At 34.0% G+C, this 576,716-nt stretch overlaps 3 protein-coding genes, 1 long non-coding RNA gene and 1 other non-coding gene across 5 annotated transcripts; 2 read left to right on the top strand and 3 right to left on the bottom strand.

Moving 5' to 3' along the window:
- Nucleotides 1-96,756: 96,756 nt before the first annotated feature.
- LOC118183576 (uncharacterized) lies at nt 96,757-459,775 on the bottom strand. The gene is made up of 4 exons (XM_085824258.1): nt 459,623-459,775; nt 294,062-295,087; nt 122,452-122,596; nt 96,757-104,512 (listed from the first exon to the last, which is right to left on the bottom strand). Exons 2-4 carry the CDS (start codon nt 294,198-294,200, stop codon nt 104,152-104,154), a joined length of 645 nt encoding a protein of 214 aa, XP_085680384.1. The 5' UTR covers nt 294,201-295,087; nt 459,623-459,775; the 3' UTR covers nt 96,757-104,151.
- On the top strand, nt 125,489-125,561 carry TRNAS-CGA (transfer RNA serine (anticodon CGA)). The gene has a single exon. It is a non-coding gene; the product is annotated as a tRNA-Ser (tRNA).
- Nucleotides 214,997-234,032, bottom strand: LOC118183577 (uncharacterized). Its single transcript, XM_035353176.2, has 4 exons — nt 233,905-234,032; nt 228,124-228,251; nt 222,388-222,779; nt 214,997-215,110 (listed from the first exon to the last, which is right to left on the bottom strand). The coding sequence occupies exons 2-4, from the start codon at nt 228,225-228,227 to the stop codon at nt 215,040-215,042; spliced, it is 567 nt and encodes a 188-aa protein (XP_035209067.1). The 5' UTR covers nt 228,228-228,251; nt 233,905-234,032; the 3' UTR covers nt 214,997-215,039.
- LOC118200703 (uncharacterized) lies at nt 420,146-426,274 on the top strand. The gene is made up of 4 exons (XR_015043120.1): nt 420,146-420,292; nt 421,368-421,477; nt 423,864-423,906; nt 426,043-426,274. It is a non-coding gene; the product is annotated as an uncharacterized LOC118200703 (long non-coding RNA).
- An 81,618-nt stretch (nt 459,776-541,393) lies between the features above and the next one.
- On the bottom strand, nt 541,394-542,701 carry LOC146995517 (uncharacterized protein F54H12.2-like). Its single transcript, XM_085823135.1, has one exon. The coding sequence runs from the start codon at nt 542,699-542,701 to the stop codon at nt 541,394-541,396; it is 1,308 nt and encodes a 435-aa protein (XP_085679261.1).
- Between the last annotated feature and the right edge of the window lie 34,015 nt (nt 542,702-576,716).

Below are 576,716 nucleotides of genomic sequence, written 5' to 3'. Positions count from 1 at the left end.
ATGAATGCTACATTTCTTGATTCTTTACATTCTGAGGTATTAAAACTTTCCAATTTCTACTATTTATGCTTAGCTTTTGCCCACACGTAGAGGGATATTTCAAAATATAGTTCTTCATTTCCATAAAGACCCATAGATATAGTACAAATGTAACAGAATCGGTATTTTATTCCACTAAGTGGATTATTTGAAAGGTTTTGTATCATTAACACTAAGATTAGTTCTATGGGATTGCACATTAGCTGTTTTTGCTTATTGTAATTGCAATGTCGATTTTGAACTTTTTAACCTCAAACTAACTAAAGACTCTGAAAAAGATACACAGAAAAGGTACATCGCTGCGATTTTACACATCAAAATTTCATACTTTTTCAATCGAGCAATATGAAAAAGTACGAAACAAACGATAAGCGCATAAAAGGTTTCGTAAAACAATGGAATTAATTTTGTGATATTCATGATTTTTAACATGAGAAATATTTTGCATAATTTGAAAAGCGCATTCACGTCTTAAAACCTAAAAGCGCTTTCCACACACATCAAAATCTAATAGGTAGTAATTTACCACGGTTACAAAGTGTAGGCATAAATGGTTTCATGAATGCAGTGACACCACGTAGATACTACTAGGTGTTTTCGAAGCAAGGAAGGATGATCATTTAATTGTATTCTACCGGGATTCGAACTAAGGATCTTACACTTGCTAGCAGAGCTTACTATATCGTCGCACACTACTTGAACAACAGACAGGACTTAAGGAAGTGGATGGAATACCAGAATACCAATACAGTTAGAAAATGGAATGATTGGTGCAGTTAGTTATCACTACAACTTAAGGAAAAGGAAAAATAAAACCAGATTTCACAATCCCCGTCGCACTAATTGTACACCTCCGCCCCCAGTTTTGATGTACCTCACTCCTATTGTTTACTAAATCTCTCGGCAGCATTTTAAGTACTTCCGAACAGCAGAGACACTCAGCATTGACAAACACCCAAGCCGTCTCCCGGATTAAATCTCAGAACCAAAGATATGCAATCAGCATTGCTAACAACTACAGGGTGGCAAGAGCACTGGAGAGGAGTAAGTGGGGTAGAGACCAGAATTTCACCATTGGGTTGTAAAATTATAGTACCATTGTAGTAATTACATAACGCTTCCCTAATTTTAATTGGAAACAGGGACAGTGTGAGGAATTTTTTTCTTCCTTTTCTCTTACCATTAAACCACTTGAGAAGACTTTTCGCTCCTCAGTATATTGAGCGCCTTATGCCATTCAGATAAACCTATATGCCTTCGGCGGGATGCGTAATGGCAAACCGCACATTGAGTTCATCAATGTTAAACGAATTTCATTTACTGCGCATGCCCAGGATAGAAGTTGGCGCAATTACAACCGTGGCTCAATTTGAAAAGAAGATAAATACGGTATGCGGTTGATATGTTATCTGGGCGTAAACATTTCGGGGTTTTAATATTTGCCAGGTTGTAAGTTGCTTCATTGCTTAAAGTGTAACTATCGATTGTTAACTACGCAAATTTTGGTTTAAGAAGGATTACAAAGCAGGACAAGAATATATTAGCTGAATGCTTATTAATTATACTTCTGAGGAATAAAAGCAAAGTAATATCATACGTTCCATTCGTATTAACTTTAGCAAATTAAAGCATAAATTCCGTTTAAATTACTGAATTAAAGTCAAATAAGTGAGCTTTACTGGAATAATCAATCCATACATATGAACCAGCTCACATATGTGGTCTGATGCCTGCTAGGCATTCAAACTGACCCTATTTCCAAATAACCGATATTAAATGTAATGTTTATGAACAGAATAAACCAAAATAAAATGAAACAGAAGCGCATGCAATAGGCACAAACAAATTCCGATTGTAAAACAGTAAAACCAACATCACTAACAGGCTTGTTGTAGGGTTGCTTATGCCCCTTTAGTCTCCAGTATTTCCTCCCACGCCAACGGTACACCGTTGAGCATGCGCAGTAAGCGGAATTCGTTAACATTGATGAACTCAATGTGCGGTTTGCCATTACGCCTCCGGGGGATTCGAACTAAGGCCTATCGATACGGCGGTAGCGTCAGTAGCCACTATACTGAGCAAGGGGACGAGAGAATGGAACAATATAATATCAAAATAATAGATGGTGGCGGCACGGTGTGGCCAGACCGTGCACATCGTGCCGCCACATATACCACGAGCGCAAGAGAGCAAATACGATTTATCATTACAAGGAATTATCTGCAGAATGCGATAATTCTTTACGGTTACAGATCTTAAAAAATTAAAAAGGGGAAAATTTAGTTAAAGAAAGGAAGGCAAACAGAGATTAGGAACTAGCACTATTCTTTTTTAACCGACATAATGTTGAAGGAAACGTGGCATTAGAAATTTCCTTTTAGGAAACGTAGATGATGATACCAGTAATTTTCAGAATATCGAATTCGTCCGTCAGAATGACAAAAGTAAAGCATGAAATAACTGCTCCATGAATAAATTAAGTATCAAACCATACTTTAGATTATTAAACTTACTGCCATGCCTTTGCATGCAGTGTGTAAGTCCCCCTAACATTAAAAGTACTAGTACATTTCTTTTGTTAGGCCTTTAGAAGAGCCTTTGTTAGGCCTTTTCTTTTGTTAGGCATTTTAAGTAGGCTATAAATACGTAATTATTATAAATACAACTACGATATAACTACGCTATTTAAGGAATTTGAAAAGAGTGGACAAGATTATACAAAAAGTGTACTGCAGGGGTCTTTAAGGAAATTGAATGCATTAATTTGTTGAAAAAAGTTGGGATTTAAAGATTAAACAGCCGTATAAGATGTGGAATTATTCCAGCATAGAAATATTAGTAATGCTTCAGCACTAATTATCAACCTCAAAATTATATAAAAGTGACTGAGGGATATTTAATATGATGTTTTTAATGAAGTTTAATTATTTAAAATCTTAAATCCTTTTGAAATCGCTGCATTCTAGGAACAATGTTTTTATTCATGAACGCGTAAATTTTTACTGATGCTCAGAACTTCATTTTAAGTGAAAATCATCGTACCTATATTCAGTACTAGTGTAAGATATAAGCGGAAAAGTACCTATAAAAGAAGAAAAAGTATTCAATGGGGACTTTAGTCCGCATATCTCCGCTAGACATATAAAGTACGGAGCGAGAAACTCCTGCCGTAAAATCAATATATCCAGGTTTCTGATGACGGCATCGTGACGTGAAATGACGTCACTGGAACACCTTTAATGTTAAAGTAAGCAAGGAAAGGTTGAAAGTTTATCGTAAAGATCTATCATGAAACTGGTTTATAAAGCTGAAGTTATGAACTAAACACTCAGAATAAATTTTGCAATTAAAACTTATTTCAATAAGTAAAAATCCTTTTAACATTTTGCTAGGATTGAAACTGCGACTCTGGCTTTAAATAGTTTCTCAATTTTAGAAGAGAAAACTACTAACTATTCTAATGATAGAAAAATAAATATACCTAGAAATTTTGGACGCATTAAAAACTGTTTCAAGAATAATAATATAAATGTTCAAATTATTCCAATGCTTATCATATCTGTGCTTAGCTTACGAAACTTTCTTAAGCTAAAACGAAATGTGTTCACCATTTTTTTACACAAGAAAAAGTTTTAAAAGTTCTCTTCCGCACAGCCTGTTTCCTCCTCTCCCACTAAAAAAAATGACCACTACCGAATGATCCAAATAAAGCAAGAATTCTAAGAGAAAGCTAATGTAAGAGGAAGGAACTCTGTAAAAAACCAATCATCATAAAAATTGGAAAGTGATAAAGGAATAAAATCCAAAAAATACAGCCAGTATAGAATCAGAAATGTTTTAAATCGAAATTGTTGATATATCTAACATAGTTTCTCAAACAAGCAAGTGTATTTCATTGTGACTTAAAAATGAGGTTTGGTTGACTAAGGTTTATTAAGGTGTTAGTCTGAAGTGATGGGAGGCACTGAAATTTGCATTATACAGGTAGGACATTCACCAGTGCCTATACTGTATATTTTTCTGCATCAGTCTAAACCAGTGTCAAAGGCTGAGGCTTATCGTCTGCTGTAGATGGCATGAAAGTCCTTATACGATGACTGATTGTAATCAAGAATTGTTCCATTAGAGAATTTTTACAGGAATTGAATTTAGTTTGAAAATATGACCTAAATATGTGTATTATTTCAAAAGCGAATTATGAATTTTACGTTTACTTTCGACGTTCTTACGGAAAAGCAAAAATACGCTTCGAATTTCTTTTTTGGTTAGTAGAAACTGGCTCGAATGTTAAGTCTTTCGTAAAAGCAAAATTTCGTAATGTGAATGACACAGGTATATGTTTTTTTAGGAGCGTGGACTAATTATGAGACTGGCAAACACTAATCTGAAAAAAAAAATAAAAAAGATTAAATGTGAAAATAAATATACAAGTAAAATATTTTGTTAAAGATATTGCAAAATAACTTAGTTTTTTTTTCATTTTAAAACCCATCTTTAATTCAAAAAGTTCGAAAAGTAACATGCCATTCACAGTAAACTACCGCAAAATTACTATTTGCCAGTCTCATAAGGCCCATATCACACGGCGTTTGTTTCACACGAACAACTGTTTCGGGCAATTTTTTTTTGTGTTGTTCGTTTTCAACGAATCAGCTATCAGCTTCGAATGTTATCAGCTTGTTTGTAATGGGGAACCAGTTTCTGCCCTGTTAACCCTAAAGCCATCTATGGTAATTGGCTGTTGTGACAAAGCAGAAAAATTCTTCCAAACAGCTGTTCTTCTGAAACAAACCGACGTGTGATAGCAGCCTAATTACTCCACACTTAGCACATGTGGATAAGGCAAGATTTTAACGCTAAAAGAAAATCTCCGAAGTCAATGGTTAGTTGCAAAATCGTTAAAATGCACAGTTTCAATTGGAAACAAAGTGATTAATGTTGATTTGAATCTTAAAAAGACGAAAATATTTAATGTGCCTCGTGTTTCTTCACGACATCTATACGAAGGCACAATTAGCTACGGAATTCTTTATGAGAAACATTTATCCTAATAAAAATGGGAAAATGTTGCCACAATAGATGAATCTTGTGTGTATTTAAATAACTGTAATATAAAGAGATCCATTTATTATCATCAAAGAAGAGTAGAAAAATCTTAAATCATGGTGCAAAGAATCTAAAAGTTTTTAAAGGGATTTATGATTTTTGTTGGTTTTTCATATAATGGCAAACTGAAAATAAAGAGAGTGGAGAAAAATGTTAAGATCAACTCCACATATTATCAGGAATATATTTTATACCCAGTTTTCAAATATGAAATACCTTCTCTTTACTAAAAGTGCCATCAATCAATAGAGCTACATCAAGACAAGGCAAGCAACCACACATCAAATTCCACTATTGATTTCCTGAAACAGTAGAACAAGAAACGGCTATCAAGGCATACCCTTCCCTCATATCCCTACTAAATCTTCCGATGGACTTTCGATACTACAAAAGGCTCTATTGCCTTGGAAATTACGGTGCAGAAAGATAGTGAAGAATACGGATTATCAAATAGAACATTTAAAACACAAACATTTTAGATAAAATATTTCTGTAAATATAATAAATATCGTCTAAAATGTGCAAACAGCCTGTGTATATTCAATATTATAAAATATTACTCATTCACAGTACATCACAAAGTTAAACATAACATAAATTTTGTAAGTTCTATTTTTTGCTACGTAATTCTACGATTATTTCGCAGCTAACGCTTTTACTTAGCAGACATCAAAACCCTTAAATAGAATAAATCCACTATGCAAATCAATGATAATTGCCAGCCACCTGTATTCATATTCTATGAGAGGACCACTGCTACTGAAGACAGCATCATCGCAAGCATAAATTGGACGTTAGAATTAAAAGAATTCACACAAATTGGACGTTGTTATAAGCCCTGCCCCAGTTTTGATTAAGAGTACCCCAATAAACTGATCCAGGGATCTCTTACTGTTATATAGAAGTTTCGACACCAAGGTTAAATAGCTTTACTTCAAGGTACCATGTTATATCTGAAATTCCTATATGTTAAATGTTAAATATGAAACTACTTGCCGTGAAAGGTAGTGATCGTATAGTGAAACGTGTACAGCATTTTTTGCGTTGTGAAAAAAATGCATTCCGGGACCGCGCCGTGAGAGGATCGAAAACATAAAAAAACATATACAAGAAATATAGAAAAAAACATATTAAATATATAAAGAAAACATACTGTAAGAGGTTCCAGATTAAATATCAGTTTATTCAATTACATCACAATAAGAAAAATCTTAACCTCATCTGAGAGTCTTTTCATTTAAATTCATAAAAAAAAAAAAACTTAAGGTTTGTCTGGTAAATTAAAAGAAAGGAAAGGGGAACAATTTAAGGCCTGAGAGTTAAATTTTAGATTCGACGCTGTTTTTACTGCTAAGGACGTTTTTGAAAAACTTGCCTAAAGTTCAAACACACCAAAAAAAAATAAAACTTATCTTGAGGGAACATCTTGAAGTGGAAGACTCGTATCTTATCAAGCGTTGATGTCTGCCGGGCTCATCTTGACACTGGTACTTTATTTTTTTCACTGTAGAACAGAAACAGGAGCACTGCTGCCCAGGACGGCTATCCGCTTGGTCCTGAAAGTCCTATGTCAACACGCAGGTAACTCGTTCAAATTTCGCCTCTTTACCAGCACGCCGCAAGGAAGAGGGTTTTCAGCCTCCGGTCAGAAACGTTTTTTTTTCTAGGCAATTACGGCTCGCCTGTTCTTACTCATCCCAAGAGCAAGCTTCACGAGTAACGTCCCAAGTAAGTTCCACCCGCCAGTCAGTAAGAGAGAGAATCCAACTCGAATTTCCTTCAAGCCAGTTTTTAAGAGCAACGTCCACTAGTCCAGCCGGCCCGAAAATCAGCGAGTCCAAGAGTGAGTGAGTCCAGAGTAAGGGTGTCTCGCCTCTTAACCAAACGCGGCCGGGGAGCATATTTGCCGCTCCCCGCCGGAAAACATCTCTCTTCGTAATTACATTTTGTCCAGCAAGCCCGTAAGTCCAGCAAGCCCGAAAATCAGCGAGTCAGTCAGAGAGTGAATCAAAAGTAAGTCAGTAAGAGAGTCTCTTAACCAAAACGCGGCCGGGGAGCATAATTGCCGCTCCCCGCCGGAAAACATCTCTCTTCGTAATTACATTTTGTCCAGCAAGCCCGTAAGTCCAGCAAGCCCGAAAATCAGCGAGTCCGTCAGAGTGTGAGTCAAAAAAGTGAATCCAACTCGAATTTTCCTTCGTCTCCTTCACAAAACCGGGCTCCCACTATGGCTTCACTTATCGCCCCCTTAATTATGGCAAAATCTTCGTTTTCAACCCCTGAATGCGGAAATAAGGGTGATCGCGCACGCGCGCCTTTCTTCACTTAGCCAACAACCGGACCCTCAATCGCCAAAAACCTGAATGACTTACATTGAAAGACAAGTAGCAACCTTTGACCTTTCTGTCACGTACTTTCCTCTCTTAAGGTCAACTAACAATGAAAATTCTTTCTCGAACATTCTAAAGGACAAGGCGCGCGAAATCATGACTTGGCAAAAATTGCCTCCCTTTCCCTGCTTCTTTCACAATGAATAAAAGTTTGTACAAGATTTGCAAATAGAGGAAAATAAATAATACTCTTTTAAACTAAATAATATTCCCAGAAGCATCTGCTTTTCCCCAAAATTAAAGCCTTAAAATAAATAATTCATAATCAAATAAAAATTAAGATTTCCATAAATCATAAAATCATTCACCTAATTTTTATAACGCTATCAGATAATTTCTCTACATAACATTACCTCTTTTCCTCTACCAGCATTTTAAGTGCTTCCATGCCCCAAAAATGATATACATTTACGAATACCCATGTAATCTTCGGGCTCGAAAAGGAGCTGATGGAATGGTAGTCTATACCGCTAAGCAACTGCACTAAACAAAGCCACACCAGAACTGACAAGTAGTAGTGATTAACTGGTATATGTAGCAGGGACCAAATTTCTGAAACCAAAATTATAAAATCGATGACTGTCTTATGTTATTGCTATTTTCACTTAACTAGTTACATTTTGCGCATTGCGGCAAATAAGAAATGCATATTTCTACTGCGCAGAAAGACGTTCTTAATGAAGTTTTATAAAAGAGATTAAACTGTTCTTTGCAGTTCAGTCATCAAATCCACTCTCACTTTCGGTGAATTTGCTAAAGTAAAACCTTTTAAATTTCAACGAAATTACCTCTGTTTTGGGTGATGACGGTTCATTGCACTGATGGCACTTCTCCATGTGGTAACTGATGCTGATTGCATTTTTTAAGGTTATGCATCATTTCTGCATATATAACTAAAGTGTATTTAATATAAATCTGTGAGGAATTACATTAACAACAAATAACAGTACTGAAGACATAGAATTAATTACTGTAGGCCATTGAACTTGTAGAGACATTAGATATTTCTTTGGAAGCAGGCAAGATGTAAAATTAACAACGCCTTCGCCGTGAATCGAACCGCGGACCTCTGGAATACCGACCCAGTATGCAAACCACCACACCACGAAGACATGCCAAGTAGGTGGGAGAAATACCTTATACACTTATTATGTGAGGATTTTGCCAACTGCAAGTGTCTCTCTAGTTCAGAATTTAAGAGCATTCTGAGTTCATGCCTTGTCTAAAATACTTTTATTCAAGCCTTCTTAATTTTTTGGTGTTACATCTTGTCCTTTGATTCTTTAGATTTGAAGCTATATCAGAGGAACAATAGGATCATTGGACCGTCAGCCTCCCTGAAATTAAGAAGTTTTGCTGACAGTCACAGGGTAGATCACTAAAATCCGTTGAAGTTATGATTCTTGCAATGTCAAGTGGAGCCGTAACTGGAAAAATTATTTCTTCTGCGATGCCAGAGCCTGTCGTCTCACATCTCAATAGCTGGAATATTGTGACACGTGGGAGACCGCACACAGAAATTTTTTATCTTTGTGTGATCCGTCGCATTTTAAAGAAACCACTGATAAGCAACAGAAATCTGTTGAGTAATTTTCAATACTATTGTTTCGAAAATTAAATAAAACTTTCCTATTCTGCTGCTAGAGTGAAAGTGAAAAAAAAAAAAAAAAAAAAAAAAAAAAAAAAAAACATTTACTTATCCGAAAACTGTAGAGAAAAATTCGAAAAGTCGTTCTTGCATGAGCTCATGTTTCCTTTTTATTTCCACTGCCGCAGCTGAAGAGAAACATTAATTTTATCTTACAATAATATTGAGAATTACTCATGTTACAGCAATTCCTATTGCTTTTCCCATTAGTTTCTTTAACATTTAGTTCTTCGGCGTGTTCGTTTTGTTAGATCTTATTACTGTATAAATGCCAAAGGGTTCAGCTTATTAAAAAAAGGGGGGGGGAAGGTTAGTGAATTTTTGAGCAGACAATTTCACTTGACTGTGTTCTTTTCTTTAAATTCCCAGTTGCCTCAAATAAAATACAGCAGTTCAAAGTTAGGATTGGCTAAAATAGATTCCTAAATAATGTAAATTCTGAACTAGTTTTCATGATGTCAAAAAAAAAAGGTTAACAATATAAAAAATATCTCGAATTTCGGACCGAAAATATACTGAACACTATATATCAAAAAAAGGGAAAAATATCGCCTCGGAATGAAAGCAACATCACTCTTATCTATGACAAATGTTGCTATCAATGGAAGACTTTTTCGAGGAAAATTCGAAACTCGGGGGACATAACAAACTTGCAACAACGGATGCGCAGATACTGCTAAGTGTAATTTTTCTAGCAGACCAGTAAAGTGTTAGAAGTAAGGAAGATAGATAGGATATATGTGCTGAAAGAAGAAAGGCGTAACTGTTATTGCATTGGCTGAACTGACTGGAAAAGTAAGTTAAACTCTGAACAGTTTGTGATAGGCAATTCCTTAAAAACCATAACCGCAAGAGGAATTGATCGCATTACGCACGAGTAAATTAAGTCCCCCGAGAGATCTCGGAGATAAAATTTAAGGTATCTCCAAGAAAAAATTTTTAAAAATGTCCCTGCATCTAAAAGAAAATTCAAGTTTTGCGCGCAATCAAAGATTACAAAATTTGTATTATTTATTAATACCAAACTGTTATCACTGCATAACATATCTAGGTTAAAATTGGGAAAACAGTCTTTATCCACGTTACGGAAAAAATAAAAAAGTAAAACTGTGATATTGGAAAGTGTTAAATCATTGCCAGCTGTCAGGCATTTTCAGTGTCTCTTTCATGTTTATTATTTTCTTAGTTTCAAAAATTGTATTTTTATAGGTGCAATTAGACTAAAACATTAATTACACTTCACTTTTCATTACATTTTTGCACTTCTGGTTGGAAAAACAAATTGTTAAAATTACTTGCCTTTTAAACTCGAGTTTTATCTTTATTATATGCGGCTTAAGTGTCTGTTTGTCGCCGATAGTTTATTGGTTGCTTGCGTAACTGTACTAGCCAATGGGGGTGAAGTTGCCACGGCATTCAAATAGTCCATATACACTGATACAATACATGCAGTTATCATTGTTTTAATTAAATTATCATGGTATTTAAGAACATTTAAATATTTTTAATTCATACAATTGTTACTTATTATGCATTTAACTATATTTACATATGAATTACCTAAAAATTTGCAAACGTTGAGAAATTAAAGGAGACGAAACCAACTAACGAGTTGTGCATAGTACATCTCATCGGGTAGGTTTACCCAAACTCCTATGCTAAATATCCTTTCGCGTAAAGAGTTTAAAATTTTGCCCGATTTTATTCCGACATTGTATTTTTAACAGAATTTTCAGCTGAACGCAAATTGAGCGTGTCAAGGGGAACGTGAACATTTGTTTGCATTAGCAATCATCTGTTTTTGAAATGGTTTACAACTGAACGCAACTTGAGCGTGTCAGGGGGAACGTGAACATTTGTTTGCATTAGCAATCATCTGTTTATAATCAATTTATAACATCCAGAATAGCGGTCATTTCGTGTGACCGCCGGGCTGTCTAGTTGTTATATATAAATATAGACATTGCAATTTCTTAAGTATATCAATTATCTTGAAATAGGAACGAAGAAAGATCGGATTTCGACTGTTGATAAAGTCGCTTAGGTGGCCAGAATGGCAAGCTAAGATGCTCATCTAATATGAGTCTGACATCCTAACTGAAATTAGCTAACGGTTTTACATTTGGAGAAAAAGGGTATTTAATTTGGGAAAATTTGTATGAATTTAGAGATCTATTGAATGAAAAGTATAATCAATTTTGTTTTCAGTTTGTTTTTGACGAATACTTTTGACTTTTGAAAAAGTGACATAGCTACAATTCTTGGAATAATGTAAAAAAAGAATTAGATCGCAGTTCTCCGTGATTTACAATACTACATTTCATGTTTCATGTACTAATGATATATTAGTTGAAACTTTTTTTAACATTGTACTTCTTAAGTTCTTAAATAGTTTGTTGTGTTTTCCAAATAGAGAAGGATACTTTTTCGAATGCAATGAAAAAAGGAGTAATCTAAAACAGATTTAAATTATTTCTACATGATTAGAAAGGGCCGAAATTTTATTTGTAGCGTATTGTTATTGTGTGGCAGAAGATAATTTATTTTATTTACCTTTCTTTATTTTATTTATCTCATTTTATTAAAAATTATAATATCTAGATTCAACATCAAATGCAAAGTATCTATCTGTTTGTTTGGACCCTCCTTTTCTACAACATTCTTAAGCTAGTAATATTCGAAATCATCCCCAAATGCATAATATCTGCATGGTTCCCTTAAGCATACATTTGTATTTTTTGAAATAACTCTCTTCAGTGTGTAGAGACATTAGGTATTTTTTGGAAGCAGGAAAGATGAAAAATTAGTAACCGCCTTCGCCGGGAATCGAACCACTGGCCTCTGGAATACCGGCCCAGCGTGCAGAACCACTACACCACGAAGGTACGCTAGGAAAACGGGAGAGATACCTTATATACTCCCACTTTTAGGTGGCAACTGGGGTTTTTAGGGGATCCAATTGCTAAATCCTGGGTGTGGAGTATCATCATCCACAACCCTTTTAGTTCGGGCGCCACTGTAGAGGCATTAGGATATTTTTGGAAGCAGGCAAGATGAAAAATTAGCAACGCCTTCGCCGGGAATCGAACCACGTACCTCTGAAATACCGGCTCAGTGGGCTGACCACTACACCACGAAGGCATGCTAGGAAAGTGGGAGAAATATCTTGTAGGTGATATTTCCATTAGTTTTTAATTCTTTGCCTGAAGTAATACGAAGAGTTTTAAAATAGCGATTCATTTAAAATTGCTATTTTAAATCTCTTCGCATTACTTTTACAGCATTCTTTTCTTAGTGCAAATTCTACTGTCATACTATGGCAATAAAAGCCAAAAGAATTATAAGCAGAATTTTCATAGTGAAATACAATCTATTTTCTCCTCGACTTTCATTAAAAAAAATCTTTCCGTTTTACTTCCTTGTACGAAGTAAAGGAAGTACTGCAATTAAAAAAAATCGGATGTCATATTTCAGCACTTTGAACGCTGCCTAATTTATTTAAACTATCTTTTTGCGTAACGTCTTTATGTACGCACAGAATAAAGGACTGTTTTTCCAAAACACTATAAGGTATTTATCCCGCCTTCTAGCACGCCTTCGTGGTGTAGTGGACTGCATGCTTATCGTGTATTCCAGAGGTCCATGGTTCGATTCAAGGCGAAGACGTTGCTCATTTTCCATGACTCCTGCTTGCAAAATATACCTAATAACTCTACAGTGGCGACCGAACTGAAAGGGTGGTGGATGATGATTCTCCACACCAAGGATTTGGCGATTGGGTCCCCTGAAACCCCAGTCGCCCTTTAAAAGAGGGAGGCGTGCCTTTGTGGTGTAGTGGTCTGCATGCTGGGCGCGTAATCCAGGAGTCCGTGGTTCGATTCCCTGCGAAGGCGTTGCTCATTTTTCATGACCTCCTGCTTCAAAAAAATACCTAATGACTCTACAACATTTTTGTAAAATCGTTTTAAAATAGATTCAAAAGGTAGTTTCTCGTGTCTGATGTATATACGTAAGTACCTACATATGTGTTGTAATATATGGTGTGTTGCGCAGCTAAATGTAAAAATGAAATAGAATTAAGTGTAGTGAATTAGAATTACTTGAGCTCCAAAATAGTCACTTGGCGTTTTTTTGAATTAAAGGATTAACAAATGTAAATCAAATGAACTTACTTAGTAAATCGCGTTGTGTAGCAATAACCCATAAATACTTACTCACATGCAGATCAAAATGTGTGATCTAGAAGGAAATATGAAATCAAAGTACTTGCCACAAAGTATAAAAACTGTATGTTACCAAATCAATTATATTTTATTCTTCATCTTTGATATTGAAATAAGCATTAATATAAATAAAATTATCAATTAGACAGACGAATAAATTTGAACATCAAGCACGAGTGATGCGCATGACCAGAGTTAACATTGCACTCAATAAAGTCAATCTTTCTCCATCAGCTAGAAACAAAGTCTTGGTGTAAAAGGAACAATCAAATTTTGATGGCAGTCATTAAGCATACTTGATTAATCATGGTATTTCTGTTTTTTCTTCTTTAAATCAGGGAGTTTCAGATCTCACAAGCACGTGCGCGCGAAGGGTTCTCGAAAGGAGGAAGAAGCTGACCAAAAACTATTTTCTGCAGCAATGTACAGGAAACAGGAGTAATTAATTTCTTGAATTTTCATGCAAAAATCTCACTGAAAAGGATTTTCATGTATAGCAGACAGCATCGAAGGAACAGCAAAAAAGAAGCAGGAAAATGGCACATCGCATCGGCCAGGGAGAGAAGACAGACCGAAGCCCGTCCTACCCCCTCGAACGCCAGCAGCAGAAGAGCGAGAAACCGGTTGTTGCAATCTTTTTCGTGTTGTCCTTGAGCGGTTGCGGTTAGCACACCTGACGCTGAATAATGTGGAGGCTTGCCTGCCTAATATGTAAGTATGTATGCATCTTGCATAACTCTAAAACGTTTAGCCGTAGAACGTTGAAATTTTGTACATGGGACAACTGTAAAATGTAATTGTCTATTTCCCTTTTTTAATGCAATTGACAGAACCCAACATGTACACATACATACCCACCCTCTCACATGGCTTAAATGTCCGTAGCTGATCTTTATTTTCGTAATTGACTGTAGCCATATACTTCCAATTACACAAGTGCTTTAAATGACTAAAATATTCACACTTCAGTAATGCCGAATTTAAAAAAAAATTTCGAGGAAAAACGAAATCTTACTGTCATTGCGGTCTCCCAGTTCTTATACTTATGTTTAGGAAAGTATTATACCCTTTATGAAAAAATAATATTAGAAGTTTAAAACAGGCAAATCGAGAACCTTATGTTCGGGGTAGATTTTGTAAAATCCTAATAGATTTCGAGGGCAAAACGGGTCCCCCTTCATTAGGAGCAAAAAATTCTGCAATATATTCTACAGGATTTTTTTTTTTTTGAGAAGTTTTCGCTCCTGATGAAGGGGGACTCATTTTGTCCTCGAAATCGATTGTGATTTTACAAAATCTACGCCGAATACAAGATTGTCGATTTGCCTGTTTTATTTTTCACGTGGGCGTGTTTTTCTTGCGTCTAGAAGACGCTTGCCTCCCATACGACACAAGGTGACCTTGATATTGTAGAAACATTAGGATTTTTTCAAAGCAAGAGATGTGAAAAATGAGCAATGTCCTCGTCGGGACTCGAACCACGGACCTCTCAAATACGCGCCTAGCGAGCTGATCGATACACTACGAAGCCATTCTAAGAAAGCGGGAGAAGTATCCTATAATACGCCCCATTTTAAAAGGCAGTTGGGGATTAGCGGACACAATCGCCAAATCCGGGGGGAGGGAGAATCATCATCCACCACCCTTTTAGTTCGGACGCCACTATACAGACATTAGGTTTTTTTTGGGGGGGGAAGCAAGAGATGGGAAAAATGAGAAATGCTTTCGTCGGGACTCGAACCACGGACCTCTCGAATACGCGCCGAGCAGGCTGACCACTATACTACGAAGGCAGGCTAAGAAGGCTACAGAAATATACATTATAATATTTAATTTCAAATTTGGCAAGCGTTTTACGTCATTTTCACCTTCCTTGAGAGTTTGGTTAATCAAATTAGAATAATTCGAAGAAATAAGTTTAGACAAAGCAGTGCAAAAATGTGTATAATTCAATAGACCGTACAAAGAAGTCATGTAAAGTCTGCATTAGATATTTTTAGAATTATAACTGATTTTAGTTCACTCAAAGTTAAATTTGTCCCAGCAATTACTTCTTTTCAACGTTAAGAAATTCCTGACGGAAACGAGTAAAAATATATTATAGTAATTATAATAAATCGTAATTTTTAGCTACCGTCTGGTGGCATTTTTCTCTAGCAAAGAGCAAATTGAATTGTCATTAATCCAACTATATATTTTCTTGTTTATATTAAGAAAGATGTAGCTTCTAGAATTTTCTGCCTCCCTGAAACTCACACGTAAGATAAAGTCATTTTGACTTGGTAAAATAAATTCTTAATCCCAGTACTCTATCTGTTCTCGCCGACCGTCTAGTGTCAGATAAATTTTTTTATTGCTAAAATGTAGTGTTTTTTATTGCTAAAGTAGTTTTACAATTCACCAGCCTTCTGCGTAAAATTTTCCAGTTATGTCTAGGTGCAGAAAACGAATAAACAGTTTTGAGTAAACATTAAATATAGGAATGAAAGTATAGGAATGACGGTATGTTACAACTTTCTATAGCAAAACCCTTATAAAACTTAAAACGTGACTAGCGGAAGTAATGTAGATCACGTTCAGACATAATCTTTAATGCAGGCTAATATTCTAATTTTTTTCCGCTACGAAGGCAAGTTATTGTGCATTTATGATTCACCTGTTTTATATCTATACTAGCAGGCCAAAGCAATATTTATATGTTCTATATACTGAAAAATTTAAAATAAAATGAGATATTAATTCAGTGTACTGTATACAAGCTTGCTAGCTACGACCAAAGCAAAATTTATCAGTTCTATATACACCTGAAACAAAATCTGATGTGTACACGACATGACTTCCTTATACGGAATATTAAATTACACACAATTTCCTGCGTTTCATTTAAACATATTCAATTAACAGTTAACGAATTTTAACTTAAATCTACTTCGTGGATAGCGCGAAAACCGCAATAGAATAAATGCACTTTTTAAGGTTCACTGTATTTATTCACCATAGCGACACTTCGGCGCTAGGTTCACTTAACAGCATTATGTCTCATTCATTTTATAACTCAGAGTGCACAAACATTATATCATCTGAAGAATTACCACAAATTCTATTCAAATACTATAATAAATCTAAAACGATGTAGAAAAGGAATTAAACAAATACAAAAGAAACAGTTTTTCGCAGACGATTCAGCGCCGCTTACGTAATGCGCATGCTCTACTTATTAACTTCGCGAGAAGTCAAATATACATAAAAATCCAAAATATTTTCATTAAAAATTGAAAGATATAGAAAAACATAAAAAAACAAGCATAGTTAAAACAGTTTTTACAATTACAATTACAGCTTTTCAGAATTTCAGAATGAATTAAGCATAATTTAATTAGCAATAATAAAAAAAGATGCTGCTTTGTTGTTGCGAAACTTAGTTTCTCTAGATTGGCAACAAATCTACTATTCTGCTAAGTTTCAAATGTAAACAAACATGGCTGCCATGGTAATCAAAAATTAGGCTTAGCCTCACTTAAAAACTTTTAAATTGTTGACAATTCCACAATTATTGAAAGCAGGTTAACTAAAGGTATAAAAATCTTAACCAGGACAATATAATTCAATAATTTTTAAACCGAAAAATGCACATATAATTTCGTTTTGGCATTTTGCGTTGGTTTACTATACATGTACGTTAACTTACAAATTGTTGCCACCAAATACTAGAGACCTGTATTATATTTAAAGAAATTAAATAATGAGGAATTTGCATAAATGTGTGTATGTTTCTCGCATCGTGATAAAGCAACGGTACCTAGAGCCATCCAATTTTGAATGACGTAATCCTGTTGCAAATATGGGCATCTGGAAGCCCGAATTTGAAATATGGAATTTATTTTATTATCGATTTCGTATTTTTTTAAACTTTTAACGAATTTTTGACTAACAAAATCAACAATCTGAAAAAAGTGCAGTTACCAAACTGCACGGAATAAAACATTTTTATCTTCAGTCCGCGAGACTGTCCATCAAAATTCTAACAATATCTTTGCATGCGTACGGGTTCGTAATGTATTATGCATACAGGACCCATGACGGTTTGATAAAATTTATTGTCCCGAAAGAAACACTTTAAAGATCTAGAAAGTTCCACAAAAATACTCGCGAAGCTCTTCTGTGCATAACAAAGCACAATCAGTACCAACTATTTTAAACTACTAATAACTTTAAAGACAGCCCGATGCAAAACGCATCCAAAGAGCCAAGCTCGTGCTATATCTCAATATTCCGCAGTCAGCTCTGAACTAAAAACAGAGAGATGATGCTTTCTGTGGTCTTCTATAGATTTACCCTGGCCTCCAAGAATTCTCTAGTACCTTCCATTTCTCGAAATTAATGGAAGACATATACGGTTAATGTTGTATATAAAGGCTGGATATGGTTGCAGTTACATATAGGAATCAATTACAATTATTCAATTACGCTATCAATTGCAGTTACACAGGCGCCGGACCAAAACGACACCAAGTTTGGCGACTTTTGGCGATTTTCGTCAAATTTGGGGACAAAAATTCATCGCCATCCTAGCGATACCTCGCTAGTTTAGTGAGGTAACGGTTTAGATTAATGTTAAATAAACTTGCGCCAGTAATTTTATTTTTCCGGCAAAGCTTCTAATCTTCAGGTTTTTTTTTTTTTTTTTTTTTTTTTTTACATTATGCAAAAGATACTTGAATTTCACATATAACTTCACTGAAATTATTTACATATGTATAAAATTTGTAAAAATATGCATTTTAAAAATATTTTGCCAAATTTTATTCAAATATATGTGGCGTTCAAATATATGTTTTGTTCAAATATATGTTCAAATATATAAATTTTGTTCAAATATATGTTCAAATATAATTGCTAAAAATGTGATATTTAATTAATAAAGTTAATATACAAAATGTTAATAATAAAAAGACAAAAAGAAGTTTTTTTTTAAATTACTTTATTAAGAAAGCTGAACGAACATATGATGAACTGAAAAAAAAAAAAAAATGCTTTCTACTACAGTGTACTACTGCACCGGGAATTCTAAACATAAACTGCTTCGCGGGTTTTAATTTTTTTTTTTTTTTTCCAATGGCAGATTATGAACAGTTACAGTGTAACACAGTCCTATTACAAGGCCAGATGTGGTGATCTCTTTATTACGGAGGCACCTAATAGGTGGGCCACTATCGCCTCTTGTGAAGGAACGGAGAATTACAATCATGACTTCTCCGGGATTCAAACCCAGACCCTTCATTATCTCAGTCAAGCTTCCCTAACCACCATAGCGTCTGGGTGGCTTTTGCTGTTAAATTGAACATGGCATAAGTGCAAATGAAAATGTGCTTAATAATAAAGCTTAAAAGACAAAATAAAAAAAAAAATAAAAAAGAAATAAAAAGGTTAACAGGAGTGAATTTAACCGCAGACTGGTAGAATGCGAGTTTAGGGAGACCGTAAAAAAACTTAACAAACCCTTTTGGGCGACCGTTATAGTCTGAAATCTTGCACTATTTTTTTAAATGTATTTTTAATATGGTAAAAATGATTTTAGCAAACACTTTTTTATACGCTTGTTAGTACATACAAATATTTCTGCCACTCTTTACCATACATCTGTTTGGAATTAAGAATTAAATCAAAAGACATCAGATTCACCAAAGCTTCATTAGTGATCTGCAGAATTGGCCACTGAAAAACAGAAAGCAGAAACACAACGTCTTGCTCACCATCAGTAATCTGTCAACTCGTAAAGCCGTTGGTTTGATCGGTTTGAGCACAACAAATCTAGGTAAATTAAAAAAAAAAAAAAAAAAAAAATATCAGAAAGCATTCAGATTTTTTGTTACGCCCTAAGAGGCGATTTTTAACGTTTTGTGTGTTATCGTTTTTTATTAAAAAGCATGTTCTTCGCACTTAAATCGTAAAATTCATTTCAACAGCAATATCACAAAATAATTTTAAAAGAGCATATCTTTAGAATTTCCGATACACAGTCTCGAGCGCTGGAGATAATTTTTTTTTTTTTTTTTCCCGTACAGTTGCCATTGTTCGCTTTGAAATCCTTGAGTTTGTTAATGAAATATTCGTTAAAATTTAATAACTATGAAATAAATAATAAATCTTATTCCAAATTCCAAATTTGGGATTTCTGATGCCCATATTGGAGTGGAGGACTACGCTATTCGAAATTTTATGTCTCTAGGTACCGTTGTTTTTCACAATGCTAGAGACATGTATGCATTCACTCAGCTTCTTCATTATTTAATTTATTTAAATATAATGCAGGGTTCTGATATTTGGTGGCAACAATTTGGAAAGACGTAGCTAAAAAATTTTCTAACGTTAAAAATTGTTTTTAAAATTTTTTAAAATGCAAATGAAACGTGAAGGGGTTTTAAGAATAAGAAAACAAAAATTATTGTCTAGCCTCATATTGAGTGTTAAAGGTGAGGAAAATGCGTAAGATACATAACAACATCGACAATAATAAAAAAATCTTTGAAAATGAGTACATGCCAAAGTATAGTAAAATTTTAATAACATATATGGTAGCATAATTAGATTGCCTTGAATACCTTTTAATCCAGGAAAAAAGCGAAGACAGTGAAAAGGAAAAAGAAAAACGATTGTGGAATTTAGCTATCAAATGAAATTAGCATGAAAAAAGTATTAGCGGGAAGATAGTTCCCTTACCCCCTCCCTGAAAAAATAAGGTCTTGAATGAAGTATTAAAAGCCAAATGATTACACGGAAGGCTGTAATAACAAAAACAGAACTATTATTGTAATGAGTAAAGACGTGATTTTTCTAAAGCGCGAGTGATGCTCGACGTCTTTTAAATATTCCACTCCCTGTCTCGCATAATTCTGTTTTTTCCTGTCTCCTAAGTTCCTAAAGTTAAGCTTGTTTGGCAGATAGACAATTAACACATTATCGACCAGCTTCAGGATCTCCCCTTTCCGCAATTAGTCTCTGCAAGGCCTGTCAGGAAGAATGCACACCTTTTGCTTAACAAGGCGTTTAGCTCTTTTAATACAGACACAATGTAGTATGTCTAAAAATATCTTTGTACATAAATGCGAATACAAAAGCGTAGCAACGAAATGATATCATAGAAAAAAATCTGATGTGTACAGAACATGACTGCCTTGTAAAGAATGTTAAATTATACGCATTTTTTCCTGCATTTCATTTAAACTTATTGCATTGAATTAAATGTACTTTTCCGATAGCGCATAAAACCACAATAGAATAAATGCACTCTTTAAAATTCACTATATTTGTTTACCATAACGACACTCTGGCGCTAAGTTCCTTTAACCGCGTTACATTTCGTTCATATTATAACTCAGAATGCACAAAATTTATATCATTTGAAGAATTATCTAATCGTTCCCACATGTTCTACTCAAATACTATAATAAATCTAGAACGATGTAAAAAAGACAAAACAAAAAAGGAAACAGTTTTTCACAGACGATTCAGTATTTCTCATTCAATTAATTCAGTTTTCACTTCGCGACAAGGCAAAAACGCATAAAAACTCACTAAAAATTTCGAAGTAAATCCTAAACACTTATTTCCTCGAAAAAATTCCAGAAAGGATTAAACATGATTCGCAATAATAAGTGAAGGCGTTATCTTTGTTGTTGCAAAGCGTAGTCTCTCTAGATTGGCAACAAATATACTGTTCTGCTGTTTCAAATGTAAACAAATATGTCCGCCATGTTCTTTAAAAATTAGGCTTAACCGCCCTTAAACAGATTTTAAATTGTCGATAATTGTACAAATACTGCTTGCAGATTTACTAAAGGTATAAAAACCTTAACCAGAAGATAAGAACAACGTAATTCAATCATTTTTAAAGCAAAAAATGCACAATTTGAAAACATATGAAAACTGAGATCACTGAGTAAAGAAACTGAGATCACTGAGCCGGGTAATACAGTGGATATATATGTAAATAAATTTATATCCTACGTTGGGGGTCGTCGATTGCAACCAAAATACGAGGTGCACATCTACATGTTATAGTAGTCATATATGCAAAATTTCAACGCTCTGAGGCTACTCGTTTTCGAGTCATGCGAGATACGTACGTACGTACGGACAGATGCCACGAAAAATTCTCTACAGAATTCATTTTAAATCAGATTTATAATTTTTTTGGGAGAAAAGAGTCTTTTCATCTGTCCTTACGTAATGATGTCACGCAAAAACATAGTTAAATGCATTCGATAGCGGTCGAAATGCATATTTTCTTTGAAATATGATGGCTGAAACCTTTCGCTATTACAATACTTCCTTTTTATTTCGTACAAGGACGTAAAAAGGAAACTGATACAGGTTTTCATTTCAAAGGTTTACATAGAAAAGTCGGAACTATCGAGGGTCTCCCGTTCCTTATCCTTATCATTTTACCAAATAAGGAATTTTTTCCCCACTTTCCTTATTCTTTGATTTTAAACGGTTTTGTTTTATTTTTGGTTCATCTTCAACGTTTCCGCGGCCATTCTTAATGTGGTTGCATCACTCATACCCATGCATTCTTGATAATGATGCATCATCATATACTGTTCTAACCAGCTCTAACGTTTCAATGGCAGATTTACCTAATTATTAACAAAATTTAATGTTGTAACGTTGTTTCACCTCGAAACAAACTTTCTTGGTACAGTTACTTTTCAGTAAACGAAAATTGACTCTGACGTTTTGATAAACAAACAGCAAAATGACCAATTTCAACTGGCTTCAGATAGAGTTGAGATGTCTCAAACGTAAGCGCTTTCAGGTTTCTGAAGAGCAGTCAACTTTCTGGAGCAGTCAATTTTCCTGGAGCGTTTCTACATGACTTTTTCACTCTCTTATAGAACACTTCTACAGTCTGGTTCCAGATTTAACTGATAACTGATAACTGATTTAATCGATAAACAACCGAAATTTTTGGAATTTTGAACGCATTCTATATCTTTAACGTTCTCTATCAAAGCATAAAGTAAAGCAGTGGTTATTAACCTTTTGACTAACGCGTACCAACTAAACAAAAATTTTAAAAATTTTGTGTACCATCACTACATTTTACAATCATTACATTTCAGTTTCTGAATAGAAATGGTAAAAAAAAAATATTTTGCAATTTGCACAATCTATTGCCTATTTGTATTAAATATGCACACATAAAAATATTAGATTACAAATTGGTTACAATTTTAATTAACAAAATTTAAGTTATAATACATTAATTTTAAAATTTGCTGTGAAATCTGGCCTCTTTAAGAGAGATCAATTTGTTCATGTCTGGTCTCATTTCACTTAGTTTCAACCTTAAGTTAGAATCTATTTCTAACTTAATTTTCTTTTGTGTTTATTTTTCAAATATAACATGGAAGAAAATCTATGTTCACACAAATAAGTTGTGCAAAATGGCAATAAAAATTTTATAGCTTTACTTGAAATGCCTTTAAATTCGTTTTTTCGGTTTGGCCAAAAGTCAACAAGTGTGTTAATTTTGAAATCTTCAGTTACAGGAAATTTCTATCAATTGTTCTTTTTCATCACGAAATGTTTGAATTTAATAGTTGATAATACTTTTTTTTTTTTTTTTTTTTTTTTTTTGCGTACCACCGGTTGAGAATCGCTGAGCTATAGGATACTTGGAAGTGTCTTCCCAATTTCTGAGATATTTTCTTTGCAACAGTTTTGGACACTTTTATACTGTTTAATGAAAATAATATATTACAAATTTTCTTTTAGGGTAACCGGTTTGAATTCAGAACTTTAATCTCTGAATAGCTTCTTTTTAAATACTATCTTCAGCATCTCTTGCCATCAAGCATCTCGACTGAAGTTCATGGCATCTTGAGGCCATCAGGATCTTCAGGGGGAATTAGCTTATCTATATGATGATGGCATATATATATATAAGCTAATTCCCCTTGAAGAGTGGGTATAGTTTCATTATCTTATATGAATTTATTCATTTTTAGGTAATTTTCTTTATATGGCTACAATTATTATTAGCAATTTTTGCGTCACAGTTTTATGCATATCCATTGCTATTGACCATTGCTTGTAAAATAATTTTTTCATGATAATTTTCTTTCACTATTTCATACTTTAAAAATTATTCTAACCTATTTAAATTTTAAATTTTTTAAAAATTTTATTTAAAAATTACGAATTTGTAAATTAGAATTTATTTAGACTTCAAATTGTAATTCATTTACTCTATTGGATTTTTTAATATTAATTTGAAATATAAGAATTTTAATATGAGTTAACCCTTTAATTATAATTGTATATAGTATATATATAATTTAATTTAAAAGAATTTAAAAACTAGAAATCATTAAATGAGAGTTCATCAGTACAAATTAAAATTTTTAAGAAACTAAGCACTTTTAATTAATGAAACTTGTTTAAAATTATTTAACTGCGTTCACTAAGATATAACCTGCTTTGAAGGGACTAAAAATGAAATATAAAATCTAAAAAATGGATTAATTGTCAAAAATAAAAAAAGATAAAATAAAGTATTTGAAAAAATTAAATGGCAGAAGGCAGAACTCACAAGCTACCAAGAAAAAGACAAAATCAATACCACAAAAAAGCAATGGACCAAGTTTTGCAAATATAGAATTCGTAAAACAAAATCCTAAGAAAGTTTCTAAATTAGAAGGGAAAACATCTGATATAGCCAGCATATGACTTTTCACCAATACCCTGTTTTAAATATTCGCGAACTTTACTTAATGTATTGCTTCCGGTTGATAGTTTGTAAACAAGATATAATTTGTTGCTTCAATAAATAGAAAAACCCGTAATACAAAATTATGGATCATATTTTATTAGGTATAGTTGGCCATCTGTAGAAACTGGCTTTCGTAAATTTTTACTAGCAAAATCTAATGTTTTCCTCATTATTTCGTTTTAGAAAAAACTGTATTTTATTGGGCAGTGTACCCTTTATTTATCTATTTTTTGAGCCCTTGTCTGGCCATGTATTTGTTGAACTTTGACTCAATAAATACTAGGCCCGGGCGGTTGGTGTGAACATGCTTCTGGGGGCTTCTTTGGTCTTTTGGACTGCCACCTGGATGGCCTGCTCGCTGGGTTTCGGTGTATGGTGCGAGGCGCCTGTGTGGCCCATCTGGCTCAAGATAGAGGTGGACGTGTTGCATATGCCAATTAACCATTACGATAAAGGGATGGTGCACACGTCCCCCGTCAACTATCAACTATTGGGCAGTGGAAAAAGATATAATTTATTTAGTTTTTAATTAAAGAAAAATAAGTGCTTATAATATGTTTAAGATAAATATCTGTCAAAATGAAAGTTTTCCGTAAAACGTGGCTCTTAATAAAGTTAGAAAATAAAACTCGAAAGCTGTACCTTTAGTGAGGGTAGTAATAAACACCCAAATCCATGATTTTCTGCCAAAGGTTTGGTAGTTTTTCAAACAAACTGGTGGCCGCAAGTCTAAAAACAGATCAATCTCATTTGGGATGTCCTGTGCAGAATAGAAGATAACACCAACAAGATGTAGCTGCAGGTGTAAAGAAAGGTAAAAATCCGAAGGAGCAATGTCGAGGCTATATCGTGGGCGCGGCAAAACATCCCATTCGAGTCTGTGCAAAGTCCTGCCGGTGTATGCAGGCACATGTGGTCTTGCATTATCTTGATGTAAAATTACCTTATTGCGCAGGAACTCAGTTCGACGTTTTTCCTTGATAGCAACGTCAACATGGACTTGTAATCTCACTGTACACCTTACTGTCGAGGATTTTATTTTCTTCCAGATACTCTTTGTGGATAATGACCATGACAGTCCCATCAGATACAAAGCGTGATCTTTTTGTTAGTCAAATTGGGCTTTCGACGCTGCCATCGGGTTCACCTGGAGCAGGCCATCCCCGTTTTCGGCCTGTGTTGTTGAAGTAAATCCACTTTTCATCACAAGTGACGATCCGGTCCAGAATTTTGTCCTTGCGTTGCTATTCGAGCAGATTAGTGCAGGTCCGAACACGTCTGTCCTTATCTGCTTGAGTCAGCTCATGCGGCACCCAGCAATTAAACTTGTACGTCAAGTTTATGCGATGTATAACTAACTAACTAAGATCTTTACCGCAGCCCGTGAAATTAATCACATTCTGGGAACGGGAAAAATCCCGAAAGCGTTACCCACCGATAACTAGAACCACTCCTGCTGGGCCCAGGGTCCCACACCCCCGAGACACCAACAATTTTACAGAACCCTCTATTAATCGCTCAACGATTAAAAAGCCCACCGCTAAACACGGGCCGGTCAAGACCCCCGTCCCGGCCGGACCGAGACCACGGTGGGGTGGGAGATGGAAACTTAGGGTCGATGACCAGCCGTTAATTGGGCTACCTGCCAGTCCTACACGGGATGCCCCTCTCCTTAGGCTTTTACATGGAATACCAAGGACAGCAGGGACCAGACGCTCAATGGCCCAGTTTGCTATTTGGCTACCAATACCCTGGTGGAAGGGACTTACACCTCCCGGCCCATGAAGAGCAAGTAGAAACCTACCCCATGGACCATCGGGAACCGCCAAGTTCATAAATTATATACCCCCGTGGCCGAGACTGCCTAGGTACAGATCCTAGCCAGTAGCTTCGCAGAGTTCTCTACGTCGACCCCCGGGGGGGAATGCGATGTATAGCCCGACTAATGGACATGGAACTACCGTCTAACTCTCTGGAAAGCTCTCGAGTGGTTGCATACTGATCTTCTTCCACAAGTTCTCGCAGGCGGGCCTCATCAACATCAGCAGCCCGGATAGAGCATTCTGCTTCTTGAAAGTCATAGTCCTTATTTTTGAACTTTCGGTACCAAACCTTCATAGTATCATATGATACAATATTAGTACCTAAAGCTGCACATATGATTTGGTGACATTATGCGTCTGACATTTTGCAATAGAACTGGAAATAAATGATGGTTCTAATCTGGTAGCGTGGTAGTTCAATTCCAGACACCTTGTACTTAATGATAATGATATTTGTTTTACAAATTTCACAATGCAGTCTTATAAAGCAAATTTCTTTCTTTGAAATTCCAAAAATCGTTTGACAAAATATGATTAAAACGTCAACGCGAACTGTTTGTGCAAATGATATTTGCGGTTGCGGGAAACTTTCCTTAAAACGCGATATATCCTTCTCTCGTGTACCTAAAAGAAAAAAAAAATTCTAAATATTTCTTGTTTTTATATTTACAGTATTTTTCCCACTCTGATGCTGTAAGCATTTGATATCAAAAAAGCAAATGAAAAGTTTACTGTCTTAAAGTGTACTCTAAGTTTACTCGTTCGTATGAAAAAAACAATTGTTTACACATTAAATACGCCATTAATACGCCAACACGAACATGATTAAATACGCCAACATGAACTGTAATACAGAGGATATTTACGGTGGGATTACAGAGGATATTGAAGAAATCTTAAATACGAAAAATAAGAAATTTTTGGAAGTTTGATATCAGATTTACCGTGGGCGAAAAAATTCTCGTGTACTCGTGGAGTGATAGGTGTTGTAGAGAGGCTAATTTGTTCTTATTTACTGAAACTCATTAACGATTTTTGAACCGAAAATATTACCTTCCTACTTTTCTACATGGGTTGATAGGAGGTAAAAACAAAACAGAAGAATAAATTACAGTATAACTAATCAGTAATTAGACACATTCTTGAAAACAAAAAGAAATGGTAAAATGTAATTTGTTCAATGAAAATATTCTGAAATTATTTTCGAATTGGGAAAATTTCGAAAGGTAATAATAAATTTCAATTAAGTATGAGGGAAAAGTATGTAAGCAAAAGTTGCTGCCCGGCTATAGCAAAATTGAAAACTTTGAAATCCAAAGTAAATGGCAAAAATAAAAGGCTGAATGTAGTATCTTGAAATTTTAAAAAGTGTTCATAAGTATAAACGTTATTTTACTTCACAAGTATAAACATTTATTTTACTTAATACGTACATTTTTAGCTGAAAGGAGCGTTAGCCCAGAAGGTCTATTAATCTCGAAACGGCATTTTGCGTCGATTCACTCTAAAAGAGATATCACTTTTTATTTTGTTGCCACCAAATATTATAGCCCTACATTATATTTGAAAAAATTAAATAATGAAGAATCTGCAGGAATGTATGTATGTTTCTCGCATTGTGGAAAAACAACGGTAACTAGATCCATCAAATTTTGAATAACGTAAACCTCCACCAGAATATGGCCACCTGAAAGCCCTAATTTTGAATTTTGTATTTGTTTTAGTATTCATAAATTCATATTTATTATTCATATTCATATTTATTATTCATATTAATTATTCATATTCATTATTCATATTCATATTTATTACTCATAATATTCCTTTCTTATATTTCACATTTTGTAAAACTTTAATGAATTTTAATTAAATACTCGACAATTTCAAAGCGAGCAATGGCAACAGTGCACGAAAAAAATTATCTCCACCGAGTGAGACTCTTCATTCAAAATTCTAAATACATGTTGTTTTTAAATATATTTGATATCGCTGAATTGAATTTTATGTTGTTTAAGTGCGAAGAACATGATATTTAATAAATAAAGATGGCATACAACACGTTTAGAAAATGCACAATATAAAATCTGAAACGTTTTAGATTTTTAAAATTTTATTTTTATCGCGAAAATCGTTTTGCGAAAATTGTAATGTTATTTTATTACGGATAGCTTCAGCTGATGCTGGCTGACAACTATAGGCTTTGAAGTATTGGACTATTATTTTGCCTTATCTGGTAAGGAATTTTGAAAGTATCTTTTATGATTTGGCATAATTTTGTTTTAGAATGTTAATTTTTCATTTTCCTATATCGTCGCCATTTTGAATTTAAAAAGAAATTTTCGCTACTTGTTAAACACCACCATAAACTTACGCGTTTAAAAACATTTTGAGTTTTCGTTCGGAACAAACCATTTATTTGAAGTGCAACTCATTTTTATGTTACGCTTTGTATAATAAAGAATTTTTGGAAGCATCCTTTGTAATGAAAAGAAGAAAAATATACATTTTGTACTTCACATATTACTATCATCTTGTATTTGATGCAGGACATTACTTTATTGTGTTCAATACTCTGTTGCGAAACGGCGTTGTAATGTTTTCTTATTGTTTAAATAAGGCTAAGAAGAAACACAAAAGTTTTCATTGGACCTGCACTATAAGGTAGTTTAGTGAGCAAACACATGTAGGAAGGTATCTCGGGCTTCCCTTAAAGAAACCATTTTCTTTGAGTTTCTAATTAATTTTCCTTACAAAACACAGAAAATGAACATTTTCTCTGCTCTAAGAATTTCCACCAAGTATATTAGCTAGCGTCTGTGAGCTATAGATTTAACTCGTAATCCTCACTTTTGGACGTAAATCACGTTTCTCATTTTCTCCTGTGAGATGGTCCATTTATTAGCTTTTGTTTAAATACGGACTTTATATTGAATTAACTGACTATCCTGCCAAATACATTTGTAAAGATATTTTGAGGCATCTAATCGTACTGAATCAACTAAATTTATGTTTCAAAAGTACAGAATTTTAACACAAAATTTGTTCAGAGACGTTAGTCATATTGAACATGTACTTGTAACTTAATTTTATGTTTTAAGAAATATAAGTTTTATCTTGTTTTTACGATTTTATGCTAAAATTCTAAAATTTTTACTTTCTTATACAAAGTAAAAAGGAAGTATTGTAATCGAAAAACATTTGGGTATCATATTTCAATAGAAATATCATTGTGATCGTTTCTGAACCCCTTCGGAAGAATTATTTTGCCACTTTTTCGCGACAGCTGCATTTCGTATGTATCTGACATAACTGAAAAATTCTTAGACGTAGAACGTTACAATTTTGTATGTTGTTTGTTTGTATGTATGTTATATTTTTAAAAATATTGTTTTGTAATTAAATATATATATATATATATATATATATATATATTATATTATATATATATAACAAGACAACATTGCAGTATGAAACGCATACATATACACATATATAAATATATAAAGGTGAATTAAAAACAGTTATAACTAAACAGGCAAAAGACATTGAGCAGTATATATATATATATATATATGTATATATATAAGGTAAGAGGAAGGCTAAAAGGACAACGATAAAAAATACATTTGACACTATAGTTCCTTAGCAAAATTGTAAAATCATGCAACAACTAGAAACTATAGTAAAATAGTAAAAGCTATCTCGTAAAAACTAAATGTGAAAATTACAAATCGAGAGGACTTCAAAATTAAAACGGGATGAAAAAAAATTAAGAAATTTTAACGCACAAACAATTTTAAAAATAACTCTTGTAAAAATTAAATACATTTCAAATACACGGTAAATATGTGCAAAAAATTGCGATAAATAGTAAATAGCTTAACTCGAGGCTTAAGCCGGATTTATCAAGGAAAAAGCAGCTCAAAACTCGAATCAAGTTAATACCTATAGCGCGTTTTGTCAAACGATAATAATTGAGACTATAAACGTAATTTCACTAATAGAATAATCCATCTTAATAATCTAAAAGGTTTAGTAAGTCTCAATTATATCGCTCCTTTCTCCAACGCGCGATAATTTAAATTTTGCTAAGGAACTATAGTGTCAAATATATTTTTTAGCATTAGTCTTTTAACATTTCTCTTACTTAAAAAAAATTTTGCAATTTTGCAGCAAAAAATGCGCGAAATTCTTGACCACTAAGGTCTCTCTAATTCATGTTGTCTTGCTATATATATATATATATATATATATATATATGTGATGTATCAGCTTTTGTCCAGACTAAATAGATCGTTGAAGAAATATAGATGTAGTCGTAGCTTAAATTATCAGACGATAAGTTTAAAAAACAGAATCCATTTATTATTATTCAGGAGAAAAGCAGTTACAAAATCAGATATCCGGAGTAAATAAAAAGAATTACTAATAACTTTTAATATGAAGTTTACTGCATCGTTGCATTAAAGATATTCCTTTTGCGAGTCTTTTTATAGCCTCTGGAAAGGCGGAGCTTCCAAGAAATGACGACAGCCTCGTCAGCCAATCCAGTTCGCTTTAAATATTTTGAGAACATTCTATAAGTGTACGTGTAGAAAAGGCGGGAAAAACAACTTGACTACGGGGCTGTGGATTTAATTCCACGTTTTTTCAAATAAGAGAACATCGCCATTAAAATTCAAAAGAACATACAGTTAGAATTTTAAGTGTATTCTTGATTATGGAATTTTATTATTACATATATATTTAATTACAAAACAATATTTTTAAAAATATAATCTTGTCTAGAATTTTCGCACATTAAGCTGCTGAAGAATTATCAGTAAAGACATAAAGTAAGAAATTTAGAACCAATTTTTCTCAATTATCATAACAAGGCTGCCCTTGTTTTAATAATAGAATAGTAATTGAGAGAAAAATTAAATTAAAAACCTATAAATCTATATAATATTTCATTGAATGCTTTGAATTAGAATATTGCTTGTGTCAAGAGTTCTGGTTTTTAACCTTTATTAAATTCTTTATTGCATTTATAGGATTATTTTAAATTTATTACATATAAATTTCAGCACGCGTATTCGAGAGGTCCGTGCTTCGAGACCCGGCGAAAGGATTGCTCATATTTCATTTCTCCTGCTTCCAAAAAACATAATGTCTCTACAGACGTATACAGTGTCTCAAAAAAGTGATGGGACACTTGTGCTTTACAAAAGGAAACTGCAATAAAATAAATTTAAAAAACATGTAAAATTTTTTGTGGGTGTGTTTCATACTTAAATTTAGTAACAATTATTACATAACATACATTTTCTCAAAATATTAAAATATTAATTTAATAAAAATACAATTGTTTAGAACGGAGCAGAAAATGGCTCACTTAAGTGATGGGACACTACGTACTATGCAACAAAAATCGTCTGAAGTAAGCAATAAAAATATCTTTTGGGGTACTTATTTTTACTCAAAAGCAATTACGAATAATTTATAAAATCGTCTGCAGTATTTCTCTCCAGTTTGTTTTGGAATTTTTTGTGTTTTTTAGCTCTGTGCAGCCATGAATGCTAAACGAAAAGAAACTTTGCCTGGAATTCGAAAATTAGTTATTAATTTGCATATTGAACGTGGAAAATCTATTAGAGAAACTACTGAAACAGTTAACTTCAGTCATTCAACAGTTTTCAATATCATTAAACGATATAAAAAGAATCATATGATTCAGGATAAAAGAAGACCTGGCCGACCATCAAAGCTATCCAATGCAATAAAGCGAATTATCGTTCGAAATATTAAAAAAAAAAAAAAATATCCAAGAATGAGTGCTCCTAAAGTTGCTGCTGATTTACAAGCATTATATGGAGTAATTGTTAATTCTGATACTATTAGAAGAGTAATTCGATCTACTGGATATCACGGTAGAGCAGCCAGGAAAAAATTCTTCGTAAGTGAAAAGAACAGAAAACTCAGACTGGCTTTCGCAAAATCCAACATAAATAAGAATTCTGATTACTGGAATGAAGTTATATTTGCTGATGAGAGTAAATTTAATATATTTGGTTCTGACGGTAGAATCTTGGTGTGGAGAAAACACAGGGAAGAATTTCGCAAACAAAACTTGGTGCCAACAGTAAAACATGGTGGAGGAGGAGTTATGGTATGGGGGTGTATGTCGTCCGCTGGAGTTGGTAATCTTGTTTTTATTGACAGTATAATGGATCAGTACAAGTATATTGACATTTTAAATCATTAAAAATTTGAAATCTTCAACACGAAAATTGAACCTTCATAACGATTTTAAATTCTACCAGGACAATGACCCCAAGGACAGTGCTTTGAACGTTAGACTCTGGCTGCTGTATAACTGTCCTGAAATAATAAAAACACCCCCACAATCTCCACAATTAAATCCCATAGAGAATATTTGGCAAGAATTGGAATCAAGAATTCGCAAACACACCATTTCTTCAAAACAACAATTAAAATCGGTGCTTCAAGAAGAATGGGGTAAAATTACTCCAAAAATCACAAAAATATTAGTCGAATCCATCCCAAGAAGATTAAATCATGTTTTAAAAGTAAAAGGAAATCCAACAAAATATTAAAACCTTTTAAAAAGTAAAATTTTTGGATAAATATTTGATGGAAAAGTAAGTGTCCCATCACTTAAGTGAGCCATTTTCTGCTCCGTTCTAAACAATTGTATTTTTATTAAATTAATATTTTAATATTTTGAGAAAATGTATGTTATGTAATAATTGTTACTAAATTTAAGTATGAAACACACCCACAAAAAATTTTACATGTTTTTTAAATTTATTTTATAGCAGTTTCCTTTTGTAAAGCACAAGTGTCCCATCATTTTTTTGAGACACTGTATATATATGGTACATATTTATGTAATTTGGCAATATTTATATTCCATTTCGACATTATTCAGTGACTTTTTCTTTTATTCTGCTACATTATTTCAGATTAAAAAATTTAATCTACAATATTTTGATATAACTGACCCGTTATCAAAACAAGTGATGTATTCTACGCTTTGGTATACAAATGTTCAGGACTTTGACAATTTGAAAAGAATATCTGCGATCACTTTAGGCCGCGCCTATCTGAATTTAAAAGTTCGGTTTCGTTTAGGTCAAACACATAATTCTTTAATCATAGTATGTAGAAAGCTCTAAATAAAGAAAACTAATAAAGATAGCTTACACCTTAAATTAAAAGAAATATTTCTGAATAAAATATGTTCGAAAAAACACTTCTTTTCGCAAACTTAATGCGATCATATATTTTCTAGGCGAAAAAGGCGATTTAATTAAAGTAAATATGGCCATTTTGCATTCAAGTTCGGATTTAATTATTTCTGTTTACGTGTACTGATTACCATGCTAAGTTTTTATTCTTACAGTGGGCTTATGTAAAACCATTCCTTTGAAGAGCGAGCTTCTTACGCAGTGCCTTTTTGTATTTCAAAAGTTAATTTCACGTAATTGGTTTATTGCTTCAAAACTCCCGAGATGGTTCAAATAACTGCAAATAAGAATTAATTAGCTTACGATTTCAAAGAGAAATTTAGTGTTTTCAGAAGTTAAAAAAGAGTGGATTTGCTTAAGATAACAAAGTTACCTCTAAATGATTTCTTTATATATTAAATTAGAATAAGGCGTAATTCAATTGAAAACATTTCGATTATGGTATGCACAAAATTTAACACTTGTTTATTAATTTATTTTTGCATTAAGGAAGAAAACAATAAGTTGTTTAGGACCAAACATTTGCATTTCCCTGACCATAATTTAGCTTACATTTAATAATAGCCTTACAAATTGAAATGAAATGAAAAACAGTGAAACATTCGAATATGATTATAGGGAGTCTTTATCCGAAAAAAAATAACATTGAGTTAAAAAAGTCTTAAAGGTTTCAGATGTTAACCGTCTCTCAAAAGGCTTTGTTAAGGTTTTTTGCTTTTCGCTGAGCTCGTAGTCTACCCGTCTGTTCTTAAGTTCACTCCACTAACACATTTTTTTGTTTTGTTTTTTTAGCTTAATTGTTAAGCGTAGACAAATCAACAGCAAAATTTCAGAAATTTTAAATGCAGCATGTGTTTAGAATTCCCAATGTACTGTTGAGTGTTGGCACAAGTCCAAAGGGGCCTTTTCCCTGAAGGACTATTGTTTTCGTTTTGCTCTTTTGCATTGAATCACTATAAATGTCCGTTTCACTTTTCAAACTGTTGCCACCAAGTGTTACATTCCTGGATTATATTTGAAGAAATTAAATAATGAAAAATCTGCTTCAATAAAACAACGGTACATAGAGCCATCGAATTTTGAATGACATAATCCTCCTACGAATATGGGCATGTCGAAAATCAAATTTGAAATTTGGAGTTTGTTTTATGATCGATTTCATATTTTGCAAAATTTTAACGAATTTTTGAGTAACAAACTCAACGATTTGAAAGCGAGCGATGGCAACAATCTACGGGGGGGGGACTTTTTTCTCCAGTGCGCGGAAATGTGTAACGGAATTTCTAAAGATATGCCCATTTTAAAATATTTTACGACATTGCTGTTGAACTGAATTTTATGGTTTAAGCGCGAAGAACATGATATTTAATAAAAAAAAGTAACACACAAAATGTTAGAAAAACGCCCCCTTAGACGTAATTAAAAATCTGAATCCTTTCAGATTTTTTTTTTTTTTTTTTTTTTTTTTTGTATTTTCAGTCAGTTCTCAGTTTATTATATTAATGTACAGTTTTCTTACTTAGATGGCTTGCAAAACGTTTTTTGTCGATTTATTATTAACATTTTGTGCGTTAAATTAATTTATTAAATGCCACGCTTTTCGCCCAGACGTCACATAAAATTCAATTAAATAGCAAAATCACAAATCATTAAAAAAAAGTATATCTTTAGAATTTCCGATATACAGCATCGCACGCTGGAAATAACAATGCTTTAATCCGTACGGTGTTGCATTGTCGCTTTCAAATTGTTGAGTTTGTTAAAATTAATTAAAGTTTGACAAAAAAAAATGAAATATAAAATTTTGGTTTCCAGGTGCACAGGTTCGGGTGGAGGGTTATGTTATTCAAAATTTATTGGCAATATAGGTACCGTCGTTTTTCACAGTGCGAGAAACATACATATATTCCTGCATGTTATTCATTTGATTTCTTTAAAATTAATGCAGATTGAGAATATTTCATGGTGATATTCTGAAAGGTGATTCAGATATTTAAAGTGATATACCGCTAAATCTCGTTGCGAGAATAATAGCTCATTCGGGCTAGCGCTTTTTTGGGCTAATATGGATATTGTTCGTTTTTAAAACCTCATATTTAGGCTTTATGTAACTTGTTTATTAATTATACATTTTCTGTATTAACTTAAAATGAAGTATCATAGTTACGATTTTCTTGTTATGTATTTCAGTGTGAGTAAAAAACTGCGATAATTAAGCATCATATTTATATATTGGACACTCATGTCCATAAATTAAGGATAATTCGGAGTCAGTCGGAAATCGAACTCTAAAATAAATATATCACCTGTAAAATCACTACACACATCTTCAAGAATCATATGCAAATTTCAGAAAGTAACCAGATCACACCGATGGTACGTCACAATGACGAGAGTGTAAGAGAGTGATATATAAGAAATAGAGGCAAAGAAGTAAAATTGTTCGCAGGCGCTTTGCGCTTTATAAGCATGTCAGTGCAATAACCGAATAGTTATGACACAAAGGACGCATTTGGATGTTTTTTTACGTGGTAGAATTATCGGCCGTCTGGAATGTGGGCGTACCCAGCTGGAAGTATCAGACGAACTTGGAATTGACCAGAGTGTCATCTCTAGGCTTTGGCAACGATTCCAAGATGATGGTAACGTGAGTAGACGTTACAGCACAGGTCGCCCCAGAATTACAACGCCGAATGAGGACCGGTATTTGGCAGTTACTGCCAAAACAAACAGGCGGAGCACAGCTTCAGAGCTGTCTCATCAGCTCTCTTCAGCCACTGGTACGACAATTTCAAGGCAGACCGTGTACAGACGCTTAGGGCAGATTGGTCTATATGCTCGTAGACCTGTCAGATGCGTTCCACGTATTGCAACTCACTGTCGCCGGCGGTTAGCCTGGAGTAGAGAGCATGCATTGTGGACACCGAAACAGCGGGCTTGTGTGATGTTTTCCGACGAGTCCAGGTTTAGCTTGCAGTCTGATTCTCGCCGGACCTTCATATGGAGAGCTCCAGGTACCCGTTACCAAGAAAACATCATTGAACGACACCGTTACGGTGGTGCAGGAGTGCTCGTTTGAGGTGGAATTATTCTGAGTTCCAGAACTGCAGGTACAAATTGAAACCATGACAAGTCAGATCTATCGGGACGTCATTCTGGAACAACATGTACGTTTGTTTCGGGGCGGCACGGGCGCACAATTTGTGTTTATGGTTGACAACGCCCGTCCTCACCGTGCCAACATCGTAAGCGAACGCCTTCAATCGGGGGATATCACCCGTATGGACTGGCCAACATTCTCACCGGACTTGAATCCAGTAGAGCACGTGTGGGACATGCTTGGCCGACGAGTTGCAGCCCGTCAACCTCCTCCTACTTGTCTACCGGAACTTCGGAGAGCATTGCTTTTTTGAGTGTTGTAATATACCCCAAGATCAGATCGATAATTTGATGCTCAGCATGCCTAGACGTTGTACGGACTGTATTGCATCGTCTGGGAGACATACAATGTATTAACAATTATACCAACCATGTAATATTGCTTTCTTTGTAAATAGGTTTTTTTGTAATTTGCTCCAGGGAGAAAAAATCGCTATTTTTTTAATAATATCAAACATACACCATCAGTTTTTGCTCTTTACCTTTTGTTTAATAAATAAGCTTTACAAATAAGTCAAATTTGTTTTGCTTCTAACTCTTCCTTTGCTTGATTTTGCATTATCCTTAATTTATGGACATGAGTGTATATACTTCGCACAGAGTTGCTGTCCACATCTTTTTCTTTCTTTTATTCCAAATTACGTTATGTAAAGTTTAATAAATGGTGTGTTTATTTTACAGAGATTTGCTCCTTGGATTTTTTACTTCCTTGTACGAAGTTGTAGGGTTTATATTTATTTTAACTAACATTTATTTTAAGTTTAAACTATCTTTCCTGTTAAGCCTTACTTTCCCCTGGAACTGCCAATGCCAGAATATATAAATTTGAGTAGAACGCGCAAGCATTCAAATTATCAGCGGAAGTAGAATGGTTTAAATAGAAGGAAACGAGTTCGGTGAGAGAGTTATTCTTACTTCGCGAGCGCGGAGGTAGAAATCGAGAATTAAAGAACCCCGCGTTGCGGCCTATGTGCTTGGCGGGAAGTAGTTGCAATTGTTCCAGTGAGCTTCAAGTCTGCTGAATTAGCTGCGGCTTTTGGAAAACGCGGTGAGTTAGTTATTTTAGAGAGCCTCGTAGTTAGAATATTGTCTTTATTTTCTTTTCAGGTTATTATTTTATTTTGACTGCCTAGTTGGCAAAGTTTGTAAGCGTCAAGAGGACGCAATTGTAAATTAGTACGTTGAATAAAAAGGGACTTAAACCCTTTATAAGACTCTGTGGTTTATACAAGCTTTCACAGTCACCTCTTGGTTGCGTGCTAGTTAGAGGCGCGCAACGTTATATTGGCGCCCGAACACTTATCGAACTGAAATGGCCGAAAACTGGATGGAAGCCGCTGGACAACACCAAGAAATGACAACGCAGTTAGAAGGATTTGGATACCTGGTCCAGACTTTGAGAGCATCAATCAAGCCAAACGTCTATTTCGACGGAAAAAATTCGGTGTCCGTATTTTTAGAAGGTATAGAAAACCACTTTCAGCTCTATCCTGTGCCTGAAAGACAAAAAGTTGCTATCGCCACATCTGCACTAAGAGGACAGGCCGCGCTATGGTGGAAGAACATAGGCAAATTTCTTCTAGGTGAATTTGGAAGCCCGACGTATACATTTGAAAATTTCAAAAAATCGTTAGTAAAGGCCTTCCCCATAGTGAAAGATCGCGCACGGCTGAAAGCCGAGATATATAGTTTCTATCAACGGGATACAGCACAATTGACGGACTTTATTTTACGAAAAATCAAGCTAACGGATATGCTGTATGGCAAGAAACCCGATGCGGAGATCATTGAAATAATATTACCAAGATTGTTACCCGCTGTCCAAGACTACTTTGAAATTAGAAACCCAAGAACATTGCAGGAACTCTTCGAATTGGCGGTGAAGTTTCAAAATCGCAGAATAGCGGAAAGAGCGAGAGGGGAAACATATTCTCAAAGTACCAGAAGGAAGGAGGAAACCAGAAATGGAAATCGCTCATATGGGGGAAAGAATTATCAAGCTAACGCATCGAAACTCGAAGGTCAAGGCCCAAAAAGAAAATTTGAAAATAAGCATCCGCGTACCCAGAAGACACAGATTGAAAGGAAAGCTTTAAACGACTAGAGGGGCCTGTGAAAGGGAGGGTCCAGACCCCGGAAGTTTTAGAAAAACCCTCAAATAGACATCTAAATACAGTCATCGTAAAAAACTCACAGCTACCAATTATACAAGTCCTGGTTGGCGATGTACCAGTAGAAGCCCTCATCGATACAGGGGCAGAAGGAAATTTCATAAGTGAAAAGTTCTTCAAAAAGAATTATTTTAGGATACGACTCTTTAAAACCAGAAATACGGAAATTATAGCGGCGCAAGGAAAAACATGTCACTGCATCGGGAAAGTATCATTAAACATACAGGTAAAAGAGGAAAATCTCAAAGTATTAATTTTTGTGGTGAAACACCTCCAACACTCTCTTATTTTAGGTATGGACTTTTTAAGGGCCGCGAGGGCCAAATTAAATTTTCAAGATAGTTCCGTGGTGCGGAGATGGACCAGAGGGTGGTGGAACCGGTGGAGACACCTGAATTGGACCTTAGCCATTTGAATGACCAGGAAAGTAAAGCAATACAGCAAGTGGTGAGTAATTTTTCTCATTTGTTTTCAGAAAAACCGGGAAACTGTCAAATCGTGACTCACAAGATTCAATTAAATGCCGAAAAACCTTGTAGGACTAAACCGTATCGCTATGATAAACAAAAAGACTTAATCATCGAAGAACATATTCAGGAGATGTTAAAGAATAAAATAATAACGCCCATAAATAGTGAGTACGCGAGTCCAGTCGTACTATGTAGGAAAAAGAACGAGTTTCCTCCTTCGGATAAAAGGGCTTGGAGGTTTGCTATCGATTATAGAAAACTAAATAGCATAACTAAATTCCCAGTTTACCCTTTGCCGGTTATAGACGAGATCATTAGACAGATCAAATCGACGAGATATATGTCTACTTTGGACTTAACGTCTGGATACTATCAAATAGCTATGAGACCCGAAGATATACATAAAACCGCGTTTATAACAAAATCGGGCACTTATGCATTTTTACGCATGCCTTTTGGGTTGTGTGGGGCCCCATCAACATTCCAGAGAGCTATGGACATTGTTCTAAAGCCTGTCCTAGGAAAATCAACTTTAAGTTATCTAGATGATATAATTATAACGAGTAGTACGTTGGAACAACACATTAATGATCTCGAACAAGTTTTTAAATTATTAAAAGAGGCCGGTCTTACAATTAACACCTCAAAATGCAAGTTCGCAACTAAAGAACTTAAATATCTCGGTTATAAAATTTCGCAAAAGGGTATAGAAACGCAAGATTCAAAAATAAAAGCTATTAAGAATTTCCCACCGCCCAATACCGCCAAGAAACTTTCGTCTTTCCTTAGACTATGTTCTTACTATCGATCTTTCATAAAAGATTTCGCTAATATTGTTGAACCACTCTTAGTAATCAAAAGAAAAAAGAGTAAATTTACGTGGACAGCTGAAGCTAACACAGCTTTTGAAAGATTAAAAGAAGCGCTTATTAATGCCCCTGTTTTAAAATTCCCTGAGGGGGAGGAAAACCTGGAAATTGCGGCAGATGCATCAGACTATGCGGTGGGTGCGGTTCTTATGCAAAATAACCATCCGCTGGCATTTTTTAGTAAAACATTGAATCAAACACAAAGGAATTATACAGCTACAGAAAGAGAAACATTAGCCGTATTAATGGCTGTACACAAATTTCGAGTTTATTTCGGCAAATCGCCAGTAACAGTCTTTTCGGATCATGCGGCTGTTGGTAGACTTTACTCGGGAAAAAACCTAACGCCCAGGTTAATAAGATGGGCTTTAAAACTCCAAGAATATAATATCACAATAAAATATAAACCGGGTAAGGAAAACAATGTAGCTGACGCACTTTCTCGTATAAAACTGGACGATGAAGGTAATGAACTTAAATGCGCTGTGTTGACTTCAAAAATTTTAGATTCTAGAGATACGGTTATTACTGAACTGAAAGCTGATCCTGAATTTGGAAATATCTATGCTTATTTGAAAGACCCCGAAAGCTTTGAGCACACAGATATCGATGCGATAAGAAATAGAGCAAAAAACTATGAAATAATAGATAATTTATTATTCTATACGAAAACAACAAACGAAAATCTTGAGTATAAACCAGTCATCCCAGCCTCGCTTCGATTAAGCATTTTGAAGGAGTTGCACGAAAAAAAAAACAGCGGGCCACCTCGGGGTCAGAAAGACTTTAAAAACTGTACGCGAGGCGGTATATTTCCCGCAATTATACAAAATAGTAACGGCGTATGTCAGGTCCTGCAATCAATGTCAGTTAATAAATGATATTAATTACAGCCCGGCCGGGTACTTAAATAGCATTCGCGCTACATTTCCGAATGAAATTTTAGGCATAGATCTCCTTGGTCCCTTCCCCCAGAGCGAGTTAAATAAAAATCGTTTTCTTTTGGTAATAGTAGATCATTTTTCAAAATGGATAGAAATTGTTCCACTTAAACGCGCGTCAGCCAAAACAGTCGCAGATGCATTCTTACACAGATACATTTTAAAATACGGTGCACCGATAAAAGTCATTAGCGATAACGGAAAACAATTCATTAGTCAAATATTTGAAAACATATGCAATGGACTTGATATACGCCATATCAAAATGGTTCCGTATAGACCACAGGCTAACATAGCAGAAAGAGTTAATAAAAACATTGTAAAAATAATTCGCAGTTACGTTAGCACACATCACAAGCGTTGGGATGGCTACATAAATGAATTAGCTTATGCTTTAAGAACGGCACATCATGATACTACGGGAAAAACTCCAGCAGAATTATTTTTAGGCAGAAAGTTAATTACGCCTTTAGATAAATTATTCTTTGTGCAACAAAGAGAGCAGGAATTTAGACAAAAGGACGTGCAAAAACTAATTGATCAGGCGCTTAAAACTTCGGATACGGCAAGAAATAGACAAAAGTTATATTACGATAGAAAACGCCGTGAAGCAGATTTTAAAGTTGGGGATAAAGTATTGAAACGGAAATTTTCTTTATCAAGTGCCCCAGACAATTTTATGGCAAAGCTAGCTCCAAAGTTTGAAGGCCCCTATGTAATTCAGGAAATCAAAGGAGTAGTCTTATATCTTAAAAACGAGAGAGGGGAAATCTGTAAAGCAAGTCCCGACCAGGTGAAAAAATACTATAATCCAAATGATTTTGAAATCCTTAAAAGTTTCTTGCAGGACTCAAGTCTAAACGAAATAGAAGGGCCAGAGACTGCAACAACTATTCCACCACCCAAGAAACGGAGAACTGAAGAGAGACCTAGCACTTCTACAACCCGGACGTCGGTATCAAAAAGAAAAAAGGATTTTCAAACTACGGCGTTTAAGAAAAACAAAAATACAGATGAACCGGGTAAAGAAACCGTGGTAAAGACGAAAACACCACCTATAAAAGATGGCAGGAGAAATTACACATCAAGGAGAACGCGCACACGGCCACAGAGTCAGGTGCCAGCAAGGCCGCCGTTCCGGAAACTGAAACGCCAACAGGAGGCACAGAAGTACGAGGAACAGAAGAAATTCAAGGACTCCAGACCGGAGACCGTCAAGACCAGCCGTCCCAGGCAGAAACGCAAAAGCCAACAACCAGACGATTACTCCGTCAAGAGGCCAGCATGTAGAGGACGCAAAAGAAAGATCAACGGGGACGACACGCGGAGATCAACAAGGAGAAGATTGACATCCATGACACCTCTAACTTGGGATCAATTTTGTCAAAAACGGATGACGGAGTTTCAAGCATCGAAAACTCAAAGATAAGTTAAAACCTTCTATAATTTTTTTTTCTCTTTTGTTCCGAAATGTTATGCATAAGTACGAAGTTCTATGTTTTGACGAAAGTCAATATGTCTCGGTTGAGACTTAGTTTTGTTTTACTTTATTTAGCTAAGGCAAAAGTATTATTTTCTTTAAGTGTAAAAGCTAAAAACAAGCATTTTCTGTTGGTCGAAAGACTAATTATGTTATGTTAAAGCCAAAATTTGGCCGGAGATAAAAGTAACTTCGTATTCTTGTACTAATAAGAATTTTAGTTCCAGTACCGCCAGCTTGGCGAAGAATGAGTAAAGTAAAAATTTATTTTCCCTTATTCATTTTATGGTAAATTGTAAAAAGCATAGGTATTAAACTTTTGTAAATGTATGTAAATACTTGCATGTTATGTAAAAGTAGAATTTAGTCTAGAAGCATAAAATTGTAGATGCTAAAAGTGAATGCTTAAAAGCAATGAAGTCAAAATTTAAGTATTAAACTGTAAAGTCATACTTTAGAGCGAAAGCCTGCATGTTTAAAGATGAATGAGGGGGAAGTTAGAATGAATGTGTTTTGTAGGTTCTCCACCTACATTTGAATTTTTAAGAATATTAAAGTAGCTCATTGAGTTGTAGAATGTCGAGTAAGGTGTGTCTATTTGGTTGTTGAATTCTAACAAATCATGGTGGTTAGGGGAAGTGTTGTAAGACTAAAACACGAATATTCCCGTTTGACACCACACATGGTGGAGAGCCAGGGTAAAGTTAAATTAATGCTTGAAAAATTTAATGAATGTGAAGTAAGCAATAACTAAGAAAAACGAATCGTTAAAAACAAAAATTTATTGTGTCAAGAAAGTGTAAATTATAATGTATGTAGAAAGATACTGATACTTATTCCTTCCAGATGCTGGAAGAAAAGACCAAGATTGATTGATGAAGTCCAGGAAAAGTTGCTGTAAGAAGAAAGCTTTGTAACGAGCAAAAGAATTTTAGTATATAATTGTTACATAAGATTTTTTTTTGTGTAAACGAGGCTTTTGCCAGTTAGTTCAGAATTAGATAAACTTACAACAGGTCGTTTGTAGGACCTGCTTCCAAGTTTTCCAAATTCTGGCAGCGGCAAATGTAGGGTTTATATTTATTTTAACTAACATTTATTTTAAGTTTAAACTATCTTTCCTGTCAAGCCTTACTTTCCCCTGGAACTGCCAATGCCAGAATATGTAAATTTGAGTAGAACGCGCAAGCATTCAAATTATCAGCGGAAGTAGTATGGTTTAAATAGAAGGAAACGAGTTCGGTGAGAGAGTTATTCTTACTTCGCGAGCGCGGAGGTAGAAATCGAGAATTAAAGAACCCCGCGTTGCGGCCTATGTGCTTGGCGGGAAGTAGTTGCAATTGTTCCAGTGAGCTTCAAGTCTGCTGAATTAGCTGCGGCTTTTGGAAAACGCGGTGAGTTAGTTATTTTAGAGAGCCTCGTAGTTAGAATATTGTCTTTATTTTCTTTTCAGGTTATTATTTTATTTTGACTGCCTAGTTGGCAAAGTTTGTAAGCGTCAAGAGGACGCAATTGTAAATTAGTACGTTGAATAAAAAGGGACTTAAACCCTTTATAAGACTCTGTGGTTTATACAAGCTTTCACAGTCACCTCTTGGTTGCGTGCTAGTTAGAGGCGCGCAACGTTATATTGGCGCCCGAACACTTATCGAACTGAAATGGCCGAAAACTGGATGGAAGCCGCTGGACAACACCAAGAAATGACAACGCAGTTAGAAGGATTTGGATACCTGGTCCAGACTTTGAGAGCATCAATCAAGCCAAACGTCTATTTCGACGGAAAAAATTCGGTGTCCGTATTTTTAGAAGGTATAGAAAACCACTTTCAGCTCTATCCTGTGCCTGAAAGACAAAAAGTTGCTATCGCCACATCTGCACTAAGAGGACAGGCCGCGCTATGGTGGAAGAACATAGGCAAATTTCTTCTAGGTGAATTTGGAAGCCCGACGTATACATTTGAAAATTTCAAAAAATCGTTAGTAAAGGCCTTCCCCATAGTGAAAGATCGCGCACGGCTGAAAGCCGAGATATATAGTTTCTATCAACGGGATACAGCACAATTGACGGACTTTATTTTACGAAAAATCAAGCTAACGGATATGCTGTATGGCAAGAAACCCGATGCGGAGATCATTGAAATAATATTACCAAGATTGTTACCCGCTGTCCAAGACTACTTTGAAATTAGAAACCCAAGAACATTGCAGGAACTCTTCGAATTGGCGGTGAAGTTTCAAAATCGCAGAATAGCGGAAAGAGCGAGAGGGGAAACATATTCTCAAAGTACCAGAAGGAAGGAGGAAACCAGAAATGGAAATCGCTCATATGGGGGAAAGAATTATCAAGCTAACGCATCGAAACTCGAAGGTCAAGGCCCAAAAAGAAAATTTGAAAATAAGCATCCGCGTACCCAGAAGACACAGATTGAAAGGAAAGCTTTAAACGACTAGAGGGGCCTGTGAAAGGGAGGGTCCAGACCCCGGAAGTTTTAGAAAAACCCTCAAATAGACATCTAAATACAGTCATCGTAAAAAACTCACAGCTACCAATTATACAAGTCCTGGTTGGCGATGTACCAGTAGAAGCCCTCATCGATACAGGGGCAGAAGGAAATTTCATAAGTGAAAAGTTCTTCAAAAAGAATTATTTTAGGATACGACTCTTTAAAACCAGAAATACGGAAATTATAGCGGCGCAAGGAAAAACATGTCACTGCATCGGGAAAGTATCATTAAACATACAGGTAAAAGAGGAAAATCTCAAAGTATTAATTTTTGTGGTGAAACACCTCCAACACTCTCTTATTTTAGGTATGGACTTTTTAAGGGCCGCGAGGGCCAAATTAAATTTTCAAGATAGTTCCGTGGTGCGGAGATGGACCAGAGGGTGGTGGAACCGGTGGAGACACCTGAATTGGACCTTAGCCATTTGAATGACCAGGAAAGTAAAGCAATACAGCAAGTGGTGAGTAATTTTTCTCATTTGTTTTCAGAAAAACCGGGAAACTGTCAAATCGTGACTCACAAGATTCAATTAAATGCCGAAAAACCTTGTAGGACTAAACCGTATCGCTATGATAAACAAAAAGACTTAATCATCGAAGAACATATTCAGGAGATGTTAAAGAATAAAATAATAACGCCCATAAATAGTGAGTACGCGAGTCCAGTCGTACTATGTAGGAAAAAGAACGAGTTTCCTCCTTCGGATAAAAGGGCTTGGAGGTTTGCTATCGATTATAGAAAACTAAATAGCATAACTAAATTCCCAGTTTACCCTTTGCCGGTTATAGACGAGATCATTAGACAGATCAAATCGACGAGATATATGTCTACTTTGGACTTAACGTCTGGCTACTATCAAATAGCTATGAGACCCGAAGATATACATAAAACCGCGTTTATAACAAAATCGGGCACTTATGCATTTTTACGCATGCCTTTTGGGTTGTGTGGGGCCCCATCAACATTCCAGAGAGCTATGGACATTGTTCTAAAGCCTGTCCTAGGAAAATCAACTTTAAGTTATCTAGATGATATAATTATAACGAGTAGTACGTTGGAACAACACATTAATGATCTCGAACAAGTTTTTAAATTATTAAAAGAGGCCGGTCTTACAATTAACACCTCAAAATGCAAGTTCGCAACGAAAGAACTTAAATATCTCGGTTATAAAATTTCGCAAAAGGGTATAGAAACGCAAGATTCAAAAATAAAAGCTATTAAGAATTTCCCACCGCCCAATACCGCCAAGAAACTTTCGTCTTTCCTTAGACTATGTTCTTACTATCGATCTTTCATAAAAGATTTCGCTAATATTGTTGAACCACTCTTAGTAATCAAAAGAAAAAAGAGTAAATTTACGTGGACAGCTGAAGCTAACACAGCTTTTGAAAGATTAAAAGAAGCGCTTATTAATGCCCCTGTTTTAAAATTCCCTGAGGGGGAGGAAAACCTGGAAATTGCGGCAGATGCATCAGACTATGCGGTGGGTGCGGTTCTTATGCAAAATAACCATCCGCTGGCATTTTTTAGTAAAACATTGAATCAAACACAAAGGAATTATACAGCTACAGAAAGAGAAACATTAGCCGTATTAATGGCTGTACACAAATTTCGAGTTTATTTCGGCAAATCGCCAGTAACAGTCTTTTCGGATCATGCGGCTGTTGGTAGACTTTACTCGGGAAAAAACCTAACGCCCAGGTTAATAAGATGGGCTTTAAAACTCCAAGAATATAATATCACAATAAAATATAAACCGGGTAAGGAAAACAATGTAGCTGACGCACTTTCTCGTATAAAACTGGACGATGAAGGTAATGAACTTAAATGCGCTGTGTTGACTTCAAAAATTTTAGATTCTAGAGATACGGTTATTACTGAACTGAAAGCTGATCCTGAATTTGGAAATATCTATGCTTATTTGAAAGACCCCGAAAGCTTTGAGCACACAGATATCGATGCGATAAGAAATAGAGCAAAAAACTATGAAATAATAGATAATTTATTATTCTATACGAAAACAACAAACGAAAATCTTGAGTATAAACCAGTCATCCCAGCCTCGCTTCGATTAAGCATTTTGAAGGAGTTGCACGAAAAAAAAAACAGCGGGCCACCTCGGGGTCAGAAAGACTTTAAAAACTGTACGCGAGGCGGTATATTTCCCGCAATTATACAAAATAGTAACGGCGTATGTCAGGTCCTGCAATCAATGTCAGTTAATAAATGATATTAATTACAGCCCGGCCGGGTACTTAAATAGCATTCGCGCTACATTTCCGAATGAAATTTTAGGCATAGATCTCCTTGGTCCCTTCCCCCAGAGCGAGTTAAATAAAAATCGTTTTCTTTTGGTAATAGTAGATCATTTTTCAAAATGGATAGAAATTGTTCCACTTAAACGCGCGTCAGCCAAAACAGTCGCAGATGCATTCTTACACAGATACATTTTAAAATACGGTGCACCGATAAAAGTCATTAGCGATAACGGAAAACAATTCATTAGTCAAATATTTGAAAACATATGCAATGGACTTGATATACGCCATATCAAAATGGTTCCGTATAGACCACAGGCTAACATAGCAGAAAGAGTTAATAAAAACATTGTAAAAATAATTCGCAGTTACGTTAGCACACATCACAAGCGTTGGGATGGCTACATAAATGAATTAGCTTATGCTTTAAGAACGGCACATCATGATACTACGGGAAAAACTCCAGCAGAATTATTTTTAGGCAGAAAGTTAATTACGTCTTTAGATAAATTATTCTTTGTGCAACAAAGAGAGCAGGAATTTAGACAAAAGGACGTGCAAAAACTAATTGATCAGGCGCTTAAAACTTCGGATACGGCAAGAAATAGACAAAAGTTATATTACGATAGAAAACGCCGTGAAGCAGATTTTAAAGTTGGGGATAAAGTATTGAAACGGAAATTTTCTTTATCAAGTGCCCCAGACAATTTTATGGCAAAGCTAGCTCCAAAGTTTGAAGGCCCCTATGTAATTCAGGAAATCAAAGGAGTAGTCTTATATCTTAAAAACGAGAGAGGGGAAATCTGTAAAGCAAGTCCCGACCAGGTGAAAAAATACTATAATCCAAATGATTTTGAAATCCTTAAAAGTTTCTTGCAGGACTCAAGTCTAAACGAAATAGAAGGGCCAGAGACTGCAACAACTATTCCACCACCCAAGAAACGGAGAACTGAAGAGAGACCTAGCACTTCTACAACCCGGACGTCGGTATCAAAAAGAAAAAAGGATTTTCAAACTACGGCGTTTAAGAAAAACAAAAATACAGATGAACCGGGTAAAGAAACCGTGGTAAAGACGAAAACACCACCTATAAAAGATGGCAGGAGAAATTACACATCAAGGAGAACGCGCACACGGCCACAGAGTCAGGTGCCAGCAAGGCCGCCGTTCCGGAAACTGAAACGCCAACAGGAGGCACAGAAGTACGAGGAACAGAAGAAATTCAAGGACTCCAGACCGGAGGCCGTCAAGACCAGCCGTCCCAGGCAGAAACGCAAAAGCCAACAACCAGACGATTACTCCGTCAAGAGGCCAGCATGTAGAGGACGCAAAAGAAAGATCAACGGGGACGACACGCGGAGATCAACAAGGAGAAGATTGACATCCATGACACCTCTAACTTGGGATCAATTTTGTCAAAAACGGATGACGGAGTTTCAAGCATCGAAAACTCAAAGATAAGTTAAAACCTTCTATAATTTTTTTTTCTCTTTTGTTCCGAAATGTTATGCATAAGTACGAAGTTCTATGTTTTGACGAAAGTCAATATGTCTCGGTTGAGACTTAGTTTTGTTTTACTTTATTTAGCTAAGGCAAAAGTATTATTTTCTTTAAGTGTAAAAGCTAAAAACAAGCATTTTCTGTTGGTCGAAAGACTAATTATGTTATGTTAAAGCCAAAATTTGGCCGGAGATAAAAGTAACTTCGTATTCTTGTACTAATAAGAATTTTAGTTCCAGTACCGCCAGCTTGGCGAAGAATGAGTAAAGTAAAAATTTATTTTCCCTTATTCATTTTATGGTAAATTGTAAAAAGCATAGGTATTAAACTTTTGTAAATGTATGTAAATACTTGCATGTTATGTAAAAGTAGAATTTAGTCTAGAAGCATAAAATTGTAGATGCTAAAAGTGAATGCTTAAAAGCAATGAAGTCAAAATTTAAGTATTAAACTGTAAAGTCATACTTTAGAGCGAAAGCCTGCATGTTTAAAGATGAATGAGGGGGAAGTTAGAATGAATGTGTTTTGTAGGTTCTCCACCTACATTTGAATTTTTAAGAATATTAAAGTAGCTCATTGAGTTGTAGAATGTCGAGTAAGGTGTGTCTATTTGGTTGTTGAATTCTAACAAATCATGGTGGTTAGGGGAAGTGTTGTAAGACTAAAACACGAATATTCCCGTTTGACACCACACATGGTGGAGAGCCAGGGTAAAGTTAAATTAATGCTTGAAAAATTTAATGAATGTGAAGTAAGCAATAACTAAGAAAAACGAATCGTTAAAAACAAAAATTTATTGTGTCAAGAAAGTGTAAATTATAATGTATGTAGAAAGATACTGATACTTATTCCTTCCAGATGCTGGAAGGAAAGACCAAGATTGATTGATGAAGTCCAGGAAAAGTTGCTGTAAGAAGAAAGCTTTGTAACGAGCAAAAGAATTTTAGTATATAATTGTTACATAAGATTTTTTTTTGTGTAAACGAGGCTTTCGCCAGTTAGTTCAGAATTAGATAAACTTACAACAGGTCGTTTGTAGGACCTGCTTCCAAGTTTTCCAAATTCTGGCAGCGGCAAATGTAGGGTTTATATTTATTTTAACTAACATTTATTTTAAGTTTAAACTATCTTTCCTGTCAAGCCTTACTTTCCCCTGGAACTGCCAATGCCAGAATATGTAAATTTGAGTAGAACGCGCAAGCATTCAAATTATCAGCGGAAGTAGTATGGTTTAAATAGAAGGAAACGAGTTCGGTGAGAGAGTTATTCTTACTTCGCGAGCGCGGAGGTAGAAATCGAGAATTAAAGAACCCCGCGTTGCGGCCTATGTGCTTGGCGGGAAGTAGTTGCAATTGTTCCAGTGAGCTTCAAGTCTGCTGAATTAGCTGCGGCTTTTGGAAAACGCGGTGAGTTAATTATTTTAGAGAGCCTCGTAGTTAGAATATTGTCTTTATTTTCTTTTCAGGTTATTATTTTATTTTGACTGCCTAGTTGGCAAAGTTTGTAAGCGTCAAGAGGACGCAATTGTAAATTAGTACGTTGAATAAAAAGGGACTTAAACCCTTTATAAGACTCTGTGGTTTATACAAGCTTTCACAGTCAACTCTTGGTTGCGTGCTAGTTAGAGGCGCGCAACGTTATAAAGTAAAAATGAAGTACTGTAATAACGAAAAATTTCGGGTATCATATTTCAACGAAAATATCCATTTTGACCGCTATTGAATGCAATTTAAAGATGTTTTTGTGTGACACCTGTACGTAAGAACAGAAAAAAGGACACTTTTTCTTAAAAAAAATTATAAAACTGATTTAAAATGAATTCTGAAGAGAATTTTTTGTGGCGTCCGTGCGTATGTATGTACGTATGAATGTATGTATCTCGCATAACTCAAAAAAGAGTAGCCTTAGAACGCTGGAACTTTGTATATAGGACTGCTATAACATGTAGATGTGCACCTCGTATTTTGGTTGCAATCGACCGCATCAAAAGTATATAAATATATATATCCACTCTGTTACTAGGGTTAGGGATCTCCGTTTCTTTATACTGTTGCGTGCGTACGGGTTCGTTATGAAATGAATGCACAAGTCCGATGAAAAATGAACAAAAATTTATTATTATCACAACAAAAATGCTTAAATTTTCTCAAATTATCATGCAGTATTACAATATCTCACATTAGTTATCTCTTAACTACTCAAATGTCCAATAGAACGTAATTCAAAACAGCTAAAGAACGCTAATCCGGGAATTCGCTACAATCAACAAGAGCAGTTTTCTAAACAACAACAAACTAAGCAACTACTACAAACTGAGATGTTTTCCTCCTTTTATAAGATTTTAAAATCACGCGCTAGAATTTTCCAGCACTTTCTCGAAATCAAAAAGAGATATTTATTTATTTAACGCACGCGCTCTTGTATTTTTAATTTTCCTGCTTAGCTTTCTTCTTTTAATATTCGTCACGCGCTGCACTGCGCGAGAAATAAAACCATTTAATTTATAATTGAACTAACATTAGCTTTTTAAGTACCGAAGTCGTAACACTGCCCCCTTCCCAAGGACTGCACGTCCCGGGCAGTACAATCCCTGGACTGGAAGCCAAACTTACAACTAAAGCATGAATGCAATAATAAGCATTACATTACAATAATAAACAACATGAACAATAAATGCAGTAAATAAAACAAATCAAATATAAATACAAATCTAATGCAAAATACAAATCAATTACAAATACACATTTAGAAGCAAAAAGGACCATGGTCTTACACTATTTACAATTATTTACATTACGTTCTATGGCCATAGTAATGTGCTAACCTGTCGTAAAGAACGACTTTAGGTTTAGAGTTCGAAGACTTACGAATCCGAACCACGACGTCATTCAGCCTGTTTAGGACTGTGTACGGGCCATCCCAAGGTGACTGTAATTTCGGACAGAGTCCTTTCCGTCGAGTCGGATTCCACAACCACACCTTGTCTCCTTCGTGGAATTGATGTTCAGTAGCTCTTGTGTCGTAGCGGGTCTTCATCTTCTCCGTCGCCAAGTTGACTCGCTCTCGTGCAAAGTTGTGCATCACTTCAAACCGGGCCTGGAGATCTTGAATATATTCCTCAGACGATGAAGGAGCATCCGGAGGGCGGCCAAACAATAGATCACAAGGCAGACGAAGGTCACGACCGAAGAGCATCTGTGATGGAGAATAGCCGGTATACTCGTAAACAGCACTGCGGTAAGCCAGTAAAAAGAGTGGTAATTTCTTGTCCCAGTCCTGTTGGTTTCTGGAAACTACTAATGAGAGGTTATTAAGGATGGTTCGATTGAACCTCTCTACCATGCCGTCCGACTGGGGATGCAATGGCGTCGTTTGAGTTTTGTCAGTGCCGAGTAGTTTGCATAGTTCTTTGATTACTGCCGAGGCAAAATTCCTTCCCTGATCGGAATGTAACTGAAGGGGCACTCCGAACCTGGAAATCCAGTGCTGTATCATTACCTCAGTTACTGTGACAGCCTCTTGATCAGGAATAGGATAAGCTTCAGGCCACTTGGTGAAGTAATCAATGACAACGAGTATGTATTTGTTGCCATCAGCAGTTCGTGGCAGAGGTCCCAGGATGTCAAATGCGATACGTTCAAAAGGCGCCCCTGCGTTGTAACGTTGCAGCTTGCCTCGGCTGCGTCTCCTCGGTCCTTTCCGACCTGCACAGGCATCGCAAGATCGGCACCACTTTTGCACGTCATCCTTTGCATTATTCCAGTAAAAGCGCTCACGAACTCTCTGCAAGGTCTTCATTATTCCAAAGTGACCTCCAGTAGGGGTGCTATGTAACTCTTTAAGGACATCAGGAATGCGGGATCTTGGAAGTATAAGTTGCCATCGGAACGTCTTTCCATCATCCGATTCGAATTTCCGGTATAAGACGCCGTTTCGAATGTGAAGTGAATCCCAGAGTGCCCAATATTATTTGGTTGTAGGACTACAGATAGAAATGTCCTGCCAGGTAGGTTTTCTGTTTGATGACTCCATTAAATCAATTATGGGTTTAATGTCGCGGTCTTCCAGCTGGTCTTTCCTGACTTCATCATCACTCCACGGTTCTCGATCAGCCGATGTTGATGTTGTAATTTGTCTTGCGGCCGGAGTCAGCAGCTCGTATTTCGCTTCCACCCTGGAACAATATCGGCAGCTTTCTTGGCAAGGTCTTCTAGACAGGACGTCGGCGTTTCCATGTGATGATCCCTTACGATGACGGATAGTGATGTCATATTCTTGGAGTCTCTGTATCCACCTGGCTATTTGACCCTCAGGATTCTTGAAATTTAAAAGCCAGGTCAATGATGCATGATCGGTGCGGAGCAGGAATTTTCTGTCGTATAGATAGTGATGGAACTGTTCTACAGCTTTGACTATGGCGAGCAACTCTTTCCTGGTGACACAATAATTCCTCTCCGGTTTAGACAGGCACTTGCTCCAGTATGCCACTACACGTTCTTGGCCGTCTATTTCTTGGGACAAAACAGCACCAACACTTTCATTACTCGCGTCGGTGTCGAGAATAAATGGTCGGTCAAGCTGAGGATACGTCAGGATTGGAGCAGATGTTAAAGCCTCCTTTAAGTTGTTAAATGCATCCTCGCAATCTTTTGTCCACAAGAACTTTTGGTTGCTCTCTGTCAGCTTGTGTAGGGGTCTTGCGATGGAAGAAAAGTCCTTCACGAATTTCCTATAGTAGGTGCAAAGCCCTAGGAAGCTTCTCAGCTGATGGACATTTTCGGGACGTTTCCAGGATTTAACGGCTGATACCTTTTCAGGATCCGTGCGCACACCTTCTGCAGAGATGACATGTCCCAGGTAAGTCACTTCCTTTCGGAACAATTTGCATTTAGCGGGACTCAGCTTCAGATTGGCTTCTTTCAGTTTCTGAAGCACCTTCCTAAGATTTTCTAAATGTTCTTCAAAACTCTTTCCGACGATGATGATGTCGTCCAGGTATATGAGGCAGGCTTCGTAGGAAAGGCCTTTCAAAACAGTTTCCATAAGACGTTCGAATGTTGCCGGCGCATTACACAGTCCAAACGGCATCACCTTCAATTGCCAAAGCCCTTGTCCCGTAGTAAATGCCGTCTTTTCTCGGTGTTCAGGCTGTATTTCTACCTGCCAATACCCACTCTTTAAATCAAGTGTTGAGAACCACTTGCTTCCAGAAAGAGTGTCTAGAATGTCGTCAATTCTAGGAAGAGGGTAACTGTCTTTCTTCGTTACCTCATTCAACCGGCGATAGTCGACGCAAAATCTTGTTGAGCCGTCTTTCTTTCTGACTAGGACGATGGGAGATGCCCATGGACTTACTGAAGGCTCGATGACATCGCTTTCTTCCATATCTTTTAACAGTGTTCGCACCTCTTCCTGTTTAGCAAACGGTAGACGTCTTGGATGTTGCTTGATCGGGGGATGATCGCCGGTATCTATTCTATGTTGTGTCAAACTAGTTCGACCCACGTCAGAAGACAAGCGGGAGAAAACAACTCGAAGATCTTTAATGACGCGATCGGCAGCATTCCTCTCTTTATCGTTTAATTGCGCATTCTGCAATAACTCCGATGTAATTCTCTCTGAGGACACGGATTCTTGGATGTTACTCTTTCTTTCAACGGTGGTTACTGGAGTACATGCTGCAACCACTTCACCTTTCTTAATAATTCTCCCCTTCTCAGTTACATTGGCGACTCTCACCGGGATAACCGTTCTGGATAGGTCGACGAGTGTTGAGGCTACTAGTACTCCTTTTGGGCTATTACAGTTATTGGGATATTCTATGATGCCGTAGCGGAAATTTCTGTTTTCGGCTATGGATCCAGGAAGTAAAATTTCTGTTCTTGCCGGTATTGTGATATTGTCTTGTGCTATGATTTTATGGACAGATTTAACTTCATTATTGACTCCAAATAACGCTATGTCCTCAGATGTAGAATGCAATTCGTTATTTTTAAAGTCCAAGGAAAAATTGTATTTCCTTAGAAAGTCCAATCCGAGTATGCAAGAATCAGTGATCTCTGCTACATATGCCGTGTGATGGTAAGCGGCACTTCCAAACGTGATGTTAGCATTTACTTTTCCATCGATGTTGATCTTCTCACCGGACACAGTCTGTAGGGTAACGCAGGGCGGCGTCCAGATAAGTTTGCTTCCCAGTTGTTGAGCCAAATCTTTTCGGATGATGGTAACGTTGGCTCCTGTATCTATCGTCATATTTCAGGGAACTCCATTAATATGTCCTATTATGAAAAGTCCATTACTGCCGCCTCTCACTGCAGAAATCTGAAGCGCTTTAAACTGGGGCTTTTCATGATCTGGCAACCTCCGCCCCGCGAGATGGCCACTAATTAGTTTCCCTGCTGTTTGTTGGGAGCGGTCTTAGCATCCGTGCCCTGGGGTGTTCTGCAGTTTTGTCGTATGTGTCCTTCAGCACCGCAGTTCCAGCACTTTACGGTCGGTTTCTTGTCACCAATATTCTGTCTCAAGGCGTTCAGTTGTCTAGTTAAATCGTCTAGACGAGCAGTGACTTGATCCCCTGGCTCCTGGACATGAGCAGCTCTGACTGGATGGCGGTCTCGACGGGTGGCTTGCTGGGCTGCCTCAAATTTCATGGCATACACTAAAGTGCTTTTCAGATCTTTAACATCCGCCATTCGCAGTGCTTTCTGTATTTCAGGGTCCCGGATGCCATCGATGAAATATTGCAAGGACAGGATTTCCCTTGTTTCTGTCGGGCACTCCGAAAAGGCGTGATGTGACAGCCTTTCAACATCTGTGGCGAGCTCCTGATGCGTTTCGGTGAGCTTCTGTTGACGAGATTTTAATTGCAGCCTGCTGTAGTCTTTTAAACATTTCTCGCCGAAGCGCAGCTCCAAAGCGCCGGATAGAGCTTCGAAATCTAGCCTTTGATTTTCGGGAAGCGTTTGCAGGATATCCGCTGCGTCTGCTCTTAGAGAAGCGGCGAGATGACAGGCCTTAGCTTGGGAATCCCATCCATTCGCATCCGCAACGATAGAAAATTGTGTCCTATACACCTGCCAGGAGGTCTTCCCATCATATGTAGATAATTTCAGAACGGAACGAGCAGGCATCGATAAAAATTTGAAACCTTCAGAATTGTTTCCTACCGTCGCTATGCACTTCTTTAGGCTGTCAACTTCTTTGGCGACGGCAGCAGAAACCCTATCATCAATTTGTTGTTCGACGGCAGAAACTCTCTCTTCTATATGTTCTTTTACAGAATTATTACAGAATTTACAGAATTTATTAGGTACACAAGTAACCATTGAGCAAAAATTAAATGAATAACATCCAAAATAGAAAACTAGTAATTAGCTAGGAATAATTAATAATTATATGAATATCAATAATTAAGTATTCTTCGCGACCACAAGAATTGAGGTTTTAAAATATTTAATTGATTTAATTATTAAATATTTCGCAAATACATTGCTATAAACAGTTCCAAAAGTTCTAAAATGCTGAGCAAAATTGATGGACTGATATATTTAAAATATAACTTTAAAGGAATCTCTTGGAAAGTAATTTATAATTAGTTTCAAAATGCAGTTTCCTTGCTTTTAAAAGTGTCAAGTTCATTGTCATTAAATAACTACATTCACAGAGTAATAGCTTTAAGAGCTTAAATGTTTTTAAGATTCATCTTGTTACAAATTCTTCAATGTTAATTAAATTAAAATGAATTAATTTATTTAAAAGAAAAACGTAGGTATGTATGTATGTATCTTGCATAGCTCAAGAATGAGTAGCCGTAGAACGTTGAAATTTTGTATATGCAGCTTCTATAATGTGTAGTTGTGCACCTCCCTTTTTCGTTGCAATCGATTGTACTAATCGTATATATACAGGGTGTACCTTAAATTTTGCGACAAACTTCTAGGGCACATCATAAGGATTAAGAATTGCTTAGGAACCCATCTCCGGAAATGCCAGGGGTAAGTGGTAGCAGAGGTAGAAGATGGGGAAAAAAGCAAGAGTGATTAATAGAAATGGTGTACGAATGTTACAACAGATGCTCGAAGTTTGCACCATCAACACTTTAATTAGTCACTTTAATTAATTTTAATTAAAATGTAAAACCACTTTTAATAATTAAAACATTAATCACCATACAATATTTTTGTGCTGTTTCCGGTAAAATTATAATGTAAAAATGTGTTGCATAAAAGCAAATTAACTTGAAATATAAATATGGATTATTCAAATATTAATTTAAAGAAATTAAATTAAATAGATTACAATTAATATTTGTTTTTAGATGATAAAATTATCGTGTATTACCATTTTTGTGTTTTACTTTTAAATCTTTTTATAACTTGTTTGTTATATAAAATAGCCCAAGATTTTTTTTTACACTGTTTACGATGTTTATTTATTTTAAGCCCTTACAAACTGAATGAAAACGACATAAGAATCAAGGTCCTTCTCGTTTAGATATTTTTTGACATCAATGAATAAACTGCACATTGTTTTATAGCATACTAGCAGCTTCGCTGCCAGCCTTCGTCTGGCTTTTAAATGTACCGGAAAAATGGCTGAAGGGAACACCAAACGTTGAATTTAAAAACTGCGTAGAATTTTACTCTGCAGAACAACTTTAAAAAAAAAAAAACGTTATTACGTATAACAAAATTACAATGAAATAAGCAATACCCCTTAATACAAATATTAATTATCCTAATAAATAAATTAACCAACTTCCTTTTGCAAAATCTTAAGAACTCAAATGGTATAAAGAAGATTAAGAACTTCGTTTCCTAAAAAAATCACTCAAAACTTTTCAATATCTTAAAAACAGTGAAATGAGCAATAAATAACATAAAAGAATACAAAAAATTCTGAAAAGCAAAGTATAATTAATGATATTTTATCTTATAGTTTCAAGAGAAAAAATTACAAGGAAATAAGCTATATCAATTAATACAAATATTAATTATCCTCATAAAAAATTAAGCAACTTTCCGTTGAAGAAAAAAAATCATGCAAAACTTTTCAATATCTTACAAATAGTGAAATAAGCAAAACATAACATGAAAGAAGCTCAAAAAACAAAATTTCCGCTCAGAATTTTACTCTGCAGAACAACTTTATCCAAAATTATCAATAATATGTCCTGACTGTGTGGACATTGATTCTATTCTCGGATTAAAATGAAGTAGCGTTAGTTTTAACTACCACAGATAATTCTTCTAACTGATGTGTCTAGACATTTGAAGGCTGTAATAAATTGCTGAGGCTTTGAATAAAAAAATCATTTATTTTTTTACTTCATATTTATCATCATGTAAATCGGTATTATTCTTAAATTTATCGATATCACTTAATAATTTTGAATTATGCTTTTGCGAAGTATAAAATTTCTTCCAAACATAAAATTATCTGTTTGCTCTCTTTATTTGCTTTGCTCATTCTTCGGTAATTTGCATGCTGCATTTTGAGAATTAACGTTCCGCCTGGTAGACAACATACTGATATTCAGCCTTAGATTCGTTTATCATTAAAAAGGCAAAGCAATTACATATTTGTTAACATTTACCTTTCGTAATTAAGCGTTAACCAGTTGATTAGTATAAACTGTTTATTATAAGCTATGCTAGTCGGATTAGAAGGTAGTTTATAAAACTGACTATGCCCCAGATTTAAGGCGTGCTTTCATTTTATGATTTACCTTCATGTAAAAATATGATCGTAGAAACTATAGAAATGATAACAGTGCCCTGACTAAAAACAAAATAGGAAATTCTAGGAGCAATTCAGTTTCTCAAAATACGTCGAAGAGAAAGAAAAGCAAACTTTACGACTAGAATTTAATTTCTCAGAAAATAATATGTAATATTTTCATTATGCGATATAAAAACGTCAGCAAGACTGCAATATGTTAGAAAAACTTTAAGCAGTTTGTTTCATATTACATTTAAATAAAGTTTCGGCTATCTCATGAACTGTATACACATGTATTCTTTAAATTTCTGCGTAGGCGAGTTTTCTAAATAAAAATATGGTGTGGTATCGTGTGGTGGTGTATTTAATTATGTCAAAGCACACTAGGGCTATCTGCCTAAAGGGAGGGATGCCTTCGTGGAGGACTTTCTAAGGAAAACTGGCTCGTATACACGTTACACATGGGGAAAACCACGAAAACACCCATGCAGCCAGCCCGTTCGCGGGATTCGAACCTCGGACCGAACTACCAGCGTTCAGCGACTTTAAATTTAAAAATATGAGACACCAGAATTGCATCTTTTCAGCTTCGATTAAGTTCTGAAAGTGTTTAAATATGGATATTTTTACACTCATGTCCATAAATTAAGGATAATTCGGAGTCACGCGGAAATCGAACTCTAAAATAAATATATCACCTGTAAAATCACTACACACATCTTCAAGAATCATATGCAAATTTCAGGAAGTAACCAGATGACACCGATGGTACGTTACAATGACGAGAGTGTAAGAGAGTGGCGAGAGTGGCATATAAGGAATACAGGCAAAGAAGTAAAATTGTTCGCAGGCGCTTTATAAGCATTTCAGTGCAATAACCGAATAGTTATGACACAAAGGACGCATTTGGATGATTTTTTACGTGATAGAATTATCGGCCGTCTGGAATGTGAGCGTACCCAACTGGAAGTATCAGACGAACTTGGAATTGCCCAAAGTGTCATCTCCAGGCTTTGGCAACGATTCCAAGATGATGGTAACGTGAGTAGACGTTACAGCACAGGTCGCCCCAGAATTACAACACCGAAAGAGGAATTTGGCAGTTACTGCCAAAAGAAACAGACGGAGCACAGCCTCAGACCTGTCTCGTCAGCTCTCTTCAGCCACTGGTACGACAATTTCAAGGGAGACCGTGTACAGACGCTTAGGGCAGATTGGTCTGTATGCTCGTAGACCTGTCAGATGCGTTCCACTTACTGCAACTCACTGTCGCCGGCGGTTAGCCTGGAGTAGAGAGCATGCATTGTGGACATCGCAACAGCGGGTTTGTGTGATGTTTTCCGACGAGTCCAGGTTTAGTTTGCAGTCTGATTCTCGCCGGACTTTCATATGGTGAGCTTCAGGTACCCGTTACCACCAAGAAAACATCACTGAACGACACCGTTACGGTGGTGCAGGAGTGCTGGTTTGGGGTGTAATTATTCTGGGTTCCAGAACTGCATGTACAAATTGAAACCATGACAAGTCATATCTATCGGGACGTCATTCTGGAACAACATGTACGTTTGTTTCGGGGCGGCACGGGCGCACAATTTGTGTTTATCGATGACAACGCCCGTCCTCACCGTGCAAACATCGTAAGCGAATGCCTTCAATCGGAGGATATCACCCGTGTGGACTGGCCAGCATTCTCACCGGACTTGAATGCAGTAGAGCACGTGTGGGATATGCTTGGCCGACGAGTTGCAGCCCGTTAGCCTCCTCCTACATGTCTACCGGAACTTCGGAGAGCATTGCTTTTTGAGTGGTGTAATATCCCCCAAGATCAGATCGATAATTTGAAACTCAGCATGCCTAGACATTGTACGGACTGTATTGCATCGATTGGGAGACATAGAATGTATCAACACTCATACCAACCATGTAGTATTGGTTTTTTGTAAATAGGTTTTTTTTTTTTTGTAATTTGCTCCAGGGGGGAAAATCGCTAAATGTTTTAACAATATCAAACATATAGCATCTTTTTTTGCTCTTTGCCTTTTGTTTAATAAGCTTTACAAATAAGTCAAATTTGTTTTGCTTCTAACTCTTCCTTTGCCTGATTTTGCATTATCCTTAATTTATATGGACATGAGTGTATATAGAGACTGGGCTTGAACTGCCAACAGTAAACATTTCAGCTAAGTATTGAAAATTATAAATAGTAGATACTGAGAGTGTTTTTAGGCTGTTTAAAACTACGTGAAAAGTTTATATAACTACTTAATGTGTATTTTAAGAATTCTTAAGGGAACGTATATCGATTTTAACCATAGAATGTTAGCATAGCATATAAATTTGTTTAAGCGCTTTCCCAAATGTGTGTCTAGACATACTTTATAAACTTATATACTTAAAATAAGCGTGATAAACGAGTAAGTGCATAAATCATTTTGATGAAATCTGAGAAAGGTACGAATAATTAGTTTAAAACTGCTTAAAACATCTTATCCAACAAACATTTTTCAACATAAAAAAATCACATAATTCTTGCTTTATTAGTTGTTCGTTGATATGAGTTATTTGTTGTTCCCTAATTCTGGATATTGCAATGATCTTCCTAAAACTTGGCAAATGGGTTCCTTTGGTCTACTTAAATCTAAGTCAAGTTGTTTGGCTACTTATAAGAAATTTCTTCTGCTTTCTTAGCATGTCTTCGTGAAGTAGTGGTCAGTACGCTCGACGCGTATTCGAGAGGTCCATGGTTCCAGTCCAAGCGAGGGTATTGCTTATTTTTTATCTTTTCTGCTTCGAAAATGTGCTAATATCTCTACAATGGTGCCCGAGCTAAAAGTGGTGGATGATGATTCTCCACACCAAGGATTTTTTCGCGTTTGGGTCGCCTAAAACCTACCACCGCCCTTTAAAAGGGGGAGCATATAAGGCATTTCTCTCACCTTCTTAGCATGCCTTCGTAGTGTAGTGGTCTGCACACTGGGCGCATATTCCAGAGGTCCGTGATTCGAGTCCGGCGAGAGCGTTGCTCATTTTCTTTCACTCCTGGTTCCAAAAAATACCTAATGTCCCTACAACTTAATTTGAACTAATTAAAAAGATATTTTTGGACTACTGAAGACCTCAAGCAGAAAGCTAAGGATTTCACACACATCCTAAAAGATGAAGGCAAGTTCATTGGATGTTTGATAATAAGCTGTGCTATTATAGGAAATAATTCGAAAAGAGGAAATCTACTTCAGATACTTTTTTGGAATTTTTCCGTTACAGGGTAACATGTGACAAAGAGTTTTATTTAGAAATCTATCTGCTATAAACTGATAATTAAGGAAGAAAACTAACTTTTGTCACCAGCTTATTTCGATTAGGATAAAAAGTTTTTAACGTGTCTCTTATATAAAGATTTAAAGAAGCAAAGATCTGAAATAAAATAATGTAATTAATAAATTTCTATTGACTTATTGAATTCGAATACTGTCATAACAGCTCAGAAAAAGAAATTTAAAGGTAGGTAATGAGCAATACTTAGCTTTCTTTCTGCTTTATACTGGAAGTTAAAGAGAAATATGAATATAAAAAAATCTGATGTGTGCACCACATGACTTCCTTGTACGGAATATTAAATAATACGCATTTTTTCTTGCATTTCATTTAAACTTAACTCTAAGTCAATTGCCATAACATGCATAACATAACATTGCCATAACATGCATAACATAACTGCCATAACATGCAGTTGTGCACTTCTCTTTTCTATTGCAATCGGTCCCATCAAAAGTATATATATATATATCCACTCTGTTACTCACCTCCGTTATCCCAGTTTCTTTCTCATTTTTATATGTTGGTGAATTGTGCAGTTTTTTGTGCTTTAAATAGGATTGAATTCTGTTGTTCTTCTGTTCCGGTTCAAATTATTATGCCTTTAATTAATATGCAGGCAATATTTGTGGAATTATCAGCAATTTAAAAGTTGTTTAAGTGCGACTAAGCCTAACGGAGCAGCCATTTGTTTGAATTAAATATAATTCGTCGATTGATTGAATTAAATATTGATTGAATTAAATATACTTCGTCGATAGCGCATAAATCACAATAGAATAAATGCATTCTCTAAAATTCACTAGTATTTGTTTACCATAGCGACACTGTGGCGCTAGGTTCACTTAAGAGTATTATATTTCGTTCATATTATAACTCAGAATGCATAAAATTTATATCATTTAAAGAATTATCAAATCGTTGCCACATGTTCTATTCAAATACTATAATAAAGCTAGAACGATGTATAAAAGTAATTAAGCAAACAAAACAAAAAAGAAACAGATTTACACAGACGATTGAGTACTTATCATTCAGTTAATTCCGTTCTCCATTCGCGACAACGTAAAAATACATAAAAACTCAAAATATATGTGTTAAAAATTACGAAGTCAATCTTAAACACTTATTTCCTCGAAAAAATTCCAGAAAGGATTAAGCATGATTTAATTCGCAATAATAAATGAAGGCGTTATTTTTGTTGTTGCGAAGCTAAGTTTCTCTAGATTGGCAACAAATCCACTGTTCTGCTGTTTCAAATGTAAACAAGCAATGGCCGCCATCAAAAAAATTATTAGGCTTAGCTGCACTTAAACAACTTTAAAATTGTTGATAATTCTAAAAATATTGCATACAGATTTACTAAAGGCATAAAAACCTTAACCGGAAAATAAGAACAACATAATTAAATCATTTTTAAAGCAAAAAATGTACAATTTACAAACGTTTAAGAGTAAAGAAACTGAGATCACTGAGCCGGGTAGCAGAGTGGATATATATATAAATATATTTATATACGTTTGGTGCGGCCGATTGCAACCAAAATACGAGGTGCACATCTACATGTTATAGCAGTCCCTATCTACAATATTTCAACGTTCTGAGGCTACTCGTTTTTGAGTTATGCGAGATACGTACGTACGTACGTACATACGTTCGTACAGACGCCACGAATAATTCTCTTCAGAATTCATTTTAAAGCAGTTTTATAATTTTTTTTGAGGAAACAAGTCTTTTATTCTGTTCTTGCGCACAGATATCACGCAAAAACATCGTTAAATTGCATTCGATTGCGGTCAAAATGGATATTTCCGTTGAAATATGCTGACTGAAATTTTTCGCGATTACGATACTTCCTTTTTACTTCGTACAAGGAAGTAAAAAAAGATCCTTATCTTTAACAAATACTGTCCATGTATTTTTAGATTATATTAATTTCAATACATTCAACACGATATATTTTAGCGATTGTTTAACCACATTAAACATATTTTCCTTTCTCAAACTCTTTAAGTTTTCCTTTAATTTTGTAACATTACATTTTCCGTGCTTCTCTAAATCGTGTGCTATCGCATTGAACGCTTCCAAATCAATTACATGCGTATTTGTTTGAATGCTTTTCTTTATTTTACTTTCTTGTACGAAGTAAAGAAAGTATTGTAATCGCGAAAAATTTTGGGTATCATATTTCAATGCAAATACCCATTTTGACAGCTCTCGAATCCATCTGAAAGATGTTTTTGCGTGATATCTGTATATAAGGACAGAGTAAAGGTCTCTTTTTCCAAATGGATTTAAGAATGGATTTAAAATGGATTCAAAAGAGTTTTTTTTGTGACGTCTGTACGTACGTATGTATATATCTTGCATAACTCAAGAACGAGTAGCCGTAGAACGTTGAAATTTTGTGTATGGGCCTGCCATAACATGCAGTTGTGCACTTCTCTTTTCTATTGCAATCGGTCCCATCAAAAGTATATATATATATATCCACTCTGTTACTCACCTCCGTTATCCCAGTTTCTTTCTCATTTTTATATGTTGGTAAATTGTGCAGTTTTTTTGTGCTTTAAATAGGATTGAATTCTGTTGTTCTTCTGTTCCGTTTCAAATTATGATGCCTTTAATTAATATGCAGGCAATATTTGTGGAATTATCAGCAATTTAAAAGTTGTTTAAGTGCGACTAAGCCTAACGGAGCAGCCATTTGTTTACATTTGAAGCTTAGTGGAATAGTGAATTAAGTCAGTTTCTGCACCATCAGTATCTTTTTGGCGAGAGGGACCGAAACTAAACTTTCAGTTTACCGAACAGTCTGCCTTCTCGCCCGCTGGCCCAATTGCTTGTTTTTGCTTAGAAACTCTAATTTCACATGTAATTCTTTTAACCGTGTTTGTTGTTTCATGGTTTTCTATATTTTAAAATTTTAATAAATATGTTTTGAGTTTTTATGTATTTTTGCCTTGCAGCGAAGCAAGAACTGAATTAATTGAACGAGAAATATATCTATAAATAAATAAGTTTAAAAAAATGTGTATAATTTAATAGGCCGTATAAGGAAGTCATTTGGCGCCCACATCAAATTTTGTTTTTCAAAGTCAGTAAACTTGAAACAAAGCAAAATGCACCTTCCTCAAAAATTATTTATTTATAAAACCAGTTATTAGTTACTAAGCAGGTAACGCTACCAGCCGCTGAAATGGAGTTAGGTATAAAATATTTATACTTTCCTGGCATCATTTATATAGCATGAAATTTATACTTTCCTGGTATATCAACCGTGATATACTTTCCTGGTAAAAATATATCACGGCTTTAAAAAATAGTTTTGATATTGTCTGGTGTTTAAAACTTTATATCGTGTTTCTTAAAGTATTGAAAATATAAACATACCGTGAAATTTAATATATTTTCCCATACGGTGTTAGTCAGGCGTTTCGTATTACTGTAAATTTTGGAAATATGTTTTTTACTTCCTTGTACGAAGTAAAAAGTATTGTAATCCCGAAAAGTTTCAGGCAGCATATTTCAACGAAAATATTCATTTTGACTGCTATCGAATGCAATTTAACGATGTTTTTGCGTGATATCTGTACGTAAGGACAGAATAAAAGACTCGTTTCATCCAAAAAAATTATAAAACTGCTTTAAAATTAATTCTGAAGAGAATTTTTCGTGGCGTCTGTACAAACGTATGTACGTACGGACGTATATGTATGAGCACGTATAGATACATACGTATCTCGCATAACTCAAAAACGAGTAGCCTCAGAACGTTGACATTTTGTATATAGGACTGCTATAACATGTAGATGTGCACCTCGTATTTTGGAGGCAATCGGCCGCACCAAACGTATATAAATATATTTATATATATATATCCACTCTGTTACCCGGCTCAGTGATCTCAGTTTCTTTATCTTATACGTTTACTCTTATATGTTTGTAAATTGTATATTTTTTTGCTTTAAAAACGATTGAATTATGTTGTTTTTATCTTCCGGTTAAGGTTTTTATGCCTTTAGTAAATCTGTGTGCAATATGTTTAGAATTATCAACAATTTTAAAGTTGTTTAAGTGCCCCTAAGCCTTTTTTGATGGCGGCCATTGATTGTTTACATTTGAAAGAGCAGACTAGTGGATTTGTTGCCAATCTAGAGAAACTTAGCTTTGCAGCAACAAAGATAACGCCTTCATTTATTATTGCGAATTAAATCATGCTTAATCCTTTCTGGAATTTTTTCGAAGAAATAAATGTTTCAGATTTACTTCGTAGTTTTTAATATAGATATTTTGAATTTTTATGTATTTTTGCCTTCTCGCGAAGTGAGAACTGAATTAATTGAATGAGAAATACTGAATCGTCTGTGAAAAACTGTTTCTTTTTTGTTTTGTATGCTTAATTTCTTTTATACATCATTCTAGCTTAATTATTTGAATAGAACATGTGGCAACGATTAGTTAATTCTATTCTTTAAATGATAGAAATTTTGTGCATTATGAGTTATAATATGAACGAAATATAATACTGTTCAGTGAATCTAGCGCCAGAGTGTCGCCATGATTCACAAATACTAGAGTGAATTTTAAAGAATGCATTTATTCTATTGTGGTTTATGCACTGTCGGCGAAGTAGATTTAATTCAATCCAATAAGTTTAAATGAAATGCAAGAAAAAATGCGTATAACTTAATATTCTGTACAAGGAAGTCATGCGGTGTCATGCGGTGCAATTTAATATATTTTCCCATACGGTGTTAGTCAGGCGTTTCGTATTACTGTAAATTTTGGAAATATGTTTTTTACTTCCTTGTACGAAGTAAAAAGTATTGTAATCCCGAAAAGTTTCAGGCAGCATATTTCAACGAAAATATTCATTTGACTGCTATCGAATGCAATTTAACGATGTTTTTGCGTGATATCTGTACGTAAGGACAGAATAAAAGACTCGTTTCATCCAAAAAAATTATAAAACTGCTTTAAAATTAATTCTGAAGGTAATTTTTCGTGGCGTCTGTACGAACGTATGTACGTACGCACGTATATGTATGAGCACGTATAGATACATACGTATCTCGCATAACTCAAAAACGAGTAGCCTCAGAACGTTGAAATATTGTAGATAGGGACTGCTATAACATGTAGATGTGCACCTCGTATTTTGGTTGCAATCGGCCGCACCAAACGTATATAAATATATTTATATATATATCCACTCTGCTACCCGGCTCAGTGATCTCAGTTTCTTTACTCTTAAACGTTTGTAAATTGTACATTTTTTGCTTTAAAAATGATTGAATTATGTTGTTTTTATCTTCCGGTTAAGGGTTTTATGCCTTTCGTAATTCTGTATGCCATATTTTTAGAATTATCAACAATTTTAAAGTTGTTTAAGTGCCGCTAAGCCTTTTTTTATGGCGGCCATTGATTGTTTACATTTGAAACAACAGTCTAGTGGATTTGTTTCCAATCTAGAGAAACGTAGCATCGCAACAACAAAGATAACGCCTTCATTTATTGTTGCGAATTAAATCATGCTTAATCATTTCTGGAATTTTTTTGGAGGAAATAAGCGTTTGAGATTTACTTCGTAATTTTTAATATAGATATTTTGAGTTTTTATGTATTTTTGCCTTCTCGCGAAGTGAGAACTGAACTAATTGAAGGAGAAATACTCAACCGTCTGTGAAAAACTGTTTCTTTTTTTGTTTTATTTGCTTAATTTCTTTTATACATCATTCTAGCTTTATTATAGTATTTGAATAGAACATGTGGCAACGATTAGATAATTCTATTCTTTAAATGATATAAATTTTCTTTGCTTAATATGGTGTAGGAAACCCGTTGGCATCCAAAACAGCTTGTAGTCTTCTCGGAATGGATAAATACAGTTCCTGTATGTTTGCCAAGGGAATATTATACCATTCTTCGTGCAAAAAGGTGGCAAGTTCAGATAACGATGTTGGCGGTGGATAACGAGAACTCACTTTCCGTTCCAATGTAGACCACAAAGGTTCGATAATATTCAGGTCTGGTGACTGTGGTGGCCAGGGGAGATGGGACAACTCATCCTCGTGCTCAGAAAACCAGTCATGGACAATGTGAGCTGTGTGAACAGGGGCTTTGTCGTCTTGGAAGACACCATCACCATCGGGGAACAAATTTTGTATCATGGGATGAACTTGATCTGCCAAAATATTCACATAAGTCTTGGCAGTCATGTGCCCTGACACAGTTATCATGTGGCTAGCAGAGAACCACGATATGGCTGCCCAAACCATAACAGAACCCTCGCCATGTTTCACTCTTGGCAACAAGCAGCCTGTATTATAGGCTTGAGATGGCGTTCTCCAGACGTAAACTCGGCCAGAAGTGGGAAACAATGTGAAAGAAGACTCGTCAGACCATATTACTCGATTCCACTGCTCTATAGTCCAGGCTTTATGACTTAAACACCACCTTTTCCTGTTACGGGTATTAGAATTACTGATGAGTGGCTTCTCAATTGCAGCACGACCAGCAATTCCCTGTTTATGAAGCTCCCTTCTAATTGTTTTGGTACTCACAGGGTTCGGTAACACAACATTCACTTCAGCAGTAAACTTTTGCAGCTGTGGTCTTCTTATTTTTTTTCACAATTGCCCTTAAAGATCGTCTGTCACGATCACTCAGAAGTCCGCGCTGTGATTTAGCAGATGATGTTTTTCCGCTTTTCAAATATGCGGAATAAATCTTCGATACAGTATCTCTTGAAACACTAAACACCTCGGCTACCTTGCTTACGGAAGCACCTACCATACGTGCTCCAACAATTTGCCCACGTTTGAAGTCTGTTAACTCTGACATAATGCAATGACAACCTCACATAACAGTACTCCGACAACATCTGAACTGTTTAGTACATTTACGAAGTTGTTTAGGTGGCGTCAGTAGTCAAAAACGCCAGCGCCACCTACATATTTCATTAAAATCATTCTTTCTTTTCAAACATGCATTTCACAAGATGTTTCCATATCTTTTTCCATCCACTGTATTTTAATAAAATACAGTTTATAAACTCAATTCAAAATAAAATAAAAATTTAACATGAAATTTTTAGAATTTTAGGTTCGCAGTAGTTTCCAAATGTTATAAAAGCTATATATTAAATATGAAATTACATTATGCAACAGAAGGTTTTAATCTGTGCGCGCAAGGTGGAAACATGACGAAATATGTTGTCACAAAGCGGAGGGAATTATAAAAATATTTGTGGCAACACGAACTTTCTGATGACTATTTCAGAAAGCAGCTATACTATGTAAGTCAGCTGTAGAAAGTTGGAAGTAATTGCTTTTAAAATAAGTAAGTTATCCCAATTCTTGCAACAGTCACCTATTCGAAGATCTTATGGGTTTTAAGGTGTATAAGTTCCCTTAAGGGAGAATGGAATGTTTTAAAGCTTTTCCTTGACATTTAAACACTTGTAGAGACATTAGCAGTTTCTTGGAAGGCAGACAGATGAAAAATGAGCAATCGCCTTCGCCGGGAATGGAACCACGGACCTCTAGAATACCGGCTCACTACCCACGAAGGCATGCTAGGAAGGCGAGAGAAATACCTTATACGCCAACATTCTTTCTTTATTATTTTCTGCAAATATTCAGACCATTTCTCCTCTTTTTGGTTGCCTGTATGCCATCTATCGTTTAAAATAGTGCAAACTGCAGCAAAAAGTTCCAAAAACATGAAATAAACTGATGCGCCTCTGTCAAACGGACAGCACTTTCCTGCATATGGATTAAGATTTTTCATTCATCTATACATAGAAGCCCTGCGGTATTCAGCTTAACGTGGGTAGACAGTAGGATGTTTAGTTTCTCTTCTAAATTAAAATAACTCATTTCCTTTCAAAATAACAAAATGAATAATTTAAGAACAACATAAATTTCTTTAATAATATTTGGATACGTCTTCGATGAAAGAGATCAACTTTTATGTTATTAGTATGATACTTAAAATACGTGAGCTCTAAAACAAAGATATATCCTACAGAATGTTTTATTTAAACATCATAAATACATGAAAAGCCAGCTTTTGGCACCCAAACTTTGAAAAGGGTTTAAAGTCTCAAGCGCTCTCGTTGGTGTCTGCCGATAACATCGCGGACGAAAACGTCGCCGAGAAAACAACGCAAGGCGAAAATGTCGTGCTACAAAACATCGTGGGAGAAAACATTGCAAAGAGAAAACTTCGCAGTTCTAAAACATCGTGATACAAAACATCGACGTCGAAAATATCGTGGTAAAAAATAAAGTATCTACAAATCATCGCATGACGATAACATCGCAGACATGTTTTCTTCAGGTTTTAATAACTGTAAATGGATATTCCCATAATGATTTGTGAGCGCAAGATGTAAAGAAGGATAATTTTTATTTTCAAATTTCTTTATTAACTAATAAATTTTTGCTGAAAAAGTAAGAAGGAAACCTAAGCATAGAAAATTAAATGCAACTTATAGATTATACTTTTCATGAAAAACTACCAATAAAAACTTTATAAAAATGATTTATTAATGGCCTTTGTTATTTAACTATGTCAGTTTAAAATTCTATTAAGTGCTATGAGTTGCTTTAATTTTCTATGCTTACGGTTCCTTCTTACTTTCTAAGCAAAAATTTATTAGTTAATAAAAAATATGAAAGTAAAAATTATCCTTCTTTCCCTCTTGCGATCACAAATCATTATGGGAATATCCATTTACAGTTATTAAAGCCTGAAAAAAGCATGTCTGCGATGTTATCGTCATGCGATGATTTGTAGATACTTTATTTTTTACCACGATATTTTCGACGACGATGTTTTTAAACTGCGAAGTTTTTGAACCGCTTTATTTTCGGCTGCGATGTTTTGTACCACGATGTTTTAGAACTGCGATGTTTTCTCCCACGATGTTTTGTAGCACGCCTTGCGTTGTTTTCTCCGCGATGTTTTCGGCTGTGACCTCGTTGGTGTCAGCCGATAATATGTCTCATATATGTCTCATATAAATGTAACTCATGATTAACAATTATACACATTTGAAGATTTGGTTGGATGATTTGATTGTAGCAAAACAAGCGAAAGCTGTCAGCTTAAAAGGAGAATGTAGGAGTTTCTAAAAGAAAATAATTCGCATTTAAGTTGCACATGACGAAGATCTCGAAAGTGCCCATACAGCCAGCCTATTCGCTTGAGTTTGAGCATTCGGCGCGTATTTGAAGAAAAAACATTAAAAACGTACTTAAATAAGCATGAATGGAAAAATACAATAAAATAATTCGAAACATCTTCGCTAGTTTTCCAAATTTTATGGTTGAATGTTTCCCACAGAATTTTAAATTATGATCTATATAACAGATTGTTAAAAAAACACGAAACGGGCAACCACAGGTGACAAAACATAAAATAAAATCGGTAAATGTGCTGGGACATAAACCACCGCCAAAAATCAAAACATCTGGGTACTAAAACTGTAGGTATGTGCGAAGCAGTGTGGTAATACTTTGCCGGTATGTGTTTCAAGTTCTCTCACTCACCTTTCGTCATTTCTTCCACAAAATCTATCTCTGTAGCTACTGACAAAACTATCACCATATTGTCGCATAAGGAAGACTATTTTCGTCCACCCTATGGGGCTTTCATATTTTATAGCTAACTTGAATGATTCTTCCAACGTATATGGATTCCTCAATCCGACGAAATCCTGTACATGTAGCAGCAACCTTGGCATAATTAATTGTGTGGCTTACATCTGATTCTTTTTTCACTCATACAACTGCTCGCAGTCTTCACCTTTTATATCACAAATGGCATCAAATATTCAATCAAGTATCTGATATTTTCCTAACATCTCCAGCTCCAGCCGAGCCCAGTCCTTTACGGCGAAGAATGCTTTACCTAGCACGGCATTAAAAACATCAAATCTAAACGTCTTGTTAGCGGATTCAGCAAACAAAGTTTTATATTGCCTTTGAACTACCTCAAGGCCTGTCTTTTCATAAAGGACGTTGCCCTCTACTGCTCTTCCACCGTATACAAGAGGAAAGGATTTTCCACAAAAGTTTCTACAGAACTCTTATCATCAACTGACAGATGGCTTCATTGAATTCGAATGGCATCTACGAAATACCCGAAGCATTACATCACAATTTCCGGCGTTCCTCCAACTTGTAAGCTTGCAGGAGCTAAACTAAACGTTACATCTCCAGGAATACTTAATTATTCATGTTGGGTGTTAGTGTAAAGAAATTAACTACTTCAATGTTATAACCTCTGATTCATACAGATAGTCACTCGACTTATCGTCCTCTCTTAGTCTTTCCATGAACAACACTATGTAAACTCTGAATAAGGCTTAAAGTTAAACTTTTTATTAGAACTTTGGTTTAACAAAACTAAACAGCTCTAACTAACTAAACTAAACACTCAAAACTAACAGTAATATAAGTCGCCGCTGTTTGCGAAAGAACAAAACACGAAATTTAAGGTAAAGCTAATCATATCAAGAATAAATTCACAAGGCAGGTTATTCTGTACGCTTTAGCTCAGGCCCTCTAATCACATGAGCAAACACGGCTAATTGAAACTGACTCAGGTATGTCTAGAAGTTATACGAAAATTGAGATGGTCAACGCTCAATTCAAAAATGTCCTGGTAACTTCAAAAACTCTGTTGTTCTATACGTTAACTTGTTTGCATCTTGGTGGGAATACATGAAAGTAGAAGTGATAGTAAAGATAAAAATAATATGATAAGGCGTTAATAAACATAAAAACCTCCATATTTAATAAATTAAATTTTACTTTCAATATAAAAAGCAACTTAATATTTATTCTCAAGTTTTCCTTTTATTAAACAGAAAGATTCGTTTTTAAACCGCTTATATTTAAATAAGTTTATTTGATTAAGAATATGGAAGTTCAAAATTGAAATAGACCTTATTTATGTTTTGAAGCTTTTCATTACAATTTTCCTTTTCCCCGGTATTACTTGCATCTCTTTCGTTTTTTTTTTTTTCTTTTAAATTATTTTCTTTTTCCATTTATCCAGAAAGCAGGCCTGCTAATTAACTCGTTAAGTTATTAATTTTATTATAATTCTATTTTAAAAACGGAGAATGTGAAGCAGTTAAAAAACTGTATGAAGTAATACGATAAATGAGTAACAAAATTAGAAATATCATTCTTTTTAAAATTTCAGCCAAAGCTACTTTAAGAAATAAATTATTAAATAATAGGAAGAACTGCTAAGGTAAATTGTTTTCTTTGGACATTTAGATATTATCTGACAGAATTGTTAGTGTTTAAAAGTTTTTCATTTTATTTTGTTCAAGTTTCTAGGGATATTATGAATATTCACTTAATTTATAATTTATGTAGTATAAAATTGACAGACCTCTTTTTATTTATATTCCAGGTGGGGGTTATGATTGTTGTTTTGGCCAGAATTTGAAGTACGAGCTACTCCATTTGGTAATCATACGAAGCATCTGAATTAAACTATAAACACTGCCCATCATGAGTATTTCTCTTGCAAGGAAAAATTTCTTTTGCCTTTTCTAAATCATTCTTCTTTTTTTATTTGTTTCTTGTTATATAATGTTATATTTTAAATCATTAGCTTTCTTATGAAAAGTGTTTTAGCTTATCTTAAAAAGTGTTTCTGTGTCGTACAATATTTTATTTAGGTTAGCGTTTGTTTATAAAAATATAGCGTTAAGTGTTTCAGGTAACTTTAAAAAATATCTGCATAAGGTACTCACATTGTACTATTGTCGATTTTAACTCAGACTAAAATATTGTCAGTAAAATCTTCTTAAGATAGATGAAAATTTTAAGTATTGTTTTAAATATCTTATAATTTATCTCTTCTAGTAGCGCAATTGTAAACTGCAAGCCTAAATTGCGTGTAGGCATTCATGCGGTCTAGGATATGTATATCATACGCTGAAAATAGGAAAATAAGGTACTTTACCATATTTTGAAAATATACGTGCATAGCTCAGAGAGCAATACATTATCCAGCAAGATTAATTTAGTGATTCTATGAATACACCACATGCATGACTTCTATGACTATGGAGGCTGTGACTTCTAGTGCAGTTATAATATAATAACTAATATACAGTTCTCTGAGAGCTAGAATATTGAAGAACTGTATAACGGCTATTCGCTGAGCTCTTGTAAGTAATAAATCCAAAGAAGGGTTAAATTTACCCTTTATTCCAACTCAAAATACGTTAACAGGTGGCCCCTTGACGGACTCACAATGAACCTCCTCTTGGGCTTTGACTCAAGATAGAAAATATAAAACTAATTTAATCCTAACTAAACGTAACCAGCCGAAGCTGCACAGAATCAGCTAACGGAGTTGTTATTCATATCATCGGCGTATACTGTTATACCGTCCGTATACTGGCAGACACGTAACAGTGTAGAGTCTTTAGGTTAATCGGAAGCAGAAAAGATGAAGAATATGCAACCGCCTTCGCTGGGAATCGAACCACGGATCTCTGGAATACCGGCCCAGCATGCAGAACCACTACACCACGAAGGACGCTAGGGAAGTGGAAGAAATACTTTATATACTCCCCTTTTTAAAGGGCGACTAGGGTTTTAGGGGACCTAGTCGCCAAATCCTGGGTGCGGAGAATCATCATCCACAACCCTTTTTAGTTCGGGCCTCCACTTGTAGAGTCACTAGGTTAATTGGAAGCAGAAAAGGTAAAAAATATGCAACCGCTTTCGCCAGGAATCGAACCACAGACCTCTGGAATGCCGGCCCAGAGTGCAGAACTACTACACCACGAAGGACGCTAGGGAAGTGGGAGAAATACCTTATAACAATACGGGTGTAACAGTAAACTGAGACTAGCAGCAAAGGCAGAACACCCTCTCCTACGCACTTCTACTGAAGTGACCCAGACTTCAGCTTAAATATTAGTTTCTACCTCTTTTACATAAATCGTAATCCTGAAAAATCTTTTTGTCAGGGAAACGCGGATGGGAAAGGAGAATGTACAGGAAACGTTTGTTCCAAAATAAAAATAATTATTAGAAAAATAAAATTAACCCTAGAACTTTTGTAATAGCATTTATTACTCATGGAAAGGTTTATGCACATATCCGTCTTTCAAAGTATATACAGGGTGTATCAGTACAGCAATAACAAACTTTCAGGAGAGATAGAGTACACCTAGACGATGAAAAATCACATAATGCATGGTCGGAAACGCTTTTCTGGTTCGGTAGTGACGACACAAAACGCAAAAAAAGAAAGATTCAAACAGTGAGACAAAACATGTTTTATTATGTTTAGTACAGCAGAAACCTACAAATAAGAACAATAACAAACAACGACCGTCATTAAAGGAGGTGTTCGAAATTACGGCCCCGGACCATGGTGCAGGCCTCACTTCTCTGGTGCATGGAAGATTTGCATCACGAATGGAAGATGCATGACGAACGGTTCCTGCATCGCGCTCCGAGTCGTAATTTCGAACACCTTCTTTGATGATAGTCGTTGTCTCTTTATGTTTTCTTTTTTTTTTTGTTTGTTTGTTTGTTTCTGTTGTACTTCAAATTATAAATATGTTTCCTCACCCCGTTCGTGTTCTTTCTTTCTTGACTATTGTATCGTCAGTACTGTGCCAGGAAAGCGTGTCTATGTGATTTCCAATCGTCTAGGTATACTCTATCTCTCCTGAAAGTTTGTAACCGCTGTACTGATACACGCTGTATAGTATTTCGTTTACGGTCTTTTTTAAACGTTAACATGGATTATCATCATTCATCAATTGATCACTTGAGCTCGTAGAGACCAGATCAGGTTTTTCGTTCTCCTCTGACTCAACTTGAATTGTTCGTAAGTATACTTTGGCTTAATGGTGTCTTCTTACGACATTACTTAGGCAATGGCTAAAAAGAAAGGCACAAAGAAAGCGAATGAGAATCCATCTAAATTTATACCAAGTTCCCCATTATGGAGATTAGAAAGAATCGAGATATTAGAAGAAAAAAAGCAAAAACTTCACGAAATCGCTAAGACAGAAAAATTATGTTCGATAGAACAACAAATTCTCTTAGAAATAGATGATGAAATTGAACTCCACCAAACAGCGTCAAACTGCCCTATTCCTGATGAAAAACATTTGATAACATTTTCTCCTGATAATATAATAAGTCATGTGAATCAAACTTCAGAGAACCGTACTGAAACCCAGTACAATAATTCAGAGCAAAACCACGTGAACCAAATTTCAAATAACTGTACAGAAACCCAGGATCCCCGAAATTCCCAAAAGGGATAACAGACGGCGACTAAAACTTATCCATCGCTGATTAATACCACTGCAACACCTGAAACTCCTCAGAAAAATAGATTTGCTACGCTTTTAGAGGAAATCCCGACTAAAGAAAAACAATCTGAGACCGCAAATGATACTACAAACATCCACCCCCCTCCATAGTCATCACTGACAAAGAAGCTGATTAGTTAGAAGAAGACTCAGGTGTTAGAAACACTTGCTAGCAGGCACCCGGGTGATAAAACCACATCCTGTTTAGAACTCGTACGAAAAAGGCATATCTTTTCTAACCGAACGCGACAAAGTTCGTAATTGAGATAAAAAATCTCGTGAAAAATGATTAGTTAGAAGTAGAGAAAGTTTTTACGAAAACTTGCCAAGCAGAGTACGAAGCAAATATGAAAGCTAACAAAATTATTTTCAAAGCCACTACCACTCAAGATTATTACACTACTGTTGAAAAGTTCAAGAAAATGCAACTAAACTTCCATACTTTCCCTATCAATAATAACAACACAGCTAAAGTCATCCTTAAGAATATTCCCAACTCCAATACTGAAACTGCCATATCTGAAGATTTAGAATCACTCAAATGTCCTGTACTAAACGTCAAGCAATTTACTACTAAGAAGATTGAAAACCAGTTAGTTAAATTACCAGTATTCTCCAAGGAATTAACCAGAAATAAAGGAGGAGAGACCATTCATAACATGAATAGAATTTTTTGTTTCAGTGCTATTGTTGAAAAATACAATACTTTAATTGTCAGGAGTTTGATCATTCACAAAGCAGCTGTTTCCACAAAGTGAGATGTGTTAAACATGAAGAAAATCATCGTTCAAATACATGCATTTTAAAACCAGATCAAAAACCTAAATGTATCTTTTGTTCACAATCTCACGTCAATTTTTTTCATGTATATCTTATCTATATATCAACGCAGTTTCAACAAAACTCAGAAAATCGTCTGTTGTAGAGGGAAAAAATTAAAGCACGGAATAATAGTAAAGAAGACTTAGCAGAAATTTTTAATATCTTTACAGATCCAGATACTTTTAAATTATTCAAGAATATCGCAAATATCGCACGGAGAATCAAAAAAACCAAATCGCCTCAACATAAAAAACTTAACTATGCATTTAAAGTAGCAGAACGTATTATGAACTATGCTAAAAAAGATTAAACAAGATTAGCTCAGTGGCACAACTCTTCAGACTACGCTACGGACCAGTGCATGTCAAATGTTTGGCCAGGCCGTAAATGGCACCTGCTAATGCAACTAAAGCTCAAGAATTTTTTCCTTTTGTTTTAAGTGGATTTTATGTTCTCACTAAGACGTCCCTCGTAGGGTTATGAATTGTGGAGTAAAGGGCCGAAGACTCGACATCACAGCATTTCACCGCAAATGTTAACATTATCGCTAAATAATAAACAGAAATACGACATTGGAGACGATTTAAAACTTCAGTTAAGACAAACATAAAATCTGCAAAATATTTTCTAACATGAAACAAAATCTCTAAAATAAATAAAAACTTAAATGTTTTCTGGATTTAACAGTTTTAAAATATTGTTATTTAATAAAATGTAACTAATTCAGGAGAAGTAAGCTTGGCCATGCTTACTTTAGCCTAAATTTAAAAACAAATGAGTAAGCAAATAAAATCTGAATAAAGAAAAAAAGGAATGTGTAATTTAGGTTTTGATGTACTTTTATGATGCAAAATGTAGTGCATGTTTACTTTTTCGTACGGGGGAACGGCTGCATTTATATATGTTTCAAATATATCAATATGATTTACTTTAAGAGCGTTATTTAATTTAAATGCATGAAATATGATTTAATTTAGAAGATTTACTTTAGAACTGCTCTTCGTAGTTAGCAAATTTCATATATTTTCATAGAAATTCACAACAACGGTGAAAAAGATAGCTTTATGTACGTTACGCTTTGAAGTGGTAGAAGATAGGTTTCATCCATTAGAGGAAAACTCTTCGCCCAGCTTATGTATCTTAATTTAAATCCTCTCCATATATTTGCGTTAATTAAATATGCGTAGTCTGAGTTATTCTATGGAATTAATTTATTCATTATCTCATATTTCTGGTTAATTTACATGCAAATAATATAATTTAACATTTTGGACTTGTGAAAATTTAACAAAGTATTTAGAAGTACACACTAATATCCATAAATTAAAAGTCAGAGAGAAAGTTCTAGTTTTAAAATATCTAACAAAATTCATTCGGTAGTTAAGGAAATTATACTGATGGCATCATCTGATGTACAAAGCAGATATGATCGATTTGTTGTTACTTTGTTGTAAATGTGGAAAATCTTGTGTGACAGTAAAGGATTCCAGAACAGCAATAAAGTAATGAAACTGGAAAGTATACATAAGAGTTAAGCTTTCGAGCATATGTTAAAATGAAGATCGTTTGGTGCCATGGCGAATGGAATGATATTAAAAAAAGATGCATCTGGCTACGCAACCAACATCAGAATTGTGAATAAACTGGAAGAACAGTCCATCTGCAGATGTAGCGAATAAGTTAAGTTTGGTTAGCACTCGGCTGCTCTCTTCCTAAGAGGAGGGATGCCTTAGTGGAAGATTTTCTAAGGGAAGCTATACACGACACACACGAGGAAAAACACGAAAACGCCCATGCAGCCAACGGTTCGCCGGTATCTCAAACCCGCATAGTGCTACCAGTGCTCAGCGATTTTGGTACGAATAAGCTAGGAGTTTTCCAAAGTACTGTCTCGTTCATATAAAAACAATTTACGAGAGTGTAACTAAAAAGTACAGTAATAAATGCTTAAAATATATTTAAGAAAAGGTCGCTATATCGCTCGTAAAAGTGTCTTCACATAACTGTTTAAAGGTTATCAAACGAGCCGCATTCGGCTACGGTAAGAATATTATCTCCCCAGATCATGTCCTGGTATTTGAATCAGACGTTTGGTAAGCCCGGTATAGTGTATTCCATTGATCGAATACAAGGCAAGCCGCATGGTTTAGTATTATGAAAAACTCCAAATGGATTGCCAACTAACTGAACAAATCTTTACGAGGAAAATTAATTGTGGTCTAGTTCTAGGTGGCAATACATCTGATATGAAACCGACCTGACTGCAAACACAAACAATCTTAAAGTGGCCCATTATAGAAGGTGGGAGATAATCGTTAGGACTAGGATGTTTTTAATGATGTATAATTTTTTCAGTATGGACTTACGGTTGCTCAAAGATTATTGTACCTTATATGGGGAACTTTGTAGTGGGGTTCGAAATTTCTTCATTGTTGCGGATTAACGATGTCTGCTGATAGATGAACGAAAGATATATGATGACTGTTGGGAATACAATCGCCATCGTATATCTTTCGTTGATGACGTACAAATAGAAGAAATTCTTCAGCTGAATCGAGAAATTGCCTTTTCTTGGCTTAAAATCTGTAGCCGAAGGATGGTAATGGTAGCCTTTGTGTAAATCGCAGTACCCTTCCGAGCAATGGAAACGTCTTAGTTGTTTCGCAGAAACAAGATTGACCTAATCACCCACCTGGAGAGTTTTGTTAAATGTATACACCACAGATGGTAGTCAGTAATTGCAGTCAAAATAACGTGTCCAATCTTAAGCTTTCTATGGTAATTCATTCTTAGCTTTCTATCCGATTATATATCGAATAAATTTACCATATTTAAAAATATATGTTACTTGATTTGAAATGTTTTACTACTTATTCACATTAATACATTTATATTTATCCATTAATAGCTATACTGAATCCTCTGCTTTAGAGTTTACCTAATACTATCTTATACTGCCTACGAAATTTCACAATATATTTAAAAGAAACTTTATATATTAATATGTGAAGATTATAGGAAGCCACCATGAATACCTTCTTACTGAACGCTGGAGCAAGATGGTTGTCTTGAGGCTTTGACACATGCACGGAAAAGCCACAAAAGGTGTCTCATTAGATAATTTTACGTTTTCTTATGTTATATCTTAATTTAGGCTTATAATGTAATATAGTTATAAAATAACATGGAATTGTAATTTTCTGTAAAGATTAATAAAACTTTTAAATAGCAGTTATAAGACATTGTGGGTTTGAACTGAGCTGCATGTCACGATTAACTTGAGGAAACCGAACTTATTTTAATGACTTTAATAATGCTGTCAGCAATAATGTAAAATAGTTATAGTAACAGAAAATGATATGTTTTATTCAACTCTTGAAAATTCATACTTGGTTAACTTTTGACAGTATATTATTGAGAATAAATTGAGATATTATGGTAAAGTTAAAACTTTTAAAGTATAATTTCATTTTATATACATTGCCAACTCTTTAGATACTTTCTTACTTTACATTCTGTTATTATCTACAAATTTTCCAACCGACGTGGAACAATTGTTAAATATCATTAGCTAGTAAGACAAAGGATGGGTTTAAGGGGTTGCGATAGAACAGTTGATTCTAAAAAATGCTTTGGGAGACAAAAGGTTCGGAAGCGATGGCATTATTTCTTTACTTTTTTTTTTTTGGTGGAATAGTATTTTATTAGTAGAATATCAGGTTTGAGGTAAGGTCAAATGTAGGTACATCAGAATGAATAAAGTTAGGACTTAAAAACAATTTATTTTTTTGTTGAAAGAAGAATTTTTATTATTAGTGGCAACGGTCAGAAAGTAATGAATGTTTAATATATAGTGAAAATTCGTGGATTTTTATCTCTGAATCAAATCAAGATATCCGTTTGATATCTTAGAAATAGTTTCAACTGATGAGAGTGATATTTTTAGCAATGCTTCGTAAAGCAAATTCGTCTTCCAAGAGTTTGGAGATTAAGTTCTGACGTTACGTTTCATACATTATATACCAGGATGTATCATACTAAATATTTCAGTTCAGAAAAGTGGTATTAGTTTCCCCAAAACCTTCAAATTCAGCAGCAAAAATAAGTACGATGTTTTATGATAATAAATAAGTAAATTAAGCTCTACAGAAAGAACAAAAATTATTTAATATTTCATAGGCATGATTTTTTAATTAGTAACAAAATTCATAATTTCTTTAAAGTGAAATCATTTACTTCAGCCACCATTCTTGCAGCTGCAAAGGGTGAACTTTCTTTCTCGTCCTCAAATGTTTAAAAGAGCTCATACTCTTTTAGATTCTGTTCTTGAAACCTGCGTCTCAGAGTACTCAAACGAGAACAATTTAACAACTACATCAAAACGTTTAATAATAATTTTATTACGAATATACATAAAATACAAAACATGACATAATTACGAGAGATTATTACAGAAACATATATAAAATGGTAAGAATTAAACACATAATATTTTGTGGACCGCAGGCAGCCAGTAATACTTAATGCGCAGTGTGTTGATTGCGATCCAGCTACACTGTCTTGCAAAGTAATACTATTGTACTTTGTTTTACGTCAGAGAAAGTACAGCTTCAAGATCGACATTTTTCTCAACACGTACGCTTGTATGCAAATTTTACTATTGCTGTATTACTTTGAACAAGTGATCCATTTGGTGTTTAAAGTTTCTTTCATAGCAAATATTACAAAGCTATTCATTTAATAATTTTTCCAGTTGGCATTCAGTATGCTTTCGGCCTTGTATTTGTTTTATTTTCCATTCTATTACGCTTTAAAGCTATTAATTTTAAAAGTAGTTTCATAGACGTAATTTAATTTACATCAAATATTTTTCATTTTACACATTTAAGTTTTAACACTCACAGAAAAAATGCTGGAGATACTCAACAAGAATAAGAGTATTTTGCATAAATTTGTTGGGTTAATTCCAAAGGTTTGAAGATTAGAAGTTTTATAACGTTTCGGAGGACTTCTTAACCTAAAAGAGTAAGAATGACAAAGAAGACGCCTAAGCTCACTGGATAACAACAGACCAGAAAAACAAGTGGTCTACTATCATGAACACAGGATTACCTTCGCCATTTTTATTCCTGTAGCTGAAGAAGAAGTTTATTTCCAAACTTCGAAACTAGTCCATCAAATTTATGCAAATTACATTTATTCTTGTTGTCTTATTATCTTCAGTATTTATAGTTCCTATATAGCAGAGAAGACGTTTTTTAAAAGTTAAAATTGTTTACTTAATTTGAAACATCAGTTTTTTGGACTTTCATCAGCGGTTAAAGAACTAATCTGATACAAGTTAGTTAATAGCAAAACCTCTGGAATGCCGGCCCAGTGTGCAGAACTACTACACCACGAAGGACGCTAGGGAAGTGGGAGAAATACCTTATAACAGTACGGGTGTAACAGTAAACTGAGACTAGCAGCAAAGGCAGAACACCCTCTCCTACGCACTTCTACTGAAGTGACCCAGACTTCAGCTTAAATATTAGTTTCTACCTCTTTTACATAAATCGTAATCCTGAAAAATCTTTTTGTCAGGGAAACGCGGATGGGAAAGGAGAATGTACAGGAAACGTTTGTTCCAAAATAAAAATAATTATTAGAAAAATAAAATTAACCCTAGAACTTTTGTAATAGCATTTATTACTCATGGAAAGGTTTATGCACATATCCGTCTTTCAAAGTATATACAGGGTGTATCAGTACAGCAATAACAAACTTTCAGGAGAGATAGAGTACACCTAGACGATGAAAAATCACATAATGCATGGTCGGAAACGCTTTTCTGGTTCGGTAGTGACGACACAAAACGCAAAAAAAGAAAGATTCAAACAGTGAGACAAAACATGTTTTATTATGTTTAGTACAGCAGAAACCTACAAATAAGAACAATAACAAACAACGACCGTCATTAAAGGAGGTGTTCGAAATTACGCCCCCGGACCATGGTGCAGGCCTCACTTCTCTGGTGCATGGAAGATTTGCATCACGAATGGAAGATGCATGACGAACGGTTCCTGCATCGCGCTCCGAGTCGTAATTTCGAACACCTTCTTTGATGATAGTCGTTGTCTCTTTATGTTTTCTTTTTTTTTTGTTTGTTTGTTTCTGTTGTACTTCAAATTATAAATATGTTTCCTCACCCCGTTCGTGTTCTTTCTTTCTTGACTATTGTATCGTCAGTACTGTGCCAGGAAAGCGTGTCTATGTGATTTCCAATCGTCTAGGTATACTCTATCTCTCCTGAAAGTTTGTAACCGCTGTACTGATACACGCTGTATAGTATTTCGTTTACGGTCTTTTTTAAACGTTAACATGGATTATCATCATTCATCAATTGATCACTTGAGCTCGTAGAGACCAGATCAGGTTTTTCGTTCTCCTCTGACTCAACTTGAATTGTTCGTAAGTATACTTTGGCTTAATGGTGTCTTCTTACGACATTACTTAGGCAATGGCTAAAAAGAAAGGCACAAAGAAAGCGAATGAGAATCCATCTAAATTTATACCAAGTTCCCCATTATGGAGATTAGAAAGAATCGAGATATTAGAAGAAAAAAAGCAAAAACTTCACGAAATCGCTAAGACAGAAAAATTATGTTCGATAGAACAACAAATTCTCTTAGAAATAGATGATGAAATTGAACTCCACCAAACAGCGTCAAACTGCCCTATTCCTGATGAAAAACATTTGATAACATTTTCTCCTGATAATATAAGTCATGTGAATCAAACTTCAGAGAACCGTACTGAAACCCAGTACAATAATTCAGAGCTAAACCACGTGAACCAAATTTCAAATAACTGTACAGAAACCCAGGATCCCCGAAATTCCCAAAAGGGATAACAGACGGCGACTAAAACTTATCCATCGCTGATTAATACCACTGCAACACCTGAAACTCCTCAGAAAAATAGATTTGCTACGCTTTTAGAGGAAATCCCGACTAAAGAAAAACAATCTGAGACCGCAAATGATACTACAAACATCCACCCCCCTCCATAGTCATTACTGACAAAGAAGCTGATTAGTTAGAAGAAGACTCAGGTGTTAGAAACACTTGCTAGCAGGCACCCGGGTGATAAAACCACATCCTGTTTAGAACTCGTACGAAAAAGGCATATCTTTTCTAACCGAACGTGACAAAGTTCGTAATTGAGATAAAAAATCTCGTGAAAAATGATTAGTTAGAAGTAGAGAAAGTTTTTACGAAAACTTGCCAAGCAGAGTACGAAGCAAATATGAAAGCTAACAAAATTATTTTCAAAGCCACTACCACTCAAGATTATTACACTACTGTTGAAAAGTTCAAGAAAATGCAACTAAACTTCCATACTTTCCCTATCAATAATAACAACACAGCTAAAGTCATCCTTAAGAATATTCCCAACTCCAATACTGAAACTGCCATATCTGAAGATTTAGAATCACTCAAATGTCCTGTACTAAACGTCAAGCAATTTACTACTAAGAAGATTGAAAACCAGTTAGTTAAATTACCAGTATTCTCCAAGGAATTAACCAGAAATAAAGGAGGAGAGACCATTCATAACATGAATAGAATTTTTTGTTTCAGTGCTATTGTTGAAAAATACAATACTTTAATTGTCAGGAGTTTGATCATTCACAAAGCAGCTGTTTCCACAAAGTGAGATGTGTTAAACATGAAGAAAATCATCGTTCAAATACATGCATTTTAAAACCAGATCAAAAACCTAAATGTATCTTTTGTTCACAATCTCACGTCAATTTTTTTCATGTATATCTTATCTATATATCAACGCAGTTTCAACAAAACTCAGAAAATCGTCTGTTGTAGAGGGAAAAAATTAAAGCACGGAATAATAGTAAAGAAGACTTAGCAGAAATTTTTAATATCTTTACAGATCCAGATACTTTTAAATTATTCAAGAATATCGCAAATATCGCACGGAGAATCAAAAAAACCAAATCGCCTCAACATAAAAAACTTAACTATGCATTTAAAGTAGCAGAACGTATTATGAACTATGCTAAAAAAGATTAAACAAGATTAGCTCAGTGGCACAACTCTTCAGACTACGCTACGGACCAGTGCATGTCAAATGTTTGGCCAGGCCGTAAATGGCACCTGCTAATGCAACTAAAGCTCAAGAATTTTTTCCTTTTGTTTTAAGTGGATTTTATGTTCTCACTAAGACGTCCCTCGTAGGGTTATGAATTGTGGAGTAAAGGGCCGAAGACTCGACATCACAGCATTTCACCGCAAATGTTAACATTATCGCTAAATAATAAACAGAAATACGACATTGGAGACGATTTAAAACTTCAGTTAAGACAAACATAAAATCTGCAAAATATTTTCTAACATGAAACAAAATCTCTAAAATAAATAAAAACTTAAATGTTTTCTGGATTTAACAGTTTTAAAATATTGTTATTTAATAAAATGTAACTAATTCAGGAGAAGTAAGCTTGGCCATGCTTACTTTAGCCTAAATTTAAAAACAAATGAGTAAGCAAATAAAATATGAATAAAGAAAAAAAGGAATGTGTAATTTAGGTTTTGATGTACTTTTATGATGCAAAATGTAGTGCATGTTTACTTTTTCGTACGGGGAACGGCTGCATTTATATATGTTTCAAATATATCAATATGATTTACTTTAAGAGCGTTATTTAATTTAAATGCATGAAATATGATTTAATTTAGAAGATTTACTTTAGAACTGCTCTTCGTAGTTAGCAAATTTCATATATTTTCATAGAAATTCACAACAACGGTGAAAAAGATAGCTTTATGTACGTTACGCTTTGAAGTGGTAGAAGATAGGTTTCATCCATTAGAGGAAAACTCTTCGCCCAGCTTATGTATCTTAATTTAAATCCTCTCCATATATTTGCGTTAATTAAATATGCGTAGTCTGAGTTATTCTATGGAATTAATTTATTCATTATCTCATATTTCTGGTTAATTTACATGCAAATAATATAATTTAACATTTTGGACTTGTGAAAATTTAACAAAGTATTTAGAAGTACACACTAATATCCATAAATTAAAAGTCAGAGAGAAAGTTCTAGTTTTAAAATATCTAACAAAATTCATTCGGTAGTTAAGGAAATTATACTGATGGCATCATCTGATGTACAAAGCAGATATGATCGATTTGTTGTTACTTTGTTGTAAATGTGGAAAATCTTGTGTGACAGTAAAGGATTCCAGAACAGCAATAAAGTAATGAAACTGGAAAGTATACATAAGAGTTAAGCTTTCGAGCATATGTTAAAATGAAGATCGTTTGGTGCCATGGCGAATGGAATGATATTAAAAAAAGATGCATCTGGCTACGCAACCAACATCAGAATTGTGAATAAACTGGAAGAACAGTCCATCTGCAGATGTAGCGAATAAGTTAAGTTTGGTTAGCACTCGGCTGCTCTCTTCCTAAGAGGAGGGATGCCTTAGTGGAAGATTTTCTAAGGGAAGCTATACACGACACACACGAGGAAAAACACGAAAACGCCCATGCAGCCAACGGTTCGCCGGTATCTCAAACCCGCACAGTGCTACCAGTGCTCAGCGATTTTGGTACGAATAAGCTAGGAGTTTTCCAAAGTACTGTCTCGTTCATATAAAAACAATTTACGAGAGTGTAACTAAAAAGTACAGTAATAAATGCTTAAAATATATTTAAGAAAAGGTCGCTATATCGCTCGTAAAAGTGTCTTCACATAACTGTTTAAAGGTTATCAAACGAGCCGTATTCGGCTACGGTAAGAATATTATCTCCCCAGATCATGTCCTGGTATTTGAATCAGACGTTTGGTAAGCCCGGTATAGTGTATTCCATTGATCGAATACAAGGCAAGCCGCATGGGTTAGTATTATGAAAAACTCCAAATGGATTGCCAACTAACTGAACAAATCTTTACGAGGAAAATTAATTGTGGTCTAGTTCTAGGTGGCAATACATCTGATATGAAACCGACCTGACTGCAAACACAAACAATCTTAAAGTGGCCCATTATAGAAGGTGGGAGATAATCGTTAGGACTAGGATGTTTTTAATGATGTATAATTTTTTCAGTATGGACTTACGGTTGCTCAAAGATTATTGTACCTTATATGGGGAACTTTGTAGTGGGGTTCGAAATTTCTTCATTGTTGCGGATTAACGATGTCTGCTGATAGATGAACGAAAGATATATGATGACTGTTGGGAATACAATCGCCATCGTATATCTTTCGTTGATGACGTACAAATAGAAGAAATTCTTCAGCTGAATCGAGAAATTGCCTTTTCTTGGCTTAAAATCTGTAGCCGAAGGATGGTAATGGTAGCCTTTGTGTAAATCGCAGTACCCTTCCGAGCAATGGAAACGTCTTAGTTGTTTCGCAGAAACAAGATTGACCTAATCACCCACCTGGAGAGTTTTGTTAAATGTATACACCACAGATGGTAGTCAGTAATTGCAGTCAAAATAACGTGTCCAATCTTAAGCTTTCTATGGTAATTCATTCTTAGCTTTCTATCCGATTATATATCGAATAAATTTACCATATTTAAAAATATATGTTACTTGATTTGAAATGTTTTACTACTTATTCACATTAATACATTTATATTTATCCATTAATAGCTATACTGAATCCTCTGCTTTAGAGTTTACCTAATACTATCTTATACTGCCTACGAAATTTCACAATATATTTAAAAGAAACTTTATATATTAATATGTGAAGATTATAGGAAGCCACCATGAATACCTTCTTACTGAACGCTGGAGCAAGATGGTTGTCTTGAGGCTTTGACACATGCACGGAAAAGCCACAAAAGGTGTCTCATTAGATAATTTTACGTTTTCTTATGTTATATCTTAATTTAGGCTTATAATGTAATATAGTTATAAAATAACATGGAATTGTAATTTTCTGTAAAGATTAATAAAACTTTTAAATAGCAGTTATAAGACATTGTGGGTTTGAACTGAGCTGCATGTCACGATTAACTTGAGGAAACCGAACTTATTTTAATGACTTTAATAATGCTGTCAGCAATAATGTAAAATAGTTATAGTAACAGAAAATGATATGTTTTATTCAACTCTTGAAAATTCATACTTGGTTAACTTTTGACAGTATATTATTGAGAATAAATTGAGATATTATGGTAAAGTTAAAACTTTTAAAGTATAATTTCATTTTATATACATTGCCAACTCTTTAGATACTTTCTTACTTTACATTCTGTTATTATCTACAAATTTTCCAACCGACGTGGAACAATTGTTAAATATCATTAGCTAGTAAGACAAAGGATGGGTTTAAGGGGTTGCGATAGAACAGTTGATTCTAAAAAATGCTTTGGGAGACAAAAGGTTCGGAAGCGATGGCATTATTTCTTTACTTTTTTTTTTTTGGTGGAATAGTATTTTATTAGTAGAATATCAGGTTTGAGGTAAGGTCAAATGTAGGTACATCAGAATGAATAAAGTTAGGACTTAAAAACAATTTATTTTTTTGTTGAAAGAAGAATTTTTATTATTAGTGGCAACGGTCAGAAAGTAATGAATGTTTAATATATAGTGAAAATTCGTGGATTTTTATCTCTGAATCAAATCAAGATATCCGTTTGATATCTTAGAAATAGTTTCAACTGATGAGAGTGATATTTTTAGCAATGCTTCGTAAAGCAAATTCGTCTTCCAAGAGTTTGGAGATTAAGTTCTGACGTTACGTTTCATACATTATATACCAGGATGTATCATACTAAATATTTCAGTTCAGAAAAGTGGTATTAGTTTCCCCAAAACCTTCAAATTCAGCAGCAAAAATAAGTACGATGTTTTATGATAATAAATAAGTAAATTAAGCTCTACAGAAAGAACAAAAATTATTTAATATTTCATAGGCATGATTTTTTAATTAGTAACAAAATTCATAATTTCTTTAAAGTGAAATCATTTACTTCAGCCACCATTCTTGCAGCTGCAAAGGGTGAACTTTCTTTCTCGTCCTCAAATGTTTAAAAGAGCTCATACTCTTTTAGATTCTGTTCTTGAAACCTGCGTCTCAGAGTACTCAAACGAGAACAATTTAACAACTACATCAAAACGTTTAATAATAATTTTATTACGAATATACATAAAATACAAAACATGACATAATTACGAGAGATTATTACAGAAACATATATAAAATGGTAAGAATTAAACACATAATATTTTGTGGACCGCAGGCAGCCAGTAATACTTAATGCGCAGTGTGTTGATTGCGATCCAGCTACACTGTCTTGCAAAGTAATACTATTGTACTTTGTTTTACGTCAGAGAAAGTACAGCTTCAAGATCGACATTTTTCTCAACACGTACGCTTGTATGCAAATTTTACTATTGCTGTATTACTTTGAACAAGTGATCCATTTGGTGTTTAAAGTTTCTTTCATAGCAAATATTACAAAGCTATTCATTTAATAATTTTTCCAGTTGGCATTCAGTATGCTTTCGGCCTTGTATTTGTTTTATTTTCCATTCTATTACGCTTTAAAGCTATTAATTTTAAAAGTAGTTTCATAGACGTAATTTAATTTACATCAAATATTTTTCATTTTACACATTTAAGTTTTAACACTCACAGAAAAAATGCTGGAGATACTCAACAAGAATAAGAGTATTTTGCATAAATTTGTTGGGTTAATTCCAAAGGTTTGAAGATTAGAAGTTTTATAACGTTTCGGAGGACTTCTTAACCTAAAAGAGTAAGAATGACAAAGAAGACGCCTAAGCTCACTGGATAACAACAGACCAGAAAAACAAGTGGTCTACTATCATGAACACAGGATTACCTTCGCCATTTTTATTCCTGTAGCTGAAGAAGAAGTTTATTTCCAAACTTCGAAACTAGTCCATCAAATTTATGCAAATTACATTTATTCTTGTTGTCTTATTATCTTCAGTATTTATAGTTCCTATATAGCAGAGAAGACGTTTTTTAAAAGTTAAAATTGTTTACTTAATTTGAAACATCAGTTTTTTGGACTTTCATCAGCGGTTAAAGAACTAATCTGATACAAGTTAGTTAATAGCAAAACCTCTGGAATGCCGGCCCAGTGTGCAGAACTACTACACCACGAAGGACGCTAGGGAAGTGGGAGAAATACCTTATAACAGTACGGGTGTAACAGTAAACTGAGACTAGCAGCAAAGGCAGAACACCCTCTCCTACGCACTTCTACTGAAGTGACCCAGACTTCAGCTTAAATATTAGTTTCTACCTCTTTTACATAAATCGTAATCCTGAAAAATCTTTTTGTCAGGGAAACGCGGATGGGAAAGGAGAATGTACAGGAAACGTTTGTTCCAAAATAAAAATAATTATTAGAAAAATAAAATTAACCCTAGAACTTTTGTAATAGCATTTATTACTCATGGAAAGGTTTATGCACATATCCGTCTTTCAAAGTATATACAGGGTGTATCAGTACAGCAATAACAAACTTTCAGGAGAGATAGAGTACACCTAGACGATGAAAAATCACATAATGCATGGTCGGAAACGCTTTTCTGGTTCGGTAGTGACGACACAAAACGCAAAAAAAGAAAGATTCAAACAGTGAGACAAAACATGTTTTATTATGTTTAGTACAGCAGAAACCTACAAATAAGAACAATAACAAACAACGACCGTCATTAAAGGAGGTGTTCGAAATTACGCCCCCGGACCATGGTGCAGGCCTCACTTCTCTGGTGCATGGAAGATTTGCATCACGAATGGAAGATGCATGACGAACGGTTCCTGCATCGCGCTCCGAGTCGTAATTTCGAACACCTTCTTTGATGATAGTCGTTGTCTCTTTATGTTTTCTTTTTTTTTTGTTTGTTTGTTTCTGTTGTACTTCAAATTATAAATATGTTTCCTCACCCCGTTCGTGTTCTTTCTTTCTTGACTATTGTATCGTCAGTACTGTGCCAGGAAAGCGTGTCTATGTGATTTCCAATCGTCTAGGTATACTCTATCTCTCCTGAAAGTTTGTAACCGCTGTACTGATACACGCTGTATAGTATTTCGTTTACGGTCTTTTTTAAACGTTAACATGGATTATCATCATTCATCAATTGATCACTTGAGCTCGTAGAGACCAGATCAGGTTTTTCGTTCTCCTCTGACTCAACTTGAATTGTTCGTAAGTATACTTTGGCTTAATGGTGTCTTCTTACGACATTACTTAGGCAATGGCTAAAAAGAAAGGCACAAAGAAAGCGAATGAGAATCCATCTAAATTTATACCAAGTTCCCCATTATGGAGATTAGAAAGAATCGAGATATTAGAAGAAAAAAAGCAAAAACTTCACGAAATCGCTAAGACAGAAAAATTATGTTCGATAGAACAACAAATTCTCTTAGAAATAGATGATGAAATTGAACTCCACCAAACAGCGTCAAACTGCCCTATTCCTGATGAAAAACATTTGATAACATTTTCTCCTGATAATATAAGTCATGTGAATCAAACTTCAGAGAACCGTACTGAAACCCAGTACAATAATTCAGAGCTAAACCACGTGAACCAAATTTCAAATAACTGTACAGAAACCCAGGATCCCCGAAATTCCCAAAAGGGATAACAGACGGCGACTAAAACTTATCCATCGCTGATTAATACCACTGCAACACCTGAAACTCCTCAGAAAAATAGATTTGCTACGCTTTTAGAGGAAATCCCGACTAAAGAAAAACAATCTGAGACCGCAAATGATACTACAAACATCCACCCCCCTCCATAGTCATTACTGACAAAGAAGCTGATTAGTTAGAAGAAGACTCAGGTGTTAGAAACACTTGCTAGCAGGCACCCGGGTGATAAAACCACATCCTGTTTAGAACTCGTACGAAAAAGGCATATCTTTTCTAACCGAACGTGACAAAGTTCGTAATTGAGATAAAAAATCTCGTGAAAAATGATTAGTTAGAAGTAGAGAAAGTTTTTACGAAAACTTGCCAAGCAGAGTACGAAGCAAATATGAAAGCTAACAAAATTATTTTCAAAGCCACTACCACTCAAGATTATTACACTACTGTTGAAAAGTTCAAGAAAATGCAACTAAACTTCCATACTTTCCCTATCAATAATAACAACACAGCTAAAGTCATCCTTAAGAATATTCCCAACTCCAATACTGAAACTGCCATATCTGAAGATTTAGAATCACTCAAATGTCCTGTACTAAACGTCAAGCAATTTACTACTAAGAAGATTGAAAACCAGTTAGTTAAATTACCAGTATTCTCCAAGGAATTAACCAGAAATAAAGGAGGAGAGACCATTCATAACATGAATAGAATTTTTTGTTTCAGTGCTATTGTTGAAAAATACAATACTTTAATTGTCAGGAGTTTGATCATTCACAAAGCAGCTGTTTCCACAAAGTGAGATGTGTTAAACATGAAGAAAATCATCGTTCAAATACATGCATTTTAAAACCAGATCAAAAACCTAAATGTATCTTTTGTTCACAATCTCACGTCAATTTTTTTCATGTATATCTTATCTATATATCAACGCAGTTTCAACAAAACTCAGAAAATCGTCTGTTGTAGAGGGAAAAAATTAAAGCACGGAATAATAGTAAAGAAGACTTAGCAGAAATTTTTAATATCTTTACAGATCCAGATACTTTTAAATTATTCAAGAATATCGCAAATATCGCACGGAGAATCAAAAAAACCAAATCGCCTCAACATAAAAAACTTAACTATGCATTTAAAGTAGCAGAACGTATTATGAACTATGCTAAAAAAGATTAAACAAGATTAGCTCAGTGGCACAACTCTTCAGACTACGCTACGGACCAGTGCATGTCAAATGTTTGGCCAGGCCGTAAATGGCACCTGCTAATGCAACTAAAGCTCAAGAATTTTTTCCTTTTGTTTTAAGTGGATTTTATGTTCTCACTAAGACGTCCCTCGTAGGGTTATGAATTGTGGAGTAAAGGGCCGAAGACTCGACATCACAGCATTTCACCGCAAATGTTAACATTATCGCTAAATAATAAACAGAAATACGACATTGGAGACGATTTAAAACTTCAGTTAAGACAAACATAAAATCTGCAAAATATTTTCTAACATGAAACAAAATCTCTAAAATAAATAAAAACTTAAATGTTTTCTGGATTTAACAGTTTTAAAATATTGTTATTTAATAAAATGTAACTAATTCAGGAGAAGTAAGCTTGGCCATGCTTACTTTAGCCTAAATTTAAAAACAAATGAGTAAGCAAATAAAATCTGAATAAAGAAAAAAAGGAATGTGTAATTTAGGTTTTGATGTACTTTTATGATGCAAAATGTAGTGCATGTTTACTTTTTCGTACGGGGGAACGGCTGCATTTATATATGTTTCAAATATATCAATATGATTTACTTTAAGAGCGTTATTTAATTTAAATGCATGAAATATGATTTAATTTAGAAGATTTACTTTAGAACTGCTCTTCGTAGTTAGCAAATTTCATATATTTTCATAGAAATTCACAACAACGGTGAAAAAGATAGCTTTATGTACGTTACGCTTTGAAGTGGTAGAAGATAGGTTTCATCCATTAGAGGAAAACTCTTCGCCCAGCTTATGTATCTTAATTTAAATCCTCTCCATATATTTGCGTTAATTAAATATGCGTAGTCTGAGTTATTCTATGGAATTAATTTATTCATTATCTCATATTTCTGGTTAATTTACATGCAAATAATATAATTTAACATTTTGGACTTGTGAAAATTTAACAAAGTATTTAGAAGTACACACTAATATCCATAAATTAAAAGTCAGAGAGAAAGTTCTAGTTTTAAAATATCTAACAAAATTCATTCGGTAGTTAAGGAAATTATACTGATGGCATCATCTGATGTACAAAGCAGATATGATCGATTTGTTGTTACTTTGTTGTAAATGTGGAAAATCTTGTGTGACAGTAAAGGATTCCAGAACAGCAATAAAGTAATGAAACTGGAAAGTATACATAAGAGTTAAGCTTTCGAGCATATGTTAAAATGAAGATCGTTTGGTGCCATGGCGAATGGAATGATATTAAAAAAAGATGCATCTGGCTACGCAACCAACATCAGAATTGTGAATAAACTGGAAGAACAGTCCATCTGCAGATGTAGCGAATAAGTTAAGTTTGGTTAGCACTCGGCTGCTCTCTTCCTAAGAGGAGGGATGCCTTAGTGGAAGATTTTCTAAGGGAAGCTATACACGACACACACGAGGAAAAACACGAAAACGCCCATGCAGCCAACGGTTCGCCGGTATCTCAAACCCGCATAGTGCTACCAGTGCTCAGCGATTTTGGTACGAATAAGCTAGGAGTTTTCCAAAGTACTGTCTCGTTCATATAAAAACAATTTACGAGAGTGTAACTAAAAAGTACAGTAATAAATGCTTAAAATATATTTAAGAAAAGGTCGCTATATCGCTCGTAAAAGTGTCTTCACATAACTGTTTAAAGGTTATCAAACGAGCCGCATTCGGCTACGGTAAGAATATTATCTCCCCAGATCATGTCCTGGTATTTGAATCAGACGTTTGGTAAGCCCGGTATAGTGTATTCCATTGATCGAATACAAGGCAAGCCGCATGGTTTAGTATTATGAAAAACTCCAAATGGATTGCCAACTAACTGAACAAATCTTTACGAGGAAAATTAATTGTGGTCTAGTTCTAGGTGGCAATACATCTGATATGAAACCGACCTGACTGCAAACACAAACAATCTTAAAGTGGCCCATTATAGAAGGTGGGAGATAATCGTTAGGACTAGGATGTTTTTAATGATGTATAATTTTTTCAGTATGGACTTACGGTTGCTCAAAGATTATTGTACCTTATATGGGGAACTTTGTAGTGGGGTTCGAAATTTCTTCATTGTTGCGGATTAACGATGTCTGCTGATAGATGAACGAAAGATATATGATGACTGTTGGGAATACAATCGCCATCGTATATCTTTCGTTGATGACGTACAAATAGAAGAAATTCTTCAGCTGAATCGAGAAATTGCCTTTTCTTGGCTTAAAATCTGTAGCCGAAGGATGGTAATGGTAGCCTTTGTGTAAATCGCAGTACCCTTCCGAGCAATGGAAACGTCTTAGTTGTTTCGCAGAAACAAGATTGACCTAATCACCCACCTGGAGAGTTTTGTTAAATGTATACACCACAGATGGTAGTCAGTAATTGCAGTCAAAATAACGTGTCCAATCTTAAGCTTTCTATGGTAATTCATTCTTAGCTTTCTATCCGATTATATATCGAATAAATTTACCATATTTAAAAATATATGTTACTTGATTTGAAATGTTTTACTACTTATTCACATTAATACATTTATATTTATCCATTAATAGCTATACTGAATCCTCTGCTTTAGAGTTTACCTAATACTATCTTATACTGCCTACGAAATTTCACAATATATTTAAAAGAAACTTTATATATTAATATGTGAAGATTATAGGAAGCCACCATGAATACCTTCTTACTGAACGCTGGAGCAAGATGGTTGTCTTGAGGCTTTGACACATGCACGGAAAAGCCACAAAAGGTGTCTCATTAGATAATTTTACGTTTTCTTATGTTATATCTTAATTTAGGCTTATAATGTAATATAGTTATAAAATAACATGGAATTGTAATTTTCTGTAAAGATTAATAAAACTTTTAAATAGCAGTTATAAGACATTGTGGGTTTGAACTGAGCTGCATGTCACGATTAACTTGAGGAAACCGAACTTATTTTAATGACTTTAATAATGCTGTCAGCAATAATGTAAAATAGTTATAGTAACAGAAAATGATATGTTTTATTCAACTCTTGAAAATTCATACTTGGTTAACTTTTGACAGTATATTATTGAGAATAAATTGAGATATTATGGTAAAGTTAAAACTTTTAAAGTATAATTTCATTTTATATACATTGCCAACTCTTTAGATACTTTCTTACTTTACATTCTGTTATTATCTACAAATTTTCCAACCGACGTGGAACAATTGTTAAATATCATTAGCTAGTAAGACAAAGGATGGGTTTAAGGGGTTGCGATAGAACAGTTGATTCTAAAAAATGCTTTGGGAGACAAAAGGTTCGGAAGCGATGGCATTATTTCTTTACTTTTTTTTTTTTGGTGGAATAGTATTTTATTAGTAGAATATCAGGTTTGAGGTAAGGTCAAATGTAGGTACATCAGAATGAATAAAGTTAGGACTTAAAAACAATTTATTTTTTTGTTGAAAGAAGAATTTTTATTATTAGTGGCAACGGTCAGAAAGTAATGAATGTTTAATATATAGTGAAAATTCGTGGATTTTTATCTCTGAATCAAATCAAGATATCCGTTTGATATCTTAGAAATAGTTTCAACTGATGAGAGTGATATTTTTAGCAATGCTTCGTAAAGCAAATTCGTCTTCCAAGAGTTTGGAGATTAAGTTCTGACGTTACGTTTCATACATTATATACCAGGATGTATCATACTAAATATTTCAGTTCAGAAAAGTGGTATTAGTTTCCCCAAAACCTTCAAATTCAGCAGCAAAAATAAGTACGATGTTTTATGATAATAAATAAGTAAATTAAGCTCTACAGAAAGAACAAAAATTATTTAATATTTCATAGGCATGATTTTTTAATTAGTAACAAAATTCATAATTTCTTTAAAGTGAAATCATTTACTTCAGCCACCATTCTTGCAGCTGCAAAGGGTGAACTTTCTTTCTCGTCCTCAAATGTTTAAAAGAGCTCATACTCTTTTAGATTCTGTTCTTGAAACCTGCGTCTCAGAGTACTCAAACGAGAACAATTTAACAACTACATCAAAACGTTTAATAATAATTTTATTACGAATATACATAAAATACAAAACATGACATAATTACGAGAGATTATTACAGAAACATATATAAAATGGTAAGAATTAAACACATAATATTTTGTGGACCGCAGGCAGCCAGTAATACTTAATGCGCAGTGTGTTGATTGCGATCCAGCTACACTGTCTTGCAAAGTAATACTATTGTACTTTGTTTTACGTCAGAGAAAGTACAGCTTCAAGATCGACATTTTTCTCAACACGTACGCTTGTATGCAAATTTTACTATTGCTGTATTACTTTGAACAAGTGATCCATTTGGTGTTTAAAGTTTCTTTCATAGCAAATATTACAAAGCTATTCATTTAATAATTTTTCCAGTTGGCATTCAGTATGCTTTCGGCCTTGTATTTGTTTTATTTTCCATTCTATTACGCTTTAAAGCTATTAATTTTAAAAGTAGTTTCATAGACGTAATTTAATTTACATCAAATATTTTTCATTTTACACATTTAAGTTTTAACACTCACAGAAAAAATGCTGGAGATACTCAACAAGAATAAGAGTATTTTGCATAAATTTGTTGGGTTAATTCCAAAGGTTTGAAGATTAGAAGTTTTATAACGTTTCGGAGGACTTCTTAACCTAAAAGAGTAAGAATGACAAAGAAGACGCCTAAGCTCACTGGATAACAACAGACCAGAAAAACAAGTGGTCTACTATCATGAACACAGGATTACCTTCGCCATTTTTATTCCTGTAGCTGAAGAAGAAGTTTATTTCCAAACTTCGAAACTAGTCCATCAAATTTATGCAAATTACATTTATTCTTGTTGTCTTATTATCTTCAGTATTTATAGTTCCTATATAGCAGAGAAGACGTTTTTTAAAAGTTAAAATTGTTTACTTAATTTGAAACATCAGTTTTTTGGACTTTCATCAGCGGTTAAAGAACTAATCTGATACAAGTTAGTTAATAGGAAAAATTAAAAGATACGCATAGCATAGAATATGTGCAATAAATTCTGAGATAAAGAAATTTAACTAAAGCAAAAGGAAACAAAATTCAATTGTAGGAACAATTGTAAATTCAATTGTTCAATTGAATTGAATTAAAATTCAATTGTTCAACAATTGTAGGAAATTTGTTATTCTTGCGTAAATATATCAAATATTGCATAACATCCTTAACACATAAAAAACGGGAGAGCATTTGTTGTTATTACTCAAAATGGCACTTTAGACCTTGTCAATGCCAACGAATATCTGAAGTTTCTTTTTTTTTTAGTCCAAAGGGATTTGAATCCCGAAGGACTATTAGTTTCGTTTTGGCATTTTGCGTCGGACTCATAAATGTCGGTTCACTTTTCAAACTGTTGCCACAAAATGTTAGAGTCCTGCATTATATTTGAAGAAATTAAATAATGAAAAATCTGCATAAATGTATGTATATTTCTCGTATTGTGATAATACAACGGTACATAGAGTCATCGAATTTTGAATAACGTAATCCTCCAACGAATATGAGCATGTGGAAGACCAAATTTGAAATTTGAAATTTGTTTTATGATCGATTTCCTATTTTTTAAAACTTTGACGAATTTTTGATTAACAAACTCAAGGATTTCAAAGCGAGCAATGGCAACGTTGTGCAGAAAAAACATTTTTATCTCCAGCGCGTGAGTCTCTGTATCGGAAATTCTAAAGATATGCTCGTTTTAAAACTATTTTGCGATATTGCTGTTGCACTGGATCTTATGGTTTAAGTGCGAGGAACATGATATTTAATAAAGAAAGGTAACACACAAAATGTTAAAAAACGCCCCTTTGGACGTAATTTAAAATCTGAAACATTTCAGATTTTGTTTATTTTTTTATTTATTTTTTTTTTGATGAGTAGGATAATCAGGAGTCTATTTTCACTGTGATAAATTATTAAGTTTTCTGTACAATAAGTAAGCATAGCAGTTCATTAAATACCACATGATTCAAAAATGTGAAAACGTTGAGTGTAAGACGAGGAATATCGCATTCTTTTTTTTAAAATTAGCAAATGCATATAAATCCACTGTCACATTGAGAACCACACAAAGACTTTCTAGTGCTTTACACGCATCTTTAACTCGTATCTACAGCTACTAATTGGAAATTTGAAAAAAATTCGAAACAGCAGTGCTCTTGAATAAGATTGTTAATAAGGTGTTATATTGCACTAATGCAGCATATTACACATATTAAATATAATATTTAGTTTGTTTTTAATAACGTGCATTGCATAAAACCATATGTTAATAGGCAGACATTCAGAATAACAAGAATCTAAGTTAAAATAGAATTTCATAGAACAAGCATAAATGTTTTACACATTCTGCAATTCCAAAGTTATATTCTTTGTTCTCAATCAAAAATAGTTTAATGCATAAATACTAATTATGCGACAGAACATACTCCAACATCACTCTGATTAAAATCAAAATTTTGTTGTGGAAAGCTAATTTTTACAACTGTACATTTTATTTAAGGATTCATTTCCACGCATTAGTAAATAAGTAAGCGTTTATGCTTAATAAGCTTTGTTGTACGCCAAAAAATAGCTAAAATGTCAAAAGCGTACAAATCCACACAACAGTTACATTTGACATTTCATCCAACATTTTCGTCAGATAGAATTGTTTTTTGTATGCTTTAAAATATATACACACAATTTATATATTAATTCGATACATGAATATTTATACTTAAATATTCCATCACTTTCTTTATTTTTAAAATTTAAAAAGGTTTATAATAAGTAATGAAATAAAGATTTCTTGATACAATCGATATGCGATTTTTTTAAAATCACAAGTGAAGTCAGTAAATCAGTAAATATATAACGAATATACAAATAGATAACGGCGAGCATCTCTTACACAATAATCGATATTACATACAAGACAAAATTTTGTAAATTTACAAATATGTTACACGGTTAAACATCGTAACATTTATGATAAATATGATAAATACAATCGTTTATTACACAAACAAGAACACGAATAAATTTCAGTTTACAACCTTTTCGAGGAGAAAGAAATACTCACTCAGTTTGAATACTTCTCGGTATTGTACATTTATTCTCCAGGCAAATATTTAACCAAATTTTACATTCTTTTGGACATGGATTAAAAATAAGGTAAATTAATTATTGAAAGGAATTACACAATGCAATCCCTAATTATCAAGAACTAGTTGCAAATAAAATGCACGTGGATTTCTTATGCTTATTATGGAACATATACATAAAACGTAGTATTAAAAATGTAACTTACACTAATTAATCTTTCTCCGCGTGACTATTTAAAGCTCAATAATTAGTTCTCCCTCCTACGAATGGTATGGTAGTTGGTAAAGACAATTGCCATAACACTAGGCCCCAGTGGCGTAGCTAGGGGGAGCAACGGGAGGACATCTGTCCTCAGGCGTAGCACCGAGAGAGCGCCAAATTGTAATTGAGAAATTGCAGAATGAAGTGTTTTCAATTCTTGGCACACAGAAGGGGGAGTAAAATCTTCAGTTGTCCCCGGGCGCTAAAACCTCTAGCTATGCCTTTGCTAGGCCCGTATCAGAATCTCAGAGAAATCATGAATGTTTTTAAAGGGTTAACTTAATGTCCTCGAGACGTAAGGAAAATTAAAATCCCTCGTACCAGAAATCGAGTGGTTAGTGTTAAGCAGTAAGAGGTACCAGAACCTAGATTCTAGATTCTGTCCTCCAAGTATGTTTTCAAATTGAGAGGTAACTTGGCTGCCACCTATAAAGGGTCGTACTGCTAACTACGAGGATTCATATTGGAGTTATAAGGTGCTCAACGCCTTAACCAACAACATATGCTGCTATATCGCTCTTAACCATAGTAAATTTGTGACCTGATATGACTCAGATCAGAATGCCAGCAACAGCAACAACAGTCATTGTTTCACCGCGTAATATTCTTCTATAAATGTTTACGAAATACTCTTCGTTACTGATCTCTTATGCTAGAGGTTTTAAAAAGAGAGACTTAGATGAAAATTCATCAAGAAAGCTTGATATAATGATATAAGCTTGCTATAATAGACGGCTAAGTATCTGCACCATATGGACAATAGGAAATTCATATTATTGGGTTGCCTTGAAGTTAGTTTTGGAAGTTGCGAAGTCTTTCCCTAAAATCAGCATCAATATAAAGCTGAATTTTGCTTAATTGTAAAATTCTGCTACTCAAATGACACCGCAGGTAATTATTATAAGTTTCAGGAATGAAAAATATTCCTCGTTGTTTATTTGGAAAACAATACAGCGAAAAGGAAATGCACTTAGAAAGGAAAATATTTTAATACAGTCAGAAACTGCAACCAACCTTTTCCCTGACCAATTTAAGCAATGAAATCTTTTTTGATTGCCCTAAATATGCAACCATTTTTGTTTCAAATAAAATAAAAAGATGAAAACGATTGCTGTTTATTCAGACCTTAATCTTAAACGCATAACTTTTTTTCTTTTTACTGCGCTGAAATTAAGTAAACTATATAATAAAATAACATTTGTTTCCATCTGAAATTAAATTAATAATTTTTGCTGACTTAAAATGAAAAACAAAGAGGAAGAATAATGATGGAGCACATAAAGACAAGTACTTTTATATACAGGGCGTAATTACATTTCCGTTGTGGTTTATAACCTAGATACTTTTATAATTTTGTAGGTCAATATGCATGTTGTACACATTCATCTCAAATAATTTCACACGTCTCCAAAATAATATATTTTATTACCCTATAAGGATGATGTTAATTTTTTAACCGTTAAAGTGTGAGTTAAAGTTCCTTTCCTGTCGATTCTTAACTTCAACTTACTACTTCCGGCCAACACGTAGTTTTAGAATCACTACTGAATACATAATGAGGAAGAGCGGTATTTAACCGCAAAGTTCTTCGGTCTTAGTGAGAGAGTTACCAGGTATCTTGTCTGCACGTGTCCGCCTGTTTAGGCTACTCTCTCATAAGCTATTATTACGCCCGGCCGTGCTTTAGGCTCTTGATAGCTTCGCAGTCTATTAACGTTAAGGGGCCAACTCTGTTAGAATCTTGATAGCTTCGGCTACATCTTTTTAGTTTAGATTAGTTTAGTATTATTCTTAGTCTCTTAAGTTCAAAGCCCAAGTGTCGGCTTTATTGTACACTCCAAGACGGAGTTTGTTAAACTTTAGTTGGAATAATAGATGGCTATTTTACCCTTCTATCTTTTTCTATCTTGTTGTTTCCTGGAACTCAAGCGATTATCCGCTTATCAGTTCTTAAGATTCTGCACGTTCAACAGTAACTCAGCATTACACTGTGAGGAATCTTACAACCTTTTTGTGGAATTTTACTTAATTCCAGGTTAAAACTACTTGCATAAATTAAAAGCAAAGGTATCTATTAATTATCCAAAAATCAAAATGGGGCAATCCGGATATTTGGAGCTTGAATAATTTTGCGAAAATAAGCAATTAAAATCCATTCCGTTTACCATATTCGCCTTGATTTGCCTGAATAGTAACGAATTTTACCATGTTGCCTTCTGCCAAGAGATAGCAGCTTTGCTATTGTGATAACAACATCATCCAGAAATTAAATGGATGCTTAGTACAAGTAAATAGCAATTATATGTAAATCTGACTAAATTTATTACATATATTAATGAGGCGAAAAATTGCATGATGTCTAAGAAATCCTCAATCCTTTATGGAAATTAATTATTGTTCAATGCTTAGCTTATTAAATATTATTAAGTCTCTAGCCAGTAATGTGCACAGTGATAGACAAAATTGTGAGTATACTTTAGCCTGTCAGGAAACTTGTTACACATGTTTGTGCTATTAAGTTTTAACTAATTTGTTGAATTAATGTCAACCATACCAGTTCATCAACAATTAAAAATGAAATAACTAAATACTCACATAAAGAGATATTTAGAAATATTAAATTTATTTAGAGGTTAATAAAAAAGTGTCAGTTTTAAGAAAAGTGCTTTTGCCTTCTCACCCTACCATTACTTTTTTCCTTTCTTCTCTTCGTTTCCCAAATTGCCTTAAAACATATTCATGTTTCATCAAAGCACCAAAATGCAATAACTTACAAAATTATATGCTTTATATTTACAGATTCGCAATATTTCAACACATGTGCATACATATTATTTATAAAAGTATTCATAAACACTGTATCCATAATGATACATCATAGTTACGTGTACCAAAGTTTCATAAAATAGTATTTATTATTTGCTTAAATTAAGCAATGCAATAATCTGCCTCTCAGCATTTTCCATCAGGTGTTTTAGTTGATATTACAAGCAACTTCTAATTAGTTGATGTATAGTTTACCATCCATTACAAATTAATAAAACTAGATATAATATGATCTCTTTTTATTCAGCCTTTTAAAATAAAGTCTGTAATAGCTTCCAAACAAGAGATCACCAAACACGTTCCTATTAACATGAGTCAGAAATTTAAAGGAAGGGTAAGATGTCTTTAAGATGTAAATTTTAAGGTAAAGAAATTTATAAACGCATGGAATATTTATGTGCATATTTGTTATTCTTTACTTCGGTTTTGGTTGACTTTTATCTTGATAAAGAGTATGATATATCATTTTCGAATAATGAAGAATACTTATTTAAGCCTGAACAAACATGAATAACGAAAGAATTATTCTGTAATTTTATAGCTTTTCTTATGACACAACTAACAGCAAACTGTATTTTACAGTAGCTCTGTTTCAAAGAGCACAATGAGTGAAAGATTGTATTAAAATCAGTGACATTAGGTCTAAATTTAAGAATAATTTATAGCTCATAATATAGTTTTTTGAAAACCAATCATTCATGTAATATTCAGCCATATAAAAACCAAAATAAAGTTTATCCTAACGAATATTTAAAAATAATATTCAACAGGTTAACAACCTTAGAATACTTTAGCTCCAGGTAAAATTTTATCAAATACTGTTGAAATCGAAATTAGGTGTTGGTTTTATTCACCTGAGTAATTAAATTTCATGCATATTGTGAGCTTGTGTTCAATTTTATTTAGCTGTGGCACTGATTTGTGATAAAATAATTAATTTCATAATTTATAAGATAGTGAAAAGTAGCTTAATGAGTGATTATTAAGTGTACGGCTCATTTTTAATAAATAAGCGTTATCTTCCCAAACTTGTAAATCTTGCAAAATGAAGTAGATTGAAACGTTCAGATTAGAAAAGTGGAAAGATTATTAATCACTCAGATTCTACGATCATCTTATTCTCTCATTTAAACAGTCTTTTTCTTAGCTGCGTCAGACTCTTTTGTCAATGGATTTTCTTTTAGTTATAGCGCCTAATTTCTCCATGGGCTAGCTGTTGAGAGTAAAGCTTAATTCCCTTTCCAGTTCTGCCGCACATTCTACGTGAGAGGAGTGTTCATCCCAGAATATTTTCTGGGATTTTCCCGTTGATTTAAAACGGCCGTTAAGACCAGTGATTGTCCGACCGTGTAGTACTGCAGTGGTTGTCATGAACTTGACATGCTGGCTGGCCCTGGAGCTACGTCTGCTCGAAATGCCGGACGTGGAAGGAGCCGACAGCAAAGGCGGACTGTCCGGTATCGCCTGTGAAACCTCCCCCATGCCTTTCAAACTGGGATCAGAGGATGAGTCCTTGGAGTAGAAGGAAGATTTTTCCCGTGCAGGGATTTCCAATGTAACGGAGCGGCATCTGCGGGATATAAAAGCACTGCATTTAGACATCTATAAACAACATTATCGGATAATATCTGAGACATCTATAAACAAATAAACAGATAAAAAGTAAACGATGAATGTGAACAGCACAGCCTATTCAACACATTAAAAGCAGCTTCATTTAATTACTGCATACAACAGCAAGGGTTTTACATAAAAGCAATTTTTTCCCCACAGCAGGTAATTCCATCTTTCTGGAATCATAAGCCACTGAAGGTAAGCCACTGAAACATAATAGTACTATGTAATAAAAGCATGGACGATTAAAATCACGGTTAATATTAGTAAGCCATTGAAACATAATAGTACTATGTAATAAAAGCATGGACGATTAAAATCACGGTTAATATTGGTAAGCCATTGAAACATAATAGTACTATTTAATAAAAGCATGGACGATTAAAATCACGGTTAATATTGGTAAGCCATTGAAACATAATAGTACTATGTAATAAAAGCATGGACGATTAAAATCACGGTTAATATTGGTAAGCCATTGAAACATAATAGTACTATTTAATAAAAGCATGGACGATTAAAATCACGGTTAATATTGGTAAGCCATTGAAACATAATAGTACTATGTAATAAAAGCATGGACGATTAAAATCACGGTTAATATTGGTAAGCCATTGAAATATAATAGTACTATGTAATAAAAGCATGGACGATTAAAATCACGGTTAATATTGGTAAGCCACTGAAACATAATAGTATTATGTAATAAAAGCAGGGACGATTAAAATCACGGTTAATATTGGTAAGCCATTGAAACATAATAGTACTATTTAATAAAAGCATGGACGATTAAAATCACGGTTAATATTGGTAAGCCATTGAAATATAATAGTACTATGTAATAAAAGCATGGACGATTAAAATCACGGTTAATATTGGTAAGCCATTGAAACATAATAGTACTATTTAATAAAAGCATGGACGATTAAAATCACGGTTAATACTGGTAAGCCATTGAAACATAATAGTACTATTTAATAAAAGCATGGACGATTAAAATCACGGTTTATATTGGTAATAAAATTATGCCACACATACACAGCGATTGTGAATGTCAAAAAATCCTCCAAAATTAACTTATTTCATAATATGTAAGTACTGGATAAATTTTAATGCTTGAATGATAGCTTATAATGTTAATTTGGTAAGAAAAGTGGCTACCGTATCATTTCGAAAGGTCTGGCCATCGACAATTCAGACATCTTTCTTGAGCATGCGGACCCTGAATTGTTGGCTTGTCGAGAAAATAATTTCGGTTTGTATAAATAGGTAGCGTTATGTTGGTTTCGTTAGTCTTCTGTCAAGCTTATTAAAAAAAATCCTGCATATTACATGATGAAATATTTAATCCAAACAATTTTGAAATTTCAGTCAACTCCTACAGAAGACATCCTGCCTCTAATCCTAAAATATATAGCACAATAAAACCTCCAATCAGTCATATATCTCCACCAATAATATATACGGATGGATCGAAAATGGACTTAGGAGTTGGCTGTGCATGTATAATACAAATAGATCAAACCCAGAAAATAACTCTCCAAAATCGACTCGCCAAGGAAAATAGTATCTTCCAAGCAGAATTACACGCAATTCGAATGGCAACATAATACTCAATCGATAACAATTTACAAAAAATCAATATTTTCTCAGATAGTCAATCCGCAATACTAGCTCTACAAAATCCCAAACACACATCTGAAGTAATCCAAGATATTTTTAACAAAACTATCCAATATCCTCAAATTTCACCAAACATTTATTGGATAAAGGCTCACGTCGGAATTCTTGGTAACGAAGAAGCCGATTCAGGAGCCAAATCAGCTACTACCAACAATAATATCCCTTCAAGAAAAATCTCCTGGCCGAAATCATACCTCAAGAACTATCTATGTAAAATCAGTCTCCAAATGTGGGAAGAAGAATGGACAACAATAAATATAGGAAGACAATTACATCAAATAGCACCTCATGTAAATGATACATGTACAATGGTCAATGGTTATATAAACCGCTTTTTAACTGGACATGGGCCATTTCCCACATACTTCTTCAGATACAACATCTCAAACTCTGAGCAATGTGTATGTGGAAATAAAAGTGATCCAATCCATTATATTACTCAATGTCCCTTAACAAAGTCAACTCATATTAAATTGCCTAATTCAAATATCAATGCCTTCCTTCGTTTTGCAATTACCAAAAAACATTTAAAAAATAAAATAGAAAATACAATGAAATATCTATCTTCAATAGGCAAAAATTTATGTGAGCACTAAAGTAATTAATGTCAAAACTCATTTTTGAAGCTGCAATGATCTAAAACATTTCTTATCAAATTATCTTAACAACAAACCCTTGCAATAATACTGATATAGTAAAAAAAAAGGAAAAAGAAGAGGAAGAAGATACAGATTCATATAATAAACTTTATCTCAAGGAACTATTATGAACTGTTATAAATTATGACTGTTAGACTACTATTATTATACCTATTATAACTTCTATAATCATATCTAATAGATATGATATCAATCAAAATAGCGATATACTATTTATACTGTTATATTATGTGTTATATTATACTATATATTTTTTTTTAATATTAACTTTAAAAATAAACCGAAGTGTAGTGGGACTATACCTACATTACTTATAGTAAACATTGGGTGTCCCACTACATTTCCACCTGAACCTGAACCTGTCAAGCTTATAGTTTTATTTCTTTTCAAATTTGGCACATGAAACTTTTAGGTTGCCATAGAAACAAATTCCGTATGTATTTTTACAACTGTAAGTTTACGGTCAATTTTAATGTGGGCTGCAAAAATAAACATTTTCCTCATATTTTTCTTTTATATTTTCATAAAGACAAGAAAGTGACTAAGGCTCACAAAGATTTATGTAAAGTTTCATAATGACAAGAAAGTGACTAAGGCTCACAAAGATTTATGTGAAGATTATATTTTGATTGCTTACCCGAAAGCGTGTGTCAGAACTTTTTAAAAAATTTTGTTCTGGAGATTATTCAGTTGAAGTTGTACGACGTTCTGGCCGATCTTCTGAAATTTACTATGATAAAATTAAGGCTATAATTAAATGGAATTGTCATACAACAGTGCGAGAGATTACAAAACGGCTAAATATGCCGCAAACAATAATTGAAAGTCACATAAGATGTCTTGGACTCGTTAAGAAGCTCAATATGTAAGTTTCATATGAATTGAAATAAATTCACTTAACACAACGAATCGATATTTGCGATAAGCATTTCAAGCGTAATGCTATTCATTCGTTATTGGAAGGAATTATCAATGGTGAAGAAAAATAGATAATTTGCAATAACATTAATCGAAAAAATTGTCATGGCCAAGCATGATAATTCAGCACAAATCATATAGAAATCTAAACTGCATCAGAAAACGATCTTGTTTCATTTTGGTGGGATTGGAAAGGTAGTGTGTATTCGAAACTGCTTATTCGCAACCAAACTTTCAACTCAGCTATTTACCATCAAGAACTTAGAAAAGGGGAGGAAGCAATCAAACAGAAAAGGCTAAAACTGACAAATCGCAAAGGAATCGTGTTCCACCACGACAATTCGAGGCCTCATACATTTAGCAATTCGTGCAAAATTATTGGAGCTTGGTTGAGAATTGTTGTCGTATCCCCCGTAATTCCGACCTTATTCCACCATGGAATAACCCCGTAATAACCCCGTAATTCCACCATGGAATTATTGTTTATTTCAAATGTTACAGATTTTCTTAAATGGTAAAACGTTTAGTAATAACGATGACCTCAAATCGCACTTGACTGAGGTTCTTGCTGATAAGGGCCTTAGGAGCGCGAAATCGTGAAGTTAGCAGAAAGATGGCAACAGTACATAAAACAGAATGGAATATATTTGTGACTGATTAAAGTTAATTTTTTGTGTAGAAAAGTTGAGTTTTATTTCACACCAAATCGCCGAAATTATTTTCCTGCCAACCCGATATATTCCTTGGACAAACTTACAGAAGAAAGTTCATTTATAATCTGAAAACTGTAGGAAGACTTAAAAATTCAACATAGGACGGGCAGTCTGCAAAATTACGCGCTCACTGTTGCGATTTCCAACCTAATTCTTCGTATTTCATAGAAACGTTTTCATGCACTTGCATTGTTTGGTTAGTAACGCTTGCGATTCTTTGTTAGTTTCGCAGTTATTGTCAACGATAATAGATACATGGTCATTGCAAAGGAAATTTCCCGGAACTGTTGATAATTTTCTGAATTACATGTATCGTGTTGATGTATAACAGTTTCACAGTTCTCCATTGGTTAGCTGGCTCTATGGGCATTATGCATCTATGGCTCCATGGGCTTTATACATCTATGCTTTTTGACTTTTTTATCCAGTCGTATTTCTATTATTCAATATAGTCTAAGACTTTTTCTTTCAGTATCTATTGAACTGTAATTTAACAATCTATATAAGATTCTTATCAAATATAATAGTGGGCTTTTTGTCTCTTTAATTAATGTTGAGAAATTAAAGCATCAGCAGAATGGATTAATAGTTTGTAATTCTATTATTAATAGAGAAAGAGCAAAAATGATGAATACTAATGCTACATTATATTTTAAAATCACTGTAGAGGGTATTTTAGCTTGTAGAGGCATTAGGATTTTTTTGGAAACAGGAGATGTGAAAAATGAGCAACACCTTCTCCGGGACTCGAACCACGGAACCTCTCGAATACGCGCCGAGCGTGCTGACCACTACACTATGAAGGCAGGATAAGAAGGCGGGAGAAATACCTTATAAGCTTTCTAATAGTTATTTTTAATTTTGAAACACTTCCTTTAAATTCTTGTTTTCTACCTAAAACTACCTGCGAGAATGAGCTTTCAGTATTGCGTTTTATGTAAATGAAGTAGAACCACTATTTATTGGGAAACTCGGTCACTTCGATAGAAGAGCTCCGAAGTTCTCAGTAGAGCGTGTTCAGTCTTCGGGCCACGTCGTTAAGGTTATCTTATTACGTACGGTGGTAGTCTGACGTGCCTGTTAGTATTCGTCTGTTAGGTGTAAGCATGGATCAACTCAGTTAGTTATCTTTGTACAGCTTCGACTACAGTTTAGCTAGCTAGAATTAGTTTAGTTTCTTATTCTCTATCTTACGTTAAAGCCCAGGTGGAGGTTTTCTTTTAAGTCTCAGAAGCGAGTGTTTCTTTGAGTGAATAAAACGGTATTTTAACCCTTCTTTGGACCTACATTTTATAATTATATTTTGTAGGAAGATCTGCGAATAGTCGCTGGATACTTCATAAGGTTCTGGTGCCAAGAACACGTATATTAATTAGATCTTTATATCACAAATACAGCAAACAAGGTTGGTCATCGATTTCACAATTCCAGATGGGGGCGGGGAAATCTATTGAATTGAAACTTTTACAGATCACTCTGTTAACGCAATTTGTTTTCATTTGTTATTTATATTTTGATCTTGTGTATCTTTTACGCGCGTAATGTGCTGATATTTTTAATCGTTGTTACATACATATGTTTTATGTCTAGATTATAAAAGTGAAGTGTTAACCAAAAATTACAATTATTTAAGAAGATTAAAATTTTATATGTCTTGTATATGTTCGTGAGGCAGTAAGCAAACACAATCAGTTTGTTTGGACAATAAGCAAAAATTATTTTCGAAATTCATAAAGGTAAAATAAGAAAGCATTGCACTCAAGCACCATTTTCTTATTGTTCTGCTACTAAAATTTGGAAACTTTTCTTCCATGCTTATGCTATTGCATGCAGCATGAGTCTAATCGCTATTGCTCAAGCTACTCATGTTACTGCATCTCCAATTTCATGATATGAAGCTGTCTTGCTCTTTTGTACTCATACAAAGTTCTGATTTACAAACACGCATTTACGGAAAGGAATGTAGCATCCTTTAATGTTTTCATCATATATTTTTTATGTAATTATGTTTTACATTAAAGTAATTATTTGTTACATTTGATGTAATTATGCTTTACATTTTTAAGGTTTGTATGACTAAATATGTCTTTAACTGATGTTATGGACATATCGCTCTGATGTTATAAATGACTCAAATAAAGCAGGCCTTCAAATTATAATGGTTTGTAGAAAGAGATGTCATGTTTGAAAGTCTAATAAAAATATAAGGAATTTTTATTTTTGTTTACGTTTGTAGATAAAATTCCAAAGAGAAAAACTCGCGGCATTGGAAAAATTAGTTTATCCCCCCCCCGAAAAAAAGATAAAGATTGAGTCTATTTACATGGATCAAATAACGCTATATATGCTTAAGTGAATTTTTGGAAAAACCATTCATTCACAGGTAACATGAGAAAAACAAGTCATATTTGGAGTACATATTTATTGATAAATCAAGCAAAAATGTTTTTTCAGGCATGTTTTGCTCGCAATCAGAAATAACAATGTCTAAATGAAAACATAAATTAAAATTTGTCATTTGTGAAGATGGAAGTTAGAAATTCAGGAAACTGTGAACAAGAGATGTGAAAGGTTTATAGTGAAATGCATAATTGTGTATGTACCCTATTAAGAAATACATATATCAAAGAGAAAAATATTTATTTTTGCCACAAAGGAATCATTAAAGAAAACTACTCTCAAATTATCCCAAATATAATTAAATAAACTGTTTGGGGACCGAGCAGAGATATAATCAGACAGTTAATAGCATGTGGAATGCGTACTTACTGCCAATCTATAAAGAATGTTCATTCAAATATTTTCCCTATCTCTCAATGAAGTTATAACAGTTTCCGTAACTAAAATCATGAGCTAAATGTGGTCAGTCGAGCAGATGGAATCTAGGAATTCATGTATTTTGTGACAGTTTTATTTCTGGAGCAAGCTGAAATATCCGACTGAATAAAATGCTATAAATGGAAACACAGAAAAGTTCTTCCTATTGATATTTGATATCGATTTTTGGTTTAAAAAATTCTTCTTTTCCCAATTTCGTCTATTATTGTGAATTGAAATGCTTTTTAATTTATACCTCTTTAAGAAGAATGTAATATAAAAGTAAGACCAGCTTTAAAAAAAGTTGTGTGCAGTTTCCAATTAGGATGCAGCGAATGTTCAGCTGAAAATTTCTTTATTTAATATTACGTATTCATGCCCAAAAAATGATTCATCAGACAGTGATAATCAGGAAGGTTTCTGTGTTTCAAGAGGCCTTCCAATTAGTAATGGAATTTTAGAAAACGAAAATACATCTCTTGTCTTAAGATAAAAAGCCTCCAGAAGTTTAGGTGAGGGCCGACCCCATGTCAAAAATCCATCATTGTTCGTACTATGAATTTAACAACACTCTGTAGCAAAATCCGCGTATGGAAAAGCAGGGGAACATAAAGCACTTGAGATGTTTATTTTACAAACACAGATATGCATGTCTTTAAATTATGCGCAGCCACACAGAGCGCATGTAAGGCGCACCGGAAAAGGCCATTCACACTGGGGTTTATCTGAGTTAACGGAGTAAGTTCCATGTGTCGACTACCTCCGCTGTACTTCAGATTCGTATTTTTCAGCTCACTTCTCTATGAGGAAAAAATGGTTCTGGAGTTGCATCGGGTACTCAAAACATCTCCGTATCAGATAAACCGCAATGTGAACATCCCTGGACAGAGCAAGGCGGTATATACAAAATGTTACCAGAAATTTTTGAACTGATAGCAAGAGAAAAATCGAAAAGATCCAAAGAGTAGCGTGTGGCGTCAAAGATCACGTGATCGTTTATAGAATCTCTCAATCATAAATTCAGTTCACGGCATGATAGTTACATGTGATGTGCCTATATGGCTTTATTTGTTATTGAGCCAGATACGTCGCGAATCGCGCGATATTCGAGACAAAACGGGTTCCAATTCAATTCAATTCAAATTCAGCTTTCGGGGGTTCCGTAGGACAAAGGTCTAAAACTCACAGCCCGAATGCGGCCCTTGATGCAGTTTTATGTGGCTTGCTAATGCGTTACCAGTAAAGTAATCAGAATTATTATGACATTCTGTTTTACGGCAAGAATTAGAACAAAGATTTAAGATTTTAATGGTTTTTTACACTTTTATTCACATTAAAATAATTATTATCATTTTGAATAATTTTGTAGTCCTTAATTTTCATTACAATAAAACGGAGGTGAGTAATGCCTTACAAAATCTACAAATGAAGCTAATTAATTTAAACTTTGATGTAAATCTTATACAGAAAATTGAGAAAGCAGATTTTATTAACCATTTCTTCGTACTTGTGGAAAGGTAAATACCCTGAATTACGTATTTTTGCAATAAGAATAATTGCTTTGTTTCTGAACACATTTATATGCGAACAGATTTTTCCGCAGTTGAACATAAGAAGTCTATAAATATAGTTTCTTTTAATTTTTCTCCAGCGATACAAATTTTATCAAAATGGACAAGCCAAGAGATGCTGTACTAAAAGCTGTAAAAAGAAATAAAGAAATTTATGACTACCTATATACAAAGAGATGTATTTTTTTGTTTGTGCCAAATAAAAATTTAATACATAAAATAAAGATTTATTTATTCTCATTATTCCCATAATCATTATTTATTCTCAAGTTTTGTCTCACTTAGAAAGCTTTCGTAATTAGTTTATTCTTAGCTTAAGTTGAAATAAGTTAGCTAGTGGTTAATTCTACACATTAGAATTATTTGGAATCTGAAAATTTAATATTTAGCTACTAACACCATGTATTTCCAAATGTAACCAAAAGAAATTTCTTGCAAATCCAGATCAAATAGAAAAAATATATAAGATTTCAAATAGAAAAAATATATAAATTCGAACGTTTTCCTTTCTATCATTATTCTTATCGTTTATATACTATGTTGTGGCAAACCGCCACAACAGTTGTAGCAAATAAGATTTAAAATGGTGTTAAAAATTTGTCAAAATACATTTAATTTAAAAAAAGTTGGGCCGGTCGCATATAAGCATTCTGTACCGCGCCACACACATAGGGAAAAACTTCCTCCTCCTGATTGGATATGGGTTCCGATGACATCATTTTCTCTACGCCTCAGGAACGCCTTGACTTAAAGATTATTACATGCGTTGTATTTTTGTTGCTATGAGATTACACTTCACAAGCACTGTAGTGTAACGTCTTTTATACCATTGCATAAAATAGTGTTTGTCGGAGAAGGAAGTTTAGTTTCTTTTCTTATACATGTGTATTAAATTTAGTAACAGTACTGAATGCACTTTTTCTTTCATTTAAGGAATCAGAATATTAGAATGACATGGACATTAAAATGGAAATAACATAATATTTGGAAAGGAAATATTTTCTGCAATGTGAAACAAACAAAATGCAAAAAATTACAATAGTATTAATAATATACTTACTAGGACACAATGCCTTTAGAGTTGGGTCAGGATCGTCGTGTTTTGGTTTTATACTAAATTCACGAACCCAACTATTTATATAATCTAAACGCTTAAGATTCTTCTAATATTAACAGCATCTTTGAAAGTTTTTAAATTTTATTATTCCATCAAACAGGAAGCTATCTGCAGAACGCTGCAGCTAAACGTTTTCGTTTCAAAGAAAACAAACGATAATTTTCCCGATTCCGTGATACTCATGCGCGTCATTCAACGAAAAGGAAACCTTAAGAACCCCGCCTTAAAGTCATTATGCCAAAGATAAAGTGATGTCATATGAAAGTATGTCCAATCACAAGTACGGAGTTTTCCCTATGCGCGTGACGAGCTATTTTTAGATTCTGCATTCGGCTCGCATGGAATTTCATTAGTTTGAGACTGCCGTAGGTTACGGATTGCAATTCGGTTTGTTATCGTTATACACTGACTACCAATAAGTATTTGGACACTTATGCAAATGACAATATCTGCGGTCCTAAGGTACGTCACGGTCTCGGCCGATATATGTCGTGTAGGAAACAGCATCGGCTTTAGTCACATGCAAGATGCCTCGCAGTTCGGAGCTTTCTGATTTCGAGAAAGGCATAATTATCGGGTATCACAAATGTGGCCGATCCTTAAGGGACATATCTAGCGATCTGAAGTACCCAAAATCGACAGTGGCCTATGTGATTAAGAAGTGGAAGGTGAGCGGTGATTGTCGGAATGTGCTCCGAGTCGGCAGACCAACGAAACTGGGAGATAGAGACCGACGAGTGCTGTCCAGAGAAATTCGGAAGAACCGCACCCAACAGATGGATCTCATCTGCGAGGAGCTTCAACAGGCATCCAAGAATACCATCCGTAAGGTAGCACAATGAATACTATCCGTAAGGAAGCACATCTGCTTGGTTTCCATGGTCGTGCTGCTGCCCATAAGCCTTTGATCACAAATTCCAACCGCGCTGCTCGGTTAACGTGGTGCAAAGCACATCGAAATTGGACCTTAGAGATCAGTGGAAACGGGCTCTTTGGAGTGACGAATCAAGGTTAACCCTTTACCGTTCGGATGGCAGGGTCTGGGTCTGGCGTCTACCTGGAGAATGTCTCCTGCCAGAATGCATTGTGCCAACAGTCAATTTCGGCAGAGGTGGAATTATAGTCTGGGGTGTTTCTCCTGGTATGGGCTGGGACCCTTGGTCCCCATTCATGGTAAGCCCAACTCCAAAGCCTACTGCACTATTTTGGATGACAATGTGCTTCCTACGCTGTGGCAGTTTTATGGGTTAGACCCTTGTTACTTTCAGGACGACAATGCCAGTTGTCATGTTTCGACGTTAACCAAGGCATGGTATGGGGCCAATGGAGTTCATCGAATGGACTGGCCTGCCCAGAGTCCAGACCTGAACCCTATCGAGAACCTCTGGGATGAGTTGCATCGCCGAATTCAGGGGTGCACTACCCGTGCAAAATTGGGGAATGAACTTCTATGTCTTCTCCAAGCCGAGTGGAAGAAAATACCACTAGCTGTCATACAAAGACTTGTGGAAAGTGTGCCCCGGAGGGTCCACGCTGTAATTACCTCTCGTGGAGGGTCTACCAACTGTTGATTTTGAATAAAGTTAGTTTTTCTTTTCTACCACAGGTGTCCAAATACTTATTGGTCGTCAGTGTAATATTACTTACGTTAGTTTTGAGGAAAATCTTAAGACCAGCTTGTTAATTTTCCTTTACTTGAATCTTCATGCCTTCTTTTAATTAATGCTTAGCTAACTTAGGTTCGTATTTTACGGTTAGTTCATTCATATGCTTTCTCAGGTTTAGATTGTTAATATTGCTGTACTAATTCGTTTGAGCTGGCGGTTTATTAATTTATTATTCTTTTTCTTCCTTTTTATTAATTCTTAATGCTTTTCAGTTAATTCGCACCGAAGTCGAATTTATTTCACTTCAGCAGATTCTGATTGCTAATAAAAAGCTACCTTCTTTGACTGTTGAATTTGTTCTTTTTGTTATTTAGAAATTTTTCCTCCGACTCACTAGTACTTTAAATGCCCCAGTGCAGCACAAGCATTATAAATATATCTTCGAACAATGGCCCGTCGTTACTGCATCCAGCGTTGCTAACCACTGTACCGATCTAGATGGGAATGTACTCAACACAAGTTCTACTAGCATGTAGTACCTTAACGAGCAGAAGGCCGCGGTGGACTGTGGAGGAGCACGTGATGCACAGAGATGAGAAACATTGTAAAGAACTTCTAATTCTTTGACCATGATGTGCGTCGCCACAACCACTTGAATGTTTACACTTTCTAACATTTAGCGGAACCTACTCACATCTCTGGACGTTTGATGTCGCGTAGAAACATCGAGCGACGACAGGCAAAATGGGCACAGCACTGTTGGCGCCCCTTACGACGTCTGCTTTTAACACTTTTTTTTACTTTTACACTGCTAAGGAGGACTACTGACCGGGAACAAGCCCTTGCAGTATGATGTCCGCCCTGCAGACATTTATTAAGTCTAAATTAAAAAAAAAAAAAAAAGAGTACAGAGTCACATCTAGATAGGGAATACAAAGGACTACCTTGAATACATATGACATTCCTGATAGTATAGGTTACAAAAAAAAAAAAAAAAAAAAAAAAAAAAAAAAAAAAAAAACTTAGAAGTACAAAGCTGCATTGATACAAAACTGGTAAAGGTAAAACAAAAACAGTAAAATTTAAGACTAACATTGGAATTTCAAGCCTGCAGTTATACATCACACTGACTTACTATTATACACTTACTATAATTCCGCACATTACAACATATTATGCAATATATTACTATAATACTGAAAAACACACTAACATAGTAAAACTGATACTACAAATAAAACACACTATATACACTGTTCGTATCAGAAAAGTACACACTGACATAGTAAAGCTGATACTACAAATAAAACACAACATATACACTGCTCGTATCAGAAAAGTAGACAATTCTGTACATGATGCTGTTCTGTAACGCTAAAACTAAAGAACACTAGACAATAACCTTTGGAAACAGTCACAGTGAAATTAGGAATATAATATATTCTAGCAGAGTTAGAATACGAGTCATTTCAAAACATTAAATCCAGCAAAATATTTCAATACATATTTACAAAGTTCTACAACCAAGAAAGTCTGATTCAATACTACTATTATACATCACACTTACTTATCATTATACGACCCTAAACTATTATACTCCACATTAATAGAAAAAATTATTCAAGATACTTAATGGAATACTGTACATACATTGAAATAAAATGGCGAATACTACAAAATAACAATCAATATACAATGTGCTTATCAGAAAGTTGGTTCTGCGGCCACGAATATTTGTTATAAACTGTTGCATTTTGCACAGTACTAGAAACTGTTACAAAACATTTGCACACAATATTTCATGGTACTAGCCGAGAGCTCTATATATGTATTTACTATTATACCGCAAACTTAATTGAAAACATAACACAACGCACTTACTACTTAACAGGTCAATACACTAAGACAATATGTAAATTGAAATACACAGAATACAATACAAAAATTAAGTAAACACAAAATTTAAAGATTAATAATGGATAGAAGCGACACTGAAGTACAAATAGACAGACATTGATTGTGGTAATCTGCATCTAGGAGGTAACATGTTCCAGCAAAGTTATTCATGTACTGCACTAAACATGGCTGTCATGCATGTACGTAACATAGGTACAATGGCATGCCATTAGTCTCTGAAATTGTCCTAATTTCAGTAGTTGAATATTATCGTATATAATAAGATACCAAATTTGTAAGGTAAGAATTATGAAAGTTGTTGGTATAGAATTGCCTGCTGTAGCTGCTGTTGACACCGCTTCTGTTCAACAGAATTCACGAGCACAAATGTCCATTACTCGATGAATCTGATTAAATGCAAGCTTACTTCTCTTGAGGGTGTCTGACCACCCGGACCAGTGTGCTTCAGAGGGTTTTTTTAAATGAAATGGTATCGTGAGAGAGCATTCGAAAGCAAAGTGATCCGGATCACCTAGTGTTCCACATCTATATCTGTCTGAAGTAGCTAATCTGAAGCGCCGTAAATAGCTTGGAAATGGTCCGTGTCCAGTAAAGAAATGTGTAAGATGAGCACTACTAGTGACCAGATTCAGACCAACTTTGGGGAAGAAACGAAAGGTTCTGCGGCCTGTGGTGGAGTTGTTCCATCTCTGTTGCCAAATTTCTAACATTTTAAGTTCGGTAATCTTTTTTAAATAGGAAACTGGTGCTTTTAGGGGTGTTACAGGCATATTCAAGTCGTTAGCTGCTAGCTTAGCAAGCCTATCGGCCTCTTCGTTTCCAGCAATGCCTACATGCGCTGGAACCCAGCTCAAGTACGGTCGTTGGGACTCGGGAATCTGATGTAGAGCATCCCTAATAATGTGGACAGAATCCGCTTTGCTGTTGAGTTCTTTAATGGCCAGTAGGATCGATGCTGAATCACTCAGTATTCTGACTGGTCCTGTTAGATTTTGCTTAATATAATCTAATGCTGCCTTTATTGCTACAAGTTCCGCCTGATATACACTATTGTAATCTGACAGCCTCTGTGACCAAGTTTGGCAGATAGTATTGCCTCGCATGACGCAGAAGCCGCTACCTGTGCCAAGCTCCGTTTTGGAACCATCCGTATAAAGGTCCCTTCAGCAACAAAGCTTACTATAGGGTCAAACTCCTTCCTAAACAATGGGGTTATAAGGTATTTCTCCCGCTTTCCTAGCATGCCTTCGTGGTGTAGTAGTCAGCACAGTGAGTCGGTATTTCAGAGGTTGGTGGTTCGATTCCTAGCGCCGGCTCTCTCCAATTAATCTAATGTCTCTACAGCGGCGCCCGAACTAAAAAGGGTTGTGGATGATGACTCTCCACACCCAGGATTTGGCGATTGGGTCCCCTAAAAACCCCACTCGCCCTTTAAAAGAGGGAGTATATACGGTATTTCTCCCGCTTTCCTAGCTTGCCTTTGTGGTGTAGTGGTTCTGCACGCTGGGCCGGTATTCCTGAGGTCGGTGGTTCGATTCCCGGCGAAGGCGTTGCTAAGTTTCCATCTTGCCTGCTTCCAAAAAAAATCCTAATGTCTCTACAAGGTTAAAATTCCCATTATTGGATTATCGTTTGAAATTTTTCTTTATCATACTTCAGCTTAAATTGTATTTTCATGCTACTTGTCTTCACAGACAAGTATTTTGTTGATGCCTTTCGTGCTTCTTAGTCTGGGTTACGAGTACAGAAAAGGTTAGTCACCTCGCTAGTGTAATCAGAGTGAAGTGGCGCTTGAAACAAAGAATTTCAATCTGGAATTAAAAAAATGCAATTATAGTTAACTCAGCGGACAAATAAACGAAGCGTAAGTATCGAATTTCGATAGTTTTTAACATTTTGCAAATATTGCTTTCAGAACTGAGCTGTAATAACTACTGCCAGAATCCAAATCATCCCATTCCGAAGCAGGATTGGTTTTCTAAATGGTTACTAGGTAAAATAAGTTCTCGGATCTCGCTTCCAAATTGATCCTCTGTGCGGATGAATTGTCTCGCAAGCACAGCAATTCCTGTGAAATGTGTTGGATTAAGCTTCAAGCCTGCATTTCCGAGAGAGAAAAACTAAGTATTTTATTGAGTCGACAAATCGTTCCGTTAGATTGCTTTTCGCCTCTTATGCTTTGCTTTACTTTACATCATTTTGTTGCATTAACATACGCTTTTCCTTCCAATAACTATTTCATGCAAACGTAGTTTTACACGTTTTTGCTCTCAGTCATATACCTTCTAATTACACTTTAAATTATTTATGTTTTTATTTTTCTGCCTGAACTGATAACTAATAAGGAATTTCACATTTCCCAGTTCATGCTCTCCAGGGCCAATAGAGTCAAATGCAGATACATGTAACCAATCTGATTCTAAACTGGACAATCAGCTTCAAAAGTTCCAAATGGTTATGAATATATCTTATATTAAACTTGGAAAAAAGATAAGCTTGATTGGGTAAATTGTCTCAAACAAAAAATGGCTATTCGAGGATTCCTTATCTACCTTTTAATCACTACACTACACATATAAGATGATATCTGGAATATTTCCTGTCACGTTAAGTTTATTTTCTATTGGTTCTTGAGGTACATAACTCAAATATGTGATACTCCGTGAATCACATGAAATGTATGTTTTATTTTTTGTCTTTTCTTTCCCAGCTTTTAAAAGATTTGGTATTCTTTTTTAGCATAAACTCGTATTAAACTCTTAACAGACTTAAAGCGAATTATTGCTGTGTCTGAAGTTAGCAACAAAGACTTGGTTTTAAAACAAACATTTTCATTAGCTCAGAATTTGAACATAAAATGCAGGTTTCGTGCTTACAAATCAACCACCATTTGTGGCAAGGTTGTAAGATATTTCTCCCACTTCCCTAGCGTGCCTTCGTGGCGTAGTGTTTCTGCATACTGAGCCGGTATTTCAGAGGTCCGTGTTTCGATTCCCGGCGAAGGCGGTTGCATCTTTTTCATCTTTTCTGCTTCCAATTAACCTAATGACTCTACAAGGTAACTTAAAATTCTAGTCAATTTCAAATTTAAAACTAAATCTAGTTAGTAGCCAAAGGTTACACAACTGGTTTACGCGAAGATGGCTAAAATTTCTCACCAGCAATTTAAATGTCGGTAGCTATAACTCAAAGCCGAATAATAATTATCTATCAGAGCTAGTAACGTGGCCTCGAGAGGCAGAAACACGCTCTGTGTTACAATCCGATAAACCTCGCCTTAAATACTCTCTATCCTGATCTACATTCTCATAGGGAAACGGAAAGGAAAAGCCTACGTACATGCCATAACTGGTTTGAGCCGAGCTTCGCTGGTAGGTAACCAGACCTTGCTCCGTCACAAAAACTGGGTAAAAGGTTTTGGTATAAAGTTCAAAATTTTCAACTTTATGGCGACTAGCTATAGGAATCGACCAATCAGAGCAAAAGCGGGACGTCTATTAAGTGGGAAAACAGAGCGGGAAAGCTGTAGACATAATCCAAGCATGCGTAGATTTCGCTTTTCTAATTGGCTACTATTCAGATTGTGTTTCACGAATATGAACGAAACTCCCGCATTTTGTGCCTCATGACTATGCCTCTATGGTATTTATACCACCTTCTGAACGGAGCGTAACGTTCTAAATCATGATAACTGGTTAGATTAACATAACTGAACTTTACAAATTAAAAAATTCAAACGAAAAAATTCCAAGCGTAATATGAAAGGAATAATTCTTTTAAAGGTACTGCCAATAGTTCATGTTATAGAGCTAGGTAGCCGACAACTGGTGAACTATTGAGTCGTATCTCTCTCAACAGTTGAGCTACTCTGTACTTGCGATTGATTACAGTAATATAGCATACAGACGATGGTGCTTGCGAGAAAGTGAAACAGGTGAGCTAGTGAAACAGTAGCCTTCAGCAAGGCATTATATGTGATAACAGTAGTAAAATTGTTGTCATCAAAAATATACCAACTAAGGATTGCTTTAATCAAGAGAGCTGTAGTAAACTTTTTTTATTTGCTTTTTATTGCGGTTTGATTAAAATGACGACTACTTAGGTATGTGATGATAGGTAGATTCTGTGCCAATTTAATAAACTTCTTACTGCAAGTGTTAAGGCTTAAAAGTTAGTGTTGGTAGATCACCTATTGCCAATAAACTGTTCGCTTGAAATTCTTCCATGCCATTGACTGCTTAATGGACGTATGAGTGCATTTGTTTACTATATTCAGAATTTTTAATAATATTTCTTATAATGGACAAATATAAAGTAACATTTTGAACCGGATTAGTTTTTAAACTTTCTTAATGCAATTTTTATTTACATTAAAAGAAGATTAAAAGCAAATTAAAAGCTTTGCATTAAAATTAAAATACAGCTTCTCTTCCATTTACGTTTTACAACTGGTTCGATTACTTTGTAAATTTCAGTCGCATATTACTAAAAGAGCTTGCTGCTAAAAACAAGATTAAAAATTAAATCTCATGAATAAGTCTGTAATATACATCTGTAACGTAACCGAATTATATGAATTATCATCAAGGCAAATTTTTGCAGTGAAAACTGCGACCAAGTCCGTAAGCTTTAGTTCAATCTCATTCTTTTTATTGTATTTCTCTTTTACATGGCTCAACGAAAATGTATTGTAAATGTGACCAAAAAGTGTACCTTTCGGGTGGGGATTGATCAGCGAAATGATAATTAGAAAGTAGCGTAAATCTATATAAGTCCTGAAATGCGCGTCTGTGTGAGTACATGGATTCTACAGAATGCAAATAATCAGGAAGTGCCCAAATATTTAATATATATGAATTAAACTGAATAAGAGAGAGGCATTTAGATACATACCCCGACTGAACTCTCTTTAGATGATCTCTGCGTCTTAGCCTCTGGGCTCTGTATCGAAGTGCGCATATAACTGCAAAAGCTAGAACTGGAAAACAAATCACGCAAGACAAAATAGGAATGACAATGGGCCGTGGGTCCAGAGAAACTGAAAGAAGAAAATATGATTTGTCAGTATCTATAAATAAGAAACAATTTTCATACATATCGTAAATCATCATCATTCGCGATTTTTATTTATCAAAAATAAAAAAACGGCAAGTTTTTACTTGTCGTTTTCTTATTTTTGATAAGAAGATAAAAAAGATAAAAGGTTTTTGATAAGAAGATAAAAAGATAAAAGGTTTTTGATAAGAAGATAAAAAGATAAAAGATTTTTGATAAGAAGATAGAAGATTTTGATAAGGAGATAAAAATCAAGATATATAATTGGTAAAGCTAAAAAATAGGTTACCATACATTAAGAATTTTGCCAAGTGAATTATTTTTGGAGCAAACTAATAAATATGCACAAAGATAAATATTTAAATTTCTCGGAATGTTTCTCATCAAACTTTACAAAGTATAATATTTAGGCCTAATCTGAGGCATAGAATCGATACGTGGAAAAAATAGGTATGTTATTTGAAAAAAGTTTGATTTTGTATTAAAACGCTTATGTTGGGATAATGCTATGTATAAATGTAACACATATCCTAAGTCACGCTTTCGAGACATGAAAAACGCAAGTTGAATTTCGTCAATCGGCCCAGTAGAACGGGAGCTATAGAACTGTCCTCTTTTTTCTTCCCCCCCTTTTTTTTTTTTTTTTTTTTTACAGTGTGTACATATCAGCAAAGAAAACATCATGTTTCAGATGAATTCTGATGCATTGGTACCTATAGGGTAAAAAATCGTATCTTAATTTACGACATAAATTTGAAATGTTAAAAATTATAAATAAACTAGCGGAAGTATCCGATGCCAATTAAGCTAGATTAAGAGTAATGTATATAACAACAAAAAGAACGATACCGCTGTAATCCTTCTCTAATAACGATGCGAAAAATATAATTCAAAGTCATACATTTTTCAGTCTGATGCGATATAGAAACCACATAAAAAATTTCGAGACAATAATACACTAATTCTCTCTCATTATATCAGCAACAATGGCCACGCAGTTTTTAATGATTTTCGTCTTTCTAATCAAATAATTGTAAAAGCTCAAGTTCCATCCAATATTTCATTTATATTCAATTTTAGACGATTAAATGTTGTAATGTAAGGACAGAATAAAAGACTCTTTACCTGCAAAAAAATGATAAAATTGCTTTAAATTGAATTCTGAAGAGAATCTTTCGTGGCGTCTGTACGAACGTATGTACGTACGTATCTCGAATAACTCAAGAACGAGTAGCCTCAGAACGTCGAAATTTTACATATAGGACTGCTATAACTTGTAGATGTGCACCTCGTAGTTTGGTTGCAATCGGCCGCACCAAACCTATATAAATATATTTATACATATATCCACTCTGTTACTCGGCTCAGTGATCTCAGTTTCTATACACTTATATATATTTGTAAATTGTAAATTTTTTGCTTTAAAAATGATTGAATTATGTTGTTTTCATCTTCCGATTAAGGTTTTTATGCCTTTAGTAAATCTGTAAGCAATAGCTTTAGAATTATCAGTAATTTTAAAATTGTTTAAGTGCCGCTAAGCCAAATGATTTTTTTGATGGCGACCATTGCTTGTTTACATTTGAAACAGCAGGATAGTGTATTTGTTGCCAATCTAAAGAAACTTAGCTTCGCAACAACAAAGATAACGCCTTCATTTATTATTGCGAATTAAATCATGCTTAATCCTTTCTGGAATTTTTTCGAGGAAGTAAGTGTTTAAGATTTACTTCGTAATTTTTAATACAGATATTTTGAGTTTTTATGTATTTTTGCCTTGCCGCGAAGTGAGAACTGAATTAATTGAAAGAGAAATACTCAATCATCTGTGAAAACTGTTTCTTTTTTGTTTTGTTTGCTTAATTTCTTTTATACATCGTTCTAGGTTTATTATAGTAATATTTGAATGGAACATGTGGCAACGATTAGATAATTCTTTAAATGATATAAATTTTGTGCATTCTGAGTATGAACGAAATATAATACTGTTAAGTGAACCTAGCGCCAGAGTGTCGCAATGGCAAACAAATAGAGTGAATTTTAAAGAATGCATTTATTCTATTGTGGTTTACGCGCTGTCGGCGAAGTAGATTTAATTCAATCCAATAAGTTTAAATGAAATGCAAGAAAAAATGCGTATAATTTAATATTCCGTACAAGGAAGTCATGTGGTGTACACATTAGATTTTTTACTTAATAACTCGGCTAATTAAAGTTGTACGAAGATGGGAATAGTAAATAAAAGAATAAATTTGAAATTTAAAATTCGTTTCTCTAAGTTAACAAGTTTGAAGGAAACATTATGTATATTTATAATTTGGTGCCTCTACGCGCGCCTTCTACGCTATCTCCAACGCGCGAGGCTGTTGCCACTCGGAAAAACGAGTGCGAAAATTAGTGTTTTCGTAGTTTTTACGTACTGGCGCTTTCCCATAATGTAGTTAAATTGGAAGATGGGAATAGTCGAAATGGCTTCCTACGAATTTTTGGAATTAGGAATAATGTATTTAATGTTTGGGCATGTTATTTTTATTTCATTGTAAGACTTAGGAATTTTTTATTAACAAACTCTACGATTTAAAAGCGAGTCGTGGCAACACTTCTCGAAATAAAGCAGATTTGTTTCTCCAGCATGCGAGACTGTTGCCATCGGAAGAAAACGAGGGCAAAAATTAGCGTTTTCAGAGTTTTTAATTAATATCTCTGATTTTAGCTATTTGTTGTTCGAAAAAATGGGCGTTGACCTTTCCCAGAACCCAGGAAAGAAGTGTAGAAAGTTTGCTGACGATAGCTATAGTAGTGACTGAGTTAATCGCAAGCAAACACACAGACTTCCTTCTTTATAGATTACAGTGAGTTACAAGGTATTTCTCCCGCCTTCGTGGTGTAGTGGTTAGCACGCTCGACGCGAATTCGAGAGGTCCGTGGTTCGAATCCGGACGAGGGCATTGCTCATTTTTCATGCTTTCAAAAAGATCCTGATGTCTCTACAGAGTGAAGAAACCTTTTCTTTCCTTTTACTTTTTTACCCTTATCATCGCAGTCATTATTATTAATATAAAATATTCAAAAAAGAGAAATGTTTTGTGTTGTTAAATGCGCTGAAAAGAGAAAGAACACTTTTTTTTTAAATTTTGTAATATTCTTGGTCATGATGATTAAAACCAAAGGCTTGTAGATGCTAACAATAGCAAATATGAAATCAAAATTGACAAAGGTAAATTAAGCAAGCAGAATGTAATTATTCTTAAGCATGTTATCTTCACACTTCGTATGTCATCATAATGTTATTACTCTTAATGCTGCTTGAAATTCTGTCAGTGTCCCTTTACAATTTGTACTTATCGGCGCACATGAATTTAGCTCTTTTTTTCAGCTGCACATGATCATGAACACATGCAGCTAATATATAATTTTATTATTTAAATTATAATAGCTAAATATATTATTTACACGTTTTAAAATATTTAATTAAACCAATGCAACTTACGTTTCCTGTGTCTTTATTTGAAAAATTTCAGTCCATAGAATACGGAAAAGTAATAAAGCAAAAAAATCACTATTTATGAAAGCAAAAAAAACTGTTTTTACTGTAACAATGATGTATGTTTGATATAACCTTTTTTTTCAAGATCTTATGATCTACTCAGTTGTGCAAAATTAGATTCAAATTATATAAATTTCTGTTTGGTTTAGTAATCTGATTTGATGAATTAAAATCATTAGACTGCTAATAATGCAGGGCCGAATTTTTTTGATCCGATGAAATATTCTTCTAAAAATTGATTGCTAATAAAAAAATTCTAAATATCATGCTTTAAAAATTTATCATTATTAGCAAAATCCGCAGAAGTAAAATCAATTGAACAATTTTTTAAAATCCTTAAATTTGGGAAACTTATAAATCCATAAACCTTTATTTTGGATCTATCTGAAACTGTAAAGATTGAGATCGAGACTATGTTGAATTTGACTGTTATAAAAGGATTTATGAGAAATAATCGAAGCTAAAATAAGTTTATGGAAAATTTTGAAAATTTTCGTATGAGATTTCACAAATTTGTGGAAATTGTGAAGGCGAAAATATGTATGGGTAAAAATTTTCTAAAAAATCGAACCAGTACAAGGGTTAAAAATTTATAAACAAACCAAACAGCAAACATTGAAATAGAATTAGGCAACAAAATTAGTCGCCAGAACAATCGCCAACTTGTTTGCCAACTTGCAACACTGAAGCAACAATCGCCAGCAATATTAGGGTAAATGGACCTGCCACTGTAAACTTATTTTTAATGTATTTGAGTTTCTCTCTCTCTTAATTCATGTTTTATTATAGAAGAGATGCTACAATTTTAGATACAACTTCATTAAAACAGTTTACATGTATACAGAATTCGTAACAATAATTAAAAATTAAAATATAATTTTACATTTAAAATGAGCTTTAAATACTTCAGATTCAAATAGTAAGAAAAGAATTTTCTACTCTATTATTTCATGGTAAATTAACGTGACGTGGATACTGGTAAACTCATTTTAAAAATACCTTAATTATTTAAGATGTTTATTCACTCAAACACTTGTGCCCTAGTTCATCTGCAAATATTCCCCTCAAGTGGCAACAATGTTCTTTGTTTGCTGAGACACAAAATCGCCTTGTTGAAAACATTAAACATCTATTCTATACATTTAATTAAAAAAAATAATAGTTAAATTTGTATATTAACATCTTTAAATTCAAATATTTTTGGGTAAAAACACATACAGTTTATTGAAATTCCTGTTGCTTTTCAATAGCTCAGATGTCTTGTTAGATTAAAGAAAAAATTTTAATGTTTCAAAACATAATCTTAAACATAGTCAATTTACAATAAAAATTTAAAGCTAATGTAGTTTTCCATTTAAATCGACAAAATAAATTTAATCTGTTATCTAACATTAAACCGATTTCCGAAAACCCACTTTCTCAGTTTTATTAGAGTAATATTAGATTACTTATTTAACCACAAGTATAATCTCGTCTTAATTACTCAGCTCAGGAAATCGGGTTCACCGAAATTACCCATTACGAGACTTACCATTATGAAAGAAAGGCATAAAAACGAAATTTCCCTAGTATTAAACATGAACTAGATAACACTTGAAGTTACGATCGTTAATGTTATTTTGAGAGACAATTTGATTAATGGACTCGTTGCTTAATTGTCTTAAACATTTGATAAAACTCTAACTCTCTAGTATAGAGTAGTTAGTTACCATAGAAAATCATTAACTTCTGAAATGTTTTGGGAACTTATTTAATGCTACGGCAGAGTAGCTAAAATTAAACCTTTTAGTAATTCGAAGAGGTATGTTATTCTCTTTTAATTAGGAGTGAGACAATCGAAATCTGGAATTCCATGAATTTTTGGAAAAGTTTCGGGAATCCCACATTCGAGTCTTTCCCCTCTTTTTTTAACATTTCAATCCTAAGAGATGGTTACATGTTATAAATCAAAACTTCTAATACTTTAGTTTTTGCGATGTCCCATGAAACAGCGCTTAGAATAGGAACGAGTTGCTGTTAAACTATGTTAACTCTTGCAGTAATCCTCTTTTATACACAGTCCTTCTGATTTGAAAAGATTTTTAGAAATGTAAAAATCTAAAATATATTTTACCAAATTATTAAAATAATTATATGAAATAATAATAAATTATTATTCCAAATTATTAAAGTAATAATAATAATAAATATATTACTCAAATGTATTAAAATAATTATATGTTTAGAAAATGAATAATAGTATTCAAGATTTGTCATTATTTTATTTTCGAAGCTTCTTATTAAATACTGGTATATTTTAAACTTTTATAGTTTATATATATGTTACTGTTAAAGACCGAAATTGGAGAATGTCGACTTTCACTGGAGAATGTCAATATTCACCAAATACGTCGGTGAAAGACAGAATATTTCACTACATTCTTGTATATTCGGACCCTCACCGGTGTATGTGGACAACCCCAGATACGCTCTGGTGAAAGTCGAAAAGAGAGGTCATAAAGTGCCATAATAGTTTAAGTTCTTGCAATAAATAAGATTTGAATCACATAATTTAGTAAGTTTTTTATTACTGTTATCTTATTTTTTCATTTAGAACGTACTGTATAATTAAGTAAGTTTTTAACTTCTATTATTTTCCTTTCTCATTTTGAATGTATTGTGTCTTTTAGGTTCTCATGTTCTTAAGTTCTTATTTCAATTTTCAAGTGCGTTTATTCGCGACTGAATTACGGAGAAGAAAATATAATATTGTTATATGTTCAACATTCACCATTAGTACATGGTGAATGTCGACATTGACCGGTGTAAGTCAGAAATTGGAAAATATTTTGGACATACACCAAGAGACTATGTGAATGTTGACATTCACCGGTGAAAGTCGACATTCTCCAGATTTCGGTGTTTCACCGTAACATATATACTAGAAAGCTTGGAGGGCATACGAAATGACCGCTGTTTAACAATAAATAGATCTTAAACAGATGATTGCTAGTGCAAACAAATGTTCACGTTCCCCCTGACACGCTCAATTTGCGTTCAGCTGAAAATTCAGTTTAAAATACAATGTCGGAGTAAAATCGGACAAAATTTTAAACTCTTTAGGCGAAAGGATATTTAGCATAGGAGTTTGGGTAAACCTACCTGATGAGATGTACTACGCACAACTCGTTAGTTGGTTTCGTCGCCTTTAATTTCTCAACATTTGCAAATTTCTAGGTAATTCATATGCAAATATAGTTACATGCGTAATAAGCAACTATTGTATGAATTAAAAATATTTAAATGTTCTTAAATACCACGATAATTTAATTAAAACAATAATAACTGCATGTATGATATTAATGTATATGGACTATTTGAATGCCGTGGCAACTTCACTCCATTGGCTAGTACAGTTACGCAAGCAACCAATAAACTATCGGCGACAAACAGACACTTAAGCCGCATATAATAAAGATATAAATACACATACATAAAAATGTTCCTATGAGCTAGTAATTAAACTTCAATATTAAATGTATAGATGGACAGATAGACGGATAAATAAATAAGATTAAAACATGTAAATATAAATTATAATTTAAATTAGTTCCTTTAATGCTTGATTTTAATTTGAGTGTTTCACGGATAATGCAAATTCTCCTTAACCAGAATGAGAATGAAAATTAATCAATCACCAAAATTACTCATAGAGCAAAATCTAAAGCCGAATCGTCGTTGCACGATACGGAACTAAACCACTGAACCAGCTGACAGCTTAAAACGGGGACTGTTTTTTTGACTGCTAAACGTTTCTGGAAGCTTCGAAAACAATTCGCTGTTAGAGCTTCCACTACGCGTTCTCCTCAAATTTACGCAATGCCGTGTAGTTGGCGAGAATTCTTCAAGTGCTGTGGACCTAGTGGCAAAACGCTTGCCAAAACGTCTCAGGAGAATGTCTTCTCCCATCTCAATTTTCGACTGAACTTTCATCACAGTGCAAATATCGAGTGATACAGAATTCTAAGATGTGCAAAATAATTCATAAAACAAACAATAAAGTGACTACAAACACGGTTAAGCAATAACACTCAATAAAATTGTTATAGAAAGTGAACTGACTAAATATAAATGATATATAACACTACAAAAACAAACGAAAGCTAGAACGAAATAACATAAAAATAAGTATTTACATATATAATTTACAACAGGATATTTTATAAATGAAGCTACAAATTTTATTTCTTTAAACATAAATCCGGGTATTTTGCATTAGAAATCCGTACACAGTTTATCGGGAATTCCGATGAAAGCACCGCTTCCTGTTCCTTTTCGACCCAGTATCGAAAATAGTTTTGTTAATTTATTTTAGTTTTTCTTTAATTTAAAAATATATAAATATGATATTATACAAAGTTTTTAAAAAGCTATTAATTTAAGTAAAATTGACCAACGCCGAAGTTTAAGTTTTAGCTTTAGTTTAATATGGCAAAGGACACTAGAGCTGCCTGCCTAAGGGAAGGGAGGCTTTCGTGGAATACGTTCTGAGGGAAACTGGTTCGTATACACGTTACACATTGGGGAGACCACGAAAACGCCCATGCAGCCAGCCCGTTCGCGGGATTCGAACCTCGAACCGAACTACCAGTGTTCAGCGTCTTTACCGCTCGGCCGCTGGTGGGTAATGTTCTGAGGGAAGCTGGCTCTTATACGTTATGGGAGAAAACGCGAAAATGCCCATGCAGCCACTCCGTTCGCCTGGTTTCGAACCCAGGTGGAAACTACCAGTGATCAGCGATTTTACCACTAGGCGTTAGTAGGCAAGGCGAAGTATAGACTGGTATACAATATATAAAGTTTATGTAGAGTATAAGCACAAATGAAAACAACTACTTTCTACTTAAACCATGTGATGTTTCTCGGTTAATTAGTTTAGTTTTATATAAATAAGAAGTGATTCCTTAGTTACATTTTTGTATCATAAGAAAAAAGCGTTGTTCACAAATACATATGTCGTTACATTGAAACATGGATTCACGAATTTAATTCTTTTCCAAAGGCCGTTCGTCATTCGAAAAATTAGTAAACAAAAAAAAAAATTAAATTAGCCTCACAATATAACGAATTGACATAAAACGGATTAATTCGTTTTTGGACCACTGTAGATTATTTATTTAAATTTTGCGTTAGCACGTAGTGTACGAATTCATAACACACAACGAGCGAAAATCATTAAAGATAAAATGTATAAGCACAATATTAAACAAATAAAATAATGGAAAACTTAATTTAATTTTCTAGACGTGTACAAAGAGGAGGGAAAGGCACGAATAGAAAGTGGTGAAGAAGGTTATTGTTTGGTAGTGATGCCCTTTCTCTTGAAACATCAGGTTATTTTCTTCCTAAGGCATCTATTTTCTTGCTTGAAACTCCGTTGCTTGAAAACAGGCTTCCTTTTCACTAAAATTTGCTTTTTGTGATTTTTTGTTGCCTGCGTTTCAAAATATATCTAAAGTGTCACATCACATTGTCATTGAAAGTGCATCTGAAGTAGCCTGTCACTGCTTTAGCCGGGGAATATCGTTAAGTGAAAACTTTCCATTTTGTCCCTTTTGGAAACAATTCTTGATTCACTAGGATCGTCTTTTCTTCTTTGTTCTTTCTCTCAAGGACATTTTTTTCCACATCCACCTTCTGTTGCTGCTTCTAAAGTTGCAGCAGGCCTTTCTCGTTGAGCTTAATTTAATGATGTTTTAGAACCGCTTTTCTTAAACTGTAAATCGCGATCCCGAATGAAGTCGCAAAGCAAAATTTTGGGTTCGTGAAAATTTAATTCACATACAAAAATTTAAAATGACAATAATCTTAGTCCTTTAGTCTTATATGCGAATCTTTAATTTAATATATCACACTTCCATGCAGTGTAACAATTAAATCGTAATACTGTCTAAGTTTGGATGTAAATTAAATTCACGTATAAGTTACTAGAAAGCCCGACGATTATACGAAAGCACCGCTGTTTTAGATATTATAAATTGTAATTAAAATGATTTGTGCAAAGGTGTCTGCTAATTTAAACTGAATTACCCAGGGCAGGCGGCGAGGGCGCCACATTGCTTACTGCCCCCCCCCCTGGGTTTCCCCCTTCTACTTGCTTAATTGCTTAAAGTAGAGTACAGTGAAGGAAACAACTGGCGGTTACATTTCTTAAGAGCCCATCGCTAGCTCAATCAATAATGGTGATGTAAATAATGAAATGTTAATTCACATGTCAAAGATCTCTTTGTACACAACGTTTCTTGTGTAGATCTTTAAATCATTTTTAACCTCGCCTTGCAGAGGACCATCCAATATTTTTAATTTTACGTCCGTTCTTTCACGAACTCTTGAACAGGCAACATAAAGTTGACCGTGTTCAAATGCAGGCTCAGGTTAAAAAATATCAACATGCTTAAACGTTTGACCCTGAGACTTATTGATGGTCATAGCAAAGGCAAGTTTGTCTACATTTTGAAATTGTCTACGTCTCAATTGAAACGGCAACCCTGTGCTTTGGCAACTTCACCCCATTGGCTAGTACAGTTACGCAAGCAACCAATAAACTATCGGCGACAAACAGACACTTAAGCAGCATATATATATGGGGTGAACTAATATTATCTCCTCCGAAACGGCTGGCTTTCGGGCTTAGCGAAGCACACCGTTGGATTCCGCAGGCCTGTGGCACGCCATTTTGACCATTCGCGTCTTCGTGGGACTTTAATTAGCCGAGATATTAATTAAAAACTAATTTTATCCTACGTTGTCTCTACATTTTCCACTTTCTTTCTTGGGTTTTTCCCTATTAGAGGGATTTGGCTACGTGCCAAATACTTTTTTCTCGAATATCTACAGAACGGCGCCGAGTTGAATTTCGAGACGCGTATCCTCGGATTCCAAAAAGTTCTCCGAATCCATCGATACCGTTCTCATTTTCGTACGAGTTTAATCGGCCGAGATATTAATTAAAAACTGCGTAAACTTTAATTTCCGCACTCATTTTTAAGAGTGGCAACATTAAACTATCGGCGACACACACTTTAGCCGCTTATATACGAGGGCCATCCAGGAAGTAGATTACGTTTCCGTCTGTGTCCGCTAGGGGCGGGGCTAGCGCGGCCATCTTGGGGTCAGAGCGTTGCGCAGCTCAGTCTGCATCTAGCCGTGCTAGTGAGAGGTTCGTGCTGTGCTCCGTTCAGATACTGTGACGGTTTGAAATGTCTGCGTTAATTGAAAATCCCTCGAGCTGCGAGGTGCGCTCAGTAATAAGGTTTCTGACTGCAAAAAACTGTAAACCGATAGAAATCTATCGGCAGCTTTGTGAAGTGTATGGGGACAACATTATCACTGAAGGTGGAGTGCGTCAGTGGGTCATAAGATTTCAAAATGGCCGAACCAATGTTCACGACGAAGATCGAAGTGGGAGACCCAGCATAGTGACCGCCGAACTTCTCGAAAAAGTCGATGCTAAAGTCCGTGAAAATCGAAATTTCACAATAACGGAACTTTCTTTGAGTTTTCCACAAATTTCGCGAAGTTTGTTGCACGAAATCATCAGCGAAAAGCTTGGTTACCACAAGTTTTGTGCAAGATGGATTCCAAAAATCTTGACAGAGGACCACAAAAATCAGCGAATGGCTGCAGCGTTGAACTTTTTGGACGCTTACCATAAGGATGGTGACTCTTTACTCGATCGCATCGTTACTGGTGACGAAACATGGGTGAAACATGTGAACTGTGAAACGAAATTGCAATCAATGCAGTGGGGGCACACAAGTTCTCCCCAAAAACCCAAGAAATGCATGCAAACAATGTCGGCAAGGAAGATGATGGCGACTGTTTTTTGGGACAGAAAAGGTGTAATTTTGGTGGACTTCCTGGAAAGAGGCACTACAATAAACTCTCAAAGGTATTGCCAAACTCTCCAAAAACTCAGAAGAGCAATTCAAAACAAGCGCAGAGGAATGTTGAGCTCTAAGATCTTGTTGATTCACGACAACGCCCGGCCCCACACGGCAAATGTCACTCGTAAAGTTCTTGAATCTTTTAAGTGGGAGTTGTTTCCTCATCCGCCGTACAGTCCCGACCTGGCACCGAGCGACTTCCACCTATTCCCAGCAATGAAGAAGTGGCTGGCTATGCAGCGTTTTGATGACGACGCACAGCTGCAAGAAGAGGTAACGAAGTGTTTGAAGGCGCAGGCGGCCGAATTTTTCGACGAAGGAATTTCCAAGCTCGTACATCGCTACGATAAATGCCTTAATTTGTATGGTGACTATGTAGAAAAGTAGTATTTGAGTGTGGCTTTCATCTGTATATAATAAAATTTGTTTCCTATACTTTGTTTATTTTTTTATTCCAAAACGTAATCTACTTTCTGGATAGCCCTCGTATATAAAGATTTCAATATCTAAATTTACTGCAAACACAAAGTACGTAACATTCTGTGCCATGCATATGTGACAAGAATAAGGTTGACACCATCGGTGTGGTGGTCGACGCCACTGGGGTGGTAATAATGCTTTTCCAATGCAGTCTGATATTTCTGTTTAATTGCAAAAAGTGTGCGAATCGCACCCAAATGGCAGTACTACAAAGTTTCTTCAAACACAATCTAGTAACCAGAAAATGGCATCTTATATGCGAAAACGAAAATTTCAGGAAACACTTTTCCAGTTATCTCCAAGTTTCAACAACTGTGGTGGCAGGAAACAACCTCTTTATTTAATTTGCTAGGACTATATGAAATAATAAAAATTAGAAAGGTCTCTTGAATTCAAGTATTATTTGTACATCTATGAACCAAAAGAAAATTTTCAAAGACTATTAAAATCTTCAAATAAAGAAACCGATATTTTGAGAAATTTATCATTATTAGCGAAAAATATTTGTTCGCATCATACGAAGTTTTGTAACTGATTGCTAAAACGAAATAGACTTATATCATTGGAGAAGGTCTTGTATTACCTGCTGAAATTTAAATGGTTAGTATCGCTATGAAATTTGAGAAAATTTCGTTGTCGAATAACGCCACCACCAATAGAATATCTGAAATTCGCAAAAAATTTTAGAGTAATTTATTACTAAATTTAAAGCAATCCAAAATTTATAATTCAGTTAGACGAAGCAACAGATGCTTCAGAAATACCCCAGATATTCTTATATATCAGACACATAGAGTCATTAAGTATTTTTTTTTATGTTGGAGATGTAATAAAGTGAGCAATGCCCTTGCTGAGACTCGAACTCGAATACGCGCCGAGTGTGCTACCGTTATACCCCGAAGTCATACTGGAAGGAGGGAGAAAATACCTTATATATTCCCCCTTTTAAAGGGTGACTGGGGATTAGAGGACTCAATCGCCAAATTCTGATGGTGACGAATTATTGCCCACCACCTTTTAGTTCGGGCGCTAATGTAGAGTCATTAGGTTATTTTTGAAGAAGCAGACATGAAACATGAGCAATGTCCTCGCCGGGACTCGAATCTGGGCCTCTGGAATACGCGTCGAGTGTGCTACTGTTACGCCAAATAGGCATGCTGGAAGGAAGAATAAAATTAGCATTTATAAGGAAAACATCGATGAAGTATTGTTAACATGTCCTTTGCAGCGAGACATATATATGTGGAGATCATCGACGACCGATGCTGAATTAGAATACGTAGCGTGGTGACGTCATTACAGCTTAGGACAGTGCGGAGAAGACGAGACCAACACGAGAAAGCGTCCAGACGTGGAGAGTAGCAGACGCAAGCAGAGGGCTTGCTTGTCCTCCAAAGGTTGTTGGTAACAGACGGTTTCCTTTTATGTTTAAGTTCCTTCGATGTTTAAGTTACTGTAACCAAACTGATCATATTATCTAAAGCTAGCTGTGGAATAACGTATTCTATCAAGGCATGAGCCTACGTGCCTGTGGAACTAATAGTGTGTGATAAATGTTCATCATTACATGAATCCTGTGTGGACTGATCATGACATTCCCTGCAATATTAATTTTTACTTAACTTACCTTTTATTACTTTTATCTTGTAGGGTTTCTATTTATTTTAACTAACATTTATTTTAAGTTTAAGCTATCTTTCCTGTCAAGCATTTACTTTCCCCTAGAATTGCCAATGCCAGAGTATGTAAATGGTAGTAGAACTCGCAGAGTATTCAAATTTTAGCAGAACTAAATTGAGTTTAAATAGAAGGGAAGCGAGATTGTAGGTGTGCTTCTTGAATCGCGAGCGTGAAGGTTGCGAGGTAGAAATTTAAGAACCGCGCGTTTCGGCCTATGTGCCTATTTCGGCAGTTCGTTGAATCTTTCAACTTCTTAATCAGTAAGTTTGTTGAATCTCAGCTGTATCTTAGAACGCGGTTAAGTTAATCACGATTATAGAGCCTCGTAGGTAGTGACCTCGTTATTTATTCATTCTATCATTTATTTTTAGTTGTACTTTTCTATTTTGTTAAACCGCTGGGTCGGCGTAGTTTGTGAGCGTCAAATGAACGCAGCTATGATTTCTAAAGTGGAATAAAAAGGGATTTAAACCCTTCTTACGAGTTTGTGTAATTTACAGTTCATAGCAGTCACTACTACTGTTGCTGACAAGTTGGGGCCTCGCAACATTATTATCTAATTTTTATTTAGTAAAATAAAGCATAATAATGCAATATACGCGCTCTCCTCATGTTTTGAAAGTAAACCCTACATATATTACGGAAAATTATACATACAAGAAGGGAAGACATATGTATTAAAGTTGACGATTTTTGACTGTATTTAAAACTGCATTTAAGAAGACAGCCGAGCTGTGCTTTATAAAAAAATTAAATATGTATTTCGGTTTTTGAATTACACAAACAAACTACAATAAAGAGATGTAATAAAGGTGAAATATATATAAATTTTTACTTTAGCATTTAACAAGGTATAGCGATACATCGATTTCATGACTTTAACCTTTTGAGGCCGAGGCTTTGGTAGCAGTAAAAGCAACCAAAGAACGGGGAGTCTTAAACCGAATGCTTTCCCCCTTTAAGAAATCACCTCCTATTTGCAAAAAAGATTCTTGTGTGTAGTTTAATGGATTCTCAGAGGGGTGCATCTATGTCGCAAAAGGAAGACCTTTGAAAGAGATAAGTGGTTAAAACCCTAGGGACGTCAAATTTCACATTTCACCCCACTTTTCAGCCTGGAAAATGGGGCAAAAAGACATGGCCACTAAAGGGGACAACCCCGTCTTTTCAAAGAGAGGACTCTATGGCCACTATAATGGCCATCCTGTCTTCAAAAGGTTAATATTAAACGAGGTTTGGTTAAACGACGGTCTGAGAGTTGATTAAACACATCAAATAATGCTGAATCATTATTTGAAGTACTTGTTTGAATAAAATGTGCTCCTTATCTCTTTCAGAGTTGTCGCATTTAATATTTACGCTCAGATTTCAGTGCTTATGCAGCGGTTAGAACCCTTCCTGGAAGTGCTTTTAATGGTCGTCTTCAGCAATTCGGCTGAATGTCCCATATGAAGCGTAGGATTTACGTATAAGCTACACAAGCTACAGTTTAGGGCCCCCGCCTTCTTGAGGGGCCATCCAAAACCCTCTAAGCATCCGAAAATCATATTTGGCACTGACATATAATATCTGGACTTATAAAGGGCTCTGTATCTTAAAAGCTTAGGGGCCTTATCAAGTCTAAATCCGTCCTTGCCCATATGTTGTCAAAGTGGCGAAAGTTTACTTTGGTTTTTAACTAACTAACTTACATTGGTTACTAACTTTTTTAAATTTTACTTTGGTAAATAAATAAGTTTCAAGATATCAATTTCGGAGACAGTGGTGATGACGTATCACTACGTGTAACGTCTCCTCCTCAAAAGTTTTAGTTGTTGTAGATACCATGCATTCATACGCTATAGTGATGAAGTAATAAAATACCACTCTTACACAAATGAAGTCTACCGGGAGAAATATTATCCCAAACCATCGCAAAATTTCATAATAAAACGCTTCATAGGCTTTTGAACTGAGATGGAGAAATCCTTTGTCAACAATCCCCTTCATGCTAGCCTTCTAATTTTTCCTGTCATCTTTGATGTTGCAGAACCATTCCAACATCCAAGTTGTTTCGGTTGTGAAACTCTGGCAGTTCACCTTCGGTGCTGTACTCTGTAAATGACGGTATTTGTTTCAGGGAAATATTGTGGCTTTTTATAAGTGTAATGCAAGTAAGAGCTAGATTTCTTTTAGGAAGTCTTTTCCTACATCACGTGTTCAAATGGAGCAAAATCTCCAATCTTAATGAAATTGATATCTTGCATTTTATAAGGGTTCTTGCTTTGTCTTCCAATAGTAGTTGAAAATGAAACTCATTGCTGCACTTTAAGATACTGATTCAATAGTGAGTACTGAAGCTGACTTATAGAAGACACTAAACATCCTTCAGTAGATGATGTCCAGGAAGAATTCTAGATGTCGTGTAAAAGAAGAAATCCGTACATAGATGCAAAAGAGGACCTCTTGGAAGAAAATGGTAATCAGATTCAAATAAATTTCAAAATTTGGTTGGGTTTAACCTCCTTTTTTTTTTTTTTTTTCTTTCTGCTAATCTTTGGAATATGGTAACAGGTACTTTGGCGACATTTTGGTAAGGCGATAAAGGTTACTAGCTAGGACTTTAGCAGTGTACATGGATAAAGTCAAGAGTGTGCACAATGCCATTTTTGTGCAATTATGGGATGTTTTTTTTAAGTGAAAATAGGTCGACGTGTACATGGACACCGTGTATGTGCAATTCTTAAAAACGCGGCAAGCAGTTTGCGATTCTGCACTTTCGCACCTAATCTTCGTCATGATTAAGCACTTTTGTTCCATAAAAGTTCTAGCATAAGCGTAATTCGGCTAGCAGATTGTTGGAAAAAAATGTTGAGTAAAAAAAAAAAAAAAAGGACTTTACTTCGTGAGAACAAAATGGCGTGCAAACAAAAACTAGCAGGTTGCTGTAGCAGGGTTGGTCGCCAAATTTCGCCGAAAAATCACCAAGTTACCATAATCCAAAGATTAACCTTTTTTTTTTTTTTTCGAAAAATCAATTAAGAATCTGATCGATTCTATTACATTCTTCCTTGGCAGTGGAAAATATCTGAACTTAAATACTAATTAATTATGCTATCAATTTAATATGATAAAATAGAGATTAGAAATTCTAATTAGAAAGAAAATAAATAAGAGCCCATGCGAAAGAATTTTGTACATTTTTTGTTTTTTTCTTTTCTCAAACACCGCGCTTTTTATATTCTTTCCATTTACTTTCACAAAATAGATCTCCCTCGATAGCTTTTGAGACAATACATAAATAAATTGAAAAATGAAAATTTAACCTATTACCGAAGTAAAACTATTTACTTTTTTATTGACGATGTTTTATTTTATATGCTCTACAAATGTAGTTCAACGGAAAATAGCTTTTAGTTTTTTTTCTTTTGCTTGCCATTAATACATTTGAAACAGAATAACAAATAAATAAAGTTCCACATACGTTTTAAATCAGAGTCGTAAGACAAAATACTCCTAAATAAATAAACGCTGCCTTCGCTTTAAGGTAAAACAATGAAAGTTTTAAAGCTCAGGCAGAAGAGATCTAGTATTTGAGTTTTCAAGTCAAACACTGCTAAAAAATGTAGTTCATTTATTCTAATTTGGATCAGTTTGAATTAATGAAGGGCGTAAATGCCTTGGTGAGAAATTTTTGGTGAATGAAATTAAATTCATTCGTTCTTAAAAAGAGTTTATCTTTGTTTAAAACTATTGCATTTTAAAATGTTAAATAGAAATTGACTTTCTTCTGGCTTTATATTTTCTCACACAGAATAATTGCACATTTAATTTGAAATTCGTTTCATTTTTTTAATGCATAATTTTATTCGAAGAAATCTGATCATTTTATTTGGGGTAATAGCTATAGTTTATCATTATCTGTCTCTGTTAACCTTCTTGAATAGTCAAGTGCACATATTAATAGTAGGTAATCATATTCACTAAAAATTATGTAGACTTTGCACGAAAAAAAAAGGTGGGAGGGAGACAGTTCTATATTTCTTCTACTGGGCCGATTGACGAAATTTAACTTGCGTTTTTGAAGTCTCGAAAGCGCGAAGTAGGATATATATTAGAGTTATAGATAGTATTGTTCTGACATAAGTAATTTGACTCAAAATCGGACTTTTTCTAAAATGACATAATGATTTTTTCCACTTTTTGATTCTAGGACTCAAATTATGCATAAACATTAAATTTTGTAAAATTTTGTGAGAAACTGACCGAGAAATTCAAAAATTTATCTTGGCTGATTTTTTTAAGTTTTCACTAAGAATAATTCACTTCACAAAATTCTTACTTTATGGTAACCTACTTTCCTTCCTTGCAAGGTGGAAACGAAAGTACATCGTTCATTCTTTCAAATAATTTTCTATATATTGTATTTTTTAACATAATTGCTATTTTTAGATATGCAAACTACATTTAGCATTATTATTGCTTAAAAGATGCCAAATTTTAACACTCACCAATATGTAAATTCATGTACAGCATAGGAAATTTTGAATGAAAAAAATGTCTAATTTTTTTTCAGGTATTCTTTGAAATACGTTTACTTTAAAATTATCGTAAAAATTTCATAGGTTACAATTCAAAAATGTTTCCGAAAAATTTATAAAAATTACAAGGAGTACAAATTTAAAAATTAAATTAGAAAATATCCGCGAATTGGATTTGGATTGAATCTAAATTCCAAACTGTGAAGGAAATTAATCAAGCAAGTTTAATAAAAAAGAGTTATTAATAAATATGTACCAAATTCAGTTAACATTGAGGAGCTAAAATTTTGAGAAATAGTTACTTAATAGCTACTCGTGTGATTTTTTCAAAATTTGTCATTTTGGAAGAATCTGAGCTGTAGAATCGAAATATGGAAAACACTCCGTATGTCATCTCAGACGAAGTTCGATTTTGTGTCAAAATACCTATATTAAAACAATGCTAATTTAGTAACTATCCTAAGTTGCACTTTCCAGACATGAAAAACGGAAACTCAGTTTCATCAATATCTTTTTATACAGAACGTACAATAGAATCTGTTTATTAGGATCATTGGTTAATTTCTAGGCTAATTAAACCTGAGCTTGATTTAATTAAATGTGTTGTGTTTTCAATTTTTACTTCCTTGTACGAAGTAAAAAGGAAGTATTGTAATCGCGAAAAGTTTCAGGCAGAATATTTCAACGAAAATATCCATTTTGACCGCTATCGAATGCAATTTAACGACGTTTTTGCGTGATATCTGTACGTAAGGACAGAATAACGTACTCTTTTCCTTCAAAAAAATTATAAAACTGCTTTAAAATTAATTCTGAACAGAATTTTTCGTGGCGTCTGTACGAACGTACGTACGTACGTACGCAGGTACGTACGTTCGTGCGTACGTACGTATCTCGCATAACTCAAAAACGAGTAGCGTCAGAACGTTGAAATTTTTTATATAGGACTGCTATAACATGTAGATGTGCACCTCGTATTTTGGTTGCAATCGGCCGCACCAAACGTATATAAATATATTTATATATATATCCACTCTATCACCCGGCTCAGTGATCTCAGTTTCTTTACTCTTATATGTTTCTAAATTGTACATTTTTTTTCTTTAAAAATGATTGAATTATATTGTTTATATCTTCCGGTTAAGGATTTTATGCCTTTAGTAAATCTGTGTGCAATATTTTTAGAATTATCAGCAATTTTAAAGTTGTTTAATTGCCGCTAAGCCTGTTTTAATGGCGGCCATTGATGTTTACATTTGAAACGGGAGACTGGTGGATTTGTTGCCAATCTAGAGAAACTTAGCTTCGCAACAACAAAGATAACGTATTCATTTATTATTGCCAATTAAATCATGCTTAATTCTTTCTGGAATTTTTTCGAGGAAATAAGCGTTTGAAATTTCCTTCGTAATTTTTAATATAGATATTTTGAGTTTTTCTGTATTTTTGCCTTCTCGCGAAGTGAGAACTGAATTAATTAAATGAGAAATACTCAATCGTCTGTGAAAAACTGTTTCTTTTTTGTTTTATTTGCTTAATTTCTTTTATACATAGTTCTAGCTTTATTATAGTATTTGAATAGAACATGTGGCAACGATTAGATAATTCTTTAAATGATATACATTTTGTGCATTCTGAGTTATAATTTGAATGAAATATAATACTGTTAAGTAAACCTAGCGCCAGAGTGTCGCTATGGTAAACAAAGTGAATTTTAAAGAATGCATTTATTCTATTGTGGTTTATGCGCTGTCGGCGAAGTAGGTTTAATTCAATCGAATAAGTTTAAATAAAATGCAAGAAAAAAATGCGCATAATTTAATATTCCGTACAAGGAAGTCATGTGGTGTACACATCAGATTTTTTATTTTAATAATGAGTTTGAATTTAGTAACAAGGAATATAAAGCTATGTTTTCAATTTAACTTCAGTAAATATTATATTAGTTACAGTTAAATAGAAACAAACTGTGGGTTTCTCCTAAAGCGAATTGAAAATAACTTTTTTAAGTTTGAAAAGACAGTAGGATATTTTGAAGCAAAAGAGGTGAAAAATGCGCAATGCCCTCGCCATTACTCGAACCACGGACTTCTCGAATACGCGCCGAGTGTGCTGGTCAACCCGAAGACATGCTAAGAAGCGAGAGAAATACCTTATTAAGTTCAGTATGTAAAATCTAAAACAAGATTGTAGCTTAGTTTTAAAACTTAAGAAAAAAATTAATTTATTGTTTTATGAAAAAAAATATTGTGTATCTCGTTAAAAAATAATTTCATTAAAAAATTATTTTCTATTTTATGTTGCAGAAGTAATCTTATTTTTTGTTAGTTAAGAGTACAACTTTTTCTGTTATAAAATAACCGTAAAAAACTTAAAATATTTCTTACTTGCATTGTAATAAATGCTTAAATAAGTCTTAAAAAAAGAAAAAAAAAAAATCCGAAATGTTTCAGATTTTAAATTACGTCCAAAGGGGCGTTTTTTAACATTTTGTGTGTTACCTTTCTCTATTAAATATCATGTTCCTCGCACTTAAACCATAAGATCCAGTGCAACAGCAATATCGCAAAATAGTTTTAAAACGAGCATATCTTTAGAATTTCCGATACAGAGACTCACGCGCTGGAGATAAAAATGTTTTTTCTGCACAACGTTGCCATTGCTCGCTTTGAAATCCTTGAGTTTGTTAATCAAAAATTCGTCAAAGTTTTAAAAAATAGGAAATCGATCATAAAACAAATTTCAAATTTCAAATTTGGTCTTCCACATGCTCATATTCGTTGGAGGATTACGTTATTCAAAATTCGATGACTCTATGTACCGTTGTTTTATCACAATGCGAGAAATATACATACATTTATGCAGATTTTTCATTATTTAATTTCTTCAAATATAATGCAGGACTCTAACATTTTGTGGCAACAGTTTTAAAAGTGAACCGACATTTATGAGTCCGACGCAAAATGCCAAAACGAAACTAATAGTCCTTCGGGATTCAAATCCCTTTGGACTAAAAAAAAAAAAATAAAAATAAAAATAAAAATAAAATAAATAAATAAATAAATAAAATAAAAAATTAAAAATAAAAAATAAAAATAAAAATATGAAGTGTTACTGATTTTAAATTACGTCCAAAAGGGCGTTTTTTTAACGTTTTTGTGTGTTACCTTTATTAAATATCATGTTCTTTGCACTTAAACCATAAAATTTAGTTCAATAGCAATGTCGCAAAATAATTTAAAAATGAGTTTAGCTTTAGAATTTCCGATATTCAGTTCGACTTTCTGGAGATAAAAACGTTTTTTCCGCCGTAGAGTGTTGCCATTTCTCCCTTTTAAATCGTTGAGTTTGTTACTCAAGAATTCGTTAAAGGTTTACAAAATATAAAATCGATAATAAAACAAATTCCAAATTTCAAATTTGGGATTTCAGATGCCCATATTCGCAGTAGGATTACGTAATTCAAAATTGGATGGCTCTAGATACCGTTGGTTTATCACAATGCGAGAAATATACATACATTTATGCAGAATTTTCATTATTAATTTCTTCAAATATAATGCAGGACTCTAACATTTTGTGGCAACAGTTTGAAAAGTGAACCGACATTTATAGGAGTCCAACGCAAAATGCCAAAACGAAAGTATAGTTCTTTGGGACTCAAATCCCTTTAGACTTAAAAACAATCATCTGGAGTTTTCAAATATTTGGATGTTTAGAGTTCTAATATAAGAAGAAATGCATTGCTAAACAGATGTTTAATTACATCATAAATTCTCTAGAGCACACCTTAGAATGCAATTTCATTGTGGGCTCGTTATGTCACTCAAAACGCATAAAAATAACATCTGATATCTTGCATCACAGAAATCAGCATCTAAATCTGACAGTCAGTCATTTTTATAGCACTAAGTTGCAATGCTTCAAACCAACAGTTTTTTTAATAGACGTCCTTCTCTTTTTGTCCATTTAGAGAGATACCTCTAAAGAAAAAATTATCAAGAAGAGCAGGATTCGATGTCATGTAGGGAAGTTTAGAAGACCTCTTTTACTCTATCTATTTCCCAGGATACTGGATGTTCAAAAGATTCAAAAGGACAAGATGGCTTAGTGATCGATGATCGACGGTGGTCTATCTATCTTGGTCAAAGAACATTCAGGCTTGTCGTGGAGGGCAGTAATCGCATTCCCAGCACAGTCTAGCTACAGTTTCTTCCACAAGTTTTAAATACACCTAAACTATATTTTCTTTTATAGCACAGAGTTCTTTGACTTTCACTTTCAAGTGCAGCGTGTTGTATATTTCTGTCTTCGCAAAACTTACTACAAAATTTCTCACATTATGTTGATTTAGTTTTAAATTTATGTATTTAAGTACGATATTTACGCATATAATTATCAAAACTTGCAATATATAATATTTACGATAACAAAATTTTACTACACTAGAAATACAAAGATTACTGGAGCTGTTGCCAAAGCAGATGTCTAAAAAATACTGATAAATGGGTTTTCTTCATTATGTAAACTACTCACGTATTTAAAATAAGTTATTGAAGTGAAAAATTTTAGTTTTGTTTCTGCTTTGACACAATAGTTCAGCAAGCATTGCCAACAGTAGTCATATTTTTCTCAACATGATGCATTGCCTATTTCAAGGTCGCGTAAGTATTCAAAAATCTCCACTATGAAAATCATCGAATATGTTCGTGTCATGGAAATAATTCACTTCCGCAGTTGCACATTTTCTGGCTTATATGTTTCAATAAAAAACGGATTTGCGTATAAGACGGTTTTACGCATACGAATTTGATATTTTAATGCATTAAAAATATAGATAAAATAATCTAAATGTCATATCTTCTGGCAGAACTAAGCTAACACGTTTTCTTGTGTAGGTTTTAAGAAATAAAGATAACTTAAATTGTTATTTTTTCCAATATAAGTTTGCGCAATTAAATCAGACGTGATTTTCAAATGGACATTTTAAGCGAAATAATGATTCGATTTTTTAATACGATATTAAAAAAATAACAGTTGTAAGAAACATGGAGCTGCCATGCTGTGGTATTCTCAAGGAATTTCAGTATTCGAATTAATTTTGACAGCCATCAGCTTTCCGTCATCTTAAATTAACAAGTTTTATGTTTGCTCCAGAAGTCAAGAAAACATTAAGATTTTCAGTTTAATTCTTTCAGTCCCAAGATATTTCAGATGGTATTACAGTCTAAACAAATGGACGATGAAATAGTAAGATGCACACTGAGCAAAAAAAAAAAAAAAAAAAAAAAAAGATAGTATATTTCCCGTCTTACTGGGCCGATTGACGAAATTCATATTGCATTCTTCGTGCCTCGAAAGCGCGGCTTAGGATATATATTAGATTTATATATAGCTTTGTTCTAATGTAGATGTCTGGAAAAAATCGGACTTTTTCTAGAATAAGATAATGATGTTTTTCCACACTTCGATTCTAAGACTCAAATTATGCCTTGATATATAATTTTGTAATTTTTGGAATTTATGGAGAAATCTAAAAATTTATGTTGGCGAATTTTTTCAGTTTGCGCCAAGAAAAATTCACTTGGCGATCTTCTTAATTTATAGCAACCTATTTTCCTTTCCTTTTTTTATTGTACACGAGAGGAAAGAAGTTATTGTTCATACTTTCTAATAATTGTAACAAAGTGCTTAAACCACATTTGGCGTTTTTATTGCTTATAACAAATATGCCAAATTTCAAAACTCACCAATATGCAAATTCACGTTTATCTTAGGAAATTTTGAATAAAAAACTCATTTTTTGCAGGTGTAAACCTAAATTTCGGAATGGAAGAAAGAATCAAATAAGTTTAATAAAAAAGCGATATTAATGAATATATATCAAATTGAATTACAATGAGGAGCTAAAATTTTGAGAGCTAAGTTTTTAAAAACTACTCGTGTGATTTTTACAAAACGGGGCTGTTTGGCATAATTTGAGTCGTAGAATTAAAATATAGAAAAAAAAAAAAAAAAAAATTGCATGTTATTCCAGAAAAAGTCCGATTTTGTGTCAAAATACCTTTATACACTGTATAAATATGTGGGATGAGGTTAGGATTAAAATAGAGGAAGGCAGTGGCATTTTAAAGGTGTGGTGTGGTGTGGTGTATTTAATTATGGCAAAGCACACTAGGGCTATCTGCCTAAGGGGAGGGATGCCTTTCGTGGAGGACTTTCTAAGGGAAACTGGCTCGTGTACACGTTACACATGGGGAAAACCACGAAAACGCCCATGCAGCCAGCCCGTTCGCGGGATTCGAACCTCGGACCGAACTACCAGTGTTCAGCGTCTTTACCGCTCGGCCGCTGGTGGGCCATTTTAAAGGTATTTAATGATGAAAGAATGAACATGATTATGGTATGTACAGAGTGAAAGGAAGTAAGATAAAAAAAAAGTTCTATTCATCATGAAAGGAAATTATATCATCAATCAACATCGTCGGGCAGAATAGTTCAGTTACATCCAACGCCACATCTTAACCTCATCGGAATGGAAGTCTCCTTTCATTTCCTCACGCAGCTTGAAGAGGTTCTAACCTCCTTGAGATATCTCGCTGCTGCCGCTGTTGCCAGATTTAGGAAAAAGCGGACGAGTTATAGGAGCGAATTACCACAAATATAACACATGTGTTATATATGTATTTTGATATAACCAGTTAATTTTTTTTGGAGTAAAATGTAATAATTTGGCATTGTTCCTTTTTACTTCCTTGTACGAATTAAAGGAAGTATTGTAATCGCGAAAAATTTTGGATATTATATTTAAACGGAAATATCACTTTTCATCGTTCCTGAATCCATACAGACGAACGATTTTTTTTACGTCGCATCCGTACGGATAGAATAAAGGACTTTTTTTTTTTTTTCAAAAGCAGATTGTAAAATGTTTTAAAAAGGTATTTTTTCCATGACGTCTATACGTACTTATGTATGAATGTATCTTGTATAAATAAAAACCGTTTAACTGTAGAACGTTGAAATTTTGTATACAGGACTGATATAACACCTAGTTGTGCTTCTTCCTTTTTTATTGCAATAAAAAGCACCAAAAGTATATATATATGTGCTTCCGATTACACCACAAGCGGCCGAGCGGTAAAGTCGCTGAACACTGGTAGTTCGGTCCGAGGTTCGAATCCCGCGAACGGGCTGGCTGCATGGGCGTTTTCGTGGTTTTCCCCATGTGTAACGTGCATACGAGCCAGTTTCCCTTAGAAAGTCCTCCACGAAAGGCATCCCTCCCCTTAGGCAGATAGCCCTCGTGTGCTTTGCCATAATTAAATACACCAACACCGATTACACCACGATGGCATGCGGAAAAGAAGGAGAAAATATATTATATATTCCCTCTTTTAAAGGGCGGCTGGGGATGAGATGACCCAATCACCAAATTCTGGTGGTGACGAATTATCGTTCACAACCTTTTAGTTCAGCGCCACTTGTAGAGTCATTAGGTTTTTTTGATGCAGGAAACGTAAAAATATGCAATGCCCTCCCCGGGATTCGAACCCTAGATCTCTTGAATTCGAGAGGTCCAGGGTTCAGTAAAAATATTAATATGTTTCCAATTACATCACAATTTACAAAGGTATGTGGAAAGGAGGGAGAAAATGCCTTATATTGTAAGGATCTTAAGTTTTAATAACGTTTATTTTATTTTAAATCTTTACTATCACTTCTTATTTTCTACTTCCGGCCAGAATTAAAAGCGTTAACTTATTTATGCAAAATTTGTCTGGCGAACGGCAAGTACTTAAGTTGTGGCTTTTTGCCAAGCGAGAGAGAGGAAGGAGTTAGTCGAAGCAGGCCGCTTACCTTAGAAGTTTTACTCAGTTGCTGGTTGCCTTCCAGGCCAGAGGTTTAATCCTCTTGATAATTTTAAACGTATTGTAGTGTTAACAGTTCTCTGTACTACATACGGCTTCCTGTTAATATAAGGCCAATCTTCCACGTTTATTATTTCAAAGTTAAGTTAGCGTTTAGTTATATTTTTATATTCTTACGTTTAGACCACAAGTAGTGGGTCTTTGTATTCCGAAGTACGGAAATTATTGTAAAGAGAGAAAAATAAAGGGTTTTGTATACCCTTCTTGTGTATCCTGTCTACTTCCCACAGTTATTGAACATAGCTTTAGTAAGCTCTCTGTTCCGAGTCAGGTCCTTGCATGTTCCCAAAGAAAGTAAGACGGAACATTGAACCTGATAGTGGCGCCCAACGAAGAAGAATAACCATGGCCGAGTTTCAAGAAGAACCTGTGCTGCCTGCAGAAGCGGCTCAGAATCCAGAAATGCCAGCTGCCTCCCTGGATAGATTTGGTTACATCGTCCAGACCATGCGCGCTTCGATGAAACCAGAAGCAACATTTAATGGAAACTCACCGGTAACTTTTTTTTTGGAAAAATTGGATGACCACTTCATGCTCTACCCCGTGCACGAATTTCAAAAAGTTACCTTAGCTACCAGCGCTTTGAGGGGCCAAGCGCTTAATTGGTTCAAATGTATAGGCAGAAGTCTCTTGGGTCAAGCAGGAAGTCCCACCTATACTTACGAAAATTTCAAGACTGCCCTAGTAAAAGCCTTCCCTGTTGTAAGGGATTGTGCGAAATTAGAAACGGAACTTTTCAGTATATATCAGCAAAAAATCGAAAATCTCTCAAACTTTATTTTAAGAAAAATTCACGTCTTCAAACTCTTGTATGGAATCCGTCCGGATCCTGAGATAATTCAAGTGATTTTGCCGAGGTTACTGCCCCAAGTGCAAGACTTTATTGAATTAAGAAATCCGACTACACTGGAAAACTTATTTGAGCTAGCAATCCAGTTTGAAAGTAGAAGAACGGCGGATATTGAAAAAAGATGCCAATATCAACAGCGAAACCAATTTGGTGCGCCAAGACTACAGCAAACTCAAGCACACGGCTACGGAAGCAAAGCGAATCAGTGGGCAAGGAAACCCGAGCATTCAAAAACAGCCGGCGAACGTCGACAGTTCAATAGCAATCCAGGAAAAAAGTCTCAAGGCCAGTGAAAAAAGAAGGAAAGCACGGAAATGAAAAATAATTTAAACTAAAACGGATTTCTGCTGACGGGAGGGTGCGGAAATCCGAAGGCCACGAAAACCCCTCTTCCTTCAAGTTAAATACAGTAATGGTGAAAAATTTGACTCTTCCGAAGATTGAAGTGTTGGTGAATAATATCCCAGCCACCGCACTCCTGGATACAGGCGCGCAGTGTTCCTGTGTGGCAGGAGATTTTTTTAGGAAGTATTTTCGGAAATACCGCATATATAATTCGGATAATACGACAGTGTTAGCTGCGCAAGGAGAAAGATGCAAGTGCATAGTTAAAGTACCGCTATACGTTCGTATCAAGGACGAACAAGTAAAGGTTATGTTTTTTATAGTAAAGAATCTGCAAGCACATATTATCTTAGGGATAGATTTTCTTTCAGAGGCAGAAGCAACGCTGGATTTTAATGAAGCGTCCCTTAAGCTGACGATGAAACCAGTTCGAGAGGAAAAAACGGAACCGCCAATGTTAAACCTTAACCACCTGCCTAAGGAAGAGCAACAAAGAATCCGACAAGTGGTAAGTGAATTTGCTTCGTTATTTAGTGATATTCCAGGATTTACTCAGGTTACTAACCATAGTATTGACACCGGAGATTCAATGCCAGTTCGCCACAAAGCATACCGGTATGATAAGAATAAGGAAAAAATTATAAAATGGCATATCACCGATATGCTACGTAAAAAGATCATAACGCCCATCTCAAGTAGTTATGCTAGCCCGGTGGTTTTATGTAAAAAAAATAATGACTATCCATTGACACATCCAAAAAGGTGGAGATTCGCAATTGACTACCGTAAATTAAACTCCATAACTAAATATCCGGTATATCCGTTACCTATTATTGAAGAAATTCTAAGGAACATAACATCCACCAAATATATGACGACTTTAGACTTAACGACTGGTTATTTTCAAATAGGGGTTAGGCCTGAGGACGTGCCTAAGACTGCTTTTATAACCAAGTCTGGCACTTATGCATTTCAGCGTATGCCGTTTGGCCTTTCAGGGGCACCGGCAACATTTCAGCGATGTATGGACATTGTGTTAAGGCCAGTTCTTGGAAAGTCCACATTTATCTGTTTAGACGATATCATTATTACTAGTGATAATCTCGACCAACATGTACAGGATTTAAGACAGGTGTTTTCTTTATTAAATGAGGCCGGTCTAAAAGTTAATGTCGAAAAGTGCAAATTTGCAGCCCCTGAACTAAAATATTTAGGTTACAAAATATTTCAGAAAGGAATCGAGACAGACGAATCAAAAATAATCGCTGTACAAAAGTATCCGACTCCAAACACGGCGAAGAAGCTCTCTTCTTTTCTAGGACTTTGTTCATATTATAGGTCCTTTATAAAAGATTTTGCAGCTATTGCTGAACCATTGTTAAAATTAAAAAGGAAAAAGGCAAGATTCTCGTGGACGGCCGAAGCCAATAGTGCTTTCGAAACATTAAAACAAGCATTAACGCAAGCTTCTGTGTTGAAATTTCCTGAAAAGGATGAGAATTTAGAAATTTCAGCGGATGCTTCGGATTATGCGGTAGGAGCGGTACTTTCGCAAAATCAGCAGCCTGTGGCATTTTTAGCCGAACTTTAAATCAAACACAAAGAAACTATTCCGCGACCGAGAGAGAGGCATTTGCAGTTCTGTTAGCAGTGCAAAAGTTCCGAGTCTATTTTGGAAAGGCGCCAATAACAGTGTACTCTGATCATGCGACGGTAACTAGATTGTACTCAGGGAAAAACTTATCCCCAAAGTTAATAAGATGGGCACTCAAGCTACAAGAATATAATCTGGTAATCAAGCATACCCCCGGAAAGGAAAATATCGTAGCAGATGCCCTATCCAGAATTAAAATAGATGAAGAAGGTAATACTGTAAAGGTGGCAATGCTCACAGCATGTACAATAAATTCCCGAGAAAGTGTAATAACCGAACTGGGTAAGGATCCTGAGTTTGGAAGCATTTATGAGTATTTAAAGGATCCTGAAAATTTTAGCCACCAAGATATTGTGGCGATAAGAAATAGGGCGGCCCATTACGAACTAATAGACGGTCTATTATTTTATACAAAAACTACGAATTCCAACAACGAATTTCGACCTGTTATCCCAGCTAGTCTTAGATTAAATATCCTGCAGGAGCTCCATGACAGCCCTTTAGCTTCTCATGCTGGTATTCGAAAAACTATCGAACGCGTACGCGAGGCAGTCTACTTTCCTGAACTGCAAAAGTTAACAAGGGCGTATGTCCAGTCCTGCCCAACATGTCAAGCAGTTAATTATATTAATTTCCGCCCGGCCGGGTTTCTAAATAGTATTAAATCCGAATTTCCAAATGAAATAATTGGCATCGATTTATTGGGCCATTTCCCAAAAGTCAGTTTAATAAAAGTCGCTATCTCCTTGTTATGGTTGATCATTTTAGTAAGTGGACCGAAATTGTTCCCTTAAAACGAGCCTCTACGAAATTAGTTACTGATTCTATTTTAAATAAAAATATTTTAAAATACGGGGCGCCCCTAAAAGTTATATCGGATAATGGTCCTCAATTTGTAAGTAATGTATTTGAAGACATGTGCCAAAAACTGGGCATACGTCATTTAAAAATGGTCCCGTATCGGCCGCAATCAAATATAGCGGAACGGGTCAATAGAAATATAGTGAAAATTATCCGTAGTTATGTTAAAAATTTTCGTAAAAGCTGGGATAACTATGTCAATGAATTTGCTTTCGCCCTTAGGACCGCAAAACATGATACAACGGGCAAAACTCCTGCTGAGTTATTTTTAGGCAGAAACATTATAACGCCGTTAGATAAATTATTTTATGTGCAACAAAGAGCCCCAGAATTTAAAATGGGTGATACAGAAAAACTAATTAAAGAAGCAAAAAGAATACTGAAGTAGCACAGAGAAAACAAAAGCTGTATTATGACTTGAAACGACGGGGAGTAACTTATAAAGTAGGGGATGAAGTATTAAAAATTAAGCATTCACTTTCTTCAGCACCAGAACATAAAACTGCCAAATTTTTTCCACGATTTGAAGGACCATATGTCATAGAAAAAATAACTCACGCTGTAGTAGTGTTAAAAGCCAGGAATGGGGAAACCTGCTCCGCAAACATTGATCAAATCAAACCCTACTATGATCGTAATAAAATGCAAATTTTCAAAGATCTTTTGCTGGATCCGGCACGGCAGACACGGCAGGCACAAGCTCCAGAGGTGGAACAACGACAAGTACAAGGGCAAGCCATTAAGAGGCAGGAGCAAGTGAAAAGAAAGTTTCCCCGCGGGAAAATTAAAGGTAACAAGAAAAGGAAGCCGTTCCACCGTCCAGAAAAGAGAGCTCACGAACACCCCCAGAATGAAGAAGGGAGAAGGACGACGTATGCAAAGAGAGCCAGGAGAAATGACGGCAACTATAACCCGGCTCTAAAACGGAAGATCTACTCATCCGACAGGACTCTCCGCAGCAAATGTCGCCGAACAGCGGAAGGGCCACCAGCGGTGGAGGAAAAGTTACAAGGAAAATTTGAACGGCCAGCAACGAGGTCCAAGCAGGAACGCGAAAGAAGTCTCCCGGTTCCGCCAAGACCAGCTGCCACCAAACGGCCAAGACCACAGGCAGAGGCGAAAAAGAAGGTATTCAAGGGTGACCGAACTGGAGAAAAAAGAAAGCTTCTAGAGGAAGGCACTGAAGGGCGAGCCCGCACAAGAAGGAGGATAAATCAAGCGAGAATCTGCGCTACCTTCCAGGACTGGGCTCAGAAAAGAATGTCCGAATATCACAAAGATAAGTAAAATTTTATGTTACTTTGCAAACTTAAGTTAATCTTTCATTCTTACTGTAAGTGGCAGATTTCAAGAAGTTTTACCTCATGCGAGGTCTACCTTTATCTCCAAAAGGGCGGGAAATGAGTTGTTACCGATTTTGGTATTATGTTTTTCAATTACTCGCGCGTAAAACTAAAGTTGATGTATAAGAGCGATGTGTAAATACTTAAATATTGTAAAAGTTATTGTATAAATTTTATTTAAAACATTCTGGCAAGAAAGAAGTTTTAGTCTGAAAGACTTTTTGAAATGTAGTATTTCAATGTAGAAAGAATTGGCACTTGCTTTGAAAAGAATAGAAGTTAACAATGTACTACTATGTTTTCAACTGCGTAAAATTAACGGCATGTTAATATGTTCTTATATACAATGTGAACTGTTATTTTAAATGTTAAGAAATACCGTGGTATGGTAAAAGTGAAAGTAATGTTAAAATTTTTTTTATTCGTGTGACTGTAAAAAGACTAAATCATGGTGAATAAGTGTTAAAGGTTGAATGAATGTAGTTAGGCTCTCTGACGCTACACTTCAGAGTTAGCCACTTTCAGAATAGTACCTCAGGGTTTAGAGTTGAAGTTAGGGTGTGTTACGAGGTCTTGGTATGTTGAATTTTAACACGTTAGTGTTTTGATTGTAGGAGGAAGTGTTGAACACGTATACCTAAACACATTCGTGTTTGGTGTTCTTTTACAACACATGTCAGAGAGCACGGGAAGATATAATTAAAATAGTCATGAATGAAATAAGAATGTTAAGAGAAATATAAATATGCATGTTACTTGCCATTTCATTGTGTAACATTTCATTAAACTAGTTTTCCTTCCAGATCTCTGGAAGGAACTAGATTTGAATAAAAGCTCCTGTTTAGATGCAGTACAGATGAAAAATTGCGTGTCCTTGGAGCTGCTATTGTAAAAACAAATTTCTTTTTTTTTTTTTAAATTTCTAGTTTCTAATGAGAGATGTTTGTAAAAGATTGGCCTCGCGTTAGATTCTAGAGCTAAAAGTTTTCAACAAGGTCGTTTTAGACCTCAGTTTCAAACTAATTAACTCTGGCGGGAAGTATGTAAGGATCTTAAGTTTTACTAACGTTTATTTCATTTTAAATCTTTACTATCACTTCTTATTTTCTACTTCCGGCCAGAATTAAAAGCGTTAACTTATTTATGCAAAATTTGTCTGGCGAACGCCAAGTACTTAAGTTGTGGCTTTTTGCCAAGCGAGAGAGAGAAAGGAGTTAGTCGAAGCAGGCCGCTTACCTTACAAGTTTTACTCAGTTGTTGGTTGCCTTCCAGGCCAGAGGTTTAATCCTCTTGATAATTTTAAACGTATTGTGTGTTAACAGTTCTCTGTACTACATACGGCTTCCTGTTAATATAAGGCCAATCTTCCACGTTTATTATTTCAAAGTTAAGTTAGCGTTTAGTGATATTTTTATATTCTTACGTTTAGACCACAAGTAGTGGGTCTTTGTATTCCGAAGTACGGAAATTATTGTAAAGAGAGAAAAATAAAGGGTTTTGTATACCCTTCTTGTGTATCCTGTCTACTTCCCACAGTTATTGAACATAGCTTTAGTAAGCTCTCTGTTCCGAGTCAGGTCCTTGCATGTTCCCAAAGAAAGTAAGACGGAACATTGAACCTGATAATATTACTGCCAAAGGTTACCAATATTATCAATTTTGGTTTTACTATTTTTAAACTCAGTTACATTAGAATTAATGATTTATGTTAATTTTTGAACGACAAAAATACATATTTTAAACTTTTCTAAAATTTTAATTAATTAATTAGAAGCTTAAAAGAGAAGTAATATCATTCTTTTATGGCTTTGCATTTCATTCTTGACAGAAAATTCAATTAAGGTACTGATTTACTTAATACTTCTAGCAATAACTATAGCTAAACCATGAATAAGCGTAAAAAAAGGAACATGCAATTCTACGCCGTATGGCGTGATCTGCTTATGATTGCTTTTAATGGATTAGTTTATTGCCTCGCTGATTGTTTATAGAATATTTGTGCATTAGTGCATTATCGCACTATTTTTAGGACTTTTATTCCATTATACGTAAGCGCAGTATTTATAGTTCGTTCTATTGTGGATTTGTAGCATTTACTGCGTATTTGGATAAACTCGATATCTGCAATGATTTCAGTTTTACCCATAAATGTCTTTACTGGTAAGTACGAAAAATTATTGGCATCAGAATCTAGTCAGACACCTTATTTTGGCAAACCGGGCTTTCGAAATCAGAGGTTCATTTATAAACTGTTGCAAGGGTCAGAGGAAATTTATCTAAAATTTTTGTTTTTTATTTTAATGTGTTTCAATTGAAGTAATATCTTAATCTTCTTAAACGTTGCCACGATGTTTTTAATGTGGTGGTTTTATTGTATTTCTTTGCTATAAAAGTATTAATACACTCTTTTGTAAAAAAAAAAAAAAAAAAAAAAAATCGAAGCACCAAGAAGGACTTTTGCGATTTTGATGAAATTTGGTATGCAAAAACATCTTGATCGATAATATATCATGTGATCGATAATATATCATATAATTATATCATGTCAACTATACATGCAAATGAATAGGAATTGCGATCATAGCATGCATATCTATTGCGCAATTCGCAAAGTATAGAACCAGTAACAGAACCTTAAAGTATAGAACCAGTAACAGAACCTTAAAGTATAGAACCAGTAACAGAATAGGAGATTTTTTTTTGTTGCTGCCATTGTAATTCCGTAAAGAAGCAACTAAAAGATGCCATTACGATGATATCGAAGACCTTACAGGCAACTAAACGACTTCGAACGCAGTCGCATTGTAGGGTTCGTGAAGCTTGGTGGTTATATCGAGCAATAAACCGCCACCTGCAGCGTACAGACACTGCTGTGCAAAGATGCTGGCAGCAATGGTTGCTACAAGGAAACTGCCGACGAAATGAAGTCACTGGAAGAGCAAAGAGCACAAATGCGAGGAAAGATAGAATGATTGTTCGCCAGGCCCGAACCGCCCCAACGGTATCATTCGTTTGCCTTTGACCCCACAACATCGGCGGAGTCGTCTGGAGGGGTGTCGAAGCCGATCATCATGGCTGCCATTAGACTGGCGTCGTATAGTGTTCAGCGATGAATCCCGCTTCAGTCTTGAAGCAGATGACCACCATGTTCGTATCTGGAGAGGACGGGACCAGCGGTCCCAATCAGCCTTTGTTTTACAAAGGCGTATAGCCATAACCCCTGGTGTGATGGTGTGGGGCGCTATTTTTTATGACAGCAGGTCATCTTTAGTCATCCTCTGTACATCTTTAACTGCTCAACGATCATCCTGGGGCCATTCTCCAACAAGATAATGCCAGGCCACATACCACTCGCATATCTCTGGGCTGTCTCCGTGCGGTTGATGCTCTTCCTTGGCCAGCAAAGTTGTCAGACTTTCACCAATTGAGCATGTCTGGGGCATGGTAGGCCGTCAGATTGGGGCACCACAAAATATCGCAGATCTGGAGCGACAACTGATGAATGCCTGGCAGAATGTGTCGCAGAATGACATTAGGAACCTCTACCACTTCTTGCCTCGACGAATTCAAGCATGCATTACCGCCAGGGGCGGTTCGACCAACTATTAATTTGAACACTCAGTGGGTGATTGTGAGCCGTGAACAGGTACTATGGCCTTGACTTTTTAATCATTTTATTATGTGTGTATGCGCTATACACATATTCAATTTCATCAAAAACAACCACATCCTTCATGATGCTTCGATATTTTTGCAAAAGTGTGTATAACCTTTAATAGTTATAGTAAATTATTTATTTAATGTGTAATTTATGTAAATTGCTTAATTAATATACATGTGTAATTTACGTATATGTGTAATTTAATGTAAATTTATTTATTTATGAATATGTGTAACTTATGTAAATTGTTGCAAAGATCACAGGAAATTTATTTTAAATTTTTGTACTTCACTTTAAAGTGTTTCAATTCAAGTAATATTTTAGTATTATTAAACGTTGATGAGGTGCTTTTAAAGAGGTTCTTTTATTGTATTTCATTGCCATAAACGCAGTAATTTAACCTTACTTTAGTATTTTACATTCGTTTACAATCGTCTGCCATCTTGAAAAAAGACGTTTTCAACAAAATATTAATATATTATTTTCAAGTACACCACCCATTTTTGAAGTTTTGAATATTTTGCTGTGCTTAATGGCGTTTTCAAGATACTATGCAATTGTTAAAAACCACGCCAACAGTTGTTCCAAGGAAAATCCGCAAAAACCCGTGCGCCCGTCTACCAAAGTAGCACTAGTAAGTTTAAATGAAATGAAGCAAAAATGCGTATAATTTAATATTCCGTGGAAGGAAGTCATGTGGGGTCCGCATCAGATTTTTTTATATATGTTGGTAAATTGTGCATTCTTTGCTTTAGAATGGTTAGAGTTAATGCCTTTAGCTAATCTACATGCATTAGTTGCAGAATTATCAACATTTAAAAGGTGTTTAAGTGCGTCTAAGCTTGATTTTATTACCATAGCAGTCATGTTTTTACATTTGAAACTAATGTAAGAGTAATGGTAATGTAATAAACTAATATAAATGTAAACAAACTAATATTTGTTTACATTTGAATCTAATGTTCAGTCACTTTCTGCACTTTCAGTGTCTTTTGCCGAATGAGATCAAAAGTAAACATTTAGTTTTGTGCGCAGAAAAATCTGCTTACTTGCCTTCTGGTCGAATTGCTTGCTTTTGCGTAGAAACTCTAATTAAAATTTTTTAAAAATTCTTTTAACTGTATTTGGTGTCTTATGCTTTTCCATATTTTTCAATTTTTAATGAAGATAATTTGAGGTTATTTTGAGATATTTTTACCTTGCCGCGAAATGAGAACCGAATTAATCGAATGAGAAATATATCTTTAGCGTATTTCGAGGAAATAACTTTAAAGAAATGCAGCAAAAAATGCATATAATTTAATATTCTGAACAAGGAAGTCATGTGGTGTACACATCAGATTTTTTTGAAATGAATTTCCACTTTTTCTTAGCAAGTTTTTTGCCTCTTATAATTGTCCACCTGAGGCAATTGCCACCCTCTCTCTGCGCTGCTCGTGAACTCTCTAAACCTCATACCACATATATATAGTACAAGATTACGTAATTGTGGAATGCATTTCTAATTCTATACAGTCATCATCGTGACTGTAGGAGACAGCCGTAATTATATCATGTCAACTATACTGCTAAATCCGAGCATATTTGCAGAATGTGGAACATTTTCCGAGGCATACCCTAAAGGGAGATTGTCTGAACAATCCAGGACATCTGATACTTTGGTTCGCATAACCGTTTGGCAGACGGAGATCTTTTATTTCTCATTTAAAAACATCTGATGTGTACACCACATGACTTCCTTGCACGAAATATTAAATTATACGCACTTTTTACTGCATTTAATTTAAACTTATTGCATTGAATTAAATCTACTTCGCATACGATGCAAAAGAATAAATGCACTCTTTAAAATTCACTATGTTTACGATAGCGACACTGGCTAAGGTTCACTTAACAGCGTTATATTTCGTTCATATTATAACTCAGAATGCACAAAATTTATATCATGTGAAGAATTATCTAATTGTTGCCACATGTTCTATTCAAATACTATATAATAAATCTAAAACGATGTACAAAGATATTAAGGAAACAACAGACAATTTTCACAGACAATTCAGTATTTCACATTCAATTAATTCCGTTTTCACTTCGCGACAAGCAAAATACATAAAAACTCAAAATATCTGTATTGAAAATTATGAAGTAAAGCTTAAACACTCATTTCCTCGGATAAATTCCGGAAAGGATTAAGCATGATTTAATTCGCAATAATAAATGAAGGCGTTATCTTTGTTGTTGCAAAGCTTAGTCTTTCTGGATTGGTAACAAATCTACTATTCTGCTGTTTCAAATGTAAACAAACATGTTCGCCATGTTATTTAAAGATTGGCTTAACCGCACTTAAACAGCTTTTAAATTGTTGATAACTCTACAAATATTGTTTGCAGATTTTCTAAAGGCATAGAAACCTTAACCGAAAGATAAGAACAACATAATTCAATTATTTTTAAAGCAAAAAATGTACAATTTACAAGCATATAAGAGTAAAGAACCTAAGATCACTGAGCCCGGTAACAGAGTGGATATATATATATATATAAATATATTTATATACGTTTGGTGGCCGATTGCAACCAAAATGCGAGGTGAACATCTACATGTTATAGCAGTCCTATATACAAAATTTCAACGTCCTGAGGCTACTCGTTTTTGAGTTATGGGAGATACATACGTACGTACGTACGTAGAGACACCACGAAAAATTCTCGTCAGAATTCATTTTAAAGCAGTTTTATAATTTTTTAGAGGAAAAGAATCTTTTATTCTATCCTTACGTACAGATGTCACGCAAAACATCTTTAAATTGCATTCGATAGCGGTCAAAATGGATATATTCTTTGAAATATGCTGCTTTAAACTTTTAGCGATGACAATACTTCCTTCTTACCTCGTACAAGGAAGTGAAAATATAAAGTGTTTCAAATTTCTAAGGACACAAACTATGCAAAGACAAACTTGGAATATAAATGCAAATCATGACTTTACCAATTTTACTTCCTTTGTGTAAATACTGTTAACATGTATTTCAAATACGCGTGAGACTTCCCGTATTTACTTAAGTCTCATTATATACTTTTAAAGAATTGAAAAATATCCCAGAAAAAAGTACGGATATTCCTTAATCGTTTCGGCAGTTCTCTAAAATTTCAGTGACATCTAATTGCATACCATTTTATTCCTAACTGGGAACATATTTCAACATTTTTTATTGCTCAAACATTTAAACATCTATCAACAAAATGAAGTGCTAAAGAAAACGATGACATTCATGATTCTTTTCATTTTTGCTTTTAAGATGGAATTGACCTAGAACTTCTAACTATTGATTCTTAGAATCTTAAATTTTTCATAGGTACTTGGAACGCCGCCAAAAGTCAAAAGAGAATAAATATTTGCCGATCTTATGTGCTTAAAGTGCGGAGAATTAAAATGAAAATTTGGAATCTTTTTCCCAGCGAAGCATAAAGTTGATGACTGAGGATGTTTCTGTTCTGCACTTCTTTCGAGGTTAATTTGCATAGGACTAGACTTCTTTCTGCAAAGAGAAAGGCAAGGTAATGTACAGAACATATTTTTATTTTATTCTCTGTTGGTTCAATTTAAAGAGAGAGCGAAGAAAAATGTTCAAATGTTCTTGAATTTATTTCTATAATTAACTGTTACTCTATCGGAACTTTTTCCATATTGACGAGTTCTTCAGTTAAAATATTGAAATACAGTTTAGCCCAAATAAAATATTTACAAAGAATATTTTATAACTACGACTGGATTTCTGTTGAATCTTATACACAACTGCGCTATTATAAAAGTTATTCTATTGAAATTTTAAGTTTTCCCACCTCAGTTTGAAAAAATATAAATATGAATTTCAGCCTTGAAATAATAATGAGATATTCAATAAAAATGCAATTGCGTATTAAAAATTCAACAGAAATGCAACTGGAATCATGAAATTTGTATTAAATTCAGTTCAAAAGCATTCACAGCAATAAAAATATATTAAAAAGCAATGGCTGTAACTCAAAGCAAATGCAATCGCAGTGTATTGAATACCGTTTAGTATTATAGTCTGGGTAGAGTAGACTTTAAGGTACCCCTTGTATTATGGCGAAGATGTTGTTTGTTTTATCGCCAAGTTGTTGTTTCATTTATGGTAGCCTGAGTAGTTGAATGTTATGGAAACCCTATTGTGGCGTAATCGGGTGCATGATTCTGGGAATTTTGAATCATGGGATGTTTTGTAAGCGTTTTTGTGGTGTGTATTGGTTTGAGGTTTGATTCTTTAGACGGTAGAATGACCTTTATTCTTTAGACGGTAGTAAGATTAATTCGAAGTTTCTGTACAATTTGGAGAGAAAGGGAAAAAGAGCTTTAATTAACTGGTGTGTAAATGAAGGTTTACTTGGTAGCTATTATAAGTGTCCTGTATGTAGGAAGCATATGCCTCTAGTCGAACGTAAAAACCGTTTAGATGGATTTGAATGGGTTTGTAGGAAGAAAGGTTCAGATGGTCACTATGTGAAGCGTAAGATCAGAAAGAGTACCTGGTTTGAAAAAAGTCATTTGAATATGATTGATATTTTGATTTTTACGAGGCTCTGGGTGTACGAAGCGAATTCGAAAATCATGGTAAGTGAATATTTGCTTTTGGTAGTGCTTAAATGTATAACATGTTTTTCCTTTTTTATGTTATTTTAGTGTTTGGTTTAAAATTTATTTTGGTTGATCTTTACAATATGGTAACTGGTAGTTTGGCGACATTTTGGAGGCGATAAAGGTTACTACCTGAAACTTTGGTAATAATGTGAGCAGTACTCAGTTCCGATTACGCATTATTTTGCGTGAGGGAAATGAGAGATCATGGGATATGTCATGTGATATTAATGGACGAATTACGGTTCTTTAATCGGAAAAGGGGGGAAATCGGGAAAAAATCTGGAAATTTTGTATTTAGCTTTATTCTGTGTTGTGTGAAACAGTGTTGGTTAATTTTTGGATCCCATGGCCCTAACTAAAGTGAATTCGAAATGGGTATTTAGGCATTGTGATAAAGAGAAGTTTGCTTTTTATTTAGCGGAGGAAGTATGGAGGAAAAATTCGCAGAAAAAATCTTTCAATAATTTTATTGAATGAATTAGAAAAGTGTATCCGCCACGTAATCAAGATTCTGAAGAAGATTAGGTAAGTTAGTATTTTTAATTATTTGAGGATATTATTTTTATGCATTGTTCTAAATGTAAGGTGGAAAGGAATTTGGTATTATTGGGAAAATTGTTATTAGCAGTGATTTAGTTTAAAGTAATTAGGATTGTAAGGTAATTTTTATTAATTTAATGTATGTGCTCATTTATATTTTAAGTAGTGTTTTTGAATTTAATTATATTTTAATGAAATGATAGTTATTTTGTGAATTTTATGTTTGTAGGAATTTGGTATACGTTTTAGTTGAAGTAAACGTGCATGGAAATAATTTAAATATCTGACACTAAGTATTTGTAATGGTTGCGGTATGAATTCGTTGGTGACGTTTATAATATAATAGATGATTTAGAGGTAAAAGTTTTTGGATATTTTATTTATTTTATATATAGAAATGTTCATATTTGGAAAGGGTAAATACTTTTTCGCGATCAGGTAATTTCATATATGTTCTTTTTACCGGGTTTAAAGATTGAGAAAATTGTCAAGTATTTTCGTGAAATTTTTCTAATTTATGAGAAAAAAGCAGTGTACATGGATATAGTGAAGAGTGTGCGCAATGCCATTTTTGTGCAATTCTGGGATGTTTTTTTAAGTAAAAATAAGTCGGCGTGTACATGGTTTATGTGTATGTGTTATTTTGAAAAACGCGTAAGGAGTATGGTATTGTGCACTTTTTCCCAATTTTGCAGTGAATATTTGTCATGATTAAGCAGTTTTGTTAGATAAAATTTCTAGCATAAGTGTAATTCGGCTAGTAGATTGTTGGAAGAAGTGTTCAGTAGATAACAAGAAAAGAAACATGTCTTTACTTCGTGAAGACAAAATGGCGGCGGGGGAAAAAAATAGAGGGTTGCTGTAGGAGAGTTCGTTGCCAAATTTTCGCCAAAAATCGCCAAGTTACCATAATGTAAAGATCAACCTTTATTTTATTGAGATTATGTATTTTTTGTTTGCCTATATTGTAGAATTTGGTGCTCCTTAGACTTTTTAAGTGAAAATATATCGATGTGTACATGAACAAAGTAAGGGAGTGCGCAATGCACGTTTGTGCAATTCTGGGATGTTTTTAAGTGAAAATAGGTCGACGTGTACATGAATAAAGTTAAAAGAGGTAGCAATGCCATTTTTGTGCATTTCGGGGATTGTTTTTTAAGTGAAAATAGGTCGATGTGTGCATGGATAAAGTCAAACTAGTGCGCAATGCCATTTTTGTGCAATTCGGGGATTTTTTTTAAGTGAAAATAAGTCGATGTGTACACGGATACCGAGTTTGTGCAATTGTTTGTCTTGTTATTTTGGCTTTGTATAGCGGCAATTTTTGGCGCAAAAATCGTCGCTTCGCAAGCCAAAATAACTAGTCAAAGAATTGCCAAAAATCGCCAAATTTCGCCAAGGGGTACCTTACTTTTACCTATAGCCTTTTATTCTGAGACCGAAATTTTATTGAGCCATTTGTATTCTATAGCATTCATTGACCCATTTATACTATATAACTATATGCTGCTCTGTTACTTCTATAACAGTTAATTAATTGAATTTTCAACAAGCTTTCTTTCTTAATTCGAAAAGAATTAAGACTCCTTAACCTCATAGAACAAAAAACAAGAAGAGTTTAATGAAATAAAGTAAAAAATATCATAGTTCCCATTAAGTCAAGCGAAAATTTCTGCATAAAGAAAGATCGTGTTGAAGTGATAATTGGATAATATACTAAAGTTTCAAATTCTTCTAACGTTTTAATTGGCCTATTTTCGTCAACGTTTACGAATTCGCTCTAGTTCCTTTCTCCCACTTTAGTGGCATGAAATGTATCACTATGTTTTGTTATGCAAAATCGTGCAGCACAAAACATAAACCTGCTTTATGAAAGAATAAAATGTGAGAGAAATTTTGTTGAAGGAAAGCCACTTGTGTCACTTGTTTGCGCACGAAATACTTCATCACAGTTACAGGCATCAAGATTGATTAATTTCAAAGAATACCGAAAGTTGTCGAAGTGTTTTCATGGTACTATGTTTGCATAATATCTGTAATACGTTTGTAGCAAGTGCTACGTTTAAACGACATTCAAGAGATAACATACAGGAAAGTGTTCTGTTTTACAAATTTAATGAACCAAATGAAAAGCAGGTAAATTAGAGTTTGAAATACCTTGTTAAAGGACAAATTCCACTTCAAGATTAAAGGTTAAGTACTTATGTATTATCCCGTCAACCGTTGGCGGAAATTTCGCCTTCGGTGGCCAATCGAGAATCGTTACTGTGGAATTCTAAAGGAAGTGAGTCTTCCATAATTGGCATTAAATCGTACTATTTAGCTGGTCAACGAGATAATACGTAATTAACGAAGGTTATGTCTACACTAACTACCGGCATAAGAATCTCTATCTCATGCACCAAAAGTACCCATGCATCCAAAAAGCTATATCATATGATATGCTATATCTTCTGGATATAATTGGCTCAATTTTCGTAGAAGGCACTTTTGATGAAAGCAGCGAGAAGAGAATACATAGCAAACAAAACTTTCTAATTCAAAACACCATCGTTCAAAGTTAGCAAAATTAAAAGCAACGTTGAAATATAACGTGAATACAGAGTGTCTAAAAAGATATAAATGAGTAAAAATAAGCTTGGTTTTTACTAAGTTGTTTTACATAATGATGTTTCTAAACTGAGGAGTTATGCTGCAGAAATGTTTTACAAAGCAATGTTTTAAACTGCGCAGTATTTTCCCTTCCCCATCCTATTTTCTTTTCATTTCGCAGCATTTTTCCCTTTGCATTGTAAGGCGCACCAGCGGCCGAGCGGTAAAGTTGCTGAATACTGGTAGTTCAATTCGAGGTTTGAATCCCGCGAATAGGCTGGCTGTATGGGTGTTTTCGTGGTTTTCCCCATGTGTAACGTGTATACGAGCCAGTTTCTCTTAGAAAGTCCTCCACGAAGGCATCCCTCCCAGATAGCCCTCGAGGCTTTGTCGTAATTAAATAACCTAACCTAACCCTCTGCATTGTATACAGTTTGGCTCACTCCACGAAAGGTATCATTAGTGGCCAGAATAATTATCAGCTGTGACAATAAGAATACAAATTTGAAGGTTGTCATCACAAAGGGATTCACCAATCTGGGTTCAAGTAGAATGGAATTCGATGCTGTAAAAGTAAAGAAATATATTTTTTTTAAACCTGAAACATCATTATTTAAAACAATATTTGCATTAAATGTAAAATATATTCAGAAGAAGATGGTTTCAAATGACCCTTATGCAATCTAGAATTTAATTCGCATCGTTATTTCCCATGGCCCAAATCAAACATAGGTATTTTAAAAATGCTCCAATTTCTCTTGATGACTTTGAAATAAGCAATTACTCGTCTGTTGAAAATTATAATTAAACTTAAAACATCTGTAAAGTATTTAAACCACTAAAACTATACAAACAAACATTTTGCAAAATTTTAGAACGTAAAGAGTAGCTACCTACCAAATTAGCTACGTTTGTTACCTTAGTTTCGTTTAGTGAATTATGGCAGAGCACATTAGGACTATCTGCCTAAGGGGAAGGATGCCTTCGTGGAGAATTTGCTAAGGGAAATTGTTACACACGTTACACATGGAAAAAAGTACGAAAACGCCCATGCAGCGAGCCTGTTCGCCTGGATTTGAAACTAGGTTGGAAATGTCAGTGTTCAGCGCCTTTACCGCTCGGCCGCTGGTGTGCACGTTTGTTAACTGCTCACTCTTAGAAGTTAACTCTATGCGTGTAGGCAAGTTATAACTTTTGTTTAATTCTGACTGTGGACACAATCTACAACACAAAACATAAGAGTTATCAGTATTTTTTCACACTTGATGAGTTTAACTTAAAATAATACAGCCTAAAATTAAAGTCTTTTTGAGATAAATGTTAGCTGGAACTTACAATATATTAAACCTTCCGAGTAAAACTACGCGAAAGTATAACACTAAGTTAGGTTAAGTATAACTGAAGGGCAACCTATCATTTACCCTGAGTAAGTAATTAAAGGCCTCTAACACTATCTTTCCAGATGAACATCATCATCCTGAGGCCCACAGTGCCGTTCTCATGCCGAAGTGGTACTATTGTTTGCTGTAACCGAAACTGCAAATTGTCCCTGTTGGCGGTGTTATCAGTTGTCCCGTTTTATGTTCGAACTTGGGCAGGTGAGACCGCTCAATTTCCGCCTAGATTACAATGCCGCCTGAGGCCCGGTGGCGCAGTGGCTAGCGCATCATGCAGCAGCACCGCATGTCCGGGGTTCGATTCCCAGGCTGGACAAGGTCGACTCAGCCCTTGGTTTCCATCACTTGGGTCAATAAAATGAGTACCAAGTTCGCTTGGGGATTAAACACTGGGGGTCCTGAGACAAGCTGACCACTTGTTCAGGGCACATGCTTACGCACCCCGTGGCCCACGGTCAAGAAAGCAGATTTTCGGACACTGCAGGCCTTGGCCCATTAGGGCTGTTACGCCACTGAGTTTAGTTTAGTTTAGTTTTACAATGCCGCTTAGAGTTTTTAACAATGCCACTTAGATTACATAATTTTATAATGCCGCCTAGATTACATATATATAACAATGGCTACATTGCTGTTTACATATATATATAAAAGGAGTACATTGCTGTTTGTTAAGGAATACTTTATCCTGCTTGGAATGGTGCGGCATGGTATTTAACTGTGTACAAAATGATTGCATTTTCATCACACCTGGCCATTCGTTGCTTAAAGATACATAAGGTACTTGTAACCTTGAACTACTTGTGACTTCTCTATGTCCTATTTCATATTGTTAGCGGTGTTTATTGCTTCTCTGTGGAGTTGCAAGCTCAAATATTGCATTATGTGTTTAATTGTTTTGATTCACTGTTACTGAAGCACTTTTTTGAGCAGCTAGTTTGCGCTGCATAGCTCTCGAACAAAGCTCATAATACTTACCAACAGTGCCAATGTCAGGTGTTCACGTCTTCCCTGATCAACGGCGTTCTTTCTTTAAACAAGCAGCACACAAATATCTATTATAATCATTCGATTGCAATTCTTCTTCTCATCTTCTCTTAAAATTTGCATAACCTGGATTGAGCGAGTATGTGATGAAACGTAGTATAAAGGAAAGAGTCAAGGTAACATAACTGCTAATCGACCTAAACGAAGTGTGTCACACTCGCCCCTTTGAGGGATAAGACTTTTGAATATACAGTCCTTAAAAGGATTTTATGAAACCTTTAATCCTAGCTATGTAAAGTGCAATACCATTACAACTTATATACGTAAATGTATTACATATTACTTTTCATTTATTGCATTAATGATTAACATTTATTTATATGCATTTTTAACTGTCGTCTTAAAATTATATTAAATCACTTGAAATATCAACAACGCATAGTGAACAAACATATTTAAAGAATGTGTGATGCTATCTGGAAATTTATAATCTGCATTTTGTAGATTGCAGCTTTAGACATTAGCAGTCGATTAATTGGAATCCTCAGGCGCAAAACTATTTAAAAAATTAAATAAATAAATAAAATAAATGTTTTTTTTATATATTTATACAAGTGTTATCATCGCTACCTTCTTAATTCTTAGGTTTAAGATCTAAATAGAGCAGGAAAATGCTACAAAAATGCAAATGAAGTTAAATTTTTCTGTGGAAATTCGTTCAGCAAATTTAAAACTCAAGTCACGCATTGCAGCTCTTCATGAAATAGATTGCATTTGCTGTGGTTGGAAAATGAAAATTCGTGCTCAGCTGCTTTCTTTTAAAAGTGATTATTTAAGTTTTTCTATATGCAGTTAACAACTCTGAGTTTTCTATACGTAGTTAATGACTTAAGTTGTAGTAATGTATCATTATTCACATTATGATACGATATTTACTACATAAGATTTTGTTTTAATATTAAAGTTGTGGATATAATCGCACACTCAGTATTTTCTGTATTAATAGTATGATTTCGTATTTTAAAATTCAGTGAATTCAGTGAGCTACCGCATGTATAAATTTGAATGCAATTAGTGTTGTGGTGTTGCTTTTTTAGGTTCTAGTTGAGTGTCGAGTTAGAGAGCTGTTTAGTGAACTGCATACTATACTGCAAATAAGCTTCAGTTAACTGTGCAAGGCATTTTCTACCTCCTTTCCGCATGTCTTCGTGGTATAACGGGAAGACCGCTCGAAGGCTATTCGGGAGGTCCGGAGTTCGAATCCTGGGGAAGACATTGCATAATTTTCACGCTCCTGCATAGATATAAATGGTACTTTTCCATTTTGCTGGCGCAGGCGATAAAGTCGCCAATAATGGTACAACTGATGCCAAACGGAATATACTCGCTGGTAACCTTTTACACCTCATTTTCAAAACACGTCGCAGCCATTTCTCATCAGTTTGATTAGTTCTTTCAATGCTGGCATACAATTACATAGAATTTTTACCAGATAGTACAATTTTATGCCCTAAGGTCATTCGCGGTATTAAGTCAATTAGAATGCAATCACACCGCTCACCCGAAGGCGAAAATATAGAAAAGGCAAAGGGTTAAATTCATCAGTTCTAGCAATACACTAGCGAAGTAAAGCACTGCGGTTTTACGTAATTTCTGAGTAAGCTATTCGTACGAATTGAAATAATTCTTGCATGTAAACTTGTATTCTAAATTAAGATTTAACTTGAAATTAATGTAGATAATTACTGAGAGAATTAGATTTTTGTAGCGTAGTTTACGTGAGATGAGATCGCTTGGGGTCACGGGATATGAACCGGCGAATCACCTTGTTGAACCATGAAAGCATAATAAATTCTTAAATTAATCTCTTTTTACAAATTTATTGTCTTTATTGATTGGCTTTTTACAAAATTTTAAACGATATTAAAATGTTTATGCCTTCAAAATAAAAAATTCTTAGAACTAACATTTGTTAAAATTGTTTATGTGTATAATCTATGTTGTCGCCAATAAAGTCTGCTTGGCGAGATTTGCGCTGGCGAAACAGAAACCATATAAATGAATGACTGTGTTAAAAAAAAAATAAATAAAATAAAATAATAATAATAATAATGGCGCAAGATAGCTAACAAAGATTTACAATAAATCTAAATACGCATCTAAATTTCTATATGTGGGTGGTTGAGCGGTGTTTTTTTTATCTAAATCAGCGTTCAGTCTACTTTAAAAGGGAATTAATTAGAATACCAAACAAATTAATCTAATCTAGAATCTGTTTAGTATCTCATAAGCAGCATTCGAGCTACATCAAATAAATCGGAAGTAAGTTCTAATGTTCACACTGCTGCCACTTACCGTTCTCTAAATCAATGAGCTTTTACTGATTTCCGTGTTGCCATTCAAAGGAAGAAAAACGTGTGTTTCAAAACTGAAGATACTCTGTAACTTAAACACTAAAGTTCTAACAAAACACGTGCAACTACTGCTATATTTCTGTGCCATGCCATTCTTTCCAGAAAAAAAGGAAGAATATTTAGTATAAAAAAGGGGGGGGGGAATGCGTTGCCATTATTTGTTAAATGACTGATAATTTTTGCCTGTCTTATCCGTTTATAATGCCTAATGTTATCGTGGATTAAAAATTAATTAATTAGTGGATTAAAACTTAATGAATGTAGCATAATAACTAACACGATCCAGTGTATTTTAAAGATAATGTGTATTAAATAATGCATTGTAATATAGCATGGACTAAAACTTAGTGAATGCATAGTAGTAAATGACACCACCCAACTTGGTAGCGTTACTGGTTACTTAAGTGAATGCTGGTTTGCCTTTCAAGGAGCTGACCTTGGTTCCTCAAAGTGATAAAAATAAAATTATTAGATTTATAAAGCAATAAACCTCCAAATATGGGAATTCAGCTGTTTAGATCTCTAGTTATTTGGATTCTAGATATCTGGAACTCCAGTTATTCTTGTTGCAAGTTTTTAGTATTTGACTAAAATGAAATTAAGTAAATTAAATTTAAAAAAAACTAATTTTATGTTTAAGTTTTTACGTGTTTTGAATTTTTTTGCTGGTTTTGATAATTACAAAATACAATACAATATATACACTAAGAACTTATTAAAGTTACGTAGATGTTTATGCATGATAATCAGTGCGCAGCATTTAGGTAAATAAGAAAAATGTTTATATGGTCTCTTATTCTTTGGAAACATAAACTAATGAGCTCTAGGAGGACTATAGAGGAATTATTTTCGGGTCTTGGCAGCAAACAAAGTCAGAAGAAGGACGTAAATGACCCTTAATTCAAACACAAAGAGTTTCACAGACGATTGTATTTAGGTTTACATAAACCAACATTTCTGGCTTAACGTAATAAGAAATGCTGAACTTAAAGTCAAATGTAATTCAACTAGCCGAACGGCTTACAGCATAATTTAATTGCGCAGGAAGGCTCTGACTCGTAGAAGCCGGCGGAACAAACCTAATGGCTAGAAGCACTCAACGCCACAGAATGAAATCGCTATAAAATCAAAATAACAATGTGACCTTCAGGCAAGGATACAACGTTCTAAGATGAACTTTCCGAAACTTTCGCTTATATATAGCACTTCTTTCTCCCTTAATTTGAATAAACGCGCGCTAACTGATTAGCATTCTGACAGGAAAGCATGGATGAAAAGGAGAGTAAAAAGTACGGTTGCTTTAACTATTAGTCAAAATAAATAAATGAATCCTGACAAGTTCTTTATTTTTAATGCACAGACATAGAAATACGAGAGTGTGTCTAATTCTAGGACCTTCGAAAATATTAATTTCATTTTTATTTCTTTTGAAACAGAAACAAGTTAAATATTACCTTCGTTATAGAATTTTGTCGAAAAAATTCTTTTGCATTTCATTTCGCGGAAATATAAATAACTTTTTTATATTAATGTGTTTACTACATATTTTCTTTTGTAAAGTGTTCGCACACTTGAAACATACGTCGTTCGGATGTATGGTAGGGTACAATTAATTATAAGTTTTTACGCATTTGTCTCCCAAAAGCGTAATATTTTGAATAAGTGTAAAGGATTAATAAAAGAACTCTGCAAGACCTAGATCTTAGATATTCCTCATGTGGTGTTGCCAAAGTGAGTCACCAATCCTAACTTCAAAAATTTTCTTAGTGATCTGCTTGCCTCTTTAGTTCATTAATAAGTACTTCTGTGAGTTAAACAGGAAATTTCTGATATTTTCTGTCAAAGTTCTGGAATTATTGCAATTATTATTAGATATAAAGAAGTGCACAACAGCACATGTTGGAGGCCACTCTTTGCAATATTGCAAGGAGAATTTCCTAAATTACAAATATTTCATTATCGCTTGGGTTTATTATTTTTTATTACAATTCTTAGATTCTTTCCTTGGATAACTTCACAGAAAAGAAAAGATCGCAGGGTTGAAAAAGTTGAAGAAGGAAAATAAGAATCTGAAAAGGTTCAGATTAATGGTTGCTCAAAAGGGGTTTGTCAAGCTAAGGTTTTTTACGCTCCCGCTGAACTTGCAGTCTACCAGTCTGCTATTAAACTCACTTCTGCTAACCATTTTTTTGTCTTTTTAGTTTTATTATTAAGTGTCATTTTCTTCGCATTTACGCCGTATACAACTAAACAGCAAAAACACAATTATTTTAAAAGCAGCGTAGCAGAATATATTTAGAATTACCAATGCAGTGTTAAGTGTCGCCATAGATTTTTCTCTTCTTTTTTCTGTCTTTTTTTAGTTCATCATGTCAATATTCAGTTTTCTTAGTAAGATGACTTATATAATTTTTGTTTTTGTCTTTTTATTATTAACCTTTTTTGTGTGTTACCTTTATTTGGTAAATATCACGCTCTTCGCCCTAAAGTCACATAAAATTCAATTCAACAGCAAAATCACAAAATGTTTAGAAACATCACATAATTAGAATTTCTGATAGACAGTGTTGCTGGTTGGCGATAAAAATGTTTTATTTCGTACAGTATTTGCCAATGCTCGTTTTCAATTCATTGAAACTTAATCGATAATTCATGAAAGATTTACAAAATATAAAATGGATAGTAAAAGAAATTCGAAATTCAAAATTCGGACTTCCAAGTGAACATGTTCGGGTGGAGGACTACATTATTCAAAATATGATAACTCTATGTATCGTCTGTTTTTCAAAATGCGGGAAGCATACATTCATGTATTCATGCAAATTCTTCATCATTTAACTTCTTTTAAAAAATCTGATGTGTACACCACATGACTTCCGAATATTAAATTATATTCATTTTTTCTTGCATTTCATTTAAACTTATTGGATTTAATTAAATCAACTTTGCCGATAGCGCATAAACCACAATAGAATAAATGCACTCTTTAAAATCCACTATATTTGTTTACCACAGCGACACTCTGGCGCTAGCTTCACTTAATAACGTTACATTTCGTTTATATTATAAATCAGAATGCATTTAAGTTTATATCGTTTGAAGAATTATCTAATTGTTGCCACATGTTCTATTCAAATACTCTAATATATATAGAACGATATATAAAAGAAATTAAGGAAACAAAACAAAAAAGAAACAGTTTTTCACAGACGATTCAGTATTTCTTATTGAATTAATTCAATTCTCACTTCGTGACAAGGCAAAAATACATAACAACTCAAAATATCTCTATTAAAAATTACGAAGTAAATTTTAAACACTTATTTCCTCGAAAAAATTCCAGAAAGCATTAAGCATGATTTAATTCGCAATTATAAATGAAGACGTTATCTTTGTTGTTGCGAAGCTTAGTCTCTCTGAATTGGCAACAAATCTATTATTCTGCTGTTTCAAATGTAAACAAATATGTCCGCCATGTTATTTAAAGCTTAAGGCTTAACCGCACTTTTAAATTGTTGATAATTGTACAAATATTGCTTGCAGAATGATTATTGGTAACAATTTGAAAACTGATTCGTCGTTTAGAGTGAACCAACACAAAATTCCACTTCAAGACTACAGTCCCATTTGTGCTAAACATTTAGGAGACGTGTGCGACGACTTTTTTACCTCTCTCTCTCTCTCTCTCTCTGTATATATATATATATATTTAATTTTTTTTTAGAATAACATTTTAAAGTAGGCAAGTAAAAGTGAAAAATCATTCAGTTTCTGCATATTTTAGAAGTAATTTTTCTTGAGACTAGGTTTTCCTGATTTATGAACACTATAAAACAGTTAAAAAAGTATTTTACGTGGAAAGCCATTCTACATTCGAAATAGTACAAAATTATAAATTAGTGACATCATGATGAATACATTTCCCTTCCCGAAATGCAACAATATTTCATGTTTATTTTAGTTTGGCTGCTACAAAGGATTTGCGGCTGAATAATATTTACGGCTGAATTCTCATCGACTGAGCAGCTGAAAGACTACTAAAGTTAATTAAATTAATCTACCGCTTTAGGAAGAATGTCTGCTTTAATATGCATTACAGGGTTATATAAACTCTGTAAGCACAGTAAATATCTAAATCCTCATAACAGGTACTCATGTAATCCCTACATGTATTGTACTCGATACAGTCATAGAGCGAATCCAGGCTTTTATGAAACTACAAATCGCCGACGAGGGGACAATATTAGATGTATAAAATAATTAAATTAGTTAACCCTTTCAGTTAAATTGAATTCCATATTGCTCTGCTAGCGTATTTGTACCATTATTAATGCATTATATCGAATACTGAGAAAAGACAAAGGATGAAAACTGTATTTTGCTCTGAATTATAGTAAGCTGCATGATAAATTTAGTAAAAGTCCTATATTAAATAAAAAATATTTCTTAGAAACATTTTTATATATCAAGAGAAAGAAATTAAGTTATGACAGAATTCATACGAAATTCTAAGTAAGAGCAATCTTCTAAGGATAGCTTTAGAGAAGTTAGAGCGTATGAATTTAATTGGTTCTAGCTTCCAAAAGAATTAAATAAAAAATAGTTTATGTTTCCTTTCAATGTTATTCGGATTGAATTATTTAGGTTATGGGAAAGCGTACATGGACTATCTGCCTATGGGCAGGATATCTTCCCGGAGGACTTTTTAATGGAAACAAGTTCATAATGACGTTACATATGGAGAAAATCGTAAATCTTCCCATTCAAGCCAGCAAAGACTGGCCTGGGTAACTGCTAGTGTTCAGCGGTTTTTTGCTTGGCTGCTGGTTAGCTAGTTTTAAACTGAAGAATAAAACTATTTGTTCTTCGATGAAGTTATTTAAAAATGAGGAGGTTCAGTTTTGAACGCTTTGTAAGCAGTATACATATTGTTGCGTTCGTGGATTTGGTGTGACGTGGATTTGGTGTGATAAGTGTCGCCATAGATTTTTCTCTTCTTTTTTCTGTCTTTTTTTAGTACATCATGTCAATATTCAGTTTTCTTAGTAAGATAACTTATATAACTTTTGTTTTTGTCTTTTTATTATTAACTTTTTTGTGTGTTACCTTTATTTGGTAAATATCACGCTCTTCGCCCTAAATTAAACTGATAAATAAAACTGATGACAACACTTGATGGAAAATCAAAACACAATTCATTCGTCAGTTTTACACAGGAAAGTTCCAAACATATGTTTACAAACGTCGAAAAACTACGATAAACAAACTACAACGATGAGCAACACAGCCTCCAGGCTATCAAGCTAAGTCACGGTGAAGAGAGCTTCACGGCAAAGCAGTAAAATACAGCTCTCAACTGCGTCCGATCGCCCTCGAGCTAATATCTGAGCTCAAGACACTACTACTGTACTCAACATACTCTCTCACGATGATATACTTCACGATAAACTGCTACTCCGCGTACAGGCTGGGCATTTATAGCGTTTGACCTGCCTTCAAGAATATTCTTGGGAAAGCCCGGAAAGAATTCGTTCTAGAATATCTTCACTCCGTCTATGGCATATCGCCAATTTTGTCGTCAATATGTTGCCAGGTAAGCGATTTACCGCCAAATCTGGTAGCTCTGCATTTCTTTGCAATTTTCTGGCAACCCTAAACCTGCTTTGCGGGTCAGCTATCTTACCATAGCTAGGCATTTCATAAGAATGCTATTGGATTTTTTTGGGGGACTCAAGAAGCATGATAATTCATTTATTCCGTTTTCGGATTTCAGTTGCGTATCTTCTAATACTCAGCCGGGCCTGCTCTCCCTCTTTACTGCGAGAATATGTCTATAGAATGTGACAATGTGACAATCGTTCACTTCATTTTAATTCGGACGCTGTTGTAGAGACTCAGGTGTTTGAAACCCAAAAGATATGAGAATTTATTTGTGCCCTCTCCGATCCAAAGTAAATCTTCCAGTTGGACATGCGATTAATTCGGTAGAGCCACTATTTATAGGGCGACTATTGCAGAAGTATGAAACGCAGCCAACCAAATTTAGACCGTGACGATCATCAACTACATTTGAGTTACAGCAACAAAGAATATTACTTTTCTCGGGCCCGAAAACGTAAAAAAAAAAAAAAAAAAAAAAAAAAAATTGTTCCCTTAATGGGCTTCGAACCAAGGATTTTCTCCTGGTCAGTGTCTCCAGTAGTTCCTTGAATGTACTTATTATTTACGCAGTGAGAGCACGTATGAAAAAATGCGATAATTTCTTGCACTGTAATAAAGTCTTCGATGGACATTGGATACATTTTGCTATTGCGCTGACTCAATGTATTCCATTAATGTAATTTTGCCGTTATTTTTTATAATTAATACCCAAGCTGCTCTGCAAGTCGTAAATAACTACTGGTCATAAAATTAGAATGTTGCTTGCACCACAATATGAGTTGCGTTTTTTTAAAAACAGCTTTATGGTCCGAATTTTGAAAAGTTATTTTACTCCCTTATCGCTTTTAGTAACATAATTTTCAAAAATACATTTTATCTCTTTTTCCTGGAGGTAACTAGGTAACAAACATCCTTTGGCGCAAATCCAACAAATTGTATCTCTGCTAAAAATACTTTTCTGAAGAAAATATTTATCGTATTTTTTCTTCTTTTTCCAACCAAACGGCGTGTAATACATACTTCGAGATACTACTAAACTTCTTTTAAAGGAAAATCCGCATTTTCTCATCTCTATTGCTTTTCTTAGATAAAATATATTTGAAATTTACAATATTATTCCCGTTATCTTACATATATTTTCCCTAGCTGGATTTATTTTGCATGCGCTACCTCTTCAGTATTATGTATATCAAAACATCATGTCGTATTTCAATATATCGCAAAAATAATATATATTCTAATATAAATTCACATGCATAAAGTGATTCGGATATCAGCAATAACGTAAAGCGTTTATCCTTGTAACTTCTCAGTTAGGAAAAGAAGATAAAAGAAAGTTATGAAAATGTTTTGAAATGATTAAAGCAAAAGAAACATTCCGATCAGTATTGCTTTTTTAATAGACAGTGGACCATAATTCATGTTCAGTTATCAGAATTATATATCAGAACATAATCAGAGTGTACTGGAACTAAGGAAACACAATTTTAGTTTAAAAATTTGGTAAAAGAAAATGCGCATTTATATATCAACGAAAATCTGAATAAAAATTGACACGTTTGTTTGATATTTTGAATAAGTTACATTAGAATTAGTTAGATTCGAATAGGTTCGATATTTGGAATAGGTGTATGAAAATAATATTAATATTCGGCCATTTCGATGCGAAGGATAAGACAAAAAGAAATCGTCGCGGTTAAATGAATCCCTCAAAGGAACTGAATGCCAATAAACAATGACGTATAGATTCTGCATTCCCTTGTTTCGTAGAGTCACTAGGTTTTTCTTCGATATCAAGAAGCTGAAAATTGAGCAATACCCTAGCCAGGACCCGAACCTGGAGCTCTTGAATACGCTCCGAGGATGCTACCGTTACTCCACGAAGGCATGCAGAAAGCAGGGAGAAATATATATGCTCCTACTTTTAAGAACGATTGGGGATTAGGAGATCCAATCGCCAAATCCTGGTGGTGAATAGTCCACCAGCTTTGAGTTTGAGCGCCACTGTGGAGTCTATTAAGTTATTTTAAAGCAGATGACATGAAAAACGAGAAACTCCTTCGCCAGGACTCGAACCTGGACCTCTCTACTACGCGCCGAGTGTGCTACCATTACACCACGAAGGCATGCAGAAAGGAGGGAGAAAATACCTTATAGTTTCAACTGTATTAAAGAGAAATGAATATATTGCGTTTTAATAACTTGATTGAAAACACACGAAAACAGCTTAAACTACAAGATAGTAGCCCAAATAATAAGAATTCTAATATCATAAAATGATAATGCCGATGATGGTTTTTAAAGCAAGAAAGCGTTTAAACGTCGTTATCTCAAAAGGATTTTAGTTTCTCGAGCAGGATTTTAAAATTTCTTTTTTGGATATCTTCATGAAGTTTACTTATTATTATTATTATGTTTCTTCAAATAATTTGATTTAAAATTTCGGTATTTTATTGGTACTTTTTATTTTTTTGAGATAAGCATGCAATAAACTATCACAAAACTTTAGATTTGGTCAACGTATAATAATTATATAATAGTTTTAGTTTAGATTTTGGTTTCAAATACTATTGTACTTAGAATCAAAATTAAGTATTTTGAAGCAAAATATCTTTTTATTTTGAAGTACAGGTGCAGGTAACAACTCATAATTTCAAATTTATTTTTAACATTGCTCATTATTTTTTATTGATATAAAAATATTTAATTAATAATATAACTAAAATTAGTGAAAAATACACAGAATAATTTTATCAAGAATTTAAAAAAAAAAAGATGTCAAATAACCATTCAAATGCTCCTTCTTCAACTCCGGGTAGGACGTCTCTTCTCCAGACGTCAATGAATAAAATAAATTCAGAAACATATTTGTCAAATTAAGTCGTTTCACTTTCTTGAAGTGATTGTTCAAATTACAGAAAAGGAAGGCAGAATTTTAAATATCTGAACAAACTGAAATCTCAGCCTACGTAAATGCGTATTTAGCAACTATAAGTTAATGAGAGAATTTTATTTTTCAGTTTATCGTTTTCTTTCTTAATTAAGATTTCAGTGTTAAAAAATAAAATATTTTTATTTCCGCGAAACAAAATATAAAACACATCTTTCGCAAACAAAATTCAACTTTTGAGGTTGTATGTCTACTCTAAACCACCTAAGCTTAAGGTAAAGCTTTTTTATCGTTCATTATCTCATTTTCCAGACTCACATCCACCGCATACTGATCTTATATTACATTAAGTAGACAAGCTTCATAATGTTGCATATTATGTGTTACTTTTCATTGAACGAAAATTAATTTCAACCAGCATGATACCTTGTGACTATAGATTTTAAAGATAATATCCTCATGGAATAGGAAATTATATCTATGTGTATGTTTGGGTGTGTGTATGTGTATGTTACCGCTAATGTACAAAAGTTGTAAATGTGCACATTACTTAGCTAATCTACAGATTAACTGATTTGCTCCGTTAAAGTGCGGAATCTAGAGTTTCCCAACTTTAACGGAGCAAATCAATTTTTTTTATCTAGGTAAAGTAACGGCTTTCATATCGTTAAAGTTCAAAACTTTGTTTCTCTCATTTCCTTTCCCTCCACTTTAAATATTACCTACTAGGCACTTGCTATTCTGCACATTGCTTACTAGACAATCGTTAACCTCTTTGTCGTCCGTAACGCGTCTAGCGCGTTCAAGTGAAACTTCCGCAGGGCGGCCGTAACGCGCTACAAGCGTTCTTCTACATTTTAAAACGCTTTCTAAATGTTTTACTTGTTTGAGTTTTTATTTTTGTTTGTTCTAACACATCCTAGAGGGCAGCACTAATCAGGCATTCTATTTTTAATTGAATTTGCCCCGGGTTTTATGAATATTCGCGCCATTTTACGTAAGATATAAGACAGTGAGAGGTGGCTTCAATGTCTACTCAGCTGAAAAAGAGAAAAAATGAGGTTGTGTATTGGAAAGACAAGAAAGATATACGTTTGATGAGTACAGTCCATAATAACTCGATGATGGATGTTGGAACACGGAAAAGAATTGTAAAAAAACCAATAATTGTAAAAGATTGCAACAACAAAATAGGAGGAGTGGACCGCCTGGATCAGATGTTATCAAATTATTCTCCTGTTGGAAATAAACAGAGATATTATTATTTTTCCATTATGGTTTATTTCCTTATAATTTTACTTAATATTCATTGACATTCATCCACTACGAAAGTTATGTATTGAAAGTTATGATGTACAGAGAAAACAACATTACACGCTACGAAAAACAGACGGCCGCTGGGGAGACATTTTCACGGACAGGAGACTACGGTGAAAGGGTTAAAGTGAAAATAAGATCTTTACTGGAACAAAAGCAACATTTCTGTACGCTTGAACTAACATAATGTTATTTATTTATTTTTTGATATCTGAAAAATCATGTTAATTCAGACGAACAATCAACAAATTAATTGAAAGACCTCATTCATCAATCAATTAAAAAACTATAATACAAAGAACAAAACGGTTTAAAATATTATTGGAATAAATTTCCAAAACATTTGATAAAATTATGCTCACTTATTAGTGCAATCTAAAGATCTGTGACACTTTGAATTACACAGCAACTGGATTTTGTGACAAGCACACCTATTTGGGGGTACATTTAGATTTGCAGTAACATTTCCTGAAAACCTGTACAGACATTAGTTTTTTTTTTTTTTTTTGGAAGCAAGAGATATGAAAAATAAGAAAACGCCTTCGTCGGGAATCGAACCACGGACCTCTGGAATACGCGCCCAGCGTGCAACCACGACACCACGAAGGCGGGAGTACCTTATAACCCTACCCGATCAATTACTTAAAACTATAAGTGGCGGCTGTAAAACTATAAGTGCTGTACAGAAACATTGCTGTTGTTCCTGCAGAGATCTTATTTTCACTTTAACGACTGCCTAGTAGGTAATGTGCAGATTATCTAGGTAATTTGAGAAATGAATCTATATTTCGCACTTTAACGTATCAGCCTATAGTTAACCTGCAGATTAGCTAGATAACCTGCAGAATAACTGATTTCCGGATTTTAGCGGTAACACACACACATATATAACACACACACACATATATATATGTGTGTGTGTGTGTGATGTACCAGCTTTTGTCCGGAATAAATTAGATTGGTGAAGAAATATAGATGTAGTCGTAGCTTAAATTAACAGACGATAAGTTTAATAAACAGGATCCATTTATTATTAGTCAGGAGAAATAGCAGTTACAAAAATCATATTTCCGGAGTAAATAAAAAAGAATTACTAATAACTTTTTGTATGAAGTTTACTGCGTCGTTACATTAAAGAAAAGATCCCGATATTCCTTTGCGAGTCTTTTTATAGCCTCTGGAAAGGCGGAGCTTCCAAGCCTCGTCAGCCATTCCAGTTCGCCTTAAATATCTCCAGAAATTCTATAACTGTACGTGTAGAAAAGGCAGGAAAAACAACTTGACTACAGGGCTGTGGATTTAATTCCACGTACTTTCAAATAAGAGACCGTCGCCATTAAAAATGAAAAGAACATACAGTTAGAATTTTAAGTGTATATTTTTGACTATGGAATTTTATTATTACATATATATATATTATAAATGTGTGATGTTACATGCGAATTGAAAATTTAGGAACTCGTGTGCCATAAGCACATATGTAATTAAATAAAAAAAATTAATATTCACAGATTTTATGGTTATAAGAAGATTTTTGCTTCTCCCAGTATTATTTTCTGTAATAGTTTATTATTTGAAAATATCAAATTAATATCACAGGTTTTTCAGATTACATACAATCAAGTATAGGCATAAACGAAATAAAATTTTGAATACAAGATTACATAACTGGGTTAAAATTTGCATCATATTATTTGCGAGATCATTTGGAGTATGGCTTTCAGCTAAAGAAAGAAAATAAATTTTTTATTACTCTTCTGAAACGGTGATTATTGTAACACTCAAAATAGAAAAGTGGAGGAAAAGAAAACAAAATTTCAACGCAAAGTGGTTTTAATGAATCTAGTAGTATTTTTGAATTACGAATAAGTTATTTTGTTGCCTTATTTCCTCAGCTAATGGAAATAGTCACGTGAAAGTAAATGCTTTACCGTCGAGAATGCAGCATTAAGCACCTCTTTTATTAAGGTATATTTAAAAAGTCTAGTTTTATCGGTCTTTTTCGAAAACGTAACAGGATTGTTGTAAGAGAACTAAGTTTAATGGACTTGATGGAGATCAGGAAAAAAGAGATTCCAGAGCAGTTCTAACAAGTGTTAGAATATTTAAAACACTACTGTTTGTTAATGATACAATACATAAAAAACCTGACGCGGAAGCCACGGAACTTCCTTGTTCGTCCTATTAAATTATACATATTTTTTGCTGCACTTTATTTAAACTTAATGCCTCGAATTATTATAATTTAATTAACCGATTTGTCAAGGCTAGTTGAATGTGATATAAACTATTGCAAATTGTGAAATTAAATATTTGGATCAATTTTTGTCGTACGAATTAAACGTCTTCTAAGATTATTTTTTATAACGAATATAAAGCTTTCCCAGATATAAGTATAGGAAATGGGAGACGGCATTAAAAATTAGATTTCGTTATTTAAAAAATATTAATTTTTTTAAAAATTTGATACTGCCCAAACATGAATATTTTCGTCATTTAAAACACACTTCTATAATTGGAAGTATGTGACTTCGACCAACGATTGCGAAAACAAAGGCAGGATAAATACATTTGAAAGGGGTAAGGGGGTGGATATATATATATATATATATATATATATATATATGTATAGTTTAATAAAAATAAAAATAAAAATATGAAATATTTCAGATTTTATATTACGTCCAAAGGGGCTTTTTTTAACGTTTTGTGTGTTACCTTTATTTATTAAAGTTCATGCTCATCGCACGTAAACCATAAAATTCAATCTAACAGCAATATAGCAAAATATTTAAAAGAGCATCTCTTTAGAATTTCTGATACACACTCGCGTGCGCTGGATATAAAAATGTTTTTGTTTCCTTACAGTGTTGCCATTGGTCGCTTTGAAATCGTTGATTTTTTTAATGAAAAACTCATAAATGGTTTACAAAACATGAAATAGATAATAAAACAAATTCCTTGTTTGGACTTCCAGATGCCCATATTCGGGGGGAGACGTACGTTATTCAAAATTTGATAGCTCTAGGTACTATTGCTCTATCACAATGCGAGAAACATGCATACATTTATGCAGATTCTTCATTATTTAATTTCTTTAAATACAATGCAGGGCGGTAATATTTGGTAGCAACAATTGCAAAAATGATTCAAAGTTTATTATTAATTTTTCTTTAAATTAAAAAATGATGTACAAAATTAAAATTTTAAATACATTATACCGGGTTTAACGTTTACCAGGTATTAAAATACCAGGTTTAATATTTTACAGATTTATCCTTTGAAAAGTTCTATTTGAAGCCCATACGTTTGGTTCTGTCGATTGCAATACCAAAGGGAAAGGTGTGGTGTGGTGTGTGGTGTATTTAATTATGGGAAAGCACACTAGGGCTATCTGCCTAAGGGGAGGGATGCCTTCGTGGAGGACTTTCTAAGGGAAACTGGCTCGTACACACGTTACACATGGGGAAACCACGAAAACACCCATGCAGCCAGCCCGTTCGCGGGATTCGAACCTCGGACCGAACTACCAGTGTTCAGCGACTTTACCGCTCGGCCGCTGGTGGGCTCCAAAGGGAAAGGAACAGCTGGATATTATATCAGTCCCATTACACAAAATTTCAGCATTTTGCGGCTAATAGGGTTTTTAGTTAGACGAGATACATACATACGTACGTACAGACGTCAAGAAAAAATACCTTTTGAATCAATGTTCAATCTATTTTTCAATCCGTTTTCAAGGAAGTAAAAGTGGTATGGCTTTATATTAAAATAGTTTTCTAATGAACTTGAGTTTTCCTTTAACTTAAAACCTGGGTTAATAGGACATCCCATACTTGCGAATTTGATTTAAAATATCTTAACATTTGATATTTGTTAAAAGAACCAAACGGAAAAAAGAGTATGCAGGCTGTTCAGTGATAAAAAGGCTTTAGTTCGTTAGATACGGAACTTAACATACGTTTTCAATCACAAAATTTATTCAAGTAAACCATTTCATCAAAGGGATTTCAACACGCTAGACGAGAAGGTTCTGCAAAAACAGAATTCTATTTTTTATATGGTGCTTGTTGAATAAATACTCCAGTTAGTCAAATATTCATTTTGATCTATTGAGTTGAAACAAAAGTTAGATAAAATTTACGTGAAAATTTACAATTACTTACTTAGTTCTTAATTTCAAGGGCGAATCTACATATTTAATGACAAGTTCTGGCTCATCTGAGATTACAAAACCAAATCTTTTGGACTACTGCATTAATTTGTTCAAAAGGCTTCGGTTTAAACCAGTCATAATCATGGAAAAAAAATCTGATGTGTACACCACATGACTTCCTAGTACGGAATATTAAATTATACGCATTTTTCTTGCATTTTATTTAAACTTATTAGATTGAATTAAACCTACTTCGCCGACAGCGCATAAACCACAATAGAATAAAGGCATTCTTTAAAATTCACTTTGTTTACCATAGCGACACTCTGGCGCGAGGTTTACTTAACAGTACTATATTTCATTGATATTATAACTCAGAATGCACAAAATGTATATCATTTAAAGAATTATCTAATCGTTGCCACATGTTCTATTCAAATACTATAATAAAGCTAGAACTAAATATAAAAGAATTTAAGCAAACAAAAAAAAAAAAAAAAAAAAAAAAAAAAAACAGTTTTTCACAAACGATTGAGTATTTCTCATTTAATTAATTCAGTTCTCACTTCGCGAGAAGGCAAAAATACATAAAAACTCAAAATATCTATATTAAAAATTACGAAGTAAATTTCAAACGCTTATTTCCTCGAAAAAATTCCAGAAAGAATTAAGCATGATTTAATTGGCAATAATAAATGAATGCGTTATCTTTGTTGTTGCGAAGCTAAGTTTCTCTGGATTGGCAACAAATCCACTAGTCTCCTGTTTCAAATGTAAACGTCAATGGCCGCCATTAAAAACAGGCTTAGCGGCAATTAAACAAATAAAATTGCTGATAATTCTAAAAATATTGCACACAGATTTACTAAAGGCATAAAATCCTTAACCGGAAGATAAAAACAACATAATTCAATCATTTTTAAAACAAAAAATGTACAATTTACAAACATATAAGAGTAAAGAAACTGAGATCACTGAGCCGGGTAATACAGTGGATATATATATAAATATATTTATATACGTTTGGTGCGGCCGATTGCAACCAAAATACGAGGTGCACATCTACATATTATAGCAGTCCTATATACAAAATTTCAATGTTCTGAGGCTACTCGTTTTTGAGTTATGCGAGATACGTACGTACGCACGAACGTACGCACGTACGTACATACGTTCGTACAGACGCCACGAAAAATTCTCTTCAGAATTCATTTTAAAGCAGTTTTATAATTTTTTGGTGGAAAGGTGTCTTTTATTCTGTCTTTACGTCCAGATATTACGCAAAAACATAGTTAATATGCATTCGATAGCTGTCTAAATGGATATTTTCGTTGAAATATGCTGCCTGAAACTTTTCGCGATTACAATACTTCCTTTTTACTTCGTACAAGGAAGTAATTGAGCTATGCCACAACTTTCCTCTGTAAATGTATGGAACTTTTTAACTCATAAATAACATTTAATATCTGGAGTTTAAAATTAAAGTATGGGACTTTCTTATTTTAGCACAGAAGCAAAGCGCATATTTAAAAATTCGAATTTGATTTTGTAAACACCTTGCAGACACTATTGGAACGTTTTTTTATAGGATTCTCTTAATTATATTAACAAATTGCTTATTGAAAGTACACATTTGGAACTAATTATTTTAGCAAATAACGCCAGTAGTCATCTTTTTCGAGCACCTTACAGAGTAATGCTTAGTTTACATTTCTTTCTTCTAGAAACCTTGTAGGGTTATTACAGTTTTTTTTAAGCAGGAGACATGAAAAATGTACAGTGCCCTTGTCGGGACTCGAAACTGGACCTCTCGAATGCGCGCCCAGTTTGCTTCCAATTACACCAAGAAGGCATGCGGAAAGAAGAGAGAAAATACCTTATACATTCCTCTTTTAAAAGGCGACTGGGGATGAGGGGACCTAACAGCCAAATCCTGGTGGCTGTGAATTATCGCCCATAACTTTTAGTTCGGGCGCCACTTGTGGAATTATTATATATATATATATATATATATATATATATATTTCTGAAGCAAAAGACGTGAAAAACGTGCAGTGGCATGGCTGGGAATCGAACCCTGGATATCTCAAATACGCGTGGAGTATTCTTCCAATTACAACATGATAGTATGCGGAAAGGAGGAAGAAAATGCTGCCTTATTTTTAAAAAAAAATCCTCATTTATGGTTTTTAAAATATTCAGTTTAATACTGAAAGTTTATATCTCCATTGTTTATGTAACTTTGAATTACTTTTCTTCTGACTGACTTCTAGGTATTAAGTAATTTGAAAAGTAAAATAAATTTTGTATGAAAACGGTATTTCTAAACACATAAAATTACATCGAAACAAAACAAATATTCGTTACGGAATAAACACATGCCGGTGTTGAAACGTTCTCTTGCAAGCAAAGTAAAAAACTCTGATTACTTCATTGATTCCAGATTTCGTTTATGATCAGTTTTTATGTTTTGCATGAAGAACTTATTCTGAACTTCTTTCTGAGATCTGTGTTTGAAAGACAATTTATAGCTATATTTTGCAAACACTTCCGTTTATTTCCATATAATGTAAACAATGAATCTATCAAAATAATAACCAAATACAATAAAGAACGCAAAAAAATCATGAAAAACTATAATTTTAATACAAAACTCAGTTGGTTTAACAATGCAAAAGTGAAGAAAAATGTATAGGAAAAGAGGTGAAACGAGGAAAAATATTGCTTATATTCCTTCTTTTATCCGGGTCCACCAGCGGCCGAGCGGTAAAGTGGCGCTGAATGCTGGTAGTTGGGTTCGAGGTTCGAATCCCGCTAACGGGCTGGCTGCATGGGCGTTTTCGTGGTTTTCCCCATGTGTAACGTGTATACGAGCCATTTTCCCTTAGAAAGTCCTCCACGAAGGCCTCCCTCCCCTTAGGCAGATAGCCCTCGTGTGCTTTGCCATAATTAAAATATACATATACCTTCTTTTATCCCTTTTAAATTAAGATGTTAAGAAATGTTGAAGTTTATTAATTAATATAATAAATAATCGTGTTGTATATATGTGGTGCACTGGGAGTCTGTATGTTCTCAAAGGAAAACAAAATATAATAAATAACGTACAAATATAAAATATCAAACAAGCGTATAAATCTGTTCTTCGGTACGAAAAGAGATCAAAATAGCAACTCAAAACTTTTTAAAAGTACCTATACTTCTTCAGTATAATTTATTAACAGTGTAAGATTTTCACTAATGTAATTCTCAGTTACTGTAGAAAGTGACGAATCTTAAGAACTAGTTAGCGAATAATCGCTCAAGTTCGTATGACAAGAAACAGCAAAATGGAAGGGTAACTAACTCTTTATTATTTCAATAAGATTTAACAAACTCTCTTGGAGTATACAAAGCCGACACTTGGGCTTGAACTTAAGAGATTAAGAATCAAACTAAAACTGAGAGTAACTAAAGAAATATAGCGGAAGCTATCAAGATTCTAACCGAGTTGGCCCCTTAACTTGATTTGACTGCGAAGCTTATCAAGAGTTTGAGTACGGCCGAGCGTAATAACAGCTTTGAGAGAGAGAGTGGCCAAAAGGCAGACGCGCGTAAATCAGAAACTCCGATTCTCTCTAACTCTGCAAGTAACTTCGCGGTTTAAATACCGCTCCTCCTCATTAAGTATTCAGAAAAATTCCAAAACTATGTTCTGACCGGAAGTAGTAAGTTTATAAGGTATTTCTCCCACTTTCCTAACGTCCTTCGTGGTGTAGTGGTTCTGCACGCTGGGCCGGTATTCCAGAGGTCCGTGGTTCGATTCCCAGCGAAGGCGGTCGCATAATTTTCATCTTTTCTGTTTCCAAATATCTTATTGTTTCTACAGTGGTGCCCGAACTAAAAGGGTTTTGGATGATGATTCTCCACACCCAGGATTTGGCGACTAGGTCCCCTAAAACCCTAGTCGCCCTTTAAAAATGGGAGTATATAAGGTATTTCTCCCACTTTCCTGACGTCCTTCGTGGTGTAGTGGTTCTGCAAGCTGGGCCGGTATTCCAGAGGTCCGTGGTTCGAAGGCGGTTGCATATTTTTCATCTTTTCTGCTTCCAAATATCCTAATGTCTTTACAAGTTGAAGTTAAGAATTTGACAGGAAAGGAGCTTAAATTTTAGCTGTTAATAAAATTAACATTATCCTTACAACAGTTATGACAAATGTCTCAAACAATCAGAGGTAGTATATTTTTATTAGTTTCTAAAGTTAAATTTTTGTAGTATAATGTTTTCTTCATTTTTACAAAACTGTTCCTTTTGTATAAGAACGCAAGAAGTTAAATAACATTATTTAGTTACTTAACCTAAATAATGTAAAACTGAATAAGAAGTTCCAATTATAAACGTTCATCGCTCATATGATTAATTATGATTATAAGGAATTTTGATTGCTGCCATGTTAAACGAAAAGTGACTATTCAATTGTTCACCCAAAAAATTTTAAGAAAGGGGCAATATTAACTAAAAAATTTCTAAAAATTTTATCTCTCTATATATATAACAATACTGTGAAGAAATATTTATTGAAGGTGAGATAATTGATGATCTTCAAAAGACCTCTGAAATAATTAGTTAGTAATTTGCAGCTGTTATTCCTGTGTCTCATTAAGTCAGTTTCAGAAACTAAATCATCTGCCTCTTCGCGTAATTTTTTTTTCAGCTATTGTGCTATGTGCTTTGTTCTTTTCGGTCTTATGAGCGCCATCTCACCTTTGTTAATGATTGGTTTTGAATTTATATTTTGCAAGCATATATCACATCTTCTCTGCTTCTTCTTGTAAATTCCTTTGTTTTCAACGAGAAGTCTTATACTATGTGTTCTGTTCTTTTGGGACTTATAAGCGCCTTCTCACAGTTACTAGTGATTGGTTTTGAGTTCATATTTTGCAAGTATGCATCACAATGATACATCACAATGATACATCACAACATAGTAGCACGATGCAAATAAAATCATAATAACAGTGTGGTCAATTGCTGTTTCGGCCACCAGAGCTCTCTGCCTGCCTGTTAGATATTATTTCGCAATGCGCAGATTGTATGCGTAGCTCGCATTTTTGTTTCTTGCATTCTTAAAAACCGCTAATTGTAACTCTGTCGTTTTACTTTGTGCTGTGTTGTGTTCGAAAGTTCAAACCGCGAATAAAGGTTAAATTTACAGTCCACTCGCAGTGATGTATTCTTAGGTTTATTAATTTAAAGTTAAGATACCGCTTCGCTACAATTGCTGTCTTTCTTTGATGGCATTTAAGTTTTCGCATGTTAGTATAGTGTTACGTGTTGTTTTTATTTATTTATTTTGAGCACTTTGTATAATAATTTTATTTTGCACTTCTATTTAATCATGTCTGCCGCCATTTCTTGTGCTTGTAAGTTTTATTTCGGATAATGCTAGACTTTACAAAACAGAGCGGTTAGAGAATAAGAGATATTGGTAGAAACTCTCAGAATGCACTTTGGCGATAGTTGTTTTCGACAAGTTGAAGACATTTGGCGATTTCTCGCCAACTTGGCGGCATTTTAGATGTTTTATGAAAACGCGTTTTTGAAAAAGCTTCTGCTCGAAATTTCTGGAAATCCTTATTTCTCCTTACAATACTCTGAACGATGGCAGTGAGACAGTTAGTTCAATTTTACAGTTCAGAATCATGCGAATGCATTGAACTCCTGTTCATGATAACTGATTCTGGTAATCTGCCAGAATCTGCACGTTTTAATGTGAATTATCCTTATCTTCTTTTTCTCTTTGGGATAGCTGCTATTGATTTCAATACAATGTAAATTTCTTCCTGTTCATCTGAGGTAATTTCAAAGGCAGTTTTCAAAGGCACTTCTAACTCGCAGCATTCAGCAATATAGAAATGAGTTTTAGCGCGCCGCGCTTCATAACTTTATTCATAAAATACATTTACAGAAAAAATCAATCTTAATGATTTTTTCTTTTTTGAATCTTTGAGAACGTATGAGATCCTCATAGTTTACGGACAAACATTTACTGAGAATCATAATAGAGTTGTTGGCAGGATTTAAAAATCATGTCCATTGAATTCGTGACAGAACATGTTTTGTTTTACTTTAATAAAAGTGCAACGAAATTTACAAATTATTTTAAATAAGTAAGCAAATCTAAATTAGATGTTTTATAAAAAGGCTTAAAAAAATCTTCGCTTTTATTCCGTTACATCAATCCTAAAATTCCGAATTAGCTTATTGGAATATTAATATGTTAGACCTACTAATGGAGATTAAGGTATCTGCCTACGTTCGGAGCACTTTTTTTTAAAAACATAGAATTCTGATGAAATATATATTTATTTAGTCAAAATATGATATCAAATCATGAAAATAGGTAAATTTTTAGGAATATTTTTATAAATTTTTGAAATATATGCAATTTTATGCAAATTTTTAGGAGAATTTAACACTTACGTTAAATGCCGTATATTTTTTCTCACAGCATATATTTAATTTTTTTATACTGTATACTACTACAACACTTATCTGTGTTATGAACTAAAATGTATATATTTCTAAAATTTACTAAAATATGTGTAATTACATAAAAACACAGTTTTTTGTAAAATATTTCTTATCGTTTTATATAGAAATACTTATAAAACAATCAAATTAATAAATATCACTTAGATTGTAGCTTAAAACCTAATAAATAATATAGAAAACATTTTAGTGAAATTTAATAGAGATATCTTTAGAACATTTTGAGTAATTACATTTCTTGTATGTAAAAACACTAGAAAATTAGTTTTTCAGAAAACGCATTTAAAGATTTCACATTAACAGAAAAACTGTTCTGTTGTATTTACACACTTAAAATTCTCCCCATTTGTACATCGCACCCTCCATATCTTTATACTTAAGTAATTTTGATTTCCTATTTGATTTTAATTTTTTTCTGGCTATTTTCGAAATGAGCGACGAATGAATTTTCGAGTTCTTTATTCTTTCGTTATCAATTCCAAAGTAATTTTTAATCATTTCTTGTTCAATTGATATGCCTAAATGTTCAAACACAGGAAGTAATCCAAGATACCCTGAATTAAAAATTAAAACGGCTATATATGCACCCAGCAACATAGTCTTTATACCTAATCGCAATGTTGCCAAACCCAGTTAAAAAAACCGCAATGTTGCCAGTCCCAGTTCAAAGAATTAAGGCAAATAACTATTGCCAGAACAAAAAAAAAGTACCCAGAATTAAAATGAAATGTTTTAGCACAATTTTACACACAAACAGTTAAAAAAAAACACGGATAACAACATTGTTTACCTTTAAGTTGAGCCTTTTAAATGGCACTTCCGGTCTTTCTGTTTCACTTCCAGTGCAGTTAATTGGCTATACCTTCTCTTCTAATTATCACAAACGTAAAAATGAACCATTTTCGGAATCCTACAAAATTGACCTTTCAAACTGGGCAATAAAAAAAATCGAATTTTTTTCGCCGAAATCGTTTTTTTAACGTAGGTAGATAGATACCTTAACTCTGAATCGCAAATTACTTTAGATTTACTTAATAAGCCAGATGCATCGCAACAGATGAATCGAATCGTCTGAACCTCAATAAACGAAGCACAACTGACTGACATCCATTCAAGTTCTGTCGCTTTCAGTCTATTTATTTAGTGACTGGTTAATAGGCGTATAACGTTTCTCTTAGATAATAACCTCCTCATCTGTCAGCAGCAATAATCTTATTACGTATGTGATATGTCTTTCCTGTTGTCTTTCATTATAGAAGAGCACTAGGCCCTTTCATTAAGTCGCGATCAAGTAAATGACGTGACTTCTTTTCACATTTTTCTCCATACACACTAAAAATATTTCCTTAAGGAGAGGAAACATTGCTTTGAATTGATATCTATATTTTATTTCAGGCGAAGGTAAATGCTTTTGTGTAAATGTAATGCAGCGGGATTACTTATTAAACGTTTAAAATAAGATAGTTCTAATTTAAATGCATCGAATAATAATTTTTTCTTATTTTAACGTAAGTAAAATCCGCATATCTGCAGAAATTTTAACGAGAGTATATCCGGATAAATGGTTTTTATTTTCTGCAGGCCAAATTTGTTCATGCTGAAGCTCCAATAGATTTTCATTTAACATATTTTATTTCACCGCGGAGCCGCCGGTGTATTGGTTAGTTACCCAGACTGCCGTAGCAATGGGCCCGGGCTCGAATCCCGGGCAAGGCATGGTTGTAATTGTCCGTCCCTTCATAGTAGATAACTACTTCCATAATGAAATGGCCACCACTGCTGGTCCTTGTAATGGCGCAGGTCTGATCGCTATTAAGTTATATGTCTATATAAGTAACACTCTTTTGAAAATACATAAAATTTTAATTAAATATACATGTTTTTGAGGAAGATGGGATAGAAAACTATGAATTTAAATGGGATTTTACAGAAATTTTCATGAATTTTTTAAGTATAGACAATATTTAGAAAAATTTTAGTGAAACTTTTCATTTACGCACCATCTTCTATCATAGATTCTAATGAATATACTTCAATCATCTTTACACAGTATATAAATAACATACTTACCTGTGTTCTGTAGCAAAAGATTTGCTGTAGTTTTAAAATATTTGTAAATATTCTAAACTTATATATTAAACTTGGTACAAAAAATTTGTAAATTTGTAAAATATTTGTAAATATTCTAAACTTGGTACAAAAAAGTCAAAATTAAAACAAAAAAAATCCTCTTTTCTTTAAAATACTGCCAATAAAATTAATAAATAAAAACAAAGAGGTCAGATTCTTCTATAGAACACAGCTAAAAATGAATAAACCATTTTGGCAAAATTTCATTTCAATATTCTAAATACATTTTGAGAAATTAACGTAATCGCAATCAAAAGTAACGAAAAACACAATTTCTCAGAAAATGCATTTAAAGATTTTAATACAGCACAAACAATTTTGTAGCCACTTTAGACCTTTAAAATTCGCCGTATTTGTATATTAGGCGCTCATTTGCTTCATTTTTAACTAATTTTGGCCTTCGTTTAGCTTTTTTCTCGATAGCTTTCTTGCTTGGAAAGATTGGCATTTCGATTTCTGAATTCGCTGTTTGTCATTCCCCATGTAGCTTTCAAGCATAATGGGATTAATTTCTATTTCTAGGTACCTGAAGACAGGTAAAAGTCCTAAATATCCTGAATTAAATAACAATACAGCAATATGTGTACTTAAAAGCAATGTTTTCATTTGAACAAAAGTTTCTTTAGGTAAAATAGTCCACAAAAGGTTATTAAAATACTCATTATTGTTCTGAGTCTTTCCATGTAGGCATTTTATCAGCATATTCTTGTCACACAGTTGCTTTTACAGCTTTTACATATGTTGCTTTTACAGCTTTTATATTGTTTAATAATTAAAACTTAACTAAACTAAATAATAATTAAATAATTAAAACTTAATTAAACTGTTTAAACTTATTGTTTACATTTTTACATCTCTGTAAATGCCAACTTCCGGAATCCGAAACTTCACTTCCGGTTTATTATTTCTACTACAACTTTGCTTCTAGTTATCGTAAAAACAAAAATAAAGCATTTTTAGAACTCGAAATGTGTGGCCTATAAAATGAATAAATAAAAAAAAATTCGAAAATTTTCACCAAACCAACGATTTTAGGGTAGACACATACCTTAGCCCGGCCATTAAAAAAACTTCAAGAATAATTATAAAGTGGGCGAAACTTTTTATCCAGTTTTTAACAAAATTACACAGAAATTTTTTTATGTGCTTTTCTCTGAAATCTCTTTATATTTAAACTAAAAAAAATATGAAATTTTTTTTTTTTTTTACGTAGCTACTAAAAGGAAACGTATAATCTCTTTTCTATATTTTCTGCATTAAAATTAAATAAAGAAAGCTGGTTATGCAAATAAAAAGAAAGATATTTATTTCCGTAAAAATGCGTAACCTGTCTGCATACAGATAACCTGCTTTGCGGGGAAGCTATCTTACCACGACTGGGCATTTCGTAACACTAGCCATTGCCTGCTCATTTGAGTTACAGATAAGTCTATGTACTTAATTACCAGCGACTATAATTACTGCTAATAAAATGGCCACCACTGCTGGTATACGAAAATTGTTAGAGTGTCTCAAAATTAACAGGTTTTTCTCAAGCATTTAATACGAATTCTTAATTTATTACTTTAAATTTTTTATTTTAAAAAAATCATTCCGCTCCATTGATTCAAAATTGCTTTCTGCCTGTTGTTACGTCTATTATGAAGTGACAGTAGATTTATTTTAAAATGTTTCTATATCTTCTTAGTTGCGTAAAATTGGATTTTCATTTGTATTTAAGGAAAGTGAATCCTCAGATTTTAAAATATCGTGTTACTAGGTTGCTTTTTTTTTCTGAGAAATATGTTAAAATATTTTCCATGAATATCGTATCTTAGTTATTTTCTATTTCCTGCATCTAACGTATTACAGCTTCTAAATTTTTACTTTGTGGACTTGCTTCCCAGCATTATTTGCAAATCACGAAATACTAAACACTTTCTCTGTTAAAATGGAATTGAAATGAATTTTTCATTTTATGACTCTTTTGAAGACAAAGTTTGTGCGACTAATATATACGTCCTGTACTTACATGTAGTGTTTTATAATTAAGTATATTTAATACTTTCATTTGTGCATTTCATTTTGTATGCATATGTTTATACTCTTTTGCGCCGACGACGAGACAGCCAGTCTACAAGAATTTCGTTGTCTGTTGAGTTTCACCGTCGGATTATGGTCCTTTTCAAGTATTGATGAAAGAACTACCATCTTTTATATATTGATCCAACCGCTCCAAACCATTATTCTTTGAAGCAAATCAGCAACTTCTTTCTGCCCTTTATGGATAATTTTTTAAAACTTTCGGCACTAACAAAGAAAAAATATCTTCCAAAATGAAAGTCTCAATATAGATTGGATTTGTAATCCGGAGAGGCTCTTAATTTTTCTACGAGTTCATTAAATAATATTGCCTACTATCTAATCCTCAAGGACTCTGGTCAATTATCTCTATCTTGCCTACTATCTATTGCCTAATCCTCAAGGACTTCTATAGCAAAAGGATGGCCAGTCGACTGAGATTTCAGCATGTCTACTGTTTAGCCCCGTCATGGATTATGATGGTCCGTTATAATTTCAATGGAGAACGTTTGAGGGGGATGACGGAACCAAGCATAACCTAGCCAACTTTTTCCAGCCACGAGCCTTTTCAGAACTTTTAACTGACGTGTTTTAAGGGCTGTCATGTGGCAAAGGCACTGTACATTTACGGACACCAGTGCTTTCTTTCGCTTTCGAACCAAAGAAGACGTTTTTGGTCCTAGACTTTGTTAGCTGTTTCCCTCTACCACCATGACACTACGGCAGTAGACATGTATACATAAAATATTCGGTTAGATGCTTTTAAGTCGTGTCGCGTTTAAGAACTACTTGAATATTTAATCTCAACTATTACTAACTGAGTGCACTTCTAAATGAAAATAGACGTTTCTAAATTCAGATTTCGAAGCTTCGTTTTACGTGCAGAAAACTACTATATGTATACTATTCGTTTCAACATCAACGAAAGTACAGAAATTGCCAGGAAAGCAATATATATGAGTTTAATGAAGACTATCGCAATTGTTACTAAACTAATGGTACTTATGAAAGAAAATAGGTGCTTCTAAACTTAGACTTCCAAGACTCTTTACGTGCAGAAAACTACTATATTTATTCCAATATCAGCGCAAGTACAAAAATTGTCAGGAAAGGCAATATACGCGAGTATAATTGAAACTTCCAGCTCGTACAGTTCCTTTTCTGTAGGGGGAAGTTAAGATTATTTCATTGCATCTAGCGACATCCGAAACATCTAACTTTCTTCTCTCGTCTTTCTTCATAATTTCTTCCAGACACGCAACACAACTAATGAAGCAAGACGTAACCCTCAAGTGCCTTTCTATATAACAATAGCAACTGCAAGATTTTATGCTCGGATGCTAATGAAAAGGAATCCGAAAGGCGAACTAATCGAGGCTTGGGGGATACACGAAATCTGAAGCCTTTTACTGTTGCCTTGGTAACAGAAATCCATCTGTGTTGCACGTAGGTAGGAGGGATTCAAACGAAGAGAAGATAATTGCGATAGTATTCATTTTTCCACAATTTCAAAAGCTTAAAATAGAAAAATCGAGCCATATGCTCCAGATCAAATATGCAGAGTACTATGGGCTCTTGTAATTTGTCCTTTACTTGTACAATTTTTTATATTAACATCGATTTTATCTTCATGGTATATTAATACCAAGAATACATGCATTTATTATTTTTTTATCCCTTGATAGCATTAGAAACGAGAACGAGAAACAGCACCCTTGTTTATAGATAGATACATAAAAAAGCTTAGACAAAATTAAAACGTTAAATCAAATTCATTGCCTCTCGGGGACTGAAAAGACTTTTTTTCTCAACTTGGAAACCGCAGCATAAAAAGTGCTCTCATTAATTCAGATTAAAGAGTGGAAAAAAAACGATTGAAAAAATCCACTTTGCAATGCTTTTTTGTTCGTCATCAGGGAGCAGCATCACAAGAATGAAAAAATCTAAACCACGTTGTTGATTTCATCCCCGAAAGGAATTTTCTTTGTTAATCAAATTTTGAAATAAACCATAACACAGCAAGAAGGATTTGCATAATTTATTATTAATTATTTTTTGCATTAGCGAACTACTGCCTAGGAGAACAATGTCCAAGTTTAATGCTCTAGGCTTTCCGAAAACCACCAAAACTATCCTATAATTCTTCATCATTTCTGTTTTCCCCTTAGCTAAAACAGGGAAAGTAAACGTTGGGGTGATCCCTGAAAGAACATGTTCCTTCGGGATCCGGAGTGCGTTACTCGAGTCCTAGTGAATGAATAAAAAGTATTCAAACATGATTTCATTTCGATGTATTGTTATACTTGTCGCATGGAGAAGATTGGTATCATTTCTTTAGCAGTCAATCAGCATTAATCGTAAACTCTCGGTTGAGTTACTCCAGGCCCATTAATTAGCTCAATGTAGAGTTATTAAAAGACTTTAACGTTCTCGTGCCGCACACTTATACGCTGCATTTATTACTTCCAACAGCGGAAATGAGTCACAAATAAATCCAGAGAAAGGCCACTGATGTTGTGACTTATCTCACTTGTCTGACAATAACATCAGAACAAGCCCACGAAATTCATCGTACCATGGAGAGCCAAGATTACACCTTCCGTTGGCTAGAGCCTTGAGCGCTGTACAGGTGACAGGTGACAGCAGGACAGGGCACCCGGACGGCTTTCTATGACTACTCGGGTATTACCCTGGCCCTGCAACCATCTAGAGACTTCACAGTTGTAAGACGCTTTTATACCAATTGTGTTTATTGCATGTGCCCTATTCCGGCCTGCAGAGGTCTATGCCCATTTTTTCTAGTTTGTCCATTATGCTTTTAAGCTTTTTCCGCGTGCCTCGATGTTTTACGAGAAGGCGTTTGAAAGGCAGAACATTGGTAGTTGGGAATTTTATGTGCCATTCTGCTGTTAAGGGGCACTCCGTGACATAATGGTCTGGTGAGCCCACGTTGTCACAAACACACATATCAGTTGTTGCTAGACACCTTTCTGCAAAATACGTCGGAAAGAGGCCGTGGCCTGTTATATATCGCGTGAGGTAGGGTGCTGAGATGAGCCGGTCCACCTCTACCTTGGGCAGGAACTCATATGCTCTGCGGCCTTGCGGGATTTGGTCCCATTCATTCTGCCAGTTTCCAATGGCGGACTCCTCTATTTGCCTCTTTAGGCATGACCGGGGCAGGGGCACCTGAATCTGCTCCGTTTCCTCATTTTGGGCAGCCTTCTTGGCAAGAGCGTCTGCTGCTTCATTTCCCTGGATTCCGGCGTGCGCCTTCACTCAGGAAATTTGGATTCTCATTGACTTTTCTTGTAGACGGAGGACTTCTTGCAGGTGCGAGATTAGTGCGGAAAAGGGTGACAGTATGACTTCGCTCAATTCCGCCCCAGTTTTGATGAAGAGCACCCCGAGGAGTATAGGTCCTCTCCTCTTACCATCAGCCTCTCGAGAGGACTTCCAGTTCGCCATGTATTTAGAGTGCCACCATGCCGCAAAGACACTCTACATTTACAAACATCCATGCCTTCCCCGGGATTCAAACCCAGGTCCTTTGGTATCGTAGTAGGCTCCCTTAACCTCTATATAATCTGAGCAGCAAGGCCATTGATAAAATCACTCATTGCGCATGTCAAAACATTTCCAGCATTTGTGGCATGAATCATCTGATTGATAGCCAAACGTTAAGCTATTTTGCAAGCCGCAGTTTCTTCCATATTTGACATAATTTGTCATTTGTCCTGCATAAAGATTGCGATATTTCATTCTTTAATCCTTAATACATGCGTCTAACTTTTAACGAGCTTTAAACTTTTATATTAGGCTTTTCACTTAAAATATCTTATACCTTTTTTCTGTAAACAGAATACTTCCTATAGATAAAATTTAGTGTAGTTGTTACTATAGATCTCGTAACATCAATTAGAGATGTTCATTAATCATCAAAAACTCTTTTAAAATATAACAAACTTCTTTAATCCTTAGTAGGTTAATTTAAGTACGCAATGTACACTGCTCAAAAAAAAAAAAAAAAAAAAAAAAAAATGGGACAGTGCTATATCTCCCGTTCTACTGGGCCGATTGACAAAATTCAAACTGCGTTTTTCATGTCTCGAAAGCGCGACTTAGGATATATATTAGATTTATATATAGCACTATTCTAACATAAGTATTTTGACACAAAATCGGACGTTTCTGAAATAACATACCAATTTTTTTCCATATTTCGATTCTACGGCTCAAATTATGCCAGAATACCAAGTTTTGTAAAATTCGTACGAGTAGTTTTTAAAATATTAGCTCTCAAAATTTTAGCTCATCAATGTTAATTGAATTCGGCAAATATTTATTAATATCTCTTTTTTTACTAAACTTTTTTTATTTTTTCTCTCACATTTCGAAATTTAGGTTCATTCCAAATAAAATTTACCCATTTTTTGTGTTTTATTTTTTTAATTTCTATTTTTAAATAATTTTTATAAATTTTTCGAAAAAAATTTTGAATTATAACCTATAAAATTTTTACCATCATCATAAAGTAGGTGTATTTTTAAGCATATCTGCAAAAAATTAGACTTTTTTATTCAAAATTTTCTAAGATATACACGAATTTACATATTTTCGCGTTTTGAAATTTGTCATCTTTTTTTTGAGCGATAATAACGCCAAATGTGGTCTATGGATTTTTGTTACACTGAATTGCCACAGCTATTTTTAACCTTAAATTTCAAGTAAAATTTTACGGAGAATTAATTATATGAAAATTTTTCCCACAATAAGACGTAATAAATATTTATTAATACTATATGAAAATCTATTTTTTAAATTATAGATGATATTATTCAAATTTTTAACAATTTTTTAAAATTTTTCTCTTTCATCCTTTTTCTAAAAAAATAAGAGTACGTTTTTCTAAGAGTAAATTTTTACCTCCGGCGTTTTATCGTCTGCTACTTTACTTCGTTTAAATCAAATTGTCTAAAACTGAGAATTTTCGTTTAATGTTTATTTGAATTTAATGAAAATATTTTATGACATTAACTGCATAATTTATTTCTAAACAAACTGTTGCTTTTGAAGTGGCTGAAAGAGCGGCAGATACTATCATCCATATTTTTAAGGCATAGTATATTTTTATAGAAATATAAGATTTTGAATAATCATTTTTATAAAAGCCAAATTATGATATAAACATACAACCCTGTAGAAACTGAATTAATGGAAGTTCAATGGTTATGTAGAAATGATCTGCAGCTACTTAATGGCTGGATAAGTCAGCAGATTCTGTGGACAAGCAAGAATAATTATATAAACGACACCCAACATTCTGTATTTTTGTATTTAATGTCAATTTAATCTGTAAAAATGTATTTTTGTGCGTAGCTCATTTTCATTATATCCTTAAAATTCTAATTTAGAATGTAATTGTCAAGAACTGAATCTAATCATCAGTAATATAATAAGTAATTATTACGGTTATTAATAAATCCTTCTTATAAAGTAATTGCAAATATTTCAAAAAACTTTCTGTCTGAATGCAAATATTTTTCTATGCAAAATTTTTAATTTATATTAATCAAGATTGCACACGATATTATTTATTTGCACTTCAATTTTTACCGTCAGCTCTAGTAGAAGTTACAAATCAATTATATTTAATTAAGGATTGGATTGGATTATTTAATTATGGCAAAGCACACGAGGGCTATCTGCCTAAAGGGAGGGATGCCTTCGTGAAGGACTTTCTAAGGTAAACTGGCTCGTATACACGTTACACATGGGGAAAACCACTAAAACGCCCATGCAGCCAGCCCGTTCGCGGGATTCGAACTTCCGACCGAACTACCAGTGCTCAGCGTCTTTACCGCTCGGCCGCTGGTAGGCTATTTAATTAAGGAATGGCCATCTAAATTTAGAAACAGCGTACCGTAACAGCAATTCAATTATTGGCGCCGTATCTTTCATGTTACTCCTGATTGGCAAGCTACATGATTTTTAATGAGTATTCGGGTTTTGCTAGTAACTTCATTTGGAAATCGCGCTTAAACTAGGTTATTTGGTTATTTGAACATAGAAAGAATGTGGGAGCTATTTGGTTAAGATGCTTTCATAGAGAACCTTTGTAAAGAGAACCTAGAAAACTACGAAAACCAACCATGCAAAACCCTGGGTTAGACTTCGCAACAAACAGTTAGTATTTAACAATCTTCAAATGCTAGGCAACTGGTGAGGCTCCAATTAAATCTCCAATTTAATATTTTATTTGTAAATATTTAAAATATTGTTGTATACTTAGACATAAAAAGCAGAACTACCAAGCCGTAGTGCAAATGAATATTCATTTTCTTTTGCAATAATTGTATTCGCTTAATATTCTTGGAATATGAGCTAAAGATGGAACGTTCTCGGAAGATTAAAGAAGTGATTAAATCCAGTGATATAAAGTTTGTCTTAGAAGCTCAGGATCAAAACGATTCTGCAATTGCCCCATTAGTTGACTTGTAAATGGTTGTGAATTAAGCAGATGACTTTTAATCTTACGTTTTCAGTCAGACAACGTATTCCAAATGTTTTGTATTGCATGATAATGCATCTTTTCATTATTCAATAACCAGTCGGAGAACCGCTTGTGTTCCGAAAATAAGTATGTGTACTGAATCGTCCTGCATGTTTTTCAAATTTGTCTTCTTGTGATTTTTTTCTTTCCCAAAAACTAAAGTTGCCTCTCAAAGGAAAGTTTTTTGATATTGAAGAGACAAACGGAGTATGACATCTACTTTTAGAGGCATATCAAAAACAGATCTCTACAAGCCTTCTCTTCCATTACATGTTGTGCAGTCAGACAAAAAGATAATGGCGTAAATTCTATAATCTATTTTTATTACACTCTGATTACTTTACTAACATACAGTGAATATATACTAAATCTTTTACATCAGCTTAAGTAATTCGGAATTTTTGACGGAATTGTTGTCGGAACTAGGACTTAGAAGATAGGTCATATTGAATATTTCGATAATCCAATAAATTGAAGGTCGAAGTTTCAATATTTTATTTTCGGAGGGAGGGGAATTTTTTTCAGTTTTGTTCCATTATCCTAAGTATATTTGCTTCGATTCTTTATTTTTTCTATAAAAGCGGAAATCTTACGCATGGTATACATATAACACATAGCTTCAATTAAAATTTAATAATATACAGGGTGTTTATAATTAAAGTTCCACATTGAAACGGTCATAAAACAAAAACTACTGGATCAAATGTTATCAAACCTGGTAATCGTGTAAAAGAGATCATAAGAATTTATTTTCCGCGAAAAAAGGGAAGTTCCAAACCTCACCACCAGGGCGAAAATGGCGCTGTATGCAATATTTTTAAACGAAATATGGGTCGGAATCTAACTTAACCTTTTGTTACACGGGTTTAATATGTTGCATACCCTTAAGAAATTTTGAAGTAAGAAAATTACCATTTAAAGGCGTTAAATTCGATAAACGTCGAGTGCGCCATCCGTGTAAGTGAGAAATTCGTCCGTGAAAACCACGAATTAGCGATTAGAAAATGTGAGATCGCAAATCACTCGCACAAGTGCGTACAATCTGGAAATCGTTTTCTTACAGATCGCTAATTTGTAATTTTTGAAGCCTGAATTCGGCCCTAAAACATGAAGATACTGATTCAAAACGCTTTTAATCGATTTGGGCCAAAAAAAATCCCTCATGTTATCTGTCTAGTTCCATTGCATTCTCCTACTGCATTCGATTGCATAGCAGTCATTCCACACCGTTTGGTGTGGAATGACAGCTAGTTTTATAACTGAACCATTTTTCTCTGAAGAACAGTCGACAGCTGGACTACTGTGATTGCAGCTCATTTAGAGTCAATGTTAAAATGTTTCGTGATACATGAACTGCAGTAACGTGGCATTTTAGATACTACGATTTTTATGCACGGCTGGGCCCCACCTCACGTGTGTCGCACAGTTACTTAGGCAACATTTCACGAATGAACGTCTTATAGGCCAACACTTCCCCTCTTCCCACCAGACCTCAACCTCTGTGACTTTTAGCTATGGGGTTTTCTCAAAAGCACTGTTTATGGTGATAATCTAAACAATTTGGCAGAAATGAAAAATGTTAAACACTGACATGTCCGTAACATTCCTCCCGATATGCTAAGAGCTGCTGTTGAAAATGCAGTAACAGGATTTAACTTGCTTTCGGAAAATGCTAGACGCTACATTGAACATGCTTTGTAACACGTTTCGGAAAATATTAAACACATTTTAAACAGATGTTTTCGTGTCTTATTTCATTTAAGAATCTTGTATACAGCGTCATTGTCCCCCTGGTGATGAGTTTTTTTAACTATTTTTTTCCTCGCTGAAAATAAATTCTCATAACCTCCTTTACACGATTCCCAAGTTTGATAACATTTGGTACGGTAGTTTTCCTTTTATGACCATTTCAAATTGGAACTTTAATCATAACCACCATGTAAATTAAACTATAAAAATTTTACAGTTTGGTTCAAGTTCCAGCTTTAAAAATATATATATAAATATAATCTTTTATATTAATCCTCTTAGAAAGAATGTTTTAAGAAGCTAATTTTTCTCTCGCGTTATAGATTGTATAAAAAAACATGATCTTTAATATGATTTAGATTGTTTCAGCCGATATAAGAATCGGGTAACTCGGTGGTACAGAATTAACCCTGCTGGACTGTTTTATTTCTTTGTCATTTAGCAAAAATCTTTTAATTAAAATATTTATCCTTTGGACTTCGCTTTTTTTATTTATAGTTAAAATGACTAGAAAATGAAAAGCTGTCTTCAGCTGAAACGCAATTCATGTAATTGATATTTTAAAAAATTGACAAGAAAGCAAAATATATGGAAGTCTAGCAATAGAAAAATCTTAATTTTCTTGTGTGTGCACTGAAAATAACTGTAGAAGGAAAGAAGAAAATTAGGGAGAAAAGTAAGCAAAAATTTGCTTGGAAATTTGGCTCTCAGACATACCAAGATGTTTCAAAAAGTTGGACGCTTTTGAAGATACTTTCAGGATACTTCAATGAATTTAGGTGTTCAAAGAAAAAACACTTGGACGTGTACACCAGCAAATACCATTAATTGAGCTTGTGGTTAACAGAAAAGACAATATGGTTTAGACTGTATGGTTGTATAAATTTGAATTACGTTATAGAACATCATATCGTATCATAAATGGAGAATCCCATGATTTTCTCATTCGAATTATTTGAAGATTCAGAAGTTTATCCAGTGATGTATGTGGATGTCACCTAAAGATGTTTTTTTTTCCTCCTGATGAAACAGCGGCCGAGCGACTAAAGTCACTGAACGCTGGTAGTTCTGTCCGAGGTCCGAATCCCGCGAACGGGCTGGCTGCTTGGGCATTTTCGTGGTTTTTCCCATGTGCAACGGGTATGCCAGCCAGTTCCCCTTAGAAAGTCCTCCACGAAGGCATCCCTCCCCTTAGGCAGATAGCCTTAGTGTGCTTTGTCATAATTAAATAAACCAAAACCTCTTGATGAAACCAGTCTTTCCTTTCATCTCATACCTTCAAAATGTTTAGCCTCTAAAGACTGATAAAAGCTCTGACCAAATATTGATAAAATGGCTTGAATTGAATTATTAAGTTACGTCAAAGCAGGGCTATCTGCCTAAAAGGAAGGATGCCTTTGTGAAGAACTTTCTAAGGGAAATCAGCTGGCATACACGGTACACATGAGAAAATCCACGAAAACGCCCATGCAACCAGCCTGTTTACCGGGATTCGAACCCCGGAGTGAACTATCAGTGTTCAGCGACTTTACCGCTCGGCCGTTTGTGGGCCTTTATGAAATGAAAGGCGATAACTTTATTTAAAATGATTGTCAGAAATATCAAGATATTTCGAAAATTGGATATTTTTTAATATACTTGCGTAATGCCTAAAGAAAAAGAGCAAGAATAAAGTAGAATGAAGAAAAAGAGCAGGAATAAAGTAGAATGCCTGAAGAAAAAGAGAAGAAAAAATACATTTTACGGTAAAATTTAGTATTTGTATTTTTTTTTTTTTTTAATTTAAAACTTTTTAATCTTATGATATTTGATTTTTACGATTTCAAAAATAAAATATTCGACTAAAATATGAATAACATTTAAAAAGCCAAATGTAGGATAAAATCGTGTAAAGCAATGGGCACAATGATAAAACTGTTTAAAGCAGTGTATGCAAGTCATCCTAAGTTAAAATGTCGCAATCCTAAGTTAAATGGCTCTCTTATTTATATATATCTTTTCTGAACGGAACATTGAAAGGCGTGTTAACTGTGCTTTACTGTATTTTCTCTTTTAATATATGCAGTTTTCAAACGCATCGTAGTCTGGGTTACAAAGTATTCCTCCGAAAGAAACGCAATTCAAATAAATAAAATCAAATTCTGGAAAATTTATATTAATAAATATATTTAAAATGCTCAATTAGAAGGAATAAATAGAAAATTTTAAAACAATTATCTGAAGAGACAATGCAACACAAACAATTAAAATAAAAGTTAAGAATTTAAAAATTACCTAAAATAATAACTATGACAAAAAATATATATAAAGAAAACTATTTGAAAAAAAATAAACGCTGCACCTTTATTTACGCAGTTCGAATAGGTAAGTAGAAATTTTTAAAATAGTTATTCGAAAAAAAAAACCATGCAACTTAAACAATTAAAATGAAATTCGAAAAAGAAAAAATTACTTAAAATAATAAGTTATAATTAAAAATATAATATAAAGAATGTTATTTGGAAAAAAGGAACGATGGTGACTTTTTTTCCGCTCACAGGAAAGGAAACTAGGTTGCCATATATTAAGAAGTTCGCCAAGTGAACTATTCTTGGCGCAAACTGACAAAAAAGTGCCAACATAAATTTGTGAATTTCTCCGTAAATTTCGCTCCAAATTTTACAAAATTTCATATTTAGGCGTAATTTGAGTTGTAGAATCGAAATATGTAAAAACAATTGGTATGTTATTTCAGAAAAAGTCCGATTTTGTGTCAAAATACCTATGTTAGAATAGTGCTATATATAAAACTAATATATATCCTAAGTCGCGCTTTCGAGACATGAAGAACGCAATTTGAATTTTGTCAATCGGCCCAGTAGATCGGGAGATATAGGACTGTCCCATTTTTTTTTTTTTTTTTTTTTTTTTTTTTTTTTTTTTGAGCAGTGTACATTGGTCGAATTTGCGAAACAAAAGAACAAGTAGTTTACTAATGGAATAAAAAGGAAGGGAGATCGTCAAAATCTAAATGCATCTGCTAATAAGTATTATTGTTTGACGTACCGCATGATAGGAAAGCCCTTCCAAGAGAGGGTGGTACTTTAATTCCATTAGACGTAATCATTAGACGAAATTTTCTTTTCAAATTTACTCAAGTTTCTGGTGTATAAGTTACATTCACGTGCAACTGAGTATGGAAAAACATCACTTTTATCTCTTTAACTGAAAAGCATTTCTCTATTTTTGAAAAGGTTTCGAATATGTTGTTTCCCCCTTCTTCGGTATTCAAGGGTTGGCCTTCTCTCAGTACCGACATTTTAGACTGGTATATAATTTAATAAAGCCAGGCCTTTTTGTAAGTTTAAAAGATTTTTATTTTTTGCAAGTTACATTAATGCATTAATTTTGGGAAGGTAGTGTCATTTCCATACTGAATGTAAATTTTATCGAAGATTGCAAGTAAAACATTTGCTATAAAAGGTTAAAGAGAAGCACTTCGCCATTTTATAAATATTTTTTACGTTTTGCGTACTTAAATTTTTCATAACAGAAATCGGATTTCTCAGTGATTTTCTTACATTAATGGCTGATGGCATAATCATTTGACATTAATATAGTTTGCAACAAGTTTGTGTTTCATTTTTAAAGAATGTTGAGTATCAAATTCTAAATTTAACTTGATGATAAACTGTGTGGGGAAAGCTGGAAAAATGCTAACATAAAATAAATTCTTTTATCCTTCATAGAAATTGCAAAGAACATGATTGTTTATTTGAAATGGATTCAACGAAAACTCGATTATTTCATTAGCTTTCCTAAAATTTATGTTTATATGAAAATAATTGGTTTACAAAAAGAGCCAGAGGTGAAGATTAATTTATTTTTATTTATTTATTTTTAGGTAGATCAAGTTATTTACAATGAAGAACTAACTAAAGTAGGAATAAAGTAAAGGACTATTGAAAACGTTTTGTAAAATATTGAAAATGAAAAATATTAGTTCTATGTGGAATGAAATAAAGACTTTCAAATCTTAATCTTCATACTGCCATAATGATTTTTAAGTATTATAATAATAAAATCTGAACGAAGCGCTATCCTGTGCTTTTTGATATTGACATAATATCCGTTCAGACTGGAGAGTTTTGAAAATTTAATGGCATACGATAGAACTTAAAAGTAGGAAGTTAGTTTCAAAACGTTAGGCTATTGTAGCTTTCGTCACACCGTTGCTGTATTAGTGAAAGGCTTTTGCTTAGGTGACTGCTGTGTCGTCAGTAAGTGCTTTGCGAATTTAGATATAGTGTACCTGACCACGTGCTTAGCTTTGAGTTTAAAACCAATTTGTATATAATTTGAATCTTAAGACCAAGGCAAGTGACCACATCTTATAATGCTGTTTAAATGGTAAGTCATCGGTTCCAGTTGTGATAACAATTTCAGTTATAACTCTCCATGAATGTTAGGTGAATTTTTTATTTAACTTGTGGTTTAGGTTGACAGATAGATGGTTGTTTAGCGAAATTACTAGTTAACGAGGCAAGTGACTTACTCTAGATTGTTCCGCCACTTAGAATAAAACCACTACAAGGCTGTAATATCATTCCAGTTGTTGCATTAGTAATCTTGTCGATTAACCAGCATCTTTGCTCTTTTCTGACTCTGATTAGAAAATCTGTTTGCGAACCGACAAACCGCCCTATTTTGGACCTCTGCCCTTTAGTAATTCTAAATAATATTACAAAAATGTTAGTTAGTACTTAGCGTAATGTTAGGTAATATTTACAATCTTTACAAAGTTGACAGTAACAGGTAGGGCCCAACCTGCAGATGTGTCTTTGCCAAGCTTGTGACTGTTACATTAATCTTTTGCCTCCACAATGAAGCTGTCTTATTCGATCTGTGATAGGAACGCTGCAATTCCCCATCTATTGTAGTAATGGTTGAACAACACTGGTAGTGTGAGGTTCCGGAAGTTGGATGGGGAATGTTTGAGTCTGAGGTCTTGTGTTAGTGAACAGATTAGAATGTACTGGAGGGCTCCTGCTTGAACGCCTTCCGTCCCACATGAGCAGGCCACATGCTTTCTTTGGAACCTAATTTGAGTCGCGGGGAATCTCCCGTGGTCAATATATGCCTGTACAAAAAATGGCCCAGTTCGACCCTTTTCGTGCTGATGGTACGGAACATTCTGAAAGTGTAACGGACCTGTATCGTCTTCGTGCCACCTCAGTTGCCTATGCTGCCTATCGCTCTTTCTTCAGAGATCAGAAGAGTGAAATCTATCGAAGGTTTGAGCGTCCCTTCTTTGGCTAAAGTGTCTGCTCGCTTGTTTCCCTTAGCTCCAGTGTACTCCTTGAGCCAAATAAAAGTGAACGGGAGTTTTTCTCTTGGATGGTAATTAGGATCTTTTTAAGTGATTCGATGTGAGGGATCTTCGAACCTCTTTTATTAAGAACTTGCAGCACGTTCTTGCTGTCTGTGAAGTAGGGAATGTCTCGTTCTTTTGCATCATCCGCCCAGATTGTTGCTTTCTTCAGGTTTCATCTTCTATATGTCGAACAGTTTCAGTGATGTGGGAAATCATCATTCAAGTAGCGACGTATCTCAGTTTACCTATGAGACGGAGTCCTTTTTTGTTGGAGTCTGGAATTTTCTGAAACATATTTAACTAAAAAATAACCATATCTAACATAAGTATTAAGATAAGCCAGTCCCATTACAGTGTAAGAAACAGAAAGTTCTCATACATTTTTATCTCTGAAAAGGTGCAGAAAATGCTTAATTTTGGTGAATCATGTTTCTATTAAGTTGATAAATTTTGCGCTCTAGATTTAGATTCCTGATTTGTTGAAGAGAGTCTTGTCTCTCTCTCTTCGTATTTAATGTGAGGCAGAACGCGAAAAATTATGCCTTCCCTCTCGCTATCTCTATTTTTGTAACGTCAGTGTTTAGCAGTATTTTTGTAATATAAAATAGCATGCGGAAGACCCGTGGATCGAATTCCAATTAGGCCTGAAAGTTTTTCGTTTCTCGGTTCGAAAAGCCTAACTTGGCCTTGATAATTTTTTTTTATAAATTAGAAAGTAAAATGCGCTTCCATTGAATTTAATAAGCTTAAAACGAAAAGCATTTATGTAGAACATGCAGAAACGCGCACAAATTAAAAATTCAATAATGCTTACAGCTGTATACAGTAGAGTGGATTTTAATACAAAAATGACTAGCATTGGTTTTAGATATAAACAACATTTCCTTAGATATAGACGCACTTTTTATGCGAGAAAAAAGCACCTTTTTGTTTTAAAGGCAACAGAGTTTCTTCTCGAGCATGAACTTCTTATCTTCAAAATAAGACTGTATAAATTAATATTATAGAACTAATGTAAAATTTAATAAAATTTTTAATTAATAAAATTTACTGATAGCATTTATTCATTTAATTGCTAATAATCGCAAAGGTCAATACTGCGATTTGAAAACCTTTTCACTACAATAATTGAGTTTTTAAAAATCAAATTACAACAGCATTTTTAAACTTTCTCATCACGAACTATAGATAGACTGCGCGGTAAAGGCTACAAATCATTGATCTACTAACAATAAAAACGAAGGACAAATAGTCTTTCTTTGCTTCTTGATTTCTATTGAATAAAGCGAGATACCGTAGATGGCAGTGTCCACAAAGAAGGATTGTTGGCATTGAGGAGAAATGAAACTTTCTTCCTCATAGGATGATGAGAATGTTTTTCTTACTTTCAGAAATTCATTGATTTTGCACTTTCGCATCAACTCCTTAGAGCGTTTTCTTTTATTAGCACTGTTTATTTTCTAGCAGGAGCTATTACCCCACTGACCGGCATGGAGTTATGGCTCAGATTTCCGAAATCTGCCACGAGAAAGAGATATTTTCATGATTTTAATGCCAAAATGCCCCTGGTATTTTATATCTGGATTTATGTACTTATGACATATTGCCTTAGTTTCTTGGATAGGTTCCAAGATGCATGTATATATACTTTCTTAATGGAGCCGCACAAATCATTATAGGCTTTAATCAGGCGTTTTAATGCAAACATCCGATTTGATTTTGAGGTCTTCCGATTTGATTTTGGTATCATGACTTGTGATATAAAGTAAAATTATTCAAATAAGGAATTTATACATAAAGGCAGAAAAAACTATTTAATATGGAAAATGGGGAAAATATTTGTTCCCTAATGCGAAATATCCTAAACTTGAACGAGAAAGAAAGTCATCAGAAACAGGCAAATAATTGCATTTTAAACCACTCTAATATAAGAAAACCCCTTAATAGTGCAGCAACTGCCATTGTATTTTTGTCGAACCAATCGACGATACAATGACAATCACATATATGAAATATTAATGCTTATGGTGAAAGTAATAATTAATGCTTAAGGTGTTTCGAAGACTATCTACTAGCGGTGTCCGCCGATAACATCGCGGCAAAAACATCGCGGACGGAAAAATCGCGGAGAAAACGTCGTGCTACAAAACATCGTGGAAGAAAACATCGCAAAGAGAAAACCTCTCACTTCTAAAACATCGTGGTACAAAATATCGTCGTCGAAAATAAAGCGGTTCAAAAACTTCTCAGTTTAAAAACATCGTCGTCGAAAATATCATGGTAAAAAATAAAATATCTGCAAATTATCGCATGACGATAACATCGCAGAAATACATTTTTCAGGCTTTAATAATTGTAAATGGATATTCTCATAATGATTTGTGAGCTCAAGATGGAAAGAAGGATAATTTTTGCTTCCATATTTATTACTAACTAATAAATTTTTGCTTATAAAGTTTTTTTATTTTTTACAGAAGCAATTTTTTGTTACTTCCCTTCCTTTTTCTAATCCTTTTTAGATTGTACTTTTCATGAAAAATTACCAGTAAAAATTCATAAAAAAACGATTTATTACTGGCCTTTTTTAGTTAACTATGTCGGTTTAAAATTTTTTTTAAGTTTCCTTCTTACTTTATCAACAAAAATTTATTAGTTAATAAAAATATGAAAGTAAAATTCTTCTTCTTTCCATCTTGAGCTCACAAATCATTACGGGAATATCCATTTACAGTTATTAAAGCCTGAAAAAAGTGTGTCTGCGATGTTATCGTCATGCAATCATTTGCAGATATTTTATTTTTTACCACGATATTTTCGACGTCGATGTTTTTAAACTGCGAGGTTTTTGAATCGCTTTATTTTGTACCACGATGTTTTAGAAGTACGATGTTTTCTCCCACGACGTTTTGTAGCACGACGTTTTCGCCTTGCGTTGTTTTCTCCGCGACGTTTTCGTCCGCGTTGTTTTTGCCGCGATGTTTTCGGCTATAACCCTACTAGCTGGTTTCTTTGCAATGGCTGTTAGTCATTTTCAAAGCAATGCTGCTTTTAGCTTGGTGAAATCTGACTTTATTCCTGCTTAGTCTTTTATTTTTATGGCATTTAGGTACTTAACACTTTCCTTCAGTTGATCAATTATAATGATAGATAGTATTTGTGAAGTAAAACTCCAATTATATCGCATGAAAACCTTTAACTATATAGAGACATTAGGTTGTTTTGAAGCAGGAGATGTGAAAAATATGCAATACCATCACCTGGACTCGAACCGGGACTTCTCGAATACGCCCGAGTGTGCTACCATTACACCACAAAGCATGCTGGAAAGAGGAAGAAAATACATTATAATTGTTTAATGGTTGTAGAGACATTATGTATTTTTTGGAAGCAGAACTGAAAAATTAGCAACCGCCTTCGCCGGGAACCGAACCACGGCCCTCTGGAATACCGGCCCAGCGTGCAGATCCATTACACCACAAAGACACGCTAGGAAAGAGGGAGAAATACCTTATATGGTTAAGGATTGAAAATGTAATACGTTGATATGCAGCAAACAGTAAGTTTTCGGGACAGCTGCTGACAAAGGCGTACGAAGTGTTCTTCAATAGCTTGAAATAAGTGAATTTATTTGAAGTTCAGAGATAATATGTCTTTTTAAAAATAACAGAATAATTAGTTTTCGAGTTATATCATTTAAACGCTTTGCATATCGAATTTTATTGATAAACTTAGATGAAATATCATATACACCAAAAATCGTAGTCTTATGAGATATAAAAAAAATTGATCTGTCCTATAACGCTTTAGATTAATCACTAAACATTACACTTATAACTAGCACTTGATAAAAGTACCAAAAGGTTGTAAGGATTATGTTAATTTTATTAACAGTTAAATTTCAAGTTAAAGTTCCTTTCCTGTTAAAGTTCCAAGTTAAAGTCAAATTCTTAACTTCAACTTACTACTTCCGGCCAGAACGTAGTTTTGGAATCTTGCTGAATATTTAATGAGAAGAAGCGGTATTTAAACCACGAAGTTACTTACAGAGTGAGAGAGAATCAGAGTTTCTGATTTACGTGCGTCTGCCCTTTTGGGCACTCTCTCTCTCTCAAAGCTGTTATTACGCTCGGCCGTACTCAAGCCCGTGCTAAGCTTCGTAGTCAAATAAGTTAAAGGGCCAACTCGATTTGAATCTTGATAGCTTCGGCTGTATTTCCTTAGTTAATCTTAGTTTTAGTTTAATTCTTAGTCTCTTAAGTTAAAGCCCAAGTATCGGCAGTACTTGTACACTCCCAGGCGGAGTTTTGTTAAATCTTATTGGAATAATAAAGGTTAGTTATCCTTCTATCTTGTTGTTTCTTGTCATCCGATTATTAAGCGATTATTCGCTATCTAGTTCTTAAGATTTATCACTTTCTACAGTAACTGAGATTTACACAGTGAAAGTCTTACAAGGTGAAAAAAAAAGATATGGTTGGTTTGGAGATTATGACAAAGCTCACTAAGGTTATTTGCCTAAGGGAAACGATGCCTTCGAGGAAGACCTTCTAACAGAAACTGGCTTGTATGCACCGTTATACATAACGAAAAACACGAAAACGCCCATGCAGCCAGCCTGTTCACCTGCAATCTAGCCCAGGTTTAAATAAAATAAAAAGATCCAACTGAATTTCTGGATTAAAGTTCTTTTTTTTTTTGTTTGTTTTTGCTTTGATTATATATTTGCATTATTTTAGTATGCTAATTTTTATCTCAATGAGTAAAACACGTTATGGTATAATAATTAAAGAAAAAATTTGATATAGATCAAATTATTTTTTCTCTTCAGTAATTTCATAATTCGTTTATAAGTATGTAAATTATTTTTTCAACTTACATGGGCATTACGTTGTTGATTTGTACTCACATTTTCCTCTTGTTGGTTTAGCTCACTTCGATGACATAGGGTATTATAACTTTGAACTAATATTCAGCACATTTTTCAAAATTTTTCACAATTTTTCAAACCACAAATTCCCATTTACGAGTTACACATTTTCATTTTTTACAATATCACAATTATAAGTAAACTATATTAGGGGAAATGAAAACTTTTCTTCACAATCTTCTTAAAACAGCTTTTTCATTAGTAGTTAAGAATAAATATGTATCAAGGCCTTTTTCCCTTTCAATAATTCAATTAGTTATTTTAAGTTACTTTATATTTCAATATATATTTGAAGTACGGAGATGTTTGTTTGGCCCCCCAGTATCAATATTTTTGTTTTGGTTATTTTATTAATTAGTTCCAGGCTATAGGTTACCAAAACACGTGGTTACAGCCGAAAACATCGCAGACGAAAACGTCGCGGAGAAAACAACGCAAGGCGAAAACGTCGTGCTTCAAAACATCGTGGGAGAAAACATCGCAATTCTAAAACATCGTGGTACAAAACATCGTCGTCGAAAATAAAACGCTTCAAAACTTCGCAGTTTAAAAACATCGTCGTCGAAAATATCGCGGTAAAAAATAAAGTATCTACAAATTATCGCATGACGATAACATCGCAAACATGCTTTTTTCAGGCTTTAATAACTATACATGGATATTTCCGTAATGATTTGTGAGCACAAGATGGAAAGAAGGATAATTTTTACTTTCATATTTTTTATTAATCAATAAATTTTTGCTGAGAAAATAAAAAGGAAACTTAAGCATAGAAAATTAATGCAACTTATAGCACTGAATAGAATTTTAAACCGACATAGTTAACTAACAAAGGCCATTAATAAATCATTTTTTGTAAAGTTTTAATTGGTAATTTTTCATGAAAAGTATAATCTATAAGTTGCATTTAGTTTTCTATACTTAAGTTTCCTTCTTACTTTTTCAGCAAAAATTTATTAGTTAATAAAAAAATGTGAAAGTAAAAATTATCCTTCTTTACATCTTGCGCTCACAATCATTATGGGAATATCCATTTACAATTATTAAAACCTGAAAAAAGCATATCTGCGATGTTATCGTCCTGCGATGATTTGTAGATACTTTATTTTTTACCACGATATTTTCGATAACGATGTTTTTAAACTGCGAAGTTTTTGAACCGCTTTATTTTCGACGACGATGTTTTGTACCGCGATGTTTTAGAACTGCGATGTTTTCTCTTTGCGATGTTTTCTCCCACGATGTTTTGTAGCACGACGTTTTCGCATTGCGTTGCTTTCTCCGCGACGTTTTCGTCCGCGATGTTTTTGCCGCGATGTTATCGGCGGACACCAAACACGTAACTAATGTTCATAATTTTCTGCTTCTATCAATTGTATTCGAATGTAAGGAAAGAAGATCATTAACATAATAATACCAGACGAACTGTATGGAATTGAAGATCTACAATACTAATTAGTACGACTCCAGATAGAATGATACAGTTGTATTATTTACAATAAAAATATGATAAAAGCATATGTTTTGCAGAAAAATACGATCTCAATCCATTTCCACATTATCGGACTTAGTTATGTTTCATGGCCAGTAAAGATGAGTAAAGTTTCATGATCAGTAATTTTTTTTTTCGTTCCCTATACCATTTAGCTTTTATACAGTGTAACAACGAGTAATAAGTAAAAAAATAGATTTATTTTATGCGTCAGTGAAAATTTATTTACATCTGCACTTGCATTTACAAGACCTTACCGCTCTTTGATGTTGTTCTTGTCTTGCCGAGGAATCTGCGAAAAGTGTAAAATTTATTGTTTTATGATTCACGTATGCACATATATTTAAAACATAAATTTTAACTATTAATTATTCTTATGTTAAAAATAATTTATGACTAATTTCTATTACTTGTAAATATGTATTATGAACCTAAAAAAACAAAAACAAAAAATAAAAAAAATTAAGGAACATATAACAACTTTACTTTTAAAACGTAACATTATTATTACATTTTTTCTCGCAAAAATAACTAAAGTATCTCATTATAGTACAATTTTAGAACAAAATAAAATCCTACAAAACCTCCAAAACTATCTAAACATTATCAATCTTAACAGAATAAAATTTCCATTAGATAAAGAATGTAATAAAAGTAAAATTATAAAATCATCTTTCTGTTGTCTTTTCCAAGTGTCATCTTTTGTTCAGATTATACTAAAACCGTACAAAAAGAAAACTGTATTTTTAATGAATAGTTCAGGGACAGATATGAATCTGTTTTCGACGCTCTGAATAAGGTTTGGAAATGCAAAATTTATTAAAAAAGATTTTCATCGTAATTCGAAATTTCGCTTTTCTGCATATTAGTATTGTTACATTTTTTTCTTTTCTGACACCAGTTGTTACGTTATTTTCTTCTGTTACGTTCGTGCGGGGTTCGTAGGGATTTGGAGTGAATAATGACGACACTACTTGATGATGTTTATTAGCCGGTATTAATCAGGACTGCTCCAAAATCTCGTTTACAGTTGTCGAACTTTTATAAACATGCTGGCACAATCAGCTACACAGCTTTCACACTATCAGGCTATCACGGTAGAGACAGCTTTACTGCAAAGCACTAGAGTACAGCTCCCGACTCTGCTCGGTCGTTCTCGGAACTCCACGTACTCTCCAGACTCTCCACGCTACAACTCGCGATGCACTCGACGACACGCAGAGCACAGCTCCTGACTCTTCGGCTCAGTCGTTCCCAGAGCTCAACAAGCTCTCTCGACGATGCACTAACCGCGATACACTCGGTGCAATCGACGACCCACTCGGCACTCGCTGCCCGGCTGTCAATTCGATCGACTCCGCAGGGATTGACTCACTCGAGAGTCACTATCTCGCATTCTAGAGTTCTCCATCCGTCCATGGTATATCGTCAATTTGGTCACCAAATGTCGCAAAACGAGCGATTTCTCACCAAATGTGGCACCCCTGCCTTTCCTTGCTATTTTATGGCAACCCTAAACCTGCTTTGCGGGAAAGCTATCCCACCGCGCCTGTACATTTCTTAACAGTATTATATGATGTCTAAGAATAGGTTTACCCATTGGCTTACGTAAAGAATAGGTTTATCCATTGGTTTACTAGTGTATTCAAAAAGAAGTCATCACTATCAGAAACATGATAGCAAAGCTTAAATCACAAAAATAGAGGAGAAACATAAGCTCGGTGAGTCTGAAAATGTAGAACTGATCAGCCATTTTTTTTAGCCCAAATGGATGTTAGCCCATAAAAGCTATTAATTTCGCTTTGGCATTTTGCGTTCATTCACTATGAACATTGATTCACTTTCCAAATTGTTGCCACCAAATATTAGAGCCCTGTATTAAAGAAATTAAATGATGAAGAATCTGCATAAATCATGTATATTTCTCGCACTGTGATAAAACAACGGTTCCTAGAGCCATCAAATTTTGAATAACGTACGTCTCCACCCGAATATGGCATCTGGAAGCCCAAATTTGGAATTTGCTTTATTATCTATTTCACATTTTGTAAAACTTTAACAACTTTTTGATTATCAAACTGAACGATTTTAAAGCGAGCAACGGCAACACTGTGCGACAACAAAAACATTTTTATCTCCACCGCGCGAGACTGTGTATTGTGTATGGAAATTCTAAAGATATGCTCATTTTAAAATTATTTTGCAATATTGCCGTTGAACTGAATTTTGTAGTTTAAATACGAAAACATGATATTTAATAAATAAATGTAACACACAAAACGCTAAAAAAACACCCCTCTGGGCGTAATGTCAAATCTAAAAGCTTTCGGATTTATATATATATATATATTGGCTCTGCAAATTCTTTTCATGAAATTTGGCTGTGCTGAAAATGGCATATTCAGTTTCAATTGATACGGTTGTAAGAACAGTAATTTTAATTACAGGATTTATATTAAGGAGTAAATACAATTTTCAGGATATTTAGGATTTATGAACAAATTTCAGGATTTATATCTGTTTAACCATATACTTGGTAGACAAGAGTCGTAGAACAGCCAAACAAATTCGTATAGAACCAACCGAAATGTTGATGAAAAATTCTACAGTGCTTCCGGATTGTGAGAACGACATCTATTCATGGATTCCGTAATGCGTCCAAATTATCAGCAGAATAGCATTTTATGGATCTCACCATGCTTTTGCATTGTCAACCTTGAACAGCTTCAAAATATGAGTTGTAAAAGCAACTGCACGTAAACCAAATTGTTGCGAACTTTGTGTGATGTAACATGAAAAGTCTGCAGGGAGTTAGAAGATTCGTATGATTAGATAATCTAGTTCTAAAGGCCAGTTAGTTATCTTGTGTAAGAACGGAAGCTTTTATGTGATATTCTATTTAAGTAGTAAGTTAGTTACGCTGTCTACACAAGCAAGTAGTAAGTTAGTTATGCGGTCTTTCAGTTGTACTGTCTTTCGCTTGTGTAATTCGCTTGCAAAGACCCTGCTCTTTTTTATCATATTTTCTTATGGCACTATCTTTTGTTACTTTATTGGTTTCTAAAGATCTATTTACATTTCTTTAAAATAAGAAAGTGTGAATTGTTTTATAATGAGTTAATAACTAATTTTAAAAGAATTTCTATGGATATGTAAAGGAAATATTTTTGGTTTTATATTAAATACAGCAGTTTTTCAAAAGACTATCAAGAGAATGACTATAAAAATTACATAATGATAGCCGAACAAGGATTTCAAGAACTCAGAAGTATTAAAATTAAGGTACTATTCCGTTTTGAGGACCGTAAAAAATCGCCAAGCTATTGTTGATGCTAGTGCTACCAAAAATAATTGCGGCAACCCTAACGCAAGAAGGGAAGTACAGGAAATAACTATCTAAAGATTACTATTTTAATTTATGTGAAAAGTTAACTTCATATAATACTTTTTTATTATTATAATTTATATAAAAAATATGATGTGTACACCACATGACTTCCTTGTACGGAATATTAAATTATACGCATTTTTTCTTGCACTTCATTTAACTTATTAGATTAAATTAAACCTACTTCGCCGACAGCGCATAAACCACAATAGAATAAATGCATTCTTTAAAATTCACTTTGTTTACCATAGCGACACTCTGTCGCTACGTTAACTTGACAGTATTATATTTCGTTCATATTATAACTCAGAATGCACAAAATTTATATCATTTGAAGAATTATCTAATCGTTGCCACATGTTCTGTTCAAATACTATAACAAAGCTAGAACGATGTATAAAAGAAATTAAGCAAACAAAATGAAAAAGAAACAGTTTTTTACAGACGATTGAGTATTTCTCATTAAATTCATTCAGTTTTCACTTCGCGACAAGGCAAAAATACATATGTAAATAAATATGTCCGCCATGTTATTTAAAATTTAACCGCACTTAAACAGCTTTTAAATTGTTGATAATTGTACAAATATTGCTTTCAGGATTACGAAAGGCATAAAAACTTTAACCGGAAGATAAAAACAACATAATTCAATCATTTTTAAACCAAAAAATGTACAATTTACAAAAATATAAGAGTAAAGAAACTGAGAACACTGAATATATTTATATACGTTTGGCGCGGCCGATTGAAACCAGAATACCAGGTGCACATCTACATGTTATAGTAGCCTTATATACAAAATTTCAACGTTTTGAGGCTACTCGTTTTTGAGTTACGCGAGATACGTACGTACGTACATACGTTCGTACAGACGCCACGAAAAATTCTCTTCAGAATTCATTTTAAAGCAGTTTTTTAGTTTTTTTCGAGGAAAAGAGTCTTTTATTCTGTCCTTACGTATAGATATCACGCAAAAACATCGTTAAATTGCATTCGAAAGCGGTCAAAGTGGATATTTTCGTTGAAATATGCTGCCTGAAGCTTTTCGCGATTACAATACTTCCTTTTTACTTCGTACAAGGAAGTAAAAAGGCTAAACATAACTGAATGGAAGCATAAGAGTAAATAACTATTTCAGATCATTGTTATAATTTATATAAAAATAAGGCTAAACCTAACTGAATAGATTCCTGCATCGCTATTTCGCTACCAAAGTATCGCTAAAACTTAATTTCATCTCGTTGGTTTTCAAACATAATTTTCTATAATGAATGATGCATTTTCGAAAAAATTCTATTGCAGACTTTTCATCATGGACAATTCTCAAATTTTTAAAACCATGTGTGTGTTTTGTTTTCAAAAGAATTGTTTTTTAATTATGTATATATATGTATATTATAAATAGATACCCTATAACATAAAAATCGAACCACCAAGAAGGATTTATCCAAATGGGACGAAATTATGTATGTTCATAAATTATGATAAATTATGCAAACGATTAACTTTTGGCGGCCAATGACTAACTAGCTGTAGCTCCAGGCACTGCAATGAAGCGTCCGGGTGGTGTATAAAACACAGGGCATTCCAATGCTAATGCATAATTTCCAAACGAATAGGGTTCCGTTGACCCACATGGATTGTACCAGTGTTTCGCGAGCAGTATGCGCAGATGTGCAGTTAGACTAAAGCAGAGTGATCAAATCGCAAGATAGCTAGACACTTTTGAATCGTTGCTACAATTTGACGCTTTTTACAGGAATGAGTGAACCATGGCGTACAGAGCGTCAAGAAGGTAGCGGTCGGCAGAGAGCGACCAGCATTCACAGCCCCTGTTGCGTTCTTATCAACGAACCGACGGGTAACTGCGACACCAGTGACTGCAATGACCTTTGATATAAGACTCAGCGAAAGCACGCTGCGGCCACGGAGCTCATTGCGCCGACTACCTTTCACCGTTGCATACTGGCAGACACGTTGCACACAGCCAAGTCGAATGTGCCAGCAGGGCATATTCGACCTGGGATCTTGCAGCTTGGAGAAGAATTGCTTTTAGCAATGAGTCCCGCTTCGAATTGAACCGCAATGACCAGCAGAAACGTGTCTGAAGACTTCCAAGATATCAGTGCGATGATAATGGGACTGTCGTCCGTAACACCGTCCGACAACCAGGAGTCACGATACAGATAGCCCTTTTATTTGATAGCCGTATTCATTTGGTTGTCTTCTGTGGCACCCCAGTATGGCGGTACGTCTATGAGATTTTACATCTCGTAGTGTTTTCCTTCTTTTACAGACCCCTGTGCTTTTATTTCAAGAGGATAACCCCCAGCCGTACACAATATGCCTTTCGACTGCTTATTGTCGTGATCCAACAGTTTCCTATCCGGCCCTCTCGCCAACACTTTCTCCAATACTTTCTTCCAATGTTTTCCTGGCCGGTGCGATCGTCAGATCTTTTCCCAGTAGGCATTTGGGCTGAGATGAGCATGCGTCTCTGACCATTCCTGGATCGTGCCGATCTAACTTGTTAACTGGAATGTATATGGCAAGCTGTCTCGCAGGACTTCCGTCAAGTTTACGACTCTTTGTACAACCGAATAAAAGCTTGCATCAAAGCCATCACATCTACCGATTTTCGAGCATTTTGGATAACTTCTGCCTTGTGCGTAGCTTTTATGCTACAAAGTGTATATATCGTAAAGCAACAATAACAACAACAAAAAAAAAATAAATAAATAAAATAAAAAATAAAAAAAAATAAAAAAACTGTAAAACAATTTTATTTTAAATTAAATTGAAAACTATAATATTGTGGGAGCATTTGATGTTTATATTGCGGTTGATGGACACTTTTGAATTTAATTTAAGTACGTTATGCATTACTACAAGCTAGGGAGTTGTAATGTGACCAGTTTCTAAATCTAATAATGATTTTTACTTAAACTAAACAAGGTATTATGAGGTAAGGGATAACACGCTTTCCAATTGTAAGACTGCCCATATCTAGTAGAGGGGTTTATGTTGTCCTTCACGATGACGATCTTGAGAGTGATGGATAATCAAAGTTCCATTGTAGTACCATAAGCAGTTTCTGGGCTTTTGAACTGTAAGTGGTTAGCAGATTCAGCTGGCAATTTGAAATATCCTATTTCGAATTTCAGACAGGGTAGAATTAATGTCTTATATTTTCAGTTTCCAAATAAGCCTAAAATTTCTTAAAAATTGCGATAGACAATAACCTGTCAACATTTCGATCTGGTTGACTGGGTGTCGTGGCTCTGTGTATTCGCCCATTGATTGCGGAGAATGTAAAGAATTATGATGTCTCTCATTCGTTTTATTTCGGTGCAATTGGTTAAAAATTAGAAGATAAAAATTAGAAGACTCATGATCTGAATTTGGCAGATGGAACATCTGATTTTTTAAATTACCTGCTTCCAAACATCTAATAATCTTTACAGTGTCTGTAATTATAAAATCTGATTCAAAGCATATGAGTGTAATGATCCGAGATGCTAATTGGATAGCCATTTGAGAAGTTAAATATTAGACTGATAAAAAGATAATAAAGATTTCCTTTTTAAAACCTTCGACTGAAATCTATAAAAATGTGTGCAAGTGTTTTTAATTAGATTAAGTAAATATATCTTTTTTAATTTTTAGAATTATTTAATCGAAAGCAAATAGATGGCAATTTATGTCGCATTTGAATTTAGAAAAAGGAATTTCATTTTAATTTAATAAAATGTAATCAGTAAACACTTTTAAGCTATGCATTTCTAATAAAAGATTTTTTTATATGTTTGTCATAAACAGTGCTTCTACTTTGTTTTATAAATTTAAAAACAAGGATTGTTAAAACTATAAAATATAAACAGTTTGTAATTCTCCACTTATAATATACGTAAAAGCTAATTTCTAAAACTTTAGTTATCATATGAGCAATTTTATTGGTTTGTGCATGAAATACTGTATGAATTCTTAAGCCGAAAAGAAATGTCCTCATTATCAAATATTGTGCATATTGATATATTATTTTCATACCAAGCATATACTTTCTTGAACCAAATGTATCGGAAACAAAATTAAAATTCAATTCAATTTGGTGCATAAATATCAGTAAAAGATTTAAAGAATTTTCTCTAATCAGTAATTCAAGTAAGACTTAGCTCTCTCACCTCTTTTAGAATTACATCCACACATGCAAGATGGAATTCTTTCAGTTGGACAGTTCTTACAGACGCATCCCATCTTGCATAAGTAATGACTTTTAAGCAATACGTTGCTGTTTACTGGTGGAATTACTGGACAGCAGATGATTGCTTGTTGATGGGATGTTATCTCTTCAGGTTTACTTGGTCTACAGCCACACTGGCAACACGTGTAACAAAACACTGTTAAATTGCCACCACACTCTTTACAGCGATCCTCTCTGAAGTCAACAAGAGTATCGCCATGCGAAGAAAATGGTTGTTGATTCATACCAGCGAAACACAACTGTAATGGTAATTGCGGTGGTGATACTTTCCGTTTAGGCTCTTTAGTTGCCTTTTTGGTTAATGTACTGTCCCTGTTTATAAATGAAAAGTTTGAAAAGTATTTTTAAATATAACCTAACGATACTATATTCAATTCAAAGAATAAAAATTCCCAGACTGAGCATTAAACGTAACAGAAATTAACAAAACTTAGCACAATAACATTAGTAATAATTTAAGTAAAATGTCTAATTGAAATAATTTAAGTAATAAGTCTCTAACATTTAAATTAAGAATTCACGTTTACATTAAATATAAAGAACGACTTTTTATTAAGATTAAAAATCTCTGTTTAATTCCCAATCAAATACATTTGTTAAACATATGGCAACGTTCTTCATGCAATCTCTCGGTTTTATTAATGTGACTTCTGCATTAAATGTAGGATTTTAGTACATACTTTATACACCTATTTTCTACACACCAAAATATTGAAATGAATCATTGTGTACAGAAATAGGTATTTTCTGAGTAACTGCTTCCATTGTAGTACCATAAGCAGTTTCGGGGCTGTTTTGGGCTTTTGAGCTGTGAGTGTTCAGCTGGCTATCAGCTGGCAATTAGGTTTCAAGATTTTATAGCATTCCCATGTTACTGGTGTATTATCGAGCATACACACAACAATATCTACGTACACATGAACGTAACATGAACCATGTTTGAGTAATACGTATATAAAGTGGTTTATTTTTAACCGTTATGTCACTGACCAGCATTAGTAAAAATATAAAAATCGATATGGATTTTTATTTTTTCTTATAAAAGTTACTTACGTATTATTGCAGACACCTTAGTAGAAGTCGCCAAATTTTCAGGAATCACTAAACTGTAGCAATCATGCGCATAACAGTTCTTTAGGTAACCATATCTACTGTAAGCTGCTTTCGAAAATTTACTGACTCACCTTTATTTCTGTAAAAAATCGCGAAACTACGCCAAGGTGGTTGCTCTAATACGTAAGCACTTTATAAAATTTCTTGTTTTTGTAAAAAATGCTTCTTTTTGTTATTATTTAGAAATAGAATTGTAACTTGTGCTCCCCCCCCCGTAATCAAACAAATGATTCTCCCAATTCATGCAGTAGCCGATTAGTTGGCGGGTATCGAGGGGGTTACAGCCGAAAACATCGCGGCAAAAACATCGTGGACGAAAACGTCGCGGAGAAAACAACGCAAGGTGAAAACGTCGTGGTACAAAACATCGTGGGAGGAAACATCGCAAAGAGAAAACATCGCATTCCTAAAATATCGTGGTACAAAACATCGTCGTCGAAAATAAAGCGATTCAAAAACTTCGCAATTTAAAAACGTCGTCGTCGAAAATATCGTGGTAAAAAATAAAGTATCTACAAATCATCGCATGACGATAACATCGCAGACATGCTTTTTTCATACATCCTTTTCGCAAACATGCGTTAATAACTGTAAATGGATATCCCCATAATGATTTGTGAGTGCAAGATATAAAAGAAGGATAATTTTTGTTTTCACATTTTTTTATTAACTAATAAATTTTTCTGAAAAAGTAAGAAGGAAACTTAAACATAGCAAATTAATGCAACTTATAGCAATTAATAGAATTTTAAACCGACATAGTTAACTAACAAAGGCCATTAATAAATCATTTTTTATAAAGTTTTTACTGGTAATTTTTCATGAAACGTATAAACTATAAGTTGCATTTAATTTTCTATGCTTAAGTTTCCTTCTTACTTTTTCAGCAAAAATTTATTAGTTAATAAAAAATGTGAAAGTAAAAATTATCCTTCTTTACATTTTGCGCTCACAAATCATTATGGGAATATTCATTTACAGTTATTAAAGCATGTTTTGAAAAAGCATGTCTGCGATGTTATCGTCATGCGATGATTTGTAGATACTTTATTTTTTACCACGATATTTTCGACGACGATGTTTTTAAACTGCGAAGTTTTTGAAGCGCTTTATTTTCGACGACGCTGTTTTTTACCACGATGTTTTAGGACTGCGATGTTTTCTCTTTGCGATGTTTTCTCCCACGATGTTTTGTAGCACAACGTTTTCGCCTTGCGTAGTTTTCTCCGCGATGTTATCGGCGGACACCTATCGAGGGGGTACAGATAATTAGAAAGTACCGAGATATGTTTGTTTAAAAAATTCTTGGATTTGTCTGATATGATTAACACTGACATTCATATTCATATTATTCAGAAAAATAACTTTAATTTAATAAGCAATTAATTTCAAGTAACAAACAAATCTCGGAGGAATGTTTTGACACAAAGAAGTAAATGTATTGAAACAATTAAGATCCCAAGCGGTAGATGAAGCAAAACTTTACATACAGCTGAAAATTTTGCATCTCGACAATTTAAGTTTTACAAGAGATGGCATAATGAAACAAAATTTTAGCCTTTCGTAGATATATGTAAATCGAAATTCTTGGCATCTGTAAACTGAGATGTTTAAAAAATAAAGCTTAACTACAAATTCAGATCTGCCTGTAGTAATAGCATTCTGACTGGTAATTGTGAGTTCCATGTTACGATCGAAGCTATCAGAAAATAAAAAATGGAGAGTTTCAACACCGAAACAATAAACACATCATACTTTTAAATCTGACAAAAGTTGACATTAAAACTGAAAAAAGAAAAGATCTCTATGAAGACCGTTATGCATAATATATAATAATAACAAGACTCGTACCTGTTACCCATAACCTTTTTTTCGTAATTGGGTGCAATAGCAAAAGAGCGGAATTTATTCAAAACGAGAGGAAGCAGTGCGTCAAGTCAACAAGAGTCAGAGTTTAATATAAAATTTTCAAAAGCGGGGCAATAACCAAAGAAGTTGTAGTGAAAGCTTAGAGTGAAATCATAAGAACTAAGTGTCAAATGGCAAGAAGTTTAGAAAAGTGTACCTGAAGCAATTTAAAGACGATGTAGGAATCAGAACAGCCAACAGTAGCACCTTTTAGGCTATTGCAGTACGTGATACCTGATGTTTTGAATAAGTGAAGTTTCTATTGCGGTGTATTTTTCCAAGTGGAGTCATATACTTGAGAATTAGACAGTTTTTCTTCTTTTTGCATTTCCTCTGATCGATTCAGTATGTTTTGGAAAGATTCTACTTTCCTTAAGAGCTCTGCAAAGCAGCATTGCTCAAGATCGAAAATTTGTTTCAAACAGCCTATTATCAGAATAAAGAAATCCCATACTTAGGCAATAAACCAAAATGCTACTATAGTGGGTCTGTTTTAGCTTTGTTTAACTCCAATTCCATAATAGCTAAAATATTAAACCTATCATGAAATATATCATACATATGAAACCTGCCCAAGTATTAGGCAGATGATATGCTACAAAATTTAAATAGAGACAAGGGTCTACTCGAGCAGGAACAAGCCGTTTGCCAAAAAAAGGTAGACAGAAACAGTAAATGTATTAAATTTTCTTTAAATAATAAATAATTCCCATAAAAAATCATCTTCGGTGTTACGATTATGCACAGAATTTGTTTATATCATATTCTGAAGCGGAAATCTTATCAGATAAGAAGCAGAATGAATTCAAATTGAATATAAGCAATTAACAGAAATTTTTAAATGCGTTTTGTAAACAGGGTCAAGCCAGAAAGTAATCGCGGATTGTAAAATAAAAAAATTATATTCCCAGTTCCAGAAAATTAAAAAATTAATTTATTAAACCCTGGTTAATTTATTAAACCCTGGTTACTTAGAATTCATTCGAATATCTGTAAGGAATAAATTCGTATAAATTCGGAAGTGAAAATCAAAGTGAATAAAATAACAAAGTTTTGAAATGCGAGCCAGTGGCAAAATGTAGTTCTTGGGGGAAGAAATAAATTCTACAGAATCAAATAATAAATTCTAGGAACATGTGATAAAGCTCCGATTGTTGACTGTGTTATTGAAATGGAATTAACATATTACTTTTCCACATTTTCTTTTACCCAAGGAACTTAAATACCTTATGTCTTTGCAGAAGAAATCTAATTTATTAATTCCGCACAATTATGTTCTCCTATTCTGTTGATTTTAATTTCGAATACATTTCCAGAGACATTTTTTTTTCAAGTTAGATTACTGTCAAAAATATTTTGGATTATTTTTCTTGACTCCTTAATAATTTTCAAAAATATTTTCCGTTTTATGATTTATAATGCTACAAATTACAGAATTCCAGTTGAAAGAAGTAGTTCATTCAAAACATCCCAATTAAAGAATGTTTTATGTATACATTTTAAAATTCATATAAAATGTCATGGCTAGTTGTTACACCGTTTCGCAAACATCCATTTCTTTCAGCTTTAATTATGATTTAAAAGGAAGTTTGCTTTATATTACATATACTCAAAAATAAGATTCGAAAGTTGACTATGATTATATAGAAGTAAGGTTAATTTTCTTTCTTCTATGGACGATTTTCGATTTGAAACCTTTCACGATTAGCGTGAAAATTTCTAAATTCTTCACATTTTGGTAACGCCTTTGTCCGGCATCATCTAAATTTGAAACAATAAAATGGCAACTGGTGAAAGAGATTGACTTGGAAAGCTGTGATAAGAATGAATTATATATAAACTCAACAGTTCGAAGAAAAAGGCAATTAAATGCATTCGATGTACTGATGCGAATTTGAAGAGATTGATGATGTTAATCGATGGTATACCAACTCCTCAATTTAACGATTCTCATCAACTCTTCTTAAGAGGTTATCACATATGGATACAATCTCTGCTAGACAGAACTTTTCTGAGAAATACGATTCTAGTAGCACTGGTTGAAACGGAAGGATTTCTAGAAAAAAGAGCCACGCTTGAAGCGAAGTCCCGCCTAGCTACGGAAACGATGTTGTAGCTTCCCGGAATTTTTTTTTCAAACCTCACCGAAAATGTCTCGGCTAGAGCTCTATCCTGGATAGAGACAACCAATCAGACAAAAGTTCTACTTCTGAATGATCACGTGATCCCATTCTGAGCGATAATCGATTAATGTTTGGTGTTCAAGTCTTTGCAGTAAGTGAAAATAGTAACTTAGCTACGTGGGTTTCCTGGAATTGTGTGCGCTCTGAGAATTGTTCCTTTCGATGTCAAGTCCCGCGTAGCTGAAACATAATGTGATTAGGACCTTATTCGTCAACAGAGGCGCGTACTGACGTGTAATTCCGTGTGTCTCGAAAATATTTGATTTTGTGAATGGTATATTCTACTATTAGTAACGATATGTGGAAGTCGAATTTTAGAGTAATCAAACTTATTAACAAATAAGGTTTTTAAAATGATACAAAAATGGAAGTAGTTGATATTATTTAATAAAAAAGTTATAAGGTTAGCAGTTTAGCTTAATATATATAAACGATTTCGTAAAATGCCTTACCCACGTTTAACGCTTTTTCTAAATTCTGGATGATGCCTTCTGCGGATACGGTCATGCCTCCTTAGTGCTTCTACCCATAATGCATGATTTGCAACGGCAGCCATGACTTGCTACTTTTATCTCCAAATCTATTAAGTTTAGTGATTTGAATATAAATGTCTAGTAGTAAAATGATCTCTTATGATTAAAAACGTAATGTTTCAAATATTAAAATATTTTACGATGTTCAGTAATTAAATCATAACGTTCACTATAAATGCAAATATTTTGCCCTTTTACGTAAAATAAAATATACTGCTTGCAGTTTTCCTTCAGTTTAAAAACATGCTAAAAGTAATAAAGCTTTAGTTATGATTAACTGATTCAAGACGTGATGAAAATAATTCATAAAGTATGAATAGCATGTCTAAATAATTTAAATCGCTAAATAATATCACATAAATTTTCATACCAGCATAGAAATAGATGAAACTAAAGCATACAATTTCTTTACGCATAAATAGTTTTTATATTTTAATATATGGGTGTTTGTCTACATCATTTTGAAGAGCTTTGACATATAAATATACCACTAGTGAATTATTCTATTTATAAAACTTTAATAAACAATCGTTTAATAAAGAATGCTTTGCAGATTTATTCAGGAAATGTTGTATTTGTATTAGATTTGTTACCTAGATTCGTGTATTTATTTGCTTTGCTTATATGGGCTATAAATCATGAGAATTGTTTCCGGATCACTAAAGAAAGAACGACAGGAAAATATTCAAAGTATGTACTATACATAAAACGGAAACAAATTTCATGAAGGGTAGAAACGGCAATACGTTTTCCAGTGTTTAATTACAAAAGATGGAAGAATTTAAAATTTTCTCGAATCTGAGTCCGAAACATTTTTCGAATCTTTCGAATCTGAGGTTTTTCGAATTATTTGTTTAATAACAGTAAAAGGAACATTAGAAAAAATACTTAACATTACAAGTTTTTAAATAAAACATAATTTTAAATTTGCATTTAAAGTAAGACAGATTTAAGAGTCCAAGTTTTAAAAATAACTTAAATTTAATTAAAAAAAATGCGAATGAAATGTAATAAATGAAGTATATAAATGACATTCTTCCGGTCGATTTCGTCTATATAATTTGACATAAGATGTTTGGGAAGTAAATCAGGTTTTGCATCTTTTGGTAATCTTTTTGAGTTAAAGCAAGTATAAAAGTGACTCAACATACATAAACTCTAAACAGTTTCAGAGTGGGATATACAAGCCTGTAGTATGTAAGTGTGATACTGGTAACCCAAGTACTATTGGAAATTCAACGACGAGGTTCCTTTTCTAATGAGCTCTTACTTGGGATGTCAATAAGTCTAATCTTAACAAGGTTCTGAGTTAAAAGGTTTAATTTCTTTTATGTGAAGATTCGAAATATTCGGAATATGCTGCAAAGATTAGAGTTATCTAATCTTGATTATTTTTAACCACAGTTCAAAAAAATTCTATAAGGTATTTTCTCCCTTCTTTGCGCATGCCTTTGTGATGTAATTGGAAGCATACTTGATGAGTATTCGAGAGGTTCAGGGTTTGAGTCTCGGGGAGGATATTACACATTTTTCACATAAAAACCTAATGACTCTACAATTCGAACGTTGTAAATACAATTCGAACGGTGCTACTTTGGTAGACGGTTGCACGGATTTTTGGCGATTTACGTTGGCGCAATTGTTGGCGCGATTTCTACAAACGTCAGCCATCTTGAAAAACGCTGTTTTTACGCATAGTAAAATATTCGAAACTTTAAAAAAAAAAAAATAAACATCGTTAGAAATAATGGATTAATTTTTTTGTTGAAAATGTCGTTTTTTAAGATGGCAGGCAAGTGTAAATAAATACATTTACTATGAGTATAAAATACTAAAGTAAGGTTATTATTACTTTCATATAGCAAAGAAGAGAATAAAAACACCGCTATAAAAACATTGTGCCAACGTTTAATTAGATTAAAATATTACTGAAATGGAATATCGAAATAAAAAACATCATCCAACATTTAAAAGAATTAGAGGTACTTTTCCGTTTTGCCGGCGCAAACAATAAAGTCGCCAATAATGGTTTAACTGATGCCAGGCGGAATATCTTCGCTGGTAACCTTTTACGCCTCAGTTTCAAAACAAGTTGAAGCCATTTCTTATCAGATTGTTTCTTTCAATACTGGCATACAATAATATAGAATTTTTACACGATATTTAAATTTTATCCCCTAAGACAATTCACGGTAATTAAGTCAATTAGAACGCAATTACACCGCGCATCCGAAGGCGAAATCAAGTGTTAAATTCATCAATTCTAATGAGAATGCACTAGCGAAGTAAAGCACTGCGGTTTTACATAATTTCTGAGTAAGCTATTCGTACGAATTGAAATAATTCTTGCATTTAAACTTGTATTCCAAATTAAGATTTAACTTGAAATTAATGTAGATAATTACTGAGAGAATTAGATTTTAGTAGCGTAGTTTACGTGAGATGAGATAACTTGGGGTCACGTTTTACGAACCGGCGAATCAGGATTTTGAACCATGAAATCATAGTAAATTCTTAAATTAATGTCTTTTTACAAATTTATTGTCTTTATTTATTGGCTTTTTACAAAATTTTAAATCATATTAAAATGTTTATGCCTTCAAAATAAAAAAAATAAAAAAATTCTTAGAATAACTATTTTTTATGTGTATACTGTATGTTGTCGCCAACAAAGTCTGCTTGGCGAGATTTGCGCCGGCGAAACGGAAAAGTACCGAATTTGAATATTATTAAATTTAAATACTTTAAAATACGTTATATATAATATAATATATATATATTATATAGAATAAATACATTTATTACGAGTATAAAATACTAAAGAAAGGTTAAATTATTACTTTCATATAGCATAGTAATAGAATAAAAATACCACTATAAGAACATTGCGCAAACGTTTAATTGGATTAAAATAGTACGTAAATTGAATATCGAATTAAAAACCATCATACCAACGTTTAAAAGAATTAAAATATTACTTAAATTAAATACTTTAAAATAAGTAAATAAGAACGCTTCGTACACTAGACCTAAAATGACAGCAATTAGTTTATTGTCGGTAAAAAAGGAGGAATGTCTAATAATTTTCTTACCGTTACAGCGGTTATTTCTTCCAACATGGCCACAATATCATATACGGCCATCTCAGAATCGGCTCTTCTAACGGTCTTCATCTGTGATCTACATTTTCGCACTTCATTGAAGAAACAATTAGCGACGTTTCCTCCAGAAATTTAAAATAAATTTCCTCTGATCCTTGTAAGAATTTATAAATAAATCTTTGATTAGGAAAGCCAGGCTGGCGAAAATAAGGTCTCAAAGGACAATTTTTTGATTCCGAAACCAAAAATTCTTGGTACTTATCAAAAACAACATTCATCTTTGAAGGAGACATTTTTGAAGGAATTCGAAGATATGAATTAAATTTTAAAATGGCGCGGTAATGCACAAATTTTCAGCAACCTATCAGGGAGCTGATTACAGCTCATTAATGCACAAAGATTCTAAAACCAATCAGAGAGCTGATTACATCATGCCTAGAATTAAAATTATTTAAGTAATCATACATAATAAAATCATTTTAAAAAAGAAATGCAAAATTAAATTGTATTTTAATATTTAACAGCCATAAATAATGTTTAAAACATTAGATTAATTTTATAGATATTAAAACCAATTACTTTTAAAGTAAGGTGACGTCACTGATTACATCATCCACAGCATAAAATTTCATAAAATATGATAAAGAATAGAATTTTTATTTCAAATAAAAATGCAAAATTAAATTGATTTTTAATATTTAGAAGCCATAAATAATATTTAAAACACGGAATTTATGCATAATAACACGCATTATTTTTAAAATAAAATGTCAACAAAGTATCGGTTACTATAAATAACTTATCCAGCAATGGGTTTACCATAAGTCGTATTACTCGCCAAAAGAAAAATTGCCAAAAACTCGCCAAAATCCGTGCAACCGTCTACCAAAGTAGCACCGGTTATTTTCTTCCTCATTTCCGCATGGCTTCGTGACGTAATTGGAAGCATATTTGATGAGTATTCGAGAGGTTCAGGGTTTGAGTCTCAGGGAGGATATTACACATTTTTCACATAAAAACCTAATGACTCTACAATTCGAACGTCCGATTTTAATCTACACTATCATATAAAGCATTTATTTACAAAATTTAAAACATGTACATGTCAATATCATTTTAACTGCAGCAACGCGAACAAAAAAGTCATTGCCCTTACCAACTATCATTATCTCAATTGGCTGTCTAGTTTTAAGCTGAAATGAATACCGAGATCAGCTCAAGAGTAACCCTATCAGACCCTATGATGTTTGATCTGCTGTTGCGTTGAAAGCTGTTTCTGAAATCAAGGGAGTTGTGTTTAATTAAACAGAAATCAGCTGACTTCGAAAACCATTAAGCTTTATGTACATTGCATACCAAATATTTGCGTCATCGATTTCTAATTATCTCAAGTTAAGGTTAAACGAACACAGAAGGCAGTTCAGAAGAATCCATATTAGAGTTAGTTCGTCAGTTGCGATTACTAATGAAAACTCAGAGTGATCTATTCTTGTTAAGTTAAACAAATCGGTGCAAATATCGCCAAGCTTATAACGTATTGCGAATTAAATACAATAAATAAGAATTAAAAGCATAAAAAGTGAAAAGATATAAAGAAAGATGGAACTGTGACCTGTTTGACTATATTTAGTTCAAATTAAAAGGGTCAGAATAAATAAAAAAATTAAAAAAAAAATATGCCTCTCTTTTTTTTTTTTTTTTTTCTTTTTTTCCTAGTTGACATTTATGCTATTTACGTTGTGTTTAACAATAAATTGTTCTTGAAATTTCTGATTATTATTTTTCGCTCGTTGTAAACCACAGCATTTTGACAGAATTTTATGTTGACGCCCAAAAAAAAAAAAAAAAAAAAAAAAAAAAAAAATATTAGCCAAAATAATAACTGGCCTCAAAGCTTTTGTTTAAATATCACATACATTTTGTACATAAGATGTAACAATTTAATTTTCAGTTTGGACGCAAACGGCTCGTTTAGACGATTGTTAATGACATTTGAATATTCCCGTTAATGAGCTTCATTATTTCATATTGGGTGCTATTGGTTACCCACCTGTATAATAATTGCTACCAATGCTATTGGTTATCACCTGTATAGAAGTTTTCAAATAATTATTTTGCCTGTCAAATGTGCTTTCCGAATCGTTAATAGCTTTGACTAATAAACAGAATATACAATAAAAGACACATTTAGCGTTTTCTATATTTTTCATCACTATTATCTGACTTCCTAAGACTTAAAAAAGTATCTACCACTTTTCTGCTTGTTATTATATTATCGTAAACAAATATAAAAAGAAATTTTTGACAACCTCATACGTTTACAAGCAAATGTAATCTATACTTCTCATATCTTTCAGCAGATAAATAATGAGATTAGTTTAAAGAAGAAATTTACTTCCCAAATGTCCAACTACTTTTTTTAAGAAGTTGACTAGGCGAAGTTAATTATTATTTAATACTACGCCGGTAAGATTTTATATAGATCTACTGACAGAATCATCAGTCAAATTTGTTTACAGTTTATTCTCAGAAATTTACTCTTTACTACAGTTTACTCTTTCTGAAACATAATATTGAGTTTAAAATAGATTGAACTTACTTTGTAAGTCGGTTTACCAGATAAGCTTACTTTATTTATATTACTACAAATTTTAATTGATCGAATTGGACTCCCTAGTTTTTGAAAAACATTAAAAAAATAAAGGATCTCTGTAAAAGAGATCACGCAGATCTTCTTTCTTGTAGTACGTGCAATTCAAAAAAGGCATAAATATTAAAAAAAGTTTAAAACAGATCTAGATTTTAGAAACTTATTTTGGCAACGAAACATTTTTAGTTGCAGACACAAATACTATCCATTGATGTGGCTATCATAAACTATAATTAAACTTTAGACAGACTGGCAGCGAATCATAGCTAAGTCTTAAGTTGAGAAACTGAAACCTGAGAAGTGTGTGAAAGAACCTTTATTTAAAATTAAATAAGAACAGAAGGCCACTTTGTACTTTCAACTCAGGTTTGTGGCGAGATAACTTAAGTACAGTAAGTCGATTTTAAAATTTCAATTCAAATAAGGTGGTAGCCGCAGTCTACACTAAACAGCTTAACAAGAAGTTGTCTCAAAATATAATGGGCATAGATATTTACTATCGACAGTTATAATACAAGGCCGAAGACTGCAATTCTTATCCTATCTAGCAACTTAGTAATGTGGTATTGAGAGGCAAAACACGCTCTGTATTAAAATCCAAAACTCTAACCTTAAATACACGCGAATTAAATTGCATTCTGGCAGAAAAACGGAAGGGAGAAGTGACAGTAAAGATCCAAAACATAATGTTGTGAAATGCCCAGCGGCTGAGCGGTGGGATAACTTCCAAAGCAGGTGGGAAAAGAAAGCTTCTCCAACGGAGCAGAGAAAGAAGTCTGCGGGCTGATCAGCGTGAGTCAACGGTGGCCTTAGGGTTGCCAGAAAGAACCATAAAAAGTTGGGTTGTCATATTTGGCGCAAAATTGCCTTGCAAAAAATTCGCGACGTGTCATAGACGGAGCGAGAACATTTTAGAACACATTTTAACGGTTTTGAGAATATTCTCGAAGGTGGGTTAAATAATACCCTCACTGTATGGGGATAAAATACTGCCTTGAGTTCAGAGATTAGCATGAGAGCAATCGATCGAATCGGGAGCAGCGCTCTGCCGTGAAGCTGTCTTCACCGTTATAAGCTTGAAGGTTGTGCTGCTGATTGTTTCAGCGTGTTTATCGTAGTTTTTCGATGAGTGTAAACGTGTCTTTGGAAGTCCTGTGTAATAGTGCTTATTGGTGAATAAATTGTGTTTTGATTTTTCGGCAAGTTAATCATCAATTACTCGAAATGCACGAACTCATTGAATGCAGCAATAACATAACTGGCTATTAACATTAATTACATTACACAATGTTAAAATGGTCACATCCCTTAGTCGCAGGAAAATTCAAATGTCACTAAAGGCTTAAAAGGTAGCAGATTTAATACACAAAATGTCAAATTTAGAATACACTACTTATTCTGCCTTTGTCTATTGCGTCTCTGGGATTCTTAGTGTCAGTGTACCTAACATTCTTCTGATGATTTTATGTATGCTGTAAGACTTTCACTGTGTAAATCTCAGTTACTGTAGAAAGTGACGAGTCTTAAGAACTGATAAGTGAATAATCGGTTAAGTTCAGGCGACAAGAAACAATAAGATAGAAGGGTAACTAACCCTTTATTATTCCAATAAGATTTAACAAAACTCCGCCTGGGAGTGTACAAACCAAGCCGACACTTGGGCTTGAACTTAAGAGACTAAGAATTAAACTAAAACTAAGATTAACTAACGAAATATAGCCGAAGCTATCAAGATTCAGATCGAGTTGGCCCCTTAACCTATTTGACTACGAAGCTTAGCAAGGGCCTGAGTACGGCCGAGCGTAATAACAGCTTTGAGAGAGAGAGCGGCCAAAAAGGCAGACGAGCGTAAATCAGAAACTCTGATTCTCTCTGACTTAGCAAGTAACTTCGTGGTTTAAATACCGCTCCTCCTCATTAAATATTCAGCAAGATTCCAAAACTACGTTCTGGCCAGAAGTAGTAATTTGAAGTTAAGAATTTAACAGGAAAGGAATTTTAACTTGAAATTTAACTGTTAATAAAATTAACATAATTCTTACAATGCAATAAACGAAAAGTGTATAAAAAGTATTCGTATAAGTACCTAAGAACGTATTACTTCAGCTTGTCTGTCACAGAATAATTAAAAATTATGGAATACTCGTTATTGCATTCTGCATCTTATTCCTGACCAGACTGGTTAGCTGTGACTTAGCTATATTAAGTACTCCAAGCCGCCCAACCGGGATATAAGTTAGCGACGATGGCTGCCGTAACGAAGAGCCGGGTTTCGAATCCAGGAGAAGGAATAGATGTTTGAGGCGAGTCGAAAGTCCTCACGAGAGGTTGCTAGGGTTGTAGAGGTTAGTACAAAGAGGGCTGGGAGACCTTCGTACCCGTCCTCCCGCGGTGCTGTCCATCAGAATTGGGGCAGAACTGAGTCGTACTCTCAATTACATGGTGCTCAAGGTTCTTGCCAACAAGAAGAGCAATCTTACACTCTTTGCCATGATGAATTTCGCGGGCTTTTTCTGATGTTACTTTCAGACAAAGTAAGATATGTCATAACAACAACAAGTATTCCAGGTACAAAATTTCACGTAAAGCGGAATAGAATACTAGCAGGTACTAAACGAATTCTCAAAAGTAATTGTCTTGAAGTTTTATTATCTCGTGTGTAGATGCTTCATGAAACATCATGCTCATTTATAGCATTTAATTTCTCAATCAATATGGGATATATGAGTGAGAAGCAATAAATTTTGGCGATGTTAGCAAAAATGATACTTAAATGTTATTTAAACTACGGTCAGGAGACAAAGTTTATACGAGTTAACTTCTTTCGAACTTCGACACGTAAAAGAATTAGTCTGTTAATTTCAAATTAAATAGCTTTCCTTCCTAAATGTTTTGTTCAAATGGATTTACATTAAATATTTACTATGTAGTCTCCTTTGTAGTAAGTTTGAAATGTTCTTATTTTTTATCATTTAAGTAAATAATAAAGCGAAATTAAAAAAAAATAATAATTTGAAACTTCAGTGGAATACACCTTGGTTAGAATCAGCCGAGGCTTATTCCAATAATATTAAGAAATCAACTTGTAATCAAGCTAATTCTAACTCGGTAAAAGAAACTAACTGAAAATTTGAAAGCTACTAAACGTTTTGTAAGTTTTAGGAGCTCTAGAGATAAGTGCCTAAAATTGCTTTCTCATTTTTCTAAATAGTTCACCTTGACTTCAAAGAGCTTAGCTGAACGATCCGTTAATAATTAGATTACAGCTTCAAAAAATGCTCTTCAAACTGTACCTAAATTGTATAATTCAAACAATTATCATTACTGTAAAGTGAAGTACTTGCATATTTCGAATTTGTAAAGCAAAATGAAATTAGACGAAGACTAATTAATTAGATCACTTGGAAGAAAAGAATCACTAAAATAGCCCTAAAGGAATGCTTAGATTTAAGGAACGTGGTTGATTAAGAAGACACTGAAATTCTCATTGTTGAATAACAGTCTATCTGATCTTTGTATGTGGATGTGGTTTTATGTGAAAGCAACGCTCACTTTACCAGAGCGCTTTACCTTTGTAGCATGTCGGAGCTGAGTCAGCATGTTAGCGATGTTATCGTGGAATTATGTGTCACATAACGTGTTTTCATCCCATAGCATAGTACCTAAAATAGTCCTGAAAATTTATGGGATCTGAGCTTGTTAGATCGCTGGGAACTCAATGTTGCTCCACACCATGGTCTCTTGTTCCTTTTGTGGATCACAGTAGTGAAGCCATGATTCATGTCCTATCATTAGCTGTGAATGAAGCTTTTTATCAGCATTTATCATGGACAGCATTTCTAGAGATCGATGTACTATCTTCATTTTGGATATCAACATCATGGGTATCCATCTGGTACAGACCATCGGCATCCCTAGTATTCAAAGAATGTTCTTTAGCGCTTTACCTTTGTAGCATGTCGGAGCTGAGTCAGCATGTTAGCGATGTTATCGTGGAATTATGTGTCACATAACGTGTTTTCATCCCATAGCATAGTACCTAAAATAGTCCTGAAAATTTATGGGATCTGAGCTTGTTAGATCGCTGGGAACTCAATGTTGCTCCACACCATGGTCTCTTGTTCCTTTTGTGGATCACAGTAGTGAAGCCATGATTCATGTCCTATCATTAGCTGTGAATGAAGCTTTTTATCAGCATTTATCATGGACAGCATTTCTAGAGATCGATGTACTATCTTCATTTTGGATATCAACATCATGGGTATCCATCTGGTACAGACCATCGGCATCCCTAGTATTCAAAGAATGTTCTTTTTTTTTTTTTTGTTTTGTTTCATCTACGTAATACTTCTTTCTGTAACCTCAGAAACTGTCATGCATCTATTTACCATTCACATTTCTCTAATTTAGCACGCATTTATTCAATGGTAGCATTCCCATTGCTTCCTGGTGTGACGTCATCTTTAAATAATACTCTTATCTGTTTAAATATGCAGCTAACTGGAGAAGTCAAACAACAAAAATCAAATATTACACTGATTCCTTTTGTTTGACTTCTCCAATAATCATTATTCGCAATGTTATTTTAAACCTAAATTATGCAGCTCATTATTTGACGGTGATATAAGAAAATACTGTAAATAACTATAAATAAATTAAAATTATTTGCTCATGAATATTTGTTAGTGTTGCATATTCTTTTGTTAAAACTCAGTCCCCAATTGGTGCTTGATAATTTCATTATTATTAGAAATCACTGACTGGTATGGTTTAACATTCTCTGAAAAATTAAATAACGAAACGGGCTTCGTGCGTTTTCATTCCTCAGAGGATGATGCACTCATTTCAGCATGTTTCATCATGCGACCAAGAATTACGTAAGCATAAAACCTCTTAAACGCGACCAAGTATCTCTTCTACTTAACCTGTCTAGGAAATTATTTCTGAAGAGCTTAAATGTGACTCAACCAATCCTTTCCAAAAGAATTTCTATTGTTAACTTATGTAACTATTCTTACTAAGTGCTTTTACGTTCCAAAATCGCCAGTTTCTTAATATTATTTTACTTTGTGCTGCATGACGAAGGATTTTATTTAATGGCTTATTTTAAGATATATCCCAAATGGAAAAATAAATTTTTTCATGCTGAGCTTTATAAAATGCCGAGATTTCACACACGTATACAAATAGAGCGAACAAAAGTGAAAAATGTTTGCTGAACTTTTTTCCCCTTTTTTCTTGTTTGAACATTCTTCCTTGACAGGTATCCTGAAGATACCCGTCGGAAATTCTTGGTTTTCGAAAGGGAAAGGGAAAGATATTTCCTTCTCCTTGAAGGAAATGCATTTAAAAAAATCCCTGCTTCTATAATGCTAACATCTGTGGTCTCAGATGGCAATATTTATGCTGAAATTCTTGTCAAGACTATGCAGGTTATTGATAGTGAGCTCCAATATTTTGAAGTTTCTTTCAAAAGTCTCGCAGCAGACTTGAGTCATTGCGCTATTTTTACGTTTTATATTTATTACTGTGATACTTGAACTAAGCAAAGATCTATTTCTTTATTATTAAGTATAATTTAAACACTATAATAGGCTGTGACTATTAAAATAAATATATATAAAAGATAAAGCTCTAAATTTAACTTGTACCAGCCACTTAATTTTGTTTTTTAATTTTCTTACTTCCCCTGTCTAGTAATATGCTCAAAAACATATGTAAAAACAGTAATATGCTCATAATAAATCTTCCTGAAGTACGCAAAATTAATACCTCTAATATGATTTTTAATTAACGCTGATGACTCAAGTTATTACATTGTAAAGTTCTATTATATTAACATGTCCAATTATTTTGCGTTTTGAATCTTTACTGTTATTTCTCCGTTCAGATTTCTCGCCAGAATGCAAATTAGATTATGTGTGTTTAAACTGAGGTTTTTAGATTAAGACAAAGTCTTCGTGTTGAGGCTACGTTACTAGGTCACTAAGATAAGATTTCTCAGTCTTCTGCCTTGCATTATAACTCCCGATATTTGAATATTTATGCTGGTTAGGTTTAAGAGCCAGCTTCGCGTTAATTGATGTGCTTGGCTACTAGCTTATTTAAATTGAAATTTTACATTTGACTGTGATTTTAAGGTACCTCACGAAAAGTGCTGACTGAGATGTAAGCATTAGAAGTGCATTTTATGTTCAAGTTCTGATTCAATAAAAAGGTTTGTTAAAACTTTCTTAAGACTCTTCCTTTAACTTTCAGACTTAGCGATAATTCGCTGTGAGTCTGTGATTCCAATGCATGATAGATAAGACCATTACCAAACTTTATAACATAATCTTTAAATCTTTTAACTAATTATAATAAAATAAAAAAATCATTAGACCAACAATAATAAAGCGAAAACATTTTGCTCTGCTAAAAAAAATAGTTTCTTCACGGTTCTTGAGTTCTGTCCTGCTGACATGTAGTCTGTGCCTGTGCTTCTTTTCAATTGTAGTGCCGTGAAAATTGAGAGGTACAGTTGTAATAATTGAATAACGGGTTTGCTATTGTTCACCTATAAATTACCTCAAAACTATTATGTAAAAAACAAAGAATTATATCAATTAGTCATAACAATTTTATCAGGTAAAATCATACAATTACGTCATCAGCTTAGCTTAGTTACCAACAACAATGTGAAACTAAACATTCGTCGTTTACACTGACTACCAATAAGTATTTGGACACCTATGCAAATGACGATATCTGCGGTCCTAAGGAACGTCACGGACTCTGCCGGTATGTATCGTGTAGGAAACAAACAGCATTGGCTTTAGTCGCATGCAAGATGCCTCGCAGATCGGAGCTCTCTGATTTCGAGAAAGGTATAATTATCGGGTACCACAAATGTGGCCGATCCTTAAGGGACATATCTAGCGATCTGAAGTACCCAAAATCGACAGTGGCCTATGTGATTAAGAAGTGGAAGGTCAGCGGTGATTGTCGGAATGTGCCCCGAGTCGGCAGACCAACGAAACTGGGAGATAGAGACCGACGAGTGCTGTCCAAAGAAATTCGGAAGAACCGCACCCAAACGATGGCCCTCATCCGCGAGGAGTTTCAACAAGCATCCGTGAGTATTGTTTCTATGAATACCATCCGTAACGAAGCACATCTGCTTGGTTTTCATGGTCGTGCTGCTGCCCATAAGCCTTTGATCACAAAGTCCAACCGCGCTGCTCGGTTAATGTGGTGCAAAGCACATCGAAATTGGACCGTAGAGATCAGTGGAAACGGGTTCTTTGGAGTGACGAATCAAGGTTCCCCCTTTACTGTTCGGATGACAGGGTCTGGGTCTGGCGTCTACTTGGAGAAAATCTCCTGCCAGAATGCATTGTGCCAACAGTCAAGTTCGGCAGAGGTGGAATTATGGTCTGGGGGTATTTCTCCTGGTATAGGCAGGGACCCTTGGTCCCCATTCATGGTAAGCTCAACTCCGATGCCTACTGCACTATTTTGGATGACAATGTGCTTCCTACGTTGTGGCAGTTTTACGGGTTGGATCCCTGTTACTTTCAGGACGATAATGCCAGTTGTCATGTTTCGACGTTAACCAAGGCTTGGTATGGTGCCAGTGGAGTTCGTCGAATGGACTGGCCTGCCCAGAGTCCAGACCTGAACCCTATCGAGAACCTCTGGGATGAGTTGCATCGCCGAATTCAGGGGTGCACTACCCGTGCAAAATCGGTGAAGGAACTTCTATGTCTTCTCCAAGCCGAGTGGAAGAAAATTCCTCTAACTGTCATACAAAGGCTTGTGGAAAGTATGCCCCGGAGTGTCCACGCTGTAATTACCTCTCGTGGAGGCTCTACCAACTATTGATTTTGAATAAAGTTAGTTTTCCTTTTCTATCACAGGTGTCCAAATACTTATTGGTAGTCAGTGTATAAAGTAAAAATTATGTAAATCAAAAATTATAATTTAAATTAGCTATACCCTGTTAAGTCTTCATTTTAATTTGGGTACTTCTCAATTCTGTTCCAAAAATAGCAACTGATTATAATAATAAACTTTCCTGGACTACGTCATTTCTAGATTATTCCACATCCGATGATTTTTTACTCAACCCTCTGACAAAAAAAGTTACCGAAGCTTTCAACCAATAATAAATTCTTTTATTTTATTAATTTATTATATCCAATTTAAAGAAAATCGAAAATGAAACTAACCATGTCTGAATTAAGATTTCATTTTGAAATACACAGTTTGCGTCTGCTTCTGCTGTTACTAAGAATCTGCCGCGCTGTTTTCTTACTATTGGAATACTATGTTCTGAAATAGGCATGATAAATCTGCCGAATTATTTTTGGCCGCAAAATGTTTAATCAAAATAAACAAAATATTCAAAATTTTCCGTGACTGCGAGCTTCTACTATTTTGTGTTTCAATATCTGTTGCAATGTCGCAATTAACATTCTCAAATCATCGCATAGTTACGAAAGCCCAGCTGCGGTAAGATAGCTTCCCCCCAAAGTGGGTTCAGCGTTGTAGAAAATGGTGGCAAGAAAAGACAGGTTTTGCCAGATTTGGCGCGAAATCGCCCACTTGGCGACAAAATTGGAGATAAGCTGTAGACGGAGCGAGAACATTCCGGAGAGAATTCTTACTTGTTTGTCCCAAAGTACTCTCGAAGGCAGGTCAAAAATCTAAAACCCTGCCTGTACGCGGAGTGTATCGTCGAGTATGTCGTTAGTTTTATCATGAAGAGTATCTTGAGTACTATACGATGAGCTCCGAGAGCGATCGACCGAGTCGGGAGCTGTATTTAGTGTTTTGCCGCAAAGCTGTCTTCACCGTTGTAGCCTGATAGCCTGAAGGCTGTGTTGCTGATTGTTTCAGCGTGTTTATCGTAGTTTTTCCACGACTGTAAACGTGTTTATGGACCTCTCCTGAGTAATACTGGCTAATAAATTGTGTTTTGATTCTTCATAAAGTATCATCAATCACTCCAAATCCACGAACCCGTATAACGCAACAATATATATATGTAATATATTCAGGAGCAGGAATTTTGATGGCGTAGAAGTTTTGATCCATAATGACTAGGAAATTGGAGACGAAGGCAGATTAAATCTTCAATTTTATTTTCAGCAACATGCTGCGGCTACACACAAGTCGGCACATTAAATTGTTCCAAAGGGCTTACATTTTTGATAGATTTGCAGCAAAAAGGAAGAAACAGACAAACTACAGTCCAGCTAATGCAAAGCGTAGAAAGCAAGTGCGTAATGTTCAGGATGAAATCGTAAGTCAAACTGAGCTAGTTTTGGTTCTTAAAGCATTTTGATTGGATAGTTAATATTGCTGTAAAATTATTATTGGCTGCTTGAGTTTAAATTACCAGAATTGCCTAAGAGTCATATGACAAAGATTTCCTCGAAATGACGAAGTGCAAATGGAGGTTTTTTTTTTTTTTTTTTTTTTTTAGAATAGAGAAGGGAAATTAATTTACACTGCTAATTTAATCTTTTACATATTTTTTTTTATTTTTCTTACATATATATTTATCTAAAGCTTTTGCTTGTTTATTACAGTATCATATTTGAAATCCCATAAAAAACAAAGCGAAAGAAGTAAAACTAAACGTTTAATTGAAATTGATTCTGGCATTTAGAATCGGTTTCAATCTAACAGAAATCTCAAAGAGATACGTCGACTTAATGCAAATAAGCCAAAAAAAGTCTCTACTCCATTAACTGGGCTAATTTAAATTATGGAATTCAAGGATTCCCTTAGAGTTGAAGTGGATCTGAACGCTACTATATTTCGAAATTTCGACTATGTTGATATGTTGATAAAAGCTATTCAACTATGTTCATATGTTTAATGTGTTGATAAAAGCTTGTCGGCTAGCTGTCAACGCGCACACACACACACTGTTTTAATATCTAGTTAACCTTCATCTGCGTCCTGAGCTGCAGTAATAAGTACCTCTTTCGCCAAGCAGATTCTGGACTAAATAAATAGCTAAATTAAATACATTATCGTTAGCTAATATCAAATTATGCTGCTTTCCCAATGAATATAACATTTCAATGCTTGAATATGCTTTGCAAAATAAGGCTTCCTCATCAAAATTTGTAGATTATGTGAAACAGTTGGGGTTATTTTTTAAAAAGGATACCATTCGTTCAGAACTTTATTATCAATTATTTTTCTAATTTAATACATTGGGTTTATCGCTCTTATACTTCTTTACGATTGTTTAAAATTTCTACAGTGTTTTTATTTGCGTGATCTTTATCTTTCCGGGAAAAATATTTAGAGAATTTCTGTTAAAATTTTGAGTTTTTATAAAAATTTTCTGCTCTTTATATTACATGGATATAAATCCATGATATTCCAGAACATTAGATTTAGTAAAACAATTTACAATAAGTGAAGCTCATTGATGTGTTTTGTGTTATTTGAGAGCTAAAAAATGCAATTTGTTTTTCTGAAAGAAGCTTAACAACTCAAGTTCTGAATCCTCAAAATGACTTAAAGCGTCTTCGATAAAAACTCATTTAAGGAATTATGTCGAAAAAGGGAAATATTTCCCTTTTCTTCACTGTTGCGTTTGCTTACTGTTGTTTCGCTTGCTCCTATACTCCTTTACTTACTATTTTACTACTGTTTCAGCAGATAGGTTATTTAACGCTGTGATTTGCGAATAGAATGGTTTCATGTTTTTTATGGAAACTGGAGCTTTAATCCACTGCTTGAGTGTGTTTGCCACTTTAACCAAAATGCTTTTAAGCGTTTTGGTTAAAAGTGACAAAAAATTAGTATTTAAAGATGTTACTACTACTACTCCTTACTACATACTAATTAGTATTGAAAAGTGAATTTTGTATGATATCGTTGTTGTTGTGACTTATCTCACTTGTCTGACAATAACATCAGAAGAAGCTCACGAAATTCGTCGCCGCAAGGAGTGCAAGATTGCACCTATCGTTGGCAAAAGCCTTGAGCACCATAGTGGTGACAGTTAGGTAGGTAGGTAGGTGACGGAAGACGGGGACGCCTGGTGGCTACCAGAGATAAACAGGCACGTGTTCCTCGCCTTCCACTATCTAATGGCAACAACTCCCTGTGGCCTCAAGAGACCACACCCAGTACGACTTTGCTCAGTTCTGCTCCCAAATTTGATGGACAGGAACCCGGGGGACGGCTTCGAGGGTGTCCTACCCCTCTTCTCCTACCGTCAACCTCTTCAGAGGCCTTTCGGATCGTCGCATATTTAGAGCGCCTCCATGACGCAGAGACACTATACATTTTACAACCATCCATGCCTTCTCCGGGATTCGAACCCTGGCCTTTCGGTACGGCAGTCAGGTAGCTAACCACTACCCCAATTGGGCGCCGTATGGCATTGTGTCTTACTTCTGCTCTTCACCCAGACTTTTTAAAACATGAAATATCTTAGATTATAATTTGACTTGTGTTGCTACTAAACGCGTTATTGTACTGTACATATCTTATTTTTGAATTGCTTGGTAGTAATATGTAACATCATTTCAGTAATAAGCACCTGTATGAAAAAAAAATATTATTTTGATGTCAACATGGCATATATGATTAATAAAATGAATAGTATTATCATTAATTTAAGTAATAGTATTGAATCATTGTATATTTATAGTGAATCATTGTTCTAATATTCGCATATAATCATTGTTTTGAATCATTGCATTTTAGAAATTGTAAAGAATTAATGTTTTTATAGTGTATTTATAGTCTAAGTGCAATAATTCATTTAACTGTATTAATATCCAATTTTAATATAATAACTGTGTCTTTAGTAGTAAGCTGTAATATAAAAGTTAACAATGACATTCAGAATATTAGAGACTTATGTGAGATCTAAGTATTTTTATACTTCTCCACTATAAATTTTTTAAGCTGGCAATGTATGAAATATAAGCATTTGTATGTTCTTGGGTTTTTGTATACTGAGTTTAAATGTTGAATTTTGCATTAGTAAATTCATGTTAACAATGTCGTCACTTATCAATCACAACAGTATAATATAATTATTATGTATGATATATCTTCTTTATGTATTGAATTGTAAACTTTATATGTAACTTGCTAAAATTACTTGCTAGGGTATTGAATTGTAATCTTATGTGTCACTTGCTAAAGTTTTGTTCATAAGTACTGTGTTCACACAGATGTAACCATTTTTAATATCTATGTTTTGTAACACTAATCAATGTGCCCTATGAGTGGATCTCGTGTGGCTCTAACATGAGTCAGCTTTAGATAAGGGTGGACGTGGCGCTAAACCAATTAACCATAATGGTAAAGGGGTGGTGCCCACGTCCTCCGTCACTAAACTAAACTAAACTACTAAACGCGTTGTCTACGCTATGCTATGCCCACCTGTTGTACAGGTCATGTTACACTGTTTATTTATTAGTTCAAAGGAGCTTTGTCCCTGAAAGACTATTGTTTTCGCTTTGCGATTTTGCTTCGGTTCACTATAAATGTCCGTTTCACTTTTCAAACTGTTGCCGTCAAATGTTAGAGTCCTGCATTATATTTGAAGAAATTAAATAATGAAAAATCTGCGTAAATGTATGTCTATTTCTCGCATTGTGATAAAACAACGGTACATAGAGCCATCGAGGTTTGAATGACGGAATCCTCCTACGAATATGTGGAAGACCAAATTTGAAATTTGGAATCTGTTTTATTATCGATTTCATATTTTGTAAAACTTTAACGAAGTTTTGAGTAACAAACTCAACGATTTAAAAGCGATCAATGGCAACACTTTACGGCGGAGAAAAAGAAACCCTTTTAACTCCAGCGGGCGCGGAATTGTGTATCGGAGATTCTAAAGATATGTTCATTTTAAAATTATTTTGCAACATTGCTACTGAACTGAATTTTATGGTTTAAGTACAAAAAACATGATATCTAATAAATAAACGTAATACACAAAACGTTAAAAAAACGCCCCTTTGTACGTAATTTAAAATCTGAAACCTTTTAGATTTTTGTTTTAATTTTTTGTCAATATCTATGCCTCCATGCTATGTTCATGTGCAAGGCTATGTTCTGTATGCTGTGTAGGCTATGTGACGCTGTGTATTTTATGTTGTAAATTTGTGACGCAAATATGCTATGTCGTAATACTATGTATGTTATGTCTATGAGATGCTATGGTATGTCGCTACGCTATATCCAGCTCTCATTTAATTAAGTTACGTTATTTATTTAATGATGTAAATATGTAATCCCTATGCTACGCTATGTCATATCACGTTGCAATGCTGTGTCATGTCATGTCTACGTTACGCTATGATATGTCACCATGTAATGTCCACCTGTCGCATAGGTCATGCCATACTGCGAATTGTATGTTGTAAATATGTAACCTCAATATGTTATGTCGCTATGTCTTCTTCACTATGCTTAACTATGTTATGTCGCTATACTATGTCCACCTGTCGTGTAAGTCACATTACGTTGTGTATTTAATGTTGTAAATATGTTATGTAGCTATACAATGACTACATTCTATACTATGTCACTTCGAAATGCTATGCCATGTCATGTCTATGCTGAGCTATGCTATGTCGCCATGCAATGTCCAACTTTCGTGTAGGTAATGCAACGCTAGGTATTTTATGTTGTAAACATGTTATGGCTCTAGATGGAGTGGGTCCCGGACTATACCCGATTAGTCTTTGAAAACTATGCGGGTGTCCGGCCCTGCTGTAACCTGTCACCTGCTAAACGCGTTATTTCACACAAAACATTTATGCGGTTTTGAGCAATATCTAGGCAGCATCCCGGTTTACGATATAGCAACCAGTGTTTTAATAAAATAAGGCTTAATTTGTTAAATTTTAATAAATTTAAACGGCTAAAGTTTGCTTCAAGTCCCGCAGATATCCTTCAGTAAACATTCTTGCCTTATCTCAGTGAGAACGCTCTCAGATGTTGGACAATAAATGCGAAGCATTTTCCGCATGGTATCCAGTAAGCTTTTGTCTTTCCTTTCTGGATCTTTCTCTTCACGCTTGTTTGCTCGAGCACCTTAAACGCACGAAGATACAGCTAATCTTCGGAATAAATGGCAAACTAAACGATACGTAAAAGGTCATTTGCCGTAACATAGACAAATGCTACATTTCTCCAATGAAGCATTGTTGATGTCCTGACTGCAAGTCACTTTTATTTATGCGCCGTCTAGATAGATAAAAAAATAGTATTGTTTATATCTTTACTAATATTCTTTCAGAAGATTAAGTAATCTGGAAACATTGCTGTCGCGCACAATTTTTCAATAAAAGTAATTCTTTACTACTACAACAAAACATCAGCACCATGGTAGTTCCTTTTGAACATTTTATGAAATAAATTCAGAAAAGGCTAGAGAATGGATTATTTATTGAACATCTCCGGTAATGAAACCCTGACTTTTCCCCGAGCAAAGAAAAGAATAAATATGGAGAATGGAAATTGTGTTAGCAAGACAAAGGAGGATAACTCAGAAGTCGTACTTAAACATATATAAAGTACTTAAAAATGTAGTATAGCCTCAAATTTTAAAATATTTAAGCTACGAAAATCCGTATTGACTAAGTTATAAAATAATTCCGAATTTTATGTTCGGTATTCGTAACGCATCGATGGTATATACACATTCTTTTATTTGTATGGAAATGATTAAATCTTCAATTGGTATAAAGAATGTTCAAAGACACGGTTTAAAAAGTATATAAATTGCATTTTTTCGCGATGATGAAATATTATTTGTAGTTAACTCTAATCAAATCAACAGTTTAATCTACATCAGTACTGCATTTTGATGAGCGTTTTACTAAGTGTTGAGCTACTGAGAAGTCATTTTGAACTTTTTAATATTTTCATAGATTTAACTGAAAATTCCCAGTGGTGCTACTTTGATAGACGGTTGCACGGATTTTGGCGATTTTTCTTTTGGCGATAATACGACTTAGTAAACACATTGCTGGATAAGTTATTTATGGTAACCGATACTTTGTTGTCATTTTATTTAAAAAATAATGCTTTTTATTATGCATAAATTCCGTGTTTTAAATATCATTTATGGCTTCTAAATATTAAAAGTCAATTTAATTTTGCATTTTTATTTGAAATAAAAATTTCATTGTTTATGATATTTTATGAAATTTTATGGTAATCAATGACGTCCCCTTACTTTAAAAATAATTGGTTTTAATATCTATAAATTTAATCTAATGTTTTAAACATTATTTATGGCTGTTAAATATTAAAATACAATTTAATTTTGCATTTTTAAAAATATTTTATTATGTATGATTATTTAAATAATTTTAATTCTAGGCGTGATGTAATCAGCTGTCTGATTGGTTATAGAAAACTTGTGCATTAATGAGCTGTAATCAGCTCCCTGATAGGTTGCTGAAAATTTGTGCATTACCGCGCCATTTTAAAATTTAATTCATATCTTCGAATTCCTTCAAAAATGTCTCTTTCAAAGATGAATATTGCTATTGGTAAGTACCAAGAATTATTGGTATCGGAATCAAAAAATTGTCCTTTGAGACCTTATTTTGGCCAGCCTGGCTTTCCTATTCAAAGATTTATTTATAAATTGTTACAAGGGTCAGAGGAAATTTATTTTATATTTTTGGAGGAAACCTCGCTAATTGCTTCTTGAATGAAGTGCGAAAATGTAGATCATAGATGAAGATCGTTAGGAGAACCGATTCTGAGGACGTATTTAATTTAAGTAATATTTTAATTCTTTTAAACGTTGGTATGATGGTTATTAATTCGATATTCAATTTACGTAATATTTTAATCAAATTAAACGTTGGTGTAATGTTTTTATAGCGGTATTTTTATTCTACTTCTGTGCTATGTGAAAGTAATAATTTAACCTTTCTTTAGTATTTTATACTCGTAGTAAATGTATTTATTCACATTTGCCTGCCATCTTAAAAAACAACGTTTTCAACAAAAAATTAATCCATTATTTTTAACGATATTTATTTTTTTCAAGTTTCGAATACTTTACGTTACTTTACTATAACGTAAAAATGGCGTTTTTAAGATGGCTGACGATTGCAAAAACCGCGCCAACAATTGCGCCAAAGTAAATCGCCAAAACTTCGTGCAACCGTCTAGCAAAATAGCATCTTCTTAGTTAAATAGATTGTATGGAATCCAGAGGCTACCTAATAATAAGAATGATAAAAGTTAATATTTCAAACGCTTTCAGCTTTTGCTACACATGCGTAGGAAAGCTATCCGGCTAAAAATAGAAGTAAATATTTATGTTTCTCAGTAGTGTACTACTGAGAACGCTTTTTACAGTTGTAAGTTTTATCCTAAATTTATTAAAGCTATTATTAAGCTCCTTTCTTATCTCTCCTAATTTCAGCTTATAAATTTCTTACCAGAATGTGTTTTTAGAATCGTGTTTACTGCAAATGGGAAAGAGTAGTATTTAAGTCGAAGTTCCACTGACTTCGAGAGAGAAGAAGCAGAGTTCCTGACTAGTGCGCGTTTGTCTGTTGGCCATGTCTCTCTAAGCTGTTACTACACTCAGCCCTTGAGTAATGGGCCCTTGAGAGCTTCGCTAGCTATTTCAATATTTGGGATTGGGATTATTCAATTATGACAAAGCACACGAGGGCTATCTGCCTAAAGGGAGGGGTGCCTTCCTGGAGGACTTTCTAAGGAAACTGGCTCGTATACACGTTACACATGGGGAAAACCACGAGAACGCCCATGCAGCCAGCCCGTTCGCGGGATTCGAAACTTCGAAACGCGGACCGAACTACCAGTGTTCAGCGACTTTACCGCTCGGCCGCTGATGGGCCCTTGAATTGGGAATTGTGTAACATTAGCGACTAAGACCTGATGTACTTTTATTGATCTGGCGATTAGTCTAAGATTTTTAGAATAATGAACACAAAATTCGTTTTCCAATAACTTTTATTCGATAATGCTCGTGAGCTGCTCAGGTCAGCTTTCTTTAATAAAGTTTCGTCAATTTAAAAAAGCTATCGTTCAGTCTGACATCTTTAAGATCGCAGTAAATAATAGCTGCTAAAAGCTGCTGATAATAGCTTCTAAAAATAGCTGCTAAAAATAATAGCTACTAAAAATAATAGCTGCTAAAAATAGCTGTTAAAAATAATAGCTGTAAATAATTTGCTAAAAGGAATCCCGACTATGAAACTTGGTCTGGTGAAAATTGAATAGATTACGTACATCCTTTACTTAACTCACTTTACTTGCATCCTGTACCGACCACTAATAAGAGGTAACTGGGTTCCGTACATGATATCTATAACGTACTACAAGTAATTAATTCCCCCCCCTCCATATGACTGAATTTACCGTCCTTACTAATATTGCCCGGTTCGGTGATGCTTAACTTTTGTTGTCCTGTTATCCCCTTCTCTGCATATTTTGCCGTGATCTTCCATTCCCTAAGGTTTATTTCCTTGCGTGGAAAACGCCCATGAAGCCAGCCCGTTCGCGGGATTCGAACCTCGGACTAAACTACCAGTGTTCAGCGTCTTTACCGCTCGGCCGCTGGTGGGCCATTCAATATTTGGAGGCCAATTACTTAGAACTGTGTTAGCTTCGAGTAAATCTCTTTAATTAGTCATTAGTTAAGTTCTTATTTCTTATAATTTTGAGTTTAAGCCCATGTGGAGGCTTTGTTGTACGTCCTGAGAAAGGGGAATCGTTGAGCAATAATGGGTAATTAACCCTTCTTGCGTTTTACGTTTCTCTTACTAAACTTAAACGATTATTCGCTTAGCTGTTCACTAGGTTCCTCCACACTTAGGTATTAGATAAAAGGGAGGAACACTGCATTGTTATTTCTCTTATAGCGACAACAGGGACTTTTTCATTTATTACTTGGTTAATTTTACTGTAGCTTTAAAGATATCAGAGTTGCAGTAAACGTAGTCTATAGTCACATAGTTCTAGAGTTTGCTCTTGATTTCAAAAATAAATAGTAGCTTAAATAATTAATATTAATATTATTGCGTGCGTACGGCTTGTAGTAGATTAAATGCAACACAAAATCGACGACAGCTCGGCAAGATTTATTTTACCAAACAGGACCCTTTTCAGTTCTAGAACTTTCCACAAAAATATTCGTACAGCTCTTCTCAGTATTACGGAACACATTCAGTAATTACACTTCGAACTGCTAAGAACATTAAACACAACGCAGTGCAAAGCGCACCTTAAGGGCGAAGCTCACTCTGAGCTATCTCAATACTCCGTAGGCGCTCTGAACTGAGAAAACTGATGTTCCCTGCAGTCTTATATAATTTTTCCCTGCTGCCGTAAATTTCTAGTATCTTCCATTTCTCGAAATTACTAGAAATTACATAGAAGGGCCGTATGCGGTTAGAGTTATATACAGGGATTAATTACAGTATTAATTAATTATACAGGGACTAGACCCAAATATCGCTAAATAGTCGCCGAATTTGGTCACTTTTGGCGACGTCGCAAATTATCGCAAGCTTGATGACACCTCGCCATTTTAACGAAATAGCCATTTATGTCAATGCTAATTAGAGTTAATTAACTAAAACTAAGTTACTAATTAAGTTAAATAATTAACTAAAATTATTTTTACATATACAAAAATTCGTAACAATATAAATGATATACATTACAACCAATTTCCCAATTTAGTATTCAGAAATTATACCTATTATTTGGGATGCAAAACATCACAAAGTGAAAGGTCACTTCTTGGTACAAAATTCCTCATTTTTAAGATTTTTTTAATTGTATTTAAAGGAGAGAGAGAATTATTGATAAGCGTTTTATTTGTATAAATATTTGTGTTAGTAATTTCTTTTGAAGGCGTGACCCATAATAGAGTATACAATCCTTTCAATGTATTTTATTATACATGTGCAGAAAATTGTAGATTTTTGACACCAAAAAACGTGAAAAATCAACCTCGTCCTCAGCGGCATTCAAACTACTGGTCTTCCACTTGCTGGGTGGCTTGTTAACTGTTTACACCATAAGAGCAAATATGGGGGACGTAATAATTACATTCATTCCTACTAAAGGCTCGAGGGGAAGGAAGGGAGACCCAGTTTATCAATTCTAATTGGCCCACCGCATTTCTGCTCAGGCGCAAATAAACTGTGCCAGAATTTGAACTAAACTTTGTTAACTAGGCATGTCAACTACCTCCATCACAAGATCTCAAAGGCAGTGAGCAAAAACGCCTTACTCTTTTAATAAGACATTTCCATTTTGGAAGGCCATGATGCAGTTTCATAGAAATATAAAGAATATAAGAAATATAAATTAGTTGTTGTATTTCACTTTATTTGAAATTCTTGTATTTAATATTACGTGCCTTATGTAATGAAAAGAAAAGTATTTAAACTACTATTATATGTTAAAAATATAAATTTAAATTTCAAATACTGAAGACGTGAGCACAAGATTGCCAAAAGTCGAAAGGCAAAAGAAATAAAAATTAGTAAGGATTTACAAACACAAAAACAATAAGGGGGGGGGGGGGTAAAGAAAGGAAAATTGCTCAAAGAATAGAAATAGAACCGCTTATTACTACTTCGCTGAAAGGGAAGAAAATGTTACGTTTTCTCAAGATGTAGCTATTTTTTCATTATTCATTTTGAAAGTGGCTTCCCCAAGAGCAGCTGCAGAAAAGACTACTACAGCGAAAGTTAGAAACGAAACACGAAAGCGAAGATTAAAAGACCCTTTGCTGCGTTTTTTTATGAAATATATAAAAGTATAAAAAAAAAGACATCAAAACAGAAAGCCAGATTTCTTTTTTCTATTCGCATTACTCATTGCTCTTTCATTTTTACTGAGATGAACTTTAATATGCATCGTCAACTGTTATATGTAAGAAACTCGGTCGACTATAAAGCACTGCTAGAAAGATATTCGATTTCACCATATTTCCTCTGAAAGCTTTGGGTATAATTAATTATGCATTAAACATTTCGCTTTCATTTGTCATAGTGTTTGAAACATATATTATTATCTCGCAAAATGTTTTCCTACATGTTTAGAAATTTTGCGGAAGCCCTGAAAAGGAAGCTAAAGTGGATTAATGATAACTTAATCAACATAAATTCGAGCTTTGTGAAGATAAATTTTAATAGAATTTAATAGAAGTGGATTAATGATAACTTAATCAACATAAATTCGAGCTTTGTGAAGATAAATTTTAATAGAATTTAATAGAAGTGGATTAATGATAACTTAATCAACATAAATTCGAGCTTTGTGAAGATAAATTTTAATAGAATTTAATAGAAGTGGATTAATGATAACTTAATCAACATAAATTCGAGCTTTGTGAAGATAAATTTTAATAGAATTGTATTTTTCATGCATACACGAACGCGTGCATTAAAATATTTTTTTTAAGATAACTGGTTTAAAATAAGATTGTTCCATCTGAAAGATCCCAACTATTTAATCAGGAAGCCGTTACATTTTAGATTTATAAAATCATAAATACCACCTTATGTCAATCATTGTTATTCCTGTTCTTCAGATGGAATATGCTGTGGATTTAAAGAAGTCTATCAAGGAAGAAATCGTGATGGCTACCTAACTGCGTTAGAACGCTTTTAAAACAGCGAGACCTGAGTCATTCGTAATAAGTACTTTCAGTTCATAAGTCGTAAGCACACAGTATCATAAGTACCTTCCGCTCATAAGTTTAAAAGTTTGTAAAAGCCATGAGCTAGACGTGAGGGAAGATAATTTGGCAAAAAATAATGGGAGAAAATCACTGTTGCATTGACGAGTGATTTTTGTAAAGTTGCTGATAGGAATAATATATAACTATATACAGCGCATTCAGTCTTTGCAAAAGTTTGTCTGTGTAGTCTCAAGCTTCTTCAGAAATACACATTTACTTTGGTTTATGCCAAAATGCCTGCAATGAACCTCAAAACTAAACCTCTTTTATGACTAAAAGAAATCGTCCTGTCACACTTTTTTTTTATAATGTGACGTCTGGTATTGAGCAACGCTTGTAAAAATTTTGGAGTTATGATTATTCATTCTGGTGCAAGTTAGTAAAGAATGAATGCAGCGACTATTATAATATATTTTTCCCATTATCAACTGCACAACAATTAGCCGTTAGCGTCACAGTGTTTTCCTCCTATTAGTTCACGCGAAATTATCTTCCCTTATGTCTAGTGCTGGTATTAACACTTTGCTCGCAGCTCCTGCCTTTTACCACATTTTACAACTTATGAGCCAAAGGTACTTGTCACATAACTTACGGCTTATAAATTGAAGTTACTTATCCCGAATGACTCAAGTCTCGTTATTGATAAGTTTAATTCTCTACGCAGTGTTTTATAGAGAATCCCCAGATCTAGTCATTCGTGTATGATCTAGTCATTTTGATTTCCACGATCTACTTAAACATTATAACTTAGAAGATACAACATTTCTTGTAATAATACCTCCGTGTTGGAAGTGCTTTCTTCCAAAACGTATGTACCAAGGTAAATGAACCTTGGTATATATCTGAGCATATTCATATAATTTCTTACCAAACAGAAATGAGTTTCATTCAATGATTTTGCCCTTCCCTATGTTCGCTCTAATCAAAGAACGAAGTCAAAATAGCACCCCCAAACATAAACCTTGTAGAGTTCCTCACTTTGTAATTCGAAGTTACTGTTGGAAGGGAAGAATCTTAAGAACTGATATGCGAATAATCGCTTGAGTTCGTGTGGCAGAAAACAACAAGATAGAAGGTAAATAACCCTTTATTATTCAAATAAGATTTAATAAAACTCCGTCTTGGAGTGTACAATGAAAGCCGACACTTTGGCTTGAACTTAAGATACTAAGAATTAACCTAAACTCATCTAAACTAAAGGGATATATAGCCGAAGCTATCAAAATTCTAACAGAGTTAGCCCCTTAACGTTAATAGACTGCGAAGCTATCAAGGGCCTAAAGTACGGCCGAGCGTGATAATAGCTTACGAGAGAGTAGTCTAGAAAGGCGAACGCGTACAGCCAGAATACCTGGTATATATATCTCTTTCTAAGACCGAAGAACTTCGCGGTTAAATACCGTTCTTCCTTATTATGTATTCAGACATGATTCTAAAACTACGTTCTGGCCGGAAGTGGTAAGTTGAAGTTAATAATTGATAGGAAAGGAACTTAAAATTTAACTGTTAATAAAATTAACATAATACTTACAACCTAATAAAATATATGTGACATGTGTTAGAACAAGAAACATGACCTCTGGCGGTTTAGCGAAAAAAGGTAAATTAACTTAAATAACGACTAGTGTCCGATAACGTAAACATATATTTTTACAAATCTTGTGGTCTTTTTGTACTCTCGTAAAATAGGTATGGTATTACACATGAACTATAATTTAAGACTTAAGTTTATCAAACGTATCTTCTCTGGTTTAAAATAAAACTATATAAGTGGTTCTTAATCAGTGAGACATTGTCTCCTAAGCGTGGGGGGGGATTTCACGGTCTCAGATGAGATTTAATTATATACATATGTAAGATAAAATTATATGAATCAGAATTATAATATAACTATAAACATTAATTCTTCCTCTTTATTCTAAAATCGTAGGTTTTTCGATATTTGTAACTAGCACCCCCCAACCATCAGCAAGTAATCACGCTGATCTGTTGGCGAGGACATGCCATAGTTTTAAAGTAAAAGTGTTCATGTTCTAGTGTATAATTGTATTATTTCTACTGAATTGTTTTTTGAATATTTATAATATTTTGTATTGAAGTGTAAAATATGTCAATCTTTAGTTGTCTACGATGAGAAGAAAAAATGCACATAATATATTATTCATAAATTGTATAATCTATTTCTTTTCTAAGTTTTATCTGAAGGAAGAAAAATTTTAAATATTTTCAAATGAAAGCTTATTATTATGAAAACATATTCAGCGACAAAAATGCATCATATTTGTGAACTATCAACATGCATCATATTTGTGGACTATCTGGCATTTAGATATTTTACCAGATATTTTCATTCTATTCGAACTCTTTTTATGAAAAGGACTTTCAAAAAACAAAATGGACATTTTTAACAAAATTGAGGACTTTTGTAATTATCACTTATTTATTTATCAGTATTCCATATTTATTATGTTATAGTCTTAAAATTAGTCATATATTGTATATTTATTTATAACTCATTGTTTTAATGTTCAAAATTTCATATGCTATAAAGTCAAAATTTTATATGAGAAAGTCATGAACTATGATAAGCCATAGTTAAAGCTTGTACGCTATGTTCTGGATGTTTTCATGTCTTTTCTCATACTTTTGCTTCACTCCTGTACTAATGCTTTTCTCAACCCGGCCTCTCTTTTTGACGGGGGGGGGGAGATGTAAAATATAAAAAAAAATACGATGGCTTTGCTCTTTGCGAACCAGCAACCTTTAATTAATTTTCTGCAATTCAGCATCTCCCCTTAGACCATTACCTTCTAGAACATTCGCACCTATTACATAACCTCCTCATATAAATGCTGCGTCATAAGTTCTCCTAGATAGATGCCTTCTCGCCTTCGACCTGCTAACGCTTTGTTAGAACGTATTAAAGTTTAAAGTCAGTCGTATCTAATAATTCAATTACTGAATACTGCTCTAAAATAAAATAAAGATATGCTTGCTGTTAAAAAAAAAAGATGTGTTGGAATAACTGAAAACATTACAGTTATTAATTAGTCGATAGGATATGTAAGATAAAAATATATGAATCAGAATTATAATATAACTATAAACATTAATTCTTCCTCTTTATTCTAAAATCGTAATAACTCCTCTGCATTGCGTCATTCAAATTAATCATGCGATCTTACGTAAACATTAATACCAGATGCCTCTTGACGACCAATCACCGAATTGTAAACCAAAACTTTTCTCTTCGCGTGCTTCCATCTTTCATAACTACGCACTTCAGCTTTGCTCTTTACTCTGCTAAGATGTAATTTCGCTGGCTTGCTTTCTATCTTAACAATATCAAAAATGTAAATCTTGTGTGGAAGGGCACGACTAGAGTGCCAAGTGATCTGTGGCCACATATGTCAATTGGAAATAAAAATGGAATTAAAATCGCCTCGACTGCCAAGTTCTTTAGATATTACCAAGTTAGCATTATTGGCATACTACGCAATCAAAATTCTTCAATATGGATCTAGGCACGCATCGACACTGCTCCGGCTTTTCCTTGTTTTGCTCTTATTATGACATATATATATATATATGTCATAATAAGCTATATATATTTATATAAATTCCTTGTAAAGAACAGAAAAGGCAGGATTAAATTAAGTAATTCAAAAGACTGAGGAAGGGGCAGAGAAGAAACTTAAAGAACATATATATAAAGCAAAATCACTGGAAACAAACATTTCTTTAACAATGTGCATTCATTAAAAAATGGCAAATGATAAACTTACATGTACTTTTATAGCACAAAAAATAAAATTTTGCAATTTTCAATTTTACCTGGTGTTTAAAATGTGGCACGCAAGGAAATAAACCTTAGGGAATGGAAGATCACTGCAATATATGCAGAGAAGGGGATAACCTGACAACAAAAGTTAAGCATCACCGAACCGGGCAATATTAGTAAGGACGGTAAATTCAGTCATATGGGGGGGATTAATTACTTGTAGTACGTTATAGATATCAGGTACGGAACCCAGTTACCTCTTATTAGTGGTCGGTACAGGATGCAAGTAAAGTGAGTTAAATAAAGGATGTACGTAATCTATTCAATTTTCACCAGACCAAGTTTCGTAGTCGGGATTCCTTTTAGCAAATTATTTACAGCTATTATTTTTGACAGCTATTTTTTAGCAGCTATTATTTTTAGCAGTTATTATTTTTAACAGCTATTTTTGCAGCTATTATCAGCAGCTTTTAGCAGCTATTATTTACTGCGATCTTAAAGATGTCAGACTGAACGATAGCTTTTTTAAATTGACGAAACTTTATCAAAGAAAGCCGACCTCAGCAGCTCACGAGCATTATCGAATAAAAGTTATTGGAAAACGAATTTTGTGTTCATTATTCTAGAAATCTTAGACTAATCGCCACCTCAATAAAAGTACATCAGGTCTTAGTCGCTAATGTTACACAATTCCCAATTCAAGGGCTCACCAGAGGCCGAGCGGTAAAGTCGCTGAACACTGGTAGTTCGGTCCGAGTTTCGAAGTTTCGAATCCCGCGAACGGGCTGGCTGCATGGGCGTTTTCGTGGTTTTCCCCACGTGTAACTTGTATACGAGCCAGTTTCCCTTAGAAAGTCCTCCACGAAGGCATCCCTCAGGTAGATAACCCTCGAGGCTTTGCCATAATCACACATACACACACAATTCAAGATGAACAGTTGCACACGTAATGCGTCTAATGGGAAAATGATTCGTGTTATTGAGGGAATAAGTTTTACTATATTTCTAGGGCATATAAATGAAAACACTTTTTTAGAGATAGGTTTCTAATCATGATTTGTTAAACTGTATGATAGAATAGATAATACGAAGATACGATAGATAATGAGAAGTAAATGATTAATGCAAGTTTAATTCTTCGCAAAAAGGCAGGTGAAAAATCTTTCATTCATCATTTTAAAGTTCAGGTCCGCTTTCCTTTTAACTAATAAGTTAAACTGTTTGAAAAGAAACTTACAGAGCTGACAACAACCAATCAATAAATGTATTACCTTAAGGAGATCTCTTTAGTACTGTGAAAAATGAAGTAAAGACAAAATTCTATCCTTTTAACGAATGATGAATGAAGTAAACTTGACCCATACTCATCATTTCAGAATATATCAAGGAAAACTGATTAAATAACACTGCTTTTCACCTGATGTACAAAATGAATGAACAATCGGCGTAATGATATAATGAACACGTTATGATTCATAAAATCTTTTATAAAATTACCGAAGCTTATTAAAATGCAAACGGAAATCCTTTGATTTAACGTTCGTTCAAATTAATGAAAATAGCCTTACAACTCTGCTAGACTGTTTTCATTAATTTTAATAAACGAATTTAAACAAGCTTATAGAGTGGAAGAAATTGCAAGGGTTCGCATTGTAAATTGCGCTAATTTCAAGTTATTAACCAGCTTTTTTTAAATGTGACTGTATCCTGTTCCATATGATTCCAAAATACAAAAACGCTTATTTCAAATGATTATTAAAAATATCTAATTTAGGGAAAGCGGCATAAATGCTGGCAATTGAACTGTGCGCTTATGAAATAGGTTTAATACAATTTAGCTATTAGTTCTGTGCCTCCGGGCTTACTCTATTTTGAATTATTAAATTATGGCAAAGCACACGAGGGCTATCTGCCTAAAGGGAGAGCTGCCTTCCTGGAGGACTTTCTAAGGTAAACTGGCTCGTATACACGTAACACATGGGGAAAACCACGAAAACGCCCATACAGCCAGCCCGTTCGCGGGATTCGAACCTCGAACCGAACTACCAGTGTTCAGCATCTTTACCGCTCGGCCGCTGGTGGGCCTTACTCTATTTTGATGGTGAGACATGTGGTGGCAATATATCTCGGGTTATGGAAAGGAACTGTCGCTCCGGTCGAGTGTATGAACTATTTGCAAAGGCATGTGAGGAAAATAAAACACTCTCAAACCTAACTGCTGATTTTTTTTTTCTTATGAATACAAAAGGAAAGGTGCCCAATAAAATCCGGTGACGTCCGTTTAACTTCCGAACTACTGCAGCTATAGTCATAAAAGTGGTATCTGAGTATAGTAAAGAAGCTATGCACTACCAAGATGAATTCTCTTACAGCGCCACCTGGTGTGATCTTGTTTTTTAAAATGATAACAAAATAAATGCATGTAATGAATTATAATTTCGGTTAATGTTTAACACGGGTATCTATAAAGCGTTATGAAATAATGAATATAAACTTTCTTATCATTTAAGAATCATGTTTTCTTGCGAAAATTACCGAACTTAAAAGCGTACAAGCGTAGAATTCTCATACTTACTTAAACAAAAACAGCAATAAAGAAAAGTTCGAAACCTACAATGAATGCAACTCATATGCAAGTAGCGATTTTAAAAATCTAAATCATATTAAAGATATAATTATATATAAATATACTATAATAGGATTAGTAATACATGATTCATTTATATGTTAAAATGATAAAGCCTCATACATTTACCGACTACTAAGAACGCTAGAATAAATAATGTAATGTTTTGTATCCCTGATTTAGCATAACCCCAAGAAAAAAAGAAAGCTTCAGCTTTTGGCTACTCCCAGGATGCACTTGGTGTTTTAAGATAGTATTGATTTAACCATTATCTCTTGGCAGGAGATATGGGAAAAAGAGATTTTGTCTAGCTTAGGTCGAAGGAGTATTTTGCTTCGATTTTAAGGATCGAAAAGATGAAGAAGCCATAGGATCAATATAGGTGTTTGAGCAAAGTCTAGAGATTTGTGTATTCATTTTAAAACAAATGCCAAATGTTTTCAAAAAAATGTCGTAATTTCTCGATCAAATATTTAATTTAATAAAAAATTTTAAAAAATGTAAGCCCATTAAAACTGTAACCGGAAATGATGTTCCTAATAAAAGAAGTGTTTTCTGTCCGTATCTATTTTTGGTATTTTTTGTACCATATAACAATTATAAGTATTGTGAATAATTCAATTGTACTTTGTTTGTGAAATATTTAAATACAAAATTTTGGCGTTTTTTTTTAAGTTTACCTAATATGCTAAAATACATTTTTAAACAAATAAATACCTATCTCAAATTTCATCACTTTCTACATTAATATAACATTACTTCAAAGTTATTGCTCTGTATTAAAAGTAGATTACTATAGTTTTTCTTACGAATGATTTGAAAACTGTTTTCGGATTAACATTATAAGTATTTCTCCCGCCTTCTTGGCATGCCTTCGTGGTGTGGTGGTCTGCAACTGGGTCGGTATTCCAGAGGGCCGTGGTTCGTCTCTACAACATGTTCACAGACGAATGGTGGCAGAAAGCGTGGACAGAATGTTTCGCTCCTAAACATACAAAACCCTAGACATAGAATTGAAATACATGGAGAAGGTGGAGGAAACGTCATCAATGGGGTTTAAGTTTTGCGCAGACTGCAAGATTTAGCTAAAAGAAAAGGTAAAATAACCGAAAAAAAGCCATATACCAATATTTTTCATCAGGTTTCATCGTCCTTTGTAGTCCTTTGGAGACTGTTTCTTGTGGTACATATAGATATAAATAAGTAGCTCAAAACGTCGTATTTGTTCATTTTCGCTCATCCCAACTTTCCCGTTATCCAACCAAGTCACATCCGTGCATATAAGATAATTGAGACTCTATTACTTCTCTCTCTCTCTATCTATATAAATAAAGTCGTATTTGTTCATTTCCGCGTCATCCCATTTTTCCGGTTATCCGACCAAGCTACATCCGTTTATATCAGATAATCGGGACTCTACTGCCTCTCTCTCTATCTATATAAATATGCATGAAGAAATTCAAACATATCATGTAACCGAACTGTCCTGATATTATGAACAGAGCTCATAATAAACTATTGCATTGATCCTTTAAATTAATGGTAAAGCAATAGATTGAATCTTTATCAACAAAATGTTTGTATAGTTCTCTCTCTTTCTCTCTCTATATATAGTATATATATATATATATATATGTATGTAATGATATTTTTAAATCAATTGATTAAATTAAATTCTAATAATATTGCTTAATAATGTGTTGGCGATTCTCTACCTAAATTGCATCCCTGTTCCTAAATTTTGGCGAAATCCTTTCTTTAGTATAAAATATATTAACCTGTTGGCGCCCGCCAAATCGCCAAACTCATAAATCTGTCATATTACATAAAGTCCTTAAGAACACTCCTGATGAGAAGATAGCGTCACCTCGTGATTTCAATTAATATCGCTGATTGGATGGGCCTCGTGGCGCACACATATGTATAAATAGGGCTTCTGCTCAAGGTACAAAAAGAACGCTTGTGAGATGGATGCTAAAATAAACCTAGTACTTTATATTCCAAAATTTGTCTCATTCCTGTTGCCCCGGCTGTACAAAACAAATAATGTATGAGAAATTACATTTCATATATATATATATATATATGTGTGTGTGTGTGTGTGTGTGTGTGTAATAATAAAATTCCATAGTCAAGAATACACTTAATTTTTAAACTGTATGTTCTTTTCATTTTACTGGCGACGGTCTCTTATTTGAAAGTACCTGGAATTAAATCCACAGCCCCGTAGTCAAGTTGTTTTTCCCGCCTTTTCTACACGTAGTTTTAGAATGTTCTGAAAATATTTAAAGCGAACTGGATTGTCTGACGAGGCTGACGTCGTTTCTTGGAAGCTCCGCCTTTCCAGAGGCTATAAAAGGACTCGCAAAAGAATATCGGGGCTTTTTCTTAAATGTCACGATGCAGTAAACTTCCTACAAAATATTATTAGTAGTTCTTTTTTATTTACTCCGGATATCTGATTTTGTAACTGCTATTTCTCCTGACCAATAATAAATGTATCCTGTTTTTAAACTTATCATCTGATAATTTAAGCTACGACTACATTTATGATTCTTCAACAATCTATTTATTCCTGACAAAAGCTGGTACATCACATATAAATATATAGAAGGATAGATAGATAGGTGTTCTGTAGAAGAGAGATTTCAATTAATTTCAATGTTGCTTTCTCCTGTAAAGTATCATTGAAGTTGATTGAATTACTCTTGTGTTATGTTCTTTTAATTTCTTTAAGGCTTTTTTTGGGGGGGGGGGATTGAGGTATTGCTTGTTTGCTACTTTAGGTTTTAACATTTATTAAATTCTTTGTTGCATTTATTTGAAATTTATTAATTATGAATTTCAAAATTTTCGTCTTTGTTAAACATAAGTTCTAAATGTTTTACTTTATGTCTTATATATGTATATGTGTGTTTGTAGGCAAACTAACTAAAGTGTCCTAATCTGTTTAAGAAAGAGATGGATGAAAGAAAACATCTAACGAATAGTTAAAATTTATATAGATATACATACAGTAAATAAAGTATAAGGTAAATTTGCGTACTCGTGTTGCTGCGATTTGAATGAAAGAAAAACGTAACTTAAAGGCATGCAGGAAGAGTGTGGTGTGTTAAGATGCTATACACAAACATAAGCTGCTATGGTAAACAAATGGCAAAAATTATAATATCCAATATTCGATGAAACTCGCATTATATTAAGTTCGAACAACTTATTTTTATAATTAAAATAATAGCTATTTATATTTTTAGAACAATTTGTAGGATTTCCCAAAGTGTAATGCAGAGTTACTATTGAACGTGAAGAGTTATAAGAACTGATAAGCAAGTAATCGCTTGAGTTCGCGTGACAGGAAACAACAAGATAGAAGGGTAAACTAGCCCTTTATTATTCCAACTAAAGTTTAACAAACTTCGTACTGGAGTGTACAATAAAGCCGACACTTGGGCTTTGAATTTAAGAGACTAAGAATAATACTAAACTAATATAAACTAAAGAGATATAGCCGAAGCTATCAAGATTCTAACCGAGTTGGCCCCTTAACGTTAATAGACTGCGAAGCTATCAAGGGCCTAAAGTACGGCCGAACGTAATAATAGCTTACGAGAGAGTAGCCTAAAAAGGCGGACGCTTGCAGCCAGAATACCCGGTATCTCTCTCTCTAAGACCGAAGAACTTCGCGGGTTAAATACCACTCTTCCTCATTATGTATTCAGACGTGATTCTAAAACTACGTTCTGGCCGGAAGTAGTAAGTTGAAGTTAAGAATCGACAGAAAAGGAACTTTAACTCAAAATTTAAACTGTTAATAAAATTAACATAATCCTTACAAATCTTATGCAAGCAAATTGACAAAACGAAATAGCTAACGTAATCGAGCAATTGCTTCTTAAATGTTTCTTTAATCGTATAGTATTTTTATCTCTTGCATTAGTATTACTCTAACATGATGCACTGACTGTATTAAATACGATTTTGCCCTGAAATGCAAGATTTCTTTATTCTTTTATATTATAATTTAAAAAGTACATTATCACACAAAATATTTTTGAAGACAAAAAATAATCGCGTTTGCATCAAAATAAAAATTTTCGCTCCTTTTTGGAACAGTTAAATATTTTCGTTTTTTTTGTCAGTTACGTGCAAAATATTCAGTCATTCAAGGCATCTATAGTTAATTTCATGAATTATTATTGCATTGTTCAATATTTTGTCCTTATTATGTACCTAACGAAGCGGTATTGCCGGTGTTGTTAATCTTTAGCACTTTTTAAGAGCATCTGTCTGTTTAATTAATGCTTGAACAATGCTGCAGCAGTTTGGCAAATAGGACGCTGATATAATGTCAAAACCAGCTTGAGCAGATTGGAGATCACAGCAATATAGCCCGCGACTGATATTTGCATATGTCAGTCCCCTGATTATTGTGCATCAAGTGATTTGGAGAGCATAATTCTAAACTAAACCCACTGTAGTATGATCTAGTGGTAAGCAGTCTTCTACATAGCGGGTAAAGCATTCGAGATAACTAGTAACAGTTTAGGTAAACTTACCAACATTTGATTGTGGTACTGCATTGACGTTTAGTTAAAGTCGCACATTTAGAGACTTCATTCAACATTTTAGTTCTTCATGTACACTGCAATGACCTTTAATTACGCAGTAATAAATTCTAAAGAAAAATTTTACTTCCTTGTATGAAGTAAAAGCAGGTATTGCAATCGTGACAAATTTCGGGTATCATATTTCAGCGATGGTAATTTAGAATAAATAAAGTACAATGTTATAAATAAAAAACCTGATATGGAAAACGCAGTCATTTCCCTGTACGGCCTGTTAAATTATACCAATTTTTTACTGCACTTCACTTAGACTTATGCCCTCGAATTTCATCAGAAATATTTTCTCATTCAGTCAATTCGGTTCTGACTCCGCGGCAAGGCAAAAATGCGTAAAAACTCAAAACTTCTTCAGTAAAAATTGTAAAAAAAAAAAATAAAAATAAAAATAAAAAAAATAAAAATAAAAATAAAAAATCTGAAATGTTTCAGATTTTAAATTACGTCCAAAGGGGCGTTTTTTAACATTTTGTGTGTTACCTTTCTTTATTAAATATCATGTTCCTCGCACTTAAACCATAAGATCCAGTGCAACAGCAATATCGCAAAATAGTTTTAAAACGAGCATATCTTTAGAATTTCCGATACAGAGACTCACGCGCTGGAGATAAAAATGTTTTTTCTGCACAACGTTGCCATTGCTCGCTTTGAAATCCTTGAGTTTGTTAATCAAAAATTCGTCAAAGTTTTAAAAAATAGGAAATCGATCATAAAACAAATTTCAAATTTCAAATTTGGTCTTCCACATGCTCATATTCGTTGGAGGATTACGTTATTCAAAATTCGATGACTCTATGTACCGTTGTTTTATCACAATACGAGAAATATACATACATTTACGCAGATTTTTCATTATTTAATTTCTTCAAATATAATGCAGGACTCTAACATTTTATGGCAACAGTTTGAAAAGTGAACCGACATTTATCCGTCCGACGCAAAATGCCAAAACGAAACTAATAGTCCTTCGGGATTCAAATCCCTTTGGACTAAAAAAAAAAAATAATAATAAAACAAAATCTGAAATGTTTCAGATTTTAAATTACGTCCAAAGGGGCGTTTTTTAACATTTTGTGTGTTACCTTTCTTTATTAAATATCATGTTCTTCGCACTTAAACCATAAGATCCAGTGCAACAGCAATATCGCAAAATAGTTATAAAACGAGCATATCTTTAGAATTTCCGATACAGAGACTTAGGCGCTGGAGATATAAATGTTTTTTCTGCACAACGTTGCCATTGCTCGCTTTGAAATCCTTGAGTTTGTTAATCAAAAATTCGTCAAAGTTTTAAAAAATAGGAAATCGATCATAAAACAAATTCCAAATTTCAAATTTGGTCTTCCACATGCTCATATTCGTTGGAGGATTACGTTATTCAAAATTCGATGACTCTATGTACCGTTATTTTATGACAATGTGAGAAATATACATAGATTTACGCAGATTTTCATTATTTAATTTCTTCAAATATAATGCAGGACTCTAACATTTTGTGGCAACAGTTTGAAAAGTGAACCGACATTTATGAGTCCGACGCAAAATGCCAAAACGAAAGCAATAGTCCTTCGGGACTCAAGTCCCTTTGGACTAAAAATATATAAAACCCTGAGTACAGTTCGAAACCTTTAATTTTTTTTTTCAATTACTAGAATGAGTTTCTAGCAAAACCAAGCAAATCGGCCAACAGGCGAAAAGACAGAATTTTCGATGCAGCAAAATTTAAAGTTAACTTTCCGTCCCATTGACCAAAACGACAATGAAGTTGTGCACCAGCTCACTTAATTCACTATTCTACTAAGATTTGCAAATGTAAACAAATTTCGAGCCACATTAGCTCCACTTACACACTTGATAATTCTGTAACTATTGCATGCAGATTAACTAAAGAACAACATGATTCAATCGCATTTAAAGCAAAACATGCCCAGTTTACATTTATATAATAAAATACAAAGTTCACCGAGCCAGGTAAGAGGGTGGGTATATATATATATATATGTAATATTTTTGATGCGTGGTCGTGATATCAAAGCAGAAAGACAGGACAAAGATGTTGATACCATATAAAGTTCAGCTAATTATCATCTTTATTTCCAGATATATTATAATAATTCTTCGTAGACAATATGTTTTTTTATCATAAACAATTACAATAATTTCTCGTATACACAGATTAACGGGCGATATCATTTTAGTCGGACAAGCAATATAGGGTGGATCTCGGCGTGGCGGAAGCTAGGAGAAGATTAGGCAGCTTATTTGCGAGCGGTATTTATACTAATTACATGCAGAAAGTACTCTAAGCCATGATTAATTAATGATATCAATCCTTTCAAGTAGATTGTCCTTGTATGCTTTATCTGAATCAATAAACTTATTCTAAATTGCGTATAGAGAGGAAAATTATAATATTCATCATGCTCTGCTACTATTTCCTGAGATTGCTGCTATTTAGGTTAAGTTTTTCTTTTAACATTACTTGGGACAACTTTACAAAAACAATGAACTAAAATAAAATATAACTTTATTAGCAATCAGAATTTAAAGGTAGTCGCAAAGCAATTACAAATTCAAACCTAGCAGGATTACAAATATATAAAAATTATTTACTAATAAGTAGTTTGCAACTATTTATTTTCATAGGTAGCAATATCGTCTCTCTGCTTTTATTTGAATTGGGCGTACTAACTTTTACATCACTAAAATACCGTTATTAAAATTTATTTACAATTATGAATTTATTCCAGTATATAAGCATTAAATTCCGTATACGGCACGAACTAGGACGGATGTCATCTTCGGAGTATAGTATATAAATATGGTAATAGCATCGTATGATTTTAATTATCTCTTTTCATATCAAAGGCAGAAGTAATAATCAGTAATCAACTAGTTTCACTTGGATCACCTATTATACTAAATTTATTTAGATCTTTTGATGAGAATGTATCTCGCTAAGATGTACGAGAACAGACTTCCTTCTTCCAGCACACCTTCGTGGTAGCACATTCGGCGCTTATTCGAAAGTTCCTGGTTTGAGTCAGTCCCGGCGAGAGCATTGCACATTTTTCAGTTTTCTGCCTCTGATGACTCCAAAGGGTGGCGCCGAAATTAAAAGGTGGTGTACAATAATTCGCCACCAGCATGATTTGGCGACTCGGTCCCATAATCCTCTGTCGCCTTTTAAAAGAGGGAACATATAAGTTATTTCCTTCCTCCTTCCAGCGTGCCTTCGTAGTGTGGAACATTCGACGCGTATTCGAAAAATCCAATTCGAGTCCCAGCAATGGCAATGCTTATTTTTCACGTCTCCAGCATAAATAATCCCAATGATTCTACAAACTAAAACAATAACATTTCGTGAATATTTGAAATAAACGATGTATTTAAACTAAAATGAGAAGTGTGAGATTAAAATTAGAAGAATATTGAAATGCTTAAATTTGCTTAAAATTAAAGGGAAGTTAGATATATTATTACCGGCTTTTAAAACTCTGTCAGCTTTATTAGTCCAAAGGGGTTTTGTTTTCGTTTTGCGATGGAACTCTATAAACGGCGTATCACTTTTTAAATCGTTGCCACCAAATACTATCGCCCTGTATTATATTTGAAGAAATGAAATAATGAAAAATCTGCATAAATGTATGCATGTTTCTCGCATTGTGATAAAACAACGGTACCTAGAGCCATCCAGTTCTGAATAACGTAATCCTACTGCGAATATGGGCATCTGAAAGCCCAAATTTGAAATTTGGAATTTGTTTTATTATCGATTTAATATTTTTTGTAAAATTTTTAACGAATTTTTGATTAACATACTGAACGATTTAAGAGCGAGCAGTGGCAACACTCTAGGTCCGGACAGGGAAAAACCTTTTTATCTCCAGCGCCGCAGAACTGTGTATTGGAAATTCTAAATATATGCTCATTTTAAAATTATTTTGTGACATTGCCGTGAACTGAATTTTATGGTTTAAGTGCAAAGAACATGATATGTAATAAATAAAGGTAACACACAAAAAGTTAAAAAACGCCTCTTTGGATGTATTTTAAAATCTGAAACCTTTCAGATTTTTTTTTTTACTTATTTATTTATTTTTGTGGCATTTTCAGTAATTTCTCTAAAATATCTAACATCAGTTTTCTTAGCTTGAGTTTAATTAATTTCGGTATGTGAGACATTATTCTAAATAAGAACACATTTTGAAGGCGCTGGTTTCTAAAATAATACTTTGAATCCCAGAAAGTGCTTACGTAAAAACGTTTGTTAATTTTTTTCTTCCTTTGACAGCAATTAATGTTTCTTGAGGAGCACAGATCAGGATAGGGCTCAAAAGCCTTACGATGTAAAATATCCACTTGATTGCAAATGGTGTTGAAATTTATTATATAACTTGTTAAGCCATCCTGGACCTTATAATGGCTGGGAGATTCTGATTTCTAGTCCAAAATTAAGAGTATGTATTCTACAACAGCCAAAAGGCTAAACAGTGGCTGTGTTGTCTTCCTTTACCTACTCTTCGCGAGTGTAATATCGGTCGCCCCTTGCAGTGCTCGAGTCAACTAAATGACTGATGATTACATCAATCCCGAATGGAAGGATTGCGTAACGAGCAAGTATCTGGCGACTGAAAAAGAAATTGTATTTTTAACCTAAAAGATATTAGAATTTTATAATTTATTATATCATTTCGAAAGATCCATGTATCTACTTTTTGAAATACTTCTAATCTTGAGTAAGTCAAAGAACTGAAAAGAATCCAAGAAAAGGAAAAAATGTATCCGCAATGATTAGATGAAATCTTATCGTATGACGAAAATGGAGCAATAGGAAATCATCTTAGACATCCAGAGGTATCAATTTATTTTGTTCTTACCGGCTAGCTGCGTTCCAATTTACTGCTTTTAGTCCTTTTGCTTCATTCTCAGAAAATAACCCGGATTCATTCGACGATAAATCTTCTGTGAAGAAAGATGCAATACCAAAATTTCTGATAGAGTCTTTTAATTTCCTGTATAATAATTTCTTTGACGACAGTCAACACAAAGAAAGTATCCAGATGCGAACTTATTAAACACTTAACTTCAGTAAGAAGTTTTGTGTAACAGCGGATCAGATAAATTAATGCAAAAATTGCACTAAAAGAAGCTCGTTACAGAAATGGAACTAAAGTTTCTTCATGAACAAAAGCAAGTCCATTATAATTATGGCATATTTGAATCATTACTTTATTTTAAATTCAAATATAAAAACTCTAAGAACATATGTAAAGAAAATGAAAAGTTATTTATTTGGATCAAGTTACGCAGAAGCACTAACAACTGTAAAATTTTAGGACTAATGACTGGCATTATTTATTATAATGATATCTCAAGATGGTTCTATATAGTTAACCATTTGTTTTGATCCAGGAAAACTGGCGTTTTGCTTATGACCCGGAGATCAAATGACAATCGTCTGCGTGGTTTGGAGAAGTTCATCACAGTCACAAATGTTTTGGTTTCAAGAATCTTGAATAAAGACCATTTTGGCTTTATTATTATTATTATTGTTATTATTAGTCCAAAAGGCCTTTGTCCCTGAAGGACTATTGTTTTCGTTTTGCGATTTTGCGTTGGTTCACTATAAATGTCCGTTTCACTTTCAAACTGTTGCCACCAAGACTTCCGACCAGAACATAGTTTTGGAATCTTGTTGAATATTTAATGAGCAGGAGCGGTATTTAAATCACGAAGTTACTTACAGAGGTAGAGAGAGAATCAGAGTTTCTCGATTTACGCGCGTCTGCCTTTTTGGCCACTCTCTCTCTCAAAATTGTTATTACGCTCGGCCGTACTCAGGCCCTTGCTAAGCTTCGTAGTCAAATACCTTAAGGGGCCAACTCGATTTGAATCTTGATAACTTCGGCTATATTTCTTTAGTTAATCTTAGTTTAAGTTAATTCTTAGTCCCTTAAGTTCAAGCCCAAGTGAGGGCTTTGTTTGTACACTCCCAGGCGGAGTTTTGTTAAATCTTATTGGAATAATAAAGGGTTAGTTAAACTTCTATCTTGCTGTTTCTTCTCACCCGAACTTTAACTATTATTCGCTTATCAGTTCTTAAGATTCTTCACTTCCAACATTAACTTAGAATTACAAAGTGAGGAACTCTACAATGTGATTGTTACAGTGTCCTGTACCAGCCTTCAAAGTTTGTACCATGAATTATCAGTCACCCTGTATACAGATATTACACGAAAATGTATGATAGCTTTAAATCCAGTAAATATATATTTACAACAATATATAAACTTAAGATGTATGCGATGGCTTGAGATGCAGTAAAACATGCATGATTCAGTTCTGAATTTTCGCTGATTGAAATAAAGATTTTAATTTATGTTGTACGCTTTTTAAAAGTATTATTATTTCATTGTATATAATTTGTTTAAATACATTTCACATTATTATATATTTATTTAATTATTACTTATTTAATTAGTATAAGATATATAAAAGATATTTTGTTTCTTCAACGAGCATTTTTTTAAATTTCGAATTAATGGATTATTAGCGGTTTGGTTGTGCAGTACCTCATTTATTTGCAACCCAATATACGTTGGAATTCTAGGAATAGATCAGACAAAAATGTAAGTAAATGTGAAAAGAACCTCTTTTTGGATCTCGGCAATGCAGTTTGATGTCAAGTTGGCTACTTTGGAAAATGTTTTGTTAGTTTGGTCATTTCGTAAGTTTTCGGAAACCGAATTCTTCAAAAACATATGTCTCAACACTTCCAGAAATATTGATCCTATTCTTTGCGCAACCGTATAAACAGGAATTTGTGAGCAGTCGTGAATCCATCTGGGTGAAAATTCTTCGTTGTCTTATACTACTGAGTATTCCACTCTGTAATTGCTGCGTTAGATATTTTAATTCGAGTAGTGAAGGTGATGTGTGTCATTTCTCGCGTGGTTAGGAAAATTCCTCCTTTCGCCTTACCTACCTGTTATTTTTATCTCTGTGTGAGCTTTTATTTATTTATTTATTTTCAATAAGGCTTAAAGTCTGCCTATTCTAGGAGATTTCCTTAAATAACAAGCCTAGTTATTTTAAGAAATCTCTATGAACTCTCATCAAGCAGCAATATTCACTATTTGCTTGCTGTATTTTCGGGAACACTTAACAAAAATGCATTTATAAATACATAATATATATATGTGTGATGTACCATCTTTTGTCCGGAATAAATAGATTGGTGAAGAATAATAAATGTAGTCGTAGCTTAAATTATCAGACGATAAGTTTAAGAAACAGGATCCATTTATTATTATTCAGGAGAAATAGCAATTACAAAAATCTGATCTCCGAAGTAAATAAAAAAGAATTACTAATAACTTTTTGTATGAAGTTTACTGCATCGTTACATTAAAGAAAAGACGCCGATATTCCTTTGCGAGTCCTTTTATAGCCTCTGGAAAGGCGGAGCTTCCAAGAAATGACGTCAGCCTCGTCAGCCATTCCAGTTCGCCTTAAATATCTCCAGAAATTCTATAACTGTACGTGTAGAAAAGGCGGGAAAAACAACTTGACTACGGGGCTGTGGATTTAATTCCACGTACTTTCAAATAAGAGACCGTCGCCATTAAAAATAAAAAGAACATACAGATAGAATTTTAAGTGTATTCTTGACTATGGAATTTTATTATTACAAATATATATATATGTACATAAATTACATTTGTATTCAGAGCTTTTTCTCAGGTCATCTGCTCAGAGTAGACACCGCCTCAGTTCGACTTTGTTTTAGGTGTTAACTATCCGAGGTAAAGACATTAGCTAACCAAGTTAAGTCATCATTCCAGGGACATTTCCAGGACTATCATGTACAAGGACAATAGAAGCAATGCAGGGCATTTGACGACATTGCAGCAGGTTTATAACAGGAGCATACGACGTTGAACAGGAAATTTAAGACATCCGCCACTTTGGACAGTCAGAAAAAGACAACATGAAAACAGCACTGACATAAATATAGCAACATTGCAGCTGTTCAAGTTAATGCATTATGGTTATGCTGGAGGCCATAATGACTAAAACAAGTGAACAATTCAAGAACAATATAAACAAAAGTAAAATAGTTATAATAATAGCATTATGATAAAGATGTTTGGCACAAGACAGAAAAAAAGTATCTCATTTCACGATTTCATATTTTAACAGTCGCCCAAAAGGGTTTGTTAAGGTTTTTCTACACTCTCGCTGAGCTCTCAGTCTACCAGTCTGCTGTTGCACTCATTCCTGTTAACACATTTCTTTTTGTCTTTTTAGCTTTATTATTAAGCATCATCTTATTCGCACCTACGCAACAAACAGTTCAAAAGCAAAATTACACAAGTTTTACAAGCAGCATATGTTTGGAATTTCCGATGAAGTATTAAGTGTTAGCATGCACTTTTTCTTTCCTTTTTTCTTTTCTCAGTTTGTCACATTAATGTATAATTTTCCTAGCAAGATGGCTTGAAAACTTTTTTGTCATTTTAGTATTAACATTTTGTGCATTAAATTTATTTATTAAGTACCACGTTCTAGGTACTTACGCCACATAAAATTAGATTCAACAGCAAAATCACAAAATATTTAAAAACAACATATCTTTGGAGTTTTCGATACACAGTCTCGCTCGCTGAAGATAACAATGTTTTAATCCATACTGTGTTGCTACTGCTTGCTTTAAAAACGTTGAATTTTTTAAATATTTATTTAGATTTTACAAAATATGAAATATAAAATTCTAAATTCAAAATTCGATTCCAGGTGCACATGTTCGAGTAGAGGACTGCGTTAATTAGGCGGCCCTAGGTACCGTCGTTTGTTCACAGTGCGACAAACATAAGTACATTCATGCAGTTCTTTAAAAGTAATAGGACCCACCAGCGGCCGAGCGGTAAAGTCGCTGAACACTGGTAGTTCGGTCCGAGGTTCGAATCCTGCGAACGGGCTGGCTGCATGGGCGTTTTCGTGGTTTTCCCCATGTGTAACGTGTATACGAGCCAGTTCCCCTTAGAAAGTCCCCCACGAAAGCATGCCTCCCGTTAGGCAGATAGCCCTAGTGTGCTTTGCCATAATTAAATAAACCAAACCAAACCTTTAAAAGTAATAAATTCTTTTAAAGTAATACAGGGCGATAATATTTTGTGGCGAAATTTTGAAAAGCCATTTAGGGATTTAAAGTGATACGCCACCGAATGCCGTTTCGAGAATAACAGCTCATTTGGACTAACGTTTTTCTTGGTTAATAATTCAAAAGAGACAAACTATAATACAGATAACTAACCAAACACACCTCTAATTTAGAAAAGAAAATAGGAATAAATGTAAATGATAAGGTTTCTTACATAGTCAGACATTACAGTGTTTATGAAGCAAACACAAATAAAGAGTAAGAATGGAAATTAAAATGTTTAACAAACATGTAAGCAATTAACAAGTTATTAACTTATTTACTTACGCTTCTTTAAATTACGCATTACAGCTAATCCCTGTAATTTTAAGTATCCCAAAACAAACACTTTGAAAGAATATTGCATTTAAGAACAAAGTAAATGCGTCAGAAGATATTGATTAAAACTTTAATATTTTGCTTAAAATAGCGTAGAATAAAATTAACGTGATATTGCAAGCTATTAAGTAACAACAGCGATTAAAAAAGTGCGTTGAAATATCCGTTCATAAGTGTTAATAAGATTCATGTTTGCAGTTGGGGCTATGAATGCTTTTAAAAGCTTCATTTCAGCTACTATATTTTTTTTCTACTATCGCGTCCGTATTGCTTTTTAAAATTTCTACTCTTTCTAAAGTTTTGCAGTTAATCTAGAGTTAATTAAAGGTAAAATAATGGAAAAATATCTTAAAAACGCATTGAATTTCAATGCTAATTATCAAAACGTAATTCTATAAAGTGTTTTCATGAAGCGAAGAAAACTTGTAGCAAAGAATAGAACCCAATAAAAAGTACCGAGATTCTAAATTAACTATGAAGCATGAATCAGAGTTAGATGGTAAATTAAAATTTAGTGCATATATTTATATGTATTGTTGTGTGTTAAGAGCTCTTAGAGAAATCCAGAATTAATTAAGCTAGATGAACAGGAAAACTTGAGACCTTATTGAAAACAAATAATATCTCGTATAACCAAGATAAGCAATTATACCTAACCCAGAAAAACAATAAGTAAGGATATATTTTTATTAACACACGGGGAATATCACCGATTGTAAAAATTACTCGCAGAGCAAAATCTGAAGTATTGATCACCAAGTGGAAAATTTTAAAATGTAAAATAGCACAGTTCGACCAATAGTTGCCAAGCCCCAATAGGAGTGAGGCTTTTTCTAATATACAGTGTCTCACAAAAGTGATGGGACACTTGTGCTTTACAAAAGGAAACTGTAATAATATAAATTAAAAAAAAAACATGTAAAAATTTTTGTGGGTGTGTTTCATACTTAAATTAAGTAACAAATATTACATAACTTACATTTTCTCAAAATATTAAAATATTAATTTAATAAAAATACAATTGTTTAGAACGGAGCAAAAAATGGCTCACATAAGTGATGGGACACCATTAGATACTACTACGTACTACAATAAAAATATTTTTTGGGGTTTTTATTTTTACTTCAAAAGCAATTGGCAGTAATTTATAAAACGTCTGCAGTCTTTCTCTCCAGTTTGTTTTGGAATTTTTGTGTTTTTTAGCTCTGTGCAGCCATGAATGCTAAACGAAAAGAAACTTTGCCTGAAATTCGAAAATTAGTTATTAATTTGCATTTTGAACGTGGAAAATCTATTAGAGAAACTGCTGAAACAGTTAACTTGAGTCATTCAACAGTTTTCAATATCATTAAACGATATAAAAAGAATCATATTATTCAGGATAATAGAAGACCTGGCCGACCATCAAACCTATCCAATGGAATAAAGCGAATTATCGTTCGAAATATTAAAAAAAAAATCCAAGAATGAGTGCTCCTAAAGTTGCTGCTGATTTACAAGCATTAAATGGAGTAATTGTTATCCTGAGACTCTTAGAAGAGTAATTCGATCTGCTAGATATCACGGTAGAGCAGCCAGGAAAAAAATTCTTCGTAAGTGAAAAGAATAGAAAACTCAGACTAGCTATCGCAAAATCCAACATAAATAAGCATTCTGATTACTGGAATGAAGTTATATTTGCTGATGAGAGTAACTTTAATATATTTGGTTCTGACGGTAGAATCTTGGTGTGGAGAAAACCCAGGGAAGAATTTCGCAAACAGAACTTGGTGCCAACAGTAAAACATGGAGGAATTATGGTATGGGGGTGCATGTCGTCCGCTGGAGTTGGTAATCTTGTTTTTATTGCCAGTATAATGGATCAGTACAAGTATATTGATATTTTAAATCAAAATTTGAAATCTTCAGCATGAAAACTGAACCTTCATAACGATTTTAAATTCTACCAGGACAATGACCTCAAGCACACTGCTTTGAACGTTAGACTCTGGCTGCTGTATAACTGTCCTGAAATAATAAAAACACCACCACAATCTCCAGACTTAAATCCCATAGAGAATATTTGGCAAGAATTCGCAGACACACCATTTCTTCAAAACAGCAATTAAAATCGGTGCTTCAAGAAAAATGGGGTAAAATCACTCCAGAAATCACAGAAAAATTAGTCGAATCCATCCCAAGAAGATTAAATCGTGTTTTAAAAGTAAAAGAAAATCCAACAAAATATTAAAACATTTTTAAAAAGTAAAATTTTTGGATAAACATTTGATGGAAAAGTAAGTGTCCCATCACTTATGTGAGCCATTTTTTTGCTCCGTTCTAAACAATTGTATTTTTATTAAATTAATAGTTTAATATTTTGAGAAAATTTATGTTATGTAATAATTGTTACTAAATTTAAGTATGAAACACACTTACAAAAAATTTTTTTACGTGTTTTCTTAATTTATTTTACTACAGTTTCCTTTTGTGAAGCACAAGTATCCCATCACTTTTGTGAGACACTGTATCTCTGGTTCTACTTGAGCTGTCCTAATAATGCCAATGTTAGTCGACTCAGAATTAAAAAATAACATAAATACAATATCTGAAATAGACATTTACAAATAAAATGAATGGCCTCAGATTCAAAATTAAATTAAACATACAATAAATAACTTTAAAGTCACTAAAAATGCAATAAATACACAAAAAAGAACAAATAAGCGGCAAACTAATAATACATAAAAAGCAAAGTGTAAATAGGTAGGGCACAAATCTTCAGGAAAAATCTTCAACATTATCAATGAAAGAAACTTGATTTGTATAGTAAAACTTTTAAAATTCTTAATCTATCTTTTTTAATGTGACTAGCGTTAAAATGCATATGACAAATTGCCATAGTAATATTAAAACTAAATAAAATGACATATGGTTACAATTTTATTGATAGCTATACTGAAAGTAGTATAGTTGATAATAATTTACAGCTCAAATTCTGCAACACTCCACAGTGATCACGAAAACTGGTAAATAACTGTGCCATCAGTCGTCTGTGAGATCCAGATGCTTGGATAAAGGAATTGTCTTTTCCGTTTCTTCTCTCTCTCTATCTCTTTTTTTTTTTTTTTTTTTTTTTTTTCTTTAGCCCAAAGAGCGCTAGCCCAGAAGGGCTATTATTTTCGTTTTGACATGTTGCGTTAAGAACTTTAAAAGGCAGTATTACTTTTCAAATTGCTGCCACCAAATATTATCGCCCTGTGTTATAGTTAAAGAAATTAAATAATGAAGGATCTGCATAAATGTATGTAGGTTTCTCGCATTGTGATAAAACAATGGTACCCAGAGCCATCAAATTTTGAATAACGTAATCTTCCAGCCGAATGTGAATATCTGGATTCCCTGATTTTTAATTTGTTTCATTATCTATTTCATAATTTGTAAAGTTTTTTATTAACAAACTCAACGATTTCAAAGCAAGCAATGGCAACACTTTTTTATCTCCAACGCGCGAGTATGTGTATCGGAAATTCTAAAGATATTCTCTTTTTAAATTATTATGTTATTGTAATTAATTATTATTTTAATAATATAAATTATTATTTAAATTATTATGTAAATGTGTTATTGCTGTTGAATTTAATTTTATGGTTTAAGTGCAAAAAGCATAATATTCAATAAATAAATGTAACACACAAATCATTAAAAAAAGCTCCTTTGGACTTAATATAAAATCTCAAAACTTTTTGAGTGCCCACCAGCGGCCGAGCGGTAAAATCGCTGATCACTGGTTGTTCGGGCCAAGGTTCGAATCCCGCGAACGGGCTGGCTGCATGGGCGTTTTCGTGTTTTTCCACATGTGTAACGTGTATACGAGCCAGTTTCTCTTAGAAAGTCCTCCACGAAGGCATCCCTCCTCTTAGGCAGATAGCCCTCGAGGCGTTGCCATAATCACACGCAAAACGTTTTGAAACTGATTTTTTTTAACTCTGATTTTTTTTTGTTTGTTTGTGTGTGTTCGCATGTGCGTCTCAATTCTTCTTTCGCGTATACCTGTGAGGAAATTTTATAGTTTCTCTGATCCCATTTTATTTCATCAAGGATTAACAATTCCTGCAAGATGCTAAACTAAATAAAAAGGCAAATATTATTTATTGCCAGCAGGAAAACGTCAGTCACTAACATTGATGTAGCATGTAGTAAAAACGAAACAGAGGAAAGGAAAAAGGCTAGCAAAAATAAGACGTAATGTTATTTTATTTATTTAATTTGTTTCTAGAAAAAAAGCTCTTCTTATAGCTAAGGAATAACTTAAAGAGTAAACAAAGACCAGCAAATCGAAGCCGAATTCTAAACTGATTTAACATTAGCTTTTAGGGCCAATATTTGATCAGCAGAAAATCTATATGCGATAGACATTCATCTAAATTAATTAAATAAATTCTTGAAAAATTGTGTAGCATTGAATATAATGCAGTATCTTTCGGTATTATTTAAATAAAAAGAAGTAAAAAACCGAAGTAAATTAAAAACAAGTCCAATTTTACTCGACACAGGAAAAATAATATGTGGCCCATATAATAGATTTCTAGATATATAGAATCCAAATAACAAGAGTTTTACTGTAAAATCTAAACTCAAACAACCTGGAATACATCACAGATGTGAACCTTTATCCGAAGGAAGCACAAGATCTAGTTAAAATACCCATTTGACAGCTTTCATTTGGCATATGGTATGCTAAATTTAATAAATTAAATTCTATATCTGATAATAAATTCTTGAAAAATTGTGTAGCATTGAATATAATGCAGTATCTTTCGGTATTATTTAAATAAAAAGAAGTAAAAAACCGAAGTAAATTAAAAACAAGTCCAATTTTACTCGACACAGGAAAAATAATATGTGGTCCATATAATAGATTTCTAGATATATAGAATCCAAATAACAAGAGTTTTACTGTAAAATCTAAACTCAAACAACCTGGAATACATCACAGATGTGAACCTTTATCCGAAGGAAGCACAAGATCTAGTTAAAATACCCATTTTACAGCTGTCATTTGGCATATGCTATGCTAAATTTAATAAATTAAATTCTATATCTGATAATAAATTCTTGAAAAATTGTGTAGCATTGAATATAATGCAGTATCTTTCGGTATTATTTAAGTAAAAAGAAGTAAAAAACCGAAGTAAATTAAAAACAAGTCCAATTTTACTCGACACAGGAAAAATAATACGTGGTCCATATAATTAGATTTCTAGATATATAGAATCCAAATAACAAGAGTTTTACCGTAAAATCTAAACTCCAACAACCTGAAATGCATCACAGATGTGAACCTTTAGCCGAAGGAAGCACAAGATCTAGTTAAAATACCCATTTGACAGCTGTCATTTGCATATGCTATGCTAAATTTAATAAATTAAATTCTACATCTGATAATAATTTTAGATTCTCATCCTAATACAGGCAGACATGTCTCTCTACATATACGTTAGATGCCTTATTATGCGAGCAGCTTTCACTGCTATACCTGAGAACGCTGCTTCATAAGCATTAATTTAACCCGGCGGAAGTCGCACCAAGAAAAGTTACTAGAGTGGGCGCGTGGGGTATCACATACCCCAATATTTAAAATACAATAAAAATAGTATTATTTAGTTTTAAAATATTTTTTGTGTGTGTTCTCGTGTAATTTAAATAAGTGAATAATAATTGGGTTTCACAAAATTAATTTCCGAAATAATCTTAGAGTTAGAATTAAGATAAATGAAAATAATAAAAAATAAACATCATGTCTCTAAGTTTCATTGCATCTCTAATACACCATGCGTATTTCATTTTTTCGCACTTTGAACGAAATATATTCATGTGTTCTTGGCAAAGAATGTTTTCACATTTTAAACATTGCATTCATGTTCTTCTGTCCTTGGCGCGGGGGCAAAATATTTATCACATCTTTCATACTTAGTTGTTTCGAATTTCATGCATTCGTTTTAATTCTTCGTCGAAACTTCTGCTTTTGTTCTGCATGCAGTACGTCAATTTCTTGGAAAGGTATTAATCTCTGATTCTTTGTTCAATACTTTTTTTAATTAATTGTAATGCTAAGTCCTTCAAAAACAGACTTCTGTTTCTGGCTGTTGAATGTAATGTAATTCAAGCATTTATTACAACAACATTCAGTGCAGGAAAGAAAATTACCATTGGCCACCTCCTTGTTATTCTGGCAATTGAATAATTGGCAGACATTTCATCCCCCATATCCACTGCTTCTTTAGTCATTATTATATTAGTCAAAACATATAATTTCTGATATTTTATTTTCTCGAATAGTATCATCTATAGTACGATCGCTACGTAATGTTGAAAGAACAGTTTTTCGTTTTTTAGGGACATCAGGAATTAATGTTTTTTGTTTTTCGAAACCAAAACATTGTAGAAAATATTCTTAGTTTCATCTTCAGTTTCCGAAATGAAATCTTCATCGCTTTCAAATATTTCTAATAAATCTCACATGCGTTGCATCTCCAGTTCATAGAGACTCATTCCTTTTACTATAAGGCAGATAGAAATTTTTAAGAATTTAATGTCAAGTACTTTAAAATCACTTGCGAGTAGAAATATTTACTGTTACACTCTAGAAATAAATTTCTGAACTAAATATTCAGTCAGAAAAACACTTACGCGGACAGGCGCGTGGGGTGTGTCATACCTCAGTTCCAACAAAATACCGATAAATCTTTTTCTGAAACACACAGGCAAAGAAAAAGCGGTTTTGAAAGTCAACCACAACTAGAAACTCAGCTACTGAAAGCAGCACAGAATTTCAGTTTCACAAGTTAGGAATATTCCACTTTTATGTAGGGTTGGGGTATGATACACCTCACGCGCGTTCCCGCGGGTTAATTTGTATGTTTGAAGTAGGTTGTTCGTAAAACGAGGTAGGTCTTTGTTTCGTATCTGTCGGTCTGTCGGAGTAAAAGAAAATTTTTCAGCCAATTTTCAACATTAAAGCAATGTAATTTCTCGGAGTTATCTCAAATTATTATTAGTCCAAATGGTGGTTGTCCAAATGGGTTTGGACAATGGTGGTTGACCAAATGGGTTTTGTCCCTGAAGGACTATTGTTTTTGTTTTGCGTCAAATCTCTCTGAATGTCTGTTTCACTTTTCTAACTGTTGCCACCAAATATTATCGATCTGTATTATATTTGAAGAAATTAAATAAAGAAAAGTCTGATTTATCGCGTTGTGATAAAACAACGGAACCTAGAGCCATCAAAAGTTGAATGACGTAATCCTACTGCGAATATGGGCATCTAGAAGCCCAAATGTGAAATTTGGAATTTGTTTTATTATCAGTTTAATATTTTGTAAAACTTTAAGAAATTTTGATTAGCAAACTCAAGGATTTCAAAGCGAGCAATGGCAACGTTGTACAGAAAAAATATTTTTATCTCCAGCACGTGAGACTGTGTATTGGAAATTCTAAAGATCTGCTCAATTTAAAATTATTTTGCGATATTGCTCTTGAACTAAATTTTATGGTTTAAGTGCGAAGAACATGATATTTAATAAACAGAGATAACACACAAAATGTTAAAAAAACACCTCTTTGGACGTAATTTAAAATCTGAAAACTTTTATTTTGAAATCCTTAATGCCCCAAATTTCCGAATTCTGTCTCGGAGTTAATGAATTAGTTGTTTAATCTTTACCCCTCAATATTCGGAAACACTGACTAGTCCCTATCGACCTAAAGACTTCTCCGTCAGCAGTTCGCAGGTTTTATATCGGTGGGAATTGATTTTTTGGGGGGCTCGCTTGTGTGTGTTTCAAAAGATAAAACATCCAAGCTTTGCAAGTGTTTCGCTTGAAAATGTTTCTCTGATATATAGTCTATAATTCAACTGAGGCATACAGAAACTTCGCAAATGGCGAAATTGTGGCATACATAGAATCCACATCAGATGATAATGGTGAAGAATTGCAAGAAGATTATCATAACGTGATTGGTTGAAGAAAGAGTGTGTGAGTGCGTTTTTAGAATCTATTGAAAACACTAGTCCTGAATTCTCTCCCCGCTCACATCTATTGAATGTTGTAGAACGTCATTAAGCGAAAGATTTAAACAGACTTTATTAAAGAATTATATTTACTATGTATACATAGTTACTAACATTGTTATTGTACATATATATATGTAATGATTGTACAACCTATTTGAAGCATTGATATAGGAACACTACGACGTGGAAATGAAAAATACTAATGCCGTAGATACTTGATGCCTAGAGCTTCTACCCATTCTGAAGAATAAACAGTTGAGCCGGATTAAATTCTATATTTATTTCAATTCAGATTTGTGGCCACAATTTACTTGGCACTCCAAACGTGCCTATTTCGAGAAGAATTTTGATACTATTGTGATATAAACGATCATTGCGACACATAGAGGATTGCAGCAAAGTGTCTCGCCACGAGGAAAGCGCAAGCGAAAAAGGGAAGAGTGTCGCAGTACTTCAGAGGAAGAAGGGAGGGAGTCAAAAAAGGTTTTTGGTTTACAAATTACTTTGATTGGGCAAGAGATATCTGCACTAAGCGTTACGTAAGACCACATGATTAATTTGAATGACGCAGTTTAGACTTATGGTGTTATTTTTAGTCAGAGAGAGGAGGTCTCCAAATTAAATAGGTTATAGACAATTAAAATTAGAAGTTTGCTATCACATTTTTTATCTGTTTGTGTGTGAGTATTTCACAGTTACTGATGTTTTTATTGTATACATATGTATATATATACAATAAAAACATCAGTAACTATTAAATACTATATATATATATATTCAATTTCGTTATGTGCTAAGAAATTATAAATATAAATTTTTAATTGAAAAACTATTAAAATGGGAGATTTCTGAAATGTTCAAAACTTATCAAAGGTAGTGCGCATTGTGGAAATACAAAATTGTAATATATATTAAATTTAATGAAAGTTGTATATATAAAAATATTAAAAATATTAAAAATATTTTGCAAGAAAAGCTGCAGCCGATTCCATAGAAAGACCCTTATTTTTCAAGGAGAACTAATCCCTTTCAATAAAATCACCAACAATTTAATATGAACCCGTTTTGTCTCTCTGAATTTTTGTACAACACGCCTACCAAAATGTAAAGTAATATATATTTTGAATTTAGATTTTTGATTTTCGATAAGTGAGAAAGAAATTCCCCGACGCAGTGAAAGACAACATATGTGAAGACAATAAAGGTAGAAAACTACGAAACAACATGTAAAACCTAAAATAGGAACCAACAGCTACAAAATAAAAGTTATTTAATAGGTTCCATTATAATACAATTAAAAACATCTTAAATGAATTAATCAACATTTGAATTTTTATTATTATATAATATATTAAAGTAGATGACATCTTGTTTCGCAAATATGTATATTATAGTCTTTAACAGAACATCAAAGCTATTTCCTGCTATATTTGTTGCAGTCTGTATGTCTACTTGCTGTATACTATACGACTTTGTAGACTACATGTCTGTTCTTTGTTTATTCTGAGAGTTATTTCTTATTCATAAGAGTTACTCCCTTTTCAGTAATGAGCGTTATGTCAGTTTCCTCTTAACACATTTAAAGGAAAAGTTTATTACAAATTTTAACTATCAGAATTAGTATGAAGAAGTGAAATTTTCTCTCTAATTATAGAAGTGAGTCTTCAATGTAACCGCATTCAAATGTTGTGTGCGGACTATTAAGACTCCAGATAATATGATGAATATTCAGTCGCGAAGATCATATTACTGATAGGATGGGAGTTATACATGAATACTGCTATTTTAAGTTACACTAATATAAATAACTTGCAGAGACGTTAGGTTATTTCGAAGCAGGAGACAATAAAAATGTGCAGTACCCTCGGGGGGGGTCGATCCTGATACCTCTAAAATACGCGCTAAGAGAGCTGACCATTACACCGCGAAGGCATGCTAAGAAGGCGGGAGAAATACCTTATATACTTCCCCTTTTAAAGGGCGACTGGGGATTAGGGGACCTAGTCGCCAAATCCTGGTTGTGGAGAAGCAACATCCACCACCTTTTGTTTTTTTTTTTTTTTAGTTCTGACGCCACTGTAGAGATATTAAGTTATTTCGAAGCAGAAGACATGAAAAATGTGCAATGCCATAGCCGGGACACGAACTTTGGACATCCTGAATACGCTCCGAACGTGCTCACCACGGAGGAACGCTAAGAAGGCGAGAGAAATATCTTATAAACGTTTAGAAGTAACTTAAGCTATATTAAAATTAGCAGTTATTTGTTTGAAAGAAACGTTTCTCTCAGCCTGTGGCAGAATGACATATTCATTCGGATGCCCTATAACAAAAAAATAAAATTCTTGTTTTAGCAGTAAATACGAATTTGGCTTACGTAAAAATAATAATCCAATTATTCGGATTTTTCGAATACACGGATGAGATCTGATTTCAATCCTCTCGGAGTTTTGAACTTAATCCGTTTGGAGTTCTGCTAGATTTAATACTATCACAATCGATGTCAACTCGCATTTTATCAAATAATATATTTGTGCAAAGCCTCATTATTCTTTTTATACATTCGTCTAGAGTTTGATAACAAACCTAATAAACCTTTGAAGTATAATCATCTTCTCTAGTTTGCCATAAGCCATATTACTAAGCTCTGTTCCTCTATTCTTTGACCATTTTCTTCCTGAGGAATTTTGAATACTGCGAATCCTGTGTCTAAATTTAATATCGGAATAAATCAACTTTAGCCAACTGAATATTCCTGTGGAACACCCAGCTGAACATTTCAACATAATCCAGCTGTTCCTTCGTTTCCTTAAGGATTCCTCTCAGACGCATCCTACATCTTCAGACCATCCTGGATGATTTTCAAATGGAAGCATACATACTGACTGTTTTGTTCATTATTACTATATCAATTTCCTATCTCTTTTATTCTTTTCTTATAACTTTCAGAGTCTTCGTGGCAGAGTTCTTCTCTGCCACGAAAAAGAACGTGGCAATTAAGCGAGACATTTGCACTTCTGATTTAATACATCTATCATTTTAAAGTTACCATCGTATTCATTATTCACGTCTATGATTCCACATGTTTCCCTAAACATTAGTCCTTCCGATTTATACAATATTAGATGCTCGAAACGCGGTAGCGAGTTTAGAACTGGACAAGCTTAAATTAATGATTTGCAAGAATCTATTATAAACTAGTCGTGCATGTGGAACTTTAGTTCCCTTGATAAGATAAATTGCCTATCAAACGACTTGGAGGAAATACGTTAGTCTGTTTAATTTCTAAGCCTGCCGCAAAGGGGAATATGCTTAGCTTCCACATCTTAATTCTAGGTAAGTTTTGTTGTTTGTATTCTCTTTCTTTTACAGCAAATGCAAATAGGATAATAGCTGCTTTTAAAATTTTCACGTTTCTAATTAACGACAGTGTTTAGTATATATTTGTATACTTGATGCATTTTGAGACAATTCAAATAAATTCTGCATGAACTGAAGGTTCAAGAAGACCTGAATAATTAGGTAGTCTGAAGTCAAAACAATATATATTTATAATTAGGTAAGATGTGCTATTTATACGCTGAAATTTATTTTTAATCAATGTGTAGCCATTCGTTCAGAGTATAGTGTAATTGTAGACTTTGAGTTTGCAATAGTGATGCTCGTAGCAGAAAAAGAAACTTGTAAAAAGTCTCCTAAAACAAGACATGATTAAAGATAAATTTTGATTTAAAAACAATTTTTTTAATAAATACACGTACATGAGTACAGAATGATATCTTCTTCCCTGTACAAAATTTAATTTAGAAAGTTAAGGAACGCAAAACAGATTGTTTTGCAAAGTTAAAAGAATTCATTTAGGTTGAAAACTAAATAATGCTTTCAGAAAGGTTGGATATTTGGTTCAATAGAAAAAAACCGTATTTCAGTTTTTTTTAACTCAATGTATAGATGCCGCTGTTGATAAACTCATTTTATTTTAATGCCGGGTTCTATGGCTTACATATTAATGAGTATAGATGTAGAGGAACACGAAAGTTAAATTTATTATTGACTATAAAAGAAATGAAATAGTCAAAAATTACCAATCAATTAAAATGGACTTGGACCAACTTGGATATTATTAGTTTCTTAGCCTCTCATTAGATACTGAAATGGTATAAAAATGCGCAAATTTATTTCTACTGGAAAACTTATTGAAAGATAACAATCCCCAAGAACATTACATGGTACATTTGTGATAAAGAAAGAAAATGTGTAATTATAATAGCATTTTGGAACATTTTCTACCTTATAACACATTCAGAAAAGTGCTGAAATGCTTAGGATACACGTAGAATACGAAAGTAGATTAAGATTCAATCTTTTTATTTAAAAAGAAGAGCAAATAGAAGATGAAAGCTTTAATATCACTTTCATACAAAAGTTATTGTGTGAGATTGGAACTCTGTAAACTCTTTATTGATTTTTGGCATCATTCCGACGTTTCTAAACAAGATATTTGTGAAGAGTACATCATTAAGGAAGAAATTAATTGCATATTTCATTTGTCTCTAAAAACCGTTTTGATTCTTTTTTTCTGTTATATATCAATTTGCTAAATTAACAACAAATCAAGTTTTAAATCATGTACTTACCTATGAAGAAACTTATAATAAGTAATGCATGCATAGTTTAAAAGCATTAATAACGCTGCCAATGGTGTCATGCAATCACGAAAGAATTCATAAATCCTGGGAAAACAAGAATTTATCTCTTTTAATAAATTAAATTCCAGTTTATTCCAAAAAAAGAGTTAAATATACATAAATTCACAGAATTATTTTCCTAAAACTTATATTAACTTATGATTCCTGAAGTGCAAGATAAAAAGGCCAATTGCCTTGGAAAGGTCTGTATACAATACATATTATCTGCTCCATACAAATAGCTTGTTTGTATGTTATTATATAGCCTATTATTTTACAAACCTATCAAGATCTCCTTTGCGCTGAAAAAAAAAATCCGACTGGAAACAATCTCCCCTAACACCATTTTAGAGAATTTTTTTACTACTTTTTGCTTACTGTATGCATATAAATAAAATATTTATAAGTGCTTAGCCGTTAATTTAGGAAAATTAAAACGTATCTGTTCTAAATTAGGTGTTTTATTGAATTGTCAAATTCAGCTCGAAAATACCAGTCTTCTTTCCAATTAGGCTTAGGAATTGGGCACTCTGGAATTTTAATTAGGCCCTCCTAACGTCATTTCCCTTGCATATCCTATACTCTACACACTAAAGCGTGTTCTCCTAGACGTGAATAACGAGATTTACTCGAGTTCTTTTTTTTAACTTTAATGATATCTTCCCCATTGTCGATATTTTTTTTATTGTTTTATTAAAATAAGGGTGGTAAAACTAAAGAGCTGATTAAAAAAGTTCTTTGCCAGACTGAGGTCTCTATTCAATAACTTAGACCTAGTTAAAATTTAAAAAGTCAGCACAAAAACCAGCATAATTATATTTAATGACCTTTATGCTTATTAAATATGTTCATAAGTACTTCAGTTTTGTAATTGCAACTAATTAAATGTGTCTTTTAATTTAATGGCTTAGTTTCTCAATGACCAGATTACATAAAAGAAAAGAGAAAATATATTTCTAATATTAATTTGAAAAAGCTTTTACTTCAAAATATTTCTTTAACATTTAATGTAGATATTTTCCTCTCACTCTCAGATAAACAAATTTCATATATTTAATTAATGTATAGATGTAAAGAATATTTACTTATTAATTAATATGAGACTGCTTTAATTATATTTACTCTCAAGTCTTTTGAAGCGCTTTTCATATTTACTACTTATTGCGATTACAGCGCCATCTGTTTGCATATTTTACAACTATTATTTGGAAACTTTTCTATAACAATCTTACAGCTTTCGCAATAAATATTCTTCTTGCTGTATTCCTCTATCAATCATTGTTTTCGAGATTTTTAATATTGAAATCAAGAACTCATATGCTGGATACCCTGTATGTTTCAGATTTTATAAAGCTTCAAATGCATAGTCATATTATATATTCGTTGCTGTATATAGTTTCAATATGTGAGGATGTGTGAGTACGAAGAGAAACAAATGCTATGTTTACGTATAATGTTTTATTAGCTTATAATTGCTTCTTGAGAAAAATGAAAGAGAAGCATTAAAAATCTGAAAATTAGTAGAAATTACACCTATGTATAGCACTTTTTAGAATTTTAATCTGATGTAGTTAGCTATGGGCAGTCATTACTTAATCAAACCTTTTCCGAAAGACCTATTTTGCAGTTTTTCATGTTAAAATATAAAATAAGGAGCAGAAAAAAAAAAAAAAAAAAAAGATTACATCAGATTACTCATACTAGAATTGTATGAATAAATGCCAAGTTTTATATAGAGATAGATAGATAGATAGATAATACATATGCACACATATACACATTTCTTCTTATTATAAGTTAGTCTAATATTCTTTCAGTAAAGATTAGCACGTCGCCATGCTCTGCTAGTGCTCCAAGGGGCCCAATTAACAACTTTTTTTGCTTTGTTTTAGTTATTCATTACATTGAATTAAGATGTTTTAATATTTTGACCATCGTGAGGTAATCCCTTGTTTGTTGATTATGTAGTTATAAAAACATAAATTTATAAATATTTTAACTTTATAAATTAATACATAGCGTTAGTTTGCACTTTAAAAGTACATTTCGCCATCAATAACTTCATAAAAATAATCTACATATTATGGACAGGATTGCATCTTGATTTCATTAGAGCCATATTATATTACTTAAGAACACAAAAAGTATATATTGAAAAACATATCAGTGAGAAAAACATTCGACAATAAATTTATAAATAAAAATTTCAGAATATCGAAAGTTTAGTGTTAAAACTCTTTATGTTATTTTGTTTTTAATATTCTTCACGCCTTTTAGCATTCACAGATCATTACATATTATAATAGTGATCGTATATTTTGAAAATTTTATGTTTGTAAAAGCCAACGTTGGCAGCCAGCCAACGGTTTCATATTCGATAAAGTTGAATTACTTGAATTCGACAGCAAGAGCTCTATCGCGGCTAGGCAGAGTATTTCACATCCACGAAACGAACTCAAGTTCTGTCCCCAAGGCCAAACGGCCTCTCGCAACGCATTTCCGATTCGACTTATGGATGTCGCCACGACCAAAGCCCTCCACTGAATACCAAAAAACTGAACAACCACGAGCAGTAAATCACCACAGTTCCACGAGTAATAAATCACCACAGTTCCACGAGTAATAAATCACCACAGTTCAGAGGTCTGCGGTTCAGAGGTCCTGACAAAGGCGCTTGCTTATTTTTCATCTTGCCTGCTTCCAAAAATACCTCTACAGTGGCGCCCGAACTAAAAGGGTGTTGGATGATGATTCTCCACACCCAGGAATTGGCGACTGGGTACCCTAAAAGCCCCAGTGGCCCTTTAAAAGGGGGAGTATGATAATATATATAAGGTAGGTGTATATAAAGTATGAGTATATAAGGTATGAGTACATAAGACATTCTCCTTGAGAACATCATTCTGATGAGTTTGCATTTTACAAAATATAAAAATATATCGTACATTTTTCATCATGATGTTTATAATTTATTATAAATATTGCTGATTTTTATGCTTGATTTCTTACTTTACTACAGAAATACAAAATGAATGTTCATTAAATGTCTCAGCCTCTTCAAGTTTTCATCATTAATTATTTTAAAGCTAAAAATAAATGTACAAACACAATTTTAAAAAAAAGTATTCGAAGGCCCCTTTGGTCAGCTTTTTTTCTACATTATTTAAAATATTTTCCGCGGTAATTAGAAAATAAATCCTCAAGTTTTATTATGAAAATGTTATTTAAAAACTTATTTCAAGAGGCGTTGCTAAGAGGAACATGTTCCCATACATTCAGATAAAGATTTTTATTAAATTTATGAATTTATAGTTGTCAGATCTGAGGAGATTATTCAGAAGGAGTAAACAACCTCCTCCCATTTCCTGTTGTAGTTTAATGATAAGGACGTCAGTCGGTAATTCATTAATATCAGTTCAAAGAAAGGACTAATTATTTGCGATATTTCACAGTCCCAAAAGTTTTTTCTAAACTGAAATAAACAGTCCCCCAAATTTTTTTTTCTAAACTAAAATAAACTGAAATAAACAGTCCCAAAAGTTTTTTTAATTAAAATAAACTGAAATAAACAGCCCCCAAAGTTTTTTTTATTAAAATAAACTGAAATAAACAGTCCCAAAAGTTTTTTTAATTAAAATAAACTGAAATAAACTGTCCCAAAAGTTTTTTTTAAATTAAAATAAACTGAAATAAACAACCCCAAAAGTGTTTTTCTAAACTAAAATAAACTGAAATAAACAGTCCCAAAAGTTTTTGAAACTAAAATAAACTGAAGTAAACAGTCCCAAAAGTGTTTTTCTAAACTAAAATAAACTGAAATAAACAGTCCCAAAAGTTTTTTAAAATTAAAATAAACTGAAATAAACAGCCCCAAAAGTTTTTTTTAATTAAAATAAACTGAAATAAACAGTCCTAAAAGTTTTTTTAATTAAAATAAACTGAAATAAACTGTCCCAAAAGTTTTTTTTAAAATTAAAATAAACTGAAATAAACAATCCAAAAGTGTTTTTCTAAACTAAAATAAACTGAAATAAACAGTCCCAAAAGTTTTTGAAACTAAAATAAACTGAAGTAAACAGTCCCAAAAGTGTTTTTCTAAACTAAAATAAACTGAAATAAACAGTCCCAAAAGTTTTTAAAACTAAAATAAACTGAAGTAAACAGTCCCAAAAGTTTTTTAAACTAAAATAAACTGAAATAAACAGTCCCAAAAGTTTTTTAAATTAAAATAAGCTGAAGTAAACAGTCCCAAAAGTGTTTTTCTAAACTAAAATAAACTGAAATAAACAGTCCCAAAAGTTTTTTAAACTAAAATAAACTGAAGTAAACAGTCCCAAAAGTTTTTTAAACTAAAATAAACTGAAGTAAACAGTCCCAAAAGTTTTTGAAACTAAAATAAACTGAAGTAAACAGTCCCAAAAGTGTTTTTCTAAACTAAAATAAACTGAAACAAACAGTCCCAAAAGTTTTTTAAACTAAAATAAACTGAAGTAAACAGTCCCAAAAGTGTTTTTCTAAACTAAAATAAACTGAAATAAACAGTCCCAAAAGTTTTTTAAACTAAAATAAACTGAAGTAAACAGTCCCAAAAGTGTTTTTCTAAACTAAAATAAACTGAAATAAACAAAGTTCGTTTAATTTAGCATTTGTTCAAACTTGTAATTCAAAATCGCCGAAACATGAAAACAAACAGAAAATTATTGAAGAACAATAATAAATCGTACAGCAGATGTTAAATAAGACTCTGCTATCAGAGAAACTCAGAAATAAAGTTTTAGATACTAAATCTAAGAAATATTTAACTAGAGAGAGAAACTTAAATGTTCAAAATGTGCTCAATTTAGCTTTTTTTAAAAGTAAATATGTGATTTAATAATGTACGAGAATGTGTCAAATTCTTCGAAAAAGCAAGTAAAATAATAGTATTAGAACTTTTCTGATAAAAAGAAATTCAAACTTTAATTTAAAAGGAATTCCTTTTTATATATATTTTAGAATATATTTAAAACCCTTTTTTTATTTCGAAATTATATCCAAACAGCTTTGATTCTGAAATTACATCAAAACGGACAAACTTGTGTAGACAGTTTGATTAAAACCTCTACTTACCATGAGTTACACTGATTAAAAATCTAAAGCCCTTTCTGGTACAACTAAATTATACTCTTTGACAAAAATGTTAAGACAGATGTTGCTAAAGAAATAATGTAAATGGAAATTTTGTTGTGAAGCAATAGCGGTTGGAAGCATTTTATGAAATAAAGCTTATAAGGTATTTCTCCCGCCTTCCTAGCGTGCCTTCGTGGTGTAGTGGTTCTGTACGTTGGGCAGGTCACTCAGAGGTCCGTGGTTCGATTCCCGGAGGAGGCGATTGCTGATTTCTCATCTTGCCTGCTTCCAAAAATACCTAATGTCTCTACAGTGGTGCCCGAACTAAAAGGGTGGTGGATGATGATTCACCCCACCCAAGATTTGACGATTGGGTCCCCTAAAACCCCCCAGTCGCCCTTTAAAAGGGGGAGTATATAAGGTATTTCTCTCGTCTTCTTGGCATGCCTTTATGGTGTGGTGACCTGCACGCTGGGCGCGTATTCTAGAGATCCGCGGTTCGATTCTAGCGAAGACGCTGGCTTATTTTTCCTCTTGCCTGCTTCCAGAAATACCTAATGTCTCAGTATGTAATAGACTCAATCTAATAATTTCCTCTCTTAAAAAGTTTCGGTTCCCTAACACATTTTATGATAACAGTACAGCAGATAAGAAGAGTATAAAAATTATGCGCTAAACGCTTTTGTTGAATTATCAATGTGTCGACCCAAAAAAACTAGTCGACAGCAGTATTGAAACTTAAGATTTTGGAGATGAAACTTATACGAGGATATCTAAGACGCAGGATGATGATGCCTCTATCTTCCTTATAATTAAGACTTGATGTTAATAAGCCAGTTCCTACCTCGTGACAGTTAATTATAACTAAAATGAATTAATTAGCATTAACAAATAAGTAATAATAATAGTAATAAGTATTATGAAATAAAGTACAGATTTGTCTTACCTGTGGGTCTCGCCGGTGGAAGTTTTCCTGCGGGAAATATGGATTTATTGTACCTCCCTAATGGCCCAATAGGAGTGGAGCTCGACACATACGTCATCGCCGTAGTGCTTGCGTTAAAATTTATTGGCAAGGAATTCATTCTCTAGCCGAATGACGTCACAGTAGCGTCAAGCGCCTTTCTTTTTCGCTTTTTTATAAGTTCGGTACATGGTAACGATTGATTTTGATTTGTCTTCTGTACAACTCAATTAATCAGAACGGTAAGCGTACGAAGGAACCAATAAGTGCACAGATACTTGTATTCTATGTTTTAGTTACTTCCTTTTCAGAAGAAACATTTTTGAACGAATCGGTTCAGAGAGATTCTTTCAAAACAAACCCGCCTTTTTGCGTTGAATGTTTTTTGAAATTGTTTCTTTAGCTCCGATTAAACATACAGAAAAATTTTATTTAATAATGTATAATAATATTACATGATTATATGCAAACGTATTTATAGCAGAAATTTTAGCTTTGAATCCTTAAAGAATATTTTTTTAGCAACTGTACTAATACACATTTTCTTCCCCTTAACCTTCTTGCTTCAACTGTTTCTGAAGTTTAAGATGAAACTCTAACGATCACAAAACTTGCCCATCTCATGAGGTTGCAATTCAACGTAAATTGACTTTTAATTCTCCCTTAAGAATTCACTCTAGAAATCATTTTGGGTTCGAAAAGGTAATAAGAACGAAGCTATTTATACACAGACGAAGCATTCATCATCTTGGAAACTGACATATTCACCTGCCATAGAGGAAGAATTTTCCAACATCCTTCGTATGACACATTTCTTGACGAAAGTTAGGGATTTCTTTAGTTGCTGGAAAGAACTTTTGATTGATTTTCAGTCTTCTCAAGTCTGCTTTAAAATTTCAAGAAAAGTGCTGCCGACGACATTCGAACTTTCTTTAGTGGAAAATATACATTTTTTTTATCACGTCTTCCATTGTCTAAGACAACAAGTTAAAACAGGTGACATGGGATCTGAAAGATAAAAACAAGCATATGTTAAGTACACCAAAATGCGTTTTAGAGTGAGTGCACAGACATAAAGTTTTAAATGTACAAAACAAAAAAAGAAAATTTAAGCATTTGTATATAGTTAAAACATTTCGAACAACGTTTTTTCACTGCAGCAAATAATCTTCTTGAAATTAAAATTTTATTTACACCATTATACAAAAGAATTATGAATTATAAATTTTTGTGCGACTCAGAAAACGTTCATTGGGATTGCAAAATCCCACAAGACAAAGGTATTTCTTCCGCCTTCTTAGCACGCCTTCGTGGTGTAGTGCTCAGCAAACTCGGCGCGTATTCGAGAGGTCTGTGGTTCGAGTCCCAGCGAAGGCATTGCTCATTTTCAATGCCTCCTGCTTTGAAATAACGAAATGTCTCTACAGTGGCACCCGAACTAAAAAAAAGGTGGTGGATGATGATTCTCCAACACCAGGATTTGGCGACTGGGTCCCCCTACTCTCCAGTCGCCCTTTAAAAGGGGGAGTATATAAGGTATTTCTCCCACCTTCTTAGCATGCCTTTGTGGTGTTGTGGTCAGCACACCCAGCGCGTATTCGAGAGGTCCGTGGTTCGAGTTCTGGCAAGGGCATTGCTCCTTTTTCATGCCTCCTACTTCGAAATAACCTAACGTCTCTACACCTTCTGTAGTGAAAACATAATGGATACGAGTAAAAATGTAAAATGTATGCCATGCTCTCAGACCTGAAGATCTGTAAAACCTGCAGACCACAGAGAGCAAAATTCAAGGATATCATAGATTATGATGGCTCAAGTGGCCGACATAATGGTACATGAACAGCGAGCTGCTATTAGGTTTCTTGTGGTCAAAGGCTACACAATTTCGTGGAGTTCATCGAAGAATATTGGACTATTCTTATTATGCCTATGCAGAAAAAAGGACAGTGTTTGAGTGAGCAGAAATGTTTAAAAAAGGACGACGACAGAAGCGTTCAAAAAGGGATATCGAGCAAGAAACATGCCCCATAATCTCACGATGAGTTCAGTTAACGCCATTTATTTGGAAGAATACGCTCAATTGGACATTCGGGTCCCCAAACTGTATTTTAATGCTAGATCCACTTATAACGTTGTCACTGAGGCTATGATGCATCACAATTAATATGAATGGTGCATACTTAATACTGAATGCAGAGCAAAAGATCTAGATTTCATCAGCGTTTTTGTTGTAATATAATGCTGAAGGGAAGATTTCCTAAATGAAATTCCATACCGTGAAATTTTTACTTTCTATCAAATTTTTTAATTTAACGGAATGATTAGTAAATTCATTGATCATTGCACTAAATTTTTTATTTATGATTCGTTCTTTTTTTAGGAGACAAAACACTGGTGTGTCACTATAACTTTAATTGAGAGTAGTGCTTAGAATAGCGGCATATATCTTCCTCCTCAATGAAGTTCCTAGCCTTTGCAGACAAGGTCAAGTCAGTTCTGTTCCGATTTATTAATGAACTTATTCTGGATAACTTGTAGAACTCAAAAAGTTCAAACCAATGTAAAAAACCCGAAAATTGCAATCGAAGGAAAAGCTCAAGCAAATACAACTCAGCAGTTGTAAAGGGATTTTAAAGGCATTTTTCTACTTCATAACCACACACAGCACAAAATCATTGTTTTAATTGTTACCATCATTTCAAAATTAAAATTTGAACGTATACAGTATCCTCTTCTAGTTAACTTTTATAATCCTACTGATTTGATACTCAGTATAGGATTTGGTAATGGGATTATCATATTAGCTACCGGACCGAATCGTCGAATCTCAAAAAAAACTATTGTGGGAAGACAATGATATCGATGTGATGCAACAATCAAAGAAAAGTGCATTTTTTCTAGTTGCAGATACAACCCAAAATATTCTTTTAATGAAATCAAGATGTTGGTATAATAGTGCGCTTTGAAAAAGAGAATAATATTTAAGAAAATGACAAAAAATTTGTTACTGAGATTTAAATGAATTTAGCTGTCTCATAATTTCAGTTTGATGTTAATTATTTAGAGTTTAAGTAGTATAACTTTATTGTATTTGTAACTGTATTCTTTTCGAGTTCAAACTGTATAACTGTGCACAATTGTAGGTAGTTTTATAGTTTGCTTTATAAGATTTTCTTACACTGAATTACTGAGAAATTTCGTTATCGAGAAGGAAAATTTTAAGCAGCTCTTTATAATGCTGGTTGATGGACAATTGATGTCAGGCACTGAACACCGCATGTTGAACTTCCCATTATTCAGTGTGATTTCATCCGAACATATTTTCGTAAACATTTTCTTCCGTATCCAGTTTCGTGGCAGCCGCTACACAGACAGAAAATATTCCTTTGTTCTAATGTGAAGTAAGTAATCGTAGGCTTGACAGTTTTAAAGCTTAAGATCCAGTTAGTGGTAACAGCATGTGAATTGCTTTCTGAAGAGCAGCTCACATAGAATAAGACTTCTTTTATTTCTTGTGATTTTTCTTTAATGTCTATATGAAATTCTGAACTTTAATAATAGAAACGAACACGTTAAGCACTGAAATGAGGATGAGGTATATTGAACAGTTCATTTACCATTACCAAAAAAATAATAAATTTAACTAATTAATAAACGTCTATTAAATACCTACATCCAATACTTAATCAGCAATTTTCAATCGTAATTAAAATCTGGGCTACCAGCCACCGGGAGGCATATTTCACAAGTGCACATATGTATAGCCACCGAGGGAGTGGCTTCTAGGATGGACCATTGGGCATCCAGTAATATTTCTGTTATGTTACATGACTTTTCGCGTGCTTTAAGATTTAACCAAGATGGCTGAAAATATTTTACCACACAATTTTCTGTACAAAATAATTAAAGCATCGTCGATTTCTTCTGAAAATTTGCATTGCGAAGTTAGATCACATATAAGCAATTATGAAGATTTCATTACCTGGTTGAAAGAATTTGAAATAAATACAAATACATGTTGGACACTCTGCAAAAATATCCGTGTGAAATATAACTTAATAAGTGGTAAATAAATGAAGAAAGAAAATATGTGATAAGCATCTCAGCCCAGATGCTATCTTTACATAAAACTATGCATATGAGAAAAATATTTACACCAACTATATGTGTAAAAGGAAGTCAGCACTTTTTGTTGCAATCTATATGAAAAAGATGTTCTATAATAATTTCCAATGCAGAAGTATTAAAGTGAACTTTAGTAATTTGCATTCGTATACATTTAGTGTGTTAAATTTCACATTTAATAATTGTTCACTCTTAAATGTACTGTCTACACGAGAAATACTCATCAAACCGAAAGAATTTATCTTATTCACAAAGAATATATTCAGTTTATTCATATATAACGTTTAATGCTAACAATGGATATAATCAGGTTATACAGAATATGTATTCTGAACCTTACACTTTAAAAATCAAAAGAATGCAAGCACTGAAATAAGAAAACACTACATTCAATATTACACTCCCAGTTCTTCTCAGATCAATTAAAAAATTATATACTTGAATTCTCTTAATCTACAGGTGTTAGTAAATGCATAATATTCGAGGCTAATTGTAGCTTGAGTCATTTTCTCGATGTAAAGAGGGATAATATGCCGTGAATATTAATCCAAGTATTAATGCGTGATAAAAATTGCGGAAGTAAAATGTCAGCGATTCATTAAACTCATAAAACGAAAGCACAGTGAGATTTCCTACTATTACACCATATAGTTATAGCTGTGAAACAAATGCAAAATAAAACGTAAACAACGTACGCTCACATGCACGAAGATTTAGAACGTCACAAAGACAATGGAAGCTCATGGGTCCGTTTTAGAAACCCCTTCTTCAGTGGCTACGCTGATGTTCACTTGTGAAATATGCGGCCGGGAGGTCGCTGAACGCTAGTACTTCGAATTCCGTTAATGGGCTGATTGCATCGGCGTTTCCGTCGAATTAGGCGAACACAATTCGCAGAAAACAGGCACCCGCGCGGTACTGCTATCCTGGAGTAACAGGTTGGCGATTTTCTAACGATGTATGCCAGAGTATTTGTGTGTGGTGTAGCTGAGAGAAGCTCAGTTAAAATGAAAAATTATCTATTATAGGCAGGTCTTGGTTACGTAGATCCCTCCGGAACACGATGTCATTTTGTCCATATCTGACGTATATACGAGCCATTTTGCTTTAAAATGTCTTCCACGAAGGCATTCCTTCCCTTAGGCAGATAGCCCTGGAGTGCTTTGCCATAAACAAACAAACCTAACCGAACCAAACCCAATTAAAATCTACAGAAGCTGTTTAGCATGCACATTTTGATTAATCTGTTTGTCCAGCTGAAAGTACAATCCCATAGAGATCAGTTAATAGGTAAATGACGTTAGATTTCGATTCAAATAATTATTTCTTTTGAAATTGTCCTAGAGCATCCACTGTTCTAGGTAATTCTGCTCTTCTGTTTGTAAGATTATCTTCGAGGACATAAAAATTACCGGCAATAATATTGTTACTTAATTACTTTTCTTAAAATGCTAGTCATTTTATGAACATATCATCAGAGATATCTGTATTTTAGAAAAAGAAACGCTAGTATTTGTATGCTTGAGTACATTTTCTCTATGTAAAGGGCGATAATATGCCGTGAATATCAATCCAAATACTAATGCGGGATAAAAATCGCGAAAGTAAAATGTCAGCGATTCATTAAACTCATAAAACGAAAGCACTGCGAGATTTTATACTATTACACCATATATTTATAGCTCTATTTGAGGGGAAAAAAAGTAAAGAAATCAATTTTTGTGCAGTTTACTAACAAATAAAAGATAAGGTTCAATTTATCAAAAAACATTGCTACTATGACTGCGTTCACCATAGAAGCAACGATTCGTTAAAATTAGACTGAGCTCCAACAAAAATGCAGTCAATCGAACGGTATTGAATTTTTTACTGACTTACAGTAAATGTTGGGTTGACTTTCATGGGTTATTTACTTGTTCTTTACTACACTAATATATGCAAAGATGCTGCTCAGGAGATGATCAGAAATGTCACTCTTTCGCTCATGTTTATAAGTCCCAAAACTATACAGAGTTTATATGAAGCAATAAAATATCGTACTCTTCCACACACAGACAAACGAAAGTTACAAATGAAAATAAAATATCCCCTTGCTTCTAAAATATTATGAAATATGTGTTTTGCTTTAATTACTCTTTGGGAATTAATGCTCTTACTCAGAAGAATTTTAAAGCACAAGATCTATTTATGGAAGTTCCATAGTTCCTCACTGCGTACACTTTTCCCATCTTAATGATTGTAATCGCCTAATTTTGACTCCTCGTCTAAAATAACACCTTACTCCGGTCCTCTTTTGCGTACAGGGCCAGTTCCACCCAATTACATATCAAGTTTACTTAATATTTTGTAGCAGGTATTTTACAACTGACAATATGTCAAAACAAAGCACTAGTTAAACAACGCGAAAACTATAATGTTTTTGTACTCTCCGACAAATATCCAAACCCACGAAATAATTTGAATTAAGCTAGTGGAAACAACAGTCTGTCACGTTCGAAAACCTTAAGACTGGCATTAATATTTGGAATATTATTTTAGAGATGATGACAAAATTCAGAAAAGGATATTGGCTGATTGTCCACTCACGCAGGAAACCACTGTAAAATCAAGATCGTGACGGAGCTGCAAGGACACCGATATTTGTATTACTAATTTTATTGTTTTATATTTTACGAAATTCAGTTCAGCTTATAATAAAATATAAGGGTCGTAAACCCAGTTTACTATACATAACGTTTTAGTACCCGGTAGTTTTCCCAACACTTTAAAAGGAAAGGATATATCTGGTCGCCTCGTGCTGCGTGGAAGTATACAATCTACGAATAACTTAAATTATAAAGACAGACGACTGGCAACTCCACAGTAAATGCAGACCTGTTTTTTTCCTTCGCTTTATGTATGGGGTAGCTGCATTGTAAAACAGAAAGCCACTTACCAGTCCTTTGCTTCTTTTTAGACAAGCATAATTTAAAGATGACTGCATATGATGCTTTTTGAAACAAAATAAATTTAATACGTGTGCAAAAATTACCTCTTTGTGCTCCATGTTACAAGATAAACGAGCCTTACACAGAACCACGACAGCTTCTTTACTTCTGCATGTAAGCAAAAAATAGATATAAAAGGTGAGATAAAAACATCCAAAACTAGTACAGGAATTTCCGAAATGTATTCAAAATGTACTTTAAAAGTCTTTAACCTTTTCCGGCACGCTACCTTTTAAAGTCGAAGTTTTGATTAAAAAAAAAAAAAGAAAAAGAAAAAAAAACGTAGGCAGTCTATTTAGGCCTAGAGGAGTACACAAGTAAAATTTTGTGAAGATAGCATTTATCGTTTAATTTTGTGGGTGTGCCCAAAGTGGGCACACTGATTGAATAGAGCTTCGAAAAGAGTGCTGAAACGAGCATTGTTGTTGGTTGGTTGGTAACGGAGGACGGGGACGCCTGATGTCTAACAGAGGTAAACAGGCATGTGTCCCGCGCCCTCCACTAACCAGGAACAACTCCCTGGGGCCTCAAGAGGCCGCCTCGGGAGCTTTTTAGGATGTTAACAAGATCATTTACATGGCCATACAAGGGCAGATTGCATTTGTTTTACCGTTTTGACATTTGTTGTTGCAATTTGCTATGGTAATTTTGCACATTCACAATAAAATTCTAATAAAATACAAATTAAATATACAGATACAAAAATACAGTTACAAAATAATAGGATCAAAATACAGGCTCATAGGGAAAAAAAAAATTAATAATAATAATAAAAAAATAAATAAATAAATAAATAAAATAATAAAAAAAATAAAATAAAATAAAATAAAATAAATAAATAAAAATTAAAAAAAATTAGTATTATGCATATACAGAAGAGGAAATGTTAAATACATTTGATTGTGCATTATTTGAAAGGTGTCTGTAATAGGGACTTATGTAAATTTTAGGAGTAGTCTTATGTGTCTGAGAATGTGGAACTGCATGCTGACTTAGTTAGTGTATCATGTCTTGAGAGTTTTGGTTAATGAGGAGAGCACAAATCTTGGCCCATTCTCTTGAGCTTGTTAACAACTTTGCAAATTGTATTTACTGCCGGTTTGTGCTTTATAAGGAAGCGGTGATAAGCTTCACTATTGTTGATAGGAAGAGGGAGGTGATTTCCTGCTGTCAGATGGCATTCAAAAACATAGTGGTCTGGGGAGCCTTCCACTCCGCAGGCGCATATGTCCGTGGTTGTTATGCCATGTCTATTGAAGTAGGTCGGGAATGGGCCGTGTCCCGTAATATAAGCCGTAAGAGGAGCTATTGCAATGTTGCGTTCAGTGCTGACTTTCGGGAGATAGCTGTATGTACGTCTTCCAGTTGTGCAGTGCGTCCAGTCTTCCTGCCAAAGATTTAGGCCTTGACCCCGTAATAGCCCTTTGAGGTAGGAAGGAGGGGCTGGGATTGTGATTTTTTCAGCTTCTGGATCAGTGGCTGCTTGCTTGGCCAGGCTATCAGCTGCTTCATTCCCCTCATTTTCTGCATGTGCCTTGATCCATGTTAAGGAGAGATGTTTCTGCGGGTTGCGATGTAAAAGTTGTTGTAATTTGATGATCAAGGGCGAGGTTTGGTTGTGATTATCTAGTGCTAGAAGCGTTGACATACTGTCAGTGAAAATTTTCGCCCGTTCTATATTATTATTGAAAATGTAATCTACCGCGGTTATAATTGCTTGCACCTCCGCCTGGAACACACTGTTGTTTAAGTCAAGGCGTCCTTTCCATACATGGATGATTCTTCCTTTGTCATAGTGTGCAAAGGCGCTGCCTACTCCATCTTCCTGCTTAGAGCCGTCGGTGTATATTTGCGTATCCCTTGAAACTCGCGTCATTGACAGTGGCTGTATCCGTGAGATGTTAATTCTTATTCCTGTGCCTTTACATGCAGGATGAGTGTGAAGAGTGTTACCTGGGCTTTGAAATTGCAGAGGGCTGTATGTTATGTTGCCAAATGTTGCATCTTTGCGGAGGTATATGAGGGTGGTGTACACTGCCTCTTGTTCTGCCCGTATGTGGAGTGGAATGAGCCCTGCAAGGACTGTCGCTGAGCTGGTGGCTGTGGTGCGGTACGCTTTACAGAGATTCAGGGCGAATGGTCGTTGAAGAGATGTAAGATGTTTGATCTTTCGTCCTCCCATCGGTTGGGCCCATACGGCAGCAGCATACAAGACTATTTTTTCAGCTACCACATGATAGAGGATCTTCTGAATATGATGATTCTGACCCCAGTTTTTACCTTGGAAGGCGCGGGCCTTTCTGGAAATAGCTGATGTTTTGTTTTTTAGTTCTTGGATGTGAGGGATCCAGGTTAGTTTTTTATCCCAGATTACACCTAGGTATTTTAGCGTTTGGACAATCTTTATGTTGGCTCCTTGTAGTTTGATGCAGGGGCGGCGCGTTGGATTCGTGCCTGCTTTGGGTATTATTATTGCTGATGACTTTGCGGTAGAGATTGTAAGCTTTAAGTTGCTGCAGATATTGGCGAGGAGGGAGCAGACTTCGGTGCCGTTTTTCTCGAGCTCCGCACGAGTGCGACCTTTGACAAGAAGAGCTGCGTCGTCTGCGTAGGCGATGACACTTGTATGTCGTGGCCAGTTTGCATCCAGTACAGAGTTGAATGTTAAATTCCAGAGAATCGGTCCAGCACAAGAGCCTTGGGGACATCCTCTTTCTTGCACTTTGAAGGTAGTGTCGTTGTTGATGGCTATGAGAAGACTACGATTCTCTAGATAACTACTAAAAACGCTGAAGAGGTTGGATGGACACTGTGCGTCTCGGAGGGCCTGTCTTATCGCTGGCCACCAGAGTGTGTCAAACGCACTCTGGAGGTCAATGGATATGAAAGCTGTATGGAAACCTGTGGTGCTATTGCGTTGAATTGTTTCACGAATTTTGCAGAGGGCATGCGTAGTGGACAGACCAGTGCGAAAGCCATACTGCCTGGGGCTGAGATGATTGTTGCTATGGAGATGATATTTTAGTCTGTTAACAATTAATTTCTCGTAAATTTTGCCCAGGGTTGGCAAAAGGCATATCGGGCGAAAAGAGCGCGGGTCTTGCGGGCTTTTATTCTTTTTCAGGAATAGGACAACTTGTCCTTTCTTGAATGCCTGCGGGAATATTTGGTTGTCAAACAGTTGGTTAAAGAATTTGTAGAAGAAGGAGGGACGTGCTTTGTATGCAACTTTGATGATGCTATAGTCCAAGCCGTCTGGACCGGGGGCCTTTTTCAGGGGTAGGTGTTGGAAAATTTGCTTGACTTCCTTGTCACTAAATGGTATATCATGTGGAGTCGGTGGGATGGTGGTATTCATGCGAACAATTTTCTGTGCTGGCGTATCTTCCTCCGCGTTGTCTGTGGGGAAGACTTCGTTGAGGATTGTGGTGGCTGTATTTTGTACTGGATTGTCGTTGCTTGTATTTGGTGGCTGCATGAAGATTTGAACTGGCTGATATATTTTACTTGAGGCTAGCTTGTGGAGGATTGAAAGAATCAAACGCAGCACATTGAAAGAATCAAACGCAGCACGAATCAACGAATCAAACGCACGTTGAAAGAATCAAACGCAGCACAACCTATGAGTAATAGCACTGCAGACATCCATCAATCTATGCCTAGAGACCACAACAACCAAGTAACATTTAGCCCCATAAAATGCGTCCAGATTAATCTACAAAGAGCGCAGGCAGCGACATCTCAAGCAGTCATTCATGCAACATCCTACGATGCAGATCTACTCCTGATACAGGAACCTTATTGTAGAGAGGGTCAAGTAGCAAGCCTTCCCATATCGTGGAAAGTCTATCAGCGTAAATCAGAAACTAACGAAAAATCCCCCAGAGCCGCAATAGCATGCACCAACCCATCCTGGTCTCCAATAGTCATCAAGCAAGAACGAGACTTCGTTGCCATCTTACTAGCATTCAATAACGCACAGTACATAATAGCTTCAATTTACTCTTCCCCAACGGACAGTATCACTGGCACCACCTCATACATTCTTGACACCATACAACGATGCCGTTCAACCCCTCTGCTTCTTAGTGGTGATTTTAATGCGCATAACACCATATGGGGATATGCAGATACTACGACGAAGGGACAGGAGCTTGAGGACTTTCTGGCAGCCAATAACATTCATCTATTAAATACATCCGATTCCCCACCTACATTTGATAATACCTATCATGTGGGCTGGCCAGATCTCACCCTCTGTTCAAGCAGCATCGCAAACCTAGTGCAAGACTGGACTGTGGTCGATGATGAGAGCTGCTCCGATCACAAATACCTTCACTTTCTCATAAACTGTGACACGAAAATCACAGTCCTACGTAGGTACAGGCTTCCAGGCAACAAGATCCGCCCCCTCAGTCGCTCCTTCACACGCATCTTAAGTAATGAGGAAAACAACCTTGCGCTTCACAACAGCCCAGAAGGCATGGAGATTTTCACAGACCGACTACTTGAAAACCTTAAAGCAGCCTGTAGTGAACTACTCCCCACACGCGCAGCGAAGAAAATACAAGGAGTTAAGTGGTGGACGAAAGAGCTCAGACAACAACGGCAAAAATGCAGAGCTATCAGACGCCGCATACGTTCCACCACCAAAGAAGACAGAAAAATCCAACTATTGGCGACATTCCGCAAGGAGCGAGCTCTTTACAAAAACAACATACTAGCGGCCAAAATTACCAGTTGGAGGAAATTTTGCACCGAAAACAGCAATCCGTATGGAGCATTGTTGTCAATGAACTGACCGATGAGATGCGGAGAAACAAAGAATGCAGACTCTCAGTTGTCCTAGATTATCGGTGAGCCCGGTCTAGGGTTCGCCGTTTGATTTTTGGCAAGATTTTAAGGTAAAAATTTAAAACTAATATAGAATAAGAAGATTAGCATACAGCCACAAAAAACATAGAAATTTCTTTTCAAACAATTCCTTTTATACCTTAAAAAATAACTGGAAGATTTCTTTGAAAAATGAGGGTCTTAAAAAACTAAACATGGCTAAAATATATGGACTGATTTGTGTTGAGCTGCCATCTACTATCAATAAAGAAGGTTCAGAGTAACCTATAGTAACCTATAAATCCTTTTTCGTTCAATTTTTATGTGCGTACAGAAGGAAATTTTTAGGTGTGTCCAGACCGGACACACTGTGCCGCAAAGGGTTAAAAGGCTTAACAGAAAAATATTGTTGAAAAATTAAAGGTTTTGAATTGGGTATGCTCCAGCATCATAACTGTAAGAAAACATCTGATTTATGGAACTAACTACAGAAATTTTGGAATCAGATGTGTGGGAATAAAATTTCAATCTAACTAAAAAGACAAGGTAAGCGTAAGAAGCAGAAGAACGGCCGATTCATGCTCTTTTTAAATATTGGTCAGGAACAGCCAAACATATTGATCATTTAGCCAATTTACCCTCAAGAACATTACCAAGGATGAACCTAAAACAGTAGATTGTTATCACACCCACCAGAAGAAAGAATAGGCAACTACAGACGTCTATGCTTTTTCTGGGACTCGAACACGAACTCAAAGATATGGCAGCTAGCCGACCTAGTCGGCTGAAAAGGATATTTTCAGTTTCGGCTTACACATTCGTTTTCAGATTTAAGGAATATAAAAAATGTACCTGCCTTTGTGTAATTTTGTGTGTAAATAAAATTTAGTATCAAATATGTCATGAGGTACTGAATGTCTAAAATCTGAAATTAAAAACTCTAACGTTAAAAATAAATTTTGTCATCTTGTTAATTAATCCATAAGAAAATTCAATTTTGTCAAACTCTTATGAATCTAATCTACATTTTTACTAGTTAAGTTCCATTTTAAATTTATGTATTTTTCTAAAGTAAAATAAATTAGATCAATTTAACTTTTATTTTATATACTATATTAAAATAGAAAGTAGAAAACCATTAGAACAGGAATAATTTATTTTGCGCTAATGATTCAAAAAGCAAAATTTCAAACTGTTGGAAACCCCCTTTAAGTGCATTTAATTACTATTTTTACTCTCGTTTTATTTATTTATTTATTTATTTATTTATTTTTATCTCGTTTTATTATTATTTATTATTTAGAATATTTATTTAAGACTGCAGACGAAAAGATGCTATATTAACTTTACTATATATACGAACTAGTATTTTACTAGATGCTGAATCCAGTTTCATTAAAAATGAAACAAGAATTTAAAAGCAGAGCCAACAAAACTTCTTTAAAGTGTCTGTGATGTTTTTCCCATTTCCGCCAATTTAGAGTAAAAGTAATAGTAAAAAAATCTTAGTAATAATAATCCATCTTTTTAATAAAAATGCACTTTTCTTGTTATGTGTTCCCTTACGGGAAAAGAAAATAACAGAGGTATTCACAAATGCAGACTGAATGTAATAGTTAAATCTAGTCCACGAAGTTATAAAAGAGAAACATTAAAAACTGAGTGATTAATTACAAAAGTACTTTTAAGTTATAGTAAGCAGTTTTGAGAGTAGAATAGCAAGTGTCAGGATATCTGCTACCGCTGTAGATGATCTACAAATGCTATCATGGAAATTAATATATTGAAAATGAAGAGCGAAGAATTCAGTTCTAAAGATACAAAAAGAAATAAATAAAAAAACATTTTAAAAATTCTGAAAGCTTTCAGACTTTATATTACGCATAAAGGAGCTTTTTTTAATGTTTTTCGTTTTACACTTATTTATTAAATTTCATGTTCTTAAACCACATAAAATTCTATTTAACTTAAAACACATGAAATGCAATTCAAATTAAACCACATAAAATGCAATTCAATAGCAATATCAGGAATTATTTAAAAGCAGTATATCTTTAGAATTTCGAATAGACAGCCTCGCGCGCTGGAAAGAAAAATATTTTTCCCCCATGCAATGTTGCCATTACCCGCTTTGAAATCGTTGAGTTTGTTAATCAGAAATTCGTTAAAGTTTTACAAAATATGAAACAAATAACAAAAATCAAATTTCAAATGCACATGTTCGAGTGGAGGATTACGTTATTTAATATTTAATGGCTCTAAGTACCGCCGTTTTTCTCAGTGCAAGGAACATAAATACATTCATGTAGGTTCTTCATTATTTAATTTCCTTAAATATGAAACAAGATATAATATTTTCTGGCAACAATTAAACAAGTGATACGCCACAAAATGCCGTTTTAAGACTAATAGCCCTTTTGGGCTACCGCTTCTTTGGGCTAAAAAGATATCGTATTTATTCCGCTTTGTTTCTTGTGTGCAGTGTATACATGATTTCATACTTTTACATCTGATATATTAACTTATAATAAGTCCAGTGAACTCAGATTTATTTTCGGACCCTTATATTTCAAGAAATTATTGGCGAGAAACATTTTTTGCGTATTAACATTTTTTGAGTATTAAAGAATCAATTTCAGTTTTTTTCACATATAATGATATTCATCTGTTCGTAAAATTTTTGTTGTTGAGTACATTCAAAACGTTTCTTACAAGAAAGTAAAATATTGTGTAAGGATTACGTTAATTTTATTAACAGTTAAATTTTAAGTTCCTTTCCTGCCGATTCTTAACTTACTACTTCCCAACCGCGAAGTTCTTCGGTCTTAGAAGAGTTACCAGGTATTCTATCATCAAGCGTCCATCTTTTTAGGCTACTCTCTCGTAAGCTATTATTACGCTCGGTCGTACTTTGGGCTTTGCAGTCAATTAGCGTTAAGGGGCCAACTCGGCTAGAATCTTGATAGCTTCGGCTATATCTCTTTTTTTAGTTTAGATTAGTTTTAGTTTAATTCTTAGTCTCTTAAGTTCAAGCCCAATTGTCGGCTTTTATTGTACACTCCAAGACGGAGTTCTGCTAAATCTTATTTGAATAATATAGGGTTATTTACCCTTCCATCTTGTTCTTTCCCGTCACCGAACTCAAGCGATTATTCGCTTATCAGTTCTTAAGATTCTTCACGTTCAACAGTAACTCAGCATTACACTGTCAGGAATCTTACAATTGAAAAGGCGCTAAAACGGAACCCACAGATTTTATGCAAATAATGTCTTTTTTTACATTTGTTGCTATTAAAATAAACGAATTTCAATAATTATCATTTTCATATTTACACTATAATACCACCACTAAATAATTTTAACAATTTATACTGGTAAGGAATACACACTGCAAAATAACAATCTACCTGTTTAAAACGTTCTCACATTAATTTAACTGTTCTACGTTCAAAAAATAAACAAAGCATTCAAAGCATCACTTAAATCGTCAGTCAAAACATTTCATTTGTATATGATGTTATAAAATGATGAATATCGCATGCAGCAGTTCGACCGACATTACTATCATCAGAGTACATCAGGTTAACAATCAACGTATTAAGAGTTTTAATCTTGCGGAAGTTCAAGCAAAAGACAAAGCTTAGTGTAATAAAACTCGCTGTTGAATTTCAGACATAATTCTCAATAAAGGTTCATACTGAAGTTATCAGTTAGTCAGTCTACGGAAGCAACATATGAACGTTAAAAAAAAAATATTTTTGAAGAAGAAAACAACGAAGTTTATCCGGAGTTTACAATACCTGCTTTGGTAAGCAAAAATTTACCTAACCAGCATGTTTTCATGTTTGCAGAGGAAACAGAACTTTCACATAATTGGATATGACGGACGAATTTCTGCGTGGTGAAATCTCATTGAAAAGTTGAAACGAAATTAAAAAAAAAAATCTGAAAGGGTTCAAACATCAAAATCGCAGCAAACATTTTAAAAGCAACATAGCAGGATGTTTAAAAGTAGCATAGGAGCATATTTTTAGAATTCCCAATGCAGTGTTAAATGCTGCCATACATTTTTCTATTTTTCAGTCCATTGCATGAATGTTAAATTTTCTTAGCATGATGGATTGCGTTTTTTTCTTTCTTTTTTTTTTTTTTTTTTTTTTTTTTTTTGTCTTTTTAGTACTAACGTTTTGTGCGTTGTTCTACGTACTTACTCCAAATAAAATTCAAGAGCAAACTCACAAAATATTTAAAAATATGTTCATGCAACAATCGTTTTACTATAAACGGCGAATCATATATATTTTATGATTTGCCGTTTACAGTCAACCGACACAAAATCCCATTTGAGACTAACGGTCACTTTTGGGCAGGGAAACAAACATTTTACCTACAGTTAAACAGGAAGGTTGAAGTATAGTGGTTTGAGAGTATTTTGTTTTGTTTCTGGTAGAAAACTTTTGAATACGGCACCATGGACATTATACAAATATAAATATTCTGAATGGAAACCTGAAAATATCTATGAAAAACTTAAAATTCAGAATATGCTTAAGTTCTATTAGAATAGCGATTCTAAATGCTGGCTTATAGCTGGCATTATCAAACGTATTATTAAAATACATATTAAAACTTGATATTATCAAAACGATCAAAATCGTAAAAACAACCTTGTATTTAGCGTAAGTAAATTGAAACACTCAATGTGTTTAAGTAAATTGAAACACTTGGAGAGTTTCAATTTACTTACGCTAAATGCAAGGTTGTTTTTACGATTTTGATTGTCACATTAGTGTGTTTCTCTTCTAGTCTATTATCAAAATGCCTGTATATTATCAGAAATCCGGTTCTACTAACCATGGATGAAGAGCTGGAGAAAAAAACAATAAGATCTACGTTTTCTTTAAAACCCTAAACCTAACTGAAAAAGAACTTCAATACGGAATAGGAGAAAAAATGAAATTATTACTTCCATTTGAGGAGAAAATAATCCACGTTAAAAGCATAAAAATATAATTTCAGCTAAAGGATATCTAACTAAAGTTTACATATTGTATTATTTTAAACAATTAAGTAAGAATTATTTTCGTGTTTTATTTTTAAACTACCAGCTCCGCTGCTAGCCTTCGTCTGGCTTTTAAATGTACCGGAAAAATGCCTGAAAGGAAGACGAAATGTTAAATTTAACAACTTCAAAAAATAAATAAATAAATAAAACATATATTACGTTATAACAAAATTACAATGAAATAAGCAATAACCCTTAATACAAATATTAATTATCCTAATAAATAAATTAACCAACTTTTCGTTGCCTTCTCTCAACAAACGTCTAGTATCCAAGAAAAACTTTAAATTTAAAAACTGCACAGAATGATCACCCTCATTTTCGCAAATGGCAGCAGTTCTGATTGTCAACAGTCAACAGTCCATGTACAATTGAATGAAAAACTGTTGCCAAAGTCACATTTCTTAAAGAATGAAACTATTCAAAATGATGCGATCAAATCGAAAAGATAAAATAAAAAAAAAAAATCTAATTCGAATTTTGAAAACGTCGCTTCGAGGTGCACTTGTCTACATGCACCTATATACCAAACTTCGTAGTCCTGGGTCTATTACCTTATGCGCAGCACGAATGTCATACAGACTCTTTCTATTATTATATGTAGAGATTACTTAAGTTACTTAAGTGTAAGTTAATTTCTATCACTGTTTGAATAATTTATTTTAAAAACAATTTCAACACGCGTTTTTTTCCAACAGATAGATATGGTAAGAGATAAGGATTAGCAAGAAGGAAAACATTTTAAGTCAATTATTTATTATCTTATAGATGATTTTTACAGGTACAACTTAAGGACACATAGCACATAAAAATTTCAACTTTTCAGGTTTGGGCTAAACAAATAAATTAGACTGACACGACACCAAAAATGTAAAATTTATGCATGCTTTCGAAATTTCAGACGACCAAAATCTGTCGTTAAAAATATAAACAAGAAATGGCACGCCTACCGGTTTAAAAGTGATTGGTGTCTAGTGTCATTATAATAAAGCCACACCCACAACGGTGGTAAAAAAATATGTCCATAAACATTCCTTGCAGAGCCTGTTTTATTAGCTGTTAATAGTGTGTTTAGAAGTCTCTCTGACAAAAAAATTACTGTCAAACGAAAACCTCAAAAACCGAATGAAAATTTTAATAACTGCATTTGGACTCGCGCACCAAAAACTATTTTTGTGAGTGTCATCACATTAGAATTAGATTTATTAGATGTGGTGATATGTTTTAACAATGGTATACCGCAATAAAGTAATGGAAATATTAGGAAAACAAACAGGATTTTATGTGGTAAAGTCATTGTGAAAATAAGCTTTCTGAAATGGTCAAAAAGAAAAAAAACAAAAAAAAAAAAACAAAAAAAAAAAAAAAATCTGAAATGTTTCAGATTTTAAATTACGTCCAAAGGGGCGTTTTTTAACATTTTGTGTGTTACCTTTCTTTATTAAATATCATGTTCCTCGCATTTAAACCATAAGATCCAGTGCAACAGCAATATCGCAAAATAGTTTTAAAACGAGCATATCTTTAGAATTTCCGATACAGAGACTCACGCGCTGGAGATAAAAATGTTTTTTCTGCACAACGTTGCCATTGCTCGCTTTGAAATCCTTGAGTTTGTTAATCAAAAATTCGTTAGTTTAAAGTTTTTAAAAATAGGAAATCGATCATAAAACAAATTTCAAATTTCAAATTTGGTCTTCCACATGCTCATATTCGTTGGAGGATTACGTTATTCAAAATTCGATGACTCTATGTACCGTTATTTTATGACAATGTGAGAAATATACATACATTTACGCAGATTTTCATTATTTAATTTCTTCAAATATAATGCAGGACTCTAACATTTTATGGCAACAGTTTGAAAAGTGAACCAACATTTATCCGTCCGACGCAAAATGCCAAAACGAAAGTAATAGTCTTTCGGGACTCAAGTCCCTTTGGACTAATAAATTAATAAAACAAAAAATCTTGATGCGAAAATGTCAGTTCAAGATGATTATAGCGCAGGAAAGTATAAAATGATCTTTTTAATAAATTATTAATTTTTAATTTTTTTTTTCAATTTTTCTCAAAATGTGTTTTTTTAAACTTTCCGTACAATTTTCTTGAAAACTATTCAACCTGGAAGGTTTAAATTTCTTCCAGTTGTTTATCTTATCTATTTCTTTCAAACTGTATAGGATTTAAAATTTACGATATTGGATATACTAAAAATTTAATACTCTTTTTTTGTGATTTTTCTATATATTTTACTAATTTTTAGTCTTTGTCCCTGAGAGACTATAGTTTCCGTCGAATCACTCTGAATGTCCGTTTCACTTTTCAAACTGTTGCCACCAAATAATATTATTGCCCTGTATTATATTTGAAGAAATTAAATAATCAGGAATCTGCATAAATGTATGTATGTTTCTAGCATTGTGATAAACCAACGGTACCTAGAACCATCAAATTTTGAATGATGTAATCCTACTGCGAATATGGGCATCTGGAAGCCCAAATTTGAAATTTGGAATTTGTTTTATTATAGATTTCATATTTTGTAAAAACTTTAACGAATTTTTTATTAACAAACTCAACGATTTCAAAACGAAAATGAATGGCAATTGTGTACAGAAAATAAACACTTTTATCTCCAGCACACGCGAGACTGTGCATCGGAAGTTCTAAAAATAAAATATGTTTATTTTAAAAATTATTTTGCAATATTGCTCTTGAATTGAATTTTATGGTTTAAGTGCGAAGAACATGATATTTAATAAATAAAGGTAACACACAAAATGTTAAAAAACGCCTCTTTGGACGTAATTTAAAATCTGAAACCTTTCAGATTTTTTTATTGATTTTTTATATATATTTTCTTTTTAAGTAAATCTAAAACTCTGCTTATTGTTCTTGCATGATATGGTTTTAACCATCATGTAGCATTGGAAGAAATTCGGTGAAATGTTTTTAACTATCATGCAACATTGGAAGAAATTCGGTGAAATGTTTTTAAGAAAAGTGTACCAAACTAGCACACTGTCACAAGAAATTCGTTAAAAGTAAGTGAAATTAAACAGGTGGTTTTAAAAAACATTAGATATTTAATTTTTATTTTATGTATTTTAAATAATCTACAATCTATCAAATAAAAGAACTGAGTGTATAAATTCGTTTTGAGAAAAGTTGTATTCTAATAGCTTTGGTCTCGACATAGTTGCATTTGGCCAGTCGAGATGTCGCATGTGCCTTTTTAAGAATACATAAGGATGTGATAATAAGTATGTAAGCTATTAATGCTTGTATCTTATTACTTACTTTAAAGTTCCTTTTTAATAAATTGTAAGAGCAGCTTACGAAAGAAGAAAAGTATCAAAAGTTTTATGACTATAAGGTAAATAATGGAAAACATTTTTCACCAGCGATAATTACATAAATTTTTGACGCCTCGCTCGTCCTTTATTGATTTTAGGTGACGTATTGCCCAAATCTTCATTTATATCGACCGAGCATTACCATGACCTAGACCTAACTCTGTGACACAGATAGGATTTCTGAGCCAGTTTTCAGAGTTAGAAATTGTTCCTTTATTGCTCCCATTTGTTATATATCATGATTAGATTTCCTTTGGAGCACAGAAATAAATCTACGATCCTTTCCCGTTTACTAGTTTCTGTAAAGGCTTTGGAAAACTGGCTCGCAGCCTGATATATGAAGTCTTTAACACGCCAATAAAAAAAAGACTTTTTTAAAGTTTGTGTAGGGAATTTTTAACAACATTGTAAAATGTACGATTAAATTTCTTGAGGAATGTGACATATTTTAAGATATTTTTAGAACATGGACAAAAATCTCAACAATAAGCTTTAGTACTTCGTGATAATTCATGAAATATTGGCAATCTAAAAAAAGTACCTGTTGGAATAACGGTCGAATGTTTCATCAGAAGTGTCAAGAGTGTTGAATTTTGTATCCAAGGTGCTGAAATTTTTGTATGCTAATTTAGATAAGATTTTTAGTCAAATGAAGAATAAAAACGTTGCATTATCTCGTGAAGAACTTTAATAGCTGAGTCATATTTTGTAAACTACGCCACAAAGAGCAGTTTATAAAATTTACTCCTGGAAGCAACTGATTAAGATGGTGAAGACATAAAATTTTATCTACTGTATGAAAATAAACATCCCTTCAACGATAGTTAAATTTGTCTAAAACAGGACGTTTGAAAGAACTGATAGTCTTTGACTAAAGTAAATTTAGGAATTTATTCGAGAAAATTCATAAACTGATATAAAGAGGGCAGCATTTAACGGTACTTAAGATAACAGATTTATTGTGCTCAACACGAAATCAAAGTAAGATTAGATCAGTGGCGTAGCTAGGTGGGGCAATGAGGGACATATGTCCCCGGGCGCAGCATCCAAGGGGCGCCAAATTGATGGTACGAAATTTTAGAATGAAGTGTTTTCCATTCGTGGCACACAGAAAGGGGCGCAAAATCTTCAGCTGTCCGTAGGCGCTGAAAACCATAGCTACGCCTCTTGTTTAGATGTGTCTTTGCCTTTAGATTCACAAATAGGCATAATTTCTTCAATGCACTCGCTTGAAGATGTCCTTCACTTTAATCTAGGCTTTACTGCTGTTTTCTAGGAGCACGTACCTTGACCTGACGTAGGAACATTAAATATAATAGGATGTTATCTATTATACGTCACAGCAGCTACCACTGATATTCATGGAGGTAGGAATAACCATGGTAGAACCGAGATAGGAATAACCATGGTAGAACCGAGATAGGAATAACCATGGTAGAACCGAGATAGGAATAACCATGGTAGACAGACAGCTCTGCTTTAGCTGCAATTTGAATCCGGGTCCATAATTCTGTAAAGTGCCTCTTTAATCATTATACCGACAAAAAAGCTCGCATCAAAAGGACTTTCCAGCTTTCCAAAGCGACTTTCAGGAAGATTTGTATAAACATTTTCTAGTGCTTATTTGTAATAGAGGTTGTCGAAATGCTACAGTTAGGTTTGTAGAGTTTAGTCTTCTTTGGTAACATAAACTAAGTCCAAACTCCTAACAGACTTGGACAGAATTATTTCTTCATCTGAAAAGGGCTACAAAGTGTTAAGAAGGTTTTATTAAATCAGAACTTGAACATAAATGCACGACTCGTGCTTGACAAAATCAGCCAACCATTTGTAGCTGCGTAACATAAAATAACAGCAAATTTCCAATTTAAAACTTTGTCGCCAAGGGCTGCACAGATTGGCTTAACGCGAAGTTGGTTCAAAAACTTCTCCCCTGGGTAAGAATTTAGATGTCGGCAATTATTGCAAAGCCAAATAGTGCAATGTTATCTGAGCTAGTGAAAACTGATAACGTGGCCACGAGAGGCAGAAACACACTCTGTCTTGCAATCCGAACATCACTGTTTATATACTCTCGAACTAATTTGTATTCTGGTGAGGAAATATATAATGTGTTTTCTCTTTCCTTTCCGCAAGCATTCGTTGTCTAAGCACGCTCGATGCATACTCGGAAGGTCAGGAGTTAGAATATAGGCGAGTGCCTTGCAGATTTCTTCAGTTTATTCACATCAAATAATTCTGAAAAGACTCCAAGTCAAGTGGCGCCTGAAATAAAAAAGGTGGTGGACGATAATTCGACACCACCAGAATTTTTAGCACCTGTTTTAAGGGATCATCATCCCCTTAACCCAAGGCTCCCTAATCTCAGGTCGCCTGGGTTGAGAGGGAGCATGTAAGGTATTTCTTCTTTCCTTTCCCACATGCCTCAATGTTGTAACTGGAAGCACTTATGGCACGTATTCCGGAGGGCTGGAGTTCGAATCGCATCCAGGATATTGCGGATTTCTTCAGTTTTCTGACATCGAATATAACCCAATGACACTACAAATGGAATAGAAAAGTGAAAGTAGAGATCTAGATTATAATAACTGGTTAGATTGACATAAAGGAACATTAATGATTTAATGAAAGGAAACGTTATTCTATCAATAACACATCGAATGTAATTCTTTATCCTTATTATAGGCCCACTAACCAGTTTCCCTTTGAAAATCCTCCATGAAAGCAACCCTCCCTTTAGGAAGATAGCCCTCGAGTGCAAATAAATCAAAGCATTCTTATTGTAATGTTCATTTTTCAGCACTGATGAGAAAATGAAAGATTCAAGTGCCAATTATGCTATCTACGTAAAAGCGCATAAAAAGCATTTTCATTTGATAAGAAAAAGGCGGAAAAGTCTCTTTCTAAAGAAAGGCAATTCCTTTCTTCCTAGAAGATGAAGACTGATGCCTTGTAAAAGGCAATTTCCTCAGAAACTGTTGGAGTTCGTAAGTGCATTACGAAGTAGCTTGAATGATACTACAAAAGACAGCATACTGACACTAAACTAAATTACTTGTAGACGAATTTATTTCGCCAGAGTCACTGAAATTTGATTTGGGAGCTACACAGTGTCAGGTTTATATCTAAAATTAGATGGCATATATTTCAGTCACTATGCCAATACCAATTTCGTGCGTAGCGTCTTCTCTTATAACCTTCATAGCTTTTTTGATTTGCAGATAAGTTTTAAAATTCTCGAAAGGGTTTTGTCTTCTACAAAGTTTAATCCTTTTATGAAATTTCTAGGAAACGAATTCGTATTTTTCATCTAAATGTTTCCTTTTCTATAAAATAACTTCATTAAAAATATACGCTATACATATATAAATTATTTTCTACATATTTTTCGAACGAACGGGAGTTACTGGTGGGGATTAGTAAGCTGCAGGTTTGCTTTTCTTATTCAAATGCAAATATTGCGAATATGTTACGAACTTGCATTTGGATGAAAATCTGAATTTTATTCTCGAGGTAAGTTAATAACTGTTAACTGTCACTTTTAATTTGTTAAGAAAATGAAATTCAACGCTCATCAGAAAGAATATCTTTTCTTCGGAGTAAATTACTTTATTTTCTGGTTCGGTGAAATAAATTTTATTTTTCGTCAAAACTGATGAGATTATAGAGAAAAAATATATGGAAAAATAGAATAAGCTGTAAATAATAAAATTCTTAATGACGTGTAGTGTCATTAGGTTATTTTGAAGCAGAAGATGTGAAAAATGTGTATTGCCTTCGTCGGGACTCGACCTTGGTCCTCTGGAATGCGAGTCGTGTGTGCTACTGTTGCACCACGAAAGACAGAGAAAATACCTTATAAACATATATACAAAGAATGGAAGGCTCCATACGTGGGCGAATTATTAAGACCTTTGGTTAGTGTTTAATCCCAGGTGAAGTGTCCAGCTGCATGATTGGTTTTTGGGGTTTTCTTGTGTGTAACGTGAATGTGAGCAAGTTTGCCAGAAAATCCTCCACGAAGGCATCCGTCCACTTAGGTAGATAACCTCTCATGTACTTTGCCATGTTGAAATAGACAGGAAAGGACACAGAGGTACAAAAATGCTCAAAGATTTTTCTGCAGTAAAAGAGTCTAAGAAAAGAGTGTAGAGTTTTTATTGGGTTAATCCATTCCATCAGAGCACACGACTGTTCCCAAAATGCAGCTTTGAAAATTTTAAAAGTCCCTTAGCTGATAGATTCACACAAAAAAAATATAAAATGATAAATGAAAAGATAAAAAGTAGGGGTCACATAATTTAAAGTAAAAGGATGGTGATAACTGAAGGGAAATTAATCCTCATAAAATTAAGCTAGAATACATTCATTGGCATAAAATTTGAAAACACCAAACGAGAATTGTCGGATTTGAGAAAACTATTATATATGTGAGTGCAACGGTGGTGTAAGTGATTACAAAATCAAAGCACTGGGTGATTTCAATCCATAGTTACTATTAGTGTATCCCTAGTTCGACAAAAGTCTCAGTCTGCCCAATTAACCTTCCCAAATGACGCCAGACGCACGCGATCTGTAACAAATCTAGGTCTCAGGCAGGTCAGAAAAGGCGGGCAATGTGGCGGAAGTATTCGTGCTATACATTGCTCTACGCGGCTGAGCGTTGTTCCGTTGAAAAATGCTTCTTAAGAGCCCTGCCATGAGTGGTAACACACATGGCAGAAATATATCACGAACGTGTTGCTAGTCCATCATGATAAACGTGAATAAATGTTACAGGTGATCTGGTGTCGCATGCGATGGCCCACCATAGTATCACCATAGTACCTGCGAGAGTGGTGTGCCGCCATAAAGCCAAAGATCTCCACACACGTACAGGGTTGTTATCATTGCCCAAACTAGTTCTCGATTCGTTACCCTGCCGAGCGCATGACTACTCCAAACGAAGGTGACAGTGTGTGGGTGTTATTGGCAGCATATATAATGGGCGCCACGATGCCAAATCTTCAGCCAGAAGCCTCGTGATTGTACAGACAGATACGAGGACCCGTAATGAAAGTCCTTTCTGTGCTCGAATAACGGGCAATGATGCAGTAAGTGATGTGTGTGGGTGTCGGATGATGTGAGGTACTCTCGTTAACTGGTCTGCTGAAGGTGTCCTGAGGTTGACAGCCGTATTCTGCTAATATCAAATCCCTACCGCAAAATGTTGAAACAGCTTACGTCAGGGGCTGAGTTGACCATCCAACTTCCACCATTCCGATGATATTCCTCCGCTCGAACTCTGACAGCTAATTATTTTGTCTTCAGTGGCGGCATAAGGGCATGCCTAGTGAAAGCGCGTCCGACAGCAACAGATTAAGCACAGGCATAACTCCTTTACGTTCCTTTTTTATGCCCAGGGAGAAGGACGCTTAATGTCTTCTGGTGACATTGTGCATTTCGCAATCACCCTGCATTTGCTAATAATTTGCATACAGGTAGTAAATTAGATTTTCTAGATGCGTCTCACATTCAAAAATATCTTTGTGTTGTAGTTAACGACTCTAATTCAAATCCATTTTTACCTTCAGCCTTTAAGGAAATTATGTTTCAGTTGTCTTTAAGGAAATTATGTTCAGTCTTGTTTCATCAATAGATGGCGCCAGTAGCTTTACTCCTGTCCAGCCATTCTTATTTTTTCTTATCACTATACCTTATTTCGTTCATTTGCACTTCGGCAGCTGAGGCTTATGGTTCGGTAAAACCATTGAAACTAGTCCTGTGAAAATTTGCAAATATAACGCTTATTTTTGTTGTTTGACTTCTAAGTTAAACAGTCAGTTAATTTTAATCTTACATATGTATTTTTGAGTTAGTGTAATCAGCTGTGTTCTTTATTGCCGAATCATTTTAAAATCCAAGGTACCTTTTGAATTTAAAAAAAATAATAATAATTTTAAAATCAGTTTTGGCAGCCTAACCTAACCCCAAGTCAGTACTGGGGTTAGGTTAATTGATTCAGGCAAAGCAGATTTAGGGCTATCTGCCCTAATTGTAATAGTAATTTTGATAATGTAATCACCCTGCATTGCGATGTAAATAGTAATTTCAAATCTCAATTTCAAAAGATACGATAAGATTAATTTCAAAAGATACGAAAGGTTAATGTCAAAAGATACGCTATTTGACAATGTGGTTATAGACAATGACTGTTTTGGGAGATTTAAACGAAATTTTACAATTCCGCTGCTTTCTCCATGAATTGCGCCGTGGGGGATCAAAAACTCCATATTTAATATTTTTTTTTTATTATCTAAAAATATTAGCAAATGATCTTTTACTGTTATTCATTTCTGGATCAATAGATTCACGTACATTTTTTTAAAAATAGTCCGTGGGAAGATTTTCATTGCAAGGAAAATGACTCAAGTTCGCGTTATGCATGGACAGAACCACGGTAATACCTATGTTGCTGGATTTTCACTAGAATATGAACCGGGGCATAATTTACAATTGCAATATCAGTACCGCTGCTGAGGTAGGGGTTTCAAAAATAGACCAGTGAGTTGCTATTAGTCTTGTGATGCTGAATCTTAGAAACTCTACATATGAGCACATGTTTTTCTTTACGTTTTATTTTGTTTTTGTTTCTCAGTTATAAATGTTAGTTCCAATTTTAACGATTTAACTCGTAAACGATGCTATCATTGTAATAAAAATTTTAATAGAAGTGCTTTTCATTTTATAAGTTTATTTAATCGTCAACATTTCACTTTCGCGAAGCTTATCACGCATCAATATTTGGATTAATGTTTATGGCATATCATCGCTCTTTATATAGAGAAAATACTCATAATGCGAATTTACGACGGCGAAAAAAACTGCGTCAACTCGTACGTTGCGAGCGTACTCATGTGGAGGGGCCTTCAAGTTACTGTTAGCCTGGAATATTATGCATTTATTATACCAACACCTGGAGACTGCGAAAATTAAAATGAATAACTCTTTTACTAAGCTGAGAATAACTATAATTATAATGAATCTAGTATTTTCTTATTTCATTGCTTGCATTTCTATGATATAGAAAATGCAAGATCGAAGTATGAATTGTGAATGATCTGGTATTAACGTTTAAAGTTATATATATTAATAATTTTTAAAATTTATTTATTTATTTTCATTTTTTACTCTAATGAAATTTTAAAGCTTTCTATTTTTTAATTTGTAATTTTTCGTGCACTACCTTTGGATACGACTTTCAAATCGAGGTAAAAACAGGTTAGGACCAGCATGAAATATGGATTAAATATTTTCATTTTAGCTAAGACAATTTTCTCTTCTTTTTAAAAAATTGCATGTTTTCGAGACTGCAGCAATTTGCGCAGATCGTCTATTAGTTTGTAGAGACATTAGATATTTTTGGAAGCAGGCAAGATGAAAAATTAGCAATGTCTTCGCCGGGAATCGAACCAAGGACCTCTGGAATACCGGCCCAGCGTGCAGACCACTACACCACGAACGCACACTAAGAAAGTAGGATAAATATCTTACATAATTTCCCTTTTAAAGGGCGACTGGGGATTTTAGGGGAACCAATCGCCAAATCCTGGGTGAGGAGAATTATCATCCAACACCCTTTTAGTTCGGGCGCCAGTGTAGAGACATTAGGTATTTTTTGAAAGCAGGAGAAGTGAAAAATTAGCAAAGCCTTCGCCAGGAATCGGACCGCGGCCCTCTGAATTATGCGCTGAGTGTGCTGACCACTACACCACTGAGGCACACTAAGAAGGCGATAGAAATACGTTATAAGTTTTCAACTTTGATTTTGAAATCTTCTTAGGAACTTTTGACTTTTGAGTTAATAATTTAAATATATTAATTCCGAATAAGATAAATTCATTCTGTTTGAATATTACTTCTTCTGAAAGCAATGCATTTAAGAATGAACAGTTATTAATGTGAAATTTAACACTCTAAATGTGTAGAAATGCAAATTCGGAAAGTTCACTTTTGTCCAGTGGAACTAAAAGTCAGCTTTCAATTTTGTGCAAAGAAGATTTGTCTTCCTGTCCGTTAGCCGAATTGCTTGCTTTTCCGTAGAAACTCTAATTTTAGATGTAAAATTAAAAAAAAAAAAAAAAAAAAAAAATTAACTTGGTTTTAGATGCTTAGCTTAAAAAAAAGCGTACAAACTAATGGCAACTGCAAAAGAAAGAAGCGTATTCAATTACTACAAATAATTCCTGTTTAACATAATAGAGCCATAACAGCAATATGCAATAAATAAAGAGGAAACTGATACTAAATAATTAGTCAAACTCGGCATTCTCGCTTTTGTGTCCTGTTTCAATTTACTCTGTCGAATCCTTCCTGTACAATGGCCATTAATTTATTAACTATATATGCATTATTATCATTTTACGAAGGCATTTTGAACGGGTAATCCCTGTTATCAAATATCACGCTATTAATGGCATCGCTTCTGGGGATTTCTGACGTCAGTGGTTAGGTTACACCCAGAGCGATAACAGCTGATCTTAGATAGCCAATCAAAAAGCCAGATGCAACTTGAAATTGCAATATCTTCTGAGAAGCGTATCGTAATTTAAAGAGGAAGGCAGCTTTGAAAGGAATTCTATGACAGGGATTACAAAAAATAATAAACGTTCAGAGGGATATCTGAGCAGTTGTTGTTACGTAGATGAAGAAGAGAATTCCCGTTACTCCATATAAATGCATCGTTCATTTTCTACGACAGAAATATATGCCTTGTTATAAAATGCTGTTCAGTATTTAAATACTTCATAGTAAATAGTCAATTGATTATTAATGAACAATAAACATATTTCTTAGAGGAATGTTTAAATGTATATTTGTTCTTGAATATGTTAGGTATAAAACATGAAAGAAAATTACTATCCTTAGCAATAGTTCCTTTAATACCTGTTTTTAATTTCGCTAAGACACCTTCCTGTCCCTGAATCTAAATTGCGTCATCTGAAATTAATTCTGAAAATTAAAACGTTTATGTAATCATGCCTCAATACGATGAAATCTCACACAATCAGATTAAATAAAATTTTTATTATAAATACCACTGCTGCTAACTGCACCTTCCCTTTTTTTCCCCGCTTTGCTTATTGCTAAAAACATGCTTCGTAGTGCTCTGCTTCGTTCATCGCTAAGATGTAAATTGCTAAATGCAAAAATTGTGGGGTGTATCACGCGCTCAAGAATGATAAAGACAGCAAGAATGCTCGCGAAAAAATTGATGTGTTATCTTCGTCAACGCTGTCTCTCTTACGTCTTGTTGTGAATCTACACATTCGGATCACTCCAAGAAATTATGACGCATTTAAGCATCCTCGTTGTTCAACGGCTATATCTTTAAATCTGCGCTGCGATTTTTTAATTCATCCAATCTCTCACTCAAAATTATCATATATATATATATATATATATGTAAGATAAAATTATATGAATCAGAATAACTAAAAACATTAATTCTTCCTCTTCGATATAGGATAACTATGCATCTACAGTGCTACCTCACTTTCCTTTGCTCTTATTATGACAATTAAGCCGGCAGGATAGTTTCCTGCAGCCTGAAACCTCAATGGAAAATTTAATTCAGCTCTTTAAATCATCGTTTTGTGATAAATCCAAGATAATGTGAAAGAAGTGAATCATCAAATTTGTTTTTTCAGTGTTTAAAAAATAACAGATCATTCTTTTGCTGTGGTGTTCTGCAAGTGCTTCAAAAAATAATCACGCGTAGTGTTTACAGATTGAAAGTAATATCTCGATAAATTGAGAAGTTCGACTGCCTAGTGAAAAGGAATATTGAATTTGCTTCGCCGATCTCTACAATATTTAGAAAAAAAGTGCTTTAAATCATCAATGAATTACCGTTTAGGAATTCAGCATTACAGCGGGTTCAAGGTCGATCCGAGTTAGTGTTTGCAAGTATGTGCGACAGAAAATTATTTGCACTTCCTCTTTTTCAACAGCTCAAAAATTATTCTATTCGTGTGAATCTAGCTCATTAACTAAATTATTTAATGTGCTGCGGATTGTATAGTTTTCATTTCAACTGTGGTTAAAATTTCTGCAATTTGTTTGGGAAAATCTGAAATTCTTGTTCATTGATTTTTCTAATTTTTCATAATTATGTGTGAGCAAATTAAGTAACGAATTTTAAGCTATGTAAATTATTCATAGGGAAGGATATTAAGATAAGTTTTTATGTTTTTGAAATATAAGTTTTTATGTTTTTGAAATTTTGTTGAGAATTTTGAATACGAATTTTATAATTATTCTAAAAATAAAGATGTTAAAAATAAGTAAAATTATTACAGATACGTAATATGAAATTATGGTAAATGCATGTTAAATTTATGGGTGATTGTATGTTAAGTATGTCGAGGGAGTACTGGTTCCTTCAACAGAGGCCTGTTATTACCTCTGTACAGTTGTTCCTTTTACCCTCTTCATGAAAGATAATGTTGGAGGCTCTCATTTTATGAATGCATGTAAATTTTTTATATTATTATTATTATATTTTTTATTATGGAATGTATTAGTGCAGTTCTCAAAGGCCAGTTACATTAATGCAAGGAACGGAGGCCTTTTCAAGTAACTGTCTAGGCACCCTGGGCCACCAGTGCAGAGAACACACTGGTTAGCTCAAGAGGACAGCCCTATTGATGGATATGTTTGTTTAGAAGTATTGCGAGGCTTCCAGTTTGGTAAAATCAGGAATTGTAAATGAAAGATGATAACGGTGAAACCATAAATTCTGAAAACCTTAATCCTATTATTTATGATGTTAAATTATAATTTATCAGTATGGAAATAAGTATCATAAATATTTATGTGCATTAAATTTAATTATAAGAAATGATTATGTAAAAGTTTTTGTGATATTCTGTAATAACAAGAACCTTCCCTGATGAATAATGATTATGTGAACTCTCAAACAAAAAGAATTTTGGACTGAAATGTTGAAAAATTCAATAGGAATTCAATAGCTAAAAAATTAAGAATCTATTTTTTTAAAAAAAATGATATTTATAAATAATACTTTACAGGATCAAAATTTTATTATTTATTTATATTTTTTTTAATTTGCTAGTGTTTTAACTCTCTCTTTAAAAAGGCTTCTCTGTCGCTACGCCTTTTTCTTTTTGAAGGGAGGAATATGTAAGATAAAATTATATGAATCAGAATAACTAAAAACATTAATTCTTCCTCTTTATTCTAAAATCGTAATAACTTCTCTGCATTGCGTCATTTCTAGATCACTCTATGGCCCGCGCAACTCTGATGACGTAATAATTAAGAACTGAAACTGACCTTGTAAACCAAAACTTTTCTCTTCGCGTGCTTCCATCTTTCATAACTGCGCACTTCAGCTTTTGCTCGCTCTATGCTAAGATGTGATTTCTCTGGCTTGCTTTCTATCCCAACAATATCAAAAATGTAAATCTTCTGTGGAAAGGCACGACTAGAGTGCCAAGTGATTGTGGCCACAAATATCAATTGGAAATACAAATGGAATTCAAATCGCTTCTACTGCCAAGTTTTATTTACGAAGTCAACACATTCATTAGTTTACGACGCAATCAGATTACTTCGTCTTCAATATGGATCTAAGCACGCATCGACACTGCTCCGACGTTTTCCTTTGTGTTTTTAATATTACATATATATATAATTTATAACAAAAAAACTTTTCATATACTATCTACAAGGAACAGAAATTCAATTAAAACCATGAAAATTATTTTTTTTCATAGTCATTAGATTTTTAAATTAGTATTGTCTAAACCTCTATTGCTTTAAAAAACATAAAACTCTGTAAAGAAAAATACTTAATTGGAAAAACAGCAGAATACCATAGTCTATAAGCTGAATATATATATGCTAGTATATATTTGTTCTATATCCGAATATATATACCATTTTAGACATATTCGTCAAAGCTGACTGTATACACAATATTATATATATTCTTCAAAGCTGAATACTTATACCGTAGTATATATTCTAAATATGCTTGAATGCATTTCTTCATTATGCATTCTCCGTAGTATATATATTCTATATTCTAATATACATTCGGAAAAGCTGAATGTATATAACACATTGTTGCATTTATATGATTATTTGAAATTTATTAATTATGAATTTCAGTTTCTGGTTTCTGTGAAATATTTGTTCTAAATTTCTTACTTTATGTCTTTAATAGCATATATACCATATATATATATCATATGTACCATAGTACTGATCCAGTACTTATCCGCATAAATTCTTTTCTTCCATTTCCATTCCATCATTTTCTTCCATTCAATTATTGCGTATCAAACCTTCTGCTATCACAAAATTTTTATTGAAATATCAATATTTTGTAGATAATAGCAATAAAGAGTACGTCGAGTACAGAACTTTTCGTAATCATGAAAGTTTTCCTTGAGCTATAAAATATCACTGTTATATTATTCTTGTAAATTTACAAATAAAATACTAAAACTTTGTGGCAGCTCTTTGTTTCAATTTTGAGGATGCTGCGAGACTGGTGTCATATTTTGTTATAGAATGAAGGAGGCAATTTAATGGTTAAATCACTGCGGATGAATTGTCGCCTTCTATTACCGCTGCTTGAGGTAGGATTGAAAAAGATCCCCGATTTTTCGTTTTATTGCACATATTTTAGCAATAGGACCAGGAGGATACCTATATGGGTAAGTATAAGAACTGTTTTATGCCGTAAAACCAATAATAATTTGCTGTTTACTGTCTCCACTACAACAATATAAATGTACATTTAAAAATGTTTGAGAAAATTAATTGGAAACGGAATAAATATATTATCTATAAGTTTTGGAGGATTTTGGCTTACATCTATTCTCCTGTTTTCGAAACGTTCAGGGAAATTTCATGCCACCTGCGTGAAACGTGCAGTAACTGAATTCGACATTTGGAGGATATTTATATACTTTTTATTGAAGAAATGCATAAGTAACAACACTCGAAATAACATAATTCATGCTGTAGAGGAAATGGAAAAAAAAAAAAAACATCCTTCGACCTGTTCAGCGAGATGGCCCAATTTCAGCAAAAAATAGAGTTTGTTGATCAGAAACAAATCACCTTATTTGTCATAATCACCTACTTGCGAAATTTCTCTGATGATATTATTCTTTCTCATCTAGATGTTTTTATGATGGACAAATCTTTCAGCCTATTCAAGCAATCCAAAGCGAATCAATAACCAAGGTGATTCTAAAATATCTGGCAAAACGTGCAAAGGCCGACACTGGTGACCGACGTAAGCACAGTTTTAAAAGCCCATACATACACGAATGCGGTATTTACGTGCTGGCATGTAGACAGATATGAATAAGTAAGAAAGACAGGTCGACAATCTTCTAATGACTTAGCTTTTAGCAACAGGTGTTCAAAAATGCAATAATCAGCAATAATACAAGAATCACACGTAGTGATTTATTATTTGAATGGTCAGCGTTGAGCAACTGTCTGCATGGAAATAGTTCCTTTTGCACATTTTGAGTAAGTGTTTCTTTCCGCCCAGTCTCAAAGATAAAATATATGTCGAGTACCGGCTTGATGAGCTTTGGTGTGATGTTTGTCGGCAAGGAAAGTAACATTCTCTAAATCTCCTTGAATACTGTGTTCCGACTTTTCCAATCCCGTATAGAATGGAGACTTGATGCTGAGTTAGAATATATGGTTAGTTCGTGACCAACTAGAATGTTATAGTGAATTGCTGCTCCAAGTGCTGCAAGCTCAGCTTGGAATATTCTTTTACAATGGAAAAGCAGATGAAATTGCAGTTGGTTGTCACGGAAAAATATACGCGGATACCATACATACATTGTCGCACATGAAAACGATTATTAGGGTTCTTTTAATGGAGCAGTGGCAAAATTCCTCGGATAACTGCCAGGCGAGTATGTAATTACCATCACAAGATCAGAGGTAAGTTAGGTTGTGGCACTTCTGAGCCGATACAATTCCTGACGAGATATGGCTCAAACATTAAACTGTTTATTTCACTTCGGCTTTCGGAATAGTACGATGTGCATATGTGGAGGGGTTGGAGATCCTGATTATTATATTTGTGAATGTCCAGAACTAAGTGCTTATCATCTCTGCATTACATCAGCTGAAAATAAACATGTATGGGCAAATAACATCTATTGCAAAACATACGTGCTGAGACGTATTCAGAAATTCGCTGAAATAAGCTCTTGGAATCTCCAGTCGGGTAAAGAACTAGACGGCATCCTACTATACCTATGAACAATAAAACGAAATCCCATAAACTTGAAAAATTCATAATATGCATATTTTCTCAATACAGTGGTCTATCAGCGAACAAAATTAGAATCACTGGTACGGTAGGAACAGACTGGTAAGCTCCATCTCCAAGTGGACCAGCTATTCTGTCGGTGGAGTAAAGTAAAATAAAGTAAATTAGTCTGATGAGTTATGGTCATTGGGCTCAAACGTAGCCGAAACTACAATGAACTCGAGCTCCGGTACCCCACATTTTTTTTAGAAAAATCATATTTCAAATATGACCCCAAATATTATGAGTTTCGTTACTGTGTTGTATAAATGAATCACAATATTAGGAGTAATTGTATTCTCCCTGCAGTACTTTTTAATCGTTTATAAAACTGAATTATATTTACTGATCTCCTGTTTCCCTTAGAAAGCAAAATAAAGGGAAATTTTGAGCAGTTGGAGGATAAACATCCTACTTCGAAACCCTATCCTGTTAGGTAGCGAAATATTTATACACTATTCGTAGGTAACAGAAGGTTTGCATTCACTAGAAGCCAAACTGTGGAGCAACTTTTGATCTGATCTCAAATAACGTTCAAGATATTTGATTTTCTTTTATCTTTGCTATCCTTTCCTAACAACGGGATTTTACTCATCTTTCATTTGCCTCGTAGTTTGATTTTAGTTTTATTTATATTTACTTTTCAAATTAACTAATCATTTATCTACTTAATCATTATTTTGATTTATTAGCAGTTCTGTTTAATTTTAATTAATCATATTATTTGTTCATTTTCAAAAAAAAATTTATTGATACTTTTCTAAAAGGTTCCAATACTTTAAATTTTAAAAAATTAAATTTTGGTTTCAATATAGATATCTGTCATTCTGTTAAAACTGCTCTTAAACAGCCCTACTTAATATTATTCAACGCTATTTAATACTCATTTTGCAGTTCATTAACAATTAATTCTTTTGTTTAGATACAACTCAATTTACGTATGATAACTGCAGATGAGCTAGTAGACTGTGGATTTATTCAAATAGTGGCTTACAAGCAGCCTATCAATATTTATCGAATTTAACATGAAATTATGGAACGTTATATAACACTTCAAGACTGCTAAGATATTCTACTAAGGCAGAACTGCATCAAAGCATAATTAATGGTTACTATGTTAAATTTACATAAGACATTTAATGGTTGGTGTAATTTTCCCTTATCCGTAAAGATTACATTGGACCACTAAGCTTAAGTTTCATGCAGACGACTCTTAATCGCTATTTTCTGACTGCAATTCTCAGAGGTACACAAATTTGTTTCGCTAAGATCTAACGTTCTTTGCCATTTAGCATTTTCGTTACAGTATTTACATATATCGAATTTAATACTGCTGTTGGCAACCATTATTCGAAGACTGGGTACGCTTGCTTGAGTTCGCACAGCATTGCGGTATAATGATCATCAGAGAATCTTGTAGTCTTATAACTATCTGGAACAGGTTTTCTACTGTTCTGAAATTGTTTTAAAAAAGCAGCGAGTAAAAGAAAGTAATTGGGCACCATTTTCTTAATAGACTGCCTCAGCTTAAACTTTCCAAGAGCACTCCGTTGACATTCTTCTAAACCTATTCGTTTAACTGTGGTTTAATAAAACCAAAAGCAAAATTAAGGATATTCCAAATTTTTTTAGGCATCGAAATTCATAATCACAAACAAATCATTTTCCCACCATTCCAAATTTGCATATTTCTTCAAAGATGAAATTACTTTGTATAAACAGTTTGACATTTTGTATATTTCCTTTGATGACAGCAGCAAGGTTTGCTCGATGAAATCAACGGATGAGCTCGCTATTTAATTATTTACACAATGTATTTACAATTTTGGGAAAGCAATGTCAATAAACTGATTCGCATTACACTGACTACCAATAAGTATTTGGACACCTGTGATAGAAAAGAAAAACTAAATTTATTCAAAATCACTAGTTGGTAGAGCCTCCACGAGAGGTAATTACAGCGTGGACCCTCCAGGGCATACTTTCCACAAGATTTTGTATGACAGCTAGTGGTATTTTCTTCCACTCGGCTTGAAGAAGACATAGAAGTTCCTTCACCGATTTTGGACGGGTAGTGCACCCCTGAATTCGGCGATGAAACTCGTCCCAGAGGTTCTCGATAGGGTTCAGGTCTGGACTCTGGGCACGCCAGTCCATTCTATGAACTCCATTGGCACCATTCCAAGCCTTGGTTAACGTCGAAACATGACAACTGGCATTGTCGTCCTGAAAGTAACAGGGGTCCAACCCGTAATCCGAATTTCTCTGGACGGCACTCGTCGGTATTTATCTCCTAGTTTCGTTGGTCTGCCGACTCGGGGCACATTCCGACAATCACCGTTCACCTTCCACTTCTTAATCACATAGGCCACTGTCGATTTTGGGTACTTCAGATCGCTAGATATGTCCCTTAAGGATCGGCCACATTTGTGATACCCGATAATTATACCTTTCTCGAAATCAGAGAGCTCCGAACTGCGAGGCATCTTGCATGCGACTAAAGCCGATGCTGTTTCCTACACGATATATACCGGCGGAGTCCGTGACGTACCTTAGGACCGCAGATATCGTCATTTGCATAGGTGTCCAAATATTTATTGGTAGTCAGTGTACTATGAAATGTTTTTGATGTTTATAAACATAATTTTTAAATGAAAATACTATGCTTCGTATATATGTATTAAATGGTTATTAAAACGCATTAATTGTTTATATGCTATATAACTACATTTATTTGATCAAGATTTACTCAAATTAAGTTATTGAAAAATTCAGCTAAACACATTTTAAATGTTGTAGCAAAATAAAAGACCTGCAAAGCAAGATATACTTTTGTAACCAAATATCATAGTCAATCAACTAATATTCTGCAATTAATTGTTTATATTCTGTACTGACTGAGAAACAATTAATTGTTTACATTTTGGACTGGCTGATAAGAAGATGGCAGCTAGGAAAGGAATTCACGCTTGGAATAAAAATATGAAAGCATCCTCTTATACTTATTAGTGAAGACTTGTTCCCATAGCAGCTGCATCCAGCTCTTTCAAAAAGGATGGTTCAGGCATGCAAAGATTTAGAAGTTGATTGTAATCGCGATATAACACGAAGCGCAAACTTTGTTTCTTTACTTTTTGCCATTTTTTTCTTTCTCTTTCTCCCAGCCTGAGCCGAGATTTATATTCTGAGGCTACAAGATGCATGAAAGGAGGAAGGTAAATTGTCGAATAAATCAATATCCCGATGGCAGTAAGATCCAAGAATAAATATGAAAGTGAAATTTTTGCAGCTGGCAAAATATAAGATGGCCTTTAAAAGGAAAATAATGTTTACTGTTTGCAAATGAGAGCCTTCGAAACCAAACATTTCGCCTCGGGTAAATCAAAAAAGAGCCCCGATATTGAAATGTGGTATTGGAAATCTCATACATGCACAAGAATGTGCACCAGGTTTAAAGAATTGTAGAAAAGCTACAATAAATATTGGTTCACGTTATGTATTTCTAACTTGTAAAATTGGATGCTAAACTGTCATTTCGGTTTAGATGTTTGCTTTTTTTAAAATCACTCTTCAAAGCATAATAATCTCAAGAAGATAACGATTCACGTACAGTCTGAATAAAATGAATAGATGGACAGATAAAAGGCGTATAATCTAATTTTTCGAAGCACTTATAAAAATGTCAAAAAGTATTTAAGCAAAGATGCCTTCTCTCTAATGACCAACACTAAAGGATTTGATTGCTTTTCAGTTTAGGAAAAATTTAATTTCTGGTTTATTTATTTTATAGAAAACTTCCATGAATGTCGAGAAAGATTTTGAGTGGCCCCTCTATTACAAGAGCAAACATATTCTACAAAATAAATCAATGTTTCTGTTCTATGTATTTAATTGAAGACATTAATAAGAATTCTTGCTTCACATTAACAGTATATAATAATAAATATTAGTTATTAAATTACTCAACTTTGGGAACTTGGATTCATTAATAAAAGTTGTGCATGACAGTATCATAACAGGCAAATGCAAATTTAAATGTGTTGAGAATTAAACTGTATTTTGTGTTTATATTTCATATCTTTTGCAGATTATATTAATTAATTACTACAGTTAACATTAATTAAATTGTATGTGGCAAAAGAAATAAATTTCAACAGTGGCTAAATCATATAGACACTTAAATGTACAATGGTGTGTAGTTACTATAACAGCAGGCCGATGAGGTGACAGGTCAGAGCGGATCCGGACCCCGGGGCGCATTATGGCAAACCGCCCAACAAGATATCGGTTTGGAGCTGGCTTTGGGAAGAGAAAAATATTTAGTGCGCATACTTTTGTGTGATGAGCTCAACATTTTTGAAAAGGCTAACTTCTGATGTCAGTTGTTGTACTGAAAATCTCCATCCTCACTTTCACCTTTTCAATTCTACGGGTCCTAAATTTTTTGCGGATGAAACGCTGTTCTCTCATTGGACATCATCTATCACCGAGCTATTGAAAAATAAAGATATTCTTCGCCTAAACTGCTCTGTAAGTTCTACTAGATCTCTGAAGGGACACTCTGTACCTTAGAAATCGAGGTTTTGGTAAAACATTCCTTGTGTTTTCTTACGTTCGATGAAAGTCTTATTTGTCACGTTTCCAAAATTGTTTGAATTCTGTTTCTACGTTCATTTCAACCGGAGTTATGATAATCCATTTGACAACTTGTCGCTGAAAATCATACCGAAAGTGTGCCGGACGAAGAATTTTCAAAGGCCGAAATAGTGTGTCAGAGTTGTTTATTTTTATTTTGGGGGATTAAAACTTTATTTAATTGCATTTTAAAGTCCAAAAATTATTTTTATGTTATAAAGTAATTTTATTCTATTATTCCTACTATTAATGTGGCAACAAAACAAATGCAAACCAGAGCTTTAACTGTCTAATTTGGCAAAGAGTACCGAAAAAAGTATTCGTCTGCCTGAAAACTATGGAATTTGGGGTATATGATGCCGTCATATAATTCAAGGATGGCTATAAAGCTATAACTTTAATATCTTTAGTCATTTAAGTATAGATATTGGGGTTACTTTATTACAAACAAGTACGAAAAGTTTGATGGTAATCGTATCGAAAGTGCAAAACGAGATTCCATGATTGGCTTCAAAAAGCAGAGAAAAATTTTTAATGTTGCGAGAAAGCAAAATAATGTAAATTCCAAACAAAAAAGGCCCTAAGTTAATAGGTCAGGGTATATTTTAAGTTAACAAACTCATTAAAAAATAAGTAATGCAATGTTTGAATTATTTAAATTCGTTTATCTAGTTTTCCATTTTCGTGTTGTAATGCTAACAAGAAACAGAATGTCTTCAAAGTTATAATTGAAATCTTATCAGGTTCGGTGCACATATTTCAAACACGTCAAGTAAGGAGATAAACTATTTACTAACTGATAAATATATTTTTATAAAGTTATTATGTGTTAAATATGAATTTTAACGAGAAAATATTTTTTGTTATATTGCTCGTTATAGCTTATGAAATTTTTAAATAATTTCTTAGCTTTAAAATAATAGTCTACCTCTCTGAGAATATCATTCTGATAGACTCACATTTTACAAAATATCATATATTTTTTATCATGATGTTTATAATTTATTATAAATATTGCTGACTTTTTTGCTTGGTTGCTTACTTTACTACAGGAATACAAACTGGATGGTAATTAAATGACTCAGCCTCTTCATTTTTTCACAATTAATTATATTAAAGCCAAAAATAAATGTATAAACTCAAAAATTAAAACATAAATGTGTTCGAAGGCCCCTTTGGTCATCTCTTTTCCTACATTATTTAAAATATTTTCCGCGGTAATTAGAAAATAAATCCTCAAGTTTGATTTTGAAAATCTTATTTAAAAATTTATTTCAAAAGGCGTTGCAAAGAGAAACATGTTCCCTACAGTCAGATAAAGGCTTTATTAAATTTATGAACTTATAATTATTAGGTCTGAGGAGATTGTTCAGAAGGAGTAAACATGCTTCTCCCACATGCTGTTGTAGTATAATAATAGTACGTCAGTCGGTAATTCATTAATCACAATTCAGACTAAGGAATAATTAATTGCGATATTTTACAGTCTCAAAAGTTTTTCCTTTAAACTAAACTAAAATAAACAAATTCTGTTTAACTAAACATTTGTACAAACCTGTAATTCAACATCACCAAAACTTGAAAAACAAACAGAAAATTATTTAAAAACAATACTAAATTGTACAGCAGATGTTAAATAAAGCTCTGCTGTCAGAGGAACTTTGATATTACATCTCAGAAATGTTCAGCTAGAGAGAGAAAATTAAATGTTTAAAATGTCCTCAGTTTTTTGAAACAAATATATGATTTAATAACGTATGTGAATCTGTCAGATTCTTAGAAAAAGCAAGTAAAATTATTTAAAGTAGTAGTTTTAGAACTTCATTCGCTTCTTTGTGATAGAAAGAAAATCAAACTTTAATTTTGAAGGAATTCATTTTTATATAGACTTTAGAATATATTCAAAACCCTTTTTTTTCGAAATTATATCCAAACAGCTTTAATTCTGAAATTATATCTAAACGGACAAAGTAACTTTCGTTGACAGTTTGATTAAAACCTCTTCTTAACATGAGTTACACTGATTAAAACTCTAAAGCTCTTTCTGGTACAACTAAATTATACTCTTCGACGAAAATGATAAGACATGTTGCTAAAGATAATAATGTAAATAATGTAAATGGGAATTCTGTTGTGAAGCAATAGATGTTGAACGTATTTTATGAAATAAAGCTTTCTAAATGAAGGTACATCGTCAGGATTATTTTAATATAGCCACATTCCACAAAGTGACTGTATTAAAAAATGCCAGTATTTTAAACGGGAACAGAACTTTCTTTTAGCTACGACGAACATAATTCCATTAAGAACTTCTCCACATTTTCAATGGAATTTTAACAAATAAGACTTATATAGAGAAGGTGCTGAAAGTAATCACAGTGTTACACATCTTCTTAAGATAAAATGTTTTACACTAGAGGTGACAAGTGAAAGCGGGTCCGGACACCCGAGCGGCTTCCATACACTAATCCGGTGTTTCCCGGATCCGGCATTTATTTAGTGCAACACCGCAAGGCCCCTGTTACTTATGAATAAACACATTGATATAAAAGCAAAAAAAGGAGATTTTTAATATTTTAAACCTTAATTAATTATACTTTTTATTAATGTGTCGATTAGACAAAAACTAAAATATTGTTGAGTGCGTACGGGTTAGTAATGGATTGAATGCACACAGATCCGATGGCTGCTTTATAAAATTTACAATTCCAAAAGGAACATTTTACAAATCTGGAACTTTTCGCAAAGTACTGTAGGGTCGTTCTCTGTTGTTCCACATAAACTAGATTAGATCCTACAACCACCTCGCAAATTCTCACACAGGCGTGAAGAAACTACCAACAGAAGAAGTGTGAAAAAAAACATTTATTAAATCAAAATAGTTAACAGAAGGGCACGTTCTTCGTGCGTTACAAAGGCACCGTCAAACTTGAGGTGAAAACTAAAAGCGTAGAAAATAATTCAAATCAAACCTAAAATAAGTAGTGCTAGATAACACTTAAGTTACGCCTAACACGTGGACACACAAAAACCTAACAAGTGTGATGATAATTCCGATATGGCCAAGAGGCTTACTAGCGTAACAGCGAAGCAACAACGTAACGTGCGCTGGCTAGCGAAAACAAGCTCTGAATTATTTCAGAGATTTACAAGTTTAAATATGCAATTCACTTAACTTTAAATTTACATCCTGGCGAGAGAATGTGAGGGGAAGTTGAGAAGTTCAGCCAAAGTATCAACTTAAAATAACTTTGTTAGTCAAAATAAGGAAAACCCTACAGTACTCGTACAGTTTTTCTCAATATCACAGAGCACAATCAGTATTTACAACTTCAAACTACTGAGAAAGTTAAACGCGACAAAGTGCAAAGCGCATCTAAACAGAGAAGCTCACACGGAGATCTCTCAATACTCCGAAATCAACTCATAATCAACTCTCCGAAATCACTCCGAAATCATCATAAAAACTCCGAACTGACGTTCTCTACGGTCTTGCATATTTTTGCCTCGTCCGCCGAGAAATTTCCAGGACCTTTGATTGCTCCAAATTACTGGGAAGCACACACAGTTACAGTTACATAGGCCGGATATGGTTACAGTTACATAAAGGGATCGAACCAGTTTGAGTTATGCAGGGATAGAACTAAACTACCGCCAAATGGTCGCCTAGTTTGTCTAGTCTCCAAAACAATCTCCAGCGTGGCTCTATGGAGCTATCTCGCCAATTTCGTGAGACAGCCTTTATTTAAATACACCTGCCCCTGTAATGCTATTTTCCTGTCGAGGCTATGCTTTTCGAGACATTTTTTGTTATATTATCCAAGAGATACTACACATTTATACATGAAATAAATAAAATTATTTACATATGTACAAAATTCGAATAATATATTTAATATATAATATATCTGAATGCTAACTGCATGAATGTTTGCTGCTTCATCCAAATTAATGAAAGATGTCCCTGGTATACTATTATATGTAATCAGAATATAAACTTTGCTGTTTCAAATCCTTATGAAATTTTGTATTTTTCTTAGATTTTAAATGATTTTTTGAAATGGTGATGGTAAACTATTCTAATATACAGTTTGAAGTCTACAAATTCCATTCCTCTTCTATATGCTATTTGTTTATTTGTACAGTTGTACGTTTCTGTTCTCTACAACTAGCGATACGCCATTTAACGTAACGTAACGTTTTATTCGATTGCATTCATTTCACCAATGTAGTAATTCTTTAATAGTTACTCGATCTCAATCAGTTATGGATTACCAATAAATCCACAAGAGATACTATTACATTCTGACAAGTTGCAACATATTCTTGCTCTTAAAGTTAATATGAAACAGCAGGAGAAGCACAGGTTGTGTACATTCACCACAGGTTTTAATTGCATTTCACAGAGGCGGTTTTGGACTTAAAAGATGTCTAATTTGTTATTAACAGATACGTAAAACTTTCACTAAATTTTATATTTATGTAATGTTACCCAATTATATTAAACTAGTAGGTTCTTAGGAGCAGGAATTACGAAAAATCAACTGCGCTCTGGTAATACATAATTGTGCAGTAGAGCATCCTTTAAGTATCATTAGCCAACATCCAGAGAAGCATCCAGCAGTGTACGTTAAAGCCAAAAGAACAGCAGAACGATGAAATTTTTTTTTATAATTTTCAGAAATTTGCAAAATTTTGTTTAATTAACAGAGTATTCTTTATTTAATATGAGATTGCAAAGTGGTGACTATTTCCATCTTCAAACCGGGTTAGAAGTAACAGATCAAGTTGACCAAATGTAAGAATTATCGAGTTACCAGCGACTACAGTATTAGATCTTCATAGTTCCAGATCAGATGTAGAGGATCTAAGATTTTTAGAAGATAGTAAAATAAAAATTTACTATACCTTCACCTGAATTCGAATCATGGGGATATGTTATTACAAGTCTGATATATAAACCGATTACATCACGAAAACGAAAAATGAGGGAATTTCTTTAAAAGCAGATCCTTTCTGAAATGCATAAAACAGCAGTAGATTTACAAATATCTCTAAAACGATAATTATCGCCAGTTAATCCTTGCGAAAAAAATATCTGCCGCAAATTAAGAGAATTTACATAGCACACGCTTGAGTCATTCTTTTCCTTCGCAATATAGGGAGGGTTACATACCTGGATGTTTGAGCATATTGCCCTTCCCAAATTGAATACAATTAAAAACTTCAAAAATCATTGCCAAAAATAACTTAACCGAAAGTCTAAGCGATTCAGTGATTAAAAAGAAAGTACCACACGTGCGTTGGAATAAACACTACCTCAACGAAAAAAAGATTTTTAAAAAAGTGAACATATGTCCCACAGCCTTTGCTATCAGAGTGCTTTCTGAAGTCATTTACCAGATGCTGTAAATAAAAAATAGTTCCGGTCTAATAACGGCGTAAATAAAAATACGTCCTACCTGTTTTACTTAGTGATGGTTTATTAATGTGGAATCAAATTTACCCTAAGCTCAATATTTTTTCGCAAATATAAGCACCAAACAGTATGCGATATTTCAAAACTTTCTCTCTTTATACTGAACTATATTTTCTTTGTGAAATAATGGAGTTACAAAAAATACACGTAAAAATGTAGAAAAAAGTAAACAGCTATAACGTTAATAAAAATATACTGATTTATAGAAAACAACAATTAATTTATAACTTTTAAAATGGATTCCCCTAATACCATAAAAATAGTACTTTTTCGTTACTAGTCGAGCTGCAAGAGATATCTTTAGTCACCCAGCGTGACTTTTACAGCATTTAACTTTAAGTAAATATTTATCCTTCGCGTTTAACGAAGTTTCACAAACTTAAAGACTAAAATCTTCTATCAGAATCGTTTTCAATCTTTTTTGTTCCATGCACCCTTTTCACCGTTGCTAGATGATCAACCCCCCTCTTTGCCCAAACTCAAAAAATATACATAAATATTTGTTTAAATTTAGATTATTTTTAAAGGGATTTATGAATTAAACCAGAAAAAATATAGAAAATTTTGATAAATGCTAAAACTTGAATAAAAGTAGTTCTTTATATCCATAAACTAAACCTAAATCTTAACAGGTTGTAGAAGCATTAGGTATTTTGAAAGCAGGAGAGATGAGAAATGAGCAATGCCTTCGCCGGGACCCGAACCAGGGGCCTCTCGAATACGCGCCGAGCGTGCTAACCACTACACTACGAAATCATGCTAAAATGGCGGGAGAAATACCTTATATACTCCCCCTTTTAAAGGGCGATGCAACTCATCACTCAAGGGAAATGACCATCTATACAGACGGGTCTAGATTGGACGAAAGAGTGGGATGCGCCTATGTCGCCACGAAACAAGAAAACGCAATCGAGAAATGGAAGGAACAGTTAAGACAACATAACAGTGTCTTTCAAAGCGAAGCTGTGGCAATTGCACAAGCGATTCGCTACCTGCACTCGCACCAGCATAGCCATGTCACCATTAAAACGGACAGCTTATCATCGTTATATGCCATTTGGAATGCAGATCATTCCTCGGAGATTATACAGGGAATCCAGAGAGATCTTAGAAGTAACCCCCAGTACCGCACAAAATTAGAGTGGATAAAGGCTCATGTTGGCCACTATGGCAATGAACTTGCCGACCAACTCGCCAAAGAGGCAACAACTGACCCGCCTGATGCACCAATTATCATCCCATGGCCGCATTCGTATTTAAAGAAGACACTACGCCTAAGGGCTACTGGCATGTGGCAGAACGAATGGGACCAAAGCACCACAGGGAGAAAGACCCACTACTTCATCGGCTATGTGGACACTAGCCGAAATGTAGCGAACGCACAGTTGGTAAGGTTCATTTCCGGGCATGGACCCTACCCGGAATATTTATTCAAGCGTGGCATAAGTCACACAAGTCAATGTGCATGCGGCGACTCAGGCTCACAAGAGCACTATCTAACGTCATGCCCATTAACAGAAGGACTGCATATGAATCTCCCTGAAACAAATCGCTAGCCGTTCTGTAAACATATGATAAAACAGCGGCACTTTATTAAAAAGCTGGTACAGTTGATGGAAAGACTGTCCGACTTAGATACAGACTTGTGTCAGCCATAGAACAACTCAGCATGTAAAAACAAATTAAGCATTTTAAAAAGGGCATGTATTGCAATGTAGGAAAACTGTCATTCAAGCGAATTGTAAGAAACTATAATGTAGACTAGAAACTCACAGTATAAAGACTGCTTGTATTCATACCTGGAAAGTCAGTTGCATTTAACAATGTGCATGTACTGTGTAAATAAATTTCGGCAAATTATACCGTAAGTCCATATATAATAACCGATATATAATGTAGGCATAACGAATGTATGAAAGTGCATATATCTGTAAGCAATGTAATGTAAGGGAGTGTAATATATGTAAATAAGTAAATATTTTTGTGTATCAGTAAGCTATGTATTAGTAAAATATGCAATTTAAAGTAATGCAATATAAATGCAGAAATGTCTAATAAAGATGCATGGGTAACATATATGTTTTGTATTATGAATAAGGGATATAGGATGTCTAACGCAAAGCAATGTATATATTGGAATGTCTATTTCATGTACTGGAAAATTATGCAATAAGTACCCAAATAACATGTAATATAAGTAACCTGTAAGACTATTATGTTTGTAAATATTTGTATCTAAAAATTAATCAGAATGTATCTGCACGTATCTGTATGCAACTGCAAGTATATGTAACCTAAAGTTAAGCAGTGTAGGTAAAATTAAGTAATATGTGAAGCAGGCGTGCCTGACTATGTATGTATATAAAAATAATGTAACGTAAGGCACATGTAATATTGGCATATGTAACTGTACATGCAAACTGGATCTGTATGCAATCTACAAGTAATGTAGGTATATTTATTGAAATGTACAGCTAAAAACTGTAACTGTACACAAAAGTAATTCAACGCAATGTAAGATTAATGTAATTCAGGTAATGCATATGCATTGTATGCCGGAAACGAGAGACAAAGTCAGTATGTAACTCTGTAAATCACGTTATCCATAGAATATGTTAACCAGCAAACAAGAATGTAATACTAAATATTAACAGCCCTTGTATGGCCATGTAATTGCTCTTTTGAAAGACTCAAGGTTCAACTCTAGATATTGGTGGACGTGGCGCTACACCAATTCCGACGTTAAAGGGGTGGTGCCCACGTCCCCCGTCGCATGTCGCATGTCACATGGGGATTAGGGGACACAGTTGCCAAATCCAGATGGCAGAGAATCATCATCTACCACCATTTTTAGTTCGGGCGCCACTGTTATTTTGAAAACAGGAGAGATGAAAAATGAGCAAAGCCTTCGCTGGGACTCGAACCACGGTTCTCTTGAATACGCGCCGAGCGTGCTGACCACTACACCACGAAGGCATGATAAGATGGCTAGCGAACTACTTTATAAGGTAAATAAAAGATTCCCCCCGATCTGATATAACATCAGGTCACCACATTTAAGCTGTGATAGATGAATACAGTATGACCCCGCTTAACGCTGTTTCGTTTAGCGCTGTTTCGGTTTAGCGCTCTTTCATTTCAACCTGGAGATTCTCCGAAATTGTGCGCAGCGCTAGGTTTCCAAATAACATATCCGAAACAGTGTAGTTGTGTTTCTTGCTTTGTGGACGCATTTTTATCATTTGAAACATTTGTTGACATTATTGTAAGTTTAAATTTGTATAATACTATAACGATTAATACAGTGACAAATATTATGATCTTTAGTTTTTATCATGGGTGATAATAAAAAACAAGAAAAGAAAGCAACCAGAAAAAGCATTTCACTGGAAACTCAAATGCAAGTGATTAGAAGATTAGATTCTGGTGAACGTCAATCTCAAATTAGTGCTGCATTGATTTTGGCAACACGACTGTCTATATGGATTGACGACGAAATTGAACGCAATATGCCATTAAGCCAATCTATCATAATGCCTTCTTGACAAAAAGGCAGAAAATTGGAAACCCAGAATAGACTGAATGATCTGACTGAGAATTTTATTTGTTTTTAAAAGTATATGCTTTTATATTGTTTTTATTTTTGTAAGAAATAAATGTTTGATTTTATTTTTATTAAAAAAAACATTATTAAATTTAATGCCTAACCATTTTTTATCCGTCTTCCCCTAACCCCATTATTTACATGTTAAGATAGCTTCGCTTAGCGCTGTTTCGCATTACGCTCTACTTCGATGGAACGTATCCCCCGCGTTAAGCGGGGTCTTACTGTACAAGTATTGCTTGACTTTAAATGTTCTTATTACTGTCATAAATCGGAATACTTCCGAGTCCTCCAACAATTACCCGAAAGCTAAATTTGGGAACTCGCAGCGTGAGAATTAACCCAGCTTTGATGCTTATTCCGCATTTCTGGGACCCTCCCCCCCCCAATTATTCCAAGTCTCCTGTTTCCCATGTTTACCTCGGGATGAGAGAGCATAATGAGGGAGCAAAGCACAGGGATGCAACTGATGGGTAACAAATGAAGGAATTAACTCATATGCTAGCAGACGAGGTGGCGAATTTCTAGGAACCGCATCACATACTGCTTTGATCCCCGATTCAATATTCATGGAGCGTGTTTCCCTCTCTCCTCTGGTGCTTAGCATTATGGAAATGCCATGATATAGGATGTTTTGTATACGTTGGGGAAATAACTATGATCTGGAACGCAACTAGCTTTTAGATGCTTAGTGATTTGATTTTATTTCCAAACTGAGATTATTTGAACATGACTCTTAGTGCATAATTAAATTACCATATCATCCATGCATCTGTTGCCAGCTCCAAAATTTACCAAAAAATTGATTTACGTGTTTACTCTTTTACATATATTTCTCAGATATTTTACTAATATTATGATTTATATTTTATTGTTTATTTATTATTATATGTTTTGAGGTGTCAGGTTATAAGGTATTTCTCCCGCCTTCTTAGCGTGCCTTCGTGGTCTACACGCTGGGGGTGTATTTCACAGTTCCTTGCTTCGATTCCCGGCGAAGGTGTTGCTCATTTTTCACTTCTTCCCGTTTCAAAAATAACCTAATTGTCTCTAGAGTGGTGCCCGAACTAAAAAAGGGTGGTGGATGATGATTCTCCGTACCCAGGATTTGGCGATTGGGTTCCCTAAAACCCCATTCACCCTTTAAAAAAAGGGGGAATATAATAAGGTATTTCTGCCGCCTTCTTACCGTGCTTTCGCGGTGTAGTGGTTTGCATGCTGGGCGCGTACTCCAGAGTTCTGTTGTTCAATTCCCGGCGAAGGCATTGTTCAATTTTCATAATTTCTGATTCAAAATTACCTAATGTCTCTACAGTGGAGCTCGAACTAAAAGAGCGGTGGATGATGATTTTACACACCCAAAATTTGGGGATTGGGTGCCCTAAAACCCCAAACGCCCTTTAAAAGGGGAGTATATCAGGTATTTCTCCCGCCTTCTTAGCGTGCCTTCGTGGTGTGATGGTCTGAAGGCTGGGCGCGTATTCCAGAGATCCTTGGTTCAATTCCAGGCGAAGGCGTTGCTCATTTTTTCACTTCTTCCTGTTTCAAAAATAACCTAATTTTTCTCTCTACAAGGTAACATAGGGAGATTATGACATATTTCATCTGTTAATGATAAAACAAATTTTATGATAATTATTTTTTATATACAAAATTTTAAATGATTTTCAACTAAAACATAATTTTAAAAGGATTTATTAAGGGAATTATAACGTAAAATTAAATCTAATTAACAACTTTTTTGTACTTGTTTTACCCACGCTTGCTTTGACGAATTTTCATCGTCAATCTAAACAGAAGTCTAATAGAACTGCGATAACACAGATAAGCAGTAAAATTAAATTGAAAGATTGGTGAATCTTCGGATTATTGTAACTTGGCGATTTTTTGGCGAAAATTTGGCTACCAACCCTGCAACAGCAACCTGCTAGTTTTTGTTTGGACGCCATTTTGTTTTCACGAAGTAAAGGCATTTTTTTTTTTTTAACTCAACAATTTTTTCCAACAATCTGCTAGCCGAATTACGCTTATGCTAGAACTTTTATGGAGCAAAAGTGCTTAATCATGACGAAGATTATGTGCGAAATTGGGAGAAAGTGCAGAATCGCCCACTTCTTGCCGCGTTTTTAAGAATTGCACATACACGGTATCCATGTACACGTCGACCTATTTTCACTTAAAAAAAAAATCCCAGAATTGCACAAAAATGGCATTGTGCACATTCTTGACTATATCCATGTACACATCGACCTATTTTCACTTAAAAACTCAAAGAAAATTGACAAAAATCCAATTCTTCTTACTCTTGTAAAAAACGCCAAACAAATAAGTGGGCGATTCTGCACTTTAGCAGCGAAATTGTTTCTAAGTGCTTATTAGCTAAAATCTCGATTGGAATTTTCTGGAAAATATCACATGACATGTCTCATGATCTCTCATTTCTCTTAGACAAAATAATCTGTGATTCGAACTGTGTACTTCTCAGATTATTGCTAAAGTCCTAGCTAGTAACCTTTATCGCCTTACCAAAATGTCGCCAAACTACCTATTACCATATTCCAAAGATTAGCCGAATTATTAGATCTTATATTACTCATCTATTACGTTTTACAGTACAGCAAAAGATTAACAAATACTAGCCATTACTACTTGCGGGCTCTCTGTCATTCAAATACGTAATTAAATATAACCTTCAAATATTAGTTTTCAACTTACTCCTAACGCAAGTTCCAGTTAAAGGGCGATTCCAATTATCTGTGATAAAAAGCACAAAATTCGCTCAGTTCAGTTAGGACGCCCTCTCAGTCTAAAGAGCCATACTGGCCGGTTGCCACAGCTCTCTTCTACGCCGATCTAAACGACCGATCGCTATTTAAACTTGATTTGCATTCTAGTGACATCTGACAGAAGAAATATAAAGCAAAAGAAAGAACTCACACTAAAATAATTGTTAGCTAAAATAAACCTTACAAAAACATTTTATGGAAAACGTTGCACTTAATTACACAAAATTAAAGGTACCTCAGTTGATCTGTGCAATTGGATTTTCATATTAGAAAACTGTTTGAATAGATACAAGCGAAAACTGAAGAAATATGGTTGTTTATGTGGCAAAGCCTCAACGGCTATTTACCTAAGGGGAGGAATGCCTTCGTGGTGATTCAAGCTGAGTGTTTTACGCTGTTTTCACAATTTCACAAATTTATTTAGACCCTTCAAAAAAAAAAAAAAAAAAAAAAAAAAAATCTGAAATTTTTCAGATTTTAAATTACGTCCAAAGGGGCGTTTTTTTAACGTTTTGAGTGTTACCTTTACTTATTAAATATCATGTTCTTTGCAGTTAAACCATAAAATTCAGTTCAAGAGCAATATCGCAAAATAATGTTAAATTAAGCATATCTTTAGAATTTCCGATATACACAGTCTCGCGAGCTGGAGATAAAAGTATTTTTTTTCTATATAACGTTGCCATTTCTCGCTTTTAAAGCATTGAGTTTGTAAATCAAAAATTCGTTAAAGTTTTACAAAATATAAAATCTATAATAAAACAAATTCCAAATTTGGGATTTCAGATGCCCATATTCGCAGTAGGATTTCGTCATTCAAAATTCGATGGCTCTATGTACCATTGTTTTATCACAATGCGAGAAATACACAATCATTTATGCAGATTTTCATTATTTAATTTCTTCAAATATAATGCAGGACTCTAACATTTTGTGGCAACAGTTTGAAAAGTGAACCGACATTTATGAGTCGGACGCAAAATGCCAAAACGAAAGCAATAGTCCTTCGGGACTGAAATCCCTTTGGACTAAAAAAAAAAAAAATCTGAAATGTTTCAGATTTTAAATTACGTCCAAAGGGGCGTTTTTTAACATTTTGTGTGTTACCTTTCTTTATTAAATATCATGTTCCTCGCACTTAAACCATAAGATCCAGTGCAACAGCAATATCGCAAAATAGTTTTAAAACGAGCATATCTTTAGAATTTCCGATACAGAGACTCACGCGCTGGAGATAAAAATGTTTTTTCTGCACAACGTTGCCATTGCTCGCTTTGAAATCCTTGAGTTTGTTAATCAAAAGTTCGTCAAAGTTTTAAAAAATAGGAAATCGATCATAAAACAAATTTCAAATTTCAAATTTGGTCTTCCACATGCTCATATTTGTTGGAGGATTACGTTATTCAAAATTCGATGACTCTATGTACCGTTATTTTATGACAATGTGAGAAATATACATACATTTACGCAGATTTTCATTATTTAATTTCTTCAAATATAATGCAGGACTCTAACATTTTATGGCAACAGTTTGAAAAGTGAACCGACATTTATCCATCCGACGCAAAATGCCAAAACGAAACTAATAGTCCTTCGGGATTCAAATCCCTTTGGACTAAAAAAAGCCTTCTTTTATTGGGAGCTCTTTCTTATTTCCAATGTATGTTCTGTAAGGAGAATTGAGTATCCTTAATGCGTGTTGTTGTCATGTAAGAAGTTATTATTTCCGTTTAACAAATGGAGAGCATGGCTTGAGTCATGAGAAAGGTAGTTGATCTTCCACATTTTCAGCTTCAAAAACAAAAAGAAGTCTCCGCATTAGTTGAGTGAACAAAAATGCGATGGGCCGCCGAGACTGTATAGTGGTTAGGGAAGCCTGACTGTGATACCGAAGGGCCCGGGTTCGAATCCCGGAGAAGGCATAAATGTAAAAATTGTCTGCGCCTTCATAGGAGGCCAATGGTGGCCGACCTATTTCAGTGACTTCATAATAAAGAGACCACCACACCCGGCCTTAGGAATGGCCGATGCCGGCATAGGCAAGTGCCCGTCATTAGAAAAAAAAAAAAAAATATGATGGACGGTTATCTGTTATCCGAAAAGGTGGAGTACCTGCGCTTGCGCTTAATACTCATACAGTTGCATGCTAAATATATTTTGTATAACATATTCCCTTTTCCTAACTATTGTTGTACTATGGGGATTGAATGCGTACCGAGATCAAATTATATTGTACGCTACCTACTTCTTCTGTATCACATCACTACCTGCGGTATTGTAACATGACTTTGTCATAGCGAATATCTAGTATATTACACTGACTTTCAATATGTTGCTTTGTGAAATATATGTACTTGGCTATGCAATGTATCCCGATCCAGTTGTTAGTCTTCTGAATTAAGTCGAATTCTGAATGCTTTACGCATTTCCCATGTATCAGTACTTCCAGTCACACACTGATGGCTATTGTATTCTTTTATTTTTATTTCTTTTGGTATATCCTCTGTGTATTGCTGTAATCATTTACATTCATTATGTCACTATGTTCTCTATTTTTATGTTATATTGTCATTAAGTCTAATTCTACTGTCTATATTTTACTCATTGTATATTATTGGGCTGCTCAACATCAGACTGTACTTTAGCTTATGTATATTCTATATTTGTGTGTATTACACCTTTGTAAAATTTTTGCTTATTGTCAAAACTCGCCCTTTTTGGCCCTGCACGCTTTTGTTATTTTATTTAATAAATGTGGGGCCTGGGCGGTTGTTGGGACTGTCTTTCGTGGGCATTTGGTCTGTTGGACTGCCCCCGGGTTGAATTTGGCTTTGGGTTTGGGAGCCCGGTGCGTGGCGTCTTGTGATTCCTCTTTAGGCTCTAGATATAGGTGGACGTGGTGCTATACCGATTAACCTTTTGGTAAAGGGACAGTGCCCACGTCCTCCGTTGCTTATCGCTTAATACTCATACAGTTATTTTTAGAAATTTCATTTTTACATGCGAAGCGATTTATTAAATTATGAATGTTCAAACTTCCGTACATATAAAACTGCTTGTGGTTTTATTTCTTATTTATAGTAAATTAAGGAATTTAATTTCACATTATGTTTAAATGGGTAATTTTGTTGTATTAATGTAATTTCTATAGTAAATTAATTCAATTTCTATAGTAATTAGCTGCACAATAAAAATTATTAAACAGAGCAAAGTTTTGTGTTAAATAAAATACCCTACAAATATATTATCCTAGGATTCTAACACTCCAAGAGCAAATTCCGTATAATGAAGCTTCAAAATGAAACGAAATTTGTATAGTACTATTATAGTAGATTCAGGCTTATATAATATGTATAAAACGAAATCCTTTATTCTGTTAAGTAAACTTAACTCGGTAGTAACTCGGTTGTTAAGTAAACTTCACTCGAGTTAAGTAAACTTAACTCGGGAGCACAAACAGCCCTTAGAGAGCCATGGCCGGCAGTGACCTGATATTTGCTATCTAGACCATCGGCGCCGGGGTGCATGAGCATATTGCCTGGACAGGTGGTTAGCTTCTCCCCCGATGTTTGGTCGCCAAGGGAACTTGGTACTCATTTTAGTGACCCTGTCAACGGATGAAAAGCTGAGTCAACCTTGCCCAGCCCGGCGATTGAACCCCAGGCCTGTGATGCTGCTGCTAGACGCGCTAGCCACTGCGCTACTGGGCCTCAGTCTGATTAAATTTATTCATAAAAATGATCTCATAATTTTATTGAATTTCTGCACAAAATGCTTGAACTATTAGAACATTTGTAAGGTATTTCTCAAAGCCTTCGTCGTGTAGTGGTGTGCACGCTGGGCGCGTATTCCAGAGGTCCGTGGTTCGATTCCCAGCAAAGAGCGTTGCTCATTTTTCATCTCTTCTGCTTCGAAATAACCTAATGTCTCTACAGTGGCGCCCGAACTAAAAGGGTGGTGGATGATGATTCTCCACACACAGGATTTGGTGATTGGGTTCACTAAAATTCCTAGTAGCCCTTTAAAAGGGGGAGTGTATAAGGTAATTCTCCCGCCTTCTCTAGCATGCCTTCGTAGTGTAGTGGTCTGCACGCTGAGCGCGTATTCCAGATGTCCGTGGTTTGATTCCCGGCGAGGGCATGAATATATCAATTTTCATCACTCCTGCTATAAAAATATTCGAATGCCTCTGCACATTTTCCACAAGAATGGATGTAAAATTAAGCAGGCAAAAACAATTTTCAGTTGTATGATGTTGGAGAATGAGTTTTACACGTAAGCAAATATTCCATCAAATTAAAAAAAAAAAAAAAAAAAAAAAAAAAAAAAAAAAAAAAACAGAAATAAAAAAAATGAAACTTACAAGACTATTCATCCGATTATAATAATGATCTTTAAAGTTTTACCTAATATAAGGGAAAAAGAATCAACTTAATCAGCTTAGAAGAATGGAATCAGATGATTTTTATTTGACTGCGATTAATATTATTATTCTCAAGCTGAGAGGGAGAAAGAGTTTATTACGTTAGCGAAATAAAAAATACTTGGTTTTTCTGAGAAAGAAGTTTATTTTTTTTTACGAAGAAAATGTTTTCTTTGATAATTCATTTATCTCGAAAAATTTCATATAATCGTAATTAATAAGAAAGATTTTGCAAAGATTGCCCAAGCAAATAGTATTAGGAATCACCCCAAGATTAGCCATAATTGTAGTATTCTAATTTGATTTTTCAATGTTTGAAAATGCTTATTAATTTCAGAGAATTCATTTCCCCATGTTTCACTCAATGCGCTTAATATTGCGATATTATTCTCTTAATATTTGGAAAATAAAATATTTTTATATTTAGCCCAGAAAGGCTATTGGTCTAAAAAATCATTTTGCGTTGAATCAGTATGAAAGTCTCAATCACATTTCAAATAGCTGCCCCTAAATATTAGCTCCCTACATTATATTTAAAGAAATTAAATAACGAAGAATCTGCATGAATGTATGTATGTTTCTCGCACTGTGAAAAAATCACGGTAACTAGAGCCATCAAATTTTGAATAACGTAATCTTCCACACGACCATGGGCACCTGGAAGCCCGAATTTCGCTTTTCGAATTTCCTTTATTATCTCTTTCATATTTGGTAAAACGTTAACGAATTTTTTATTAACAATTTCAACGATTTAAAAGCGAGCAATGCCAACAGAGTACGGGAAAAAAAGCATTTTTGTCTCTAGCGCACGAGAATATCTATCGAAAATTCTAAAGTCATGCTGTTTTTAAATATTTTGTGATACTGCTGTTGAATTGAATTTTATGTTTTTATGTGCGAAAAACATGATACTTGACAAATAAATGTAACACCCAAAATGTAAGAAAAACGCCCCTTTCACCGTCCTCTCCTGTTCGCGAAAATTTCTCCCCAGCGGCCGTCTGTTTTTCATAGCGTGTAATGTTGTTTTCTCTGTACACCATAACTTTCCATATATAACTTTCGTAGTGAATGAATGTCAATGAATATTAAGTAATATTATAAGGAAATAAAGCATAATGGAAAAATAATATCTCTGTTTATTTCTAACAGCAGGGAAATTTAATAACATCTGTTCCAGGCTGTCCATTCCTCCCATTTTTTGTTTTAATCTTTTACAATTATTGTTTTTTTACAGTTCTTTTCCGTGTTTCGAGATTAATCATCCAGTTATTATGGATTGTACTCATCAAACGTATATCTTTCTTGTCTTTCCAATTCACAACCTCATTTTTTCTCTTTTTCTGCTGAGTAGACGTTGAAGCCATCTATCACTGTCTTTTATCTTAAGTAAAATGGCGCGAATATTCATAAAACTGGTAGCAAATTCAATTAGAAAAAGAATACCTGATTAGTGCTTCCCTCTAGAAAGTATTAGAACAAACAAAAGTAAAAACTCAAACAGGTAAACATTTAGAAAGAGTTTTAAACGTTTAAAAGTTTTAAAATGTAGAACGCTTGCAGCGCGTTACGGCTACCCTGCGGAGGTTTCACTTCAACGCGCTAGACGCGTTACGGACGACGAAGAGGTTAATAAAAAATATGAAAGCTTTCACATTTTTTAAAATTTAATTTATTTAACTTTTTTACATTTTTATTTCTAATTTTGTGAAAGAATATCTGTTAATAAATTTTATGGAGATTTTATGCATAATTTTATCGAAGATTCTTAAAGAGATAAAACAAAAACAGAAGGAGTTAGTATTATTAGAACACATAACAATAATTAAGACACAAAATATTAAAATGCTAATTTATTTCAAATATTAAATTATTTAAAATCACGAAGGCCCTATGCAATAAAATAAGTAAGCTATATTTAAAATTTTTGTCTGGGGTGAAATATCTCCAGTTTAAAGATGAAAAGTCCCTTCATATGTGGATATATCATCTCCTTCTTAAAGAATTGATATTAGGAGTTCATTGAAACATTATACATTTGCGTGTATAAATAGATGCATTCTCAGAATAAAAGATTTCGTACTTTGTAAGGGATTCAGTAATAATTACATTAAACATATATTCTAAAAAACACTACATTACGGCACAGTAAAAAAATATTAAAAGTATAAATAAGGAACAAACATCCTTAATTTCCTCTTCATTTCATCGCTGTTGCTCATTATAATAAAAAAGAACGAATTTCGACTTTTTAATACAAATCAGTTTCTCTCAATTTTTTTGAAAATTTACTTTTTATCGTGTTATGTTGCATAAAATTCTGTGCGCACTAACGGAAATCCGCGAGACAAGATAAAAGTTATTTGTACAATTCTGCGTATTTTAAAGGCAAGATGTGAAGCTAAATGTGGGTAAAAAAAAACTATTAATTAAAATTTTGGTAATTTCAATTTCAAGTATGAAAGACAATGTATTTATTAGTTAAAAAAAGTACTCTTTTACGTCCTTAGAGATTAGAGAACTTAATAAAAAATTCTCAAAGAAACTAGTCCTTTTATGTTTTAGGAATAGTAAAAGTACAGAAAGAATTATGCTGACACCTACTTTTACAGGAAATCTATTTTACTGGAAGGAGACTAATGAAGTTCAAGTTTTAAATCTACTGATATAAATAACGTTTAACCAGTTTTTAAGTAATCTCCACAATCTATCGACACCCGTTATTTCCTGTATGCTCCAAAAGTCGATAATTAGTGTACACTAATTGAAAGTTGTGAAACTATTTAAAATGCTGATTGATATTTAGGAAATTTTAGTTCTAAAATTAGAGAAAACGTAAAAATCGTTTACATATATTTCGAAAACTAATTGGTTATGCGAAAATAGTCGAGAGTTATATGCCTGGTTATTAGTCCGTTCCGTGAAGAGTTTTATAAAGGAACTTTTATTTTCTTATGATTTAGGAAGGTTAAAAATACACCAAGCTAGTTTTACTGGGTATTTAATTCTGGAGAGGACTATTTAAAGTTCAGACTTTCAGTCAGAGTTAAAGTCAGAGTTAAAACTCTGAGGTCAAACTCTGAATTCAAAAAACAGAGTTAAAACTCTGAGGTTAGTGAGTTACTATTTATCAGCAAATCTGCATTCTATTGACACTCTTAATACCTATATGCTCCAGAACATCCTCCCCCCCCAACCAAAAAAGAAATCATGGCCTTTTCAGTATTCGTACTCATTTGTTAGAAAATTTCGAAGTGACATTGAACTGCTACTTGAGTTCAATCAAGTGTGAGGGAAATATGCGTTATTTGCCTGCTTTAAATCACAGTATTAACTAATGAGTATTTAATAACTGTGTATTTGATAGCTTTATTTTAATAGCTTATTATGCTAAAGAAATCTAGTAATGTGATGTATATTCATCTCGAAACATGTAGAATTATTAGGTCATATCGATGCGTGGACGTACAAACTGTGCAGCTCTCTTGCCGTTATTCGAACTCCGGACCTCTCGAACGTACTTCCAGTTACCCCACAAAGGCATGCGTAAAGGAGGGAGAAAATATCTGCTACACTCCTTCTTCTAAAGGGCGACTGGGGATGAGTGAACCCAGTCGCCAAATTTTTATGGTGACGAATTTTCATCTGCTGCCTTTTTAGTTCAGGAACCACTGTAGAGTCATTTTATTATTTTTCGAAATCCTTTGCCAGAATTCGAACTCCGGCGCTCCCGAATACGCGTCGAGCGTGCTTGCAACTACACCAGGAAGGCATGTAGAAAAGGAAGCAGACAATACGTTAAACGTAAAGTTTTGAGATACTGGAAGGCAATTGTAAGTCTTCTTTTTTAAAATTCTCGGCAGCTGTTGCCAGGAGAAAAGAAATGTATTTTTCAAAGAAATTCAAAATTTGTCTGGTATCTTCATATTCTTATTCTTAGCACATACATACTCCAAAAGCAAATACAAAGAATATCAAATGGCAGCGGAGCATGAGATTTTGCAGTCTGCTGATTTCCACATCCTCTTGTTTTTGATCCTTCAAAAGAAGAGGAAACAAAAATAAGGATTTCTGTCAAGTCACAAAATGCAGAATTTCCAAAATTTAAGGAATGGATAGAAGAATTTGAGTTAAGGCATAGCTGCATCCATAATGAAAAGAGGATTTTTTAAAATTTCTGCAGCGAAACATTCTGTTCTTTTTTGTTTCATTGTTATATATAGTGTATAACGTTAGAAAAGGGTACGCTCTGTCTACAGTTGTCAGTTTCCTACTAATTCTTTTTTACCTTCGGAACAATTTTGTTACCAATATATCATCGCAAAAAATGACGAAACATATAATAATGCTGGTCGTTATGGTTAATTATTTTTCTTATTACATGCTTATTTAGTCATCACATAAAATTTCTTAGGTAAAATAAGCTGTAATTTCTTTGAGTACAATATTAGCAGGCAATGTGTGATCATTATTAAAAATTAAATATTCAGTATAACATATCTCAAACTATTTACCTCGTCTCTTTTCTGACCATCTTCGGACTCAATTCAGCTTCAAAAAGCAGCTATAGGATCACTAAAATCTCTCAAAGAGACAATCAGAATTTTGGCAAAGAAATTTTTAGCATATTATTTATAAACAATCGAATCGAATACAAATTCTGAGGTAGAAATATATCATGGGTATTTTTTAATTTTTCAGCATGAAATAAGGGGCCAATTTTACTCGTATTTTAACAGTATTGTATAAAAAATTTCATTTTCCTTAGTTAGACAGCTATAATGTGTTTCGCTATTAAATAAATAACTCTAATCCATTTAATTTCCATTCCAACAAGTTTAAATTATAAGTAAATTTAACCCATACACTCGAGAGCTGACTCTCAGCATTTAACAACTTGTGGTGGTCAAGTTGTAAGGATCTTAAGTTTTACTAACGTTTGTTTTATTTTAAATCTTTACTATCACTTCTTATTTTCTACTTCCGGCCAGAATTAAAAGCTTTAACTTATTTATGCAAATTTGTCTGGCGAACGCCAAGTACTTAAGTTGTGGCTTTTTGCCAAGCGCGAGAGAGGAAGGAGTTAGTAGAGGCAGGCAGCTTGCCTTAGCAATTTTTACTCGGTTGCTGGTTGCCTTCCAGACCAGAGGTTTAATCCTCTTGATAATTTTAAACGTATTGTAGTGTTAACAGTTCTCTGTACTACATACGGCTTCCTATTAATATACGTCCAATCTTCCACGTAGGCCCTTGTTTATTATTCCAAAGTTAAGTTAGAGTTTAGTTAATATTTTTATATTTTTACGTTCAGACCACAAGTGGTTGGTCTCTGTATTCCGAAGTTCGGAAATTATTGTAAAGAGTGAAAAATAAAGGGTTTCATATACCCTTCCTGTGTATCTTTTCTACTTCCCACATTTATTGAACATAGCTTTAGTAAGCTCCCTATTCCGAGTCAGGTCTTTGCATGTTCCCCAAACAAGTAAGGAGAAACACAGAACCTGATAGTGGCGCCCGACGAAGAAGAATAACCATGGCCGAGTTTCAAGAAGAACCTGTGCTGCCTGCAGAAGCGGCTCAGAATCCAGAAATGCCAGCTGTCGCCCTGGAAGGATTTAATTACATCGTCCAGACCATGCGCGCAGCCATGAAACCAGAAGCAACATTTAATGGAAAGTCACCGGTAACCAGTTTTTTGGAAAAAATAGATGACCACTTCATTATGTATCCCGTGCATGAGTTCCAAAAAGTCACCTTAGCTACCAGCGCTTTGAGAGGCCAAGCGCTTAACTGGTTCAAATGTATAGACAGAAGTCTCTTGGGTCAAGCAGGAAGTCCCACCTATACTTACGAAAATTTCAAGACTGCCTTAGTAAAAGCCTTCCCTGTCGTAAGGGATCGTGCGAAATTAGAAGCGGAACTTTTCAGCATATACCAGAAACCAATTGAAAATCTCTCAAGCTTTATTTTAAGAAAAATTCACGTCTTCAAACTCTTGTATGGAAACCGTCCGGATCCTGAGATAATTCAAGTGATTTTGCCGAGGTTACTTCCACAAGTAAAGACTTTATTGAATTAAGGAATCCGACTACACTGGAAAAGCTATTTGAGCTAGCAATCCAGTTTGAAAGTAGAAGAACGGCGGACATTGAAAGAATACGCCAATATCAACAACGAAACCAATTTGGTGAGGAAACACCACAGCCAAGTCAAGCACACGGCTACGGAAGCAAAGCGAATCAGTGGGTAAGGAAACCCGAGCATCCAAAAACAGCCGGCGAACGTCGACAGTTAATAGCAATCCAGGAAAAAAGTCTCAAGGCCAGTGGAAAAAGAAGGAAAGCATGGAAAGAAAAAAAGATTTAAACTAAAACGGATTTCTGCTGACGGGAGGGTGCGGAAATCCGAAGGCCAAGAAAACCCCTCTTCCTTCAAGTTAAATACAGTAATGGTGAAAAATTTGACTCTTCCGAAGATTGAAGTGTTGGTGAATAACATCCCAGCCACCGCAATCCTGCATACAGGCGCGCAGTTTTCCTGTGTGGCAGGAGATTTTTTTAGGAAGTATTTTCGGAAATACCGCATATATAATTCGGATAATACGACAGTGTTAGCTGCGCAAGGAGAAAGATGCAAGTGCATAGTTAAATTACCGCTATACGTTCGTATCAAGGACGAACAAGTAAAGGTTATGTTTTTTATAGTAAAGAATCTGCAAGCACATATTATCTTAGGGATAGATTTTCTTTCAGAGGCAGAAGCAACGCTGGATTTTAATGAAGCGTCCCTTAAGCTGACGATGAAACCAGTTCGAGAGGAAAAAACGGAACCGCCAATGTTAAACCTTAACCACCTGCCTAAGGAAGAGCAACAAAGAATCCGACAAGTGGTAAGTGAATTTGCTTCGTTATTTAGTGATATTCCAGGATTTACTCAAGTTACTAACCATAGTATCGACACCGGAGATTCAATGCCAGTTCGCCACAAAGCATACCGGTATGATAAGAATAAAGAAAAAATTATAGAATGGCACATTAGCGATATGCTACGTAAAAAGATCATAACGCCCATCTCAAGTAGTTATGCTAGCCCGGTGGTTTTATGTAAGAAAAACAATGACTATCCATTAACTTATCCAAAAAGGTGGCGTTTCGCGATTGACTATCGTAAATTAAACTCCATAACTAAATATCCGGTATATTCGTTACCTATTATTGAAGAAATTCTAAGGAACATAACGTCTACCAAATATATGACGACTTTAGACTTAACGACTGGTTATTTTCAAATAGGGGTTAGACCGGAGGACGTGCCTGAGACTGCTTTTATAACCAAGTCTGGCACTTATGCATTCCTGCGTATGCCGTTTGGCCTTTCAGGGGCACCGGCAACATTTCAGCGATGTATGGACATTGTGCTAAGGCCTGTTCTTGGAAAGTCCACATTTATCTACTTAGACGATATCATTATTACTAGTGATAATCTGGACCAACATGTACAGGATTTAAGACAGGTGTTTTCATTATTAAATTAGGCCGGTCTAAAAGTTAATGTCGAAAAGTGCAAATTTGCAGCCCCTGAATTAAAATACTTAGATTACAGAATATCTCAGAAAGGAATCGAGACAGACGAATCAAAAATAATCGCTGTACAAAAGTATCCGCCGCCAAATACGGCGAAGAAGCTCTCTTCTTTTCTAGGACTTTGTTCATATTATAGGTCCTTTATAAAAGATTTTGCAGCTCTTGCTGAACCATTGTTAAAATTAAAAAGGAAAAAGCAAGATTATCGTGAACGGCCGAAGCCAATAGTGCTTTCGAAAAATTAAAGCAAGCGTTAACGCAAGCGCCGGTTTTGAAATTTCCTGAAAAGGATGAAAATTTAGAAATTTCAGCGGATGCTTCGGATTATGCGGTAGGAATGGTACTTTCGCAAAATCAGCAGCCCGTGGCATTTTTTAGTCGAACTTTAAATCAAACACAAAGAAATTATTCCGTGACTGAGAGAGAGGCACTTGCAGTTCTGTTAGCAGTGGAAAAGTTCCGAGTCTATTTTGGAAGAGCGCCAATAACAGTGTATTCTGATCATGCGGCGGTAACTAGATTGTACTCAGGGAAAAACTTATCCCCAAGGTTAATAAGATGGGCTCTCAAGCTACAAGAATATAATCTGGTAATGAAGCATACCCCCAGAAAGGAAAATATCGTAGCAGATGCCCTATCCAGAATAAAAATAGATGAAGAAAGTAATACTGTAAAAGTGGCAATGCTCACAGCATGTACAATAAATTCCCGAGAAACTGTAATAACCGAACTGGGTAAGGATCCTGAGTTTGGAAACATTTATGAGTATTTAAAGGATCCTGAAAATTTTAGCCACCAAGATATTGTGGCGATAAGGGATAGGGCGGCACATTACGAACTAATAGACGGTCTATTATTTTATACAAAAACTACAAATTCCAACAATGAATTTCGACCTGTTATCCCAGCTAGTCTTAGATTAAATATCCTGCAGGAGTTACATGACAGCCCTTTAGCTTCTCATGCTGGTATTCGATAAACTATCCAACGCGTACGCGATGCAGTCTATTTTCCTGAACTGCAAAAGTTAACAAGGGCGTATGTCCAGTCCTGCCCAACATGTCAAGCAGTTAATTATATTAATTTCCGCCCGGCCGGGTTTCTAAATGGTATTAAATCCGAATTTCCAAATGAAATAATTGCCATCGATTTATTGGGCCCTTTCCCAAAAAGTCAGTTAAATAAAAGTCGCTATCTCCTTGTTATGGTTGATCATTTTAGTAAGTGGACCGAAATTGTTCCCTTAAAACGAGCCTCCGCGAAATTAGTTACTGATTCTATTTTAAATAAATGTATTTTAAAATACGGGGCGCCCATAAAAGTTATATCGGATAATGGTCCTCAATTTGTAAGTAATATATTTGAAGACATGTGCAAAAAACTGGGCATACGTCATTTAAAAATGGTCCCTGTATCGGCCGCAATCAAATATAGCGGAACGGGTCAATAGAAATATAGTGAAAATTATCCGTAGTTATGTTAAAAATTTTCATAAAAGCTGGGATAACTATGTCAATGAATTTGCTTTCGCCCTTGGGACCGCAAAACATGATACAACGGGCAAAACTCCTGCTGAGTTATTTTTAGGCAGAAAGATTATAACGCCGTTAGATAAATTATTTTATGTTCAACAAAAAGCCCCAGAATTTAAAATGGGTGATATAGAATAATTAATTAAAGAAGCAAAAAAGAACACTGAATTAGCAGAGAGAAAACAGAAACTTTATTATGATATGAAACGACGGGGAGTAACTTATAAAGTAGGAGATGAAGTATTAAAAATTAAGCATTCACTTTCTTCAGCACCAGAAGATAAAACCGCCAAATTTTTTTCACGATTTGAAGGACCATATGTCATAGAAAAACTAACTCAGGCTGTAGTGGTGTTAAAAGCCAGGAATGGTGAAACATGCTCCGCAAACATTGACCAGATGAAACCTTACTATGACCGTAATAAAATGCAAATATTTAAAGATCTTTTGCAGGATCCGGCACGGCAGGCACGGCAGGCACAAGCTCCAGAAGTGGAACAACGACAAGTACAATGGCAAGCCATTAGGAGGCAGGAGCAATTGAAAAGAAAGTTTCCCCGTTGGAAAATTGAAGGTAACAAGAAAAAGAAGCCACAAAAGAGAGCGCACGACCACCCCCAGAATGAAGAAGGGAGAAGTACGACGAATGCAAAGAGAGCCAGGAGAAATAACGGCAACTATAACCCGGCTCCCAAACGGAAGATCTACTCATCAGATAGGATTCTACGCAGCAAATGTCGCCGAATTGCGGAAAGACCACCAGCGGCGGAGGAAAAGATACAAGGAAAATTTGAACGAGATCCAAGCAGAAACGAGAGAGAAGTGTCCCGGTTCCGCCAAGACCAGCGGCCATCAAACGGCCAAGACCACAGGCAGAGGCGAAAAAGAAGGTATTCAAGGGTGACCGAACTGGAGGGAAAAGAAAGCTCCTAGAGGAAGGTACTGAAGGGCGAGCCCGCACAAGAAGGAGGATAAATCAAACACGAATCTTTGCTACCTTCCAGGACTGGGCAGAGAAAAGAATGCCCGAATATCACAAAGATAAGTAAAATTTTATGTTATTTTGCAAACTTAAGTTAATCTTTCATTCTTACTGTAAGTGGCAGATTTCAAGAAGTTTTACCTCATGTGAGATCTACCTTTATCGCCAAAAAGGCGAGAAATGAGTTGTTACCGATTTTGGTGTTATGTTTTTCAATTACTCGCGCGTAAAACTAAAGTTGATGTATAATCGGAATGTGTAAATACTTGACTACTGTAAAAGTTATTGTAGAAAATTTTATTTAAAAGATTCTGGCACGAAAGAAGTTTTGGTCTGAAAGACTTTTGAAATGTAGTGTTTCAATGTAGAAGATTTGGCACTTGCTTGGAAAAGAATAGAAGTTAACAATGTACTACTAATGTATGTTTTAAATTGCGTAAAATTAACGGCATGTTAATATGTTCTTATATACAATGTGAACTGTTATTTTAAATGTTAAGAAATACTGTGATATGGTAAAAGTGAAAGCAATGCCAAAAGTTTTAAACTTATTCGTGTGACTGAAAAAAAAAGAGAAAAGTATTGTGAATATGTGTTAAAGGTTGAATGAATGTAGTTAGGCTCTCTGACGCTACACTTCAGAGTTAGCCACTTTCAGAATAGTACCTCAGGGTTTAGAGATGAAGATAGGGTGTGTTACGAGGTCTTGTTATGTTGAATTTTAACACATTAGTGTTTTGATGGTAGACGGTAGTGTTGAACACTGGTACATAAACACATTCGTGTTCGGTGTTTTCTTTTACAACACATGTCAGAGAGCACGGGGAGAAATAATTAAATAAAGTCATGAATGAAATAAGAATGTTAGGAGAAATATAAATATTCATGTGACTTGCCATTTAATTGTGTAACATTGCATTAAACTAGTTTTCCTTCCAGATCTCTGGAAGGAACCAGATTTCAACTAAAAGCTCCTGTTTAGATGCAGTACAAATGAAAAGTAATTGTCCATGGAGTTGATAATGTAAAAACAATTTTTTTTTAAATTTCTAGTTTCTAGTGAGAAATGTTTGTAAAAGATTGGCCTCGCGTTAGATTCTAGAGCTAAAAGTTTTCAACAAGGTCGTTTTAGACCTCAGTTTCAAACTAATTAACTCTGGCGGGAAGTATGTAAGGATCTTAAGTTTTACTAACGTTTATTTTATTTTAAATCTTTACTATCACTTCTTATTTTCTACTTCCGGCCAGAATTAAAAGCTTTAACTTATTTATGCAAATTTGTCTGGCGAACGCTAAGTACTTAAGTTGTGGCTTTTTGCCAAGCGCGAGAGAGGAAGGAGTTAGTAGAAGCAGGCCGCTTGCCTTAGCAGTTTTTACTCGGTTGCTGGTTGCCTTCGAGACCAGAGGTTTAATCCTCTTGATAATTTTAAACGTATTGTAGTGTTAACAGTTCTCTGTAGTACATACGGCTTCCTGTTAATATACGGAAAATCTTCCACGTAGGCCCTTGTTTATTATTCCAAAGTTAAGTTAGAGTTTAGTTAATATTTTTATATTCTTACGTTCAGACCACAAGTGGTTGGTCTCTGTATTCCGAAGTTCGGAAATTATTGTAAAGAGTGAACGTATACCCTTCCTGTGTATCTTGTCTACTTCCCACATTTATTGAACATAGCTTTAGTAAGCTCCCTGTTCCGAGTTAGGTCTTTGCATGTTCCCCAAGCAAGTAAGGAGAAACACAGAACCTGATAAAGTCTCCTATCAGAACTCATAGAGCTGAAATGTTCAAGGGCCGTATTCCTTCTTTTAAAATATTACTTAAATAATAATCGTTAGGAATGAATATCACTAAAGACTATTACAAAACGTACCTTGGGTCAAATCTGGACCCAAGCGAATACGGCCCTAAATCTTGATTTAGGAGAACATTCAGAACTGCAGGCTTACGCGGATGATTTTGTAATCATAATTGGAAACGAAAATAGTACCATATTTAAAAAATCAAAACTTACTTTGGATATCCTAGAGATCTAGTGTAAGAGGTTCCAGTTAAACTTCAGTACGGAGAAAACTAATACACTCTTAGACAAAAAAAAACGACGCACTACGACGCATCGAGAGCATATAAGGCAAATTGCACACAAATTGATATGCATACAGGATTCGACGGAAAATGCAAAATTTAACATTTAGACAGCTAATGATTGCACGGTTGTCGCTATAGCGCATCTGATCTGTGCAACTGGCAGGGTATTTAGGAGGAGAAAATACGATTCCAGGTCATAAATTCTTCACGAATTTCATTCCGTGTATTTTGGTAGACAGTAACTATGCCTCGCATACAGGTACGCGAACGATATGCGCAGATGTCAAAATTTGAGAGAAGTCGTGTAGTTGGGCTTAAAGAAGTCTTATCGGCTAATAGCTCGACATTTGAGCAGGAGCGATACCACTATTAGACGATGTCGGCAGAAATGGGTGAACCATGGCCGCACACAGCATTAAGAAGGAAGCGGTAAGCCTAGAGAAACGACAGAACGTGAAAACCGAGCAATCGTCAGAGCGGCATTCACAGCCCCAGATGCATCATTATCATCGATTGTACGTGCAACTAGTGCTTCAGTGACCGCAAGGACCATTCATAGACGGCTCACAGAAAGGGGGCTGAGGTCACGGCGCCCCTTGCGCCGACTACCATTAACCTCTGTACGACGTCAAGCCGGTTTGCAGTGGTGTCGGGCTCATTCGCACTGGAATGTCACTGACTGGAGTAGAATAGTCTTCAGTGATGATTCCCGCTTTGAACTGAGCCCCGATGACCAGAGACTGGAGATGAGTCTGAAGACGCCACGGACAGCGGTGTGATACCAACCTGACTGTCTTCCGGCAGACAGGCCGACAACCAGGAGTAATGGTCTGGGGTGCCATTTCATTTCATAGTAGGACTCCTTTGGTTGTCATCCGTCGCAACCTTACAGCAGAGCGGTACGTCGACGAAGGACTAAAGCCCGTTGTGTTGCCCTTCATGTCACGCCATCCTGGGCTTACATTTCAGCAAGATAATGCCTGCCCCCACACTGCACATGTTTCTACTGCTTGCCTTAGTCTGTCTTTCTACTGCTTGCCGAACATTACCTTGGCCAGCAAGGTTGCCGAATCTTTCTTCTATTGAGCATTTTTGGAGCATTACGCGTTACTGACTTTTTCACTTTGTGAAGCTCTTTCACTTCAAAAAATCATCCAATGTTTCTCAAACTGTAATAATTTTTTCTGTACATGTACATCACTTCTACCGATTGTCGTCCCATTCGGAGCCGAGGCTCAAGTGAATGAACGCTTCGATCCAAAACAAGACACCTTAAAATATTTAGGTTTCGTTCTGGACAAAAGGGTTCGTGGCCATCACATACATGAATACCATATTTGACAAAAATGGGGAATCATACTCATGCTGTAGTGAATAATCTCATTCGTTTCATGGCTCACAGATGTGAACTGAAAGGCAAAGTAATGAAACAGCTCTATGCTAAGACATTAGAAAAACTTATTCTCTATGGGTACCTGATCTAATAGCATTACAGCAAGACTGTAAGAAATACAAATAAGCTGCTGTAAAAACAAAGAATGTATTATTGAGTATTACAAAAGCTTTCAGCGCCACGCCGACAACAGCACTTCGAGTACTAGTAGGGGCTCTTCCGTTATATCTCAATGCAGATCAAAAGTCAAAAATATTTAGGCGGACTCATTATTAGGAAGAAGTGGCGCTCAGAGATAGTGTTATCTTAGGCATGGAGACTGAAGAAAATACAGCTAGGATGAGACGGCTTTCGTCTCAAAAAGAAAAAATAAAGTGGCAAAAAGAGCTTCCAGAAGGAAGCAAGCAGTGAAGCATGTCTCATGAAAGCAAATCGTTGACTTCGAAATCAAAGTTGGTAATAAAGAACAGACTTATAAAAGAAGCTACAGAGAAATGACAAGAACGATGGAATGAATCAAATACGGGATGGCTTACATTTGAATACTACTCAAAGGTTCCACTGAAGAGATTATGGACGGACTCTCTCCTGGTGATAGCTACAACAAATCGTGGGGAATTTTTAAGTTATTTTAAGCATTTCCTCAAAAGAAACGTCAAATAGGGATTCGGAGAGGAGGCTGAGACAGCTGATCCAAGGCACTACTCAACAACTGCCCCTGCTTTGATCAATCAGGAGCTTTGCAAACGTAATTCCCAAGAAGGATGTGTTCTACAGCCCTAAATGTGCAGGTGGAATGAGAAAAATTTAAAAAACAAGGACAAATAACTTGTAGAGAGACGATGAACTTTACATCTGTACAACTATAACATTTGTAGAATGATTTTACTTTACATCTGTGTAACCAAGAACTGTAGAAGAAAAACCTTCCCATCTCTACAACCGTAACATATCGTGTGGACTCTACACTGTAAATTTTGTGCGTATGCTTTGCATTGTTTTCTGTATAACTTGTATTATATACTTGTAATAAAGGACCAGTGAGCCCCAAAATTGAGGCCCACTGGTCGTTTATTACAAGCATACAAGCATATAAGTATCCTTTATTACAAGCTTGAGGTTGACAAGTCTTTCAATTAGGGATGTGACGTATCCGGCACGCCCTTAACCTTAAAGGACCGTTCCCACTGGGGTTTATCTGAGCTAAAGGTGTCAGCTAAACCCCAGTTCTATGTGTCAACTAGCTCCGATATGCCTGCAGTTCAGAATTTTCAACTTGCAGCCCTATGGGAAAAAACTGGTTTTGGAGATGGATCGGCTACATCAGCTGTGTCCGTTAGCTTGGATAAACCCCAGTGGGAACGACCCTTATCAGGCCGCATGGTACTAGGGTACGACCAGTAATTTGTTTCGCCATTTTCTTCGGCAAGAGATATCTAAATTTATCTCCCAGCAATATCCTTAATATAAACGGGACAAGTATAAAAATATTATTATTATTATATACCTCCTATCTTCCAAAATCTTGATAAATATCTATCTACTTTGACGCATTCAGAGAAATAAATAAACAAATATAATTATTATGTTAGATGAAAAGAGTAAAACAATTAAAGATAAATAATTTGAAATAGATTTCTAAGGGTTTCCATTTGAGAATGTTACATATATGTCATGCATACTCTTTAGTTTGTATTATGGAAAGTTAAAGTGTAAAAGCTTAAATGAACTTACTTGTTTAATTTTTATTTATTTGAAATTTTGGTGCGTATTTCAAGAGGCCCGTGGTTCGAGTTCCGGCGAAGAATTTTTCATCTCTTCTGCTTCGAAATAACCCAATGTCTCTACAGTGGCGCCCGAACTAAAAGGTGGTGAATGATGATTCTTCACCACCAGGATTTGGCGACTGGGTCCCTTAAAACCCCAGTCGGCCTTTAGCAGGGGTAGTATATAAGGTATTTTTCCCGCCTTCTTAGCATGCCTTCGTATGTGCTGGTCAACACGCTCGACGCGTATTCGAAAGGCCCGTGGTTCGAGCCCCGGCGAAGGCGTTGCTCATTATTTATTTTCGAAATAACCTAATGTTTCTACAAAGTAATACAATGTTAGACTTTTAATTTGTTTGAACTTTTATATACTCTTCACATTATTAAATTTTAAAGACATTAGAAGTGCTAAAAATATTTTTTCACATTAAATAAATAATAATATACTTTGCAGAAAAAACTTTGCTTAGAAAATATTTTTTCTCAAATGATAATTGAAATAAGTTAATAATTACAAACATAAAAAAAAAAAATATTTAATAATATTTTATGTGTCCACTTTGCATCATCGCGAATTGAACGGGTAATCAATTTGATAACTATTCTTTCCTGGAAGCTGAATAAGAAATTTTGATTAGCATTTTATGTTAGAATAAAATAATATATATGCGTGTTATATGAAAAATTAAATTAATTAGAATTTTTCCATTGAATTCTTGGAATAATATATAAAACAAAGTATTTCTCGAGTTTCGCAATCTTCCGAAAGGTTTTGCGAATTGTTTCTTTCTAAGCCAAGATATGCTTGATAAAAATATCGGTCTATAGAAAAGGAAATCTTTCTTGCGATGAAAAGTTCTTTAATGCAAAAAAGAACATTTCCCAGCTGGTGTCGTAACACACTTACGTATTATATATACAGCACTATGAGCTCTGCTGCGAAACTTTTTGCTACTAAATAAATATATTTTGCCATTCAGAAATTATGCATTCATAAATGAAATTTATAGTAGTATATTCGCCACCACGATAGCATTTGTGCACCTTTTAATCTGGGCTATGTGCCAAAAGATTCAAAACCTGCAACAGGAAGGTCAATACAAAAGATTAACTCTTTTTCTTTTATTTTCAATAAATGAACTAGATGTAGCTTCCCAAAACCTAAACTCAGCACAAGTCCAGCTACTGAAAATTATTTACAGAAAATATGAAATGACCAAAAGCAAATAAATAATATGTTATCTAAATAAACCTCAATAATAAAATACTTTCCTCCTTCCTTTGGCCCACCAGCGGCCGAGCGGTAAAGTCGCTGAACACTGGTAGTTCGGTCCGAGGTTCGATTCACGTGAACGGGCTGGCTGCATGGGTGTTTTCGTGGTTTTCCCCGTGTGTAACGTGTATACGAGCCAGTTTCCCTTAAAAAGTCCTCCACGAAGGCATCTCTCCCCGTAGGCAGACAGCCCTCGAGTCTTTGCCATAATCACACACACACACACCTCCTTCCTTTAAAAGATGAAATAAATAAGTTTTTTGTGTGATATATCTAGCAGAGAAAAATAATCCGAAATGCAGATGAAGTATTTTTTGATGAGAAAAGTGAATTATTAAATTTATCAAGCACTTTTATAATTAGAACATTTATAATGGAAAATAATTAAGCCTGTTACAAAATAGAAAAGACAGGAAGGGCATGTCATGAAGATGACTTGAGTATAAATATGTCAAATATAAAAACGCGCTTTCGTAAAATCTTTGAGATAAAGAAATACAAGAGGTACGTTTTTCATATTATTAAAAGAGAAATTCTAATAGTCATGAAAATAATAATAATAATAATAATAATGGTAACAACAATAACAATAATAATAATAACAATAATAAAAATCTGAAAGGTTTCAGATTTTAAATTACATCCAAGGGGGCGTTTTTTTTAACGTTTTGTGTGTCACCTTTATTTATTAAATATTGTTGCGTTCCTACGGGTTCGTTACGAAATGAATGCACAAGTCCGAAGAAAAATCAACAAAATTTATTATTATCACACCAAAAATGCTTAAATTTTTTCAGATATTCTTTCAGTATTACAATATCTCACAGTAGTTATCTTTTAACTACTCAAACGTTCAAGAGAACTTAATTCAAAACAGCTAGAGAAAGCTAATCCGCGAATTCGCTACAGTCAACATAAGCAGTTTTCTAAACAACAACAAACTAAGTAACTACTACGAACTAAGAGGTTTTCCTCCTTTTATAAGATTTTAAAATCGCGCCCGAGAATTTTCTAGTACTTTCTCGAAATCAAAAAGATATATTTATTAAATGTTACATGCACGCGCTCTTGTATTTTCAATTTTCCGGCTTAGCTTTCTTTTAATATTCGTCACGCGCTGCACTGTGCGGGAAATAAAACGATTTAATTTACAATTCAACTAACATAAGCTATTTAAATACCAAATTCGTAACAATATCATTATTTTTTCAATTAAACCATAAAATTCAGTTCAATAGCAATGTCGCAAAATAATTTTAAAATGAGCCTATCTTTAGAATTTCCGATACACAGTTCTGCGCGCTAAAGATAAAACGATCCCCCCCCCCCTCCGTAGAGTGTTGTCATTGCTCGCTTTAAATCGTTGAGTTTGTTACTCAAAAATTCGTTAAAGTTTTACAAAATATTAAATCGATCATGAAACAAATTCCAAATTTCAAATTTGGTCTTTCACATGCCCATATTCGTAGGAGAATTACGTCATTCAAAATTCGATGGCTCTATGTACCGTTGCTTAATCACAATGCGAGAAATATACATACATTTATGCACATTTTGGATTATTTAATTTCTTTAAATATAATGCAGGTCTCTAACATCTCGTGGCAATAGTTTGAAAAGTGATTCTCCCTTTATAGTGCTTCAACGCAAAATCTCAAAACGAAAACAATAGTCCTTCAGGGACAAAGCCCCTTTGGACTAATAATGATGGGGATGATGATGACGATAATGGTATAATAACAATTCCGCCACTAAAAGATCATGGAGGCTTAATTCATTTGTATGAAAAAGATCATTCATACTGCTCGAAAGAATGGGTACAGACAAGATGCAATTCGGATTCCCCCTTCACCAATATCTAGTTGAGATAATGCAATAAGATTTGAAAGAACAGAAAAAAAATAAAAGATAAAGCTGAGTTTCTAAAGTATTTCACCCGCCTTCTTAGCATGCCTTCGAGGTGTAATGGCCAGCACACTCGGCGCGTATTCGATAGGTCTGAGGTTCGAGTCCCGGTGAAGGCATTGATTACTTTTCATGTCTCTTGCTTCGAAATAAACTAATGTCTCTACAAGTTCAGATTAAGTATACTTGCACACTTCTGTAATGCCTTATTCCTGAAAAATGTTTCTACAGAATAACAATCTATTCTTAAAAAGTCGATTCTGTAGCCATGAAGTACTGAGAGCAATAAATGTCTGAAAGCTTCAAAAAAATGTCAGTTTGACTCAGGCGAACTTCCATGACGTTTCTTTATGATGCTCAGTTGATTGTTTAATTTTTCTTTGGCCTGGTTAAAGAATGTTTAGGAGTGCATTTCATGAGCTATTTTTGTAAAATGTAGGACAATAATATGATTTTGTTATTATGAGACTAGATGCAAACTTCTACTTTATAACGATGGTAAATCTAAAGGTACACATGATAATCATAATTCCTCACAGAGGCAGGCTTGATATTAAGAGACTCTAATAATAAACAAAATGCAACTTGTTCAATTCATATTAATAATGAGATCACGATTTAAAGAAAAATCATTGAAAAACAAGCCTAAGCAGTTTAAACACTAATTAACTTCTAACATAAATAAATTGTTAAATAAACAAATACTTAGCTTTTAAAGGAACTATTCGCCATGCGTATAAAGAGCTCTTGTAATTATTGAAAATATCCAAACGTTAAGGGTAATGTTGCTATGATTGATCAAATTTTGCAACACTTAACATAAACTACCATACGAAACTAAGCAAACGCTTCTGGCTTATTAGCGCTGTAGAGAAACTACACACAGACTAAATGTATAATAAAATGCTTGCTACCAGATTTTTTTATAAATAAATAAATAAAATAATCTGGTCAGGTTGAAGCATAGTGGACACTCAATGCTTAAACATAGGTAAAATGTTTATACACTGACTACCAATAAGTATGTGGACACCTATGCAAATGACGATATCTGCGGTCTTAAGGTACGTCATGGACTCCACCGGTATATATCGTGTAGGAAACAGCATCGGCTTTAGTCGCATGCAAGATGCTCGCAGTTCGGAGCTCTCTGATTTCGAGAAAGGTATAATTATCGGGTATCACAAATGTGGCCGATCCTTAAGGGACATATCTAGCGATCTGAAGTACCCAAAACCGACAGTGGCCTATGTGATTAAGAGGTGGAAGGTGAGAGATGATTGTCGGAATATGCCCCGAGTCGGCAGACCAACGAAACTTGGAGATAGAGACCGACGACTGCTGTCCAGAGAAATTCGGAAGAACCGCACCCAATGGATGGCCCTCACCCGCGAGGAGTTTCAACAGGCATCCGGGAGTAAATATTTCAAAGAATACCATCCGTAAGGAAGCACATCTGCTTGGTTTTCATGGTCGTGCTGCTGCCCATAAGCCTTTGATCACAAAGTTCAACCGCGCTGCTCGCTTAATATGGTGCAAAGCACATCGAAATTGGACCGTAGATCAGTGGAAACGGGTTCTTTGGAGTGACGAATCAAGGTTCACCCTTTACCGTTCGGATGGCAGGGTCTGGGTCTGGCGTCTACCTGGAGAACGTCTCCTGCCTGAATGCATTGTGCCAACAGTCAAGTTCGGCGGAGGTGGAATTATGGTCTGGGGGTGTTTCTCCTGGTATGGGCTGGGACCCTTGGTCCCTGTTCATGGTAAGCTCAACTCTGATGCCTACTGCACTATTTTGGATGACAATGTACTTCCTACGTTGTGGCAGTTTTACGGGTTGGACCCCTGTTACTTTCAGGACGACAATGTCAGTTGTCATGTTTCGACGTTAGCCAAGGCTTGGTATGGTGCCAATGGAGTTCATCGAATGGACTGGCCTGTCCAGAGTGCAGACCTGAACCCTATCGAGAACCTCTGGGACTCTATCACAGTGTCCAAATACTTATTGGTAGTCAGTGTAGTCCGATTGCAGTAACTCTTATGACCGCTAAAAACCGCAGTTACTCCACACACATATAAGATGTATATTTACAAATTTCTCATATCAGTCCTTTGGACAAGACAAAATTCAGATTAATTTGAAAAGCTTTAAATAATAATGATCTCCTATTGCACTGGATCTCTTTTGCAGCATAACATTCTCTCCTGTTTTTATATTCATTAGATCTAATATATTTGTAGCAGAAATAATATACCCTTAACACAGCCATGTGATGTTGATCGTTTTTGCAATATCATGTTAATTTTTGAAATATTTCTTATATATATTTCTATAAATGTGAATTTTCTAAAGTAGCAATGAATTAAGTTTAAAAACTGCATGAATCTTTCTCGCTCTCTCTTTTTCATTCCTTTTATTTAGTAATTATTTTATGCATTTCTAGAACCAGCTGATCTTCACAAAAAAGAAACAAACATTAAATTGTTAGAAAGCTAAAACTGCCTTACGATTGTGTGCATTGTATAGAAGAATTAATACGTTAATATCAAGAGTATAAAACTGAAGAGGATTATACTTTATACAGTACTAAATTCTATAAATATAGATATAGGAATTCATCCTTTATATATCTGCGTTTTAAGCCAGTTCCTGAATCATTGATTTCATTGATTTACTTTCTATGGGTATTATTTTGACTATTCTGGGTATTATTTTTTTGGGCATTATTCTGGGTATTATTTTTCTGGATATTATTTTTGACTTTATAAAATTTCCTAAGGATCACTAGCCATCATTCTGTAATTCCATAAACTAAGATAAAGGCATGATAAACACAGAAACCATTCACAAAAATATGTACCTTTACTGTGTAAGATTTTATCCTGTACGCTTAAGCATAATTAAAATCCATTTCCTAATATTCTTATTAGACGCACATGAAAATGAAATCTACATAATTAATTTTCTGAAGTTCCATACAACCGCGATATGCGTTATCAGTGTTACTGTAATTAATTTCTTCGCCATCAATCTTGAAATGGAAGCGATTCGAGTGCATTTGCTATTTATTTTATTAGGCTCTTAAAGCAAGATAATGAACATGTACGTATTTTCATTCAATAATAATTCGACAGTTAGGAGAGAGAAGTAAGTTAATTGGTATGTGAGTTCAATCAGGAACAATACATCGCAAAAAACGAAAAGATGAATAATACAAAATTAGGAACATTTTGCTAATTATAATTACTCAATTACATCTCACATAACTCTTGGAATATTACGGATTGTTCTTGCTTAATTACATTTTGTGAATACTACACATAATTAAAGACCGATTGGAACAAACTTAGTCAGGAAAGCCAGCCCATTTGCTCCAAATCCAGTTTGTTGGATGGAAGATCTTTTATTTCATATTCTACCAGTATCTGGGATTAAAGTATCCTTAAGCCTTTTTTATGAAAGTCATTTGAACTCAGTAATCTGCTATTATAGCAACACTCGAAAGACTTATATTAACAGGTTTCTCTAAACATGAAAAATTCGTAAAATTCGATACCCGAATCGCATATTTTCCCTATGGACAAAATGGGAACTTATTATGATGAAAGTAAAGGAGTTTAGTTTCATATAGTTCATGTTATTTTAAGAAAGATTTTGTGTACAATTAGAAAATATATTTGTACGTTTCCAGAAAAAATTAGGAAATACTCTTTTTCCCCGATAAAATTAAAAAATAATATTAGAATTTTCTATTTGTCAATTAATGCAATATATTCATCTTAGAATTAAAATAAAAGTTCGAAATTATTTTTATTTACGTAGGCCAGTTACGTAGCTAAATCCTAACATAAATGTGTAAAGTTCACTTTACCAGGAGGTTATTTTATGTTAACAATTTTCTGTACCTTCTGTTTTCCAGAGATTTCAACAAGATGTAAATTACCTTGCTCAATTATCAAGTGAAAAGAATATTTTATTTCGTGTATTTTAGCAACAGCAAGTTATCTGATTATCTTTAGAGCCATGTGCCTAACCACTGCTCAACAAACGTGGTTAGTTAATTTTGCTTTATGGTAAAGACTAGTTCGCTGGTGGTGAACAAATGGAGTAGGTGCTTAGTAGGCGAATTTTTAATTTTGATACCTGGAAAGAGAGCTATAATACTAAATTATACTTATGAGCGCATTCTAGTGTAACTAAATGGAATGCTTTAAAAACCTGGAGTGAAAATTTAGTAGATGTGGATTCTCTAGAACAGTAGATTGCTGGCCTCTGAGGAATGAAAGAGAAAGCAGGGCCTGAAAGAAGTGCAAAAATGTGTTACAAAAATAAATGTATTACTATGAATTCAGATTCTACACGTAATTAATCAATTTTGATATGTTCACACATTGGCTTCTTTCATGTTCCATTAAGTTAGAAAACAAACATCCAGTCAGTTCTTCTAAGTGGCCTGGCAAACTCTCAGTCTTAAGCGTCCATTCGTATCATCCATAAAATTTAGCAATTTGCCAATTATAATTGCCTGTGCGCGTATGATATTAACTTTACCTGTGTTCAAATGTATTAATATCATGTACCTTTCAACGCGGAGATTTTAAAACATTATGTAATGCCTTTCCCTCTGCGTGATCACATTCAGATAGCAATTAAAAACTCCTTGGTTCGAATCCCAAACACGGCACGAATGATTTTTCCAGTTTTCCAGTTCTGAAGAAACGCATAAACTCTACAAATATACGTTATTTTGAATATACATTGCTCATTGTTTATATCGTTAATAAAAATGGTAAAAGACATTTCTAATGACATATATTTTGTAGCTCTATTACCCGATTTCGTATCTGAGGCAGTATAATTCAATACATTTTATTATTTTTAGAGACTTTTACACACTATGCGGTTTTTTAATTAAAGAGAATGGTGATTATACCTAAAAATATAACTACATTCAAATTGTTAAAGAATACAAACAACATAAGACGGTTTAGACATAGCGATATTGCAGTCATTAGCTGGTATAAAGCATGCAGCTTCATCAAATTTAATAACTATTTTCCGATGACAATTTTTCTCTTAAAACTGATGCAAGTAATTACGATGATGATAAATGATGAAACTATCTCTTAACACTTCACAATCGCAAGGTAAAAAGCTTCACAAATCTTGACATTCCAGAACAAGAGTTTTTAAAAATAGCAAACTTTTTCTAATTTATGGCTGTCAGGTTTCTGGCTGTTGCAGAATACTGTGTGAAATGCTAAGCGGCTTTCCATCTTCTTCATATTAGACTAAAGAAAACTCCGATTTTAAATATATATGTATATAAGTAATGGACGCAAAGAAGAAGTATTGATGTTGTAGAAAAATCGATTGCACAAATACACTGTAAAAAATTTGGTTCGAGGTTTCACCTAATTATGGTACCAAAAAAGGTGCAACCAAAAGATGGTAAAATATTGTTCCATGATTTGGTCCTTTGAGTGAACCAATGTTTGGTAATATGTTGAACCATGAATAAAAGTAAAAGTAAAAGTAAAAAAAGTAAAACGGCTTCTTTTTTTCACTTTATTGCGAAAAACAAAATAATAATAAGTACAAAAAGTAAATCATCTTGCTATTTATTTAAAAACTTTGAAATATTTGTTTTTCAGTGACCATTATATATTTAGGACTAAAAAACATAAAATTCAGCTTCTGCACCAAGATTTGATCATTCAGTGATCTCTTATATTCTTAGGACAGACGATTGAGGAGAGGTACAAAACAGTGCCATTCCAAATCCATTAAGTCCATTGTGGTGACAAATCATCGTTCACATAGTGCTACTACGGAGACTATTGAGTATTTTGGGGAAGGAACTTCAAAAATAAATTGTGCTTTTGCCGAGTTTTTATCGAGATAGTTTCCTCATTTACTGAGGAGCGAACCACGAATGTTTCAACTGATGAATGTTCCAACAGCACACATGGCAGAATGAGATAATTTCTTATGAAGGAGCCGGTGATCTTGAGACGGTGAAATAACTCTTTTAACTTGCAAAAGTGGAACTTCCGTTGTAGTCAAGCAATTACTGTTACGTCATGTAAATGTTCTAACTGGTGTAAACTGGTTAGAACATTTAGAACATTTGCATGAACTATACATTTACATGTATAGTTCATGTAAATGTTCTAACTGTTAAAGTTTACACCAGCCTGGTATAAAAACCGATGAAACACAGCTAAGCAAACGGGAACTGACATCTGATCAACATTTAGCTTTATCAGCTTCACATTCATGAAAAGCTTCACATTCAAATATGAAAGAAACTAATAACTTTCATGTCTTATGATTATGACAGTAATGACAGCTGTTCCAACATCTGAACGCACTCTATGAATAGCTTAGATCTTACGGGCTTGCTTAATAAGAATGCTCAGGTAAAAGGTTCCAGGCCCAGTGTTGCCAGAACGTGCGATTTTCGCAAATTTGCGACTTTTGACAAACTTGTGCTACTAAAATTTTACCATTTGTGATTTTTCGAAATTTTTGCGGCATCCATCATTTTCTTATGCTACATTTTGCGGCTTCGAAGATTTTTTTAAATATGTACTAAAATGCTTTCATGTTAAAATAATGTATCAATTAAAAATAATTTATATTAAAAAAAAACAGTTTATTTAGGCTTAAATAGAAGTTGGCATCTGGCAATTTGGTTTACATGTGTGCTTTCTTTTTCATAGCTGCAAGACGTCGGTATAACGAGAAACGGATAAGGGAAGTGAAAAAGGTAGAAAAAAAAAGGCTTCGTGATCTCTCACCCCCTCGCTCGTCCCCTATGCATTTTGTTTTTCAGTCAGTCCACCCCAGTTCTATGGTGATATTGAATCAAACCAAAGAACTTGCAGCTTGCGCGCCATATATTGGATGCCCAAACAGAGGAAGAAATTAAATTCGTACTCCTGTTTATAATAATGCTAAGAACTAAGCAATGGAAATGATTTAAAAATCAAAGCAACGCATTTTTCTAAATAAAAACACAAATAAATTTTAACAGTGAAAGAACAAGTCTTTCTTAAGTAATCCGGATCTGAAACAGATCAAATACACAGAACGTAAAACTCACTGAAAAGCATTCCTCGATTAAAATGTTCGCAATTAAGGAAAAAAAAATAAAACAAAGAATTGAAAAAATTAATTGCCAACTCAAAAAATTTAGTACAAAAGAGCTAACAGTCTAAACGTGAGGAATCGCTTAAGAATGGATATCCGCAAGTTAATTTTAAAATTTAAACCGAAATTAAATGAGAATTGATTAAAAAAATGGATGTTTAAACAATTTAAAATGAGCAATATAGTTATAAAATTTTCGTTAAAGCTAGGATATGTAGTTAAAAAGGACTAAGAATCGAATACAGTCTGTAACTTAACAGAACCAATAGACGGTAAATGTGTGAAAACGTCAGAGGACACTTGAGCATGCATAACTATGACGTCACAAAACACGTGATCTCTGACGTCATTCGCGATTTTTTTAGTTGAAAATTTTCTGGCAACATTGACCAGGACCTTTACACATGTTGGTCATTGTCCAAAAAAAACAAAATATTTAATGATCCCGGCTTTTTTGCAGATTAGTTTCTAATGCTAAAAAATACCTACATTAATGGACTTAAATTACTAAAAAGAGCTCTTTTATTTCTTTAAATATTAATCTTCTCAATTACAAAGTTTCTAAAATCGAAGGGAGGAACTTAACGAAAATCTTTTCAGCACCATGTACGTGAAGTGTCTAATATAAAGCTTTTTTTTAAAGTATTTTATTTATTTTTTTTTTCCAATCACTAAAATATTCTTCATATTTAATCTGTTAAAGTTCCATTTGTTTAGGTGAAAAATTCACGAACATAAATTTTAGATTTATTTTCAAAGCTCTATGAAAAAAAATGAATGGTGTTTTTATTCTACGTGAAGCCATTAACAATCACGAAATTTTGGCTGCTGCGTTTGTTCTCAAAAGCCTTAAATATTATCAGTAGTAACACAAAAACGTGATTTTTGTTTAATATTTTTAACAGCTTTAAAGAAGGGACAAATCTTATGTAAAGCATAGGGAAAAATATCGCGTACTGCAGGAAATACGAAGAAAATGTTCAGTTTTAAAATTTAATATTTTTACTTCCTTGTACGAAGTAAAATGTAAGTATTGTAATCGCGAAAAGTTTCAGGCAGCATATTTCAACGAAAATATCCATTTTGACCGCTCTCGAATGCAATTTAACGATGTTTTTGCGTGATATCTGTACGTAAAGACAGAAAAAAATACTCTTTTCCTTCAAAAAAATTATAAAACTGCTTTAAAATTAATTCTGAACAGAATTTTTCGTTGCGTCTGTACGAACGTATGTACGTACGGGCATACGTATGAACGTACGTACGCACCTCGCATAACTCAAAAACGAGTAGCCTCAGAATGTTGAAATTTTGTATGTAGGCATGCTATAACATGTAGATGTGCACCTCGTATTTTGGTTGAAATCGGCCGCACCAAACGTATATAAATATATTTATATATATATCCACTCTGTTACCCGGCTCAGTAATCTCAGTTACTTTACTCTTATATGTTTGTAAATTGTACATTTTTTTGCTTTACAAATGATTGTATTATGTTATTTTTATCTTCCGGTTAAGGTTTTTATGCCTTCAGTAAATCTGTATGCAATAGTTTTAGAATTATCAACAATTTTAAAGTTGTCTAAGTGCCGCTAAGCCTTTTTTTATGGCGGCCATTGATGTTTACATTTGAAACAGGGGTGTCCGCCGATAACATCGCGGCAAAAACATCGCGGACGAAAACGTCGCGGAGAAAACCACGCAAGACGAAAACGTCGTGCTACAAAACATCGTGGGAGAAAACATGGCAAAGAGAAAACCACGCAAGACGAAAACGTCGTGCTACAAAACATCGTGGGAGAAAACATCGCAAAGAGAAAACACCGCAGACCTAAAACATCGTCGTCGAAAATAAAGCGGTTCAAAAACTTCGCAGTTTAAAAACATCGTCGTCGAAAATATCGTGGTAAAAAATAAAGTACCTACAAATCATCGCATGACGATAACATCGCAAGCATGCTTTTTTCATACATGCTTTTCGCAAACATGCTTTAATAACTGTAAATGAATATTCCCATAATGATCTGTGAGCGCAAAATGTAAAGAAGGATAATTTTTACTTTCACATTTTTTATTAACTAATAAATTTTTGCTGAAAAAGTAAGAAGAAAACTTAAGCATAGAAAATTAAATGCAACTTATAGCTTATACTTTTCATGAAAAATTACCAGTAAAAACTTTATAAAAAATGATTTATTAATGGCCTTTGTTACTTAACTATGTCGGTTTAAAATTCTATTAATTGCTATAAGTTGCATTAATTTGCTATGCTTAAGTTTCCTTCTTACTTTTTCAGAAAAAAATTATTAATTAAAAGAAAAAAAAAATCTGAAATGTTTCAGATTTTAAATTACGTCCAAAGGGGCGTTTTTTTAACGTTTTGAGTGTTACCTTTATTTATTAAATATCATGTTCTTTGCACTTAAACCATAAAATTCAGTTCAAGAGCAATATCGCAAAATAATGTTAAATTAAGCATATCTTTAGAATTTCCGATATACACAGTCTCGCGAGCTGGAGATAAAACTATTTTTTTTTTATATATAACGTTGCCATTTCTCGCTTTTAAAGCATTGAGTTTGTAAATCAAAAATTCGTTAAAGTTTTACAAAATATAAAATCTATAATAAAACAAATTCCAAATTTGGGATTTCAGATGCCCATATTCGCAGTAGGATTTCGTCATTCAAAATTCGATGGCTCTATGTACCATTGTTTTATCACAATGCGACAAATAGACAATCATTTATGCAGATTTTTCATTATTTAATTTCTTCAAATATAATGCAGGACTCTAATATTTGGTGGCAACAGTTTGAAAAGTGAACCGACGTTTATGAGTCCGACGCAAAATCGCAAAACGAAAACAATAGTCCTTCAGGGACAAAGCTTCTTTGGACTAATAAAAAAATGTGAAAGTAAAAATTATCCTTCTTTCCATCTTGCGCTCACAAATCATTATGGGAATATCCATTTACAGTTATAAAAGCATGTTTGCGAAAAGCATGTAAGAAAAAAGCATGTATGAAAAAAGCATGTCTGCGTCATGCGATGATTTGTAGATACTTTATTTTTTACCACGATGTTTTTAAATTGCGAAGATTTTGAATCGCTTTATTTTCGACGACGATGTTTTGTACCACGATGTTTTAGGACTGCGATGTTTTTTCTTTGCGATGTTTTCTCCCACGATGTTTTGTAGCACGACGTTTTTGCCTTGCGTTGTTTTCTCCGCGACGTTTTCGTCCGCGATGTTTTTGCCGCGATGTTTTCGGCTGTAACCGAAACAGGAGACTAGTGGATTTGTTGCCAATCTAGAGAAACTTAGCTTCGCAACAACAAAGATAACGCATTTATTTATTATTGCCAATTAAATCATGCTTAATTCTTTCTGGAATTTTTTCGAGGAAATACGTTTTTAAGATATACTTCGTAATTTTTAATATAGATATTTTGAGTTCTTATGTATTTTTGCCTTCTCGCGAAGTGAGAACTGAATTAATTGAATGGGAAATACTCAATCGTCTGTGAAAAACTGTTTATTTTTTGTTTTGTTTGCTTAATTTCTTTTATACATCATTCTAGCTTTATTATAGTATTTGAATAGAACATGTGGCACGATTAGATAATTCTATTCTTTAAATGATATAAATTTTGGCGTTATGTGTTATAATATGAACGAAATATATAAGTTAACTGTTATATAATTATTGGATTATATAACAGTTAACTTAGTTTCCGTTATATAATTAATATATAAGTTAACTGTTATATAATTATTAATACTGTTAAGTGAATCTAGCACCAGAGTGTCGCTATGGTGAACAAATACTAGAGTGAATTTTAAAGAATGCATTTATTCTATTGTGGTTTATGCGCTGTCGGCGAAGTAGATTTAATTCAATCCAATAAGTTTAAATGAAATGCAAGAAAAAATGCTTATAATTTAGTATTCCGTACAAGGGAGTCATGTGGTGTACACATCAGATTTTTTAATTAATGCGTTTGTTTACATCAATTAGTTGAATTAGTCTATTTATATAGAGTTCTAACAGAAATAAAAAAAAACTTTTCTACATTTTGCAAGTATATTTAAGGTTATAACGTTTTCTTAAACTTTTAAAAACGATGAGGGAATTCCAGACATTATCTTTTCTTATTATTATATTATGCTTTTATTCATTGCAGAATCATGTTGCTATAGGATTTCAAGTAATCATAATCATATTTTCAGTCTTGTGATAAAGGCATTAAAATCACTTTGGTATAAAATAGTATCTTGGTGCAGATGTTACATGTTGAATATTGAAAAGTGTTTTAGAAAGCAAAAGCATCAAGTAAGCAATCTTCTTCACATAGCCCTTCTTTGTGCAATAACATGACTTCGTAGACAGCTTAAAGCTCCAATTACGACAGCGAAGCTCTTTTGCAAACGAGAAAATGACGAAAATTTAAGTAATGGCTCTGTAAGACGTGATTTGACTGAAAAATTGGGACAGTTAGATGAAAGGAATCAGATTTTAACAAAACGCAAGAAGGTACAAAAAGAATTTATTTTATCAGAAAGATAACGATTACCATTTGGGAGCTTCTTAAGAAACTTCCTTTAGTATTCTAAAATATATTTAGTAAGGATGAGCATTTTATTGCTACCACTTTCACACAAGAGATGCTTAGAGGTTCTTACATTTTTTCCATTATGTAAAGAAGTGAATGCCTGTTTAATAAAACTGCTACTTTAGGCGTAGAAAGTGCTTTCATATGAAGAGCTTAAGCCTGTAATACATTCCTTTCTATCTAGTTTTAAATGCAGTTGTAAAATCTTCTAAGCAAAGTTAGAAAAATTGATTTTTGCGTTAACAGAAAACTTTTTATTTACAATTTAATGCTCTACATATTTGTGACGACTGGAAGTTCATTTGGAAGTTCAGTTGGACGTTGTAGGTCATGAAAACTTCACTCTAACATATTTATTAATAATTTACAAAAAACGTAATATTCTTTAATAGCATTACTAAGAAATACAACATTATAAATTTACAGACGTTATATTATGACCAAAGGTGTGTTTTTTAACCTTTTGTTTGCTACTATATTTATCAAATATCATTTTCTTCCTTCTTAAACCATAAAATTCAATTTAACAGTAATATCACATAATGTCTTAAAAGAGAATATCTTTAGAACTCCCCATACAGTCTCGCGAGCTGGAGATAAAGAGGTTTTTTTTTTTCTGTAAAGTGTTGTCACTGTTCGCTTCGAAATGAGTTTGCTAATCGAAAATTAGTAAATAGATAATAAAAAAATTCGGGATTCCAAATGAAAATAGAGAATTTGGGATTCGAGTGCAGTACTAAGTTTTTCAGAGTTTTATGTCTCTAGGGACAGTTCTTTCTGAGGATTTGAAAATGCATTTAGAATATTGGTTCTGTCTTGTATGTTTTGCAGTCTGTATATTTTTTTCAGTCTGTCAGCATATTTTTGTCTTGTGTATTTCATATAGCTTTAAATTTTATCGTGTATTTTACGTCCTTTTATTCATAGGCTTGTAGGCAGATACCTATCGTGTGATCTGTTGACATTCAAGCAATCTAACATAACTAACCGTAAATATCAAACAGGATAGCATACTAAGACACTATCAGAGAATTTGCGAAATCATTGTTTGATCAACCCCACAAAATTTGAGCTGTTTTGGCGACAGACACGCTGCGGATAATTATGAGTTTTATGATGGCAAGTGGAGACATTACTGAGGTAGTTATTACTTGTGTAATGTCTAAGTATATCGTTTCAACCTTCTTAATGGTTTAACAGTTTGGGTAACGGCCTTTAGACTGCAACTCGTATGGTGCGGTCACATCAACGCTCTTACCTTCATTTAGAAGCCTGTTGCCGATTAAAGAAAGATGCCTCTTAAAATCAGACTTTGTGTGGGGGAGGGGTCATTGAATCCCCTTTAATTTCACAAACTAAATTTAGACAGCGGTTTCATTTGAAAGCTTGGTTGTTCAATAAAACTGCCACAAATCTTGATGCATTTCTTCAGTAAATGGGTTTGTTTCTTGAAGATATCTATTTGAAGGCATGGATATTTTGCCTGTTGAAAGTCTAGGATATCAATCAAATTTATCTATTCGTTGGGACGAATGTAGTATTTGCCTTGGATGGAAAACAAAAGGGGACTAAAAAAATTAATAAAGTATGCATTCACATGAAAATTAGTAAAAATTATATTTAGGGGAAACAATTGTTATGTAGAGAAATTATCTGATAGCGTTGTAAAAACTACGTGAATGATTTTATGATTTATGGAAATTTAAATTTTATTTTGATTCTGAATTATTTAATTTAAGGCTTTAATTTTGGGGAGAAACAGATGCTTCGGGAAATATTATTTAGTATAAAAGAGTATTATTTATTTTCCTCTATTTGAAAATCTTGTACAAACTTTTATTCATTGTGAAAGAAGCAGGGAAAGGGAGGCAATTTTCGCCAAGTCATGATTTCGCGCGTTTTGTTCTTTAGAATGTTCGAGAAAGAATTTTCATTGTTAGTTGACCTTAAGAGAGGAAAGTACGTGACGGAAAGGTCAAAGGTTGCTACTTGTCTTTCAATGTAAGTCATTCAGGTTTTTGGCGATTGAGGGTCCGGTTGTTGGCTAAGTGAAGAAGAGCGCGCATGCGCGATCACCCTTATTTCCGCATTCTGGAGTTGAAAACGAAGATTTTGCCATAATTAAGGGGGCGATAAGTGAAGCCATAGTGGGAGCCCGTTTTGTGAAGGAGACGAAGGAAATTCGAATTGGGGACACTCTTACTCTGGACTCGCTTAGGCACTCACGCTTGGACTCGCTGACTTTCGGGCTTGCTGGACTTGTGGACGTTGCTCTTGAAAACCGGCTGGAAAGAGATCGACAATATGTAGTTCATTACGAGAGATGTTTCCCGGCGGGGAGCGGCAAATATGCTCCCCGGCCGCGTTTTGGGTTAAGAGGTAGGACTCTCTCTTACTGACTGGCGGGTGGAACTTACTTGGGACGTTACCCGTGAAGCTTGCTCTTGGGATGAGTAAGAACAGGCGAGCCGTAATTGCCTAGCAACAACGTTTCTGACCTGAGGCTGAAAAACCCTCTTCCTTGCGGCGTGCTGGTAAAGAGGCGAAATTTGAACGAGTTACCTGCGTGTTGACATAGGACTTTCAGGACCAAGCGGATAGCCGTCCTGGGCAGCAGTGCTCCTGTTTCTGTTCTAAAGTAGTGAAGTGGAGTCTACATTTTTAGAACCAGTGTGAAGATGAGCCCGGCCGACATCAACGCTGGATAAGATAAGAGTCCTCCGCTTCAAGATGTCCCCTCAAGATAAGTTTTTTTTTTTTTTGGTGTGTTTGAACTTTAGGCAAGCTTTTCAAAAACGTCCTTAGCAGTAAAAAAAAAAAAAAAAAAAAAAAAAAAAAAAACAAAGTCAAATCTAAAATTTAACTCTCAGGCCTTAAATTGTTTCCTATTCCTTTCTTTTAAATCACCAGACAAACCTTAAGTTTTTTATAAATTTAAATGAACAGACTCTCAGATGAGGTTAAGATTTTTCTTATTGTGTTGTAATTGAATAAACTGATATTTAATCTGGAACCTCTTACAGTATGTTTTCTTTATATATTTAATATGAACTTTTCCTTTATATCTTGTATATGTTTTATGTTTTCGATCCTCTCACGGCGCGGTCCCGGAATGCCTTTTTTTTCACAACGCAAAAATGCTGTACACGTTTCACTATACGATCACTCCCTTTAACGGCAAGTAGTTTCATATTTAACATTTAACAATATAGGAATTTCAGATATAACATGGTACCTAGAAGTAAAACTATTTAACCTTGGTGTCGAAACTTTCTTCATAACATTGGTGCCGTGACCTCTGCTTAGTGAAGGATCGAATCAGTAACTTATTTTTTGAATTTGTTTACTTTGTATAACTTACTGTTTTATGAAAGTGTTAAATTTTATGTGTGAGGACTAATTAAGGTTTTGCTTTGAATTATGTTTGCTTACTGGTTGCTGCAGGATGTTAATTCTCTAATTTAATTTAAGACTTGAATTTAAGATTAGTTAAACTGTTTTGGTATAATATTAACCAAAAAGATAGTGTTTTAGTACGTGTGATTCAATGATTTCATACTGTGCATGTTAGGTTGTTTACTAGTACAAAAGTATTAGGTTTTAAGAAGGCTTGTGAATTTCAAATTTTGAGGCTTTCGAAATACTCAGTATGTTTTAGATGTAATGATCGATACTTATGTTTTCTGTAAAAGTACCGGAGTTGTCAATGAGTGGAGGTTCTTTTAAGTTTTGCGCGTAACTGGCAGCTGATTAAATTAGCTTGAAATTTGGAAACTTTTTGAATGATTCAAAACTATTAGAGGGCGATATGTCGAAGAAAACGCGCCGTTCTACTAGACAGCCTGACCCATCAGTAGAGATGTTGGAAGAGACAGCCCTGGGCGTAAAGGGTACTTCAGTTTTTGGCTTGGACCCACTGGAGTCAGTTCCTATTTTTACGGGAGGAGAAAATAGCATTAGCCTAGCTGATTTTTTAGATAGACTCGAACTGATAGCATCACATGTAGGATGGACGGAGTCAGATAAAGTTACGGTAATTCGGGTTAAACTTGGGGGGGGGAAGCCGCGGAATTTGTTAGGAATAATCCGCGTTTGAGGAGCGAAGCTGATTTTTCCTACCTGGTAGGTGCCTTGAAGGACAGGTTTACAACAGTTCAAAGTCTACATTCCCATATTCGCTCCCTTATACAGGCATTTCAAAAGCCGCGGGAGTCTGTCAGACAATTCGCTGCGCGTATCGAGGCTTTATCTTATAAAACAGTGCCAGTAGAAAGGATGGGCGATCCGGCAGCAGAGACTCAGAGACAGGAATTGCTATTATCTGTTTTTCTAGAAGGATTGCATTTGCACCTTAGACGTCTGCTTTTGCCCCATAATCATAAATCATTTGTAGCAGCGAAAAACCACGCAGTTTTAGAGGAAGAGATGTGGATAAAAAACCATGCTGAGGCAGATTTTCAGTCAGCGGAAGTTAAGGCGGTCCATACTACGGGTACGGAAAATTCCAAGGACACTCTTTGTGTTTCGGGTGATAATGTAGAGCTTGTAGAGGCTATTCGATTGCAACAACAGAACTTAACCCAGTTGACACAGATGATGAATACTTTGCAGAGCCAAATGCAATCTTTGATGGTGCATAATCCTCGGTCGAGATCCTTACAGCCTAGATGTTTCCGTTGTAACTGGGTAGGACACATAAGCAGAAATTGTTATGTAAATGGCAGGTCTAATAACGAGCAGGGTAGATCAGATCACAGATTTCGACAAAGAGAGGCAGGAACGGCGAATACACTTAATTCTCATATGGCACCCGAACATTTGAAGGTAGCATCTCAGGATCGAGGTGCAACTGGTAGCAAATTGAATCACCAAGCTCAGACATTTAATTTAAACTAGAAAAGGGTGTGGAGAAACACGCTTCCATTTCTTCCTCGAATGCCCTTTTGGAGGTGCCATCCGTCTTTGTAGTCACTACAGGAGAGTCTTCATTACCAATAGTAGAGGGTTCTATATTACAGACAGAAATTAAATTTTTGATAGATTCGGGGGCAACGGTTAATATTATAGAGGAAAAATTTATTGCAGGGTTAGGGGATAAAGTTTCATTTTCTCCTTGTAAACTTTATTTAAAAGGAATTTCTAATCAGAATGTTCTAATCACACGAAAAGTTTCACTTCCCGTAGTATTGCAAGGCAGGATTTTTCCTGTTGAATTTCTCATTAAGGACAAGGATTTTTCTTTGCACTATGGTGCCATTTTAGGAACACAGTTTTTACTTGATAATGCACTCATGCTGGATTTTAGCACTAAACAATTACTTGGGCAAAATTTTGCTTTACGTTGGTGTGACAGTTCAAATTGTCTCTTTCCGAGACCGATAGATTCCTTGGATTATTGCTATGCAGTTCGTAAACATAAACTTTTGCCGTTTTCTGAGAATATAGTAAAGGTAATTGCTCCTACGTTTAATGATTCGCATGACACAGTCCTATTAGAGCCGATTGATAAAAACTCTCATAGTAAATTCTCTGTGGCAAGATCAGTTAATTTAAATAATGATTCTAAGACTTTTAACGTTAAGATAGCAAATTTTACTCCACAGACTATTCATATTAACAAAAGATCTAAGTTAGCATCTATTCTTCCTGTTACTGTGTCTTCAATAGAAACTGCTTGCGTGAATAACACGACGACCATGGAGAAAGGAGAGGATTTTGAGTCGTGGGGGGGGAGAATTTGACCTTTCTCACTTGTCACCGGATCAGCAGCAGCACTTGACTAAGCTTTTAAGCCATTACAATGACATTTTCGCTTCTTCTGTAACTCAGCTAACGGGGTGCGATACAATTCTACACAATATTAACCTTAAGGATAGTATTCCGGTTCGACAAAAGCCATACAAAGTGTCTTTTCATCTTCGCGAGGAATTAGATAGGCAAATAACAGAATTATTGGATTCCAATATTATTCAAGAAAGCGATAGTCCATATAGTGCGCCGGTTCTTTTTGTAAAGAAAGCTGATAATACGTATAGATTAGTGACGGATTTTCGGAAACTTAATGAAAAAACTGTTGAAGATTCATTTCCTCTTCCTAATATGCTCGAGCTTGTGGAACAATTGGGTGATGCGAATTTGTTTTCAACGTTGGACTTAACTTCGGGATTTTTCCAAATGAAGATCCACCCGGATGACACATTTAAAAGTGGTTTTTCGACCCCTTCCGGGCATTACGAATGGCTTCGGACACCTTTCGGAATGCGCAATGCACCCAGTTCCTTTCAAAGGCTCATGTCTGTTGTCTTAGCCAATCTGTCCCCGTTAAAAATAGGCATATACATAGATGACATTGTGATAGCTTCGAGTACTTTTGACGAACACCTTGAAAAGCTTAAAATAGTTTTTGACAGACTCAGAAATCATAATCTTAAGTTGAAACCGTCCAAGTGTCATTTTCTCAAAAGCCAAATAACTTATCTAGGATTTAAGGTATCAAAAGGTATCTTACAACCAGATGACAGAAATTTAAAAGTTGTACAAGCATTTGTTCCTCCTCGGAATAGAAAAGAAGTTAGAAGGTTTCTCGGGCTTGTAGGGTTTTATAGAAGATTTATACCTAATTTCGCACAGAAGGCTCTTCCTCTTACACAGCTAACAAAAGACAAAGTTGTATTTAAATGGACCAATGAAGCTCAAAATTCCTTTGACACTCTTAAAAATGAACTTTTAAAGGAACCTATTTTAACTCTACCCAATTTTTCCAAACCGTTTTCGCTTTGTACGGACGCTTCCAATTTAGCCTTAGGAGCTGTTCTTTGTCAGGAGGATGATACTGGGTTCTTGCATCCAATTTGTTACGCAAGCCGGAAGTTAAAAGATCCGGAGACCAGATACAGTACAGTTGAAAGGGAAGTTTTAGCAGTAGTTTGGGCTACTGCCTTTTTTCGCCAGTACCTTTTAGGGAAAAGGTTCACAATTTATTCAGATCAGGCGTCGCTGTCCCACGTACTAAAATTGAAGGATCCCACTTCTCGGATAGCTAGGTGGATTATGGGCTTGTCCCAATTTGACTATACAATAATACATAAACCAGGGAAATTGAACGTAACAGCTGATTTCTTGTCTAGAGCAGTAAATGTAACGCACCTTGTTCAAAATTCTGTCAGTCCAGACTTATTACAGACGTTCAAAGAAGAGCAGGGTTCAGATATGCATTGTAAGCAGATTATTTCAGATATAAAAAAAAATTTGACTCCTAGTCCTCGTTTTTTGAAATTTTTTATGCGTAATGGCATTTTATATTGTGAATATGCTAAGCAACGTACCCGTTGGCAAAAACTGCACAGGTTGGTTGTTCCACGATCTTTAGTTTCACGTATTCTGCAAGAGCACCACGATTCGCCGGTGGCGGCGCATTCCGGGTTCCATCGCACACTGCAACGTATTCAAAAATCCTTTTATTGGAAAGGCATGTATAGGGACATTCATAATTATGTAAAATCTTGTCACTCCTGTATCGGAAGGAGGGGTCACCGGCCTTCTCACAAGGCTCCTCTTCTGAGAATGCCTGTGGCTTCCCGTCCGATAGAAAGAATAGCCATGGACATTGTTGGTCCCTTACCCATTACTTTACAGGGAAATAAATACATCTTAGTTATCACTGATTATTTTACGAGGTGGCCCGAGGCTTATCCTTTGAAAGACTTTACTTCTGAATCTATCATAGAAAAACTGGAACTTTTTATTTCGGCTCACGGTGTGCCTTTACACGTAGTTACTGACAGGGGCTCGAATTTTATTTCACATGCAATAAAAGAAGTATATCAGAAATTAGGCATCACTAAGCACACCACCACCAGTTACCACCCGCAGTCTGACGGAGTCGTTGAACGCTTAAATGCTACTCTAATAAATTCTCTCAGCCACCTTGTGAGTGAGACGCAGGAAGATTGGGACAGACATTTGCCTTTCGCACTTTTAGCGCACAGAACTGGACGGCATGGCGCATTACTGGACTGCCCAGCATTTCTCTTTATGGAAGAGATTTAAATTTACCTATTGATTTGTTGACACAAACAGACTTTAAGACTTATCGTGACACAGACACTTATTCAAGGGATTTAATTTTAAGACTCCGCAGGGTTTTCTCTTTAGTAAATAAAAACTTAAGCGGCTGAAAGACAGGAAAAGATTAGAGACAAGGTTGTTTTTTCAAAAAATATTAAAATAGGGGATATGGTGTATCTTTATACTCCTGTGTTGCGGCCTGGATTGACTAAGAAATTTGCGAAGTTTAATAAGGGTCCATTTAGAGTGGTCGAACAGGTCACCAAAGTGAATTTTAAAATTGAGTCAGTTAGGAGCCCACAGCAGTCGCAGGTAGTACATGTGGATAGATTGACAAAGGTACCTGAACGTATAAACTTTCCTTCATTGCAGGCGTGCAACTCTGATGCTCCAGAGAGAATTCATAATCAATGTGCTGATATTCCTCATAACCTGAGACGTAGGGATTCGCAGGGTTTTGTTGCTTACTAATGTAGGGAATTGCAAACATTTATTTTTGGACTCAGTAAATCAGACTTTAGCGAAATATATACATATAGATATATATTTTTTTTTGTTGTATATAGTTTGACTTTTTCAGTTTGGCCAAACGTTATTTTGTATATGCATTGGGTTGTATTAGTATTATTTTTGTGTGTTTTGGATAAAATTCTAATTGGTATTTGTACAGCGTATTCGTTATGTTCATTCTCGGAATTGATTTTGGTTGGATTGAATTTTTGGACAATCACGTTTTATTTCTTTCTGATTTTTTTGTGTGTGGGGTATTTTCGGCTGGTTCCGAGGTTCCTTGTGTTGTAACGTTCTTTTCTTTTCTAATGCTTGGCCCTGATCAGGCCGCTTCTGTTCTTAGACGTGATTGTTTGGGATTCATTCTTGGAAGTTATTTAATTTCGTAGTACTTAGGGGGATCTTTACTCTTTGTTTGAATACGTTCATGTGACATATTTTATTTGGAATTGTTTGAATTATTAGTGTGTTATTTTCTCAGGAATGTATTTTATGTATCTGCTGCGCGTTAATTATCTTATTTTTATTTATTTCATTTTTTTTTTTTTTTTGGTGTGAACAATTGGATTAGATTATTTCTTTCTTCGGGTGTGAGTATCCGAACACATTCAGTGGCTTATCTATCGTGAGGGAAAAATTGAAAGATAAAGTCTTCTTCAACTTTGAAAGAGTGATTGTTCTTCCTTGGTCGAAGGTGAGACGTAGGAGGGTGAAATCTGGTTTCTTTTAAGGTCAAGTTCCTCTACTAAGGAGTATTGTGGTGCTGAGTTCACATTCCGGGGTTGGTTGCTTTCATTTTCTCGCGTTGAAGGCTGCAGGGGGGAGTTGCTAACACAATGATTTCTAACTACAGGGTTTTCCCTCGATTGCATTGACAACTCCGTACTCATTTAATGTACTCCATGATTGTGCTCAGCAGAAATTGTCGCAATAGTAGAATGTGTTCGACCTCAGGTGAAATTGCTTACATTAATGGACTGAAAAAGAGAATGAATAGATAAATAAACGTTCAGAAATGTGGCCACACAGAGACTGCAACACTAATGTGATGGAATGAACTGAAAAAAAAAAAAGAGAAATTCTTTTTGTCATAAAATTATTGATTGATCTTAGACATATTTTGTTTGTGATTAACACCTTATATTTTATTTTTATTTTTGTATGTGTTCTGAGTATTTCTAGGTTTAATTAATTAAGTGATTTAATTGATGTTTTGATTAATTGTTTTTTAATGATCTTCCTTGAGTATTTAATTAGTAATTGCTTTGATTAATCTTGTTGTTTTACTTGCACATTTTGGACTTTAAATTTAATGTGTCAGTAATGTCACTGTACCAAGTAGTCGTGTGAAATATTGTTACATTATGTTATCCTTTAGCCTTATTGCACAGTATGAGTCATGGTATTTCAAGAAGTGTCTGTCTGCTAAATTTTGGTAAACCAAAATTTAATTCCTTAGGGGAAAGGAATGTTATGTAGAGAAATTATCTGATAGCGTTGTAAAAACTATGTGAATGATTTTATGATTTATGGAAATTTAAATTTTATTTTGATTCTGAATTATTTAATTTAAGGCTTTAATTTTGGGGAGAAACAGATGCTTCGGGAAATATTATTTAGTATAAAAGAGTATTATTTATTTTCCTCTATTTGCAAATCTTGTACAAACTTTTATTCATTGTGAAAGAAGCAGGGAAAGGGAGGCAATTTTCGCCAAGTCATGATTTCGCGCGTTTTGTCCTTTAGAATGTTCGAGAAAGAATTTTCATTGTTAGTAGACCTTAAGAGAGGAAAGTACGTGACGGAAAGGTCAAAGGTTGCTACTTGTCTTTCAATGTAAGTCATTCAGGTTTTTGGCGATTGAGGGTCCGGTTGTTGGCTAAGTTAAGAAGGGCGCGCATGCGCGATCACCCTTATTTCCGCATTCTGGAGTTGAAAACGAAGATTTTGCCATAATTAAGGGGGCGATAAGTGAAGCCATAGTGGGAGCCCGTTTTGTGAAGGAGACGAAGGAAATTCGAATTGGGGACACTCTTACTCTGGACTCGCTTAGGCACTCACGCTTGGACTCGCTGACTTTCGGGCTTGCTGGACTTGTGGACGTTGCTCTTGAAAACCGGCTGGAAAGAGATCGACAATATGTAGTTCATTACGAGAGATGTTTCCCGGCGGGGAGCGGCAAATATGCTCCCCGGCCGCGTTTTGGGTTACGGGGACAGTACACCTTTAAAATTTTCAAAAATTCGATTTTTCAATTTTCTGATATTTTTATAGCCCAATCATTTCTGAGTAATTTGACGCAATTTTTTTTTCATACGTTCATTAGTTTGCGAGATATTGAAAATAATGTAAATATCGAAGCAGCTGTTTTTCTTACACCCGCAATGATCGTGGCAGCTGCTGTAGTGTTTGTTTATAGTTTTAAAGGGCCTCAGTTTGGATTTCGTGTGCTGAAAGCCAGCCATTGCTATTTTTAAATAAAAATATGCCAGTGGAAGAAGACGAGATGAAACGTTACTTCTACTTTAATTTTGTTTTGATACGTTATCGCTTGCTTATCACGTTGTAGTAGAAAATGAGAGCTAAGTTTAAGAACTGTGATTTCGTTTGAAGTTTGTTGCCTTGTTTATAAGATTTTACCGTGGTTTATTGTGTGTATTTACTGATTATATTAACTAAATAGTACACTTTAAATACTCTTTACAAGTACTTTATTAATTTAGTTATGAATATGGATTGTGAAACTCCTAAACGTTCTTCTGGCAAGCGTCAGAAGAAGCGAAAGTTTCATGGTAATCGTTTCACAACACCAGACAAGCAAAGCATTTTTGTGAGTGCTTCAGCAAGAAAACTTAATTCTAGTTGTTTTGAAAACGTAATTGTTGATTCTAAATTTAAAGGATATAGAATTTTGGATATCGAAATTTTATTCAGTAATATTTCCAAGTATCTGTGTTGTAAACAATGTGGATCAGATGTACAAGTGTGCGAAAACAACACTAATGGATTATCTTCAAAATTTTTTCTGCTTTGTGATACTTGTGGTGAACTGACTTCTTTTTATTCTTCGTCTATGATGGGTGACAAGAAAAACATTCCAGAAATTAATGAAAGATTTATGTATGGAATGAGATGTATTAGTCAAGGTCTTGCAGGTATGCGCACATTTTGTGGTGTAATGGACTTACCACCACCTATCCAAAAATCTGCATATTGTAGAAAATTAAGAAAAATGCTGTCGACAACTTCAAAAATTGCTGAAATGTCTATGTCGTATGCTGCGAAACAAGAAATCGAAGCAACTGGCTGCTCAGACCTCACAGTTAGTGGGGATGGATCATGGAAAACGCGCGGCCATTCATCACGCGTGGGATTTGCGAGTGTAATTGGTGCAGAAACTGGTAAAATTTTAGACATTGAGGTACTTTCATCATACTGTAAAGGTTGTGAATCTTGGAAAGGGCCAAAGTATGGAGCACAATATCTTTTATGGAAAGCAAATCATGAACAAAAATGTATAAAAAATCACGAAGGATCTGCAGGTAAGATGGAAGTTGATGGAATATGTAAAATATTCAATCGTTCCATAGAAAAGCACAGTGTCCAATATGTCAGCTATATTGGGGATGGTGATACGAAAACATTTTCTGAATTGCAGAAAAATCATAACTATGGAAGTGATATTGTGTTGAAAAAAATCGAATGTGTTGGTCATGTACAGAAACGAATGGGTAATAGGTTGCGACAATTAAAAATCAATATGAGAGGAAAACAAATGGCTGATCATAAGCCACTAAGTGGAAAAGGTCGATTAACAGATAAAGTTATAGATCAAATCACAACATACTATGGTAATGCTATTAGGAGCAACAAGGGATCATGCATGGATATGCGTAAAGCTGTGTGGGCTATATTCTATCATAAACGTTCTACCGATGATGAACCTCTTCACGAATTTTGTCCACAAGGTGAGAATTCATGGTGTGCGTTCCAAAGAGCAAAAGCTGCTGGTTCTGAGAAAGGATTCCAACACAAAAACAGCATGCCAGCTGCAGTGATGGACTGTATAAAACCTATATTTAAAGATCTTTCAGATCCCAAACTTTTGAAACGTTGCCTTGGGGCAAAAACACAAAACTCCAATGAATCATTTAATTCCCTTGTGTGGAAACTATGCCCCAAAACAAGCGGATCGAGTAAACTTATCGCACAGCTTGCTGCATATGAAGCAATTATATCATTCAATGATGGGAGAATAGGTCGACTTGAATGTATAAAAAGAATGGGCTTTCGTGTAGGACAGTATGCAATTGAATCAGCAAAAAAAGCTGATAAAAGTCGAATTTTTGATGCAGAAATTAGTAGTTCAGCTATGAGTTTAGAAAGTCGCAGAGCAAAACGCATGGCAAACTCTGTAAAATTTGAAACTCAGAAAGAAATAGAGGGCATTCTATATGAAGCTGGAAAATTTTAAAGCTGCTTTATATTTTCTTTAATAAATTAAAATATTCTATAACACTTGTATTATATAGATCTCTATTATATAGACTATGATCAACTTTTAACTATCACTTAAATTTTCTTCTTTTATTTAAGTGAATTTGCAAATTTTGTATTTTTTTAAAGAATTTAGCTTTTTTTCGAAGATATTTGTGCCACGTAAGTATACATAAGAAGTCATATTTTTGTCATTTTTTGATGTTTCATTCCAAAATTTATTAATACACTGGCAAATAGTCATAGTTACATGTATAAAATGTATTTTTTCATGAAAGTTCAAAATAGATTACTTTATTCATAAATTTATACTTTAATTGCATTTATCTCAAAACGCTGTTTTTACAACTTGCGCGCAGGATATTTCCAAAACTATTTAAGTAACTCTTTTGCAAATTTGTAAACACTTAACAACAATTATGATTACCCTTGTGTTCTACTGACATTGATATACATTGTAAATTAACACTTTTATGACCATCTTAAAAGCAAAAATTATGCAAAATTAATTTTTATATATATATTGTAATATTTAAGAATAAAAATTTTAAAATAATTAATATATAATAGAACAAAATTAGAAACTAAATCTTTTCTTTAATATAGCATTAAATTTATTACTAAAAATAAGTATAAAATTAAATATCTGGCGCGCAGTGAAAAGTTGAATTTTCGAAAAATGAAAACATAATTTTATTTAAGATAATTTTTAAGTATCTAAATATTAAATTTTCTTCATTAATTATTTTTTTATTTTATTATAAATAATGGATCTACATACTCTGAAAGTTTTATGCATATAACTGGAATAGTTGTTTTTTAAAAAAATGAGAAACATTGGTCAAATTTTGAACATTTTCGGATTGTTAAAGGTGTACTGTCCCCTTAAGAGGTAGGACTCTCTCTTACTGACTGGCGGGTGGAACTTACTTGGGACGTTACCCGTGAAGCTTGCTCTTGGGATGAGTAAGAACAGGCGAGCCGTAATTGCCTAGCAACAACGTTTCTGACCTGAGGCTGAAAAACCCTCTTCCTTGCGGCGTGCTGGTAAAGAGGCGAAATTTGAACGAGTTACTTGCGTGTTGACATAGGACTTTCAGGACCAAGCGGATAGCCGTCCTGGGCAGCAGTGCTCCTGTTTCTGTTCTACAGTAGTGAAGTGGAGTCTACATTTTTAGAACCAGTGTGAAGATGAGCCCGGCCGACATCAACGCTGGATAAGATAAGAGTCCTCCGCTTCAAGATGTCCCCTCAAGATAAGTTTATTTTTTTTTGGTGTGTTTGAACTTTAGGCAAGCTTTTCAAAAACGTCCTTAGCAGTAAAAAAAAAAAAAAAAAAAAAAGTCAAATCTAAAATTTAACTCTCAGGCCTTAAATTGTTTCCCTTTCCTTTCTTTTAAATCACCAGACAAACCTTAAGTTTTTTATGAATTTAAATGAACAGACTCTCAGATGAGGTTAAGATTTTTCTTATTGTGTTGTAATTGAATAAACTGATATTTAATCTGGAACCTCTTACAGTATGTTTTCTTTATATATTTAATATGAAATTTTCCTTTATATCTTGTATATGTTTTATGTTTTCGATCCTCTCACGGCGCGGTCCCGGAATGCCTTTTTTTTTTCACAACGCAAAAATGCTGTACACGTTTCACTATACGATCACTCCCTTTAACGGCAAGTAGTTTCATATTTAACATTTAACAATATAGGAATTTCAGATATAACATGGTACCTAGAAGTAAAACTATTTAACCTTGGTGTCGAAACTTTCTTCATAACACAATTCAAGGTTTCAAATCAGGTATTAGAATCTTTCATATGGCTTTGTGGCTTACGATCCATCTTATATTTATAATGTAATACCACCTGGTTTTTCGTTTTTGCTGAAAATATAGGGAAAATACTGCAGTAAAGTACAGAGGCCTGAAAGAATATTCTCAGTGTAGACCACAAATAGTTTGATAAGAAACACAAGATATTTTTCTTGAATGTTACAGACAATGGATACATTCAGGGACATCTTAAGATTTCTTGAAGCCCTGGCCCCCCATGGAAAATTAGGCCTCACGTGCGTTCGTTTAATTTTATTAAATGTAAGGTTTAATAAAAGAAATCCATAACAAAATGAAGTTTTAATAGAAAATTCGTTTTCTATATTTTAATTCGCAAAATCATTAATTATCTATTCAAAATCAACTGCTAATAATAATTTCTTTCTCAATACTCATTAAAATTAATTATTCAAACGAGACTGAGTCACAGGATTTCTCAATTCTTTTCAGACTAGTTTAGTTCTGAAAATGAACGCTCACCACTCACGTTAGTAGTCATCATCGGCAAGAAAATTCTCATTACTATTTCAATATTTCGAAACACTATGAATATTCTTTCATTATACATGTACTAGAAAGCCCGGCGGTTGCACGAAATGATCGCTGTTCTAGATATTATAAATTGTAATTAAAATGATTTGTGCAAAGGTGTCTGCTAACTCAAACTGAATTACCCAGGGCAGGCGGCGAGAACGCCCCTTTGCTTACTACCCCACTGGGTTTCCCCTTTCTACTTGCTTAATTGCTTATAGTAGAGTGGAATGAAGGAAACCACTTTCGGTACGTTCCTTAAGACCACCGCTAGCTCAATAAATAAAGGTGATTTAAATAATAAAATGTTAATTCACATGTCAAAGATCTCTTTGTACACAACATTTCTTGTGTAGATCTTTCCATCCTTTTTAAGCTCGCCTTGCAGAGGACCATCCATTATTTTTAATTTTACGTCCGTTCGTTCCCGAACTCTTGAACAGGCAACATAAAGTTAACCGTGTCCAAATGCAGGCTCAGGTAAAAAAATGCCAACACGCTTAAGCGTTTGTCCCTGAGACTTAGCAAAGATGGTCATAGCAAAGGCAAGTTTTACAGGAAATTGTCTACGTCTCGATTGAAACGGCAACCCTGTGCCGTGGCAATTTCACCCCATTGGCTAGTACAGTTACGCAAGCAACCCATAAACTATCGGCGACAAACAGACACTTAAGCCGCATATAATAAAGCTATTTATTTATTTTATTTTATTTGTTTTTTCATCGTTGCCGGTTTTTGCCGGTTGCATATTTCCGAATTCTATTATATATAGATGTTAAATTTATTTATTAAATGTTTAATGCACGTGCTCTTGAATTTTTAATTTTTTCGGCTTAGCTTTCTCATAATATTCGTTATGCGCTGCACTGCACGGGGAATAAAACAATTTACAGTTACTCAAGCAACCAATAAACTATCGGCGACAAACATTTAAGCCGCCGCTATATATATATATATATATATATATATATATATGCCGACTGTGCTGAAACCCCGACCTCAGTGTCATTTATTATGAAGGCCAGGACTTTTGTTTCCAAGACCTCTATGAATTCCTGACAAATTGTAGCTGACAGATAATCTTTTCTATCGATTATTTTACGTTTTGTAGCTCCGCTTTCAAAACGTTTCATTCTGACACTTTATGAATCTGGAATAACTGAAATAAATGTTGAAAGGAATTGTGATGGATTAAAATAGGTACTTACAACTTTTTTCTTACCTATCGATTTTAAGTAGACAATATTATACGCTGTTAAGTCCTCGTACAAAGCCTAACCCATAATAAATGTACGTGACAGACAATCTCACAAACCTAGGCACAAATCGACTCGACTGACTGCCACTTTTCGAAAAAATGAGTAAAGATGGCGTATGACGGTAGGAATAGGCCTAAAGACGGACGACGGACATGGCATAATAATGCAGTTTTGCCACTGTTGCCAATTAGCCTATAGCTGGAACTTCCTAATTTCTGGAGAAAATGTCCGAGAATAACATTTGTCGATTAAAATTATTTCTATCAGGATTTTACTGAAGGCGAGTCAAGAACGAGACAAGGCCCTTCTGAGGATGAAGCTCTGGCCCTGAGCCTGGGCCCAGTTGGCCCATGCTTTAAAACTATCCTGTATACATTTTCTGAGGAAATACATAGGGAAATGCATCTAGATCACCTACTTGAGATTACGTTGAACTGAAAAGTATCATAATGATGTTAGGAAAAAAAAACTAAATTAGCTTCTAAATTATTCCTCTGAAGTTAAATAAACTTTCGGCATAACACTGTTTACGTAACTTTGTAAAACGTCTTTTGGATCGTTTCATCTCTCTTCGGATTGCCTAAAAATGGATAAAATTCACCCCAAGCTTACGGATAATTCTATATAAAATATCTAAGTTATTTCAAAATAAAATCGGCAGAGATTTTGCAAAGCATACAGTAAGATTCTGTCGCATGCTCACATTATTTTTCTTACCGTTTTTATATAAGAGAAAAAATCTTCTTGAAGTACTAGATAATAAATGATTTATGTCCCTATTTTATATGCCAAGTATTCATTACGCCTCGTGTAAGTGAGACACCAGTTCGTATGCTATAACTTAATTAATATATACATGTACGAGTATTCAGCGTTCTTCATCAGCTCAGCTACTGATGGATTTATTTTAGTTCTAAAAACAAAATGCAAAGCGTTGTATTTAAGAATTTAAGAATTTAAAGTAAAAGCAGTTGTCTGTCTATTTCATCAATTTTTCCGTTAATTTCATCAGCTACCGTAGAAAAATGTTTTTCAACTGAGAATAACATTAGGTTTAAAAAAGAATGTCGATTAGGGATATTTATAGTAAAGGAGTTTTTAAACTTAAAAGAGAATTTTGAATAGTGATGTGGTGACTTTAATGAACTTATGAAACCTAACAAAGATTTTTAAAGAAACATTTATTTAATCAAAAATATGCAGAAGTAAAACAGGAAGAGGAACCTGAGCCATCCACATCTTCTTCGAGTAGACATATTGCAAAAAAATTGCAGTCTACTTTTCAGATCTTAAACACATTTTAATCTTTGGTGTAGGATTTCATTTTCTTCTTTTCTCCCAGTTTTCGTCAGTCGTATTGGCATGCATATAATTTACATACCATGGCATATAATGTACATGTTTATGCCGCTGATAGTCACTGAAACTAATTTTTCATAAAGCGCACATGAACATCCGCAGAAAAGTTTCAAGGACACAGAGAAAATTAGAGGTAAAAAATCCATCAATATACTTTTTTAAATTTTATTGAAGTGGAAGCAAATATACTACAGCATCACATCAACAAAACAACCGCCTGTATTATATACAGACATATTTTACGTGCATTGTTACCGATCCAGAGAATCGAGGATCATGGTATTGACGATTGTGGGATAGGCATCATGCGCCTTATTCCCAATTCATAAATAACCATTGTCCTGGATTCTTGTTCCTAGATTATGATATACTTGTATATAATTAGTTTATACATTAAAAATATTTTCTATTTATAAGCATGTCGGGAGCATGGTCATGTTGAATGCATGAGCTCATAGAATCATTTGCAGAATATTATAGAATCAGTGAAATATCCCGGGAAAAGGGAGGGGGAAACACTCGCATAACGGAAAAACCTTAATCCTGATCTATTGGTATATCTTCATAGGTCCACATGGCCAGATAATTAATGAATTCATCAAGAATGGCCAGCCACCATCGGTCATTCAGTTGCTTCATCACCAGGGAATGTTGCCCAAAGTAAGCCACAGGGGGAAAACAGATTCACACCCAAGAGAAGGAAGAAATTCTTTTCCAGTTTTGATAGAGAACTCCTATCGATGGGGGCACAAATGCGAGTGTCTCTCAACTCTTTTTTCCATACTACAAAACCTCTCTAAAAGTCTTAAACCTTGACACTACTTTGAGTGACCTACGCCACGGAGACACCATATACTTAAAATATCCAAACGGCACAAATGCGAGTGTCTCTCAACTCTTTTTCCCTACTACAAAACCTCTCTAAAAGACTTTAGCCTTGACACTATTTTGTGTGACCTACGCCGCGGAGACACCAACCATATACTTACAAATATCCAAACGGTTCTCCGGGATTCAAGCCCAAAATCAACGTGCAGCCAGGAGCGCTAACCTCTATACCGTATAGGGAGGCTGATGTCAAGCTATACAAAGTAACTTACCAAACGTCAAAAGCTCACCAAGACGTAAAATGAGCACGTAAGATCACTATGCGGAAGATATGAAGACTTAGTCTTACAATCAGAATTTGTTTTCATTCTCACTTGCAGCCGTATTACACTATTGAAACTTTTACAGCTTTAAAGTTAAAACTTGATTCTTTTACAACTTTAAAGTTACGACAGTTACTTTTGGAAATTTTACAACTTTATAGCTGAAACAAATTGTTTAAAGGAAAAAACGTTCTTAAGCAAGCAGGAGTTGGACACTAAAGGAAATATTCTACGACGATCTAAGCAGATGTCTGTTACTCACAAAGGAGAGAAGTTTTTAAGACAAAGATTAATTATTTTCTCACAAACCCCACTCTGTCGAAATGCCAGTTAAATTTTACTTGAGAGCCCGCGGAGACTGCAGTGAAGATGAATAGTTTAATAACACAGATTTTTCCGCTAGATTAATGATCTGCGGAATCCTTTCTTTTCCACTTTCGGCTTGAACGATGCTGTGACCTTTACCTCTATCTTCCTTTCAGTTGTTTTCAAATTACTATGTTGCATTTGAATTTAACGTAAAGGCTGAGTTATTTAGTAACAAACAGAACAACAAGTATTAAATAAAACAAGTTGTTTTACAGTCGCTATGGCATGTCACCTCAAAAGTAACACTTAATAACACATTACGGAATTGTTACGAGTTAATCCTGCAATTGTTAAATGGCACTTTTGGTATTTTTTTTTTTTTATCAAAATACGTTCTAATTTTGTAAAGAAAGAATGCAGTTAAAAACCGGAAGGTACATAGTAATTCTGAAGGTGTTACTTAATAATCATTATTATTTATTGTTAAATGTCATAATAGTTATTCAAATAAAATATACTTACTAGTGTGTCCACATAGCTTATCTCTGGATTAAAAGATCCTCCGTCATGAAGAAACTTGGACTCACTATTATAGAAACAGCTCGCAATATAAACTGATGCAATATGGTTTAAAGATGAGTTTAATGATTGGAATATTGTTTCAAAATATTTTTTAAGTACTGCTGAAAAGAAGTGGTAAAAATTTGCAATGGAACATTTTTTCGTGTGTGCTAATGCGTTAAATGAATTTGAATTCATATTTTGATTTCAGCCTAAATAGTTGAGAGCAATTTGGCAATCTGCACTATTTCTTTATTTCTTCGACGGTTACGAAATTAAGAAATTCCTTTCTTCCAAAATTGTTATTAGTAGTCGTAAATCTATAATGCGGAGTTGGCCGTTTCCGCTCACGCGGTTCGATCTGTGCGATCATGTGGTTCGCTGATGATCATCAATAGGTTAAACCAGCGGTTCTCAACCTTTTGACTAAAGCGTACCATCTAGACAAAAACTGAAAACCTGTAGATCAGATCGCATAAATTTACGAGTGTTAGAGAAAAAAACTCAAACAGGATGTTGGGGTTTTAATTTTTGAATTTAATAGTTAAAAGTACTTTGTATCTATTTTTCTCTTGCGTACCACCGGTTGAGAACCCTTGGGTTAGACAAAATATTGGCAGAGTTCCAATATCATCATATAAGACTTCTGTAATTCACCATCCCGCATCATATGAAAAAAAAAAAAAATATGTGATCCGTCATATTTTCAGTTCAGGTGTAGCGATTATACTGTAGTAGGTGTTTTAGAACGAGAAATGTAAAATATTAACTCTGCCCATCACCGGACGAGAACCATGGACCTTGCAGTTGCTATCTGAAATATTTACCACTTATATCACGATAACACACATCGAGGAATGCAATACAATATACCCTTGCCGAGCTCGAACTTGTTAAGCGTGATTTTACGTATACGCGTTTTCTTAATCGTCCCCATTTAATTTGTCCAACTCGAGGATTTCAATTATACGCGCTATGCTTCAGAACGTCAGCCACGTTGCGATAACAGCATCCTCTTTACACAATAAGATACACTCTCCCGACGAGAAACCTTTCAGCATGTGACGTCACTGACTCATACGTCTACTATTTTGCGGTTCCGTCTCAGTTGTTTCTATGAGGAACGTCACAGAACTCGATTGTTGAAGAGAACATAACCTTTTTGTCTATTGACCTTGCTCTTTACAAGAGAACACCAGCGCGCGCTTATGCAAAAATATGGGCTGGATAAACGGATATTAGGAGCATCCAGATATATATTTTGCACTGAAATACATAATATGTGGGATCAAAAGCAAATAATGATCCAGTAAATAGTTATAAAATTTCTGAATTAGATTTAAAATTAATTATTATAAATTATATCGGATAAGCTTGGCATATAATTAAATTTTAAGGATTAGGAAACGTGAAAAATTAACTGTACTATCGCTGAGATTCCAGCTAATGTGCTAGTTTTACGTGTACCTTCCACTATGCGGCACATGTAGAGAATGCGATGGCTCCTTAAATTCTCGCTCACTTAAATGGCTGGGGAAAAGCTTGAGACACAGTTGATTAAATCCACGATGACGTGTTACTATTTTAGTTTGTAAGTTGCTCTACAGATTATCAGGTTTGCTGAGGCAGGAGACATTGAAACTCAACTGTGCCTTTGCCGGTATATTATTTGCCAGTATTTCCGGTAGTACCGATCTTATAGTGCGGCCGAGCGATAAAGTCACTGAACATTGAGAGTTCGGTCTGGTTTCGAATCCAGGTGAAAGGGCTGATTAAATAGCTGGTTTCGTGTTTTTCGCCACGTGAATGTCGCAAGTACTGTTTTTTGCCATGTATAAAATAGTATTTTAAATTACTTTATTTATTAAGAGAAACATAGTTTTAGTTCGAAACATGTATAAAAGATCTTATGCCACATGAAAAGCAAAATGGATGAGAAGAAGTATTTTCCGTACCGTTCATTTTATCAGTTAAATAAACTCATGCTACATGGAATTACGGTATTTGCCAGTCCTTGCACCGTTTGCTAAGCCTCCATATATGTTGATCAATTCCCTAAACCCCCATTTGATTTTCAGTCTTCAGTTGTTAAGCAGTAATACATTTTATCAATACAACTAAGCAAAAATAAAAATAAAATATTACCGTAAAAATAATACATAACATTATTTTCTACATAACGTAAAATAATACAATTTTCAATGTTATGCACATATTAATCAGAAATGTTAGATAATAGATAAGACCTAAATTCTGAAATATATTTCCTTCAAATGAAATATCACAAAATAAGGTTTATGTGAATAATATTATATAAATTATCTGAAATATCTCAGGTATGTGAACAATTATTGTATTAATCAAAAATACTCGTCTTTCATTCATTAAGAATAAGTAGTTAGGATCATGGTAACGCTGTTATTCGGGTAATAATCATATTTAACAAATTCTAGTATCTGCAGTATAAGTATATACTATTCCGAAATTCGCAAAAATATTAGTAATTTTGAAAACACTTAAAATCCTGAATTATATAAATATGTGTTTGAAAAATAATATTTATTCTTTATGACAGCAGGTTTTGAATAAATCTGTCTTTGAATGTTGTATTACTTGTACGATGTCCCCTTCTTTTACTAGAGAGGCACACCCATAAAAAATTACGGAAGAAAAACAGCAATAAAATTAAAGAAAAAACACACACAAAATAAAAATAAAATTTCTCGACCCTTTAATTAAAAAAATGCACCTGCGTGCCTTAAAAAAAAAAAAAAAAAAAAAAAAAAAAACTTTCTCAAATTGTTAGGAATGGTACAAGTCGACAGCTTGTTAAATTCGCATTGTGAGCATGTATAACAGTGATGTAATTTGGCAGGAATATCATGAAAGAGTAACAGGTGCTTTTTACGTTTGTAAATTTTAATTTTCTTGATGCACATTTTTTCACAAGGAATAGGAACGCGAGTCCAGATTTGAGAAAAAGCATCAGAGAATTAATTGCTTAAAGCACACAGGCGGAAAGTCGACAATAAATAAAAGTTTTTTTTTTTTTTCAGGTAGAAAATATTATTTAAATTACTGCTCCAAAATGCGAAAGTTCTTTTACAGAAGATTTACAAAAAATCAGTTTCCTGCTAAGTAGGAGGATGGATTTTTACATCGTTTTAGTAACCATTCTTGAATATCCTTTCATTAGCCCTAGTATTACCAGAACTACTTACAATTGCAGTTAAGAGTTTTTATGCTTTGATCCATACAGTTGAACTCCAATTATCTGAAGTCTATTTATCTTGAACTTCAATGATCTCAATTGTTTTTTTAGCCCAAATGACGTTAGCCAAGAAAGACTATTAGTCCGAAAATGAATTTTGCGCTGAATCGTTATAAAAGTCTGAAACATTTTTCAAATTTTTCCCACCAAATATTATCGCCCTGTATTATATTTAAAGGAATTAAATAATAAAGAACCTGCATGAATGTATGGATGTTTCTCGCATTGTGAAAAAACAACGGAAACTAAAGTCATCAAATTTTGAATAATGTAGCCCTTCACCCAGAGATGAGCCCCTGAAAGCCGAATTTCGAATTTGTTTTATTGTCTGTTTCATATTTTGTAAAACTTTAATAAAATTTTTGTATAAAAAACTTAACAGTTTCAAAGCCAGCAACACTGTAAGGAATAAATAATTTTTATCGCTTGCCCGCGAAACTGTCTGTCATAAATTTTAAAGATATACTGTTTAATTATTTCGTGATCTTGCTGTTGAAACGATTTTTAAGCTACAAGAACGTGATATTTAATAAAAAAATGTCTGATGTGTACACCACATGACTTCCTTGTACGGAATATTAAATTATACGCATTTTTCTTTCATTTCCTTATTGGATTGAATTAAATCTACTTCGCCGAAAGCGCATAAACCACAATAGAATAAATGCATTGTTTAGAATTCACTCTAGTATTTGTTTACCATAGCGACACTCTGGCGCTAGATTTACTTAACAGTATTATATTTCGTTCATATTATAACTCATAATGCACAAAATTTATATCATTTAAAGAATTATCGAATCGTTGCCACATGTTCTATTCAAACACTATAATAAAGCTAGAATGGTGTATAAAAGAAATTAAGCAAATAAAACAAAAAAGAAACAGTTCACAGACGATTGAGTATTTATCATTCAATTAATTCAGTTCTCACTTCGCGAGAAGGCAAAAATACATAAAACTCAAAATATCTATATTAAAAATTACGAAGTAAATCTTAAACAGTTATTTCCTCGAAAACATTCCAGAGAGGATTAAGCATGATTTAATTGGCAATAATAAATGAAGGCGTTACCTTTGTTGTTGCGAAGCTAAGTTTCTCTAGATTGGCAACAAATCCACTAGTCTTCTGTTTCAAATGTAAACAATCAATGGCCGCCATAAAAAAAAGGCTTAGCGGCACTTAGACAACTTTAAAATTGTTGATAATTCTAAAAATATTGCATACAGATTTACTAATGGCCTAAAACCCTTAACCGGAAGATAAAAACAACATAATTCAATCATTTGTAAAGCAAAAAATATACAATTTGCAAACATATAAGAGTAAAGAAACTGACATCACTGAGCCGGGTAACAGAGTGGATATATATATTTATATACGTTTGGTGCGGCCGATTGCAACCAAAATACGAGGTGCACATCTACATGTTATAGCAGTCCTATATACAAAATATCAACGTTCTGAGGCTACTCGTCTTTGAGTTAGGCGAGATACGTACGTACAAACTTTCGCACAGACGCCACGAAATATTCTTTTCAGAATTAATTTTAAAGCAGTTTTATAATTTTTTTTGGAGGAAACGAGTCTTTTATTCTGTCCTTACGTAGAGATATCACGCAAAAACAACGTTAAATTGCATTCGATAGCTGTCAAAATGGATATTTTCGTTGAAATATGCTGCCTGAAACGTTTCGCGATTACAATACTTCCTTTTTACTTCGTACAAGGAAGTAAAAAGGATTGAAAATATAACTCAAATTTATTCCGTAATTCAACAGTTCATTGTTTTGACGCTGCCAGTCACATGGTACTTTATTTAATGTTTTTAAACATGTCTTATGCACCGACCGTTTACAAGTTGATTCAGCGTTTTCAAAGAAAACTTTTTATAGCTCTCTTCAGATAAATCTGGCAATTATTTGATTTCTAGGCTTCTTAGATGTTATGTGGCTATAGCGATCGCCAGATTTGTTGGCTCCAGTTTCTTCCTCATGGGGATGTTGTAAACCACGAACCGTACAAGATTTTCATATTCAACATGCTCATAAAAATTACACCTAAATTCTAAAATGATTTATAATGTAGTTCCTGGATTAAACACGTCAAACTGAGATCCACAACGGCCGCCTTTTGCTAGATATTACTCTTATAATATAACATAGTTGAAAGGAAAAAAAAATATTCTTTATTTAAATTGTAATGTTATATCTGTGCCATTCAGTACTTAAATAAAATGTTGAATGAAGATATGGTTGTCGACAGAAAGACATTTACATTCCCTCAGTAATTACTAGGTGTGGCTTACCTGGTGACTGAAATATTACAGCTAACAGCAATAAGTCACCGAAATGATATAACCTAAGCTAGATATAGCTTGTATCCGAAAATAAATTACTTTTCTTATACATGGAGAGATTCTGAAATGATTGATATCAAAACAGCAAGAACCAATAAGTGCGATCAATATTGCGTTATATGCATATTGTTCCTTATCGTTATATGCTGAGATTTTGTTTTATTAAAGGCATAACCGCTTTCCTGATGATTCAGATCTTCGATTTGTTTCATGTAAAAGTAGTGCACCAATGCTTAATCCATTATTTGCTTAATCCATCATTTCATTTTAGTGTTTTACAATTTAAAATTTTGTTCATTTTATTGCATTTTGTTTACTTGATGATTGCATATCTTTTGTAAGCATTATATAATAACACATGAGAAGATCCCAAAGATCATTTCCTGTTTCAATAATACATAACTGGTTGAATTTTACATTTCTGTAAGTGCAGTTATTCAGTATTTTGCAACCACACTGCTGCCAAGGGCAATGCATTTTATATGTGGACATATTGGTAAATCACGTAACTAAGATACTCCTATTTATTGTTGCTACGATTTCGAAATTCCAACTGCAACACTTGAATCGAATAAGAAAGGCGACTTGACGTCGGTGGCTTCTAAACAAATTGATCCTGTTTAGGTGCAAGCAAATTTAGAGACTACATTGTCCTTTTATATTTTAATGAAAAACATCAACAAGATAATAACAGCAATGCAACAACAACGCAAAGGTGCTTCAAATGTTACATAAAGTAAATACATATAATATCTATTGTCTTTCGGCGTCATAGCGCCCTTTACGATGAAACGTCGAAACACACCCCATCTGTAGTGTGTCTGTTTACTCGTCAACGATAAATGTTTAAAACAAATATAAATCGGTATGATAAATATCAATATAAATATAGATCAATACTGAAAATTACTTTGCGAATTAATGACATAACGACTACCTTTAAATTTCGAATAGATAGATCAATTGGATTGGCATTCGAAAACGTTCTTGAGCAGTACGATTCGAACATGAACGCATATACCCATCTCTACTTTCCTAAATGTTTTCAGTAATTTCAAGAGGCTGTAATACATTGGTTGTCAAAATTAAGAGCTGGTAAAGATTTTTCTTAGTTTCTTCTAAAATACCACGCGGAACTTCGGCAATTGTTTGCCACATAATGTCATTGTGGCGCTGGTGTCACTGAGATGAGTTTACGTATTCCTGTGAGCATCGCTACGCCAGCAGGCGATATAAAGGTACGCGTCGAGCTGATCATTTTATTCCGCCCTGCAACACAGAAATAATTTTTATCGATTTTTTCTTGAATAATCTTGTTGTTTTCTGCTATTTTTTAGGTGAAATAAGTACACATCATCGCGTAGACCGTAGTATGAGATGGAGAATCGTAGGTATGTTTAAGGCAGGGCCAGTCCTAAGTTCATGTTGCATGACAACTGGATGTAACACGCCATCTCTAATATGTGTAATCTGCTTAAAAACAGCGGCACAGTGTCCAGAACACTGGAACAAGGTTGTCCGAGAGCCACAATGATGAATGACGACCAGTAAGAGCCACAGTGATGAATGACGACCGGTAACAGCCACAATGATGAAGGACGACTGGTATTTGGTACTTTCAGCCAAGCACCAGATGACGTCTACACTCGCACAACTGTCTCGTAACCTCGATACTGAAACAGGAATATCAGTTTCATGGAAGACATTTGCCATAAGACTCCATGAGAAAGGACTGAATGCCAGAAAGCCCGGTATTTGCATCCCATTCACTCCCTCCTACAAAGGAGAGCGTTTAGAATAGTGCATACAACACCAACACTGGACACATCTTTCAATGGGCTAACAGTCTCTTCACAGATGAGTCCAAATTCAGTCTACAACCTGACTGTCGGCGATTATTAATATGGAGGGAACCTGGGACTCGATACCATCCCAGGAACATCATGGAAAGCAAACAGTATGGTTGTGGAGGAATGACGGTCACTGTTTGCAGGAATGCCCAGAGGTACAGGCAGGAGATCCTAGAGTCCTAGACGCGACTTTTCAGGGCTGTTGTTCGCGCTGAGTCCATTTTTATGGACGACCACATAGGGCTCACCTGGTTGATGACTAACTGGAAAGTCAGGACATTCAACGAATGGACTGGTCAGCCAAATCTCCTGACCTTAATCCTATTGAACATGTTTGGAATGCTCTGAGGAAGGCTATTGCAATACATTAATCCCCATCCCAGAACCATTCAGAAGTTAAAAATGGCTATAGTGGAGGAGTGGGTGCGACTTCTACAAGGCACTCCTGAATTCTCTTATTAACAGCATAGCTATTCGTTCTGCATGCTGTCTGTCTGTCTGAATTGACCACGTACCATACTAGCCTTTTCACTGTCATCTTTAAACTTCAAGTTTGGATCACATTCGACTCTTGGCCATAACTCATGATAATGAATGGCATTTTCTTTGCTGTTTTGTACACATTACTGTCATACAATAAACTAAAACCATACCTAATTTCATTTATTTCTATCCAGTATTTCTCGAGATATTAGGGAAAAAGTGTTCCATCTCTTAATTTTGTCCACCAGTGTAATTTCGACTTCGTCGCCGCTGCATCAATGCAACATCACCCTTATTAAGATTCCTTTCAGGAGATGGACTGAGAATACTGTTCGTAGGCCGCAAGTCTAGAAGATAATTCTATTTCCTCTTTTTCTAAGTTTGTTTCAAAAGCTTAGTCTGATACAGTTTTCTCCTATCTGTTAGATGATTCATTTCTGAAAAGATCAGCTAAATGTGTAGGGTAAGAAACGTTGTACTGGCCTGAAATAAAAAGTGGACCGATGAGAGAGTTTGTGGCTCTTTTACTTCATTGTGGAGTAAAAGAGGTCCGTGATTCAAAACTAAATTACATTTTCATACTAATAGTAATACAGCTTATAAAAGGTTTAAGCAAAATTTTCGTTACCCAAAAACGAATTTTGAAATAAAAATTACTTAATTAATATTTATTTAGTTAGAGAGATTTATGGAAACAAGCCGTCTCGTAATAAAATGCTTCATAAACTAAATAGCTAATTGCCGGTGTTTCTGGAAAATTTTCCTCTTATTACTGTTTGAAGCAATTAATTTACCATGCTATTGGAATGTGATTTACCGGCACATGTTCCAGTCGCTGCGCTAAACTATGAAGCACTTTGTTTACCATTTTATTGGAAAATTATTTTACCGGTGCTACCGGAAGATGATCCCCTCGCTGCACTTTGAAGTGGGCAATTTACAATTTTCTGGAACAGAATCCCAAAACTCCTGTTTTCATACAAGCTTCAAAACCGAGATGATGCCACGAAAGAAATCGCAAAAGGACTGAATAACTAAAAAAGATTGATTTTCGGAAAATGATTAACGAGGAATCCATCGTGATCATAGTAATTATTTGAAGAACTAAGTTAGTTATAAAATTTCTGTATATATATATATGCTATTTCTGTAAAATTAAACTTACATTTAGTTCTCCTTTCTGACAGAGAGCGTTAATTCTCAGAAGTCAAGCTATATTTTTAAACTAAAAAATCTGGATTTACATTTGGATGATGTTCATATTTTTTATGACATTCTGGCACCTAAATTCTTGAATAAAAGAAGGACTCCTATGTGTCCAGTGCTTATCACTTTTAGAAGTAAGCTACTAAAGAGGTGAAAAACATATGTCTAATGACAGCGATTTATTCTTAAATAAGTGATTAATTAAGTTTCTAACAAATTCTAAAACAACGTTTGCCTTATTCTGAGGTACGAAAAAGCATTGAATTTCTATCTACAACAAGAAAGAAAATTTTAGTGGACCACTTCCCACGAGAATTGCCTCCAATTTACGCAGAATTTGGAGAAAGCCACGGAAACTTTATACAGTCAGCTTTTTCTTTCTTGGATATCGACCCTGACACAGAGCTGCCATGGTTGAACAATTTTATTCTCGTTGGTACAAAACTGGGGCAGAAATTGATTGGCGTTCACATTTCCAGGGAGATAGTTACGTGAAATATTTTAATGTACATAATTTGTATAAAATACATTGCTGTTAATTCTTCCATTAAGCAGAAATTTTTTTACATATTTTTTACATATTTCCTGTACGTTTCTAAGTTACACTGAGAGTTTACTGAAACGGAAATTCAAGGTGATATATGCAGGGCAAATTTCTCTAGGATCGTAATGATTTCTTTTCAATTTTACTTTTCTGCAAATTGCAATTGTAACATTACTATGTAAACCTTTATGTTTATTTGGTTGCGTTTTGGATTTTGTGTGTTTTTATAGCATTATAGATAAAGTGTTTTACACTGTCATATATGCGTTTTGTTTATTTAACTACTTTTAGTTTATTCCAAGTAATAATTTTTTGTACAGTTTTGTTTAATTTAATTTGCACCACTTATTGCTCCCGTAAGTGTGCTTGTATGTTCTTTTGTATTAATTTGCAGAACTTACAATTCTAATTCGATCAACGTTTGAATTATTAAGATAGATCAGTTAGAACCAAATATATGGGCAAAATGTCTCTTAACGGCTTCGACGATGTTTAAGAATTTTCTCTGTTTTAGCGGTATTTATAAAGGCTCCGGTAAAATGTCCTTGAAACAATTTCAGCCCAAACTTCTAGAAGTGCATGGTAATCTTATAAGCATATCATAAAGCCTTTTATTTTACTTTTTACCATATATATATACAGTGGATGGACAAAAATATGGAAACACCTTGTGAAATGCATGTTTGAAAAGAAAGATTGATTTTAATGAAATATGTAGGTGGCGCTGGCGTTTTTGACTACTGACGCCACCTATACAACTTCGTAAATGTGCTAAACAGTTCAATTGTTGTCGGAGTACTGTTATGTGAGGTTGTCATTGCATTATGTGAGAGTTAACAGACTTCGAACGTGGGCAAATTGTTGGAGCACGTATGATAGGTGCTTCCGCAAGCAAGGTAGCCGAGGTGTTTAGTGTTTCAAGAGGTACTGTATCGAAGATTTATTCCGCATATTTCAAAAGCGGAAAAACATCATCTGCTAAATCACAGCGCGGACAAAAGTGTGTCCTGATTGATCGTGACAGACGTTCATTAAGGGCATCTGTGACGAAAAATAAGAAGACCACAGGTGCAAAAGTTACTGCTGAAATGAATGTTGTGTTACCGAACCCTGTGAGTACCAAAACAGTTAGAAGGGAGCTTCATAAACAGGGAATTGCTGGCCGTGCTGCAATTGAGAAGCCACTCATCAGTGATGCTAATGCCCGTAACAGGAAAAGGTGGTGTTTAAGTCATAAAGCCTGGACTATAGACAGTAGAAGAGAGTAATATGGTCTGACGAGTCTTCTTTCCCATTGTTTCCCACTTCTGGCCGAGTTTACGTCTGGAGAACGCCATCTCAAGCCTATAATACAGACTGGTTGTTGCCAAGAGTGAAACATGGCGGGGGTTCTGTTATGGTTTGGGCAGCCATATCGTGGTTCTCTGCTAGCCCCATGATAACTGTGTCAGGGCACATGACTGCCAAGACTTATGTGAACATTTTGGCCGATCAAGTTCATCCCATGGTACAAACTTTGTTCCCCGATGGTGATGGTGTCTTCCAAGACGACAAAGCCCCTGTTCACACAGCTCACATTGTCCAGGACTGGTTTTCTGAGCACGAGGATGAGTTGTCCCATCTCCCCTGGCCACCACAGTCACCAGACCTGAATATTATCGAACCTTTGTGGTCTACATTGGAACGGAAAGTGCGTTCTCGTTATCCACCGCCAACATCGTTATCTGAACTTGCCACCGTTTTGCAGGAAGAATGGTATAATATTCCCTTGGCAAACATACAGGAACTGTATTTATCCATTCCGAGAAGACTGCAAGCTGTTTTGGATGCCAACGGGTTCCCTACACCATATTAAGCAGAGAAACATGTTTTTTTAAAGGTGTTTCTATATGTTTGTCCAACCCCTGTATATCCTAAACGACCGTTCTATTCGATACTCAGTCAATTATGCTATTTATTCAGAGTCCTGCAACTGTATGACATCTTGCTCAATGATTAATCCCTTTGCCCTGTGAGCGATGTTCTTTGCGTGTTAAGAAAACCTTGCCATATATCTTCTGAGCTATTTTACCAGTGAGTCTGTTTACTTTTTATAAAGCTGTTTTTTTTTTAAATAAAGTGTCAGTTTCTTCCTGCTCATCGGGCAATTTATTAATGAGATCTCTGCAAACACATAGGAGGCATCGAAACATTCCTAAAAAGAAAAAAGTAATATGAAAAATCCTGAAGATTTTCAAATCTTAAATATTGTACACAAATTTCTGTTCGTGACGTATTGGACATTTCATTTTCTGAAAACTGCAGTGTTCAACCAGTATCATGACTTTTGATGCCTTTATCATTGACGATATATCCAAAGTGTTTATTAATCTGATGGAGAGCATACTGGTCTAAAAAATAGCTCGTGAAATAGAATGAGATATTGTGAAATTTTTAAAGAAATAACAGCGAATTGCGTCTTAAGAAAGTAACAAAACCTTCCTGTCTTTCTTTCTGCTGTTTTAAATGAATAAAATCTACTTCTAGATTAAAACTTTTGTGTTTATTCTCCGAAAATTCATGTTTACTATACTGTTTTATTATAAATTTAAATTCTTCAGAAATTAATCAAGTTTCATTTAAAGCAGAGAAATACTGTACAGTCTTTTGAAAAAAAAAATCTGCATTAAAATGTAATCATTCCATTTCTCAGGGAGACATTTCTTATCAAAAATGAGAATTCCAATAACATTTTAAACGATGTGAAAATTCCACTTTACTTAAGAATTGAAATCAGGATGTTGCACTTAAAAATGGGCGTGTGATCGATTGAATGATTCAGACGATTTCCTTCGTCTGTAATTTTATTTGTTATTGGCATTTACAAGAGAACTTCGAGAGCATCTGGAACAGCAAAAAACGACAACACTGTGCCATTGAAAATAACCTTTCTTTCATCGGCTTTTCCTGTCTCCGAGTCATATTGCTGACCCCCCTCTTCATTCTTAACTTTTCAAATGAAACTTCCTTTACTAAGTACATGCGATTTTCCTTTGATATCAGACACAGTTTCTATTTTCTTACTTTGATTACTGACTATGCCGATGTAAAACATAAATAAAGAAAAATAAAGGCATTCCATGGAAATGTTTCTTGTTTCCGAATTCTTTCACGAATAAAGACTTTATCGAAATTTATCTTCAGTTTACCTCATTATAAAGATGCAAACGATTTTTACCTTTTTAAAGTATGCTATCGGGAAAAAAACTCAGAAATGGCTGAAAAGTAGAAATGGCCACTGCAAAATGTAAATGAAATCAATTACTTTTGCAATATCTGGAAAGATTTAAGTAATCTTGCTTCGGAAATTCCAAGAGCTCATGTCAGTACCACGTAGTTTATTGCTTAGCTTTATTTTTAAAGAAAAACGGCCGCACACTCCACGGAAGGAGAAAAGGAACTTAGGTCGCTCTATTTTATGATATGACAGTTATGGCAGTATTTTTTTTTTTAGTTTTAGAAAATGTTCATGGAATAATATCTGTATTATAAAGCTTCACCATTTCCATTCAGACGAGTTTAATCTTCGTAATGTGTTCCGTAATTTGTATTTCCCCTGTATCTATAACTGAGCTGCACAAATCATTCATTGTCTGAAAAATAGTTTTATATTTATGACCCATTAATCATTGTGAAGACAGTGTCATGAACATGCATATTTGACATGTATTCTTGACAGATTTTTAGATGCTTTTAGTTCTGATGTGCATACTTTGCTTTTCAGTCTTTTCCTCGAATTACGCTCTACATTAGACTACTGAAGAATTTTATGGTAGTTTTATATTATATCAGTGTTTAAGCGGTAACATTTCCGTACTATATTGCCACATTGTTTAAACATATTGAGGTTAATGATAGAAAAATTTGATAGTTATAAACTGTGTTTATGAAATAAGTCAAATAATATATTCGTGTGTACGTAGCAATTTTAAACAGGTCAAATGAAATGCAACATGTTAGAGGTATCTTGTTGGGCTTTAATTTCATTTAGGGAAAAATGGAAAAATGTTTAGTTCCACTGTACCGAAATTTGGACTAGCATTATACAACCAAGATATAATCATATGCCTTTTCTGGGATTGATTAAAATGTGAGTTATTCATTGGGATGGCTCCTAAAGTAAAATATCTGAAAACAAATGCAGGTTCGTGATTTAAGGTTTTCCCCTTCAAACTAGAAAGCAAAGTATGCACTGCAGACTATTAAAATTATTGCAGCATGAAGCAAGCATGCAATGTATGGCAAATTTGCATCAAAGTTATTATGCTGTGATGTCTGCATTCCAGTGCATGCCCTGAAAGCAGGTGTGAGTAACGGTATCTGCATTAAATATAAATGAGAAGTTACGCGGGTTTCTCATTTGAAATCGCATTTGAACGTTGGTTCTTTGTGTAAAGGTCTTGTTATACGTTATATAACAAGAAACATACTACCAGCACGTATCAGAATTCGACAGCAACAAAGTGACCTAGCGGGACTGCGGTTCATCATTCCGCGACATGACTTTCGTGTTGGATGAGATCTCATGACGATCAGGAGGATATGGAATCGATGGTCTAAGAGGACATATTGGAGCTCACGCAGGACCACATAGCCCGAAGGCAGCACAGAATCACTAACGCTTGAAATTACAGACAAGTTTTCATGTCGGCCTTGTGGAATCTTGCAACCGTGTCACATATCCTGAGTCAGAAACATGGCTCGTGTGCAGGATGAGAAGTGTCCACGCCGGACAGTAGAAAACGTCTGCAATGCAGCAAACACAGGTTTTCCTACAATGATGCTACGAATAATGACACTGGACACAGAAGGGGCACCACGTCGTCTTTTCACACAAATCTCGGTTCTATGTAAGGCATCATGATGAAGGTATTGTGTGTGAAGGCATCGAGAAGAACAAACATTACTATCAGCTAGCATTGGTCATCGTCATAGAGGCACAGCACCTGGCTTGCTGTTATGGGTGCAATTAGGTATACACCTCGGTCACTTCTTGTTCGCATAGCTAGTAATGTCAGCTTCCGTTACATTTCTGACATGGTAAGTGACTGGGCCCTATCTTCGAGTCTACGTGACGCCATCTTTCAGCAAGATAATGCCCATTCGCACTTTGCCCGGGTTGTCCTGACCATTGTCATTAAGGAGGATGTTCAACTGTTTCCTGGCTAGCACGTTCCTCAGAGCTCTCACCACTGAGAACATTTGGTCATGTGCTGCTGCGATACTAGTATGCCACTACTCGCCAGCTACTGCGGTTGGTGAACTCTGGAATAGAGTTGACGTTGGAATTAAATACCCGTACCTGTCACCCAAGCTCAATTTGTACAGCCGTTATTACTGCCAGAGGTGAGAGCTCTCCTACTGAATTCCTCACGCTTTGTACTCCAAACGACCTGTAGATCATGTGTCCTCCCCCCCCCATAATAATTTATACGTACAATAAATAAGATTTAACTATTTGCTCTCCTTTCTAGGCTAAGCAATTTTAATAGCCAGTCGTGCACATATCAAAACTAAATTGATATAAAATTATGTCAAAAATATATATCATAGTTATGACACTATTTTCGGAATATTCAGAATTTAGACTGAATTTTTTTACTGACTTATTATTGTTTTCTCCTTGCTTGAAATCCATGTAGAATTAGAAGCGAAAAGTTCAGCTTTCCTCATGCTAATATCCCGCATGTGCTTTGATATATTTCACAGAAGTAAAATACTAAGCTAAATTTTCAATTTAAACAGCGAAAAATTAAATAGTCTTTCAGCCTAATACAACGGAATTCGAAGAGCATGTTACACGCAGGAAAAAAAAAAAAAGAGGCAGACTTCATTTATTTTCTCTTTACTTTAGAGTTACTTTAGATTCTGACTAGACAACGTCTGGTCAGGAAGAAAGTAAGGGAATTATGTTTATGATACTGTCTCATACTTGGTTAAAAACTATTAGTAAAACAGGTTTTGTAAATAAATCATTTTGATAGAATGAAAGTGCTAATGCATTGAAAGAGCAAACGCAAAATGACACAAGAAAGTGAGTTATCCCTTTGAAAACGATCTTCAAGAGCTGAGTAAAATATATGAACGAGGCAAGTTGCATATTTTGCTACTCTGAAATTGTGACGTATCAAAGTGACGTGTTTTTCGACCGATGCCTTAAAGAGGATTTACTGCTATAGATTTAAAAAATGAGAAATATTTGTAGTAGTAACAGAGCAGACGTATATATGTACTGAAATTTCAAGAATAACGAAATAGGAGTAAGAAGTATTTTCAGAAGGACGATAAATTATATGCGGATAAGCCTGTTTAAACCGTAAGCTGGATTAAACGTCATCCCGCTTCTCGTATTTATTTGCATTCAGTCCCTATTCATGGTAAATATTCCGTTTATACATCATTTTAAGAATATATTTCTGTACTATTATTTTCCTTTTGGAAAATTTATTTAGTATTCGAAATCTATTTTTCTGTAGGATTTATCCCTATTTTCGATGAATGTAATCCAGTGGATATCGAAAGCAACTTTTATGTCAGCGATGTGTTTTAAAAGAAGCAATTTAATTCTCTCATGGGAATGATATCTGTTTCTAGAAAATATTACGTTTTGAAATTCAGTTTCCTGTTTTTTTTTTTTTTTTTTTTTTTTTTTTTTTTGGCTGTTTGAAATTAAATATTATTAATCAGGTCATTTTGTGCAGAAGCTAATTACTTTGAAAATTAATTTGGAATCGTTCGCCCTATCTTCAATTCTCAAACTTGTTAATTGATATCTTTTATTTTGGATACTGCTTTGTTTCATTTCCGTGGTGTTTTTTCGTACTTCCTGCTCCGTTAGTCTTTTGGATCCGCTCAGTCTTTTTAATTTGCCCTCTGTCCTTATTCAATCCTAGCAGTTTTGCACTTCTTTTCGAGTCGGCCTGATTTCTCAATCTTGATGCGTCCGCAGCAAGCGTAGGTACACTCGCTGTTTGATATGGTCCATCCTTGGCCTGATTTACATCCGATAAGCCTGGACGACTAACTTCAGAGGTTAATTTCAAAACTCCCCTTATTAATTGCCTGTCTCACCGCCCATAGATGGATTTTATCTGGACGACATTATCGGCGACTACGGAATACCCTTTCCTTTTATATAAATTCCCGCTTAACCCCCGCCTCCAGTCATAAAGGTATGTTTAAACTTCTGACAAAATTTTCCAGCCTTGACTTGCTGTAAGGAAGATAATGAATGCTTAACTTTGAATACTCTAACCATGACATTAAATCTTTCCTTAAGCCTATTTTTTATCACATTAGTGTTTCTTTGTGGGGTGGTTCTTGTCTGAATAACTGATCGTTACATCGACTAACTTCTAAATGTATTTTATTTTAAGTTAACCTCTCTTCTTTGAACAGTTTATCGAGTTGTACAATGGATTTTCTAAGGTTTTTGTTGTGGTATGTAACACAACAGAAGACAAAGAATCTGGAAACAAAACGCCAATGACAGGCATCAACATTCGTGCAAAACAATCTCCCTGCAAAAAGACTGTCCAGGGGAACAAATCACGACATCAATTCTAGAATCTTTTCCGCTGAATTTAACACAACCAAACCTAATGCCAATGCATTTACAGATTGATCACAAAAAACAGCAATGTCAAGTAGATGTGGAATGTTAGCCAACAGCATTCAGCACCGTCATGCAGCAATGCCATAGCTTCATCGGTTGCACGCACACCGCGTCACAGAGTTATTTGGCACCAACAGGGACTACAGTTTTAAAGAATTCGGAAGCACCCAACAGATGTGTAGCAATAGAACATACGGCTGTGGCCAACACAAGACAGACAAATGTAAAGCCACACAGCAAAGCTGGATCAGCTGAACAGACAAGAATCACAGAATAAGCAACTTCCTCTCAGCGAACCATCCGTCCTACTCTATCTCCTATATATATTTCGTCGAAATATCACAGCATACTAATATTGTCGCTACAACAAAATCTGAAATTGATTATATTAGATGCATTGCAATAAACCTGCAATAGACGCGGAAATCTACAGTGCATGCAGTTGCCTATGCAATCGAAGAAAAAGATGTAAGCCTTGTGCAAGTGATTTATCATAAAACGGCAAACCTTTCGGGTTTCCTCTGCAGTGGAACATCTATGAGTGCATCAATGATGCCCCGACCAAAGCACTTGGGTCAACCATTATCTGTTGCAACCTAAACGTTGTCCTCTCACCATCATTGCAAAACGCAGCATGTAGCCGTACTTCTGGAATTAAACCATCTCGCAGTAGCCATTACCTCGATTTACTCACCTGCTTCTAAGGAAATAGATCCTGCTCTTAATTTCAAAAGGTAATTTTAATATATTCAGCCCCTTTAAAAATCTACACAGAAGCCTATAATGGACACAGTTCAAGCTGGTGATACTCCGTTACCAATCTAAAAGGTCAAAAGCTTGAGGATTACATTGATGCCAATAATCTGACGTTGCATAACACCGTAAATTCGCACCATAATATCGAGCGTAATGCCAGAGGCTGGCCAGATCTTATCATCTCCACACAGCAGGACAGCAATTTCATTCAAGATTGAGCAGTGGGTGAAGAAAGGAATCTCTCCGATCACAACTACATCAACTTTACAATAAATCGTCCAACTTCCGCAACTATAAGCAAACGCTACATTCTCCCAGGTAGCAAAATCGTTATTATCTTCAATTGCATTCGGCAAAATCTTTCCGCAATCGTACCAGATTCCGCAAGTCCTAGACGTATTCACAACGCAACTGCTTAGCACATTATGTAATACATGGGAAGAAATACTCCATAGAAGACTATTAAGGAAACTATACATTCTTGATTGGTGCACCAACCCAGGCAGCACGTCTCCAAAAATATACGTATAATTTTGGTGAAATAAGGGTATGGTATTTTTTGCACGTTACTTTTACGAAATTTATACGAATGAAAAAGGCTGAAGTTACTGTTAACTCTTGATCGTTATTTTCCACACGTTATTTTTACGAAAATTATACGAATCCGAATGTACTGATAAAACTACCACCATGATGGTATATTTTATTCGTCACTTTTACGCATATTATACGAATCCGAATGTTCTGAAAGAAACTACTGCCTTTATGGTATATTTCATTCGTCACTTTTACGGATATTATACGAAGTCTAAAAAGATTGAAAATGAAGTTTATTAATTCAAAATATTTAGTGTATTTCTGGCATTTCACTTTGTTTTCCTTGTCCACGAACATGAAAAAAGGGGCATTCATATATGAGGCTAAAATTTTTCTATAAATTTTAACATGTGAGCTAAATCTTTACGTGCATTTTTGCAAAAAATTATATTTTCTTAATTCAAACATCTTCAAAATAACTTATTTATTTTCTTATATCAAATTTGTTATTTTTATTCATATCAACACTTATATTAATTTACACAATTTAATTTCTTTTATGAAAATCCTATTACCCATTTAACTGGAATAAGCTGTATATTAAATTTGTGTACTTACTGAGTTTGGTACAATACTCTTCTTATTTTATTTAGCAAACGTGGGCAATTGAATTGGAATAAGACTAGCAAATCTTCCATGTCGAGGAATAGAATAATAAATACAGCAGAAGATGCTCGAAAACGTTTAACTTCTTGAACAATAGTTTAATGTAGACCAAAGGATCATTAATTATAATCAAAGATATACTAATATTTTTATTTAATAATAATAATAATAACTCTACGAAATTGCAAGCTGAATCCTGATATTTTACATATATTTCAGTTCCTTTAATCTTTGTTATGAAAATCATATGAGGCTAATTTTTTTTAATTTTGTTTAATGTACGGAAAAAATGATATAGCGATTTTAATAATTTTTATATGAGGAAAAAATTAATAAATAATGTAAATAAATAATTATATTATATTTTATATTTTTCCTGAAACAGTTAAAGACATTCTTAATATGGAGATCTACAGAATAAGTACAAGGGTCCAGTTAAATGAACTCAAAATTTGCATAGTTAATTTTACGCTATAAAAATTAACCGGATTTACGATTATACACTGAGCATGCGCATATACAGACATTTCTATTTTTCGTAGAAAAATTTAATTATTACCTTAATACAGAGATGCTGTGAATATAAATTTATATAATGCAAAAGTAAGTTTATTTCATATGCTAATTTAGAGGCTTTCTTAATATGTTTAATTATAAAGAAAAAAAAAGCGTTGCAATTCTTGTTCACTGACCAATGGCAAAGCAGACACTTTCTACTTCCGGTTGTGGCGGGATATTTGTGAAGTCAGCACTCAGCAATGGCGGTCGAAAAGAATGGTAAAGTCGCAGAGTGCTGTTTGTTCGTGGATTGGCGTTTGTGACAGAATCCATCGAAGTTACTAATTATTTGAAGAAAGTAAGTGAATATTTTATATTTTCAGTGTTTAATACTCGTACTTTTTTCACCTACATAAAATTTTATAAATAGCGTCTGTGTAGGAAATGTGATTTTCCATGTGTTGTTCTTTTGTGTACGTGCCTAATGATTCATTTTCAGGATTTGGTACTGTTAAATTTTGCACTAGTCTGTTTCTTACTGTTTGTGTCACTCCTTTTTGTATGTGTCTCACCTTTTTATAGTTATATTATTTTTACTCAAACGTTTTAATATTTATCTTAAAGCATACTGTAATTAAGCAGGAAATAGCTTTTAATGGAAAAAGAAAGGCAATATTAACATGAATAATTGTTCAGAAATCTGTTATGGAAATGTTATCTACCTTATGCCAAAAAATAAAGCATGTAACCTTCATTTATTTATGAAATTCAAAATTTTTTATTTGCTTAGTGTTTTCCCTAAAAATAATTTAATTTCTTATTTTTGAATTTAGTTTTATAAATTTGCTTTAATATATAATCTTTAACTCAAAGATATTGTGCTATTAAAAAAGGAAACTTTATGCCGTAGAAACACAGGTACTTTGTTCCAAATCTGTGTTCATTTTTTTATATATATACTGAATTTTTATGCACTAGTAATTACTGAAATATATCCTTTCATGAATAATAAGTAAGTCCTAAGTCCTTTCATGAATGCATTTCTTTTTTGTTTGTTTGATTTTGTTGTTTTAAAAGATCTGCCATAGTTAAAGAAAGAAAATAAAGTAAGAATGCTTTACTTTCAGTTTTGAATAAATTTATTACTATTTACTGCAGCTTCAAGTTTCTCTAAACATAATTTTCGAAGTCAAAACTTGATAGTTATGTTGATTATTAGACTTGCATGAAAAAATTTATTGAAAAATTAGTATTTGATCTAAAATACCTTAAATTATTTGAATTATATTTTACTAAATCATGTATTTTGATATAACTAGATAGTTAAAAAAATTTTAATTGTAAATGTGCAGAAATGCTTATATAAAACCAAGAAATTGTTTATATTTTTGTTGCTTTTTCCCTTGTAAATTAATTATATATATATATTACAGTCTGGGGAGTCAGCACCCTGCTGAATTGTAGTAAACGAGACGTCCAATCTACTAGACCATCAAAGATGCAGATTTGGATTTTCTATTTCATAGTTATTGAAATCATAATGGTATGTTTGTTTAAATTAGTACTGTTTATGAATGTGATAAAAATAAATTCTGATAAGATAAATGATTTATTTTCTATTAATTATGAACTGTAAATAATGTAACCAATTTTCTTCATGGTATATTTACTAAATATTTTTTTTGTTTATATAAAAGGGAGGTAGTCTTATTTATACAATTCTTGCAGAGATACCAAGAAATAAAACATTTCAGGAATTTTCACTCAGTATATCTTGATGTGTAAAATCGTGTTGTTCAATGCCATATTACTTTTTCACAGGAAAGTAATTTTATTGATCAAACTTTTTTAAGAATGATTACAGTTTCTAAGCTAACTTAAAATTTTCAGATTTAGAAAATGTATGTTTAATGTAGCATTAGTTTTCCATGGAATAGAAAAGGTTTTCAAAATGTTCAGTTGTTAGAGGGAAATAATATAAATGAGATTGTCCTGATACAGTTTCAGCTGGAAATGAAACTGAATTTTCGGATAGTGAAGATTTCATTTAAGAATTCTGATAAAAGTGATTAATGTAAATCCTCTGCATTTAAAAATTCTAATAAAACTGATTAATGTAAATCCTCTGCATTTAAAAATTCTAATAAAACTGATTAATGTAAATCCTCTGCATTTAAAAATTCTAATAAAACTGATTAATGTAAATCCTCTGCATTTAAGAATTCTAATAAAACTGATTAAATGTAAATCCTCTGCATTTAAGAATTCTAATAAAACTGATTAATGTAAATCCTCTGCATTTAAAAATTCTAATAAAACTGATTAATGTAAATCCTCTGCATTTAAGAATTCTAATAAAACTGATTAATGTAAATCCTCTGCATTTAAGAATTCTAATAAAACTGATTAATGTAAATCCTCTGCATTTAAGAATTCTAATGAAACTGAATAATGTAAATCCTATGATTCATGTAGGTATTCTTCTGTTATCAGGAGATTCAGAAATGTGTGTTTATATGCATGCATTTTTAAATGTAGGTGCTCGTGTGTGCATGTGTATATTCTTTATGTATGTATGTGTATATGCGCATACATGCATATACACATGCTTACATATCTACAGTGGAACCCCGAGATACGAGTTTAATTCGTTCCAGCATTCAACTGGTATAGCGAATTTCTCGTATCTAGAAACAAGCTTCCCCATTGAAAATAATGGAAATTCAGTTAACCCGTTCCACACCCCAAAAAATATCAACATTTTAATATCAAGTCAATTTTTCCTAATAAATAACACTGGTAAATAATATAACAATAGTTTAACTTTGTTACCAACATTTTAACTCATTCTCATTAATCCACACCAACAACAGCTTCTCAACATCTAGGAGTACTTTTATGGTGCTTGGAAGCAACGATAATTCTTTTGGCTACATCAGGTTTCTTAATTTCTTCCTGCTTCTTCAGAATAGTATAGATTTTCGATGTTGAAAGGCCGCAAGTCTTCGCCAATTCCGTCACCATGCTTATGTTTATCTACGATTTCTTTCTTGATATCGACGGCCATGGCCTCCTTATTTTTCTTTGCAACATTATCTGAGGCAACAATCTTCTTGCGAGGCATCTTGAAATAATTATTTTCACGTTAAATGTCAAAACAATTAACTTGCAAGTGCACAAACACGTATATAAAAGAACACTGAGTGATCTGATGAGGGGATTCCCCGAGTTGAGCCGGATAGGGAAATGGCGCCACCCATACCAACAGCCTGGCTCATTGCTTGTTACTCGAATTAATCTCGTATTTTGCTCATACTTTCCTCGTATCTCGAGGTTTCATTGTACATTTCTGAATCCCATCCTAATAACGGAGGAGTACCTTTGCCAGTATTGCAACAGAGCTAGAATGAATTATTGTGTTAAATATGTGGAAATTGCATGCTTAAAGTACTGTTATTTTCTAAAAATATTATGTATGTCTATTTTACAAGAAGGAAAAAATAGCTAAAAGCTGTTAATTTACTCGGATTTATTAGTCCAAAGGGGCTTTGTCCCTAAAGAACTATTGTTTTTGTTTTGCATTGGTTCACTATAAATATCTGTTTCACTTTTCAAACTGTTCCTACCAAATGTTAGAGTCCCTAGTGTGGGATTAATACTCTCTATCTTAGTGCCCTCTATAACCTATGTTAGGGTTAACCTGTATAACCTACAAGGATTGCCAGTTTAGGCGAGATATCTAGGTAGTCATCATAATACGTACCATATTTTTTATTATTTTTAAATTAAATTGAAAGTAATAAACTAGTTTTCAAGAATGGAGTTAAACTAGATTTGCATTCAACTCTAATTTATTGTATTAATGATGTTTTGCTGTAACAAATATGAATTTTTTGTTTAAGTATAATAATTTAAAATGTTTTTTCTAGAGAATGAAGTACTGCCACTAAGGTAAAGGTGCTAACTTGCAAGGTAATTTTTCTATTCTACATTAACTCAATCTTTGTCCTGTTACAGATATATTGGCAGAAATAATGAAAACCTGACATTCAAAAAGAAAAATAATAATGTTGAATGTAGTATATTAGATGGTTAACTGAGGTTTGGCAACTCATTAATAATCTTACACATATTGAGTACGAATAACTTTGACAATTACCGGTATTTTCAATAGTATAAAATTAGGCAAGAAAGCAGTTTTAGCTTAGCACCGATTTTAAATACAACTCTCTTACCAATATTGGTTTGACGAAGGTAAAGTATAATTGAATTTAATAAGTTGGAAATACTGTCTGTCTTTCCATGAGTTAAAAAATAATTTCAAATAAAACTTCTTTTTTTCAGTTTTTCATGTTATTTGTTTAATGTTATTGTAATCTAATTTATCATATTTAGTCACATATTCCATCCCTCTTTGCACTATAATATATAATTTAAAGGACTTATCAGTTTCAGCAATATTTTTTTTACCAGTATACATTTTTACCATAACTCTGTTTCTAAATCATATCCTGAAAAATTAAGGAGTAAAGTACACAAAGAAGGAAAATATGCAAGTAAATAATGGCATTTAGTGTTGTTTATGTGTCTAATATTTGTACTAGATTGTAAAAGTTATATAATTCTATTAGCTTTTTTAAATTATTCTTTTTGAAATTCAGGTGCTTCTTTGCACCCAAATGGTTAAAGCCCTAGTGTGACTTTGGTACTTTGATTTAACTTCTATTCCTAATAAATAATCCAGCTGCATACAGTTTACTCAATTTCTGCTATGTGTAAGGTAAACAATATTAGCTTTTTTTAAATATATCTTTTACAACTATTCCATCAGGTAGATTTCTTTCATATTTTGCCTTAATTGAGTCATCCTGCTAATTAAGAATTTATTAAAGTTAATATGTTAAGTTTTTGTGTGTATAATTCATTTTAAGTATGTGCAAGCAAATGCATACATTAACAGTTACGTAGAATTATGTTTTGGGTATCAAATTCAGAAAATTTGGGGCTGTTTTTAGAAGATTTATTAATGATTTATACTATATTAATATTGGTAAAAAAATTCTGTGGCTTTTATATGAGAGTATATATTTTAAAATAGCTGCATGATATGGTAGAGGTAAAAAGCTTCATGTGGATCATAAATTAATATTATGTGGCAATTTTTCATTTATTTAATAAAGAAAATATTCAAGCCACAATTAAAATTTTTTCACTGGATTATTTGCATACAAAGTTTGCAGCAAATATTTCCTGCAACAGAAGTGACAAATTTTATTTTGCCAAGACAGGAAATTTAGTTAGTGAAAGCAGTAACCCTATTTTGAGATGTTAAACAGGAAGGCAAATTTTTGAATTTAAATTGATTTTTGAAGGAAGACTTATTTAGTCTTGCTATCATTCTACATGGCTCTTAACTTTTTTATGGTATTTATAATTTTATTGTTATTCAGCATTCTGTTTGCTTAGAATGCACATGAATGTAGACTTGAAATATTTTATATTGCAAACTGAGATGCCATTGTTATCATAATTAAAGATTTTTGCTCTGATTTTGGAGGAATTTACTGATAATACTTTTGATTGTGTATTGGTTTCTGGTTTATTGAAATGTGTAAAATAGCCTGTTAATGCATATACGTATGTTAATGACATGTATATGTTTATGAAGTATTCTGTTATATGTATATAGTGTTGTGATTAGTTTTCTGCTTACTCTTTATTTAAGAAAAAGTTATCTGTAAGAAAGCGAATATTCTTTACTATATGTAGGAGTAAAATTGAAAAGGCTAATGCAATATAATTAATACAAAATTAAGTTTTTTCTCATGTACTTAAATACAAACATAGCCATTAAAGACTTTCTCAACCTTGCAGTTCTAAACAAATCTTAAGTATTTTTCACTTGAAATTATAGGCATTGTGTAAGGTATATAATTGAAGCTTACTGTGTGATAGTGTGAAATTAAATTTTTAATTACTTAAATGTAAATTTTTAAATATGAAATACTCAGTGCATTTTATATGCATCTTTTAATACTTCAACTATATTTAAAAACTGAAAACATCTGAAGTGTGAAATTATTACAAATTTTTCTTTTTCTTGTTTAGGAGCTGTTCTCAAAACATTGGGTGACAAAGAATTCACTTTTACAAAAATCGAGCAGGATATTAAAGACAGCGAACTATAGAAAAAATATGGCGAAGCTGCATGAAGTCTGTTGAATTTTATTATTGAAAAAAATATACTCTTCAGATTTAATGTTAATTTTCATTGTTTAACAGTAATTGCAGTTTTTGAATACCTGTAAAATAAACCTAATTCTTAAATTAATTTCATGTGTATTTCTTTTGCAAGTATTACAGTTCATAATACTTCAAACAACTTGAAATTTTATACTTGTTAATTTATGTGGGATATGTTCATAATAATTTTATAATTTAAATAACTCATTGTCATCATATGAGCATAATCTAAAATGCACAGCGTTTGACAACAAATTAATAAAAAATTAGCCAACTTCTAATTGCTTTCTTTTGTCCAGTTGCCTCTTTTTAAATCATTTAATACCATAAAGCTATTTGATGAAAAAAAAAAAAAATTGGTATGTCCACATCAACATGCACATTTATAATGATGTTATAGAAAAAGTCACATGAGATAAATATTAAATTATTCCTAAACAAATTAACTTTTTGAAATTTTATCTGGTATATAAGATAAAATAAAGAACATATTTAGGTAATTTTGAATTTGCATAATTTTATGAAATTAACAGTTACCTTGTAAAAGGGAACTTTTTAAAAATACCTCAATAAAGCATTTCTTTTGTAGAGGTGAACTTTTAGTACTGATCTAATATATTTAAAACTATGACCTTTTTTTCCCCAAGTTCAGGTTTATTCTTTAGATTATGTTCCTGCAAATTTAGTCCCCCTCTCATAAATGTGACGATGACTTTTTTCCGAAAAAAAAAAAAAAAAATACACGCAAAGGATCACGGTATGATAGGTATACACTGATACAGGCTCTTTACCGAAACACACCGAGAACTTCTAAACAGTAAAAAGAATACCTAGAGACTCTTTCACGGTAGCAGTGTCATTTCTTTGAGTTACATTAAGAAATCGGCTAATATATGCAACCAGCTTACAATTCTGAATAAGCCCACCTTTTACTGTCAACGTGTCTGCAGTTATTTGGAGTTTCTCATTCAGATCTGGCCTTGCTTACTTTATCAATTATTTTGCCCATATTTATTCGTAATTCTCTGGCTGGATCTTTTGTTTCTTCTTTTGTCAAATTTATTATTGAAGCTATCGAGAAATCTACGATCATATTCTGCATAAAGCTATTTTCGGCTATCCTAGAGCTTTCGTATGCCGCAGCTAACTCCGATAATTGTTTCAACGTACCTAGATTCCTTAGTTTAATCTGCGGTAGCAACCTCGACATTATCCTTTTGTATGATTCCTGTATCGGGTTTCTCTCCATGTAGTAATCCGAGACATTCCACTTCCTGATTTCCCTTAAGAGGAACACGCAATTCCCCCCCCAACCTGATATTTTCAGAATAATCCCAACTACAAACAAACTCTGTTTACTGGGTTAAATGCTTTAATTAACGCAACGTCAAACTTGTATGTCTCCCTGCCGTGTTTACCAATCAAAATTTTTACGATGACTTTAAGCCGCTAATTACATTTCCCTTTTAAACGGACGTTGCTGTCGTAAACTTCTGTTGCTCAGAAACTGTATATACTAGGAAGAAGTCTTCTAGCTTTACCACAAAACTTACGACAGATCTGCCACCAAAACTGACGAGTGGCTTCATTGAAGCTTTCATAGCACCTACGAGATGCGTAAACTTATAATCGGGCCTTATGGGCATTTTACCAGCTTGTAACCTTGCAGGAGCTAAATTAAACTTGCTCTGTCTCCCCGCCCATTCAACTGCGCACGTTGGGCTCCAATGTTCAGAATCTAGTTTCTTTGAATGGTTATAAGGCATTTCTCCCACTTCCCTAGCGTGCCTTCGTGGTGTAATGGTAGCACACTGGGCCGGTATTCCAGAGGTCCGTGGTTCGATTCCCGGCGAAGGCGGTTGCTCATTTTTCATCTCTCCGGCCTTCAAACAAATCCTAATGTCTCTACAGTGGCACCCGAACTAAAAAAAAGGGTTGTGGATGATGATTCTCCGCACCCAGGATTTGGTGACTAGGTCCCCTAAAATCCTAGTCGCCCTTTAAGAAGGGGAGTATATGAGGTATTTTTCCCACTTCCTTAACGTGCTTTCGTGGTGTAACGGTAGCACGTTGGGCCGGTATTCCAGAGGTCCGTAGTTCGATTCCCGTTGAAGGCGGTTGCTCATTTTTCATCTATCCGGCCTTCAAACTAATCCTAATGTCTCTGCACGGTTACTCAGAGATTAAGAGGAGGCGATTAATAGCCTCCTCTTAATCTATGAGTAAAGTAACATCAATAGAAAATATGCTTAAAATAAACGTTTTTATTATTTCATGAGCCAAACAATCCACACCTTGTGCAACAGCTGTAATAGTCTCCGAGACTTACTTGAATCAAGGACTCAAGAAGTTATATTTAAAATCTGAGTTTTGCAAAACAAAGCGCTCCTCCTACAAGCTCCGTTGAGGTCCTCAATTTATGCGAAGAAATATGGCTAGCAAAGCTAAAGCTGATTAAAGTAACTCAAAATCTAGGATAATAGTAGCGACTTAATTTGCTTTCTCTGCCAAAAGCTCTTTCTTAAGCTGAAAGACTCTATTCTAACTGGTATCAGCTTATATTTAGTAGCGAGCAGGCAAAACTGGAAGTGACAAAAAAGGCAAGAAGAATAAAATAATTGTTTAAAAAACATAAAACTCTACTATGTTATAATTAAAGTGACGTAAGAATACGGTAAATCTTTTATTAGTTGTTATTTTTGTCATTAATTAATTTAGTTATTGTGCGAAGAAATGACTTGAAGGAATATTTTATTTTTAACCAAATGTGTGAATATAACCAAAATTGAATTCAGCGTTATTTTAAAATAAAATATTAAATAAGTAAACAAAATATTTACTTCTTTCCACACATTAAGTTTTAGGTCTGGAGAACAATATGTTTGTGGAGTTTAAAACACAATTCAATTTGTTTTTTAAACTCGACTTTAGAAGCCATCTGTTTATTACTTCGTGTGTAATGAATCCTGAGAGTGACATGCTGTCGACATTTGCTCACACGGTAGAATTCCAAATATTCCTGCTTTGCTGCATTGAGAGAAAAACTTAAATAAATGACTCCATTTTGGAATATATAGCAGCACCCATTCAGGGAATCCAGCAATATTGTAAATGATGTCATCTGAAAAATGCGTATATTTTATAACGGCAAAGTCAATGTGAGCTTGCAGGGTTGACTACCCAGAGAAGAGAGCAAGTTATCATGATTTAAGGTACTTTCATGGAGGTTGTTTTTTTATAGGAGCTAGTGAGATAGGTCATAACATTTCGGAGATACTAGTATATTTTGGATTTCGACAATTTCAAAAATATGCTTCGAATTCTATCTATTCGATGCTTTCTATTTCTTGGTACTTCTATATTCGAGTTTTATTTTCCTATCTTGTTTCTTGTTTTCCATATTTTATATTTAATTATTTTTTTACATGAGAACCTAAAACACACAATACATTCAAAATGAGAAAGGAAAATAATAGAAGTTAAAAACTTACTTACACTGGTGTGCAAAAATTAAGGACGAAGTCGAAAAATTAGCATATCAGCTGAACGAAGAGGCAGAGCGGACAGAAAGACCAATCAGGAGATTAAGTAAGGTGATGTACGGTAGCACATGCGCAGATATGCAGGTAGACGTAAAGGGGGATTGTCTGAGTAGTATAAAGCATGTTGTCGGTGTAAGATCAATATTTATGGCAAAGAGATTGCACGCCGTATAGCAGTTAAAATCACACCGAGTTGCTGCCTCAGCAAGAAATGGCGAATAATCAATCTGTTAGACGACATCTGGATGCTTTTACCCGAGGTCGAATCATTGGGAAGTTGGAGGAAGGCCGCAGTGTGACAAATGTGGCTGCAGAGTTCAGAATTGCTCACAGCATCGTTTCACGACTTTGGAGACAATTTCAAACTACAGGAACAGCTATCCGGGGGTTTAGTAGTGGTCGTCCACGAGGAACCACACCCGCAGATGACCGCTATATTGCCTTACAGGCCAGAAGAAACAGGCGGCAGACAGCGGGAGAAATCGCTAGACACAGGCGACTGGACGACCGATATCGCGTTTTACCGTGGCCAGAAGACTGCACGGTGGTGGTCTGTTTGCACGACGCCCTGTACGGTGTGTACCTCTAACGCCTGCCCATCGGAGAAGGCTTTCTCTGTGGTGCCGGGAACACCGGAATTGGAGAGACAATGAATGGGGACGAGTACTCTTTACGGATGAGAGCAGATTCAGTCTGAGTAGCGATTCTCATCGCATACTCATCTGGAGAGAGCGGGGAAGCCGCAATCGTCCCTCGAACATCATTGAAAGGGACAGGTATGGAGGTGGCGGTGTTCTCGTTTGGGGAGGCATCATGCTTGGTAGTCGTACAGACCTTCACATCTTCGACGCAGGTTCAGTCAACGGGACCCGTTATTGTAACGAGATTCTTCTTCCATATGTGCGTCTTTTTAGAGGCGCTATGGGTGTGCAGTTCCTTTTCATGGACGACAATGCACCATGTCATCGCACAGTAGCTGCCGAACAGCTCTTAGAGAGTGAGGATATTGAACGTATGGATTGGCCGGCACGATCTCCGGATCTCAATCCCATCGAGCATGTATGGGATTTTCTAGGCAGACGCTTGGCAGCTCGTACCTTACCACCAGTAACGATTCCGGAGCTTCGATTGGCGCTGCAAGACGAATGGACAGCAATGTCTCAACAACTCATTGACACCCTCATTCTCAGCATGGGCAGACGCTGTGAAACCTGCCTAGCAGTCAGGGGAGATTATATCCCCTGTTAAAGACCGAATGTTTCTTGCTGGACACCCATCACAGGGATGTTTCGGCCTTCAGTTGCATTGCGCTCCATGCTACTTTTTCAATAAAGCTTCTTTTTATCCCTCTAATTTCTCTTTTAGTAAGTGTTGCTTACATTACTCATGTCCTTACGTATTGGGGATCTTACGGTATTAAATGTGTTGATTTGGAAAGCTTTTGTACAGAGTTATATTGAAAAAACAGTCTCGTCCTTAATTTTTGCACACCAGTGTAATTATACAGTACGTTCTAAATGAGAAAATAAAATAACAGTAATAAAAAACTTACTAAATTGTGTGATTCAAATCTTATTTATTGCAACAACTTAAACATATATGGCACTTTATGACCTCTCTTTTCGACTTTCACCGGAGCATATCTGTGATTGTCGACATACACCGGTGAGGGTCCGAATATACAAAAATGTAGTGCAATATTCGGTCTTTCACCGACGTATTTGGTGAATGTTGACATTCTCCGGTGAAAGTCGACATTCTCCAATTTCGGTCTTTCACGGTAACATATACACTACGTAGCTTTTTATTTTATTTGCAAAGTCGCATCTCGTTAGAAAGCATATAAACTAAACGACACTCAAGTTGAACATAAGCGAATTATCGCTGTGCCCAGTAAGCAGACAGAAAACTTAAGAAGGGTGTAAAAGACCCTTTTATAAAAACTCAATAGTAAACTAACGGAAGGCATTCGTTGTGCTTACAAGACCAACCAACCTTTATGGCGCAACTTGAAAAGTAATGGATTATTTATGTAATGGATTTATTTCAAATTAACACAGCAGGCAGATTGTTATCGAAGATTTGAAGTAGTAACGTGGCCTTCAGCTTATAGAAAACGCTCCAATTAAACAATCTAAAACCTCCTTTTAAATACTATCTCTTTCTACCTCATTTGAGTGAGTGCGAACTACAAATTTATATTCTGGCAGGTAAAATATAAGGAAAATGAAAACAAAGCTATTTAACGTAAAATAACTATTTAGATAAAAATAAATATGCCCTTAGACATTAAAATTTATGCGTTTACATTTGCAGGAGATTGTCAGCGAATTTGCATGCCAAAACCATTCTTCTAAATTAACTTAATCACCTTCTAAAAATATGAACAGTAATATATTATATTTTAATACTTTTATGTAATTAACCAAAGAAAAATCCCATTACCTAAACACATACTAACCCTGAACTTAATTTAATAACAAGTCCAGTAAGATGAATAGTTCGGATAATTGCAGGTTTACTGTATAAGACTAAAAAAAAAAAGGCCAACTCTTTGTAAGCATGTGATTTTGCGTAAATCAGAACAGCTAAGTACTGGTTTCATTTCATCACAAAATGTTATTATAGATCGAAGTTTTGTTTTCGGAACTACATCCAAAAACAGATTAGTTTCCTAACTTTTGGTCTAATCCCATTTCCTTTGAGGCTTTACTTTCATCCCAAGCCTAAGTTTCATCCCATCACAAAGTCTTATTGAGAAGAAATGTTTTCTTTTCCTAATATCTACAAATCTGCTTGCTTTCTTTTAATCTACATATATAGAATCACTGGGTTTAACAAAACTTTAATAAATATGCTTGAAGCCACTAAAAAACGTTGAGTTTCTTGCAAAACGCACTAGCAAAACGCTTGTATCGTTTTAGGGTTTGATTTCAGCCCATCGCGATAACAGTTGTGAAAGAAACATCTAAATTTATTTCGCTGGAAATGCACTTAAAGGTATGGCTGCGTAGATATACGCATATGTAAGAACTTAAATGTATGGCTGTACGTTTATTGGTCTTTAAACTTGTGTGTCCGGGCATGTATTTATAGTTGTGTATTTTCTGTAATAACACTTTTCTTTAAAACATTTAGTGTATTCACAACTTCAGTAAACGCTTGACGTATGAACATCTCAGCATCTTTTATAATTTTCGTACTAAACTTAAAGGTTTTTAGCTTTTAATTTGCAAAAGAGAGCTCTTTGTTTCACTTGAACATTTGGCTGCAGGTACGACTGTACGGCTATAAGAAATTCATAAGCAGATTTGAAAGAAACTGATTTGTATATTTAATTACAGTAGTTAAACAGCATCCCTGTAAAAGTAAAGGTTCTAAAACGGCATCCAGAAATATCATCCTTCAAAATGTCAACAGTACATTTTATTACTTAAAACATTTAAAACGAACATACAAAAATATTCTGTATGAATACAGATGTTCAGACCATATCTAAGCAAATATAACGTTCTTTTATAAATCACCAGAAATATATTTAAATATTTTAATTGCTCTCTCACTTTGATGTAGTATATTCTAATCTCATTCTTGCAGGAGTTAGAATTTCCTTTTCATATAACTGGAAATTTCCTGATTTACAGTTGTATACTGAAATATTAATGACTGAATATGTTGTTAAATCCGCTCCATTTACAATACATTGAAAAACCTTTGAAGCCACAGCCTGAGTAGTCGCTGATAATAAACAGATGGGTGAACCTAATATTGTGTAACGCTGGGAATGCAAAATAATGAAGGCATCACACATTTAAGGGGACTCATACACCTTAAACCCCTCATGATCTTCGAATATGTGACTGTTGCAAGAACTGGGATATTTTATTTATTTTAAAAGCAATTACTTCCAACTTGTTACAGCTGACTACATAATATAGCTGTTTTGGAAACTAGTAACCAGAAAGTTTATGTTGCCACAAATGTTTTTGTAATTTAATCCTCTTTGTGACAAAATATTTCGCCATGTTTCCAACTTGCGCGCATGATATTTTAAAAATGGCTAATGGTACATACTTGAAATTCGATGGAATTCTTTATATGGGCACTATTTTCTAACTGAACCAACAATCTGATGAATATTTTAATAATGAAAAATTTTATGGACGAGAACATTACAATTTTTTTAATAAAATACATTTTATAAACTCAACTCCAAATAAAATAAAAATTTAACATGAAATTTTTAGAATTTTAGGTTCACAGTAGTTTCCAAATGTTATAAAAGCTATATATTAAATATGGAATTAAATTATGAAACAGAATGTTTTAAACTGTGCGCGCAAGGTGGAAACATGACGCAAAATGTTGTCACAAAGCGGCTTAAATTATAAAAATATTTGTGGCAACACAAACTTTCTGATTACTATTTCAGAAAGCAGCTATATTATGTAGTCAGCTGTAAAAAGTTGGTAGTAATTGCTTTTAAAATAAATAAGTTATCCCGATTCTTGCAACGGTCACCTATTCGAACATCTTATAGGTTTTAAGGTGTATGAGTCCCCTTAAACCTGTAAATTAAATATGACTATTTATTGACAAGTTGTATTAGTACACTATTGATTACCTTTCAGTTACAGTAAGTAACTGCAAGTTACTATCCGTTGTGCCCCGCAAACATTTATTGATTAATTAATGTCGCAAAATCTAGTGAAAATAGCTGGTATCGGCATTGGAGCATCAAAATTCCATTACTCTGGGAAATACAAACTTTGATTAGCGATCAATGTTTCACACATGATTGGTAAAACGAGTATACTAAATTTTTCTCTGTGGAAACTGATGGTATGAAAAATAACACTTTTTTGACTTTCTAATAATAGATTCCCTTCTATTCTAATCTCGCATCATTTTGTTATTTCAACACGCTGTTAAAATCTTCTTCACCAGAAGTACAATAAATCGGATTAGAAATATCGTAGCTCCAGCAATCGCGATTCCTGATGATGGAAGCTTTATAGTTAATTAACAGATAAATTTTCTTTTTTATATTTTTAAAAAACATAAAATTAAGTTTTGTTGATTTATTCATGTATTTTAATCATCTCATTGATTAAAAGAATTAAAAAATAACATGCTAAAATGAGTATTTTTAAGAAAAATATTGAATTTATTTAAATGAATACGTATAAGTCACAAATTTACTTATAATGCTCAGAAAAATAAAAAAGTTCTTCTTAAAGAGTACTTCTTCTTTTTGTCTATATCTGCGTAGTTAATATACTGCCAGGAAGAAAGGATATTTGATCAATGAAGGATAAATTTTAAACAGCTATCCAACGCATATATAAAGAAAGGCAATCCACGTATTGTGAGTTTTCGAATTTTCTCACGGATTGTGATCCCATTTAGTTAGGATATTTATAATTCTATTGCATTAGAATAGGCACAGAATAGAACGATATTTATTGCATACTAACAAATGCTGTCTAGGAATTTGCTTCAACTTCCATTTCTCGTGGGAATTTTTATTTTCAGTTATATATCCTATATTGACAAACAAAATACCAAATATTTAAATATAGGCTTTCCAATACCGAACTTGCCGAAGCATGTTAAAATACGTGCATATAACAATGTACCAAACCATGTGAAAGAAGAGCTGGTTCAGCGAATAGCATCCCCGAAGGGGAAGATATTTCTTCGTGTCTTGGGAGTACATTGATGTGAGCGTAAGCAAGTGCAGAAGGAGAGTTATGTTTTCATACAGCACCGCGGAGCAATTTCCATTATTTCTGCTGACAGTGGTTTACGGTTTTCTTCCGAATTACTTCTCTTTTCTGTGAATTGAAGTAAAGAAATCCATCCCATAAGTAGAAAGAAGAATAGTTGGAATCCTCTGCTCCATTCCATATAATCTGAGTTGCCATGGATTTTATTATTACTTTCTTTTATCATTATATAGAGTTTTAGTAAGGAAAAGTTGTCTTTAAAAGCGAAGATATCTTTCTCGAAGCATGCGGAAATATTTTACTTGTTGGATCTTATTGTGTTTCACTTTGCATGCTGAATTACGATTACAAGGGGCTAGCTTACACGTTCTTGATACTGGACGTATGAGTAAAACATTCTGCATAGTAGTTTCGGTGCATTATGAAAACACTACTAAATTGCTGTTATGTGGTTTCATGAATTATTCCTTTAGAATATGGCTATATTTTGAAGATAAGTTTAAATTCAGTTAAACTCAGGATAAGACTGGCATGAATTTTATATAAAAATTCATAGCGTTCAAAAGCTGGCAACTTTTTCTTTCAGTAAATAGCAACTATTATTTATTTCTTTTCTTTCCCATTTTTGCTCCGAGATATTCCGCAGCTGCTTTCCTTGAAATGCACAACACGTTTCTGAAAAACCATCATTAGCAGAATGGTGAGTATTGCCTAAATTTAAATTTTAAATTGGTAGGATTCCCTCTCACGTTCAGTAGTTGAGTATATAGAGTCTCACTTTCTTTGTAAGTAAAGTAAACTCATAAGCTCTAGAAAGACTACAGGAGGATAATTCCCTGTCTTAACTGTGGACAGAGAAAGTCATAAGAAGGGTGCAAATAGCCCTTTTATGTATTTGATCACAAAGAAGTAACACTAAAATAACTTGGTTTACACAAGCTAACACGTCTGGCTTAAATTAAACGAGTAACGTTGAACTAAAATCAAATGCAGTTAGGTTAACCTAACGGCCCACAGGATAAAGTGAAGCTCAGGAAGGCTCTGGTTTTATGAAACTGGCGAGACAAACTTAATGGCTAGAAGCACTCAACGCCACAGAATCAAGTCGCTTTTTTTAATATGCAGAACGCGCTCTAAACTCAATTCCACCATGAAGGCATGCAGAAAAGAGGGAGAAAATTAACTCATATCAGTTCAAAACAAAGGCATTACTCTGCAATTTTTGTATTTAGTATAACATATAATTTATAATTAAAAATAAAAATTACAAATCATAAGAAAATGATATTAAACTTTATTTAGTGACTTAAAATTGTTAACTGTTTTTGGTAAAGATTTATAAATAATAGAAATATTATGCAGTAATTTGGTTAAAACACATTTATCACCAACTACCACCAGTCTTCGTTCATTACGGTAAACACAGAAACTTTCACGTGATATTAATTTCAGAGACTGATTACTGATATTTCTGCCAGGTTTCTTTTTGTTGTTGGAATTTGTCTTAAACATATTTTCGTGCGAAAATAATACGTTTATGGTGCGTAGTTACAATTGTTTTTACACTGCAGAATTATTTTTTTTCTCTTTTTGTGTAAGTAGGAAACGTGAAAATGTGCAATGCTCGTTGGGACGCGAACCCTGGAATTCCAGAATCCACGTCGAGTATGCTTCCAGTTACCCCACTAACGCATGCGGAAAGGAGGAAGGAAACACTTTATGTACTCTCGTCTTTTAAAGAACGACTGGAGATTAGGCGACACAATCGCCAAATCCTAATGGTGACGAATTATCATGCACCACCTTTTAGTTCGAGCGCCACTTGGAGAGACATTACAATTTTTGATGCTAGAGACGTGAAAAATGTGCATTACCCTCGCCCGGACTAGAATCCTGGACCTCTCGAATACGCATCGAGTTTCCAATAACAACACGAAGGCATGCGGAAAAGAGGGAGAAAATGTAACACCAAGAATGAAAATTGTGCCTTAGAATTGATTTGATTCTTTATATTCGAAACTTCTCCAAATGATTGCGCTAAAATGAGAATGGATTGGATATTATCAATAGATACTGCATAATGAGTTTAATTGGGTACAATAATTACTTTCACATTAAGTTACTAGAAATGTTAACATTTGTCAGACGCCTATGCTATACATAAATATTTAGAACAATTCACCTAACTCAGAAATTATGAACTAAATCAGCGGTTATTAGACTTTGGATTAAATGATGCATATATATGTGAATAGAATAACCTCGAGACAAGGCAATTTGCATTTGTAATTGTTATTACTGTTATTATAAAAATTGTATTATGTTAATTTTTTTCAAAACGGTCCCATACTTGCTCATTAAGCATTCGTAGGTAATGGCCAAAGCAATGGGTCATTTTAACCATTTGCTCATTGAAATCATTGCCCAGAGAATACTACAGGGAAGGACAGATATTACACTGCGAGAGAGGAATAGATAACTATAAATGTCATCGTATCCAGGGCCGGGTATCCGTCATTGTATTCGGTATATGGCGTCCACGTCTGATAACAACAATAGACAACAGAGTGGCTAACTAGTTAATTTTAAATCCCCGTCTGATCATTTTAACAGCAAATGGAAAGATGTAGTCTTAAGGTCAAAATAAAATACAAGTTCACCCTTCAGTTTCTTTGTACATATTTCAGTGTTTTATGAACAGGAAATGCTAATTTGCACACGTACAGAGATGAAAAGAAAGGAAGAATTTAAAAAATGTATTTCATTTCGAAGATGTTCCTACAGACCGCTTGTATTAAATTATATAGAATTTCCTTAATTTAATAGAAAAATATTTGGAAATCATCCGTTTTCTTTACATCATTGGTATACATTATGCTAACATTTTACTGATAATATATTTTCATTATGCTAACATGTAAAAACTGACGCTTTATGTTATCATAATTTGAAAATTATGCAATAAATATATCTTACATGTTATGTTAAGATACAAAATATTGTTTAATTTTATTTCGAGAAAACATACTATGCAAGTTTACTGTACCTCTAAAATTTACTTTAGAGTTAAAAATATCCATATTTAAGACACTGGAAATTTTAAATATTTATATAGATGTACACTAAAAAAAAAATAAAAAAATAAAATTAATAAATAAAAAAAAAGGGTGGCAGTTCTATATCTCCCGTTTTACTGGGACGATTGACGAAATTCAACTTGTGATTTTCATGTCTCGAAAGCATGACTTAGGATATGTAATAGATTTATAGATAGCATTGTTCTAATATCGGTATTTTGACACAAAATCGGACGTTATCTGAAACCACGTACCAATTTGTTTCCATATTTCAATTCTGCGCCTCAAATTACGCCAAACTACCAAGTTTTGTAAAACTCGCAAGAGTAGTTTTTAAAAAATTAGCTTTCAAAATTTTAGCTCCTCAATGTTAATTCAATTTCGTATATACGTATTTATAAATCTTTTTTTTTTTTTTTTATTAAACTTATTTTGATTTTTCCTTTCCCATTTCGAAATTTAGGTTCATTCCAACTAAAATTCGCCCATTTTTTATGATTTATTTTAAAATTTGTATTTTAAAATAATTTTTATAAATTTCCAAACAACATTTTGAATTATAATGTATAAAAGTTTTACCATCACCTTAAATTAGACGTATTTCTGAGCATACCTGAAAAATACCTACGTTCAGTGCTATATATAAATCTAATATATATCCTAACTTGTGCTTTCAAGGGATGAAAAATGACATTTGAATTTTGTCAATCTGCCCAGTAGAACGAAAAATATAGAACTGCGATTTTTTCCCTCCATATTTAACTGGTCAAACCTTTTTCTGCTTCATTTTTTGAAAAATGAATATAATCATTTGTTTGTTTTATTTTTTGAAATCTATGTAATGTTTTACTAGATATAACTTTAGGGTCAATAAACATGGACAACAAATTAGATACCGAAATGCTTATAAATTTAATTTTTAAATCAAGAAATACTACAAAATGAATTTTTTCCTTATTTAAAGCATTTTTGCATTTGGACAATGCATTTTGACCGCCTATGACAAACGGTTGCGAAAGTTAACGCAGCAAAGGGATTTTAATGGATACATGCACGCTAATGTAACGTGTGTATTGATAAAGTCTAGGTATATGCACGAAAATATTGGAATGATTTTGGTAAGGCTGTTTCTAACGTCGGAATGATAGACAGAGAAAGAGAACTTGTTCAAAAATTCAAAAATCGTCACCAGCGTCAACTGATAGATGCTAATGGGTTAAGTCTAACATTTTTTGTGTTCTTTAGATACGATAAAGCATGTAATGATTGTTTTTACTTCCTTGTACGAAATAAAAAGGAAGTATTGTAATCGCGAAAAGTTTCAGGCAGCATATTTCAACGAAAATATCCATTTTGACCGCTATCGAATGCAATTTAACGATGTATTTGCGTCATATCTGTACGTAAGGACAGAATAAAATACTCTTTTCCTACAAAAAAATTATAAAACTGCTTTAAAATTAATTCTGAAGAGAATTTTTCGTGGCGTCTGCACGAACGTATGTACGCACGTGCGTACGTACGTATCTCGCATAACTCAAAAACGAGTAGCCTCAGAACGTTGAAATTTTGTATGTAGGACTGCTATAACATGTAGATGTGCACATCGTATTTTGGTTGCAGTCGGCAGCACCAAACGTATATAAATATATTTTTATATATATCCGCTCTATTACCCGGCTCGGTGTTCTCAGTTTCTTTATTCTTATATGTTTGTAAATTGTACATTTTTTGCTTTAAAAATGATTGAATTATGTTGTTTTTATCTTCCGGTTATGGATTTTATGCCTTTAGTAAATCTGTGTGCAATATTTTTAGAATTATCAGCAATTTTAAAGTTTTTTAATTGCCGCTAAGCCTGTTTTTAATGGCGGTCATGGATGTTTACATTTGAAACAGTAGACTAGTGGATTTGTTGCCAATCTAGAGAAACTTAGCTTCACAACAACAAAGATAACGCATTCATTTATTATTGCCAATTAAATCATGCTTAATTCTTTCTGGAATTTTTTCGAGGAAATAAGCGTTTGAGATTTACTTCGTAATTTTTAATATAGATATTTTGAGTTTTTATGTATTTTTGCCTTCTCGCGAAGTGAGAACTGAATTAATTCAATGAGAAATGCTCAATCGTCTGTGAAAAACTGTTTCTGTTTTGTTTGCTTAATTTCTTTTATACATAGTTCTAGCTTTATTATAGTATTTAAATAGAACATGTGGCAACGATTAGGTAATTCTTTAAATGATATACATTTTGTGCATTCTGAGTTATAATATGAATGAAATATAATACTGTTAAGTAAACCTAGCGCCAGACTGTCGCTATGGTAAACAAAGTGAATTTTAAAGAATGCATTTATTCTATCGTGGTTTATGCTCTGTCGGCGAAGTAGGTTTAATTCAGTCTAATAAGTTTAAATAAAATGCAATAAAAAATGCGTATAATTTAATATTCCGTACAAGGAAGTCACATGGTGTACACATCAGATTTTTTTTTATTGGATGGACTGTTTTTTTTTTTATTCGATTGCTACGTTTCTTTATTAAAAACAATTTATATTTATGTCTCTACATTTAAGAAGTAATATGCTGGCCGAGTAAATCTTCCAAATTGAATTTACGAAGTAGAAAATGGGTTTCCTTTATGTGCCTTCATTCATGCAATTTAATGTAGCAAAATAGCGTGACGGAAAACGACATAATGAAGTATAACCTTACGTGTTATGAAGTTAAATAAGAAAGTCTTAACAGTGACAAAACAAAATGTCAATTTCCTTGTGACGGATATTTGCATTAACGGCTTCACCTGTCAGCACTGTCAGCTACAGTGCGTGTGTTAAAAGATATCATTAACCAAGCTGCTTAAAAATACTAAAACTTGTCACGCATTTATCACTTTAGTATTAAAATTGGTAAGGTAATGTGTATATTTAGAAAAACATGCAAGTACTGTTTTGAGAATGGTGTCCACTTGCTGCTGCTTTCTTTTGTTATTATATGAATTACGTCGAAAACATGTTTGTTGTTAGAACTCTGCGTTTATTCTTAGAAAAATATATGAGAGAATACAATTTGAATAAAAAAGTAAGAAAGAATTAAGAAAGGCCTTTCAGATGTTTTTTTAAACACATTCATCTAGATTCTTCATTATTTAACTCTTTAAATGTAATGCAGGGCTCTAATATTTAGTGGCAACAATTTGAAGAGTGAAATGCCTTTTATAGTGGACGACACAAAATAGATAAACGAAACTGAAAGCCTTTCTGGAAAAATGGCCCGTTTGTGCTAAAAATAAATTCCTTAACAATTTCTTAATATTTAAGATTTTAAAATGTACTAAAATACAAGAACGAATTATTAGCATCACCGTTTCGTAAATAAAGTGATATACTTGGAAGAGAGACAGACCAATGTGAAATTTAAAATTAGTAAAAAAAGAATCTTTGATTGAATTTCAAGTAAAATCCATGCTAATCTAAGGTTGCATTTTCACTACTTTTTACCAATGATATGAGCTGTGTGATGGGACAACAAATATCTGCAATGTTAAAAAGAATCCCCACTTATCACTCATAATTCCCCACCAACAGCCGAGTGGTAAAATAGCTGAACTCTGCTAGTTCCGACCGGGGTTGGAATCCATTTGAACGGGCTGGCCGCATGGACGTTTTCGTAGTTTTCCTCATGTGTAACGTGCATACGACCCAGTTTCCTTTAGAAAGTTCTCCACGAAGGCATCCCTCTTCTTAGGCAGATATCTTTAGTATGCTTTGTCATAATAAAACTAAACTAAACACTCATAACATTCATTACATGTATTTAACCCATAACAGGGGACGTGCGGTCTGACAGACCGCGCCACATGTTCCTCCCATCACCCCTATTGCATGCTTTGTCCAAGTGAATGGATTCTTCCCCTAGCTTTACGTTTCGTGACCTTATTTCTGACCCCTTCTTATCGGAATGCTTTGGCAAGTGTATATGTTGAAATTCTTCTAGAGCGGTCTGTGAGACCTCACCTCCCTCTCAGTGTTACAATTTTCGGCAGTAGTGAAAACATGGCTCTGAAGTTAGGTCCGTGGAGATTCATTTATCCTTCTGATCCACGTTATGCAGAAGAACTGAAAAAAATTCTAGACGAAGTTGGAAGGGATTTTAGTGAAGAAGATGACTGTGAAGAAAATTTCTGCGAAAAAAAAAAAAAAAAAAAGGCGAGCAGTGGTTTTTGATGTCATCATTGCATCATTCGATAGAAACAGACTCGGAAACACAGAAACCTGAAATAATTGGTTTTTATAACAGAACCAAAGGTGGTGTTGATGCTTTAGATGAAAAATGTTCTGTCCATTCCTGTAGTAGGAGAACAACACGTTGGCCTATGGCTCTTTTCTACCGGTTAGTAGATATGAGTACAGTAAACGCATACATTTGCACCAAGGTTATAACCAAAACCCTGTTATGACCAGAATGGTGTTTTAATGACCAGAATTAGTCCAACCACTACTACACACGAGAGGGAAAAATCCAAGAATAAATCGAGAATTGCGCCTGACGATAAAGCGGATTTTAGGAAAAGAAGCTGAGTCTAAGGATGTGGAGCAGTGCACAAAAGAAGCAAAATTAAAATCAAGGAAAGCATGTCGTCTGTGCCCCCCCGGAGCAAGAAAAGAAAGACAGTATATTTATGTTTATCTTGCCAAGATCCTGTTTGTTTGGAATGTACGCAAAAGTTATGCAATGAATATGCTAAAGAAGACGAAAACTAAATTGTTTACTATCAGAAAATCAGTGAGATACTGATATTTTAGGTACTGTCAAAATTTTTCTGTATTGTGCTACATACAATTTTCTGCGGTTAAAATTTGCTTTGAAAATTAACTAATATAGATAAAATAGTTAATTCAAAATAGATGCATTCTTATTTTTAGTTTTATAGAATTTAGTGCAGCATATTATTTTCATCGAAAAATTTGAGGCTATGGGGAAATTTTCTGGGAAAACTTGAGTTTCACTTTAAAGTGTAAAAACATATTTTCTTTTCAGAGTAAAATGTTCAAAGAACATCTAAGTGAAATATCATGATGATATTTTAATTAGACGATTTTTAAAAATTTATTATAATGCGCGGTCTCTGAGACCGCACGTTGCCTGTTATGTTCAACTTTTTCACCTCCCCTGTTACCTGTTAAATATCTTTAATATTCTAATTAATTGTAGTACTATTATTTTATGGATAAAATTATGTTTAACCTTTAGAAAAATGTAAGTGAAATATTTTATATAAATATTAATGCATAAACTAATTAAGTTATATATACAAAAAAGAACAAGCATAAGTATCAGGGAAGAAACAGCGTTTTATTAAAAAGAGAGGGAAAACTTCATTGCAGAATGTGCTTTATGTATTAATTTATTATCCAGAAATAGGATTCGGAAATAAATTGCTAGCTAAAATTGATTTAAGTCACCTTTACGGTCATGAGGACTTCGTTTTGCCATACTGCGACATTCAGTATATTTAATTTCATAGGATTTAATTTTTTTTACTAGATTCCATTCTTAGTGATGTCGTTAATTTTAAAGCATTCATTTCTCTACAAAAATGTAAATTAAATTCCTACCAAAGTAAAGAAGATTCGTTGCTTTTTAAAGTTACTTCGTGATTCTTCAGTCTGAAAAGTGTGAAATCACGTTTTCACCTTTACAATTCGACTCAATTTTTCCCACTTGTAAGTAATTGTTAAAACGTTTCACTAATACAGAAGAATAAGATATGTGTTTTGACTTTTAGAAGTGTTTAATCATAATCAGTTTTCAAAAGAATGAAATTTTCAGTCTAAAGATTTAAGAATGCAGAGCTACTATTATTATTGGAATTTATTTTGGTACTCTTTACTGCTAGTTGCTTGGAGTTTCAAGCGGCTGATGCCATTTGTCGGATTGCTAATGAAAGCAAAAGATAACCCTGTAAGGGAAATTTTAAAATTTACTCACTTTAAATTAAATAAAACAGCAACACGTCTAAGTAGACACTTTGTTTTCCAAGCAACTGACAACAATTCTATTTTTGGTAAATTGTCAGTTGTTTTATAATAAACTTAAGAAGCGCTTCTAAATTAATTTGCATTTTAAGGCCTAGGTATTGATGATGAAGACATTTAAATCGTGTTTTGTATTGATCTGGATTATATACTATCTAAACAAACTTATTGAACATATACAAAAGATAGGTCATCAGAGATGAATTAAGTCTACTTAATTAGTTAGTTTAAGTCTTATTTGGTGAAATTTCACGTTCTTTTAAGAGATTAAAGAACAAAGTCTTTACAATAGATCTTTTGCAAAACTATAACTATATTAAAATTCTTTTTTATTCATTCTAACCAAGGGAATAAAAAATTACCATAAAACTTGTACTAAAACTATTTATTTTGAAATATCGTCACCCTAAGATATCATCAAGTCAGGTTTCAGTTATTAAGAATAGAACTACACTATAATACAGTAAAATTTCCATTATTTTTTTAAATTGTATATATGTTTTAAATAATTCCTAAAACACTTTGTCTTAAAACACTTTAATTTAAAATAAATTTATTTTCCAAAATCTAAGCCTGAAAAAGTCCTGTTTTTTGCGAGAAACTGGGAGGGGAATAAGAAAAAAAATTCATATAAAACTTAAGGGGATCCATATGGAATTATAAACATTTATTTCCTATTATCAATAAAATATTATGTTATTTATTTGTAAGATTAAATAAAGCAGCTACATAACCCATAAAGAAATAAAATTTGCTATCTCTCATTAATTTTTAAATGAAACGTAATGAAGAATTATATTATATGATATAAAATAGGTAAAAATGAATTAAAGATAAATTTTAGGAGAATTATTATCCCAGGTCTAAGAAATTAAACTAAGAAATATATGTTGTACTTCCAATAACTAGAAGTCATAACTCTGACTTGGAAATTTTATATTAAAGTTTTTTACAGATTTTACAGTATTCTTTTCTGATTCCAGAAAGAGTAGATATAATTTTTCAAACTATTGAAAAATTTCAAACTTTGATTGTGATTTCTTTCTGAAAATGGCATTAGAAAAGATTAGCAAAGATTTTTAATGAAGTAGAATATTATAACAATTTAGTTCTTCGCTATAGTATATTTAATTTTCTTTGTAGCGTATACTTACATGATTAGATACATGAAATGTTGCGAATTAAAATATATGAAAACTGCGGTAGAAAATTCGGCTAGCATTTCTTTATTAAAGGTATCCTTTGATAGGAAATAACTCATTCATTAGTACACTGTTGGGGTGGAATGTAATATTAAGAAATAGCAACTGATAACGAATTCTTTTAAAATGGAAAATGAAATTCTTTAGACAAATTAACCTGCTGCCATTCTATGTATCTGTTACGGTGAAACACCGAAATCTGGAGAATGTCGACTTTCACCGGTGAATGTCAACATTGGAGTATGTTCGAAATATTTTCCAAATACTCTTATTTCTGACTTACACCGGTCAATGTCGACATTCACCATGTACTAATGGTGAATGTTGAACATATAACAATATTATATTTTCTTCTCCGTAATTCAGTCGCGAATAAACGCACTTGAAACTTGAAATAAGAACTTAAGAACATGAGAACCTAAAACGCACAATACATTCAAAATGAGAAAGGAAAATAATAGACGTAAAAAACTTACTTAATTATACAGTACGTTCTAAATGAGAAAATAAAATAACAGTAATAAAAAACTTACTAAATTATGTGATTCAAATCTTGTTTATTGCAACAACTTAAACTATTATGACCTCTCTTTTCGACTTTCACCAGAGCATATCTGTGATTGTCGACATACACCGGTGAGAGTCCGAATATACAAGAATGTAGTGAAATATTCGGTCTTTCACCGACGTATTTGGTGAATTTTGATATTCTCCGGTGAAAGTCGATATTCTCCAATTTCGGTCTTTCACGGTAACATATCTACTATTCTAATAACCTAACAATCATTAGCAAATTGGCTATCACGCGGATATGTGTCCAATTAAAACGTTTCCTTACGCTTTTAATTAGACTGGGCTCAGTTGCAAAATAAAATAAATGCGTGGGTTTATAAGAATGTTACGGTTGAAGTTAAATACAGTCATATATAAAATAATTTTGAAAAGCAAACGTTAAAAAAATCTGAAAGCTTTCAGATCTTAATTACGCCCAAAGAAGCGTTTTTTTACATTTTGTGCGTTATCTTTATTTATTAAATATCATGTTCTTCGCACTTAAATCATAAAATTCCTTTCAACAGCACTATCACAAAATAATTTAAAGTGATTGATGGTATCTTTAGAATTTCCGATACACAGTCTCGCGCACTAGAGATAAAAATATTTTTTTCTGTACAGTGCTGCCATTGCTCGCTTTGAAATCATCGAGTTTGTTAAAGTTTGCCAAAATGTGAAATAGATAATAAGACAAATTCCAAATTTGAAATTTTGCCTTCCATATACCCATATTCTGCGTTATTCAAAATTTGATGTCCCTACGTAGCGTTGGTTTTACACACTACTAGAAACATACATACATCTATGCAGATTCTTCAATATTTAATTTCCTTTAATATAATGTAGGGCTCTAATATTTGGTGGCAACAATCTGGAAAATGATGCAGCCGTTTATAGTGAACCAACGCCAAATGCCAGAACAAAATTAATAGCCCTTCTAGTTAAATTTCCCTTTTGCGCTAATAACACAAATTGTAAAGAATCTTTTATATTATTTAATGAAAAAGCATTCGTTGAAATTTTTATAATTACTTTAAATCAAAATTAATCATCTGGCAGTACTTTAGATCTCCTTATTTTAAATTTAAAATGATTAAATGATCCACAACATGAAATGTCTCCTCGAATATGACATTTATTTTGCCCAATGTTTTACGAGAACGCATCGCAATAAATATATTGTAACTAGTTAAACATAATGAGAAGAATGCAAATTGGCTATCACGCAGATTCAAAATCGTTATATCGTTTGGTAGATTTCTCTCTTACCTATAATTACCATTTTTAAGTTGATATAACGTCTCTCCTCTTACGAGTGCTGCGTTGGACATTCCTGCGTTGGACTATCGGAAAGTGTGTTTTGCTTTCAACGATTAATCATGACTACGGTTTGCGCATGAAAATTGCAGTGTTACATTTGTTTGTTAAAATTTCAAAGCAAATTCGGTTTGCGCATTAAAATTTCAATGTTTAATCGGGACTACGGTTTGTGTAATCCGCTGTCGTAAATTGCTATTGGTGCAAATTCACCAAAAATTCTGTAACGACCGTAGCGAGGTGGGTGACCTCTCTTCCACCCCCTTTCCGTCTCATCTCTACTGCGAGGATGTCTAAAATATAATTTAAATCTAAAATAGTGTGAATATTTGTGCACGTAATACAGCCTTATTTAACCCAGAAATTTCATCCTCGCCTTTTTTTTGGCTATGATTTGCAACTGATTCTCCTTCATGAAGATGAAATACTTTGATATGCCATGAAACAAGTTCTCGACTTCATAACTGTCATTCTTCCGACTTCACCATTCAATTGTTATCACCTCTCTTCTTGAAATTATGTCATCACAACGATATGACTACTGTATTCGGAAAATGATTAGTCTGCTATATTGGGATAGGGTTTGACCCAGGAGCTCGAAACAATGGACAATAGTTCAACGAGGCGATGAAGATGAAAGTGTGCCAGTCACGTTTTATCATTGGTTCTAGTCTCCCTTTACTTAACTTCTAGAATACAATTGCCCTCAAGCACATAAGAAACTTTATCTAAGGTGCATGTCTAAAATTAACTTGGCAAAGAGAAAATGTTTTTTTTTTTTTTAGTTAAACTTGTAAGGTTGTTATTTAAATTAACCAGTATTTATGATTTCGGTTTTTACTATAACTTCCCCTTTTCCTATATGTAACAGAATGAAAATTAGATAGCCAACGTTTAAATTGAGGTTATAAACCATTTTAAAATTTACTTGTTTTAAAAATTAAGTCCTGATTAAATAAAAGCATTGAAATCTTTGCAAATTATTGTTTGTTGTGAGAGCGAAGGATGATTCTCATTTGGATATAATTCACGTCACCCGTTTTGATTTCTCCGACTGCCTTAGTAACTTAGAGCAACTTTAGAGTAAAATTGCCTACTGTAGACGAACTGCTGTCAGGCAACAAGTTTACTAGACAGGCAACAAGTTTACTAGACAAGCATATTGCGTTGCAAAGCGACTTTGTCGCTTCGTGTATACAGGCCTGTTGAAAATCAGGAAGTTGGCTGTTTGGCTTCTGGAAGGAAAATGAATATTTTGTAAAAATATCTTAAAATTTTAAAAGGTTAGAGCATTAGACCAGCAATTCTGTATGTTTTCATTCCTTTCCTCCCTTTCAGTGTCGAAGGTAGCAGAGTTATCGATGACTGCATTATTGATTTAATACAAATTATTGAAATCATTAATGTACATTGTTTTGAAATTTCATTAAAAATATCATTATTAGTCAACAAAATGTAGTCTGCAGCAGTCACTGCCTTATGTATTGCTAAAATTGATGAGTTAGAATATTGGAAATATTACTAGATTCTATCTTTGTCAAATGTACGAAACGTGATAGGCCAAGAATACATGTAAGTTAACAGGCTAAGAAAACACATTTGTACAAAGAATGACAGACAGAAAATGTAGTTTTTATGATTTAATTAAACCAAACAAAACAAAGCTAAATTTTCTCTCTCTCGTTTAACTGGCATAAATATTAACCCCCCCCCCAAATCTATAAATAGAAAAACCTATTTTATTTCAATCTTGGTTTCCAGCTCTTTTTTTGAAATTGGCTGTTCATTTGTAATTCTTATGCAGTGCCCTTACCGAAATTACAACCACAACTCTCCCAACTGCTAGGTGGACGTATTAAACACTTATATCCATGAAAAAACGAATAGGGAATAGAATAACTCGCATAGTCTTCCCCACTTAAAACGCTTTAAGGAGAGACGCTAAATTTAGTTGGTGATGTCGAGATATCGTTCGAACACAACTGTAAAGCCTATAAAGTTTATCGGAAAAAGATACATAAAAACTCAGTTGGTTTCTCGATGGGATTCGAAGGACGGAACGTAAAACTGTTAGATGGACATGCTAATCACTATTCGATGGGCATGCTAATCACCCGAAAGTACAGGTAAGGGAATGCAATAATTCCTTATAGCGCTTTGGTACGCAGTGATTAATGTCAAATCAAAAGCAAACCAAATAAAACATTCATCCAAATGATAATGACAATTTTGTATTCAAATCAAGGTACTATTCAGTTTCGAGAGCCGTAAAAAATCGCCAAATTATCGTTGATGCCAATGCTGCCAAAAAGAATTGTGGCAACCCTAATAATTGCGGCAAGAAAGGAAGTATAATAGCAAATAACTATCTAAGACAGATGTTTTAATTTAGATGAAAGGTTAATTTCATATAATACTTTTTTATTATTATAATTTATATGAAAAAGGCTAAACATGACTGAATGGAAGCATAAGAGTAATTAACTATTTCAGATCATTATTATAATTTATATAAAAATTGCTAAACATAACTGAATGGATGCCTGCATCGCTATTTCGCTACCGACTTATCGCTAAAGCATAATTTCATCTCGTTGGTTGTTCAAACGTAATTTTCTATAATAAATGATGTCTTTTCTTTGAAAATATTCTCGGTAAAGTGCAGAATCGCTCACTTATTTGTTTGCCGCTTTTTACAAAGGTAAAAACAATTGGATTTTTGTCAATTTTCTTTTACTTTTTAAGTGAAAATAGATCGATGTTTACATAGATAAAGGGTGTGCGCAGTGCCATTTTTGTGCAATTCTAGGATTTTTTTTTAAGTGAAAATAGGTCGATGTGCACATGGATACCGACTATGTGCAATTCTTTAAAACGCGTCAAGCAGTGGGTGATTCTGCACTTTACTCAAAATTCTATTGCCGACATGTCGTCATGCGCAATTCCCAAATTGTTAAATCCATAGGATATCAAAAAAGGATTTAAAAAATTAAACTAGTATTTCAATGGCGTCTTAAGAAATATAGAAATATAGAACTATCTAGCGTACGCGTTGATTTCAGAACTTACGCAATCTGAAATCAACGCGTACGCTAGATTTGGCGCGCTGTTAAATTGGCGCGTTTGCTAGATTTGGCGCTTTTGCGCATACATTTTCGCTGCAATTTTCTTACGGCCCTCAAAACAGAAAAGTACCGAAATCAATAATGTGTTTATCTGTTCAAATTCAGGTTAATTGAATTTTTAGCTGCTATTCTTAATAAAATTTCATTCACTCGCATATACAGTCATTGTCAAGTACGCAAGATAATTAAATGGCATAATTGCATTACTTTATATGCAGTCGAAATGTTACAGTCTAAATTCCATTGAAAAATATTACTTAAAATGTCTAGCTTTAATAACAAAAGCTACACTCATGCATAATATTAATTTCTATTTTCCAGTGTAATTTATTTAAATCACATTCATTCTTTTCAATCTGAATAATATTCCAATATAAATTTATTATAAATGCAAGAAGGCCTTTCCAAATATGATGAATAGCAAAATCCAATTAATTTTGGCGCAGAAGTAGTTAGATGCGTTTTGCTGTCCTAAGAAAACCAAGATTTAGTTTCATACATATCTAGACAATTCTTGTAGAAACTAATATCAACTTAAGGTTAAATTTAGCTATTTGGCATAACTTTTATTAAATTAGAAACATAAGGAACTGGAAAGGTTCTCAAAAAGCAACTTCAAATGCTTTTAAATAATAATCTTATTTTGCAAGAGCAGTGCGTAAAAACTTTTGAAAAAGGATTAATTTAATTATTACTGATTGTCTGGCTTCTCGATAACTAAAATCATAGAAACAGAATTACAAGACTGTAGGTTAAATGTGATAAATAAGGACATGCTATGTAACCTAAAATTTGAGAAGCTAAACATTAGACGTCATGTCGAATTCTAAACTTTCTTTTACATTAGAGGAAAGCTGCCCGATGTTGCAAATCATTATTTTTTATATAAATCTTACAATTTAGAATTTGAATTTTTTAGAATTAGAGAAATTATAGGCATCATATGATACGTCCATGATATTGGCAATGCTTCTCTGTTTGTATTCATCGATTAGTTTCTATAAAATATTCTTTGAGATTTTGTAGAGTAATTAGAATTTGTTTTAAGCAGGAGACGTGAAAATTATTCAGTTCCTGCACCAGGACTCTAACCCTCAGCTTCTCGAATACGCTCTGAATGTGCTCCCCCTTTTAAAAGGCGACTGTGAATTAGGAGATCCAGCTGGTGATGAATTATCGTCCACCAACTTTCAGTCCTGGTGCCACTTGTAGAGTCATTGGGTTATTTCGAAGCAGAATACATGAAAAATGAGCGACGCCTCTCTGGGACTTGAAGCTGCACCTCTGAATTACGCATCGAGGGATCTTCCAATTGCACCACGAAAGCATGCGGAAAGGAATAAAAAAATGCCTTATAGTTTAACTACTGTGTTTTCAGAGTTTTAGTGACAATGCCATATTATTTATTTTAACGAAACATACCCCCAAATACTATCTCAAAAGGAATGATTTTTGTTAACATTGGTATGCCAAAATGGGTTAGTTTAAATAACTATACGCTTTAACATAAGAAGCAAAGCTTCCCGGTAAATTCATGAGATCGGAATAAAAGTGACATTTAGGTATTATAAGATTAAATACCTAAATATTGGTTCTAGTATAAAATTATCAATGCCAGAACAACAGTAGTCCATCAGAGCTGATGGCCAAAAACGCACCAGAAAGTATGCTTTAAAAATAGGCTTATAAAGCTAGAAAAATGTATCTCCTAAATGAAACCTTAAGAGTGTAGAAATGTCTTGACATTGAGTTTAAGAATATGGATCACAGAGGCAAGTTTGAATGGATCTATAATATGGCTGAAATAAGTTGATTAATCGATCTGGATCCGTCACTTAGAATATGGGCTGCAGTGAGCGTTTATTCCGAGTGAATTTTATTCCCAGTGGCTTGTCGAATATACAATCCAGTCATGCAGTCATTGAAGGTCCAGAAAAAACGACAGAAAGTGAACATGAAGATGCTTGAAAAAAATATAAATTCAAATAATCATTTTGCTTCAAGCTCTCTGTCAGCAAATAACGTCATTTTTAAGTCTGGATATATTATCCAAGAGAGACAATATCATGTTTTACATTCAACCAAAGTATGCCATTTTTCGCTTTGAAATCGCCAGTGACATAGCTGGCATTTTTTGCAATTGTTTCTTATATGCCCAAAGTTAGAAGTGTACGTGGTCTGTAATGATCAGTCACCTTTCGAACTTTACATCAGAACTCATGAAGTTACCTTACATAAGAAGTCCATCAGAATGAAGTCGGGTAGAACAGCGTGTGGGTTGTGACTTCAATTAAGGCCAATCATCATTCGTACTTTATATTATTGACTGGCTAGAAAATTTTGTTCTATGACCCTGATAGGCCTACTTATATTTATCGTTGCATCATATATGGATGATATTCTGAGGATAGTTATAGTTCATTCATTATCCCAATCCTCAGCTCAATTTTCAGCAGGAAAATGCCCTGTCACATACTGAGTTGATTTAAAACTTTTTCCCACTCTTCATATTTTTAATATATCATTGTAAGAGAATTCTGCGAGAATCATAAATTCCTTACTGAAACATTCTTTGTTATGACGGAACCAGATTTATATATCTTTCCCTCTTCGCTTTCGATAGCAAATAGATTTTTTTTCTGTTGCAGTCATTTAGGTGCTTCATCAAGAACCACAATGTATTTCCATTTATCTCCTGCTAAATAGTTTTCACACAGTGTTCTATAAATTGTTTTGCATTTAGCCACATGCCTCGGCAAAAGATGGTGAATATAATTTCTATAGTTTCTTAAGTTGTAAATGTTAGCTAATTATTTCATTTATTATTGCTGCAGATGCATTTGAAGACTCAGTTCATTTCTGCGTCCGCGGATTTTCTATTGTATCTTTGGCATGTTTTTCTACATTTTTGTCTTAATACATTTTAGAGTACAAAAACGTATCTTTTAAAAAAACATAAACTTTTATGGATGTATTTAAATTTTTTTTTTTTTTTTTTTTGTTTGTTAAAATCGCTATACGTTGTTCTCAGAAAGAGTAATACAGTCTCTTAGCAGCCTGAAATATGGCAAAGTCGAGGTATTCTGCCATTTAACCGTGCTGCTTTTTTTTTTTTTTTTTTTTTTTTTTTTTTTCACAAAAGTTCTAATGGAATTAATTGGACTGCAGAAAGAGTGAACCCGATACTGCCAATTTCAGGATCATTATCGGAAATTTGTATAAGAAATCCAATGACCTATCATTGTGCCATCTACTAATTTTCTTAACAATTATTGAGCTCAGGAACCTTCTCGAGCAACGTTTTTAGTCCTCTGTAAGGGTTTTCTACGAGCTGGAGACATGGAATAAACTTCAAACGATACACGGTTAAGACTCCATTTCCCATTTAAACTACAATAGTTACCGAAGTACGTAAGTATTGCGTAACATAAACTTGTACTTATCTTGAATTCTAGTCGAATTTGTATACTGTTTAAAACTCATCGTTTTAAGAAACTAAAAGTTTTTTATTTTATTATGTTTGTATCTAATGTATAAATTTAAATATTATTTTATAAATGGCACATCATGAAACAGTATTTATTTGAATATAGACTACAAAACATATAAAAATACTAAAATAACTAATAAACTTAAAAGAAAAAGAAGTTTGCGGCAGCGAACATTTGTCATCAATGGGAAAGCTGGTGCTTGACGTAGGTGATTGTGAAATTTAAAAAAAAATGGTGTTCTTTTTTCCAACTGCTACTCCTCTTGATATTGAAAGCAGATAGTAGTCGGGCTCGTCTGAGTTGTCATCCTGATGTTATTGTGAGCCACATTTCATAAATATTCTAACTCAGATTTCCAGGGCCATTATATTGTAGTTAGTATGACTTTTTGAAGAAGGAGACGTGAAAAATTTGCAATGCCTTCGCCGGGATTTGAATCCTGGACTATCGAACACGCGTAAAATATGCTTCCAATTAGACCAAGAAAGCATACGTAAAGGGGGGAAATGCGTTGTCTGTTATGACCATGGGACCAAATTGTTTGGTGAGGAGGGTCGGCTGCGCTCAGTTCTGGTATCTTATAATATATTCATAAGAATATATTAATGACGAATCAACTGCGGACCAGGATTTGAACTCCACACCTTCCGAATGCTAGCCAGATGTGCTTTCAAATTACGCCGCGAAGGCGCATGCTAAACCAGGAGAAAATACCTTACAGTCTCTTTCACTTAAAGTGCGACTGGGGAGGAAAGGTCCCAATCGCCAAATCCTAGAGGTGGCAAATTATTGTCAAATTTTCTGATTGCTAGCCGGGCACCTTTCCCAATTACGCTACAAAGGCGTGCCTTAGGGAGAAAGCACGTTAAAACTTGTACGGCCAGATGCTTGTTTTCATTTCGGATAACCATGTAGCTAGACATATCGGAATGTTTAAGGCTAGTAATATTTTCCAATGGTTTGTGTTAGAATCGATCAAATCCAATTTCACTAACGCCATGACTAGTGCCATGTCCATCAGGTTGAAATCCTTAGCTAATCCCTTTGTTATAAATTTTGCTTTTTTGAATCCAATTTGAAGGTACCGTATTTGTCGGCGTATAAGACGTACCGGCCTATAAGACGCACCTCCTTTTCTATACACACTTTTGAAGGATAAAACTGTATTACTGATCATTATAAAGAATTTAAAGTATTTAAATATCAAGTAACACAAATCCAATGTAATTCTTTCTTCAAATACCCAGTCTATCTGGGAAAGAACACCTTTTAATCTTCTTCGTCAAATTACGACACTCATCTCCAGAGCTAACAGGAAAGTCACTTTAATCCTCATCTAAACCAACATCTGAGTCCTCATACAACAAACTGTCCTCTGTACCATCCAGTGTGATCGTCTTTGTCAGCGCATGCACATTCACAGATCTCTAAGTAATTGTAATATTCCCACACTCTACAAGGAGACAAGAAAAAATCGCTTAACTCCAAATAAAGGAAATTTCTAGAATAGAAGGTGATCAAAAACTGAGTATCGACGTATAAGACGCACCCCGTGTTTCAGACTTATTTTCAAAGACCAAAAAGTGTGTCTTATACGCCGGCAAAAAAGGTAAATAACAAAGACAACGAAAAGTGATAAATATGCGATGTACGACTATTGTTCCAATGCAAAAAATGCAGGTAAGGAATATGAGGAATTATTTAGTGGGGAATCCGTCTTTCTAATTAGTTTGCTTCAGTTTGAACGTTATAGTTTTTGGGAAGTTGCCTAAGTGCAAATTTAAGCAAATCGAGGTATTGCTATATGCCGCTTACAGTTATAAAACTTGCAATAAAACCTGTGGTTTGAAAGAGAACAACACAAGGAACGACATCAGATGACACATGAAACATTCGACAAAAAATAACATAAAATTATATGTTATTAAACTTAAATAGTAAATGACAAAGTATTTTTATTTCTTTAAATATCTTTTAATGATTTAGAGACTCCATGAAATGCGATGCTTCTCACAACTGCCATCTCATAAGTTCACCTTTCCAGAAGTCTTGCTCTCAACCACCTACCCCCTTTCCTATACTCTGCGACATTTATATCACCTCTGTGACATTTAGATGCCCCACCTCAAATATAACATTTAACAAACGTTTCACTTGCTGTTTGAGATACGGTATGCAACCAGAAAACTATATGAAAAAATCTCATGTATACATGGTTAGCCTATTAAATTATGCACATGCCGCCCAACCGGGATTGTGGTTAGCGACGCTGCCTGTCGTAGCGAAGAGCCCTGTTCCAAATCCCGGAGAAGGGATGGATAGTGTTTGTGGGGACACTCTAAATATGCTGCGAGCCGAAAATCTTCTCGAATGTTTGGTAGTAGGGAAAGAGAGGTGAAAGACCCTCGGACTTGCCCCTAAGGGTTGTTCACCATCAAAATAGGGGGCGGAACTGAGCAAAGTCGTAGTGTCACATGTACAGTGCTCAAGGCTCTTGCTAACGACAGGGGCAGTCTTGCACTTCTTGCAACGATGAATTCCGTGGGCTTGTTATTATGTTACTGTCAGACAGGTGAGATAAGTTACGACAACCACAATAACAAATTATACACATTTTTACTGTACTGCATTTAAACTTATTTCTCTGAATTATTCTAACTTAATTAACCGATCGCTCAAGGCAAGTTGAAAGTAATATCAAAAATTGTAAATTTTGAAATTAAACATCTCATTTTATTTTTGTCGTACGAGAATCAAACTTCTTATAGTTTTATTTTTTGATAACGATTATAAACTTTTCCAAATATATATATCGGACGCAGGAGATTGCAATTAAAATTATATTTCGTTATTCGTCGAAAATTATTCTTTTTTGAATTAGGCATTGTCAAACCATGAATATATTCATCACAAAAAATACTTCTGTAACTGGAACGTTAACGACTACGACCAAAGATTGCTAAAATAAACGCCGGGTAAGAAATTTTAAGCCGGGTTTTAAGCCTTTTAAGCCGGGTTTATACATATATGTTTGTCATTGCTGATTGCAATAAAAAAAGGAAGTTGCATATCTCGATATTATAGCAGTCCCATATACAAAATTTCAACGTTCTGCGGCTAAACGTTTTTGAGTTACATGAGATATATTCATTTATACATACATACATACATACACAAATACGTACTCCCGTTCGTACAGACGTCACGAAAAAAAAAAAAACCTTTTCTAAATGCCTTTTAAATCCATTTTGGAATAATAGGCTTTTTATTCTATCCGTACGTACAGATGCCACGCGTTAACGCTCAAAATGGATATTTTCTTTGAAATATGATACCCGAAATTTTTAGCGATTACAAAACTTCTTTACTTCGCACAAGGATTTAAAAACTGTGTCTTGTTTCTCCAAAATAACTTAAGTTTAAAATCATTTTAACCATTAAGTCTAAAACTATTTTAACCATTAAGTCTAAAACCATTTTAACCATTAAGTCTAAAACCATTTTAACCATTAAGTCTAAAATCATTTTAACCATTAAGTCTAAAACCATTTAACCATTAAGTCCATTAAGTCTAAAACCATTTTAACCATTAAGTCCATTAAGTCTAAAACCATTCTAGATTTAGTTTCCTTCAAAGAAATTAAGAAAAAACCAAAAACTGTGCATGATTCCACTCACGAGCATACTCTAAATGCATGTTAATTTCTAAATTACAGAGGTATGAAATTCTACGAATATATTTCAGTGAATAGTATTCAGAACCATGTATTTAAAATAAAATTTTGGAATAAACTTGAAATAATGATACCATTCTGTACTACTTCTTCTAACTACACCATGAAATTAATTATCATTGTCGCATGAAATTCACTTATGCCACGAAATAAACTGAAATAGTTTCATAAATAATTCAATTCAAAATTGTTCTTAAAACTCAAGGAATATAAAAATTAAATTGAATATACACTTAAATGTTAGTCAGATTATTCTTTTTTGAAATCTTAGAATGTATGTTCCGCTTTTCAATTCCCGTTGCACATTACTCGTTGGCTTTTATCTGTTTCCTTTCTAAACTGAGTAAAGTTACTTCATTCCTGTTCCCATGTAAAATAATATCGAGTAATAGCTTCTTGGCAATCAAAATCATCACATATAAGAATATATTACATATGAAATTATATTAATATAAACCGAAAAGAAAGAATTGAAAGAACTTTTTATGGTAGAATGCTTTCAGTAGCAAATATAGAAAAAGAATCAGAGAAAGTAATATGGAAAGTAAGTCTCTGCTATAAAAAGAACATTCTTAATTAAATCAAAGAACATTCGCGGTAAAATAATTAACATTAAATTTTAATTTTAGGGTAAATATCAAATTTATTTCATATTTAAGGAATTAATTGAATTATTAAAAGCGTAGATTAATTAATTAAAAGCGTAGATTGATTATTGAAGCTATGAATCTGAAAGCAGTGTATTATTCTAAAATATATACTGCGTTAAAATGAAATAAATTTTTAAAGTTCCATTAAAAATTATGCAAGAAAATTAGAAATTAAATTGTAGAATGAAATGAAAAATAATAGAACTTTTAGAAACATTAAGTTTGACAAAATAAGTAAATTATCCCCAACATCTCAAATTCTGTCCTCCCCCCCTAAAAAAGAATGAAAGATATTCCTCGGTTTTTGGGCAATAATACTAATGATCGAATTTATCATTCTGTTCCATGTATAGCGACAGCTATTAACGAAAAATTAGAAACAATTTTCTTGTCTGTAACAAGAAACCAATTCGTTTAGAAAGCAAGAACTTAAAAAAAAATTGCAAAATGAGCTCATATATTCCTGAAATATATGAATATCTTTATCATTAACAACATCTTTTGTGAAAAAATATCGATTTATCATCAGTATCATTATTTCTTAAAAAGACTTAAAAGGTTTGCAAAATTGACTAATGCAAATTATTTTGTTTCAAAGTTTAACGAATGACAAAGTGGAGAAAAAACATTGCACGTTGATTTCTTTTCGAAACAGAATAAAGTTGCAGGCAGGTACATAACGTTTTTCCAGCGCAGCAAATTATTCTAAATGAAGCTAATTAACAAATATACATATTGCTAAAACCAATGCCTGTTTGTATCTCAAAATCCTCAAATCACTTAATTAATTTTTACACAAGTAGCATTACTACTATTAAGTTTAAAAATTTAACTTTTACCGCATGTAATTTTGCGCCGGAAAATAATTGCTGAAAATAACACGAAAGCTATAATTAGAAACCTTAAAAAAAGTGGGAATTGTGCGCCACGCTTTGCTAGTATCTGCAACGATTAAGAATCTGTAAAATAAAATCTTTCTTACCTCGTGACATAATTTTTTAGTAGGCCAACGCGGTTTGAGCTTTCGAGATCTCATCGCGCTGCTCTTGGGGTAGCTTTGTGCCTCATTTTAATAATAACTTGGTCCAAAAAGTAAGAGATGGTCGACCCACTCAGGTGGATGAGAAAGTCCGGACTGTTCGAATGGTGTCTGGGCTCTCCCGCTTTACCTACGTACACTCCGTGTTGGTAGGATTGCGCCTGCGCTAACTCCGATCGAAACCAGGGAGTTTTAGCAATGACCGCCCATGGCCAGGAGTGCAACTTTTTTCTTTCGCTCAGAAATCGCTGTAAAATTGATTTCAGGTTTATAAATAGGAATAGCTTCTCTAATTATCCCAGATAATACTCTAATTAGTCATGATCAAAGCCGGGTTGCTTTGCTTTTTGATTTCAAATAAAAAATTAAGCAGAACGGCATTCTGTCATTGCAGTGGCACCCTATCTAGAAATCTGAGAGACACGTAACTGACTTTTGTTTCAAGTTTGAATAAATCATACGCGAACGGGCATGATCTTAATAATAGAGTATATTGTGGTGGAAGAGCCTAGAAAAGTTAGGCTGCCTTAATTTAGTCTTGAAAAATTTTGTTCACAAATAAACTCGTCTTAATTGCTTCAGTTACTAATCGGAATCTTGATGTTCTAATGATTTTTAAATAAAATAGTTCTCAAGATTTTAAATCTAAGGTTGAGTTTTCAAATTAAAAAATTTACTTAAAATCAAAAAATGCTAAAAATTGTTTTAACCCAAAGGGTGTTAGCCCAGAAGAGCTATTAATGTCTTTTTGGCATTTGTGTTGTTTCACTATAAACGGTGTTTCACTTTTCGAAATGTTGCCACCAAATATTATTTCCCTGCGTTATATTTAAAAAATGTTAAATAATGAAGAATCAGCAAAAATGTACGTATGTTTCTCGCATTGTGGTAAAACAACGGTACCTAGAGCCATCAAATTTTGAATAACGTTCTCTGTGGATAACCGCATTTATTAAATGACACTTCTTATGAATCTTCCTTTTTTCTATGTCTTCTCTTTGTTTTTAATTTAATTTTTCACCATCATTGATTAGAAATGCGTTTAAATGTTGATATTTTAAGTCCAGTTCCTTCCCATGAACATGTATATCATGCAGTTTCGACATTTTCTAGCATGATTATAAGGTATTTCTCCCACTTCCCTAGCGTGCCTTCGTGGTGTAACGGTAACACGCTGGGCCGGTATTCCAGAGGTCCGTGGTTCGATTCCCGGCGAAGGCAGTTGCACATTTTTGATCTTTTCTGCTTTCAATTAACCTAATGACTCTACAAGTGGCGCCCGAACTGAAAAGAGTTGTGGATGATGATTCTCCGCACCCAGGAGTTGGCGACTAGGTCCCCTAAAACCCTAGTCGCCCTTTAAAAAGGGGAGTATATAAGGTATTTCTCCCACTTCCCTAGCGTGCCTTCGTGGTGTAACGGTAGCACGCTGGGCCGGTATTCCAGAGGTCCGTAGTTTGATTCCTGGCGAAGGCGGTTGCATATGTTTCATCTTTCCTGCTTCCAATTAACCTAATGTCTCTACATGCTATTTTAATTTCGCTCTCATTTAAATTACAAATATTTTCAAAAAAAAAAAAAAAAAAAAAGAAACAGTTTTAATACCTTTTCGTATTTTTTACTGCGTTTTGGATGTTATAAATTAGACAGTCGATTATTGGTAAAAAGGTTTTTACTCTAAATTTCTGCCTGTGGTTTCCTTCAAAAGTTACGTCTGTGTTTTTATCTCTTTCAAGGAAAGTTACTTTAGCAGTGCGTTGTCTTACACGCTTGTGAACACATTGATACTCTTTTATAAATTATATTCCTTTGGCTTTTGACCCATAAAAATCAAAAGAATCTCTTTTGTTTTTATATACGTCATTAAAGATTTTAAAATTTCACTGCTTTCGACGAATTCATATTTTTACTCTAGACAAATACATTCACTTTGTCAATACAAGTCAAAGTGTCATTTCAAAAGATAGCTAAAATATAGTTTCCAGTTCATTCATCTTGTTTTTCAAGTTCTTTGCAGAAAGTTCAGTATGCACTGAGTGTGATGCATCATTATTTAAATAATCACGGCTCAAGACAATTTATGCATATTCTAAGCTTTAATTTCATCTGTGCGTGCAGACCAACGTGATTTTGATAAGCTTTACAATGCCTTTTTATTTATACCGGAATTCAAGTTTAAAGTCAGTATATCCTAACGATGTGTGAACGATGAAAAATACCTAATGAGATTTTGGACAAAATCGAAGCAAATAGTTGCATTAGAGTTACATTCTACTGCTTGAACGCCAGTTACGTTCAAATAATGTTCTGAACGTGGTACGTATACAGCACATTTATTTTTTTCTTGAAGTCGAGCTTGAAATCCTGAATATTTTCTGGAGATATTCGAGGCATTGTCGTATGACTGACATCTATAATCACTGATTGAAATGTAGCCATATTCCAAAAATGAAACGAAAGCATCCGTCAGACAATCTGAAGTATGTCCATAAATATGAATAAACCGAAAATCTCTCAAATTATGCACCATTTCGGATATATCATGTAATAAATGTTAGTCGCCATGAATGGACATCTGGGGTAGAATCAACAGAGTAATACTTAGCTTTCTGTATTTCAGAGACGATAGTTAACAGGACCTTTGACGCCATGACTTCTATGAATCCTCACAAGTTGTAGCAGACATAAGAGAGATTACCTTTTCCATAATTGTCGTACTTTTTTATATGTTCATCCCAAAATGGATCAATCTTATTTAAAGTTCAAAGCATCTAAATAATTCCCGTTTTTCACTGAACCAATTGCTTCATTTTACACTCTGGAAGACAGTCTGCTTTACGCTAAAAAGTTGTTAACAGCCACCATTCATCACTTCTTTCCAGTAATAACGTCCATTATTGAATTGTATGATAAGCTGCCTGTCTATACGACTAGATAACTGTAAACGACTGTGGTAGCTCATCATACACTTTCTGTGTTCAGGTGAGTTTTCATGTTGTGAAGTGGCCGTATTCGCATGCTTCCGGTCATTGAATTCTGTAGTGTTGAATGTAGAATTGGTAGATGAAAGCAATTTACATACGAAACAGTACACGTTTCCTTATGATGAAGAATATGTTAGCCATTCGTGGTCTACCACTTGAACATTACGTAAGGCTTTCTTAAACAACATCGCAGAAAGGTATCTTGTTTTAGTTTCATCATTTTATTCGTTGTATATACGTGCTGATTTTTCAAAATCATTATGTTATTGGAATAAACTGAAGGATCTTTCTTAACCCAGTACGATTGGAAAGGATTGTCGATATATGAAGGCCACATCCCTAGATCTGCACGTTCAGGAAAAAATATTTGAAACGCCTATAATCTTATCAGTCATTGTGCGTATTTCAGAAGGTTTTATTGTTTCTTCTTGAGCATTTAAATATTCGGTTTCTCACTATTCCTGTCCTTTAACATAGGTGTATTGTTGGACATACTGGGTATTGTTGGACATACATTGTTGGGCCTGGTAGAAGTGGTAGAGGTAGATGTAAATGCAGAATTTGTATTAATGAAAAACTGGTTCAGCTTCGGCAATTTATCAATAGCAATTCGCTTCGGACAGCTTCGGCAATTATACTCTTTTCCATCGCTTTTTTTAGTTTCGTACCACCACTTTCAAAACGTTTCTTTGTACTTTTTTTGAATCTGTTTACAATATGAAACGCTGTCAAATATTCGTTCAAACATTGCCCGTAATAAATGTGCTCCACTTACAATAACATAAACCTAGGCACAAACGGACTCGACTGACTGTCACTTTGTGATTAGATACTTAATGATGGTGTATGGCGGTATCAATAGGTTTAGACTCCAACTACCCTTGATATGCCGCGACTGTCGTGCAAGTAAAGCACGACATGCTCCGCCTGTCCTGAAGTGGTGCTCCACTGTGGGCCTGGAGGTAGACTGATACCTAAGCTGTGTTCAATATGAACTGTCGAAAGTGTAGAAAGGAAAATGACCATGGTCACGTGAGCATATGGTGACATTGGATTGGCTGGGTCCTTATCTGTTAAAATTAGATGAAGGACACAAAATTTCATGCATAATTAAATAAAATAATTAATCTTGAGTTTAGATAATCTTCATCTGTCATATCATGCAACTGCAGAGCTGCTTAACTTTGCAAGTTTAAAACAAACACAAAAAAGTCCTTATTGTCTGTAAGGAGGAATGCAGCATAAGGTTGAAGATTGCGCTTTTCATTTAAAATTTCATAATGGAATAAGTTTAAATGCATCATGTGGCTGGAATTCACAGCATTTTGGTTTTAGACAAGGACGATGAACATGATATGATAATGCTGTCTCGTCACTGTTGGCAATTAGCATATAGTTATAAATTCCTTGTTTTTTGTAGAAAATGTCCGAGAATAACATTTGCCGATTAAAATTATTCGCATCATTATCTTATTGAAGCCGAGTCAATAAGGAGACCCCGAAACCCTGGGTTCAAGCCCATTTGCCCCATGCCTTGAAACGTTCCTGAACTGCAAAGTATTTGAGAGACTACGCAAATATTTATGTCACAATATAAGACAAATTATAAGCATTCGAATTTATACAAAATTTGAAACCTCTATTTTTCCCTTTCGGTTATAAAACTTTGATGTTGTAAGAGCTAAAACAGTGAGCTTTAAAGTTGCATGCTTCTATCATGCGTTTTTTGATGTTCATTTAATGAATTTTAAATAAAGATGTTTTACTATAAATTTATATTTAATGATCCACCCCTTTTTAACTTAAGACATCAGATTCACGATTTTTTATTATCACTCTGTATACTTTCATGGGGAAGGTACCCTTCATTCTAAATGATGAAGTGATTTCGAATTCAGCTCGGTTATATAGAAACACTTGTAGACATAATACCAAGCAAATTATAAAAATACAAATAGCTTGCTAAATTTTAACGTTTTACTACAACGAACTAATAAGAACATTATCCGAAAATGAGTTATACAAAACATTTTGTTCGAGAAAGAAGAAAATTTAATCTTATTAAGATTTGACGGGATTTGAAACTATGTATAGCAAAATATCATTCATAAATACTTGTGATTACGCGGTGAATCTAGAATAAGGATTCTTATAATTCGTTTTAAAATTTAGGCCTACATTCTTTCAATAAATAACTGTAGCATCACTTAAGTAAGACAGTCAATAATATCTCTTTGACTGTAAATTTAATTTTGTAACTTAAAGTTTAGAATATTTAATGGAATGAAATGCATAGAAAGATTTTCTTTCATGAAAGTGTTTTCTCTTTTGTGATAAAAAAATTTCTGGGGTGTAAGATGAAAGATAATTTGAATTTTTCTTTAAGCAATTCTAAAGTCATAATATGGTTTCAAGAGCACTTCGTACTTCAGTCTGATTAACTTTCTGAAAATTGTGGTACGTTTTCTTGCACAATAATCAATACTGTATATATCTATTATCGCTTTTAAGATATAGTACGCGATTCGAAGGCAAGAGAGCTTTGTATTACATGTCTCCGATTTAATTTCGAGTAGTGACTCGAAGATAAAAAAGCTTAATTTGTTTCGTCTTTGATTTATAATTAAACCCTTACGAAATGTGTGTCTAATTTTAAAAAGTAACAGCACCAAAACTAAAGGTATATAATTAATTACAAACTTACTGCAATGTTATCTCAAATTAAATACTAATCTCATATAAGCTAGATCTGCAAGGTCTTTGGAAATGAAAGGTTTGTTTGGAGTCAAAGTTATTTATCCTGCAGATCCGGTAATATCAAGTAATAATTCCGTAATGGAAGTACCTTCTTGTTTCATCAGTATTTTTTTTTTATATTTTCATTCCTCTGTGTATTACAATCTAAGCACAGGAACTAAAGGTTAATTGCTCAAATCACTGATTATGGGATCGGTTACACTATCCAGTCCCGTGACATAAATATTTAATATAAATGGATTAAAACGCTTTAAATTCTTTGATGAAATTCTAAAATTTCTGAAAACTTCAGTTATGATTAAGCTTATTAATTTATTGTTGTCTCTAGAAGAACATTCATCAAATGGTAAAACAACAAAATGTAATGACTTTAATTAAATTTATTCACCCGCATCTACTAATTAAAGGGACCTTTCGGGCAGCGTTTCAGGTTGAGCTCCATATGAAGCAGGAGGAAAACTTTCACCAGAAATAGAGTCATCATCGTATACAGTACATCCTACAGCCTCCAGAGCCGAGGCTTTCAGAGTATAGATCTCGAACAGTACAATAAACAACTACGGTGGATATGTAATGATATGTGTAAGTAATTATGAATACATACAATAAACTTCAACAGGATATACGAAAGGCAATTCATTTATGTCACCACGTCTTTGGATATTTAAAAAAAAAAAATTCATCTTAAGAACTGGAGATAATTTTTATTAAATATAATTTAGAACTGCATAGTTCTGACAGATCAATATGGAACAGAGTTACGTGGTACTCTGTTCCATATTGATTTGTAGTAAGCTTCAAGCTATTTAGACCAGGGATTCTCAACCACTTTTGGACAATGTACGCCTTTTCACTGTAACTAGAAGATCATTCCTCACCCTCCTTTCGAAAAAGTCGAAAAATAAATGTGTACATTTATCTAAATTTAGATGAATGTTCAACTTGTTTTATAAATTAAACAACGGAGACTGTGGAAAATGTTGAGAAATACCAAAACTTGAATAAAAGTACTTTTCTGTATTCATAAATTGAAATTTAATACTTAGCAGATAAATACAAGGCTGACCGCATTGCTTCCTGAAACTATGAAACCCCCTCAATGGGAGAATCCCTCCCGGTTGAGAACCCCTGATCTAGAATTATGCACAAAGCTCTCACAAAACTCGTTACTGGAAGCTATTACATTGACTATAAAGTTTCATAGCTAAGAAATCATTTCTGATAAAATTCAGTTTATTCTCTTAAATTATTTGTGATTCCTGTGTCTGCAAGATAATAATGTTGGAGGACATACATCAAATTTTTGCTTTTCATCCTTCCTTCTTGTTTTCAGCATTTTTGTAAGTAAACGAACGATATTTGATCTTAAAGAAAAAGTAATGTGACGGAAAAAGACTAATTTCGACTCCATATCAGTCCGTTCTAGTTTCGATTACAGTTACTGGATCGATCTTGGAATGATAACATTATTTCATCAAAACTTTCCAAAAATATCTGGAAAGGATTTAAAGAGGTGTCTTCTTATTTTACGCTCCACTGATCTATATATTTTTATTTGATTTTATACCTGTCTTTTTGTTGATGTAATTTAAGCTTTCATGAAAGAGTAATCCTTCATTGGTAAAAGGGTCACTTCAAATGTATTAAACAATGTGGTAATATTACGTAGCTATAATCTTAAATGAAAAGAGGAGACATATATTGCTTTAGAAGTTTTCTGTAAATTGTATCTAGCATTATCAAGTGTCCGAAAAGGCTAATAAGGAGAGCCGTGGTACCATGACAATATAAATGAAAGTCGTCCTGAAATCTGAGACATTTTTCAAGCACTGGATTTAATAGTTAGAGCAACACTCCAATATTACATGAATTAGAAAAGAATATTTTTGCAAAAGACGAGAAAAACTGGATCATATTTAATTTACATTCTGGAAAAACTGAAAAAATGTAAGCAGCCAGTGGTCAATCATTAGAAAGAAAATGAATTCAGTATTTCATTAGCAAGCGGACATTCATCAATAATTAGGTACGGAAATGAAAAAGAATTTTGCACAGTTTAGAACACATATTAAGTAGTTCACAAGTATATTGAGGTATAAGACGACATACTCTAACATTTCCCCCGGCGTTGTATACACTGGTTTATTAATTTACTATGACAGTAGCAGCTGTGAGGACAAAATAACACGAATCGGTTTCCTACTGACAGAAAGGACAACCTATGCTGTCCAGGACCGTAGTGACTTCGGACATCCGAGTAGGTAGAGTGACGGCCATGAACACGGTACTATTAGCTTTACTACCTGACACCTTCGTCGTAGTCTCCAGCCTCTCAGGTTTACAAGGGGCCCGTTACGCCTGTTCAGCAAAGAAGTTTTCAAAGAGTTCGTTTTGAGTAAATTTCATTCCGAGATTGGGGGCCCTTGTTCCTAGCAATAAAGAAATTTTTCTGTCCTCTTGGAAGACAATAAGGAAATTAAGACTGGTTTTCAACTCCTGCCTAATATGGATCTTCATTTGGGAACTTAGTCTCCCTTAGTTGCATCAATTTGTAGGATGTTGGCGTAAAAATTTCGATTTGATTTGATACACTAACATTACAGAAGTAATAACTTGTTCAGTATAAATAATACATCCACTTAATATTATAGAATCCATAACGTAACGAAAAATGTCAGAAGATTTTAGGGATCTGCATTAATTCTGTCATCAAATCCTCTCGATTTCAGCTGACCAACCAAAGACTAAGGTTCTTCTGATATCGCCTAATTAATTAGAATACGTAAAATACTACGGAAAATATAAAAGGGCGGGACCAATTCAAATGTTCCAGACAGAGCAATCACTGAGATGCTGCAAATGTTCCAGACAGAGTAAATACTCAAGGCGCTCTGAACCTCTCGTCTAGATACGCATTTTCCTTCTAGAAATTTCCTCACATAATGATGATAATAAAGTACCTTCTAAATCATTGCTTCTATGCATTTGATTTTGATAATCAATTCATTATGATATGCAAATAGAGCTTTCCGTAGATTTATAATAAATGGATTTTAATTCAATGTGCAGTTTAATGCAAATGAATCTACGTTACATACTCTCCAGAGTATCAAAGAGTCTAACTAGGCACGCCTACGAACTGGAGCTATAGCTCACCGGCGCAGTGGTCAATTACATCAATGGACAGAGCTCGCAATCAAAGTGCAGTTTAATACACAGTAGCCCATTAAGGCGAAGGGGCTTCCAGACGTGACTTTCACTTAAGTTGACCTACACGATTTACCGCAACCCATAGAAGCGATTCAAAGAGGCATAAAACCCCCGGTCAATCCAGGGAAACAGTTTTGATGCACACAGTCTGGGAATAAGAACACATGTCAGAGGTGGACGGCAAGCATCCAGCAACAAAGAGAACATAGATAAGTCGTAGACAGGGTTGACCAAAGGCAGCCAAATCTCAAGGACAACCTTCGATATCAAACCATGTAACGTCCTCACAACCAAGAGACAGACAAAACAGTACCAATACGGTCCCTGTCGAGCTTGAGCCTACTACTGAATAAAGGATGGTACTTGTCACTGTGAAGACAGATTATTTACCCTACAAGTCGAGTCTGTCTACGTACAGGCCCTAGTCAGAACGCCGGGAGTGCCCCCGTCGATTCTCTAACGCAACAGTTTAATACAGAGGACAACATAAACGCTAACCAATCAGCTGGAGGTGGGGCACTACAATAAAGTTGCGCCACCAGCGCTCCTGCACGTCAACGGAATCGGCTTGTTAGCGAAAATCGCTCAGGCCAGTACAGAGACTGACCTAAAACCTATGAGAGCGCTTTATCTTCTAAATCTCACTTTTTAATATTTAAATTATAACTTCGTTTCTGTTATTATTGCAAGATGCAGAGTTTTCTTCTGTTACTGCAAAGCCTGTGTAAATTGTTAGGCTGAAAAACTAATAAAAAGGTTTATTCTAGACATTCTTCTGTATTGGTGGCACTTTACTGAGAGATTAAGACGGGGAGATTAGGCACCCGATTGTCCTCACAGAGCCAGAGTTAAAAAATTTAAAGTGATTTGATTCACCAGTCCAATGCACTGGTGCCCAAAGTGCATAGGATTTTCATTTTAAACTTTTGTAGATCTATTAGGTTATTTGGAAGCAAGAGACTTGAAAAATGACCAGCGCCTTCGTCGGGAATCGAACCACGGAACTCTGGAATACGCGCCCAGCGTGCAGACCACCACACAACGAAGGCATTCCAAGAAGGCGGGAGAAATACCTTATATACTCCCCCTTTTAAAGGACGCCTGGGTTTTTTAAAGGGCCCAATTGCCAAATCCTGTGTGTGGAGGAGAATCATCTACCACCCTTTTAGTTCGGGCACCACTGTAGAGCTATTAGGATATTTGGAAGCAAGAGACTTGATAACTGAGAAACGCCTTCGCCAGAATCGAACCATGAACCTCTGGATACGCGCCCAGCGTGCAGACCACCACAACACGAGGGCATGCCAAGAAGGCGGGAGAAATACCTTATACTTTTATTTCAAACTTACTTCTACGGTGGTAGTACTTTACCGAGAGATTAAGAATGGATGGCAGGTCATCCGATTTGTCTACAAAAATTAAAGGCATTTAATCCCATTTAAAGTAGTTACTGTATTCCGTCTATTCGTAACGGTGTGTTTCAAATCTTGTAAGTAAAATTAAGCAGTTAGATATTGTACAGTTGCAATTTCCTTTTACACTACTAATTTGCTTGGCATTGCAAACTACATATATAATGTCGTTATGAAAAGTGTTACATTTTTCTGAACAAGAAAGTTAACAATTAAGTCAAATTTGAGCTATTTCCTAAACCAAAATTCAAACTACGGATCTTCCAATCCCTTTTTGGACGTACCCATAGAATTTTACTAAGACATTAGTGACTCTGTGGGCAAAAACCAAGAGCGTGAAGATTCCAGAATTCAAATGAAGATCATTTCATACGGCTGGCCAAAGAGGGATTGGCACTGACTCTGAAGTTGTGTAGACATAGGTGGGAACTCTATACTGATGGCGGATGGTGTGAGGAAGAGATGGAGCTTTTGATATCCTAAGGTAATAAGTCAGCACTTCGAGCGGCGGCTGGTCCACAGGTAATAGGTCCTAACCCGCGTAGTACTGGTGGTAGCAATTTGATGACTAGCCAGATCTTCAGAGATATAGCTCCAACTCTCCAGTGGTCTCTGGTAACCGGGAATGGTGACCCTGGTTGAATATTTCAGCGGTAGGTTTAGGAGAGCTTTTAAAGACTATTCCTCCTGGAGGTGGGACGTGGGTCACAGAAAATGAGAATAATTATCTCCAAGGTGGCCTTTGATTGGATTGCCTTTGATTGGATTTGATTTGATTGATAGTGTCTGATATCAAGGTTGTTTATATGTTGTTCCGTGTAGTGACTATCAAATCGGAATATGTACACATTATTACTATGCCCATTATGAGAACTTACACCAGAAGGCAATGAGCGTTTGGGTACAATAATTCTTAGCATCATTTTCTTGCATTTGGCTTTCTTCTTCAACTAAAAGGACCGGCTGGACAGACATACTCAGTCAACCACATTCAGTTGTTAGAATTATCGTTCTGATTTTGGTAAATTTACCAAACTTATTGGTGTTTCAGTCATCCGTTGGACAGATTATTGGAAGAATTATATATCACCATGACGAATTATCGATTTTTTTCAAGCTCTGCTGTTGAGACAATTCTATATTTTGTTTTTAACTTGGGGATATGAGTAAGCTTTTGCGCCCACGCCGGGATTCGGATTAGGGATCTTCCAAATGCTAACTAACTACTTATATGACCACAGCATATTCGAAAGAACGAATACTTATATATTATACCAGATGGTTCTGTAGCCTGGTGTGCAACGGCACCACGGTGTTGGACGGCACTAAGTTTGCATGGTAATGTCCTGATGGGATGCACTGCCCGCGTAGTACTGGTGGGAGCATTTAAACGACCAGTCAGTCCTTCAAGTTATCAGGTCACGCCTCCGTCGAAAAGCCGAGAACAGGGAGTGGTGATCCCTCGAGCCCGGCCTAATAAGCGGAGGTTTGTGGAGTTATCTCGTCTGAGGCTAAGAGCCGGTGTGGGACTCGGTTCTTCAGACACAAGTGAATTTGTTCAAACCTCCTAAATGGAATTCGTAGATATGGGGCAGTTTGTCGCCCAGTGCTCCAGCCCATTGAGGGAGTTCAAAGTGGTGACACACCTGCTGTGACCTACCCGCTGCCTAAGATGGAAAGGTCTTAGTAGGGCTTTTAGTTTCCCAGTTGTGTTTTCGGGACGCAGGAAAGTAGTAAAAATTTGATTGATTGTATTCCTAGAGCATTCACGGAGGGAGTGTTATAATTCCTGGCTGCATAACTAGTGTTCTAAATTAGTTTCATTCGAATCATATTCTCGCTTATATGTATTTGCTTCAAAATTAACTAATGCTCTTCTCTGCTGTCTCTTTGGATTAAGATTTATGATTTCTTTTGTGGCTATTGAATCAAAATACCTTCTTACATGCGGTTTTGTTTTCTTAACTTTCTTTATACGTCCGTTATTCCAATTTTGAATTTGATGCATTATTGTATGCTAGCTGAAGACATTTTCATAACATATATTTTTAAACATATTTAGCGTCAGATAGTTATCTTTTCAATAAACTGCTGCTGTAATATCTAGCTTTAACTCATATGTGGCGAATTTTCAGTATTTCAAGACTTTTCGTTCGTATTTGTCTTCAGTAAGGTTTAAAATAAACTTCAGCCATATTATTAAATAATACGAAAAAAATAATTATGATGAAACTGAAATTTTCTTTCATCATCATGGATTTTAACAAATATTTGTACAAAATTAAAATTTTCTGAGAAACTTTCAGAATGGACAATGCAGCACAGACTGTTTACAAATACAAGGCGCAACTCTAGTTTAACTATTAACTTTTAACACTATTTAAACGCAAAACAAATTAAGAAAAATCACTTTTAATTGACAACTTGTTTTCAAATACAAAACTCAAGTTATCATCTGTATCTGCCCTCAAACTTTCCGAAGGGTGGAAGTCAATAAAAAAGCTCAAATAACCATTAGTTAAAAATAAAATAGAAGCTGACATTTTTCAACAATCAGTTGCATTAGGTAAGATATTTTATCTTGGTTTGATAGCCATAAAAATGTCAATAATAATAATATATAAATACTAAAAGTTACTACATTTAATTTCATTATTTGCTGAGCTTAATTCTAAATTGTTCGCTTTAAGTAATGCTGAATTTATTACTAAATATTTTAGGTTCAATTTCAGCTTAAGAAAGCTCATGCTTCTTAGTAATTACTACTTCAAATGTCACTAGTGTTTGATTCATTACGTAAATTTACTTTTAAAATTATAAAGCATCAGTTTCTTATTCCTTTTAATATTTATCATTTCTTAGATAATTAACTTATATATTGCCAACATATCAGCTTCTTAAAAGTTAATCAATTGCATAGTTTTAGTTTTCATCGATTTTTCCTCTTTAGTTTTCAAAACGTTTTAAAAGCATATCATTGTATCTTGAAAGCTTAATGTCTGAAGCTTACTTCACGTTATCTCAAATGCACTCAGTAACATTACACCATTATAGTTTAAGTGATAAAAATTTCCTGTAATTTTCTTTCATTACAGAACTGTCACGTAAGACATGCATTAGACATAGCAGGTGCTTCGGGATCTTTCCCTGTTTCCTCATCATAAGTTGAATTTAATCTTCTGAAATATGAAATAACACTTAATGGTTTTACATTTGAACATCGTTTTACTCATAATAAATTATAAATTCGAATAACAGCAATTGACAAGTCATTTTCCTTTTACCTATATCTAAAGTAAAGTGATATTAGAATAAGTTATTTATTATTTAATACTTTAAAAATAAATAAAAATATATTTGAAAATTTACGAAGTGAATATAAACTGTAGAGACATTATGTAATTTTTGAAAGCGGCAAAGATGAAAAATGAGCAACGCCTTCGCCGGGAAACCAACCACGGACCACTGGAATACGCGCCCAGCGTGCAGACCACCACACCACGAAGGCATGCTAGGAAAGTGGCAGAAATACCTTATGTACTCCGCCTGTTAAAGGGCGACTGGTGTTTAGGGGACCTAATAGCAAAATCCTGGGTTTGGAGAATCATCATCCACTACCCTTTTAGTTCGGGCGTCATTGTAGAAACATTAGGTATTTTTTGGAAGCTTGAGTTATGAAAAATGAGCAACGCCCTAGCCGGGAATCAAACCACGAACCGCTGAAATACGCTCCCAGGGTGCAGACCACCGCACCAAGAAGGCACGTTAGGAAGCCGGGAGAAATAATTTATAATACAATCTATTATGGCAAGATTATCTAGACAAGATATTGGTATCTGCATCTTACACTGACCTGCAAACCAGGGAATACTTATAATTTTGTTTAATTTAAAAAGAACTGTTAATCCAGATAACTGCAGCTACAGATTAATAGAATCAAGATCTGAAGATCTTGATATCCATATGTCTTCAACAATGAACAACAAAATCCTTTTATACAATTCATTTCAAGTAAGTCATTCATTCCAAAGCAACACACATTGCAGAAGAAACTGAAAAGAATCTTACTTTTTCTTCTCAATGTAATGCATACAAATAATATATATAATTGCATATATATCATCAACATCATATTCTGTCCACATATGCAGGATATTCAGTCTAAAAACAGACGCTTCGTTGCAACAGAAAGCGTAAGTAGTTCTGAGACTATCTTATCTGGACGATAAGATGAAAATGATAATTATTCGATACTGATCTGTGCCATTCTAACACATAAAACATTTAGCAGGATTCAAAGGTCTTTACTTACTTGTACAAAGTAAAAGAAGTATTGTAATTGAAAAAGATTTCGGATATCTTATTTCAACTGAAATACAATTTTTCTCGATCTCGAAGCCATTTTGACTATTTTTTGCCTAACGTTTGTTTGTACGGTCAGAGTAAAGGATTATTTTTCTCCAAAACGAATTGCAAACTTGGTTTAAAGTGTATTCAAAAGGGATTTTTCGTTATGCATGTATATATTTCACATAACTCAAAAACAACTAACCGTAGAGCATTGGAATTTTACATATAGGACTGCTGTAATATCTAGTTGTGTACCTTCCATTTGTTGCAACAGGCAATCCCAAAAGTATATATGTAATATTTTAAGGCATAGTCGTGATGGCTGAGTGGAAAAGGGTGGTGTGTGTATTTAATTATGGCAAAGCACACTAGGGCTATCTGCCTAAAGGTAAGGGATGCCTTCGTGGAGGACTTTCTAAGGGAAACTGGCTCGTATACACGTTACACATGGGGAAAACCACGAAAATACCCATGCAGCCAGCCCGTTCGCGGAATTCGAACCTCGGACCGAACTACCAGTGTTCAGCGACTTTACCGCTCGGCCGCTGGTGGGCTCTGAGTGGAAAAAACAGGAAGACGATGTTGACAAAACTAATCTCGGCGAATCACCATTTTATTTTAAAGCACATCCAAATCATTTTTTTCAGACAAATTACTTTTCAGTCATAGTTGAATACCATAATTTTTATGTACACTGATTTTAAAAGTATGACGTTATAAGGTATTTCTCCCACCTTTTTGGCGGGCCTTTGTGGTGTAGTGGTCTGCACAATGGGCCGGGATCCACAGGTCCATGGTTCGATCCCAGGCGAAGGCGATTGCTCAGTTTTCATCTTGTCTGCTTCCAAAAAAATACCTAGTGTCTCTACAGTGGCGCCCGAATTAAAAGGATGGTGGATGATGACTCTCTCCACCCAACATTTGACGATTGGGTCCTCTAGAAAATCCCAGTGGCCCTTTAAAAGGGGAAGTATATAAAGTATTTCTCTCACGTTCTTGGCGAGCCTTCGTGGTGTGGTGGTCTGCACACTGGGCTGGTATCCAGAGGCCCGTGGTTCGATTCCCGGATAAGGCGATTGCTCAGTTTTCACCTTGCCTGCTTCCAAAAAAATACCTAATGCCTGTACAACGTAAACATCTTATACAGAAAAAGCATAAGCAGCGTGGAGATGTCGGCACGGTAGAAGTTAAGAAACGGAATGACGTAGTTCCCTGCGAAGCAGTATTTATACTAAATGGGTGCTGAGTATAACTAAGCTGCGAATGGTTGATTTTAGATGATTATGTAACGTGGAAAGATCTGGAATTTAGGAGAACAGATCACCTTGGGGGGACACCAAATTAAAATAGTCAATTTTAAGATTGCCAAACATTATATATATATGTGTGTGTGTGTGTGTGTAAAATATAAAAAAATAGGAGGGCTTTGCTCTATGCGAACCAGCAACCTTTAATTAATTTTCTGCAATTCAGGATCTTCCCCCTAGACCAGTACTTTCCAGAACATTCGAGCTTATTACGTAATCGCTTCTGTAAATAGAGAACTCGCGCCATTTTGCGTCAGAAACTCCTCTCCTCCCTGTGCTGCTGCTCTTCTGCCTTTCATTGTTCAAAGTATGACGCAGTAAATTGAATGTAATCTTATTTAGTGACGAATATTGATCTGCTTCTTGAATTGAAATAAAGCATGGAGCTATAAACTTAAATCCTATTGTGTCGTTATTGGATGCCGCTTTAACACTCAAGCACAATGGAATTATGATGTGACCGCCTGATTGCCGAGCTCCATGTAACAGACAGCTAAAATTTCACATATATATAGCTCGTATGATGAACAGAAAGAGCGTGGTATATATATTTCCGCAATCTTTGGTGGTGGACATATACTTCCGATTAGAGTAGTGATTTTCGTTGAGGAAAGGCCAAATTAAAAAAAAAAAAAAATCAATTTTGTATCAATAACGAAATTTAACTTTAATGCGGTCTTTCCGTTCCAATACTTATATTTGGGAAATTTTTATACTCGTTATGAATAAATAAAAATCCGAAAAATTTGACTCTCGTACGACAAAAATTGAGCAGAACATTTAATTTCAAAATTTTCACTTTTTTTGATATCTTTTTCCACTTGCCTTGAGGAATCGGTTAATTTAGTTAGAATAACTCAAGGAAATAAGATTAAATGAAGTGAAAAAAATGTGCACAATTTAACAGACCGCACGAGGAAGTCAGGAAGTGTCCATATCAGATTTTTAAATACAACACGTAGATAGAATATGACTAACTCGTAAGGTATACGGTAACCTAAATATTGTTAAATATAAACCCATTTCTCCAATTCAGTTGATGCAAAACGCTACAATATGAATTTTTTTGGGTAGTAAAGCAAACTAATATAAAATCTTGTAAACATATCTTGCATCTAATAGCAAATGCAAGAATCGAGATTGGAATTTCAAATATACACAAATAACACTAAGTTCGGTTAATATACTTGAAATCCCGTAAGCGTAATTACTGCTGTTTATGAAAAAGTTTGTTAGGCGTAATATCGTTATTTTAAATAATCTAAGATAAATATTCAGTAAGTTTTCATTAGAATCTAAGGTAAATGTTCATTTAATTAGGAAGTGTAATAATACTGAAACAAATGCTGGATATAATCCGCGTGATATTAATCAGACAACTGGGCCGTACATAACTGTTATCATTACCACCAATATTAATTATTAATAATTACTTCAAGTGAAAGGTTTGAATTGATCCTGAAACTTAGGCATTCATCTGGGTTAAAACATCTGTCCTGCACTTCTCACAACAGGTTTTATTCTCAAATTGTTCTAATAGCAAAATATCGCTGTTTTTTATAGCATTAGGGTAAATACACTTTTCTAGTTTTTCTCTCAAGCAATAAAGAAAGAGATATGCATAATACATTATTACATTACACACATTATAATACTATAAAAAAATCTGATGTGTACACCACATGACATCCTTGTATTGGAATATTAAATTATACGCATCTTTTCTTGCACTTCATTTAAACTTATTGGATTGAATTAAATCTACTTCGCCGACAGCGCATAAACCACAATAGAATAAATGCATTCTTTAAAATTCACTCTAGTATTTGTTTACCATAGCGACACTCTGGCGCTAGATTCCCTTAACGGTATTAATAATTATATAACAGTTAACTTATATAATAATTATTTAACGGAAACTAAGTTAACTGTTATATAATCCAATAATTATATAACAGTTAACGTATATATTTCGTTCATATTATAACTCATAATGCACAAAATTTATATCATTTAAAGAATAGAATTATCTAATCGTTGCCATATGTTCTATTCAAATACTATAATAAAGCTAGAATGATGTATAATAGAACACAAAGTCCATAGGTGACACATCGGGAGATTTAGTAGGGATATCAGTTAAGGGTATGTTTCTTTTAGGTATGTTCTATTTCTTTTAGGAAATTTACAGTGGATTTTGATGTGTGACTGCTAGCTTTGTCCTGATGGAGACTCACAGATTGATGGCACTGTGGGTAAAGCGATGGTATTTCATTCAGAAAAATTGGCGATAACATATGTTCCTGATAGTATTTGGAGTTAATCTTGGCATTTTGTTTGCATTCTCTTTATTTTTAACTTGCTATTATAAGAAAAACCAGCAACAATCATGAATCCCGTAGAAAAACGTTCTTTCGATTCTTTGAACCATGTACTTGAATTTTTTCTAACCTTTGATGATAATCAATGGCTCTTTTTTTGTTACAATCATTTAAATACACCCATGCTGCATCTATTGTGACAATTGTTTTCCATTTTCCTTTGGATAAGTGTTTCTCATATAGAATTCTGCAGCGTGTCCTGCGTTGAGCGACATGCTGTGGAAGAAGACGATGCACATTGCGTTTTTTCGCTTTCTTAAGATTTAGATCAACGTTTATCATTTTCTTTACAGTGGAACCGAGCATTTTAATGAATTTGCAACTGTCCTTTGACTAGGGGGATTTTCTTTTAGCATTAAACAACGTACCTTTACAATAGTCGAAGATATCCGTTTTTTCCTTGGATACTTGTTTGGAATTTTTGTCCCAATTGAGGCTCCAATTTGACGTTTGTTTCCTTTCTTGTTGATGATATTACCTATCGACGCTTTAGAGATCACAAACCCATGACTCTGACATAGTTTTTGGATAACGGAGTATGCATATTTCTCTTCGGTAAGAGCGTAAATGTAGCTTTCCAACCACTGCTTTGTTAAATTCGCCATTTTGAATAAAAACAAAACTTTCAAGCCACAGACGATAAGTTTGACTTTTAAAAACATAGTACAATTGCAATTACTTCTTTTGCAGCAAACGAATTTTCATTACCGCTTACCAAAATCGTCCAAAAAATGTGCGAACAGCCTCTGTATATGATCTAAATACACAATTCTTGTTGCTTCACTTTCATGACTGACAGTGTAAATACTAAATTTTAAAGATTTTTTCAAAATATTTTTGCCTAGGTTTGACGGTTTGACAAAAAATTTGTAACAGAACTCTAAATTCATATCTCACAGTTTTATGATAATGTGCTAAACTTCTATTTTGGCCTTTCCTAACAGACTGCAAATAAGTCGCATTCTGTTAAATTCATAAAATTACTCGTTAAAAGATATTACAGTTAAAATAAAAAAGCTAAACGGCATTTTGCCCTTTTCATATGTATTAAAAATCGCTAATTATGTATAATCAGCAATATTAATTTACTAGTTGACGACTGAAAAGGATTATAGAACGCTCTCCCTGATACAATGACCATGGGTGAATAAGCCAGGTACCTGCTTTTAAGCAGCTTTCTCCGTGCCTAAAGTAATATAAGTTAGTGTCTCTTTAAAAGCCCTTTTTGAAGAAGATTCTATTCTCACCACTGCGTTAATATTTCTACCGCTTCTCATGCTTTTAATTTAATTGACATATTCCCTTCAGCAACATTTCTGAAAAATCTCTAAGACAACTTGGAAAATATATTTACATACGTGCCGCCCAAACGGGCTAGTGGTAAGCGACGCTGATTCCCGTACCGAAGAGCCCCAGGTTCGACTATCAGAGATGGTATAGATGTTTGTAAATATATAGTGCGTGTGCGACGCTGATTCCCGTACCGAAGGGCCCCAGGTTCGACTATCAGAGATGGTATAGATGTTTGTAAATATATAGTGCGTGTGCGACGCTGATTCCCGTACCGAAGGGCCCCAGGTTCGACTATCAGAGATGGTATAGATGTTTGTAAATATATAGTGCGTGTGCGACGCTGATTCCGTACCGAAGGGCCCCAGGTTCGACTATCAGAGATGGTATAGATGTTTGTAAATATATAGTGCGTGTGCGACGCTGATTCCCGTACCGAAGGGCCCCAGGTTCGACTATCAGAGATGGTATAGATGTTTGTAAATATATAGTGCGTGTGCGACGCTGATTCCCGTACCGAAGGGCCCCAGGTTCGACTATCAGAGATGGTATAGATGTTTGTAAATATATAGTGCGTGTGCGACGCTGATTCCCGTACCGAAGGGCCCCAGGTTCGACTATCAGAGATGGTATAGATGTTTGTAAATATATAGTGCGTGTGCGACGCTGATTCCCGTACCGAAGGGCCCCAGGTTCGACTATCAGAGATGGTATAGATGTTTGTAAATATATAGTGCGTGTGCGACGTTGATTCCCGTACCGAAGGGCCCCAGGTTCGACTATCAGAGATGGTATAGATGTTTGTAAATATATAGTGCGTGTGCGACGCTGATTCCCGTACCGAAGGGCCCCAGGTTCGACTATCAGAGATGGTATAGATGTTTGTAAATATATAGTGCGTGTGCGACGCTGATTCCCGTACCGAAGGGCCCCAGGTTCGACTATCAGAGATGGTATAGATGTTTGTAAATATATAGTGCGTGTGCGACGCTGATTCCCGTACCGAAGGGCCCCAGGTTCGACTATCAGAGATGGTATAGATGTTTGTAAATATATAGTGCGTGTGCGACGCTGATTCCCGTACCGAAGGGCCCCAGGTTCGACTATCAGAGATGGTATAGATGTTTGTAAATATATAGTGCGTGTGCGACGCTGATTCCTGTACCGAAGGGCCCCAGGTTCGACTATCAGAGATGGTATAGATGTTTGTAAATATATAGTGCGTGTGCGACGCTGATTCCGTACCGAAGGGCCCCAGGTTCGACTATCAGAGATGGTATAGATGTTTGTAAATATATAGTGCGTGTGCGACGCTGATTCCCGTACCGAAGGGCCCCAGGTTCGACTATCAGAGATGGTATAGATGTTTGTAAATATATAGTGCGTGTGCGACGCTGATTCCCGTACCGAAGGGCCCCAGGTTCGACTATCAGAGATGGTATAGATGTTTGTAAATATATAGTGCGTGTGCGGCATGGGGCATTCATATGTGACGAATCGAAAGTCCTCTGAGAAAGTTGGTGGAAATGGAAGAGGGGAATTAGACTCCAAACCCGTCCTTCCGAGGTGCTCTGCTTCAAAACTGTGCGCGGAACTCAGCAAAAATCGTATTGTCATCTGTATGGTATCCGAGGCTCTTACCAACTATGGGCGCAATCTTATTTCTTGCCACGAGGAGGTTCGTAGGTTGCATTGATAACTGAGAGTTTGATAACGAAATCACAAGAAAAATTTGGACACTTAAAATTCTCCGTTTGAGTAGTAATCAAATGCAAATAAAATATTTGACGAAAATAAGGAAAAAAAAAAATTGTACTTCTGTTTTTCTGTACCAAACTGAAACAAGTAATATTAAACATAAATAAATAATTTTGACCCCCCGAAAGGTCGACCCCCTCGAAAAAAATTAAAAAAAACATTTAAACAAAAAGGTTATTTTTAAGGTATGTGCCTACATACGAAGCATTTTTTTTAAATACATAAAATTTTAATTAAACACACATGTTTTTGAGTAAGATGGGATATTAAACTATGAATTTAAATGGAATTTTATAGAACGTTTCATTAATTTTTCAAATATAGGCAATATTTAGTAAAATTTTAGTGAAAATTTTCATTTACGCCAGATCTCCTAAAATAAATTCTAATGAATATACTTCAATAATCCTTACGCAGTATATAAATAACATACTTACCTGTGTTCTGAAGTAAAACATTTGCAGTACTTATAAAATGTTTTGAAATATTCAAAACTTGGTACAAAAACTCAAAATTAATACAAAAAAATCTATCTTCTTTTCTTTCAAATACTGTCAATAAAATCAATAAATAAATACAAAGAGGTCAGAATTTGCTACAGAACACAGATAAAGATGAACAAAACATTTTGGCAAAATTTCATTTCAATATTCTAAATACATTTTGAGAAATTAATGTAATCGCAATCAAAAGTAACGAAAAACACAATTTCTCAGAAAATGCATTTAAAGATTTTAATACAGCACAAAAAATTTTGTAGTCACTTTAGACCTTTAAAACTCACCGTATTTGTAGGTTAGGCCCTCTTTTACTTCTTTCTTAACTAATTTTGACTTTCTTTTAGCATTTTTCTGGTTAAGTTTGTTGCTTGTAGAGATTGGCGTTTCTATTTCTGAATTCGCTGTTTGTCTATTCCCATGTAGCTTTCAAGCATAATGGGATTAATTTCTATTTCTATATACCTGAAAATAGGTAAAAGTCCTAAATATCTTGAATTAAATAATAATACAAAAATATGTGCACCTAAAAGCAACGTTTCCAGTTGGACAAAAGTTTCTTTAGGTAAAATATACCTCAAAAGGTTATTAGAATACTCATTATTGTTTTGGGTCTTCCCATGTAGGCATTTTATCAGCAAAGTGTCACACAGTGAAAGATGTATTGTTTTTACAGCTTTTATATTGTTTAATAATTAGAAAATAGTTGTTTAAACTTATTGTTTACATTTTTACGACCATTTAAATGCCAACTTCCGGCATTCAAAAATTCACTTCCGGTTTACTTTTTATACTATAACTTTGCACATACCTTAAAGTTAAAATTTTTTTAATTTTTAATGCGTGAAAAACGTGTATTGACATCAAGTGCCATCCACTACGAGTTTAAAAAAATGTATTTGAACTCGAGTGGATGAATAAAAAGTATTTTATTAACGACTGAAAATTTGAACAAGATATAGGAAGAGTATGAGCTAATAGTAGGAATTTATAGGAATTTTTAAAAAGTAAGCACCAAAACATAAAGCTATTTAAAATTTTAAAAAAATTTCAAGCTGATCCGATAAAATTGCAACAACAGATCATAATCTGCGAACATAATCTGCTTATCGCTTAAAACAGGAGTTCTCAATCAAGGGGGGGGGGGAATTCATAGAATCAGGGGTGCATGGTCAAACTTTTATTTACCTCTTAGCATTTAGTTATTGATGAATACTAAAACTGCTCCTATTCATGTTTTCGTATTTATCAACATTTTCTATACTTTTTTTGTTTAATTTGCAAACATTGTTTAAAAAATCTAAATTTAAGCAAATGTATATGTATTTTTCGAGTTTAGAAAAAGAGGGAGAGGAATGATGGTCTAACAACGGTGAAATGGGTGCTTGGGGGAAAAAAGTTCAGAACCACCTGGCTGAAACATACTCAAAAAGTTACAATCCTTATCTTAATCAAAGTAAGACTAACTAAAACAAGAGATAAGATAAACATTTCCATTTAATCCAGAGGTTTTTTTCTTTTCCTTCTTTTAAGCTAGCGAAATTGAAAACTAAATCTTTAAATGCACCTTTAGATTTTCTTGCAGTTTTGGTTTAGTTTTGGACTAGTCTATTCCAGTAGAATTTAACTTCTTTTCGATTTCTGTTTTGTTCTTTTTTACTGTTCCTTATTGCTTCCTGCGTTCTCAGTCGGCTTTGATCATCCCCTCTAAGTGAATTTAACTTTTCTCTGAAATCTCCTGCATTTTCCCCGCTACCTTTCTTTTTACCAATTTTAAATTTAGTTTTTAGATTTTCAAAGAATTCAGCTTTATGTGTAAAGGCTTGCACTCTTAATTTAATGATAATATTTAAAACTTCTATCGATATCATAACTACTTACTAGCATTTTTTGCTTGTTTGCGTTACTCTTTAAAGTGGCTTTGAAACTGGAATGCAATAGTTTGAAAGAAGAGGCTATGTTTAATCAGCACTTATGTATTAACGCTTGTAGCACTTCGTGATTATTTACAGATGAAAAGATAAAAGTTACTTATTGGGTCAAAGTTGGTGGTTTTTATCCATTTTTTAAAGGTTTCGAAACTATCAATATTTATTATAAGTCGGTAAACATTATCAACATATGAAAAGAGAGCATACTTTAGCAATTTAAAATATACAAATTTGAATTCTTAAAAAATGATTTCTAATTACATTCTAACAAGTAATATGAAAAAATTTTAAATCATTTGTAGGAAATGACTTTAAAATGATTAAGTCAGAAAAAAAATTAAAACTGCAAAAAAAAATTCAATTTAAAATTTAAAAAATTTTAATATGTGAAAAATCTGTATTAACATCTCGTGTCGTCCACTACAAGTTTAAAAAATGTATTTGAACTTGAGCAGATGAATAAGAAGTATTTTATTAACGACTGAAAATTTAAACACGATATAGGGAGAGCTAATAGTAGGAATTTAATTAAAACACTTAACATTCCTCTTCCAACTTTTCTTTATTTTTTTGGCGCTATTCTTCTCCCGTAGTACAGAGCAATCTGTTTACGCTTGGAAAACGTATCATGGAATTGCGAAGATTCAACTAAACTTTTACTGCAGTTTCTTCTACTGCTGTTAAATTCTACAAGTAAGCTCTTTTTTTACGCAAAAAATATCATTATTTGTTTATAAAAACTGTTAGAACTTGCAACAAAGCAAAAGAGAATGCATACTAAAATGGCGGCATTGCTTGAATTAATGACTGTTATGAGCATGGTTGCCGGAAAAATGCTAACTCGCATGGTTGCCAGGGTTTTGAAGATTATGAAAATTTGGCGGCTTACATTAAGGTGAATGCGTTAATACGTAAGTACTATTTTATCTTTTGAAATACCGTGATGTACTACTTCTGATGTAAATCAAATGCAGCACGTAACAAAACGCGTTTCCATTTTAGCGTCACTTTATGATACACGTTTTGGGAAAGATCTTATATAAACATAATAACTATAAAACAGCAAACAAGCTAACGTTAAACATCTGGAAAACTTCAACCTCATGTGTAACTCATGTTACACAAACAGGCCATTAAAGACTATGATCAACACTATCCAGCTAAAAGTCAACAGAGTTGAACATGAGACTTAAATATTATCAAAAATTCAGTTTGTACCAGCTTCAGTTATGTCCAGTATCTAGTAAGAGCTACTTTCTGTAAAACAGAGAAAGTTCAAAGTGTTCGGTATATATGTTACGGTGAAACACCGAAATCTGGAGAATGTCAACATTCACATAGTCGCTTGGTGTATGTCCGAAATATTTTCCAAATACTCTTATTTCTGTTTTACACCGGTGAATGTCGACATTCACCATGTACTAATGGTGAATGTTAAACATATAAGAATATCATATTTCCTTCTCCGTAATTCATTCGGGAAAAAACGCACTTGATACTCAGAATAAGAACTTAAGAACATAAGAACTTCACACACAGTACATTCAAAATGAGAAAGAAAAATAAATGAAGTTATAAACTTACCAAATTATGTGATTCAAATCTTATTTATTGCAACAACTTACACTATTATGACACTTTGAATTGCACAAGAGGCCCTTGCTTTTATAACTGCATTTATTTGTGGAACACTTCCTTTTGGAATGGCAGCGTGTACATATACTCCTCTCTTTTCGACCTACACCACAGCATATCTGTGATTGTCGACATACGCCGGTGAGGGTCCGAATGTACAAGAATGTAAAGAAATATTCGATCTTTCACTGACGTATTTGGTGAATGTTGACATTCTCCGGTGAAAATCGACATTTTTCAATTTCGGTCTTTCAAGGTAACATATGTTTTACACACATTACGTCTAGCAATCTAGCAAGTTTAGCAACTAAATACTTCAACATAGGTCAGCTGAATTACCAAACGTAAATTACTGGTAGAGGGGTTTTACGAATCTTAACTTTTTTCTTTAAAATGCCATCTACTTATAAAGAAAAGATGTTTAAAAATGGTTATTAAATGTTAAGCCAAATTTTGTTTAATAAATAATTTTTTCAGATACTTGGTGGTTTGGAAACATGAATTGTTTGCATTCAAGTCATAGCTTGCAATCATGTGATCAGCTTTAAGTCTATTCAGACAAATGTGCAACATTAAGAGAAATTTGAAGATGAAGAAAGAATATTTAAAGGTAATCTTATCAAAAAATGTAACAAAGTGCGCAAATTAATATGTTGTTTCTCCTGCTTATATTTTATTTTAACTCTAAAATTATTTTATTTTAAATCCAAAGACTGAAATTATTAATATAGTATTTAAATATCTGAAAACTTTAAAATTAAGAAGATATGTCTCCTATTCTTACATTCATAGGAAAGCAGCTTTTATTAGATATTACGTATCATTCAAATGTGAAGATCATAGCAAGCTCTGTAAATGCAAATTTAATCTTTGAGTATATTGCAGCTTAACATTTCGGTTCAATCACTAGAACTTCTCATTCGGTGGTTTTCATTGGAACCACTTAACAATCTGAGAGTGGACCTTTAATAGCGCATGTAATTCACATTCCACAAATCTCATCATTAGTATGCATCATCATTATGATGTTCGGATTAGAGAATTTTATAGCAATGCATCCAATTCTCCAATACGGCAACATTTTCAGGTATATTGTTTTAAATACTACATTAAATAATTTTCTGAGTAACATTGTAATTCGTCTACAAAACCTGCTTTTAAAATTATGTTGGCCAAAAGGTACTTCACGAAGAATTACTTCTTAAATCGGGGGCGAGTCCTCACCTTGATTAAACTCCACTTACATATGCACAGATTTAAACTTTTGTGTAATTATTTGCCCACATTTGATGCATTACCGATAAAATGAAAAATTTCGAGTTAAAATGTCGAATACCTTTCAGTATTCATTAGTGCAAAGGGGCTTTGTCGCTGAAGGACTATTGTTTTCGTTTTGCGATTTTGCGCGGATTCACTACAAACGGAGAATCACTTTTCAAACTGTTGCCATAAAGTATTATCGCCTTGTGTTATATCTAAAGAAATTAAATAATGAAAAATCTCCATAAATGTATGTAAATTTCTATGTAAATTTCTCGCATTGTGATAAAACAACGGTACATAGACCCATCAAATTTGAATAACATAATCCTCCCGCGAATATGGACATGTGAAAGACCAAATTTGAAATTTGGAATTGGTTTTATTATCGATTTCTTATTTTGTAAAGCTTTAACAAATTTTTCAGTAACAAATTCAACGATTTAAAAGCGAGCAAGGGCAGCAATATATGGCGGAAAAAACCTTTTTATCTCCAGCGCGCGAAACCGTGCATCGCAAATTCTAAAGATATGTTGATTTTAGAATTATTTTGTGACACTGCTATTGAACTGAATTTTATGGTTTAAGTGCAAAAGAACATGATATTTAATAAATAAAGGTAACACACAAAACGTTAAAAAAAACGCCCCTTTGCACGTAATTTAAAATCTGAAACTTTTCAGATGTTTTATTTTTTTTCACTTCTTTTCTAAGAATCGTGATGACATTCCTTCAGACATTAAAACAAACGTTGACCAAGGTTATCATATTATTGAATTCGAACTCATTTTGTTCAACAATAAAATCGAATGGATCGTCTTTCTTTCCTTTGCCCCCAGTGTTCACAGCTTTACTACGAATGTTATTCTTTTTGCTCCTAGCAATCTTCCTAACAATCTAAAGATTGCCATTCATTCACTTTTACAGCCATTTCACTTCAGTCACACAATAAACAATGCTTTGTAGAGTCACTTAGAATTTTCTTAGAAGTCAAGAAACTGAAAACAATCCGCATTGCCATTGCCGGGATTCGAACTTCGGACCTCCCGAATACGAGTCGAGTGTGCTTCCAATTACACCACGAAGGCATATGGAAAAGACGCAGAAAATACCTTTTATAACCTACTAAAATGAAACACGGAAATTTTTGAATTAGCTAAACACATAGTTTTGTTTTTAAATTTTTTATCACTGAAATCTGACAACTAATTTATTTGTTTATTTTTATGTATTTGTTTATTTATTTTTAGATGAAACAAACCACTTTCGTCACTTTCTGTTTAACTAAAACGAAACCAAGCATTTATTTTTTATTTTTCAACAAAAAATAATAAAATAAACAATATAATGGGTATTAAAGTTTATGATATATTTATTTATGATTATAATAAAAGATTTCATTTAAATAAAAGCAAATATTAATCATCTTAGTTTTGCGTTTTGCTGAAAGATCAGCAATCAATTCGGGTTAATAGTAATTTCGAATATCTTGAGTCCTGGTAATAGGTATCTTCTCTTCTTATATTATTAAACTAATTAGATCGACTAATGAATGAGTTTCTCTCCTGCATTATCAGTAGAAAAGAAATGGCGCAAACAAAAGCTCTAGCTATAAATGCCAACGCAATATGGATTACGACCTTTTCGAAAATCGAAGAAGCGATCTGGACGTCATAGAATTGTGACGTAGCAATGAAACTTCCTTTTTACATGCGAGACTTTAAATCTCTTCTCGAAATCGAAATCTGTATCTGGAAAAATAAAAGACATAAGCATGAAAAGAACGAAATGTTAAAGATGTTATATGAGTGAATTTGTACGATCTGCGGTTTACGATTTCTCTCTGTCTGGCGAAGTTTGTACATCTATCTATACAGTAGTAAAATATATTGGTTTGCTCCGTAAAGGGCGCTGCATAGGGTTTAGTTTAATAGATGGAGATGCATAACATCAAGGATTTTTTTATACTAAAATGGTAGCTGTTATGTAACTGTAATATAATGTTAAAAAAAAGCTCCTTTGGGCGTAATTTAAAATCTGATATCTTTCAGATTTTTTTACTTATATGTTTTTTATTTTATTTTATTTTCCCCCCACCCAACCGGGATAGTGGTTAGTGACTCTGACTGCCGTACCGAAGCGCCTGGGTTCCAATCCCGGATAAGGCACGGATATTTGTAAATGTATAGTGTCTGTGCGGCTTGGAAGCACTCTAACTATGCGGCGAGCCGAAAGTCTTCCGTACAGAACGATGATAGCGGAAGAGGGGTGGTAGACACTCGAATCCGTCCCTCCTTAAGGTGCTCTCTCTCTCAGAATTGGGGACGAAGTCTGGCTGTCACCTATGTGGTGCTCAAGGTTCTTGTCAACGACAGGCGCATTTGACTCTTTGCCACGATGAATGTCGTGGGCTTATGCTGACCATTGTCAGACAAGTGAGATTGATAGGAAAAACAACGTATTTATTTTTACAGTTTTAGTAATTTAAGTAATTTTAGTAATTTTTACAGTTTTAATTAAGTAATTTTAGTAATTTTTACAGTTTTCAATAAGTAATTTTAGTAATTTTTACAGTTTTAATTAATTAATTTTAATAATTTTTACAGTTTTAGTTTTTTTAAATTAACAGTTATCAAAAGAAAAAACTGTTTAACGACAAATGTAATTCTATTCTCGGCTAATCATTGAACCACTTACTCACTTCGAGAGGATTTTGAATTTTTGTGACCTCCCACCAAAATAGATTTCCAAATAGATGAATCCTAGCTGTTACCAACAAGGCATTATGTAAGTCATCAAAGGACAGTTTGAAGTTATAAATTTCGCCTACTATTTAGCTCTTTTCATGTGCTTTGGTTTGCATACCCTTACACAGAACCGAATTTAGCGGGGGGGAGGGCAAGAGGTGCACAGCACGTGGACGGTGAAATAATTATAAAACATATTATATTTCTGTAAAAAAGGGCGACCAATTTTAATTTCCTAGTGGGGGGCTGATGGACTAGGGTCAGCTCTGACCTTGCAGTCTGTGCAAATATAATTTTTATATAAATCAAAGGTTATAAGGTATTTTTCCCGCCTTCCTAGCATACCATTGTGGTGTGGTGATCTGCACGCTGGGCGCATATTCCAGAGGTCCGTGGTTCGATTCCTGGCGAGGTCGTTGCTCATTTTTCATCTTTCCTGCTTAAAAAGAATACCTAATATCTCTACAAGGTAGTTTAAGAAAATTTGTAAACTTAATTGTCAGTAAAATTTAAAGCAATCGCTACAGTATAATACTGTGTTAATTTAGAATATACTTTTCTCTATTTTAATACGAATTAAATGCATTCTGTAGATACTTTATGCCTCCAGAAAATTAATACAGAAACCAAATAAGTGTCAAAGCCAAATGTCTGTTATGATATATTAAACGCAACGTTTATTATAACCAGTTCTTTAAATCCGGGTTTTTCTTCATTTTATTGCATGGCAATGTTCTAATATGTATATTACTCATTAGTTTAAAAAATGTCATTTTTTACCTTTGTGATGCTGACAAATAGCGAGGCTACATATATTATAGTGGGAGTTTTTTTTTCGTCTTTTTTTTAATTGAAAATTTTAAATCCTTGTGCACCACATAGTATTACACAAGGCTTACAGAGGTAAGTAACAAAAAAAAAAAAAAAAAAAAAAAAAAAACTAATACAACAACACAACACAAAATAAAATAAACTTACAAATTCACAGATGACACGTAAGAGATAAATTTACAGAAGAAAGAGAAAACCATTTTATGTTGGACAAATACGTGAAGAGGGGGAGAAAATGTAATAATCACAGAGTTTAACCTAGAAATGAGTTCCTTTCGTCCTTCCTTGAGCTTTGAACAATGGACAACAAATGTTCGACATTTTGCACTCCTCCGAAATTGCATGAACACAAGTCTGTACTAGATAATCTAAATCTCTCCAGATATAAATTGAATTTACCATGTCCAGTTAGAAATTGAGTAACTTCAAAATTGCAGAAAAAGTGTTTATTATTCAGTCTGTGAGGAATGGAAGGAAAATATAGTTTAGTCAAAGAGGCAGTGGTAGAATTCCTGCATAGTTTATTCCACTTGAGTATTGTATCATCCCTACTTTTGTTCTTGTAAAATGACTTGGGAAGTATCATTGGAGTAATTACTTAAAGATGTGTAGCTTGTTTTGCCAACCAATCAGCCCTTTAATTTCCTAGATTGCCAGTGTGGCCACGTACATGAGAAAAGATAACATCAACACGTTTATTATTAAGGTCTTTAAGAAGTATAGTGTTTAATCAAATTTTTTACGACCATCTACAGAGATAAATCAAAACTAAAATGCAATTAATTCGAAAGGAAACGTTATCTTTTTCGACAACGTGATGAGCAGAAAACTGATTTCAAATTACATATATTCATTGATTAGATTTTCTCTTTTAGGTGCTTTATTTGTTTTCATGAAATTATAAATGGTTACTATGAATTGTTATTCGTAGTAAGTTTTACTTAAATTTTTCATCATTAAAATCGGAAAATGGTCATCTGAAAGTGCAGCGTTATAATTAATTAAATACAAATGTATTTTGTGAGTTTTAAATAAAAGTATCGATAGATCATGTGATCGATAGATCATGTGAAATTGTTTATATTATTTAATGAGCTGAAGTACATAATTATCAGTAAAATAGTCGTAATGTTCTAATAAAAATATATGGGTGTCTACATGATCCAAGACATGCAGCGTTGCCGCTGAGTGTAATGGTATTCACTTGAATGTAGAAATCATGACGAAAGAAAATTTAACCCCACGTTCCCTAGAATTGGAGGTTCAAAAAGGAAAACGTACGGAAGCCGCAGAATCTAGCAATGTATAAATTTGAAGATGATCGATGATAGTATTGAATGCTTTGATAAAAAATATTATTTCTATAAATTTTAAATTCCTCAGAGGTTTGCTAAAGTTATTCATCTGTGTCAATTTTGAATTATTATTTTTTTTTTCAATACATATTCTGATTTTGTGCATTTACTGTATGAGCTAATGCTTACAATTTCCTTCTTCACCATCAAGTTCCATTATGATATGATCTCCGTTGGAAAAATAATTCGTCTCGTAGAACATCAATTAGTACAGAGGCTGTTCGCACATTTTTGAGAAGAATTTAGTAAGCAGTAATAAAAACTCGTTTGCTGCAAAAGAAGTAATTGCAATTGTACTATGTTTTTAAAAGTCAAACTCATCGTCTGTGGCTTGAAAGTTTTGTTTTTATTAAAAATGGCGAATTTAACAAAGCAGTGGTTCGAAGGCTAAATTTGCGCTCTTTCTGAAGGGAAATATGCATACTCCGTTATCCAAAAACGATGTGAGAGTCATGGTTTTGTGATATCTAAAGCGTCGATAGGTAATATCATCAACAAGAATGGGGAAAAACGTCAAATTGGAGCCTCAAGTGGGACAAAAATTCCAAACAAGTATCCAAGGAAAAAACGGACATCTTTGACTAATGCAAAGGTACGTTGTTTAATGTTTAAAGAAAATTTCCCTAGTCAAAGGACAGTTGCAAAATCATTAAAATGCTTGGTGCCCACTGTAAACAAAATGATAAACGTTGATTTAAATCTTAAGAAAGCGAAAAAACGCAATGTGCATCGTCTTCTTCCGAAGCATATCGCTCAACGCAGGACACGCTGCAGAATTCTACATGAGAAACACTTATCCAAAGAAAAATGGAAAACAATTGTCACAATAGATGACGCATGCGTGTAATTAAATGATTGTAACAAAAAAAAGAGCCATTTATTATCGTAAAAGGGGAGAAAACATTTAAGTACATGGTTCAAAGAATCGAAAGAACGTTTTTCTAAGAGATTCATGATTGTTGCTGGTTTTTCTTATAATGGGAAGTTAAAAATAAAGAGAGTGCAAAAAAATGTCAAGATTAACTCCAAATACTATCAGGAACATATTTTATTGCCAATTTTTCTGAATGAAATACCATCACTTTACTCATAGTGCCATCAAATCTGTGAGACTCCATCAGGACAAAGCTAGCAGTCACACATCAAAATCCACTGTAAATTTCCTAAACGAAGTGGAATAAAAAAGTGGTATCAAGGCCATACCCTTCCCTGATATCCCTACTAAATCTCCCAATATGTCACCTATGGAATTTTGAGCTTTCGGACTATTAGAAACTGCATTATCCAAACGTTGTCCCAAAACCCTAACAAGACTCTGGAAAGCTGTTCGGAAGGAATGGGATAGAATATCTCTTCTGCCACTTCAAAAGGCATTATTATCCTGGAAATCGCGGTATCGAAAGATAGTTCAGAATAAGGGATGTCAAATAGAACATTTAAAACACAAGAATTTTATGTAATTTAATTTTGTGAATACAGTATACATCGCCTAAAAAATGTGTAAACAGCCTCTGTACTAAGGAGTAATGCACATAGAAATATGTCATCAAAAAGTACGGAAAAATATAAAAACATTTAAAATTATCCGTATTATTTAACTTTAATTTTAAATATTATTAATTATTAAATCTAAAATTTATTAAATCTAATTTATTAAATCTAAAAAATAAAATTAAAAGTATTTTGATTCGAATTTTGAAAAAATAGCTTCAAGGTGTCCTGGCTCTTGTCTAGATGCACCTACATACGAAATTTCGTAGCCCTGGGTCTATTAGCTTATGCGCAGCTCAAACGAAAGTCACACAGACTCTTTCATTTATTATATGTAGAGACAGCAAAGTAATATCTGCCGCGGCTATCTGCCTAAGCGGAGGATTTTCTAAAGGAAACTAGCTCGTATACAAATTACACATAAGGAAAACAACGAAAATACTCGTACAGCCAGCCCGTTCGCGGGATTTGAACTTCTGACTGAACCACCAAATGGTTCAGCGACATTACTGTCCTGCCGCTGATAGGTCTGCTACTTAGAAAGAATAGAGTGATAAATTTAAAAATAATTAGTTAGGAAATCTTAATAATTGTTACAATTTCAAAATTGGCAAAATTCTATCTTAGACTGGCTTTTAATTTTAAGAACATAGCTAGTGCATTTGGAAAGAATACGCATTTGTAAGAGCATAAATCTTAACCTGCGAAGTTATGAATTAGGAATCATAATAAATCGTCTTAGATAATTTTAGCCCTTAAATTAAACATTACCAGTATCTTGGGCCTATCAATGACCGATTGGACAGCACCGTTGAACAATGGTAGTTTGATGAGGGTTGTATTCCGGCTAACCTGCTACCTGCGTGAGGGTTTGCTGACGTATTACACACGAAAATTATAAACATATACGTATTATTAACATTTTATTAAATTACTGTGTGTTTGTCTACATATTATATTTAATACTTTACAACGCATTTATAGGTAATGTAAATATGATCTAATGTTCTTTAGAAAGTTCTAGAATAAAAGTACATTTTGTTAGGCAGATTGTCCCCGTGTGATTTGCCTCTGACAATCGATTAATTGCCTTAAGCAGTTAACCGACTGTCAGAATCTGTTGTAACCTAAGAAAAATATTATTAAAAGGAATAGAATTTAAGCTTTAATTTTGACTGTCATTGTATCAGCTATAGTACCAGACTCCTTTATTTCAATACATCTTCTTTCTTAAATTTGCATGTCAGTTTTTCCTTAGAATTTTTTTTTCTAGAACAAAGAGGAGAATTCAGTGTATATTTACAGGCGCTTGATTTCGCAGATGAAATTGCAGATGATTCATTACTTAACGATAACAAATTTTGTTAAAAAATAAGATGGTCTGTATTAATCATTAACGTGTTCATTACTGAAATCTTAAAAGTAATTTAAATATTTGTGTGTCTAATGCTTCCAAGTTATGCCACCCTATTTGACATCAAATTTTAATTTAGTCCTGTAACATTGTCTTCAGGCGCTTAGCGTATGTGTCGCAAATCATGGAGTGGGGAGATAATAGTTATTTCTATCATCTTGTTCGGATGTCGCCATACAACTTACTACAGTAATAACTTGAACAGTATTTTAATACCTTTCCGGGGTCTTCTGAGATTCTGCCTGATATTTTAATGAGGGTTGCTAAATTTGGATCTTTTAGGATGACAGTTTCGAAACTTAATCCGTTCCTTAACTAGTTCTATTTGCGAGCTTATATGTCCCGTACGCTTCGTCTTGGAGCGAAAATTCTGCCTTTTATTTGAGGAAAATGTCAAAGGTCCAGCTCCCGGAAATCGCATTGGATGGGTTCAGAATTGCGTTAGGAGGGGATACGGCTCAAATTGTTTGTGTTAAAGGAGGCGGCAAAATGCGAGCTAAATATTTGTATAATTGGTAACATGTTTTATTGAGAGCATCGCAGTTCAGACTGAAATGAACTTCGCTGACAGAAAGGAGGTTTCATACAGTTTCATTTAATGCCTAGACAGATAAAATCACAGTAAAATATTTACAAATAAAATTTGATTGATCCAAAAAAATCTTTTGGTTGGCAAGAAATATGAATGATGTTCGGTTTTTAATAGTAAAGTCTTCTTACTAATAGCAAACATTTACTCGTAATAACGAATGTTTTAGAAATATTTCAAGTAAAATGTCTTGTAATAACAACAATAGCTTGAAAATATCTTATGACGAACATGCATTCTTTTAACTTTCAACTAAATTTTTTTGTTTGTTTCGTCAAGTTCATCACACAAGCCTTTTTCATCTATTTTACTCTCCTTTTATATGGAAAACGTTTAGTTACGTACGTTTCACGCACATTTACAAGTGACGTATAAGACTTTATTTACATTTAAAAAAAAAAGAAAAAAAAATCTGAAATGTTTCAGATTTTAAATTACGTCCAAAGGGGCGTTTTTTAACATTTTGCGTGTTACCTTTCTTTATTAAATATCATGTTCCTCGCACTTAAACCATAAGATCCAGTGCAACAGCAATATCGCAAAATAGTTTTAAAACGAGCATATCTTTAGAATTTCCGATACAGTGACTCACGCGCTGGAGATAAAAATGTTTTTTCTGCACAACGTTGCCATTGCTCGCTTTGAAATCCTTGAGTTTGTTAATCAAAAATTCGTCAAAGTTTTAAAAAATAGGAAATCGATCATAAAACAAATTTCAAATTTCAAATTTGGTCTTCCACATGCTCATATTCGTTGGAGGATTACGTTATTCAAAATTCGATGACTCTATGTACCGTTGTTTTATCACAATACGAGAAATATACATACCTTTATTCAGATTTTTCATTATTTAATTTCTTCAAATATAATGCAGGACTCTAACATTTTGTGGCAACAGTTTGAAAAGTGAACCCACATTTATGAGTCCGACGCAAAATGCCAAAACGAAACTAATAGTCCTTCGGGATTCAAATCCCTTTGGACTAATAAAAAAAAGAAAATCTGAAATTTTAAATTACGTCCAAAGAGGCTTTTTTTTAACATTTTTGTCTGTTACCTTTATTTATTAAATATCACGTTCTTCGCACTTGAACCATAAAATTCAGTTCGAGTGCAATATGGCAAAATAGTTTTAAATTGAGCATATCTTTAGAATTTCCGATACACAGTTCCGCGTGCTGGAGATAAAAATGTTTTATTCCGTAAATGTTGCCACTACTTGTTTTCAAAACTTTGAGTTTCTTAATTAAAAATTCGTTATAGTTTTACAAAATATGAAATGAAGGACTTGTTAAGCTTTGTTACGTTATCGCTGAGTTCACAATCTACTTGTCTGCTTTCGCATTCACTTCTGTTAACCCATTCCTTTTTGTTTCTTTAGTTTTATATTTAAGCATCATTTCATTATTAAGCAATTAAGTCATATGCAGGGCTTAATTTCTAAAATCAGAAGTACCGGAGCTCTCTATAACGCCGTCAGGAAGAAGGGGCAAAAATAAATTAATAAAATAAATAATAATTAACAATTAAATTAAAATTAAACAACTGAAAACAAAATAAAATCTGAAGGGTATCAGATTTTAAATTACGTCCAAAGGGGCTTTTTTATAACATTTTGTCTGTTATCTTTATTTAGTCAATATAAATTTATTCGCATTTAACGCATAAAATCAGTTCAAGAGCAGTATCGCAAAATAATTTTAAAATGAGCATATCTTTAGAATTTCCGATATACAGCCTAGCGCCCTGGAGATAAAATAAGTTTTTTTTTTTTTTTTTTTTTTTTTTTTTTTTTTTGTATAGCGCTGCCATTCCTCGCTTTGAAATCCTTGAGTTTATTAATCAAAAATTCGTTAAAGTTTTACAAAATATGAAATCAATAATAAAACAAATTCCAAATTTCCAATTTGGGCTTCCACATGCCCACATTCACATTAGGATTACATCATTCAAAATTCGATGACTGTATATACCGTTGTTTTCTCACAATTAGAGAAATAGTTATGCAGATTTTTCATTATTTAATTTCTTCAAATATAATGCAGGGCAATAATATTTGGTGGCAACAATTTGAAAAGTGAAACAACGCTTATAGTGAATCAAACGCAAAATGCCAAAGTGAAGTTAATAACCCTTCTGCGCAATTTGGCCTTTTGGACTAATAAACATAAAGATATAAATAAAAATTTCATAAATTAATGATAAGCAGTTTATAAAGAGATTTTCTAACTCCTGTAATACTTCTTTGACGAAATGAAGCAACTCCAATGATGGAACACAGCAATAACTTTTATTTAACACTCAAAAAAATGGCGACATACAAACAAGAAGAGAAAACATATTCTAACATTTAAAAAAAAATTACATTCTTCGTGCGAGAGTCGCACGAGGCACTCGAGTCTGGTTTCAAATATTGCCATTCACAAATACCTTAATGTTCATCTATTTAAATTATTTAAACTACAAGATTTTAATATTATTTAAAGCTGTTACAACCTCTCCCCCAACGGAGACACTTTTACCGAAGGGAGAAGTTCTGTAAATTTCGAAAGTTTATAAGCTCGTCTTGCTCAATTGCTTAAAGAGAAAAGATAACTTCTCTCATAAGTTTCCAAATTTTCAGGCCGAAAATTTTTAATTTTAAACAAATATTTTTATACCACATTTAAATAGAAAATGGACAGTGTTCAAATTAGTCTTCCTTTTTTTCCTTGACGGCGCCTAGATCTCTTCCATGGTGGACCAGTTCCTCGGCTATAATTCACAGCAAAGCCTTTCCTCAGTTCATCTGTGCCTTTCGGATAATATTCATTTGTCATTTGCTTTCGACAAATGTTTTCTTCGTCTATTAGTAGCGGCTTTGATATTAAATCAAAAGCCGAAAGATGATGATAACGCTGCATTGCAAAATAATTCTCAATATTAATTTCTTTATCGTTTTCCAGTTTTTCTTGAACATCTTCAACGTTTAATTCCGGTGATTTTACTTCTTCAAAGACATCTCTGGATGCTTTATTTTCTTCCTTCATCGGTTCCAAGATCTTCTCTTCAGCTATTTTTCTTTTCCTTTGAGATCTAGTAGAGACGGCATTAACCTGATAAGGATGACTATCAGGTTCCTTTCTTTGTTTATTCAACAGTGCAAAAGTTCGATTGCCTAATAAATACCTCCCTTTGTCGAGTTCATTTCTAATAATGGCAGCCTTAGTTATTACTCGCCCAAGATCGCAATTTAGTTCGATCTCAGCCAATGGTAAACAGGTTGGATTCAAATCTAATGGCTGTTGCACCCACACATTTTCACCTGTCAGCATTTCCGGCGTGATGTATTTGCGACAAACTATATCAATACTAGCACCTGAATCCCTTAATATAGGAATTTTATGACCATTTATGTAACCTATACTAGTATAAGGTAATAGAAATTTATCCTCTGATTTTGCACTAATTCTGTTAAGATTAGCAGGAGATTCAGTACTATTCTTAAGTTTTGGACATTGGGGTCTTAAATGTTGATAGGACCCACACTGATAGCATTGTGGCGTTTTTCGTTTTTCATATTTATCATCTGGACGTGGACTTCTAGGTCTATGAAACCAGCTTTGCGAATTAAATCCTGATGACATTTTTTTTTTTTTCAGTTTTATTTTTATTATCTGAACTCAATTTACCATGAGTTAGTGCATTGTATCTTTCTTTCTGCCGATCCACTACAGGCCTTTTTTGAAAGTTTCCGCAATCGTTTTCATAGGCATCAAGTTTTTCAGCTAATTTTTTAGATGAAATCATCTCTACCCATTCATCAAGAAAATGATCTCGAATTTCAGGAGGAACTCGACGTTTAAGTTGGTCAAGCACCATCAAATCTAGCAACTGATCAAAAGTCTTAACTCCTAGACCAGTCACCCATTCTTTGCAATAATTTTCTATTTCATAATTGAAATCCACCCATGTGGATTCGGTACTCTTTTGATGTTTCATAAATTTCTGCCTAAACTTTTCCGGGCTTAGTTTAAACCGTCTTAACAATAAATTTTTCACGTGTTCATAGTCTTTAGCTTTATCGGAGGGTTCTCTAGCTATTAACTGGGTTACTTCGTAAGGAAGTAGTCCTAGTAAATGAGATACAAATTCTTCTTTATCAATTTTAGCCCATTCTGCTTGCCTTTCAAACAATAGCAAATATAGACTGATATCTCCTTTCTTGTCATCGAATTTCTGCATAAGGTGACGCAGCTCCGTTTTCGGCCGGATCTGTCCGGTATTTTGAGACTTTGTCTCTGCTTCAAGTCTTAATCTCTCTAATTCATACTGTTCGTTTGTTCTCCGCTCTTCTGCTTCTTCCTGTCTCCTACGTTCTTCTCTTTCCTCCCTCTCTTTCCTTTCTTCTCTTTCCTTTTCCTCCCTCTCTTTCCGTTCTTCTATTATTGTGTCTAAGACTCCTTTGACGAATACTTCATCATAATCTCTATTTTAAACAATTTTCTGTTTTAAATCGACTATTTTCAAATCTGCAGTCACATGAACTCCCAGTTCAGCTGCGAGATTTTGCAAATCTTCCTTACGAGCTCTTCCTAAGTAAGACATTGTTTCTATGTTTAAAATTAACGAACACTGTGTTCCTATATTTCCTCAAAATAGCTCAAAAATGAAATATTTAAATTATATGAAGTTCATTCTCTCTACCACATTAATTGTGATTAAAATAAGAATAATAACATAGAGCAATATATATATCTACCGTATGGACAACTAAAATGAATATTAAATATAATATCAAATACGGTAATAAAATAAGACAATTTATTATTAACAGGAAGTAATAATCTGGTATCACTAATATTGCGTTCAGTGATGACTAATAAAATAAAGCAATTCTATATGAACAGGAAGTAATAATCTGGTATCACTAATATTATGTTCAGTTATGAACTAATAAAATAAAGCAATTCAATATCAACAGGAAGTGATAACCTGGTATCACTAATATTGCGTTCAGTGATGAACTAATAAAATAAAAATACGCACGATTATTCGATCTTGGTCGGTGCCTCCAAATTAATTAAGACTGATGCTTCTTTGACGAAATGAAGCAACTCCAATAATGGAACACAGCAATAACTTTTATTTAACACTAAAAAAAATGGCGACATACAAACAAGAAGAGAAAACATATTCTAACATTTAAAAAAAAATTACATTCTTCGTGCGAGAGTCGCACGAGGCACTCGAGTCTGGTTTCAAATATTGCCATTCACAAATACCTTAATGTTCATCTATTTAAATTATTTAAACTACAAGATTTTAATATTATTTAAAGCTGTTACACTCCTTTCTGCATGGCTTCGTGGTGTAGCAGTACCTCACATGGTGCGTATTTGAGAGGTCTAGGTTCGAGTCCCTGCAGCGAGTGCATTGCTCATTTATCGTGTCTCCTGCTTCAAAATTGTTTAATGACTCTACAGTGGCCCACGAACTGAAAGGTGGTGGATGACGATTCTTCGCCACCATGATTGACGATTGGGTCTCCTACTCCACAGTCGTCCCTTAAAAGGGAAGGTATATAAGGTATTGTCTCCTTCTTTCCAGCATGCCTTTCTGGTTTAACAGTTAACACACTTGGCGCTTATTTCGCGAGGTCCAGGTTCGAGTCCTAGCGAGGGCATTGATCATTTTTCGCATTTCCCGCATTAAAATAACCTAACGTCTCTACAAGTTAAATGAAATATCGGGTATCGTATTATTTGGGTTCTGATTGGATTTACAGTTTCATACAAAAACTAACAAATAGCTCATCCAGCTCCGGCTGGAGTTAGGCCCTAAATATACAGTATAATATGTATTATTTAAATAAGGCGGGATTATTGTTTTACTTGCACACCAATGGAAACAAATAAAACGACACTAATGAAAATAGAGAGAATGTTAGGAACACTATGAGAGTTTGGAAAGAAATTTTAATGGCGTATTGTAGCCATTAAATTTTAATGGCTACAATTTTTGGCAAAATTAAATTTTAATGGCTACAGCCAGAAATTTTAATGGAGTATTGTATTTAATGGAGTAATGAAGTATTGTGTAATTTAAATGGAGTATTTAATGGAAAGTTTAATGGAGTATTGTAGCTTCGAAAGCAAACAGAGAAGAGTCCTATGCTTTCTGACGGCGATGCGCTGCCAATATTGTAAAATATAAATCGACAAAATTTTTCCCGAATCCGATCCGCTGGCAACATGAGAATAAATGTAAGGTGTGCATTAAATGACAATTTCTGTTCCCCGTATTTGGTTACATCTGCAGAAGATCTGCTGTGAGAGGTCACAAGCACTGGACGTGGAAGACCAAGGTAATCACTGTTAATACTTTCGGAAATAAAACATTTTACCTGATTTCTTAAAATTTAGTGTACTAATCGGAGAATAAGCTTTTGACATGTAGATGGGGCTTTTCTTTTCTTATAAGTCTTAACTTCCGTCAAAGTGTTTGTTTCCCAGAGAAAGACTGGCATGAATTCGGAACTTGTAATCAATCCTGAAGGTATATTTACTCTTAAAATAAAATTTTCTGCTAAAACTGTGTTTCATTTACATAAAAGAAATACTGGAACCTTTTTATTTAGGGATCCGTTGCGCTCTGGCTTGAATTACGATTTACCTGGGAAAATGAGAAGTACCGGAGCCAGGCTCCGGCGCAATTCAAACTCTGGTCGTATGCAATTCAACAGCAAAATTACAAAAATTTTAAAAGCGGCATACCAGCTTAAGTTTAGAATATCCGAGAATATTTCCAAGTCTTTTTTTCAGTTCATCATATCAGTGTTCAGTTTTCTTAAGAAGATGGCTTGCAAAACTTTTTTTTTATTAATATTATTAACCTTTAGTGTGTTAACTGTATTTATTAAATATCTCGTTCTTCATACTTGCGCTTAATAAAATTCATTTCTGCAGCAAAATCACAAAATAATTAAAAATAAAGTATCTTTAGAATTTTGTATATACAGTCTCGCGCACTGGAGGTAAAATGTTTATTCCATGCAATGTTGCTACTGTTCGTTCTCATATCTATGACTTTACTAATAAAAATACATTAAAAGTTTACAAAATAGGAAATATAAACTTCGAATTTCAAAATTCGGGCTTCCAGGTGCACATTTTCGGGTGGAGGACTATGTTATTCAAAATCTGATGGCTCTAAATATTGTCGATTTTTTAACATACATTCACACATGGAGATTTCTGATAATTTAATTTCTTTAAAAATAACACAGGGCGATAATATTTGGTGCAGTAATTTGGAAAGTGATTCGCAGTTTATGATGGACGACTCAAAATCCCGTTTCGAGACTAATAACCCATTCGGGCTAACGCCCTTTCGAACTAACAAAGTGCATTTAAGTGTTATTAAAATGACCAGATTTTGGCAGAGCTGTGCTATATAATCCCTCGATTGAACGGATTTGAACTTCATTTCTCCAGTAAAATGATAAGTTACATCCAGCAAGATTTTCAGTCTTATATTTGTTTCAGATGCTCGGATTAAAAATCCGAAATCTTAAAATTACATTATTTAGGAATATTTTTATGTTGCCAAGATTATATATTTATAAAAATAATAGAAATAATAAAGAAGTTATAAATGAAAATAGCCTTGTGATGTTCTTATCGTTCTTGGCTCATTTAAGGACATAAATACGAAAAATGTATGAGCAGCATAAATATAAAATTTGCAATATTTTTACAAGAAATAATAATTCTTTTATCATATTATTGGAGTTAGTTTTTATATGTTTTCACATTTCCTAATCCAAAATGTCCTAATGATCTTTGCAATTGCATCCGAACTAAAATATTGTGAAATATGACTCGTCGTCAACTATATTTACTCGTCATCACCTATATTTTGGGTATCGTGTCTTTCCCTTTTCATCCTTTAATTAGAAGGTAATATAATTAATTATTGTATTAGCCCATGCATGTTTTCATGGTGTAAATGGTAATAAATGAAAAAAGTGTGCTTCGAATCCCACGAGGGTACAGCTAATTTTCCATGATTTTGATTCCAAGAAATTAACCTTCCTTACAGAATTTTTTTCTGCTCGAAACAGGGCTATATATAGTCTAAGAAAACCAAAGAAAAATTCCTGATTGCCTAATTTATTCACTTTAGAGTTCTACAGTGCTTGTTATCTGAGATAAATGCATTTGTTATTTTAACATACAACCGAAATAAGCGATTAAACAATATATTGACTGGGCAAAGGCGTAGCCATAAAATCTAACGATCTTTCCTATAGTACAGAATCTAAACGCATAAAAATTCGTTCTTCAGATAGTATCAAACAACTTTACGTTTACAAAGTTGTACTTCATATGGTACCAACTAATATTTAAAACCAAATGAAAAATTTGAGGAATTATAAATTTCATCATAAATTTTTCTTGCGATAGTAAGGTGTTAAAGAAAATTCGAAGGAGAAATATTATTACTTCTAATAATAATTACTGTTGCAATTTGAAAGCATTATTTTCCTATTGGTTTACGTTTTAGTCCAAAGGGGCTTTTTCCCTAAAGGACTACTGTTTCCCTTTTGCGATTTTACGTTGAATTATTATAAAGGTCGGTTTCACTTTTCAAACTGTTGCCACCAATTGTTAGAGTCCTGCATTATATTTGAAGAAATTAATAATGAAAAATCAGCATAATGTATGCATATTTCTCGCATTGTCATAAACTAACGGTACATAGAGCAATCGAATTTTAATGACGTAATCCTCCTACGAATATGTACATGTGGAAGCCCAAATTTGAAATTTGTTTTATTATCGATTTCATATTTTGTAAAACTTCAACGAATTTTGATTAACCAACTCAAGTATTTCAATGCGAGCCATGGCAACGTTGTACATGAAAAACATTTTTATCTCCATCCCACGAGACTTTGTATTGGAAATTCTAAACGTATGCTCAATTTAAAACTATTTTGCGATATTGCTTATGAATTGAATTTTATGGTTTAAGTGCGAAGAACGTGATATATAATAAATAAAGGTAACAGACAAAATGTTAAAAGAAACGCCCCTTTCTAAGTAATTTAAAATGTGAAACCTTTCAGATTTTGATTTTGATTTTTTTTCGTAATTAATTTTTTAAATGCATCAGAGAACTTGTGAAATATACAATACGTATCATATAAATCCTATGGTCATTTATATTGTGATGAAATACTTTTTCTTACTAGCTTTAAATGGTATGTGGAGACACCTAAATTTATGTACGGAAAACCAATATATTACAGTTACATAACATCTACCATTTTAGTATAAAAAAATCCTTGATGTTATGCATCTCCATCTATAAAGCTAAACCCTATGCAGCGCCCTTTACGGAGCAAACCAATATATTTTACTACTGTATGGATAGATGTACAAACTTCGCCAGACAGAGAGAAATCGTAAACCGCAGATCTTACAAATTCACTCATATAACATCTTCAACATTTCGCCCTTTTCATGCTTATGTCTTTTATTTTTTCAGATACAGATTTCAATTTCGAGAAGAGATTTAAAGTCTCGCATGTAAAAAGGAAGTTTCATTGCTACGTCACAATTCTATGACGTGCGGTTCGTTTCTTCGATTTTCGAAAAGGTCGTAATCCATATTGCGTTCGCATTTATAGCTAGAGCTTTTGTTTGCACCATTTCGTTTCTACTGATAATGCAGGAGAGAAACTCATTCATTAGCAGATCTAATTAGTTTAATAATATAAGAAGAGAAGATACCTATTACCAGGACTCAAGATATTCGAAATTACAATTAACCCGAATTGATTGCTGATCTTTCATCAAAAAGCAAAACTAATATGATTAATATTTGCTTCGATTTAAATGAAATCTTTTATTATAATTATAAATAAATATATCATAAACTTTAATATACACATTATATTGTTTATTTTATTATTTTTTGTTTTTTGTTGAAAAATAAAAAATAACTGCTTGGTTTCATTTTAGTTAAACAGAAGGTGACGAAAGCGTTTTTTTCATCTAAAAATAAATATACAAATAAATAAAATACATTAAAATAAACAAATAAATTACTTGTCAGGTTTCAGTGATAAAAAATTTAGAAAGAAAACTATGTGTTTAGCTAATTCAAAAATTTCCGTGTTTCGTTTTAGTAGGTTATAAAAGGTATTTGCTGCGTCTTTTCCATATGCCTTCGTGGTGTAATTGGAAGCACACTCGACCCGTATTCGGGAGGTCCGAAGTTCGAATCTCGGTAAGGTCACTGCGGATTTTTTCAGTTTTCTGACTTCCTAAGAAAATTCTAAGTGACTCTACAAAGCATTGTTTATTGTGTGACTGAAGTGAAATGACTGTAAAAGTGAATGAATAACAGTCTTTAGATTGTTAGGAAGATTGCTAGGAGCGAAAAGAATAACATTCGTAGTAAAGATGTGAACACTGGGGGCAAAGGAAAAGAAAGACGATCTATTAGATTTTATTCTTGAACAAAATGAGTTTGAATTCAATAATATGATAACTTGGTCAACGTTTGTTGCGATGTCTGAACGAATGTCATCACGATTCATAGAAAAGAAGTGAAAAAAAATAAAAAAATCTGAAAGGTTTCAGATTTTTAATTACGCGCAAAGGGGCGTTTTTTTAACGATTTGTGTGTTACCTTAATTTATTAAATATCATGTTCTTTCGCACTTAAACCATAAAATTCAGTTTAATAGCAATGTCACAAAATAATTCTAAAATCAACATATCTTTAGAATTTGCGATGCACAGTTCCGCGCGCTGGAGATAAAAAGGTTTTTTTCCCCTGTAGAGTGTTGCCCTTGCTCGCTTTTAAATCGTTGAGTTTGCTACTCAAAAATTCGTTAAAGCTTTACAAAATATGAAATTGATAATAAAACAAATTTCAAATTTGGTCTTCCATATGCCCATATTCGTAGGAGGATTGCGTCATTCAAAATTCGGTGGCTCTATGTACCATTGTTTTATCACAATGCTAGAAATACACATGCATTTATGAAGAGTTTTCATTATTTAATTTCTTCAAATATAATGCAGGTCTCTAACATTTGGTGGCAGCAGTTTGAAAAGTGAAACGGACATTTATAGTGATTCAACGCAAAATCGCAAAGCAAAAACAATAAGAACACGTGGAATTTCTTCAGTTTCTTGACTTCGAAAATTCTAGAAAACTCTACATGTGGCGCCTGATCTAAAAAGGCGGTGGATAATAATTCATCAGCACCAGAATTTGGCAATAGGGCCCCCAATGCCCAATCCTCCTTTAAAAAGGTAAGTATGTAAGGTATTTTCTCCCTGCTTCTCGCCTGCCTTCGTGGTGTAACTGGAAGCATGCTTGAGGCGTGAGAGATCCGGAGTTCGAATTGCATAGAGAGTATTGCTCAATTTTCATGTTTCTGCTTCGATATAATCTATGACTCTGCAAAGTAAGGGAATGGGCCACGTGTACAGGCAAGTCAAAAATAATTTCACAATTTTATTTTGCCCGAAGGTTTGTATTTACTATTTCAAATCTTCAGAGAAATAACAAAAAAACAATATTTCGTTTTAATGGATTAGTTATTGAAATAATTAAATGCAAGAAATGAAAAAGCTTAATTTCTTTATTTTTGCTGCAGTAAATATGCATCTCGCATGCAAAACGAATTGTAAATCAGTTACCTGAACATTTAGTTTATCCGAATAAAATATGGTCCCAGTTATTTGAAAGACTTGGATAACTTTATTATACTGAGAAGACTGAAAATAATTAGTGAACCTATTTGATTTCAGTATAAATAATTCGCATTTAATACCAATTCATATAATTTTCCGTAGATGATTAAACTTTATTATTTGCTCCGACTTTTATTTTTTTTTATTAAATCAGAGTATCATTATATTAACATTTATTTAAGTAGTTTTTATAATTAGGAAAGGTATTTTAAGCTTTAAGCACCTTTAAAAATATAGCTATTAGGAGGTATCTGAGCTACACTTACTAAGTTACCAAAAAAGGCTAGAGACACTATAGTGAGCCTCGTTTTGTTTTCGAGGTGCTGGACAGTTTCTTAAACACCTCACACTTTTTATGATTATTCAGCCCCTTTCTCTATTTTTTTACTATTCTATAGTATGACCCTTTTTCTAGCACCACAAATTCCTGAGGTACTATTAAAGACCTTACAAGAGGAAGCAAATTACGGTTACCCGTTGAAATCGTAGTGGTCTGTTTGACCTATTTGAAATCTTTAGCAAAATCAAATACTTCATACTTGTTCTAGAGTCAGTGAAAATATCAGCCACGAAACATGCTCAGCGTCGTATACATAAAATTGAATCTTTTTCACTGTGCATAGTTACAAATACTTTTAGAAAATTGGAAGAAATCAACAACTGCAACGGTGACAATTCTGATGTGAATGAAACATGAGGAACTATTCTGATAGGAAAGCCTATACTGTATAAAACCTTGTCACGATTATGCTCACGAATTCACGATTCTATTTTTCACGAGTTGGGAGAGCATCAAATTAATCAAGAATATACTAGTATAATCAAGAGTCAATATACCATGTTCACGTAAAGACTCAACTTGAAAATAAGAACTTCCAGTTGAAACACAGAAATATTTAATGAAGAGCTTATGTACATTACTTACATTATTCAAAACACAAAATTTGCATATAATATAAATTTCTCATCATAGGGCCAAGATTAGGTTATCAAGAACAATTATTATAATTGTTGATTCCCGCTATGCGGCCAAGAACAGATCATTTCAAGCGTCGCACTCAAGCTTAACTAAAAGAGTTATTACATTCTTTCTCTGCCGCCAGTCACGTGACCTAGTCGGCGACAGACGATAAATAATAAAAGAAAAATTAGTTCCATCGGAGGGAAAAAGAAATAATTTCAACATATACAATTTTGACTGAGTGTTTTCCTTGTCCTTTTAAAAGACCTAAGATTTTGGCTGGTGTTAATCCTAAGCTGAGTTACTCCACATAAACGGATCTTCCGAGCTTTCCAACTTATTGAAATATAGCGCATTATCCAGCATAACCATTTGTTTAAATCCAATAAATGACGCATGCATATCCTGGTGATGATTCGTTGTTACAACAGAATGAAAAAAAAGAATGTTTATGCAATTTTTTATGTTTTATGAAAATTTCGCTGCTCAACTTTTATAGGGTCGTGATCACCCCCAATCATCTTTAGGTACAAGCGAAATAAATATGCAACTAAAAGCTTGCGGCTGATATAACTATAATAGCAGTATGTTGTGTTCCATGGTTCAGGAAGCAAGAATCCTTGCCATTCGTAAAATTTGGGAGGTCAACACTATTCTGGTTTGATGTGGAACATCTCCAAAGAAGGCCCTTAAAGTGCTGCCTTATCGAAGCGAAGGGAAATGTAGGGCGTATTAATCAGGAACCTAGATCATGGTAGGTTCACCCTAGGTATGAAAGCAAATCCAATATGCTTAGCTAAAGGCAAAGTCAGACTTGGATCCTCAAGGCACTCGAATCTTCTGAATCTACTTCTTATTTATATACTGAATTTGCATTTACCATGACCTGGTTAATGCAAATGTTTTAGACATGAATAAAAGCATTTCATTAGCAATACGTTTGCTATTTTATATACATTTTTTTGAGTCACTTTCCCCTTATTATACAACTTGAAATCCATTCAGTTCAAAAGCTACAGTTCATCTGTAATGGAAAATCATACCAGTCTTTGCAATTAACGAAAAATTCTTTTTAGAGAGAATATTGTTTTTATATTTTTTAAATTGTATGTCAGAAATACTGAAATCTTTTCAGAAGATAAAACACTGGACATTTCAAAGAATTAAGTTATAACTAGAGTGCTGAGTGCAATCAAAAAGAGAGTGGTTTTAATTTCAGCTCTGAAAGCTGAGACTAAAAGGGAAAAACCAGAAACTACTGTGATGCCTCAATACTTTTCCAAGGGAATCAATGAAGGAAAGAAACAAATTTAATTTTGCTTGAAACACTTCAGAAAGTAAATTGTTTGATCTTCTGAAGGGAAGCACAAAGTTTACTTTTGCAATGAGAAACAAACTTTTTTGCTTGATTCAGGAATATTTTTAGAAAGGTAGTTTATAAGATTCACTTAAATCTTTTAATGCAACCTTTTTTTTGTTTTAATTTGTTTGTGTGCTAGACGTACAGAATATGATTTTGAACACAATATTTTTAAGAGAACAGGTATACTGAATGAAAGTTATTCATCTTATAACTGAGAGCGTTTTTTCCATAACTGTGTAAGAGAGAAAGTCCACCTAAGGCGTCAGTTTCAAACTGAACGTTTATTTCATTATTATATTATTTTAAGTATATCTTTAAATTTCTTAAATATATCAATTTTATTAGTTTCAGAAAGACATGTGGCATCCTAATAGTCTCAAATATCTTATTTTATTCTTCTCTTTAGGCATTCTAGTAAATAACCTTAGCGGTTCTGATATACTTATAAAACCGTGCTTGAAACCAAGATAGTAATGTTGACATTAAAATAAAAAATCTGATGTATAATACACCACATGATATCCTTGTACGGAATATTAAATTATGCGCATTTTTCTTGCATTTCATTTAAACTTATTGAATTAAATCTACTTCGATTACAGCGCATGCACCACAATAGAATAAATGCATTCTTTAAAATTCACTCTAGTATTTGTTTACCATAGCGACACTCTGGCGTTAGATTCACTTAACAGTATTATATTTCATTCATATTATAACTCATAATGCACAAAATTTATATCATTTAAAGAATAGAATTATCTAATCGTTGCCACATGTTCTATTCAAATACTATAATAATGCTAGAATGATGTATAAAAGAAATTAAGCAAACAAAGCAAAAAAGAAACAGTTTTTCACAGACGATTGAGTATTTCTCATTCAATTAATTCAGTTCTCACTTCGCGAGAAGGCAAAAATACATGAAAACTCAAAATATCTATATTAAAAATTACGAAGTAAATCTTAAACACTTATTTCCTCGAAAAAAATCCAGAAAGGATTAAGCATGATTTAATTGGCAATAATAAATGAAGGCGTTATGTTTGTTGTTACGAAGCTAAGTTTCTCTAGATTGGCAACAAATCCACTATTCTGCTGTTTCAAATGTAAACAATCAATGTCTGCCATATAAAAAAAGGCTTAGCGGCACTTAAACAACTTTAAAATTGTTGATAATTGTAAAAATATTGCATACAGATTTACTAAAGGCATAAAAACCTTAACCTGAAGATAAAAACACCATAATTCTATCATTTTTAAACAAAATTTCAACGTTCTGATTCTACTCGTTTTTCAGTTATGCGAGATACGTACGTACATACGTTCGTACAGACGCCACGAAAAGTTCTCTTCGGAACTAATTTTAAAGCAGTTTTATAATTTTTTTGGAGGAAACGAGTCTTTTATTCTGTTCTTACGTACAGATATCGCGCAAAAACATCGTTAAATTGCATTCGATAGCGGTCAAAATTGATATTTTCGTTGAAATATGCTGCCTGAAACTTTTAGCGATCACAATACTTCCTTTTTACTTCGTACAAGGAAGTAAAAACAAAGATAAAAGTTTATTAAGCAGGATTTTAAATCTAGAACGAGACCGTTAGTAGCGGAAATGAAAATGAAATTGTGAAAATAGCTGAAAGATACAATCTGCTAAATGCAAACATTAATTTTGGGGCCTCTGTAAGCTACAATGACTACGAAACATTGATTTCAAACTTTTCGCAAAACTGATTAAAGGCAGATTTTTGAATAAACATTTAAGTAGCGGGAATGAAGAAGAAAATGAAAAAATTATACCACTTAAATTTCGTTGATATTTTATTTATTACGGTTCTAGTCGGACACTTATACAAGAACTTATTTCAATAGAGTTTTACGCATGGCTTAAAATCAAATGGAATATCAAATAAAACTTGAAGATATTTTATTTAAAAAATTTAATCTTCATCTATTATTATATTGTTGCCATCTACGGGTTCGTGGATTTGGAATGATTGATGACAACATTTGATGAAGCATCAAAATACAATTTATTCGCCAATATTACACAGGACAGTTCCAGAGACACGTTTACAGTCGTCGAAAAACTACGATAACACTCTAAAACTATCAGGAACACAGTCTTCAGGCTATAACGGTGAAAACTGCTTCAAGACAAAGCTCTAATGTACAGCTCCCGACTCGGTTCTATCGCTCTCACGCTTATCCGGAACTCAAAACACTACTATTTAACTTAAAATACTTTTCATGATAAACTGCTACTCCGTATATATGCAGGGTATTTATAGATTTTGACCTGCCTTCGATAACATTTTCGGGAAAACCGGTAAGAATTCTTTCTAGAATATCCTGGCTCAGACAATTGTGTCGCCAAGTAGACGATTTTGCGTCAAATCTGGCAACCCTGCCTTTTCTGGCCCACTTTCTGCAACCATAATCCGTCTTTGAAGAGAAGCCATCTTGCTGCAGCTGGGCTTTTCGCAACAATATTAATACCTTCATGGAACAGAATCTTTTTTTACTCAAGATAAACAATTAAAATAAACCTATGGCAGTTTACATTTAAATTATTATGCAAATGGAATAACAGTATTTTAGAAAGTTTTCATAATTTCCATAAAAACTTCTTAAACTAAACTTTCAATTATGAAGAAGAGGAAGTGGTATTTTCACGATTTTAATTCCCAAATAATCCCCCTAATACTTTGTACCCGGATTTATGTATTCTTAATATATTTCCCTAATTTCTTCGACATATTTCAAGATCCATGTATATATTCTTTCTTAAAGGCATTACAGAAGTATTGTAGACCAAATATATATGGCCTTTCCAGAAGATAGTTTTAAATAAGCGGAAAGGAAAATAATCATTTAAAGCTGATAAGGTTTTAGGAAGGAAGATAGATGTTACCAAAAAAAAGCGTAATCGGTGGGCATTAATTGCAAAAAAGAGCAATTCCAAAGCCACTTTAAGGTACAGGAGGGAATAACAGTACTACTCGTCTTTCTGGCAATAAAAGTTCCTTAAAGATTTCACTACGTAAATGTTTCCAAACGTTTTGATATAGCAACCATAAGTGTTTTCATGTTACCATACAAGAATGGCACATGTATCTCAACGAAAGAGGGATATAAAGAGCAAACTTTGAAGAAAATAATCTTTTAATTATTTAACTATCAACAAGAAAAATTGTATTAACAATTAAAAATTAACTAAATTGATTACAAATTTAAAATAAATATATATAGTTATAAAATTTTAAAAAACTAACTTTTCTTCGCGACGCACTGAAACTTTCTCACCGTCCACTGCAGGACGGCGATCCTGTTTTAATTTTCACATTCTGTGGTTGATCAGTGACATTGATCACTGATCAATGAACATGATCTCAATGAACATTGCTACGTGCGTTCGGATAGTGGATTGAATGCACGCAGAACAGATAATAGCTTGAGGGAATTCATTTTACCAAAGGAACACTTTATAGTTCCAGAACTTTCCACAATAATACTCGTTTAGCACTTCTCAGTATCACAGACCACAATCAGTAGTTACACTACAAACTGCTAAAAATGTTAAACACAAAGCAATGCAAAGCGCATCTAAAAGGCGAAGCTTTCAAGGAGATCTCTCAATGCTTCGAAGTCAACTCTGAAATGAAAACTGAGAACTAGTGCTCTCTACGGGCTTAGGAAGTTTTACTTCAGTCGACAAGAAGTCTGTAGCACCTTCCGCTTCTCGAAATTACTGAAAGTTATATATGGTAAAGTTACATACGAGGGCTGAATACGGTTACAGCTACATATTAGGGATCAATTTTTGTTATTCAGTTACACTACCAATAACAGTTATACAGGAACCAGACCAAAATGTCGCCAAATGGTAGCCAAAATTTTCAACTTTTAGGGCTTTCTCGCCATGTTTGGCGAAAAAAATTAGCCACCGAAACGATCGCCAGCTTGGCGAAATTTTGCCAGTTTAGCGAGATAGCCGTTTTACATCAGTGTTAAAGCGACTTGCCCCTGTAATGTTATTTTTCTGGCAGCGCTCCGATCTCTTCAGACTTTTCATGTTATATTGTAGAAAAGATACTATAATTTCACTCAAATTATTTACATACATACAAAATTTGCAACAATGTATAGGCGTGTCACTGCTTAGTTGTTTAACAATATAAAATTTTTTTAGCTCTCTTTTTCTATTTATTGTGATTCATTTAAATTTAATATGATACTAATATAGATCTCTGTCTTTTAAATATGCTATTTATTGCATTTTATTATATTTATTTGTTAAATATCTGTTTTTGAAGCTCATTTTGTCTGAAAAATTTATGTTTAAAATATTTCAAATTCATTTTCCTTTAATTAATAATAACTTCATAAATTCAACTTCGAAATATATTTATTACTTTCAACTATCTTTACAGATCAGGTTTAGCATTATTCAGATTATAGTAAAATATACGAAGTTTATTTACCTATGACAAAGAATGTTTTCGAAGAAAATTCTTTAAGGTAAAAGAGCTGGTATTTCATACTACACATGGTAAAACCACAAAAACCTACAAGCAACCAGCTCGTTTGCCGTAACAGTCAACTCCTTCACCGCATCGATGTACCAACGTTTACAGTTTTGAAGCTCGGCCGTTGGTAGGTGCTATTAGTTCATAATCAATAAATATTCAAAAAAGAAGAATGATAATATTTGTGCCCAACTGAAGGGATTCCTAGATTACATTTTAAAGTAAAATCTAGTTCCACTAGTGAAATGTACTTTTTAACTTTTCTAAGTTTAACTAAAGAAACTTTTATTCAATTTAGTTTTCTGTTTTATTTTATTTTAAAATAAATTGTTTGATAAAACTATCATGTGTGTATTTAGCATTACTGTAACACATATGATATTAATTCTTTCTTTGTATGACTAAAAGTTTGCAACAAAAACTTTTCACCACCCCACTTCATATCATATGTCTTATATTCTTGTTGGATTTATTTTCTGCAGAAATACGAATTTTGTATTTTGAAGACATGTTAAGAATGGCAAAATAAAAATCTTGTGCATGTTACATGTTCTTAGACGTAAAATAATTTAAGTTATAGGAATTATTATGTTTGTTACATTAAATTTTTAAACAGCACAAAAAGGAAATTGCGAGATTTTTAAAAGTTTAATAAATTAAAAATTTTTAGTTTATTAAAATTTTTTAAAAGTTTAATAAAGTTAATAAAAGTTAAATATTGTTCCGTTTTTTTTTCTGACACCAGTTGTTGCGTTATTTTCTTCTTTCATGTTTGTATGGGGTTCGTGCGGATTTGGAGTGAATAACGACGACACTTGATGAAGTACCGAAACACACTTTATTTACCAATTTACTCAGGACAGCTTCAAAGTCACGTTTTACAATCGTCGAAGATCTACTATAAACTCGCTAGAACAATGAGCGACACAGCCTTCAGGCAATCAGGCTATCACGGTGAAGACAGCTTAACTGCAAAGCACCAGAGTACAGCCCCCGACTCTGCTTGGTCGTTCTCGGAGCTCCATGTTCTCTCGAGACTCTCTACGCTACAACTCGCGATGCACTCCATGACACACAGAGCACAGCTCCCGACTCTTCGGTCCAGTCGTTCCCGGAGCTTAACACACTCTCTAACCATGCACTAACCGCGATACACTAAAAGACTCCTCGATGCACTCGACGACCCACTGGGCACTCGCTGCCCGGCTGTCAACTCGATCGACTGCTCACGGACTGACTAACTCGAGACAGTAACTATCTCGCACTTGACGAGGCACCCTAACTGACTGCGACCAGTAGGGTTTATATAGTTTCGGCTTGTGTTCGATAACATTCTGGGAAAAACCGATAAAAATTCGTTCTAGAAGGTTCTTCATCCGTCCATAGCATATCGCGAAATTTGTCGCCAAATGGGCGATTTCTCCCCAGACGTGGCAACTTTGCCTTCACTTGCCATTTTATGGCAACCTTAAAACTGCTTTGTGGGAAGCTGTCTTACCACGCCTGTACACTTCGTAGCAATATTATCATTAAAAATGCAATTGTACTTCCTTACTAAAGCGATTCTTCATTTATTAGCCCAAAACTGGTAGTCTAATCTAAAATGGACATATTTCAGATACAGCCAAAGTCTTTGACGTTGTCCGCTTCAGCAAAGTAGTGCCCAAATGTTTCAACACTTTTTGCAATCACCAGATTTTCAAATATGTCGTTCTACAATATGATTCACCACACTGCATAGTTTGTTAAGTATGGTGCTCTTGCCAACATTAAAATCAAACTTATAAAGTTACAAATAATAATAGCTTAAACACGAAATTTTAATTAAATATTTCTCGTGGCTTAAAATATTTTCTTATTTGGTGAATTAAAAGCTCGTGTGTAAAAGTATTAGCTAACAATTATTCGTTGGTTAACCTCAAATCATGCACATATTTCATCCTCGAGATCGCTCTTGCTTTTGTATGAAATTCTTTTCACCGTTGCAATCGCCATTTTCAAACTGTTAGCTTAATTTTCTCTCAGTGCATCAACGTTTTAATTCGCCTCTTCAATAATTTATAATAAATATTACTACCTTATTTAAATGATGAATATGAGTAAGAACAACGTTCACTCCCTTAAAGAAACCGAGAAAGGATTATCGCGAATGGGTATGAAGAAGAATGCTCAACCTCAAACTGGACTTAAACGTATGCTTCTGAATGCCATCCGCAAACTTCAAGGCAGAAAAGGCACCACACTTCGGGATGTCAAGACTTACTTACACAGCAATCAGAAGATGGATGTCAATTCCAATGACGCTGAAATCAAATTATTCCTGAAGAGTGCCATAGATCGTGGCATTTTATCAAAGCTAGATGGACATTACAAAGTCATGGAGAGAGGAAGACGTCGCAGAAGTTCTAGCAGAAGACGACGAGGCAAATCGGGAGGGGCTCCAAAAAGCCGCAAACGCAGGAGGAGGAGTGCATCTCCTAAAAGGGGAAGGTCTCGTCGAAGAAAATCTTCTGGACGCAGGAAATCACGAAGGAGCTCCAGCCGTCGTCGCCGTAGAACTGCTCCTGCCGAAGAAGTTTGAAGGCCACTGCATTGTAACAAAAATCAGCAAAGATGAAAACTGAGAGAAAATTCCAGACGCAAAATTGATGCATTTTCAAATTTTGTCTATCTTGAGACTGTTAGCTGACATAAATTTAAATTTAACTTCAATTTTTCTGAAAATAATAGTACATTAAGATTTTGAAAAAATCAGTGTTAAAATAAAGTGTTATGTTTAGAGAAAATTGTCTTAAAATCTCAAAACAAAATTTGCATTATTTATTATTATTTCCTTCTCAGTCATGAAAATTCCAGACTAACCTAAATGACTTATTATTTTATTATGAAACTAGAAAAGACAACAGAAATTTAAAAGTATATATAATTTTGCAATTCAGGATAATTAAACCCAAATTCCAAAGTCGTTATAATAATTTGAAATGCAATTGATAGAATCACATCAAATGTACAATTCGGACTGGAAATATATTTTGATACAAAAAAAAAATAAGTGAAAAGGTTTTTTTTTTTAATATTAATAACTGATGTATATAATTAGCTAAATTTAACAGATAATGAAGGTATTTTACTTTAGGCAAACTAGTACGAGATTTGTAATTTGTTTCGAGTGCAGTTTACATAAAAATATTTGCAAGCAATTATCGCGTCATTAAAGGTACAAAACCAGCTGCCTCGGCTCAGGTGAGAAGGAATATTAAATCATAATTATATTGAGGGAAAAATTAGAAATTTTGAAAGTTCTAAGAAATATTTCAGCGAATTTTACTGTTTAATCAAAACAAGTTCCATTAAAATAAAAGTGTGTTACAAGGTTATAATGCAAAGTATGCAAGAAGTAAGAATATTTATGATTATCTCTTAATTTTGCAGAGTAAAAACATAGTTCAATTTTAAGAGAGGTCCTTTAGAACGCTAACAGATGTATCTCAATATATTATTTTGTTATCATTAAATCAAATTCTTAAAAACATACACTCAGATTATCTATGCTAAACAAAACCAGTTTACGCTAAATGTGTATGTAATTCATAACTACAATAATTATAAATTTTTTAACATAGAATAATTCAAATTAATGTACATTTGTATTATCTCGTCCACAGGTCAAGTGGCGTAGTTTAGCTCCAGTTAATGAATGATCTCTTCCTTTAGAGTTCCACAGTAACGACTGACGAGGTGTCCGCCGATAACATCGCGGACGAAAATGTCGCGGAGAAAACAACGCAAGGCGAAAACGTCGTGCTACAAAACATCGTGGGAGAAAACATCGCAAAGAGAAAACATCGCAGTCCTAAAACATCGTGGTACAAAACATCGTCGTCGAAAATAAAGCGGTTCAAAAACTTCGCAGTTTAAAAACATCGTCGTCAAAAATATCGTGGTAAAAAATAAAGTATCTACAAATCATCGCATGACGATAACATTGCAGACATGCTTTTTCCATACATGCTTTAATAACTGTAAATGAATATTCCCATAAAGATTTGTGAGCGCAAAATGTAAAGAAGGATAATTTTTACTTTCACATTTTTTATTAACTAATAATTTTTTTCTGAAAACGTAAGAAGGAAACTCAAGCATAGAAAATTAAATGCAACTTATAGATTATACTTTTCATGAAAAATTACCAGTAAAAACTTTATAAAAAATGATTTATTAATGGCCTTTGTTAGTTAACTATGTCGGTTTAAAATTCTATTAATTGTTATAAGTTGCATTAATTTGTTATGCTTAAGTTTCCTTCTTACTTTTTCAGAAAAAATTTATTAGTTAATAAAAAAATGTGAAAGTAAAAATTATACTTCTTTCCATTTTGCGCTCACAAATCATTATGGGAATATCTATTTACTTATTACTTTATTTTATTCGACGACGATGATTTGTACCACGATGTTTTAGAACTGCGATGTTTTCTGTTTGCGATGTTTTCTCCCACGATGTTTTGTAGCACGACGTTTTCGCCTTGCGTTGTTTTCTCCGCGACGTTTCCGTCCGCGATGTTTTTGCCGCGATGTTTTCGGCTGTAACCACTGACGAACGTTGCCCCACCATTCCCCCAGCGATTGACTAGATAATACTTAAGTAACGAAATTAATTTAAAATAACCGTAGTGTTGCCAATTTGATTTTAATAAAATCTGTTTTATGGATTATGTTGAAGAATTTTTAAAATGCTATGTTATTTCTGCCCATAACTGCCGAAAAGAAAAAGTTATCAGTAGAGCTTTAATATTAAATTTCAGAACTTTTGGACATAATTGGTAACAAAAAATTCAAATTGATTTTCATACAAAAGAGAAGTTAATAATTCATTTAAAGCATTTATAATTAGCCTCTAATGCGGTACATAATCTGTTATTATGTATAAAAGAAGAAAATTAATAATGCTACTGAAAAAATATTTTTTTGTTTACAATGCATAAAATTCATATTATTGTAGCGGTCTTTGTATTTAGTTTGCTATTTTTAATAGAATTGTAATTAAAATTAGTTCAATTCCTGGTGCAATGCAGCGCTTGACACGTTTTAAGACAAATCTTACAAAATTAAATTGAAAAATCATTTCGCGATAGCCATCAATACATACATAACCATAAAAACAATAGTTTCTTGATATTGTTACGAATTTTACATTTATTTATTTTTTTTTTTCTGCTGTCTTTTCCTGTGCAATGCACCGCGTGACGAGTTTTAAGACAAAGCTACGCCAAAAAAATAAAAATACAGGAATACGCGCATTTAACATTTAATCACATTTAATAAAGAGATATCTCGTAATTGTACACTTTTGCATTCCAGGAACCTCGAGAAAATTCCAGGGTGTATTTTTCATACCTATAAATTTCAAAATATCCTACAAATATATGCAAAATAAAAATTAAAGATATGTGGGAAAAAAATCTAAAAATTATAGAAGCTCGAAATAAAAAACTTAAATCATAGAAGAAGAGAAATTCAATTAAATCTGATATAACGTTATTAAGAGGAAGATACATCACACTCGTTTAAAATCCCCCTTCCATTTCAAAACCACTGCGTTTCTGTATCCAAAATTAACTGATGAAATATTTTAGAGTATTTAATTATAATACATACAGTTCATGTAAAACTTTTGAAGTCTTCCCAGACGTAGGGCAAAATTCCTATAGCCAAGCAAAAGATTTAAATTAGATATTTTTTACGGAATTTAAATTGAAATAAAGTTACAATCATAACTGTAAATCCTAATTTCAGAATTAATAATTTTTCATTGATCCTCATAGGATTTTTCTTCCTAGATGTTAATGATCGAAGAAAAATGTAATATTGAAATTAGACGAACAGACATTTAGCTCTGTTATTGCAATTGAAACAAATCTTACACAATTAAATTGAAAAATCATTTCATGATAGCCATCAGTATATACTTTCCTATAAAAATAATAGTTTCTTGATATTGTTATGAATTTTGCATTTAAAATATTTTTTTTCCAATGCAATGCAGCGCGTGACTAGTTTTAAGACAAAGCTACGTCTAAAATGCAAAAATACAGGTGTACTCCATTTAACATTTAAGAAATAGATATCTCGTAATTGTACTCTTTTGCTTTCCAGAAACCTCGAGAAAATACCAGAATGTTCTCGTCCATGATTAAAAATCTTATAAAAGCCGGATCAAAACATCTCAGTTCCCTTTTTTAATAGTTATTTACTTAGTGCGGTTATTAATTGTAGCGAATTCGCAGTGAGATCGGCTTTCGAATTGATCCATTTCGAATTCAAAACAAAAGTTCTGGTTTTAACACAGTAAGTTCGGATGGCAAAAATACAGTTTCAGTTCATCAAAATTGAATTCAAAAGATTTTTTAGTTTTACTTCATCAAAACTGAATTCTAAAGACTCTTTATTTGATTCTTAAAAACTAGCTTACCTTCCTTGAAGAAGAACCGGTCACTTCTGACACCATGTGAACTCGATATTGGCGAACTTTTGATACCATGTGAACTCGGTATTGGCGAACTTCTGATACCATGAGAACTCGATATTGGCGAACTTCTGATACCATGTGAACTCGGGGGCCCCTTCTTTTGAGCTATGGGGACACTTGTGTCCAGGTGGGCTGAAGGGAGCCTCCAATTCTCAAACTTCTGATACCATGTGAACTCGGTATTGGCGAACTTCTGATACCATGTGAACTCGATACTGGCGAACTTCTGATACCATGTGAACTCGGCGTCTAGGGGATCTATGACGACACACATCTAGTGACTAATTTATGACATCTAGGTGACTAAATTATTGTATTTAAGTATTGATGGAGCTACATTAATAACTATTTACAAAATGAAAAACAAAAGAGTGATGATTGAGAAGTTACATCATTGTTGATACATCATTTTGTCTTAGCCGAAAGCATGACTGTTATCCTTCTCTTCCATCGTCCATCTTATGCAATACAGTTAGTCAAGTTGAGTTGTCTCACTCCTGCTATTCACATATATATGGTCTTGCCGGCAGACAGTTTAGGAAGGAAGGGAGGTGTTACGAAGGAAAGTGTAATCGGTGGGCATTTACTGCAATAAAGAGCAATTCCAAAGCCACCTTAAGGTACAGAAGGGAAAACCAGCACCACTTGTCCTTCTGGCATCAAAGCGTTCTTTGAGATTTCACTGCGGAAATGTTTCGAAACGTTTTGGCAAAACAATCACAAGTATTTGCAAGTTGCAATGACACAAATGCTCATATCTCTCAACAAAAGAGGGATATAAGGAGCCAACTTTGAAGAAAATAATTTCCAATTACCTAACAACAAATAAAATTGTATACTCATTAACAATTAACTAAATTGGTTACTAATGTAAAAGAAGTATATACAGTTACAAAATCAAACAAAAAAACTAACTTTTTTTTCACTACGTACTAAATCTTTCTCACTATCCATTACAGGAGGGCGACCCTGTTTTAACTTTCTACTCAATGAATATTGTTACTTGAGTACGGGTTCGCAAAGAATTAAATGCAAGCAGAACCGATGATAGCTTGATAAAGTTTGCACAAATGGGAAGGAACTTCTGGAAATTTTCCACAAAAGTACTCGTACAACACTTCTCAGTATCACAGACAATCAGTAGTTATACTTCAAAATACTAAGAACGTTTAAAACAACACAATTCAAAGCGCATCTAAAAGGCCAAACTCTCTCTGAATACCCCAAAGTCAGCTCTGAACCAAAAGCTAAAAAATGAGAACTTGTGCTCTCTTCGGGCTAATAATAATCTCTTCGGGCTTTACCTCGGTCGCCGAGATATCTCCAGCACCTTCCGTTTCTCGAAATTAATGGGAGGAATTATACGGTAAAGTTACAAATAAGGGATACATACCGTTACAGTTACATACAGGGATCAATTATAATTATTCAATTACAGTTATACAGGCGATAGATAAAAATATCGCCAAATGGTAACGAAAATTTTCAGCTTTTGGTTTTTTTCCCGCAAAATTTGTCGACAAAAATTAGCGGCCAAGACTTGGCGATATCTTGCCAGTGTAGTGAGATAGCTACTTACCTCAGTGTTCAATAGACTTGATCCTGTAATCTTATTTATCTGGAAGAGCTTCGATCTCTTCAGGCGCTTCATGTTACATTGTACAATAGATACTAATCTTTCACATATAATTTCACTAAAATTATTTACAAACATATAAATTTCTTTTGATGTAAAATCATTATTCACCAATGTCCCAGTTGAGGGTGCATTAAGATGTCTAGAAACCAGACTTCGCGAATTTCATTTCTGGTGCATCGAAATTAATGAGCTAATTTCTCTCACTCAACTCTGTTTGAAACAAACACATTTTGTTTTCCAAAATAAATATTACAAGCAAACTGAGGGATTAGCCATGGGAAGCCCCCTCAGTCCCATCCTGCCTGATATCTACATGCATTATTATGAATCAAAATTGTTTGAAACTTTAAACTTCCCGGCATGGTTCCGCTACGTAGACGATACTTTTACTCTGTTTGAAGGTAATAAAGATGATTTAAATAAAGTTCTTTCAACAATGAATTCTCTTGATCCTGCTATTCAGTTCACTTTTGAACTTGAGACTTGCAATTCTCTTCCGTTTCTCGACATTCTGGTCACACGTAACACATCCAACTTCAGTACTGCGGTTTACCGTAAACCTTCCTCGGTTTGCCTTTCACCACACTTTAAATCATGTCATCCGACTAAACAAAAGTTAGCTTCATTTTATTCCTATGTTTTCCGTGCTCTTCAAGTTTGCTTCTCTAAACTAGCCCTTGATGAAGAACTAAATTATTTAAAAGCAATAGCTATTGACAGGGGCTTTCCACCCAGCATTATTAATCAAGCAGTTAAAAAATTCTCATCTCAACACACTAAAAGACACACTCTTGTTTTAGGAGATTATAAAAATTCTGTTGTTATTCCCTTCTTTCCATCAATTAGCTATAGGGTTGCACATATTTTGCAGAAATTTAACTTTCGGGTTGTTTATTCTCCCATCAATAAAATTCCGAGTTCGATACTCAAGGACCCCATTCCTGATATGAATTCCTGGGGTATTTATAGGATTCCTTGCCAGTGTGGTTTAATTTACATTGGCCAAACTAAGAGAGCCTTAAAATTTCGCGTCAAGGAACATGAGGCATATGTTAGAAAAAAGGAAACACAGAAGTCTTCTGTTGCTCAACATTGTTGGTCCGAAAAACCACACTTTCAATTTTTCTGCTGCTAACATTATTCAAAAAACATCTTCCATTGGAGAACTGGATTTTCTAGAGGCATTTCACATTCATAAAAATCTTTCTGTTCTAGTTAACGATCCTAATTCCAATCCAAATTTGCCTTCGGCCTTTAAAGAAATTATGTTTTAGTTCTGGTTTCACCAACAGATGGCGCCACTTGCTTATTCTTGTCCAGGCTTTCTTATCTAATCATTATTTCCTATTTTGTTCATTTGCGGTTTTGCAGCTGAGGATGGTGGTTCGGTAAAACCATCGAATCTAGTCCTGTGAAAATTTTGTAAATATAACGCTGATTTTTGTTGTTTGACTTCTGAATTAGTATTTATTCGGCGTGTTATTGTGTCTTAACCTCAGTTATCTATCAACAAAACGATTTTTTTCTTTCTCTTCTTCATTTCATTGTCTAACTTCTGTAACCATTCGGAAAAAAATTTAGACGTCATCCAAGCCTTCTTATTTGCTTTATACTCCACGGGAAGACTTTTCACGTTCTTAAAGCACCTTGGCTTCAATGATATACAAATGACGAGAGGTTGTATTCTATGCGTTCCTGTGCTATTTGTACACAGAAGAACAGTCAGTCTCTGCTTTGATTACTTCCCTCCATAACACTTTTCACCCTTGAATGCCAATGTTCGATCAGGTAGGAGTTGGAAAATCAGCCCAGGTTCATCTGCATTATAAATGTCTTCTGGAGCATACTTTTCTAAGATTTATTTCATCTTATTTTGCCGCCATTCATTTGCGTCGTTTATCGGGGCTGACTTTTTCTCTCCGTGATCTTCTTGGAAAGTTATTCCATGACGATCTCGAAAACGCATTAACCAACCATTGCTAGCTTTGAAAGTTTCGTTCCCTAGCATTGCTGCAAATTTCCGTGCTTTTGCACATAATAAAGGCCCATTTATTGGGACATTTGTTGCTCTCATCTCTTGAAACCATTTTAAAACAGCAGCATCAATGTTTTCATTTGTCGCAACTTTCAGTCGTTTTCGCTCTGGGTTAATTTCATTTGAAGTTACAGCATCTTTGATTTGCTTTCTCTTCTTTAGGAACGTTGCAACTGTAGATTGGGATAATCCATGTTTCTTAGCAGCATCAATCTGCTTCATTCTCTCATCAATATCATTGATAACGTTCAGTTTATGTCGAAAAGATAGTTGCTTTCGCCCTGCCATCTTAGGGAACAATATTGCGTGAAAGAAAGAAAAGTTTAAACCAAATGTTTCGCGTAGAACTCAAAATCGTTAAAGACTATAAAACAACCTTTGAACTCACTTTTCAGTACGTTACTTAACAACACCCCGCCTTCATCTCCCCCTGTTCCTCTAACAAAGGGCACTTGTTCTGTGACAAGGTGACCAGACAGGTCTAGATGTCCTTAAACCTTATCAGAATTCCAAAGCTTACTGGGAAATGAGACTAGGCATATATTTACACTTCACCCCCCTCACCCACTCCAATTCCCAAAAGGGTGGTCTTCATCTGTTTTGAAATCTGAACAATAGCTATTTATTCAGGGATAAGTTGAATATCCACAATGAGTCTTAATAGACGGAAAAAATAACAAAAGAAAACGAAAAAAAAAAAAAAGCATTTGAAAATCAAAATATTATTATAAAGGGAGAAAATAATACTGAAATTTAGTTTGAAAAAATCGTTTTACAGAGGTTTATTGTTCTAGAGAATATAGCAATATTGAGGGGAAATTAACATTAGTTTATATGCAAAATCACCGGGACCACAAAACATTATTGTAGTAGAGGGAGTTATTGTTGTATCGGGTATCGTTGTAGCGAGAGTTTACTGTATTATCATTAAAACAGTAGCCAAAAACACGGAAACTTGATACTCTGATAGTCTAATCTAAAATGGTCATATTTCAGATCCCGCAAAAGACTTTGCGATGGCTGCTTCAACGTACTACCCGAATGTTTCAACAGTATTTGAAATCACCAGTTTTCTCAAAGATGTAATTCATCAATATGATTTACCACACTAGACAGTTTATTAATTATGGTACTCTTGCCAACATAAAGATCAAACCTTTAAAGTTAAAATAATAATACTTTAAAAAGGAAATTTTAGTTAAATATTTCTCGCGGTTTAAAATATTTTCTTATTTGATGAATTAAAACCTCTTGTATTAAATATTAGTTAACAACTGTTCCTTGTTAAACCTCAAATCATGCACATATTTCATCCACGAGATCGCTTTCGCGTTTATATGAAATTCTTCTCGCCAATTCAGTCGCCATTTTCAACTTGTCATCTGAAATTTATCTCAGCGCATCAACATTTTAATTAACCACTTCAATAATTTATAATAAACAATACTTCCTTATTTAAATGATGAATGTGAAGAAAAACAAAGTTCATTTCCTTAAACAAGCCCAAAAAAAAATTTCAGGAATGGTTAGGAAGAAGAATGCCCAACTTCAAACTGGACTGAGACGTATGCTTCTGAATGTCATCCGCAAACTTCAAGGCACAAAAGGCGCCACACTTCGGGATCTCAAGTCTTACTTCTTTGATTCAGCGATGAGACTTAAATTATTCCTGAAGAGTGCCTTAGATTGTGGCATTTTATCAAAGCTATATGGACATTACAAAGTCATGGAAAGTGGAAGACGTCGCAGAAGTTCTCGCAGAAGAAGACGAGGGAGAGGCCCCAAATTGGAAGGGGCTCCAAAAGGCCATAGGCGTAGGAGAAGGAATGCATGTCCTAAAAGAGGAAAGTCTCGTCGAAGAAAATCTTGTGGGCGCAGGAAATTACGAAGGAGGGTGCTACTTTGGTAGACGGTTGCACGGATTTTGGCGATTTTTCTTTTGGCGAGTAATAAAACTTATGGTAAACCCATTGCTGGATATGTTATTTATGGTAACGGATACTTTGTTGTCATTTTATTAAAAAAATAATGCGTTTTATTATGCATAACTTCCGTGTTTTAAATATTATTTATGGCTTCTAAATATTAAAAATCAATTTAATTTTACATTTTTATTTGAAATAAAAATTTTGTTGTTTATATTTTATATAATGTTATGTTGTTTATGATATAATCAATGACGTCAACTTACTTAAAAAGTAATTGGTTTTATTAATATCTATAAATTTAATCTAATGTTTTAAACATTATTTATGGCTGTTAAATATTAAAATACAATTTAATTTTGCATTTGTTTTAAAAATGAGTTTATTATGAATGATTATTTAAATAATTTTAATTCTATGCATGATGTAATCAACTCAATGATTGGTTACTGAATATTGGTGCATTACCGCGCCATTTTAAAATTTTATTATTCATCTCTTCGAATTCGGCAGATTTCAAATGGAATGGATATCTCTGTTTCGAAGATGAATGTTGTTATTGGTAATTACCAAGAATTATTGGTATTGGAATAAAAAAATTGCCCTTTGAGACCTTATTTGGCCAACCTGTCTTTCCTAATCAAAGATTTATTTATAAATTGTTAATAGCATCAGAGGAAATTTATTTTAAATTTTTGGAGGAAAGCTCGCTAATTGCTTCTTCAATGAAGTGCGAGATATGTGGATAACAGATGAAGATGGTTAAAAGAGCCGATTCAATTATGATTTCGATTTTTTTTGTGGTACTTATCAATAAACAAGAGTTAAATTACTCAAAAAAATTTAAGTACACACTTTTGTTTTATTTTATAATTGTATACTTCAATTTTTGTTAAAAAAAATTAATACACTATTTTCAAAAATTGCTGAGATAATTATTGTCACATATGTTTTAATGTTAATTATATTTTATATAACGTACTTTAAAGTATTTGAATTTAATAATATTCTATTTCTTTTAAATGTTGGTAGGATGGTTTTTAATTCGATATTCAATTTCAGTAATATTTTAATCTAATTAAACGTTGGCACAATGTTTTTATAGCTGTGTTTTTATTCTCTTTTTTGCTATATGAAAGTAATAATAGCCTTACATTAGTATTTTATACTCATAGTAAATGTATTTATTTACACTTGCCTGCCATCTTAAAAAACATTTTAAACAAAAAATTAATCCATTACTTTTAACGATATTTATTTTTTTAAAGTTTCGAATACTTTACTATGCGTAAAAACAGCGTTTTTCAAGATGGCTGACGATTGTAAGAAATGGCGCCAACGTAAATCGCCAAAAATCCGTGCAACCGTCTACCAAAGTAGCACCAGAAGGAGCTCCAGACGTTGTCACCGTAGGACTGCTCCTGTGTTTTCAAACTGATGTATTTTCAAATGTTTGTTCATCTTGAGACTGTTAGATGACGTAAATTTAAATTTAATTAACCAATTACCTGGGTTAAGATGCGTTTAAATTTGAAATTATAAGGCGCTACTTTGGTAGACCAGTTGCACGGATTTTTGGCGATTTACATTGGCGCAATTGTTGGCACGGTTTTTACAATCGTCAGCCATCTTGAAAAAAGCTGTTTTTACGTATTTTACGCAGAGTAAAGTATTTGAAATTTAAAAAAAATGAATATCGTTTAAAATAATGGATTAACTTTTCGTTGAAAACGTTGTTTTTTTAAGTTGGCTGGCAAATGTAAATAAATACATTTACTAAGAGTATAAAATATTAAAGTAAGGTTAAATTAATTCTTTCATATAGCAAAGAAATAGAATAAAACCACTGATATAAAAACATTGCGCCAACGTTTAATTTGATTAAAATATTACTTAAATTGAATATCGAATTAAAAACATCATACCAAAATTTAACAGATTTAAAATATTACTTAAATTCAAGTACTTTAAATACGTTTTATAGTATATAATTATTTAACATTTAAACCTTTGTGGCAATAAATATCTCAGAAATTTTTGAAAACAGTATGTTAATTTTTGGAACTACTCTGATATGCGCCCTCAAGGCGCCAAATATTTTTGGCGAGTAACTCCACGCTGCCATATTGCTATCTAAATTTTTTGTCTACATTTCGAACTTTAAGCCTAAAATGTCTCCAAAAACACGGTCACGTTTTGAACACACAATTTAACCTAAAAATCCGAAACAAAAACAAAAAATTTAGATAGCAAAACCGTGACGTTTCTAACCAAAATTATTTGACAAGAGTCCATGTACACATCGATATGTTTTAACTTAAAAAAAAAAACATCTACGAATGGCACAATCTAGGCAATGAACGAATCTACGAACTACGCACACCTCGCTTTAATAAATTAACATAACAATAAATTTCAAAGAATACCATGTACACAGTATCCTGTTTAAACTTAACATCTACGAATGGCGCAATCTAGGCAACGAACGAATCTACGAACTACGCACACCTCGATTTAATAAATTAACATAACAATAAATTTCAAAGAATACCATGTACACAGCATCCTGTTTAAACTTAAAAAAACATCTACGAATTGCACGATTTAGGCAGCAAACGAATCTACGAACTACGCACAACTCACTTTAATAAATTAACATAACAAAAATTAATTTCAAAGAATACCATGTACACGGCATCCTTCAGCTTGTTCAGCGGTTCAACTTAAAAAAACATCTACGAATTGCACAATTTAGGCAACAAAAGAATCTACGAACTGTGCACACCTCACTTTAATAAATTAACATAACAACAATAAATTTCAAAGAATACCATGTACACAGCGTCCTGTTTCAACTTTAAAAAGCATCTACGAATTGCACAATTTAGACGGTACGCACTAATCAACAAAATAACTAAAATAAATTTCAAACAATTCAGAAAAACAACAATAACGACAGAAATTCATACTAAAAAAACAATGAACATAACATTCTACAAAATAAGAACAAGAATAAAATAAAATGCACTTACCATTAATGCTTTTTCGAACAGCAGAAATACCAATTTCATACCGCCTTTAACATGCGCCACGTAATCACTATCGTATTTATATGACAGCCAGACACACTATCCAGAAAATTCATACTATGGTTCACAAATAAATAAAATAAAAAATAATCACAAATCTTTACTTCTATCACGCACAGCCACTAAAAATAATCTCCCATACCTTCTTTCCACACCTCCAAATACCCATTGCCCCTCAACAGGATGGCGTCGACGATATTTCCTTATGCCGAACTTCAATTCAACAACTTTCACCATTAAATCTTTCCCCCCTAGCTTCTCGGACACAAAGCATGACGGGAACCAACGAACTCCAGCGAAAGATTTTTCAACGTCAACAGGGTTGCCATACAACACGCAATCGCGCCAAAAACCAGCGCAAAACACATATCGCCACATTTGGTGAAATTAGAGCGTATATCAGAGATGTACCTAATATTTTAATAAAAATTGAAGTATACAGTTATAAAGTAAAAGAAAAATATGTACTTACATTTTTTGAGTATTTTACCTCTCGTATATTGATAACTACCACAAAAAAATAGGAATCATAATTTAGATATAAATGAAAAAAATTGTTGGTAAAAAAGGAGGAATGTCTAATACTTTTTTAACCGTTACAGCGGTTATTTCTACCACCGTGACCACAATACCATACACGTCCGTCCTGAGAATCGGCTCTTTTAACGATCTTCACCTGTAATCCACATCTCTCGCACTTCATTGAAGAAGCAATTAGAGAGGTTTCCTCCAAAAATTTAAAATAAATTTCCTCTGACCCTTGTAACAATTTATAAATAAACCTTTGATTAGGGAAGCCAGGTTGGCCAAAATAAGATCTCAAATGACAATTTTTTGATTACGATACCGATAATTCTTGGTAATTACCAATAACAACATTCATCTTCGAAACGGACATATCCATTCGCTTTGAATCTAAGGAATTCGAAGAGATGAATAATAAAATTTTAAAATGGCGCAGTAATGTACAAATATTCAGTAACCAATCAGGGGGCTGATTACATCACGCATAGAATTAAAATTATTTAAATAATCATACATAATAAAATCATTTTTTAAAAAAAAGCAAAATTAAATTGTATTTTAATATTTAACAGCCATAAATATTTAAAACATTAGATTAAATTTACAGATATTAAAAACAATTACTCTTAAAGTAAGGTGACGTCATTCATTACATCATTCACAGCATAAAATTATATAAAATATCATAAACAATAAAATTTTTATTTCAAATAAAAATGCAAAATTAAATTGATTTTTAATATTTAGAAGCTATAACTAATATTTAAAACACGGAATTTATGCATAATAAAACTCATTATTTTTTAAATAAAATGACAATAAAGTATTGGTTACCATAAATAACTTGTCCAGAAAAAAAAAAATCATGCAAAACTTTTCAATATCTTATAAATAGTGAAATAAGCAAAAAATAACATGAAAGCAACTCAAAAAACATAAAATTCCGCATAGAATTTTACTCTGCAGAGCAAAGTTATAAAAAAAATCAATAAAATTGTATTATATATATATATATATAAATAACAATGAAATATGCCAATCTCTTAAAAACAGCGACATAAGAAATACGATTGTTGCGGCCAAACATTATCGCCGTGTGTTATATTTAATGGAATTAAATAATGAAGAATCTGCGTAAAAGTATGTTATGTACGGTAACTAAAGCCATCAAATTTTGGAGTAATCCTCCTCCGAATACGGGCATCTGGAAGCCCAAATTTGGAATTCGTTTTATTATCTATTTCATATTTTGTAACGAATTTTTGATTAAAAAAACTCAACGATTTCAAAGCGAGCAATGGTAACACTGTACGAAAATAAAAAGCATTTTTATCTCTAACGCGCGAGAGTGTGTATCGAAAATACTAAAGATATGCTCATTTAAAAATTATTTTACGATATTGCTGTTAAATGGAATTTTATGGTTTAAGTGCGAAGAACATGATATTTAATAAATAAAGGTAACGCAGGAAACATTTAAAAAGCGCCCCTTTGGGCGTAACGTAAAATCTGAAAGCTTTCAAATTTTGTATATGTAATTATCTATTTTTTTTAATACAAAGCATTGAAGGTATTCAGCGAATAGAAATAAAGCACGTATCACTGAAGTAGTCATGCGTAAGTAAAAAAGTATAGTATTTTAAAAGCGGGAATGTATACATACGTTTGAAATTCCTAGGGAAGGGGAGAAAGTTACAAATTATTATTTATTTATTTTCAGAGTTTGACTACGAGTGAAGAAAGTTGATTTCAAAATTTGCTGAATTTATCAAAAAATTTTGTAAATTTTTGAAGAGAAATAGAACTTTTGTAATTTATAGCTCTTTCAGCAACATTTCTTAGAAAACTGCGGCAAGACAAACAAAAATATACTGACAAAATACGGTGGTTCACATTTATTCTCAGCCCTTAGCGTTTTTCAGGTTAATTTACAAATATTTACTTACTAAATATTATCAAATAACATTGGTTTTCTTCCACGCATACTATGAATCATCTCTTTTAAAACCTGTTTGTTTTCGAAAAGGTTATTTTAAATGTTTTTGGTTAAAGGAGAAAAAAATTTTAAAATTTTCAGATTTTATATTACGCCCAAAAGGGCATTTTTTAACTTACTTTAAGTTACCTTTATTTATTAAATATAATGTTCTTCGCACTTAAATCATAAAATTCAATTTAAGAGCAATATCGCAAAATAATTTAAAAAGAGCATATCTTGAGAAATTCCGATGCACAGTCTCGCACGTTGGAGATCATATTGTTTTTCTTGAAGTGTTGCCATTGGTCCCTCTGAAATCGTTGAGTTTGTTAATAAAACATTCGTTAAAGCTTTACAAAATATGAAAAAGTTAATAAAACAAATTTCAAATTAAGGTTTGCAGATGCCCATGTTCGGATGGAAGTTTACGTTATTTAAAATTCGATGGCTCTAGGTATCGTTGTTTTATCACAATGCGAGAAACATACATATATTTATGCAGATTCTTTATTATTTAAGTTCTTTAAACATAGTCCAGGGCTCTAACATTTGGTGGCAACAATTTGAAGAGTGATACTCCGTTTATATGTATTCGACACAAAATGCTAAAAGGAAATTAATAGCCCTTTTGGGCTACTGCTTTTTGTGCTAAAATTTATTCGAGACGTTTTGAAATGATGAAGATGAAACACTTTAAAAAAGTTTATATTTAATAAAAACGTCAAAGTGACTTCAAATCCAATATTTTATTAGATATTGTTTAGCTAAAATTCCCATTTTATGTATATTGGCATAGAGTTGATTTTTTTTTTTTAGGGTGGAGTAAGAATGTTTCATTTTGTCCTCCTTAAGAATTTCAATATCGCTGTCGAAGAAATGTCATGTTTACTTATTCTTTTCTCTAGCTGACTCCATACATCTTGAATAGTATAGTCCCAAGAATATGGAGGAATTTCGACAATTTCAAGACAGTTGTCTAATAATAAACAAAAGGTAAAGCTTAGGCATATTTTTTAGAATCGTTATCTTGGTAGAAATTGAATACATTTTGCATTTTCTGTTTTCTTGCAGATGCTTTCAGGGATTCGTTAAAAATATTTATATATATGTAATAATAAAATTCCATAGTCAAAAATACACTTAAAATTCTAACTGTATGTTCTTTTCATTTTTAATGGCGACGGTCTCTTATTTGAAAGTACGTGGAATTAAATCCACAGCCCCGTAGTCAAGTTGTTTTTCCCGCCTTTTCTACACGTACAGTTATAGAATGTTCTGGAGATTTTTAAAGCGAATTGGAATGGCTAACGAGACTGACGTCATTTCTTGGAAGCTCCGCCTGCCCAGAGTTTATAAAAGGACTCGCAAAGGAATATCGGGGTCTTTTCTTTAATTTAACGATGCAATAAACATCATAAAAAAGTTATTAGTAGTTCTTTTTTATTTACTACGGAGATCTGATTTTTGTAACTGCAATTTCTCCTGAATAATAATAAATGGATCCTGTTTTATAAACTTATCATCTGATATTTTGAGCTTCGACTAAGTCTATAACTCTTCACCAATCTATTTATTCCGGACAAAAGCTGGCACATCACATCTATATAAGTAGATAGAAAATGGGGATTCACCCACACGCGGTGTGCGGTGTGGGCGTGGCCAATGACGTCACACAGAAGGCGGGGCCAAAGGCAACGTCATCACACTAGGAGGCGTGGTTTCGAGTGGAGTTGAGGTGTTTTTAGATTGCTGATTGAGTTGTAGACCTCCTGCTTTTCATTTAAAGTTAGTTTTTTTTTTAATTAGCAACGGGGTCATGGCGTCCTCTAGGGACGAAAAAAGAAAATAATTTATTTAGAAGTTTCTTTTATTAAAAAATTTTCTATGATTCAAAATATAGGATCGAACCCTGAAACAAAATATCTGCTTTTCTGCAAAGAAATAACTGTTAAAAATATTGCAAAGAATAACATAATACTCATTAAAATTTCACACACACACACATACACATGGGCTTTTATCGAAAGCCTCAGCTTTCTGACACCTGAGGGTCTCTCTTCACAGTTTCACAGTCATGGGGTTTTTTTCAATTCCCAGGTGCCAGCCCCTTCCCACAACTCCACTGTGAAGTCATTGACCAATGATAACATTCAAAAAATATTAATTTACTTTTTCTTTATCAGCCTCTATTTTATAATGACCGTACGCTAATGTATGGATGCCATCCTCCAAAATATACCTTTTATCGTCGAATGGGGAGAGACTCAATTTATTCTGGCGAAGAGTGAAAAGATGATGTTCTTCACTTGCAATTCTATATTGAATCTCACGTCTAGACTGAAGGTTTTGAAGGCAGTGCTTGTAATTCTCATGCAGGATTTTACTTCGCATGACGTGACGTGAAACGCCCTTTGCCGTCTTCTTCTCCCCCGTCTCCGATAAAAAGGAATACATTTTTGCTCTCAGACCCACAAATTCATAAACCAATTTAGATGAAAATTCATCTTTCATACATCCAATTTTTTTCATGTTTTTCTGACTGTAAAGAGGATGATTAGGGGGATAGTCTGATGTATCGTAAATGTCGCTGCGATGTTTCATATCCTCATATACATCCTTCGTACGAATTTCATACGTGAGAGAATCTGTGTCAGTGAATAACAATGACGCATTTTCTCCGTACTCCTTCTTTATAATATTGTAATGGAAGTTGTACATCAGAATTTTACTTAATTCCAAAATCACAAAACCTACATAGATTGGTCGATTCAAAGTGAGGGTGTTTTTCAATCTCTCCACTGCAACAAGATTCTCACTGAAAATTTCGAACCGTTTAAAAGTGGGACATGCTACCAATTTTTCTGCCTTTTTCCGTTCATTCACAAGTTGCACGTTAACATGGTTTCTTATATTTTCCATAGTTTTACCATAGATGGAATTATTCAGTAGTTTAAAGAAATCTTTCTCAAAAGCAGATTTTGAGTTCTTGCGTTGTTCTGTATTAAAATCAATATATGGTTTTAGCCAGGCCTTCTGCTTAAATTTCAAAATCCTATGTACGGCAGTCAATTTCAAACCTTCCTTTAAATAAAATTGTAAGTTCTTATAATACACAATATAATTTTGTTTATGCTTCAAATTGGGGATTAATTTAATCTGGCTAGTGAAATTTTGATAGGGGAGGATGTTCTGAGAGAAAGGAGAAAGATCTTCTAAATTAATTTTTAACTTTTCAGGTGCGAGAGGATAATCATTATGAGCGTCATGTAGTTCAGGAGGATACTCCAAATCAACTTCTAAAATATAACCTTCTGTTGAATTTTCACTAATGGAAAGAATCCATTCAGGGGTTACAGCTTCCTCAGAAATCCATTCAAATTCGCCATAGGGTAATGCTTGCGACATCGCCCATCCATACAGGTTATTTGCATCTAGATACATGATATAGCTCTCTGGGTTTGTTGAATCGTAATTTGGCATATAATGATTATTTGCCTGCGCCCACCGATTTGTAATCACTGAAATTCCCCCTCGTATCCCCTGTTCAATGAAGAGATGCATATCTACATCGGTTAAAAGTTCTAGAGGCTGCTCAATCATTTTTAAACATGCTTGCCAGGACAGACCGGGTGATGTCATTACATGAGCACAATCGATTTCATAAAATTGCAAACACAATTTCCTAAAATTTTCGAATACGTCTGCCAGTTGTAAAACGTCTGATTTCACGTACAAGTCGTGATATTCCCCCATTGTACGGATGTTGAAGTTGTTCCATACTGCCTGTGCATGTTCGTAATCTCCTCGTCCGTTAAACTATTGTGAAAGGCGGCAGGAGGTGGTAACGCCGTCTCTTCAAGCATCTCAAAGGACTGGATGTAATCGTAAGGGTAAATGCCCTTTTTCAAAAGAAGAGAAAGATCCCCTTCTCTTACATTTTCCTTTAAAATGTTGAATTTTTCTGCAGGCAGATTTTGTACCAGTTTTTCAAGAGATGTATTCAAAAACTGGAAACTGTCGATGAATTGTAAAGAAACTTTGATCTTATTGTGTTTCTTGCTAAGGGCAAAAGTGATATATTTTTCCATATTCGTCTTCAATTTGATGGTCTTCGATCTTTCCCAGTCCCTGCATTATATGGTGAGCGTCATAATGCTTCAAATTATGGAAGACCACCGGTATCTTTTTCTGCAAGCGATATTTCAGATTGCATAAACTGTGTAATGCTCCTCTGTAATGTCCCGTCAAGTGATCGTGATCGCGAACGCGATCCTTATAAAGAGGCTTCTTACACAGATTGCAAATCGTAGCCGTTAAAAAGTCCTGCTCTTGTTGTGGTGTCATAATTAATGGAACGATGTGAGTTAATGTTTCCGCAAGTTCATCTTTTTCACGGATGATATTTTGCAGAAAATTATCTACGGCATCTGATCCTCGATACACGTGAGCAGGTTTTAAACTCTTGCCATCGGGACCTATTATGATGTAAGCGTACCTGCAAGCTTCATGCTTCATAATGGGTTGTGTGTATGAGGTAGCATGACTCGGTTCCGACGTATGCACGTTTTTGACGATAGCCTCAAAGTCAGCATATATGATATATGGAATTGGATGTTGGAAATGTTGATTTCTAAATGAAAGAAATTTGTCTTCCTCTGAAGGCATTTTAATATGCTGCGGTGAGTGTTCTTTGCAGAAAGTCATATGATTTTTTAAATTTCGCTCCTCTGAAAATCTGTGGAGACAGCGATAGCAGTAAAAGGTGCATGTCTTATGACGTGTTAAATCTCCCATTAACCGCGAAAAATTTCTAATGAGGCAATAATGACTGCCTCCTTCATTAGAAATGTAGAGCAAATTAATACAGTCCTCATTTTCTTGAGGGGATACATAGAGGGGGAACACTTCATCATCTTCATATCCGAAGACGTTAATACGGATATTATTCAGTCTTTCAATGACTGGTATTTTCGTGACTGGAACGGGGCACTGGATCTTGCCTAATTTAATATCTGCTTCATAGGGTATGTAATGACTGACACGTTCAGGGGCATTTTTCCAGTGAATCTTCATTTTATGTGCTAGTAGGCACCATACGAAGCATTTTAAGTCCAAGTTCTGGATATTTAAAATGGCTTTCTTATCAGCCAGCTTTTTGGGAAGGGGGATGTAACTACTCGGGGCGAGCGGATGATATTTTGTCACACATAAATCTAATTGATTTATTTTATCGAGAATCCATCCCGATCCCCGCTGAGTAAATGCTTCGAAGGACTTTAGAATTTTTTTAAATCCCTCTTCCACATGACCTTCCACAGTTTCCTCCATTAATTCAATAGCACATTTAGATCGGAAATGGGGAGCAATAGCATCTAATTCCCCATCCCGTGTTGTGCGTGTTAAATGAACTTTTGCCACGACATACCATTTAATAGTGGATTTGTCGGCTAATTCTTCTTGTAATTTTGATGTAATTTGGGGGCGCATCTCTTCAAAACATAACAAAAAGTCGGACGCATTTTCCTCAGAGGGTGTAAACGTATGTACACTAAATACGTTTAAAGCACCTTCTTTCCTCATTTTTTTCACGGGACGATAGAGCGCATCGACCTTCCTTTTAGTGCAGTGAGCCGTGCGCACATGTTGTAGCAATTCACTCTTTTGAGTGAACACTTGGTCGCAAATATTACAAGAGTGTTCTTTAGAAGGCTTGATATGGGTCAAAGCATGACGTTTCAAGTCAGAATTTCTTGCAAATGCTTTCTGACAAACATTGCAAGTAAAACTTTTTTCTCCGGTATGAGTTTTCATATGTCTGGTTAAACTCTCCTTGCGGGTAAAGAATTTAGAACAGATGGTACAGACCTAGGAAAATTAAAGGGAAAACCCTATAAGTATACATCTTTTCAAGGTGTATGTTACATATTATATAAATATGCGTCACGCAAAGTGTAATAAAAATTTCTCATCTACCCCAACTATTTCACATAACGCGCTTAAACATAACAGATATAACTAAACATAGTTTCCTCAAGATTTAAATCCTTTCGCATTTAACTCAAAGATACGGAAAAACATGAAGTGAATAATACCCTGAAAGCGAGCTGTTAAGTGAGAATCTTTACAAATACGGAAACGATCGCTGATAATGATCAGGTAGAAACTCTTCACAAAAGGGTCACGTGTGCAAAGCTGGTTAAAGTCACAAAGCAAGATTGCCAATTGTATCGTTACTTAAAAGATAACAAATAGAATTCTTCTACCCCAAAACAAGAATATATTTTCAATAGAAAGTGTGTATCTAAAATATTTAACTAACTACCGATATTTTTTCTTTTCTAACATTTAATGTATACATGGATTTACGTTGCATTTCAAGTACTGAGAAACATAGTTATTTCGGAATTTAAGATTCATTCATGTCTTAAGCGTGTAACGGAGAAGGATTATTGTTAACATACTACATTTTCTGATACCGTACCGCTACCTTTCTTAAAACACAACAACTTTGCAAATTATATGCAATACATAAAACTGAAAATGTAATATCAAAAATCACAACTATACATATGTAATTAAATATCAATACCTCTTCAAGAAACATTTATCAGCGTTAACTAAGTTCACGTTATAAGTTTAAACTTTCGAATGAGGTACTAAAACTTCAAAACATACACTGATACTAAAAATTCACACCGTAAAATCATGTAAAACATACCTAACAAACTGAAAAACTTAATCTGTAATAATCCATTTTAAAACTTTTCCCTCACATAAGAGGTCCTGAAAGAATGATCCACCCTAAAATAATTTTTGCAAAATAAAATATTTTATAAAAAAAAAAAAAAAAAAAAAAAAAAAAAAAAAAAAAAAACTTACATGTTCCGGAACCATACTGATTATCAGATCTCCAGCAACATCATTTTCAACAGTTGACATTTTCAATTTAGAAAATATTAATCAGGAAGACTTGCTCTTTCCGAGATTGTCGAGTGAACTGACTTCTTCCATTTCTGACACAGCGTTTTATAGGGATTAAAGAATGTTCTCCAACATTCCAGATTTGTGTAATCTGAACCAGGATAACCCTTTCTTTCGAATACAACTTCAACTTCCATTAACCCTTATCATGATAACGTGAAGTCTACAACGCTTATCAAGGATCTTCCTTCACTTCTGTATGTATTGTCAAACTTGGAATAGCAACAACAACCTTAAGATAATACATTCTTTCACATATGATTATCAGAGTTTTAGAAATTTTCCATTACTCTATCATGATAAGTGGATGATGCTTTTAAGATTACCCTTATGCATATATGTATAAGTAATGTCAAACTTAAGAATAACAACTCTTTCAAATAAGTTTTCAGTGATTATCAGAGTTTTCCATTAACCTATCTTACCATGATAACGCAATAATATAATGACGCCGGACAGACTGTCCTTCCCAAACAAGAAAAGACAAGAATGTATTACGATAAGTGTTGATGAATTATATTGGTGAAGATATATTTTTATGTATTAATTTTAAAAATATAAGAGATTCTTTAAGGCAGGAAAAAATTGTTCATTTATTTTGTGATAGGTTTTTTGAATCGAAATGTTATGAAGATTATAAAAATGCATTAATATAAGTACAGCTATTCTATTTAAATTTCTGTGTTTGGTTGATGTTATGACTATTTTTTTCCCTTATGTTTTTAATAGAAATATACTGAAATTTTAGTTTTAATTTTAAAGCAAACGTGAATATCAAATGTTAGTAAATGGATATTGCTGTTAATTTGACATTAACTAATGAAAGAAAATTCCAAGTATATTTTATGTATAATACAGAAATTTATTCTTTGAAAATAAATGTATTGAAAGGTAAAAGCTTCTTGGTGAAATGAATGTTTTTCATAGCATTTAAAAACGATGTAAAACAAATATTGATTGTAGAGAGAAGAAAGAGTCCATATATAAAAATAATGATTTTATTCATTTAATAAGGTTCCCATTTTCGTGGAGAACGTATATGTTTTACAGATTTAACATGCAATATTTTTTTTTTCATATTAACATCATGATTCTGTAAATTTTCATTTTTGATATAATCCATTGGCATGTTGATTTCAGTCAAGGCTTTTAAAAATTTGTTTTTAGCAGGAATATTAATCTTTTTCTTTTTGGTTGTAAAAATGATATTGAATAAGTCTATAATATTAATTTTTTCCTTATGATAAAGTACCTCGCCTTTATCATTCCACTTAAGAATATCAGGATGTCGCTTTAAAATAGCTAATGCATTTTGTGCTTTTCTTCTCATTCGTAAAGGTACACTGTCTAAGATAACAGTAGAATAATCAGTTACAGTCATCTGTTTGTCGCCGTCTGTCACAGATGAAGGGGCTTCTTCCTCTTTCACTTTCTTCATCTCAGCTGAATCGTCTAAAGAATTTTGTGAGTCGTCTTTAGGAGGTTTAAAGGGTGAATTGTATTCCTTTAAGTTCAATTTCTTTTGTAAAAGTTCATAATAACGCACTAATTTCTCACGATCGTCAACTGAACTGTTTAAAATATGCATCATGGCTTTATCCAATTCACTTAACTGTTTATCAGAAATGGTATGCTTTGTCATCATCTCTTCTGGAACTAACACATATTTCTTAGCGAACTCCATTGATTAGTCCTGTAAGAACACTGAGAGCAGCAGGAATCAAAACGTTTAGAAAACCTCCTTTTTGTAAAATTAATTTTCGTTTCTTCACAAGAGAAATCTTACGATTTCCTAATTTTCGTAAAGTTGTTTTATGCTTACAGAGAGACTTCTTTGTTGCTCCGACAATGGAACGTTTCCTTTGAGTATGTTTAAACTACATTCGCATATAGCTTTTATGCAATTGATATTAATTTTCTTTAATAGCTGTTTCCGTAACTTTAACGGACAAATGTTTAACAGCTGTAACTGTCTTAGCTGTTTCTTGACCAGCGTCATTTTATAAAATGATGATGCATTTTATAAAGCTGTTGTTTTTATTATTTTTTAATAATGTTTCATTTGATAAACATACTGTACTTGGTTAGGTAAAATTTGGGTGCGTAAACGTAATTCTTCCGGAGTTTCACTGCGCAGATCAATGAATAAATAAGAAAAAGGTTTCTTGGTTGCATCTTCATATACTTCTTGAAAAAACTTTAAATGACGCGGAAAGAGCTGTTTTCCTAAATGTACGATTTGACTGACATCTCTTCTGTTTTTACACAAAATCAAATAGTGTGCATTTAAAGTCACTTCACGCATTTCTTTTCCCTTGTGAAAAAAGTTTTGTGTGATAAAAATAACGCTTAAATTTAAATGATGACTTCCTTTTGTAAATAAGTTAGTCAGACGTTTATCATTCCCACATTCACTCATCAAATCGTCTATGATTAATAATGTGTTGGAACCTAAATATTCTTGATATTTAATTGGTAAACCTTCGACAAAAGTAACATTCGGTATATCATTATACAGTGGTTGGTAAATTCCATAACACCATACTACTTTATCGGGAATCGTTGAAAACATTTCCTCTTTATACTTTAACAGTTCTCGTACAAAATAGGTTTTCCCACATCCAGTGGGTCCCGAAATCACCATTGTGAAAGGATGTTGTAGCTTTGGAAATTCCATATTAAATGAGACAAGACACATAATGTATAAAGTTTAAATGTATTTATTGATAGAAAGAAGATCTTACATGAAATTTCTTGATTACAAAATTATGTAATTTAATATCATTAGATATATGTTGAGGTATGAAAGATAACAATATATCATTGAGAGATTGTCCACGACATTTACAATGTAAATAGTATATGCAATATTGACCACATACTGCTGTTACATTAGTTTGGAGAGTCATCGAATTAAAGTCCATCTGTGGAAATCGTTCTGCATACTTGGTTATCGGTCCAGGAAAATAGGATGGGTCATGTCCATAGGAATCGAAAAATTCCAAATGCTGTGGGGATGAAATGTAAAAGGCTAACCAGTGACTACCGGATTCAGATGCACGATCTACATTAGCTATAAAGCAACTTGGATATTTCTTGATCTCAACAGGGAGTTGATCACTTGCAAAAACTCCCAGAAATGCTTTTCGTGTCTTTGCATTCTGAGAGAGTGCTCTGTTTATTTCAAGGCTGTCCATTGCTTAATTAGCAGAATCGCATAGTACATGACGAGATTTTGTTATTTCAATCACGTTTTGAAATTCTGCATAGACTAGCACCGAGAGAGTCACAGAGAGAGCTTTAGCAAATTTAATTTCTACTCGCAAATTACCTTGATGCTGTAAGTTAAAATGAGATCCATCACACATATCTGGAGTTAAATCGAAAGCATATAACACATGTCCTTTCGCAAATTCTTCTCGAGATAAATAGATGCCTTTGTCGCGATTAAATCCAGAAAATAAACTGTGGTAAGCACGCACATAATGATTAGATTCGAAATCAAGGTCCATTGGTTTACATGGAACGGGTTGTCCATCTACATAAATCGATATAAAGTTGACATGATGATGGGCAAACAGAAAGGGATTCATTGAATATTGTCCATTCATTGCAGCATTTTCTACACAAGTAATAATGACTCGCTTGGGCATCAATCCTAAAAATACATTATCTTGCATAAAAGACCAACTTCCCTTAGATACTGAATATGTTTTGCATAATACTCGATCTATAGGGTATTTAGCAGAACTTTTTTCCAACGCTTTTACATGTCCGAGAGAGACTCCAGGGTTTACTTTTACTTTTCTGATAAACAAAGAAGCATGATCCAAGATCACTTTATAATCGGCATCTTTCTCAGTAGAAACTAGACAGAAAGCAGATTTACTACGCACCATTTTAATTTTCACATCAACTAAATTTAACGTGAGTCGATTTTGTTGAAAAATGTCACAATGTAATTGTCCTATCAAATCCACACTTTGACTGTTTTTTATAAGTTCACCGCGAGCTTTTAGTCCAGCATCCGCATCTTGAGCTAAGACATCTATTTTATTAGGTGAAGTGTCTTGGAAAAATCCTTCGCAGGTGAGTAAACTTTTCTTTGCATCTTCCCCATAATTCAATAATGTTTCGATGAAGGCTCTATAGGGATAGGTATTTGTTGCAGATGAAATGTTTCTTTCATTTAAACTTACATCTACTTGCGAAAAGAGAGAATGTAAAAATAAATTTACAGGGGCAACCGGTTTTTTGTCTGTTACATTGGATCCGTCTGCCTTAACTACTTTAACTTTCACGTGTATATAAGAAGCAGCTAGATCAATATAGTCTTCACCACTGCCAGAAATATTAAATTCGATAGGTCCTCCATCTCGTATATTTGCGAGAGGGTGATATTCCACAAACTGTCCTTTTTCTATAGCTGTTTGCGTAGGAGGAATGGTAAATAAATCTAATTCAGATTTGACGCAAACGGGAGAGTCTCGATGTATATACGAAGTCATACTTTTTTTTAAGAGAAAATATCCTGTGCTTTCACCTTCTTTGATCGGTGAGAAATGGTACGCTTTTTCCTACGTTTCTGCTTTTTATTGATTCGTCCAGAACCAATCATGTTCTTCACTTTAGTAGCAGCTTTATCCGTTAATATATTTCCGGCTTCTTTCAGTCGACGCTTAGCAGCCTCTTTTACATCTTGTCCTTGTGATACATCATTTAACAAATTCAGTCCACTATGCCATACTTGTTTTCCAATTGCTTTGGCTCCTGATTTAATAAGAGGTACGGCAGCGCGAAAGAAGGATCTGAATAGACCCCCTAATCCGTATCCTCTCTGATAAAGATTACCTTGATAATAATGCAATCCATGTCCTGTTTGTTGTACATAATAATCTTCAAAAGATTTTTGACAACACTGATAAGGTACATACATTATGACAAGTATTTTGACGGAAATGAAGTTTCACGTATGACCTTCCTCGTTCAAATGGCGTAAATGCTCCCATATGCGTTCTTATATCGATTTCCAAAGTGTCTATCATTTTCCGATTCACAGGTAAATAATGAGGTCTATCAAATAGTGCACTCACCACTTCTCCATCGCTACCAGTTACTCTTACAATTCGAAGTAGAGGAGCTAAAACATCTCCTACGATTTGAGGTTCTACAATATCCGTATATATCATTAATACACGATAATGTGCACAGGGGTCGGCTGCAAAAGGACTTTCTACAACAGTTTCGGAACTATCATCTGTAGATGTAATTTCCATAGGTTCAAAACCTAACATTTGTGCTAACCCATCATGTAAAATCACTTTAGCGTTATTTTTAACTTTGATTTTCACTCGTTTTGTTACTGGGTTATAATTAAAAATTATTTTGTTTTGATGTTCTTTAATATAAATAGCTTTTAAAATATCAGGTACTGTTTCATAACATCCTGGAGGTAATCTACGACCTAACATTTCACCATCTTTCTCTAAAACAAATCCAATTAAGTTATTGTCTGCATTCACATTGTGACATGTGTGCGGATATAGCAATTCAACCAAACCAACTTCCCACATACCTTTTAATTCAATGGGAACAGGTAAACGTGTTATAAAATGTGAAATTTTATTTTCGGGGAAATAATTCATAGAGCTATCGCTCGGAAGTGTTACGTAGAAACTCATTTTCACAAATGATTCGGATACAGTATTTTCTCACACTTTATATCGACAGTAAATTAGAAGCTGGAATCCATTGATTGAATTTGTCGGGATAACCGCGATATTTTACAAAGCATTCTGTCTGTTTCTTACGCATACGTTTCTTTAAAATTTTTTCAATGCGATATTCCTCTTTCAGTCTCACTTTCTGCAACTCTTGTGCATAAAACGTTCCTTTTACTGAGTCTCCAAGTAAATCTTTAATTCTATACACGGCTGGATGTCTTTTAACACACTCTGTCACCACAAATAGTTCTTCCGTCCAATTGGTTTCATAGCCTTTTTCGAAAGTAAGCTTTAGTTTGGAAACACGTACCACATCTCCTACAGCGAATATACATTTAGAAACGTTAGAAGGATGATCTTCATACAAGGTAAACCATACATCACTCTCATTTTCTGAATTGACTTCTATGGGAGCTCACTTTATACTCGAATGAAAAGTAGCATTATAACTTTCTATTAATTTGTCCAAGACATCTACATATTTATATGTATTTCGAGTCGTAAAGTATTTCCACATTTTTGTTTTCAAAGTGCGATTAAACCTTTCCACCACGGATGCCTTAGTAGTATTGAATGTACTGAAAAGTTTAACTTGATTTCTTTTTAAAAATTTTATAAACACTTTATTTTTAAATTCGGTGCCCTGATCCGTTTGAAGTAATTTTGGTTTACGTTGGCTCATTATTTTTTGAAACGCTTTCACAATATCTTCTCCTCTCTTTTGTTTCAGAGGAATAGCCCATGCATATTTGGATAATATGTCAATACAGGTTAATATATATCGATAACCATCATTATGATCACGTAAATGTGAAACATCCACTAAATCAGCTTGCCATTGTTGATCTATAGAATACACGATTACTCTATTCGTTGGAAATTTTCGGCGAATCGGCTTGTGAAGCGTGTACGCATCTACTCCCTCTAACCATGTTTGAATCTCTTTCCTGGAAACTTTACCTCCTGCAGCACGATGTAAAGCTTCAACACCACCAAAACTTGCAACATGAGCCGGATCCTGATACGATAAATTCATATTCATAGCCTATTGAATTATTCTTCATATGGATAACGATAAGTTCCCACTGTCGTTAAGACGTAGCGTAAAATCAATAGGAATTTTATGAAATTCTGTAAAAATATAGATGGATGATAAAATAACGCATAAAACAGTGTATAAACACACCGCAACGGTGGCTTCTCCTGGAGCAGGCATAATTGCAATTGATGTGCTGATTCAAATTCCATTTTCTTATATAGGCTTTTTTACCTAAATCTGAATGTATCCCATCAGCTTAGTGGTTAAAATCTTCAAACTACTCAGCTGGTGAGATATTTTGTTTCAGGGATCAATCCTATATTTTGAATCATAGAACATTTAAAAAAAAAAGAAACTTCTAAAATAAATTATTTTCTTTTTTCGTCCCTAGAGGACGCCATGACCCCGTTGCCAATTAAAAAAAAACTAACTTTAAATGAAAAGCAGGAGGTCTACAACTCAATCAGCAATCTAAAAACACCTCAACTCCACTCGAAACCACGCCTCCTAGTGTGATGACGTTGCCTTTGGCCCAGCCTTCTGTGTGACGTCATTGGCCACGCCCACACCGCACACCGCGTGTGGGTGAACCCCCATTTTCTATCTACTTATATATATTAAATAATATATATATATATATATATATATATATATATATATATATATTGATCCATAATAATTCTACAAAAAGTAAATTTCCATCTCAGAAGCAGCAAGGCGTGCTCAAACAAATTTCCATTGTTTTCTTGTTGACGAAGTTTTTGTTTCGTGCTGATTTCATTTGCATTCATGTGCCCAAAAAAACACTTCTAACATCTAACAGCTTTTTTTTTTTTTTTTCTTCTTTTAAGGTTAACTTTTATTGCCTGCTACTCTCCTGAATCCGCTACAAGTTTTATCGCCCTAAGTTGTGGATTTTGCTTATTTTTTTATCGAATAAATTTGCAATTCCCTCGTGATCCTTTGGAATGTGATCCAGATTTCAACGCATTTTGAACAAATCCACGCAATTCCTGCTGCTCCTTTTAATGCATTAAAAATCGTTGAACCCTTTACAGCAAGGATTTTGTGGATATTCTGAATATTTCATCATTTTTCATATAATGAATTATTAATTTTCTAGAAAAACTAGTCTTTAATTTGTAGCGTCTTATCATGTTCATACCAGATATGGAATTGTTAATAAACCTTGCTAAATAAGTAGTGATTTCCAAGTGCAGTTTATAATTGTTGTGAAGTATTTTTATTTAAAACAAAAAATATGACAATAAACTTCGTCCTCCAAAACATCTTAACATAAGTTTCGAGTATCCGAATTATTTTGTGAGTTACTTTTTAATATTTTTGGAATAAATAATTTTATTGCAACGAATTTTTTGATGATATTTATTTTGTGACAAACATACAGTAAGACCCCGCTTAACGCGGGGGATACGTTCCATCGAAGTAGAGCGTAATGCGAAACAACGCTAAGCGAGGCTATCTTAACATGTAAATAATGGGGTTAGGGGAAGACGGATAAAAAATGGTTAGGCATTAAATTTAATAATACTTTTTTAAATAAAAATAAAATCAAACATTTATTTCTTACAAAAATAAAAACAATATAAACGCATATACTTTTAAAAACAAATAAAATTCTCAGTCAGATCATTCAGTCTATTCTGGGTTTCCAATTTTCTGCCTTTTTGTCAAGAAGGCATTATGATAGATTGGCTTAATGGCATATTGCGTTCAATTTCGTCGTCAATCCATATAGACAGTCGTTTTTCCATTTCCTCTATAATGTTATTTCTAGAACGGGTAATTCTAGTTGCAGAGCTTGAAGTAGTTGCAGTTGCCGATGACAGTATTTTTTCTTTATTCTTAAGAATTGTCCTTATTGTTGAAGTTGCCAAAATCAATGCAGCGCTAATTTGAGATTGACTTTCACCAGAATCTAATCTTCTAATCACTTGCATTTGAGTTTCCAGTGAAATGCTTTTTCTGGTTGCTTTCTTTTCTTGTTTTTTTATTATCACCCATGATAAAAACTAAAGATCATAATACTTGTCACTGTATTAATCGTTATAGTATTATACAAATTTAAACTTACAATAATGTCAACAAATGTTTCAAATGATAAAAATGCGTCCACCAAGCAAGAAACACAACTACACTGTTTCGGATATGTTATTTGGAAACCTAGCGCTGCGCACAATTTCGGAGAATCCCCGGATTGAAATAAAAGAGCGCTAAACCGAAACAGCGCTAAACGAAACAGCGTTAAGCGGGGTCTTACTGTATCTTTAAATGGAGAAAAAAAATAACGGGTCGAACATTGAAGCGGGAAACTTTAAATGTCCCAAAGTTCATCTTCTACTCAGCAGAGGGAGTGGAGATTTTGGATTATTATTTGATATATAATGCCATTTTTTAAACAACAAACAATGGTCCTGTGTACTGCGTGGTTCCTGTGAGAATTGTTTTATAGGAATGATGACTGTGCGTCTTTAGCCGATATTGAAATGATGAAACCTCAGATGAGTTGCATGCAAAACCATTATATAGTCTCGAAGTTACTATGAGGTGTGCATTTTTATCATCTGGCTTTAAGGAGCTATATTTTTCCAAGACGACAGAGGAAAGGTCGCAAATGTCAGTACAGGAAAGCTCGTTACAACACATTACCAGGACAGTTTTGATGCATCAGCGGCCTAAATTTCGGAAATTAATTTTTTCCACCAAGGATGGGGCCACCACTTATATTGCTCGTGTGTCCATTGGTTTTGCGTTAAAAATAGTCTTCCCGGACGGACCTGTATTGGCGACATCTTGTGACCTGCAAGATCCCAGTTTTGTCAGCATGCGATTTTGAGGATTTATGAAGAGCAAGGATGCACATTGACAGATTGCAAACTATACCAGAATTTAAAACAAATATCAGACAAAAACCTACAGGGAATTGATCTTAACTGCTTCGTCGAATGATGAAAAATTGATCTATGCAAATAAATTTCAAAAATATAAATGTGCGAAAACAAATGCGAGCCACTTTATTTTTAATTTCACACTGCTGAGGAGGACTACTGGCCGGGAATAAGCCCTTGCAGCAGTATGAGCTCAGCCCTGCAGAAGACATAACAGCATTTATTGAGTCTAATTTTTTTTTTAAAAAGTTACAGAGTCACGTCTAGATAACGGATATAAAGGACTATCTTGTCTACATATGACAGTTTTGATTGCGTAGATTAAAAAAAAAAGAAATACTTAGAAGCACAGAGCTGCATGGATGCAAAACTGGTTTGGGTAAAACACAATAAAATTCAAGACTAGCAATGGAAAGAGATAATTTTTTTTTTTTTTTTTTTTTTTGCTTGGCTACATAAAGTGGTTTTTTATATTAAATGGTGTCGTGAGAGGGCATTCAAAAGCAAAGTGATCTGTATCACTTAGTTTTCTACATCTAACAGCTGTCTGAAGTAACTAAGATGAAGAGCCGTAAGTAGCTTGCAAATGGTCCGTGTCCTGTAAAGAAGTGTGTAAGATGAGCACTACTGGTGACCAGATTCAGATCAACTTTAAGAAAGAAACGAAAGGCTGCGCGGCCTGTGGTGGAGCTGTTTCATTTCTGTTGCCAAACGTCTCACATTTTGAGTTTGGTAATGTTTTTTAAATAGGAAACTGGTGCTCTGAGGGGTGTTTCAGGAATATTTGAGTCGTTAGCTGCTAGACTGGCAAGCCTATCAACAACAACAATTTGGGCTTCCTTGTTGCGTAAACGTAATCCCACTACAAGTCCTTCCACACCTCAGAACCAGGCGCGGATATTCAACCACCGCTCTGGCCCCTCAGAGAGAAAGGCACACCGCCCGAGACATCTCCCAGAGGCAGTGATCGTTAACTTGCTACCTACTAGTTGCTTGGGCTGCCCGTCGCAGCGGTACATTACCCAGCGTACCCGGGGACGCTACCCCTCCGGAATACTAGTACACGCCGCGCTAGGACGTGCCAGACCACCGGGCCGGCCAATGAGTGCCCTTTCCAAGTCCTTCAGAACAACCAAGTTCATAAATTTTATACCCCCCGTGGCCGAGACTGCCTAGGTACAGATCCTAGCCAGTAGCTTCGCAGAGTTCTCTACGTCGACCCCGGAGAGGTGAGTTGGCAAGCCTATCGGACTCTTCGTTTCCAGAAATGCCTACATGCGTTGTAACGCAGCTCAGATGTGGTTGTTGGGAGCTCAGGGATCTGAAGCAAAGTATCCCTAATAATGTGAACAGAATCCGCTTTGCTATTGAGTTCTTTTATGGCCATTAGTCTCGATGCTGAATCAGTATTCTGACTGGTTCTGCTAGATTTTGCTTAATATAATCTAATGCAGCCTTAATTGCTACAAGTTCGCCTGAAATACGATATTGAATTCTGACAGCCTCTGTGACCAGGTGTAGCTGATAGTATTACCTCGCATGGAGATTACCACAATCAGAAGCCGCAAGATCAAATGGTGATAACACCGCGAGCACCTGCAATGAATCTGTCGAGGTGGTCCTATATGCTTTAATAATCATTAGGAGATCGAGACGCTGAAGAGAGTTAAGCTTCCTCCTCAGGTGTCAAGTCCAATGATATAAATACCCATGCTGAAGACCCGTACAAAATCAATTTCCCCACTATTGTGCGATACCAGATCTTCAACATGTCTGGTCTAATGCCCCAACATGCCAGTAGTTCGTCTCATGGTATTGGTGAGAGATAATACTTTTGGTGTATACTTTGCAAATGTGGTAGCCAGTTGTCTATGATGACCAGTTGTCTGGATATTTCAAGTGGGAAACATTCCTGACTGGATGATCTTATAATCTGATAGTTGCGTTCCGCCTCGGACCATTACGTCCTATGAGTAATATGCTAGTTTTGGAGGCTGAAATTTCCAATTTTTGATCTGCTGCCTATTGTGAAAAGAGTTTCAGAGCAAGCTGTACATTTTCCTGGAGCCCATGTCTTTCAGTGTCCAAAAGCAGAAAGTCGTCGGCAAATCCTTGGACTTAGACAGTCTCATCACCATTCTAATTTTTTATCTGAAAAATGTTTTGTACTTATAATACATTTTTCCTGGTTACATTTTGTAACTGAAATATACTGACAACTTAATATTAATATTATATACTGACAGTTATTTTAATAATTCAGATATGCTTATTTAATTATTAAATTATTTAATTTAAATTAAAAATAAAGAAATTATGAAAACTTTCTAAATTTTACGCCAAAAATATTTTAAGTTGGAAAAAAGTTGAGAAAAACATTAGTAATAACTTAGCCTCTTTCTCTTACCCACAAAATTTTTCTCTCTGCATAAATTATAATACGTTAGTTAATATGTAAATAATTATAAATTTTGTATGAAAATACAAAATTTGTTTATGCAGTGTTCGTGCGCTGGGTAAAAATTACTGGAAATTATCTTCATCACGTATTATCACTAACATACTGATCGGACAGTTGGGTTCTTTTCATATTCATTTTCAACTGTGAAAAATATGCTTTTCAGATACAAATATATCTCCAAACAACGCGATTATTATTTATGCAAAAATTTATAAATGAGTATACTTATTTTTTTACAAGTATGAATAAAAATCAAATCTGTATCTTCAAATCTCTGAATAAGATTTATGTCACAGTGTAAAATAATTAGCTCAATTAGTAATTTTTCTTTGCCGTTATTCACGTTAGTTCTTAATCGTAATGAAAATAATGTAAACTTAAACTTGAAACAATTGAAATCTTTGCAACACAGTATTTCCAATAACTGTATAATGAGATACATTCCGCAAGAGAAGAAGAGAAAGAATGACCTGGCTTGTTTATATTAGCTGTACATAAGTCACGTGATCTCTGAGGTCATCTGCATTGTTTGTTTACAAAAGGTATGCATAAGTCACGTGATCAATGAGGTGATCGGAATGTATCTCTTCTGAGCCGCATGTGGCGCGCAGACGGCATGTTACAGACACTTCCTGAAATAAATAATGAAACCAAAATTATAATGTTGGTTTAAAAAAAAAACAGTTTTGTTCACTTTCCTATGCAATAGTGCTTTCCAAGAGGAGAAGCTAATTATGTTTCGAATTAAAATTTATGGCTTTACTTTTTTTTTTTTTTTTTTTTTTTAGTCCAAAGGGATTTGAATCCCGAGGGACTATTAGTTTCGTTTTGGCATTTTGCGTCGGACTCATAAATGTCGGTTCACTTTTCAAACTGTTGCCACAAAATGTTAGAGTCCTGCATTATATTTGAAGAAATTAAATAATGAAAAATCTGCATAAATGTATGTATATTTCTCGTATTGTGATAAAACAACGGTACATATAGAGTCATCGAATTTTGAATAACGTAATCCTCCAACGAATTTGAGCATGTGGAAGACCAAATTTGAAATTTGAAATTTGTTTTATGATCGATTTCCTATTTTTTAAAACTTTGACGAATTTTTGATTAACAAACTCAAGGATTTCAAAGCGAGCAATGGCAACGTTGCGCAGAAAAAACATTTTTATCTCCAGCGCGTGAGTCTCTGTATCGGAAATTCTAAAGATATGCTCGTTTTAAAACTATTTTGCGATATTGCTGTTGCACTGGATCTTATGGTTTAAGTGCGAGGAACATGATATTTAATAAAGAAAGGTAACACACAAAATGTTAAAAAACGCCCCTTTGGACGTAATTTAAAATCTGAAACATTTCAGATTTTCTTTTTTTTATTTCTTTTTTTTTTTTTTTTTTTTTTTTTTTTTGTCTGTGCCTTACTATGTAACACGCAACGTTTTAACCTACGCTTAATAAATTAATTTTTCATCAGAACTTCTATCAGATGCGTTGGCTATGAAATGTTTGGCTAAATTTACTCAAAATATACACATCGTGACTCATATTTCATATTTGTTTTTTATTAATCCATAATATGTTTCGTAAAACCTTCTTTGTTTGAATAAATGCAAAAAATATATCTCAAACAATGATCTGATACAACAAAGAGAGCTGTGCACACATTGTGCTGTGAAAACAAAAATGCATCGTGTTATGAAATATTTTAAGAAACGTTTTGAAGCCATAAACAATAACTATCGTATACTGTGAAACATTAAATGCATTAATCTTGCATTCATAAATGGTATTTTAGAATTAAAACAATAACAGTTCTTAAATAGGCACCAAAAGATGCTTTATTTATTTTAAAGAATAATTTGTACTATTACAGTCTCAAATTTGTTTATTTTTAGAATGGGGTGAATGATAAGGTATATTAAATATTGTGTAAATGCCTTCACCCACCTGAACAAAAATAGCAACTTTACCATTATCTGTATTGTTATTTCTTTTTAGTGTTGTTCTCATGCGAAGGCATTTGAACTGTACAAATATTTTCAATGCCGTTTTCTATGAAAAATAAGCAAAATACTAATGAAATAACTATAATAATAATAAAATCTCGGTTCAGACAGCCGAGAATCAAAATAGGAAATATTTACTAAAAAGTATTACTATCTATTTGCTAATGTTGTTTGATAGTATGATGCTATAATTTAATGTGAAAATGCTAAGAGGTAAATTATACTTTTCGAGACTGTGTCAATCTTTAATTTTTATTCATTTAATTAGTTATTATTATTGCGTGCGAAGAGTTCATAATGGATTGAATGCACCCAGAACCGATGATAGCCTGATTTATTTTCCCCAAACAAACATTTTACAGATTTGGAACTTTCCGTAATATACGAAGTACTCGCATAGCCCTTCTCAGTATGATAGAACATAATCAGCAGTTACAACTTTAAACACCTGTGAACGTTAAACCGAACTCAATGCAAAGCACATCTAAAGAGTGAAGCTCGCACGGAGATCTCTCAACGAAGTCACCAAACTCTGAACTAAAAACTCAGAATTAAGACTCTCTCCGGTCTAATATAATTTCCCCCCGGTCGCTGAGAAATTTTCAGTACAGTAAGACCCCGCTTAACGCGGGGGATACGTTCCATCAAAGTAGAGCGTAATGCGAAACAGCGCTAAACGAGGCTATCTTTACATGTAAATATTGGGGTTAGGGAAGATGGCTAGGAAATTGGTTAGGAATTAAATTTAAAAAGTATGTTTTTTAATAAAAATAAAACCAAACATTTATTTCTTAAAGCCCAAATTAATACCACATTATTATTTCTTGCAAAAATAAAAACAAAATATAAATAACAAAACGAATATTCTTAAAAAAAACAAATAAAATTCTAAGTCAGTCATATTTAGTTAGCCTTCCGCGTTTTCGGTGTTCTGCCTTTTTGTGACAAAAGCATCTAACTAACTAAAGTTCTGCCTTTTTGTGACTAAGCATTGTTTGCCTTTTTCTTTTGCGTTGTTCTCTTAAAAGTTCTTCATAAACTGATAGAGCATCTCTAACACCACGCCTTACTTTTGAGCTCCTGTCAAAATTCGGATCATTTTCAATGAATTGATCCATTATTTCAGTTATGGTAGACAAACTCCTTTTTACAAACGCCATCGAAAGTTCTTTTTGCTCTTCTTCTGAATCACTGCTGTCAACATTTTTGTTTTCTTCTTGTTCAGTTAATTCCTTGAGCTCATCATTAGAAAGACTAGCCGCTGCTTCTTGAATTATTTCTTCGACATCTTCCACATTTACCCCTTCAAAATATGTCTGTACAATACCGCACCAAACAAGAAATACAAGTACACTCTTTCGGATATGTATTTGAAACCTATCGCTGAATAATATTTCGGGGAATCACCGTATGCTGCGAGCGATTTCGTGGAATCCCCGGGTTGAAATAAAAGAGCGCTAAACAAAACAGCGTTAAGCGGGGTCTTACTGTACCTTCCATTTCTCCAAATTTCTGGATGGCATATAAGGTTACAATTACATATGAGGGTCAGAAACAGTTACAGTTGCATATAAGGGTCGAATACAGTTACAGTTACACATAGAGATCAATTACAGTTATTGAATTACACTACCAATTAAAGTTATACAGGCACTAAACGAACATGGTGCCAAAAAATGGAGACCAAATGGTCGCCAAGTCTGGAGACCTTTGGCGATAAAAATTAGTCGCCAAAATCATCGCTAGCTTCACATTACCATTTGTTAAATGGACCTGCCCCTGTAGCCTTATTTTTCTAGCGAAGCTTCACACTTGAGATATTTCATGTTACATTATACAAGAGAAACTACAATTTTAATAATAATTTGACTAAAAGTTATTTGCATATACAATATTTGTAATATTATTTTACTTCTTCCATGAGTAAAAAGTCCTACCGACGATTTTAAAGGTAAATATTACTAACATGGAGATCGAGGGCTTCAATACAAATTCTAGAAATGATGTCTATGAAGTTGATTATATAGTGAATGAATTTGTTTATTTAACTTCGTCTTTGCATTTTAATATAATAACATAAGTAGCATCACATTTGCGTAGATGTGTATGTTCATCGAAATGAATATCACGAATATTGAGTTAGAAAAATGGAAATAATTAGTCCTTCCATACTAATCTTTCCCTTTCACTAATTTTTCTTTCGCTAGTACTTCTAAACTGTATCTTCATTTGGTGAATTATATTTCCCTTAAGCTTTCGATATTTAATGTCAATATTATATAGTGATTTGAATTCGAGTCCGTTTCTTCGGTAAATACTTGTCGTCCTCATGGCATAAATATGTTCTCTGGAGAATATATTTCATTTCGCCTGCAATTTCATATGGACCATATCTTTTGTTTTGTACGTAATGCAGTAAAACTCGTAAAAGTGGTACATATTATTTTTGCCCCTTGAATAATAATTTGTTTTCTAGTACAGAATAGAAGTTATTTTTTAGTCTCACGAGGGGAATTGAAGGAGCATAAACACGGAACTCCGAGAAAATGCGAAGAAGAAAGGCAAAAGAAGGAACTGACAATACCGTTAAGTATCCTTGAAAATGCAGGCATAGTTCTATTTTCAAGCTATGTCAATGGGATTTCGATATTATATTATCGAATATTGTGAATATCGCAATAAAAAGCATCATATAAATATTCTTCTCTCCGGCAACCTACAGAAGATACTATGCTTACTCTGTAGTCCATAAAATAATACGTTTTTTCTACTGTCATACACGTAACAAAATTTAAAATTTTATTTTGAGAACTTTTTATTACCGCTCACAATTCGAGTAATGGTTTGCCTCAAATGGACTATAATTTGTTCTCTTTCAGCCTTAGAAATTTCCTTCTATCTAAGATTAAAAATTTCTAGCTTTTAAATTAAAAGCGAGACGCCATTTTTTGTGTGAGAGTATTATTTGCTTATTGAAATTCTTAATCTCCACGTAGTATTAATGAAAAGTTTTGAAATATTGGTAGAATTATCAGAATTTATTGGAACATTATAATATTTCTTCTCGGGAATAGAAGACTCTCTATTACGGGTAATTTGAATGTTAGGTACATTAAATGAAGATCGTATGAAAACATAAGTGTTCGAGAATAGAATTTAATCATACAAATATTCACGAAATTTTCTAAGTGGACTGTATAATCTTTTTATCTTACTTCTGTTAACAGATATTACACTATAAGGTATTTCTCCCACTTTCCTAGCGTGCCTTCGTGGTGTAACGGGTAGCACGCTGGGCCGGTATTCCAGAGATCCGTGGTTCGATTCCCGGCGAAGGCGATTGCATATTTTTCATCTTTTCTGCTTCCAATTAACCTAATGACTCTACAACACATACATGAGAACTTACATATTCTTACTCGGATGGACACTCTTGCCATCCATATACGTACACTTACAAACCTGAGCTACCAGCACACACTCCATCAATGGCCGCTAGCTTTCCATATTATTCTTTTCTACTCGTGGTTGCCAGATTACTGTAGTTAAACAATAGTCTCATTCGATCGTGGTGTCACTTCACTTCTGCCTTAACAATAAATAAAAATGCCGTATTATTTATTGAAAAACGCTATATTATTTATTGAACGTTTAAGAATCATTATAATCTGACTACTTGCGTTGATATTATAAGGGATTTCCTTCTTCCCCACAGCTTACAGCTTGGTGGTGGAATCATAAGCAGGACTGGCTAGAAATCGAAGGTCTGGAATTCGGATTCCGGAAAGGGTGTCGCTGATATCCTGTGCCTTGCTCCGATAATCACGGTAATCTCCCTACATTGTTCTTAAAGCAATATGTTAATGAGCGAAAAATTGGGTAAAATGCCAGAATGTAACGCAAAAGACATGAAACGCGTAAATATGGTTTGTAAAATGGCGCCGAAAGACTGAAGTACGCCATTCCTTCCGTTTCTTAATCTGGGACACATCGTTGATCTGCACAACAAAGTTGTGTTACTAGAAGCGACTACTAGAAGCTAGCTGCTACTAGCTAGAAGCTAGGTTACTGCTACAAGCTAGAAACCACCTACTACTAGAAGTTAGATTTGATGAATACTAGATTAGTGTAGGTTATTTTGATATTGCAAAGCGAACAGGGTTGTCTGTATAAGGGAAGGGGGTTAGAGCCCAAAACGTCGCTGAGAAAACAACGCAAGACGAAAACGTCGGGACACAAAACATCAGGAGAGGAAAAAAGCAAAAAGAAAACATCGCAGTTCTAAAACATCGTGGTAAAAATAAAGTACCTATAAATCATCGCATGACGATAACATCGCATACATGCGTTTTTTCAGGTTTTAAAAGTTGTAAACACATTTTTTTATAATGATTTTAAATCACGAGAAGTACAAAGGGGGAAAATGTTAACGACACTTTAAGAATAAATGGAATTAAAACAATATGTAATTTTCACTAAAACAATAACAGATTAACAAACGTAAAAAAGAATAATCTGAAAATTAACTAAGCAATTTTTACAGAAGTAACCTCATGCAGTTCTCATCTTCTTTTTTCTAAACATTTTTAGACTATTTTCATGAAAATTTATCAATAAAACTTTGTAAAAAAAGGTTAATTTATTAATAACCTTTGTTAATTAACTATGTAAATTTTAAGTGCTATAGAATTGCATTAATTTTCAGCTCATTTTCAATTTTTATATGCTTAAGTTTCCTTCTTAGTTGTTCAGCAAAAATTTATCAGTTCATTTAAAAGTGTGAAATATAGAACTAAAATTTCGTTCTTTCCTTCTTGCGCTCCTAGATCATTATTCGAAAATGCACTTACAACTTTTTAAACCCTGAAATCTCATATGTACGATGTGATCGTCATGAGATGATATGTATTTACCCCGATATTTTCGGCGACAATGTTTTCAAACTACGAAGTTTTTGCACCACTTTATTTTCGACCACGATATTTTTACCACGATGTTTTATAACTGCGATGTTTTCTCTTTGCTTTCTTTTCTCTCACGATGTTTTGCACTACGACGTTTTCGCCTTGCGTTGTTATCTCCGCGATGTTTTCGGCGAACACCGAGAAGGGATATCTTCGTGGAGGACATTGTAATGGAAACTGGATGTCACTTATGTTACACATAGAGAAAAACCACAAAAACCAACTATGCAGCCACTCCGTCCACCTGGGTTTGAACCCAGTTCAAACTGTCACTATTCAAGGTTCTTAACCACTCGGCCACTGGTGGGGTACGAAAGTCGTATCCCGCTTAGTTCCTAGAAAAATGGTACCAAACGACACAACTGTGAGTGCCAAAATTTTGCCCGATAAACTGAGATCCATTACTTTTTCTCCTGTGCATAAAATGGGGTTATCTCCATTCGACTGCATACTACACGTTGTAGCTTCCTTAATTACAGAACAAATTTAAGCTGCTACACCAACGCATTCAGCAGACGCATTAAAGAAAATAGAGAAGTAAACCTTTGCTTTTTTAAGCAAAGACAGAGATTCAGGTCATATTCTGTAACAACAGTAATAAGCTTGACTGTGACATAAGTTCTGAGTTTTTACAAAATAACTTTCCATACACTCTAGTAGTGTAGCTAGCATATCGTTCGGGTAATAAATAATTCGAATACCTGGAATACAACGCAACTGATATTTCACTGATTCCTCGCCCTCAAACTTTGTTCATCTTCGAAAGTTAGCAGTCTCATCATATATCGATTATTTCAGGGAAAAAAGTGTTATCGTTTTATGTAAATGCAAATTATCGCCCGCTGAATTTCCTTAGAAACGAAATTCAAATTCTGAAAATATGCTGACATAAAATATAATAAAATAAATACGTTGAAAATCTGAGCAAAATACGTAACAAAGACTGATTTAAAAACGCAAAATGCTATTTTTCTTATGGTTCAAACTAGTCACTGCAAAGATATAAATATATTCTCGAAGCCTTCAAAAAATTCAGACACCTAACATGGAAAATGAAAAGCTCATGAATAATGGAATGGGAGTTGGTGGCATTTCCGAAAGAATAATATGCAAATATACTTTAAAAAGCTCTGAAATAAAGAGATTTCTAAAAATATAGGTAGCTCTCAAAACAGATTAAAATATGAAAGATTGTTTCTTAAGATGTTACTTATGCGAAATTTTTGCATTAAAGTTTGCGTATTTTGAATTTTATAAAACAGTACATTTCTAATAGCACTAAGTATTTTTAAGCTAGACTCGAAATAGCATTTTGCGTCGCATTACTATAAATGGCTGCATCACTTTTCAAATTGTTGCCACCAAATATTATCGCCCTGCTTTATATTTAAAGAAACTAAGTAATGAAGAATCTGCATGAATATATGTATATTTCTCGAATTGTGAAAAAACACCGGTACCTAGAGTCATCAGTTTTTAATAATGTTATCCTCCACTCGAATATAAGCATCTTGAAGCCGGAATTTGGAATTTAGAATTCGTTTCATTGTCTATTTCATATTTTGTAAAACTTTAATAAATTTATGATTTAAAAACTTAAAAAAATCTGAAAGCTTTCAGATTTTATATTACGCCCAAAGAGGCGATTTTTTAACGTTTCGTGTGTTACTTTTATTTATTAAACATAATATTCTTCGCACTTAAACCGTAAAATTCAATTCATCAGCATTATCGCAAAATAATTTTAAAAGAGCATATCTTTAGAATTTCCGATACACAGTCTTGCGCGCTGCAGATAATTTTTTTCCCGTACAGTGTTGCCATTGCTCGCTTTGAAATCGTTTAGTTTCTTAATTTAAAACTCATAAATTCTTTACAAAACATGAAATAGATAATAAAACAAATTCCAAATTCCAAATTTGGGCTTCCTGATGGCCATATTTGCGTGGAGGCGTACGTTTTTCAAAATTTGATGGCTCTAGATGCTGTTGTTTTACTAGAATGCGAGAAACACACATACATTTATACAGATTCTTCATCATTTAATTTCTTTAAATATAATACAGGGCGATAATATTTGGTGGCAACAATTTGAAACGTGATTCAGACTTTTAAAGTTTTCGTTACAAAATGTCAAAACGACATTAGAAGCTATATTGGTCTAACGCCCCTTTAGGCAACAATTCCAAAGCGAGCAGTGGCAACACTGTAAGGAATAAAACGTTTTTATCAGTAACAGGCGAGGCTTTCTATCGGAAATTCTCAAGATATGCTATTTTTAAATGATTTTATGGGGCGTTAGCCCAAACGATCTCGAAACGTTTACGTGTCTGTAAATTAAAAAATCTGATGTGTTCACCACATGACTTCCTTGTACGGTATATTATATATATACGCATTTTTTCTTGCATTTTATTTAAACTTATTAAAATGAATTAAAGCTACTTCGCGGACAGCACATAAACCACAATAGAATAAATGCATTTTTTTAAAATTCACTTTGTTTATCATAGCGACACTCTGGCGCTAGGTTTACTTAACGGTATTATATTTCATTCATATTATAACTCAGAATGCACAAAATGTACATCATTTAAAGAATTACCTAATCGTTGCCACATGTTCTATTCAAATACTATACTAAAGCTAGAACAATGTATAAAAGAAATTAAGCAAACAAACCAAAAAGAAACAGTTTTTCACAGACGATTGAGTATTTCTCATTTAATGAATTCAGTTCTCACTTCGCGAGAAGGCAAAAATACATAAAAACTCAAAATATCTATATTAAAAATTACGAAGTAAATCTGAAACATTTATTTCCTCGAAAAACTTCCAGAAAGAATTAAGCATGATTTAATTGGCAATAATAAATGAATGCGTTATCTTTGTTGTTGCGAAGCTAAGTTTCTCTAGATTGGCAACAAATCCACTAGTCTTCTGTTTCAAATGTAAACATCCATGACCGCCATTAAAAACAGGCTTTGCGGCAATTAAACAACTTTGAAATTGCTGATAATTGTAAAACTATTGTATACAGATTTACTAAAGGCATAAAAATTTTAACCGGAAGATAAAAACAACATAATACATTCATTTTTAAAGCAAAAAATGTACAATTTACAAACGTATAAGAGTAAAGAAACTGAGATCACTGAGCCGGGTAACAGAGTGGATATATATATAAATATATTTATATACGTTTAGTGCAGCCGATTGCAACCAAAATACGAGGTGCACATCTACATGTTATAGCAGTCCTATATACAAAATTTCAACGTTATGAGGCTACTTGTTTTTGCGTTATGCGAGATACGTACGTACGCACGTACGTACATACGTTCGTACAGACGCCCCGAAAAATTCTCATCAGAATTCATTTTAAAGCAGTTTTATAATTTTTTTGAAGGAAAAGAGTATTTTATTCTGTCCTTATGTACAGATATCACGCAAAAACATCGTTAAATTGCATTCGATAGCGGTCAAGATGGATATTTTCGTTGAAATATGTTGCCTGAAACTTTTCGCGATTGCAGTACTTCCTTTTTACGTCGTACAAGGAAGTAAAAACGCCCGTTTGGGCGCATTATAAAATCTGAAAAGAAGTTAAATCTTAAATTAAATCTGTCATACGCAATGTTTTTAAAAGTAGCTGCTTAATAATTACTTTTTCTTAGTAAGGCGAATTCTTATGCTTAAAATTCTCATTGATGTTATCCAGCTCTCTGACATATCAAGAGTTATTGAATTAAGGAAAAACAGCGAAACATCCATAACTGCACATATTTTCAGGAAGTTTTACTCAGTTGTGGAGACATACGTGTTACAGAATGTTATTTAACGCCTGTGTGTATTTGTTTCCCACGAGGGGCAAATTACTTTCAGTAGCCAGCAGCTGCCACGCGTATTTTCTTCAAATGATAAAATGCATTCTTTAGCACTTGTTCAAACTTTTACATATTTGTAACATTCTAAGATTCAAACACAATATATTGTTGCGTGCTTACAGGTTCGTAATAAATTGAAGGCACAAGTCCGATGAAAAGTAAATACAATTTATTTTTATCACAAGTCAAACCAAAATGTTTAAATTTCCTCAGATATTCGTACCATATCTTGCAGTAGTTATCTTTACTACTAAAATGTTCAAGATAACTAATTCAAAATAGAGAAAGCTAATCGCATTTCACCGCGAATTTGCTACAATAAACAACAACAGTTTTCTAAACAAAACTCATAAAACAACTGAACTGAGATGTTCTCTCTCTGGCTTTTATATCTTTTTAAATCGGGCGCACGAGATTGTTCTAGCAATTCCTCGAAAGCAGAATTACGGTTACGGCTAGTCAATTAACATTTATTTGAAGTAGATACAAATTAAAAGAGATATTTATTTATTATATGTGTAAGATTCTGTATTGTGTACTTTTAAGTTACAGTTGAATTTGAAGAATCTTAAGAACAGGTAAGCGAATAATCGCTTGAGTTCGTGATATAGAAAACAAGTACGAAGGGTGAAATAAGCCTTATTATTCCAATAAGGTGTAACAGAGGTCCATTTTGGAGTTCACGGGTCGACACTCAGGCTTGAACTTAAGAGACTAAGAACTAAATTAAAATAATCTTAACTAAAAAGATATAGCCGAAGCTATCAAACCTCTAACAGAGTTGGCTCTTTATCGCTAATTGACTGCGAAGCTATCAAGGGCCTAAAGTACTGCCGAGCGAAATAATAGCTTAAGAGAGAGTAGCCTAAAAAGGCAGACGCGTGCTAGCCAGTATCACTGGTTCTTTCTAACTAAGACAGTAGAACGTCGCTGTTAAATACTACTACTCAAATTTGCATTCAGACGTTATCTAAAAATACGTTTTGGCCGGAAGTGGTAAGTTGAAATTCAGGTAGATAGGAAAGGAACTTTAACTCAAAATTTAACTGTTAGTAAAATTAATATAATTATTACAAACGTTAAATGCACGTGCTCTTGTAGTTTTAATTTTCCGCCTTAGCTTTCTCCTAATATTCGTCACGTGCTGCACTGCCCGGAGAATAAAACATTTTAATTTATAATTCTACTAACATTAGCTATTTAAATGCCAAATCCGTAACACTATTTTACTTTAATAAGAATACAAAGTACTTTTCAATGGCTATTGAACGTTTTGATATAATATAATTTAAATAGTTTGGTTAACCAACTGGTGAAGCAAAAATATTAGAATAATAGTCACTTTCTTGCCGAAAGCAAATATTAAGGGAACAGCAAAACAATTTAGCATTGGAAGATCCTAGTTCGAATACCCGCAAGAACAGAGTTAACTTTTCTTATTTTGTTCTCCTGAAAACTCTAATACCTCTAGAAATTCAATAGCTTTGTATAAAAGTGCTTATTGAGTTTGGTAAAAACATTGCGAACTACACTGGGATTCAATCTGTCTAAGAGGTTAGGTTAGGTTATTTAATTACGGCAAAGCCTCGAGGGCTATCTGCCTAAGAGGAGGGATGCCTTCGTGGAAGACTTTCTAAGGGAAACTGGCTCGTATACACGTTACACATGAGGAAAACCACGAAAACACTCATGCAGCCAGCCCGTTCGCGGGATTCGAACTCGGACCGAACTACCAGTGTTCAGCGACTTTACCGCTCGGCCGCTGGTGGGCCTGTCTAAGAGAGGAAGGTATTGATGGAAAAAAATCATGGAAAGGTGTATGCAGTCAAACTGTTGGCCGAGATGAAACCCTAGGTCTAATAAGCAGTGCTCAGCTGTCTCGATCTGTTATTAGACCTGAAAATACATGTCTTGATCCATAAGAGATTACAAGAAGGAAGGATAAAAACATAGGTTTCATCTCTAAACAGAGAAATTTAAAATATTGTTTCAGTCCAACTAAATTTTATAAGATGTACCAGGTAATCCTTTTTTCTAAAATCCACTGTAAAATAATGAACAAATACAAAAATATATTGTATATTTGTTATAATTATCAGCATTCTGACTCATTCAATATATTTTCCGAAAGACAATCTGTAGCACATTGAACAATATTATAAAATATTACAAAGGCAGGAATTCGAACTCGCTATAAATAGAAAGAAAAAAAAACAGATTTAATCTCATAAAAATAAAGATTTTTATGGTTACATTTCTTATTTATATTACTTCTGTCTTAAGCTGATGACTATTTAATTTTTAATTATTTTAATTTTTAACTAATTTTTTTAACTGTTTAATTTTTAACTACGTTAGTTTTTAATAATTTAATTTTAAATTATAGAATTTTCTCAACTATTGTAATTTTATAAGGCTAGCAAACTATTTACGTTAAGTCACGTCATCATATTTATTAAATTACTCCGATGAGTGTACTAAAATATGCAGTATAAAGTTTTGACAAGGCAATACATTCTGGTTGCAGAAACGCATTTAAAGATGTAATATAAAGCTATATTTTTGCTTAAAATTTCCACTAAATGGAAAAATTATTCAAATGTAAAATAAAGCAAATATAAGGCAATTTATTTCTTCCCACAACTGAAATTGTAATCTGTTAAAATACGTTTTGTACTTTTTATAACGCACTGTTAAATATTTGCATAATCGCCTGTAGTAACGGCAACCGCCGGCAATAAAAGGAGGTGCTTTCCTTAGTGGCACCGCAGTTCCTTTTAGTTCGAGCCAGAATAGACCTGCCCGGGGAGCCAGGGGATATATAAGCCAGGGGATGAGAGATTCCGGTTCCCGCCCTGTTCCGGTTCCCGTCTTGTTGCGGATCCAGTCCTGTTCCGGTTCCCGTCTTGTTCCAGTCCTGTTCCGGTCCTGATCCAGTCCTATTCCAGTTCCAGCCTGGCCGTTTAAGTCCAAAACACGTAGGAGCGGATCTCTGAATCCAGCGAATGGAGATATACGCCGAAAGGGCTAGATGGATTCTGTCTTTTAAAGGAAAGTCTTCTTCACCGTGCCGGCATAGCTGTTACTTTAAAGCTCTTTGAATGTTTTTCCGCCCAAGATGTTAAGTTTTCGTTTATGATGTTAAGTTTTCATCAGTGTTGAAGTTCCAGTTAAATAAACCTTTAAGTTTTAGACAAGGTTCTTGTGTTCTTCAGAAAATTTTAGATTCGAAGTCAGATATAGCACATAGGATTATTATCGAAAAAATCAACATTTGGCATCAAGCGACAGGATATTATCTGAAAGGTAAGCGACATTTTTATTTTTGAATCATGGAAGCTTTAAAGTTAGCACGAACTCAATATAGAAGACTATTCAGTAAAGCGTGTAATGAATTTGACAATGAAGAAACTAAATTTAATCAAGAAGAAAAATTAATTAAAATAAAAGTTATTGCCGAGAAAGCTAAAGTTTTGTTTGATACTGAAATGAAAATACGAGAATTAATGTTTAAAGAAATTACAGATTAGACTTTACTTATTAAGGAAATAGATGAATCTGAATTATATTTTGATAGGTGGAGACTTCTGGAAAGTAAAGTAAAAGATCTTACTTCTGGAACCCCGAATGTAACTTTAATTGATCCGTCCTTTATTCAGAATAAAATGTTACATTATCCGAAGATTAAATTGCCTATGTTTGACGGCAACGTGAAGAAATGGCTAGGATTTTGGGGGCAATTCCAAAAGATTGATAAAGATCCTACATTAGATAATAATGATAAATTTGCTTATTTGGCACAGGCTATGGAGAAGAATTCTCCCGCAGATGAAATAGTTAAAAACTTTCCGCCAACTGGCGATAGTTACAAGAGCGCAATCGAAGCAATGCAAACGCGTTTTGGTAACAAAGAATTATTAACGGAGATTTATATTCGTGATTTGCTAACCCTTGTTATTCAAAAACAAGGTACACAGTCTTTGCGGAAACTATACGATGAACTCGAATCTAATCTAAGAGCCTTGGAGATATTGGGAATAAATAGAGGCAAATATTGCGCGATATTATATCCATTGGTAGAATCAGCATTGCCGAATGAAGTCTTAAAAACGTGGGAGAGACTTAGGTTTTCGCGTAAAGGATAAGAAAGTTTAACCGGCGAGAACGCCGAGTTAAGAGAAAGGGAATCTGACCTTGAGCGTCTTTTACGTTTCTTGCGCGGTGAAGTTGAAAGTGAGGAAAGAATTTCTTTAGCAGCTAAATCTTTCAATGTTTTCGATCGATTGGTTCACGGTAATAAGAAAGGGAATTCGGGTTTAAAGATAAGAGAACCTCACTTAAAACCTACGGCAGCTGAACTGTTTACTTCTTCTAATGAAGCTAGAAAAGGCTGCATATTTTGTTCCAGTATACATCATGGTTCTGCGGAATGTTTTCAGGCTCGTAACTTATCGTTGTCAGAAAGAGAAGTTTTGGTCCAAAGAACACGCTCTTGTTATCTGTGTCTGAAATCTGGACATTCTGTCAGGAGGTGTAGATTAAAAACAGTTTGTTTTACATGCGGCAAAAGGCATCATATTTTTCTATGTAAGGGCCATTCACAAATGAGTGAGACAAGGGCAACGGAACAGCCTCCAAATCAGGCTGAAACACTCGCCAACATTTCTTCAAGGTCTCCTAAAGTTTTGCAGCAAACAATAAGAGTAATAATTAAAGGAGATAAAAAATCTCGTTCGGCTCGAGCTATAATTGATACTGGTTCTCAAAGGTCATATATTCTGCAAAGCGCAGCTCAAGATATGGGTTACAGGTATACGGTAAAGGAATACCTTAGCCACGCATTATTTGGCGGTACAACGACCAGTTTGTGTGAACATAAAGTTTACAAAATTCATTTATCTAATATGTTTGGCTCTTACAGTTGTAATTTTGATGCGTTAAGTCAGCCTGTTATTTGTAATAGTATACCTTCTATTGGACAAGGAATATGGCTTAAAGAGCTTTCTGACTGTGGAATAAGTTTAACAGATCGTTTAGAAGGACCCATAGAAATTTTAATAGGAGCCGATGTTGCAGGACGATTATTAACGGGGAATCGTAAACAAATTTCAAACGGTCTTGTAGCTATTGAAACAAAGTTAGGATGGACGGTTATGGGAAAAACCGGGGAGTTGAATAGTGAAGGTTCAACATTCTTAGTTACATCAATGTTGAATAAAGAAGCTTGTATTTCTTATTTATCGGCCCTCGACTCGCTTGGTATTACGGACCCATCCGAACAAAAGAGTAAATTGGAATTGTATGAAGCTACCAGGCAACATTTTCTTGATACTGTAAAAATAGATGACCGCTTTGTAGTGTCTTTGCCTTGGTTGAAAGGGCATCCTCCCCTGTCGGATAATTTTGAGTTATCGCTTAAAAGGTTGCACGGTACGATTAGGCAACTTGAAATAGATAATTTTCGCCAAGAGTATGAAAATATATTCCAAGAATGGCTCAAAGAGGGCATAATAGAGGAAGTACCCGTAAATGAATTAGATTTACCCCATCATTATTTGTCACATAGACATGTTGTTAAGGAACATAGTACTACGAAGTTACGGCCAGTATTTGACGCTTGGTCTAAAGCAAAAGATTCTCCGAGTCTCAACGATTGTCTTGAAAAGGGGTTAAACCTTATTGCATTTATTCCTACAATCTTAAATAGATTTCGCCAAGAAAAAATAGGGGTGATTTCTGATATTTGTAAGGCCTTTCTACAAATTGGCCTGAATTTTAGTGACAGAAACTTCCTCCGATTTCTTTGGATAAAGGGTGAAGATGGCTTGAAGCATTTTCGTCATTGTCGAGTCGTATTTGGTGTAACCAGTAGTCCATTTTTACTTGGAGCTGTTATTCAATATCACTTAAATTCAATTTTGGAGAAAAATGATGCAGATGTAAAATATCCTTCCAACATTATTGTTAAATTAATGAATAGTTTCTATGTTGATAACTGTGTAACAAGTGTCGGAAGTGAAGATGAATTACAGCGCTTCATGAAAGTGCTTCATGAAAGTATCTTCAGATGTTATGGCAGAACGAAAATTTGAATTACGGGGTTGGGAATATACCGACTGTAGTTTAGAAACGGAAACTATTGCGAATGTATTAGGTTTGTTATGGGAAAGACAAGGCGATACTCTTCAAATAAATGTTGCTAATTTACAAAATCTTTGTTTCGAGAAAGTTACGAAAAGAAGTATTTTGGCAATAGCCCATAAAGTATTTGATCCCATCGGTATAACATGTCCAGTCCTTATATTACCTAAGATGTTATTACAGCGTACATGGGAAACAAAAGTAAAATGGGACGAAGAAGTTAACACCGAAATTAAAAGTAAATTTTTGAAATGGGTAAAAGACATTTCTCTTTTGAAAAACATTAAAATTCCAAGGTGGATACGATATCAGCCAAAACAGTGTTCAATCCATGTTTTTTGTGACGCCAGTCAAGCAGCGTATGCGGCAGTAGTTTTTATTCGTGTAGAAGAACCTGAATCAGTTAAAGTCCAGTTGCTTCAGACTAGGTCTAGAGTTTCCCCTTGTGGTAAAAAGGAAACGACTATTGTAAGATTAGAATTGTTAGCAGCAACTATTGCATTATGTCTTGCTGCAGACGTTCTAAAAGACTTTGAGGTCAGAAGTACATTTTTCTGGACAGATTCAACTACTGTCCTTGCATGGATAAAAAGGGAAGAACTATGGGAGACATTTGTAGAAAATAGAGTACAGGAAATAAGGCTTTTGACACGTGTGGAGGATTGGAGGCATATACCTGGTCACCTTAACCCTGCAGATCTTCCAAGTAGAGGGTGTTCAGTTCGCCAACTCTCCCGGTCAAAATGGTGGGAGGGTCCGAGCTGGCTTTTAAAATCCCAAGAAAATTGGCCGAGTGCCGAATTTATAACTGATGAAGCGGAAATAGCCAGCGAGAAAAAAAGGCAGTGGTTTCATCTCTAGTGTCTACTGAAAGGTTTGGTTTGAGTAAGCGATTTTCTAGCTATCAAAAAACAGTCCGAGTTGTTGGTTGGATTCAACGATTTTTCTTTAATTGCAGAAATAAGAAAAAAAAGGAAAGGTGAACTCACTGTTGATGAAATTGATTTTGCAGAAAAGGTTGTTATTCGCTTGATTCAATCGGAATCGTTTCAGGATATAGAAGACGCACGCTTACGAACTCTTAGTCCATTTTATGATACGGGAATTCTAAGAATTAAAACTGGTGCGTTTCGAAGAGATGACACGTTAGAGTTTAGAACACCTATAATATTACCAGGAGAACATCCATTAGTTAAGAATTTAATTATGGAAGAACATAGAAAGAAAGGACATGCAGGTGTACAATATATACTGAATACCTTAAGGGAAAGGTTTTGGTAGTTATCTGGCAGAAGAACTGTGCGTTCTGTTTTGAGTAAATGCATTACTTGCAAGAGATATTCTGCTGTACCTGTTGACAACATATCAGCCCCACCGCCAATAGAGCGAGTAAATGATTCAGCAGTATTTCAAGTCACGGGTACAGACCTTTGTGGTCCTTTATTGCTGAGAAACAAAGAAAAGGCATGGATTTGTGTTTTTACATGCGCCGTTTACAGAGCGGTCCATTTGGAGTTGCTGACTTCTCTATCTACAGAAGTGTTTCTTCAGGCTTTTCATCGGTTCGTGTCGCAAAATGATGTACTCGTGAAGCTGCAGAATGAAAAACAAGATTCGTTGTCTGAACTTAAACTCAACATAGATGATAAATCTGTCAGGCCTGTAACACGATCTGGTAGAACTGTAACTCCGCCGGACAGACTGGCATATTAAGGCTCTTTGGCATTCTTTTACTTTGATGTGAAAGTTCACTTTTTTTTTTTCTTTTTTTTCCTTAGGTGGAAGGATGTTAAATATTTGCATAATCGCCTGTAGTAATGGCAACCGCCGGCAATAAAAGGAGGTGCTTCCCTTAGTGGCACCGCAGTTCCTTTTAGTTCGAGCCAGAATAGACCTGCCCGGGGAGAAGCCAGGGGATGAGAGATTCCGGTTCCCGCCCTGTTCCGGTTCCCGTCTTGTTGCGGATCCAGTCCTGTTCCGGTTCCCGTCTTGTTCCAGTCCTGTTCCGGTCCTGATCCAGTCCTATTCCAGTTCCAGCCTGGCCGTTTAAGTCCAAAACACGTAGGAGCGAATGTCTGAATCCAGCGAATGGAGGTATACGCCGAAAGGGCTAGATGGATTCTGTCTTTTAAAGGAAAGTCTTCTTCACCGTGCCGGCATAGCTGTTACTTTAAAGCTCTTTGAATGTTTTTCCGCCCAAGATGTTACGTTTTCGTTTATGATGTTAAGTTTTCATCAGTGTTGAAGTTCCAGTTAAATAAACCTTTAAGTTTTAGACAAGGTTCTTGTGTTCTTCAGAAAATTTTAGATTCGAAGTCAGATATAGCACATAGGATTATTATCGGAAAAATCAACACGCACATTTCGAATTTTCTTCTCTTTCAGTAAAAGGATAATTAACTCCACAGTACCCCTTTAAATTGTCTCAAATTGTTATTAAAACACATAACTGCTTAAGAATGCTATTAAAAGTAGTTAGCGTTAAAAAAAATTTTTGCTCTCTGATAAATCAACATGTTCCGTCTCTTTATGTCTTAAATCATTAGTAAATCTTTGAAACAAGGTTTGTAGATTTCATTTTTGCCATTTTGAATTAATAATTTAAACTTACGTTAAACTGTTCCTCCTTTCTTCCTAATCCAGGTCTAAAATATGACATTTATGACAATTTATGACATCTTGCATTCTTCAAAATAATTTATATTTTTAACTCCATCCATTAAAAAATATTTTTATTGTATAATCTGTCCTCGTCGTTTTAGGAAATCACCGTTTGGTTAAAAACATTCATTTTATGCATGTCCTCATTTTTTTAATAAAACTCTTTGTTGACGTTATTAATACTTTACTTTTAGGCGTTTTTACGGAAATCTTTGAATTTTCTCGAGGTGTCCTAAATTGATTATTAATAATTCTTTAATAGAGAGTATATTCTCATAATTTTTTCGAGGATCCCGATTTTTTTTTTTTTTTTCAATGGCTAATTTTGCCTAAGGAGCACTTTTGCCTTCCAGTATCTCGACTCCTCTGTAAAGTCTCATTTTTATTAGAAATTTTGAATCTCCAGTTTGAAAGTTTAAGACTGTAAATACGAGACCCTTAAATGTACCGGAAAAATGGCTGAAGGGAACACCAAACGTTAAATTTAAAAACTGCGTAGAATTTTACTCTGCAGAAGAACTTCATAAAAAAGTTATTAAGTTATAACAAAATTACAATGAAATAAGCAATATCCCTTAATACAATTATTATTTATCCTAATAAATAAATTAACCAACTTTCCGTTGAAGAAAAAAAATCATGCGAAAGTTTTCAATATCTTACAAACAGTGAAATAAGCAAAAAAAATAACATGAAAGCAACTCAAAAAACATAAAATTCCGCGCAGAATTTTACTCTACAGAACAGCTTTAACAAAAAAAAAAAAAAAAAAAAAAATCAATAAAAATGTATTATATATGTATATATATATACAGGGGTTGGACAAAAATATGGAAACGCCTTTAAAAAACATGTTTCTTTGCTTACTATGGTGTAGGAACCCCGTTGGCATCCAAAACAGCTTGCAGTCTTCTCGGAATGGATAAATACAGTTCCTGTATGTTTGCCAAAGGAATATTATACCATTCTTCCTGCAAAACGGTGGCAAGTTCAGATAACGATGTTGGCGGTGGATAACGAGAACGCACTTTCCGTTCCAATGTAGACCACAAAGGTTCAATACTATTCAGGTCTGGTGACTGTGGTGGCCAGGGGAGATGGGACAACTCATCCTCGTGCTCAGAAAACCAGTCCTGGACAATGTGAGCTGTGTTAACAGGGGCTTTGTCGTCTTGTAAGTCACCATCACCATCGGGGAACAAAGTTTGTACCATAGGATGAACTTGATCGGCCAAAATGTTCACATAAGTCTTGGCAGTCATGTGCCCTGACACAGTTATCATGGGGCTAGCAGAGAACCACGATATGGCTGCCCAAACCATAACAGAACCCCCGCCATGTTTCACTCTTGGCAACAAGCAGTCTGTATTATAGGCTTGAGATGGCGTACTCCAGACGTAAACTCGGCCAGAAGTGGGAAACAATGTGAAAGAAGACTCGTCAGACCATACTCGCTTCCACTGCTCTATAGTCCAGGCTTTATGACTTAAACACCACCTTTTCCTGTTACGGGCATTAGCATCACTGATGAGTGGCTTCTCAATTGCAGCACGGCAAGCAATTCTCTGTTTATGAAGCTCCCTTCTAATTGTTTTGGTACTCACAGGGTTCGGTAACACAACATTCATTTCAGCAGTAACTTTTGCAGCTGTGGTCTTCTTATTTTTCGTCACAATTGCCCTTAATGATCGTCTGTCACGATCACTCAGGACACACTTTCGTCCGCGCTGTGATTTAGCAGATGATGTTTTTCCGCTTTTCAAATATGCGGAATAAATCTTCGATACAGTACCTCTTGAAACACTAAACACCTCGGCTACCTTGCTTACGGAAGTACCTACCATACGTGCTCCAACAATTTGCCCACGTTCGAAGTCTGTTAACTCTGACATAATGCAATGACAACCTCACATAAAAGTACTCCGACAACAACTGAACTGTTTAGCACAAAATTGTGCTAAATCACATTCAATATCTTACAAACAGCAATAAGAAAGGAAATGCCAAAATCACATTTTTAAAGATGTGAGATGTGAGAAGTGTACTCGGAAGCTTCATTTAAAAAATTTTTAAAAATACAAAATATTATCATTTTTCCAAAATTCTTTTTGTAAAAGCAGTCGCAAGGATGAAAGTTTAACGTGTCCAAAAATCAAAGAAAAATAAACTGCACATTTTTAAAAATAAACTTTTTTAGAAAAAATCCCGCTGAAAAGGTGTTAAGCTCCCTTTGTTAAATAAATTCGTATTGAATCGATTTATTGAAACACGATTTTTTTTTAAGTTCGTAAAATAGCTAAGTGCGTACGTTTCATGACGATGTGAAAATGGAGTGTGTAGAGTAAAATATCGCTTTCCTATAGCCCATTATGTCTTAAAATGACGCGATTTCGTCACAAAACATAAAATAAAAAAAATTCGAATTCGAATTTCTAAGAAAACGCTTAATGACAAATACTGGTAGTTATATTTCTTAATAATATCTTGGTTCGCTTTGTTGGCGTCATATCATTAATCTACACTGTATTTTTAAAGATTTAAATTAAGAAGCTATTTTAGGCGCATTTGAAAATAAATTATTTGTTTATTTTTGTTATCGAAATGAAAAAATTCTTTTTACTGTTTGTTAACCTTAGAAGGTATTTTCTACCTCCTTTCTGCATGCCTTCATGCTGTAACGGTAGCTCACTCGGCGCATATTCGAGAGGTCCATAATCCAAATCCCGACGAAGGCATTCCTCATGTTTCATGTTTTTAGAACAACCTAATGAAAGTACAGTGGCGCACGAACTGAAAGGTGGTGGACGATTATTCTTCACCACCAGGATTTGGCGATTGGGTCTCCTAATCCCCAGTCGCCCTTTAAAAGGGATGGTATATAAGATAGTTTCTCCCTAAGATCGTTTACCGTTACATTACATGCCTTTGTAATGTAACGGTAACATTACATGCCTTTGTAATGTAACGGTAGCACACTCGGCACGTATTCGAGAGGTCCAAGTACGAGTCCTGGCAAGGACATTGCTCATTTTTCAAGTTTCCTGCATCAAAGTAACGTAATGGTTCTACAATCTATATACTGTTAATTCAATGCTTTAAAATTCGCTGCAAAGAGCAAAAGGAGACCTGTATTCGCAGTAAATTTTACCATAATCTAACACCTGCAGTTTTTCCCGTTCATAATTTCTTCTACTTGAAAACGAAGAAACTGACAGGAAAAAGGATGACCTTTGTTCAGCTATTTGTGATACAGACGTTTTTTGTTATCTACTAGTATAATACTTAATGTGCAAACTGAAGTATCAGCTATTTACACTTTTTAATCATTTTCCCAAATTGAATTGAAATTATTCAAAATCATATTCAATCCTAATAAAAATCAAATAATGTTTATAATATCTTACAAAAAGCACAGTTTAATTGAATTTTTTCATTCTTTGATAAGCATGCATTGATAAAAAATTATTAAATTATAACATTTATACAGGAAAGCGTAAAATCCGTTTTTGCTTTTAGTTTTGCTTAGTAATAAAAGGGCATAAAAGAAGACGTCATACTAGAATAATAGTGTCTAAGTCATTGATACCAATAACAAGACTTAAACCTTTCAAGTAGATGCATAAGAATAACATAATGCCTATACATCCACTTGAAAAATTTATCCTGAAAGATCCTGAAAACATTGTAGATCTAGATATAAGAAGCTATTCTTAAAAAAAAATCAAGATAAAAATAAGCTAATATGTTATGTCGGAACTATTTTTGAGTTCACTTGAATATTTATAAAATGCATATAACTGAAACTTCTCGGACGAAAAAGTTAAAAAAAAATACAAAATAAAAACATAAAACTGAATTCTTCAAAGCATTTCAGTGAATATTTTTGAGAATGGTTGAAAACATGTACGTAAAAGCAGAAAAGAAGTGATGGAAACTTATTTTTTTCGTGCGTAATTAAAAAAACAATATGTGTAAACGTTTAAGATGAATGAGCATATTCATTTTCAAACTCTAAAATTTGGAGCTGTCTGCTTGTAAAATGTTACTTTTTAATATTTAAAGTTTTCTTAAAACTAAGGATTCTAATCGAAATTAACTTTATATGAGGATTACTGATTGAAAATATGCAAGAGTAATAATATTATATGCACGTAGTTTTTACTTCCTTGTACGCAGTAAAAAGGAAGTCGCATAACTCAAAAACGAGTAGCCTCATAACGTTGAAATTTTGTATATAGAACTGCTATAATATGATGTGCACCTCCGATTTTGGGTGTAATCTGCTGCACCAAAAGTATATAACTATATGTGTATATATATATATATATATATATCCACTCTGTTACTCCGCTCAGTGAGCTCAGTTTCTTTATTCTTATATGTTTGTAAATTGTGTATTTTTTGCTTTAAAAATGATTGAATTATGTTGTTCTGGTTAAGACTTTTATGCCATTAGTTAACCTGCGTGCAATAATTGTGGAATTATCAACAACTTGAAAGTTTTTTAAGTGCGGCTAAGCCTAATTTCTGATTATCATGGCAGCCATATTTGTTTACATTTGACATTTAGCAGAATAATGAATTTGTTGCCAATCTAGAGAAACTAAGTTTCGCAACAACAAAGTAACGTCTTCTTTTATTATAGCGAATTGAATTATGCTTAATTCATTCTGGAATTAACATTTAAGTTATTAGCTTGTTTTGGAGTAGAAACTGTAATTTTAATTGTAAAATTGTTTTTTTTAATTGGTTTAACTGCATTTGGTGTTTTATGTTTTTCTATGGCTTTCAAATTTTAATGAAAATATTTTGAATTTTTACGTATTTTTGCCTTGCCACGAAGTGAGAACTGAATTAATTAGTGGCGCATGCGCATTAGGTAAGCGGCACTGAATCGTCTGTGAAAAAACCGTTTCTTTTTTATTTGTTTAATTTCTCTTACACATTGTTTTAGATTTATTATAATATTTGAATAGAACTTGTAGTAATTCTTCAGATGATATAATTTTCGAGTACTCTGAGTTATAAATTGAATGTTAATGCTGTTAAGTGAACGTGTCGCTATGGTAAATAAACATTGGATTGGATTATTCAATTATGGCAAAGCACACGAGGGCTATCAGCCGAAAGGGAGGGATGCCTTTGTGGAGGACTTTCTAAGAGAAAATGGCTCGTATACACGTTACACATGGGGAAAACCACGAAAATGCCCATGCAGCCAGCCCGTTCGCGGGATTCGAACCTCGGACCCGAAATACCAGTGTTCAGCGTCTTTACCGCTCGGCCGCTAGTGGGCTGTAAATAAATATAGTGAACTTTGAAAAGTGCATTTAATATGCAGCTTATTGTAGTTTATGCGCTATTGACGAAGTAGATTTAATTCAAAATTCATTAACTGTTACTGCAATATGTTTAAATGAAATGCAAGATAATTGTGTATAAGTTAATATTCTGTACAAGGTAGTCCTGGGGTGTACACATCAGATTTTTTTTAAATTTTTTGTAAGACTCAAATGGCATCCTGTTACAACTTTTTCTGTATAGCACAACGTTTTCTGCAGGGAATGTGCTCGGTTTCAGAATTTCAAAAACTGTAAAAAAAAACAGTGTTGATCTTTGATAACATCAGAATATATGTAATTAACACATTTCCTCAAGAAGGTTTATGTCCCACATTACTTGCTCCGTAAAAACTAAACATTCTTTACAATGGTACACGAACTAAAATTAGATGAACAGTAATTCTTCATGATCTGAGTTCGGTGAACTGAATTTTGTGTTTCTGCCCTTCTCCGTTTATGTGGCCAGGAATGTAAGTAATTATTGCACTCTCCGCTTCGTGCTTTGGTGAAGTAAGCAAGTCCGTGTAGAATTATAAGTTCCGTAGTTCGAATCCCGGTACAATCGTATGTTATTTCTAAAATTTTCCGTTTCCGCAAAACCTTAACGATTGCTACAAAGTTTGCTTTTATTATACAATTAATGTTATTTCCCATTTGGATATTTGCTTGTGCATTTAAGTTATGAACATCGAACCTAGGATCGTATCGAGTTCTCAGAGAAATGATCTATCTTTGAGGTACTAAAGCCAACAAGCACCTTCAAATGGTACCTGCTTAAATCAACATTAGCATCGAAGAACTTATTGAACCAATTTTCCTTACGAATGTGATCAAAAAGTGTTCAACATTGTGAGTGAATGTGATACGACAGGATACGTCTTTCACAATGAAGCTGGTCTTATTGAAAAGATGACGCGAAATAATATCGCAGTATTTCTTTTGCTTCTGATTTATTTATATGCACTTTTGTATAATAGCGCAAAATACAAACATGTATTTCTAAACTTCAAGTGATATTTCTTTTAAAGAAGCTTATGTTTCAATAAAATATTTCTCTGCTTAGAATAAGTAAACATATTGTTGCGAAAAATTTATTTTTGAGCTCAGAAAAATAAACACAAAAATTATCCAAACCCTTCTAACGTCGATATGAAAGAAAACTTTTCTTTTGAAAAAAAAATCTTTAAATCTCCGCGCATGTAGCAGACATTTCTATTCAATTTAGCTTTCAATAAGAGAAGTAATCCCATACAATGACAGATTTGTTAGGGAAGGGGCGTATGTGTGTGAAGTGACTTTTTCCTTCTTCCTTTTTACTGACAAAAAGAAACTAAGGAATGCACGCTTAATGAAATTTGAAAAAAGAAAAAAAGAAAAAAAAAAAAAAAAC

The sequence above is a fragment of the Stegodyphus dumicola genome, chromosome 9, assembly GCF_044657685.1.
Source record: "Stegodyphus dumicola isolate Sdum_Otavi_A_Nest chromosome 9, ASM4465768v1".
In the NCBI taxonomy this organism is placed as follows: domain Eukaryota; kingdom Metazoa; phylum Arthropoda; class Arachnida; order Araneae; family Eresidae; genus Stegodyphus; species Stegodyphus dumicola.
The sequence above is the reverse complement of the archived record's forward strand: the minus strand, read 5'-3'. Positions and strand labels throughout refer to the sequence as shown.

Coding starts and splice junctions, on each gene's coding strand:
- LOC118183576 (XM_085824258.1), bottom strand. CDS start 294,200: ATGAATTCCTTGCCAATAAATTTTAACGCAAGCACTACGGCGATGACG. Junction 122,597..294,061: donor TCCACCGGCGAGACCCACAG/GTAAGACAAATC, acceptor TTCTTCTTTCAG/TTTCTCTGGACCCACGGCCC. Junction 104,513..122,451: donor CTAAAGAGAGTTCAGTCGGG/GTATGTATCTAA, acceptor TATATCCCGCAG/ATGCCGCTCCGTTACATTGG.
- LOC146995517 (XM_085823135.1), bottom strand. CDS start 542,701: ATGACTTCGTATATACATCGAGACTCTCCCGTTTGCGTCAAATCTGAA.
- LOC118183577 (XM_035353176.2), bottom strand. CDS start 228,227: ATGGCTGCCGTTGCAAATCATGCATTATGGGTAGAAGCACTAAGGAGG. Junction 222,780..228,123: donor AGAAAAAGCGTTAAACGTGG/GTAAGGCATTTT, acceptor ATTTATAAACAG/GGACAGTACATTAACCAAAA. Junction 215,111..222,387: donor TGGATGTAATTCTAAAAGAG/GTGAGAGAGCTA, acceptor CACTTTTCGCAG/ATTCCTCGGCAAGACAAGAA.